The 517,227-nt window shown below is 38.6% G+C and overlaps 52 protein-coding genes and 4 long non-coding RNA genes across 166 annotated transcripts; 26 read left to right on the top strand and 30 right to left on the bottom strand.

Annotated features, from left to right (window-relative positions):
- Nucleotides 1–10,464: 10,464 nt before the first annotated feature.
- On the top strand, nt 10,465–14,673 carry LOC124183520. Of its 6 annotated transcripts, none has more exons than XR_006870998.1 (5): nt 10,465–11,258; nt 11,517–11,635; nt 11,735–11,935; nt 12,108–14,014; nt 14,434–14,673. XR_006870998.1 is itself a non-coding variant. In XM_046572133.1 (5 exons), exons 3-5 carry the CDS (start codon nt 11,525–11,527, stop codon nt 13,956–13,958), a joined length of 2,163 nt encoding a protein of 720 aa, XP_046428089.1. In that variant the 5' UTR covers nt 10,465–10,798; nt 10,916–11,258; nt 11,517–11,524; the 3' UTR covers nt 13,959–14,673. The 6 variants fall into 6 exon arrangements, 5 of the variants coding, with proteins under 5 accessions (XP_046428089.1, XP_046428092.1, XP_046428090.1 ...); XM_046572133.1 differs by having other exon boundaries at nt 10,465–10,798; nt 10,916–11,258; nt 12,108–14,673; XM_046572136.1 differs by having other exon boundaries at nt 10,465–10,798; nt 10,975–11,258; nt 12,108–14,673.
- A 4,249-nt stretch (nt 14,674–18,922) lies between these two features.
- Nucleotides 18,923–37,943, top strand: LOC124183527. 3 transcript variants are annotated; one of them, XR_006871000.1, is made up of 6 exons: nt 18,927–19,299; nt 21,429–21,753; nt 23,049–23,282; nt 23,634–23,869; nt 24,071–24,458; nt 37,933–37,943. XR_006871000.1 is itself a non-coding variant. In XM_046572152.1 (5 exons), the coding sequence occupies exons 1-5, from the start codon at nt 19,266–19,268 to the stop codon at nt 24,295–24,297; spliced, it is 1,056 nt and encodes a 351-aa protein (XP_046428108.1). In that variant the 5' UTR covers nt 18,927–19,265; the 3' UTR covers nt 24,298–24,671. The 3 variants fall into 3 exon arrangements, 2 of the variants coding, with proteins under 2 accessions (XP_046428109.1, XP_046428108.1); XM_046572152.1 differs by lacking the exon at nt 37,933–37,943 and having other exon boundaries at nt 24,071–24,671; XM_046572153.1 differs by lacking the exons at nt 23,049–23,282; nt 37,933–37,943 and having other exon boundaries at nt 18,923–19,299; nt 24,071–24,671.
- Nucleotides 24,916–27,428, bottom strand: LOC124183528. Its single transcript, XR_006871001.1, has 2 exons — nt 27,295–27,428; nt 24,916–25,427 (listed from the first exon to the last, which is right to left on the bottom strand). It is a non-coding gene; the product is annotated as an uncharacterized LOC124183528 (long non-coding RNA).
- Nucleotides 25,423–29,752, top strand: LOC124183524. Of its 6 annotated transcripts, XM_046572144.1 has the most exons (7): nt 25,423–26,088; nt 26,169–26,210; nt 26,330–26,676; nt 27,180–27,453; nt 27,587–27,859; nt 28,070–28,179; nt 28,528–29,752. In XM_046572144.1, exons 3-7 carry the CDS (start codon nt 26,384–26,386, stop codon nt 28,823–28,825), a joined length of 1,248 nt encoding a protein of 415 aa, XP_046428100.1. In that variant the 5' UTR covers nt 25,423–26,088; nt 26,169–26,210; nt 26,330–26,383; the 3' UTR covers nt 28,826–29,752. The 6 variants fall into 6 exon arrangements, with proteins under 6 accessions (XP_046428100.1, XP_046428098.1, XP_046428099.1 ...); XM_046572142.1 differs by having other exon boundaries at nt 25,423–26,210; nt 26,300–26,676; XM_046572143.1 differs by lacking the exon at nt 26,169–26,210 and having other exon boundaries at nt 26,300–26,676.
- Nucleotides 29,886–52,170, top strand: LOC124183525 (proline hydroxylase buaE-like). Of its 4 annotated transcripts, XM_046572150.1 has the most exons (8): nt 29,886–30,656; nt 30,828–30,881; nt 34,261–34,411; nt 46,018–46,133; nt 49,375–49,490; nt 49,700–49,850; nt 50,448–50,630; nt 51,044–52,170. In XM_046572150.1, exons 3-8 carry the CDS (start codon nt 34,318–34,320, stop codon nt 51,395–51,397), a joined length of 1,014 nt encoding a protein of 337 aa, XP_046428106.1. In that variant the 5' UTR covers nt 29,886–30,656; nt 30,828–30,881; nt 34,261–34,317; the 3' UTR covers nt 51,398–52,170. The 4 variants fall into 4 exon arrangements, with proteins under 4 accessions (XP_046428106.1, XP_046428105.1, XP_046428107.1 ...); XM_046572149.1 differs by lacking the exons at nt 29,886–30,656; nt 30,828–30,881 and adding an exon at nt 33,781–33,966; XM_046572151.1 differs by lacking the exons at nt 29,886–30,656; nt 30,828–30,881 and adding an exon at nt 33,781–33,953.
- Nucleotides 52,171–73,523: 21,353 nt separating this feature from the next.
- Nucleotides 73,524–80,801, bottom strand: LOC124183519 (stress response protein NST1-like). Its single transcript, XM_046572131.1, has 4 exons — nt 80,596–80,801; nt 79,689–80,037; nt 79,188–79,483; nt 73,524–79,099 (listed from the first exon to the last, which is right to left on the bottom strand). The coding sequence occupies exons 1-4, from the start codon at nt 80,645–80,647 to the stop codon at nt 74,316–74,318; spliced, it is 5,481 nt and encodes a 1,826-aa protein (XP_046428087.1). The 5' UTR covers nt 80,648–80,801; the 3' UTR covers nt 73,524–74,315.
- A 375-nt stretch (nt 80,802–81,176) lies between these two features.
- LOC124183523 (UDP-glycosyltransferase UGT5-like) lies at nt 81,177–83,970 on the bottom strand. 2 transcript variants are annotated; one of them, XM_046572141.1, is made up of 6 exons: nt 83,518–83,645; nt 83,279–83,483; nt 82,815–83,185; nt 82,438–82,660; nt 82,078–82,297; nt 81,177–81,961 (listed from the first exon to the last, which is right to left on the bottom strand). In XM_046572141.1, exons 2-6 carry the CDS (start codon nt 83,454–83,456, stop codon nt 81,658–81,660), a joined length of 1,296 nt encoding a protein of 431 aa, XP_046428097.1. In that variant the 5' UTR covers nt 83,457–83,483; nt 83,518–83,645; the 3' UTR covers nt 81,177–81,657. The 2 variants fall into 2 exon arrangements, with proteins under 2 accessions (XP_046428097.1, XP_046428096.1); XM_046572140.1 differs by having other exon boundaries at nt 83,279–83,970.
- A 118-nt stretch (nt 83,971–84,088) lies between these two features.
- LOC124183522 (UDP-glycosyltransferase UGT5-like) lies at nt 84,089–86,685 on the bottom strand. Of its 2 annotated transcripts, XM_046572138.1 has the most exons (6): nt 86,658–86,681; nt 85,822–86,578; nt 85,358–85,728; nt 84,981–85,203; nt 84,621–84,840; nt 84,089–84,504 (listed from the first exon to the last, which is right to left on the bottom strand). In XM_046572138.1, the coding sequence occupies exons 2-6, from the start codon at nt 86,291–86,293 to the stop codon at nt 84,198–84,200; spliced, it is 1,593 nt and encodes a 530-aa protein (XP_046428094.1). In that variant the 5' UTR covers nt 86,294–86,578; nt 86,658–86,681; the 3' UTR covers nt 84,089–84,197. The 2 variants fall into 2 exon arrangements, with proteins under 2 accessions (XP_046428094.1, XP_046428093.1); XM_046572137.1 differs by having other exon boundaries at nt 85,822–86,685.
- Nucleotides 86,686–92,357: 5,672 nt separating this feature from the next.
- LOC124183343 lies at nt 92,358–155,284 on the top strand. Of its 4 annotated transcripts, XM_046571723.1 has the most exons (11): nt 92,358–92,553; nt 92,744–92,925; nt 144,849–144,895; nt 145,059–145,493; nt 146,075–146,362; nt 146,519–146,764; nt 148,353–148,446; nt 148,675–149,003; nt 149,714–150,611; nt 151,059–151,747; nt 152,762–155,284. In XM_046571723.1, exons 2-11 carry the CDS (start codon nt 92,805–92,807, stop codon nt 152,948–152,950), a joined length of 3,336 nt encoding a protein of 1,111 aa, XP_046427679.1. In that variant the 5' UTR covers nt 92,358–92,553; nt 92,744–92,804; the 3' UTR covers nt 152,951–155,284. The 4 variants fall into 4 exon arrangements, with proteins under 4 accessions (XP_046427679.1, XP_046427681.1, XP_046427683.1 ...); XM_046571725.1 differs by having other exon boundaries at nt 92,358–92,925; nt 152,768–155,284; XM_046571727.1 differs by having other exon boundaries at nt 92,358–92,925; nt 146,075–146,341.
- A 724-nt stretch (nt 155,285–156,008) lies between these two features.
- Nucleotides 156,009–162,502, top strand: LOC124183341 (probable ATP-dependent RNA helicase spindle-E). Of its 2 annotated transcripts, none has more exons than XM_046571721.1 (10): nt 156,009–156,251; nt 156,621–156,808; nt 156,919–157,231; nt 157,571–158,028; nt 158,121–158,484; nt 158,555–158,721; nt 158,805–160,028; nt 160,124–161,269; nt 161,346–161,674; nt 161,751–162,502. In XM_046571721.1, the coding sequence occupies exons 2-10, from the start codon at nt 156,635–156,637 to the stop codon at nt 161,881–161,883; spliced, it is 4,308 nt and encodes a 1,435-aa protein (XP_046427677.1). In that variant the 5' UTR covers nt 156,009–156,251; nt 156,621–156,634; the 3' UTR covers nt 161,884–162,502. The 2 variants fall into 2 exon arrangements, with proteins under 2 accessions (XP_046427677.1, XP_046427678.1); XM_046571722.1 differs by having other exon boundaries at nt 156,009–156,208.
- A 385-nt stretch (nt 162,503–162,887) lies between these two features.
- Nucleotides 162,888–165,865, bottom strand: LOC124183346 (G protein pathway suppressor 2). 2 transcript variants are annotated; one of them, XM_046571741.1, is made up of 9 exons: nt 165,701–165,865; nt 164,922–165,111; nt 164,594–164,810; nt 164,144–164,312; nt 163,947–164,061; nt 163,764–163,817; nt 163,494–163,652; nt 163,245–163,369; nt 162,888–163,148 (listed from the first exon to the last, which is right to left on the bottom strand). In XM_046571741.1, the coding sequence occupies exons 2-9, from the start codon at nt 165,016–165,018 to the stop codon at nt 162,981–162,983; spliced, it is 1,104 nt and encodes a 367-aa protein (XP_046427697.1). In that variant the 5' UTR covers nt 165,019–165,111; nt 165,701–165,865; the 3' UTR covers nt 162,888–162,980. The 2 variants fall into 2 exon arrangements, with proteins under 2 accessions (XP_046427697.1, XP_046427698.1); XM_046571742.1 differs by lacking the exon at nt 165,701–165,865 and having other exon boundaries at nt 164,165–164,312; nt 164,922–165,271.
- A 175-nt stretch (nt 165,866–166,040) lies between these two features.
- Nucleotides 166,041–166,586, top strand: LOC124183349. Its single transcript, XR_006870967.1, has 2 exons — nt 166,041–166,153; nt 166,247–166,586. It is a non-coding gene; the product is annotated as an uncharacterized LOC124183349 (long non-coding RNA).
- LOC124183348 lies at nt 166,446–168,525 on the bottom strand. 2 transcript variants are annotated; one of them, XM_046571746.1, is made up of 5 exons: nt 168,388–168,525; nt 167,869–168,183; nt 167,705–167,792; nt 167,379–167,609; nt 166,446–167,265 (listed from the first exon to the last, which is right to left on the bottom strand). In XM_046571746.1, the coding sequence occupies exons 2-5, from the start codon at nt 168,081–168,083 to the stop codon at nt 167,152–167,154; spliced, it is 648 nt and encodes a 215-aa protein (XP_046427702.1). In that variant the 5' UTR covers nt 168,084–168,183; nt 168,388–168,525; the 3' UTR covers nt 166,446–167,151. The 2 variants fall into 2 exon arrangements, with proteins under 2 accessions (XP_046427702.1, XP_046427703.1); XM_046571747.1 differs by lacking the exon at nt 168,388–168,525 and adding an exon at nt 168,254–168,363.
- Nucleotides 168,455–171,261, bottom strand: LOC124183345 (centromere protein L-like). Of its 3 annotated transcripts, none has more exons than XM_046571739.1 (6): nt 171,126–171,261; nt 170,679–170,886; nt 170,401–170,606; nt 169,807–170,198; nt 169,480–169,666; nt 168,455–169,293 (listed from the first exon to the last, which is right to left on the bottom strand). In XM_046571739.1, exons 2-6 carry the CDS (start codon nt 170,863–170,865, stop codon nt 169,186–169,188), a joined length of 1,080 nt encoding a protein of 359 aa, XP_046427695.1. In that variant the 5' UTR covers nt 170,866–170,886; nt 171,126–171,261; the 3' UTR covers nt 168,455–169,185. The 3 variants fall into 3 exon arrangements, with proteins under 3 accessions (XP_046427695.1, XP_046427696.1, XP_046427694.1); XM_046571740.1 differs by having other exon boundaries at nt 170,679–170,974; nt 171,126–171,236; XM_046571738.1 differs by lacking the exon at nt 171,126–171,261 and adding an exon at nt 171,004–171,108.
- A 452-nt stretch (nt 171,262–171,713) lies between these two features.
- Nucleotides 171,714–174,404, top strand: LOC124183347 (SREBP regulating gene protein). 2 transcript variants are annotated; one of them, XM_046571744.1, is made up of 5 exons: nt 171,723–172,029; nt 172,271–172,444; nt 172,506–172,736; nt 172,812–173,093; nt 173,211–174,404. In XM_046571744.1, exons 1-5 carry the CDS (start codon nt 171,922–171,924, stop codon nt 173,217–173,219), a joined length of 804 nt encoding a protein of 267 aa, XP_046427700.1. In that variant the 5' UTR covers nt 171,723–171,921; the 3' UTR covers nt 173,220–174,404. The 2 variants fall into 2 exon arrangements, with proteins under 2 accessions (XP_046427699.1, XP_046427700.1); XM_046571743.1 differs by having other exon boundaries at nt 171,714–172,029; nt 172,812–174,404.
- LOC124183344 (uncharacterized protein DDB_G0283697-like) lies at nt 173,353–191,629 on the bottom strand. 9 transcript variants are annotated; one of them, XM_046571733.1, is made up of 11 exons: nt 191,540–191,629; nt 186,511–188,102; nt 177,744–178,344; nt 177,136–177,399; nt 176,834–176,994; nt 176,304–176,500; nt 175,893–176,209; nt 175,212–175,289; nt 174,747–174,905; nt 174,612–174,649; nt 173,353–174,547 (listed from the first exon to the last, which is right to left on the bottom strand). In XM_046571733.1, exons 2-11 carry the CDS (start codon nt 187,707–187,709, stop codon nt 174,484–174,486), a joined length of 3,078 nt encoding a protein of 1,025 aa, XP_046427689.1. In that variant the 5' UTR covers nt 187,710–188,102; nt 191,540–191,629; the 3' UTR covers nt 173,353–174,483. The 9 variants fall into 9 exon arrangements, with proteins under 9 accessions (XP_046427689.1, XP_046427686.1, XP_046427685.1 ...); XM_046571730.1 differs by having other exon boundaries at nt 191,508–191,629; XM_046571729.1 differs by having other exon boundaries at nt 191,434–191,626.
- Nucleotides 191,630–192,046: 417 nt separating this feature from the next.
- Nucleotides 192,047–199,353, bottom strand: LOC124183351 (bromodomain-containing protein 4B). The gene is made up of 2 exons (XM_046571749.1): nt 195,977–199,353; nt 192,047–193,858 (listed from the first exon to the last, which is right to left on the bottom strand). Exons 1-2 carry the CDS (start codon nt 197,908–197,910, stop codon nt 193,642–193,644), a joined length of 2,151 nt encoding a protein of 716 aa, XP_046427705.1. The 5' UTR covers nt 197,911–199,353; the 3' UTR covers nt 192,047–193,641.
- An 8,809-nt stretch (nt 199,354–208,162) lies between these two features.
- On the top strand, nt 208,163–218,040 carry LOC124183352 (G-protein coupled receptor Mth2-like). Of its 5 annotated transcripts, none has more exons than XM_046571754.1 (7): nt 208,163–208,981; nt 211,137–211,402; nt 213,493–213,659; nt 213,770–214,003; nt 214,321–214,599; nt 215,459–215,529; nt 217,831–218,040. In XM_046571754.1, exons 1-7 carry the CDS (start codon nt 208,886–208,888, stop codon nt 217,834–217,836), a joined length of 1,119 nt encoding a protein of 372 aa, XP_046427710.1. In that variant the 5' UTR covers nt 208,163–208,885; the 3' UTR covers nt 217,837–218,040. The 5 variants fall into 5 exon arrangements, with proteins under 5 accessions (XP_046427710.1, XP_046427709.1, XP_046427707.1 ...); XM_046571753.1 differs by having other exon boundaries at nt 208,164–208,981; nt 217,270–218,040; XM_046571751.1 differs by lacking the exon at nt 217,831–218,040 and having other exon boundaries at nt 208,165–208,981; nt 215,462–216,244.
- On the bottom strand, nt 216,275–221,464 carry LOC124183356 (inositol polyphosphate 5-phosphatase K-like). 2 transcript variants are annotated; one of them, XM_046571758.1, is made up of 9 exons: nt 220,990–221,463; nt 220,797–220,910; nt 220,574–220,651; nt 220,333–220,480; nt 220,066–220,241; nt 219,760–219,987; nt 219,501–219,654; nt 219,204–219,393; nt 216,275–219,128 (listed from the first exon to the last, which is right to left on the bottom strand). In XM_046571758.1, the coding sequence occupies exons 1-9, from the start codon at nt 221,013–221,015 to the stop codon at nt 218,935–218,937; spliced, it is 1,308 nt and encodes a 435-aa protein (XP_046427714.1). In that variant the 5' UTR covers nt 221,016–221,463; the 3' UTR covers nt 216,275–218,934. The 2 variants fall into 2 exon arrangements, with proteins under 2 accessions (XP_046427714.1, XP_046427715.1); XM_046571759.1 differs by having other exon boundaries at nt 218,986–219,128; nt 219,218–219,393; nt 220,990–221,464.
- A 1,129-nt stretch (nt 221,465–222,593) lies between these two features.
- Nucleotides 222,594–226,726, bottom strand: LOC124183355. The gene is made up of 5 exons (XM_046571756.1): nt 226,379–226,726; nt 225,224–225,457; nt 224,425–225,100; nt 224,115–224,192; nt 222,594–223,713 (listed from the first exon to the last, which is right to left on the bottom strand). The coding sequence occupies exons 1-5, from the start codon at nt 226,724–226,726 to the stop codon at nt 223,565–223,567; spliced, it is 1,485 nt and encodes a 494-aa protein (XP_046427712.1). The 3' UTR covers nt 222,594–223,564.
- A 67-nt stretch (nt 226,727–226,793) lies between these two features.
- On the top strand, nt 226,794–232,188 carry LOC124183358 (trypsin-like). The gene is made up of 6 exons (XM_046571761.1): nt 226,794–226,906; nt 228,667–228,850; nt 229,718–229,829; nt 230,213–230,412; nt 231,187–231,334; nt 231,575–232,188. Exons 2-6 carry the CDS (start codon nt 228,750–228,752, stop codon nt 232,061–232,063), a joined length of 1,050 nt encoding a protein of 349 aa, XP_046427717.1. The 5' UTR covers nt 226,794–226,906; nt 228,667–228,749; the 3' UTR covers nt 232,064–232,188.
- A 335-nt stretch (nt 232,189–232,523) lies between these two features.
- Nucleotides 232,524–236,248, top strand: LOC124183354 (ovarian-specific serine/threonine-protein kinase Lok). Its single transcript, XM_046571755.1, has 8 exons — nt 232,524–232,706; nt 232,852–233,125; nt 233,304–233,582; nt 233,652–233,908; nt 233,988–234,194; nt 234,289–234,462; nt 234,697–234,861; nt 234,941–236,248. Exons 2-8 carry the CDS (start codon nt 232,972–232,974, stop codon nt 235,217–235,219), a joined length of 1,515 nt encoding a protein of 504 aa, XP_046427711.1. The 5' UTR covers nt 232,524–232,706; nt 232,852–232,971; the 3' UTR covers nt 235,220–236,248.
- Nucleotides 236,175–237,840, bottom strand: LOC124183359 (succinate dehydrogenase [ubiquinone] iron-sulfur subunit, mitochondrial-like). The gene is made up of 5 exons (XM_046571762.1): nt 237,455–237,840; nt 237,113–237,354; nt 236,701–237,001; nt 236,507–236,629; nt 236,175–236,423 (listed from the first exon to the last, which is right to left on the bottom strand). The coding sequence occupies exons 1-5, from the start codon at nt 237,605–237,607 to the stop codon at nt 236,280–236,282; spliced, it is 963 nt and encodes a 320-aa protein (XP_046427718.1). The 5' UTR covers nt 237,608–237,840; the 3' UTR covers nt 236,175–236,279.
- Nucleotides 237,841–238,752: 912 nt separating this feature from the next.
- LOC124183350 (trifunctional purine biosynthetic protein adenosine-3) lies at nt 238,753–244,029 on the top strand. Its single transcript, XM_046571748.1, has 16 exons — nt 238,753–239,162; nt 239,389–239,478; nt 239,590–239,837; nt 239,976–240,175; nt 240,288–240,482; nt 240,621–240,751; nt 240,835–241,045; nt 241,116–241,251; nt 241,338–241,560; nt 241,670–241,864; nt 241,943–242,198; nt 242,281–242,484; nt 242,558–242,707; nt 242,787–243,052; nt 243,123–243,380; nt 243,467–244,029. The coding sequence occupies exons 1-16, from the start codon at nt 239,082–239,084 to the stop codon at nt 243,650–243,652; spliced, it is 3,030 nt and encodes a 1,009-aa protein (XP_046427704.1). The 5' UTR covers nt 238,753–239,081; the 3' UTR covers nt 243,653–244,029.
- A 139-nt stretch (nt 244,030–244,168) lies between these two features.
- LOC124183357 (translocation protein SEC62) lies at nt 244,169–247,006 on the top strand. The gene is made up of 5 exons (XM_046571760.1): nt 244,169–244,411; nt 244,739–245,194; nt 245,266–245,613; nt 245,691–245,797; nt 245,913–247,006. Exons 1-5 carry the CDS (start codon nt 244,376–244,378, stop codon nt 246,112–246,114), a joined length of 1,149 nt encoding a protein of 382 aa, XP_046427716.1. The 5' UTR covers nt 244,169–244,375; the 3' UTR covers nt 246,115–247,006.
- A 1,568-nt stretch (nt 247,007–248,574) lies between these two features.
- Nucleotides 248,575–266,339, top strand: LOC124183869. 2 transcript variants are annotated; one of them, XM_046572983.1, is made up of 9 exons: nt 248,575–249,020; nt 256,272–256,621; nt 256,703–256,885; nt 257,275–258,820; nt 261,649–261,900; nt 262,982–264,140; nt 264,236–264,402; nt 264,490–264,544; nt 264,626–266,339. In XM_046572983.1, the coding sequence occupies exons 2-9, from the start codon at nt 256,439–256,441 to the stop codon at nt 264,636–264,638; spliced, it is 3,558 nt and encodes a 1,185-aa protein (XP_046428939.1). In that variant the 5' UTR covers nt 248,575–249,020; nt 256,272–256,438; the 3' UTR covers nt 264,639–266,339. The 2 variants fall into 2 exon arrangements, with proteins under 2 accessions (XP_046428939.1, XP_046428940.1); XM_046572984.1 differs by lacking the exon at nt 261,649–261,900.
- Nucleotides 266,340–266,546: 207 nt separating this feature from the next.
- On the bottom strand, nt 266,547–274,359 carry LOC124183873 (cyclic AMP-responsive element-binding protein 1). 18 transcript variants are annotated; one of them, XM_046572995.1, is made up of 9 exons: nt 274,075–274,355; nt 273,937–273,976; nt 272,842–273,040; nt 271,573–271,722; nt 271,329–271,455; nt 269,566–269,655; nt 268,929–269,072; nt 268,561–268,630; nt 266,547–268,410 (listed from the first exon to the last, which is right to left on the bottom strand). In XM_046572995.1, the coding sequence occupies exons 3-9, from the start codon at nt 273,019–273,021 to the stop codon at nt 268,266–268,268; spliced, it is 906 nt and encodes a 301-aa protein (XP_046428951.1). In that variant the 5' UTR covers nt 273,022–273,040; nt 273,937–273,976; nt 274,075–274,355; the 3' UTR covers nt 266,547–268,265. The 18 variants fall into 18 exon arrangements, with proteins under 18 accessions (XP_046428951.1, XP_046428949.1, XP_046428955.1 ...); XM_046572993.1 differs by having other exon boundaries at nt 273,937–273,991; XM_046572999.1 differs by having other exon boundaries at nt 272,929–273,040; nt 273,937–273,991; nt 274,075–274,350.
- Nucleotides 274,360–276,239: 1,880 nt separating this feature from the next.
- Nucleotides 276,240–278,798, bottom strand: LOC124183871 (allantoinase). The gene is made up of 10 exons (XM_046572989.1): nt 278,523–278,798; nt 278,230–278,393; nt 278,014–278,128; nt 277,800–277,946; nt 277,570–277,712; nt 277,264–277,450; nt 277,066–277,198; nt 276,782–276,954; nt 276,639–276,671; nt 276,240–276,540 (listed from the first exon to the last, which is right to left on the bottom strand). The coding sequence occupies exons 1-10, from the start codon at nt 278,685–278,687 to the stop codon at nt 276,400–276,402; spliced, it is 1,401 nt and encodes a 466-aa protein (XP_046428945.1). The 5' UTR covers nt 278,688–278,798; the 3' UTR covers nt 276,240–276,399.
- On the top strand, nt 278,629–283,292 carry LOC124183870. 3 transcript variants are annotated; one of them, XM_046572987.1, is made up of 3 exons: nt 278,629–278,651; nt 279,664–279,779; nt 281,513–283,292. In XM_046572987.1, the coding sequence occupies exon 3, from the start codon at nt 281,572–281,574 to the stop codon at nt 283,201–283,203; it is 1,632 nt and encodes a 543-aa protein (XP_046428943.1). In that variant the 5' UTR covers nt 278,629–278,651; nt 279,664–279,779; nt 281,513–281,571; the 3' UTR covers nt 283,204–283,292. The 3 variants fall into 3 exon arrangements, with proteins under 3 accessions (XP_046428943.1, XP_046428942.1, XP_046428941.1); XM_046572986.1 differs by lacking the exons at nt 278,629–278,651; nt 279,664–279,779 and adding an exon at nt 279,963–280,087; XM_046572985.1 differs by lacking the exons at nt 278,629–278,651; nt 279,664–279,779 and adding an exon at nt 281,135–281,473.
- LOC124183872 (lanC-like protein 2) lies at nt 278,916–281,092 on the bottom strand. Of its 2 annotated transcripts, XM_046572990.1 has the most exons (9): nt 280,952–281,092; nt 280,647–280,826; nt 280,390–280,544; nt 280,142–280,289; nt 279,920–280,060; nt 279,657–279,839; nt 279,419–279,565; nt 279,240–279,342; nt 278,916–279,146 (listed from the first exon to the last, which is right to left on the bottom strand). In XM_046572990.1, the coding sequence occupies exons 1-9, from the start codon at nt 281,063–281,065 to the stop codon at nt 279,070–279,072; spliced, it is 1,248 nt and encodes a 415-aa protein (XP_046428946.1). In that variant the 5' UTR covers nt 281,066–281,092; the 3' UTR covers nt 278,916–279,069. The 2 variants fall into 2 exon arrangements, with proteins under 2 accessions (XP_046428946.1, XP_046428947.1); XM_046572991.1 differs by lacking the exon at nt 278,916–279,146 and having other exon boundaries at nt 279,239–279,358.
- Nucleotides 283,293–283,306: 14 nt separating the features above from the next.
- Nucleotides 283,307–284,239, bottom strand: LOC124183252 (very-long-chain 3-oxoacyl-CoA reductase-like). Its single transcript, XM_046571504.1, has one exon. It carries the CDS (start codon nt 284,237–284,239, stop codon nt 283,307–283,309), a length of 933 nt encoding a protein of 310 aa, XP_046427460.1.
- Nucleotides 284,240–284,873: 634 nt separating this feature from the next.
- On the top strand, nt 284,874–286,219 carry LOC124183876 (phosphatidylinositol-glycan biosynthesis class X protein). The gene is made up of 4 exons (XM_046573011.1): nt 284,874–285,015; nt 285,251–285,383; nt 285,455–285,751; nt 285,898–286,219. Exons 1-4 carry the CDS (start codon nt 284,900–284,902, stop codon nt 286,060–286,062), a joined length of 711 nt encoding a protein of 236 aa, XP_046428967.1. The 5' UTR covers nt 284,874–284,899; the 3' UTR covers nt 286,063–286,219.
- A 16,954-nt stretch (nt 286,220–303,173) lies between these two features.
- On the top strand, nt 303,174–309,369 carry LOC124183144. Of its 5 annotated transcripts, none has more exons than XM_046571248.1 (9): nt 303,174–303,225; nt 305,083–305,317; nt 305,429–305,659; nt 305,823–305,917; nt 306,039–306,108; nt 306,183–306,350; nt 306,508–307,872; nt 307,974–308,200; nt 308,267–309,369. In XM_046571248.1, exons 1-9 carry the CDS (start codon nt 303,212–303,214, stop codon nt 308,439–308,441), a joined length of 2,580 nt encoding a protein of 859 aa, XP_046427204.1. In that variant the 5' UTR covers nt 303,174–303,211; the 3' UTR covers nt 308,442–309,369. The 5 variants fall into 5 exon arrangements, with proteins under 5 accessions (XP_046427204.1, XP_046427205.1, XP_046427202.1 ...); XM_046571249.1 differs by lacking the exon at nt 303,174–303,225 and adding an exon at nt 303,233–303,488; XM_046571246.1 differs by lacking the exon at nt 303,174–303,225 and adding an exon at nt 303,545–303,757.
- On the bottom strand, nt 308,472–318,086 carry LOC124183159 (probable nuclear transport factor 2). Of its 3 annotated transcripts, none has more exons than XM_046571300.1 (5): nt 317,794–318,085; nt 317,640–317,711; nt 316,874–316,972; nt 314,396–314,503; nt 308,472–309,362 (listed from the first exon to the last, which is right to left on the bottom strand). In XM_046571300.1, the coding sequence occupies exons 1-5, from the start codon at nt 317,899–317,901 to the stop codon at nt 309,318–309,320; spliced, it is 432 nt and encodes a 143-aa protein (XP_046427256.1). In that variant the 5' UTR covers nt 317,902–318,085; the 3' UTR covers nt 308,472–309,317. The 3 variants fall into 3 exon arrangements, with proteins under 3 accessions (XP_046427256.1, XP_046427257.1, XP_046427258.1); XM_046571302.1 differs by lacking the exon at nt 308,472–309,362 and adding an exon at nt 315,522–315,679 and having other exon boundaries at nt 314,339–314,503; nt 317,794–318,086; XM_046571301.1 differs by lacking the exon at nt 308,472–309,362 and having other exon boundaries at nt 314,107–314,503; nt 317,794–318,082.
- On the top strand, nt 310,409–313,415 carry LOC124183155 (4-hydroxyphenylpyruvate dioxygenase). 3 transcript variants are annotated; one of them, XM_046571293.1, is made up of 12 exons: nt 310,409–310,548; nt 310,771–310,797; nt 310,871–310,933; nt 311,108–311,212; nt 311,293–311,418; nt 311,542–311,631; nt 311,780–311,880; nt 311,965–312,042; nt 312,241–312,475; nt 312,791–312,913; nt 313,007–313,123; nt 313,202–313,415. In XM_046571293.1, the coding sequence occupies exons 1-12, from the start codon at nt 310,546–310,548 to the stop codon at nt 313,274–313,276; spliced, it is 1,143 nt and encodes a 380-aa protein (XP_046427249.1). In that variant the 5' UTR covers nt 310,409–310,545; the 3' UTR covers nt 313,277–313,415. The 3 variants fall into 3 exon arrangements, with proteins under 3 accessions (XP_046427249.1, XP_046427251.1, XP_046427250.1); XM_046571294.1 differs by having other exon boundaries at nt 310,450–310,548; nt 310,776–310,797; XM_046571295.1 differs by lacking the exon at nt 313,007–313,123.
- Nucleotides 318,087–319,355: 1,269 nt separating the features above from the next.
- LOC124183160 lies at nt 319,356–330,651 on the top strand. Of its 2 annotated transcripts, XR_006870934.1 has the most exons (3): nt 319,356–319,366; nt 326,969–327,391; nt 329,808–330,651. It is a non-coding gene; the product is annotated as an uncharacterized LOC124183160 (long non-coding RNA). The 2 variants fall into 2 exon arrangements; XR_006870933.1 differs by lacking the exon at nt 319,356–319,366 and having other exon boundaries at nt 326,604–327,391.
- Nucleotides 319,389–321,242, top strand: LOC124183154 (sodium channel protein Nach). The gene is made up of 6 exons (XM_046571292.1): nt 319,389–319,534; nt 319,641–319,782; nt 319,950–320,192; nt 320,277–320,504; nt 320,648–320,963; nt 321,118–321,242. Exons 1-6 carry the CDS (start codon nt 319,389–319,391, stop codon nt 321,210–321,212), a joined length of 1,170 nt encoding a protein of 389 aa, XP_046427248.1. The 3' UTR covers nt 321,213–321,242.
- Nucleotides 319,427–322,881, bottom strand: LOC124183161. The gene is made up of 3 exons (XR_006870935.1): nt 322,750–322,881; nt 320,416–320,545; nt 319,427–319,548 (listed from the first exon to the last, which is right to left on the bottom strand). It is a non-coding gene; the product is annotated as an uncharacterized LOC124183161 (long non-coding RNA).
- Nucleotides 321,357–322,937, top strand: LOC124183152. Of its 3 annotated transcripts, none has more exons than XM_046571289.1 (2): nt 321,357–322,350; nt 322,445–322,555. In XM_046571289.1, exons 1-2 carry the CDS (start codon nt 321,436–321,438, stop codon nt 322,451–322,453), a joined length of 924 nt encoding a protein of 307 aa, XP_046427245.1. In that variant the 5' UTR covers nt 321,357–321,435; the 3' UTR covers nt 322,454–322,555. The 3 variants fall into 3 exon arrangements, with proteins under 3 accessions (XP_046427245.1, XP_046427244.1, XP_046427243.1); XM_046571288.1 differs by having other exon boundaries at nt 321,359–322,368; nt 322,445–322,573; XM_046571287.1 differs by having other exon boundaries at nt 321,382–322,937.
- LOC124183145 (WD repeat-containing protein 75) lies at nt 322,938–334,536 on the bottom strand. Of its 2 annotated transcripts, XM_046571253.1 has the most exons (16): nt 334,420–334,536; nt 334,150–334,305; nt 333,876–334,077; nt 333,612–333,787; nt 333,251–333,370; nt 332,983–333,161; nt 332,739–332,897; nt 332,466–332,659; nt 332,184–332,368; nt 331,912–332,075; nt 331,632–331,818; nt 331,296–331,474; nt 331,036–331,208; nt 330,756–330,941; nt 323,418–323,548; nt 322,938–323,289 (listed from the first exon to the last, which is right to left on the bottom strand). In XM_046571253.1, the coding sequence occupies exons 2-16, from the start codon at nt 334,284–334,286 to the stop codon at nt 323,079–323,081; spliced, it is 2,583 nt and encodes an 860-aa protein (XP_046427209.1). In that variant the 5' UTR covers nt 334,287–334,305; nt 334,420–334,536; the 3' UTR covers nt 322,938–323,078. The 2 variants fall into 2 exon arrangements, with proteins under 2 accessions (XP_046427209.1, XP_046427208.1); XM_046571252.1 differs by having other exon boundaries at nt 334,150–334,489.
- A 300-nt stretch (nt 334,537–334,836) lies between these two features.
- Nucleotides 334,837–337,266, top strand: LOC124183153 (ribosome biogenesis protein WDR12 homolog). Its single transcript, XM_046571290.1, has 9 exons — nt 334,837–335,027; nt 335,223–335,308; nt 335,395–335,605; nt 335,722–335,862; nt 335,968–336,143; nt 336,286–336,356; nt 336,473–336,719; nt 336,817–336,949; nt 337,048–337,266. Exons 1-9 carry the CDS (start codon nt 334,966–334,968, stop codon nt 337,184–337,186), a joined length of 1,266 nt encoding a protein of 421 aa, XP_046427246.1. The 5' UTR covers nt 334,837–334,965; the 3' UTR covers nt 337,187–337,266.
- Nucleotides 337,267–338,196: 930 nt separating this feature from the next.
- Nucleotides 338,197–379,647, bottom strand: LOC124183150 (protein alan shepard). 19 transcript variants are annotated; one of them, XM_046571268.1, is made up of 12 exons: nt 379,548–379,647; nt 377,098–377,727; nt 354,952–355,293; nt 350,908–351,122; nt 350,335–350,393; nt 349,557–349,702; nt 344,232–344,389; nt 343,946–344,099; nt 343,587–343,778; nt 343,317–343,409; nt 343,073–343,221; nt 338,197–342,365 (listed from the first exon to the last, which is right to left on the bottom strand). In XM_046571268.1, exons 2-12 carry the CDS (start codon nt 377,152–377,154, stop codon nt 342,335–342,337), a joined length of 1,596 nt encoding a protein of 531 aa, XP_046427224.1. In that variant the 5' UTR covers nt 377,155–377,727; nt 379,548–379,647; the 3' UTR covers nt 338,197–342,334. The 19 variants fall into 19 exon arrangements, with proteins under 19 accessions (XP_046427224.1, XP_046427222.1, XP_046427225.1 ...); XM_046571266.1 differs by having other exon boundaries at nt 379,559–379,633; XM_046571269.1 differs by having other exon boundaries at nt 379,539–379,616.
- Nucleotides 379,648–387,882: 8,235 nt separating this feature from the next.
- LOC124183156 (NADH-quinone oxidoreductase subunit B 2-like) lies at nt 387,883–390,504 on the top strand. Its single transcript, XM_046571297.1, has 3 exons — nt 387,883–388,035; nt 388,466–389,008; nt 389,145–390,504. The coding sequence occupies exons 1-3, from the start codon at nt 387,933–387,935 to the stop codon at nt 389,240–389,242; spliced, it is 744 nt and encodes a 247-aa protein (XP_046427253.1). The 5' UTR covers nt 387,883–387,932; the 3' UTR covers nt 389,243–390,504.
- Nucleotides 390,000–395,384, bottom strand: LOC124183147 (MAU2 chromatid cohesion factor homolog). The gene is made up of 7 exons (XM_046571261.1): nt 394,956–395,384; nt 394,466–394,645; nt 393,856–394,381; nt 393,412–393,659; nt 393,069–393,274; nt 392,767–392,969; nt 390,000–392,658 (listed from the first exon to the last, which is right to left on the bottom strand). Exons 1-7 carry the CDS (start codon nt 395,178–395,180, stop codon nt 392,462–392,464), a joined length of 1,785 nt encoding a protein of 594 aa, XP_046427217.1. The 5' UTR covers nt 395,181–395,384; the 3' UTR covers nt 390,000–392,461.
- Nucleotides 395,385–395,546: 162 nt separating this feature from the next.
- LOC124183149 (aldehyde dehydrogenase family 16 member A1-like) lies at nt 395,547–398,520 on the bottom strand. 2 transcript variants are annotated; one of them, XM_046571262.1, is made up of 9 exons: nt 397,932–398,520; nt 397,790–397,845; nt 397,529–397,674; nt 397,322–397,439; nt 397,172–397,221; nt 396,739–397,034; nt 396,412–396,656; nt 396,228–396,347; nt 395,547–396,149 (listed from the first exon to the last, which is right to left on the bottom strand). In XM_046571262.1, exons 1-9 carry the CDS (start codon nt 398,043–398,045, stop codon nt 395,657–395,659), a joined length of 1,638 nt encoding a protein of 545 aa, XP_046427218.1. In that variant the 5' UTR covers nt 398,046–398,520; the 3' UTR covers nt 395,547–395,656. The 2 variants fall into 2 exon arrangements, with proteins under 2 accessions (XP_046427218.1, XP_046427219.1); XM_046571263.1 differs by lacking the exon at nt 397,790–397,845 and having other exon boundaries at nt 397,932–398,517.
- A 1,189-nt stretch (nt 398,521–399,709) lies between these two features.
- LOC124183158 lies at nt 399,710–402,210 on the top strand. The gene is made up of 3 exons (XM_046571299.1): nt 399,710–400,312; nt 400,496–400,613; nt 401,782–402,210. The coding sequence occupies exons 1-3, from the start codon at nt 400,154–400,156 to the stop codon at nt 401,970–401,972; spliced, it is 468 nt and encodes a 155-aa protein (XP_046427255.1). The 5' UTR covers nt 399,710–400,153; the 3' UTR covers nt 401,973–402,210.
- A 1,503-nt stretch (nt 402,211–403,713) lies between these two features.
- On the bottom strand, nt 403,714–413,334 carry LOC124183146 (transcriptional repressor p66-beta). 7 transcript variants are annotated; one of them, XM_046571258.1, is made up of 9 exons: nt 413,017–413,334; nt 409,947–410,015; nt 408,881–409,164; nt 408,483–408,708; nt 408,019–408,301; nt 407,594–407,659; nt 406,960–407,393; nt 406,563–406,864; nt 403,714–406,284 (listed from the first exon to the last, which is right to left on the bottom strand). In XM_046571258.1, the coding sequence occupies exons 2-9, from the start codon at nt 409,994–409,996 to the stop codon at nt 406,025–406,027; spliced, it is 1,905 nt and encodes a 634-aa protein (XP_046427214.1). In that variant the 5' UTR covers nt 409,997–410,015; nt 413,017–413,334; the 3' UTR covers nt 403,714–406,024. The 7 variants fall into 7 exon arrangements, with proteins under 7 accessions (XP_046427214.1, XP_046427213.1, XP_046427210.1 ...); XM_046571257.1 differs by having other exon boundaries at nt 407,594–407,656; nt 408,881–409,167; XM_046571254.1 differs by having other exon boundaries at nt 408,881–409,167.
- A 5,721-nt stretch (nt 413,335–419,055) lies between these two features.
- On the bottom strand, nt 419,056–422,483 carry LOC124183151 (F-box only protein 33). The gene is made up of 7 exons (XM_046571285.1): nt 421,583–422,483; nt 421,136–421,236; nt 420,854–421,048; nt 420,380–420,781; nt 420,059–420,298; nt 419,790–419,976; nt 419,056–419,626 (listed from the first exon to the last, which is right to left on the bottom strand). Exons 1-7 carry the CDS (start codon nt 421,868–421,870, stop codon nt 419,495–419,497), a joined length of 1,545 nt encoding a protein of 514 aa, XP_046427241.1. The 5' UTR covers nt 421,871–422,483; the 3' UTR covers nt 419,056–419,494.
- Nucleotides 422,484–422,697: 214 nt separating this feature from the next.
- On the top strand, nt 422,698–424,486 carry LOC124183157. The gene is made up of 3 exons (XM_046571298.1): nt 422,698–423,374; nt 423,462–423,577; nt 423,654–424,486. Exons 1-3 carry the CDS (start codon nt 422,991–422,993, stop codon nt 423,817–423,819), a joined length of 666 nt encoding a protein of 221 aa, XP_046427254.1. The 5' UTR covers nt 422,698–422,990; the 3' UTR covers nt 423,820–424,486.
- Nucleotides 424,487–424,821: 335 nt separating this feature from the next.
- On the bottom strand, nt 424,822–425,623 carry LOC124183171. Its single transcript, XM_046571330.1, has 2 exons — nt 425,309–425,623; nt 424,822–425,195 (listed from the first exon to the last, which is right to left on the bottom strand). The coding sequence occupies exons 1-2, from the start codon at nt 425,621–425,623 to the stop codon at nt 424,869–424,871; spliced, it is 642 nt and encodes a 213-aa protein (XP_046427286.1). The 3' UTR covers nt 424,822–424,868.
- Nucleotides 425,624–426,695: 1,072 nt separating this feature from the next.
- On the bottom strand, nt 426,696–429,113 carry LOC124183169. Its single transcript, XM_046571325.1, has 5 exons — nt 428,844–429,113; nt 428,192–428,521; nt 427,774–428,097; nt 427,236–427,655; nt 426,696–427,131 (listed from the first exon to the last, which is right to left on the bottom strand). The coding sequence occupies exons 2-5, from the start codon at nt 428,495–428,497 to the stop codon at nt 426,916–426,918; spliced, it is 1,266 nt and encodes a 421-aa protein (XP_046427281.1). The 5' UTR covers nt 428,498–428,521; nt 428,844–429,113; the 3' UTR covers nt 426,696–426,915.
- A 510-nt stretch (nt 429,114–429,623) lies between these two features.
- Nucleotides 429,624–434,353, bottom strand: LOC124183168. Of its 2 annotated transcripts, none has more exons than XM_046571324.1 (5): nt 434,210–434,353; nt 431,743–432,074; nt 431,314–431,637; nt 430,624–431,046; nt 429,624–430,537 (listed from the first exon to the last, which is right to left on the bottom strand). In XM_046571324.1, the coding sequence occupies exons 2-5, from the start codon at nt 432,046–432,048 to the stop codon at nt 430,322–430,324; spliced, it is 1,269 nt and encodes a 422-aa protein (XP_046427280.1). In that variant the 5' UTR covers nt 432,049–432,074; nt 434,210–434,353; the 3' UTR covers nt 429,624–430,321. The 2 variants fall into 2 exon arrangements, with proteins under 2 accessions (XP_046427280.1, XP_046427279.1); XM_046571323.1 differs by lacking the exon at nt 434,210–434,353 and adding an exon at nt 432,650–432,932.
- LOC124183172 (PCNA-associated factor-like) lies at nt 433,342–435,296 on the top strand. The gene is made up of 4 exons (XM_046571331.1): nt 433,342–433,715; nt 433,814–433,900; nt 433,983–434,113; nt 434,281–435,296. Exons 1-4 carry the CDS (start codon nt 433,679–433,681, stop codon nt 434,368–434,370), a joined length of 345 nt encoding a protein of 114 aa, XP_046427287.1. The 5' UTR covers nt 433,342–433,678; the 3' UTR covers nt 434,371–435,296.
- Nucleotides 435,297–436,079: 783 nt separating this feature from the next.
- On the bottom strand, nt 436,080–454,775 carry LOC124183165 (anoctamin-8). Of its 5 annotated transcripts, none has more exons than XM_046571311.1 (16): nt 454,470–454,775; nt 451,621–451,706; nt 449,216–449,376; nt 447,662–447,938; nt 447,399–447,587; nt 446,332–446,517; nt 446,097–446,249; nt 445,723–445,858; nt 444,887–444,942; nt 444,062–444,136; nt 443,366–443,701; nt 441,380–441,577; nt 441,016–441,307; nt 439,793–440,101; nt 439,414–439,684; nt 436,080–438,983 (listed from the first exon to the last, which is right to left on the bottom strand). In XM_046571311.1, exons 1-16 carry the CDS (start codon nt 454,639–454,641, stop codon nt 438,416–438,418), a joined length of 3,465 nt encoding a protein of 1,154 aa, XP_046427267.1. In that variant the 5' UTR covers nt 454,642–454,775; the 3' UTR covers nt 436,080–438,415. The 5 variants fall into 5 exon arrangements, with proteins under 5 accessions (XP_046427267.1, XP_046427264.1, XP_046427265.1 ...); XM_046571308.1 differs by having other exon boundaries at nt 436,080–438,953; nt 454,470–454,740; XM_046571309.1 differs by having other exon boundaries at nt 443,411–443,701; nt 454,470–454,738.
- A 1,837-nt stretch (nt 454,776–456,612) lies between these two features.
- Nucleotides 456,613–474,115, bottom strand: LOC124183162 (mucin-17-like). Its single transcript, XM_046571304.1, has 10 exons — nt 473,708–474,115; nt 466,328–466,648; nt 465,438–465,869; nt 463,274–465,210; nt 462,809–463,103; nt 461,610–462,251; nt 461,078–461,536; nt 460,167–460,685; nt 458,614–459,369; nt 456,613–458,534 (listed from the first exon to the last, which is right to left on the bottom strand). The coding sequence occupies exons 1-10, from the start codon at nt 473,708–473,710 to the stop codon at nt 457,401–457,403; spliced, it is 6,498 nt and encodes a 2,165-aa protein (XP_046427260.1). The 5' UTR covers nt 473,711–474,115; the 3' UTR covers nt 456,613–457,400.
- A 12,285-nt stretch (nt 474,116–486,400) lies between these two features.
- Nucleotides 486,401–511,942, bottom strand: LOC124183166 (multiple C2 and transmembrane domain-containing protein). 9 transcript variants are annotated; one of them, XM_046571316.1, is made up of 14 exons: nt 511,812–511,942; nt 511,351–511,531; nt 506,239–506,604; nt 503,615–503,932; nt 502,559–502,701; nt 502,132–502,323; nt 492,686–492,834; nt 491,784–492,186; nt 491,420–491,562; nt 490,930–491,289; nt 490,537–490,678; nt 489,341–489,484; nt 488,913–489,238; nt 486,401–488,722 (listed from the first exon to the last, which is right to left on the bottom strand). In XM_046571316.1, the coding sequence occupies exons 2-14, from the start codon at nt 511,400–511,402 to the stop codon at nt 488,605–488,607; spliced, it is 2,856 nt and encodes a 951-aa protein (XP_046427272.1). In that variant the 5' UTR covers nt 511,403–511,531; nt 511,812–511,942; the 3' UTR covers nt 486,401–488,604. The 9 variants fall into 9 exon arrangements, with proteins under 9 accessions (XP_046427272.1, XP_046427271.1, XP_046427276.1 ...); XM_046571315.1 differs by lacking the exons at nt 511,351–511,531; nt 511,812–511,942 and adding exons at nt 507,535–508,806; nt 508,887–509,525; XM_046571320.1 differs by lacking the exon at nt 506,239–506,604.
- Between the last annotated feature and the right edge of the window lie 5,285 nt (nt 511,943–517,227).

Consider the following 517,227-nt stretch of genomic DNA (forward strand, 5'->3'; position numbering starts at 1 on the left):
CGCGTCAGCGCCACGTGTCCTCCGCATCCGCATCCACGTGTCAAAGGTGTCCAAACTTCAGCATAATACGGAACTCCGTTAACTGATCATGGGATCACACGTGCCTCTTGGACTGCCGTGACCATATGAGTTGGGAGTACAAGATGATTATAATAAATGCGGAAGATAATGAACCGGTTGATAAGCGTGCTAAATAATTAGACCGATCTGCTATTGTCTGGTAATTTTACACAATGCAACAGTGTGTATTCGGTGAAGTATATTGTAACATGTGATATTTCCTGTAACGTCGGGCTCCGTGAAATGAAAATAAATAAATAAAACGGCGAAAACAACGACGAAATGAAAAGAGGATGAAACGAGAATTTGCAAACTTGGCGATACATGCGCTGTGCACGATTCGCGGCCTGGTCACTGGGTAAGAGATGTAATTACAGCCAGGTTCCGACCTCCGCACCATCCCGGTAACCTATTCCCCGTCCATTCGGTGGGGCACGTGGCTGACATTGTTGCTCTGATTCCATATTATTAGCCCGGTCCGTATTCATTACTGCCGCTGCACGTATGCATGCGCCCTGAGAATTTAAGTCGGGGAATGACGATGTTGTTCTCTTCGCGGTGCGTTTCAGCATGACGCCAAAACGTGCCTGCCCAGCCCCCACCACCACCCTTCCTGCCCGCCACGCGGGGGTTTTCACACAATAATGATACCCTCATTATCTTGTCTTTTCGAATTAGCCTCGTTATACCTTGACGCGAATCGCGCCGCTTCTTAGCGTGCCAAATGTCGAGCTCAGTGATTTTCCGAATTTCTTACTCGAGTACGTTTTTAGTTGTCAGGGGATAAATGGACCCTTTGGATGGACTCAACCTTTCGGAGCACTTGCGATTTTTTTTACCGATATCTCGAAGGAAAGATGAAAAATCAAACAGGGAGAGAAAGAGAGAGACGGAAAGAGAGCGAGAGAGAGGAAAAAAGATGTGAATCATATCACGGAAGCCTTAAGTGCCTGGAGCCAGTTGGTTAAAACAATTACGACGCGGACGCCTTATACTCAGTTCGAGGGTGAATATAAGTAGCTAAATATTTACGACTATTGCTTTTTGCTCGGCCAATAACATTACAAATGCATTGGTTACACGAGGTAGGCTGAGATCGAGAAGCAAAAGGCAGTCTGCCGTGGCAGTCAGGCAGACAGGCACCTCCTAAATTGAGAAATGGAAAATTATAAATTACCTCCGCACCGGCGGGATAATAATTCTTCGTGTTAATAATATTACAAACGATCAAGACTCTTTGATCCATCTTCTTGCGATCACAAGTCTTGTATCCTCTTCTGGATTTTCGTGTTTCCGATTGCACGCGAGAAAAAATATCATCCCAGGTTCCACGGATAGATTCCTGAACACGCATTAACATACGTCCGTCTGCAGGCCGTAATCGTGCTTGAGAGAATTATCCTACCCCACAGAAGTAGAAACCTGCATGGCACGCGGTTACTCAGAACGAGGGAAATTTTCTCTCTATCCGAGTTGAAAAGTTTCTCTCCTCCGTATTGGGATCCATGAATTCGAAGCATTTGAGAACCCAGCGGTCTTCTCTTCGACGCTCCGTTCCAAATCCAATTCCGGTCTCATTCATCATCGGCGTCAACGAGCTGGACGTGAGTTACTGTGCAGGGTCGTTCCGGCTCGGACAGCTAAAGACAATTGCGTTACGCACCATAAATATGTATGCGGTAGAAGCGGGAACAATTGATTGGGTGTAATAACTAACTCAACTCCTTGCCTTCTCCTTCGCCACCCTCTTCCACTCCATTCTTCGCCGTTTAAATCCTGCGGAGATATGAATGCATAATAGGTACACTCCCGGAAAGTGATAACGCTCCTTCAGGGTCCGACGATATATTTTCTATAACTACAGTAGAGATCAAGTAAGGCCGGTTCTGTACGTAAATCCCGATACCGACATCTTACCGACATATTAACCTCTTTCTAGCTCAAACATAAACCCTTTTTCAGGTGGAGGGTTTATCGCCACTCTGGTCAACTTTCTTGACCATCGGAAAAAAGGAGCTGTGTCTGAGGCGTAAAGCGGTTAAAATGTCGGTATCGGGATCTGTACACAGAATCGTCCTCACCTCTCTACCAACTACGCTTGTATTTCTTACGAATTTTTCTCGCCAATCTTCCCCTGCTTCTTCTCCAAAATACTCACACTTCATTTTCCTGCTTCTCCGACTCCTTGACTCGCCTAGGTGGGGGGAGAAAGATGTCGAGCTTTTCACGAGGTCCTTTCGATAGAAATCTGAAGGTGCGGAGGAACGAGAGAAAGGGGCGCGTCAGCTCTCTTATCTCGACAACTGTAAATCCACCACAAGTAGAAACAAAACTAAAGAAGAAAAGGAGAGAAAGAGGGAGAAACGATCCTAAACAATATTGTCTCGAGGATAAAAGAGGTGGTGGAGACTCGAGGGTGAGACGGTGTCTCCGAGTCGAGAGCCCATACACGATCGGTCCCAACTGATAACCAAGGATCGTGCCACCGATTTAGTATGTACACATCTTTTTACATTTTATTTTCACTTGTTTCTCTCTTTCTTTTTATCTTTATATTCGGAGAGGTGCACAAGTGCGACGGCCTCATCGCCCGCCGTCGCCTTTGCCTCCCAGATTACGATCGGGTAATTACGAATTATCAAGCTGCGCGCGCCCCACCGATCCTTGTCTTTTTTATTCTTCCTCCTTTTATTTTTCTTCTTCTTCTTCTTCTTCTTCATTGTATTTCGTCTATTCAACAGGATTCTACGAACTCTGAGATTTCACGTCCTTAAATTTGAGCCACATTTTTCGAGACGGAAGCAACGAAACTCCGCACTTCATCATTTTCTTCTTCCTCGAAAACTCGATTCATTATAGATTTGTTATTTCTCCTCCTGCTCTGACGAAAGTGTAACAATCACACCCCCCGCAGGACTGTTCGATATCCTGCAGGGTGGTTTCTCATTTCAACGATGCTTCTCTTTCCGCTTGACAACTTCTCCCATCGTCAACAATATCAAAGGCAGAATTAGTTGTATCGATGCGCTGCACCTCAAAGGCTCTTGTCAAGGAAGCGATCTGCCCTCGTTATTTTTATTTTCATTATCTTTTACGTTACGCTATTGGCTTCTTTCCACCACGGCTTACGAAAATCGCGAACACGGAGGTCGTCTTGCCTCCGGAGTCCCATCGGGAGGTGTTAAAACGGTGTAATTAACATCAGGAAAGAAGCAGAGAGGAGTCGGGGTCGAAGGATCTGGAATACGCATGAAAGATGCGTGCTCGCGCGTCTGCAGGCGGTGAATTTGGTGCCCCGGGAATGAACGAAGCCAATCTACCTACCTGCCTTCCACGGGGAATCAGGATTGCTCCTTCCTGCAGCAAGCGAGCCCTGGAAGGGCCACCTTCACAGCTGCCCAGTGGCCGGTGAGATTTACTACCGTACCTCCGCGTATTTATGAACTACCTCGAGTCTCGACTCGCGTCGTCGTCGTCGTCGTCGTCTTCTTCGTCGTCGTCTTCGTCGCGACGCGATGGGGTGGGATACCATGCGATGCGATGCACCGCACGCCAGCCAGTGCGAACCCACCATTGATCATGTTTCGTGGATAGTTAGAAGCCACGAAACACATTCCTGGTTGATCGACCACCGCAGACCGTCGCGGCTCCGGGGGCCCCTTCATGGGCCCGACGCTCGTGACGACGCCGTGAAGTCAGGCTCAGGCCCTTGTACTTTTTACTTTTCTTTTTTTTTTGTATTTCAGTTAGTAGTTTCCCTTCGTTGATTTACGCTTTTTACTCGATGGAGTAGGAAGTGACACGCTTAGGTGTACGGTTATGCTGCAGGAAAGAGCTCGAGTACGGACCATCCTTAACGATATGGAATACCGTAGTCGTTCGTTTACGCTACTCTGATAGTATGCGGTTGGCGAAAGCAGTTTGAGAACATTGATGAAGAATTTTCTCAAAAACGTGCAGAACATTGATGGGGAACTTATCCAAACATATTCGTACAGCATTGCAAAGTCGGACTTTTATTTTCGTCCGACTTCGTAACCGGTCACTGCAGATAATCGTGCGGTTGGTATTATTGCTGCAAAGAGATAAAGTAGACGACAAAAAAAAAAGTAGAAAACGCGTAGAAGAAAAGAAACTAGAATTGAAAACAGGTACTCGTACCTATCTATCGACCCACCTGCGATCTCATTGGATATATTAATCCTACATTATATGTACATACAGGATTACGTAATCCGTGGGACTTGTGGTCAGGTCATACATAACTACATTGAGCAGATCTGTTGTAAGTTCGTTCTGCACAAATCAGCAACGTTGTACATGACCGTAATAACAAATGGACATTTAATGGTAAAGTAGTAAAGTCACCGTGTACTCCACGGGTGAAATCCATGGAGAAAGCATCATCGGAGAAGGAAACAACAGAGGCAGAGAGAAAGAGAGAGAAACGTGGATAAAGAAGGGTGCCATGTACGAGGTTCCAGAGAAACGAGCAATAAGAGTGTCGAAGAAGTGGAGAGGAGACAGGGGGGGGGGGGAAGGCCCCCGGGACGTCATAAACAATAGCGACGAGTAATTGATTCTCTAATAACTTAACGCCTGCACGACCTCTCCTCTATAACAGCTTTGGGTAGACGTAATGTATGGCCGTGATGCGCGTTCACGAAAACGTTTATGTATACACCTCGTAATGTATGCGTGTGTATTATACCGTGTATAATAAAGGTACACACGCGTAACGCCACACGTTCATCTATTGCCATAGAGTATAATAAATGTATAATGTAGATGGATATACCAAGGTGTACGTGAGCATTTGACATGTACAAAGGTTCGTGAGTAAAGAGAATTAGATACTGCTGTAAAGAAGGATGAAAAAAAGGCGAATCAGAAATCGTATCTTTGATCAAACCATTCAGTGGTTCGTAAATCAAATTTGGTCACCGAGGTCTGGTGTTACATGTAGTCAAACATTGTGATAATGAAGTGCACAACTTGATTCGAGACTGCAATTACTCTTGGACTTGGATGCATGAATTCACATTCTTACAACTGCGTTCGCATCACTACTTTCAAATTGTGCAACTACACTTCGAAACACCTTCGTGACTAAATTACTGTTCACCAAGTTGAGGAGACTTGATTTGAAGGACTATTAGACACTGCATGGTCGATCTAATCTCGAATAAATCGAACGAATTCTGTGAGATTGATTTATACTTTAACGTGCTGGTATATTCACTTTGTCTCTGATCTGCAGGCAGGATAATATAATTGGTATCTTGCGATGCAGATGTGCGCTATTAGTATACACGCACCTGTACGTACATACGTATAACAGACAGGCAATACTCTTGGAACATGTAACGATACGAGAATTACGGTTTGAAGATGAAAAACAACAAGAAGAAGAATGTGCAGTATACCTACGTAGGGAAAATAAGAATAAATAGAGATACTGATTCTCCGCCGGAGTAACGAGAGTAGGTACAGGTACGCGTAATGGGCGTAAAAAAAAATAAGATGAAGAATGAAGGACAAAGCTTGGAAAAAGAAAAAAAAAATGGAAAATAAGGACTCAATGCCAAAGGACTGCGATCGCGTCGCTACCGCTTCAAAGCGGCCTGTCATTAGGATCGATATTTCTCGGGGAACCCCCACATAGCAAACAAATGACACTCCAGCCCCAACCTTTGCCGCCATTAACGCGTCTGCGCGCACGTAACATCTCCTCCCCTTTTCTTCTCCTTTCCTTCAATGCGCCTTCCTACATTACAGGCATCTGTCTTCTTCGTAGTCATCGAGGTGGTGGAATCGTTAGTCATTTATATTTTTCGAACGATGGTGATAGGAATTGACAGTCAATTGAGGCAGGAATCAAGCCATAAAAATTATAGACTTGAAGCACTTGACGCAATATTAGGTGATGTAGTGAAATCCTCCATGGCCGGTTAACTTCGAGTACCGGAATGATCAGTTGAAATTGAGCAGCACCATAATAATCGTCTCGAAAGCTGTACGACAAGACTTAACTGCGGTGTGAATAAACATGAAGAAGTTGTCGAGCCATTGGAAATGGTATAAAGTCACACTTGAGAGGGTACAGAATCGAATATAATCACCGTGCGAAGTCGTTTGGAGACCGATATAATAATATGTCTAAATTTTTGTACAATAAAATGTCCGAACGAGCTAAAAGGTAAATAATATTCAATATGATAACTTGGAAGGAATTTGAATCGAAGTCTGCAGGACGATAAAAACCGTATTGAACAGCCCGTATAACCAAACTTGTTCTCACACACCTTCGCACCTAGCGGTAATCTCAATCTTCGGATATTCGTACACGCTCGTAGGTACGCACCTACGTTGGCTACAGGCATATCTCCCGTAGATACTCGGAGGCGTCGAGTATCACGGAGTGGTCGCCACAACGAGAGTGGCGTTTCTTATGTCTCGCATCGTCTAACGGCTTGCAAAATTATTGCCCGTTGATTCGCTGCCCGCTCTGCCGCGCTGCTGCATCATGCATGATGAAAAAATGACGAGGCAAGTGTGAGGGACCTTCCAAGGTCTGCAGCAAGACTCTGCGGCCCAGCGACGAGAAAGCTTCGGAGATCTTCACGGTTAAAATGGTGATTACCGTGTTTAGGTCTTCTTCGGCTTGACCGCTCTCCCTGCAAATTTAAAAATAGTTGGACGCGTTGGTAGGTTGGCAGGTACTACGTAGGTACTTATACTCACGCCCCGAACGATTATGGTAACGAGACCTCTTTAGCACCACACGTCCCCCCCATCCACGCGGTCTTCCAACCCCTTTTTGTACCTTTCACCCCGACGCCGACACCAGTTTCCTTTTTTCCGTTTATTCCGCACCTCGCAGACCTCGTGGTATAATCCATTCCCCGCATCTTCCTGCGTCGAAGTTTCTTCCCGTTCCTCAATGTTTACGGTTAATATCTTCTGCAATGTTCCAACGAGCTTCATTGAAACCCTGCGCTATCTCAACGGGCACATCGAAAGTCACATGGCTCGAGGCGTGGAACCGGTATTACATTAGGTTTACATTGCCCACACCTTCTCTGCGGGGTTTTAATAATTATCTGATTATTGCCAATCTTCGGCGTAAATATTCCTATTCGCGACACGTTTCTGCGTGCCGCATCCATCCCCTCGGCAAGGTGAGAAAATTTTACATGTCGTGATCTTTTCCATAATCCGGACAAAAAAATTCAAGGACATTAAAAATAGAATATCTTCAGAACACAAGAAACATTAAAGGATAGTTTCCAGGACTTCTGAAGGACGAGCAAAATTCAAGAACATTTCCAGGACCACTGGAAACCATGATTGTAAACGCATGGCGAGTTAATGGAACCCTTGCCTCGACGCTGAGAAAATTATACCACTCAGGATTCTTCTTGTTGAAAAATTACGATTTTTTTCCAACGTACAAAGAAACTGCCCACGCGGACGTTTCTACACGCGCGTATATACTTCGTCCGCGTTTGTAACGTAATAGATTATTGTAGAACGCGTGCGTGTGCATTATAAGATAGGTGCAGCAGGGATTGATTTTAAATGCGTGTACACCTTGTTGAGGTCCGTAATTGTATGTGTATTATAAACCGAAGGAGGATGTTTCACGTGCCGCGTGTTGTATATCTACGTAAGGTATGTATGTAGGGTAGAGAGGTCGAAGATGGATTAACACGAAGAAGCATGCGGAGTTCCGAAGAGTGCGGGAATCCTCTGTAAATCATTCGGAACTAACCATAATGTTCCTTATACTCGGCTACATCGTCCACCCCTCAGGGCTCCGCCGGTAATACAAACTCCGACTCGTCTGGTTAGAATTTTACCTATAAAAAATTGACAGTCTTTCTATCTCATTCCATTTTTCATTTTCTACAGATTTTCACCTCATGACAAAAACCACCACGCAGATTTCCTGTATAAGGCGACCATTCGGTGAACTAGAATTCCGTGGAACCGATTCCTCCTCCATCTCATTAATTCGGAAACAAAACATACTGGTTACTATCGTTCGAAATTCGAATCACTCGAATAAAAAATTTCTGAAAATTCGACTACGTATCGAGCGAGTGACGATCAAGTTCTGTTCTTAGAGCTGACAGCGTGTTGGGATTTGAAGTTAAGTGCTAAAGCTAACAAATAATAACGGAATAAACAAACAACGAGGAAAGTGTACGGGGGAACGAAGAGTTCCGAGATCTCCACGGGGACAGTCGAGAAGAGATCGAGCAGCGAGATCTCACCAGATATCTCGATAAATCCCTCCGCGGACAAATAACGACAAGCTTCATTACTATAAATACTTCCCGGAGCCGGTGCCCGAGGAACGAAGCTGCGTGTGGGGTGTGTGTGGGACTCTGCGTGCGATCCTCCTCTCTTTTCTCTCGTTTATTCCGGCCACTTCTGTCCGTCCGATCTTCACCACCACCACCCCCCCCCCCCCCCCCCGCCGTCCACCCCCTTTTTTCCATCTATGCAGTCACTTCTACACCGAACCAGCCGTCCTTACCTCACCTTACCTTAGGTACCTTATCTACGGAATACGATCACCATCGAATTGTCGTTCCTCGACGGTTCTCTTTCTTCCCTTCGAATCGTACTTGTTCGAAACATATTTTCGTTGGTTATTAACCCTCTCCGTTGGATGATTGCCTCGCCCCACGTGGGCAAGTTTGAAACGAGGTGTAGAGATGTGCGCCGTGTTGCGCAGGGTGTGGAGAAGACTGTAGTTAACGACTATTAATATCGTCGATCGGTATCGATAGTTCTCGCGCCGGCAAGGCGTTATAATAATATAGTCGGTCGTAACCACGACCGCCTACTCGACATCTAACCCGGCCTCATCCCCATCACCCACTCAATAATCCCTAACCGAACCTGCCACTCGGCTGCATTCTTTCTCTTTCTCTAAATCGCCCGCGTTTTCGAACGGGAAAAAGAAAGAGAATCCCAAACGGCACGTAAGAATAAATAACATGGTATTTAATTTATATCGGAAGATGCGATACGCAACGCGCGAATCGCGATATCGGTATTAACAATAATTGTAACATTTTAAGGTTGCGCTTCAAAGTTTAATCGAGGACTTATTTGTTTTTTCACCTTTCACCCCTCTTCTCTTAATTTTATAAAAAACTCGTGTACACTTTTTTCTTCAATATGCTTTACCCGATAGCGTTCGTCTGGGATCAAGAATTTGTTAAAAACATCCTATAAGCCTAATCGTGCTATCGCGACGAACTTCAAAATATGTAAATATAAGCCTAATGTAAGAATTAGAGGCGATGGGATATAAGTGAGCCGTAAATAAAACAGATTACGAACTATAAACGAAACGGTTATAGACGCCCACAATGGCTCTAGCTGGATGTGGAGCGGGATTATCATATCAAGATCTCTCCACGGGTCGACGCGGAGTCACTAAAATGAACTACGGCGTGGTCATTGTTCGGTAACAATGGTTTCGGGGTGTGAATGTTTCTGCCACCGAAATTCGGCCCGACCCGAAATGGGCCAGGTGGTGTCAAGTTAGCTGCACGAAAGGCGCGCATTTGTATTCATTAATATCGAATGCACTTAGATCGAATTTGAGTTATCACACTATCCTTGTAGGCGTACCTACTGATTATTCAATCATATGGTTAACGCCGGTTCATTGAAATTTATGGAAGGTCTGGAAGGCTTTTGATTTCTGCCAACTGCTGCACCGAGTTTCAAAGGCGAATGCATATTATTGCCTTTACCAAAGTATACGTGTATAACTCGAAAGATCGTTTCAATACGTGAATGCCAGGCAAGGGACGAACGTATTAATATCTGTAGATTCAAATAATCATTTTACGTACTGAGTACGTAAAATGAGATATTTCTCTTTCGATTTAATTCGAAATCTTACAAGTGCGTACATTCGTGACAAATCAAAGAAACCCATCAATTTTCATTTGTTAGATTGTGCTGAATATCAATATAGCTAAGACTACCTGATTGTAGGCAACTTGAGCTTCTCCGTTTCAATCTCGACAGTAATTTTGTTCAAGTCAAGTACATTAAAACCGCTACTTTCAAGTTATTTGATTTCTCCGGACGGCCGGAACCAGTGCAAGAATTCGTGACACTTTTTGAAAAATTTAATGTTCATCGTATACGATCGCTGATTTCATGACCATTCGAAAACCGATTTAGTCTTACCGGTTGAGGAAAACTCCTTTCGGTACGTCCTGAGCGCGCGATCTGCGTTACCGATAACGTCGATAAGAAGAGCGGCGTGCCGACCGAATCGTTACCGTGAACACTCTCGGTCGAGATTGAAATAAAAGGAAAGGCAGGAGGCGCTGAAATCGTAAAGTCGGCTAGTGTTCGGCCATATTGGAGACGCAGCGTCTTCCAAAACGATGCGTCTTCCCTGCAGCCTGCAGCCGAGAGCAGTCGAGAGTTTTCTCTGTTCCGAAGTGGAACGTAGGTGAAGATCAACGGAGCAGATAGATTGTGAATAACGTCGCCGAGGAGCTGCGTTGCGCATCCTCGTGAAAGACAATATAAACAAAAGAATTAGTAAAAAAATTTCTCCATCCGAGTCCGCGAGGTAGGAATAAAAACTACTAAATTCTAATGCGGTTCGTTTGTCCGAATCGAGCGCAGCCAGACTTTTAATTCACCTGCGTTATATGTATTATACGTACATATACCGCATCCTATAAGCGGGGTGAGTTTTTGTCTGTCCTCGATTTCGACTCGCGGACAGGATGAAAGTTTGACAGTTTAATTCCCCCTCCCTCCCTCCCTCTCTCCCTATTCCTTCCGTTGTCCCTGCTCGACGCAGAGCTCGCGGAGACTTGTGTCCCAATCCTCTCGTCTACGATACCGTCGAATCTATTTCAGTATCCGTAAATCGGCCTGTCCGCACCCCGAATATACAATGCACGGAATCGTCGAGACGTTGGGGAGCGTCCAACCCTCCGAATAATTCGAGGTTATGTTCACGCTACGGACAAAATCGCTAGAAGCAGATCAGACCGAAAGATCGAGTCGCTTTGAACCGTTGGGAAGGAAGAGGTTGTAAAAATATTCCTATTTCTGTAACCCTTCTAACGACGACGCGACGACAACGACGACGTCGCGTTAACCTGAAGCACTTCTTATCTCATGAACGTTTAATGCATAAGGCAAGTACCGTTTTCTTATTATAATTGTACAATTTTTCACCCCCAATTGCTGTTTTCGTTTCACCGATTCTGATCACTCGTAAATTTTGGTTTTCAATAGGAAACAGGTTTCTACTTTTTGTTTATTATTTTTCTTTACATACATACTAATTTCAGTCACTGTGTAAATTTTCACCAGAAATTATTTCACCGTCACAATCTTGCGTTTGGGAAACAAAGTTTACTCACGACCTCTTTTTCCAAAATCGAATCCTTCAGCTGCAGAAATGATGGTGCAGCAAGGAGAGGGTGGCTCGGCGGCAAAATCACGTCGCAATGGAGCTAGGCTTTTTAAGAATCCGCCGCAGCCTCACATGTGCATACAGGACTATATACAGGTAAAAGGATCAGTTTCTTTTATCGGACTGCCAGTTTCCTTCTATCACCCTTCGTTTTTAAGATGCCACGGTTTTTTATTTACCTTCAAACATTTGCAGGGATCGTGGGATCCGTGTTACGTAAACGTACTGTCGTGGGGTAAAATCGCCATGCCGCATCGTCCCTCGGAACCTGTCCCTCTTTGGGGAGGTATGAGGGTCTTACCGCCGAGAACTGAAAAGCCACAATGTTCTGTTTTCGCTGTTATGGCTAATCCGGAGATACTTCGACTCAATGGAAAAAATGCTCAAGATCCACAGGTAAAAAAAAGACAACGACGTGGTGTTTTCAGCTTGAAAATCAATGCTGGTAGATCACTGATTTCCGGAAGTGTGATGTAACGAAGAAGATGAAGATAATATGAGTCAATGTAACGAAAACCGCATTCTTCACGACTGAAGTATCATAACTTCTCTATTTGTTTACTTTCAGGAGCGTTCGGCATTGATTGATCTCTTGCTAGATTTTGTAGAGGCGATGAACGAGGGAGTGGTGTTCACGCGATGCTACACAGTCCTAAAAGACCGTGACATAACAGGCGAGCTGAAGGAAGTGTGGATGGCGGTGCAAGTGAAGCGAGACAAGGAGCAGGAGACACAGCAGGAAACATGGATAGATGTACAACCACCAGCGCCGCAGTACCCGCAGTTTGAGATGAGTCAGGATTACTCATACCAATCGGTAAATGACCAGCAGGTTTATCAGCCAGGTCACGTAGTGCCGCAACAGTATCACGGAAACGTTGGGGTGCAGATCTCGCCGCAGGATCAGTACAACTACGGAGATCGCGGCGGGGTGAGACAGCAAAATCAAGGACAGCAGAATTGCCCAGCATATCCGATGCCCCAATATCAATTTCAACAGCTCCCAAGGCAGCTGGTTCCCCAGTACATAAACTCTAACATGCATCCTAGCGTCAGCCCGAGCTATCCTGGACCAAACGTTGTTGGTTCGAACGTGAATCCGAATATCCCTGGTTATTATCAGCAGTACATCGCGCTCCAACAGCAAATGGTTGGCCAAAGGCAGATCGAGAACGTCATGCACGCTGTTCGAGAGACCCACAGCGATATGCAACAGCCGCCGGCGATGCACGTTCCTCATATACAGTTCGAGCAGCCTCCGCCTTTCAACTTGCAGACGACTTCGCAGATGAACGTTTTGAGGCTGGGTAGACCGCACATGGGCGTGACACAGAAGAGCAATGCGAATAAGAGACAATCGAGCTCGCCTACCCACTCGAATCAAACTGCAAACTCTACTATCGTTCGGCAGCCTAAAAACAGCGTGGAAAAAAGTCCTAGCAAAGCGTTCAGGGTCAGGGCTCAGCGCGGCGACCAGGCGGGAACAGAAAAACAAAATGCTGGGCAAGTCTCGCCTGAAAAGATAAAGCTAGTGGTGACGGCAGAGAAGAACAACGTCAAAGATTGCGATGATCAAAGTGTTCAAGTTACCGATCTGGACGAAGAACTCGACGCCAAGAAGAACAAGGCTAAGGATTTGAAAGTATCGGTCGCGGAGGAAACTCTGAGTGCGCAGAAGACAGCAAAACAGCAGGCTATCGCTACTAAAAAAGACCTGAGGCAGTGGATTCTCAACTCTTCGGACGATATAACCGTCCTTGAGACCGACCTGCCGCTCGAAGGTACTGAGGACGGTACTGTGAATCAGAACTTGAACACCAAGCCAGTAAAGACGCAGATATTAGTTTTGAAAAGAAATTCATCCAAGGTTAACAACAGCGATTCTGGCAAGAGTAGCTCGAAAGATCAGAAGGTAGTTAAGAACGCGATAAGATTAACTAAACTCGAGGGACAACAGATATACGATTTAGAAAGTGAGAGGATAGACGATAGCAATAAAGAGAAAGGAGACGAGCTGGTGAATCAAGCTCCGTCTGAAACTGCGGAAAAGAAACCTGTCGACAATGGAAATAGCAGGAATGGATTTTCGCAGCACAAACAGCATAAGGAACAACAACAACAGCAACGACCCAAGCGGTCGCAAACGGTTAATAACTTAATAAAAAACGTATTCAAAATAAATCCAAGTACGTCATCAAATGATGATAATCATAAAGACAAGGTGAATAATCATACGAAAGTTATAAACTGTAAATCTAACAACAAGGGTACCGACGACGTATATCACGGTTACGTGATACTGAGAAAAGGGGAAACTAGCCAGCATAATGATGAGGACGTGGTGAGAGAAATGGCTCGGATATCAATTCAAGACTGCAAAGATACGACGACTGAGAACAGCAATACTGTTAACTCGTGATAGCCTGATTAGAAGAAAGACAAGTTTAAGATGTTCGAAGATGTACGGAAGGCCAGGTAAGAAGTGGTCTGTCTTACGTATGCTTGCGTGCGAGTGTGTGTGTAAATAAAATATATTATATTATAAAGTTTATTTTTAAGATCAGGCTAAATAAATTTTAACATTAGTGCCCGTTATTACTTCAATCATAATCCGCTTTTGTTTTCGTTTATTTCACTCTATTAGAACGGCTGTATGTGCGAATTTTTACGCATTTCGAATGTCACCAGTTTAAGATCACGTTTTAATTATGTAAAAATATTACCAGAGATCTTTGGTAATGTTTCCTTGATAATATCACTTTTGTCTGTGATGTGAAACTCGATTATTGGTCATATCATTGACGATTTTTTCATATTGTGTTCGTTTTTAAACTGCACAGACAGCTGATAAAAAAAAAACAACCTGATATCTTCAAATCCTGATCATTTTTCAGGTTTCACATCTGTTGATCAAGAATGGATGCAAGTTTTTATTATCACTTTTTCCAAATTTGAATACTGGAATGTGTAATTGAACAAAAAGGAAACAGTGAAAAACGGTAATAGACAGTTATGCGGACATTGATACCAAGGGTTAGAAATTTTTTTGAAAGAGCAAAAAAAAAAAAACGAAACTAATACGGAAAGAAATATAATTACCTAACGAAATATTTTCTGTGTCTTTCTCCAAAGCGGATTCTGTGTAAAATCAGCAATACATACGATATATCGGAATAGATACGCCACACGTAGATATAACGAACTTTACGAATATGATAGTTCTAACCGAAAACGCGAGATTTTTAAGACTTATAGTATATACGCTAAGTGTAAGATGCAAAAACGATGAAAAAAAAAAAAAAAAAAAGGAAAAACAGAAAAAGCGAAGAAACCGAATATGATTGATGAGAATTACAAGAGGCCTAAAGAGGAAATTGGAAACCCGTGAAAACCAATGAATCTAACTCTGTTCTCAATCGACATAGTAATGCACCAAAATGTGATTGCATATTAAATTTCGAAGAAGAAAAAAACTAAGAGCTAACATACAAAAGCGAAGACAGGAAAGAGGAACAAAAGAAGATATGACGAAGTCTGATATACCTAGTTGATTAAGATTCTCAGTTGTAAGAAATTATCTTTTTCACCATTACGTGGTGTATATAATTCAATTCCTTCTTAAATTTTTAATTTTTCTTTTTTTTCAACCTCTGATAGGTTCAACGACTATTTTATGTAACGGCGTCTTTAATGTCTGCACCAATGTCTGAGACTTTCTTATACACTTGCGTGTAATAACGATATGTATTGATATTTCCAAAATTGCAGAACGTAGCGAATTCATCCCATTTTTCTGCTATTATACAACTGCGTAGATGACACTGATACGATAGCATTCAACAAGTGAATACCCTGGCATACCCCATAACAGTGATATTATAGAACACTCCAAAATGAATGGTAGGATGATAAAAGTAATGATAATGATGGTAATAATAATAACAATAATGATCAGAATAAGAAATATCGGAACATTGCCATTTATTATTTACGTAGAAATATGAAACCGTGTTATTCCGTACAGTTATGTAATTAAATATACCTATTCTTGTTATTATCGCGATATCAGATATCGATTGATTTTTGTATTTTTAATATTTTTTGTTCGCATATAAATATAGATGTATATGCGTGTATAAAAGATACATGAAAAAACTAAAGCAAATTGGAATTTGTGTTTTTTTTTCTTGTTTTTATTCAGAGAAGATCAGTTATACCTGCTTAACCAGAAGTGTTATAACACATTTTTCGTACCCTTAGACTGTTAGAATCCTTAGCTAATGCCCTCTACTCTAGTTTCAAAAATAGTCAAATAGTCAAATTTCACACTAATAATCACCAGCGTTAGATTCAAACTCTAGACTATATATATATATATATATATTCAAGCAGAAAAAGAAAGACAGAATAAACAGAGGAAAAAAAAATTATTCTAGAATCCAATTTCATATGGCACCGATTACACAAAAAATAGACGACAAAGTTTTGACACGAATTAAATGAATGAATTGTTACAATGAGTATTTCATTTAGCCTCCGTTCTGTACTCCACCCTTCTTCAAAACGTTGATGATCGTGCTTTATGCCAAATGACGCTTTACGTTAATCTGAAATTTGATGCGGAAGATTTCATCGTTTTTGAAATCGAATGATTTATTATACCCCTTATACGCGTGCATACCTATGATGTGTAAGTATGATTCTGATTTGCTCACGCTCAACGAGAAATAAATTATTCTTGTTGCTGTTCCTGTTGTTATTATTATTATTACTACTACTATTATCGCAAGAACTATCCAGCGTTGACTCTTTCTCGCGTGCGCGATAATCTAAAACCCATTATAAGTCGAGAAATTGGTAACTACGTTTATAGTCACGGAATTAGCAACATCCTTGAAAGTAAATCGAATAATAAGAAAAGAAATTGAATTTAACCGCGAAGAAAGTTTCATAGCACCGTCGCATAGATTAGCGCAAATTAAATACTTGCATGCATGTGTGTCTTTCGATCTTTTTATGTTTCAACAACGAAAGAAGAATATCACATGTAACAAATATGCGCGTTTGAATTTTTACAAAAGCAAGGAACAAAAAGAAATTATAATATTAATTTCGATTAAGCACCAAATTTGACTCGTACCAACAATAAATATTACAAAAGTTGCCATCTAATTTCAGCGGAAAATAATTTTTATTCGATTTATTTTTTTTTTTTCTTTTGTACCGCTTCATATTTAATAATTGCAATTATAGTCCATACCAACATTGATCATTCGTATAGTATAATTATACTTATTTATATCATTATTGTCCTAATAATCGAACTTCGTCAACTACTACTACTAATTACTATTATTATTATCATTATTATTATTATTGTTGTTATTATTACGCAGTATACAATCTTTTAGTTTTCGTTGATCAAATAATTTATGCGTGAAACATACCGGGTGCTTCTTTAATATCATGTATAATATATAAGTTATATCGGGAGCCTCACACGATATTAAGATCTCACTCTGTAATTATATACATATAATAATGGTAGTTTAGTAATATTGTGAAAATCCGTTGGAAAACTCGTTTACTTTGTCCACATATGCATAAGTCACAGGCTCTTACACAGAACATCCCCTTTCTGGTATATATATATATATATATATATATATATATATATTTGAGTAGAAATCATTTCTTATCCTAATTTTGTATCGGAAAGAAATTATTTCAACCACGTTTAATCGATCGATTAAATATGTATGTATATATTATTATTATTATTATTATTATTATTTTTTTTTAATTTGAAAAGTTTTAAGAAATAATTTGTTTTTAAAACAAACATGCTGCACCCCGCTCACAATAATTATATACTAAGTTATTATCATTACTATTAGATAATATAAGTCTAGACATAATGTATTAGCAGTATTGACGTTATTCGATATCATTACGCTGGTAATAATCTCATTATTACTTTTAATCATCCATTATTATTATTATTATTATTATTGTTGTTGTTGTTGTTGTTGTTCTATAATACACGAATTTTTTTTCTCGAGAAAATGTATCACGTACGTATTAAATTGACTCATCCTAACTTATTTTCGCACTCATACGTGTAAATATGTAAACATAATCGATCTGTTACAGTAATTACAATCATACGTAATAAGAAAATATTCGGCATGCGTGCGGTGAATATATGTTAATTTGCCATTCTGTAACTCAGAGTTACATGAATATTCATACAATTATGCGTTTTGCATAATTCTATCTCTTATTGTCATTGTCGCTTCTACAGCATAGATAAAAATACACACTAAACACTTTTATAAATCGTGCACGCCAACACATACAGGCTTTTTTATACTAGAGTTTATCGAATTTCATGCGTATTCGAACAAAATTTTTTTTTCTTTTTATTATTATTATTAATACTACTATTCAAATACTGGAACTTTTTTTTTTTTTTTTTGTTTCTTTTTAATAAAAAAATAAAAATTTTCAAAGTTATTCGAACCGTCGAGAATCCTCATGTGAGAATCGTTTCAACAATTTCTCGTATAAAATTGATGATTCTAAAGTATGAAAAATAAATTGATAATCTCTGTTTCACATCAAAATTTTTGGCCTTTTTTTTTTTGCTATTTTATATCGTGTCAAAATTCCTGACGATTTATACACACCGAAGACAAACGAAACGATCGACTTTGCGGATCTACTAAATTTACATTTTTTATTATATACCTATGCTCTTCGCCCGGAACATTCATCCATATTACGCTCGTGTCTAGATCTACGAAAGTGTGTAAGCATTTGTATATGTGTGACGAAGAACTTTCACTCGTATTTCCAACGCTTCAACCGTACGTTAAATTTCCCCCTCCTTTTGACAGGAACTTATACAACAACGCAATCGGAGCAAACGTGGCGATGCGCACGACGATATTATTGTAATATCGTTAGAGGACGACACTCTATACTTTCCCTTTCGCAAATCGCTCGTTAGCCTTTGATTTTTCATTTTTCCATCTCGAACTTCGATCGCAACTAAAATTCGCATTCAAATCTCCGGTCATTGCGTCTTTAGATCCGCTCGCTCTCTCCAGCTTCCGACAACACCGTAGAAAATCCGCTATTGATTATGACTGATGACAAACCCGAGTATGATAGACAAGAAAATAAAAAAATAAATCCGGAAACTTTGCCAATCTTCCGACGTTCTTTTATCACCGGGAAAAGAAATTCTTCCTTGTTCTCATCCTCGGTAAGAGCGATGCTTTATTCGCTCAAAAGCCGGCCAACAAATTGAGACCCCCGCCGACGGGAAAACACCTTTCGTTCAATTTTAAATGGAGAGGGGTCATATGGGCTTAGAGAGACGGTACCTAGCCGGGGTTACCGTTGTGTGAAGTCGATGGGCAGCCTCAACAGCACCAGAAGCAGCTCTCTCGTTCGACTTAAACTGACCGTTGTCACGTCGAAAACGCGGACATTCGCGTGATCCGGCATTTCATTCGACGTTTCGGCGTAGTTTTCGGTGATTCGGTCGTCCGTCTATCCGCGTGCAATACGATCGTCTCTACATTCGATATTGAAAACGGTATTAACGATCGTGGAAGACTGATTCCGAGGCAGTCTTCAGATGGTTTTAAAACCTTTCGCAATTTTGGGCTCGGCAGAAGTTGCAAAGAAGAGGAATCTTTAGAACGCCAACATCGCCATGTTCAGGGAGAAACAGGACCCCGAGAATACAGGTCAGTCGGTGTAGTCGATGTGTAACGCGCTCGGTCAGTGTATGTATAGCATATTTGTCGGCAGTCGGTGTAGCCATCAAACTCTCATTTGTTCGATCACAGCGTCGATAAGAGCCTGAAAATCTATAAACGCCCATTGCGTCATTTCTGTCGTAATTGGAAAAATTGAGTAAAACAGGTATCGTTAAAAAAAAAAAAACTGTTTGAATATCGTTGGTATTACGAAAAACGAGGTAGGCCTAACCATTTTACGCTATCGTCGTTCCTTTTTTGGTAATTGCGACGCAAAATCAGTTTCTGAGGTTTAATCTACTTTTTTAGTCAAACGAGGAAGAAAATCTGGCAACAGTGATCGTAATGAGAAAGAATATTAACGGATACTAGACTTTCCGGTAACGGCTAGAAAACTAATTTTCATTTTCTACCTAGAACTATATTTTTCGATTGTGGTAATAAATGAAAAAAGTTAAAGACCGAGCGGTAACCGGAACTAAAAATTTCTCTCACAGTACATTATTTTATACGAAATTTCCGTCGTTGTCCGAGTTCATCTGGCTGAATCCTCGTTTTCCAGATTTGACAAAAATCATTCGAACTTCAGAGAAAAACTCGTGCATTGGTATACAAGTTTTCACTGAAAACAGGCGAGAATTACAAGCAACAATATTGTGTTTTACGGCTAGGCGAAGAATGTCGGCGATTGAAGTATTTCGTAAGAATTGTGCAAGAAGCGTGAAGCTTGATCCTCGATCTCCGACGATTGACACTCTTTCACTTTGAGCGCGGACAAATATTATGAACACGTGAAAAATGGATGGAAACGCAGTTTGGATGAGAAATTTATATTTTGCGACAAAATTCTTTTACGTCTACGACCGATTCTTGGACCGAATTGTATATAAACGTTACATAAATTATTTAACGGGACGTTATTAAATTCGAAATCGAGACTTCTTGAATTCGTATAATTCGGCGCGATTGTCGATGTGCTGTAATTCGAACTTGGAAGTGATTAGCACGCTGGATACCTTGATACGTATACATTGCATGTTACCGCCAATTTGTGTTGTTACACGTTTACACGTTACACACGCGTTTCTGTAGAAGTGCATTCCGTAACTTGCCAATCATTTACAACAGACCTTGGCTCACATGTCCAACGCCTGTTGTATGTGCCTTTTCTCTCTCTTGAGTAAAAACCCTCATAGGTTCAATTGTTTCTACTTGGTATTAAAAACCAACTGTAATTATTTATGCGACCATTCAGAACGTAACTGAAGATATGCCTGAGGATAAAGAATTTTTTCACCGATACTCGTTTTAACTGTGTTATACTTCCATTACTCTTCGATTAAGAATCATTGAAACTCGATCATTTGAAATTAATCCACGAATGGCGGTTCGCGAAATTTGTGTTGATCAATGAATCGATCGGATCCGGCTGATTTGCATATTTAAACAGATGTCAGCGATCGGATAAGATCGATCGTTGAGCACATCATAGAAACTATGTACGTACGATTCAACATGCCGCTAGCAATCGGTACAGATGTACCGTCTTTTACAAACTCTGAATACAAATTAGTCAAAATTGTGCTACGTTCTCCAAGGAAATCGCACGGATCGGCGCATTATACGATCGGCATAACCCACGTTCGCGGACTCGACGCGACTCCGTGAATGTCAAATTGATTTATTTGGAAACAGAACGCTGTTGACACATGACTTTTGCTCTCCGTGTATGTTAATATGCTCCTTCACCTGTGAAGGTAACAAAAATTCACGTTCAAGCCGTACGCGAATATTTTTGTCACGCAAAATATGTCGTAAAATCTCTGTTCTTTCCACATTTCAAGAATCGATGTTTAGCCGATTATAACTATATTCTTCTCTTTTTTCGGTTATCACATTTCAGACTCTCATTCAGACACAGGGTCAACTGTTTTTCTTTCTTTTGGGAAGAATCCAGTTTTATCGGTTAATATCGTTAAGAACTCGTTTGGTATCGAAACTTGTTGAAATTTCGAAACACCGAGCGAAAACCAATTCCTAATTTTGGTTTTTATTTTTTTTCCAAGTTACCGAGTCCGCAGATGTTCATTTTCATGAAATTTTTTTTAATATTGCAGAAAAGGTAGTCGAGGAGCGTTTCCGGTTGCTGGTTGAAGTCGGATCGAAGACAATGGCTGACTCTGAATTACCGGAAATGGATCTACCCGCCTACTACGATGCGGATAAATTCCGGGTGGGCCAGACTGTCTTTTACAACAACGTGTTCACGATGATGGTCGCAAAACTTGCCGGTCTTCTATCGCTTCTAGCCGTACCGTCCATCCTCGATATTCTCATATTCACGAAACAGAGCGGAACACCGTGCACAGCCTTTCGTCGATATGTTTCAACGATTCTTCACACTTTCATATGGTACGAACGGGAACCGGAAAAGCAAAAGGAGTAAGTGCAGAAGAGATTTTCAATGTTCAGATTTCTAAAACACTTTCAGTCTTCCTTTCATTGTTCTATAATTCAGTTTTTTTGGGTTCATGGTGTGGGAGGATCCTGAAATTAAAAATACCTGAGCCTCCGTGAGACGAGAACGTTGTTGGCAACGCTGTTTGCCTACTTGCAGGCGTACGGTAATTGGGGATTCACAGTGATTGCCCCGTAAACTAGCGCCATCTGTAAACGAATCCCGCACTATTACCCATATTCATTGTGCTGAATCCAGTTTGAATTGGGCGCGTTTATTTTTCCCCCGAAACATTATTTGAATTTTGTTTTGTAATTTTGTCGGAGAAAGTGCGATGAATACTTGATATGTAAAAAGAAATTTTCTTCAAAATATTTCAACGTATATTTTACCTGAATTTTTTTTCGATTTCTCATGTACAAACGATTTTCGACGTCCTGCGTTTTTGAAACATGGTTTACGAATTTCCGAGTTTCGTAATCGTTTGAGAAAAGAATACGTACAAATACTTGCATACATTAATGCTTGATCCGCGTAGATCGAGATGAAGTTTCCAGTATAACGACATCACGGATAATCGAGCAGGAGAGGCTGCGGTGGGTTTAACCCGTCCAAATAAGGTCAGACTCGCAAGTAATCAGGACACATACGTGAATGCTGCAGCCTCACGACTGGTCGCCCGGCTTATTCCCAACTGCTTCGTAACTCTATCCGTATCATCGGATTTCTTCCATTTTCAATTCCACGAATTTTTGAGCTGCTTCTAAATATAGCCACGGGCTGTAGCCACAGCGACAGAATTCCAGACGCAAAACGAAGAATCCAATACCCCGTAACACCGAGTTCACTGCCTTTTGCCAAAGGGTCGAGATCCTCTGCTCCCTTTCTACCGGGGGTGGGGTAAAAATGTAGAAAGATCAAACAATTTCAGGACCACAATATCGAATTTTTAACGAAGCGCAAACTTAATTTGTACAATTTAAAAAAATTGAAAGTCGAAGTGTGAAGAAGTAAAAGAATAAAAAGGTCAGAACATAGAATCGTATACAGATTCTCGATTTTGCCGTTCTATGTTTTGACCTTTTTATATTTTGTCAATCTGTACCTTGACTTGCTATTTTTACAATTTTCTATAGTTAGACTTTTCAAATTTAAAATTTTTATGAATCAGATTTTTGCCAGAGTTCCTTCTATCAATCGACGATTCTAGTTCTCTTTACCCCTACCCGTACGTAATTTATGACGATCGTAATTTGAGTTTTTTCTTATTCGTCGGCAGGTTCTTCGCCTCCTTGAAAAACGTGAGGAGGAAACACTGCGTTGCTTCCAAGCGAGCATCCGAAGCGGGTATAAATCGGATTTCCCAGTTTGATATGGCCGTGACTCAGTTCGGGTTCATCGGATTCACTATCCTATGTGGCGACGAACTCGGCGTCGCGGTGTCTCGGAAAGACCTCGAGGGGCTTATCCACCTCTGGCGAGTCATTGGAAGCATGCTGGGGATAGAGGAGAGGTATTCAATTCAGTTCAATTATCCAATCCGTATCCCCGGGAAGGCTTAAGAAAAAAATTTATATAAGTATATAAGCAGTTTAAGCTTAGAAGACAAGTTAGATATACGTTAATTTTTTTGTTTTTATTTAGAAAACAAGTTAGATATAAGTTGTTCGTTGATTTCTACTCGCAAACGAAGTAAATGGAGCCACAGTAATGAGATTATAATATCGTGCAAAATAGAAATAAACGTGAAATTAAGAACAGACGAAAACATGTAATAATATCAGTATACTATACTACGTCAATTTCAATAACATATATCTATCAAAAATATTCAACAGATAATCGATTTTCCCTCTTATTAAAGGTTCAATATCTGCACGGGATCGGTGGAAGAGACGAAGGCTCTCTGCGCTCGGATTCTCGACGAAGTATTTCTGCCCTGTCTCGCAGCGAAGAGACCAGAGTTTGAGAAAATGCGACAAATTCTTCTTGAGGGAGTTTGGCCGATAAGCCCGCAGATTGATCCCGACGCTTTTACCGCCATTACTTATCGGCTCGCTATGTCCGCCACTTCTAACAACAATCATTCCCTTGAAGTGGGTGAGTCCAGTTGCCTCAAAAAGTTTTCTACTTATTTTTTTCTTTTACGCTCTTACGCTGCTGAGGAAATTGTCGGCAGTTGATCGAGTTGTACGGAAACCTTGAATATTGCGTCATTTGAACTATGTTACACTTGTGTTTATTTTATATTTATAGGATTGTAGCGAGGTAAATAATGTTATTTTTTTTTTTACGTTTCAGATACTTCATCAATGTCGTCTTACAGCAAATCCTTGCTTGGCTTTCAAACCTGGGTGCACAAAAACCTATTGCAAACGTCTTTATGGTGGTCGCCGATATTTCGAGGATTTTTTAACGCACAGATGAGACTTTCGATATTTCTTACCGAGCATTGGCCGTTTCTTGCCTACCTTGTATTCGGGAAGCAGCGATCTCAAGTCAATATTTATAAAATGCAAATCGATTGACAAAGTTAACCGTAGTATAAGAAGTACCTGGTAGAAATTCCTTTTCTTTTGGAAATCTATATATATACTGTATATATACATGAATTTGCGTCCGAAATCAGGTGCGTGACGAAGCTCAAGTTTACAGCTTCAAAATGAGACAATCCTACGTCTGGAAATTTGTTAAGTTTTATATAAAATACTTATTTTAGAAATTGCAGAGGCTGTCGCAGGGAAACAGAAAATTTCCTAGATGATTTCTTTGAACATGATCTCAGGGATTTTTTCCTGCTTCTGCGTCCCGAAATTTGCAAAATTTGGCAGAGTCATAACATATAGTGCACAGTATTGACGGAAAAAAAAAAAAATTCACCACAGTCGGGACGTTGGAAAAAGTAAAACGAAACGTAACGGAAACAAAAGCAATCTGCGTACCTGCAATTTTATTAATAATACTCGAAACAATTAATTTTTAGTTGTATAAATGTGTGCTCGTATGTACCTTATACCTATGTATACTTAGATATTTAGCCTACGGAAAACAAGGTTTATTATAGCACTGTAATACAGTTTTATACATGCAAAAATCGTTCGAACGAAGCCCGTATTTTGAGTTAATCCTGGAGCTTCGCCTATGTGTTTTTCTATTTTTGTATTTTTTTTTTTGTACGGGATCTTTTTCTCTACAATAATAAGTCGACTATTCTCCTTAACAATAAGTATGAGACTCAATTCGGAACTTGGATAAACACAAGTTACCGTATAGCTATACGTTAGATCATTGCAGAAATACAATTATACAAACGTGTGTAGCTCATTCGAGTTTTATTTTTATCGGCGATTCTGGACGTAGCACTGTACACATGACAGTAACAAAGATCTAATCTGATATCCGGCGCCGAAACAGGTGTTCTTTAAAGACCTATCGAGGCGATGACGCGTCTTGCTTCTCAATCTCGCCGACGTTTCATACGCAGCTAGCCAAACAGATCTGGCGGTGTGTTTGAAAATAAAAAACAAAATTCGCTAATCCAGAGGCGATGATCCCTCCGTATTCATAGAAACAAAGCAAAATCGTTTATGACAGATCGTGACATCCGCGTTGACGAGCTGACGTTTTTATTCTTTCATTCTCACATTTCTATAGGTGTCTAAAACAGATATCAAGATTAAATTTGATCGATCCTTGCGCTGTTATCACAGTTGAGTGATAAATCTCAGTCTATTGCAGCTGCATAGTGCGATGGATAGCGGTAAGAGTAATATTATTTGGGTTAAAATTTATGTCAAAAAAAAAATATATATATATATGTATATTCAATACCCAACTCTGCGTATGTTTATAATGTCATAGCTCTGCATTATAATTATTTTTCATTATTACTTGATTTTTCGCTCTTGTTAAACATGATATATTTTTTAATTAATTGATACCACATACATGCGGCAAAATGATATATTGTAATTACCGAGCTCACTCGTTATCCTCGTGACTTGACGAGCTATAAAGTAGCGGAGTAAATATTTACCTGCACTGAATGCATCGGGTATCGTGTTTCGTCTCGGTATAATTCATGTGATGTATATAACCCCGTATAGGAAAAATGTAATTACGCATAAAGTGACGCAGCCATACGTATGTATACAATATGTACATTATACTTGTACACATCTGTGCGCGCCGCAAGGTAATAACCATTGGTAACAATACCGTTGCACAGTATACTGCAGCAGAAACAATTACGTAACTTGTAACGATGTAACGTTTTCGATCGTTCGCTCGTTTAATCGCTGTGCGCAATTACAGCCTCGGTATGTATATAATGCATATGTGTTATTATTCGGCAGTTATGCATGTCGACGCAAAACCGATATTAATTCTAACTACGCAGCATTTCAACCTCTATCCGAAGTGTTCTGCACAGAATAAAAAAGTATGGAATTTAACTTTCGATTTTGATCAAATTTTCACGTTTACAATCCCTTATCAAGTGGATTTAATTCGCTTTAATATTTCCTGCAGTTATTAAAAAATCCATTGGTGCCACAACAGCTAGGAAGACTTTCAGCCGCGGCTGACGATCAAATTCGAGACGACAAATGACGGATGGGTGGTATCGCGTGCCTGTGCAACGGTTTATCGAAGAGATTAAAACCCGTTGAAAAGCCTCGAGAAGCTGCAGCGAGCTGCGAGAGCGGGTGGGAAGTCGAAACCGGACACGCGATAGCCGTTGGACTCGGTATCTTGGAAGGGAAACGTCTCTTCCTTCTTGCCGTGGGGATATTTGCCGAGTGGAACGTGATCCGATTCGCTGGAGGGTTGGTACCCCTGATCCTGACGGTAGTGTCCGCCTGTCTAGGCGGGCCGGCAGCCTTCGCCACAGTCTTCGCAATCCAGAAGTAAAGACAAACACTATCGAGTTAACAAACGTTATCTCCGGGCACAGTGGGAAATTCAAAGATTCTCAGTAGCGTTGTGAGTCTTGCGGTGACTGAATCGCAATCAGCATCAACATTCATGCGTACCACATCAGCCGCTCTGCACGTGAAACGCGTGTGTTTGAGCTGGATGACTCGTTTCCTTTTCCCCGACTTCCTAGAAGCGTAAAACACTCGAGCGCAGGCTTTGTACTATTTATCTATCTCGCTCACTGTGCACCGATAACAAATCGCAATTTTTCCCCAACGGCATAGTTTTCAACCTGTTCCTGACAAAGGGCCCCGCAGAATCTTTATGGAAATTGGCTCCCAGTATGTTATAGTACATATCCTCCCGATTAAAAGTTCTCATGGATACAAGTCCCAAAAATCAGTAACATACTGTAAATCCAGCCAATTTCCACAAAGATTCTGCGGGGTCCTTTTCAACACCAACCGTTCGTTAAACTTTATCGATATAACAGGCGACGACGGGATCCTCGCTACCGGTGTCTCAAAGGGCTCCTGAAGTGCCTATCAATCGCGGTTCTCTTCTGCGCCCTGATGAATGCCGCCGTTATCGCGACTTTCGGCGCTTACCTCAACATACGGCGGGAGGATATTGCCGGTGTTTTCAACGCCTCGATGATGCTCTACGCGGAGGAATCGTCGCACAAAACCACCATCGACCAGCTCCAGTTCACCTTGCAGTGCTGTGGTCACGCCGGCTACAGCGACTGGATCGCGTTCGATTGGCAGGTGAGAATTTGCCCGTGTTCTGTCAGCATATCCGGTTTCTTGCCTTTTTACACGAGAACGAGTGTGAGCCGTCCTATGTCGTGTCTTATACTTAGTATACTATAACTGCAACCTTCTCTACCACTGTCAACAGAAAGCGGACTATGCATCGCGGGACGAGATGTCGAGTCAGCGGAGGATTTCTGACGAGGATCTCCGGTCCATGGCGGTGCCGTTCAGCTGCTGCAGGCTCCGATCGATGAGGCCCTGTTTTCACATGGATTTTACCATGAACGCAGATACCATAAACGACAAAGGTTGCGCCGAAGTCCTGAGCCGTCTGGTTTTCCGCAGTGCCGCACTCGCCTACTGCGTTTCCGCCTTCCTCGTCCTCACGCAGATTCTTCTAGCCATCCTCGTGCTAAAAGTAGGCCGTTACAAGTTTGGAAGTTTAAAAACTGGTGCTCTGCAACTAATCGATCATTCGAAAGTTTTGCATTAATCAATTAATCGAACTTGCGGTTAATCGGTATATGAATCGAAACCGCCGATTAATCGATTAATCACACGGTACCAGTAAAACAGTGTTCACGTTGTTAAATTGAACCCCCATCGTTATAACTCCGATTCTCCGCAGATCGCCAAGAGACCTTTTCGATCGGATTGTCCATCCCTCTGCGAATGCACGGAAAAATGTCCGTCTGTGTGCCCGCTGCTTGATCATCAATCCAGTACATCGTACGTGAGGTAGATTAATGTTTCGTTAATTGTTTCGCTTCGTGGTCCTGTTCGAGTTTCAACTATACTGCACAGGGCTTCTAGACCACAAAAGAACTTTCTCAGTCCCCAAATCGATCTACGACGCATGCGCAAGCGGCGGAAATTTTAAATGTGTGCAGGCGGAATGCGCAAAAGTACTCGACAAGTGGAAGCGGGGGTAAAGTGGTAAATTTGAAATGTGCGGAGTGGGTCGATTTAGAGACTTGGGAAAATTTTGGTGGTCTAGAAGCCCTGCAGCCTGTTTACTAACAATTGTACCTACTCTAAGAGACACTCGACATATTGGTCCTATTGAATGCCTTTCTTTAATTTAAGCTCCACCGGCAACACCTCGCCTTGTAGCGATCGTGCAAACTCGTCGGCAGCAAAGAACAGAAAAAGAAACGGGAAGCTGAGTACGATCTCCAGCCGGAGTTCCGGCTCCTGCAGTAGCTCGTCACCGTCGCCGCCTCCGTCCTCGGGAAAGTCGAAGACGAGTTCGGCGAAGAAGACATCGGCCAGGACGCGGTGCAACGGCGGCTGCGGGGCCGCGAGAATTCGGCCGAGTCTTCACACCGAGCATCGAGTGCCGAAAAAACGATGCAGCCAAAAACGCACCGTCCGACCGAGTTGACGTCACTTAATTCGAGCCGTCTTGATCGCGATACCAATTTGATCTACGTCAGGGATGCGCGAACAGATCCAAGATCGAGAGATCATGCAACGAATTTCACCGGCGTTATAATACTTGCTCCTTTGATCTCATTCTCCAGTCGAATCTCGCGTACGTGAATTTACGAGAATTTGCAAGCCAGATATATGCCTATATATAACCGGTTTCCGATGGATATGTAGGTACGTTATTTATTATGTGCACACGCATATTGCCATATGAGATCGTGAGAGAAGAAAAAAATCAATAGATGTATGAGAAGAAGTGAAGGACTGCAGTGTGGATCACAGGGGGCGGAAACCTGATTCTGCGGCCTCGCCGCAGCCACGGATTCAATACCGATAAATTAATCCACCGAGGTAGATAAATTCGGTATGAAGAACGAGCTACGAGATTAAAGGGCTGCGTGGGCGATAGAATATCAGCCATGCTCCGTTTTCTTCGACAGCCGTCGTACGCGGCATGAATTAAGAGAGAAGCTGATAAACTGCAGTGAGTTCTCCGCTTCCCGCAGCGCCGATGCATCGAGATTTATAATTATTTATACCTATATCCTGCTAGTCTGCGGCACGAGATTGCGTGCGCCCGATGCAAGGACACCTCTATACCTCTGGCACAACGCAATAATATCGTAAAAGGCTTGATCAATCGCTTTTTCGATACTTTTCACTTATACATACACCGCGCTGCACGAAGCTGCTGATAATGGCGTCGGTCAATTATCTACCGTGTCTTCAGCACACCGTTCGGTGTGAATGTGTTTTTAATTAATTTTAACTCGTAACTGTTGATAAATAACGATCTATATGGAGGCGTCTACAACCGCTGATCGATGTTATTCTGTGTATCTACACGTATTTTATCTATAAAGCGTACATGTATAGTATATACACATATATCGAGTATGAACACGTTATCTGATTCGGAAATCTTTGCGTATTTGTTGAAAAATTAAGGGCTGAGGCCTATTTCGATATTGAAAAACTGCAATTTCAACCCTGAAATGGAACCTGGAGTCTGTAATCCGATCGTATTTATATCTTTATTTATCCGTCTCTGAATATATATAATATTGCCTTATTTTTCTACAAATTAATCTGTATAAGGTACATACGTACAAAGACGCCGTTGAGGCGGAATATAATTCGGAACGATCGTTATCGTCGGGGATTTTGCGGTAAGGGAAGACCCGCGAATCGCGAGTAATTATAAATCCTTGGTCTCGGTTTCTAACTCCTTAATTGCGATAAGAATTGCGTACGTCGGTGGCAGGGTAATGTGCACGATGAATTCTTCTTTGATTAGAAAATAATATCAATTATACCATCAAAGATCTAACGAGGAGATAATGGCTTCGTAGATACCTATATAGGTATAAGAGAACAGCGTTGGTGGGCGGGACGAATACTCTTGTAGCTTCACAATGTGACAAATTTCATCAACTTATATAATGTTGTACATATGCACTGTTAACGATTGGCTGACCTGCGTTTAAATTGGATATAAACACGGCGAGGGAACTGCTTGGAGGGGGAAAATCGGTTCGGCTATTCATTCACGTGCTAGATGCAGAGACTCAGTATTATACGTGACTCGATTCCTTGCCAGACGCGAAAACATCCAGAGACCGGAGGAACTGCAGAACCGCGATCCTCAACAATTTGTCTCCTCTTGAATTTAACCCAGTGGGCTTTGTTCAGTGATCGGCGTAGAAGGACAATCCCAAAGTATTATCGAATTTGAGAATATAGGGAATATACTTTTATACAACTTTTGACAAAACTTAGATGAGGTTGGTATAATATGTAGAAATAAACTTGAAGCACGTTGCTATTTCATTGATTTATTCATTCGGACAAGTTTAATTATTTATTTCTTTCTTTTCAAGAGATATTTTTTGTTTTGCTTAGAAATAATTGTATTTTTTCCAACATATCTTATCTATATTTTTCCTGTTTGTCAGCGTGCAGGGCGCAGAAATTGGCAGTGAGATAATTCCTGGGCTACCTATAATAATGTAAGTGTACATAATAATATTGTGTATTAAGCAAAAGGAAAAAGAAGCTTGAGTAATAAATGTGAGGGGAATTCAGACGACGTTTTCTTATCAATTTCAACGAGTCGAGTATTACAGTGCGAAAGTTATTGCAGCGGTGCAAAGCTGTGGGAATAAATATTATAATATGAATAAATCGTCGGTCGTCATTTATCGCGTCATGTTGCTCGCCTAAATATAACTCTTCGCGATCGTTGCTGATTCATTTTTCATCAATATCCTAACGAAATGAATTGATAAATAAATACAGGCAGCACCACTATAAATATACCATACCTGCGGTGTATGTACATGAATTTATGAAGTATATGAGAAATAAAAAAAAGAAAACAGCAAACAAAAAAAGATGGACAAATAAAGAAGCAAGAGTATCGCGCGCGAAATTAGAAAATAGAACGTCTATCAACGCGTGTTTCTTTAAATCGTTCCGGATTTTCACGTTTTGTTTTTTTTTCTGTTCATCCGTGCCACTTCAATTCTCGATTAGCAATTTTGTACTGAAGCATCTCGAAAGACTCGGAAATCGATGGTTAGTCCGAAGGGGATGTCGAAAAATGGTCTTGAGAAACTAAAGTTCGTTTCACAACCCGGTGATAGACATCGATCGCAGATCTGCGCATGCAGATATCTGTTTGTCTTGAAATTTATAAAAAATATTGAATATATCGTCGAACCGTTGTAACTTTGAATTGAAGGTTTCGTAAAAAGGCGACGCTTTCGTCTTTGCAGGTCGTTTCAAAGCCGCTGCAGTTGCACACCGCACATCGTTCTCATTGTTGCGGGTTTGTCGCCGACCACGGGTTCTACTTATATGCAACTCTATTATTACGCGGTGCGTACGCAGTACGAGTATAAAAGATCCGCTAGGTGAATAATTTCCCCTCTAGTCCATCACGTCGCGAGCAATTAAATTCTCATAATAAAATTGAAAATGAAAAAATACACACACACACACACACACATCTCTATATAAACGATCAGTAGATCGTTTGGAATATAAATTCTCTGGTTAGTCGAGCTTCTGTAAGTATTTTTTTTTCTACACGATACTTGCAATACTATCCAATGAAGATCGTTTTGGGAATGACATTTTCACTGGAATGCCGGACTCTTCACACTTCAGGCGTTGTATGTATATAGTATATTTTTGAAAGCAAAAAATTCACCTATAACGACGTATATGATGGATCTTGAACGTATATTTTTGACATTTATACAAATAGCAGCTTGGTGAATACATATAACGTAAAGCGGTAGAGAGGTCATTGAGAAATCCGATCCTTTCATATATTACTACACAGATACTCGATTTTATTTTATACCCGACAAACACATCCGTAAAACGATACACTTTCCTCGTTATACGCGAGTGGAAAAATTCCTGAAGACGGAAATATCATCGCTTCTAAATATCACCCGAAAGAGACGTGGTGCATGCAGACGACAGTCGTGACGTTGCGACGCCTCGAGATTGCAATTAGTGATTTGATAGTTTATTCAATCTCCGGAGTGGATTTGCCAGGAAAATTATATAAGAGAAAAATAGAAAATACCGGAATAATAAGAATAATGTCAGAATTTTATTAATGCATGTAGCTAATAATGTTCGAAATTTGAATTCTTGATTTGAATTTCGAACGCGTAGAATACGTCGTAGAAACTACACGATTAACGAACGTCATGTGGTGAGATAATTAAAAATATTTTATCGATTCGTCGACGTATTAGTGTGTGGAAAAATAAACACGGTTAAAAGTAAAGAAATAAACGTTTGAAAGTCATAATATGCACACGTTTGGTTTATGAAACGTAAACCGAAGACACAGCAACCTTAAATGACATATATATGTATATAGTTGTTACAGCGCGCTATTCCTTGTAACAAACCAATGAGAATGAGGATAAAAAAAATATAGTTCGTAGAAAACGACTCTCGTAATATCGCTTGCCTTCGGTATGCGTACGTGTACGTATAATGTGTGTACAATCGGACAGCGTTTTACATCTCTTGGAAGATTGACTTTTCTGATTTTAAAATACATTTTATTTTTATTTTACGCCTTCTCTTTGCAGTTCATATATACACACACAAATCCTACAATCCATAAAAGTTTACTGCTCATCTTTAAAATCGAACGTTTATCAGTCAGCCTATTATATTCCTCGGGTTCCATAATTAACCGATAGGAATTGATCGATCCGAATGCGTATGTTTTAATTCTATTTCGTGTTTCTTCAAAGATTTAACAGGCTTTAAAATACCTCGCGTCGTTAAAAGAAAATCGAATCGTTTCAGTTTTACGAATCGGTATATTATACTGTAATAAAGATGTAATGTTACGTTCGGTAAATCGGCAAGCATGTGTATTATACGTAGGTTAATAAATTCCAACGATGTTATACAATATCCCGTGTGTAACGTATCGATAAAACTTTCAGGAACGACAAAACAAAACAAAAAAAAACCATTTGCTTAATTTCGACGGTACAATCTCATGCATCGCCTCGATCGATATCGTACAAATATCGAATTACTGTACAGGAAAAGCGAAATAACCACTCTTAAAGAAAGGCGATAAGAAAACGTCTCGCAACGGGTTTTCGTTTGCAAGGAAAAAAAAAACGGGTACACAATATATACGTTTAAACGAGCGAGGTCAACGCGTCCCTCGGTTTTCTCCGCTCCTACGCCACTGGCTGTGCATGCGTTTGAGGTTGGAGCCGAGCGAGGTCGCTTTCGAGTTTTTGAACACGTTTCTCGCCGCTTGGCGAGGGGGCGGCGGGGAAGCGGGAGAGGGGCAGCGAAGGGGGGGGATTAACTCCGCGCGGCTGGTTCGGTGAGTATGAGGAGTATGAGTAAGTTCAGTTCCAAGTCGTCCGCCCCACAGACAGCATAGCATGTGCCCACCAGTCCATAGCCACGTACACGTCTACCTGCCGCACCACCAGCCCCACAATAAACTTGTCTCGTACGGCTACCGCTAGGGTCAGGCCGATCCTGAAAAAAATCACTCGTGGGGCGCACGTGTGTGGGTGTGTGTACTGTGTATGTGTTTGTTTTTGATTTCGTTCGCGGTGGTTGACAGAGGCTTCTTCGAGTCGGTCCCCGCAGTAGTTTCGACAGGGAGTTTATTACACGCTGTTCAGTGATTGAGTTACCGTCGATATTTTCACTACTATTTCCACTCCTGCTAATACCTATTATGATATTTTACTGGATATTCACGCTGCATTGACACCGTGTTTCATTACCTCTACCCCTCATTTTATCAACAAAGTTCGTGAAAACAAAAAACGTGCGCGCACGTCGCTCATTTGTCAACGTTCGAAATTATTACAGCTGCGATCGTTTTGACGGCCTTTTACGACGAAGAAGAGGAAGACTTTTGACGACAAGATGAGCTGCTCTTCGGCACCGACTGCTGTTAACAAGGGCTGCGAGACCCTTCTGAGCAAATGCGAGATCCCGATTATAGACCTCGAGCATATGGGTGAGTTGACATCACTTTTTGCCAATTTAACTAACCGCCGTCCGCCCTCTTTCACTTCTTTCAAAGCATTTGTGCAATTTTATTCATACGAAAGGGATTTTCCAGGTTATTATATCCACCCTACCGGGGAGAGTATGTTGTGTCTGGGTTCCTATAATTATACAATAGTTTCCGTTTCATCGTTTGTAGCCGCCGCGCTAGACGATATTCGGCCAACTTCGCGCTCCGATATGTTCGAACGACGATGCTCGTTTGTTCAACTCGTATTTCGATAAAACAAAACACTGGAGAGTATCGTTTATACTCGCCACGCTGGACGATATGCGGCCAACTTCGCGCTCCGAGATGTTCGAACGAAGATGTTCGTTTGTTCAACTCGTATTTCGATAAAACGAAACACCGTAGACCATTAGCATTGACAATTTCGCCTTTTCGATCGTTGTTGCGACAGCGGCAGCTAGTAGCTGATGTTTTTTGGTTGCTTAGCAACGAGAAACGCGCTCATATGTATGACACGCGTGACACTCCAGGGCTTTGCCTTCGGGGACAGAGCCCGTCTCTGGGTCTCGTTTTCCCTTTTTACTTTACCCCATTCATCTCATCACTGCCCCTTTCTTCTCTCTTACCGCGTAGTTCCTATATCGTTCTCCCCTCTTCCTCGTCTCTTGTCAGTTTCTCGATGAACACCGCTGCCGATTCTCTCTGTTCGAAAAACAACCGGTTACCTACTCGGACTCTGGATTATCTTTAAGGATCTTCGTTGCACCCTCACCAACAGTCGAGTGGATATATCGGATATCTAAATCCCGTGAAGAAAGACTGTGAGAGTTTCGATTTCACTCGATAGAAGATTGTTGATTTGAAAAAGCTGTATATATATACGTGAACAGCTGATAAAACTTCTGCTGTAACGGATAAACGATAGATTTTGCGTCAATGTAGTTTGTCTCTGATGCATTTCAATCCATAAATAAATAAATTAACGGATATCGGAAAACGACATTCACGCACGGACGCAGATTTGAAAAGTCTAACGATAAGTGGCATCTCTTTTTTTTCGCGTTACGTAGGTATATACACGCGACTCAGTCCCGTCTAGACTCTCGTAATTCTTTTATAAGTATCACTCGACTCTTTCTATCTTTCTCTCTGTCTCTCCTCCTCTCTTGTACGAATGTATTTATGTGTAACGGCCGTCTAGCCTCGTCTGGGCGCTGGGCCAACGAACCGACCAACCGACCGTACGTTTCTTTTTACGATCACTTCCTTCACGCAGTTCGCATCGTCGTTGGAGGAAAAGATGGATGGAAGACGAAGAAGCAGGAGAGCGAAGGAAGAGGACGTTCTTCGTCTATAGGATGAAAAGAGAGAGAGAGAGAAATCAAGAATCTAAATTCTAGATCAGAGTCAGTCTCCTTTAGTCCCGAACGACGACGATATGTAACGTCTTTGGAATTGCACGCGGAATTTAGAATTATAGATAGAAAAATGACGATGAAAAAGAAGAAATAGTGTCCCACACGCATTGTCGCTCGGAGCTACGTTACTTACACCTACTCGAGTAGATATAGATATCCAGACATATGTGTTGGGAGACCGGAAATGCGCGACGGAAGATGATGGATTTCCCTCTTAATAACCCCTCTTTTCTTTAGCTAGAACGTTCCGAGTTTCCGTCTCTTTTTCCTCTCTGCATTTACATTTAACACATTTGATCGTATAAAATATATATGCATGAATCGAGGTTGCCTTGCGGTAGCTTTTGTATATCGCGTGCGATGTCAGCTCGCCGCATCACGCATGCCTGTCGCATAAATACGCACATGCATGCACGTAACATCACACATTGCATACGTGCAAATCGGTTTTCTTTCCGCGTTGGTGACGCGTGGAGCACGCTGCCTCGAATAGCAATCGAGAAAATCTCGTGCAGCCTTGCAGCGATTGCAACTCGCAACGATGCAACTCGGGTCAAACGAAACACGCTGTTTATTTTGCCTTTCTCTCGCGTTGTTATACCTGTATAACTCTTTCCGGGGCGGAGTTGAAGTCCCGAATTTGAAAATTTCCGGAAGCGACTAATTCCGGATTAGTTGGTGGGGAAATTTGGAGTTAAGAAATCGAACTTAGAAGAAACAACAAAATGAACTTTGAGCCTCGGCTTAAGGACCATTCGTAACTTTGATGTTTCTTCAAAGTTTGATTTCTTTACTTTGAGCTTCGCCGCGAGAAAATTCGTAATTTCAACTTCGACCCCCTTTTCTCCAGAATCCATGCAGAGAGAGGAAGAGGGGCAAAAAAGAAAAAGAATAAGGTGGGAGGGACTTTGTTCACGCTATTTTGCGTGAGGTCTACGCCAATGTTCCAGAGGATTCAGCCTCTCGACTCCGCCATTCACTAACTTTTTTATACCACTCTCTTTCCTTCTTTCTTCTTTTTCTTTCTTTGTCTTGTTTGAAACCTCTTGGCTGTACGTATAATGCATGTTTACCGTTCCTCTATCCTTCTTCGTACATGATGAATGCAGGACGCTCTCGGAACTCACTCAAAAGCTCGTAAAATTTGAGGTTATGATCTCTCTTCCGTGTTAATGTAGTGAGCACAAAGCGTCTATTGAACTTCTCATATCGCGGGATTTGTTTCAATCTAGTATATTATTCACTTTTTATTGTGTATTTGATTTATTTGCATAACGAAACTATTATTATAAACACGAGCGATCGGATGATGCGTAAAAGGTTTTTTTGTTCTTATTACATATACGTAAAAGTGCAGATAGATTCACGCCCACTAATTTCAGGCATAAATGTAAAATCTAATACTGATAATTCGTACGTATTTGATATTTATTATACGTATATATACTGCATTAATTATATTTTCCTCTTCGTTAATAATTTAATCTTCTTAATTCATCATTTTATTTTCAATTTACCGCTTCGATTATTTATTTTTTTTTTCACATACAATTATAAAGTTTAAGAAGTAAAATAATAATCGAAGTACACGGCGTTGCGTGATTTTCAATTCGGTCATCAATCAAACGTGTCCACCTTATATGTACCTGTATAATATACTTAAGACACATGCGATGAGAAAGCGAGAGGCCCGGAATTATCTCGGTAAGAAAAAATCAGTAGGGCCCTGATTGCCAGTTTCATTTTTTATTTTTTCCCCACCTCGCTGCTGCTTCTCATGCCGAAACAATAACGTGTATGTGTACCTGTGTATTATCATTGAAGAATATTCAGCACTTATCTCCTTTGTTTCAAAAGATTATAATCTGTATTCTGTAATATTAACGCGCGACTAATAAGAAGAGATATATATATATATATATATAATCTGTGCAATTCTGGGAATAATAATTACGCGTAGTTTCGAATTAATTTAATTAGAAAAATTGAATGAAACAAATAAAATTAAAAATAGGAACGAAGACGATAATTTTTTGATACTGTATAATCAATTATACGTGAGTTGTGTCTAAAAATAAATAACAACTCATGCACATATTACAGGGAAAATTGTTTCGATAAGATAGAAAAATTTCAAACCTTCAACCTCTGTATAAATATAATCTCATATATCCAATAAATGATGTTATGTTTGTGTAAATTCTTGAACGGCGGTTTAATTTTATTTTAATTATTGTTTTTACCTGAAAATTCTACCGATTTCTAGTCATTTATTTCTACTTTTTTATTCCGAATCTTGTGTTTCATAAATATTATATTGTATAAAAAAAAAAACACGTTCGAACAATGAAATTTTAAATTTGATAAAAATATAAAAGGAATATTATATATACGTACATGTACAATAATTTCAGTGGCATGCGGTTGCGGATTATTCATTTCGTTTTGCTATATAAAACCTCGCAAGTCAACGAAATTTCTGCAATTTCATGCGTGCGTGTGCGTCCGTAGGCAAAAGTTATAAAGCATTTATACATTGGTAATAATTATCGCAGAGTTGTGTGATACACGTGCAGTTTTCGAATCTTGGAACGTTGTTTTTTTTTTTTTTTTCTTAATTTTCAATATTATCCTTCAGTGATTTATCCTTGATCCTATATTGTTCCATATACTTCAATTACTTACTGTTTAATCGAATCGATCTTTGTATTGAAATATTGAGTGTATGTAATAACGATTAACAAGGATCGCGATAAATTGAGAATATTTTATATCGGCGAACTTCTGCACGCGGATACATTGTAACTTCGAACCTGTTTTAACAACGAAAAACTTTGCAAGTGTACGTTATATACATGTGTGTGTGTGTGTGTGTGTGTGTGTGTGTGTATGTGTATATATATATATATATGTGCATACACACAGCTCATAGATACGAATGTCTGTTTATCCCCTCTTGAACGCTCCTCGTACGTATATATATACATATATATAATATACAATAACGTATATAACGTGTATATATGTAATGTATAAATATATGCAGTGTAACGTATTCGCAACCGAAAGATTTTAAACCGCGAGAGAACGACCGTTGAAATTTTGCCGTCTCTCTCTCTCTCTCTCTCTCTTGCTCTCTTGCTTTCTTGCTCTCCTCTTTGCACACATTTGGCGAGACTGATTGATCAAGGCTAACGATAAGCGGTGTGGCGTTTAATTACTTGCCTCGTGATAAATTGTAAAAAATTAAAAATACAACAACGCAAAACCGAATATGAAAAAAATGTTAATAACGCCGAAGTGCGGACGTAGGAGAAAAAAGAACGAAAGAAAATTAATAGTGAAACGACGTGGAATAAAAAAAAGTCTGTATTCAACGTTGATGGAAGAAAAAAGAAAGAAAAGTCGAAAATTAATATACTCTGTGTCTATTCTTCTAGCGATTTTTTCTTCCACCGTTATTGAATTTATTCTTTTACATGTTTATTTATTTGGCTTCTTTTTTTTTTCTCTCATCCCTTTTCACTGCCGATTATTATTATACGTCTCTGTGTGTAAAACCTTTCCCAGCAATCTTTATCTGTTATTTATCGATGCGATAAAAAGAGAATCTAGATTACGTACAACACGATGGAATAAAGCGACGAGTGAACGAACGAATGACTTTGAATTACAAGAAGAGGCGGTTAATTTCATATTATGCTGCTATATGAGATGACGCTAGTTCGTCGGGTGATTTTAAATTAACAGTTGAACAGCTGCTCGTATCGTGTATGTATGATGATACGTACGTACATACGACACATCCCCACACGTATATCATATGTGCTGCTTTCATGTACTAAAACTGTACGCAACGTGACGTGACATTGATGTTGCACCGTTCTGCTGTGTCGTGTGTCTAGACGTCAACTTTCCCTCCTCTTGTGTACATATTGTATAAATATACATACACATATATACCTGTATGCATACATAATGGTACAGAAGTTAAAAATTAGATTTTTCATTCGATTTGATGCGTTAAATTCTATTTTTTTTTTTTTTCTTTCTACCGCATAGGGGACAAAATTTAATTAAGATATCCTTATCGTCGATTGATTGATTAATTGATTGATTGAATTTCTTGTCTTTTCGTGTAATTTAACGTATACTTGTACATTATGCACATTACATATTCGATCTATTATAGATGTACTACATGTACATGTAGGTACGTTTTATTTTTGCTTTCTTTCTTTCTTTGTGAAAATGAAATGTATCTTTCCGTCGTAAAGACTTTCTTCATATTTAAAACACGCAACGATTTTCGAAACTTCTTTTTTCTCCTCTACGCTTTATACAGGGATACAAATCGATTTTACGACCTATAATCGAAGCCCGGTTTCGCTTACTTGGACTCTGAATTCGCATATCTGTTTGTATACATGTATATAATATGCGCATAAAACCGTTACGAGAATTTTCGAAAGCTGGATGACCGTGGACGCCGGTTGTACGCAATTTACGTTTATATTATAATATACCCAGTTACAAGTTTGTACATTAGTCATGTGTAAGTATGCGAATTTTAATTATCATACGACGAAACTTGGAATAAGTTTTTAAAAGAAGCACGAGGTTGAAGCTGGTAACGTTGTCGTAACGAAACTTTGGGGGAAAATAAAATCACTATTTTTTTTAAATCTTGCAACGTTTTTTCAGGAAGTAAGATTTCGAATTTTAGTGTACTTTGTTTTATTACGGTTTACCGAATTTCAGGCAATTCCAAAATGGCGGAATAACGGTTTTTCCTCGGCATGAATCGTCACGATTGCATACATTGCCAAACTTCAATATGATCAAGACGCGAAAAAGAAAAATTATTTCCCGTTAATTCCTGTCGTTCTCGAAGTTTCGCAAGGTTCGAATGAAATTCATTATAATATATCGGTGTGAGTTAAATATATACTGAATGTTATATGCATATAAAGCTACAGACAAAGATGCAGCATTGCGCATTGTATTCTGCATCAAGGCCTTTACGCTACAGTGTGTGCTGAGCCTTTCTATCCTTTGTGCGGATCGCTTACTCCCGATTTTCCTTCCTCTCTTTACAGGTATTTTCTTTCTTTCTAGGAGCTAGGTTGAAAAACAGAAAGATTGTATCCTTTCCCTATTTCTATGATGTACACTTGCTCGATAAGTCATGATTTTTTCAATCCAGTACGAAGAAATCGATTTTAACAATCATTCACGCTGAATTAACTTGGATAAATTTAATCGCAAGTCTTGTAATTAACCGTTATTTCTATATTCGTATATTATTGAAATTGCACGTGGCCAATTTTGTTTTACCGATATGTAAAACGATTTTTACTGCGTATAAATAGAATACCAATGACACTCGATTATGGCTTGAATACTGCACTTCCTGTTTCACGTTCAGGTTCACCTAGTTAGATATAGACTCTGTTTGTTTACCTTCTCTCTTTCTCCATCCGTTTTTCTGTTTCTCTTTCTTCCTTCCCTGTTTCTTTTACATTCGCTTATAACTGTAAGAATTCGTGCAGACGTCAGTGGCTGAATATTGCCGACGATAATCTACGTACAACGTGTAACGTACCTACATGTACGTTATACACACACCGTATAACCTCACAGTCACGTACAGTTGGGGACAATGAATCTGACACCGAAACGGCTAATTTTTTACACTAGACAGTTACGTTGGCGACACTTGAGATACCTGCAGCGCCACAGTCGGCCGAATGCGAAACAAACTCAATCTCAATAAACGTAACATAAACCATGACCGTCGAATCTAACCTTAAAATACGTGCCAATCCAACACGTCATTATCCCCACGGTATTCTAAGGTTAGATTCGACGGTCATGGGTTATGTTACGTTTATCGAGATTGAGTTTGTTTCACGCTCGGCCGACTGTGGCGCTGTAGGTTTCTCTGCGTTGCCAACGTAACTGTCTAGTGTAAAAAATTAGCCGTCTTAGATTCATTCTCCCCAAGTGTACGTACACGTACAATACAAACGCGATCGTTTATCGCCGAGGCAGTTAAAAGCACGGAGTCGTGTCGACTATATGCCACCTTGATCGTTTTGTCGTCAGGCGAGTTGCGTCGTTTCGAAACTATGTAGAATCTACATACATACGTATTGTAAATACACTTGTATGGGAAACTAAGCAACCTTTTTATATGCGTATATATATATTATATATAGTATGGAATTTTTCGAGGCGGAGTGTTTCCGTTTTCCATTCTCTCGTTGAGACAAAAGGCAAAAAAAGGAAAAGAAGAAATACATAAGGAAGGAAGGAAAGAAAGAAAGAAAGAAAGAAAGAAACAGTATGTATAAGGATTGAGACGAAAGCTTTTTTTTCCTGGGTAGAAGAAGAGGAAGAAGGAGAATAAGAAGAAAAGAAGGAAATGAAATATAATGAAAAGTATACATCACCGCATGTATATGACTCACGGCTTGTTTTACAAAGTCGACAATATGCCGCAATTGTGTGTACACATATATAAACACACACGCGTATAATGTCGTAATTGAACCGAGGAAATATAAATGAACATATCTTTCAACTTTTTGTGTTTTCTTTTTCTTTATTTTTTCTGTTGGGATCGTTGAAAAACCGAAAAAAATATTATCAAGCCTGATCGACATATTTATTATTACTATTACTATTATTATTATTATATATTATATATTATAACAATCGGCCAGGAAATATCTGCAGTAAATTATTTACATGCGCGTTTATACATATAGGTATAACGTACCTAAATTTGTTCATTCAACAAAAGTTTCGCATATCGCATACACGTGACGTATATTATATTATTATACACCTATGTATAACGTTGGTGATATATAAACATGTGACATCCATTAATACGTAGATTATACGTAATTTATGTGCGTATATATATATATATACAAACACACACACACAGATATTCATATAATATAAGGATGGAAAAATACTACATTATAACGTAAATTTTTTTTTTTATGTTGTTTTTTCATATATATATGTAACACATAAGAAAATAAGATGATATAGCAAAGATTGCTTAAAAAAAATGTAGCAACATAATATTGTCGGCTAATAGAATGAATACAGTTTTATATAAATACATAAACATTATAGCGACGCGCGAAGATGAGCCGCAGAACATTCTTCCTTTCTTTCTTTCTTTTCTCTTTTTTCTTACAACTTGGACAATCGATTGTAATTATGCGTATGCATGCATCAATATACGTACAACGTGTAACAAATTACACGTGTCGTTACTTTTCTTCACCTCGATCCAATACACATATATCGTTGCGGCTAGTTTTTTCGCTTCTTTCGTTCCCATTTCTTCTCGTTTCACTATTGCAGGATTTTGAGATAGGTAAGTCATATTTTACGCTTGTATTGTACAATGTATTATACCCATTGTAAACTTACACTACTGAGAAAACTGTGTTGTTCGTTACTTTTTATTTATTTTTATTTCATTTTTTTTATTTATTACAAGAAGAAGAATACTAGGTTTTTGTTTTTTCTTTTCTTTTTTGTACAAATACAGAGAGAGAGAGAGAGAGAGAGAGAGATAATCGGTGGTATTAAAACAATGTGTATATATACAAACATAAGTACGACAAAAGTTTTTCCTGCATAATTGCGTTACACTGCTGTATGTGCCTTATTATAATTCTTGACTTCCTGCTTGGTTGGTTGGTTGGTTGGTTGGTTGGTTCGTGCAATGTTTGCTATTTCGAGATACGCCTAGGCATACGTTCGATGAAAACGGCATATATATACGTACAATACGTGCCAATCGTCATAGGTATGTAACTACGTTATGTACGTGTGTGTGCGTCTATATATATATATATATATAGACGCGATTATTATATATATTATTATATATATATAATAATCGCGTTTCCTGTACATATCTATGTACAATACATACGGATATGTATTGGTGTGAGCCTATTGTCTAATTCGTAATTGTCTCATTCGAGTAAAAAATTATCTATAAAGTGTGTGTATATAAATATATATGTATATACAAGTAAATTAAATATAAACACATAATTAGAGAAAAACTAATAATGATAACAAGAATTCAAACGACGCTGATGCGAACGCGAAACTGTTCGTATAACAAATAGGCCCGTAAGTGTTTGTTGTATAAGTTATATATTAGAATCGTATAGGATTTATTATCACGTATAGTCGAGTTACGAAACGCGTTTGAAAATTATTAATATTATATACCTACGTGTGTGCGTTTAATTCGCGACGATATCGCGGAGTAAACAGAATATGATTGAAAAGATTTGGAATGAAAATATAATTACTGCAGTGAAAATTTATATATATATATATATATATATATATATATATATAAATAATAATTAAAAGACAAACGAATCATGACGTGTATCGCAAATATTATTGATATTATATATATATATACACATAAATGAAAATGTGACTTGATTTCTTCTTCTTTTTTTTTTTCATTTTTGCGAAACAGTTTCTTTCGCGGCAATTTTTTTATTTTTTTTTTTGTGCTTCATTTTCAACGACTCGTAGGTGTAAAACTAGATTCTCGTATGATAATTCTACGAAGATTATAAACGTTACGCGCGTAAATAATATTTGCAAGTAATTCTGACGTCAATCGATTGCCCAGAAGATTCGAGATGATTTTTATACCGTTTTTATTCATCACTTTCTTATTTATCTTCTATTTCTTATATCCTGTATCAAAATGAAATTTAAAAGAAAAGTTATTATTCGTTGGTATTGTGCGGAAAAGAAATGACGATAATGAATTAATTGAATATGAGATGACAAATATGTATAATAATGATAATTACAAACGAGTTCCTCTCAAGCTGGAAGACCTTCTCGATTTCGCGCGCAATTTATTTCGAGACGAGCAAAAATATTTTATTGATGACATATAATTAATGAATATTTAAAAAGCTAATCATTCGCGTATGGAAATATATAAAAATTATTAACTAATAATATTCTGAGCGAGCTGGATGTTTGTTGTAGAAAGAAAGTATGAGCAATAAAAACAAGTCGGTTTAAATAACAAAAAAAAAAAAGCATAAAGAAATACGTAAAAAAGTTTTCTAATTGTACAAAAAACGGATATAACACGGTTAATAAAAATCCTACTTACCACTGACTCGGAGCGTTAAACGTTTTTTTTCGCCAAAATGTTTGCGATCAAAAAATTCTTCGAATTCGAATATACTTGAGCGTGTTTTGACGACGTCGCTTTCTTGGCCACAAAATGGAAGGAAAATATTAAAAAAATAAACTTCATAATCGCGAAGTTCGCGGTTTTAATTTGCATAGGTGATAATAAAAAACGAATTATTATACACGGTGGCTTTTATAATCATACGACGCGCATATGACGCGTTAATCACAATCGGATGCTAATTGGAAAACGATATAGTATGCGTACGTATGTACGTGTATTTTTCGCTTTTTAACGCGCGAACACAGTATATAAATAGATACGTACTTTTCTAATTAGCATCTTATTACAATTATACACCCCACAGATGTTTACGTACGTGTATTTATGCATTAATACACACAAATATAATATATCTGGCGTTAAATTGTTCGATAATTGCGAGTTTGATTAATTTATCACTATAGCTTTTCTTTCTTTCTTTCTTTTTTTTTTTTTTTTTTTCTTCCTTCTTCTTTTTGTTTACACTGTATTGCGTAATGCAACATTTAACGTTGATCAATCCCTGATTTATTATCACCGTTTTATAAACCTTTATATGTTATACGCAACATATGTACGTACGTATGTACTACAGATATAGTAACACGATCACGTGTACAATGCGTTGCGAAATAATAATTCATGGGAATTAAAAACCGTCAGCGAAAGGAAACAAAACTATTTTTTTTTTTTTTTCATCAATTTTAAGGTAAAATTTGAGAAGCGAGATAATTGTAACATTAATTTTTTTTTCCACTTTTGCCTCCCTATTTTAAATCCCCGAATTGAAGAAAGAAAAAGAAAAAAAAAAAGAAGTCGAGTATCTCATTTTAAATGCAACACGATACGCCGCGTGTTATTGTTAATAATAATAATGATAATAATAATAATATCGCGACAAATGGGTTTTTGACTGATTCCAGGGACGGAACGCTGTCCCCAAAAAGGAGTTGTTAAACAAGTTGCTCCGAAGCTTCTTAAAGCACTTTCCGAAAGAGGATTGGCCCTTCTTGTTAACCACGGGATACCGGACTGCAAGGTACCTTTCATTTTTAACACATGTACTTACTTATATTTATATACGATTGACACGTTGAAAAAGAAAAACAAGAGAGAAAAAAAAAACAAACAGTTCTTTGAACCAATATCGGGATTAAAAAAACAAAAAAAAAACAACAAAACAAAAACTTGTCTGTAATTAATTTTGCCATTTTAGCGAACAATATTACAATATCTTGGCCTTTCATCCTTATCAACATTCTCAGACTTGTTATACTTATAAACAATGTGAATAATTTGATTTATTGTAATAACGTATAGTGTATATATTTATGCGCCGCAGTCGAGATTTTAAAATTATTTATTGCGTCTCGTTTCATTGTTTACCTGCAGATATATTACGTATTTTTTTTTTTTTTTCTACTCACTGCACGATTTATACTTTATCACGTTATTTTGCGTCATTTCTTAATTTTTTTTTATTTTATTTTCTTTTTGCCTAGCCGGTTTAAAAAAAAATTTGCCCGACATTCGAGGGAAAAGGTAGGAACAAGGAGTATAAATAAAAAAATAAAAATAAAAATAAAAAAAGTAAATTTCTTTTCTTTTTTTTTTTTCTACATCAACGTAACGCTTGAAAAAAATAAATGTATTCGTACGTCCTTCGCGACGGAAACTTTGAACAAATACAAAGGATTATAATCAAGCACGGTATTATATGCATTACGTAGGTATGTATATTATATACGCAAATGAATCGGTATGTAATAAATAAAAAGGCATAGCCGCGGATGGCTGCGGCTGGTTTTTGAAATACAATTTATCTGTAGGCGTTTCTCGCTCTCGCCGTTCCTCCCTCCCCCTCCCGCCTGTCTCTTTCTTTCTCTCAAAAGTATAATAATGAATCATCGGTCCATGCTAGCTACACATATACATATCGAAGAATTGAGAATAGTGGGCCAGTAGGACACAGAGAGACTGGCACGTGGTATAAGTATGTATACACACATACCTGCATTTATATAAATTTACATATGCGTATAGATATGTAGATTTAGTATAGGCATGTATACGCTGCCTAAGTTCGTATAATACGATTCTCTGCAAAATCGCAACACCGGAGAGGGAGAGAGAGAGAGTGAGTGAGGGAAACTAGGGCGAGAGAGTCTTGCCTACTCGTATGTACACGCATCATACATAAAATATATACATGCATACCCGTATGCAGCGCTAGTGTCTCTAATCGCGTTCGCAGAGTGCAGCGTGTGCGAGTGTGTGCAACGTTAAATACACCGACGCGTTCGATGTTCGTCATGCGATGTACTCGTTTCGACATGCATATATACATGCCGTATTAACCGTACGCACGTAAATGTCGTACTTTCGTAACCGCCCCCCTCCCCCAGTCATTATCTTGCGCATCGTGGATCGTGTGCATACCATACATACATGTGTGTGTGTGTGTGCAATATATATATTATATATACTTATTACCGACGTATAGATACACACAGATAGAGCTGAATAACGTATCGAAAGTTGGAATAATGTATCGATGTAGGTGTAATGCGCAGAGATGGGAGGGAAAGAGAGAGGCTGCAAAATTGTAAATTTTCACTTGCGAGATATTTTATTTGGTTTTTTTTTTTTTTTTTTTTCGTAACGTAGGATCGGTGTTGCAAAATTTCTACATCAGTTGACCGTATACAACAATTTTTACGGTAATACGGGTTTAACTTGTTTTTCAAGTTTGCGCGGAATACCCTGTACGCTGAGAAAAAATTTTAGTTTAATTTTTTTTTTTTTTTACCACAATCGAAAAATACAGTTCTAGGTAAAAAATGAAAATTAGTTTACCAGCTGTTACCGGAAAGTCTGGTATCCGTTAATATTCTTTCTCGTTACGATCGCTGTTGCTAGATTTTCTTGCAACTGTTGCGAAAATTTACCGCTCGTGCAAGGATAAATTGACGTTAAAGCCTTGTTTGACTAAAAAAGTAGCGAAAACCTCAGAAACTGATTTTGCCTCGCAATTAGCAAAAAAGGATCGACGATAGCGCAAAATGTTTAGGCGTACCTTGTTTTTCGTTATTCCAACAATATTCGAACAGTTTCTTTTTTTTTTAACGATACCTGTTTTACTCAATTTATCCAGTTACTGTAACAAATGAAATGTTTCTCAGTGTAGATTATTATTATTTGTTACCATCATCATCATTATCACTGTTATTATACGTATATCGTAAAGAGCAGCGGCAACACACGCAAACTATTAATTACATTCTGCATAAGCGAAACATCTGTGCAAACAATTGAAAACCGCCAACGTCATATATACCCAATTCATGTATGCGAACAACTGTTATTATAAACACATTGTGTGCGTGTGTGTGCGTGTGCCAATTACTTCCTCCGGGCTTTATTCTACCCCGTAAAATTTCCTGCGCGCGATTAAACAATCTTTTATTGCGCGAACAGTAGTAAAATTATATACATATTATGTTATACGTGTAATAGTTCGTATTATATCGCCTGAATTTTTTTGTCTTTATTTTTTATTTATTTTATTTTATTTTTGCACCTTTTACCCGTCTCGTTGCTTTATGTCTTCTTACATCCCGTCAGCTATTCTATTTATTGTTAGTCTTTACCGACGAACTTATTGGCATTTTTGGAAAACCATTTCGCAACATTCGCGGCTAATTTTCGCCCACGTTGTACGTAACTCTGTATCATTGTTGTTGTTAAAAAATTGTTTTTTTTTTTTAATTTCATTAGTTTCCCACGACGATAAATTAACAATATATTATATATGTATATATCATGTTTTTCTACGTATAGTGTAAATTAAATTGTGCCAATTAAAGTGTGTCCGCAGCGTATACGTTATATTATTATACCTGTATACGTGTACGCTTTGACACGACGTTTTTGGCTCAGGTTCACATCTGTGCAACCCGAGGTTATAATAACAACAACAGTAATAATGATACGAACAAGTGTAACAATTGTAAGAGCTGAAATCCTTGATTAACCGGTGACCATATGTGTCAGACGCGAATTTGAAACGTCTGAATTACAGAACTTTGTTTATAGGGTCAAGGATGTCTGCGAATTTGCGAATATTCATTTCTGTTCGGACTTCTTCTTTTCTTTCTACTGTTCTTTTTCATCTTTTAACTTATTACTTTGTCGGGTTTTTGAATGACTTTTAATTTACTCGAATCGGTTATCGTTGTATTAAATATATTAATTTTACGACGAGTTATCTTTAATTTCAGCTGAAAGCGGTTTACAGAGCGTTGGATGGATTTTGCGAATTACCTGACGAGGAGCGCGTCAAGTATGAAAGAAATTCGGCATCTAATCACGGCTACGTGAAACCTGGACTGGAAAAGTGAGTTTTTCGTATTTTTTTAACAGCTGGTATAATACGAGTACACTTATTATAATATTGGCAAATTTGTTCGTTTCTTGTTTTTGTCTTTACATAATTTCACCGCATCAAATATCGTTAGACTTTGTTTTACGCGCGGTAGATATATTGACACGCATCACCTATTGTCGCAATCTAAATTTTGTGTGATTCACGTAATATTTTTACAGAGCTTCGGAAGACGACGAGAAGGAGTCGAGACATGCGTTCAACGTAACTGGGAGCGGCGGTGTTTTGCCGGAAAAGGAAGTTCCCGGTTTTCGCGATGCGGTCGACGAACTTGCCCGTGATTTAAAATCTCTCTCTGCGATGCTTCTAACCGTACGTTATTGAAAAACAACGATAATAATTATAGCAACAATAAGGATTTATTCTAATTTCAAACATGCCGTCAAGTTGTTTATAAAAATATTAATGAAAATTACGAAATTAATAAACATGGCATGCCAATAACATCTGTCATGGTAATAAAATTGATTCATACTTTATCAGGAGTCGCAAATAATGATTGATAAGTATATAAGCGGAACCGATTACACGCGGTGCTTTACCGGCAAGATTGAAATATGTGTATACGTACATTGTTGAGAGAGAGAGAGAGAGAGAAATATGCATTGACTGTGAAAGATGAGATAGAAAAAAATCATCGTCGCCGTTTGCGGTTTTAAAATCTTAAAACGCGATTTGCCCCGATAAGATTATACATGAAAATTATTATAGTATAATAATCCTAATATCGATCAAACCCGTGCAGATTTGAAAAGATTATAAGATCGAGATAAGTGTATTGAATTTTTTTTTCTATTCTTTATTCTTTCATTTTATCGTATTACGATAAACGATTTTAATTATATTTCAAGTTTCGGCGTGTTAATTGACAAATATTTATGTTTATTTAAAAAAAAATTCTTAAAACAGACCCTCGCCGTGGCGCTTGAACAACCGGCGGATTTCCTGCTTTCGAAACACACCAAAATTTTGGGCCCAGGCAACGAATCCACCTTGCGTCTACTATATTATCCACCACTGGGAGCTCCTGTTCCAGGACTAACGCGTTGCGGTGCCCATCGAGATTACGGAACTTTCACGTTACTCGCACAGGTGAGGATGATCCTTATAACATTCATTTAATGTTATTCGATAACGTTTTTTGCTCTGATGTTAAAACATGTCACGAAAAATCTTTGTACACCTTATACTTACCAGTTTCTTGCGATATCCAAGAAAACAAAAATCAGGTTGGCCACTCAGTTCTGTAATTCAAAAATTTCCAAGAAAAACTGCAAACGTTTGCTAAAGTTCCCTGACTTTTCAATATACAATACATAAAACGTAATTCATGGTTTTTAAGGTTTTCAGAACGACTGACCAGCCTGATTTTGAAATACATTCGAATCTAGAGAACGCTTTTCAAAACTCAGAGTATTCTTTTGTTTTTACATTTTCCGTTTCTTAACCGTTGAATCTTTTTTTTTTGGGCGGTTTTTTTTATTCTTTGCATTCACAAATTACAGGACAGCGAAGGTGGTCTTGAGGTGCAAACGCCTCACGGCGAGCGTTGGAGTCGTGTTGGTCATCTGCCGGGTGCGATATTGGTGAACACCGGTGACATATTGGCCGCATGGACGAGAGATCAGCTTCCAGCCCTTCGACACAGAGTCGTGATACCAGAGTTGTGCGGTCGAGGACGTCATTCGATAGCATTTTTCGTTCATCCGGACAACGATACGCGGATAGAACCGCTGGACACTAAATTGACTACCAGCGTTCAGGAATCAGCGCCGTGCAGACTGCAGAAGAAGAAGAACGGCGTTCTGACCGCCTACCAACACCTTCAACGTCGGTTTCGGGAAACATACGCGTCTTAACGAAAATTTTCCTTTCCTTCCGTTTGTCTTATTTAATTAAAGTATACCTTCAAAGCGAAATGTAATTTCTTTTTTGCTGTTTTCTTGGTCGCTTCGATGCCGATCGATCGGCTTGTATTATCCGCACATGCGATTTATACTTAGGTGTGGAGTTATTGTTACTCGTTACCGTTAATGATTTTTTCCTTCGTACACAGTATGTATTGTTATTATTATCATCTTTATTTTTATTACTATAAAATTGATAATACGATATACATAGCGTATAATATCGTTTGCAGTACGGTCGCGGGTTTAATTTTTATCATTGTTATTATTTTACGAAATAACAAACCGCGGGTTTAATTCACGGTGATGAAATACCTATCGCGCTGAGAAATTTCAATATACAATACACGCGCGTGAAAAAGAAGAGATGTATTTATTGGACAGAGAACGAGGTTTTTATTTTTCATTTTACAATACCGAATACGCCTTGTGTATGAACTTGATAAGGGCTTACGTTTTATTGACGTGGACGCAGCGATTCAAGAAGATCGGTTCATCCGTTTTTCTTATCTCCTAGTTAGATGAATTCAATGTACTTGTATCATGCAAATGCCGTGGGGTAGTTATTATTATTAATATTGTTGTTGTTGCTTTTACTCCCGAACACATGAGAAAGAAAATTAAGTCAGCATTGCTCATGCCTCTATTTTTTTTCATCCTTAGTTTGTCTACTTAAATCTTTTAATGATAACGTAGTTCATCTTGGAAATAAATGAAATATTGATGTGTTGTAGGAAAGAAGTTTGTGACCAGGAGGTAGATTGAAGATGAGAGTTCGTCGAAATTCTGGTCAGGAAGAAGAAGAATTTAATACTTAGAAGGACGTGAATATAAAAAGAGTCGACGTTTCGGCCGGGCCCTGCCGACCATCCTCAGGAGTGAATTAAAAAATGACGACCAGTACATGCTTAGGTGTTGTTAGTTGCACAGCATTTCGGATGGAAGTCAAGTCAATATTCACGTCCTTCTAAGTATTAAATTCTTCTTCTTCCTGACCGGAATTTCGACGAACTCTCATCTTCAATTGATGTGTTGTGTCAATCTATTTTTTTTTTTTTTTTTTTTTACGACAACATGATTTTAATTAAACAAATTCCTAGTAATATTTGTAGTAATTCACACGTATTGATGTATGTATCCGTGTATCGTCACCGTAATTGTTGTAATGACGCGCAAAAATTAAAACTACGCCCACGTTTTACTGTAAATAAATTAATTGCGAAATTACAATCGAAAAAACCGAAGTAAAAGTGTACGTTAATGATAGATATCCTTATTCGATCGGGCGATAAGATATTTTTGGATAACATGTTTACCGTTTTATATTCTAAATTGAGAAAGAACGGATAGACTCTTTATCATCGGAAATTGAAATTATACTGATTATTCTTGTATAAAAAAAAATACCACAAAAATAAACTGCTTGATATATGAAAGAAAAAACCGTGAATTATATAATAACAATAATAACAATATTGAAAGCGAAATATAGAGAAAAAACACGCACACAAACACACACACACACGCGCATACTGTGGAGTCTCAAGCAATAATAAAATGAATTTGTACTTACCGTTCGATAAATATTTGGATTTTATAATTCTCCTCCTCCATATGTATTATGTATATGCTATCCTATTTATTAATCAAATTTCACCGAAATTTAAATATTAGTTCAAGCGATTTTTTGTCGATTAGGCAGTCACGTTAGCCTTGCTTTTTTTTTGGCCGAAAAATTTTTGGTCTCAGATTTGATTCAAACGACCGTTTTCTGACCAATCGGACACCCTGGAACTCAGAAAACGCAGCGAAAAGAGCGTAGGACCAACAGGAGAGAAATGGCGAGCGAAAAAGCACCTGCTGAAAAATGTCGAAAACACAGGTTTTCGTTTTTCGGCTGTAACTTTTGATGCGTTGATCGCAGCGTATTGGGACTGCGTCCAATCGATTTCTCTCGCAAAATTACGTCGGAACAGTGCATGAAAGAATTTATTCCAGCACTTTTCAAGATCGCGAAAATTTTCGCCAAAAATACAATCGGAAAAGTAAATAGAATCGTCTCAGTGACACGGAATGCCTTCGAGAAAAAAAAGATACTGTTCTGCAGTATTTCTCGATGTAGCACAAGCTTTCGACAAAGTACGGCATGAAGGACTGCTTAGTAAAATGAAAAATGAATTACCAGGTCAACTATATCAGCTGCTCGAATCTTACTTAGAAAATAGAACATTTCGTGTAAAGTTAAATGAAGAGGTTACGAAGCTATTCGACATCAAAGCTGGTGTGCCACAAGGAAGCGTCTTAGGACCAAAACTGTACATTTTTTACACAGCAGATTTACCTACAATGCAAGGCGTAACAGTTGGAACGTTTGCTGACGATACTGGGGTGTTGGCAACAAGCCCAATTGTATCACGAGCATCGGCACTAGTTCAAAAGTATCTCAACAAGTATGGAATCTGGCGTAAAAACTGGAGAACGCATGTAAACACGCTGAAATCTACCCAAGTGACTTTTACATTAAAAAAGGAAACATGTCCTCCAGTCAATTTGGACGACACTATAATTCCACAAGCAGAATCGGTGAAATACTTAGGTATGCACTTGGATAGACGACTCACTTGGAAAGACCATATCTGGATAAAAAGAAAATACCTAGACACTAAACTACGAAAATTCTACTGGTTGACAGGAAGAAACTCAAAGCTATCAACGTCAAACAAAGTTTTAATATATGAATGTATTTTGAAACCTGTCTGGACTTACGGCATACAACTATGGGGCACGGCGGCTAAGTCAAATATTGAAATCATGGAGAGATTTCAAAATAAAACACTTAGAAGGCTTATTAATGCACCGTGGTTTGTAACCGATGAACTTATAAGGAAAGACCTGAAGATAAACAGTGCCAAAGAGGAAGCTAAAATACTGCGATCAAATTATAAAGAAAGGATCATTAATCATCCGAACCAACTGGCCCAAGCACTGGCCACTCCGCATGCAGCAAATTCAAGACTGAAGAAGTACCAACCGATATTTTAATAACTGTTATAAACAGTTCATATTGTATTCACGTTATATTTTTTTTTTTTTTTTTATACCTTATATATATTTTATGTACATAAACCTATTTTGTGTTAATTATTAAACTTGTTAATTATAACAAAATTGAAAAAGCACTACTCAATGGGGCAGTGCTTAACATGTTATCTAAATGCTTGTATATAAAGAAAATACTTATTGTCTTAAATATGTAAGACAGATTGTATGAAATAAATGAAGTAAAAAAAAAAAAAAAATTTGATTCAAACGACACCCAGGAACTCACAAAACGCAGCGAAGAAAGCGTAGGATCAGCAGGAGAGAAATGGCGAGCGAAAAAGCACCTGCTGAGAAATGTCGAAAACACAGGTTTTCGTTTTTCGGCTGTAACTTTTGATGCGTTGATCGCAGCGTATTGGGACTGCGTCCAATCGATTTCTCTCGCAAAATTACGTCGGAATAGTGAATGGAAGAATTTATTCCAGCACTTTTCAAAATCGCGAAAATTTTCGCCAAAAATGCAAAGGGGTTAGCCTTGCTTTTTTTTTGGCCGAAAAATTTTTGGTCCTAGATTTGATTCAAACGACCGTTTTCTGATCAATCGGTCACCCTGGAACTCAGAAAACGCAGCGAAAACAGCGTGGGATCAACAGGAAAGAAGTTACGAAGGAAAAAGCACCTGCTGAAAAATGTCGAAAACACAGGTTTTCGTTTTTCGGCTGTAACTTTTGATGCGTTGATCGCAGCGTATTGGGACTGCGTCCAATCGATTTCTCTCGCAAAATTACGTCGGAACAGTGCATGAAAGAATTTATTCCAGCACTTTTCGAAATCGCTAAAATTTTCGCCAAAAATGCAAAGGGGTTAGCCTTGCTTTTTTTTTGGCCGAAAAATTTTTGGTCTTAGATTTGATTCAAACGACCGTTTTCTGATCAATTGGACACCCAGGAACTCAGAAAACGCAGCGAAAAGAGCGTAGGACCAACAGGAGAGAAATGGCGAGCGAAAAAGCACCTGCTGAAAAATGTCGAAAACACAGGTTTTCGTTTTTCGGCTGTAACTTTTGATGCGTTGATCGCAGCGTATTGGGACTGCGTCCAATCGATTTCTCTCGCAAAATTACGTCGGAACAGTGCATGAAAGAATTTATTCCAGCACTTTTCGAAATCGCTAAAATTTTCGCCAAAAATGCAAAGGGGTTAGCCTTGCTTTTTTTTTGGCCGAAAAATTTTTGGTCTTAGATTTGATTCAAACGACCGTTTTCTGATCAATTGGACACCCAGGAACTCAGAAAACGCAGCGAAAAGAGCGTAGGACCAACAGGAGAGAAATGGCGAGCGAAAAAGCACCTGCTGAAAAATGTCGAAAACACAGGTTTTCGTTTTTCGGCTGTAACTTTTGATGCGTTGATCGCAGCGTATTGGGACTGCGTCCAATCGATTTCTCTCGCAAAATTACGTCGGAACAGTGCATGAAAGAATTTATTCCAGCACTTTTCAAAATCGCTAAAATTTTCGCCAAAAATGCAAAGGGGTTAGCCTTGCTTTTTTGTTGGCCGAAAAATTTTTGGTCTTAGATTTGATTCAAACGACCGTTTTCTGATCAATTGGACACCCAGGAACTCAGAAAACGCAGCGAAAAGAGCGTAGGACCAACAGGAGAGAAATGGCGAGCGAAAAAGCACCTGCTGAAAAATGTCGAAAACACAGGTTTTCGTTTTTCGGCTGTAACTTTTGATGCGTTGATCGCAGCGTATTGGGACTGCGTCCAATCGATTTCTCTCGCAAAATTACGTCGGAACAGTGCATGAAAGAATTTATTCCAGCACTTTTCGAAATCGCTAAAATTTTCGCCAAAAATGCAAAGGGGTTAGCCTTGCTTTTTTTTTGGCCGAAAAATTTTTGGTCTTAGATTTGATTCAAACGACCGTTTTCTGATCAATTGGACACCCAGGAACTCAGAAAACGCAGCGAAAAGAGCGTAGGACCAACAGGAGAGAAATGGCGAGCGAAAAAGCACCTGCTGAAAAATGTCGAAAACACAGGTTTTCGTTTTTCGGCTGTAACTTTTGATGCGTTGATCGCAGCGTATTGGGACTGCGTCCAATCGATTTCTCTCGCAAAATTACGTCGGAACAGTGCATGAAAGAATTTATTCCAGCACTTTTCGAAATCGCTAAAATTTTCGCCAAAAATGCAAAGGGGTTAGCCTTGCTTTTTTTTTGGCCGAAAAATTTTTGGTCTTAGATTTGATTCAAACGACCGTTTTCTGATCAATTGGACACCCAGGAACTCAGAAAACGCAGCGAAAAGAGCGTAGGACCAACAGGAGAGAAATGGCGAGCGAAAAAGCACCTGCTGAAAAATGTCGAAAACACAGGTTTTCGTTTTTCGGCTGTAACTTTTGATGCGTTGATCGCAGCGTATTGGGACTGCGTCCAATCGATTTCTCTCGCAAAATTACGTCGGAACAGTGCATGAAAGAATTTATTCCAGCACTTTTCAAAATCGCTAAAATTTTCGCCAAAAATGCAAAGGGGTTAGCCTTGCTTTTTTGTTGGCCGAAAAATTTTTGGTCTTAGATTTGATTCAAACGACCGTTTTCTGATCAATTGGACACCCAGGAACTCAGAAAACGCAGCGAAAAGAGCGTAGGACCAACAGGCGAGAAATGGCGAGCGAAAAAGCACCTGCTGAAAAATGTCGAAAACACAGGTTTTCGTTTTTCGGCTGTAACTTTTGATGCGTTGATCGCAGCGTATTGGGACTGCGTCCAATCGATTTCTCTCGCAAAATTACGTCGGAACAGTGCATGAAAGAATTTATTCCAGCACTTTTCGAAATCGCTAAAATTTTCGCCAAAAATGCAAAGGGGTTAGCCTTGCTTTTTTTTTGGCCGAAAAATTTTTGGTCTTAGATTTGATTCAAACGACCGTTTTCTGATCAATTGGACACCCAGGAACTCAGAAAACGCAGCGAAAAGAGCGTAGGACCAACAGGAGAGAAATGGCGAGCGAAAAAGCACCTGCTGAAAAATGTCGAAAACACAGGTTTTCGTTTTTCGGCTGTAACTTTTGATGCGTTGATCGCAGCGTATTGGGACTGCGTCCAATCGATTTCTCTCGCAAAATTACGTCGGAACAGTGCATGAAAGAATTTATTCCAGCACTTTTCAAAATCGCTAAAATTTTCGCCAAAAATGCAAAGGGGTTAGCCTTGCTTTTTTGTTGGCCGAAAAATTTTTGGTCTTAGATTTGATTCAAACGACCGTTTTCTGATCAATTGGACACCCAGGAACTCAGAAAACGCAGCGAAAAGAGCGTAGGACCAACAGGAGAGAAATGGCGAGCGAAAAAGCACCTGCTGAAAAATGTCGAAAACACAGGTTTTCGTTTTTCGGCTGTAACTTTTGATGCGTTGATCGCAGCGTATTGGGACTGCGCCCAATCGATTTCCCTCGCAAAATTACGTCGGACCAGTGCATGAAAGAATTTATTCCAGCACTTTTCAAAATCGCTAAAATTTTCGCAAAAAATGCAAAGGGGTTAGCCTCGCTTTTTTTTGGCCGAAAAATTTTTGGTCTTAGATTTGATTCAAACGACCGTTTTCTGATCAATTGGACACCCAGGAACTCAGAAAACGCAGCGAAAAGAGCGTAGGACCAACAGGAGAGAAATGGCGAGCGAAAAAGCACCTGCTGAAAAATGTCGAAAACACAGGTTTTCGTTTTTCGGCTGTAACTTTTGATGCGTTGATCGCAGCGTATTGGGACTGCGTCCAATCGATTTCTCTCGCAAAATTACGTCGGAACAGTGCATGAAAGAATTTATTCCAGCACTTTTCGAAATCGCTAAAATTTTCGCCAAAAATGCAAAGGGGTTAGCCTTGCTTTTTTTTTGGCCGAAAAAATTTTGGTCTTAGATTTGATTCAAACGACCGTTTCCTGATCAATTGGATACCCAGGAACTCAGAAAACGCAGCGAAAAGAGCGTAGGACCAACAGGAGAGAAATGGCGAGCGAAAAAGCACCTGCTGAAAAATGTCGAAAACACAGGTTTTCGTTTTTCGGCTGTAACTTTTGATGCGTTGATCGCAGCGTATTGGGACTGCGTCCAATCGATTTCTCTCGCAAAATTACGTCGGAACAGTGCATGAAAGAATTTATTCCAGCACTTTTCGAAATCGCTAAAATTTTCGCCAAAAATGCAAAGGGGTTAGCCTTGCTTTTTTTTTGGCCGAAAAATTTTTGGTCTTAGATTTGATTCAAACGACCGTTTTCTGATCAATTGGACACCCGGGAACTCAGAAAACGCAGCGAAACGAGCGTAGGACCAACAGGAGAGAAATGGCGAGCGAAAAAGCACCTGCTGAAAAATGTCGAAAACACAGGTTTTCGTTTTTCGGCTGTAACTTTTGATGCGTTGATCGCAGCGTATTGGGACTGCGTCCAATCGATTTCTCTCGCAAAATTACGTCGGAACAGTGCATGAAAGAATTTATTCCAGCACTTTTCAAAATCGCTAAAATTTTCGCCAAAAATGCAAAGGGGTTAGCCTTGCTTTTTTGTTGGCCGAAAAATTTTTGGTCTTAGATTTGATTCAAACGACCGTTTTCTGATCAATTGGACACCCAGGAACTCAGAAAACGCAGCGAAAAGAGCGTAGGACCAACAGGAGAGAAATGGCGAGCGAAAAAGCACCTGCTGAAAAATGTCGAAAACACAGGTTTTCGTTTTTCGGCTGTAACTTTTGATGCGTTGATCGCAGCGTATTGGGACTGCGCCCAATCGATTTCCCTCGCAAAATTACGTCGGACCAGTGCATGAAAGAATTTATTCCAGCACTTTTCAAAATCGCTAAAATTTTCGCAAAAAATGCAAAGGGGTTAGCCTCGCTTTTTTTTGGCCGAAAAATTTTTGGTCTTAGATTTGATTCAAACGACCGTTTTCTGATCAATTGGACACCCAGGAACTCAGAAAACGCAGCGAAAAGAGCGTAGGACCAACAGGAGAGAAATGGCGAGCGAAAAAGCACCTGCTGAAAAATGTCGGAAACACAGGTTTTCGTTTTTCGGCTGTAACTTTTGATGCGTTGATCGCAGCGTATTGGGACTGCGTCCAATCGATTTCTCTCGCAAAATTACGTCGGAACAGTGCATGAAAGAATTTATTCCAGCACTTTTCAAAATCGCTAAAATTTTCGCCAAAAATGCAAAGGGGTTAGCCTTGCTTTTTTGTTGGCCGAAAAATTTTTGGTCTTAGATTTGATTCAAACGACCGTTTTCTGATCAATTGGACACCCAGGAACTCAGAAAACGCAGCGAAAAGAGCGTAGGACCAACAGGAGAGAAATGGCGAGCGAAAAAGCACCTGCTGAAAAATGTCGAAAACACAGGTTTTCGTTTTTCGGCTGTAACTTTTGATGCGTTGATCGCAGCGTATTGGGACTGCGCCCAATCGATTTCCCTCGCAAAATTACGTCGGACCAGTGCATGAAAGAATTTATTCCAGCACTTTTCGAAATCGCTAAAATTTTCGCCAAAAATGCAAAGGGGTTAGCCTTGCTTTTTTTTTGGCCGAAAAATTTTTGGTCTTAGATTTGATTCAAACGACCGTTTTCTGATCAATTGGACACCCAGGAACTCAGAAAACGCAGCGAAAAGAGCGTAGGACCAACAGGAGAGAAATGGCGAGCGAAAAAGCACCTGCTGAAAAATGTCGAAAACACAGGTTTTCGTTTTTCGGCTGTAACTTTTGATGCGTTGATCGCAGCGTATTGGGACTGCGTCCAATCGATTTCTCTCGCAAAATTACGTCGGAACAGTGCATGAAAGAATTTATTCCAGCACTTTTCAAAATCGCTAAAATTTTCGCCAAAAATGCAAAGGGGTTAGCCTTGCTTTTTTGTTGGCCGAAAAATTTTTGGTCTTAGATTTGATTCAAACGACCGTTTTCTGATCAATTGGACACCCAGGAACTCAGAAAACGCAGCGAAAAGAGCGTAGGACCAACAGGAGAGAAATGGCGAGCGAAAAAGCACCTGCTGAAAAATGTCGAAAACACAGGTTTTCGTTTTTCGGCTGTAACTTTTGATGCGTTGATCGCAGCGTATTGGGACTGCGCCCAATCGATTTCCCTCGCAAAATTACGTCGGACCAGTGCATGAAAGAATTTATTCCAGCACTTTTCAAAATCGCTAAAATTTTCGCAAAAAATGCAAAGGGGTTAGCCTCGCTTTTTTTTGGCCGAAAAATTTTTGGTCTTAGATTTGATTCAAACGACCGTTTTCTGATCAATTGGACACCCAGGAACTCAGAAAACGCAGCGAAAAGAGCGTAGGACCAACAGGAGAGAAATGGCGAGCGAAAAAGCACCTGCTGAAAAATGTCGGAAACACAGGTTTTCGTTTTTCGGCTGTAACTTTTGATGCGTTGATCGCAGCGTATTGGGACTGCGTCCAATCGATTTCTCTCGCAAAATTACGTCGGAACAGTGCATGAAAGAATTTATTCCAGCACTTTTCAAAATCGCTAAAATTTTCGCCAAAAATGCAAAGGGGTTAGCCTTGCTTTTTTTTGGCCGAAAAATTTTTGGTCTTAGATTTGATTCAAACGACCGTTTTCTGATCAATTGGACACCCAGGAACTCAGAAAACGCAGCGAAAAGAGCGTAGGACCAACAGGAGAGAAATGGCGAGCGAAAAAGCACCTGCTGAAAAATGTCGAAAACACAGGTTTTCGTTTTTCGGCTGTAACTTTTGATGCGTTGATCGCAGCGTATTGGGACTGCGCCCAATCGATTTCCCTCGCAAAATTACGTCGGACCAGTGCATGAAAGAATTTATTCCAGCACTTTTCAAAATCGCTAAAATTTTCGCAAAAAATGCAAAGGGGTTAGCCTCGCTTTTTTTTGACCGAAAAATTTTTGGTCTTAGATTTGATTCAAACGACCGTTTTCTGATCAATTGGACACCCAGGAACTCAGAAAACGCAGCGAAAAGAGCGTAGGACCAACAGGAGAGAAATGGCGAGCGAAAAAGCACCTGCTGAAAAATGTCGAAAACACAGGTTTTCGTTTTTCGGCTGTAACTTTTGATGCGTTGATCGCAGCGTATTGGGACTGCGTCCAATCGATTTCTCTCGCAAAATTACGTCGGAACAGTGCATGAAAGAATTTATTCCAGCACTTTTCGAAATCGCTAAAATTTTCGCCAAAAATGCAAAGGGGTTAGCCTTGCTTTTTTTTTGGCCGAAAAAATTTTGGTCTTAGATTTGATTCAAACGACCGTTTCCTGATCAATTGGATACCCAGGAACTCAGAAAACGCAGCGAAAAGAGCGTAGGACCAACAGGAGAGAAATGGCGAGCGAAAAAGCACCTGCTGAAAAATGTCGAAAACACAGGTTTTCGTTTTTCGGCTGTAACTTTTGATGCGTTGATCGCAGCGTATTGGGACTGCGTCCAATCGATTTCTCTCGCAAAATTACGTCGGAACAGTGCATGAAAGAATTTATTCCAGCACTTTTCAAAATCGCTAAAATTTTCGCCAAAAATGCTAAGGGGTTAGCCTTGCTTTTTTGTTGGCCGAAAAATTTTTGGTCTTAGATTTGATTCAAACGACCGTTTTCTGATCAATTGGACACCCAGGAACTCAGAAAACGCAGCGAAAAGAGCGTAGGACCAACAGGAGAGAAATGGCGAGCGAAAAAGCACCTGCTGAAAAATGTCGAAAACACAGGTTTTCGTTTTTCGGCTGTAACTTTTGATGCGTTGATCGCAGCGTATTGGGACTGCGCCCAATCGATTTCCCTCGCAAAATTACGTCGGAACAGTGCATGAAAGAATTTATTCCAGCACTTTTCAAAATCGCTAAAATTTTCGCAAAAAATGCAAAGGGGTTAGCCTCGCTTTTTTTTGGCCGAAAAATTTTTGGTCTTAGATTTGATTCAAACGACCGTTTTCTGATCAATTGGACACCCAGGAACTCAGAAAACGCAGCGAAAAGAGCGTAGGACCAACAGGAGAGAAATGGCGAGCGAAAAAGCACCTGCTGAAAAATGTCGGAAACACAGGTTTTCGTTTTTCGGCTGTAACTTTTGATGCGTTGATCGCAGCGTATTGGGACTGCGTCCAATCGATTTCTCTCGCAAAATTACGTCGGAACAGTGCATGAAAGAATTTATTCCAGCACTTTTCAAAATCGCTAAAATTTTCGCCAAAAATGCAAAGGGGTTAGCCTTGCTTTTTTTTGGCCGAAAAATTTTTGGTCTTAGATTTGATTCAAACGACCGTTTTCTGATCAATTGGACACCCAGGAACTCAGAAAACGCAGCGAAAAGAGCGTAGGACCAACAGGAGAGAAATGGCGAGCGAAAAAGCACCTGCTGAAAAATGTCGAAAACACAGGTTTTCGTTTTTCGGCTGTAACTTTTGATGCGTTGATCGCAGCGTATTGGGACTGCGCCCAATCGATTTCCCTCGCAAAATTACGTCGGACCAGTGCATGAAAGAATTTATTCCAGCACTTTTCAAAATCGCTAAAATTTTCGCAAAAAATGCAAAGGGGTTAGCCTCGCTTTTTTTTGACCGAAAAATTTTTGGTCTTAGATTTGATTCAAACGACCGTTTTCTGATCAATTGGACACCCAGGAACTCAGAAAACGCAGCGAAAAGAGCGTAGGACCAACAGGAGAGAAATGGCGAGCGAAAAAGCACCTGCTGAAAAATGTCGAAAACACAGGTTTTCGTTTTTCGGCTGTAACTTTTGATGCGTTGATCGCAGCGTATTGGGACTGCGTCCAATCGATTTCTCTCGCAAAATTACGTCGGAACAGTGCATGAAAGAATTTATTCCAGCACTTTTCGAAATCGCTAAAATTTTCGCCAAAAATGCAAAGGGGTTAGCCTTGCTTTTTTTTTGGCCGAAAAAATTTTGGTCTTAGATTTGATTCAAACGACCGTTTCCTGATCAATTGGATACCCAGGAACTCAGAAAACGCAGCGAAAAGAGCGTAGGACCAACAGGAGAGAAATGGCGAGCGAAAAAGCACCTGCTGAAAAATGTCGAAAACACAGGTTTTCGTTTTTCGGCTGTAACTTTTGATGCGTTGATCGCAGCGTATTGGGACTGCGTCCAATCGATTTCTCTCGCAAAATTACGTCGGAACAGTGCATGAAAGAATTTATTCCAGCACTTTTCAAAATCGCTAAAATTTTCGCCAAAAATGCAAAGGGGTTAGCCTTGCTTTTTTGTTGGCCGAAAAATTTTTGGTCTTAGATTTGATTCAAACGACCGTTTTCTGATCAATTGGACACCCAGGAACTCAGAAAACGCAGCGAAAAGAGCGTAGGACCAACAGGAGAGAAATGGCGAGCGAAAAAGCACCTGCTGAAAAATGTCGAAAACACAGGTTTTCGTTTTTCGGCTGTAACTTTTGATGCGTTGATCGCAGCGTATTGGGACTGCGCCCAATCGATTTCCCTCGCAAAATTACGTCGGAACAGTGCATGAAAGAATTTATTCCAGCACTTTTCAAAATCGCTAAAATTTTCGCCAAAAATGCAAAGGGGTTAGCCTTGCTTTTTTGTTGGCCGAAAAATTTTTGGTCTTAGATTTGATTCAAACGACCGTTTTCTGATCAATTGGACACCCAGGAACTCAGAAAACGCAGCGAAAAGAGCGTAGGACCAACAGGAGAGAAATGGCGAGCGAAAAAGCACCTGCTGAAAAATGTCGAAAACACAGGTTTTCGTTTTTCGGCTGTAACTTTTGATGCGTTGATCGCAGCGTATTGGGACTGCGTCCAATCGATTTCTTTCGCAAAATTACGTCGGAACAGTGCATGAAAGAATTTATTCCAGCACTTTCCAAAATCGCAAAAATTTTTGCCGAAAATGCAAAGGGGTTAGCCTTGCTTTTTTTTTGGCCGAAAAATTTTTGGTCTCAGATTTGATTCAAACGACCGTTTCCTGATCAATTGGATACCCAGGAACTCAGAAAACGCAGCGAAAAGAGCGTAGGACCAACAGGAGAGAAATGGCGAGCGAAAAAGCACCTGCTGAAAAATGTCGAAAACACAGGTTTTCGTTTTTCGGCTGTAACTTTTGATGCGTTGATCGCAGCGTATTGGGACTGCGTCCAATCGATTTCTCTCGCAAAATTACGTCGGAACAGTGCATGAAAGAATTTATTCCAGCACTTTTCAAAATCGCTAAAATTTTCGCCAAAAATGCAAAGGGGTTAGCCTTGCTTTTTTGTTGGCCGAAAAATTTTTGGTCTTAGATTTGATTCAAACGACCGTTTTCTGATCAATTGGACACCCAGGAACTCAGAAAACGCAGCGAAAAGAGCGTAGGACCAACAGGAGAGAAATTGCGAGCGAAAAAGCACCTGCTGAAAAATGTCGAAAACACAGGTTTCCGTTTTTCGGCTGTAACTTTTGATGCGTTGATCGCAGCGTATTGGGACTGCGTCCAATCGATTTCTCTCGCAAAATTACGTCGGAACAGTGCATGAAAGAATTTATTCCAGCACTTTTCAAAATCGCTAAAATTTTCGCCAAAAATGCAAAGGGGTTAGCCTTGCTTTTTTCTAGGCCGAAAAATTTTTGGTCTTAGATTTGATTCAAACGACCGTTTTCTGATCAATTGGACACCCAGGAACTCAGAAAACGCAGCGAAAAGAGCGTAGGACCAACAGGAGAGAAATGGCGAGCGAAAAAGCACCTGCTGAAAAATGTCGAAGACACAGGTTTTCGTTTTTCGGCTGTAACTTTTGATGCGTTGATCGCAGCGTATTGGGACTGCGTCCAATCGATTTCTTTCGCAAAATTACGTCGGAACAGTGCATGAAAGAATTTATTCCAGCACTTTCCAAAATCGCAAAAATTTTTGCCGAAAATGCAAAGGGGTTAGCCTTGCTTTTTTTTTGGCCGAAAAATTTTTGGTCTTAGATTTGATTCAAACGACCGTTTCCTGATCAATTGGATACCCAGGAACTCAGAAAACGCAGCGAAAAGAGCGTAGGACCAACAGGAGAGAAATGGCGAGCGAAAAAGCACCTGCTGAAAAATGTCGAAAACACAGGTTTTCGTTTTTCGGCTGTAACTTTTGATGCGTTGATCGCAGCGTATTGGGACTGCGTCCAATCGATTTCTCTCGCAAAATTACGTCGGAACAGTGCATGAAAGAATTTATTCCAGCACTTTCCAAAATCGCAAAAATTTTTGCCGAAAATGCAAAGGGGTTAGCCTTGCTTTTTTTTTGGCCGAAAAATTTTTGGTCTTAGATTTGATTCAAACGACCGTTTCCTGATCAATTGGATACCCAGGAACTCAGAAAACGCAGCGAAAAGAGCGTAGGACCAACAGGAGAGAAATGGCGAGCGAAAAAGCACCTGCTGAAAAATGTCGAAAACACAGGTTTTCGTTTTTCGGCTGTAACTTTTGATGCGTTGATCGCAGCGTATTGGGACTGCGTCCAATCGATTTCTCTCGCAAAATTACGTCGGAACAGTGCATGAAAGAATTTATTCCAGCACTTTTCAAAATCGCTAAAATTTTCGCCAAAAATGCAAAGGGGTTAGCCTTGCTTTTTTGTTGGCCGAAAAATTTTTGGTCTTAGATTTGATTCAAACGACCGTTTTCTGATCAATTGGACACCCAGGAACTCAGAAAACGCAGCGAAAAGAACGTAGGACCAACAGGAGAGAAATGGCGAGCGAAAAAGCACCTGCTGAAAAATGTCGAAAACACAGGTTTCCGTTTTTCGGCTGTAACTTTTGATGCGTTGATCGCAGCGTATTGGGACTGCGTCCAATCGATTTCTCTCGCAAAATTACGTCGGAACAGTGCATGAAAGAATTTATTCCAGCACTTTTCAAAATCGCTAAAATTTTCGCCAAAAATGCAAAGGGGTTAGCCTTGCTTTTTTTTTGGCCGAAAAATTTTTGGTCTTAGATTTGATTCAAACGACCGTTTTCTGATCAATAGGACACCCAGGAACTCAGAAAACGCAGCGAAAAGAGCGTAGGACCAACAGGAGAGAAATGGCGAGCGAAAAAGCACCTGCTGAAAAATGTCGAAAACACAGGTTTTCGTTTTTCGGCTGTAACTTTTGATGCGTTGATCGCAGCGTATTGGGACTGCGTCCAATCGATTTCTCTCGCAAAATTACGTCGGAACAGTGCATGAAAGAATTTATTCCAGCACTTTTCAAAATCGCCAAAATTTTCGCCAAAAATGCAAAGGGGTTAGCCTTGCTTTTTTCTAGGCCGAAAAATTTTTGGTCTTAGATTTGATTCAAACGACCGTTTTCTGATCAATTGGACACCCAGGAACTCAGAAAACGCAGCGAAAAGAGCGTAGGACCAACAGGAGAGAAATGGCGAGCGAAAAAGCACCTGCTGAAAAATGTCGAAGACACAGGTTTTCGTTTTTCGGCTGTAACTTTTGATGCGTTGATCGCAGCGTATTGGGACTGCGTCCAATCGATTTCTCTCGCAAAATTACGTCGGAACAGTGCATGAAAGAATTTATTCCAGCACTTTTCAAAATCGCTAAAATTTTCGCCAAAAATGCAAAGGGGTTAGCCTTGCTTTTTTGTTGGCCGAAAAATTTTTGGTCTTAGATTTGATTCAAACGACCGTTTTCTGATCAATTGGACACCCGGGAACTCAGAAAACGCAGCGAAAAGAGCGTAGGACCAACAGGAGAGAAATGGCGAGCGAAAAAGCACCTGCTGAAAAATGTCGAAAACACAGGTTTTCGTTTTTCGGCTGTAACTTTTGATGCGTTGATCGCAGCGTATTGGGACTGCGCCCAATCGATTTCCCTCGCAAAATTACGTCGGAACAGTGCATGAAAGAATTTATTCCAGCACTTTTCAAAATCGCTAAAATTTTCGCCAAAAATGCAAAGGGGTTAGCCTTGCTTTTTTGTTGGCCGAAAAATTTTTGGTCTTAGATTTGATTCAAACGACCGTTTTCTGATCAATTGGACACCCAGGAACTCAGAAAACGCAGCGAAAAGAGCGTAGGACCAACAGGAGAGAAATGGCGAGCGAAAAAGCACCTGCTGAAAAATGTCGAAAACACAGGTTTTCGTTTTTCGGCTGTAACTTTTGATGCGTTGATCGCAGCGTATTGGGACTGCGTCCAATCGATTTCTTTCGCAAAATTACGTCGGAACAGTGCATGAAAGAATTTATTCCAGCACTTTCCAAAATCGCAAAAATTTTTGCCGAAAATGCAAAGGGGTTAGCCTTGCTTTTTTTTTGGCCGAAAAATTTTTGGTCTTAGATTTGATTCAAACGACCGTTTCCTGATCAATTGGATACCCAGGAACTCAGAAAACGCAGCGAAAAGAGCGTAGGACCAACAGGAGAGAAATGGCGAGCGAAAAAGCACCTGCTGAAAAATGTCGAAAACACAGGTTTTCGTTTTTCGGCTGTAACTTTTGATGCGTTGATCGCAGCGTATTGGGACTGCGTCCAATCGATTTCTCTCGCAAAATTACGTCGGAACAGTGCATGAAAGAATTTATTCCAGCACTTTTCAAAATCGCTAAAATTTTCGCCAAAAATGCAAAGGGGTTAGCCTTGCTTTTTTGTTGGCCGAAAAATTTTTGGTCTTAGATTTGATTCAAACGACCGTTTTCTGATCAATTGGACACCCAGGAACTCAGAAAACGCAGCGAAAAGAGCGTAGGACCAACAGGAGAGAAATGGCGAGCGAAAAAGCACCTGCTGAAAAATGTCGAAAACACAGGTTTCCGTTTTTCGGCTGTAACTTTTGATGCGTTGATCGCAGCGTATTGGGACTGCGTCCAATCGATTTCTCTCGCAAAATTACGTCGGAACAGTGCATGAAAGAATTTATTCCAGCACTTTTCAAAATCGCTAAAATTTTCGCCAAAAATGCAAAGGGGTTAGCCTTGCTTTTTTGTTGGCCGAAAAATTTTTGGTCTTAGATTTGATTCAAACGACCGTTTTCTGATCAATTGGACACCCAGGAACTCAGAAAACGCAGCGAAAAGAGCGTAGGACCAACAGGAGAGAAATGGCGAGCGAAAAAGCACCTGCTGAAAAATGTCGAAGACACAGGTTTTCGTTTTTCGGCTGTAACTTTTGATGCGTTGATCGCAGCGTATTGGGACTGCGTCCAATCGATTTCTTTCGCAAAATTACGTCGGAACAGTGCATGAAAGAATTTATTCCAGCACTTTCCAAAATCGCAAAAATTTTTGCCGAAAATGCAAAGGGGTTAGCCTTGCTTTTTTTTTGGCCGAAAAATTTTTGGTCTTAGATTTGATTCAAACGACCGTTTCCTGATCAATTGGATACCCAGGAACTCAGAAAACGCAGCGAAAAGAGCGTAGGACCAACAGGAGAGAAATGGCGAGCGAAAAAGCACCTGCTGAAAAATGTCGAAAACACAGGTTTTCGTTTTTCGGCTGTAACTTTTGATGCGTTGATCGCAGCGTATTGGGACTGCGTCCAATCGATTTCTCTCGCAAAATTACGTCGGAACAGTGCATGAAAGAATTTATTCCAGCACTTTTCAAAATCGCCAAAATTTTCGCCAAAAATGCAAAGGGGTTAGCCTTGCTTTTTTGTTGGCCGAAAAATTTTTGGTCTTAGATTTGATTCAAACGACCGTTTTCTGATCAATTGGACACCCAGGAACTCAGAAAACGCAGCGAAAAGAACGTAGGACCAACAGGAGAGAAATGGCGAGCGAAAAAGCACCTGCTGAAAAATGTCGAAAACACAGGTTTACGTTTTTCGGCTGTAACTTTTGATGCGTTGATCGCAGCGTTTTGGGACTGCGTCCAATCGATTTCTCTCGCAAAATTACGTCGGAACAGTGCATGAAAGAATTTATTCCAGCACTTTTCAAAATCGCTAAAATTTTCGCCAAAAATGCAAAGGGGTTAGCCTTGCTTTTTTTTTGGCCGAAAAATTTTTGGTCTTAGATTTGATTCAAACGACCGTTTTCTGATCAATAGGACACCCAGGAACTCAGAAAACGCAGCGAAAAGAGCGTAGGACCAACAGGAGAGAAATGGCGAGCGAAAAAGCACCTGCTGAAAAATGTCGAAAACATAGGTTTTCGTTTTTCGGCTGTAACTTTTGATGCGTTGATCGCAGCGTATTGGGACTGCGTCCAATCGATTTCTCTCGCAAAATTACGTCGGAACAGTGCATGAAAGAATTTATTCCAGCACTTTTCAAAATCGCCAAAATTTTCGCCAAAAATGCAAAGGGGTTAGCCTTGCTTTTTTCTAGGCCGAAAAATTTTTGGTCTTAGATTTGATTCAAACGACCGTTTTCTGATCAATTGGACACCCAGGAACTCAGAAAACGCAGCGAAAAGAGCGTAGGACCAACAGGAGAGAAATGGCGAGCGAAAAAGCACCTGCTGAAAAATGTCGAAGACACAGGTTTTCGTTTTTCGGCTGTAACTTTTGATGCGTTGATCGCAGCGTATTGGGACTGCGTCCAATCGATTTCTTTCGCAAAATTACGTCGGAACAGTGCATGAAAGAATTTATTCCAGCACTTTCCAAAATCGCAAAAATTTTTGCCGAAAATGCAAAGGGGTTAGCCTTGCTTTTTTTTTGGCCGAAAAATTTTTGGTCTTAGATTTGATTCAAACGACCGTTTCCTGATCAATTGGATTCCCAGGAACTCAGAAAACGCAGCGAAAAGAGCGTAGGACCAACAGGAGAGAAATGGCGAGCGAAAAAGCACCTGCTGAAAAATGTCGAAAACACAGGTTTTCGTTTTTCGGCTGTAACTTTTGATGCGTTGATCGCAGCGTATTGGGACTGCGCCCAATCGATTTCCCTCGCAAAATTACGTCGGACCAGTGCATGAAAGAATTTATTCCAGCACTTTTCAAAATCGCTAAAATTTTCGCAAAAAATGCAAAGGGGTTAGCCTCGCTTTTTTTTTGGCCGAAAAATTTTTGGTCTTAGATTTGATTCAAACGACCGTTTTCTGATCAATTGGACACCCAGGAACTCAGAAAACGCAGCAAAAAGAGCGTAGGACCAACAGGAGAGAAATGGCGAGCGAAAAAGCACCTGCTGAAAAATGTCGAAAACACAGGTTTTCGTTTTTCGGCTGTAACTTTTGATGCGTTGATCGCAGCGTATTGGGACTGCGTCCAATCGATTTCTTTCGCAAAATTACGTCGGAACAGTGCATGAAAGAATTTATTCCAGCACTTTCCAAAATCGCAAAAATTTTTGCCGAAAATGCAAAGGGGTTAGCCTTGCTTTTTTTTTGGCCGAAAAATTTTTGGTCTTAGATTTGATTCAAACGACCGTTTCCTGATCAATTGGATACCCAGGAACTCAGAAAACGCAGCGAAAAGAGCGTAGGACCAACAGGAGAGAAATGGCGAGCGAAAAAGCACCTGCTGAAAAATGTCGAAAACACAGGTTTTCGTTTTTCGGCTGTAACTTTTGATGCGTTGATCGCAGCGTATTGGGAATGCGTCCAATCGATTTCTCTCGCAAAATTACGTCGGAACAGTGCATGAAAGAATTCATTCCAGCACTTTTCAAAATCGCTAAAATTTTCGCCAAAAATGCAAAGGGGTTAGCCTTGCTTTTTTTTTGGCCGAAAAATTTTTGGTCTTAGATTTGATTCAAACGACCGTTTTCTGATCAATTGGACACCCAGGAACTCAGAAAACGCAGCGAAAAGAGCGTAGGACCAACAGGAGAGAAATGGCGAGCGAAGAAGCACCTGCTGAAAAATGTCGAAAACATAGGTTTTCGTTTTTCGGCTGTAACTTTTGATGCGTTGATCGCAGCGTATTGGGACTGCGCCCAATCGATTTCCCTCGCAAAATTACGTCGGAATAGTGCATGAAAGAATTTATTCCAGCACTTTCCAAAATCGCGAAAATTTTTGCCAAAAATGCAAAGGGGTTAGCCTTGCTTTTTTTTTGGCCGAAAAATTTTTGGTCTTAGATTTGATTCAAACGACCGTTTTCTGATCAATTGGACACCCAGGAACTCAGAAAACGCAGCGAAAAGAGCGTAGGACCAACAGGAGAGAAATGGCGAGCGAAAAAGCACTTGCTGAAAAATGTCGAAAACACAGGTTTTCGTTTTTCGGCTGTAACTTTTGATGCGTTGATCGCAGCGTATTGGGACTGCGTCCAATCGATTTCTCTCGCAAAATTACGTCGGAACAGTGCATGAAAGAATTTATTCCAGCACTCTTCAAAATCGCTAAAATTTTCGCCAAAAATGCAAAGGGGTTAGCCTTGCTTTTTTGTTGGCCGAAAAATTTTTGGTCTTAGATTTGATTCAAACGACCGTTTTCTGATCAATTGGACACCCAGGAACTCAGAAAACGCAGCGAAAAGAGCGTAGGACCAACAGGAGAGAAATGGCGAGCGAAAAAGCACCTGCTGAAAAATGTCGAAAACACAGGTTTTCGTTTTTCGGCTGTAACTTTTGATGCGTTGATCGCAGCGTATTGGGACTGCGTCCAATCGATTTCTTTCGCAAAATTACGTCGGAACAGTGCATGAAAGAATTTATTCCAGCACTTTCCAAAATCGCAAAAATTTTTGCCGAAAATGCAAAGGGGTTAGCCTTGCTTTTTTTTTGGCCGAAAAATTTTTGGTCTTAGATTTGATTCAAACGACCGTTTTCTGATCAATTGGACACCCAGGAACTCAGAAAACGCAGCGAAAAGAGCGTAGGACCAACAGGAGAGAAGTGGCGAGCGAAAAAGCACCTGCTGAAAAATGTCGAAAACATAGGTTTTCGTTTTTCGGCTGTAACTTTTGATGCGTTGATCGCAGCGTATTGGGACTGCGCCCAATCGATTTCCCTCGCAAAATTACGTCGGAATAGTGCAAGAAAGAATCTATTCCAGCACTTTCCAAAATCGCGAAAATTTTTGCCAAAAATGCAAAGGGGTTAGCCTTGCTTTTTTTTTGGCCGAAAAATTTTTGGTCTTAGATTTGATTCAAATGACCGTTTTCTGATCAATTGGACACCCAGGAACTCAGAAAACGCAGCGAAAAGAGCGTAGGACCAACAGGAGAGAAATGGCGAGCGAAAAAGCACCTGCTGAAGAATGTCGAAAACACAGGTTTTCGTTTTTCGGCTGTAACTTTTGATGCGTTGATCGCAGCGTATTGGGACTGCGTCCAATCGATTTCTCTCGCAAAATTACGTCGGAACAGTGCATGAAAGAATTTATTCCAGCACTTTTCAAAATCGCTAAAATTTTCGCCAAAAATGCAAAGGGGTTAGCCTTGCTTTTTTGTTGGCCGAAAAATTTTTGGTCTTAGATTTGATTCAAACGACCGTTTCCTGATCAATTGGATACCCAGGAACTCAGAAAACGCAGCGAAAAGAGCGTAGGACCAACAGGAGAGAAATGGCGAGCGAAAAAGCACCTGCTGAAAAATGTCGAAAACACAGGTTTTTGTTTTTCGGCTGTAACTTTTGATGCGTTGATCGCAGCGTATTGGGACTGCGCCCAATCGATTTCTCTCGCAAAATTACGTCGGACCAGTGCATGAAAGAATTTATTCCAGCACTTTTCAAAATCGCTAAAAGTTTCGCCAAAAATGCAAAGGGGTTAGCCGTAACGTGGTTCGCTGTTATTACCACTCATTTTTATTTTTAGAATATCTCAAAAACCTGATTTTTATAACCTACGTACGTGCGTATGTATGCGTGTACATTCGTGAACCGCGATACGTTCTTACAGAGTTTGAAGCGATTGCGATAACGAGATAAATTTTCTTTGATTATTACCGATGACTGGACGTCGTAAGTGAGTGAAGTTTCACAGAAAAATCTCTGGCTAAACAGCAAAGCGCTAGGTAAAAAAAACTTATCTACGTATTTTTCTCTGTACCTCAGAAGATAACGTAATTAGCTTTCACGTGATTATAAGCTTTCAAGAGATGACTAATTTTAATGCCATTGTAAAGTGATTTTGGGTAACTTAAGTTAAGCGTGAAAAGGATATTTTGAAAGATTTCTTCTCTTTTTTATAAGTGTTTCAAAAATATTTTTTTTATTTACTCTGTGGGCATATGTTACGTGATATAAGTGTATGAAAAATATTATTATTCATATTGTTCGATAACGGTAAAAATAAACAACTGGGTCCATTTTCGATCAAACATTTTGTCTTTAGTAATGATACATTATGTAGGATTTGTAGACAGGGATATATCTCACTCATTGTAAAAAGGGTAGAATTTGAAATTATAATATATTTTATTTCAAATAGTTTAAAAACATTTTATTACTCAGTATTACTTGTCCCAATGAGCAACATATGATAGGCCTAGTTCGTGGCTATATTATAATAAAAATGAATGTCGTGACAACAATCCCACAGGATGGTTTACTTTCTTAATAGATAGTAGATTTGACGAGCAAATTACCTGCAAAATCATTTTGAACCAAGGATGAAAATGAATAAACGCATGAATGGTTCAGGCTCAGTACATACTATATATCACAGTGAATCGGTTGTTAGAACGAACACGACTTTCATAAGAAGAAAAGCAAATTTATCCACGGAACTAAATATTTGGAACTTAAATGAAAGAGACTGTTGCCTCATTTCAGTTTTAACATTGTTTAATAATAATATAATTGAACAATAACGGGTAGTGACGTACATGCGTATAAAATTTCAATCGATGAAAAACATGTGTATCGCGAAAATATTCAAAAAGTACTATTACAAAGAAAACGCCAGTTGGAATTGGTATACAGCTTGTAAAAAGCTAAAGAAATTCAATAGAAGTGTCGTAATCTCTCAAAGATACTTGACACCTATTTTTGAGACAACAGATGCTTGCCTGAGGCTTTTTGTTTTGCTTGGTACATAAAAAAGGCGGAAACTGGTTGTCTGGGATTACGAGCCAGCATCTGCTCTCGGAATGAAGCAACGCTTGGTGCTTTTGGCGGATGTTTTTTGACCTTCTGTAAATTGACTACGCTGAACTGTGTCGTTCCACCGGCAGTGCTAAGTGTAGAAGAATGACTTTCTATACGTATTGATGATTTAAGTGGTTCGCCTGGAGCAAACATTTGCCTGGAAGGCATTATCTGTTCCGTCTTCTTTGAGAGCTTCTTTCTCTTTTGAGGCCTCTGAGGTAGGTCAGATAAGTTGTTGAGTAGATCGTCAGGTAGCCTCTTGAGTCTACCTATTGCTGGTTCTTTGGAAGCTGATTTTTTGCCAACCTTGACTTCTCGTTCCTGTCTCACTCTTTCGAGCTGATCTTGTTTCTTCTTCTTCTTCGCCTCTTTCGCTGCCTTCAAACTAGTCGCAACATTTTTCATTGCTTGAAGTGCCTCAGTACGAGCTTCGCGAAATCCTATGCTGTCAGGTCCCTCATCAGAATCAGAATCCTCTTGCTGTGATTTACCTGTGTTTGATAATAATCTCATTTTCTTCGTTAATTGTGGGGTTTGAGGTGTTCCACTGGATTCTAATCTTGCACGTTTCTTTCTGGCTGTGGATTCTTTCAAAGATTTACGTTTTTTCGTCGAATTCTCTTCATCCTCACTGGGATCTTCTGTGAAATTTTCAGCTCCATTCATCGTGCTTTTTGTTGATGCTTTGTTTTGTGCTTTTCTATTTGAAGTGATACTACTTTCATTTTGACTAATTATACTATCTTCTGGTTCTGGTTCAAACTTCTTACTTTTGGATTTTCGCCTTTTTTCCAACATTTTAGTCTCTGGCTGTTCTGTTATTTCTGTAATCGACTTATTTTTCTCATTTTCAAAAACTTCGTCGTCGTTAGAATCTTCCTCCTCTTCATCCTCATCTTCATTATCACTTTCCCCATCTTCGTTTCTATTCGACTCACGTTTGTCGGATTCTTCATCTGTTTCATCGTCTCTTTTATCGTCTTCATGATTACCGTTCAATTCATTACCTGCTTCTTGGACCTCATCGTTCATATCGTTGTCTTCAATGTTAAACTCCTCAGCATCATCTTCATTTTTATCTTCATCTATTTCTGATGCATTATTATCTACGAGCTCCTCTTCTTTCATTTTACTCAACCCTTCTTTATCGTAAAGTTTTTTCACCTTTTTATTTAATTCCAACAGTGGCAAACTCTCGTTCAGTTTTTCTTTCATCAAAAATTTCGTTATCGGACTCTCAGAGTTGGGAGTTTTTACGCTTAGATTCAAGTCTGAAACCTTGGCCTTGAGGACTTCAGATTCTCTTATAATCTGTATTGAATCTCTCTGATTTTTGTTGTTCGATTTCGGGCTCTTCTCTTTAGAGATTTTCTTTCCACTCTTAGGTGTTTTAGTTTCTGGTGTTCCCAATTTGTTTCCTTCTTCCATCACGTTGATTGTATAAGGTGTAGAAATTGCTAACTCTTCTACCAAATTTTTTTGCTTAAGTTTCTTTGCAGACTTTTTACCAACCGAATTATCTAAACTAGAAGATTGACTTCTGTTTTGATCATTAACTTCAGATGAAGAGTTTTGATCTGGTGTACACAGATCTATTGTATTATTTGACCACAATTCTACTCTAGAGTGTTTCTTCTTGGGAACGCTTTTCTCAAGTTCCTCCACACGTGGCGATGACGTACGTTCAACTTTGCCCAAGTCTAGTACAACTGTGTTTTTCCTTATCTTTTTACCAGATGAAGTTTCATTCCTGTTTAGGGAGAAATTTAACCTCTCTGGCCCGTCGCTGATTTCTGGGGATTTTGTGATCAGCTCTTCACTTCTGACTTGACGACGGTACACGGGAGTTGAATGATCCGATTTTCGCTTTGATTTCTTATCTGTTCTTTCTGTTTCAGTTTGGTTGTCGATGTCTTCGACGTAATCTTTTTCATTCTCCTCCTTTTCTGCCTTCTTCCCCTCTTGTTCATTCTCTCCCTCTTCTTGATTTTCTGCTTCATCTTCGGATGAAGATTTTTTCAAGATTCTTCTGTATTTGCTTTTAACAGTCGCACTTTCTTCTTCTGTGACTTCGTCTTCAGAAGCTTCAGATGATTCTACTGCATCATCAGCGACAACAAAGTCTTCTAGGTCAGATCCATCGTCATCTTCATCCGATTGCTCTGATTCCGACGCACGACATTCATCAGCAGCAACATTATCATCAGAGTACTCAACATCGTCATCTCCGGCAAGATTCAACTCCTTAGCCACATCTGGGTCGATTGTATTATTGAAATCACCTTTATCTTGATTAGAAATACCTTCGTCTTCACTGGACTCAATGTTGAACAGAGAACCAGTTAATGGAAGGTTTTCGTCCGAACTTGCCTCTTCTGAATCATCAAGATTGTCGGAGCGAGAATCAGAATCTACAACAGCTACGATGGAGTAGTTTCTGTTCAAATGGCCCCTCGACATACCAGGTGTTTGTGTCATGGGAGATGACTTGTCCCAACTTTCGACATTTTTTTTTACATCTTCGTCAGAGTCTTCATCAGATGCTTTATCGCTCTTCTCATCTTTTGAACTTTCATTAAATTTGTAAACGTCGATAGATTTTTTTGGTGTTTTTGATTTTGACTTCCGTTTCTTATCTGTCTGAGACTTTCGTGGCGATAATGGTTCTTGTTCACCTCCAATCTCTTCTTCAGCTGCTATACTTATAGGTATTGTTTCTGCATCACTCAAGATTTCTTGCATCTCCACGTCTTCTTCCTGAGATGTTGCTACTGATTTCCTATTGCTTTCTTCCTTGGCTTGATCGCTGATTCCACAGTCCATCGATGCGTTCGGATTCAGAGATTGGCCTAGCGATTTTTCAGTCTGTGTTGCTTCTTCCATTTCATCCATGTCCACATCTTCATTCTCTAACTTTTCTGCGATTTTTTGACTCGCAGATCTCCTCTTTTTATCAGCTTTTCCACGATAGGCACTTTTGTCCACTATAACTGTTTCATCAGAATCTGAAGCTTCATTGTGTTTAGAATAATCTTTATTATTTGAATTCTTGCCCCCTGAGTTATCCATTACAAGAACTAGATCCTCTTCAGAATCACTTTCATTCTTTAATTCACATGCTGCTAAAGTATCAGACACTTTTTTCATTGTGGGAGTCAGATTACTTTTGGTTGGACTTGCTTTTGAAATATCTTTCTTCACCTTCTTATTCCACTCATCAGCAGATATGTCTTGGAACAAATCAGCAATTCCAATGCTAGCATCACTGTCAGAAACTACATTTTGACAATTGTGTCCTGAAAGCTGATCTTTCTCACGTGTCACTAATTCAAGCTGTTTTGAGTGCCGTTTTGCGGGCGAATTTTCACGTACCAACTGCTTCTTCATTTCTCTGCATTCTTTTTCATCAAGATATTCATCTTCATTAGCATTATTTTTGGAATTTATATCGCCATGAGTTTTAATGTTAGATTTAAGTGGACGATCATTTTTGGAAGGAGATGTATTGGTTTTGTCTGTTTCTTGATCACTAGTATTTTTCTTATCTACAGACTGTCTCCTTTTACCTTGTTTCACCTGTGACTGAGGAGTCAACAAGCTGTCATCATTTTCATCTGCCGATATTTTGGACGAGGTCTTTGTTGTAAACTTGACAACATTATCAATTCGTTCCAAGTTTAAACAGAATCTCTTTGTTTGCGTATCCCGCTGTTTTTTCTCAATAATATCACCGCCACTTTTTCTAGACCTACGACTCGGCATAATTGGTTTTTCAAAAACTTCGTCGTTAGTTTCAGAGTCTACATCAGGAATATGGTTTTTGGCCGTAAAGTTAAGACCATCTTTATTTAGGTCAAGGGAGTGATTGCTGTCATTGGAATCGTACAGGGAAAATTCTTCCGGAATTTCATTCTCACCAGCTGTTTCGTCAAGTCTTTTACAACCGGTCGTTACATTCATGAATTCAGCATCTTCACTGTGAACTACTCGATCTTTGGTAGAAAGTTGATTACCTTCTTCATGTAACACTGAATTGTTCTGAGTCGTGTTTGAAAATTTAACGCCAGAAGTCTCTTTTTGAGTTTTTTCGTCGGAAGTTGAACTCGAAGTGTTCGCAACCACATTTACAGATTTGCCATCTTCAACTGCTATGGACTTCAGTACAGAAGTATCATGCCATGATTTAGACAGGACCCGCTCATCTAACGACGTATTCAATTTTCTTTCATCGGAGTTACGTACAAACAATGCGGAACCAACTGATTTTGATTCTCTAATAATATTTACATTTGTTACGGTGAACCCTAAATTTTTCTTGACTTTTTCAGGGGAAACGTTCAACTTCTGGTTCTCCTTATTGCCAGGACTCTGTTCGTGCTCTTCTGTTGATTTATTCAATAAATTTTCTATTTTCCGTCCCAGTTCCTTCGGTGTATCTAATGAATGATGTTTCTTTTTCTGCGAAGATGAACTCTGTAATGACTTGATTGAGATTTCTACCTTATTAGCTGGCGAAGATTCAGCAGTTTCAATTTGACAAGGTGATCCAAGCTGGTACTCAGATTCCTTAGTTTCCTCATTTACGGATTTGTTACACGGTGATGTTACTGAGGGAGATGACTCTGACGATTTTCCGGTACCACCACCACCAGCAGTTGATGGTTCCATACTCGTTTTCTCTAACAAAAGAAATGCGAACAGAAATATAATAAACTGGCCCGCTACTATTGCGATCATAATAAATTACAGATAGAAAGAAATAAATACCAGGACTGCTCTCAATTTTTGTCTCCTCGTTTATCATCCACTCATTTTCTGTCTTAGAATCAGTTTTATCTTCATTGATTTCTTCATTAAGAACTGGTTCAGATGGAACAACTGATACTTGTGTTCGCCGTCGCTTCGAAGGTGTACTCAGCACAGATGTAGCGTGTTGCATTAACGCTGTGGCACCTTTTGTTGCATGCTCAATATTCGACTCAATTGAGCTTGCTCTGGTTCGGCGTGTAACGCGTCCGACCGATGGTGGTGACTGTGATTCTGACACAGCTCTGATAGATCGCCTATGAAACACATTAAAAGTTAGGAAACTTTTAAGGAACTCCGATAAATCATTAATAAGCAAGAACGTGTCACACTGTTTGTCGATTGAGGTTATTGTAACATCAAATTGCATTAGTACATTCTACTTTTTTCTGCAAGCAGAAAAATGTATTCTGCTTCAACTTAAGAACTTTAATCGGACAAATTTTCTTGAAATTAATATACCTAGTTCTAGCTGTAGGTTTTGGTGAGTCAGGCGACGAGTCTTGTTGAAGGTTGTACCTAGTAGAGCGTGCGTTAGCTCTTGGTGTTCCAGGCGCCGATTCTAGTTCTGGATTTTCACTTATACTTGAGGAAGCTGAGTTTCTGCGTGATCTCAAGTTTCTCGTTGGTTCTGGGACAGCAATCGCGCGTCTACGAGTAGTTCTTTTTACTAATGTTGCCGTTTCTTCTACACTTTCTGGCGATGAGCCATCAGGATTAACAGAACCATGGCGGATTCGAGTACTTCGGCGCAATGGAGAATCCGAAACGGATGCTGCAACTGCTGCTCGTGTTCTGGGAGCCTTAGAGACTGAAAATTAATAGTAATTGTGTGGTCACTGTTGATCGCTATAATAAAAAAAAGAGGAAACAAGCAAAAGGTGCCAAATTATGTTCATTATCATAGATAAAAATGTTCTCTCTAAAGATAGGTGGTGATTTGCCATTAACTGTCGGCAAATTTCTGGAACAAGCTCTCGCGGATTTTCGAGCTTCCAAGATTCAGAACTAAGAATAGATAAGGGCGATAAGAACGAAAAGCGTTTGTTACCGGGTTCTGTGAACAGCAAAAAGACAGGAGGGAAAGAAGGGGGACGATTAAGTTCGTCGGTGAGTAGCATAGGGTCGCGAAATTAGGTTGAGTAAGACCATGTGATTCGATAAAAATTATTTCAGTTATGTTTGCATCGATACACGATTCCAGATGTAGGAGAACGTGGTTCAGACGATTTCCGAGGTATCAAAATGCGAGAGAGATTAAAGAATGGCAATGTCATCGTGCAGACAGATTTGAAATCGTAACGGTCGTTAGAGGGTTGGCAGTTGTGATAAGAACGAAATTTACACTAAAATTTGAACTGCTGCTTACCTGCTTTGGGTTCGTAATCTTCATCAAAATTGTTAACAACGGAACGCGGCATTGTTTGAAATGTTGTATTAACATAAATTACTAACAAAACGTACACGAAACAACGTTCAACCGTGCACAAATTTCGCTTTTCTTAGGAGCTAAGAGCCAAACGGTCCGTACACGATGCAAAAACACGTGTCCTCGGGAAAATTCGTCGCCGGTTTGACCTCAGGATACACCGTAGTTAGAATCGCGCTCTAGCAGTTATTTTCAGATCGAATCTACCATCTTGTGGCGCCGCGTCTGCAAAGCTGTGATGACTTCTTCTTAACCGACCGATGTTGCCCGCGCTTACGCAATTCTTTTTTTTTCCCGCTCTTCGGTACGGCAGGTGAAACCTGAAGTTATCTCTCAGTCCTTGAATTTGAAACACGTTTTGACCACTGCTAATTTAATCAATTTAGAGCTGGCAGTACTGATATATTGTCAATCGTTCGCAAAACGAAGAATCAATGTTCTATGTCGATTTCAAGCCCGCGTTATCAAGAGTAAAATTATATACCATGGAAATGATTACGAAAATTGATGAAATCAATCGCTTTCATCAAGATATCTATACCAAAGTAATACTTTGATTTTTAATATTCAATTAGGTAGGTGTCTGATCCCTCTCTCCCACAATAACTTAGCATATATACATTTTTGTACTAAAAGAAATGAATCAGTTACGTTGCAACATTAACAATACCATTTGTTGCAACTTTCATATTTCACAATAATGAGACTCTTGTAACAAGTAATTAAACGTAACCCTGGATGAAATTAGGCGTTATCAGACGGTTTTGAAATTCGATAACAACCGTTATGAGAAAAAAAAAACAACAAGAGAATAGCCGAGTGACAGAAAAAACATTCGAAGATTGAAAACTGACGTTATTGGGTTGGCAGATGTGCTTCAACAACATGAGAACAAAGGTTATGCGTAAGTTTTGACATCGATTGCAACGACTATGATTTGAAAAAATTGGATATGGGACAAAACCAAATCAACTTGGGTTATGTGTGTACGGTTAAAAATACCTAGTTTCTTTTCTTTTTGTTGCCGGCCGACCCGCCCAAACTCGACAACGCATTGAGGAAAAAAATTATCGATTTGTATGAAACGATTGAGACTGATATTAAAACTATTACAGATACGACAGAAATGAAAGCAACAATGTCCATGTCCTGGCGCTGATACCACGGTTCGTCGGCCGTCGAGGAGTGCAGATGCGGAGCGCCTCTGTGTCGTATAACGTGTTCCGTCCACCAAATTGCGTTCTCGAGCGAATCGCGTGTCTTGTCGTTCAACAGCAATCGTAGATTCAACATCCGCTGTTTGTACCTGAAACACGAAGAAGACGAAAATACATAGTGAGTAGTATTGATTGTAAAATTTGTACAGAGAATCGTGATGAACGATGTGTTCTAAATGAGTATGGCTTGTAACAACGATTTTACCCTTTGTCCAGGGTGATGGTACGAATTGCTTCCAGTAGATTGTCCCTTTTGACAGCAGTGATCTCGAGCTTCTTAGCGACACCAAGGGATACCATTTTGTCGACATTCATATCTTGGTCACCGAAGACCGGCAAGCCGATCAGAGGAACTGCGTGTGAAACGGCTTCCTCTGTACTCTGGAGTCCACCCTGATAGATGAACACCTTCAGGTTGGGGTGAGCTAATATCGGAAAAAATTAAATACCGACTTTACTTTTTAATACATCGTCCAGATTATGCTTCGTAAATTATGATATTTGTTTGCGTATGAGTTACAACTTATAAACCGCCTCGCTCGCAGCTCGGCTTGTAGATAGGTACCTAGGATAGCTTGTTGAGGAACCCACTTCATTGCGATTACGTTATCTGGTTTTTTCGGAAGTACTTCATCCTCGAACTTCCAAATCACTTTGTAGGGTAGTTCAGAAAACGCAGCTATGAATTCATTGCGTGTTTCCTCCTGTAGCATGTTACTTTTTGCGTTTGATCCAAGACTCATGTAAATAAAACCCTGGGTAGCGTTATCGAGAATTTTTTGCAGGTCCTGAAAACGATGAGAAGAGAATTATACCGCCGTAAGATATTAATTGAAAAATTTTCATTCGAAGTGCAATTTTGGACATGACGTATCTCAAAAGATGCAGTTAGAAAATGCTTCGTGAAATAATAAACAGCTCGCCCAGGCTTAAACATCGTACCATTGATAACGGCTTGATCGATGCTGACACGTGAAAACCTCCAATTTCAATGATGTTTGGAAGGTTCGGTCTAGCGAAAGAAATTGGACCCTGTTGATTAACGAAAATCAAACTGATATTTTTATGGATGTCACCGAGATGCGGGATATCGATTCCCATGTGCTTCTCCGCGATTGCCTGGTGTTTCGGCAAAAATTCTGTCCTGTAGTAGTAAATGTGTCTCCAAGCTTTGATAAAGTTATCCAACCGCTCCCATGGTACCCAGGCTCCAAAATCTCTCATATCTTTGTTCCAATTCGACGGATGAGAAGGCAGAATGGGATTGCCGATGTCGTATTGAACACTCAGTTGTAAGCCGGCACTGGCGATCCCTTGAGCGAATGTTGTGCTAATCATTTTATTCCGTAGTACAAAGGAATTGGTAAATTGTCCAAAACTTTCGGTATTGCAATTCGGTTACTTACCGATTATCGGAGCTTTGAATCGTTCTGCAAGAGACAGGAATGCAGGATACACAAAAGTCTCTAACAATATCAAGTCAAAGTTTTCACCGCTGTTGGGCGCATACAATTTTCGAAACTCCGGATGATTGAATACTTCATTGGTATGAAAGCACGACAAAGCTTCATAATGCTTGAACATGTCAACGAAATCAATCTTTCCTCGTAAGTCTATTAGGTTTCCAAATTTAAGGCTATCGTAGAGAAAATGAAGGTCTATTTCCTTGTAGTTCTTCAAGGTCGAATCGTTGACGGGATCTGTCGTCAGAACGACGAGCTCGTGGCCTCGTTTATTCAATTCCAAAGTCAGTTTGCGGAATACTACCTGATGGCTGATCGATGCCATTGGGAATACACCCAATATCCTCGCACCATTTCCACAATGCAACGCACTCGTGATTAACGCCAATGTAACCACAATGAAGTAGCGTGACATGTTCGTAAAGGTACAGTCCCAAACTGAGCTGCGATCAGAGACACAAAATGCCGCTGACGTAATCCTACCATGCTACACTACTGTGCGTATTTATAACTATACCCATAGAGTACACCCGGTTCTTCTGCAAACTTGTGTTGAGCGTTGCGTATAATCATGAGTAATCACGCATGTGCTTCTGTGCGATCCGTAATAAGTCAGAGAGATTGAGTTGCTTCAATATTTGCAGCGTTTTTATGAGTCCAAGGTTCGCATAACATCATATTTCGGTACGCTAATATTACGCAATCTGAAAACTAACTCTAATTGGGTAATAATCTACTCCCCGTTACACTGTAGCCGTTTCTTAAATCTTATTTAATACAACTTCAATTCATGATCTTAAGTTCATAAAAATCTGTGAAAAGATGGTCAATTAGAAACAAATTGTTGAGAAAGAGAAAAGAATCAATTTCCTTTCTTGTCTTTGCCGACTGATCTTGTAAAATTTCGGGTTAATGCGTTTAGACAGTAAATCAGAGACTTGTATAGAATAACCAATGACGATATGAGAGTGATGACAAATATTGCAGATATAAACGCGACGATGTCTATGTCCTGGCGCTGATACCAAGGCTCGTCGGACGTCGAGGAATGCAGATGCGGAGCGCCTCTGTGACGTATAACGTGTTCCGTCCACCAAATTGCGTTCTCGAGCGAATCGCGTGGTTTTTCGTTCAACAGCGATCGTAAAGTCAACATCCGCTGCTTGTACCTGAAACACGAAGAAGGCGAAAATACATAGTGAGTAGTATTGATTGTAACATTTGTACAGAGAATCGTGATGAACGATGTGTTCTAAATGAGTATGGCTTGTAACAACGATTTTACCCTTTGTCCAGGGCGATGGTACGAATTGCTTCCAGTAGATTGTCCCTTTTGACAGCAGTGATCTCGAGCTTCTTAGCGACACCAAGGGATACCATTTTGTCGACATTCATATCTTGGTCACCGAAGACCGGCAAGCCGATCAGAGGAACGGCGTGTGAAACGGCTTCCTCTGTACTCTGGAGTCCACCCTGATAGATGAACACCTTCAGGTTGGGGTGAGCTAATATTGGAAAAAATTAAATACCGACTTTACTTTTTAATACATCGTCCAGATTATGCTTCGTAAATTATGATATTTGTTTGCGTATGAGTTACAACTTATAAACCGCCTCGCTCGCAGCTCGGCTTGTAGATAGGTACCTAGGATAGCTTGTTGAGGAACCCACTTCATTGCGATTACGTTATCTGGTTTTTTCGGAAGTACTTCATCCTCGAACTTCCAAATCACTTTGTAGGGTAGTTCAGAAAACGCAGCTATGAATTCATTGCGTGTTTCCTCCTTTAGCATGTTACTCTTTACGTTTGATCCAAGACTCATGTAAATAAAACCCTGGGTAGCGTTATCGAGAATTTTTTGCAGGTCCTGAAAACGATGAGAAGAGAATTATACCGCCGTAAGATATTAATTGAAAAATTTTCATTCGAAGTGCAATTTTGGACATGACGTATCTCAAAAGATGCAGTTAGAAAATGCTTCGTGAAATAATAAACAGCTCGCCCAGGCTTAAACATCGTACCATTGATAACGGCTTGATCGATGCTGACACGTGAAAACCTCCAATTTCAATGATGTTTGGAAGGTTCGGTCTAGCGAAAGAAATTGGACCCTGTTGATTAACGAAAATCAAACTGATATTTTTATGGATGTCACCGAGATGCGGGATATCGATTCCCATGTGCTTCTCCGCGATTGCCTGGTGTTTCGGCAAAAATTCTGTTCTGTAGTAGTAAATGTGTCTCCAAGCTTTGATAAAGTTATCCAACCGCTCCCATGGTACCCAGGCTCCAAAATCTCTCATATCTTTGTTCCAATTCGACGGATGAGAAGGCAGAATGGGATTGCCGATGTCGTATTGAACACTCAGTTGTAAGCCGGCACTGGCGATCCCTTGAGCGAATGTTGTGCTAATCATTTTATTCCGTAGTACAAAGGAATTGGTAAATTGTCCAAAACTTTCGGTATTGCAATTCGGTTACTTACCGATTATCGGAGCTTTGAATCGTTCTGCAAGAGACAGGAATGCAGGATACACAAAAGTCTCTAACAATATCAAGTCAAAGTTTTCACCGCTGTTGGGCGCATACAATTTTCGAAACTCCGGATGATTGAATACTTCATTGGTATGAAAGCACGACAAAGCTTCATAATGCTTGAACATGTCAACGAAATCAATCTTTCCTCGTATATCTATATGATTTCCCAAATCAAGGCTATCGTAGAGAAAATGAAGGTCTATTTCCTTGTAGTTCTTCAAGGTCGTATCGTTGACCGGATCTGGCGTTAACACGACGAGCTCGTGGCCTCTTTTATTCAATTCCAAAGTCAGTTTGCGGAATATTACCTGATGGCTGATCGATGGCATCGGGAATACACCCAATATCCTCGCGCCATTTCCACAATGCAAATCACTCGCGATTAACGTCAATACAAGCACGATGAGGTGGAGTGGCATATTTGTAGACTTACAGCTGCGAACTGACCTGCAATCGGAGCAACAAAATACCGGCAGCCGAATCTCAGCACTGCTGTACAGTGCATGTTATAACTATACCCAAAAAGTGCACTCGGTTCTTTCACGAACTCGTGTTGTGCGTTTGCGTATAATCATGCCCAATCACGACTGTTTCTGTGTGATGCGTAACAAGTGAGAGAGATTGAGTTGCCTTGGTAGTTGCAGTGTTCTTGTGAGTCCAAAGTTCGCATTAAATCATATGTCGGTATCCTAATATTACACAATCTGAAAACAAAATCTAATTGGGTAATAATCCAATCTTATCTTAAATCTTATGTAATACAACTTCAATTCATGATCTTACGTGTATAAGAACTGTGAAAAGATGGTCAATTAGAAACAGTAAATCAGAGACTTGTATAGAATAACCAACGACGATATGAGAGTAATGACAAATATGGCAGAAAAAAAACACAACGATATCCATGTCCTGACACTGATACCAAGGATTGTCGGCCGTCGTGTCGCACAGTGGGGACGGAATCCAAAATCTCTGGCAAAATATCGAAAACGAATTCAATTCGATTAAAAGTCGGCACTCGGAAGTTTTTTGAGTCGCTGATTACGAATCTGAAGTGCAAATTTGATATTTTCATGGATTACACCAAGATGCATTATCTTGATCCCGAGATACTTTTCGTCGACTGTCTGGTGTTTTGTGAAAAGTTCTTTCCTTTAGTAGTAAATGTGTCTCCGAGCTTTGATAAAATCACCGAAACGCTTCCATCGGTGGATGAGAATTGCGAAAATTATAATTTATGATTGTTCAATTTTAGATATTTGATTTTGGACAGAGTCCACTGTCAGAACGATCAGTTATCAGCGACCTTATTCTACGACCATCTATATCCAGCTCCAAATCTACAGTTTACGGAATACTGATGATCAATGCCTTCGGAAATACACGCAATATCCTCTTACCATTTCCGCAGCGTAACTCGCTTTGGACGGCATCTGATGTGTGTACCAACGGTGAGGATACATCAAAATCACAGAGGATGACGGACTGACTGCATTATCATCTTGGACCGTTGTAACGCATAATCACAAGTTAAAATTAAAGTTTGGATTTGGTTGAGCTCATTGCTCAAATTACTTTTCAAACTAACTCGTCTTCGCTGCAATAAATTCCAATGTCTACGATTTTCGATGATTCCGACATCCAAAATCGACGACCATGAACTAGCCCGGGGAAAAAAGTTCACATCTGACCATGAATACTTCAATATGATAATATACGAACGATCAGATATAAAGTTACGTGCATTTTGGCCATGTCGGTATATATATGCTCAGATAAAAAGCATATCTAATCATATCGGTCTCGACGACTGCATCTTAGAGGCGGATTATTAATATAAGTGTACCGGTACAACGTCCAACGTTATAATGCGATTATATGATTCAAATAACTTGGCGAATGCCTGCATGATTGAACACTGCAAACCGTCACTTATCATTAATATTCCGGATATTTGTAGGACATTCGTTGACGTCGGACGGCAGGAAGAATCCCAGGGATAATTGTGAACCGAGTGGGGTCAAGTGACTCTCCGTCAGTATGAAATTCTGTCGGTGACACCCGTATCGAACAGGTACTGGTGGGTATAATATGATGTCGTACTGTTATGGCTGCACCGGTACGTGATCGACTCTCGAGATGATCATTATACCTTCGTATCTATGATTTTTTTCCTTTCTCTCTCACCATCTATCATTCTATCCATCTATCTATTTATCTACTATCTATTGATCTATCTATCTCTTCACACCTCTCTAGACAAAGTAGATTTCATCAATTTGAAATCATTCCATCTCTATCATGCATTAGACCGTGTAATTCTTATGGAAAGAATATTCTCGAGAACTAGCTGATATGAGTGTAGGATCTAGGCAAAGACTAACGTCTTTTTCGGCGGAAAATGATTGCATGAATGAATAAAAGTCGTCCATTAGCTTCAATAGCTACTCAAGTTTGCTTATACATTGCAATAATACACCATATCTGTCATTAATAGTGTTTTTCAAAGTAGCCTACTAAACGAAATCCTAATATACATGACATATTTTGGCTCCTTCCTCTTTTTTCTGAATATGTTTCGCTAGCATTATTTTGAAATTTGGTAATCGGTCTTCTCTTTTTATTTCATTGAGTAGAACATCCTAAATTTTCAATCCTTCATACCATAACATTCTCCGTTCTTCCGTATTTATTCATCTACTGATATAAATATTTCCTTTTTTCCGTGTACCTACACCTTCTCTATATTGCATTAATTTTATATTATTTTGCAAGTATACAAGGCACAACACATTGACAGTTTTATATTCGACTACACATGTATTGTACTCGATCCTTTCTTTTACCGACATAAAATGTAGTATTTCTAACATATTACTGCTTATTCTTACTCTTCTGATGCATCCAAGTATTATTCTCATCCCTTGGTTTTGTATTTTTTGTATATACTCTGGAGGCTTATGGAGGCAGCCAGAAAATATAGAAAGGACTGTATTAAACCTATACCTACGGAATCCGCAGAGGCATCCGCATGCTGATTTTGAGGTCAGTGCTGCTGGACCTTGCACAGATACCCTGTGGAGAGTTGCATGTATCACGTTCGTCATTCCCCGAGCATAATGAACACTCGCAGCTCAAACGAGTAGGTATCTCACTACTCGTTGGCGAGGGTGGTCGAGGGCCTTCCATCGCCTCGCCACGTCAGGGTTGAAGTTGGGGGAGGAATCGCGTCGAGCCATGCGGGGGTGGCATTACGGGGTGACGGACTGAGCTCTAATTAAAAATGTTCTCTTCCTCTCTTTCTCTTTCTCTGTTCGTAGAAGCCTCTATAGGTATATCATAGCCAACGTTCAAACGCGACGGTGGATATACGCACATTTAAAGCGACAGATTTTTCCGGTACGAGCCGCAAAGAGAAACGAATCGAACCCGATACGTAGCAGGCAATGTTTGAATTACTACTGGACAAAAAAAGAAGGAAGAAAAAAAAAATTGAGAGAGAATCGCGCGGCGCTCTTCAATAGCAGCGCATGAATAGAGTGTTTTAAAGGTCTACAGAACTTGAAAACTTTTGAATACACGTCTGTGGAGATAAAGTAAACAAAAAACATGCTGTTGCCGCACGCTTAGAATTACCATACAAGCTTCGTTTATACGGAATATCTTCCAAAGTCACTATTTAAACATTCTTCAACCAAGATTGTGTAATGAAGTTGATTATTGTATTTGAATTTGAAGCTGCTAAGTTTAGTATTCGATATAACGTACCAGGCAAATTCACTGAAACTATTCCTCTTGACTTTATAATACCGGAATACCGTTAGATAGAATAAGCTTCTCAACTTCTCAACTCTATATTATTATATTCACACGTGATGTTTATCCGGATACAAGAGAATTTACGAAAATTTGCTAAAATAGGAGGGTCGCAGCAGGCCCCATCCTTATCATTAGTGTCCCCCGAAAACGGTCAAATTCATCCTAATTACGGGGAATGAGAATATAGGGTTACGGGTCTAGAAATGACCAGCGGTCATTAAGGAAACGGTGATTGGGTACTGCGAAATTTTAACCCCTTAAATTCATTCTGCCCTCTGACTTTGTGTAATGATCACACCGATGAGAGATGAAACCGGAAATCTTGCACCTGCTCTTCTGTTATAATCGACATAATTTCCATCCACACTTCGGACAATTTATATTGATGAACCCAAACGAAAGCGATTTGCAAGTTTCGTAAGCTTCAAGCTTTTTTCCCTGTCTTCTGTTTTTTTTTCCTGTACATGTTTCGAAATCGTTTGGTTTCTCAATTACATGAATGTATGTTTTTTTCATTGTAGAAAATACGCAGAGGAACAAAAAATTAATACCCAATAATAGAGATTAATAAGAACTCGCGGTTTTCAATTGTCATTTTTCAAACGCAGAGTTGGATCGTTCGAAGCGGGAGAGGCCTTTTTTATTTTCCAAATCCGTTCCACGCATTCATTCATCTCGCGCTTCATCTCATATTACGCCACGTACCCGCAGTTTTTTTTTTTTTTTTGTTTTCTTTCGCCTTCCTTTCTTATTACCTACCCCTGGTTTTCTCTTGAAACGTCACTTTGAAGAATTCTAATTTTTTTTTTTCATTTTCTTTTCATTTTTCATCCTCTACATTTTCTATACACTCATCCTCTTCTTTTATTCGCTGAGAAGAGAGAACCTGCAGACCCGTAGAATATGCGAGTTATGTGTGCTAATACGAAACTGCCATAGCCATAACAATAAGCAAGAGAGCGAGGGAAGTCAAACAGAATTTCGCAATTCTCCGTAGGTCCAAGCTACCAATAATATCAGATCCAATAAAGAAGGGAAAGAAAAGCAGCAGCGTAGAAACCCGGGAAGAAAGGAAATGAGCGTCGAAATAATGAAGATATTAAATTTGATAAGACACCTTCTTTCGCTATCCGAAAGAACCGCAAACCCTTCATTTTCATCCTCAAAATTATTCACCCCTCGGGCAATAATTTGTGGATATTTTTATTATTCTGCGAATGTCGATTCGTTCGTCTATCTATTTTCAATTTTTGTACGTGTACATCCATGAAACAAAAGGGAAACGAGAGACTTGTATTAGTCTTTCGGGAAGAATCTATGTGCCGAAAACGAATTAGACGAAATATATTATAAATCTTCTAAATGAGAATTACTTGCTTTAAAATCTGAAGCTAATGGTGCAATATGCACACCTGTGGACAACCAAGTGTTTTGTCTAACGCGAAGATGGAAGGCACATCAATTAATGTGAAGTATCTCTCGGCTTGTACTGCGGAAATTATTCAAGCTGTATAAATCTAGAACTCGACTCATAGTGTAACTAAATTACCGTTAAACCTACGTACATAGAGACAGCTAAGGGCGTAAAGGTACACCCTGTATATAATCGGACCCAAACGTTTGCGTATATATATCCTAATCTGAAATGCAAAATCTGAATAGCTCCCCTCCTCTCTCTGTCTGGCTCTCTTTCTCTCGCTCTCTCTCTCTCTCGCTCTCGCACTCTACAAGCCGAGCTCGACGACTCCGTGATTGTTTTGAAATCGAATCAAAATCTACTCGAATAGCAGTTACAACAGTAGCAACAGATCCGCAATGATCCATCAGAATTAAACCGGTGTGAAATATGCATGCGTCAGATTTTATATTCTGTGTACAGGAATCACTCGTGCAGAAATGAAACCGCGGGCACTCCGCTATGCGGTTTTTCGCTAATGACTTCGCCGAGTGTCAGAGAAAAAAGGAGAGAAAAGTTGAAATATTCTAGTGTACTTTAAACCACAGAATTTTAGTACTACGTGCCATGCGCTGCACCCAATCCCAAGTGCAAAAAATACAAGGCACAGAGAGAAATATAAGAAAAAGAATACCACAGCTACGAGCAGGAAGGTATTATTGAACGTATGTTTTTGTAAATCTGCATAAGCTCCTGTAATGTGTGTAATAGTGATAGTAATAATAAGAAAAATAATGGTCTGGAATGTTGTTCCACTTGTACCTCAGAAACCAGAACGAGGAATGCGACAAAACTGAAGTATTGAAAGTGAATTAAAAGACGAATACTATTTCAAAGAAATTATTTTTTCTTATCACTGTTGTGGAAAATTTTTGTCAGGAAACGAACAAATTTTATACGAATACCAGAATGGTGGGCACATAAGTGTGTATATGTAAAACCAACACTTGATTGTTCTTTAAATCTAAAAAACTCTTCAGGGTCGGGCTGACATAAAACATGCAACGTCTCGGACGTCCGTAGCGGCGTCGTGAAGTGTGTAAAAAGCGTTAAAAACTGGTAAATCGTTGGTGGTATAGCTTCGCTCCTAACTTCGGCCGCATTCGAGGGTTGAAGGGAACAGCCGCGCCGTCTGGTGAGCGCCGCCCGAATTTCGGGGGCGCGTATCATTTTCCACCCGCCATACGGTCCAGACGTGAACTGGCGAACATACGACGCAGTTTACGACCGACGTTCAGGGAGCGCGGTTGATGCTCCGGTTCGTTCTCTCATCTTCTCGCTCTCTCCCTCTCGTGGATGTGTACGTACTTCAGAGTGAGGTGCGCGGATGGTGCGAGACGGCCTCGCGGTGAAACTCGATTCGAATTTCGTTAATGAAAGAGAAAAGATAATGAAGGAGAAAAAGTAAGAAAGAGAGTGAACATAGACTCGAACAAACATACGAATACGGAGATCGGTCCGATGTTGTTATCATCGATTTGAAACAATCGAAAATCGGGAGTAAAGTAAAACGCGCGGAGACAATAAGAGAACAATCACAATAATGTGAATCTGTGCGAAGAGTTTCGGCTAATCTCTGATGCTTGTTTGCTAGTTACAATTGTTGAGTTCGAACCTCGCCGACGAAAGGACGCAGCCAGGTCATACTTCGCAGCATGGATCTACAACGAAAACAACAACAGAGGGAAGAGCATCGGGAGCAGCGACGCGACCTCAGCGTTGTTTTCGCTATCGCAGTGTCCTTGACGATCATTGCAAGCGGCGTTGGAGCGACTGGTATGTCAAAATTTGAAATCGTGTTTACACGGTGTACTCTATTTGTCGCGAACTGAACACTGCGACATTTCGTCTTTTGTTTAATAACGGTCGGTCGATCGATCGATCGATCCGCTTTTGTTTTTTCAACGGACGAGTTTAAATAACGAAATTGAAGTTAGTAACGTAACCGTAACAATATATTGCGGAAAAAAGTCTATTTTCTTATTTTAACGATGACTGGACAATGAAGGTGGTAATATTTTAAAATACGAGTAGGTATGTGTTTTTTTTATTACGGTTCACTAAATTTCACACAATTCTAAAATCACAAAATAACTTTTTCCCTCAGCATGATGAATCGTTGCAATAACGTTACTGACTTCAACATGATTTTAAATACGTTGTACATTTTTCTTCCTGTTACTTTTTTTACACTCATCAATCATTATCGCACGAAATACACGACGAAAAATATTTGCCACTCAACAATACTGGACGATAAGTAGAGGGATTGGAGCGTAAATCTAATTTATGATCGTGAGAAGAGAAGAGAAGAGAAAACCGGTAGCGACGGCGGAGAGACGACACGTTTTTGGTAGCTGCAGCTGACTGAACGGGAAATGATCGAGTTTCCCTTGGATTTCCATTCAATCCTAGGTTATATCATCTAATTGCCAATTATTATACAATATGGAGGATTGATTGTTCATGTTGTTGTTGTTATCGTTGTGCAATTGTCATTGACGTCGATATCTACCGCTGCACACTTACCCACACATTCTAGGAATCACCGATAATTGACTGCATATTCGCTGTTCCGCGTTTCGAATCAACGCGAATGTACGTACGTATGTATAACAGTTATACCTACAGTACGTACATACGTATGTACGTATTATGTACTGGAATAAATTGCAGAATGGATGAAGTGAAGCGAAACGAACCGGCGCAATAATTGAATCCTCTTTCACCCTCTAATTTGAACGTTAATACCTTTTTAATTTTTGTTTCTGCCTAGCATTTTTTTTCTTTTTCTCTAATGTTAATCACCCATCTCCTCTATTTTCTTCTCGGCATTCCACGCGTTTATCTCGATATCACGCGATTAAAAAGGAGAAGCTTATTATCTCTAATGGAAACGAGTTACATCGGCACAACTAGTCTTAAACGAGACACACCCGCATCGATGCCGAATCCACTTCATCAACTTCAGCATCAATCTGCGAGGCCAGGAGACGAGGAAGGATGTCGACGATCCGCCGAATCGAGGACTGATCTTCCGACGGCAGCGGTGAGGGTGAATCCTGATTGACCGAAACCTGCGGCTACACGACGAAAAAAGAAGAAGTTGAACGGGGAGTAAAACGAACATTGACATCCCGAACTTGCGGCGCTTTTGTATCACAGGTATATAAAAATCCGACTGACGTTTCTCGAAGCTGGCCAATTCTGGGGGACGAAGGTGGAATCGGAACTTGCGGCGAATGGTGAGCGTCGATGCCTGCGGTTGATTCAGGGGGAAGATGCAGGACAGCGGGAAGCACGCGTCGTCATCGTCGAGGATTGTCCGTCGTCGCCTCTCCACCATCCAGGATCATCCCTGACCTGCCCGATAGAGAGATCCTACATATGTACTGTATGTACATACTACCTACACACGTCAGTCGGTATTTTATATCACCTGTGATACAAACGCCGCAGCGGACATCCGCTTGTCGAGATTTGTCATCGAGTGTCGCTCGTCTTAAGCTTTTTGTGCCGATAAAACTCGCTTTCACGAAACTTTCAGAAATCTCGAGTTTATCCAGGATCGATTCGGACTATGAACTTATAATGATAACACTCGAATCAAGGTTTCGCATTCTCTGAATTTATCTTCCTATCAGCAATCATTGATATTGATTATCCAATCGTTCATTTTTTTTTCTTTCTAACAATTGGTTTCCATTTAACGAATCAATTGTTGACGAATTGAAAATAGTTTTTTTTTTTTTTATTGCAGAGTGAATGAATGCAATAAAATTGTCTCGTGATCATTGTATACTTTTCAAGTTTTAACCGTTCTTCACAAGGTTCTTTTGTTACCCACAACCTTTAGTTTTTTTGTCATGTACCAGCGTAAACAAAACGATTTTGTTTCAGAACTTTATATATATATATAATTCACAATATACAATATATATATATATATATATTAGACTGCATCAAAAAGAATCAGTAATTTTTTTTTGCAAAATTTAAGGCGAAAATATTGTTTGAAATGACTTAATGTTAATATTTAAAAGCGCCTAATCGCGAGTTTTTATTTCCCATTTAAATAACATGAGAAATTTTTATGTTTTATCAACTTTGGAATATTACAACTCGTCAGCGCATCAGTGTACCGATAAGACCGGAATGTATTTTTGTAGGGAATTGAACGCTTCGCGAAAAGGGTCTTTTATCATTTTATGATAAATCTTACTCTTTCAAAATTTATTCCAGGTTCTTAAATAACTTTCAACTCTTGAGTAGATTTATCACGAAACGATAACATATATAAATATCCTTTTTGCAGAGCGTTCGATTCCCTACAGAAATAAGTTCCGGCCCAATCGGTTCACTAACGCATTGACGTGTTGTAAAATTCCAAAGTTAAAAAAACAATAAATTTCCAACGCTATTCGAATGTGAAATAGAAAATCGCCATCAAGCACATTTAAATATTACATATTAAGAGCTGAAACTTGGACAGCATCGTTTTTTCGTCATTTATTAGAACAATATTTAGTCCTGAATTTTGAAAAAAAAATGGTCGATTTTGTTTCTACACAGTCTAATACATGTAAACTCACACACATGAATATAATCTTGCCGCGACCCCGACGCTTCGCTTGCTTTTAGCAGCGTGCGAGAACTTATTGTACAGCTTTAGAGCTTTCTGCCTTCGTACCGTCTCTTTGTTCGCCAAATGCATGTAAAAAGGTATCCTAGGATATAATATCCCACATGTATATATCGTAACGTCGGAGGGGGGCAAACGCTTCGATTTGTCGCGTCTTATATTGAAACATGCATATACGCGAATTATACATAGTGTAACCCTGTATCCTATGTATATGAAATATATAGGCCCTTCGCATCGATTTTCAACAAGCTCAAACGACGCTCGGCTTATCGCGTCGCTTAATCTTGCAACGTTAGCTTAAGAATGTATAGATGGTAGTGTTATACATCATATATGCATACTCGTACATGCATACACGTGTTTACACAGAGTTATTGCGTACTGTTTGTGCACTTTATTATTTGTTGTTATGCGATGTTTCGTTGTTATTTGACTGTGTAATGCAGCCCATTCTTTATTGAGCATATATTACGTACATGGGGAATTCCATGCGAACCTAACCAACGTCTGACCCTTGTCATTATTTTATTATATTGAAAATTTCTTTCTGCAATTGTCCCGACTTTCAAACGTTACCCTGAATTTCTTGACATTTTTTATTCAACTGGTCAATTATTTATAAATATTGAGAGCGATTTTAAAAGGACGTTTCTTAAAATTCTTTAAAAAAAAATTTCGAACACTGTATTTTCTTTTTCAAACGTTTTGAAACCCGACCCGTGATGGGACGATTTTTTTTTCTTTCCGTTTTTTTTATAGCACTTTTAATTTTTTTGACCAACTGAAACATTGTTCAAACGGTCTGAAAATTCCGAATTCCGAAATTTCATTCCGAACATTTACAGACCGATTTCGTTACGAAGTTGATAAGAAAAAAAAAATATATCGATCGAGCCCAAAAAAAAAAAAATAAACAAAATTCGCCCCGTAATGGAACCAGTCTGGAAATGTTTCAAGTGAAAAATACAAGTATTGGGAATTTTCGTATCGTTCAAACGATGTTTGAGTTGATGGAAAAAAAAAAAAAATTAAAATCAAAGAGCTGAAAAGATTGATTAAAAAAAAAAATAAATAATCGCTACCCATTATCGGGCTCGGTCTGCAAATGTTTGTACTAGAAAAATACGGTGTCTGAATATTTCTTCGGCATTTTAAAAATATTCCTTTTGAAAACCGCTTTCAACGCTTGTAAATAATCCAACGGTTGAATGAAAAAATTGGCAAAAATTCAGGATATACTGTTTCGGAGTTGGGACAAGAGGACGGACAAATTTTTTTTTTTTTTTTTTTCATTTGTCAAACAAAATCACGAACCGCGAGGATCAGACGCCGCGTTCTTCGTTCGGCGAACAATTCGGCGATATTAACATTCGTCTCGAATATAATCTCGCCTGCCTTTTCGCTTGTCGAGGGGGGGGGGGGGGGGGGGGGGGGGGGGAGGTTTACAGTATTCGTATATACAAGTCCTAGATATATATACCTGTAATAGAGCATATATAAGGTACAATATAAGGTGCGATGCAAGGTTGGATCGGAAAATTGTGCAAACGTGGCGCGGCGGGTCGGTTTTGAATAGCTGACGTCTAGGTGACGCCGGCGTGGGTGGTGGATGGCTGCGTGGGCGGGTTTGGTGGAGGGAGGAGGAGGAGGGGGAGGGCTGACCTCGATCGATAACATCACCCCCTACCCCTTGGCGTATTGTAAATACGAACCGCGAATATCGTGCCCCCCGTTCCCTTTACCTTTCCCCTTAATACAAGTCGCACGAGAGTTGTTGCGACGTCGTTTATAACCTCTACCTGTATTATACGTTTACACACGTGTATGAACACGGAGGTAAATTATACACACCGCGTGCAGTTCGTTGCATTTTTATGACGAGAGTTACGGATACCAGTTTTTTTTTTTTTCTCTACTTTTCTATCTCTTCCCGTGCCTAATTGCTTCTGCTTCTTTTATTTATTTATTTATTTATTTATATATATAATACATTACATTGTTCGATTTGATATTCTTTCGGATTTTTTCGTTCAACGAGCGTTACATATAATAACTGAGTAAATTCCATGACTTATAGTAAGCAGGTATACATTTTGTTATTTTATTGCAATTATTGGTATTCCTATTCGTATCTTGCAGATGAAAATGGGTCGAGTGCCATGGGAGCGGGTGGATCGTGCGATGTGAAAATGTCGCGGAGAGTAATATCATTATAACGAATAGAAGAACGTAAGATCGAAGAGAGACGGGAATTAAAAAAAATACCCCCATAATATTTCAAATTAAACACTTGGTTAAAAACAAAAGTATATATACCGTAAGCAAAATTCTCTCTGCAGGTTTTTGCGTTACATTTTTATTTACGGAACTTTTGTTTTTTTTCTTGCTTCTCCTATTTGTTTGAATAATTGTCGGACACGTTACGTGTATAAAAAATTGTCATTTGTCGCGATATTAATTATTACAGAGAACAGGTACCTTTTCTATTTTCGATCAACGCTCGTCGGCGTGAAGAAAACAAAAAAAAAAAAAAATAAAATATCCCGGTTGCCTCCAATTATTTGGCGCGTTATAATCTATTTCGGATTGATGAGAATTTTTTTTTTTTTATTTTACTTCTTTCACTCGTTTCCCGTCACTCGTTAATTTCATCGGCGACTAATTAATTTCTTTACACGTTTCTTTACATCGACCAATTTATTTATTTAATTTATTTTATTTATATATATATATATATATAATTCTTTTTTAAATTGTACGTTATATTATTTACAAGTACGCGTTTAATAACCTGGATATCGTTCGAACGGCTGTTTACATCGATTATTATCGTTACGTTACCGCGTGTGTGTCTGTTGCGTTATATAACATGCGTAAGTACCGACGGTAATAAAGAATGGAGGCAGGGATGAAAAGGTGCGAGAGGCTGGAAAAAGCAATCAAATCGAACGCGAGAGAAATAAATATATGTAAAGCCGGTAATACTCTTATCCTTTTCCCTCCTCTTGTTTTTCCGCCGAGCTGCTGCTGCTGCTTTTCGTTCGTTCGTTCGTTCGTTCGTTTGTTCGTCGTTCATCCGGCCGTTCCAATCTAACTAATTACACTTTTCGCCGTCTCTCTCTCTTTCCCTCTTTCACTCTGTACTCTTCTTTGTATCGAGGTTTCCTTTTGTCCTTCTCTTTTTCTCTCTATATCTCACTCTGCCGCGCGAATCTCATTTGTATTTCAAATTTACACACCACCACCACCACCACCACCACCTTGTCTCCCGTGTACTTTTATTTAGATAAACGCAGTATTTCGAAACAAAGACTCTGAACCAATCACATTTCCCCGAAAAAAACTCGCCCACGATTCTGTTTAATGTAGATATACGTTTTATTGTATACAAATTTCTTTTATTCTTTCTCCTTGCTGCTGAGCGTATTTTTTTTTCTTTCTTTTTCTGTTTTTTTTTTCATCGGGAAAACTGCAGACTTTTACGTAGGTGGGTAGAAATTTATGCGTGGGTGTTGGGAAAAGATGTATTTTAAAATTGTCGAATCGTATCTCCGGGGACTGGGTTGAAATTCCAAATTTGAACGGTTCCCAATGCGCCAAATATCAAATTTTTTGGCAGAGAAACTTAGAAACTTAAAGTAAAGAAATCAAACTTTGACGAAACATCAGAGTTTCGTATTCTTCGGTTTTTCTGATTTTTCACACCAACTCGTCGAGTAAACCAAGTCGTGCGAGTGTATTTTAATTTTCGACATTTTACTCTATCGAATATTTATTTTTGGAAATTTTTCTCCATCGTAACTTTACTTTTCGAAACTTTGCCCCATGGTAACTTGAATTTTCAGAACCTCGCATTTCGGAACTTTGAAACCGTCGGCTTTCCGACGGTTCGAAACTTTGCCGTTACTTCAAAGTTTGATTTCTTTACTTCGAGCTTCCCCGTCAAATAATTCGTAATTTCAGCGCTTTCGGAACTTTTCAAATTCAGAACCTCAACTCCGTCCCTCAAGAGTGCGAAATCATCTACGCGTGTAAACGTTGGGAGAGTGAAATGACTAAAAATAAGAAAATATTATTTACCGCGTGTATTATTACATGCACATGCGTGTGTAAAAGTAAAAGAACGTAACTTTTCTTTCGCGTGAGACAATTGAAACGAATGTCAAATCCAGGAGCCCGAAGACGAAGGAAAACCGCGAGTGTCGTGTCGTAACCTTTGTTGGACTACCTTTCCTTTCCTCGTTTCTCTGTCTCTCTCCGTCTCTTTTTTTTCTCGCCCTTTCTTCCCCTTCGCAAGGCGATTAAACAAGTAACGCATATTTTTTGTTTTCTCTTCTTTTTGTTTTTCCCGTCACTCATCTCGATCGTATTTAACACGTCAAGTAATCAAATCCTTTGAAGTACAGAAGGATTGAATTGAGAATTAAATTTTTGTGGAAAAAAGTTTTTGCCTTGCAATAAGCAAAAAAGGATCGACGATAGCGCAAAATTGTCTCCTTTTTTCTAATTCCAACGATATTCGAACAGTTTTTTTTCTTAACGATACCTGTTTTACCCAATTTTTCTACTTACTGTAACAAGTGAAATTTTTCTCAGTATATTTTCACAATAATACGTCGAAACGTTAAATCCATCCGAAGTCTCTGATCGAAATTCGTTCCATCGTCGCTACGTATTGAAAAATATTGAAAAATTCACACGTCAAGAACACGCTAACGAAAATAATGGAAAACCGTCCTCCAATACTTTCTTCATTGGCTGTAATCGCCTATAAAATTTTTGACGAAATGAAAAATTGGAATTTTCATTCACGTACGGTTTGACGGAGAATGGACCCACATTCGCAACGAGAATGATTAAAATTCTTTTCACGTCTGAGAATTTGTATAATTTGTGTAGATTTTGATATTATTGGAATACCGGAAGCTACGCCAAAGGAAAATGAAAAGGCAAAATTGAAGATACATAAAATTGTTGAATACAGAAATTGGAAGTGTCGCGGAAAGGATTATTAGATTCGAATTTTCAGTATTTGTGATTGACGTATATTGCACGAATCGTATTACGTATACATGCATTTTACAGAGGGAATAAATATGAAGTCGGGTCAATCATCGTCAGAATAACGTGTCAAGTACGTAGCTAGATTATACATACCTTCACGGTAGGAGAGAAAATCAGGTTTTCATATGTGAGCGGAAAACGTGAATATATTTACGGTAGGAGATAAAACGTCGAAGGGTAAAAATGATGAAAATTTTATAAAATATCGCGCAGATACGCGCGTACGGAATTTTTACGATAGTATTTTATCGACGAAATTAAAGGTAACTAAACGATAACTAACGATAAAATTGAATAATTAACAAATTTGTGCCGAGTTAACGCGCGGTGGAAAAGGTAGATAACTGTTTGACCGTCCTTATACGTTCGTGACGTAAATAGTAGTGGATATCAGTATTTGGTCAGACTTGGAAAGTCGCCTCGCACTTTCACTTTTGTCGTTCATTATTTTCGACGATGTTTGCAAATTTTAGTCGATATGTTTATTATTATTATCATTATTTTATTTTTCACACGCATACGCGTTTAGTGTGAAACAACAATGAAATCAAACGTTACGCTCGGAATATGTTTTATTTTTTATCCCCTCTCTCTCTCTCATTTTATTCCTTGTTATTTCCTCATATTTGGTACGTTTCTTTTTTTTTTTTTTTTTCGCCGCCGCCTGTTGGAGGAGATATTTTTTAATATCTGGATAAGAAAAACGAGGGTAGCGAGTGCGGAGTGAGAGAAGGAAAGAAGGAAAGAAGGAAGGAAATGGTAATAAAAATCGGATTTCAGTAACTTCTCGTTTTAAAACTTTATTCTTATAATGTTACGTACTTCGTTGTTCGGTTCTTCGATTCTTCGGTTGCATATTTCACGCCTTGGATTCTATTTAATATACATATACTACATAATATTTATGTATTTACGATCGTTCGAGATCGCGTTCGTGTAGGGTGGGAAAATTTTAACGAAGCACATTTTTTTTTCTCTCTTTTTTTTTTTTGGTAATTTAGAAGACACGTCTCTCGTTGTCGATAAAACTAAACACACCCTGAGAATCGTAGTGCAAATAGGTTAACAATGAAAATCAAGTAAATTGATGATAAAAACGTTTCAAATAATATGGTTAATTTTTTTCGTAAGATCCTTGAAAGAGATAAAACAAATCCGTGTTACAACGGATGTTATTGCAAATTTAACGTCATTCGAAAGAAATCGTGATTTCCAATTTTTTCTTTTCCCATTCAATTTTCTTTCTCGCTGCAAAAAAATGTTTGGGGTGAAAAAAAATAAATACGATCGTTGTTTGCATGTAAAATCGTGAAACGGCCGTTAAAACTTTTCTTAGGACGACGATTATACTTTATATTTTTTCAGTTTCGAAACTTTTCGGCGCTTGGTTTTATTTATTTATTTTTTTTTTTATTTTTGGTCTTCTTTTCTTCTTTCCTTCTTTCTTTCTTTTTCTCTCTCTCCTCATCCCAAATTTTTCATCTTATGAATATACAATTATACGGGGCTCATACATATATAAATATAAATATATATTTTCAACTTTTCGGTTATACCATTCTGAATCGTGTATTTTAACTGTTGGGGGTAAAAATCCCGAAAAAGACGTAAAAGTCGACCGGTCGGAAACCCGAAACTTTTGCCGGATACAAATTTTGAAATAACAAACGATCGTTTGAAATAAAAAATTATATTTCACGTACGCCGGGTCGACAAATTCTGAAAATAATTGCGATCGCGTTTTTCGTCGCGTACTTCTCAAAGGAAAAACTTATGAAACCAATACGGGACATCGACGTGGTAAAATCTTTATCGATATATCGTTGAATGTTTTGCAAAATAAAACCTTATTAACGTATCGCAAATGGGTTTATAAAGACAGAGACGCGCCTGCGAGTTTAAATTACGTACTCTTTCTTTGTTTCCGACTCTTCAGCGGCGTCTCGTTTCTTTTTCTTTTTTCTTTTCCATCCCCCTCCTCCCCCTCCGTCTTTCGCAACTTTTCACCCTCGAGCGAACTGAGATTTCCTTTATAGTTTACCTGTTTGTTTGTTTGTTTGTTTGTTTTTTTTCTCATTTCCGTTTCTTTCCGTCCCTCGTATCACGTTTCGCGTATATATTTTCTCTTTTAATACGTTTCTCATTCGACTTTTGCATCGCGTCGTTATTTCGTTCGTCGACAAGTCGTAACACGGAAAATATACACGTGTTTTAAATTTTTTTCCTTCCTGAAGCGATATTAAATTGGTGACAATTTTCGTCAACTTTTAAGGTTAGGAGAAAGAGAGAAACTTAATCTCTCTTTCACCCTCTCTCTCTCTCTGGCTTTATTTCCTTCTTTTTTTTTTTCGTTCACTCGGCGTTCTTATTGATAAATTCGCACGCAAATAATTATTCAAGTTTTTTAAGTTGTGGCGAGGTTTGAAATTTTTATTTTTAACACAATCGCTAAACCAGCGCGATTCGGGCGTAATATATATATATATATATATATATATATATATATATATATATATATATTATATAAATAAAATATATATACATATGAAGTGTAAGCGATCTAATATACAAACAATAAATAATTCCCCTTGATCCGAATTTCTTGTTCTTTTTCTCGTTTCTATTCCACTGTTGGAAGAGTTAATCGAAAGATGGATTATATTATTACTTCGACAACAGCAGCGATAACAGGGAAAAAAGACTTTCATTCACATACTCAGCGTATAATATAGTAGGCGTACATGTAACATCGAGGGTGGATGTAGAAGAAAAAGATGATAGGATGTATAGAGATAATTTTGAGGGCGGAGGGATATTATATATATATATATATATATATATATATATATAGGATAAGCGTGGCAGTAATTTTGGACATCGAACTGTACCGATAAAACCGATCTGGTCGTATCTTTTATATATATATATATATATATATATAGCGAATACCCCATAAAACCCGGATGAAAAATAGGCTTTCAATGAACGGACCTGACTTTCCGATCCCAAACTTTTTTTTTTTGGAAAAATTAGCCGACTTACATTTCTGAAATATACGTATATAATATTCTATAATATATATATATATATATATTATATGAGACTGTGTTTGGAATATTGCAAAGAATTCGAGGCGCGTTAATAAAATGACATTGTATATTGTCATGACGTTGAAAATCATTGACTCTTAAAGCCTTTATCTATCATTATAATATATGGTCGTTCCTTTACTTTGAGAGAGAGAGAGAGAGAGAGAGAGAGAGAGAGAGAGAGAGAGAGAGAGTCGGTACATTCTATTATAATAACGAAAGGAAGAGGTGGAAGAGGAGGAGGAAGGAATGACAAGGAAAAACCCAAAATGTCAGCCACTCTGGACGAGATCGTTTATCTATGCCCTTTAACAATAGAACGAGCCTTTATTTCCCTTTTTCTCTTGTCCCTGATTCTTTTTTTTTTTTTCTATATTTTTCTTCCCGTTTTTGCCTTACCGCCGCGCGTAAAACGTACAATAGAAAATTGTGGGGGGGGGGGGGGGGGGGGCAGTAGAGGAGAAATTTTTGTTAGTGTTTTTTTTTTTTCTTACCTTCCCCCTTTCCTGTTCTTCTTCTTCTTCTTTTTCTTTTTTTCCCCCTTCTTCTTCGCGATTATCCTTTTCTGCATCGTCGTTTTTACGATTAAGGAGAAGGAAGAAAAAAAGGGAAAAGAAAAGCGAAGTAAAAAACAAAATAGGAAAAAATAGACCAAAAATTTGCAAACGACGACCACTGAGAAGAAAAATGTGCGTTCGTTCCAGGAATTTGGAAATTAACGAAACGGGGATATTAATACGGTCGATTCCCTTGTCTATTGTACCCTATACTACACGTACATCATCTGAGGGATGAAATGAAACCCGCTCCGTTCATTTTTAACGCATACCTTTTGTATAACCGTGTGACTCGTCTCGATGATGTTAAGTTCATGATAAAGTGAGAGAAAAATAAAGAAAGGAGATTAGACTCTCCTCTGCGGCAGCGTTTGGACCAGAAATTCCCTCTCTTACTTCCAGACGTTTTACAAATGGAGTCGTCGCATTCAACCAGTGGTCGTCGTCTGTTGTTGTCGTTGTTATTGTTATTATTATTATTTTTTATTTTTATTTATTTTTCCGTCCTTCTTTTTCTTCCGTTTCGTTTCATATCTCGATCCTTCCCCTTCCTATAACGATATATGTATACACTATACATGGAATTGCCCTGGACGACCTTTTTTCTTCATATTTTCTTCAAAATGCTATCTTTAAATCTTTTAATCACACATTATTGTGCTGAATCAAGTTTTATAACGAGATAATATCTTATGGTTTTTTAGGCTAGCTGATTACGAATCTGAAATCAGATTTGGTAAATTTAAAATGGTGGATCCAGTATGGTGGATGAAAATTTTAAATTTGATTTGATATATATATATATATATATATATATATATATATATATATATATATATGTATATGGGCTATTCCGCGTCAACCGGATCAGTCATCTCTCAGATATTTTTTTAATTTGGCATGTGGATTGTGTAAGGGGAGTTAGATTTTTGTGCCAAAGCGCGAATCTCATAATGCAAAATTCGATTTTTTATTAACAATAACAAATTAGACTCCCATTTTTTTCAAAAATTCATAACTTCGGCAACAAATTAGATACAATTTTTTTTTTTTTTTTCAAATTACGCGGAAAGCTCCATAGAATTTAAAAAAAAATACGAAATGGTAAAAAAAAGTTGTTATCAATTGTTTATTTAACAATTAATTTTTCAAAGATTTTTAAAACAGTGACCGACACGATCAAAAAATTTTTTTAAAATTCTGACATGTTCCTTGAACTGTACTACAACCTGTGAATTAATTCCAGAGGGGTGTTTTTCTTCGTTTTCGAGTAAAAAATCATTAAAGGTGTCGATGCGCATGAAATTGCGGCGCGTCGAGTCTCTACGTAATGGCGGGCGGCCGGTTGCCGTCCACCGCTACACCGCGGTGGCGTCGCAGCGTTATTTTAGAGTCATTTTCACGATGTAGGACATGATTGAAAAATCTGAAAAAAATACTGTACCTTCACAAGGCCTGCTCAAAGCGATAAGTGAAGTTTCAAGAATGTGTTTTTCACCGTTTTTTTATTACAGAGATTCGAAATTTGGTGGTGCGTAACTGTTATTTTGAATCTCTGTAATAAAAAAACGGTGAAAAACACATTCTTGAAACTTCACTTATCGCTTTGAGCAGGCCTTGTGAAGGTACAGTATTTTTTTCAGATTTTTCAATCATGTCCTACATCGTGAAAATGACTCTAAAATAACGCCGCGACGCCGCCGCGGGGTAGCGGTGGACGGCAACCGGCCGCCCGCCATTACGTAGAGACTCGACGCGCCGCAATTTCATGCGCATCGACACCTTTAATGATTTTTTACTCGAAAACGAAGAAAAACACCCCTCTGGAATTAATTCACAGGTTGTAGTACAGTTCAAGAAACATGTCAGAATTTTAAAAAAATTTTTTGATCGTGTCGGTCACTGTTTTAAAAATCTTTGAAAAATTAATTGTTAAATAAACAATTGATAACAACTTTTTTTTACCATTTCGTATTTTTTTTTAAATTCTATGGAGCTTTCCGCGTAATTTGAAAAAAAAAAAAAAACTGTATCTAATTTGTTGCCGAAGTTATGAATTTTTGAAAAAAATGGGAGTCTAATTTGTTATTGTTAATAAAAAATCGAATTTTGCATTATGAGATTCGCGCTTTGGCACAAAAATCTAACTCCCCTTACACAATCCACATGCCAAATTAAAAAAATATCTGAGAGATGACTGATCCGGTTGACGCGGAATAGCCCATATGTATATGTATATACTCTCGCAATTCGGCCAAGCAGACGACGGAATATCATTATCGCGCATACCGCGATTAATCGGACTTGCAAATTTCCACTCTCGCTGTATAGATCACATAAACCGCATACCCTCGGTTAACTACACCGCTTAGGATACACCCATTCACTCACCTCGTGTCTAACCTCCCCGATTTCTGCTCTGGGATGTACACGCGTGTATATATTAAATATATTATGTACCTGTACCACGGACTCTGAGTTTCGACGTGGGCCTCTTAACGTGTCAAGCCGCTAGCGTCGCTGCGATCGAGGGATGCCCGGTGCGACAAGGATGACGATAGTCGCGCTCGCGCGTCACATGGGCGTGGAATCCTAACCCATAAATTTTATTTACATATTATCAAACATTGTAGGTTATGTTTATGCATCCCTCGATCGCAGCTCCATCTGGATTTTTCTTCAACAGAGGAGCCACTCTCTACCATTGGAATTCTATCGAGTCGCAAGACCTGTATGTAAGACCGTGACCTGTACATACCGGGACGATCTCTTGAAAGTTGAGAATCAACCGCGCATGCGCCGAATGATTTAATCTCATTGGTCGGCGAAATCTTACCGCAGCGATACTTTTTTCTGCGACGCAGGCGGGCCAACCTAAGAAAAATGTCTACGTTTGAATTTTCAAAGAGCGTAAGCGTTGAATTCCGACCGTTCTTCGAAGAATCGACTTTCCGACTCAAATAACAAATATGCTTCCCAAACCTTTCCCGAGTCACTGCCTCGAATTATTTGAGTTTCTAACCTAGAAAATTCGTACGCTGTTGATTTTCAAGTTTCAGGATACTTTTCCGGTATACATGTATACATACATATCATGTATAATCGCACTCTTTCCCGACAGTCTACCTATACACACAGATGCGTACGTACCGTAATAATACACGCGTAACATATGAGACCCATGGCAAATGTAATATGTGCCATGGTTATTCACTGGATGAAAAAGTTCAGCTCAGCGTAAAATAGCAAAATAAGAAAGAAAAAAAAAAAAAATGAAGACGAATGAATGGATGGATGGATGGAATGTCTGGCAGCGTCGTGTATGAGGAATGGAAACTGAACGAAACCGCGGTAATAATAAAAGAAACGAATGAAATTACGCAACCAACGGACGGAATCGGGAGCGTGAGTTTTTCAGTATTAAGAAAGTTGCCGTAGGGGGGAAGGGAGGGTGTAAGAATGACGCTGCAGGATGAAGTATGACTTTTTATATATACGCAAAAAAAAATAAAAAAATGAAAAATTTTGTTCCGTCGCGTTTCTACGTTCGACTAATTTTTATTTTATTTTTTTTTTCTCAACAAACTAGCGTGGGGAAAATTCTAAAAAATATGTATCATTATAAAACTGCGTATGAAAAATACGTAAGAAAAAAAAAAATGCGTCAACTGTCTGTGCTACAAAAAAAGAAGCAAGTTCTTTCACGTTAATTACTTATAACGAACATATAAATAAACAAATTATTGCAGTTTTACATGAAATTCTAGTGACTTTGACACCCAAGAGTCCGATGCGCGTATAAAAGGTTCAAAAATATATTAAAAATATGAAAAAAACAAAATTGAGTTTAAACAGGCCTCGCAAAAAGTTGAACACTATTTGAGCTTATTGTTACGAGTACAGAAAAAACTTTCTTCTTTTCTTCCTTCCTTGCTTGCTCTCTTGTTAAGGTTTTGCGAACACACAATCAGAGCGGAGAAGAAAATCTCCCTGCCATCCACGACGAAGACGACGAAGCAGAGGCGAAAGCCTTCTGTTTCGATCGTTTAAATTAGGCACAAATCTCGACTCGGTGAATTTATACGCGGTATAATTGCATGGAGGAAGGGGAGGTGGTGGGTGGAATGGGATGGGATGGTTTCCGAGGATGATACTTAGGATGGATTTTCGAGGGTTGTGAAGCTAAGTAGGATTTACCGCAGGTATAGACGTACGGGGTGGAGGAGGAGCGTGACAACGATGATGGCGATGGCGGTGGTGGTGGTGGTCATAACTGCTAAACCACATCTCTCCGACACCCCGCAGATAACCAAACCTGTCCTCCCTTGGGTTCGCCGCTAAACCTCTACCGATATACGTATAATAACTATGTCTGTGTACACTTGGGAACAATGAATCTGAGACGGGTAATTTTTCAACACTAGACAGAGTTACGTTGGCAACACTGACCGAGAAAACTGTGCAGCGCCACAGTCGGCCGAGCGCTAAACGAAACTCAATCTCAATATACGTAACGTAACCTATGACCGTCGAATCTAACCTTAAAATTGACGCGTCAATTCAACAAGTCATTATCTCCGCGGTATTCTTTAAAAAAAAAATGTATGTATACATATATATATATATATATACACGTGTGTGTATCAAATGCATGCATTTTTTCCGTACAAAAATTTGACTGCTTTGACAATTTTATGGAATTGGCCTGATTATTTTTTTTTCTATGCGACACGACGATTACTTTTCTGGGGGGTGAGCGCGAAGAAATTACAAAACAACTCAAATTAGAACCACCACCCTGGCTAGCTATATATACTGATAATAAGAAGTCTGAAGGGAGAGTGAGAGAGAGAGAGAGAGAGAGAGAGAGAGATTGAGTTTCAAGTTTCAAAATATGTGTTCAAATAGAGTTGATTAAGGGATGGCCCGGGTAACTTATATATATATATGTATATACGTAAGGAAACTGAAAATGTCGAGAAGGCAAGTCGAGTTGGCGTCTCTTCTACCGTCGCTTTCGTTTCTCTCTGCGAAAAGTTGACAGTATCAACAGTGAGTTAAGTTGAGGGTTTCGTGACGGAAAACGTGGTCGAAGAAAGGAAGGAAGGAAGGAAGGAGGAAAAGAGGCGCCGCAGTCGCGCGTGTCTTTCCGAGTTAACGTCGACTGATCGTCGTCTTCTTCCTCGACGTTTTTTTTTTTTTTTTTTTTTTTCCGACGTAAACTTGTGGGAAAAAAGAGAACGGAAAAGAAAAAAAAAAAAAGAAAAAAAAAAGAAACAGAAAACTTGTAGGAACTTTTATCTTTGTATAAACTTTATTACACGTAATCCATGGGGACAGACAATTAACGGAATAAAGTGCACGGGTGTGAAAACGGTACGAAAGGGGGGAGAAAGTGAAGAAGAGTAAAACGTGTCAGAGAGAGAGAGAGAGAGAGAGAGAGAGGAAAAGAAACGAAGATTAAAAATAACAAAAAAATAATAACTGAAAATTTTTTCATTGTTGTTATTGTTATTATAATTTTCTCTGCGATATCCCATCTTGTACCTTTTTTTTTTTTGTAATAATCACAAAAGCATAGAGCAAATTGAATTTCGTTGTACGAATTATCGTTTCTGATTTGCGTTATTTGGATTTTTTTTTTATTTTTTCTCTTTTACAAAATTTTCACACTTTATTCGGCCTTCTTCTTTTTTTTTTCTCTCGCTCTCTCGGCACGGGCAACGTTTAATCCGACTCCTATTTATCGAAGAGTAACTGCAAATTGACGAAAATAATTATAGAATAAAAATAAAACATTTTTATTCCCTGTCTGTAGTTACTTGGTTATTTTTATTTTTACTTTTGTCCGGTTTTTTTTTTTCCCCTCGCCGTATTAATCGAACCAACCCTTTGTGTGTTCGTGAATTCACTCCGCTGATCTGGCGGTCTCCTTCTTTTTGTGAAATTTTTTGGTTTTTTGACGTTCGCCCCTCCGATCCGTCCTAATTGAGTTGATCCCTCGTATATACATATATATATATATACGTACCGTGTATACAATTTTTGTGCCTCTGTGTTCTATGCATAATGTATATATATATACGTACACAAACGAAGAGTCACAAAGCAGCGTTGTGCCAAGGGAAGGGTTTAATGCTTCGATGGTTAATTTCACTTGTGTGTCATTTTTGTCACGAATTCGTTGGAAGCAACGCGTACAACGTTCGACGGATTGATCTCGTTCGTTGTACACCTATACATTATATACAGGGTGTGTAATGTGTTTAAGACACACCGGTCGACACGAATTTTGAGGCTGAATTTTAGTGGTAAAAATTTTTATTTCTTTCACGCGATCGATAATGAAAGCAAGAAATTTAGATAGTTTTGTTAGTTTAAAGTTTGATTTTGTAGAAAAATCGAAGGGTATTTCAAATTTTTTCAAAAGAACCCTCGAATTTTTTTTTTTTTTTTTTTTGAATCTCTTACGAATCTTTGATAAATTTTTCTACGCAAAAACGGAGCGAGGATTGTGAAACATAAGGAGAATAATAGAAGTAGTAGAAGAAGAAGAATAAAGAGAAGTCAAAAATGTACGTACGGAGTAGTGACGATATTTTTCTTCTTCTTCTTTTTTTTTTTTTTCTTTATTTCTTTTTCCATATCTTCGAACTCGTTCACGCACGGTAACCCCGATTTATTATTCAGCGTCCTTCTATCTTTTATAACCGTAGCCATACACTTTCCTCTCCATCGTTCTTTGATTTTTTTTTTCTTTTCTTTTCTTCTTCGTCTCGTTCACATTCTTTCTCCCTCTCCCTCCCTATCCGCATACACCGTAAAGAAGGAAAGAAAGAAAGTCTCTTCGAATAAGGTAATGCAGTATCACGATACCGCTGCAGGCTATCGGTTATAATAATATAAAAATCGTAACCAACCTCACGTCACGTACATTTTATAACACACGAATCATTGCTTCGCAGTGGTCACACATCTTTGAGAGAAATTTCATTTGTCGCGGTAACTAAAAAAATTGAGTGAAACAGGTATCGTTGAAAAAAAAAACTGTTTGAATATTGTTTTTTTTTTTTTTTTTTTTTTTTTTTCATCATTTCTACTCTCCATCTTTGTTTCAATTACTGTAATAATTCTCGACGACATTCGAGGTTTTCCGTCCGATTATTCGTCCTAGGTGCGTTAATGCGTACCTACGCATACGCGTAATTCCCGTAATGCTATTGACAGAGACAAATTGTCCCCTGCAGGCTTCGAAAAAGCCGCGTAACGTATCGCGTATGTATGCATATGTATGTAAATATGTATGCAAAGGCAAACCGCGCCCATATTAGTCAAACGAATCATGCGAACTCCGACATGCCCGCATATAATCATCGATTTATATTACACGCGGGTTTTGCATATACGTATTTTATCCACATGCACGCCTGTATATTTATTATACGTACGAATGTGCGTAACAAGAAAAGGTGAAACGGGCACGCGATGATTGATGGTTTTTTATTTTTTTTTATTTTTTTTTTATGCATAATCTGTATAATTTACGTCAGACTCACGCTTAATACGTTGTATTATAACATATACTGGGTGATGTCAGATTGGTAAAGAGTGCAAGGAATAAATTATTAAAAATTAGATTCAAGTCCATGTTTTAATACTTGTACTAATTGTAAGTAACAAAGATGATTTTTGAAGCTGTATAAACAAAGACTGAAAAGGTTAGTTAACAAATATCTTCCGTCGATAATCAATCAATCATTCAATCAATCAATCAATCAATCGGCTCAGTTCGAAAACCGATATCGGTAAGTCAACGAGCAAGGTTTGGAAGGGAAAATCTGCGAGAGCCAAGGTGGCCGTTAATCCAGAGTTAGGTTGCCTGCATAGCGAAGCAAAATACACGGTAGGCATAAATTTCAACTCGGGTCGACGTTAATAATTAAGTATTATCGGATTGCCGGTAACGCCCCAACCCGCATCTTCTAAATGTGCGTACATATGTAACCACGCACCATACACGGACATGGCCACGGCCATAGCCATATATGTATATATATATATATATATGTTATATACGTGGTTTTGATCGAGTTATGGGGATGGACCCCGAGGAGGTTCGTCGATACTTTACGACAAGAAGAGAGAATCTCGGCGCAGTTCTTTTGCGATACAATTATTCGCGTAATAATAAATCCGCTTCGATTTATTAGGTTAATAAGGAATTACTTTGTATTACGCGATAACGATGTAAAAAAGAAAAAGGAAAGGAAAGGAAAAGGAAAAGAAAAAAATTGAAACGAAACTCGCGGCAATTAAAAGATGAAGGGAAAAATCTCATCGCCTGATATGTTATTATACATTTATTTGTTTCCTCTCTCTCTCTCATTCTTTTTACTCGCCTTATCGGAGGGTGAAAATACGCGGCTTTTACACTGCTGCAGAAAAAGGGGGGTTGAGGGTGGATAAAAAGAGGAACCGGAAGTAACCTCTTCCTGTCTCGTGTTATATATATATATATATGCATATGCGTGCATGTATGTAATACAATAATTTATGTCAGAGTAGCACGGACAAGACTGTAATGAATATTTAAAAGTTTTTCGCCGTTGGCTTGTAAATATTTTAACAACCGGCGTGGTTCTGCGGCTGTAGCCGAAGAAAGAATATCGCGAAGTAGATGTAAGTAAGTAAGTAAGTAATATACGGAGAACGCGAAATTCCCGATTTTTCGATTTTGCGAAACTTGCAAGTAACGGGAATCAAACTTTGACGAAACGTTCTGATTTTTGTTTTCTTCCTTCGTTCTTTCACCGAAAAAAAAAAACCTCGCTCCCATTTGCATCGCTCTGTTATTAATTACGCGACGTCATGGCAACACGGAAGCTTTATCGATGCAAAAAGTATAAACCGAAGGCAACGAGGAGAGTATTTCGAAAATCAATAAAGACGAGAATTAACTGTTTCTACAGAGCGAGAGGAAAAGGAGGAGGTGGAGGGTTAGGTCAGCCGAGTTTGCATAACATCGCTTTTCACGAGGTTCGAGCTTCAATTTTCAAGCTTCAAGCCTCGAGCTTCGAGCTTCAAATTGCACACGAATCGATGCACTCGCGTGATTATACCGCACGCCTCTCGATGTTCCATTACGATTTCGAAATGAAACTCGCTCGGTCGTGCTTTTCAAAAGCATGCGGGAAAAGCTCGTGTCTTTTTTTTTCTATTTTTTTCTTTTTTTCTTTTTTTTTTTTTTTTTTCCATCATCCTCAAGCAGAATCTTTTTCCCTGCGAGGTTTCTAAATTTTCTTCAACTTGTTTTATTATTTTATAATTGTAATTTGTTTTCCGTTCATTTCTTTTCTTTTTTTTTTCGCTTTTTTTTTTTTTTTGCTTTCTTGCTCGTTACTTCAACGCCCGAAACGCCAGCGGGAAAAATTCGTTCGGCTGGATCGATAACGATGTGAATTTAGCAGGTTGAAAGAAATGAGAGGCGTGAAGAAAAATAAATAAAAAAACGTAACAAAGAAGAAGGAAAACGTAAAAAGGATACGCAATAGATTTATTCTCAGCTCGCCAATCTGGAGAATTTCAACAAGCTTGGTACAATCAATGAGACTGCGCAGAGATAGAGAAGCAGCGAAGGACTTAACGAAGCGTGCCGCGGTTCTGTTTCGCAATCAGAAATGCAAGACTGCCGGAGCTTTCGCGATTAGTTAGCTCAACGGCTAAGCAATCGAATGCAAACTCCTCTCTCTCTCTCTCTCTCTCTCTCTCTCTTTCCGTCTCCATCTCTCTCTCTCTCCGTTCTATCCAACCAGTACGATTTCAACTACACGGATTTAAAATTTCATCAAACTCTCCTCGTCGATACAATATATCGTCGTATTGTATTTAAAACTATGTGTATGTATATATATATATATATATGGATAGCTGACGAAGCTAATTGTTAGCAATTTTTTTTTTTTTTTTGTTTTGGATTTATATTTTTAGGATAAAATCGTAGGAAGGAAGAAAAAAAGAACAATTAAGAAACGATAAAAAAAAAAGCACGCACGTGTACGTATACGAATAAATGTAACCTTGCATACGGTATGTTTTTATCATTTGATGTTGAAAATGCGCACATCGGCGAATCTCCCGATCTCTCGATCTCCTCAACTCGTCCGGAATTCAATCTGCATTATGCACATGATTTATGTATCACATATGCGGCTATGTACAGAAAACATTTACCGTACGTGCATACGTGCAGACGTGTACGTATACATCATATATTACCTCTGACCTGTCACACTTTATATATATATATACGAAAGTCTGACGCTGAGGTTTTTCATTACCTACATTACGGATAGGTGCGCGCGTGTGTTTGTGTGGAGGGTATATAGAGAAAGAGAGAGAGAGAGAGAGAGAGAGAGAAAGAAAAGCTACACTCGACGGCGTTGGGATAGAAATTGCAGAGTGAGTGTGAGAGAGAGAGAGAGAGAGAGAGAGGGAATGAGCGAAGAGGAGGGGGGGAGGGGGGGATAGAAAGGGGGGTGTAAAAGCAATTTTTCGAATCGGACGCAACGACCCATCACCTTGCACAGGCAAGATGGCCGATTTATTTTTCACGGGCGTTTAATCTTTCAATGAAACTTTCTCTCGACCGACCCCCCCCTCCCCATCACGGAACTTCCCCCCTACGATCCTTGCCTGACACACGCGCGCACACACACACACACACACACACACAAGTGCCTTGTATAGGTAGATGTATATTTAAATAAATAAATAAACAAATATATATATATATATATATATATATATACAGTCACGGAATGGCTTGGAGAAGATATTTTTCGCCAAAGATCGAAGCACTGTAATTATTCATATTATTATGTATAATATATTAAAACCGTTCGTGTTGGTTGGCTCGTGTTCCTTCTCTTTTTATCCTCTCTTTCACCTTCGCTCTCTCTCTCTCTCTCGCTCTCTCTCTCGCTCTCTTTCTCTCTCTATCTATCTTTCGAAGGGAAAAAAGGAAGACGGTAATAAAGGTTGTATTGTAGAAAATAAGTAAACAACTTTCTCATTTGATTCAAACTGTATGTATCACAAGTATGTATTATAACACGTCAACGTCGAGAGGAAAAATTGATTATAATTTATAATTAATAAAACGTGAAAAATCGAAGGGAAAATGATGCGGGAACGATGTGAAAACTTTTGTCGGATATTCGTCGTTTTTTTCCTACCTGGCGCGTTGGTGTTATATATATATATATATATATATATATATATATGTATATATGTATATGATTTAACGCTTTGCCGGGGTAAATTATATAATTAAATTTGCGATGCGTTGCCTGCACGGGGTGGGCAAAAAAAAAAAAAAATGGAAACGATTTGAAACGTGGACGTTCTGACAATATTAATTATTTTATTTTTTTTTTTTTTTTCTGCAGATTATCCACATTTTCAAACGCTAAAAGTCCAAGATTCGTTCGTCTATCTTTTTGAGAAATAATAAAAATTTTTCGAATAATCGGTCAGCACGTTTGAATTTTGTTCACGTTTTAAATTTGTCTAGTTTCTTTGTTTTTTTACGTATATACAGGCTAAATTCGTTTTACACGAAATTTCGTTTTCTCTTTGTACGATCGCTATTTAGCTTCCCACGTATTTAATTTTTTTTTTTTTTTTTTGTTATTTCATTCAACTTTTTTTGTTTCAACTCCCTCCGTACCTCCACTTTTTCGCCCTACTTTTCTTTTTCACACACACGCATACGTGTACGCAACGTACATCTTTTTTAATCCCTCCGAGTGAAGGGAAAAAATTTGGCTATTTTCTTTGCGGGGAAGGTTGAAAAAAAAAACCGCAAAAAAGAAGAGGGGGGGGGGGGGTGGGGGGGGGGAGCGGTGAAACGAGAGAGAAAAAAAAAGGAAAAGAATCGAAAGCGCGAGCGAGTGAGAAAAAGAACCTCGAAATCTCTGCACAAATTATTATAACATTGTGTTATACGTGCACCGTATTCCAGAAAAAAAAAAAAGAAGAGGGGGGCGGGATCAAAAAAAATTTTTTTTTTTTTTTTCATTCGAAATATACACATGTTCACATGGTTTGATACGCATGTTGTACGATGTCATTTATTTTCTCTTCTTTTTCTCTTTGTATATATGTATACACGTACATACATATCGAACTTTACGAGACGACTTTGGGACTCTGTTTTTTTTTTTTTTCTCTCTCTTCCTTATCCATTCCTTATTTTCCTTTTATTATATATATATATATATATATATATATATATTTTTTTTTTTCATTCACTCTCCTCGTTTTTAAGGTTGAAAGGAAGTATCAAGCCGCAGTCTCGTTTCACTCTCCGTTTTATTGCGCTCGACCCGATCGTTGCATTTTTTTTTTTTTGCTTTTACTTTACACGTATTCTCTTATTCGAATTTATATTTACACACGCACGGTTATGTTCTTATACATACTTATATACCGGTGCAAAGATGCGGCCCGGATTCTATACCGAATAAATGAGAAATCAATTTATTTTTATAAATAATACGCGATATTGTTGCATGCTTTTGTTCATTTAGTATTGATATGATTATCGTCGTTTCATATTTATTCAAACCAACAAGAATTATCGTCGTAATTCGTCAATATCGATATTCTCTAATTTTGCATAATTTAAAAAAAAAAAAAAACGCTTGATTATCGCAATCGCACGAAGGTGGGAAATTTTATGGTGATTTCCACACGCCGAGTAAATATATACAACAATAATTATATTTATACATAAGTTTGCCGTGAGTGTAGTAGAAGGCTTTCCAACTTAATAACTAAGGTTAAATTTCGCGTTATACGTCAAGCCATCGGATAAATAGATCTTAATTGTGGGTTAAATGGCGATGGGCGGATAGCAGGGGGGGGGGAGGGAGGGGGGGAGGGCTGACGATGTCTGTGTTAAATTTACCTTGGATGGTAACAATTGAAATTTCCCTAAGCTAAGCATATTTAGCAGTAATTGTGTAATCAATTGCGAGGAGAGACTTCCATTGTTATATACACATACATACATATATATATATATATATATATATATATATATATATATATAAATATATATATGTGCACATGTATATACGTCATACCTAAATTATTTCTTCAGTCTGGCACAACAATGCGCTCCTTGGAAATTAACACCGTGTACCATGTTAATAATATCTGGATCGAATCGTTCATTGTAACAAATTGCAGGCTTACAGTGACGTTTTGTTCGCTACGATATATATATATATATATATATTTTTTTTTTTTTTTTTTCGGTTCGAATTGATAATTTGAAAGCTAATATTGATTCGATAAACTAAACGATTTATAGATTTTAGCGAGTTACTGGAACTGGGGGAAAATGTCTGGGAAAATTGTAGGTTTTCGGTAATGGAAAAGCTGGAAATGTAATGTAATTATTTTTTTTTTTTTTTTTTTCTTTTATCCCTTTACGATAAAATTTTTGGCCTTCCCGTTTTATCATCGTAACTGTAGGTTTCGTTTCTCCTATATATATATATTATAACGTTCCTGGGAACAATTCGTTTTACATTATCGTCGAAGGATCAGCAGCGAGTTTTGCTGCTTTTGCCGCGCGTTGTGCCCGATAAGACGAGGAGACAAGGAGCTGCTGCTGCTGCTGCTGCTGGCCTCTGGATAAAGATATTACTGGTTATTACTGATTGTGCTACCGCTGCCGAAAGAGGAAGGAAAGAGAAGGTGAAGGAGATGTGGAAGGTGAGAGGGATAAGCCGGTAATCTGGCTCCCAGCCGCTGTCTGCCAGATTACGACCACCCCCTTTTTCCTTTCCCTTCTTTTCCTCACACTTCTTTACTATCCTTATTCGCGACGCCGACCTCTAAGTCACTCTCTCGATCGACCCGATCGTCGCTCGTACATCATACGTAACCCTTCGAGAACATTTTCTTCTTCTTCTTCTTCTTTTTTTTTTTTTTTTTTTTTTTTTTTTTTTATTTTTATACCGGCCAAATCGACACGGATTCTCGTCTGCAACTCGAGACGGAGTTGAAGGACAGCTGGCTCGATATATACGAAGAGGGAGAGAGGGGGAGGGAGAGGGAGAGGGAGGAAAAAACAAAAAGACACAAAAAAAACTAAGAGAATCTGAGCGACGAAACGCAACTCTCTGCTTTAATTATTGTGCGAATATCGAAGGAAAAGAATCTTCGTCGAGATTATTAATTTCTTTTGACGTCTCTCTTCTTTTCTTTCTTTTTACTCCGTCGAACAATCCCCTTTACGCGACTTCTTTTCGTCGCGCGAATATTAAATAACAATAATAATTTAGTGTACAAAAGTATCAAGCAATACATACCGGATTTACCGTTTACTAGTAAAAAAATGTTGAAAACAAAAAACAAAAAATGACAAAGAGAAAGACGACGAGAGACGAGAAACGTCACGCGAACGGGGCGAAGAAATCGTCTTGTACAGAGTCCGCTACCCGAGGCAAAATCGAGGAGGGTATTTATGGGGCGATTTGAGTCTAAGAATGCCGAGCCTCGAGCGGAACTCGACCATTAGCTGAATTGGTTTCGGGGGTTCGATGTGGAGGTGGTGGTTGGTGGTGGTTGCGGAAGGGTGGATGTGGGTGCTCGGTCTCCATGCCCAAACTCTAAACTCCTGGGTCAAAGAGCGAGGAACACGTACCAAACACTCCTCTTACTCTTCCTGTTCCCATTCCTATTTCTCTTCCTATTCCTCTTCCTCTTCCTTCTCCGTAGCAGCGACACTCCCTTTCTGAACTACCCTCGGGGCCAAAGTTTTACTCGTACCATCTCCCATAATCCCGTGTCTATTCTGTGCAGTCTGTCCCGGTCATGGTATCCGGGTACGGTAAAAGCACACCGTAACATCCATCCATCCATCCATTCCACCTTCGATCACCTTTGTGTGTTTATTTATCGCTCGCATTCATCGGGCCCCGCTTCGAAACCCCATGGATGAAACCAACAGGGACCGGCTTTACCTCTTGCTTCGGAATAATTGGCGCCGCCCAATCGTCTGTAAGAATTGATTTTCTCGTCTATTAATTCATTGTATCGCACGTGTACCGTAGAGGTGTTTAAACGCCGGGGAGATTTTATGGGGATGATTTGTTGGGTCGGTAATTATCGTCACATGTCATTGCGTGGAAAATATTATTGGACGTTATTTTTTAGAGAATGTTTCATTATTTATCTTTGATTCTAATCGGATTGTTTTGGACGCCGCGTTTTTCGTACGGAATTTACGGTCATTTTTAAGAGTATTAAACACTCTTTTATAGATTTCTCATTGCCAGACTTGCTGGGTTGGTAATCTAGATTACTATTTTCGTTAAAAAAAATCAATCCGTTTAAAAACCCTCCAACGGATCAAGCTTTCGGGAAATTTAACTTGGGCAGCTTTAAACTAACGAGACATTGAAACAAACGTTACTTTCATACGTCTTTGAATTGGTTTAGTTTCTAAAATGGGTATGCGGAATAGGTTTTTCTTCAATGCCATTTTTTTCGCACCGAATATCGGACAAACCTAAAGTTGCGAATCGACGTTGCTTCCCGGTTTCAGTGATGACAAAAAATCTATGACAAGCTATGGAAAATATGGAAAATATAATACATGGGGGAAAAAAAGAAGATGAAACAAAAATGTACCGCGGTTCGCTTTTCGTACTTGAACTATAGTAAAACACGCTGTTTCTCTAATTTAGAGAGAGAGAGAGAGAGAGAGAGACAGAGACAGAGATGAAGAGAAAGAAAATAATTCGACCTTTTTTTCTCGTTTTTCCGCTCTACTTTGTCTTAAATCTTTCTCCGGCTTCTTCTCGGTCTCGACGGATTGCGCAACCGTTCTTTCTTTTTTATAATTCACCCTCGTCGTCTCTCTCTCTCTCTCTCTCTCTCTCTCAACAGCGAACCAGGCACAGTTTCGTTGGCAATTAGGACACTCCCACGAGTCTCGGACCGTCGTCGTCGCCAATGAGAAGGAAAAGCCAAACGAGAAATAAGAATCACGCGAGATGCGAGGAAGTAGAGCGTGTAGAGAAAAAAAAAAAAGCGAAGAACGGAGAGGATGAAAAAAAAATTATATAAAAAAAAAAAAAAAACTTCCATTAAAAGTTATGCAAGGTCCCCTTGGTCCTGAAATTTGCCAAGAAACGTTACGACTTTTCTCTCTTTCTTCTATTCTTTCTTTCTTTCTTTCTTTCTCATTACCGGCTGATGAATGTAAAGAAAGAAAGAAAGAAAGAGAGAGAGAGAACAAGGAAAGCAAACATACAACAATTGTTCCCAATTCATTCGCGTTTCATTATTTTTGTTCCGTAACTTGCGTTTCCTCTTCTTCTTCTTCTTCTTTTTCTTTTTCTTTTTTTTTTTTCTTTTGGAAATTTACAGTCGATTCACAACCAGCGCGTTTCTGGAAAACGGCCGAACGGCACGAGAATGAAGTTGAAATTCGACAAACCACGATGAAGAAAATACGTATACTCATATTTTTAAAAGGGAACTCTTTGAAAGTCATTTGATGATTGCACAGTGATGATTTTTATTTTTTTTTTCCCTGTTTTTTCGTTACGTCAACGTTACCAACTTCGGATCAGCTTTGCCAACCCTGATGAAATCTCTTTGGATATAAAGAAATTAGAGAGTCCGTTGAATGAAAAAATGAACAGTTGTTTTCTTGTTGAGAAATGTCGTCGCTTAGGCCGAAATCAGATCTCTGACGAAGTCTTTGAATATCGTTTGCGAACTCGAAACGAGAGACTAAAAATCAACCGATTTTCCGGAGTTGTGAGAAAATATGCACCGGTTAGACACCGTCTGCAATTTTCAAACCCCACTTATTTCACAATTTTGCCATTCTGAATATTAAAAATAAAAACAACCAACACAAGTTAATATGTTCCTAACATATTTATACTTGCAATACATCTCGTCTCTCTTCCATATTTCGATCCTCCTCCTCCTCCTCCCCCCCACGTTTCGGCAACGAATTTCTCTTTTCGTTGCGCAGGAAAAAAAAAAAAAAAAACGAAAAGAAAAACGAAGAAGAGTCTCCTGAAAGTGAAACGCGAGTATTTTTATACAGTACGTACGTAAAATGCGTTATAGATACGTTTCTTCGGCTGTGAATTGATTATTATTATTATTACTTTTTTTTTTATTTTTTTCATTTTTTCGCCTCGCGTCGTTTAGTTTCCGTTTTGTGGAAAAAGTTGATTGAAATTACTTCTCCTTCCTTCTACTTTCCTCCTCCTCCTCCTCCTCCTCCTACTACCACGTTTCCTCAGATTAACGATCTTTCTTTTCCGCGGCTAGCTCGAAGGACGACGACGACCAAAGAAAAACAGGTTCAATTTACTTGTGTGTGTGTATTTTTTTTTTTCTTTTTTCTTTTTTCATCCATCCCTCTTATTCTTCCTCTACTTCTTCCTCTTGTTCCTCATCTTATACTCGGACTTCTTTATCCAGGCTTCTGTAACTACCCTTATACTTATACCTGTACCTTATAAACATATATATGTATATATATATCCACGTCTCTCTCCAACTTTCGCTAGCATATTTTTTTTCGTTCATTCACCTCTACTTCCCCAACTTTTTTTTCCCTCCCACGCCGCTCTTCTTTCTTCGACTCCTTTTTCAACGCGTTCTCCGTTCGCGTATTTTTCGTCCCGCGGTTCGTCCGACGGATAAATTGCGGAATGTTTTTCGTCTCATCGATCACCTCGCGAATTCGTTGGAATACACGGTATACGTATACGTATATATACATGTATATACACCGTATGGAAGATGGAAATCTGAAGCGGAATTTTCGTATTTTTTTTTTTTTTTCCTGTACTCCTCGTCTAATCCGCTGATGCTTCAGAAGAAGAATTAAAAGTTAAAAATATAAAACAACGATCGTTATAAGTAATTATACTTCGACCGTAATTTTTCAACGATATTTATCACCTGGGACAATATCGCTGATGGGAAAATAAAATGTCGGATTTTCAAATCTCGAAATGAAAATTACAACTTTGTGCGCGATTGTTGCGTTGTTCCAATATCGTATTAATTAACAGGCAGCGAAACAAATTTCTGCGCCGTTGCGAACGCTGCTTGTAGGCTCGTATTTATTACCTCAGGGTTACCCGAGGGAACAAGCGGCAAGCTAATTGCAATATCGATTTTTAATATTTTGCGTATAATAATAATAACGATAATAATAACAACAAAAACAGGGATAATAATAATAATTATACGAGCGTTGTTGTTACGTTGCATCGTAAGCGGTTACGTTGTTGAATGCATTATATATCTACAGGTTTCACTTTTATTACAACGATCTAAATTTTAACAGCTGAAAAATACGGTCTTACAGTCGACAAATAATGTTTATACATGGGTATTTTAGATATCCTCTATAAAACACGATGTGTGTACGTGTGCATGTGTGTACGGATAAAAAATTGAGTGGAAAAAAATTGCGAGAATATGAGGCGGAAAATAAACAAGCGGTGGAAAATCTTTGACTTCGAGTTGCTTGTGAGGGGTTTTTTTTATTTCTTCTTCTTCTTCTTCTTCTTCTTCTTCTTTTTCGTCATTTGAGTTACAATTGAAACGGAATATTGAAGTCGCGTACGAAAGACTGAAATTAATTATTGAAAATTTATTACCTTGTAACCTGGACGAAATAAGGAATGAACGGGGGGTGGTCGGCGGTCGGGGGAGAGGGAGAAGGAATATGGACGGTACCTTTGTATACGTATACGTATAAAGAGAAATAACTTGCCGAACTTCGATTTATATACTTAACATTTTCTCTCGCTCCATTCGCGTTTAGATGCTTTGAACCGTTCGCTGCGACGACGTTGAATCTATTTCGAAGGGACGTGATTTGAATATTTTTTCAATCCTCCTACACACGCACACACACGCACACATACTACGAGGTCAAAAATTATTTAAGATCCTTAAATAACTTTTGAAAGAGTAGATGTAACGTAAAATATCAAATGTTATTCAAAAAAAAAAAAAAAAAAAAAAGGAGCGATAGGAAGATTCAAAATTTCAACCTTATGATAACCGTTGCAATCAATTTCCATCACGGTATAATAAATTATTACAGGCAGCAGCAGCTGCTCGATTCGTAAACAAATTATCAACGACGATGATAACGATAGTAATAATAACAATATTAATTGAATCAACTTCCCCGAAGTCTATCGAAATCAACAAAACGTTACGTTTGGTGACGTTATTATTATTATTATTAATATTATTATTGTTGTCATTGTCGCATAACGTATATAAATACAATTTCGTACGGAATTGTATTATAATTGCTACCCGTTCATTCGTTGCTTCGTTTCCCTCCGCCAACTGTTCATTAAAAATGTCGTACAGGTACAGGATGTTATAAACCTGCTGCAAACGTAACAGCCTGATTGGATTTATACAATTTTCCAAATTTAATACGATCTCTCTACGCTGTTACGTATAAATGATGTAATACTTTTTATACAATTAACGGTAAACGATAATTGCCTTGACAGGGGGGGAGGGAGGGAGTTGAAATGTTATCGTACTGCGGCTCGTGTACATCTCGCACAATGTTATCACTCTCCAGATATGTATATCGCATTACAATATCCTTACGAAACAAGGTACATACACGCATTGTTGTATTGTATTATATTTATATACGTGGGGTATACGTAGTTTCCAAGTCGAGAAAAGCGGATGATAGTTTTTGGCTCATTATGAACATCGGACTTAAAAATGATTAATGTACATGGGGAGCTAATTTGACGTGGAATCGCCCATATATATTGGAGTGCCTGTCGTGACAATCGGAACTTTGCCATGCAACGTGTGGGATGAAGTTAGAAGCGCCCAGACAATTGGTTGGATGATAAAGAAGAAGAACTGGAAGAAAGGCGTGGAAGTGGAAACGGAGCCGCCGATTTCTCCAATCTGTAAGAGAGAGAGAGAGAGAGAGAGAGAGAGTGCAAGAGAGCGCTTGGTGAAAAACACCCTTTTCGATGTATTAATCCAAGAGTCGGATCAGACCGATTCTCGTTCTCATTTTCATTCGCTTCACACCCTTCGGCAAAGGGGAGGAGGATGGGCTGAAATTAATCACGATTCTTCTCCTCGAGAGAGAGAAAATGGAGAGAACGAGCTCAATCGGTCAGTCATCCCTTTACTTCGAGGTTGTCGAAAAGAGCCCGAGACTTTTCTCCTTCTTTTTCTTTTTCTTTTTCGCTTCGTTTCTTACAAAAAAAAAGAAAAGAAAAAAGAAAAACTTCAGGCGAAACACAGAGGGATGGAGGGGGGTGTAGACGGACTTGATGAGAAATTCTTCGATTTATGGTGAACGAAAAGAGTGTAATTGAGGGTAGTGAGAAACAAGAGATGAGAAAAGAAGGAAGGAAAAAGAGAGAGAGAGAGAGGGAAAAAAACACCGTACGATTCGTGAAATTGATGAAAAGTTTAAAAACGCTTTTTACCCGCGGCGCGTGGCGGGCAAAATGATGAATGGACTTTCTTTGTCGTACGTGCGAGAGAGGGAAGGGAGGGAGGAGGCATAATAAGAAAGGGAGAGAGAAGAATCGTTTCACCCTTTTACCTACCTACCTTGAGCTTTTACCGAGAGGCGGAGGAGAAAAAAACAAAAAAAAAAAAAAAAAAAACCAAAGGAAAAGCAATTCTTAAAAAATGTAAGGAAAAACGAAAGAATGCAGAGAAAAGCTAAAAGGCAAGAAGACGGGAATGACGCGACGATCGAGACAGAAATCGAAGATGAGAGGGGTGAAAAACATTATACGGAGATTGGAACTACTAATTTTACGTGTCAGCTTATTGGGACCGTTTGGTCTTCTTCTATTCTTCTTTGGTTTTATGGAAGGGGGAAAGCGACTGATGGAATTCCTCGGACTTTACCCTCCCTCGCATATTGTATCTTCCCTTTTCTTATCAACCTCAGGATCTTCCACCTTCTATTCTTCCTGAGAGTAATTCTGAATTTCTGACATGAATTTACGCCCTTGTTTCCAACTCCTTGTGTTCGTTCGTTTTTGTATTTACCTGCAAGATCATCCTCTTTTCATTCAACTCTCATGACAAAGAAGAAGAAGAAGAAGACGAAGAAGAAGAAGAAGAAGAAGAAGAGGAAGATGAAGGAGAAGAAAATGCGAGAACATAAAACTCAAGCCTGCGACGAAACACTGACAAAACAGCCGATTTTCTTCCCTCTTTTTTTTTTTTTTTTTTTTCTTTATTCCTCCTTCAACGTCAATCTTCCCCAACTTTTTTACCTCTCTCCGAATCATCGCCAGGCTTTCTTTGCGTTTGGTTTTAATACTGAAATTCAAATACTCCCTGTATACAGGTATACGTACGGTTGAAAGAACACTTCTTTCGGTTTACCGTTTCCAACCACCTCATTTTCTCCGTTTCTTCTTCTTCTTCTTCTTCTTTTTTCTTTTTTCTTTTTTTTTCCCTCCTTTCTCTCCTTTCTTTGAGAACGGCGCTTTAAAGACCTTCACCGCTTCGTCGGCTTCCAAAATTCGATTACAAAAGGTTTGGGGGGGGGTTGAAACTGTGATGAGCAGCAGCTACATTGGCAAAATATTGAACAGTACATACACGGGTCCTACCGATCTTCTTCCCTGCCATAATCAGGATTCGAGTCACGTCGGTTTTTAAGACCCTGCACATGGAGGGAAGATCTTTTAAATTCTACTCCGTAGCAATAAACCACCACCACCACCAAGCTAACTGCCACGCACGTCCAAACTCGCGAACCCCAAACGAGCCGCCGAGTTTCCAAACAAGAGTAATTATTTAGTTTGACTGAGGAAGCCAGGACTCGCAATTCTGAGACTGGAAACTGCCGCTACGAAATCTCGAGCCAAGGCCTGCATGTATAAATTATGAAAGTAAACAAGTGTAATGGCGTCGAGCGAAGCATCGGCAAATTTACACTACTAGTCACTTCTCGTTTCTCTTTTAGTTTTCTTTTCTTTCGTTGTTCGTTTCCTCCGTCTCACCTGGTGGCGAGAGAGAGACGGATCGATATATTTCGTACCATATCCAGACCCTTCGCATCGCAAACCGTTTGGCCTGACGCCAGATGTGTGCACAATTTAATACCACCAACGGGGAGGTATCGGTGTCAGGTGTTGCTCTCCTCTTGGTGGGCGAAGGTACCGATGTGACTGGAATAGAATTTCCTCGGGGGCGTACGAGGCGGGAACTCGTCCACCACCACCACCACCACCACCACCATTCTCATGGAATCCATGCTGCTGGAAGAGAAGCGGTTGTCGAGAGTGGGTTTCGGTCACTTTTGTTCAGGCGTTTTCAGTGTGGAGTGAAGTTGAGGAGATGAGAACGAGAAGCGTTTAGCTCTGGCATCCCTTCAGTCCAAGGTCTGTACACACTTTTCGCCCCCTTTTAGATATCCACTCCTGTGTCTACAGTTGCCACGGGGATGTGGAGTCAGTAGACTTCGCTCCAAGATCTGACTACGTGATGTTTACTCCAGCTCTTTTCTCTCTCTCTCTCTGTTTCTTTCTCTTTCTCTTTGTACGACGTTGGAAGAATACTTTAACGGCGCGTCGGGTTTTATGCGTCGGATTTTTTAAACGAAAATGAGGTAAAGTGATCCAAGGTTAATCGACGTCGTAACGAGACTGAAGTTCGTGATGTTGAGGAGAAAAATTGCTGATTTGGAACTTTGGAATTACCTCGAAGGAGCTGAAAATTTTACTCGGGAGAGTTTGGAGGAAAAGCTTGTTCAAACGATACGCAACTCCGACATCAATCATACTTTTACATCCCTTGAGAACTTCAATCGGTAGAGATGAAATCATTTGATATACCTGCGCGTGCATGGTTTGTAAATAAAAAAAAAAAAAAAACAAAAAAAATGAGACACGAGAGGTTTAATTTTTCACTGACGATTGTTGATTGGGATTATTGACTGATATCGTCATTACGCGTCGACGAATCGGGACAAAAATTCGTTGTGTATGGTAAAAAAAAAAAAAAAAAAAAAAAAAGTAAGAAATTCAAGGACATTGCCGGGACATTTTCAATTTATTCAAGGATAATAACAATGGAATATTTATGAGGAACAAGAAAAATTGAAGGTTAGTTTCCAAGACCTTTTAATACCGAGTAAAATGAACACCACGAAAGAGCTGAGAACTCCCGAATTCAACTTTACGTTCACCTTGTCGGACCCACCGATAAGAGACGAACGAGTCAAATCCAGACGTCGGCAATCAAGAGGTTACAAATTTACGAGGGTAAAAGCTGCTGCCGCTGCTTCTGCTGCCGATTTCCGCCTGCCTGCAAAATGTCTCTCCGCATTGCCTCGTCGTAAAAGCTACTTTCCGAATTACGCTCGGTGGCGGTGGTGGGATTTACCGAGGTGAAAATAGCGCGGCTGGCTGGCTGGCTGGCGAATGATCAACGAACTGCAACAGCGTACCTTCGGAAATTAAATTCTCCTCGATGCAAGTGCGGCATCGGTAGAGCCATTAGACCGAATTAGGAGTGCCAATTCCCTCGGGCGGCTTCGACTTGCTGTGTAGAAATTGTTTTCTTTCGAGGTCTTTTTTTTTTTCTTCTTTCTTTTTTTTTGGTTTTTTTCCAACCATTATTATACCGGCTCGCACCGCTATTTACCGGCTTTTCTCTTCGGTACCGGATAAAGGAATACCACCGGAATCGTGGTGAACTTTTGATCGAGGATAAGCGAATGTCCAATCGCCCCGGAGAAACTTCCGGCATCGCGAGTCTCTTTGGAGGGTTTGAAAAACGACACGAGAAACGGGATTATCACGAGGAAGGTGTGTCCCGAGTCGATCTCGCCCGATTTGAATTTTTTTTTTTTTCTTTCGTTGTACGTTACAGTAGACTGAAAACTAAGAGAAACACGTATTTCTTTTTTATCCCTGTCATTAAACACTTTGAGAGGGTGAAACTAACCTCCAAAGTCCTTCGGTTCCCATCCAGCAAGAACATCCGACAATTACGTAACATTTTTTTTTTAACCGATTCGATTGGGAAAAGTTTTTTTTCATAACTAGAAATGAAAAGTGTGATTTTCTCAATAAAAAAAAAAAAGGAACCGCCAAATCGCTCCTTGAACGTGCATTATTTCAGAGGATGGACTTTGGACTTTCAACCCCCTCATTAAAGTTCTTTAATGACTGATAAAAAAAAAAAAAGGTGTCGCTTAGTTTTCAGTCAACTAAAACGTACTGAAAAAGAAATGAAATCTGAGAGATCGGCCCTCCTTGTCATACTGACTTACCAACTGTTTCGGATAATCTTTTGGGAAAGGAAAAGCACCTAAACACACCGTCCGAATTCTTTTTTGGGCGTATGTGTGAGTGCATGGTCGGCGTGAAAAAAAGGATGTATCGTTTCTTCCGCTCTTTAAAATCCTTGAGGATGAGACAGGGCGAAACAGCGCAAAGAAGGAACAAATCCCCGATTGATGTAACGCCCAAGTTTTTCTTTTATTCCTCTTCAAAGGAGTTGCATTTTCTCTTCCTTATCCCCGTAACGAAATCGGAAACTGCTGTTAAAAAAATTCTTCTTCTTCTTCTTCTTCTTCTTTCCATTTTGTTCGTTGTGGTTGGTACAAGGATATTAGGTTTGTGTAAAACTTCCCCCATACTCTCTAGGGAGTTTGTCGAAACAAAAACCGTGGATCGCTTCTCGGTTCATTTTTTTACAAGTATATACGTAGACAGACTTGCGAGTGGTGAAACACAGTTTCATATAATAAAAAAAAAGTAAAAAGCGAAGCGAATGAAGAACAAGAAGAATACTCAACCACCCAGCTATATATACGTCAGTACGTGATTCCCTGGTACGGAAAACTACTCCTCTACCATCTGTGATTGCACTGCAGTACGGAAAGGGATGAAAGGAAGAAGGAAAAGGAAGCGCGCAGGATGTGTACAACTGCAAATAACTCTCGTACCTCGTGTTCTTCTCTTCTATTCTCTTCTTCGAGTGTCTCACATTTCTCCCCCTTTTCCCTCACCTCACACACACACACACACATACACACGCACACACACTATTTCCACGCTCACGCTTCCATCCGCCATTGCGGACGCTCCAATCTTCTTTCTCGAAAAGATTGCCGCAGATACTTGTTCGTTTCTAGTCGGGTTCTTTGTGGTACCGAATTTAGTGAAATGTTGGCAAAAACTAGGGAAAAAATTTCTGCAAAAAATACTCTTGCACTACGATGTATAAACTCGGCTTTAACCGAACGTCGATAAACGGCACTCGAGCACGTTTATGGCTTTGGTTATTATATACCTATCGTAAAAACCTTTTACCAAATACGCTACACGTGCTTAACATTTTTTTTTTTTTTATTCTTGAAATTGTTTACATTTCATCAATTTTTTTTATACATCAAACCCCGTAGAAATAGTCGTGAGAATTTTCAGCTGGATAAATCGTTTTATTTTATATACGTACCTGTATTGTTCGTAAAAAAACAATTTATCAAAGATAACTTAAAAGGTAGAGAGAAAAAACTGTTTCCCAGGTGGGAACATTTGCAGCGGAGTTTTGTTTCAGCCGTTTGAGCGGTTTGGAACTAGTGGAATTGCAAATTAAAGACGACACGAACTGCGTCACGGAATTGAATATTAATTTTTAAACGTGGCAGCTGATCGTCATTCGATCGTAAAGCCTCGGGTGCTTCTCGATACAGCGACAGGTTGTAAAATAAATAAAATCTCCCTGAAATGCGAAGTTGATGTTTCGAAATTGAACAGTGCCGAATTATTTCGTGGCGAAACTTGACACGATAGTGCAAAATTTCGTAAAATAAATATTCGATCGATGAAAATGTCGAAAATTAGAATATACTCGCACGGATTAGTTTACTCGACGAGTTGGTGTGAAAAATCAGAAAGACCGAAAATCCGAATGACCACGATTCCGAACGTAAAAGAAATATCAAAGTCGTGAAATTTCATCGAGCCAGAAATTCACGGAACTGAAATTCTTCGATCATTCGGAATTTCGATGTTTCACATTTTTAATTTTTCTCATTTTCGCACTTTCGAAACTTCGACTCGTCGGAATTACGTCCTTGCGCAATTTCGCCTTTTCGGAACTTTAACGCCTCAGGTTTCGGACCGTTCGAAACTTTGGTGTTACCTCAAACTTTCATTCCTTTACGTCAAGTTTCGCCACCAAAAGATCGGGAATTTTGCGCCTTCGGAACTTTTCAAATTTGGAATTTTCAACCCCCCACCCCTAGGAAGTAACCGAAATTCCATTCTATGCACAAGCCATTAACCCGCCACCACCACAGCTGTAATACCTTAAACTCCTTGGTCAACTGTAGTTTAATCGAATGAGCGATGGTTGGTCGAATTGAACTGAAAAAGGTAATAAAACAGTACAAATATAAGTAATCGTAACGAAATAAAAATATCCAACAACTTTTACAGGGTGCAAAATATTTTCCTACCACTCGACTTGTATGTACGTATATATATATATTAGGCTGATCCTTGTTTATGGTGTTGACGAATTTTTACCGCCCATAACCGAAATCAATTTTATATCATTTAAAAAGAGTCGTCAAATTTTCTTCAGATTCTTACAGCAAGTCTGAGATTAGCCCGCGTTGTGATCGAAGTTTCTTATGGAAATGACACGGTGAAAACTTTTCTTTCGCACCATACATTTTATCGCGAAAGTAATAATGTTCCAACAAATCTGTAACTGCGAGGTTTTAGTCGGCTCGAGCGATGCTGTGTAGAAAAAAAAAAAAAATACACATCGTCGTACGAGGCAATCTAAACGAATTGCACTTCCTCTAAATAAAAAAAAAGTCAGGTTTCGAGGTTGTGAAATTCGTCTAAATTGTCTCGCACGATGATGTGTATTTTTTCCCAGATAGTAGCACTAATTCTCAACAAAACCTCGCGGTTACAGATTGTTTGGAACATTGTTACTCTTGCGGTAAAATATATACTGAGAAAAAAAAGTTTTACCCATGTCAATTTCCATAAGAAACTTCGATTCGGTGTAAAAATTTGAAAAAATTAGGCGATTGTTTTCGAATTATTTGAAGTTGATTTGGGGGATGGTCTGGCAAAAATACGTCGACACCCTGAATAAGGATCATCCTAATATATATATATATATATACACACACGTGTATTTCAATCGCAATACACTTTCCTTCGTGTGTAGAAATTTGCATAGGTTTTTTTTTTTTTTTTTTTTTTTACGGTCTTCCGCATATTCCCCCATCACCAACGTATTTCCGGTGCCGTAGTCAGAGGTCGGGAATTTCTGTATTATTAATCCAAATCCCCAAGCTGCATCATGCAGCAGCGTCAAGCAACCGCTCACTCTTTGGTATTTACGTAGGAAATTAATAATCAGTATTTTGCCACTGCCGCTCCTTCCGCAACGTAGGTGAATTTCCTCCCGGCGACGCGCCGGAAGTAAAGTCGTGTTTAACGAGTCGAAACGTACACCTAAATTCCCCCGTTTTTCACCTTTGCTGTTTGAACTGGTAAATTTTAGCGACACCGATCCGGTTTCAACCTTCTTTCCTAGCGATTTTTCCTACATTAATACGATATTTGCAAATATTTTAAAGTTACCCCCGGAAGCAATCTAAACTTTGTTAATTTAGAAATCGAGACTCTTTTATAAAATTTCTAACGTTTCGAGAAGTGAAAATAACAAGAAGATGAAAAAAAAAAAATAACGTCGTAAGGAATAAGATTGGAATATATTCCTGTGTGTGTACAACAATTACGTGTCAATCACTGCGAAGGATCGAGAAAGAAAGTGTAACGAAAATTGGCAAAGAATGCGATAATAATCGTTTACAGTCGTTTATAAATGGGATGAATCGATCATACGCTGTGATTTTTTTTTTTTTTTTTTCGTTCGTCGTCATCGGAGAATAATTATTCGGAATATCTCTCGGTGTTTGAAAATCTTTGTTGAAATATATACGTTTGTACAGCCAGGCAGGTAAAGCTTGGATCTCGTATAATTGCGAAAACTTGCAGATGTCTGCCTAGCCGCTGATGCCAAGAAGGCGAGATAAAGTTTTGAGAAATTGTGGTTTCAAACACCCTCTGAGGCTGAAATTCGAGAGCCATTTTCCGTCCGTGTAAATTACACCGTACCATCCACCTACGGATATAACGTACAATAATAATAGTAATAACAAATCGCATTGAAATTTGTCAAAACCGTTGTAGTTTCAAAAATGTGTACACGTATCAACGGATACCAGAATTTCCGGTAACGGCTAGAAGACTAATTTTCATTTTCTACCCAGAAGTGTATTTTGTCGATTTTGGTAAAAAAATAAAAATATTTCAAGGACCGAGCGGTAAACGAAAATAAAAATTTCTCTCGGTGTAATAAAACGATTGCTTCGAGGAGAAAAACCCTCGAGAATCTCAAGCCGGTGTGTTCCATTGTAGCTCGTGCTTTCGATGGTTTATAACCGTGTCCCCGGGATGGCTCGTGATCGTCGGGTCAGGTCGGGTAACACACCGCAGTACCAAACAAATTGGAATTTATTGCCGAGATATACGAGCGATTTGTCCTTTCGATCGACAGACGAAAAGCTGAGCTTTCCCAACAGCTGCCCAAGCGAACGTTGTTCCGCAACCGTTGATGCCCACAAAGAGCTTTTCCCAATTCCAAAAGAGGGAGTAAAAAAAGAGAGAGAGAGCTTCAAACACCTTTTTTTACCGTTCCGCTTTCCCGCACCCACGATTTTTTCTCTCTCTTCTTTGGCTTCTTCAGCTTATCACCAAGACGCGTTTCTGCATCGATACCGACTTACGCGCTCGCTTTTTACAACCCTTCTTCCCCAGCGTCGAGGGATGCCGGATGGATGCGGGATTCTTCGCCCCCCTCGACCATCCGTTATTTAACTTCATACCTGAATATACAACCCCATCCGTATCATTGTCGGAGAGTGTTGCATGGCGGCGAAGGTGAGAGTGAGAGAGGGTCGGTAAAGCACTCCCAGCACGTGATATACCCGCGTATTGAATTGCCAGAGGAAAATTGAGAGAGGGATTGAAATTCAATTCAAACCGGCGGCAGAGTTACTCTACTTACATGGTATCTACGCCCGTAATATGTATTACGACCAGCGATACATTTCGCTAATATTGAATTTACATTCAGCGACAGTCCACTTGTAACGTACCCTGTAACCAACAATACGATGCGACGAATGGAATATCACGTACTCACTTACAACGGTTATACTTTTACTCTGGATAGTCGATTGGAAATAGTGTTGTTACACGGTGAAATGGTCGTGTTGAAGTCATTTTTCACAATCCATCGACTCGCAAAGTGACCGCGGAGTGCAGTGCGGTCAACATTCCATGGATTTGAAGTCTTGGCCTCGTCGATGTAACGGAGTAACGGTTATTGGATGTAGGTTTACGAATACTTGAGACATCATTTTGCGTTGACTTTAACGTTTTGGACCAAGCGAGAGCCACTCTCATAAGAATGAATACGTTTGTTAAACTGTCGAACAGGAAACAAGTGAAACAACCAATCACGACCGCTTTATCGCGTACGACGAAACAAAGAGAAGGGATATTAGATTTGCTTGGATGGATTTGCTGACTTACCACCAACACCAGTGAACCCCAATCATATTTTTTTTGTTGTATGTAGATTACACATTATACGGGAACCACGCGTACATGCATAAAACATTTATACCTACCTACCCACCTGATGTTGTCCGCAGAGTATAGCCGAGGAGTGGGTAGGTATCGAATATCGCCTAAAGGAAATCGATCAGATTGACGTCAAGAGCTTCTCCACTTCTCTCCAAGGAGAGAGTCTCACGGCAAAGAGGAGGAGAAGATCTCTCTCCTCTCCTCTCTCCTCCCCTTATTCTCAGCTCGCTCTTAGACGACTACCGCACGAAGTCTCTCAGTCGGTTAGACAGCTAACAGGACTTCATCCTGCAACCCGAAACACCCGATATATTCAGTTTAGCTCGAGCTCCTTGTCCTCTCACGGTACGAGTACGTTGATATAGTATGTAACCCTAACCTCAAATTCAACTATGAAAGTTTTTTTTTTTTCTTTTTTTTCTTGTTCCTACTCAAGTGTAATTTCAACGCCGAAGGGTTTTGCGGGTGGAGCCGACGACAAAGACGGAAAGAGAGAGAGAGAGCGAGAGAGAGGGGAGAAGGGAAATGGTGTCAAAGTTCAAAGGACACCCTCCGTCACTTCGGGTCACTTGATCTAATTATTTCATAACGTCTACATCAAAGGGAGACGTATGAATATATATTGGAACAAATTTTTCACCACATCCTGTCTATTTTTTTCTTTTTTTTTATAGTATACCAGGCTGTTTCGTCGATATTTTATATACCTACGGGAAATTCAGCGCATGGTTCAAATCCCAACTCCATTATTTTACGTCACGATTCGGAGTAGAAATTAGAGATAATGAAAATGACGTTGAATCGATGTTGGAATAAAATTTCGATGAAATAAACCGGAGATTTGGATAAATTCACATCGTTGCCGACGCGAAAGAATGTCGAATTTATCCGTGATATCTTTTTCCAAGTCATTTTTTTTTCACGTCTTTTGTAATCCTGCCTACTTTTTCCGAAGACAACTGGAATCGTTTTGAAGTCGTTGAAAAGCATTTGAAATCTATCGATCCACCTGCCAAGTACTTCAACAATCACGTGTTTCAATTCTTCTTTTGAAATTCTTTCGAAGTCTGCGAAATTCCTTGTCGAGATCGTTATTGCGAACTAGAAGATCTACAAGTCGTTTCGTGAAGCGTTTCAAACTCCGTTCGATGAAGAGAGAGAACCGAAATAAATGTTTGAAAAGAAGAAGGAATTTTTTAAATACTTCGTAACGAAAATCAAGTTTAAAAAATAACTCCTATATATTATATATATATATTTATATATATGATATAATACATCTTAATAAGAGGCGTGGAATGGAATATAAAAAGAATAAGATGGAGGAGGATAAAACGAGAGTAGGAGAACGGTGTTAAACCGACAATAAAAAAGCTGGTACAAAAGGTGACTGGAAAAATGTTCTATATGTATATACATACATGTGTAATATATAAACCAGAGAAGTGCGAGAGAGAGAGAGAGAGAGAGAAAAAAGTAAGTCCGGAATAAAACCGAGGGGTAGAAAAGCCGCGTTCCCTTCCTCTCATTTTATTTTTCTTTCGGCTTTCTCTTTTTAATTACATTAACGACCGCGGTCCGGTTTATACTAATTGTTAAAAAGGGAGCTCTCCTCTCACCGGTTTTTTTTTTTTTTTTTTTTTCCATTCATCCCCCCCCCCCATTTTCGCGGCTCCGGATTCTACGGTAACGAAAGTAAAAAAAAAAGGAAAAAAAGAAGAAACAAATTTGAGAGCAAAATAGGGGAAAAATCGCGTTGCTGCTGATGGAAAGGGTGAGTTTTTAGCAGACGGTTTTTTTACCTCGCTAAATACGACGGCTATACGACGGGTGGTTTAATTTCCTTAAATTTCCATAATCTTTCGCTAAATTTACCCCCGCCTCCCCCTTACTCAGGGTTGCTTTAGGTGTAAGGTATAAGGTATAAGGTACATTATGCGAAGGAAAACGCCGTTAGAAATTTCAAACCCCACGCCTCGTCGTTTTTTTTTTTTTTTTTAGCTTCTTTACCTCCTAATTCTTTCTCTATCCTTGCTTCGGGATTTTGCCGGGAAACTTTTCGACATCGTCTCTTTTTTAATTGTCAATCGTTTCAAGTACCGTAAACGCCAGATTGCTTTATTAATTAACAATAGAACTACCAGACCAGTAAAAATTACCGACCTTAGAACGTCATTTTATAATTCTTACTTCGTGTTGGATTTTTTTTTTTTTTTTTCTTTTTTTCACTCACGATTTTTACAATTTCATTAAAAAAATTCCTAATTACTTTACGTTAAATTATTTTTGCCTCTTTAGTTCCAGAGCGTTAAATCAGAAACTGACGCTCAATTTATGATTGTACAGTAAATTTTCTTCTTATTATCTTAATTCGTGATTCGAAAAATTTCACCAAATTCTTAGTCCGTGATATTGCATTATATTATACAGTCTTTATGTCCGTTATCTTTTCTCTCGTCGCTTACTTGTTCGTGACCTGGTTTTGGCGAAGGGTGCACGGTGATCAAGACTTAATTAAATCCTCCGAAGCTGTTTGGACAAGACCGAGAAAAATAAGATATAATAATAAATAGCACATTTTCGTTATTTGTTTTAATTGATTCATTTATCGCTCTGCGGTCAAAGCACACTTTTACATTGATAAAACGAGGAATGAAATAATCAAGGACTGAGCGGTAAACGGAACCTAAAAATTTTTTTCCTCACTTTATTCGTGTCGTCAGATTTGTGTCTGAGCTCGATGAAGACGTCGTCAAGGACGATCCCCTGGGGACAAGCATTATCGGACGATCGTTTCTCTCCTTCTCTCTTTCTTTTCTCCTTCTTTTATTTCCGTTCATTTTCAGTGTCTCTCGTCACGCGATCGCTGAGCGGAAAGAAGAAAGAGGATCGTGTCTCGCGTAGCTGCTCGAACATTATGAGAGATGAAAATTGAACGGATCAAAAAAAAAGAAAGAAAAAAAAACGTAGATCGCAAATGCGATACAAATGGAATGCAATTTTAACATTTGGCTGTAAACTACTTTTTACTTGAATTCACTCTTCTTGTACGGCGAACTTGCGCGCGCATCGATGTGCAAAAAAATATTGAAATTTTTCGAGAACGTAATTTTTGATAAATATACTAGAAGATGAGATATAAAATAGCTAATTCTAAACGACAGGTGAAAAAAATTGGAAAAAGTTAGAAAAAAAGTAGCGAATAAATTGGCGATCAATTTGTCGAGGGTCAGGGTCGAATCTTGTTCACATTCATTTGGACTACCCGATATATTAAAATTTTTCAACAATTTTTCAACAATATATTCAAATTATTCAACGGAATATGTAAATGAAAATTAGAGAAATGTTTTTTTTTTCACGTATTTTTCACCATTGTGTTCGTTTTTTGTTTTATTATTATACATTCGAATGTAACACGTCATCTTTCCGCCTTCTTCTTCTTCTTTTCTTTCTTCTTGTATTTCTACATACAACCTGAGTGTACTTTTTTCAATACATTTTCATTCTATTACTCTTCTTTTCCAAAACTCTTAATTCGCGCTGTCAGAGTTTTGACGCAAGGATCTAGATACCCAGATAATTCATCTTTTTCTTCTTCTTTTTCTTCTTCTTCTTCTTCTTCTTCTTAATCTTATTTTTCTTTTCGAGCCCGACAGGCTCGCGAATGTGATAAAGTTTGAATAAAATTTCTGGAGGCTGAAACACCTTGTGAAAGTTTAAAGAAGAAGAAGAAGAAGAAGAAGAAGATGATGAAGTAAAACACATAACGCACGTCGCCGTTTAGTATACAATATACGCGGAAAAAATATACATATACGTATGCAAACAACGTACATACTCGACTATAAACCGCGATACATCTTCCGTCTGATAGAGAATTTGAGGAAAAGTTAGGCGGAAAAATCCCACGAGCCGTGTGTGTCCTTATGTGTCCTATCATCCTTGTCCTATGCATCCATCCACGTACACTAAATTATACCTAAATATAGGCAATATGGTAGAGACGACGTCGCCTGCTGCGTTATCAACTGCTCCGAAATACCTATACTATACGTATATACGGACGGCGGAAATGAAGCCGATAAATTTTCACTACTTCCTTTCCTTTTCCTCCCTTCCGCAGCCGTTTCTCAACCACGGTAAAATACTATTATGTTTATATATGCGTGCGAACGTGATTTACTACGTTTTTTGGTTTTTTTATTTTTTTTTTATTTTCCCCCTTTTCTCCCCCCCCCTCACTCTCTCTCTCTCTCTCTCTCTCTCTCTTCATCTTTTCGACACAATTTACGTTCAGCGTTATAAATTTCTAGGGTGTAATCTCGTACGTCTGTACGGCTTCTTTTTTTATTTAATTTTGTTTTTTTTTTTATCGTTCGAAATTCGACATCGCGGTAAAACTAACGCTTGCTAAATACTATAAAGTATGAAGGTACGATATTGGACGGGACGCGGAAAGATGAGATAAAGTTTTTGGCGTTATCCGCCGTACGTACGACTGCTCTACGACGCTGTAACTGTAACCAGGGTGAAGCAATTTGCCGGGAACGTGCAGGGCTGTTGAAAAGTGAGTTGACTCGAGACTGCAGCCTCCCATTTTCCGCCTCTCCTCTACCTCCGACCCATATTCAACTTTCGCATGAAGCGAAACTACCTTATACCCCGCATTTTCAACTGTATAACCACCCCACCGCCCACCTTATATATATACCCTTATGTATCCCACATATTGAAGTGAAATATTGGAAAACTCTCTCTCTCTATCTATCTCTCTCTCTCTTTCTCTCTCGGGGTGAATATTATATAACGCGTATTCTTGCCCCAGCGATATTTTTCAACCAGGTTCGATAAACTTCCGGTGGCCGAGCGTATTTTTTCATATTTCTGTAATATTCGATGAAACAAAACGACCGGGGGAGGTAATTAATCCCGTTAAATTTTTCATTCGTTAATTTTCTCATTCTCTCTCTCTCTCTCTCTCTCACACACACACACACACACACGCATAAACTATTTTTGCGATCGGTCGATAAGTTCCCGAGTGTGACGAAAGAATCGAACGAACGGTTTGTAAGGTTTTTTTTTTTTTGTGAGAAAGTTGAAGAGAATTTTTTGATTTTTTTTTTTTTTCCACGAAAGTTCGAAAAAAATTTATTACCGACACGGAGAGAGTGCGGTAAAGAAGCGCGACAAATTTTTCCACAATTATAATCCTAAAGGTAGAGATGGAATTTTGAAAATTTCTTTTCGTCGACGGAATTTGGTGCACCTCCATCCTTTTGTGACTTTGAACGCTTTGTAATAAGCTTTACCGTGCCTTGTTTCAAAACGGGCATCAAAAAGATTCTGCAGAGCATCTCAAATAGAATATCCGAGCCGAATGTTATACGAATGTTATTCGAATTCGAGAAATTTATGAAAATACAAAAATAAATTTAAATAAAAAAAAAAAAAACAAAAAAAATTCCGATTACTTTTTTTCTACGTGTTATTTAAATGAAAAATGGATGAAATAAAATTGGCATATCTAAATATCAATATCAAGAGCTCATATTTGACTGAGATATTCCGTTTGGGATGCTCTGTCGAAATTTTGATGCGAGTTTGAAAAAAGAGTGTTTTTTTTTTTTTTCTTCTTCTTTTGGCTCAACCTAATATATGCACATACATATATATGCATATACTTGTACGATATACTTTGAGAAATTCTTTCAGCCTAAAATTCCAAGGAATTTAGTGAAGAGCCGCGTAGGGGAATTACACGTGGCCTGAAGTGTGTGTGTGTGTGTGTGAGTGTGTAAGGTATATAATACGGATATGGGTATAGGTATGTATAATAGGGGTGTAAAGGAAAGCCTTGTATAATTTGGTTGTAATTTATTAATCCGACAATTAATCCGACCCACGACCTCGCGGCCTCTACTTTACCCTTTCAACTTTCCCTCTCTCTCTCTCTCTCCCCTCTCCCCTCTTTGAAAGCACGTATAACGTACCAACTACCTAATTTCGAGTAAATTTTGTCCCCCGCCCCCCTCCGTGTGACTAATTACTCGTGTTTTTTACGCGGTAATTGACATTCCCTTCTTTTCATACTTTCGTTCTTTCTTTCTTTCTTTCTTTCTTTCTTTCTTTCTTTCCAGTCGTTTTCTTCGTTCGTTCTTAATTGTTCATTTTGAAACTCTTTCCCGGAGTGAGAATAAGAACGGAATAAAACTAGTACCGTGAAATTTTAACTTTTAATACCGAGGTGATATAACGATTAATTTTACACGTAGCGCGAAAATTTTTACACTTTCATAGTTTAAATTTTTAAAAACAATATAACGAAGATAGTGATAAATGAATCGAATATCTGACGAAGGAGTGAAATTGATAACGTAAAAACGACGAACAAAAAACCAACAACAGATGGAACAGAGAGAGAGAGAGAGAGAGAGAGAGAAGCTTTGGCAAATTATTTTACAAAATCGAGACTTCTTTCTTCTTTCTTTTTATTATTATTATTATTTGTTTATTTATTTTTAAAAATTTCCTTTATCCAAGAACAGTGCCTGCGGGTCTTGGATTAATAACGGATTAATTACGACACGTTCGTGTTCGGTTCGGTTCTCTTTTTCTTACCGCTCAGCTGCTGTTGTATACGTATAACCCTAGGGGTATAATAACTTTATAAAATTATCTGACGAAGGAAGAAAGAGGAGGATGAGGAGGAAAGAAGAGCAGCCTGATGCCGCAACGTACATATAACTTATACATTTTAATCCTTGGCAGGAAATATAAAATTTATCGTACCGCCAAACATGCTTTATGCCCTAGAATATTATATTTTTACATTTCTACCGGACGTCTGACCGTGAATTGTTATTTCTTTGAGTACGATTTTGTTGACTCGTTGTTATTGTTGTTGTTCTTTGTGCTCTATTGATTTTAGAATACGTGTGAAAAACATGGAAGGAAATATAGATTTGATGAAAATTACATTTTCCGATTTTAAGGGTTGCACGGGTAACTCTAGTTTTTGGATTTCTAAACTTGTCGGTTTTTCTTTTTTTTATCCTTTTCTTTTTTTTTCCTTTGATTTTTACGTCGTCGCGTTTTTATCACCGCGATCCTTCGGGGCTAATAAAATTTGTTGAAATCTTTGCCTTTTACGATTCCGGAACGCCTGTTACTACTGCTGTTATGCACGACGATTTGGACAACGATTAAAACTGATTTGACGAAGGTTTTCCGGTGAGAAAATCAAGGGTAATGAAGGAGTGAAATTTGGTGGAAAAAAATTCGGGGGAAAGTTTTCAAAACAAGGATAAGAAACGGCGGAAATTTTATTTGTCGAAAGCGATGAAGGAAATCGTTTGAAAAATTTAACGACCGGTCACAACGCTAATGTTATAGAATATTAAATATAACGAATCTAAGGAAAATTCGAACAACACTGCAAGCGTTTGAGAAAAGGTTTTATATTTTTTATTTTATTTATTTATTTATTTATTTTTTTTTTTCCTATCGGAAAGTTCAAAACAATTATAATTCCCGTATTTTTCATCTGATTCTGACAACGATTTACTAAGATATCCGTCCAATTTTCACTATTGTTCATCTCTTACGTTTCTTCAAATCTTATGCTACACAAAAATGTCCGAGAATTGTAAAACCGCTGAAACGAGTCGAATGGAATAAATGAGAAACTTGAAGAAAACACAATTACAGAATTACGCGTAATTTCTCAGAACGTTTTTGTTTTTTACACAGGGTATTAAGTTAACCAACGTTGATTAATTACTTTTTATTGTATTGTTTTATTCTTCTCTCTCTCTCTTTCTTTCTCTTTCTCTTTCTCTTTATTTTCCCGAAAGGAGAGTGTGTTACAAGTGTTTAAACGAGACGCGGAGGTGTAGCAGAAAACGAGAAAAGAAGAAAAAGAAGAAGAAGAAGAAGACGAACGGATATTTTATGTGTATTTATACGTGACGGTATAATGAATTAGCTCGAATCTCGTATACCGTGTAAGAATTAGTTATACAGAGCAATCCCAAGACTCCTGCAGCGAAATTTTCTCACAATAAAATAGTATTACATAGGTATAAGGATGAAAAGGTGGAGGAAGTGAAGAATATATAGATAAAATGTAGCCTGTCATCGTTAGAGTCTAACGATCCCTTAAACGCAACGACGCCAGATAATTAAATTCGGTCAATCTTAATTATACTCGTCAAACGACGCCGGAAGGATCGTACTTTCTTTTTTCCTTTTCTTTTTTTTTTTTTTTTTTCCTTTTCTTTTCTTTCCTTCGCCCTTCCATCCACGGGAAAAATTAATTACACGTTCGCGGAGGATAGCGTTCCGTGGAGAGATGAGAGAGAGGAAGAAAAAAATTTTAACTTTCGATAAATTCGGGGTGAATTGAAGAAAAAAAAAAAAAAAAAAAAATTGAATGCATGTATGTATGTATATTTTATATACATAATCGGTAGAAATTGTGGCGAATAAAATGCAATAAACTGTGAGCTGAGTGTAAGTTTAAGTCAAAAGTTTACCCGTTACAGAATATACTTAAAAATATCGATGCGAAATGTAACGTCGATTGATTTTTTTGTTTTTTTTTTTTCATTCTTTCAGTTCGTTTATAATCATCGAAGCTGAAATTCTTTATACAACAGTTTCGTTCTAATTAAAATATAGATGGAATTCAAACAGGAAATTGAATCTGTATGTTTCAAAATCCGTGTACGAGGTTTAATTAACAACGACTTTGAGGGTGAAATTCACCCGACATTTCCGCCTTCTATTATACCGAAACGTAAATCGCCTCTCGAAGCACTGATATTGTTAGGACCGGTCTCTGCACTGAGAGAAATTTTAGTTCCGATTACCGTTTAGTACTTAACTATTTTCATTTTTTATTTATTTTGTTTTCTTTCTCGTTACGATCACTGTTGCTAGATTTTGGCGCAAAATTGTTAGGCGTACCTCGTTTTTCCCAATTCCAACAATACTCAAATAGTCTTTTTAACGATACCTGTTTTAAAAAATGAAATTTTTCTCGGTGCGACCATCGGCTGTGAAAGGCTCTACACGATGTATGCGCAGCGTGCCTGTACGTATAATTAACGCGTTAAGTGGACTGGGAGTAGCGAATCCGAAACTCAATTATGATCCAGTCTCTGCAATAATTATCACCCCCCCCCAACACTCTCTCGCTTTACTCTCAATTTCGTACGTTCGAATGATCAAAGCGGCAGGAAGGGCGGAACGAACATAACCTCGATGGTTGTATTTAAGGTTGGCGTTACCTTTCTACTGTCTGCCGGTTTTTGCGCACCATATTAACCCGCTCTCAGATTTATTATTAGGTTAAATACTCCTGCTTTATGCAGCGACACGCGGATTCGTCTACCGCCAATTTGTAGTGAAAATTTCATCGAGTCTGTACGGTAATTGAATCGGTTTATTACACTCTTCGCTTTATGACTACGTATCTCGATTTCGGTATCTGGAAGAACCTTGGAAAGAGGTTTTAGCTGTTGTTTCGTTTGAAAAGTTAAAACGAATTATCAGCATCCTCGTTATCGTCGTTAAAAATTTGTATTTTTTGCCAAATTACGTTTACGATTCTGAAATATTTTCTTCTTTCACTTTTTTGTGAAATATGTAATAGAGATTGGGTCGTCAAACAGTCAACAGTCACACATTATTGAAAAATTCAAAATGGCGGATCCAATATGGCGGACGAAAATTTCAAATATGATCGAATACGGTTAAAAAAAACTCAAAGCAAGGGTTTTCGGAGTCGCTGATTGGATTCGTCATACTGAATTTTCAAAATCTGATTTCAGATTCGTAATCAGTGACCCCAAAAACTTATTATTTACGTAAAACACGTACATACGTACTGAATACAGAATACTTTGCATATATTTATAAATCATTATAGTCTGTATTTTCTTCGTTTATCAATATTTTAACTTTCGTATTATACATATCTGAACTTATGAGTACAATAATTCGATCATTATTATCCATTTACGATTAATTATTATACAACATTTATCATACATACGGTATATATATATATATATATATATATATATATATATATATATATATATATATATGTGTGTGTGTGTGTGTGTGTGTGTATAAAGACGTTGATGACGAAGTTTTGCTTACAATTAGAAACTTTTCTCTAAAGGCATGCGAAATTAGAGTCACTCGTTGAAGAGACGGGTACGAGCTTACACCTCTTGTCAATTTACATACATCAAAAGCCTCGAGTAATTTCAATTAGCGAGCATACATTCAAGTGTAATAACTTCTCGGAACACCTGGAAAAAAAAACAAATGTCGATGTCGCATTGAAATTTTACGTTATATTACAACGTACGGATAAATTATTTCACAGAAATTTCAGTCCGTGACTCGATCCAAAGAAGTAGCAAGTGAATAAATAAATAGATAGAAGTGTTAGGGATAAATTCGACGAGTACGTAAAATAATCTTTCTCGCAATTTTATCTTCGAATGAAACGACAAAACTCTTTTTGTTTCAGCAGACGGAGAGGATAAATTGGCAGCGGTATCGAGTCTGAGAATATCGGTGAGTGAATATCGAATATCAGTGCTGTTTTACTTGGATGATGTAACAAACTGATCGGTCGAACAACCAGCGTGATGGGAAATGTTAAAAAAAAAAAGAAATCACCTCCGGAGTTTTTATCACGATAATAAGCGAAAGATTCTTATTCGTCAATTGCTTGCAGGATTCAGCGGGGATCGTTTATTCTAACAAAACGCTGCCGGAAGTAAAACCGATCGAGGAATCGAGGGAGAGGAAAGAGATGGAGGTGGAGGAGGGAATCGGCGACGATGAAGACGAGGATGAAACCCTGGGTGGAGATGAGGCCGAGGAGTACGATGGCGAGGAAGAGGACGAGGTCAACGAATATACCGAGGAATTGAAGGCTCTCGCTGAATCACACGAAGCTATGTCGCGACGCGACGATCAACATCCGGGGACGAAGAATCGCAGCGGAAACGGTCAGTCTTCGCCTTCCGGGAGTCCGGATCTTCCTCTCCGGCTCGATACGGCCAAGAAGGATTTTGACTCGAGGGAGAAAAGCGTCGAGAGCGGATCCGACGAGAGCGAAACTTCGAACGAAGCCATTCTCGATGGTACAGAATCGGAAGACAAGGAGGTGATTATCCGATTATCGGGGTGCCGACACACCTGGAAAATCTGGAAAATCCAGAAATCTCAGGGTATTTAAAAGGGGTCGTGAAAAAACTTGGAATTTTCTAGGGATTTTTAATTTAGTTACGCGAAAAAATTGAAAATATCGATTTTCTGTCGTGGGAATTAGAAATCATTTTTTGAAGTAACAATTTTACTTTTTTTCGTTGAGAAAATAAATTCGAATTTAATTCGAAACTAATGTAGTGTTATTATGCTGAATGATTTAGATTTTAGTAACTTACTAGAACTAGGGAAATGTTAGGGAAAACTAGGGAAATCTGGTAATGTCATGGAATTTTTTATCTCCAAAAATTTGTGGCCATCTTGGATTACGGAAGAGAAAAAAGAAAACACTGATTTGCGATTCGAATATTCCACAGAACTCGGTCGATGGTTCGGTCCGATCTAACAAATTCGTTGTTTTGATTATGCTGTTTTTTGATGTGTGAGTAAAAGAACCTCAAAGACAAGAATTGTCAATCCCTGAATGTTTTAATCCTCGTTCTTGATATTTTTATTCTTATTCTTTATCTTCTTTTTAAGGTGACCGAACTCCTAAAGTACAAAGGGACGAATCACTTCAGAGTCGGTGGCAAGAATGAAGGGAAGGAGGACAAGGATGAAAGTGTGAAGATGAAACGAGTACCGACGGTAAAAAAGGAACTGAGCACCCAGAAGGAGATCAAAACACGGAATGATTCCAGTGCAGTTGAGAAGAGATTCGGCACAAAGGAGACACTCGAGGGGCTAAATGATGAGGCCAAGCAGAATTCGATGGGACAGGCGAAGGAATCCCGGGATGATAAAACTGCGAGTATCTTGACTTGTGAGGTGAACGCTAATTCTGCTTCATTTCTGCAACAACGATGACAATGACCTTTGCATCGGGGAATCGAAATGTTGTTAAACGAAAAGAGGAGAATTAGCAGATTACGATCAAAGGATGGAACGCAATTTTGACATTTTGTGATGTTTTCTGCCTTCCAGTCATCCGGTGTTAGTGATGTTGACGAAGAGGAGTTCATGGAACCGGAACTTGAAGATTACATGGACGAAAATTTGGACGCCGATAAGCCAACCGATTTTAAAGTCGGTAACTTTGATCCCGCGAAGCTTGAGGACCCAAGGAAATTGGACAAGAGGCAGGAAGCCGTTCTTCGCGATTTGGAGGCTTATTTGAGGGCTGAATACGATGCGGAACAGGAACAACAGCAGAAGCTTCAAGAGCTTGGAGTGAGTATCGAACGAATCGAAACGTTTTTACTTTAAGCAATTTATTTTCAAACACAAGTTATGATAATAAATTCGAATCTTTAATCAATTGTCGGACGGGCGGGTAAAAAGTTCCGTAGGAAATCGAGAACACCTGCGGTAGAGTATTAATATGAAAAAAAAGTGCCTTATAAATTTTGTCGGTTGAATAATAAAATAACATTATTTCCATGTCTCGTATATTTGAATATCGAGTCGAGATATGAATTAATTGAAAGACTTTCATCGTTAACGGTATTTTATGCGTGTATGTATACAGACACACATAGGTATATATACATATATATGTAGGGGTGTCGAGGGGTGTTAAAATAATTCGGAAAATTCGGGAGAAAATTGATTTACAGAGCTGCAAAAGCTACGCGCCGTCTCAGCGAGTATTTTCTCTAAAGTGCTGATGCTGCTCTGCGTATATTTCCCCCCTTATATATTATATATGTACACCTGTATGTAATATGATAATAATCATCGTCATTCCGAATGTTCTGCGAATGCAGCAAAAAAATATATCACTCTCTTCCTTCCGCAATTTCACGTCTCGTTAGCGTGCGCAGCGTGCGAAATAACGCGACGTTCTGCTGTTATAACGGAAGAGTGAAAAATAAATGAATTGCAACTAGTATTTTAATTATGTATTTTCGTTTATAACTTATACACTTCTTATAAATAAACGTGTCATGCTATCGTAATTCAAATCCAGTATCGAAAAACGAATAGTTTTGCGATACCCTTCAAGAAATGAGACGGAGACTTTGAAAAATTTTGATTATTTATATTGCAGTTAGTTTATTTTCTTATTCCTAATTATTGTTTTTGGTGTTTAAAATAATAACTTATTTCCTTTTCAGTATCGTGCAATTGATGTTTCAGCGCAATTTTTCCGCGAATGAAAAGTGAAAATATTGTTTTTTTTTTTCCTCTTCTTATTATGTATAATTGTAGAACATTTTTTATCTAGAGGAGCTATCATTTTATACCTAAGCCTGTATAAATCTTTCAGCAATCTGGTTAATCAATTACCAATCGTGCCTTGCACGCAGCTATTGAATCGTCGATTGGTATAATAATAATAGGGCAGACAGCTATGGTAGCTTAACATACGATACGATACGATACGATTCACACTGGAGATATAATAGAGAGAGCTATCGGGAATACGAATGAATTGCCAATTAGCTGCCTATTACTTTACACTAGAAGCGTTATCGCCTCTGATTAATCAACATCTAACGATCCCTGCTAAATACCGGCAGTTTTTCAGCCCTTGTTATACGTACTAAAATCAGTAGGTATTATCAAAGAGCACGACTAGTATGGAATTACAGTGTTGAGTTTAATTCTTCTTTTCTTTTTTCTTTCGATACGTCAGCTAGTTGTTTTTTTTTTCCAATTCTATTATAACCGTTAAACTTTGGTAACCATGTTGTTTGTTCGTTTTTTTTTTTTTTTCTTCTATCCACGGTGGAATATTGTTGGATGCATAATGTATACCACTGTCCATAGTAATCCGTTAAATCATGCAATGTTTTTCACCTCTTTAATCCTTTAGGCCCAAGAAGGCGCCCTGGCCGAAAGTTTGCTCGAACTGCTGGTGAAGCTTGCCGAAAACCCTCGTCGATGGAAACGAGTTCATCGACTTCTCAGTAAGTCCGCATGATTGATTGATCGATCCGCTCCTTATACAACCCGGGTACGAGATATTCGATGTATGAAATTTGGAAGTAGAATAATAATGCAGCGCATCTTTCCATGTGAACTTGAAATTTTCTCAACAACAACACAGTTCTCGTATTTTTGTGATACTTTAAACATATATCAAGCTTTGATTGATACAGCACGATGGTGTTGAAAGTATGAAACGACGTTTTCAGTGGACGTCGAGGGTGGCTTGGAGCTTTCGCGGCAAGCGCTCGAGGCGAGAAAAAGAGCTTTTAATCTGAACTCGTCGGCTGCGACGACTGTGACGCCGACTACTACGTCCCCGGTTTCAACGACACCGAAAAAACCCCGTAAAAAACCTAAGCTAAAGAAAAAGAAGAAGAAGCAGAGACACCACAGATTTTCTACAACTACCACCAGCCTGCCGACCACCATACCATTGCTCACGACCACTGAAGCACCCTGGCTTATAACCACACCGATGAAGTGGCGATTGGTTGCCGAAAGACTATTCGGTCCTCCGTGGGCTCAAGATTTGCAGGTATATCATTTCTATAACGGTTTCGTAGGATGATTTGCCATGAAACCATTTGTGGAAATCTGTCATTTCTTACAATCATGTCGTTGCTCGTATTTTACAAGGTTTAATTAGCGAAACACTGGATGAAAATCACTGTTTTTCAAGTGGGGGAGAAGTTTGGAGGTGCTGAATTTGCGAAATATTATAGTCTATGTTTTGCTTTATTATGGTTAATGAATTTTACGAACAATCCCGAAGTCGCAAAATAACAATTTTTTGTAAAAATTCATTGAAAATGCGTGATATTTGACAATATTGCCGATTTGCGAATTATTTGCAAGATTTTTCAATTAGAATAACTATATGCAAAGAAAACATTCGAGCTGAACTGCTGATAATTGTCGGAGATCATAAATAATACCTCAGATAGCAAACGTGGAACCTCGTAAGAACAGTAAATTTGTGTTTCAACGTGATTTTGAAGTTGGTAACGTATTAACGTTACGAAATAGGTACATTGAATAAGAAAACAAACGCTATTTCGCAAATTTGAAATGACTTGAAAGGAGTTGATTTATTCAAATCACAAGCATACCTATGTTTTGATTCAATTACGGTCTCCCGAATAGCAGATAATCACAATTAAGTTAAGAAATAAGGATTTCTCCCAAGGAAAAATGCATTGTAACATCAAAACTACAAACTTCAGCTTCACGTTTTTCACTCTTCAGGACGATCCGGAAGTGGCTAAGGTGCGTCTCACGGCGCCGTCGGGACCGAGAAAAGTGTCGCTTGTAGGAGGAGGTCGCGACTTCGTCGATCAGTTAGGGGTGCGAAAGCAGCTGGACGAGCACAAGGCGTTGAACACCGAGCGTCAGGCGCTGATGTTGGAGTCTTCGCGCGAGTACACGGAGCCGCGTCGAGTTCATTACGGGAAGGTGAGCACCCACCAGGGTGGAATATCATCGAGTCGGGAACCGTCGGCGGAGGGCGTCGCCGGTTTCCGAACTGGAAATCGGGACCCGGCTCGGGTTCGAGGCTACGATCCGCCACAGGATCGTCGGCTGGGTCTCGGCAGCTACGCTGCCCAGCTTTATTCCCGGGGCCACATGACCTCGGCAGGTGACGAATTCGGCCCCGTTCAGAGTTATGCCCAAAATCGCGAGTATCGGCCGCCAGGTCGGGAATACGCGGCAAGCGCGAGCTGGCGGGATTCTAGATACAAGTACGGACGGCCGAGTTGGAAAGCCGAGGATCCGGAACAGTGGCGAAACTACAAATTCGAGCCCAGGGAATACTGGTCTTCCAGAAATACCGCTTGGGAAAGACGCCCTGCTCCATGGGAACCGCCAAAGAATCCCGCGCCCTGGGAGGAAGCGGTCTCCGCATCTCAGACCAAGGGCAACGACGAATCGGCCGGTACTCCCGACCCGAAAATCACCGTCAAGACCTGGAATAGCCTCACCTCTGATCCTGCTACGTGGCCGTTTAAACTCGCGGATACCAAACCATGGCCCAAAGATGCTAATGGAAAATCTTATAATCCCAATGCCGCCTTGGTTAGGAAACTTGGGCTCGATCAAGACGCGAAAACTCAACTCGAGACTCACAATGTTGGAAGCGATTTGCGTAAGTTGGTGAATTTATTACTGTTCGTTTATTTGATGTTGACAGAGGTTGTTTCGTTTTCCTTTACTTTTTTGTCTTGTATTTGTTCCTACTGTCGACTGGTTTCAAATCTTCCTGAATTACAGTTTGTATTTTCGGTTTAGTCGCGCTCAGCTTCGCTGGAGTACTCGGGTAACTTGTAATTGTCAATATTATGCTGAAACATTGCGCGGCTTAATTATTGATAGTCTCTAATAATTAATAGCAAATACAATGTTTTTACAAGTGAGTTTATTTCGATTCGACGTATTAGGGTGCGATTAAAAATTTACACACGCGTAATTCATGTGGATTATGTAAACAACGATAAAAATTAAGACAATCAACGACGACTTATCCGTTGTACAAATGATCGACTCCCGAAAGTATAATATTAAACAATCAATGTGTATCCTTATTTTTCAACAGTGCAACTGCAGAAGAGCAACGGTCCATCGGGAATGAAGTACAAGGGAAAAGGTAAGGAACTGAAAAAAGAGGCGGCGACGACAGGTGTCGAAGCGGTGGAAGGGTGGTCGCCGAAAGCGGCCATGTCTCCGAAGATTCAATCGGTCGGTGCATGGGTGATGCCGGCGGATCAGTCGACCTGGAAGCCGTATAATCTGAAGACCGTCGACTCGTACGGCGAACCGAACAGACAAAGATGGAACCCAGAGTTCCCGGGTAAGTTTTCGAAACAGGGAGACGCTGGAAGCTGGCCGAAGTGGAAACAGTTCGCCTATCACAGAGTTACCGCCACCCCAATTTTAAGCCAAGGAGCTCCCCTCGACGGGCCGAGGGCACGGAATAACGCGTACATCGCGGTTTCTGCCGTTACTTCACCGAAGTACAATGGTAATCAATGGAGGAAAAACGACATCGAGGAAACTCCGGTCGCTCAAAACGCCGCACCGCCTCTTTTAGACTCCGATCATCCTGTGAGTCAACTCAGAGCAGCCGGTGGCCCCCCTATTTACACATGGAAAAAGGACGGCGTTACTTCCAAGGTCGGTGTTGATACTGGAAAAGTAAACGCCACCGATCCACTCGAGGAACAACTCGAAACTCTGAGGAGGGACACCGCCTGGTCGCATGATGAAAATCGCGACAAGATTAAGGTGAGTATCTTATCACGAAATAAACTGTTTATCGTTAGCTTTAATTGACATTGAACCAGATTTGAAAAATTAAGTTAAATAAACTTGACAAAGAAATCAGTAAATAACAGAACTTCGTTGATGTGTTAGTATTACATTATAATGAAAGATCCAATTCAAATATAACGATAAGTAAACTTTTTTCCCCTCCAGACGTTTCAAGCACTCTACAGGAAAATTTCTTGCCGTGGTAAATTATGCTCAGTTTTTTTTTTTTTGTTTTGTAGCGATTATATGCGAAAACTTTACGTCGACGTGACTAGGACCCAGATTCATGCAGAATAGATTATATGTACAGTTTCTCCCATTGTTCCAAGAAGAAAAAGAAGAAGCACTTCAAACTTCTCAGTTTCTTCTTTACGCGTTCTTTACTCCCGGTTTTTACACGCGGCACAACTCACAATCAGTTTAAGTGATTCGGACTGCTAATTCATTCGCAATTGCACAGGTATCCTAATTAGAATATTCTGTTCTATCTTTTATTGATAGTTTCGGTGCAGAGGTATTTAATAGAAATATATATAATAATATCATATGTAGAGAAATAATAATTTATACACAATAACAATGAAAAATATATGGTTACGTGTATAGTTACTGTCAAATTAACTATATATAGATATACATAATCTGCAATACATTTTTCTAATTGAACAAAGCCTCTGCAATAGGTACGCATGACAGTTAAATATTGACAAGAAAAATTCAGTATCTTTTTCACACTTCAACTGAAGGGTTTACTTACATCTGTCATGTATACAATTACTTAAAATAATTCTCCAAAATTCCTACACGATTCAAATTCTATGCACGTAAATTGATGAGAACATACAAATCGTCGTGCAGTTCATTTATTATGCCTACAAATGAAGCTCGAGTTTCTTACGGGTATATTATACCCCATGAGAAAGAATTAAAAAAAAATCATCAACGTTACTTAATTTTAAGGAATGGAAAAAAAACTTGTTGTTCCAGAAACAGCTGAATGTGATTAACGATGCTTCGGAGACGTTAGCCTCTCGGTTTGCATCGGGAGGTACGTCAAACTCTTCAAACGAATTAGAAACGTCAGCAATTCCCGCTGAGGATGGTGGCAAGGGTCATAACAGTCCTAATCTTGATGCAGATACTGACCAGAATACCAAGGATGTCTCGCATAAATAGAGATCATCCAACCGCGAGGGTGGTTCTGATATATGTCTAGATACCGTATTGTTCCGAATATAAGCCGAGGGGCTTTTTTTTTGCCAGCACCCGGCAAAATCGTCCTCGTCTTAAAATAAAACACCCCGAAATACTGTTTCAAAATTGGGGGTCGGCTTACAGTCGGAACAATACGGCACATTTGTGGAAAAGAAATGTTATTGAAGAAATGGGAGACATGAGCAAAGTGAAGTGGCATGACTTTTTTATTTATTTATTTGTGTTTTTTTTTTATTATTATTTTTGCCTATCAATTTTTCTACCACACTGAATGAAATGAATAAATGAACGAAAAAAAACATTTTTATTCCGAATAATTGATGATGCTGAACTGTGTGAAAAGTTATTTTCTCTTTGACCTTGTCTCCCCTAATTCAATACACGAGGCATTGTCATTATCAATTTAGTAATGCACACTATAGCTACAGGAAATAGATTGGCGAACGTAGCAATGGCACAGAACGAATAGTAATTGACCAGCTCGAAGCAAAGAATTGCAGATGGGGAGAAAGTGAGATCTTTAAACAACTGCCACTGTAAAGGAGAATAATTTGCGAAATTGCAATTTGAACAACTGCTGCAGCGTTTAATATTTTTTTCATAATAAATTTTAACAAACTTGCTGTATGTATTCATAAATTGAAGACCGGTGGAACGTTACACAGTCCAAAAAATGTTATTATGCTTACAATAATAACAAAATTCTTGATTCTAGTCAATATCGTATTTTTTGTTAATTAAATAAATAAAATAAAATAATAATTATACTTATATGTTTATCAATTCATGGTGCATATCCACCTGGTAATGACAAGGATTCTAATGTACGGCAGGGCAGATTAGTATAATACTTTACAGACAAATGTCATACATCCATTTACGAAAAATATGTGTTGACAGTATGACAGATTCTTTCTAAACCATTTTTAACAACAATGCTTTACAATTCGCTCAAGCACCTTGATATACGTATCCAGAAGTCCATACTGAAACGTCTTTTGTGCGTCAGAAAAAATTAGCGATCTATGAAAATATTGTGGTAAAGATTTAAAAAACGAAAACATTCTAATTGAACATTCATTGCCTAAATCATCACGTTAATCCTGCCATTGGTACTCACACCATTGATATAAATTATAAATAATCTAGGAAGGATTAGCAGAGGAAACAAAAAATAATAGTTTTTGTGTTTTAATCGGAAGTTCTTAACTTGAAGATGTGTATAAGAGTTAAATAACATGATACTTTGTTTCATAATTTATTACTATATATATATACATATAAATAATGTAACGTACCGCAAAAACGTGATCGTTATAAAAATTGGGAATGAGCTGAACATGAAGTTCGCGTGGATCTTAAGGATCATGAGAATAACTGGCAACGCTGCAACTGCGGTGTATAACGTATTTTGTATAGATGTAGTCATTAGTAGATTTATTAAATTAACTATAATTAATTTAAAAAGTATATATATATATGAATATAATTATATGATACCAAAGCTTGACCAAAAAATGAAGTGGAAAAAGAAAAAAAAACATACATTTTACACACAGCAACACAATCTTGGAAATACGGTCGTTGTGTAAAGGCAGCATACATACTATAGTAATAATTTATTATGTAACAATATAAGTACTCGATGCAGAGTTGATCCCATATCACATTCGTTACTTAATTAAGTACTAAGTTATATATTATATAGATATAATTGTTTCTGGAATAGAATTGCAGACAACACTTTACTATGTAATTCTATTCACTATTAATTTTTATCGTATATACTGATGTGAGAATATACATTATGATAATCATATCAAGGAATTAATTGATGTTATTACGGTTATCGTTATGACTTTTTAAATTTATTTTTTAACTCACCGAATCCCGGTATAGATATTTTTTCTAGCTGCATGGGCTTCACGATTTGAAATTTATTTTCGAGGCTTCATTGTAAAAATAGAAACAAACGATGAAGAAAAATTTCAAATCATATAAAATAAAATCTTTAATTTCTCGACGGCTATGTGATTTATTAGATTGTTGTATGTGTGTTATAACATGTGTAGTAATGCGCACACCTAACAACTGTGATTGCCGTCACAATTCTACGTTACGCTGTGAAAAATAACAACCACAGCAAGCAAAAATAAATAAATAATCCAAAACCAAGTGTGGGTGACAGTGAAAGCATACGAAAAAATGCATGCTGTAACGGGATATATTATCATATTAATATATTTTAATGTCTATTTACCACAAAATATAAAATGTTGACATAAAAGTCACGAATACCAAGTGTTTATACTACTTTCACATCAATTTAAAACTAAATACTCCTATATAAAACTAAATCACCATCCGCAGTAATTTTTAGTTGTTCATTCTTAATGTTAAACCCTTAATTATTTTTTCACCTCTTTTCTTATTCACAGTGTTAATATTCAATTGGCCATAAAATGGAAATTAATTTGAAACGCGGGATACGTTATTTTTCATAAAAATGAGTTCGAAAATTTACTTCACCCCGTCCGTCTTTTTGCCATTAACCTACCCCTGCAATTGTACAACCCCCACAACAGCAAGGTATACAAGTTTGCATGTCTTGCAAGTAATAAACCCCTGCAATTTCTACCGATTATAAACCGAGGGAAATCTTATAACGGTATCTAACTCCAAGGCACTTATCCCTTACCTATGAACTGAAATGCATGCAGTAAGGCCCAGTCTGAAGTAAACCAAGCAGCAAATCACTTCTACATTACCCTGGTTGTTTTGCGCAGAGTCTCATGTTCGGAAATCTGATCAGTAAGTTATTACCATTACACATATGAAATTACTCTTAAACAGTTAACACTCAAAAGCTTTGCAATATACATTTTCAATCAATATCAGTGGTGTTTGAATGCAAATTGGTCAAACAATAATTAAAGAGATGGCGCCAGCTACGAACATGTTTTTGCAGCAGTGTTCGGTGAACTTGTACTAGAAATGTAGCGTTGATCATTGTAGGCAAAGATTGTAGGCAGACCGTAAGGGAGGCTGTTGTGTTTACCTATGTGTTCACCTAGAACTGTACTTGTACACTTGTACTGACTTTTTACATAGAAGAGTCATTCGGGTCGCAGCTCGCTTTGCTGGACGCCGCATCGAGGCTGAAAGGTTTGAAGTGAGAGCATCATTTCTCCAACCGTCAAGATTAATGCGGAAGAAAATGTAATCTATATTTAAACTTTGTGTCACGCATTAATCGAGCCTGGTAATTTTTTTCAATACATTGTTTCTTTTTTTCTTAATTTCGTTCAGCTCATTCAGCTACGAAAATAGAAGCATGTAAATCAATCCCGTCAATCAAATAAAAGACCACGCGGTCTTCAAGATTACGATTTGCCGCAAATTATCGTTAAGCTTTCCTCTGAAACGTTGATGCTCACTGTGAGTTTAACAATAGGTTAGCCAGGATATTCATGTAACAATGTGATTTCTTAGTTGAGAATACAAAAAAAAAATACACATCTCTTTATGAGTGAATAAAGACAACGGATTATAAATCACTTGGAAAAAAACTGTACATTCTCAAAACTGACATCTTGGAACAAAATGCAATTTTATTAAATTCTTGTTTCAGAGAAATAAAACACAATGGATTTCTTCGATCTCAGCAAACCGTTAAAGCGGATAACAATTGCACAGGGAGCAAGCCAAATGGTGAAAAAAATGTCGGAAGATTCGGATGATGACTCGGTTTATACAACTGCGACTGGCACGGACTACGTTGCTCAATATGTCGAAGAAGAGAACAAAAATTTCATTCAGGTATTATTTAACTATTATCCATGTTATCTACACAAGTCAATCTGTACTAGTATCACAAATCAATTTTTATTAGTAATTTCAATTTCAGACAATTTTTTTCGATTTTTCAGATGGTGGCACAGGGGCGTGCAATGGGACACGACTTCGGAACCTCTGTTTGTGATCTCGTTTCCCAAGGCACCATACCAAATATCCGCGACATCAATGTCGCAGAGCTTACAAAAATTTACGAAACTTTCAACTTTGCTTATCGGCCGAAATCTAATCTTGCTATAATGTCAATGAAGGATCGTATTGTTTCGATGATCGAAACTAATCAATGCGTTGTAATACAGGGACATACAGGCTGCGGAAAGACAACACAAGTTCCTCAGTTCATCTTGAATTCTTGCTTCGACAAAAAAGTACATTGCAACATCATTGGTAAGTTAAAATATAGCAGATCGTTTTTAAGCTAATAATTTAACATCTGGTTAACACAAAGACGGTCCTTCTGCCGAATTAACTAACGTGGTTTGGAAGAGATTTAATACAAATCGGCGATGAAAGTTACTTTCTTCACCAATACATTATTTTTTCCTTATTTTTTATCACTGAAAAATATTTTACCAACAATTTTGACTAGTTTCCAAGCGAACATACTCTTTCGACATTGAATGATCCATTCGAAAATAACGTTCCTGGACGAGAATAATTGTTTAACATCAACTGCAGGTTTAAAAATAGCTGAAGCTAATACTCTCAATACAATTTTACCAACAGTTACTCAGCCAAGAAGAATAGCTGCCATCAGCATTGCTAAACGAGTAAGCAAAGAGAGACAGTGGCCAGTTGGAACATTGGTAGGATATCAGGTTGGGATGGTGAACAATACTTCGCAAGATACCAGATTGACTTACTGCACAACAGGAGTTCTTCTTCAAAAGTTGATAAACACTAAGCATATGATGGATTACACTCATATTATACTTGATGAAGTTCACGAGCGGGATCAAGATATGGATTTCCTTTTGTTAGTAGTTCGTAAATTGTCAAGACTGAATTCACATTCGGTCAAAATTATCCTTATGTCCGCCACGTTCAAGGTTGACAAATTCTCCAGCTACTTTTCAATACCTATTGGAAACAAACTCGAACCAGCCCCTGTTATTGACATTGAAAAGAAACGTCAATTCAATATTCACCACTTTTACTTGGGTCAACTTGAACAGTTGGGAGCTGTAAGACAACAATTCTACTACAGTTATTTTTTTTTTTTTTTCATATCTACTTTGCCCTATTTCACATACTACATTCTTTCTTCTTCTTACAGCTGCCGGAAGTTTTAGCTGCGGACCCCACAGTAACACCCAAGATGATGAAACTTTGTTTGAACCTGATAATGGTTTTCGACACGATAGACAGACAGGAGGCGGGAAGCAACTTTGAAAAAAAAGACACCAACCGCAGCGTTGTACTAGTCTTTTTACCAGGAATATTTGAAATCGAGGAAATGTTCAGTCTTCTAACTGACCCTGAACATGAAAGCTACTGCTGGGATGTGGTTGTGATGCATTCGTCCATAACCAATGAGGAACAGCAAAGGATATTTGAAATGCCACCAACAGGTTACCGTCGAATAATACTGTCCACCAACATTTCCGAAAGCAGTATAACCGTTCCTGACGTCAAATACGGTAAGAGCTTCAACAAAAAAATATTAATGCCATCGATGCTGAATGCGTAAAATTCTTAATTACTTTCCAGTCATCGATTTTTGTCTCACAAAAGTACTCGTAACCGATCCAAACACAAATTTTCAATGCCTCGAAATGACCTGGGCTAGCAAAGCAAATTGTAACCAACGTGCCGGTCGTGCAGGCCGTGTAATGAATGGACGAGTCTATAGAATGGTACCTGAGAACTTTTACATGGTTAGTATTGCAGTTCAAACTCTTGAGAATCAACAACATGATCTAAAATTTCGATGTAAAGTCGTATCTTTGTGATTTTTCAGAGTGTATTACCTGAAGAGGGTGACCCGGAAATGTTGAGAGCACCTCTTGAGAATTTAATTTTAAGTGCCAAATTATTGGATATGGGTGAGCCGAAAGCAATCTTGGCCCTGTCTTTAGATCCACCAGATCTCAGCAACTTAGAACGCACCGTCTTATTACTCAAGGAGGTCGGTGGGTTGATAGACATTGAGGATATGAACTTCGATAGTAAATATGACGGTTACTTAACCGATCTGGGTAGAATAATGGCCCGACTTCCCGTCAGCATTCATATAGCGAAACTGTTCGTACTTGGACATGTTTTCAGCGTCCTAAAAGAGGCAATTATAATAGGTGCGAGTATGTCGGTAAAGAGCATGTTCAGTACTCCGTTTAGAGAAAAGCTAAAAGCCTACAACGTTAAGCTCACTTGGGCAGATAGTTCGTGCAGCGACAGCATAGCTTACTTAAATGCTTACAATGTATGGATTCGAGAAAAGGTTAGAGGCCAATTGTCCACTAAGGCTGCCGAAAAATCTTGGGCTCTAAGACACTTTATCCAGATCAGAGTGCTGCGCGAAGTGGACGCCATGATACAAGATATTGAGAAGAGATTATCGAAGATGGGGATCACGGAAACGGTCGGTACCAACAGAGTGCGGTACACAGAGGTCGAAAAACCTTTAGTGTTGAAAATTGTAATAGCCGGTGCATTTTATCCTCATTATTTTGTACGGAGACTGCAGCGCGGCGAACTTGACGAATGTATGGCTGTCAGACTGGTCGGAGGAAACGACCCGACAAATTCTGTCTACCTGCAAGGCTGGCCTACACAGCAACCAGGCCTTTTATATGCTAAACAATTCCAACAAGTGTTTAAAGATTGTCAGAATTCGCCAGATGCGCAAATTCGTGTCTCTTTCGACGGTTCCAGTCGTGTTTATTTACAGTTTAACAAAAGCTATGAATCTGGCAGTCCCCAATCACAACCCAAAGCACCAGGGAAAATTTCTCTTTCTGTTTACAAGGCTATAAAAATGCGACAGAGCGACATGCCCATACTTATACGATTATTCGACCGGGCAACCGCTGTTAAAAAAGCAGAGGAACTCGGAATACCGACTGTAAACGTTACGTCTATGACTCGCAAGAATGAACCACAAAAAAAAGTTTTCATGCGACCCGCATACAGTCCAATTTTACCCAGTCTCGATGTTTCCTACATTCCTCTCGTTATTGCATATGTGAGTATGTTGGTGGTTTATTCATTTCTGTGTTTATATATTGCTATTGTTATTCTTATAAAGTTTGTAATCATTAACTGCAATTCGTTGAACAGATTGAAGCTCCTGGATGCTTCTGGGCCCAAATAAGAGATGAGGACACGTGGAGTAATTTGCAAAAGATCAAAGAGCTTGTTAACGTGATAAAAAAAACTTCCAAAAACTGCTCAAATGAAAAGCTGCCCATTGGCTCACTTGTAATCGCTCCTTTCGAGGATCAGGATTCGGTGAACTACTACAGAGCAACAGTTTTGAGCTATGAACAAATACCCCAAGATATTCTAGTTCACATATTTTATATCGACTATGGGAACACGAACAAAATTCATCTACGCGACCTAACACTGGTACCAGAAGACAGTGAACTTCACCAGATTCCCAGCCAGGCGTTTAAATGCGTTTTGTCGAATTTGCAGCCTTCCATGTTGCGCAATTTAGAAGGAAAGTGGTCGAATGCAGCGTATGAAAAATTCGAAACGATACTATCGGGAGATATCAAGCTATATGGAGAAATATACTCAGTCGTCCATAGTGTTGTAGCAATAAAACTCTATCGCGTCGATCTCAATAATGAAAAGATTGACATAAACCAATGGCTGATCAAACAGGGTTTTGCAGAGTTCAAAGAAGAAAGTTACCTTTCGAGATCCAACAACGTAGCGCGATCCCAACAGGAAGATATGAACACTGAACAGCAAGAATATCATGAGCAACAGCAGTACGAGAGTAATTACCAAATCCCAAAGTACTCAGAACATATATCTATGTCTAATTGTTATGATACAGTGAAACTTAGAGGCCCGTATTCCCCACTTGAGATGGATCTGATCAACCTAGTATCGGCAGGAAGAGCTAAAAAAATAAACATTGAACCAAATTCTGTGAATTCTGTACTGCTAGATACAGATCCAGCTGATTATCACGAAAGATTATTAATTGCCGGAACAGTTGGACAATCCGTTAGCGGGGAAAGACTGAACCTTCGAAATACAACTCTGATGCCCAACATTCATGGATTGCCCAGTTTAATGGCACTTATTTTTGCCCCAACTATTGAGTTGCGAAGAACGGAAAGTGGCTCCCGGTATATCGGAGCTCTCTGCGGACTTGGTTTTGATCCGGAAACTAACAGAAGTCTGTTTCCAGACCATGACATGAACGTAGTTTTCGATGTTGAGATTTCGTTAGACGATTTACAAAACGTATGGTTGCTTTTTTGTGTTTCTTTTCGAAAAATCATTTCATCAAATAGGTAATCCACAAATATTTTCCATACAGATAAACAGATTACGTCACTGGATGAACATGGGTATACACATTGAGTTATGTGAAAGTGATTCAAGTGACGTGGCTTTATGCCAAAGAAAAACAAAGGAGACTTTATTTGACCTAATTTGTAAGAAACGAAAGTCCATCGAAGTACAGAATGCGTTGAATTCCCTAAAGTGGAATTCAAACAATCCTAACATAATTCTGGAACCAAAGAATGTGGGATCACCGACTAGTACCATTTTCAAATTACACCATGCATTGGATTTGGAACCAGTACCTGAAGGGTACGAGGAAATGGTTTCCCACTTACAGGAATTGCGATCTATCGCTGACTGGTAAGTGCTCCTAACAACGTCGACTATTGTATGAATAAAAATGTCTAAAATAATTGAAAAAATCATACAATTTTAGGGATCAGTTCAAGAAACAGCCTCATGACATCCGATGCAAGTTGTGCGAGGTAGATATAACAGACATTCCAATGCTTCGTTTTCACTTAAGCACACCGGGGCATAAAAGTAAGCGGCTAGAAGCTAATCTTTAACTACATTTAAATCTACACACAAGTAAAAACATGTATCAACGTATTCGTATTCAAATTATCCACTGAAAATATTATTATAAACTGACGTGTTCGTACATTGACATTAATGTAACAAAGAGAATATGCATTTAATTTTTTTAATACTCGTTCGAAATCAAAACAATGGTATTTGAGTTACCTCGCTGTGCCGGATACATTGCACATAAGTTTGTATCTACTGATTAACCATGAAAAAGAAGTGTAATAATTATTATTATAAATAATGGTGCTGAGTTTTACTATGTGAAAGATTTTACGTTTGATTGTGACAAAATTGAGAATAATTATTATTTAAAAAATTACGTCATGCAATATACTTAACTTCTCAATTAAAACAGCGATTCTAGGAGTAATCCTGTGTGATAATAAATCAAGTTTTTTCGTAAACGTAAAAAACTGTAATACTATTTTATATTAAGTTTCATAATAAGGTCTAAGTAGGTATTATTTACTAAACAAGTTTTGACTTGTTTACAAACGGATAACGTTCATTATTTTCATTTAAAAAAAAAAAAGAAGAAGAAACAACGTGACAAGTTTCGGGTAAATAAGTGCAGCAACCTGAAGTAAAGAATCAACAGAATCTGTATGCAATTCACCATCTAAATACATTTATTAATGTAATTTGGCATACATACGTGAAAATATCACTGTATCATTATATGACATATGTTTATTAGCTCAGATAAAATATAATTACTGATTAAAATTTGTTACACACTGTTAAATGAGTACCAGATTTTCGAGCGCCTATAGCAATAATAGAAAGATATTCGGAAATTCGAAGTTAAGGTCTTCGAACAAGTATGCAGAATCTCCTATCAAAATAGTGTATTTTTAACTACTCTATCAAATTCTCTTTATTTCGCTCATTTTTCATCAACTATTGCATCAAAAATACTAGCAATGAATTGGATATCTAACAATATAAGTGTCGGTATATAGAAAGTGTTATGTACCGTTTATCAATAAACTGTTTTATTTTACTTGTATTTTGGTTCGTATATCGTTCATGTGATATAATAATATTGTCATGTTTATCATTATCATTCAACTCATTAAACTTCTCGTTGCATATACCGTGTAGGTTGAGTATACAATAGACGACCACCGACATTTGCAGCAGACGCACTGACATAAGTACCAGGTGGAGGTGGATACGCACCAGGAGGAGGCTGTGGTGCCCTGACTGGATACCCTGATGTAATACCACCGGTTTTAGCACCCTGTGAAATAGTGATGAAAGAAGTAGTACGAAGGAATAAAACTTTCACAACGAATAAGACTTGTATGTTTAGGTTTTCAACTTGCGAAACCGATACCTGTGGTGGCTGTTGTATGGGAATAGCTCCTCCGTGAACAGTGACGTGGCTACCTGGCCGGAGGTAGAATTTGTCCTCCGAATAAGCTCCTTTGTGCTCCAAAGAATGCATACTTGCAACGTAAGCTAGTGAAAAATTGTTTTCGAATTTGGTCGAATTCTTCATGAGTGAATACAACATCAGGGTTTGTTTATGAATATGTTATTAATCTTAGCTTGGTTAATTTGAATACTCCTCTGCATGCCTTACCAGGTTGATGAGATGACATTGTGCCTCGACTACCAGCCAAATAGTTCAGTTTCCCAGGTTCAGGTTCTCTAGAAGACTGAGAACTAGGTGCTGTGTAGTTGTAGACATTCTGACCCTGTGGCGCTGAGTAGAAATTTGACGTTGAATACTGGTTTCCCTCTGTGAAGGAAGATCAAATGGTTGGTACTACGTTTTGCATTCAAATGAGCAGACTCGTACGAAATATTAGGTTTCGATTTTACCAAGCTCATCAGAAGTTTAAATACTCACTGTTCCAAAGCACAGCTCTGACATCGCTAGATCTCCTCGCCGCATCTTCAGATTCTAAAAAATATACCATTTGATACCAGCAACAAAAGCACATTCTGCAGAAAAATTGAATTGACTAAGAATAGTCTGTTTGAAACATATCGAATAAGACTTCTTCATTCAACAAAAAACAAAAATACCTACTTGCTGGCGGTGGATTATAGCTGGGAATGGAAGGTGGAGGTTTATATCCGTATCCGGAGTGATACGGGGAAGCAGTGAGAGGCGGTGAAGGACTGTGCGTTCGCTTCAAGGGTCCCTGAAAACAGACACAAGAATAAGATGAAATCGAAATTGAGGTAATGATAATTTTTGAGAAAAATAAACCAAACGATACATGCAATTCTGTGAATTGTACGCACACTTGGCAGCATTGAGTGCGTTGGTGCAGTTGCTGGAACTTTGTAATGCGGACTTCGTGTTTGCAGTGGTAAAAACAACTGAGGATGAACCACTCCGGCTCCGGTGCCAGGGTAGCCACCCACTGCCGACAACACCTCCGACGTTACGCTAAAAATGTAAGTTTTTTCATTATTACCAAAAAAACGTTACTAACAATGAAAGGCGACATATCTCATTTATAAAACAGCTCAGGCTGCTGTAAGGACCAAGATTTTGAGGTTCCTGGTTCTTCTGCAGAAAATTTATGAGTCTGATAAGCACTATCAGATTCACAAATTTTACGCTAATTCATTAGCGTCTCGAGCAATATTAGTCATCTGTGAGCACAAGGCAGTATTACCGAAGTGCTAACTGTAAGGAATTGCTTCATTGTATTGATAAGTTATCACCTAGTCTCTTTGATAAGTTGACGTCTGCGATTATCATCTTCGTTCAGAACTTTCTTTAGTTGTAAAAAGAGCTGATGCTTCTCATCCTTGAGTTGCGACAGTTCACTTTCGAGACGTGATATCTGAACGCGAGTTTCTCCAAGTGTCATAACATCCTGCTTTTGTTGACGCTCTCTTTCCTTCCTTTGACGTTCCTCTTCAGCATCTGCTTCTTGCTCTGTACATCAAATATAACACGTGTATGCAAAGGATTTGTTACGCTGTTGATGTTAAAAAAAATTTCCATTTGCGTGGGGTGATATTGTCACAAAGTTAAAACTTGAGTTACCTTGTTTCTTTCTTTGACGTTCTCTAGTTATATGGGTTTTTAAAGCCTGCCACATCTGTTCGCTGCGCTGTGGTGGCTCGACTATTACAGCTGGCATGTTGATGGGGTGTCAATGAAATTTGTTCACTCCAAAACGAAAATAGTTTAGTAAGTCCTACAAAACTATGCTGTCCATCCTGTAACCACCAGTCTACAAACGCGTTTTCAATAACTAGTTATTGATTTGTGCAGTAATTTTCATTTCGTGTTACGAAGTTCATAGTGTATTCTTTTTTACATTTTAATATTATTTACTTTTTACAAACAGATGTTAACGCAAATGACTATAGGTTGGTACCATGATAGTTTCGCCCACTTTTGTACCTGTATATATGCCAGACACACGTATACGGGCCTGTGCAAGCTTATTGCTTACTCAGAGGCATGCAAGGATAATAGACCATCGGAGTACGGAGGTTGCACGTTGGTAAATGCGGTAGCGCAATAGAAAGAGAAAGCTGCATATAACACCTGTATCCTTGTCTAATCGCGCATGCGCGTTCCGCGTTTCTTTTCAGCAAGAATGAAATAGAAAATGAACGGAGGAGTGGAAGTTCTTATATTGTATATACATAAAACCACGCATAAAACATTAGAATCAAATAATTGAATGTTAAATTGTAAAATGCTGTCTGTGCTTTATTGATTCATTTTTGGGAAACCTCCAATCACAATACGAATCAATGTATATAAGTATGAAATTTGTAGTTTAGGCTATAAACTACAAATACAATACTTACATGTGAAAACTACGTTCGCATTTTGGAATTTGTTTTGCTTTACATATGAGGCATATTCCTGGTATTTTGGTTAGTATTTTCAGTTATTTTCATACACAAAATCACATTAAATAACATTTGGTAGCAACATGGATATAATAATAAACTCAGTGGACGCGGTGAACGCACAAATTCGTAGTTACGCGTGCCCCGCGCATGCGCCACCAGACGAAGACTGCGGTGAACTATGCAACTTTCTCTTTCTATCCCGCTATCGACTTCTCAGGCCGGCTACGCGGTCTATGCTTATAGGTATGTCAATGAGCCAAACGCTACTGGTACGTTTTCGCTCTCGCTTGCTCGCGTTGTTCGTACCGTAAAACCCTCAACTTTGGATTGAAAGTATTCGGAAACGGTACGATGGAGCATACTACACTCAGCGAGGGAAAATTTCGACAGATGATGAAAAATATTGTAATGAATTAATACACTTTTTTTTTTTTATTCATATCCCCGTTTTAGTAGCGCCCTATGACACTAAATAAGTCTTTGGAACTAATTTTCCAGGTGCTCCTGGACGGTAAATGCATTTCGGTTACCGACAATATTCTGTCGTATTTAGCATCACGAAAGCAATGGATAATGCAGAGCAATATTTACCATAGTAGAGTACAACTGCTGGTGGTCGAAAGCCTTTTTATAAAAAAATATGTATTGATGATAGAACATGATTCATGGGGTCCTCTATTAACGATTATACCCAAACTACAACATCATATACGTTTTTATTTTGTCACAAATCATCGATTTATTACATACAAGACAATAACTAATTCACGAAACATGTATCAATGTCTTTGATTCCTATTCGATTCATCATATGACCCTACATGTGCGCATCATTGGCTAAAATCTTTAAAATGAAGATACTCTTCTTATTACACGTAGTATTTTCACTCCGTTGTCTGTCAATATCGCATCTAGTATATCGAAGCTAAAGACATGTGTACATACTTCATGAATTATAATAGATCAACGTCAATTCTTGTTCGTGTTTTGAATTTAATATCATAAAAAAAAGTCAGCTATACTGTCCATTATTCAGACTGAAAAATATGCAACTCTGATTTTTGAAATATTATTTAAAAAAAGACAGCAATGGGGACCGTCAATGTGGCTGCAAATTTTCTTTATAGTTGTACCACATTATGTCAACAATGTTTGTAAATCAGAACTTTTTGTCATGTTAATGATAATACATGTTGAATTATAGCGAATATTTATATTCTCACATTCACAATCAGTTATAGGTGATGTATCCGTTGTTGTTTTACATAATATCTCGATCATTTCAATCACAGCGGTTTAGTTAGCAACAGTAAAAAAGCGAAAAAGGAGAAGAATAAACGAACGTAAATGTAAGGTGTTAACATTTAGGTATAAATGCCCATACGACATCAAATCTTCAATTCCTAAGATAACAGCGCAACTTCAGCTTGGATATTTTTACGTGCTTGTTCCTCGAACTTTTCGCGAAACTCCTTGGTAGCAAATATGTTTGGAATTTGCAAAAAATTTTGCAACACCTGTAAAATTCGTATGCCATCAACCCAAAAAAAAAGAAAACAAAGCGAACAAAAGATCATATCAATTATAAATGTCTATACAAAGTAGGAACATGAGGTCGTATACAAATTACCTTAAGTCTTAACGCAGTATACATCGGTGCACTAAGGAACCCATATTCACCGCGTACACGTTCTGTATATTCTGTATACTTCTCAGGTTCGGCACCCAGTATGGCCATATCCAAGTCAAGAAGATAGTGAGCATCCTCTTCGCCAAAGGCACCTCCAACCTTGTGTGCGTCTGTACTATGAGTAGCAGCTGCTTTCAGCAGAGCACAAACCTCATTGCGTAATTCTCCATCCTGGGAATGTAGATTGTCAAGTCTTTGATAGAAACTTGTAACGTTATTGAATTCAATTAGAGAGATGTACCGAGATGAAAAGTAATTGAACTCACCGCAGGGATTTCTGCCTCATCTGCAAAGGTAATAAAGTGTTGTAGATTTTTTTCCTCGCAATCCAACGCCTTTGGATCATACTCAAAACTGCAAAATTTACGTCAGGTTTAAATATTTTAGTTATCTTTATTCAAACATATGTTATCATAGATTGATAAGTTACTTTTGAAAGAACAGTGCGAGGAGTACGGCCCTGGGATTAGTTAAATTGTCCTTAATCTCGTAGTAGTGGAGTAACTTGTCTTGAAGATAATCAAGATTGTGGTAGGTTCGTTTCTCTTCAGAATAGACATCCTGCAACTTGATTATCCAAGTGTCGCACGTGTCGCTGTTCAATCCTTCTGTAGCCTCCTTCCAACTTTCTTCAATCGATGCCATTTTGCGTTATGTACTAATTAAATTCAATTTTGTGCCAAGCAGGTCAGAATTTATTCCGGTATCCAATTTTGCGTACATAAGACTTGTACTTTTCAACTTGCTATAACAGATAATTACGGTAAAGAATCTATGTTACGATTGACATGAATTTATGACTAAAAAATTCTCACAACTCAATAAAAATGATATATGGGCCAGGGATGTCATTTCACGAGGTATGAATAAACGTTATTTTAGAAAACCATAATTCTGTAGACCAAAATTCGAAGTGATATTAAAAATTTATTTAATGTGCATAATTCACCTTGAGCAGAGCCCAATTTGACTAAATGGAAGTTATATTTACAAGGTAAATAACAACAACTATTTTCACGCATTCATCAAGTAATAAAATATTTAATTTCCATAAATTCGATCCCTTTAACACACAAACGAACCATACGTCCGGCCACGAACGCTTCTTCTACGACTTTATTGATCGCGCATTGGGGGCCATTAAAATACGAAATTTTCGCGCCGCGTATACGCGTTCGACAATTCTTACAGATGAACTTACTACTTAATAGTATGACAACGTAAAATTGCGAGTAACGTCTTTAATCAAGTAATAGGACGTGAATCCGTGTTTAAGAATTGATCAAACGATCCCAGGAATAACATTTAAATAATTAAGGCATAATATTATACTATACTAATATTATAAGAGGTAGTTTTCAACGGATAATACTAAATACTGTGTTGTTCCGAGTATAAGCAGACCCCGCATATAAGACGACCCGCAATTCTAAGAATATTTCAGGATGTTTTTCATAGTTACTCGCATATAAGACACCGGGTCCGCGTATAAGACGAGAACTATTTTGGCAGGTACTGTCAACGACAAAAAACCTCAGCTTATATTCGGAACGACACGGTAAGTATGAAGATTATAAAAATATCGGAATTGACTAATTAATCTAAAACACTACGTATAAATAACGAAAAGATATTAAATTTGGTTAAAATTACAAGCACTTTTAGATGCATTAACGAGTAAACATTGTAGAGAAATATGTACCACAGTATATCAAGACATTAAATGCAAGATTAACAAGACAATTAATTAACACTCTTCGTTCCTAATTGGGATTGGGGCTTGAAAATGAAGTACGGCTTTTTCTTGAAAAAACCAAAGAACTCGATCAATCGCTTCAATATCTGTTACTTTCATCTGAAATATATGGGAATACAATATAAGTACACATACGTTAACTAAGTTGACAAAGTACGCGTAATGAAATTAAATCAGTTGTTCTCTGTTCTATAAAAATTTCAATAGTTTACTTAGAAAATGTGTAGTTTAAATTTATTTTTCAACTCATAGTCACTGATGTATAAAGGAGAGAGCGTGACAAACCTTATTAGATTTAATGGTAAAATTTGGCAAGCTAATTTTTTCCAGTAAACAATATCCCAACTCGAGACTAGCACTCTTCAGCATCTTAATCCTCAGACATTCGAAAAACCGATTCACCTGACTCAGATCTATTATACTAGCGACTTGCTCATTATCGTTTGTGGCACTCAGATGAGTGGGACAGATTCTGAAATCAATTAAATTCAAAATCAATAATAATTTCTACATATCAGAAACACAACATTTCAAATAATGACCATATTTAGAAGGCGTTGCTACTGCATCAAAAGTAGGCTAATAATAAAGGTGAAAGTAGTTGGAATTTACTTTGACCACAAAGTCTTCATAGTCTTCAGCGGAAATTTGACTTTGATCAAGTCAGATGCCGGCAATTCAGGGATAGTGTACTCTAGTATTAATTCATACTGAGCAGTCTTCTTAGTGCTTCGCGATTCAGCTACATCAGAGTTAAGAACAATCGTAGTTAACCACATAAGATCTTCCTGACTGGCTGGCATAGCTGTAATTGTACAGTCAAACATCTGACTTAATGTAGAGTGTACAGCCTGCGCAACACCTTGCAGTCCTCTGTTTAATAGAATTGGTAATTTTATATTTTCTGCTTCCACGTCAGACCTAGGACCCCAGGACAAAAATATTCCGAGATAAATTTGTTTCATTTCAGTATCCTGTTCGTCGTCTTTGGAATGGACTTCTACCTGGAGAAAAAGGTTGTCGGTACGTTTCATGTAGTCTCCATTACAAACTGGCGAGTGGGGGTATGTACGACAGATTATGAAATATAGTCATTCTCATATATATAGAGAAATTTCCTTGCTATTCAGAAGATTTTGTTAAACTTGTAACAATTTTGATTATTGACATCAATCTCTCTGTATTCTGCAAATAACCTTGGCGTACCTTTACAGCTGGAGGATCTGAAGGACTGCATACCAGATGATGCATAGGAGTGAATTTAGCTTCGTAAGATACATTATCTTTGTACAAAGAGGTTGCCACCATTTCTCTGAGTTTTTTGGAGTACTGTTTTAATCTCACGTCATCTTTAATGTCGAGACCGAATAAAGGTGATACTGCCGAGATATTCCAGGTGAGTTTAATCAAATCTGCAAATGAATAGAGAAAAATATGTCATGCTAACTAGCAATCATCTCTCCATCCACGTCACATAAACATACCTAACAAAGCATCGTCTATGTTATCTTCGGCATCAGGGTCTTCTATGTCAACGACGGTATGCCTGGATCTTGGGTCAAATTGCATTCTGCGCTGAGCACGACCAGGGGTATAAGGAGTAAACATAGTGGAGCTGTTTCGAAACGTTTTGCTCTGCGGCGTTGTTACTTCTGAGTGGTGATCTGACATTTGTAAGTTTCTGCGCAGCTTCTGAGAAGAAATTGATTGAAATATTTGCTTCGGCTCGATGCATGCCTCAGGGCATATTTACGGAGCAAATAATGTAAAAAAATCTTTGCTGGAAGAGTCCAGTTATGGAGATTTTACCAATGTTACATCCACCTTCATGCATATTTACGATTGGATGTAAGTCCAGAGCGAAAATAGTAAACACTGTTCAATGCTTTCCCGTAATCGGTATCAATTTTGTTAAGCAAATATAGACTTACAGCGTGTATCGAAACCAAACGAATTCTAGAACGACTAGAACCTGGTCGTGCCGTTTTTGGCGGGGATATATAGCAAGTAAATGAAAAAACTTGCAGTAACGCTTTCGATGAGACGCTACAGTTTTGAATTTTCCGAACTGCGTTACGATTCGCCAGGCTACGAATCGAAAACAGGTGTCAGATCACAGCGTACTGGTTGATATCCAAAACAGAGAGAAATCCAAAACGTCCAAAACCGTCACTTGGGAACTGTTGAGCACGCATCACGCGGGCTTTACACGAAGTTACATCTCCGAATCAACAATGATCAAGATCTCTCGCCGTTGGTAACAGCAGTTAGATTCATTGGCATTTGATATTTTCTATATTTTCGTGACAAATTTTGTATTAAGTACGTTGTTATATCCTCAGTTACCGCTATCTATTTTCAAGCAGTTTATACCGTTTCCCGCGAAATTATTTCGCTGCTCGCAACATTTGACAAATGACTACAAGCAACATGGCCGCATTACAACTTCAATTTATCACAAAAAAAATAAATAAAAATAACACGGGATATCGCATCCAGTGTATAGATAGAAATCAGTAATTTACACGCACATTGCACTCATTAATGATTTATAATCCTTGATTGTTGACATGGCGTCGCAGTGGGACCGTGATCTGATGCTTTGTAGGTTACTATGAGGTTTAAAAATAAATAACACCTTGTCAAGATCTGAGTGCCTTGAAAGACGGGGACCTAAAAATTTAAACTAAACCTCCGAAGAAATATTCAACAGCATAAGCCTCAATAATGCCAAGTTGGACGACAGTGGTCAGACTGTTAAGACGTCGTTTCGTTCTTGGTGTTATATTCGCGGTTTCTCTAACTTACTGTGCGCTGAGTTTACTCCAGCATGAGGTAAACATTGTTAATTCAATTACACATTTATCGGCGGTACATATAAAATTTACAAATGACGCAACTTCTAAAAATAACAATTCGTATGCATGTCATGAAAAGCATCATTGAGAGAGAGATAGATAATTAAAGCTTCGCATTATACATATAGAAAAAGTAATATAAATGTATTTCTTTGATGATACTTTAACAAACATCAATAATTTATTACCAATTCTTCGTATTTCTTTCCTTTTCAAAGAAAGGAGCTTTGGTAGAGAGCGACGCCGATGATGACCAGCTTTATTTTTCGACTGACAAACCGTACCTCTGGGAAATGCAGGTACTGAATGATGATATTGACCCCGATGAAGAGGCGACATCTGCTCTTAACGGCAGTCATCCAGCAAGAAATACTTGCCGAAATTCCATACAGGTAACGAAGGTGTTTAGAGATATTTTTGAACCATTAAATCAATGTAATTGAAATTTTGCAGGGCAAAGCACTGATTGTGGACGAACATGGATTTGTGTGTACTAGAGGTGAAGTTCTGCCATCAGGATGTTGTTCGGAAGAGATATCTGCTGCAAATGTTAAAACAGAAGAAACTGACACAAATATACAGACGTTAGTTAAACGAGAGCGTCATAGTTGCCAAACTTGCAACGCTGAAGGATGTTGCGCAGTCTTTGAATACTGCGTGTCATGTTGTTTACGCCCCGGAAAGGTATGTGTCGTTTGAAAAATTTTCAGACTCAGTTGGCAAACCTACTTAACTTTTTTTTTTTTCGTTTTTCTGTAGGCAAATGAGCCAGAGATAAAATCCGCTTATGATCAGAGTCGCAGAACAAAAAAGGCAGAAGAAAATGTGTTTCGCCATCGATTGCGAACTCTTGATCGATTTCAAGTTTGTCTGGCTACGTGCCGAACTTCAAGTGCCTCGGTTAGACACGAGAATACTTACAAGGATCCACACTCCAAGCACTGCTACAACCTGCTGGCTCATAGCGCAAATTCTAATCAACGTTATAGGCGTGACCTGACCCATATTTTACATATGAATAATAACAGCAGCCCTCCAAAGGTTGCCCTTGCATCTTTTTCTACTGCCTCAGTTCTTTCCGATATCCATTTGCCCCGTCATGTCGTACCGTCAAATTCCTGACAATCTTTACTTCCAATGACTTTGTGTAATTCACAGAATTCCTGATCAACTTTTTTTCCCAAAGAATTGGTAATCAGAGTCCAATTTACGTCCAACGAGAAGGAGAGAGAAAGTGACTTTCAACCACGGTAGTGGGTGCGTTTGTCGATTTACGTTCAGAGATTAAGGGTGGACCAACTTCACATACAAGTATTTTTTATAATAGCCGTGTGAGTACAATAGAAATCATATTGTTTATTTCATTTCATCTTGAAACGGTTAAAATATAACGTACATTTTGACCTGTAGGAACTCTTTAGCTACAGATTATTTTTTGGATTTTTGGGGGAAAAAATAAAATAAACTTGGGACTAAGTATAGTAACAAAAACAAAAAATTGAGATTGAAACGGAATACATACATATTACAAACTAAATTACAGGAAACGAAATGGGAAAAAAACGTCTTACACTTCTAGTTTAAGTCTAATATTGTTTTTCTTTTAGTTTTAATGTACACGATGGTAACAAATATTGTATAAAATAGTTATATGCGCGTTACACGTACGTAGGTATTATACACGTCGGTCGAGCCTTATTATTTTGTTTCTTCCGTTTTTCTGTAAATACATAAGCTGTTTACAAGCTGATACGCCGCGCACAAGTTAGGAGGATACATCGCTCGATAAGAAATATATATACCAATCAATTTTTAAAAACGTTTGTCAACACACAGCCAACATAGGCTTCGTCATATTCTTACATTTCTTTGACACACGTATTAACAGATGTAATTTTTTTCATTTCTCATAAAACCTGTTATTAACAGATTTCGTCATAGTAGAGACGCTCTGTTGCAGGACCTTGAGTTTTGTGCCCGTTTGCATACTTATCATCATCGATTAGTTTTGGATAATATATCTCTTTTCAATGTTATTTGAAATTTTCACCTATCTAAATTTAATCGAATACATTATCAACAACGTACGTATCGGGTCTTGTTTTCACTACAATGCATATTTGAATTTAAAAAAAGAAGAAAAAATAATGAATAATTGTACAAAACTGTAGAGCGAAATCGTTCAATTGCTCGCAAGAACACGTGTTGCAATGACCATCGGTAATAATTTAACAAACGTTCTTTCAATTTTTATAATCACGGTATAACGACCTGACAGTCAATTATCCTTTGCGAGTAGGAATTATTCTTATACATGTTATTTTCTTTCATTCTTCTTTTTTTTTCAATTATTTTGAAATGGGTAAAAAATATAGGTAATATTCCTCTGTCCCTTTTCCTCCCCTTCTTGGTGTCCTCCTCGTGACTAGATTCATTTTCGATTCATCTTTTTCTTTTTTCGTTTTTTTCTTTCTTTTTTATTCTTACTTTCGCATCTGAAAATTCTCCTTTTGGTAATACCGATTCGACTCCGAAATTCAACTTCACCATTATACCTACCCAGAGCAGACCTCGGAATGCTCGTCCCACGCGGATACCTGCAATCGGTAAAATCATTTTTCCAAATCGTTACAAAGTCCATTTACAACAATACAAGTTTATCCTGAGTACTACGACAGTATAAGTTATAATTACCTGACACTCTCGACTGCAGTACCACTGGTTACCGCAACCCGCGCAGACAAATTGCGCGGCCCGATCTTGGCACCCTTGACAACGCGGTGGACTTTCGTCCCTGGCATTTGTTGATCGGCTTCGTTCTTCGATTACCGTCGTTTCCTCCTCTACGTCTTCCTGTAATGATTGTAGAAAAAAAAACATTATAAATCGGTAGACATTTGATATAACCCACTAAGCAAAAACAGATCCCTGAATGTGGTGTACAACAGATTCCGGACTAAATTGTATTCGAATTAATTCTTATACATTCAATTCAATCCGAAATTTTCGAAGAATGGATTTAAGCCAATAATTATTTATTTATTGGGTCATCTCAGTATGTATACATATCCCTGGGTAATCCTCACTTAATCGTGCTTGAGAATGAGAATGATTATTTATTTTCATATCTAAGAAAATGAGTAAGTAGCTGTGGCTTACCACGTGAATAAGGCTGTTCGAATGAGACTGAACAATCGGGGTGTTAACCACAGGCGTTATTGTTATTTCCGTCCGTGCCTGAAACGAATTTACGTTAATTTTGTGACTTAGAAACCCACATGAAAGGGAATTAAAAAGCCTTGGGAGGGAGAAAAGAAATAACAGTGATGTTTGCTACTCTTACAATTTGAAATACGAATACATGAATTGAAGTAGTGGGCCCGGAACAAGTAATTCCACTTCTACATAGATACATAGAGAATATGCGAACGGGGTATTCGGGTTTGTTAAAAACTTTTACTGACGGAATTGCTTTAATTAACAAGATTTTCTGAACCGGTAATTAACGTTTTAAAAATTGTATGAACGATGTATAAAAAGATACAATGAAATGATTGCAAATTATGAGGGGATCAAAATTCTGTGCAGATTACTGGTTGGGAAACTATTGAGTCGAAACAAATTAGGCGTGATTTAAAAAAGAAACACCCACACAGCGTTGTAGATATTCAATTTTTAAGTGAATTACTTGACTTTTGCCAGTTTAATCAGATTTCCAAAGTTTGCACAGATCCTCCTGGCTGAACGTTGTGAAAAATATGGGGGAAAAAAATAACACCAAGAAAAATTGCCACTACCAAACACCACTCAACGACGTAAAAAATTTTCTCTCGAGCTCACTTTGGAGGAAGATAAAAGGTCGCTGATGGAAACGGGATTGGTCCCCTGGTAGGCCTGTAGTAAATGCTGCGTAGTAGCGGTCTGCTGTTGGGGTGTGGATGTGGCTACGGGGTTGCATCTCTCTCTTTCGGGTGCGGTCAATAGCCTCGCCAACGTTGGCGAGAACGTCGTTGGCCGTACAGTTTGGGTTTTAGTCAAAATACCGTGAAGCAAAGACCCAGATTGCTGTACCGTAGCCGCTTGAGGCGGAGCCGGAGTCGGTAATACAGGATGAAGTGTTACGTCTGGATAATTCTGTGGCGTTTTCACCGCTTCCCCTGAAATTGCCGGTATAAATAAATTTTTATGTCTATCATATCTACGAACATTGTGTAAAGTTTGAATTGCGCGAAAAATCACGAGGTTAGCTACCTTGCTGCTGGCTTAGCTTCGCAAACTGTACAAGAACGTCTTTAAAGCTCATAGAATTGCTAGGGTCAGTTGGATTGGAGCTGCTCTTGCAGGAATCTGTGCTCGAAGGTCGAGAATCGACTCCAATCTGGGTCGTTTCGACGACCGCACCTCCGGCGCCCAAACCGACATTAACAGAATTTCTCATTCGCCTACTTCTGGAATAAGGAAAAGTGAATAATCTTGCCTCTCTAAATCACAGTTTTCGAATTTCTTCGTAACACTTAACGTGATGTTGATATTTATTTTCGCGTCGGATTCAGGAATTGCTTTTTTGATATTCCAAAGAATGTATTTAGCTCAATTCTCACTATTACCTATAGTAAATCATCATCAAAACTGTTAACGAAGAAGTGTGAATTGTCACAGTTTGATATTTATTCGAAATCACATCATTCCTATGCATCACCTTGAACTGTTTCTACAACAAGCTACATGCGCGTTTGGGCTAATGATACCGAAGACGGTTCCCTGCCTCGCGATTCGCGTACCTTCGAGGCACAGTTTCGGGATGCCGAAGCCTGTAATCGGCGATGATTGTTCGCACGTCGACCATGGGACCCTGTCGACCTTCCCCGATTTGCCTGTTCTCCGAATTTTGCCCGCCGTCCGAGGACTCCTTCTGTCCGTTTTCATTTTGCTTAGAGGTCACCTGTTGATACAAATATATACGTAGAAAAACAACGGCAATAACAACACTAGCAATATTGTAAGCCCAATTTTCTCACGGTATTCGATTTAGCTGTAAGCGCGAATACATGTAAACTCAAATCTTTCTCTCTCGCTCTCTCACCTGCGGCCTCGATGTACTCTTGTCGCTTAAGGTCGCCTCAGTCGAGTTACTTTTCTCTTTCGCGTTGTCCCACTCCTGTTCCAGCGAAATACTCCCAGTCGGTAGTACGGACGAGGACTCGTTAAGCTGGCAACTGTTACCTTCCATAAAACCGACGACCTGCCGCCTTCGTTCGATCCTCAGATAGGCCTCTTCCTTCAACTTTCTCATGCTGAGAATCTCGTTCCATTCCTTCTCCTTGTCACGTGCCAGCTGGTCTAATGCCTGGTCAGAATATGCGAACACAGTTTTAAAATTACGTATAATATTTAAAAGAGCTGTGATACCTTAAAGGTTGCATGGATGACTTAGGGGATGACAAACTTTATGATACTCGTACGGTATCACAATATTCAATCATCTGATGTTGGTAATTGGATTTTAATGTCCCATTTTCCACTTCTAATCGTGGATACAAACTTTTACATCAATTTTACAGGTGTGTAAAAAGTCCGCGCGTAACAAAATTACGAAACTGAAGAGAAAACTTGTCTGCCGTAAAAAAAAAAAAAAAATAATAATAAAAAAAAAAAAAAATAAAAGAGAGAGATATAGAAAAAAAATATCACCTGTAACTCAGCGCGCAGCTGTTCGGCCCTGACGGCGAGTTCCTCGGTTGTAATTTTATCACCACCGACGATAGACGAAATGAGTTCCTCCCTCTGTTCAAGGCAGGCGCGTTTCGAACTACCGTTAGAATTTTGCATAATCTCATCGGTGGACCGTCGTTTTTTCGACAACCTTTCTGACTTGAGATTCTTCGTTGTATTATTGGAACCGCTACGTTTTCTAAGCTCCGGTAGGGCGTCCCTCTCATGTTCCAGGTCGGTTTCCGGTTCCGATGTCGGCTCTTTTTTCACGCCGTAGTTCCTTGCTAGATCCGCGGGTGGTTCGCCGCCGTTTCTACGATGATTCGTATGATTCTGATGATTTTTACGATCGCGATGATTCCTCTGATGCGAAACCGGTAGAGCCGTCGCCGTAGATTCGGCGTTAACGACCCCTAAGCCCGCATTCTTTCGCTGGTCCTTCACCAAACTTTTGCTATTCACCGGCGTTGTCTTCTCTCGTTTACCCTGAACGATTTTCTCACCCTTCTTAGCCACCTTCTCACTTCCCGCGCCACCTTTGCCGATCCCAGACGTATCCATGGCGTGCATTTTATTGAGACTGTGGAAATAACGGTAATGGTCAGTAAAATTTTATACACGGTATTGTGAATTATATGGCATATTTGTGTCTCATAATAGTATACCCAGAATAAACCGTACTATTGTCGTCCTCAAATTTGGAAATTAGGGTTTGAAGATTTTGGAAAATCGTTTGTAAAACCATAAAACTTGTCATACGTATATATGTGTGCGCGTCCGTGCGTGCGTTTGTGGGCAAATTCGTTTCTCATACGAGAAACGTATGCGTATATTAGGTGCATCATCGTACGCTAACAAAGGCGATAATCTGTTTACTCAACCTACTAATTGACACTATTGCGATAAGTGGTAATTGGTACAATATATATAGGTATATATTAAATACATATTTTTTCCAAGTAGGGGCAACGACGTAATAATATCTGATACCAATCTGTGGTATGATCGGCTTGCATGTGATTATACGAGGCAGCGCATTGCATTTTTAAGAATCTTGTTACACCGCAGACAAATGTGGTAATAATAATAACGACGTTGCATCCAAACCATAGTTAGTATCCGTAAAATATTTTAGATTTTTTCGCAGAGCGAACGCAACCAATGCGCGTCAGTGGGAAATCGGAAATGTCAAAAAGGGTACGAGGATGTCGCAAAGATCATATTCTCCAGGGTAATCGTCCTATATACATATACATGGATATGTATGACGTACATCCATGTAAACCGCACAAACGAGTACACTACAAAGACGGACGTGTTTGCGTACACGTTGCATTCCTGCACAACGACATGGATTAGGATGCAAGTATAATATGCGGAAAAAGTATGAAGAAAGAGTAAGGAAGATAGGAAGAAGAAAGGTAGGCGGACGACAAACGCGTAGGGAGAAATTCGGTAACGAGATTACCAAGAAAGAGAGGGTCAGGGGCAAGAGGGTAGGGGAGGGTTAGTGCAGCGACCGACGACAGGGGAAAGGGAGGATAGTGAATAAGGAGACCCGGAGCAAAGGGTGGTGGGGGGAGGTTGAAGAAGAGGGCGAGCTGAGCGCTGACTCACCGCGGGGCTGGTTTAAGTCCTAGGGCGAGTAGGACGTCGATTCCCGCCATTTTCTGTTCACCGTCAGCGGCGATCGCGTTAACGGACGACGTTACAGCAGCTTTGTTAAACCGAGCACCGGATGCAAGTGATTTCTTTTTACCACCCTGAACAACGACGACGTTTTCGCCCACGTTGCCTTCTTTGACCGGGACATCGGTACTTGTCGGGGTTTTGCGATCGTTGCGAATCTGCTTGGGTTGGGGGGGAGGAACCTTGAGAAGCGACCGCTTTGCGTCCTCGACCAGCATCTTTGTTACCGGCTGGACTGAAACCGGTACGCATACGGTCGGCACGGCACCCCTTCGAAGCCGACTTCGTGCCGGAAGACCGAGCACCATGTGCTCGACGTCCTTCTCGTACGACTCGTTGGTGAAGTGGAGAGAGCATATCCTTGCCGTCTGTATGTTGAACGGGGCATTGCCGTTCGAAAGCGGAACCCGACCGCAGGCGCGGACCCAACGGGAACGGACTTCCGGTAGCTGGGGGAATCGATGGTAACGGATACGACGACCCCGGGTCCTTCGGTGGCTGTTGCGACACGTTGCAACGGCGCATTGCGGCATCTTTATTCCTCTTTTTCTTTTTTTTCCCTCTTTTCTTTTATTACGCAACAACACAGTTTTATCCTTTGCACCAACGTCTTCGGGTATCGGACACTCTCACTCTCTCTCTCTCTCTCTCTCTCTCTCTCTCTCTCTCTCTCTCTCTCTCTCGGTGTAGCTCACGGTCTCTTTGATCCCCTTAACGACGCTCAACGTCGTCGTTCACGCCACTTCACTTTCGTAGCTTACGTCGACGAAGATGAACAACGCTCGGCACGTTCACAGTTACCTGCAGCGACACAACCTTCCACTGTAACTTTTAACGAGAACAAGGACGCGTGCCTCCATGGCCGCGCCGTTCATAGTTCCGATTCCAATTCCACTTCGAAGCGTGTTTGGTACGCGGTAACACGGAGTTCACTCTGTACTCAGTTCTCGATGGCACAGACCGAACGACCACGGAGATATTATCTTATCGGTTGAGTTCGCCCTTGCCTTTGTTTAATTACATGAAACTCTAATGGCGTTTATTATTGTCACTGGTATCGTCACGTTTCCTTGTAGGTTGAACCAAACCTTTGGACCACGTTGACCATCATCCACGATGACGGTAACGATGACGGTGTGTAACCACCCGATGAGTAACGCGACTCGAGAGTTTACCGGCAGGGAGAACACAAACACTGCGATAGAGGGTGGCTGTGACGAGGTCCGCCGAAACGACACGAAATTCACGACAATGTCAATGCCGATGACGGTAAAGTAACTATACGTACAATCATCAACACTCTTCACAACAATGATAATAATCAGCGATGAAAAAACTCCCGTCGTCCGTAACACGTGTGACCGATATGAAGAAAACAACAATGAGCTACGCGTCCAGAGTCAGTAGCAACAGCCAGCGGACGATCAGTGGTAGATGGAACCAACCGAACCGGGCAACTGCGAACGCGTGATACGGATGAAAGGCAGTTCACAACCGTAGCTAGTTACGGCACTGTAGTATATCGCTCTCGTTGGCTCTCGTCGCGCATCTGCCAATAACAAGGAGACTTAAAGTGAAATGGCGGCCGTCTTGTGGCACCAGACACCCAGACACCAGACTCCACAGACGTTCGAGTAGTTAATACAGATTGACGCGAAGCAAAGCGAAGCAGCAGCAACAACAGCAGCGGCATGAGTACCGGCGGGTCGGCCTGGTTCTCCGTGTCTTTGGGGGCGCGTGGTGGTTGCCGGTCGTTGTTTCCCTCCCCCACTTTCTTCCCCTGCTCCTCCCCCTCCTCCCTGAATGCCGATTGGACACCGAGTGCCAGTGTCTAACGGAGAAAACCGTCTGATGACCCCGAAGTGTCGTCGTGAAGTATCGTGACGAAGCTCAGAACCGAACTTGAGCGAAGAGTGCACGGCGGCCTCCGCTCGTCCGTTCCTGGGTGACGCACGTCGCGACTGGCCTATGCCGAACACCAAGATGACAGGGAGAGCGAGCGAGCAAGCGAGTCAGGCTGGCAGTCAGGCAGTCAGGCAGGCAGGCAGGCGAGCGAAGCGGGAGGCGCGGGGCGAAGAGCGAGGGATCGAGGCGGCGAAGGAAGCAGAGGAAACCACGCCGCGTCGCGACGCGCAACCAACAGAGGGGCTGACGGAGAACTCGAGGCGGGAAAGAAGGCCGATGGCGAAGCGAAGCGACGCGACGCGACACGACGCAATGCCTACGGTCTGCGGTGGTCCTCGTTGGTCTCCTATGACGCTGCTGATGCTGCCGCTGGTGCCACTGACGCTGATGCCGGCCGGTCGGTCGGCAGCAGGGGAAGCAGCTGCCTGCATCGTGTCCCGTTGCGTGGACTCTACACCCATACATGTATAAATTCGGGGTTCGCCGCTGCTGCTGCTGCTGCTGATGCCGATGGTGATGCTGATGCTGCCGCTTCGAGTCATTGTGTTGGTACCGCTGCCGCTGCCGCGGCGGGGTAGAGGAGAGGAGAGAGATATAGACGGAGTGTGAGAACGAGGGAGAAGCGAAACGAAGGGTCGGGACGGGAAGGGAAGGGAAGGGAAGGGAAGGGAAGGGAAAGGGCGACGGGGAGAGAGAGAGAGATATATAGATAGAGAGCAGAGAGCGGGGAGGACGGACGTACGAGAGACCAATAAGTCCTCCTCTAGAGGGGTTCGCCACCCCCAGAGAATTTGCCGGTTTCCCCTCCAGCCAGCCGGTGGTCGTCCTCCTAGTCTCTGTTACCTCGGGCTTTTCAACCAGCGCTACCAAGCCCAGTTCTTTCCCTTCTTCGGCTATCCTATTTCGACGTTGTTACATGACGGGGTCCATTGAACCCGCGAAAGGGCGAAACGAGAAGGATTGTTACACGGCGCAAACTAACTATACCGTTGCTGCGGCAAGATGTAATGTTCAATGTTCGACGCGCCTTGAAACGTCATTAGAAAAAGACGGAAGAGGATGTGGGTATGACTGAGCGTTCAGATATGACCTTGGACCCGCCCTTGCCGCGGTGTACGGACACCAAAAACCTCCAGCGATGTATATAATACATATATATATATACATACATATATTTTTTCTCCGTCTATGCGATTAGGAGCTAAACGGCACGGCATGCCAGGTTTGGGCTGGTTAGTCGCGATAGCGAACCGCAACCGGGGAGGAGGCGGTACACGAGAGAGCTTTGTGTGCGAAGCGAGAGAGCGAGAGATACGAAGCGTTGCACACGCACGCAACTCCGTAGTGTCCAAAGCGTGTACAACCGTCCAGAGAAGAGGAGAAGAGAAGAGACCGAACGAAGGCCCTGCCGGCGACAAAGACGGAGCTACTTCCGGTCCGGCAGCCTGTACGTATACGTGCCGTTCAGCCTCCATCGCCCGGATAACCTCGGAAATCACACCGCAACGTTTCACGTTCGCGTTTCAAGGATGGTGGTACCTCGTTTCAGGACGAGGGAACCAGAGCCCATCGCGTATATCAACCCGCGGCAAAGATCGTCGTCGTCGTCGTCATGATCGGGGTTACGGAACGAAGCGCAGCTGGAGAACGATGGCCGGGCGTTCCATCCCCTCCATCCAGTCTCCTTTCCCTCCTTCTCCTCTTGCCGCCCTCTGATCGCTCGCCAGCGTAACTCGACACCCGCAAAGACCACGCAACAGCCTGTGCAGACTAGAGAGGGAAAGAAAGAGAGAGAGAAAGAGAGCGAGAAAGAGAGAAGAGGGGAGAGAGGAAGAAAGAAGGGAAAGTAGAAGAGAAAGGAAAAGAGACAACGCGTCGCGCGAGAAAACCGATCTCTTCGTCATCGAGAGAAAGAGCACCGCTTGTACTGCGCCACGTGCATCGGATGTGCAATGATATATCTCACGTATCGTCTTCCTCGAGAAGAGGAACCATCCGGATCCTTGTTCGTTCGCCGGTTACGACGTGAAGACCATCGTCAGCCGACACGTCGCTGCCTTCCTCAGCTATAGTTGGTTCGTTCGTTCGTCCTGCGCCCCTCTCCGTCATGACGGCCGCAGCAGCGTCACCCTCAAAGGATCAATACCCGCTGCTTGCCTGCCTGCCTGCCTGCCTGCCTGAACAACCACCCCTTCTTACTGCTGCACGTCGTGTACGAGTGGCGGCTACCGCAGCAACAACTACGCGACGCGTTTCAGGTTCATCCGACCCCCGGGCGAGGGATGAACACCCCTCTGTCCAACCATCGCTCACTTCTTCGTGTCGTTGCCACGGAGGAAAAAGAAGAGAGAGAGAGAGGGATGGAGAGAGAAGACAAGAAAGACGCGAGAAGTTGAGCCACCCGAACAACGGGACCGAGAACTGACTGCACCCTTCACGGTCTAACGTACCGAATACAGGTTGCATTGCACCGCGCGTAGACCAACAAGAATGTAGGGGGTAAAGAATCGAACCGATTTGACGTCGTTCTTGTACACGTTAGGATGACGGGCGGAAGCCGTACCGGACCTTCTTCTGCGATAGAAGAATTATAATGGAGGAGGAAGAAGACGGAAAATATATAACCCTGTACCGCAAATTATAACGGGACACGTTTCCAAGGAACAACGGGAATCGATTGCAATTGCAAATGAAAGGAGGACTTCGGATTGCCGATTATATGGCATGTTTCCCGGTACCTGGATAAGCCGGGTTCGGGCGGTCCCTTGAAAATTCCCGTCCCAACCGACCACGCATAGAGCTTAAGCCATGGAGCCTGGTTTCTACAGTCTAATATTGTATATCAGGGGAACGGTGTTTCACCGAGTGCGCATTGCTGGCTCCTTGAGGGGGCCTTCTCTTATATACCTGCGGATGGTACCGAAATAGCGGTAATACCCCTACGGGCGACGAGTAAATGACGGTGCCAGTACACACTGCGTATACTTTCGCTCGGCCAGATATTCCGCATGCCTTCCATGGCCCGGCTAAGTATTCGGGTTCGGCCGCGGTCGGGTTTATGCAATGTACGTACTCCTATACGGGACACTGTCCGCAGGTATAGATGTGCAGCCATCGGCCTTTGCGCGGTGGGAATCCTCGGCCCCAACGACCCCCGGGGGTCTCGATCCTTTGTTCGTTCGTTATGGCCCTGCAGTGGTGGTAATCCATTATGGTGGCGAACGGTACTAGTGGTGCAGGACTCACGGCATTTCAGAATTTCGGAGACATGTTGCACTCGCAGATGACGTCGGCGATGACTTTCGAAAAAAAATCAAAAGAAGAATTCACTGCTACCAGATTCAGGCTCGCAATAAGTCTGTGAGATAAATCGATAATTCCAAGATTTTCGTAATGCCTACAGGATTTGTCGAACCATTGTTACTGTAACGGTAAAACTGACAATTGCTCAAAGTACGCTTGTAAACCTGAAGGAACTGTACATGGTCCTTTTGTTTCCTTCTTAGTGCCACTCCTTGGTAAATCCTTGAAGAGTTTTACAGCCATAATCCTAATCCTCTGTAATTTAAATTTTGGACGAACCGCAATCACCGATGAAGGAAATAGTTGTAAAATCACCTCGTAAACTGTTTCGATCTTCATCCTATTTCTGTACACGTTATATTATGCATGCACGGAGAACCATTTCGTCCAGCGCAAAATGGCGTCTAAACCGTGTTGCCGTAGTCGCGACATTATACGGTTGTCGAGTATATCCGCGTGAGTTTATCTCTGTAATTTACGAATCTAGAATGGTTCCGATCGTGGTATCGGTAACATGGTTTCATCACACGTTTCAAGAAAGTGTATGATCGTCATTGTATTGATTCAGATGCACGCAGCTTCGCTAATATTGTATAAATATTTAATATCATCTTAAATCCGACCGATTGTGCAATACATATAATACTAATGTTTTATACATTACAACGTACGCGAGAAGTTAGACCACCATCACGGTGAACCATCGTCATCCACCGTCGTGGCGTAAAGAAAGAAAACTACGTTACCAAATGACTCGCAAAAAAGCATCATGGAGAACCGTATGTATACAGTAAACGATATAATATCTGACTATTGAATAGTTTTACCGCGCATCTGAAATTTCCAGCCGTCTCTCTCTCTCTCTCTCTCTGTCTCTTTCTCTCTATCCACCGAGAGATCATCAGTCACCGAGGTGCGGTTATATCTCGAGGGCTGATCTTTATCTTTGTTGGATCCGCCGATCGCGGGTAAGCCAAGATATTCGACATTCTTTCGGGTTGCGCCGGTGCTCCAGTCAGGGACGCTTCAGGGGCCCAGGGTCGCAGGGATCGGTCAGAATTGGGTTTAGGCGGTTAGATGCGCGCGCATTAAGTTATCGACGAGAAGAGGAGGGCTTATCACGTGTCAATGTTTGCCTTTTCCAGATCGTCTTCACCGCCTCCTGCATCGGGCACGTCCTCGTCGTTGTCGTCGTCATCGTCATCGCTGATGAATGCTTGCCCGCACACAATCTCGGTCACTATATGTGTAGTCATACCAGTGCATTTCGTGCGGGGCGCTTATCCCACTCGTACATACCACGTCGGTCGCTGGTGATGATAAGACGGGCCGGCCCCCGAGGTCCGATGGCAGGGGCGTCGTTTACACGTAGGAAACAGGAACAGTCACCAGGCATTCGATACTACCCACGCGCATCGGAACCATCGAAACGACGATAGCCGTTATATATGTACGTACGTACGTACGTACGCTACACAATAAATAAAGAGGGTCAAAGTGCGATGATTGGAAGAGATGTGGGACTGACCGCTGCATCGTCAACGAACACAGCACGCACGCCTAACGATCTGTTCGTTGGGATCGAAATGTTGGAGAGGTAATACAGAAATTTTGGTGTCTATAAAGCGTTGTTTGAACGAATTATCCAACGAGCATGTCATGTGTACAAGTATACATCGTGGTGTCCGGTAAGAAAATCCCTAACAACTTCAAGGACATTAAAAATAGCATTATACATTCAGAACGTAAGAAAAATTCATGAACAATTTTCAGAACGTTCAAAGTATAACCAGTGAATAGCATGATAATTGTTTTTTCAAGTTTCAGTTTCATTTTCATTTCAACTCACCACTTGATGCTCCTTTTTATGATGTTGCTGACGACTCTCTTCGACTTTCTGGTAGCGGATGGTTCGACCGTTTTCTCATGGCTCTCCTTGGCGTTGGTGGAGGTACCAAGGTCCTCATCCTCGGCGTCGATCTCCAGCCTATCGTTATCGTTATCGTTCTCAGTCTCGTCCTCGTCCTCCCCCTCGATCGTAAGCTCGTCGATTTTACTGTTCGCCGAATTCTGAACCCACTCGGCTACGTGATCCTGAACATTTTCCGGTCGGCCGTCGTTACCTTCGGGGACCAATACGGACTCACCGCATCGCAGTTCCTCCTCGTTTATCAACTCGCTTACAGCCGTTGGCGGACCTACAATTCCAAGCTCGAGTTGTTCGTTCTCGTTCTCGTCATCGTCTTCCTCATCCTCGTCGTCCTCGTCCTCCTCCTCGTCATCCTCCTCGGCCACTTCCTCCTCCTCGTCGTCCTCGACTTCCTCCTCTTTCCGATCGTCGCTCTCTTTACTCACACGCGGCACCTCATCGCCGATATCCGTACTTGATTTCCCCCCCTGTGTTTTATCAGTTTCTCTTTCCTCGTCCGTTTTTTCTTCCGGTTCGACAACCCGCGTCGTTCCGTCAGCAACAACCTCCTTCTCGTTAGACGTCGTCTCGGAAGGATCAGTGGGATCTAATTCGAGCTCCTCTGCATCCTCGAGGACTTCCGCGTTCTTGCAGTCTCTAGAATCATCCGGTTTCGAAGTTTCTTCGACCAGTTCCGGCTTTGGCGGTTCCGCTATCACCGGCGATAGGCGGTTTTTCACTTCCTCAATTTCCGGTTCCGTCTTCCGCGAATTCGACTTTGCATCGACTGTTCGAGGACTCTCGGATTTTTCATCTGACGCGGTTATTATCTCGAGCTGCTTGCTGCTGCACGCTGTCTCATTTTTCGACGGAGATTCTCTTCCCGTTTCTTCATCCTCCGTCCCTCTTTCTTTTTTTTCTTCTTCTTCTTCGTCATCTTCTTCTTCTTCTTCTTCTTCTTCTTCTCCTTCCTCTTCTTCTTCTTCTTCTTCATCGTTCTCTTCAACTTTGCGAGTGTTTAGATCACCGCTGTTGGTTTTTACACCGATCGAAGGCGGTGTGGAATCGAGGGTGTTATCAGTCGGACAGCCGTTAGCGAGTGACGACGCTGAATCTGTCGTCTTTGTAATCTCCGCCATAACTGCAATTGCAGTCGGTCGATACAATAGCTGATGAAACGAATTGTCGACAGCAACGACAAATCTTTTTTCAATTCCTTGGTTTTCTTCCAGTTGCTACACTCTGCAATCGCTTGAATAGTTGGGCTCCGAGAGCGCGCACGGTATCGTATTACAATCATTCATAATTCCGGGAACCTGTTGCGTGCCCGTAGAATCGCGACAATCGCATATAATTGACCCGTGTTTATATCCCGTGTTACACGGTGCGGTTATATAGTTCAGTTAAATTCAGTTTAGTTCAGCTCAGTCTGTAAAATCACGCTCACCACTTGTTAAAACTGTCATGTGTCATCATTCGCGAAACTGGTGACGCAGAAGCCCGTATTTCTTCAAACTGCACAGGTACGAACACTGGAATTTAATTGTAACTAAACGTTATATACCATCGAAGAGTTGAGAGGATCTAGTTTTATGCACCATTGTACCCAACGTAACGTAGCTTAACTATAGAATGCAAAGATTGCAGCAAACGGTTTTCTTTTTTTCTCTTTTGTCAACGATGCAGTTTGTTTTGTTTTTTTTTTCATTAAAATAAGAATAAACAAGAAGCGACACGCGACGAGTATAGTCGTTCGAAATTTAATTACTCGACAATTTGTTTTTTTTTTTCTTTTTTCGCGTCGTCGTTCGTATCGCTCGGTTTTTCCTGTCCTTCGCACTCTACAGTTTCATTCAAACGCGAAAGCTTCGATAACTTCACCGTAGAGGGAAGCAGCTATTGAATGTTATGGAGAACGGAGGGTGAAGTGAAAGGGCCACGCGGGTTGGTAATATCGGTGTTGTTTATACCGACGATTATTACAGCGTTGAATCGCGGCGTTTTCGCACACCTATGTAACGACCAATGTACACAGTTTATTCTACGCACATACGCGAGAGAAGAGAGCAGTGTCTTCTACATATTATAATTCCGAAGGAATATCCTTGACAAGGTCAATTTGACGCGTAACTAGTATTCGCATCGTTCATTTGTTCGTTCGTTCGTTCGATCGTTCCTTTCTCTCGTTTACAGAGAGAGATAAAGAGCGAGAGAGAGAGAGAGAGAGAAGAAATGAGACACAGCATGCATACTTTTACTCTCATTCAACAAAATACTATCCTACATGCATCGTGTACCGTATTTGTATCCCAGTTACGCGGGTATTTTCAACTTTTCCATTATTTGTGGATTCTTTTTAATTTTTTTATCGTTAGGTTTAACCTACTCTACTCGTTAGCTTGTTTTACTTTATTATATCTGGAAAATAGAGATGGAAAGCGAAGATCTTCTTCCCTGGGTGGTATGTACGTACATGCAAGAAAGTGCAAACAATTACCGTTAGAGTCATAAATTGCTATGTCTCGCCGCTAATGACCGATGGAAAGAATCGCGGTATTTCCTTCCATTCACGCTGTGAAATAAAAGTTATGGTATAACGAACGCGAAAGTGTTTGAAGTATCTATAGATCCTATTCTCCGCGAACCGAGAAGCGACTTATTTCTTAGTAAAACACTCGGCGCGATTTTACATATTATAGATACGTAACGTCAAGTAAGTATGCGTCTGTATCATTGCCGAACGTAGGGTGGAGTATAGATATAAATATAGGTAGTCGTAAAATGTAACCACATATTGTGTGTATAGCCGTTGTGGTACAAGTATTAGAAGCTAGATGCAGACTTTATACCGACCATCATCAGACCCAGAACGGCATAAAGTATAAAACGAGCAGCGGTATAAATACGGTAAGGTATAATAACAAGTATGAAGATAATATTACGTGTGAACTTTAGTTTGAAATTGATATTCCGCGTTTACTCTTAATTGAAAACTAATCTATTTCGAACGACTGCGTGTACGTATGTGTAACGACGAAGCTTGATGATACGGAGTTTCCTTTTAGTCGCTAATTAAAGAGCGTGAATTCATACAGGGGAATTCCTTTCACATAGCACGGAATCGTTCAAAGTAGGGCCCGGATTAATATGTAAATACATATTACTTATTTAAATCATATTCATTCCTTATTCGATTCTTGGAGCCAGAAAATACAGTTTCTATTTTCCATTATTTTAATTTTCAATCCTAGATTATACGTACATACATACATATTTTTTCGTCCCTAGTTGAAAGTAACGCGGCACTGTGCAGTGTCGTAATTTCCACTTCAATATAAAATAGAATACGGTAATTGCAAGAACGAATTACGAGTGTTTGTGTGTGTGTGTGTGTGTCTGCGTACGTGCATGGTATGCAGTGTAAACAGCGAGCATTGGCACCATTCGACTCGTTCGGCAACTGCAGCATGCAACAGTAGCAGAATGCCAGAATGTAAGGGCGGTTGATGAGATGGATCGAAGTTGAGGTGGAGGAGGGGGGAGAACGGGAATAAGACACGAATTTTAGTGTCGGCCCAACTACCCGCCGCCTGCAGTCTGTAGAGCAGTGAAAATAGTTGTACAGAGATTGCAGTTTAGATTTTTGGCGTATCGGGAGCACGGCCTCACCAAAGGCTAGTGACCCCCGTCGTTTCTCGCTACACTCTGCACTATGTAGTCACACACTGCACACTCTGTACGTACTACACATAAATCCTCCACGTCTATGCGCGGCCGTAACGTATTTCTCCTACTACTGCACTACTATTTCGGCCTTATTATTGACATAGATATTATCATTTCCCTCTATTTCTCTCTCTCTCGCTTTTTGATATTGTATTAAAGACGCAGGAGTATCCTCCGGTACTTCTTTTATCTTCTGGAATTTGTTCAATTTTTTAAAAAAAATTTCCACGCGTGACAAACACGCTGTTACATATCCGACTTCCCGCTCTCTCCCATTCCTAATTTTCCACATACGAACACAGGCACTCCAGAACGGTGGAACAGCGAAGAAAATGGAACGAAAGAACGAACGAAAGAACGCACTGTGCTTTCACAGCGTAGGTTAAACGTCAACACACACTTTTGCCGAGCTTTTTTTTTAATCCATACGAGTATCCGCGATGGGGTTTTTTCGAATTAAAAAATCGCCGCGGTCGCCGCTGATGCCACTGCTGCTGCTGCTGCTGCTGCTGCTTCGTCGATTGATATTTTATATAGCGGCGTGTTTTCTACAGCGTTCCGCGATTATGCGAAGATTCCGTGACAGCGGGATACGTTAATTTATACTCTCGATTACGTTTTACGCACACTGGGGTTTATTCAAACTCGGGGAACGACGGGCGTCACGACACGGTACGCGAACGAAACACTGGTTGGTATATTTTATTCGAAAGAGAAACAGGCAGGCAAGCTTTCGAGCAGAGCAGAGCCGAGCGGCGAAGCAGCGGCGCACTGTCACGGAGCCAACTTTCTATTGTCAACCCGTCCAGGAGGTCGTCCCCTCGACGCGGTGTGCGTGCGTGAATTTTAGCGTGTGCGAGCCTCGCACGTTGTTACACATAGACGACATACGCAAAGAACACTGGCATACTAACACAACATCACAAAATGGCCACTACTCGCGTGCTGTGTCCGAGGACGTTGAATGTTTCACGCTCGTCGGGGCGCCGGGGATTTTTTTTAAATTAAACGTTGCAGGATAATAATTTAATGCGAAGGAAATTATTGAACCCCGGAAAACGTGCGGTGCGGTTACGGATCGTAGTTTTTATTTCCTTTCGACGAGTCGTTAAAATTAGTTGTATAGGTGGGATTTACGCTTTTCTCTCTCTCTCGACACCGGGTACACCCGGTTTTCCTTCTTACATTTAATCCACCGACAACGAAACTACCTCAGGCTTCTGCAGTTTTAAGTACCGCTTACTTGGCGGGGGGGTTAAAATCAGTTCCAGACCTCGTCGGTTTCTCTCTCTACTCGAACTCGTATACCCAGAGCAAGCTAACCTGTTTCTTTGCGCTGAAAAATCTCACCTTATTGATCTCTCGTACTTTCACGAATAAACGCTACGCGCCGCCACATATTTAACGCATTTCGTCATCCAGGGAATAGGATCGCGAAACGTTACTCCATCCGGCGGTATTGGTTGCGACTTTTTTCCGTGCACGTTTCGAGAGAGATCTTTGCTCTCGAAGTACGGCAGGAATCTGCATTGCCCTCAGTTGAATCCTCGGTAATGTAGATTCCCTTTCGATTCGATTGAAGCCCCCTCCCCCACGCCCCTTCGGGCTATAAATTCTGGAAAAATCAATCTCGAGCATGATGATATGAAATCGATGACTTTCTCGTAAGGATAAAAAAAAACAGGTAACAATACAATGGAGGGATTAAAGTGGTAAAAGGTGAGAGGAAGATTGGTGTAATAACAATACATCTGAATCATTACCGTTGTAATGGTCTCATATATTTACAGACATCTTATCACTCTGATATTCGTATATATAATATATATATAAGTAATAATGAACCAACAAAATCATAACTTTTTTTTTCTTCTATCAACGTTCATATCAATTCTTAAAAGAGAACTATGTAAATTTATAGGTACAATGAAATCTACATATAAGAGTCAATCAATGCTTGATTCGACTTTTCAGAAATTGACGGATCGTCAGTTTGGTACAACAAATATAGATCGCGAATTTCTACGTAAAACTAATCAATAAATAAATAATACAGGTATATACGAACGGTCGTGTATATACGATGTAGGTATGTAAATATGTATATCTATATATATATATGATACAGATCATATACTCGTATCACGTATAGACGTCGCAGGTTTACGGCTTCTCCTCTTCTCCTCCATTTCAATTATATTTTATTCTTTCACAACATGCAATCACACTTCAACCCCACGATCTGAGCATCGTAATATCAGGGATGCGTCGATCGGTACTTTGTTGAGAAAAATCGAATGATCGATTTAAATGAATTAATGAGTTAACGAATATCACCGAACAATCGAGAAGGGCTTGGCCTGTCCTATACATTTGACATCTCGGCAAATTTTTATGCCGAAAATGAGGGTGCGATTTGCTTTTGATTTAAGCGATTCACGGTACATATATGTATATATATATATTACGTGTAAAACGCTGCCGATTGCACGTTAAGTTTTAAATCTAACATTTTTTTCCTCTTTGTTTCAAATTCATCATCTCATTTCCGTCTATCTAGTTACCTATTATCTATCTACAGAGATCGTATAATATATCTAATTTAATAACAATGGTATAGCACCTATAAATATCATACATTTTCCTTACAATATTATTATACTAGTAGTATTGTATGCATGGTATAGGTAAATATACATAGGTATACATATATGATGCATTTAGCGATCGCACTTGATCTCGTCGAAGGTTAGCAATTGTCGTACATAATAGTAATGATTATAGTAATAGTATAGTAATAATGGTAGTATTAGCAGCGGCTTGCGTAGCCGTTATTTACAACATTTCCGTATATAATAAATAATAATTTTCACTGGTTTCGCTTTAAATGTAACAGCTATAGAGGCCGCGTTGCACGCGGCATACATCAGCGCAGGTATTACGTATTTATAAAACTAATCATACATAGGCATACCTAGGTTCAAGCGCACAATGGCACCGCCGTGGTTGCAATTTATGAACGCGCGTTTAACACGTGTACAATTAGTAAACGCATATACGCGTATGTTACGTATGTAGGTGACCGCAACGTTCGTCAAACATTTAACAACGCCTGTGCACGTGTTACGGATCACATAAATTATGCACACATATAGCTATACCTTTTTGACCATGACACGGTTATCGCAGACGATATATTTTTAACACTCGTGCAGTAAAATAAGTGCGCGCAATTCCATACTCGGCGAGAAGCAATCCATCCAGCTCGGAGCTTTAGGGGTGATGCTGATTTCCGTGCCCGGTAGTTCTTCCCTGGTGGTTAAAGATATCCGAACTGGATCTCGGTCATGACGCTATCGTGGCTCTGTGCCACGATCCATGATTCTGCTGCTGTGTATGCTGCGGCTGTTGCTGTTGCTGCTGTTGTTGCTGTTGCTGCTGCTGCGGCAGCTGATGGTGCTGTTGTCGCTGATTTTCGGCTTGTTGAATATAGACCTGACGCTGCTGCTGTTGCTCGTAGTGATAGTGATGCTGGTTAAGGTGATGCAGGTGCCTTTTTTGACTGAAACAATTTACACGTGCAATCGATTAATATGGATATAAGAATACACTTGTACCGCCGTAAATAATTTTTGCGCCTATTAAAGAAGTATAAAACTAGTCAGAAGATAAATTGGTCGAATCCGGGTACGTAGTTGTAACGAACGAGTCTTTTCGCATACGTATAACAGTTTCGAAATTTATTGGCGACAAGAGCCGACAAAGAAAAAACAACCTACTGCATACACGTATATGTATTATTTCAACTGGAGTAAAAAATTGCCTACACATCAAAACATCTCCCGTTTCGACACCCCTCGACTCTTTACGACTGCAGCCGCGTGTGATCCAATGCCTGGCGTCCACACGTTCAGTTTTCTGCACATCGTCTTGTTATAATAGCAACCCTCTGCCCCCACCCCATCGCCAGCTGTTCCCTCCGCCACCACGCATCCACCCCATGGAGTCTATAGGCATCCGAAAGCCGGAGGTGGTGCAGGCGCCAGGCTTACCGCGGGGGTGTAAGAGGGTGAATTTAACATGGATGTATGCGCGCGCTTGTGCACGGCTGGGATTTTGCAGATCGATCAGGGCGCGACGAATTCGGCTAGGCGCCTGCGCCCCTCAAAACCGAGAGTGTAGAACGAATAGCCACCGGTACCACTTATACTCCATGGTGTGTACCTATATCTATGCCGAACGCTAACGACTGACAAGGAAGGTATCCCAGGTCGATCTCTCCGATTTTATTTCTTTTGTAACACGTTACAGTAGGCTGAAAACTAAGCGACAAGTTTTTTTTTTTTTTTTTTCATCTGCCATTAAACACCTTAAGGGGGGAGGGGTGAAACCACCCTCCAAGGTAAGGCATGTCTAGGGGTGACGTGGCAGTTTCACCCACAAGAACGTAGTAAAAAAATTAAGAATGTAATTTTCTCAATTAACAGAAGAAAAAAAAAAAAAACTGCCAAACCGCCCCAAATAAAGCCACCGACCGCCAAAGCAAGGTGCAAAAGTGTGAGTTCAATGCACGTATGCACCTGATGTATGTTGCGCAGACCCTGAACGAATAACGTTCGTATGCTACACCTATACGTGCATTGTACAGGTATCGATAGACTCGTAGCCCAGTCCCATATACGCGGATTGCGTCACTATATACGCGTTCTCCGGCCTATGTACGTAATTCCGAGGTGCAAAGTACGCGTTGTACGTATGTCGCATACCCTGTCGCGTTAAGAGTATTATAGAATCGGCTTGCGGAACGTTGTGATAAACGTGATCTTTGGCGAGAACGTTGCCGTGGAATGTTTCTTCGATGCTGTAACATTGAGGACAATTTCGATCTGATTGCCCACCGGAGCATGGTCGTTTAATGAGAGCGAAGGGGAGAAGGAGGTCGGGTCGGACCTCGTTGTCAAACGAGAGACAAACGTCCGCCGGGCGACGGCCTCTCCACGTTCTGTACTCTATCTACTCTACCCCCCCGTATACCTCTATATCTATCTCTCGCGTACCTATCCGCGGGTCAACGTACTCGCTCTTATGGGAAACTATCCGGCGAGAGAAAGAGAGAGATACAGAGAGAGAGAGAGAGAGATGGAGCGACTCTGCAACCTACTTGTGCCGCTGCTCAGGCTCACCTTTCGCACTGTTCTCCAATGAGTTTTGAATTTCACTCCGAGGCAGGCGAAAACAATGAGAGAATCCGCTAGTACGAAGTCAATTTCAATTTGTACCGGTTAAGTTCGTGGACGTTTGTCTAAAATAACTTCTTCGGACACCCCCCCTCCCCCCTTTCCCTTCTTGAACGTACGTAGACTAACATCGATCGCTGTATTAGGGGTGGTTAAGAATTAACATCATCGCTATACAGATGTTGAATGTATGTATGTACCTACTCGCGGTGTAAAAACAACTCTGACGTTGGTATAATGCATCGATCAACGTTACGCTGTGCTAGACAGAAAATAGAATTAAATCGATCCTCGAAGCTGGAAACGTTTCCATGCCTCAGCCAACAGTTGACGACAATTGTATTCCACCTGTGATGCTATTCTTCATGTCGTCTGGTTAAGTCGGTGCAGTTCGACTGTCTTCCGATATCGCAATACGCCAGGAATTTAATTAAACCCCATACCTGCTGAACAAAGGATGCCAAAATTGCGAGTCCTCAGGCGATGCGGCGGTGGAGGTGACTTCCGATTCCTGTTTCAGTAGCCCGGTGGTACGGACCCTGAGCAGCGGATACGACCCACCGTTGGTCGTATGTCTGGGACGATTTGCCGAAAGATCGATGGGGGCTGGCATCAGGGTGCCGATCGGCTTGCAGGTCAGTTTCGGCCTTGTTTCGTCGTCTTGTCGATCAGCCGGTACCGGTCCGTCGCTGTAGTCGAGTACGTGCTGCAGATGCGCCAGAGAAATGACCAAGAGATCCGGATCCCTGAGTAGTTCCGGCCTGGATAAGGCCTGCGGAAGCCTGAGTTCCGGTCGGGAGGCAAGTAGTCGAGGAATTTCATTGGCTGGAGCGGCGGCCAGCGCGGGAAGAACGTCCCTGGGGACGAGGAGCGGGTCAGGTATGAGGTGACCGGATACCCTGAGGAGTTCACGTAGCTCGGATGCCGGGTCACTTGGTGAATCGAATTCCAGGGAAACGGGACCGTAGTCGTGGTTATTGTTGTTGTTGTTGTTCGTCTCCATCTGGAGCTGCAGATGGGACGTCGATGTCTGCCGATGGTGCTGACTCGGCGACGCGAGTATACCCTTCAGGGTTAGGTCATTCCGCGCGTCCTCCGAACACGATACGGAACACGGTGGACTGGGCAGCAGCCGTTCCAAGTATGCCGAGGCTGGCCTTCCACCTGCGGCCGGTGAACAAGGTATTCCACTGGGCTGCGGAGAGGCTTGGACCACGGTACCCTGGGACCTTGAATCGTCGAGGTCCTCCGTCTCGACCTTCGGGTTATATCCGGCGCAGGGCGAATCGAGATCGACTTTCCTCACGCAGGATGGTATCCCTCTGCTTCGTGGCCGGTACCGGTAGCTCGGAATGCTGATGGACAGACCGGACATCAGCGCTGGAACGTTATGGGGTGCTTTACTCTCACCGGTATCAGCCGGCATCGCTACCAACAATCCGGGTGGTGGCCGTCCGGGTTTTCGGTGCCCCGGGGAGCCAGGTGGAGGCGAATTTTCGGCATTGTTAGCGGTATTCGCTGGGTTGCCTGCAATCGAGACCGACAGTCCAGGCGTGTTCCTCAGAGCGTTCAGTATCCTCGCCGGTGAGCCAAGGTTGGTCCTCGACCAGCTGGCATCCTCGCGTTGTTCCGCCCTCGTATCTTCGCTCTGCGATCGTGGGGGTCGCCGTCGATGCTGAGTGTCGTTAGTCCCCGCAGAGGGTGACGTTGAGGGTAACGGTGCACTAGCCACCGCTTGAACTTGCTCGTCGTGGGAATGGTTCGGAGAGTCGGGTAAATCGGCGGTTGGAGTGTCGGCAGCCATAGCTGCGATGGCCGGAGATGCGGCGGTGGCGTCGAGCAGCCCAAGCATGTGTTCCCTTCTTGGGTCTTCCTGGTCAGCCGATGCAGCGGTAACCTGGGGGAGTCGTAACTGCTGGAGAACGACTCGTGGCTGAAGGAGAAGGTGTCTTCGTCGCAGGACTTCCTCGTCCTCGGTCGACGTTCGTTCCCGCGACTTGCGACGATGGTGATGATGATGATGATGATGGTGTCGGTGTCCCCGGTGATGGTGGCGGTGCCTCCGCGAGTTGGCGGCAGTCCCACTGGTCGACGGCATGATCGTTGGAGTTACGGTGGTCCGGGGTATCGAGCGCCAGCCTTGGGCCGTTTTGGTCAGCTTTATCCTGTTCCGTTTGTCGTAGTCCTCGCACCGGACCTCGACTATCCTCTGTTCCCGCTGCGAAGCCCAGAGGAATATCGGGTTCACCTTGGGCCGTTTTTCCTCCGGCTCTTCGGGGTCCGGTGGCTCCGATGGGTCCGGGACGCTACGGTGACGTTTGTGGTGCGGGCGTCGCGGACGCTGGGCCTCCGGGCCCCTCGCAGGGGCCCCGCTCATTGCGCCATCGACCGCGATGCCCCGATCCTCCTCCTCCTCCTCCTCCCCTTGCTCTTCGGCCTCCACCTCTTCCCGCCCCTCTTTGCTAAGCTCTGGTTCTCGCCTCCCGGTGCCGATGACGCGGTACCCTCGTCCTCGTCGTCGTCCTCGTCCCAGTAGTCTTCGCCACCGTCGTATCAGCAGTCGAGGCCGAGGTCCGTAGTCCGTTCCATGACCACGTTGTTCCTCTCAAATCGGTACCGATCGGCTCACCTCTGAACTCCCAACTCTCCGTCCACGCCGGGCTAGAAAATCACCCGTTGCAGATGAGCTCCGGCTACCGCTGCTGTTATTCCCGCTGTTCCCGCACCACCAGCTTCGAACGGGCCCGCGATTTTGCGAGCCGCGAACCTGCGGCCGCGGCATGATATCTCTCTCACCTTTGGAAGCGCGAGCGAGTTGCGCGCGCGGGGATTAACGACCTCTGTAAAGAAACACGGAGGAATAGTACTTGAACAACATTATTCTTCGCCAAATGGAATGCTGTAAGTATCACGCTGAGTCCGTTCAACCGCAAACCAACTCATCCAGCACATCCGCACGTCCCGCTTACGGGTCCTCGCCTCTTCCTCTTAATCTCCGTCCAGCTCACCGCACCTCACTTACAGGTATTACACCTACGTCTACTGCGGGTATTTATTATACATATACTATTATTCGAAACTGCACCGAGGCGGGAAAAAGCAAAACTGCCCTCTGACAGTCCTCCTCCTCCCGTTCTTCCTCCTCGCTGCGAAAACCGACGACACCAGGTCACACTGCACGGATCATCGGGACCGGAACACTTCCACCGCCACCACTTCCATCAAGCTTGGTAAGTATGTCTATTTAGGAAAAAGCAGCCGGTCTGTCATGAGATGCCACGGTGCGCGCCGCCTCACAGCCTGGGAGCTACTGCCAGAGCCTTGCCCCCGCGCAACCCCCGCGAACCCCGCGCACCTTCTCGCCCACGAACAGTCTCGACTCGAGTCGACTCTACCCATCCGTCGAGAGTCGCGTACCAGCGAGACGCTAAAGCCCCGTTTACACTAGACGGTATATTCCATTTCTACTCGGCACTTGGTTCCTTGGTGGGTCATGAACGTCCTCGATCGATGTGAGTCTGGTCGGTGTGGTCGAGTGGCACCGCAGTCGAGGGTCTCTCTTATCCGTTTCTCGCCGGAAATTGCAATCGGGTTATCGTGGAAGTCTGATTGGCGGTTAAAAAATCATGCTCTTCTTGTTTTACGGTATTTCGAGCATCCTGCACCGGCAATTGTAAGTCGGACCTTATCACCTCCTACGTTTGCGAGGTAGTTACAGGATCGTTCCAGGACACCGTGATGTGCTCGAACTACAGAAGAACCACACACACGCGCAGAGCTTCTGCTGCGCGGTATATGGTGTAGTTTCTCGAGGTAAGCGCAGGCACGGAGTGTAATTCAAGTAACGCGCAACTCAGTGCTGGTGGGCTGGACTCACACATTTGTATCGTACCTACATTGCGGTACATGCGTCCCTTTGCTCGAATCCAGAACGCAGGCGTTCTCATCGCGACGCCCGCGCAGTCCACTCTTCGACTATTGCTAAAAGAAACGACCGCCAGTGGTGGTCGTCGATCGAGTGAATGGGGCGGTGGAATCAACTATAGACTAACAGACGACCGTTCACCGTCTCGAAGAGACTCTTACTTTTTAAGCACTCACTCACTCGCTTACTCACTCGCTTGCCTAACGTACCAATTGGACGTGAAGCGCATACCAATTAGTAAGGAGAGTGAATCTCTCGCCTCTCCTTACCAACCGAGAAGCGAAAAACCTTTTCCCAACAGACGCGACATCGAGACGGGAAAATCTTTGAATAGAAATTTTACAATAGGTTTAAACATCCTCCTCGTGGAATGGGCGGTTTCGGGTCGGACCCATTGGCGCCTTGGGCGGCCCAAGGTTCAAGGGCTTAGAATTTCGCCGTATGGAGTGGCAAATGTCGAGTGAGTGATTTGAGAAATACCAGAGAACCATTCTGTTGTCGAGTATAGGGTAAGAAAACTCGGCAGTCCTCTCCTAGCCAATGCCGTAAACGACAAGTCGAAAACCAACGAAACGAATTGTGAACCGAAGATGTATGCGAGAAAAGATAACCGTTACTCTCTCCCCTCAGAAACGGGGTAAATAATAAGAGACAAGACTACCCTATTTCCTGCCTCTTTGTATACCTATCTGCCATTTATTTGAAAAGATGGAAAATCGGTTGGTAAATTCTTTTACCGTTATCCATCAAAACATCGTTTTCACCATCGTGTATACGTAGATATAAAATAGAAGAGAAGAGGAACTGGTATGTTTCTTTCGAAGACTACATTGTATGAGAATAGTTTTGAATAAAATATAATATACACCGTTGCGAAGCGTGCGATCAGAGGCCTCGAGTTGACACGTAATGGTGCATAATTTATGCGAAACGTCTGCGGAGTTTACTAAACGTCCGTGTTATACAAGCGGGTATGACACAAGTTTATGCAAATTAAAGGGTTTTCCCTGGGTATCGGAATAATCGCAACGCTCGGGATTTGATATACGAAGAAATACTTGGAAAACGATTGCACTTCGGTGCGGAGTTTACAAGGATCTATATGATCTATACATATTACATATTCATGCTTGATCGAGGTAGAAACCTACAACGCTTCAACGACCATTCGTTTCTCTTTCGGTTGACGTTAAGGGGGAAACCCCGAAATCATATTCGATTATTCGCAAACTCTGACGTGGCTCAATTGGATAGGAGAACAGGATGCACGTTTAGCGTATTTCCAGCGCATGTTACACACCCCAATCGAAGAGTTGACGGGGATGTACACTGAGGTCACTTCCAAATAACGTTGATTAAAATTTGAATTTAAACATCGAACGCGTGCTGGGTTCTGGGTAGTTTTTAATATCCAAATACAACGATCGATCGATTTATTGACAGGTTATACGGGCATTGATCTGGCGATAATAGGAGCGACATCCCGCGGTCGCTTGATTGACGAAAAATACTGACTCGTTCAAGCGTCGGTAACGGCTTTTTTAAACTCCTTTCGCGAAATTAAGAAATAACTATATTTGAACAGGCACCGTCACCGATATAACACTTGATAAAATGCTGGGAGACTGAGAGCGTTATCCGAATGGAATGCCGCTCTTGTAATTTGTTAGTCAGCGCGTAAATCATGTGCCGTCTGTTAATCAGTTGACCACTACGTGTTCTTCCGATTGTATATGCGACATGTGTAAATGTGTTAATTATTATTCCGTTTAAAATACGTGTCAAGTAACCGAAGTTTATCTTACACGGCTTATCTGAACTTATAAGCGTGATAAATCCTCCCGTAATATGTAGATCGGTCATAATAGTTGACCACACACGAGTCGGTAGTATTTATCCGCCAATTACCAAGATTGTTCACTTATACGCAGGTTAAAAGTCAGCCTTGGACGCGTGGAGGCAATTGAAATAACGATTCGCCAGACTTTGTATAATATACCAAAAAATACACGACTCGTATTTACGCTGAATTGTAGTTGTAAGTTATCCTGCGTCTCTGTTACAGATTAGATTGTGTTTCCTTCTGCGTTAAGAAAAAAAATTGCGTAAACTTATATGTATACACGTTAAAAAGTCGAAACGGATAACGAGAACTCGGACGGTTTGTGCGATATATAATTACAAAGAGTCACCGATATTTGCACGATTTATCAGTGTTTCGATATTTTTCGTGATTGCGATTTTGCAAACAGTTACGCACCAAATACACTAAACGAAGAACACGGTGAAAGAAACAAAAGAATTTTCAATAATTGAATTCAGGATTCTTATGCACAGCAAAAACCTGGAAAATCGAGAAAACTCAGGGAATTTGGAAAATAAGACGGGAATTTTGAGTCTGTCGAGAAAAAAAATTCGTTCTCATATACAAAGTGCTATCGATCTTGAGAAAAAAGATTGCACTTAAAATTTTGTTCCATCGAACCACTTCGTCCATTCTACGTAGGTACATTACTTGATAACAAACCTTGTTTCGTTTTTTTTTTTTTTTATTGTTACGGAAAATTGCAGGCTGCTGTTTGTAAATCGATATTCAGACGGTAAAGTTGGTTACTTGGTAATATTGATTGTATTAGTATTAAAGGTTACTGAAAACATCCTATTTTCAGGCTGCAATGATGTTACAGTAATCGTTAAAAAAACTATTTGAATATTGTTGGAATTAGGAAAAACGAGGAACGCCTAACTATTTTGCACTATCGTCGATCCTTTTTTGGTAATTGCAACGTAAAATCAGTTTGTGAGGTTTACTCCACTTTTTTAGCCAAACAAGGCTTTAACGTTAATTTATCGTTGCACTAGCATTAAACTTTCGCAACAGTTGCAAGAAAATCTAGTAAGAGTGGTTGTAATGAGAAAGAATAGTAACGGATACTAGACTTTCCGGTAAGGGCTAGAAAATTAATTTTCATTTTCTACCTAGAACTATATTTTTCGATTATTGTAAAAAGTGAAAATATTTGAGGACCGAGCGGTAACCGGAACTAAAAATTTCTCTCAGCGTATCCGTTTGATGCGACTACTGACAAAAACCCATTAAAAATCAGATTCCAAATAGCGTACGAAAACCCTGTAACGATTGAACTCGCTTGCTTTTTCAACTTTGATAGCTTATTACACAAACACGAAAACGAAGTGAATAAGGAGCGGGCTTTAGTGCACTGTCGTGTTTGTTATTCATTAATAAACACGACGGCAACGCCGTTTACTCAATTTCTATCACTCGACGTGCTCGTAGGCAAACCTTAACACAACTACATACCTAAATTGCGATAAACAACACCTCCGCTATCGCGGAGCAAGCATTCCTGAAATATTTCACCGCAATCTTAGGACAATATCCGTCTTCTATTGCCCAACTGGACTCAATCGGCGTGCAAGTCGATGAAATATTGGGTGTATCCGATCCGATCGGATGCTTGTACGCGAAAATTGTTTCTTCGTACTCTGGCGGATGTACGGGTGGGTGGGTGTGCCTCCTGGTGTATCCATGACTCGGGGTTCTATTTTCGTGGACTGCGGATTCTTCACCGCAAAACTAGGTATGCCTTGTTTAAAGGTGTCTGATTCACTAGCGCCGAACCGATCAGCAGACCATCCGCCTGACGTAGATCGTCGATAATTCTACGAGAGATCCAAACTGCCCATTTTTGCACAGCTCTCGCGTATTGTTGTTGCAAGGAACGGAGTCGTCGTGTAAAACGCATAATTCCGATCACCGAAGGATCAGCTCTGACATTATGTATATTATGCGAAATCATTTTGTAAAGATTGAAAAATGATTGTTGTTTTTTCTTTATTGCAACTAAAAAAATTATCGTTTGGTTGCTTGATTGATGCTAGATGAATTAAGTGCCCCATCAGACAACGACAAAGAAATATTCCGTTGTGAATTTACTGGCTGATTTAATGGTACAAGACGACGAATGATTGACGATGAATTCTGCTCATTATACTAGACAGATTATCGGGGAGCCGGTTCTAACAACTATTATCTCATCCTGCTTCTCTTGCAAGAAAGGATTCTCAACGCGTTACAAAGAGTACTCCATTACTTACGACCTCACCAGTAAAAAATTTACAGATCCACGATGTAACGTATTATTTGATATCGTTAATCCATCGATAGTTCTCATGATTTCGTAAATTTTATTAATCCATATCCACCGAATAGATTTAGTGAACCGTTAGTGATACAAAAAAAGTTATTAAAAAAAAAGATAGAAAATATCATTATCTACAATAAAGGTCATTATCATTTTGGGCCTAGAGTGCACGGTTAAGGAGATATAGGCCGAAACGGTTTTTCTCAAAATGGCGGCACTTCCGCCCTTCAAATTTGTAAGGATTTTGTGTATTTACATTCAGTACGTCATACTGAACCTATTTATGAAAAAAAATAACTCCCGTAATTTAGTGCATTATGGACAAGAGTAACGGGTCCCCTATTGCCTGTACTAAACGGAAACCCGGCTATTCTGGTATAATCGTGACAACTCAATTTCATCGGAATGAATGAACGCATTGCTTTTTTTAAAGCCACCATTTTGATGAATACGATGAAGTAAGAAACGCTATGTGACAGTTCTTTTTTAATGACGTATCAAGATTCCTTGAAACTTGTTGATTTTCGCATGACAGCTGGTTCCTGGCCTGCGTAGGATTCGTCATGCAAATTAAATGCATGTCTGTTACAATTGGAGGATCGAAATTCTAGTCGTTTAAAAATGTCAACCTCTTTTACGTCTACATATATTCTTGGTAATGAATAATCGTCACTAGTGTTTCGATAGAAATATTTCTGCGAATGTAATACGCAATTGGTTTAACTTAATTTATTCTACAAGCCTTAAAAGACGGGACTTATCCTGTCTGAATCTTAATATAACCGTCATATGATTATAACAAAGGTGTCGCATGTTGTGTCGGGACTTTTACTTTTAGGAGAAGACAACCTGTTCGTGCATCTTCGTTTTTTCAGGAGAATAGCCTCAGGCCGAGTGATTCGCAAGCGTAATTAGCGATGGCCATTAAGCTAAAAATAATCAATGCACCGATTAATCGGGTCGAAAAAAATTACCGAACAGTCTTGACAGCGCAGAAGTTTTCTTGATGATTCATAGTTTCATTCATAATATTTTTCAATATCGAATGAAAATATTCATTTATCTTTGACTTTTTATGGCAAATAGGTATCTTAGTAACATAAGTAATACAATGATAATAATTGATACTTTAACAATATAAATTGATATTGTATCGCGTCGTTTATGGGGTTGATAAAACAAAAAGCGATCGCGAGTGAAAAATAATCGATTATGATCGAAATTATCGATTCAACCTAAAATCGATTATTTCTTGTTATTCTTAGCGCAGTTATTCTCTCGTATTCCATCAAAAACGTGATCCGTTCGGCTCTGAACGACCGTCCAGACGGATAGGTTGTAAAACTTATTCATTCCGAGATAATAACGCTGCTACGGTAGGCGATTATCGATGTATGATAACAGGCGAAACTTATCGGAGCATTCCAAACGCCTTAGCAATATCATTCGAATCGATTGTGCAGACGATACCTACAGAATTCGAAACAAACGTACGAATCTTCGATAATTGCCAACGCATACCCGCGTTTCTCAGAGAATTGGTTATATGTATAGTCCGTTTTATTGTTAGACGAAAGCGTCTTTCCAGGAAATCATTAAAATGTCATGTGCAGCAGCACTTTATCGCTCAAATTTCGTCAACTAGTGCTGTCCGATTAATCGATTAATCGTTTTTTCGATTAATCGTTCTCACAACTACTCGATCAATCGACGCTTTCGATTTATGAAACGATTAACCTGCAGTATTATTATAAGGCAACTTTGATTAATCGATTAATCGATTAATCGCACGGCAGTAATACCAACCTTATTGAAACTTACGTGAAACGTGAAAATTTTTTTTAAACCGATCGCCATACATTTATCGAACGATTTCTCGACAATGGCGTGATATCAACGTTTTTTCAAACCGTACACACACATAGACTACCGGTATTATCTTTTACCTGAAATACGTATACAACTGAACGCGGTCACTTATCGTTCTGGAAACATATCGATATCATCCTTATTAATACGATATAAGAACTTCATTATACGCATGTCTATTTATAAAATTCTGGGAAACCCGGTTTTTGTCAATACCGGATGGTATCGTATCAGGTGTGAAGTTAGCTGACAGGAAAATTTCGAGAGAGTTTAGCAAGAAACTTGACGTAGGTTACGAATCTATTTTCTTTTTTTTTTTTTTTTTTTGTAGGTATTCCGCAAGTTTCTGCTGCTGCTACAGGCGTCCGAGTGTAATTTGTAATTAGAAATCTAAATCAGTCATCGATATACGTTAAAGATACGAGAGTCGTGCGACTTTAGTGCCTATCTTCGTTTTCATACACATTGTAAGAGTGCGCGTCCCTGCACCGTCAGGGACAAGAGGAGCTAATGATAAATTACTACTAATACCCGAGGTTACGATCAAGCTAACACCGTGAAACCTAACCTGATATTTCAGGCCTGAGCCGTGTCGAAGTTAGACGAATTAGCCGCGGCGACACCGCGTGTCTTGGCATTTCGAACACGGTTATAAACGTCGATCAAAATAAGAGAAGAAGAGATAGAGAAAGAAAAACAAAAAAGGGAACGAACGCGTGGGCCGTACAGTTTAAAACGATACAGTGGCCCACGGCTTGTTCGGCATGTCGTTTCTGGGTGTGCTGGCATAATTATAAATTTAAAAATTCGGTGCTTCCCGCAGTCCGATGTATTATCACATGTCACGTGATTCCTAATTATCATTATTCACTACATGTTTGCATGCAAATGTATGTATAATCATTAGCTGATTATACACACCTACAATATATTTGTATTGTTACGTGGAGATTGTCAGAGAGAGAGAGAGAAAGAGAGATTCATTGATTGATCGATTATTTTTATTACGCCATGGCAAGCCTTTGGCAAAAAAATAAAAGAAGTGAATAAATATATACAAGAAAAATAGTAGAAAAATCAACAAATCAACGTAACGGTACTGCAAAGCAGTAAATTATGCAGATATAATTAGCAAAGTTTGACGGAATTAGAATCGCATGAATCATAAACCAGTTAGAATATAAAAATGTTACCGTTGCGAACTTGATTCAAGATCATGCATAATCATAAATATCGGAATATGTCAACGAAACGAAAGACTTTGGTGTATTATGTATACTAGTAAAATTATAATCCGTATTGAGGAATATTTTTTTACTCTCATAGGTGTAATTTAAACGTACAAAAACTTGCCGAATGAATGATAACAATTTTTTGCCAACCGACGTTCTCCGATTTGAGGTGAGAGAAAAAAAAAGAGAGAATCTAATCACGTTGATCCAACTGGACGATACACACGTTGATATATTTTAAATATTATGATATTCTCAGATGAAAATGGGCACATGACGAATTCGTTTCGAAGGGTTGAGCATCGGGTACGATCATCTGGCACGAAGCTGCAAGCTCTAAAATAACCGCGTTGAATATCTTGACTGCGTATATAATATTTATCCTGAATTATACGAACATCTGATCATCATTGTGTAATCAGACGAGAGTATAAGATTAATTGTAGCGGTATCATCGTAGCGCCAAAGAAACTTGGAATACATCTGGAATTCCGAACCTCGACCTTGCCTCCGTCATTTTTGTCGGACAGACGTAGATACCGATATTATGTTACCTACGCGTAGTTCTACAATTTGAAAAATATGCAAAAGGTGAGAAAAAAAAAAATTGTCACTTTTATGCCGTATAATAATTATACATGTTTGTACAATCGTTGGGGTATTTCGTAATCATTGCGGGTTGAATGATTTTTAATTTAATGTGACTTAACGCGTACTTGATTGATTAAATAAAAATGTGGAAACTTCCAGAGGATACAAGAAAGAAAAATAAGGAAAAAAAAAAAAAACAGTCCTGGGTCGAGCGAAGAATGTGGAAGGAGGAAAAAATCAAATGAGTAATGCCTTTTCCTCATCGCGCGATATCTCCATATTAATTATTTTCTCTTAAATACCTGTAGCTTGATAGTTACTCGGTCGATTTTAAGCTCAAAGCATTCAAAATTCATTGGGTTATAATTTTTTTTTTTTTACCATAGCGACTCATTTTCCCGTATATCGTTGTTTTATCATTCGTCTTTCCTCTTCGTTTCATCTCCAAAATTCCATGGAGCCAAGGACAGCTGATTTCTCCTGAAATGTAATATAACAATATATAACACGCGAGGTGTGAAGCGCAAGGGTTAAACATTCAATACTGCGATTCATGCGTCAGGCGTGATAAGAAAAATGGCTCGTGAATCGCGGGGGAGTCGCGTGCGTGTATCTTCGTGTTATTACCGCCGTTACGTACGTGCAATTAAAAATACATCTGTACACCTGTACACGTGTATACTACATAGGTATATAAACTGCTGTATTGTATATCCGTGTCCGGATTGGCTCGAAAAACGCGAAGGCGCTAAGAGGAAAAACCGTGTCTGTCGGTACGAGTGGTGGGGATCGATCACGTGTCTGTTGTTCGAAACTTGTTCGACTAGCGATCCTCCGGCGATTTTAATCCCAGTTCGGTTCGAGACGCCGGCCGAAAACGATCGACGCTTAAGCATCGGAGCTGCTGCGAAACTGTAACAAGCAGCGATCAATTCGCCGAAATAACTGTATCTTGAAGATTTTATTCTACGTTATCGTCGTCGTTGTCGAATAAGCATATTTCGTTAGCGGTGGACGACGGCGGTGTTTGTTTGTTTTTTTTTTTTTTTTTTGTTTTATTTATTTTTCTCTCTCTTTTCGTCCGTCCAATCGGCGTACAAGATTCTTTCATTCGTGAAAGCGCGCAAGCGCGCGCTGAGATCCGGTAACCGGAAATAAGTCAGAATAATCGACGGAGGAATTTGGATAAATAAGAGAATGGTGCAACCGCGGGATAAGAATTATCGAGTATTGGAATATCGAGTAGGGTAAATATATATAATAAAGCCGAAAGAAGAGTAAGAGGAGTAATAAAAAAAAAAAATTTTCCAATAACAAGAAAAAAACAGCCGGAAATCGGTCGTTTCGAATCTCAGTTTTCCCGCGTAATATAATGATTATCGATTTTTTTTTTTTTTTTTAATGACAATATAATTATTCCGAATTGTGATAACGCGAGGAAAACATAGTTCTTCGGAAAATAAAGATCGTCGATTGTGCTTGTGGTGAAATTATATCGGTTTCAGTTTGTTTGTTTTTTTTGTCAGTGAAGAAAAAAAAATAAGATACCTTTAATTAAAAGCAGTGAAAATGTTTCGACTGTGGTTCGTCATCCTAGCCTGCAGTTTCTGCTTTGAAATATCAGTTTCATCGGCTAAGGAGCCGGTGATCATATCTTTCAACCTGGTAAGCTAAACTTGATTAATTATAGACTAATTGTTTTCATATATTTATGAATTTTCATCGAATTCGATCTCTGGAGTGAAGTGAAGTATACATTTTGTTTTACGATCGTGTTCATCTTGTTATATTCAAGCTTTTACTCAAATAAAAGACAATATTTTCCTCGTTTTGTCATCGCCGTTAGTTATAAGAAAAAGAACAAAAGAATCTACGAAGTGTTTTTATCTATGTTTTAAAAGAAGAAAGAGACAAAATTTCTCAGCTTTTGGATAGAATCGTTACTGAATCGTCGCAATTTGCGGTACGCGTTGAGGAATAGAAGAAAAAATTCTTCATTAATGACAGAAAAATGAACACTGAATATATGTAATATACGCTTATTGAAATTGCGCGGTTATTTACTTATTTATTTTTTTTACTTGATTCGTGAGATTTTTTAAGACAGCTATATTATGTGAAAAAAAAAAACAACAACAAGTAATATATATATAACAACATTTCGAGGAATTAGCGGTCATTGAAAAATAACCAAACCTACAAAGACTGTTTTAACAATTACTCGATTAGCTATCAAATTATAATTAAATAATCATATAAATGTTTTCGATTTGAGAATTGATTTTTCTGCTAATCAGTAATGTAAGCGTTATTCAAATCGCAAAATGCATTGTAAATGAAGAAAAAGAACAATGTTGAAGTCAGTAACGTTAACGTGTAACGATTCATGCCGAGGAAAAACCGTTAAACTTTCTGATTTTAAAATTGTTTGAAATTCATAAAACCGTAATAAAACAAAGGACACTCATATTATGAATTTTTCGTTCCGTCAAAGTCACCGTAAAAATAAGAAAACAGTGATTTTCTTTCCCAATGTTTCGTTAAGATAGCGTTACTAACTTCAATCTGGTGAAAAAAATGATCGAATCAATGCGACGAGTCGTTATTCGGTGTAATTCAACTTTTGAATGAAACTGACGATTGCATCACACATAGCCATTGAATTTCCTTTCGCGGTCCGGAGTTTTGCCGCACGATGAAATAAACGGGCGTTTCAAGTCCCGTACGAACAACTAACGTGAAAGAGAGTCGTCAAGGTCCTCGCGAAGCCTCCGTTATACAGTTATTTATTACGAATTTGCGTGTAACCGCATTTGGTACTCGGGGAAAAGTGCGTGAGACATGTGATTCGTAGATTCGAGGAAGTCGGTATTATATATTACAGCCGCACGCCTCGTCGATCGATCGAAATGAAAATGGGTCAGGGTCAAAAATTGGTGTGTAGGTACTTTTGCCTTCAGTATCGATTGGTTCAAGTTAGTAACACTATCGTAACGAAACATCGGGGGAAAAATCACTATTTTCTTAATTTTACGATGACTGGACTACGAAGAAAATAATATTTCAAAATATGAGTAAGATTTGTTTTATTACCGTTCACCGAATTTCGGACACTATAAACTTTGAAAATAGTAATTTTTTCCCCCAATGTTTCGTTGACGTTACTAACTTCAGTCTGATTGCAATACGCACTCTTTAAACTACGGTACTTATGTTTGCATAAGTAAATCGTGTCACGGTTTTATCCACATGTGCACAATATATCGACTCGAGATTACAAAGTACGTGCAATAACGCCAAGATAACGAAACAATGCTTGGAAAGGGATCCACCGATGTTATACAAATTTATGGAGTCACGTTCGCACCTCATTTTGTTACCCATATACGTATGTATCATACGCCGCAACTGTCGGACAAAATACCGAATGCAAAGTTGTGAAATAACAATCTTAATTATAACATTTCCTGCAAACTTACGACAAAATTAAGCGCGACATGCACGTATAACGAGCACTTACTTGTTATCAACTTTTCTGACCAAGGAACCTCATCGTCGATGTATCTGTATGTATAAATACACGTATGTATCGTTATAGTCCATGAAGTGATCAAGAAGATCGATAAGCCGATCGATCAGCGCCCCGGGTATATATTGAGACAAATCCCCTTATCTTACCAATTTTTAAATGACGAGGGTCAGTCGTTGGTTGGAGTTTTGAAATTTTCAGGACAAATTTGAATACAGTTGATTGCACGCGTTAGCATCGATATTCGCAATCGATTAACCTGAATAATAATAATAATATTTATGCGAACAGACGACTTTTGGCGGTGACATCGAGAGGATTAAATCTCTGCACAACACCAGCTGGCCCCTTGTTGGAAAGTGCTGCCCGGTTGGTCAATTGTATCGTTTTAACGATGATGATAATCCGGGTGAAAATCGATGCGAAGACCCGCGACCGAACGAGAAAAACGAGTACTCACCGTTCTTCAGCGACTTCAATCATTCCGGACTGTTGGTTCCAGGATTGAATCAACCCCAATTCGTCGCGGTCATCGGAATACCTTGCCGATATGGAAAGTTAGTATTAATTTAACAATGCACCTAACTGACATAATTATCCAATCGCAATCGTTGTGGAATCGTACCGCGAAAATGGCTTACAAGCCTGGAAATTTGAGGATTTTTATACTTGGTGTACGCTATAACATATCCAAAATGCTAATACAATGATTCGAAATTTCGATCCAAAAATGCTGGCCGAAAGTTGGATGAGTGATTAAATACGTAGAATAAAAAAAAAAAATTGAAACAATATCGCGATGACGATCTAACGAACATCGCAACGGTGTTCTTGTTCTGCGGAAATTCGAGGAAACCTGAGAATTGCGATGATTTATGCAGGGTCAAGAAGCGACTAGACGTATAAAGCGTTGTTTCAACATGCGTACAAGGTTGCACCGATGCGTAATAAGAATTACAAGAATTTACAAGTACGATCTCATAGGGTCAATAATTCATTATAGATGACGGACTTACGCTTAAGTTGTAATATTCAGTTCGGTGACCTTCATTAAATTGGTCCGCTGCAAGTTCCTCGCTTATGACGCTGGTGTCGAAGAATTTCAATTGACTAATACTGAGAGGGTATATGCAAATTTACGATTTCACCTACGATCTCTTGATGCAAACGTTAACTCTATGTTATGTCAGGCGATATTTGTAAGGTATTGTATTACGCCGGTGCCTCTTATAAGTTTATATATTTGTCAGGTGTCAGAATTCAACTCCCAAGTAACTCGATTCGGGATGATGAGAAAAAATTCTGGCTCAAATCTGCGTACCTTGCGAACTTTGTACGCAAGTGTTAATTGGCATATTAGTGAAGATAATATATTGCAAGTTTTTAGTTACGCAGACTGCACATCGTTATTTTAATCGTATGTAAAACACGACGGTAATATTGCTACTTGTTTCTCGTTTATTTATATAATATCGGCATATTATTTATGAATTTTGTACTTAAACCTGTTGTCACGCATTACTGTGCTGAGTCAAATTTTGTGACAAGATAGGATTCTATGGTTTTTGGACTCGCTGATTACAAATCTGAAATCAGATTTTGGAAATTCAAGATGGTGGATCCAATATGACGAACGAAATTTTTTAATTTGAACGAATACGGACAAAAAACTCAATGCAGGGGTTTTTGGGGGTAGCTGATTGGATTTGCCATACTGAATTTTCAAAACATGATTTCAGACTCGTAATCAGGAACTCAAGAAACTCTTGGACAGAGTTTTGTCTCCGGATTCAATCGCGTTAAAAATTTTCGTCAGCCATATTGGATCCGCCATCTTGAATTTGAAAAATCGGATTTCAGATTCGTAATCAGCGACCCGAAAAACAGACAATTGATGTAAAAAGTGTGTACGTGTAGAGAGGTAACTTTTTTCGGAAATGAATTATTCCTTCAATTTTCACGATTTTTCTCGATCAATTTATTTATAACAATAATGATATACATTATATCGCAATAATTACTCTTGCGTATTAAAAATCTATTATTACGCTATCAAAAACCGCAAAAGAAATATATTGAAAAGTTCTCTAAACATACCAAAAATGTGTATAGAAGTATACTTACCGCTATGACTCAAAGGGTTATACTGTACCCGGAGCACGCGGCTAAAACTGTAAGCTACAGGTAATTCATTCACTCTTAGCGGCGGACCGCTCGGCCACGAAACTTGTAAAATATACGGCAGAGTCAAGGTTGCGCGGAATGCGAAAAGAAAAGTTGGGCTAAAATTAAATATGGTATATTATATGCACACCTCTGTATTATACGTAGGAGCGAATGAGGAAAGAAACCCGCATTATACTACAATGTAAATTCTGTCACGCACGTCGGTGGAATTCCGTGATGTCAGAAAGAATCGCGTTCCGTTGCACGGAGAGGAATGCAAATGAATTATGCTAATACTACAACAAAATTCTGGATCCTTGAATCCGTGTTCGTAATATATTACAATCGATACTTGGTATACGTACACCTAATATTGCATAAGAGTAACTTAAGGATCCTCCTCTGTTTCCTCTCTCCTTCTCAACACTTTTCGAACAAATCTTAAAATATCCTTCAACGTTTTGCGATTCAATAATCTCAGGTACATAATGGATCCGTTGACAATAGCGGAGGACGAGTATCACCTCATGATGAACGGGAGCGTTTTCACGCCGCTGAATAACGTGCGGATGCTTCAACCTGGTCAAGACTACTGCATGGAGGTCGTGTCCGATGGAAGATTGGTCGTCATGGGCTGCTACCAGCCAGGTAAGCGGATAATCGTAGACAGCGGTTGTTCAATTGGTGGAAAAAAGTGTCGAGCTCGCAATTTGCGATTTTGTTCCATTCGGTCACGTAGCTTCCACTTAATTTCGCAGAACTTAAAGTAGTTACAGCGGACACGCGGCTCGCTATGTACGCAATCGGTCTCCTGATTTCGGTGCCATTTCTCCTGGCGACGATCATCTCGTACGTGATAACGCGGCAGATCTGCGACGTACATGGCATGAATCTATGCTGCTACTCCGGATGTCTTGCGGTGGCTTTTCTCACCCTGGCGTTACTACAGCTTGGTGGACAGTCGTTCGATCAGAACGCTTGCGTATCGGCAGGTTGGTGTCTCGACGATCATGCGAGGAAATCTTGATTTGTAACAGATTGAAGTTTTTAGCGTTACTGTATTGATGGATTTTTCGAAAAACTCGCTATTCGCCCATCTTTGGAATAATCTGAAATCAAGCAAACCGTAATGTAGCATCAGATGACTCAGATTTTGTAAATTCAACGTCTCCAGTAATATTCTAAAGCAGTGAAACGGTTACTTTTGTATCGACGATTCGTTATACATTAACGTTACTAACTTCGGCATTATTGATTTTTTTTTCCTAACGTACCTTTCATTGTCATCTTTATTTCATACTACTTTCAGCGTTCGTCATACAGTTCTCCTTCATTGCCTCCTCCTTTTGGCTCAACGCTATGACCGTCGAAAGTTGGCGTCTTATTCGAGGGTACAAAGCAGGCTCCCCTCCTCTCACTAGTGAGCGTAGCCCTCCACTCTACAGAGTATTCTTCTTCTACTCAATTTGGGGATGGGGACTTTCCGCCGTTCTCATCGTTGTCTCCTTGGCTCTGGGTCTCAATCCGACGATACCGTGGACCTACGTCAAAAGATCCGGAAACGAGCAGCCGAGCTGCTGGTTTGGTTGTGAGTATTATTTAACAGTGTATAAGTGTATAAATTGATATAAGTAAGTACAGGCTATAAGTTACTTTGGCGCCTGACTACACCGAGGTCTCTTTGGACATGCTTCACCGATTATCGTTCGGAATGAACGTGCTCCTCCACCTTCCGGAACAGGAGTTAGGAACGGAGAAAAACCCGTTTCTTACAAATATACAGCGACGTTGTTTGCGACAATTATGTAATATGGTAAACAGGAATTGAACAACATGCGTGGTTGAAATGAATCTGAGCAAATTTGAATTGCGTTATAAGTTATAAGATATCAACGACTTCAGAAAAGGTCTTTGTCATTGGGTTACTTCAAAAGGATTAAACTCCAGCGTTTTTCATCTGATTATAACGTTTTTGCACTCATTTTGTTCGACGTAAGGATATTCAGATATTGTATGAAAAAATGTTTTACAAACGGTTTATCTTCAGAGTGGATCAAAATATATTTCGGAAAGTATCTACGGCACAACAGCTACGATCGGCACAATTACATTTGCCCTTTATATCTATGTTATAGTTCTACACAATTGCTGAGAATCTGATTGACTAGTAAAATTGAAACCGAAAAACATTATATTCGGATAAAAAACACCAAATCCTTTTGAACGTGAAAAAAAATTTTAAAAAACCGTTTCTCGAACTGTCGATACATGACGGCCTTCGTGTTATTCCATTTTGCTCACTTTCATTTTTATCAGATTGTAAGAATGTCGTACTTTCCAAACGGTTTTTTATCCTCTTCTAACCGCAGTTGATTCACCGACGATGAAATTGCACCTGTTCATTATTTCTTAACCGAAGTCTTCAAAAACTGGCTGTAAATTTTCAGTAGACACGTACTCGCTTCCGTATTTCTACGTACCGGTTGGCATCCTGGTGTTCTTGAACACGACGCTCTTCGTAATGGCCGGTATAAAAATGGCCCAAATCCAGCGAGCATTGGACCGAAATCGCGTGGCGCGTAACAACGAGTCGGATCGTCGTGACCGTCGAGTTTTCAAGGAGTTGAGACTCACCTTCTTCTTCACGCTCGCCCTGTTCCTGATACTGGTTGTCAACTGGTCGATGGAACTCGTGTCGATGCTCACGGAGAGCAACGTCTTCGCCTGGTCCATATTCGACCTGGTTAACGCCCTCCAAGGCCTCTTTGTCTTCGGTTTCTTCGTCCTCAGACGAGCCGTCCGCACCCTTGTATGGCAGAGGATAAAGGAACTCGTTGGTATAGGTTCCGAGCGCGAATCCGACGACGACAAGGCGAACGAGATGACCCTCTTATCGTCAGTCACGAACGGCACGAACTCGACGAGGATCGTGACTCAGTGACATCCTAATGGTGCATGAAAACCCTTGTGATTAGTTGATGCGACTGCCAATCAATACCTTAGATTTACGTATAATTAATTTAAAATCGACATGGCATAGACGACGGAAGGATTCGGAAAGGTAAATTGACGGTGAAGTCACACCGGGGTAAAACTTTCATTATAAACTGTATTGAATACTTTTACACCTTGTTGCCGGAATCCTGATACGAATGTAAGTATTAAGTTCAGTGAGATGTTATAAGCATATTTATAGGTAAATAACGGTAATTAAAAATGTTTATACATGTAAACCGTACGTTTTTAAAAGCATTTTTATTTTACTTTTTATACAATTTAATATCGCGCGGAACATATGCGATAAAATTTAGTGTTCAGGTATAATTGTTATTATCATTTCTGTTGACCTTATTTTATTTTGATCTTTTCTCGCTATTTAAATCATCATCTCCATTCTTTCTATTCTTTTATGTTTATTATTATTTTCCTTTTTTTTTCTCGCTTCAACGTGTATGTTTGTGTGTGTGTACGTGTGTTTTAATTGCTTTATGCGGGTATAATTTATATTTATTCTTTTGAATTACAACAACGTTAAAAAGTTGTGTAATAGTAATAATAATAATAATTATAATAATAATACATGAAAAAATTATGTTTAACTATGGAAAAATTTGGTGGGTATATCGGATGAAATTCTCACTTGATATACGTATACCTGTCTGCACGCACACACGCCATCGTAGTAAATAGATATACATATAAGATTTTTACATAAAAATAGAAGTAAATATGACGTACTTATTTCACGTTATTTTTGTTTTTATCGCGGTGAGGAGAACGAAGCAAGTTAGAAATAAAAAAACTAGCTTCGTTGTACATGTACCCGTTGAAATTTTTTTTTTTTTTTGATTTGACGAAATGATGAAAGGAACTGAAAATAATATCCGCCAAAGTTACCAAATTTTTGGATCGTTCAAAATAAATAAGATTTTCCTTCGAACCTGACACAAAAGAAAAGCTTTGGTAAAATACGCTTTATATTTTCTCATTTTAATGACTATTATTGTTATTATTATTTTTACAATAATAGCGATAAATAAATTAACCAAAGTGAACTGTATTCAGCAAAAATATATCTCTGTATGTATAAATTATATACATCGGCTATAATAGAATTATTTATTTTTCACCAAATATTTCAAATCGTTCAATTACCTGTCTGAATATTATTTTCAATGAATATATTGTTGGCTTTAGCCAATGACAGAGAATTTTTTTTAATTACGAGTATTATCGTATTCGTACAGTTGAAAAAAAGTGTGAATATCAACGAAACAGAACGGATAAAAATCGATTCAAGGCGCCGATGGAAACAAGAAAGCGTGATAATGAGAAAAAATTTGTAACTTGTAAATCGTCTTTTCCGTTTGGAATCCCCCTCTACCACTCTTATGTTATTCTTTTTCATCACTTTATAACTTTTTTTTTTTGCTTTTTTTTTTTTTACCTCACACCCGTAATTTTACATCCACCATTCTATTCTATAATATTTAATAAAAATAGATAAAGCGTTCGCCATTGACGTGAAAAATCTTCTTAAACTTTCGCGATATGATCAAACTTATATTAAATGATTAAAAAATAATCATTATCTTCAATATCACCAGCAAGAATATAAGTGTATTAAACTATACAGTTTGTCTTTACCGTTAATTGCATAATTAATTGATTAACGTTTGTTTTCCCATTTTGGATAAAGAGAAGTATTTACATACATACATGCGTAGGTGTCTAAAACTAACAATAAGCAATTGTTCGTTTCAATTTGTTTACCATTCTACTTTTATTATTAGTAAGGCAATAATCATAAAAGTTGTAGCGATAACCGATCAATATCTATTACTTATCTGTACAGACAAAAAAAATATACAACAAGTACGATCCTAGTATATACCTGCCGATGATCCTCGTGCAGTGCATCAGCAATACGTACAAGGAAAAAAAAAATAGGCAAGATTAGATAGTACAATCTTTTTGTGTGACGCACCTGCCGAGAAGTAGTTATGCCGATAGGTATATAGTAGATACATAAACTTTGAAAAAGCAGGTACCCCAGAAGTAAATTTCAGCCTTTTTCTACCACAGACGTGAAAATTCAAATTTCCCAACCGATTGGAATTATTTTCCAAGAAATGGAAAAAAAAAATAAACTGGCCGATAACAATAAAATTCACATCACCGCCAACGGGGAGGTAATAAAAATCACCCCGGGGCATTATTCACCACACCTCTGATTCAATGGCTGATAAGTAACGATTATCTCTCGATTTCTCCCCCTTCCAAACACTATTGAAATTTGAGCATAAAAACTGGTGTTCAGTTTTTTCTTTTTTTTTCTTACGTTTAAAATAGAGTACAACTGGATAGGACGAATAGAAAGAAGAATACTAAATTTCTAGAACGCGTGCGTGAAGTAAAGAATATTATTATTGATAAAAATACCGATAGTTGAGGAATTTGTTTGAACTACCGATAACCCTGTATTAAAAAATTACCCTAAATGTCATGTACGAAGCCCAAAGCTGACACGTGAAAATATTTTCGATACCTAGAAAATTGTGACGAATTTGATCGAGTGCATAACAATAGCAACATTAATTAATAATTAAGATTGATGTGTGCTATTTGTTAAATTTTTTTTTTTTTTTTTTTTGACAGCCTTAACGTTAACTAACAATAAGTAAACACCCTAATCTCATTGGAACTAATTTCACAGTGTTTATTAAAAGCCACTGTTATTACCCATTCAAAAGTAGCGATAACGATTCTAGTTTTCTACAACAATTCCGCGATTCGTGCCGTATTTCACGTCTTTTGCTATAAGCTCTATATCACACTTTGATTAGAAACGATAAATCAAGTGACGAAATGTGGGAAAGTGCAAAGATCTTGGTGCGGTGTGTGCATCCCGGTAAACTGCGAGTCATAAAGGGTTCGATTGAAGCCTTCGGTAACCAGGGAACGGTGGACTCACACCCAAAATTCCAACGGTGCTTCCATTCTGCCTGACGTAAACAAGCTGATACATACCAGGCGCTTGAAGTGCGGAGTAGCTGAAGTAAATACGATCAGTTATCGAGTCCGTTTCGGGTGGAGCTGAGCCTACGTCACTTCTGCCTGGAATATATATTCTCATGACTACTTTGCGTGTTGAGAAGAAGTAATAATACTATTTACAGAGTTTTCACTCACCTCGTGCAACGTACTCATAAACAATGTATTCGTCGAGGCTTGTAAATCCGTTTCTGAAAAGACCAATCCAGTCGCCACACGACGGTCCTATGCTTCCGGTCAGTTTGTAAGACACGGAATTTTCCTCGTCGATAAACCACTCGGTCAGTGGTAGGAACGTGACACCTTGGTCCTCGTAATCCGCTCTTATCTGCACCAGAGTTCATGAGTTCAGATATGTTTCACAGAACCGAAAAAAAATAGACATAGAGAGAGAAATAATCATTGTTATCAGTGAACAGAAAAGATATTCCTTACCGTTATTTCAAACTCTCCGGTAACTGGTTTGTGGTCGGATTGCACGTAGCTGGGATGGCTTGTGTAAGTCGACTGAGTCGCCTTCAGTCTAATGCCTTCGTAGACGTCGGTATTAACTTTATACAATATTCTGTCAGTCCAAGATGGCCGACGTCTAAAAATTTAGAAATTAAAATAAGATATTTGTGAGTTTGAAGCAAACGTTTTGGAAAATTTAGTTTTCCGTTAATAATTCCGAATTACGGTCATTCGTACTAACTTGAAATCAAACTCTTGAGAGCCGAATTCATATTTATAAGTCGGAGGAAACTTGATGTCGTTTTCGATCAATTCGCTAAAAGCTTCACCGCTGTGCATTACAGCCATTAACTGATCTTTGTCCAGCAGAAGATCAAGCTGATTCTTTTTAACCAGTAAGTCGATCTCCTCTGCCGACAGTTCCTCGCCATTTAGTCGAAAGTTTAAATCTCCAATCCAAAATACATAACTGTAAAAAGAAGACGGGAATTTCAAATGCCGGGAAAAATTATCAAAGAATCTGAAACAAAAAATTTTAAATCCTTACTCATGATAAAATATGCTACTGGTGTCTTTCGTGGTGAACAAATGCTGGTTCAGGATCACGTTGTAATCCGAAATTCTTTCCGCCAGAAGATGATCGTGAGGCGTTAGGTGCGAGTTTACCACGCAGATACTGACCCCGTAAATGTTCAACCTCACGCTAACGGCACCCTTGTTACCCTACCAACAGAAATCAGAATTGCCGTGATTTTCTTTTTACTAATTTTTGGCCCTACTTTAGTTTTTTTTCGCCAATACTGCTCTTACTTACCCACATGCCTCCGAACCCTGTCCTTGTAAACTGGGCTTCTATAAGCCGCAGATGAGTGAGATGCTGTCTCTGACAAAAAATGTTTAAAACCAGACCCTGTAAGCGCTGATTACGCACTTTGATATAATCATGTTCCTTGAGTGTTTCCCTGTAAAAGAAAATGATTGACCATTGTTCGTGAAACACGATGTACGAATACAGTATGTGTAAAATTAAAATACACAATTCTTAAAGACTTTACCTCAGGGATTTGGTCCAAGGATCATCGGTAAACATACCCATTACCATATTCTGAGGCTGAGCCTTCACCTCCTGCAAACTGACGATATTTTGTTAACGCAACTTGATGGTTGATTAACAAAGTGCGATAAATGCCCGGCGCTTTTGTGTTTTATTGCAAATGATTGAGTTCAACAAGTTTTCAATGACATTATCGTCTCGTTGCAATAATAATCTAAGCTTACCCTACAACGTAGAAGTCTGGTAGTTCTTTCGCATTGTTGTGTCCAATTCCCAGCAGTTGGTGCAGGTCTTGTTCGGGATATTTAGTAGCAACGTTCCAAGTGACAAAATAAAACCTAGAATTATAAAAGTTGACTTCCGATCAGGAGTAAAAACAGCGGTTATTTTATAAGTATACACTTGGTTTCTACTCACCTGAGTTTATCGGTTTTCTCAGCCATCGTTATTAGTTTCTCTCTGCACTGCAATACGCGTACGACATATACGTTATCGTCGAACTGGGTTATCCAAAAAACTTTCACCACGTGCGTAAGTAAATATTTCCGTAAGAAATTTACAACCGTATATCAATGACGACGGTGATAATAATAACAATAATAATAACAGGTAAAATAACATATGATTATTATTCTCGTTGTCGTGATTCTTTTCGTTCAACTTTACGCGTCGCTACGCGGGCAGGTTATAGTATCGCAATGGATCACAAGGACTCTGTAAGTAAATCTGTTCATTCGGACTCACGTAGTTCACCTCATGTTTGAGAATTTGTTAGCAGGATTTCTTCGTTCTAACGACACGGTGTCAAACAACCGTTTCATTATTATATCACATGCCTGTGTACACACGTCAAACTGACTACACGCGACTTCTGCACGTCATGTTTTCCAATGAGAAACAAACGCACGTCAGACGATGCGCAGCGCGCGCCAACTGCTTGAAATAACCTGTCAGTTAGCGCGATTTTTAATTCAAATTCAGTATCAGTTTAGACAATGAACGATATCATGGTGGAAATGTTGTTCTAGTTCGACACTGAGCTGCGTGATCGTTAAGAAAATCCAGATTTCTTAATTTCTACTAATGGACTATCACGTATAATTTGTTATACATTCGTTTCGTCAGAAGCTTCAATCCGCCGGTGTATAGGCAACAGGAAATTTCCGTCCGGCCGCGGGTGATCAGATAAAACGAGTACTTACTTTCTTCAACAATCATTAAAATCGATGCGATATCCATTATAATCCAATTGAGCATGACGACAACGATACAAAGAAGGACAGCTTGTTGCCACACTTGAATGCAGACGCGTAGTTTCACTGTATGCACTAGTAAACTTCACTGCTCTCCTTAAATTAAACGGAAATAAATATTTTCGAACCAAAAAGACAGTAGTTAATTGAAACTGGCAAACATTTTCCGTGGCCGAAGGACGTGAATTTTGAACATTTATTTAAACTGATTTATAACAAAATTATATCACGAATACTTTGCACCGCTGCACTTTTATCACTCTGCACACTTTTATGTCACTTTGAAGAATACTAACTGCAACAATTCACTCATACACGATGACTTTTAACAGCGAGAAGAAAATAATCCTCCCGGCAATTGAGTAACGGTCAAAATGGCAGCCCCATCACTCGTCAATTGTTTATTGTCGTGACGTCACAGATCCCGCCAAAAGTTCGTTATGAATTCGAACAAATGAAGTCTCGATGCAATCGGAACGTGAAACTTATTTAACTGATCATATTGAAGTTAGTAATGGTCTCGTAACGATTAATTCGTGCTGAGGAAAAACCGTTATTTTGCGATTTTGGAAGTGACTTAAATTCAGTAAACCGTAATCAAACAACACACACTCATGTTTCGAAATCTTAGTACTGTCAAAATCATTGTAAAATCAAGAAAGTAGTGATTTTTTCCCCAACGTTTCATGACAATAACGTTTTTAACTTCAACCCCGTATTAACTGCCAGATTTATTGGTATTTCAAGAATTTCGTTCGAAATTATAACCAGGTAATTCAGACCTACTTTAATTAATACCTGTAATATTACGGGAATGTGACAAGAAAAATGATTCTCTCGCTGTTTCGAAGAACGTTGAAAACTGTAGAAACGGAGGAATTAATTACCCAATTTGGACCGTTACCAACGTCAGGTCGATTGTATTTTATCTGCTTGTCGACAGTAAGTGAGTAATTCTGCTGTATTGTTGGCATAAGTTATAAAACTGAATGGCGAGTTAGATACATTTCTGTAAAAGTACATTTTACAAGAATAAATGCTACCCTAAATTTCTAAAAAAAGTTTTCTATTCGTACGGAATGATATTGATACATAGGTATACATCAATTGCACGTATATTTCGGTGAATATTATTTTTACGTCTCGCAACGTTCTCTGTAGTAACAAAATTTATACATAACATGCTTTCTATAAAAGCAATTTCTATACGTACATAGGATATAAATATTTTTAATTAATACTTGCATAGCGTGGATTATGATATTCAACTAACGGCTCATTGATTGCCTCGTTTATATTGAAATTACGAGCAACTGTATGCATGTATACGTGTACTTTCATCATGACATACATTCAAATGCACATACCGGCACACTTAGTAGACACCGATTTCTATTTTACCAACCTCATTGTCAGAAAACCGATGCTCTAACATATTATAAGTACATCTTGCTATTGTAAAGTCACTTGCGAAATGAAACAAGGACGTTTCTCTCACTGATTTGCCTTAATTGAATCGATTAAGATTACTGGCTAACTCTTTTAAGTATAATATATAGTACGTGATTAAGTTATTATTTGCCTACACGGTAGACGAGCGATCAGGCTCTGAATATTTAATTATTCAAAACACCGAAGTAATCATTAATTATACTTAATTACGTATAATACGTTCATTCTGCACGATGGCAACTGCGTCTCAGATGTTTTTTAACGATACTATTTTTCGTCTTCTAATATCAGTACATCATTCCAGGGTGAGCTGCCCTCTGAAAGAAGACATTTGGATTCGCAGACATCGTTGTGTACAAATTTCCAGCATCCTCCGGTCTCAGATACATCCCCGGTGGCAATTGAACAAAAGTATCAACGGGTCCTGAACGCAAATCTGCAAACAAATTGATAGCCGATGTAAGAATTATGGACTGGATATGAACGGAAAAACCACTTTTAAAACTCGCAAATAACAGAAATGTGGAACTACCAACGCGGAAAGAACTATGTCTAATACTTCTAATACAGCTGTGTGTGTGCAATGCGCGTATAGCGGTATGCACGGCTACTGCCCCTCAAAAATGCTTGTTTCCGTTTCATAATCTCGCGACGATTCTTGTACATCTCTACGGTTTGACGGGTAACCGCACATGAAACAACATTCCGTGTGCAGAGTCGACTATAATGCGACTATGACTAAAATATTTCAGCGGCTATGTATAAAATGACATAGCTATATGGATGACGAAAGGTTTCTGCATTATTGCTGCAACATTGATGCATACGCATGCATACCTTCAGGGTAAAGTTGATTAGCACTGCATCTACACGCTGTACAGTTTGGAATACCAGAAGACACCAGGGCAACACGGTCTGGAATAAAATAGAATCGGATAGATATCAAATAATAATTACTGTATCTATATACTTATTGAATGTTCAAGTTTTTCAGCACACGGTCTAAAATTTGACATAAGCTGTTGAAAAACTGAAATATTGCATACCATTATAGATTTTTGGTAAAAAATCTGCAGAGAACCGTTCAGGGTTAATGTAATTAGAAAATGTTTTACCATTAAAGACTGAATCCCTGAACTTAACTAACCTGTGCTTTGATGACAGGGCAGCATTTTAGACTCCAGAGTATCATTTGGCGGTTTGAAGTGAAAGAAGGATGGTGAGTATCCGCTGGCCGGCAGCGAACTGAGCCCGTCATCCCTATCGTGCGGATTGCCACGAGTAACAACAGTGGCGTTTTCTCTTCCAAGGGCAGCGAGCTGTCGTCCCTTGGGTAAAAACATGAGTAGAAACACAAGGAGGGATGTGGCCAAAAGTGCGTAGGCTAGCCAAGCTTCACGGTTCTCTTCACGGGCAGTAAGAGCCCCAACTCCGCCAGAGACCCATACAGGAAGCGAAGCGCCTACTGCCAGTCCTATAAACGCTGCTTCACCGTTGTTATCTCGAAGCCCTCGTGCCCTGATCGCTAGACCGCCAACTGAGATCAGCAACATACTCGCATAACCTAGCGAGGCAACGAGATGGCCAACCGGAGTACTGCAGCAACATTGTTGCATCGGGTGATCCCCAGGCGACGTGAATGCTGGTGCTGATGATGACGGTGGTGGAGGTAGAGGGGAGGCTATCGAAGAGGGTATGAGACGTACGCTATGGCTGGTAGATTCCGAGGCACTAGACAATGGGTTCGTATTTGATGGAGTGCCATAGAACCATTGACCAATTATGGCGACTTGAACTAGAATAGCAAAAACCAGCACCAATGCCTGTAAAAGAATTCATAATAGAGCTGAAGAATGTGTAGTAATGCAATTGCGGTGTTATTCTCTGTAAACATCTCTGCATAGGAATTTGTTCTGACTATTAAGAGAGAAGATAGTCATGCATACCTGATAGGGTGCGGGTAAATATACGCCGCTGTTCAACGAGAGTAGGAAAACGCACTTTACAAGAAGCGCTGCGAATACTAGTGCTGCAGGGAGGCCAATGAGGCGAAGGGCTCCACAAGAGATGGGATTCGGGGCCAGAGACGGCGCAGCTGATAGCCCAGCAAGAAGGAACAATCCCAACAGCAATACTTGACCCAAAAACAAATGTCTTCTGCTAGGGACGGCAGCTCGAGCCTGTAATCACAGGGTATAAATAATTATTCAAGCATTTGTATGTTACCCAATTTTTCAATTCGTATCCTTCCATTTAAAGAAACACTAAATGCAGCATAATTCCATACAGTTTTCTACTATGGACTAGATCCGAACATCAATATCCTTATACAGAAATATGGTTTGCTACATACATGCTTTCCAAGTTTAATCTGCATGTGAATATGTTGTGGATTTGAATTCTTGAAATAATGCTCAAATAATTTCTTGAGGTTGCATCCGCTGACTGTATAACACTCTCTATGCAGCAAGAGTTGGTATAAATGCAATCTTGTTCATAGATCAGCAACTAATCGTTTGTATTTTAATTAGAATAGATACCTGAAAGTTTGTAGCTTGTATCAATACCGTATACAAACCATCCTCAAGTACATAGGTATATGCAAATTCCACTACAGGATAACTGCTTGAAAATGGAAAGCGATTATAACTCCGTCTATTCCAGGCTCTACTTATTTTTCTCCCTCTACCCATGTACATTCAAATTACAATAATACGACAGCTAATTTGAATAGAAAAAGAGCAATGATGATGAAACAGACATTCTGAGCACATGTTAATTCGTGGTAATCCAGAAGTAATTAGAATTTATTCGACGAAGCTACTCAACCATTAACTATTAATTCGCTCAAGGTAAATGAAAAAATTCGTTTCAGTAATGCAGGAACCAAGATTGATACAGGCAAAAATCGTTAGTGATTATGAAAATCGATTAATCAACGTGTGTAAAATTGAAAGTTCAGATAACAATTGATAAGAATTTTGTTGAAAAATGTACTGGCAGTTCCAAGATTGCAAAGTGTTTAATTTACATATGTTGCAATCCGACGGTCGAGTTTGAAATTTGAATTACATCCAACGTCGCCCGATCATTGTTTATACCTTGAGCAAAACGAAGACCTCGAAACCGGCCATGAATATCATGGCAGCGGCACTGAGGGCGGCAAGCGGCAGAGCCCAGGGCTGCTGACGAAGAAGAGATTGCGCCGTCGGATGGGCGAATCCACCGGCTCCGTTCCGGCCCGGTTGTCCACCCCTAAAAATGGATATCGTCCGGTTGGGTCCCGGGACGCTGACGACGCTGGCAACGCTGACGCCGCCGGTGCGGTCCGGGACTTGGGGGACGAGGAAGTACTCGGTCGAGAGTTCGACCTGGGGAGACCGATCGGCCGCGGTGACGCCGAGCCAGGAGGTGCAGGCAGCGGTAAGGAAGATCGGGCTCACCCTCATCCTTCAGTAGCTTATCTCAATCGGTGCCCTGCAGCCACCACCGAGATTCGTCGCGTCCTGCGTATCGCCGAGGGCATCATCGCGGCCATGTAATCACGCCGCTTTTCCACGATTAATCCTCTTCGTCGATCCCGGGATTTCCCCAGCTCTCGCTGCGCACCGTTATTTGTGCAGTATAAGGTATAATAGTATACATATATACTCACGTCGACTTTTTATCATCCGGCAATTGCCGTGGTTATATTATTATTATTATTATGTACACCGTACAGTTCGTTATACGTAGAACGATATCGCCGATCAGATCACGCAGCTTATAATCGTAATCCACGCGCACGTGGCTTGTGTTAGCCGATGATTTGGGTTCCCGTATTACAGCACTTCTAACTCTTTCTGTTTCTTACCGCCTGATTATCTGCATATATTGAACAGTTTAATTTAAAGGACGTGCCCTGGTCGATTTCGACGTTGACGCATATATCTCCAAACTTCGAAGTTCATGTATAATCTCAAACGAGGAAAAGGGTTTAACAGCCCTACATTCTACACGTGCAATTTTGAACAAAAGAACTCCAATACATTTTCATTTAACGCTGAAATAAAGAAATCGGCTGTTTTTCACGCAATCACAATATTAAATTTGTAGAATTCATGCCTGCATTTCTTTATTTCTGCGTCAAATGAAGATGCATTGAAATGTTTTTATTTAGAACTGTGTATAGAATGGAGCTGTTAAGCCCGTTTTTGCGTTTGAGATACGTATACTTCGATATTAGGAGATATATACGTTAACGTCGAAATCGACCAGGGAGCCCCCTTAATAAATAATGACGTGAGCTCAATTACAGCACGAAAAGCGGTTCGGACTTGAGGAACTGCGGACTTCAAATCGTTCGAATTCACTCACCGGCGGAGATTCACCGTTAACCGTTGTCCGCGCGACGCGCGGCGAACTTGCTTCTAGCGTATAACGCGACGATACGCCGCGATTACACCTAACATACCCAGCCGTCGGCTGGCAAGACACGTTATACGCGTGTATAATGTAAGTATTAAATTTCTTATACATTTAGTATTTCAACTAAGTATACAAGTGTCGTATGATCAGTAGATCCACGCATGACACCGCGGAAGAGTTGATTGAAGAAGTGAGCGACGTCGATTAACCAGGAGGACCGCGGCCGTCAGACGACGAGGGCAGGACTAACCAGGAGTCAGGACCAGCACTGGGTCCGAGCCGTCGCCGACTCGCCGCTCCCTGCTTCCTCCCCCGCCGTGTCCGTCCTTCGGGCGAGAAATTCCGACGCGTGTCGAGTTCGGAGTTGGAATCGCGGCACAGGCGAAGAGGAATCGCCGAGTAAAGCGGGGGCGGCTGGATCACGCTGGGAAATTTCCTAAGCGTGGAGAAAGATATGCAGATCGAGTTTTCTCGACGTTCAATTTCGAGCTTACCTGCGTGTCCCGTTGATGACGTTCTCGTACCACGCATACCGTGGTTATGTGAAAGAAAAGGGGGGGCAGATGGAGAAAAAAATGCAGTAGAACTCAAAAAAAGCATGCGGCAGCACGGGTGCCGGGCGCCCGAGACGAGGGACAATGGCCACACCCCGGCAGTCCGTTGCAGCTTTCTCCTGCAACCGACGGGCATAACAAAGGTGGAGGATAAAGCGGTTACGGGCTATTCCGCACCGTGGTATACGTAGCACGCATCTACTATGTGCGTGCACACCTCGCCTCCTCTGCGGGGTTTTTACACATATTCGTGTATGCTGTAGAATTATTCGTATTCCGGGTATCGCGGCTTGCACCGCTGCGCTATTGCACGAGTTGCTGTAGTCAGGTAGTGCCATAACGCACTTCCAACCGTTTGCTTTGCCTGCCGGCTGATGCCTGCTGCGTTTACTTCGTCATGTATTTTTTAATTTTTTTATTTATTACAGGTGTATCGCATGATATTGAGAAGAAATTCGAACACGGAATCCGCCGCAACGAAACCCGTACAACGAATTCGCGGATATAATTCATGGTGCAGATTCACGCGACGTATTCTGAGCTGGTTTCACTTTACCGTGGAAAGGCGAGTAGCGAAACTATTACACGGTCGCGGTTCATCAATGTTGAAAAGTAAGTCGCGTCGCATCAATTATATTATACTGTCTATGTATAAAGCGAGTTGAAAAAGGAGGAAGGGGGCGGGGGAGATAAAGGATAAAGAATTATAGTTAAGGAAAGAGAGATGAAGAAAAAAAATAGGTAAGTAGGTAAAGATTTCTTATTATATTGCCTTCTTCCATTAAACTTTTACATCACGCCGTCGAGCATTTATATTATAATAGAGCTAGGCTAAGACGCCAGGCGTCTACCTGGCCTTATACCTACCCGTGTACTATTAGCCGATTAATAATATAACGTACGTTATGTGTATACGATGTACGCGTGCGACACCTTACTGATACCATAAAAAATTATTATGCATAGCGGGGGGATAGGATGAAAGGAGAAACTGACGGAAAGATTGATGCCGTTTATTCGCTGCACATACAGGCGTGCGAGTAATAATATAGCGTATAATTACAGGGCTTGCGGTATCGCGCGTGCATGGCATCGACGCGATGCGTTCATATGCGATTATGCTCCGCAGCTATATGCCCGTGTACACATGTAATTAAAAAAAATGCGTTAGTACGCTGCACGAAGGACGGTCAGGGTCAAGGACCAAAAAATGATATACCGGGGCCCCGACGATGCTGCAACTAGCCAAGAGCCACGTTCCGTTCCGTTCTGTGCCGTGCCGTGCAGCTGCTCAATCCTCCCGTGAATAAGTATACTTAGCTGAGAATTGGGAAACGGGCAACGCCCGCGCCGAGCGGCAACGAGATAGCCAAAACCGGTTGGTCTCCCCGCTGATCGCATATATGCCCGTCTTACTTTCGACCGTACGAACTTTTAGGGTTCCTGGAACGCTGTATACATTACAATGTCTGCCCGCAGGCTCCGTGGTAATAAAACCTGCGGGACACGGCTTGATGTCAACTTATATCTACAGGCACCAGGGTTAAGGGACCATCCTGCGGCAGGATGTACGGAGAACAAGGAATTCCAGATCCTAAATATTGTCAGCAGTTTTCCATTTTATAAGTATGGATCACAGCAGCCTTAACACTTCTCTTATTCGTGCAGTTAACAAAATATAGTTTTCGATGTTCAAATTCAAGTTTTTAAATCGAAAACGTTGAAAATTAGTTAATTGTGTCTATACAGCTTCTTGCAAACCGTATAGCTAAGATATTTGTACCTAGCGCGATACGCGTTTAATCCGGCGATTTATCAAAGCGGGATTCTTCTCTGTTCGATCACATTAACGGTGTGATTGGTTAAACCCCCGCGATAAGATCGACAAATGATTTTTTTGGGGCATGCAACGATTAACAGTTCAGCCACTTTATCGTAATGGAGATTCGAGCTTGTACGTTCTTTGCTTTACAGCTGCTGATCGTCCTGCAGTTTGCGTCAACGGGTTTTGGAAGCAGTCGTATAGCTGCGGGCGAATCGACGACCCTCGGGGAATTCTCCTTCATTCTATCTCTGGGACTGACCTCCTGGGCAAACGTTTACCATTTGCACTACTGCGCCGGATTCGTTGTCACTGAAAGCTGGGTTATCACTGCTGCCCATTGTGTCGAGGAGTGAGTATAACGCATATTTTAATGATATAAATCCGTATACTCTACGAGTAAGTGCACCCGAGTCAAAATCTAGACTCTACCGTAAGCCTGCAGGTACTCAGCAGAATCTCATTTGAGATTTTTCGGTCCTCACGCTCTATTCAGAACCTTGAGAGAGCTATATTTTTCATAGTTGGACCCCTGGTAGATCTTACACGTATTATTACCTATTCTGGTACTCTATGTGATACTCCTTTCATATGAGAGCCTGTTCAATGTCTTGAGGTCCTCAAACCTACTGCAGTAGTATCTAGATTGGTGATTATATTATTCCGCTTACTCTGAATAATTAGATGCGATACGGGACCAAGGTTACGAAAGTATAATAATTGATATTATGATTAACACTTGGTATCAGTAACCACATGTCGATCAATCTAAATATCGAAATCTAATTCAAGTACTGATCTTAATATTCAATGACTGAAATTGCACATTCTATGGTAAAGGACCTGTAGAGATCTTTAGGATAATAGAGGATATAGAAGACCCGTAGAGGTCCTGAAGCTACAGAAGACCTGTAGAGGTTTCAAAGATGTCCGACTTTGAACCTAAACGTGGGAGAAACGGAAATATTGGACAAGTTTAGGTCTAGAATACGTTCTCGTTTCAATATAAGGTTAGTCCTCCACAGGTCCTACTACGTTCTACCAAACGTATAACTTACAGGCGTATACGAGGGTCTAAATTTCGATTCCAGCAATCACGATAACTATCTGTATTTTCACAATTAAGCGCCGTTCAAGATGTGGGACGCTACTATTGGCTGGCTGGGACAAACAATTTGCGCCAAGGAGGCACCCAGTACTTCATCGGTCAGATCGTTATTCATCCCGATTATGCCCCGGATGATTCTCTGATACACGACGTCGCCTTGGTCAAGGTGAGATACAGCACCTTTAGATTTTGGCACAATTAGAGCCAATTCTTTGCTATTAAGGCCTGATTCCTCCAACGTTAATCTAAGTTTAATGTAAGTTCAGCCTATCTTCAAACTGTAAACAAAAAATTGACCGCCGTTTAAACCGTGTCGGAGGAAACGGGCATAAATGTTTAAAATGTAAAAGAAATGCTCGAAAAATTAAGGTCGTATAACGTCTTGGTCATTATTTTATTTGTACAGGTGAGAAATCCGTTTGAATTTTCAAATACAATTCAGCCAATCGGGCTAGCGAGGTCAAGTGCTGAGTCTACATCAGGAACTCGCGGTGTTGTCGTCGGATGGGGTGAAGTTTCGCAGACGGTGATACAACCCGATGTTTTGCGAAGCGCCGAGGTTACGATCATCGACGGAGATCTCTGCCGCGAAATATACGCACCTTGGCACCTGACCATTCACGAGGAATATCAATTCTGCGCTTTATCTACCAACGACGAAGCGAAAACAGAGGCGAGGACCGATTCTCAAATGAAACTTGATCGTAGGGCATGCCGCGGAGACGAAGGAGGGCCCTTCTTTTATAGGGACCTTCAACCTTCGTTCGCCGTGGACACTGCCATGGGATTCGTGTCGTGGACCTATGGCTGCACGCCCTCAGGCTATCCGGCTGTATACGTAAAAATATCCCCCTACTTGGAATGGATACGTGAAATTACGGCCTCGTGGATATAATGTATAAGTTTTGTTATTTGTGTTGATATAATGTATAAGCATTGTTTATTTATGATGTTAAACCATGTGATTAAATTGTTTTTCATCACATTACGCGATCGATCCTTAGCGTTTGATGATTATCACACATCTAATTTTATACATTTTTTTGTAACTTTCTCGAACCACCCTGTAGTTACTGATATTTATTTGAAAAAAACTAAACGCATGCATGAGTTTACGCTCGTGTTTCCTTCAGGCATGCAGGCAACGTTCGTGGCGCGCAATTCTACTATTTTGAAAATTGTACCCGCCCACAATTCCTTGCGCGTGATCCTATGAGCCAATAATTGCGTTCAACACATATACAACTCGAGAAACGAGCCAATCATATACGAGTAAAAGCTTTTAATTTTCCAATCCCATTCGCCTGGTCCGCATTCATCCATTTGTTGACAATGGAAGCTTTGATTGTGAGAGGGACACTGAAATGTAAGAAATATGTAAACTGAAACGGTGAGAAGAAAAAAGGAAGAGACCCTATGATTTCAAGCTTGTTATTTCGACGCCCAAGCGAAAACAGCGACAGGCGAATGTCCTCCAAATAATTTCATGTCAGAGAAGAATCGTCTGTACCACGTCGTAATTTATCTACACTTAAATGGTAAATATGCACACATATTTTTCATTCGAAATCGCTATTTTCCATTGTCTATTGTCGTATTGAAGCTTGCCGATAGTTTGGTATTCGAACTCGGCTTTGCCGAACTTCGATTTATATGTTTGAGATTTTGATTTTGGAATTGTAGCCACAAATATAACCTCTCGAGCCGGTCACGTGTCCGTAAGTTAAACGCTGTTGTTCTCGCTCACCTCCAACCTGTTGGTGCCTTTGACGGTCGGGCCAAACCAGCATAAAGGCTATCGCAATGGCTACAGAGGATCAATTACCGCTTACCTTACCGGACACCCAAAATGCCGACATCTTGACCCCGCAGAGCCAGGAACAGGAACCACGGTCCCAAGGTTCCCAGAAGATATGGGGAATGCTTTACCCGAGCAGTGACAGGTTGCAGAGAGTCGGTGAGCAGTCAAATTTCGTATGGAAAAGGAGATTAAAGTCGCACATTGATCTTGCAGAGCTCGGCTATAATTTCTACTTTCAACTCAACTGGACGAGCACCAGTATCCAGAAATGTTTTTGTGTAATTGACGGAAGAGTTCAATACTCGTACAGTATTTTTAAAATTCTTTGTTTCAGAAATGACTATGAATGAGTACACATTGGGTCGTGCGGCACATTGCAACATATGCCTGACGGAACAACATCTTGACAGTAAAAAATGGTGGGGTGTTATTAGCAAGCTGCACTTTCGAATAACAAGGGTAATTGTTAGCCCTGGAACAAATGACATGGTGGTTTACCTGGAGGACACAAGCCACAACGGTACATTTGTTAATAAGCTCCTTGTGGGAAAAGGAAAACGAATTATTCTAGAACACGGTGACGTAATCGGGCTGGCTCAGGCTGAGAAAAAAGGTACAAGCTTATGAGTGAAATTATTTAAAGTCACAGAAACAAATCCATTATTCCTCTTCTCACTTACAGTTTATACTTTTATGAGTATCAGCGGATCAGAAAATAGTATCCTGCCTCCAGAATTGAAATGCAAGTACGCTGTATCAAGAACGCTTGGTTCTGGTGTGTGCGGTGAGGTGAAAATGATCTATACTAAAGTCGGGTGCAAAAAGTTTGCGCTCAAGACTATCGCTAAGAATAACTTTCATGGCTGTGATGGAGGGAATCCGTTCAACGATCCAGGGAAGATCCTCAATGAGGTTCACATACTCAAGGCCTTAAGGCATGTGAGTAATTACATCTTTGTTGTAAGAATTATTTGCCTGTTATAATAAATTTCATCAACACTTCTTGGACACTTCGCAGCCCTGCATAATAAGGATGGAAGAAATCCTAGACACCCCGTCGTCGGTTTATATTGTCCTTGAGCTGATGGAGGGTGGTGAACTATTTGATAGGATTCGTAAGGAACGTTCTGGATTGAGCGAAAGAATTGCCAAAGTAATATTCTACCAGGTCGTTCTCGCCGTTCACTATCTACACCAACGCGGGATAACCCACAGAGACTTGAAGGTATTACAACACGCGAATCGGACTCCAGGCACTCAAACCTATTTTTTCTCATATATTTTATATCTACATAAATTTTGTTCTTTTTTTTTCACAGCCAGAAAATATACTGTTGGCTACTAACGCTGAAATAACACTGGTTAAAGTGACAGATTTCGGTCTGTCAAAGCTGGTGGACACTCAGACTATGATGCGCACTTTTTGTGGCACTCCACTATACGTGGCTCCTGAAGTATTATTGACGCACGGAAAAGGGTCGTACACAAACCAGGTGAGTAATTGCCAAGAATTTTATGTTCATTTGCTGAATAGTTACGTATTTAAATTTTTCATAAACATGTGTTAATGAAAAGAGAAATAACAAAATAACTCCTGAATCAAAATGTTTGAAGTAATTACATTCTTTATCGTAAAATTTTTAGATTTTTTAACCTCTCTCTGCTGTCTATCCCACACAAGTTGCAAAGGGCGGAACAACTCTCTGACAATACTTTTTACATTTTAGGTAGACGTATGGAGTTTGGGCGTAATTCTGTACTGTTGTTTAAGTGGGCTGGTACCATTCATCAGTAATGCCAAAGATATATCATTGCAGCATCAAATTGTTCAAGGAATTTACTCATTTCCGAGAGAGCGGTTTAAGAAGGTTTCCTTGCGTGCCATCGACCTCGTATGTCAATACCTTCGAAAAAGCAATAAAAATCTCCTGGCTTTTAAAATTATTTCTCATTTGATAAAATCCATTTCAGATTCAGCGTATGCTGACTGTAGATCCGAGTAAACGGATCACCATTCAGGATGTCGTACGCCATCCATGGCTGCTGGACAGGGAAGTGAGAAGCATTGTTAGCGAACTAATGAACGAAGATGACGAATACAACGAAAATCTTGTACCGTTTTCTGTGCCATCAACTTCAGGAGTTGCATCAGCGGTTGTACACGCATCTAGGCTTAAGGCTACAGCAGGTCTCAGACGACAAAGAATAGAACCACCGACTGCCGCGTTGAAGAGGGCGCGCGTAGAGTGACTGAGTACCTTGTTCAAAATACTTAGTAATTAAACTTACGTACCAGATCAACGTGTAACAGCCATGGTGGGTCGTTGCGCGGAATAATTATGATTTAGGAATTTATCGTTTCACTTAGTAAGTTTCCTCGTTTATATAAAGTTATGGACCGACCAATGATCAGGGTATCAAAAAGGTATAGCTTTTTTCTCTACTTATGCAAAACTAATTTTACAAGTAAAATAGAATCAAAGACCGAACAAAACAAAAGTATTATCCTTAAGCTTAAACGCTGTGATCGAAGTCGTACCTAGTCAGACGTGTAAATAATATGAACAAACGGTGAAGACTTTCTATTTTTTTTTTTCTTTTAACTTGATTTTTCGCGTGATCTCCAACTGTTGTGTTAAAAATTGTACTAGTTACACGGAAGACACATTGTTCCGAATGGAATGAAAGTTCGAAAAGAAAACTTTAAGTGTTACAGTGTTAGAATGAAGGAGCTAGTCCCTAACATTTTTTGTTTGTAGTCCTCAAAATGTTTTGATGTGATGACAAATCATGGGGATAAGTAATAGACGTAGCCCCAATCAATGGCTAATACAGTACAAAGACAAGTTGACGTAGGTTTTTTTTCTTCACTTGTTATACTCGTGCTGACGCGAGTCTTTCTAAACTCTGTTAAAAATACCTGATAAATACAATATTACTTAAGTGTTAAGTCGTGCTTTCAGTGAAGCAATACATAGCTCTAAACGATAATTATCACTTTTTTTTAATTATATTATTTTCATATCTATAATTAAATAAACGATTATAAGACTATTTTTAGGTGAAAATAACGAAGCATTTCGTACGGTTATTCTCGTTGAAAATATTTCTCGTTAATCTTGAATGAAAAATTATCCTCGTAATTGTGAGAAAAATATGTAAAAGTAAACAACGTGTTAACGTAGAAAAGAATTTTGTATTCAAAATCACGTCCCACGGTGACAACAACGTTATGGTATGAGGGAAGTATAGGGTGAATAATTATTACCACATATAAATATGTTCGATTATATATTATACATACATCAATTCATTTTTCCGCTTGGGGATTGGCGTTTGGGGGGGGTCCAGCGCACGGATCCGGCAGCGGCGTCTGCATGTCTGGTTTTTCTTTTTTCGTAAGACCGGCAAGTAGCCGTTTTATCTGGGCAATCGCTTTGCCGGGATTCAATCCCTGAGGAAATGGATAATTATCGTATGAGAAGAAATCCGTCACGCGTAAAAAATCAACCTTCACCTATACTTATACGCCCGTACCTTCGGACACGTTTTAGTGCAATTGAAAATAGTGTGGCAGCGAAAAACCGAATAAAAATCCCGAAGCTTCGCGAGCCGTTCCTCGTGCTCAAAGTCCCTTGAATCGATGATCCACCTGTATGCCTGTAAAATTTTCATCAGAATTAACTCGCGTTCTTCTCAGCCTCTTCCTTTCAATCATGCGATTATCTGACCTGCATCAGGACCGCAGGTCCGAGATACTTGTCGCCGAGCCACCAATAAGGGGGACACGAGTAGGTGCAGCATCCGCACATCACGCACTCGTACAAACCGTCCAGTTTGTTTCTGTCACGCTGACTTTGCAGCGTCTGGCGATACCCGATGTACTGATCCTCGCCCCGCCGTTTCAGCCAAGGTTCTATCATTTTGTACTGTTTCAAAAAGTGCGAAAGATCCGGCACCAAGTCCCGAATTACGTACATGTGGGGCAGGGGATAGATAATCGCCGGTTTCGATGACTTGTCGTCGAGTTTCCTGTTACGGAAATATTATTCTTTGATCGATCAATTCGTTCTGCTACTACGCAAATTATGCTGATACGTTTTATCCCAATACCACCGAGCTGTCGTTACTGTTAAGATTTACGTTAGACAGGCCAGGGTGTTCACCCCGTTGATGTTCATCGAGCAGCTACCGCATATTCCCTCGCGACATGATTTTCGAAAAGTTAGGGTCGGATCGTACTCCGCTTTTATTAATTGCAGGGCGTCCAGAATCATTGTACCGCACTTGTTCATGTCGATTTCGTACTGCTGCATATAGGGTTTCGTCCCCGGCTCGTGAGGGTTCCATCGATAGATGCGGATTATCTTTATCCTAGGTTTTGCCTTATGAATTGAACAGACCACTTGACTTTCGTTAAATCTGTTAAATTTTTATTAAATCGTCTAACGATCGCCGTGAGAGTTGTGTACTTGATATACTAACAAATTTTTTCTGTGGTCCGCAGTCGTGATCTCGTTCCGAGCTGCTCGGTTTGGTTTTTTTGTCCGCCAATGATCGTGATATTTTCGCAACGTTGATTAATCGATTTTTTAAGAGTCCGATAGGGCCCCTTGTCGCCGGGCGAAGTAAAAACATGCCCGACGAAAAAATGCGGTCAAGTTTCAACTTATTTTTAATTTTTTTCTTTTCTTCTAATCAATTTATTAGAAATATAAACGGGCACTTTGCCAGATTTCTCATTGACATATTACGATTTGTTAATTATACCACGTTTCATCCGCCATCAACTTGATGAACAAAAGCTGGACGTTTCAACAAGCGCCAGTAACGAATTACAGTTTTAATCCGGGAAATTCGAGGGAAAGGTTAATCAACAGTGCAACGACTTGTAATAAATTTATAATATTGCATGTAGCATTCGACGTGCGAGTGACGAAACAACAAAAAACAATCGTGAAACTAATCAAAAAAAAAGACCAAAAGAAATTTTCAAGATACTTCGTACATATATTTTAGGGTTACACATATTTTGTGTAAAATCTACGGATTGCTTTATGATGTATCACGACATAAATATGTACAGTGATCAAATCGGAATAAATATGACGCACGTGAAATGCCCTATTGATCTTGTAAACATTATTCAATTCGCTATAATCATGCTTCGCTGTCAATACAACAATAAGTGTACGGCTCCTACAACAGTTTTAAAAAACGCTCGTAACAGATTTGATTCGTTTCAGTTTTACAGGCACCGGTAACTTCGAAAATTGAACAAGTTTCGTGTTTCGGGTCAAAATCAAAAAACACGTCGTATTAGCTCCTCGTAGTCTTAGTTTCCATTTTGTAGATCGCGGGCTTAAAGACCGACGAGGTTGCCAACCATTCGGATTTCAAATATATGTCATCTTTAACATTTGCAAGATAAAATTTCCAGATTTTCGTCATCATTGCTATTGTTAATATAGCCTTTAACTCTTTAGGACAGCATATCCTCAGTTAACGCATTCGGTGATGTCAAATGATTTCGCAGTTTGGAACCCATCGTTTGAAACTCAGAACAATTCACTGCGTGGAATAATTAAATTCGAAAGTTGGCAACACTATTAATCGTAACAAGTTTAACACGCGGTTCATAGGGTCGTGAGATTCTGCGCTTTATCTGGTAGCTGAGCAACAAGTTTATCGCACATGTTTCAAAATGACCCCCACGAGGAATTATCAACAATATCTTATGAAAATAATAAAGGAAGAGGTCGGCTTCGGTGTTGATCATATTGATCGACCTATGACCGCGAATATTATTCCATTGATAGCTGGTTTACGCCTCTTCGCGTTGCTCTCGGTTCCAGGTCGAGAGGCTAAACGGCGTTTGCTACGCCACAGATGTTTACACGGTCACAGATCTTCGCGAGTTTCGCTCGCGCGCCTAACAAGATAGGATATACAAGTTAATTCATAACGAGCCGGCTATTACTTAAGGCTCGTCACCTCGATTCAGTGCAACTGATTCTTTGGAACGTTCACCATCAACACGAGTGCATATTTAATCGTCAGTTCCAACTTCTTTCACACGCCGAACCTCTGATTATTCTGATACTCTTCGAGGATGGCCCGGCATTCTGTTCTCGTCGTAGGCGGCGGAGGCAGAGAGCACGCTATTTGTTGGAAATTGGCTCAATCCGATCAGGCGAGTGTCATATTGTTGAATTTATTTCAGGTCTGAATTGCTGCTAGCTGGATAGGTTCTTAGTCACGTATTTGAATGAAAAATTTCTTTCCTTCACTTTTATGAGAGATTATTGTGCTTTGGTAGTCAGTCGCGGTGTGAAGCCGTATACTTCTTATGTAAAACACCGTAATTATTTACCCTTACTCTAGCAGATAACCAAGACTCATTTTGTGCTACTTTTTAGGTGGACTGGGTTTATCTGGCATCAGAGAACCCTGGAGCGACGCAACTGGATAAAGTGACTTCTGTCCCGTTAAATGTGAAAAATAATAAGGTATTTGTCCCAGTCTTTAACTATTTATCTGTCAAAGATATTTCATCAATAGGATAATTCTGATTCCTATCTCTTTGGATGGGTAGTACCAACTAATCGTTTATTATATAGGAGATAGCGGAATGGAGCAAGAAACAAGGTGTCAGCTTGGTAGTAGTGGGCCCGGAGGATCCACTGGCAAATGGCCTGAGCGACGAATTAAAAGCTGCTGGGGTAATGTGTTTCGGTCCACAGAAGGAGGCTGCTAAAATTGAGGCTGATAAAAATTGGTCAAAACTTTTTATGGACAGGCACAAAATACCAACGGCAAGATGGAAAGGATTTACCGACGCTGAAGCGGCAAAAGATTTTGTTAATCGGTAGGTAATCCAAAACTAGAATTATCTACTCCAATTAAATAGAAAAACAAACTAGAGATGTGCTGTTATCGAATTTCTTTCCCCTGACTGAAAGCGATGTTTACCTTTCCTTGCAAATGATTCTTTCCCTTAACCCAGGTCCGAGTTTCCTGCTCTGGTTGTTAAAGCCGCGGGTCTTGCTGCTGGTAAAGGGGTAGTTGTAGCATCAGCAAAATCAGAAGCTTGTGAAGCGATCAATGATATTTTAGTCAAGAAAAAGTTTGGTACCGCCGGAGAAGTTGTCATCGTTGAAGAAATACTTTTAGGAGAAGAAGTGTCCGTATTGGCGTTCACAGATGGTAATAGTAACGACTATAATTGAAGTTCTGTTATACTTCACTCTGAAGTATGTGCTATCAAGCATGGCAAAAATTATTTCCATAATTTATAATATTTCTGTTCTTCTGTAAGGAAAAACCGTCGTACCCATGATGTCTGCGCAGGATCATAAACGGATATTCAACAACGACACCGGCTTGAACACAGGTGGAATGGGTGCTTACTGTCCCTGTCCACTTTTAAGTGATGAAGATGCCAAAATCATTGAACATAAGGTCTTACAGGCAACCGTTGATGGCTTGCGTGCTGAAAATATACCGTTTGTTGGTACGTATAAGTAGTAACCAATAATTTTTGGTGCTACCATACGTGTTAAGTTTTATTTTTTAGGTTTCTCTCTCGTCGGTTCAATTTTCACCATTGTGGAAACTGTAACCATACTATATTTTCGTTCACTTGTTTTAGGAGTACTTTATGCTGGCTTGATATTGACCAAGGATGGTCCCAAGGTTCTAGAATTCAATTGTCGATTTGGAGACCCTGAAACGCAAGTAATACTGCCACTACTGAAGTCTGACTTGTTCCTAGCAATGAAGGTACCATACAAATTACATGATTAATTCTATGCTGCGTTAAATGATCTCCAACTTATAATTACTCACTTTTTGATCTAACTCAGGCTTGCTGTGAAGGAACCTTATCAAGCTCTCTAATTTCTTGGGAAACAGGTGTTTCTGCTGTTGGTGTTATTCTAGCATCGCGCGGGTATCCAGAAACGTCATCGAAAGGACAAGTCATTACTGGCATTGACAAAGTGTCTCTGAAACCCGATCATTTCGTATTCCACAGCGGCACCAAGCTTTCATCTAACGGAGAATTGCTTACCAATGGTAACTAAAATGAGCTTGATTGATCAAATCGTTTGTGCTTCAATTTGATTCTATGTTCCATTCTCAACAGGAGGAAGGGTCCTAATCACAGTGAGTTTGGCCTCATCATTGGCACGAGCAGCTGCCCAAGCTACTGCGGCAGCTGATGAAATTTTTTTCGAAGGAAAGCAATTCAGAACCGACATTGCACACAAAGGTATCTCTAGGTGAGATATGTTTGTAGCAAATAACTGTCCCCAATCGTCCCTGTACAGAATTACCGAAACATTTCATTCTACTTTTTTATACACAGGTCTATATTGCGTGGAGGCAAGTTGTCGTACAAAACTAGCGGAGTAGATATAGAGGTTGGTGACTCGTTGGTTTCTGCTATTAAGCCACTTGTTGCTGCAACTAAACGAAGCGGTGCGTTAGGTTCAATTGGCGGATTTGGTGGACTTTTTGACACCAAGGCGGCAGGTTACAATGACCCGCTTCTTGTCTCTGGAACTGACGGCGTTGGAACCAAATTAAAAGTGAGTAAAGATGCCAGTCTTATGAGAAATTTCATGTGAATTTGCCTGAAATTATGATAATCTTGGGATCTTGCTGTATACTAAGGATTTCTGCAATGTTATTCACTAGATTGCCATCACCTGCAAGAAGCACGACACTGTCGGAATTGATTTGGTCGCAATGTGTGTTAACGATGTATTGGCACATGGCGCAGAACCCCTTTTCTTTCTAGATTACTTCGCCTGCGGTAAATTGGACCTTGACACCGCCACAAAAGTAGTTGCTGGTGTGGCAGAAGGTTGTCAGAGAGCTGGATGTACACTGGTAATTAACGTTATGCGAAACTATGTCGATATCTGTTGGTATCATACATCAACGATAAAATTACCAATATTTTTTTAGGTCGGCGGTGAGACTGCGGAAATGCCGGACATGTACGCTGACGGCGAATACGATTTAGCCGGATTCGCTGTCGGCGCGGTAGAGAGGACTGAGTTACTGCCTCGCATGAGTGATATTCAACCTGGCGACCTAGTTTTTGGATTATCATCCAGCGGTGTACACAGTAACGGATTTAGTCTGGTTAGAAGTGTTCTAAGACTGGCCGATAAAACGTATTCGGACACAGCGCCGTTCTCTGAGTCCGGAAAAACGATTGGTGGGTTAGAAAACAATCTTTTTACTATTTTTTTTAACCTTGTGAAAAAAATACCAATTAATGGGCATCAACAAAATTCCAGGTGAAGAGTTACTGGAGCCAACGAAAATATACGTGAAGGGCGTCATGCCGGCTTTGAAGTCAGGCTTGATCAAGGCATTCGCTCATATTACCGGGGGTGGATTAACCGATAACATTCCTAGAGTTTTACCGCATGGAACAGGTGTCTGCTTAGACGCATCAAAGTGGAATATTCAACCCATCTTCAGTTGGCTTGCCGTTAATGGTGAGTATGCTTACTTCAGATTTCCACGCCGTGAAGAAGGAAACATGGTTTACATTTTTAAAATTAACTATAGGAGGTATTAGTAGATCGGAAATGCTAAGAACGTTTAATTGCGGCATCGGCGCAATTCTCATCGGCTCTCCAGAGAACAAGGACAAAATCCTAAAGCTCTTAGAAAATGAGAAACCCTCAGTTATCGGTGTCGTCAACTCGCACAACAGTGGTAAGCCTAGAATTGGAAAAATCATAGGAAATTAAACTGAATATTCAAACGTACTCGTCCATTTTCCGAACTAATACAGGTCAACAACGAGTGGTGGTGAATAATTTCGATGCAGTAATGGACTCTGGAATGAGACGACACGTCCCCTCGCTCGTTAAAACACTGAAAAGGCCTTTGAAAAAGGTCGGCGTTTTGATATCTGGTAGCGGTACGAATCTGCAAGCGCTGATCGATGCGACGCTTGATCCAATGCAACGAATAGGTGCCGAAATTGTTTTAGTCATATCGAACAAGTCCGATGTCGAGGGATTGAGACGAGCGGAACGAGCTGGAATCAAAACAAAGGTTCGGAGTTGAAGATTATGCCCTGAAATAATGAAATGCCTCATTTATTTCGCATCTTTGTTCTCAACAGGTTTTCAAACATACCGACTACCCCAGCCGCGAGGCCTTCGATTCCGACATGGATGCCGCGCTCCGTGCCGCGAACGTTGACCTCATATGCTTGGCCGGATTTATGCGCATTCTATCTGCAGAATTTGTCATACGATGGAGAGGCGCAATGCTGAACGTCCACCCGGCTTTGTTGCCCGCTTTCAAAGGCGCCCACGCGCACAGGGACGCACTCGCCGCTGGAGTTCGACTCTCGGGATGCACCGTCCACTTTGTTGAGGTTTCGGAGAACATACAACTGGCATTACTCATCTATTGCTGACCTCGCTGTTCTTTTACTGAAAATTCCAACTCGTTTTTTTCCAGGTTGACATAGACTCTGGAGCGATAATAGAACAGGAAGCGGTTCCAGTGCTGCCCGGAGATACAGTAGAAACTCTTCAAGAACGGGTCAAAGTTGCCGAACACCGTCTATTCCCGAAAGCTTTGAAGCTTCTTGCTACCGGCCAAATTGAGCTCGATAAAAACGGCGCAATAAAATGGAACTATTAGGAATTTCTATGTAGGCGGTAGTCTACTCGTAAAACCGAATGAAAAAAAACTTTAAGTTTTGCGTGATTGTGTAGGATGTGGTAGACATCGAATTCTTGAGACCAGCATACGTTGCAACTACGCAAATAACTCTAAGTGGGGAAAATCTCATGATTGGTTTGTACAGAATCAACCTTACATTCCTCTCCTCCATATCGCATATTTCTTAAGAAACGATAATTTCCTCTAATGTATTTCGTTACAATTACATTACATTTTCATCTTTGAATTCCCTATGCAATAGTATGTGGAGATTACTATCTAAGACTGTCTTATAATATATATATATATATATACACATTGGATGGTTGAAAACAATATAGGTATTTTGACAGGTTTATCAATCTTCAAGTCTTATTACTGTATTATGAAAAAAAAATTGTCCCAGTTTCCCTGTACTGTTCATACGAATCAAAGACTATGTGCTTCGCCTTACTTTATACAACCTCTATCGGGCCTTCAAATGATAATAGCGATACTATAATAATGGTTGTTTGAAAATTGTGTCGTCAGCTGGCGCCACCAACGTGTTTCACACAGTGGCGATGCTGTGGGGATATCAAGAACTACGTGAATGATAATCATCGTTGCGACTGTAGCAGTAGCCATCAGCAGTAGCCACGGACTTAGCAGTAGCAGTCAAAACTCGATCCGCTAAATATTGTGTAGCGGTAAATTTACAACATGGCGGAACGACGGAAAAACAGGAAGCGCAAAGACGTAAGTAACACATATGTGATTAAATGTCAATTATTGTAAATTAATTGTGGTAATGATCATCATTGACAAACGTTGAATTGCGCCAAAACCGATTCAGCCATTCATATGTTATGTCGTTTCATCGTCGAAAGACTTGTCGGAGATTTATTAAAATTATCTTCCGTATACGTGCCTGACGATGACGTGTGCTATGACATGCAGACGTAGAACATGCTGGCTCTAAGCATGATTTATAATGAATATAGATGATACTCATGTTTATGATGTTGTCATGCTTGACAAACTTTGGAACCTAATCAGAGATCACTGACCTTCGTCTTCTTCCAGGAAATAGCGCATCCCGAGGCTGAAGAAGTTCTAGAAAAACCATCCAAGGAAGAATATGCAGTTGCCAAATGGATACGGAGCAATGTCCCGTCAAAAAAGACAAAATTCCTGAATCACAATGTACAGTACTTTACTGGTACACGGGCTGTCGATGCCCTACTTGAGAAATCTCCTTGGAATAAAACACTCTTTGAAACGCGCGAGCAGATCACAAGCTTTCTCGATTCGATGCTGAAACACAAGTTCTTTCATCGAGCCAAAAAAGTTGTGCTATCTGAACAGGAGTTGAGCAAAATTAGAGGAGCTAAGAAAAAGGGTAAGGATAATGGGAAGCCGGAATCCAAGGAGGACAAAAAATCTCTTGAGAAAGATGAAGGTAAAGAAAAGGATGCTGCGGATCCTAAAGACAACGATGACAAACAGGAGGAAAAAAAGGAGCTGAAGAAAAAGCCAAAGGTACTGACAGATACAATTTTTTTTTTTTTTTTTATTGTACGTTCATGTTTCTTAAATTTTGGGACTTTCAGGTACGCCTGGAAATGCACTTGGATCAGTATTTTGCCGACAGCAATGACGCTTACGTCTGGATCTACGATCCCATACCTGTTTATTACTGGCTCATCGGTACGCTTGTTGTTTTGGGGACAATAGGAGTATGTCTCTTCCCGTTGTGGCCGCCTTCAATCCGGCAAGGAGTCTACTACATCAGTGTTACCGCAGCTGGATTTCTGGTTTTCATATTGGCACTGGCAGTTATCAGAGTCATCGTATTTTGCCTGCTTTGGGTACTTACCCTGGGCAGGCATCACCTTTGGCTTCTGCCAAACCTGGCCGAAGATGTCGGGTTCTTTGCATCGTTCTGGCCGCTGTATCAAGTCAGTGTTTAAAAATATTCAGAGACCTGTTTGCCATTTTTGGTATTTACTTTATTGTTTTAAAATAATTTTTACAGTATGAGTATTGCGGACCTTCTTCTGACGGAGACAAAAAATCAAGTAAAAAGAAGAAACGTAAGAAAGACAAGGATTCGGATAGCGAAGAGACACCTTTGGCACCAGGGTAAGTATCTCTTTGAACACTTTTACATAAGATGCCGCATTTTGTTAAAGTAATATAGTATATCGCAATGAGCCAATTGAGTCATATTTTCACTCGCGTTGCTGCGGTTTTACAGTGAAAGTCCTGCAACGGAGGATGAGGGGAACGACGCTAAGAGTGGCGAAGAAGAAGAGGAGGCGATAGAGAATTTGGGGAGAAATGGTGACGGTGAGAGGGATGGGGAAGAAGAGGTAAGCGAGGAGGGTTCAGAGAGTGAAAAGTCGAATACAGGTCGTGACTTTGAAATGGTCCAACACACAGAGTTGGAGGAAAAGTAGAGTATCTCTATTTATTCAATCGTTGGTTATAAAAACATCAAAATATATTTAATATCACTGTTCAGTAATTTATGAATTTTCTCGGACACACTATTACATATATACGTCTATATATATGTATGTATACACACAAACATACATGGCAGCAAGGGTTGTCAACCGAGAACTCCAATGATATTTTGTCCAGGGACCAAAACTAGCTAAAAGTTACACGCATTTTACTTGGTTTCCGTCCAACAATCAAACGCTGTATGCTTCTTGTTCGAAGATAACATCGAGTGTCATTGGAGTTGGATGAAAAAAAATATCTACCCAATTATGTATTCTGCACAAATTTTAATTTATTTATCGTTAATACTTTCTCCGTACAGGTTTGGTCCCTGCTTGAAGTAGGAATATATAATTTATTTGATGCTGTCATTTAGAAATAGACAGAGGAAGGGTGTTCCTCGGAGGCGTTAGGACATGTTTTTTTTTTCCTTCGAATTTCAAGTGGTTTGATACTATACGAATGGAATTCTAAATTATACTTATTTCTAAATGAGAGCGTTTTTAGTTATACCCTGATAAAATGTTAATTTAGATTTTGTTACATGACCGATTCGGAAAAATGGAGTGTCAATATTTGCATTTCGTATGTAAAATGAATAATATGATATTTACTACGTTAGTTTCACTCTTACAGTACAGTCGGTTTTTAATTTTATATGCCGTTTTTTTTTTTACACGTATTGATCTTCTGTCAGGCAACGAATCAGATGTGAACGGAAAAACTATACTCAATGCTTCCGAGGCAATTGATATGTTAGCAACAGAATTTATTTTTATTATGATTATTATTATTATTGTAGACAATGTGACTTGTATGAAAATATATGAAATATTATCGTAATTTCTCATTATGATTATTAAACTTTGAATCTTTCGTTCTTTTTTGAAAAATGCATGTGCGAGATCGAACTTGCGTAAAAGCGTTGTTGATTTACGCGGCTAGGTATGGCGGAATCAGGTTGCTTACGACAAGGCGCGTCACGGATTATTTATACTTACATATACCAATAGTATATAAAAATACGTGTCTACCACCAACGCTTATTATTCACGATGAAAATACTATTGAAAAATATACATTCCTTTGTTTCATTTTGTCTCGTGATAGCTAATGCGTAGGACAGGCGTGTTTCAAAGAATAGATGGATTTAACGTAAGAGATTTTCTATTATTTGTGTACATGGATACGTAAGTGGTTTCTTTTTTTTTTTTGAAATATGCCTTGTGTTTGTTTTTCATTAACTTGAAAAATACATAGATTGGTTGATTCGAAGTGAAGAATAGACAGAAGATAATGATAATTATTCGTATACAAATTCCTGCAAAGCGTTGTAATAATCGAAAGAAGCGAAGGTGGTGGCGATCGAGTAGGAAGATGAGTTTTTATCTGATACGTAAAAGTCTGGAGGACCGTACGCCAATGCCATACTTACAACCAGTATATTTGTACGGGTTTGCAGAAAACCCACATCGTAGGTGTACGATCGACGACCTCTTGATATCGTGAGAACCGGATTGGTACAAACGTGTGTGCATACGATACGTGTAGATGGTCAGAAAGATGAAAAATATTTTACGTGCGACACAAAGAAAGGTACGTATACACAAGAAAACAATACTTTGACAATTGTATGCAATTCGTTGAATTTTGTGGTCTGAAAATTAATTTTTTATCATGAGACACCGATCACCAGATAAGTGGGTTTACCTCTTATATCAAATCGTAATAAAGTGACAGATTCGAATTAAGTCTTCTAGAAACCCAACTGAATAAGGATTTCCGAAATTTAATCGTGCAATACTTATTTTTTGCACCTTCTTCTAAAGCGATAATTAATACCGTTTTACAAGAAACGATACGTAATATTTTCCTGTTATAATTAGAGAAAAATAATTTATACACTAGCTGCATAACTTAACGTACTGTACCATTTCACGTTGAAACAGAAACAAAAATAATGTAAAAAATTATGAGATGATCGACAACCGTGGACGAGCGCATGGTACAACAAAAAGGGACGAAAATAGACCTTGAAAACAACGAATCACCGTGTGATTACTTCCTTCTTATGACGAAACGTGACGAATACGCGGTAGTCGGTATTTATCGGAAGCATTTCTCTTTCCGCGGGCATCTTCGCAAAAGGCCGCCGCACGCAAACACTACACACGTATCACCTACGTGCGTGGATCATTACTTTTCTTTGAATAAGCTACACGCATTGCGTGCGTGCGCGCTAATTGCCGTACCGCTGTAAACGCGGCGCTATACACGCGCGCGTCGCGACGTGTGTGTGCGTAACGCGAAATGGGCTTTCTCCCCCCCCCCCCCCCTCCCTCAGCCGACCAGGTATCGCAGAGTTCTCCTCTCAAAATCCGCGCTATTATCCCGCAGTCGATGATCAGCGCTCTCGGGGGAAACACCGGACCGTTCGCCGCTCCGCGTACCCTTTAATTACGTTAGTTGACGATCCGCACGTAAATACCGGGATTTATATTTTTACCAAGACACTTAATTTTTAAAATTTTTATCGAACCCGTTGTCGGATCGCAAGTGTTCGAGAATTATTCATAAATTCATCACCCTGTGTCAAAGTCGAGCCAATTTCTGTGTGTGCCTGTATGCAGCAGTGACTATACGGAGAGACCTTCGTTCGCGTTTATTACCGAAGTGAAAGAACCAACGAATCTTTCACAGTCATTCATGTGTGATACATGCACACCGATTTAACCGCCGGCATCGCGCGGTGACACAAAGGAACGGGGACAACAGGGGTGAAAAGGATACGCTGCAAGGATACTGCATTATACTTTTTATCCACCCACAAGCTGCTCAACGCCATCAGATCATACGGGTAATTATACCATTTTTACACTTTATGATACCAGTATCATGTCGTTTACCTGCACGATTACAGCCGTTACGCCGATCATTCGAATCGCGAATATGCTAATTACCCCCCCCCCCCCCCCCCCCCATTCAAAGCGGGATCTACTCTTTCCCCAATAAACATAACGCGGCATTAGTCAGATCGATGTAACGAATGTATGTACGTGGGATCCCGGCGATCTTGCGGCAGACGCGTTTGGCTGTTACGATCGGTTTGAATATGACGTTTACAGGTATACAACACGCAGTGTCTTGTAGAGGCACGTGTGATGAAATCTCCGATTCTCTCTTACTGTCGCTGTTGTTCGTGACGCGACGTCGACGTTCTTCTTTCTCTACTTGTTAAACTTATAGTGACGAAATCGCTGGGTTTTAACCGTTTTAACCGTTCGATTAATTCCCGATTGACCTCGCGAAATGATTCGTCATAGATGTCGAAGATTTGTCTAGTTCTTAATTAATTTTCAGACACACATGCATGCGTATGATATTTCGAATCAAGATACATTCCGTAAAGTGTTTATGCGTACCTACATTGCGGATGTTTCTAAGCGATCCTTAAACTCGCGGTTCATCGTCCAGAAGAAACGAGGCGAACAAAGCCCGTGACGATCTCGGTGCGGAACAGGAATTCACTATGTGCAAAATTCACGGTGCGGAACATTTTCGGGCATTAATATTCCGGCATTCTTCAAGTTTGAAACCATCGACATATTGAATCGAGAAAATAGAGATGATTATTTATCCGGTTATTATAAAAAAAAAAAAAAAAAAAACAGCGGTATGTATGTACATATTATAATTCAGAATATCGATCGTGTCCGGCTTTGTTTCTTATCGACGTATATACATACCTACACTACAAGAGGAAATATAGAAATTCCTTGATAATTATGTGTATAAAATTCGAATACGAAGTTAATAGTAAGTAAATTAAAACGTTGCAATTTTATAACTACGCTAATTGGGTGAAAAAAAAAATTTGAATATAGCAATAATTTTGTTACTTAATTAACACCTGCACTTTGTTATACGGAGAGAATTACATTACGGAACACGATAAAGATCGCATTTTACATATCTTCCCCGGAAGTTTCTCGCGCGAATCTGCAGCGGAGCATTCTGATGATTACGGGAACACAAAAACAGCATACCCGCATGCAGTAAGTCGAGATCCTTGAAAGAATTTCTTTAAAACGAGAAAAAGTTAATTTGCGAAAATTCATTTCGCAAACATTAGTTAGGGCTGTTGCGGTAGCGGAATTGGTGAGGCGTGTAAAAATGAGTAAAAAAAAAACAAAAAAGAAGAAAACGAAAAAAAAACGTCAAGTTTTTTTCTACACCGCCTCGGACAAGATTGATAGGTGTATAATAAAGATGAATGAAGATTCAATTCCGCTACTATAATACAATATTAGACCCGCGTGAGACCGATCGTTGAATGTGTATTATACACACACGGTACATAAAGTGTAATCTAGGTATATGATATATTGTTACTATATCGTATAGATATGCGCGAGCAGTAATCGCTCTGTCACATTTGCGAACCTATACGGTTAAGGATATCCAGTGTGTATAAACAGCGTATGCAGGGTTTAATCCTGAGTAGTAGTGTTCGGAGGTAGAGAGCGTGCCCAACGGGGGCCACCTTTCGAGTTTCAGAGAGACGGCGATGCCCTCGAACTCCTGAGCGCGAAGGAAACCGGCTTGGCTGGCTGGCTGGCTGGCTGGTAAGATACAGTACAACGCCTTCTGTCTATGTACACTTGAAGGCAATGAATCTGAGACGGATCATTTTTTACACTAGACCGTTACGTTGGCAACACAGAGAAACCTGCAACGCCACAGTCGGCCGAGCGCGAAACAAACTCAATCTCAATAAACGTAACATAACCCATGACCGTCGAACCTAACCTTAAAATACGTGTCAATCCAACACGTTATTATCTCCACGGTATTCTAAGGTTAGATTCGACGGTCATGGTTTATGTTACGTTTATTGAGATTGAGTTTGTTTCGCGCTCGACCGACTGTGCCGCTGCAGGTTTCTCAGTGTTGCCAACGTAACTGTCTAGTGTAAAAAATTATCCGTATCAGATTCATTGTCCCTAAGTGTACATACCCTCTACCTCTACATTTACCGTGACTCGTCTCCCGGCTGCAGCTTGGCTTCGAACCAAGAACCGAGGAGAAGAGCTGAGCGGCTCCGATATACGTATAGCAAGCTTTTATATTCCGCTAATTGCCTTATAATATACCGTAATTAGAACTCATCGCGATTTTTCTTCATTGCCTGCATGACCGTTCTGTATAGCTGCCTTTGTTTCAGACATCCTGATTGCACGTAATGGGTATAGGTAATGAATAGGTAGGTTATTTATTTATTTTTTATTTTATTTTCTTCGTTTTTGTTCTACGAAATATGAAGGATTTCCACGCTTCTTTATTCATACTTTGCCGCACTTTTCAATGGACTTGTGTGTAAACGATATTCCTGCAGTATAAATGGTATTTGGTTAAAAGACGTAATAATTTCCACCTCGATTATCTCCCACGTATTATAGGTATGCGTGTATACGTATAAAGCAAAAAATATCTCGTTCATTGCGCAAGGATATAAATAATTCTTGGATTGAATCGATGTGATAATACTTATATCGATATGTCGAAGCGAATTAGTTTGAATTAAATTAGAACTTTAAGTAACGGTTATATAGCTTTGAGGACGTAGTTGAAACGTTCGAAATTTCGGATATAATATCAGCGTTTCGTGTAGAAATCTGTAATTCGTTTTGTACAGAAATCTGGTTAACGAGTCAGCTGTGTTGTATATACGAAAAATGAAAGTTGCAATAACACTTTTTCGTAGTCTGTAGCGTGGATTTCTGAATTTATTGTGTATATATACTTCACCGCATGATTATTTGCTGCGGAAATAAGAAATTTCGCCGAATCCGGTGATTTCAACCTGCATAAATTACACGCACCTAATGTATTTACGTATGTACGTAGGCATACAATGATTTCAACGCGTGGCTAAGAAGCACCTTGTGGAACGGTAGACAATATTAACGTATGTATGTATGTATGTTCGTACGATCATTTGCATTGCAGGTATTACGTAATTTTTGCAATTTCAGACTCTATATAGCTTTTCGCATGCAGCGTGCCGTGCAAAAGTTTTGATAAATCATAACTATCGTATATGTATATATACCTATGATAATCATAGATATATGCATATATGTATATATAAAGGGAGTAAAATAAAAAGACTTTGTTCCGGCGAATGAAAATTTATGTTCGTTATATGTTGAAACTGTGTCGCACGTTATATTGAATTATATCTTTGAACATGATCATAGAAGCTGTATAAATTTGCATATGAAACATATTTATAACATGCGATTTTTCATCGTACGTTCGACTCTATTTTGAGAATATATAATCGGGTCAAATGAGATAAAATGTGTTTAGTCATCGGGTGAGAAGTCGAATGACAAATTCGGGGCTCCCCCTGTGTTTTTCATAAGCATCAGCGTAGAAACCTACGACGTATTCAAATGACCACGATTCAACGGTGCTTTGATTGAATTTTTTTCTTTCCTTGAGAATTTTCCCCGCGCTTGTAGAAATCATTATTCATTGCTGTGTCCGGTGACTTAATTCCTGTACACGTAATAAACAAAGATCGCTTCCGTTAATCGATGCGTGCGATAAAGAAAAGTAATGAAAATGAAATGCGAAAAAAAAAAAATTGCCAACAGCTTTACTCGGTGCTACAGATCTCAATACATTTGTATAAATGGGTATACCTATATATTATGAAAGAAAGAACAAAAAAAAACGCGGAGTGCAGCGGTAAAGAACAACGGATGTGAGTGACTAAGAAATCGCGGTGTAAAGTAACTGACCAACTAGATTGAACGACGACGACGCGATGCCCGTTACAGATGTTGGCAGATCATACAAAGCGATATTTTCTCTCTCTCTCCCCCCCCCCCCCCCCCCCCCACTCTTCGCCTCACGGTGGGCTAAAAACTGGGCAGAGAAGTAAATCAAAAAAATAACCCGTTAGTCAGCTCGGTGTTCGACTTAGCTGCAGCGTTTTATAAAGATCACGTCGGTTAGATATAATTTGCTGTATTTATATATGATAAGTTATAGATGGTATACAGTACGTAAATATAAATTACGGAATACGTTAACCGTTTGGATCACACATTATTTTGCTGAGTAAACTTTGGCAACAGGATGGCGTTATATGGCTTTTGGGGTCACTGATTACGAATCTTAAGTCAGATTTGAAAAATTCAAGATGGCTGATACAATATAAGGGGTGAAAATTTCAAATTTCATCGAATACGATCAAAAAACTCTATGCAGGGGGTCTTGGGGCCGCCGATCGGATTTGCCATACTGAATTTTCGAAATCTGATTTCAGATTCGTAATCAGCGACCCCAAAAACTCCTGGACCGAGTTCATTCTCCGGATTCGATGTAATTTGAAATTTTCGTCCGCCATGTTGCAACCGCCATCTTGGATTTTTTAAATTTAAATTTCCGGAAACGATTAGCCAACGATGATTTATTGCGAGAAAGACTGATGCATGTTGGGAAGGATCTTAAGTTGCCTTAAATGTCTGTTATGTACATACGTACATACCTATATATTTGCGGTAAATTAGCACGGATCTCTGCAGATTTACAGTTATGAGGACAAATTTTCGAAATATACAGCGTATTACATATCTCTGTAGTTATATACGTATAACCTATATGTACGTAGATACAACCAACACATCTTTTCTCTCGTCGTCAATCGCATGCGTGGGCGATATTATATACGTGTTTTATGACATATTCCAGAATATAAATACATACCCTATACCTCTATATCGTTATCAGTACGTAGGTATAATATTGTACATTATTCCTGTATTCCATGAGTGCAATAATAATAATAACAACAATCATCGTACAATTTTTCGTACAAAGTGAAAGAGCCCCTGGCAAAATTTCACCTTTTCTCATTACACTACAGGACATGTCATGCGGGAAATAATAATAACAACAACAATAATGATAACAAGAAGAAGAATAATATTAATAAAAATAATGATAGAAATTTACGCGCGCATATAATACCAGAACACCTGTATAATGGATAGATTAAGTCGTGTTTTCCTGTATGTATTCGTAAGAAAGGACGAAAATGTAAAATTTCCAACAATTTCAGGATCCTTGCGTTTTATCCCAGTGCGTAATCGCATCGGACGTGCGAATGAAATGATTTGCGTAGGTGATTCGACCTTGAGTCATAGCCCAGCATCCGTGCATTCTACGTTTGGTATATACACGCAACACTCGCAATCGTATGTGTATAAAATACATGTATAACAGCGCCTACTTGTCTCTTCCTACACATTTCCAATGTACGTATGTACATATAGGCAAATTACAGGTCAACTTTTACCGTAGATAATGTAAAAGTATTATACATAACATGCCTACATAGGTATTTGTATGCAATTTGTCTAGGAACAGTATAACTATACGTGATTATGTATACGTGTAACGTAGGTTTCGAATCTTCACGTCCGTTATTACCACGAGAGTGTTAAACTCTGAGATATTGTGGAAATCTGGATTCGGTCGCGTGATCTATTAATTGAAATATGAAAGATAATTTTTAATTTTACGAGACTGAAGTTACAGTCACGTCAACGCAACGAAACTATGAAACGAAAATTACTATCCCGCGGCTTCGGAATAATTAAAGTTAGTAGTTGAATTCACGAATTCTGAGTGTTTTCAATGCTGCGTTACCGCAATTTACCGAACCTCAGGTTATTCTAAAGTTGCAAAACGACAAGTCTATCGAAAAATGCATCGCTAGAACAATCATACAAACCTCAATTTGATATAATTCTTCGTATGAAAAATCTTGCAGCTCCATCGACAGAAAAGTTCAGCAAAATTTATCTTTCTTTCAAATTGCAGCCTCAACTGGAATCTGAATGCGATAGACCAAACGTCACAACCAAATGGTATTTTAATAATCTGAAAACGTTTGACGACCTTTTTCCTTTAAACCCGCCAACACGCCGGCTATTATACCTATATATATATATATATATATATATATATCTGTAGATTGTACATACATACCTATAAATATATGATAATATGCTTCTCTCGCCAACGGCCCAAGGCTTTTAGCATGTTGCACAATTAAGTCACGCAAGCTTATGCATATCTATATATGTATATATATACTAACCTATAAAAATACATACATGTGCATATACCTATATATACTTAAATTTAACCCGAATATAAACTGAAAGTGATTATAATGTTATAACAGTTCGCAGTGAATGTACGTCAACTGTAGTCTGTATGCCTAATAAGAATTATAACGCAATTATTCGCACTTCTTATATTTTATTGAATATATCGTACAGTTACACGTCAGTTGTTATTGCACAGGGTTAAATACGCTGCTGATTATCGTACGATAAGATCTCTTAACTTATAGGTACGAGCCATTATTAGATCGGTTGAAATATTTGACCTTAATCTTAATTTTTTTTTATTTATTTTTTTTTACTGAATGTAATCGTAGCTGCGCTTACATACAGCTAATACTGAAATTAACTCGTCGCATACACGTTATTCAGAACTAATGTAGGTGGAGAAAAAAAAAAATAATAGAAACGAGTGAAACTCGGTAAAGAATTTTAAGCCTAATTTTGCAATAGATAAATCTGAGCTGCAATTAAAATTGACGTTACCATGGCCGTTTGAAATTTGCGAGACCAAGTCGTTCACTAAATATACAATGTTTGAAAGATCGGCTAATTGACCGTGATTTTAATTGACTTAATAAATTACATTACACGTAATACGGTGTATTTGCACGATATTTGTATTTGTCAAGCATGTAATAGGAGATCGGAGCAATTCAAACAGCGTTACGTTTTACCATTGCGTGTTAGGACGAATCAGTTTTCGAAAAAATAAAAAATTGACATATACGCGTTATTGATATGTGTAAGAAAGCATTGCGAATTGTATAAAACACAATTTTGAACAGATAGATAGAATTGGCGGTCTTGACGAGAGATTTAAAATGTTATATTTTGAAACCTCTTTTTTTTTTGGTAAAAATTTCATGTATTATACACATTCCGATTTTGTTTCTTTACAGAAAATGAGATGAGCTGGATGCAGTGTGGACAGTATTGCAAGTCAATCAGAGTGGACGATATACAAAAATAAAATAGAAACAGTATAAAACAGCTGTTTCGTAAAAACGTATATCTATAATACGTTTACAGTTGATAAAATATACGAATAAATAAAGAAATATATATTATGGAGCTGGTATTGTCGCCCGGTAGAATCGGAGGGGGAGAAAAGAATGGTTCTCCTTTTCAAAATGAGGAGGTACGAGAGTGGTCGCATGTCGATCGTCTCACTGGGATGCTTGAGCATGCCAGAATAGAGACAGGTCGATGGCAAACGCGTCATCAAGGATCTGCCCAGGCCTACGGGAAGGTAAAATACGAAAACAATTCCATGCAAAGTTAGGGATTTTTATTCATCAGATTCTAATTTGCGCGATGATTTATTCCCCAGGTAATCGATTCACGAGAGCGCAATTCGGCGGATGGAAATGTCGTCCAAAAAGCACGAAGACAAGTCGAGGTATTTCAGAGCCAAGGGGTGAGTGGCAGGTCTGTTCAAGTTGTCAGAGCTTCTCAGTGGTCCTCCTCTAGGATAACAGATTCCACATCGAGTAGCCCTGTGTCTGTATCAATGGTGAGCATTTTAAGTATATTATAATATAAGTTCGTAATACAATCTTCTACAGAATTCATTTCCTTGTTGGAAAATGTGGGGGGGTATCTCTTGAATGTAAATTCAAGTTGGTAGGGCTGGGGGAGGGAGGGTTGAGCTTCAGCCGCCATCTTGGTAAACACGTTTTACCAAATATCTCCTGAACCGTGCATCTTAGATCATGTTTTCGCAGATAATGAAATTCTCTACAACTTTTATTTGAAACTTTCTTCTGTATAGGGCATATGTATTTATTTATAGCGAGTCAAAATTTCCGAAATCAATTCTGTAGAAAAAAAGTCCCTAGATCTTGGTCTGTATGCGATAATTGGTATTTAAATTCTGAAATAATATTGGCTGTTCACTTTCAGACCGAGTCGCAGTCCTCACTGAGAAACGGAAACGACGAAATAGTTCCAGGTGGTAAATCACTGTTTAGAAGAGTACAGCAGTGCGACGATGACCAAAGTTTGACCAAACTATCTCAAGTTTCGCGACTGTGTCGTCAGATAAACACTGAGACCGGTGTTGGCAGCTTCGGAAACCTGCGAGGAAAACAGTCACCCCATGTTTCTCCCCTTCTCGGCAATAGATTTAGGAATCTACACCACGATTTCAGTTACAGGGAATACGATGGGAACGTTTCGAACTTGGTGGTAACGAATAGTCCGAAAAAAAGCACCTCGAACGAAGACCTGACTAAGTCTGTTGATAATGCAAACGCGAGGTTGAAATTTAACCGGGATTGCAAGGCTCGACGTTCTCTGCAAATACAGAAATCATCCGAGGTAACTACGAGTAGCATCGTTAAAGCGGAGGATCCCGTTATTGAAATTCCGTTGCATTTCAATTCGTACGAAAATAATGAGACTCGTACTATGAACGGCGGAGTTCAGGTTAACGAATTTGGCGATAAAGATCTCGCGTCATCCGATAAAGACGTTAGAAATGTGGCGAAAAATGGGGATAGGAAAAAATTGAAGTCGTACGTGCTGGGAATGCAGGATGAGTCTGATTCAGATTCAAGCTTGACGGTTGAGAGCAAATACCTGAGGAATGGGGAGCGCCTGTTTAACGGCGTTGCTAAAACGGGGGAAGAAAATTGTGTGAATAAGGAGGTTGGGAAATGCCAGTATTTGAAACCGACTCCGATTCTGTTGAAGCCCGTAAAATCGGTTCAATTAACCTCAACTACAGGCATGATTGCCAAGGCTAACACGACCGTCGTTCACCTGAACAACGCCAAAGCATTTCCTGACCCAGAAACTGACCAATCAAAGGTTGACGAAACCGCGGGAAAGCTGCAGTCGGATAAGACGAGCGTAAACGGAAACGACGAATCGAACGCTGCGACGATATCGAGGTCTGTGAAAAGAGTAGGATTCTGCAAGACTGAGGTACACTTCGCCGCAGAGTCTGGAAAGGTGAATATAGTTGAAACCGATTGCAAACCTCCGCCATCTAATAGATATAGACGAAGAAGGCGAAGCAATATCGTCGTCGGTTTGCCTGCTACGAATAAAAATTTACCGCTTATTCATTTCGGCGATACCACCTACGAGAAATATATTTTTGGTCAATCGAACGGCTCGATTAAAACCGAGTTTAAAAACGGTGCAGTTGACAAATTTCTCGATAATCAGCCGGAAGCGTCTGCGGTTCTTAGGGACGAACAAAGATTGCAGATTCCAGATTCAGACGACTTGCCGATCAAAGACGGATGGAGCGCTAGGCTTAAAACTATACTGCAATCCGAGCCTGCCACTATTGATCAAAATGACGATTTGAATGCTCACGCTAATTTCGATGGTATTGACGAGACGATAGCCGTTGATCATACGTTCAAGGGACACACGACTACGGTTAATCTCGGTGCTAATGGGCTCTCAAAACTCATGCAGAAGCATGCGAATGAAGGTAAAGATTATTTTCAAGATATTCGAAATATTTCCATATATCTTCATTAGGCTGGTTGATTTCTTGGACTTTTTTTTTTTCAAATTGCCACTCGAAAAATTTGTGACAAATACTGAAAAGACATTGTCGTAAAACCTGAAGGACGTAGAAAAATATTTGGAGGTCGCTACCAATTATTGTAATATTTTTAATTTATTTTTAAGTGTACAACTTACGGACTTATATATACCTTACATATATTAGTTTATTTTTTTCGTATCGTGGTCCAATTAATCATTGTTCGTAAAAATCAGTACTGAAAACGAAATAGGAACATTAAGATGATGCGATACTCCTTTTTCGGTAACTAAAACCGTTATCCAAATTTCTCCGATACGATTAATCTTTCGGATAAAAGACGAGAACAGACAACTGCGAAATTTTTGGGCGCAGTTCGCTGTTGATTGGTGAACGATTAATTGGACTACGATACAAGAAAAATAAACTAATAAACATACAATTCCGCAAGGTGGGAACATAAAAATAAAGAAAAAATATTTCAATAATTGGTAGCAACTTCTAAATACTTTTCTACCTCCTCCAGATTTTACAACAATTTTTTTTCAGTATTTTCCACAAATTTTTCAAGTGGCATTTTGAAAAAAAAAAAAAAAAAAGTTAAAAAATGCACTACCCTAATTAATATTCATACAGACATTCAGTATTGCCTATAGACGTTATTTTGATTCAATGTTTATATCTATTACTGATCAATATCATGCTTTCTCTGAAATAAGATATGACATTTCATTTTTTATTATGGAAACTTGTTATAAAAAAAAAAGATTAACAATCAGATCCGATGTGGTAAACATCTTTTTTGTTGTGTTATTGCTCTGAAATTTTATTGGCATGTGCGTTGATCATCAGTCCTTTAATTGTAGTATTAAATGAAAATATATTCCTATCATCATTAACTAACAAAAATCTGGTGTGTGGATCTTCTTTGTTCTCGCTTATTTTACGTACTAATCCACCTTTGCTGCTTATGTGACGTATTTTTAAAACCATTTTACTTGTACGGGTTATTTGATTAATTGATTTTTAACATGTCATCAATGAAAATATTTGGTAATTGTACATGTGTGAATTTTTTTTTCTCGATTCAATGAAGTTTATACTCGAACTTTTCTAACGAGGCAAACGCTATAGATTGTATTATTATTACATGCTTATAATATTAATATAAAACAAACAGCTGCTCTGTGTAATCTGTATACTCCGCGATATCTGTACGCATTCTATAAGCCAGTACTCGGTACTCAGTGAAAATAATAATAACAACAACAACAACTACAACAAAAGTAATAATAATAATAATAATTATACGAACATAAACAATAATCAATAATAATATAATAACATATTTGCCAATTGCTTCTATCTGCGCGAAAATCGACTGTTAAAAAACCGAAAAAGAACGCGTCACAACCCTAAGAAAGCACTAAAATTAATCTGCGGTGAGATATTCCATGATTCCGAATAAACAATATTATTAATAACACTCTCCTAACAGCTGCCGCATTAATGAATCTAATTCGTATATTGACAATCTAAGTAATTACCTATATCAACGAATCGTTGTAACGAATAAAAGTAGTGCTACTTTAAACAATTTCGTAGATCTTTTAATATTTTTAGACATATTCTGTTCTTTTTTTTTTCTCCTTTATCCGCTGAAATATCGTAAATTTATGATAATATTAATATCGTAAATGTCTATTTTTCATCTTAAAAGTAGTAGATTTGATAGCATAAATATATATTATTGGGATGTTGGTAATGTGCACGCGTATAATACGTGTAGTTAAATTTACGCATTACTCTGTAGGTCTGTAATGAGATTTTTCCTGAATCTGTTCTTCGCTCCTTTTTGGTCTTATGCCTGTATGAAACTTTCCACGCAATTTGGGATGACTTTTTTCATTCGATTTCGATCGATTTTAAAAACATTCTTTGACAAAATTTCAGGACGAATGAAAAAAGTGTCCCGATTAATTGCGGCAAGATTCATATTGTTTTGTTAATTGTATGCTTTGATATCGTAGCGTATTTCTGACAGTAGAATTGATTCTCTGTTTTCAAAAACATTCTTACGTACGTAGTTGTTATTAATTTCTGAATTAGTAAAACTCTTTTGTGACAATAGTAGACGAAGAATACGTGAAATTTTCCAGGCAAATGCAATACTATAAGCACTGGAATTCAACTACAGTTTAATACTAAACTTGAAAAGCTGCGGCCCATTACTTCGTCTCATATTATACGTCCCTGCGTTGATGATGTCGCCAAGAACACCTGCCCAGTAAAGATTATACCTGCGGTAAAAAGTCTCGGACCGATCGTTGTTTCGTCAACGATATCGAAGATACCTCGACCGTTAATTCGGGCCCATCAATCGTCGTTCCTTAAGTCTACTCACCTAGTTATGAACCTTAGTAAAATCAACGAGTTTAAATCAATTGTTAACGGTAAAGAAAAGCCTCCCTTAATTAACGCTGACAAGAAAAATGACGGTTCGTTAAGTATAAAAAACCTGCTCACGTCGTTGCAAAACAATAATAAAAATTCACCGGAAACGACGACGTCTCGTGAAAATTCAAAGGACGTTGATATGGTTAATAATAACTATCCTAACAATAACACGTCGACGTTGATTACGATAAATATGAACGAGGTAACTTCTGATTTAAAAAATAAAACAACGAATGGCACCGCGTATCCCGCCACGCGATTTACGCCTCTTCAATTGAGACATTTGAATAATGATTTATTGGATCGATACGAAGATCGAATGAAAATTGAGGAATCCTCTAACGAAGGGAAAGACAATCAACTGCAGTATAGTTCTGGGAGCGAACAAGCCGACGAAGAAGTTCGATCTTACATGCTTGGATCTCAAATACATCACAAGCTCCACGTCCAGCATAAGAAATTTTTACATTCAATTGCAATGGAAAAGTCGAGGAACGTTCGCAATTCCAAGGAACTCCACTTAGGTCCGAGTACAGTGAATGAAAGGAAGGATATTAATTGCATAGGTAGAGTAGCAGCTAACTATGGCAATGAAAATCGCGAGACAGTACGGCTCTGGACAGACAGTGTATCAATTATATTACACCCATCTTTTTCCTCATCGATCTCTAATCGAATGTCCAAAAGTTATTTTATTCCCTCTCACAATTACTGTCCACTTTCCGTGCTGGCTCAGTCATGTATACATCACATTATGTACACTTGGGGACAATGAATCTGATAGTGAGGCGGCTAATTTTTTTACACCAGACAGTTATGTTGGCAACACAGAAAAACCTACAGCGCCACAGTCGGCCGAGCACGAAACAAACTCAATCTCAATAAACATAACATAACCTATGACCGTCGAATCTAACCTTAGAATACCGTGGAGATAATGACGTATTGGATTGACACGTATTTTAAGGTTAGATTCGACGGTCATGGTTTATGTTACGTTTATTGAGATTGAGTTTGTTTCGCGCTCGGCCGACTGTGGCGCTGTAGGTTTCTCTATGTTGCCAACATAACTGTCTAGTGTAAAAAATTAGTCGTCTCAGATTCATTGTTCCCAAGTGTACGTACACGGTTTTTTTTCTCTTTTTACTTGTCCTTTCTTCGATGTAATATAGCTGTATTATATGCTTATAAATTTCAATTGCGGAGAGTATAGAACGTTTAATTGTATCTTTTTTTTTTCAGACCAACAAACTTTCACGCATTTAATTAACAAAGATTGACTTGATGTTTCTACCAGCAAATTTTTATTTTTTTTTTATTTCGTTTGTTTTGTTTTGTTCTAATTATTCATGTGCCAGATCAACGCAAAAATCATTTGTATCTAATCCTTGCAGAAATAATGTAAAAATTTTCATTATACCATTATACCATTATTAAAATATCAATACGCACGTAGAATAGAGTCAGTGATTATTATCAGCCGTTTGCCTTGTTCGAAACGTTGGAGTAACAGTATATATAGAGTTGATAATGTATAGAGAATTTAATAGGATTATATACTTACATTATATTTTTTCATAGCAAATAGTATTAGAAATACAATGAGACACGGTATTTAAATACTGGGATTAATTTATATCTTTTCAGACGTCATAGACCAAAATATCGTCAGTGTATCGTCGATTGACGAAGACGATTTGGAAACTGGTAACTCTGGCCTACCGGTGGAAGAAATATTCTTCGAATCTAACGGCACCGTGGAAAAAAATCACGTGCAAGGCACGATATTGAATGAGAGAAATGTGATAACTTCGGATAACGAAAATAATAAAGTTTTGTTGAATATCGTTACGACACACGAGCCTGTCATCGCTAGAGTAGAAGAAAGCCATTCTGTAGAGACAAGGAGAGAGTTATTTGCTGGTAAAAAATTGCATTCCCATTCCGAAAATGTGGAAGAAAACAGAAATAATGCGGGGGAATCAAGTCGCGTTAGCAAGTCTTTTTCGACGAGGATACGGAAGACTAGCACTAAACATAAAACCAAAGAACACTGTGATAATGCATTAAAAAAAGAAGTGGAAACAGGCTGCTGTTTGAAGAATGATACAAACACGACTGATCCTACTTACGTGAATGTGTTCGAAAGAAAGAAGGAGAAAAGCATTCCGATATACGAAAATTGTTATGTAAACAATCGTAAGAGAAATTTAAATGATAAGAAGTATTCGAAAAATATGATATCTGGCGATATTCAGTCTCTTGCAGAGTTAAAAACTGTTACAGATAATTTGACTCAGTCCACGAACGGCGATTGCGACTCTGAATCGGCAAGTTTGTCGAATACTGATTGTGAGGATGAAAATTTCACGCCGTCTTCCAGAGCTAGAGACGCTGATGCTAAACTGGCAACGATATCCGAAAATACGAACTCTGGCAAGGTAAATAATCGCGAAAGCCATAAAGTCAAACAGAGCAGAATAAAAAGCAAAAGGGCAGCTAGACCGCCATCGTCTGTGTCTAGCATTGAAAGCGTTCACCGAATTTCCGTTAGCGAAAATACAAATGTTTCTGAAGTTAAATCATTACACTCTAAATCTACTCGGTCAAGCAGGCTACGCAGTAGAAATAATCAGGAGAAAATACCGGCTAAGGAATCCGCCGAAAGATATTCCTCGGACGACAAGAAAAATAATACGATCGAACGAACATCGAACTCAAAAATATCTCGTTCTAATCACGCAATTAATAACATTACGAAAGCAAGCTACGATCAGACTGGGAATAATTTGAATGCTAGTATAAGGTATGATAATGGAAAGATGAAAAAAATTTTGCTCTGTTAAAGTAAATTTTTAACAAGTAACAACGTGAATAATTATTGATTTTTTCAACTTTCAGATCGAAAAAACCGATCGAAATTGTTTATGAAACCGCTGTATTTAACATGAAGAATGAAAAGCTTGCTAAATCATCGAGGGCCAAAGAATCTAAGACCCCTCGATACATCAATGATCTCATATGTGGAAGTAAACCGAAACGTTCGAACGATATGAAACACGTTAAAGGTAATAAATCAGTAACATCGCTAATAGGAAAATGTAATTAGCGGGGAGAAATTCTTCGTAACTGTCAATATTTGATTTTCGGTATAGGAGCAGCTCTGTGTCAACAACGTGTACATCATAAAAGCGTATCCCCAACAAATAGGTAAATTATTATTAGTTTTTTTTTTATATTCTAATCTAAAATCTTTGAGTGATCTTATGTATGTACCATTACCTGTTTCAGACACTGGAAATGAAGTAACAAACGGCTGTAAAAGCACAAATTAATGAAAAAGTTCCTTTGATTTTAAGACAATATCGAATACTCTAACAATCGCGTTGATAATATTCTCTCGATATTAAAGTTGAAAAACAATAATATTAAAATAAAGCTAATATTTTATTTAATAGCAAAATAATAGTTCCTTATTTAAGAATGCTAGCTTCATATGATAAAGCTTAAATACAACAATGTTAATTTGTTTTACATGTTAAGTCGCGATTTTCTTTTGTAACCCAGGCGTCACTCTTGACATTAATTTTATTTATTTTTTTAATTTTATTTTACTTTTTTTTGTCATTTTTGTAGCAATGATAGAGCTCTCTCTTTCTTTTGCAAGATACGCGTCTTATTCTAGCCATTTTTTCTCAACTATATTTAGTGGTATACCGCAGTAGTAAGGAAGCGGTTAATTACGTCGGATATATTCTATGAAAGTATTGAATGTAATAATTGTTTGAACGTTTGTTCAGTCTTAGCTTAATACCTTTCGATGCATCGACAAATTGTTGAAAGCAGTTAGAAAATTGATCCTAATATTTATAAATACGTACATACTAATTTATTATAATCATCCTCATAACTCAATCATCTTTTTACTAATACAGAACGTAAAAAAACAACAGCAATAAAGAATTAAAAAAAATTGATCATCACAAACGAGTTCGTCGAAGTTTATCGAACCTTTAATACATTTATTACAGATAAAAATATCTTGGAATAAAATTAATTTCCTGTGAATGATAGGAAGAAACTAGGGAGAGACATGAGTTTATCAATAGAATTACAAGCTATATTTCTTCAAGAAGGCCAATGATATGTAAAAATACATATATTATCTATATACAATACTTCATAATATTATAATATTAAGTGCAGCAACCAAGATATACATATATTATACATATATTCATATTTGCAATATTTGACGTACCAATTTCATTTGATAAATATATAACTGTTCACCAATTGATTGAAAAGTGCGAAAAAATTCCCCAAATTTTACCAGCAAAAAAATACGAACTATAACCAGTAATAAATTAGATTTATTTTTTAATTTTCTCACAGTAAGTACATACTATAGGTATGTTTTTTTTCCAATTTGTTTATTACAAACACTAAATCGCAAGAATTGAAATAAATATCTCTAACAATGACCATCAGTGAACAAATTTCAATGGTCGTGAACGTAGAATGTAATATATCTGTTTTCGTACGTACAAAGCCGATGAACTATCGTGATCATAAATCGTCAATATTGACATTAAAGGTATGTTGAATATTGATAGCATTAAATTAATAAAAACAATCTAGTTTTCACCTTACATTTACTAACTCTGTCAACACTTTAAATACATAGACAATAAGGGTCTGATTGCTGATCACCTCGGCTACTTAGAATCAGTGGTTTTTCTTTTTTTTTTTTTTTCATTGTATATTTGAAATTTTCAATTACCAGAATGATATTTAGGGTTATAATAGAAACGGTGGCAGAGTTTATTTATGTTTGTATCGAAGATCATAATCTCGTACACTAGTTTCTTGATGGAAAATATTTCGCTAGTGGATCGTAAAATTTTCTTTTCTTTTGTAAATAATTTAAAGTAAAAACTATAGCTTGAGTTTAAAAAAATTTACGGCGATCATTGAAGATGTGGTCATAAAATTGTAAACAAACGTCGACAGGTGTCCGTATAATTATACATATTATTTTTAATATGAAACAACTTTCGGTCAAAGTGGTAAACGTGAATATTATTCAATTTGAGATTCATGATTGGTGAAATCTTGATTGAAAAGTGTGCTAAAGTTGTGGGGAAAAGTGATGTTATATGTATAATAACCAGTATTACTAGTCTCTTTATACGTCATTTTTTTTTTTTTCACAATAACACGTGACTTATTTTCTGTCTGCATAATGCGTATTTTGTTACTCCAGTTAAACTCAAGCAATTCACGTAGCAGTTGATAATTCAATAGTCGAATGAATATTCATGAAACTGACAGATTTAAGGAAATAGAATAAGATAATAATAACCATTTCATTATCTGTAAATAATGCTATCGGTTGTACTGCGATAAATAACTTTGTAAATATCATCTCGACCCATATCTACGTCATATATATCATTTAATTACTATTATTTTATATATATATATATATATGTATGTATATATATATATACACATATATATGCATATACTGTAATCTGCAAGGCACTCCAAATTTATATTACATCTAGAATATACAAGGGTGTGGTGGCCAGCTCGGAGCATTTTGAGGTTATTCAATTCTTAAAATTATTATTAAAAGAAAAAAAAATACAAGCATTTCGTGGTGGCTAATTTTTGTTTGTTTTCCGTTTGAACGGGTTTCATTTTTCTTTTTTAAAGTAATTATTATTATTGTTTTCAAACACAATCTAATATTTTGCCAGTGCTTAAAAATCCTGCCATCTTAACTCGTCTGGCAGAAAAGATTTGACCAAATACAGAAGATTCGCTAGTGCATTGATATTGGAATTTTTTTTCTATATTCAATAGAGGATCTTATACTGTCTTGAAAAAATTTGAAAAGGGCTCAATGTTTTTCGAGAACTTTCGATTCTCTGAGATATTTTATACACATACCAATGATTCTGAATTGATCCGAACACATAAAAAGTAAGGTTCATTCAATTTCAAAACGAGCACCGTAGACTCCTGCTTTGTATTATTGGTAGCAGGGGTGCTAAAATTTTCCAAGCTAATGTTGAGAATATAAATTTCACTTCGAAATTTTTAATCCCCGCGCATATTATGCAAATCTAAAACTATGAACGTATTTATAAAACATAGAAAAGAAAACAGAAAGGAAAAAAAAACAATATATTAAAATTACAACGCGTTACTTCTCGCCCATAATCCAAAAGTTAATATTCATATCTCATACATCGAGCGGTAAAACAATTAACAAATATGAAACAATAGTAAAAGTGTTATTGCACAGTAGCGGCGTGATTGGACAATTTGGAATAAAATTTTCAATTAGTACAACATCTAAAAATGTTGTCAATCTCTGTGTGTTCGACATTTTTAAACCCTTTCAATGTCACTAGATCGTGTACCTCAAAATTATAATCTGCCTACTTAATATCGTCCGTGCATACATGTAACAGCCTTGAAGCTAACGAATGTTAATGCCACGAACAGTTAGGATGATAAAACTTTACTTGACATTTGATATTACTACATTATGTTTATACAAAAAATAGGGTCATCTTTTGAACGTGTTCCTTACATGAATATTTGTTTGCGTAAATTTGCAAACCTTTGGCTTCTCGCTTTAGTAAGAGCAAGTTTCACAAGCCTTCACTTCGTTCCTTTTATCCTTCTCTCCTCCTCTCTCGTAGTGTAGTAATGGTAATTATAGTAGTAATAGTAGTAGTGGTAGTAGTAGTACATAAATACAATATGTTACAGAACACTTATCTATACGAATTTATGTACATCGCCACCGCTTGCCTCCCGATTATACGTTACTGAAAACGGATCAGAGGACGGCGTGAACGCACATAATCCTTATTGTGGATTTGTTACAATACACCAGCACCAGGTACAAACCTCAGTCAGTTTTTTGCTGGTAAAGTTCTTTCAATGATTTCAATTCGTCAATCAATGTTTGATTTCTGTTCTCCAACACGGCGACTCGATTTTCTAAACACTTTATGTACTCCTTCTTTTTCCGCCTGCATTCGCGCGCTGCTTCCCTGTAAATAATAACAAATCTTTTTCTTTCACTTCTTTCGAATATTCTCCATAAAATGTGGAACAAAATTCGTAATGGAAATAAAATCTGTGTTTCCAAGTACCCGCTATTTGGGTTTTGTAGAATATTATCTATAAAGGGGATTACTCACCTATTCTTCAGAAGCCTGAGCTCCCTTTTCCTGGCGGCATCTTCGACCACAACCCCATGGCCTGTGTAAGCTGAAACATTGCAAGAATCTGTACTCTTGAAATTATCAATAATGCCTTATCTGCTGACTAAGTATGAATTACTATTTATTATTAATAATTAATGACCGTACTGCTTTTATAAAACAGAGTAATGGTTTTTTTCGCCTGGGGTGTCTGAGTAGAAATTTATAAACATACCCGGAACCCGTGATCTATGTTGTTAAAAAACCAGGTGGAACATTTTAAAAGGTATTTTCTGGATGTTTTCCTAACCGGCAACGCGAGAATCCAGAAAATAATAGTAATAAAACCTATGAAGGAGGCACACCTGGGACAAAGAATTGTGCGTCCTGGCCCTGTGCATACTGAACTATGGCTCCGCCCGCTGTTGCCGCATTGCTCATAGTTAGCGTGTGAAGCCCTGGAACACCCTCCCCCTGGGTCGCAATTTGAATAGTCCCTGCAGGTATTACTGTAAAATATTTTTCATTAAGTTTTCACCGTTCTAGTAAAAATGATTGAATTAGATCCAAGTGAGCTGAGATATATTACCACGCAGTGATGGACAATAACAATGATATGTTTACATTATTTGTGTAATGATTTTTGCATTTGGTTATTAATTTTTTCTCAACGGCAGCCTGAATTCTACCCAGGAATGCATTAAATTTCTGATCAGAAAGTATTTACAACTGTGTATACACATATTTCAGATTCGGATACAATGAAATCCCATAAGCAAGGGTGCCACACCAAGCAGACATATGAGAGAACACCATTGAGGGCAGTACACACAGGGATAGGAACTGTGTGGCTCGCTTCCCATTGTTTATTTATCAATAACAATCTCCTTCGTAGAAAATAATTAAATCAATGAATGGAAATATGAAAGTTAAGTAAAAAATATGTAAAATAAGAAAAAAATTCTTGCTGGCAAGATGATACAGAAAGATAAATTAACCAACCTGTCTGATAGTGAAGCGAGTGCGAAGACACTTCACTGTCCACGTTGGAGTCACACTCCGAGGAGGACTCGAGGGGGGGCAATCGACCCTCTGGAACACCCAACCAACCCAAACCCCCGGTTCAGTACAGTGAAATCAGTTGAAATAAATTACGTGGTAATAAATATGATTGAATATTCGAGTTTTCACTTCTGCTCTATAATAGGCACAAAAAAAGCACAACTTTTGAAGAAACATATCAATTACTTTTTGGCGGTAATTTAGGAAGACGCATACAGCTATACTTCAGCACAATTATCTACGTATTATATTAACCATTTTTTCCACGCCGATATTTTTAAGAAAAAAAATTAAACAATAATCATGCCCTGGGTAGAATTTTCTACTTTTTGCCTTTGTATTCTATTTATTAAATGAGGAAAAGAAAGCTGATAATCGAACGTTGCATTTTCGAGATACGGAAAAGTATACACTAGGGAAAAGATGAGACTAGAGGAAATTCAAACTGCATACCGTCATTTTAAAGCCAATAAGATGAAATTCATTGTAATTTGTTACTTTTAGCAGCTTACTATCAGCACAAGGCAAAGCGTGCATATTCTGTAAGTAGGAAACATTCCCAAAGTAGGATATTAATATGTTTGTGGACAGCATTGATCATTGTTGCCACTAAACACCAATGATTTCACTATAATTATTATGGTTATCATAACTGTTCGGAATCGTAAATAGTTTTTCAACATTTTTTTGAGTGAAGAAAACGTGTACTGCCCCACCTCTGTCCCCATCGGAGTAACTCAGAAGCAAATAGATTATACATTATTCAAAAATAAGTAATGAAAAAAAGCGTAGCACCAAGCATCATTTTAATAATAACATATTAAATTTAGCTAAATCACAAATCCTGGTTCATTTTTGATCTAACGTTAGTGAAAAAATATGAAATAGTTTAAAGTCATATAGATTTCTGCAAGGAGCAATAATTACACATATTAAAATGGCAGTAATTTCAAAACTTTACGGAATTAGCAGCTAGTAAAGTATTTTTCAGTTACAACTAATTGACTGCAGAATTCGATATTTCTTTTAATACTGTGCAAATATTTTCTAACTCTGCAATAATATACATAGAGTCACACAAGAAAAACAATGTAAAACAAACATGTGTCAAGAGTTTGAAAGTAAATTTTGTAACAATAAATTAAAAATTTTCCGTGCTTGTCCGCATTTGGAAGTTATCATAACTGAGTTAATATTCTCATAAATAGGTGTTTAAAATCATTCTTATTCATCAGTTTAAGATCATTACTGCTACGAATTAATTGAAGAATTTGAGGGTAATAAAATGTGTGTGAGGATACTCCTTGAAATACCAGTGACTCAAAAATGAACTTGATCACGTCGAAAAAATATATAACAGTAAAACCTGTTAATGAATTAGGGGAAGTAAAACTACTACTTTGAAATATGACTAACATAAGACCACGGGTTGGGTAGATTTTGTTTAGAAGCTTTCCAAATCTATGTTAGCATACATGAAAAGTAGTGACGGAATTTATAGACACTGATAAGCATTTGAATATCAAAAGCAAAAAGATCCCCCAGGTCATACTGGAAATTGATACAAACTTGGAATATCGATAAAAAGGATAAAATACATTGCACTTTAAACAACTGTGCTCTTGATATGAATACAACTAATGGACTTTCCCTATTTATATCTATATTTTGGAACGAAAATAAATCCAGCAAGGTATATTTACCTGCAATCTCACCTCCGCCTAAATCGTTGAGGATTTTTCTGTAAGATGGTCTTCTGGTTAGAATATCCCTCCTCTTTTTTGGGGATTCCTCGTCCGAAAAGCTGTCATCACTTCCAGTTTCGACAACCTTGAATGAGTGATAACAGGTATGAGAAAACAATACTCGATGATTCAATTGATTGGGAAAAAATTATTACTCGTTTATAGAATAAGTGAAGATCATATGTTACAAATGCTGACATACCTGTAAAGTTTGTAGGCTGCCTTGCGTCGTTTGTATGACTGAATTCGGCTTACTGACGAGAATGACGTTTGCCTTGGAAAGAGCAACCGGCTGGATGTTTGTAGCAGTTTGAATAACGGACTGCTGGTTTGGCTGTATCACAGATTGTACCTGCAAATGGCGATAAAGAAATAAATGTCACCAGAAGTATCATCAATGAGGTAGTAGCTCAAGACATTAATTGATTACAGGCGAGCAATTGAACGAAAATAATCTATCACAATAAAACCTGTACAGTGAGAAAAGAGAACTATTAGATTCATCAACTAATTTTGTACTTTTCGATAAATACATTCGGCAATGTATAAGTAAACGAAACAAGCGAGAGTCACAAGTTTTATAATACATTGGAAAAACTGTGTATGGGCGATATACTTTTTTAAGGAGGATATTTTCGAGTGAATTTTTTGTATCTCACCGGCATTTCGAAATACAATTGATGTACTGAATAGAATTAGAAAAAGAAACATGCCACGTAGATATTTCGATGGTATATTTCGAAATGCCATTACTGTAAATTATTTCGGCTAACTTTCAAACTTGAATGACGCAGGTGGTCGCTCAAAAGTGATCTATGTCAGGTGTGCGGATCACCCTTTGAGGTGATGTGATAAGATAATCAGTTTGCTGGAGATTTACATCGTTGCACTGCGTAACAGTAGTAAAACATACATTGAGTAAAACTAAAGTTCAAACTATGATTACTGAGAAAATCAAAAGTCGATTGAATTGAGATATTAGCAATACAATTTATTATGCATTGAAACACATGTTACGTTAACATGAATCGTTGTTGAAGGTATAAACATCAAATATTGATATAACAATGAAAGTGAGAATTGCAAAATAAATAAGAGAATATTATTTTCATCGTGTTCTAAAGAGATGAATCATACGCTTACATTCCTTTCTTCAACCTGAATAAAATTAAAGATTTATAAAAAAGTAGTAACAAATAGTGTACAAACATCAAGGGCCAAAACGAACCAGCATTATGCAAAATTATGAAGTAATGTATCTAATACCTACTACTCGTGAAGTACAGTGAAAATATATGAACGTGTAATTATAAAATAACGAAGCAGAGTAAATAACGAATTAGGTATCGCGATAAACATGCCTTGAGAGTATGAAGATAACAAATAAGTAACCGCAGAGAAAAAAAGAAGGAATTTGGTTTTGATAAATTAATCAATCAGGCATGGATACACAGGAGCGTGTCCTGTATACCTGCGTTGTCCCTGATAAAGGAAGCGTCAGTTGCACAATGCTGGTCGAAGCCACCAGATGGTGCTGGGATCTACTCAAAGATTGTACCGATGTTGCTATCGCAGGTGCAGCATCTCCACTCTGAGATCCCTGCGACAACGGGTCAACGGTAGATCCGTTTTCTTCAACCATACTTTCCATAGCCTGGGGACCGCTAGCCCTGAAATTCAATTTACGCTTATTAGTTTCGATCAATTGTGACATAGAAATATATAAGGCTGGACGTCACACAAAACAAATATTTTTCTTACATTACATTCGACGAAATCAATCATAAGCTTCAATATACATGTAGTTGATGTAAAATAAAAAAAAAAAGAAAAGAAAAAGAAACACGAAAACAAAAGGAAAAGCTGTGAAAATATAATATAATTGTCTTACTACTTTCGATCTTGGAATCTTGAATATATCAACACGGGCGGATGTATAACAAAACTTAAAAACCGCATCCACTTAGATAAGCAGCACACTATCGTCACTGATGTTTGGCAGAAAATATTGACATGTGTAACTTGGTAAAACCAGATTATTTGTGTTGAATGATATATTCTTGTTCTTGTTAAAACAGGGTAATGCAAACTATTGGTAAAAGCTTAAATTATAGTAGAATGATTAAAAGACTGAAAAAGAAAGTCCTTCATTATTTGAAGACAACAATCAACAGTGTAAATGACATTTGTGCAAGTGTAATTTGCACATATTTTTTAAATGAAGCTGCCATTTAAAGTGAAGTTTTGAAACGTGTGCCTTTTTCCCGCCGCGTAAAATTCCTCCAATGCTACTGCGTCATTTACATCAAAGAGGGCTAAAAATAAATAAATGAAGAATATAAAATGATGTTTATTGAGGATGTTTCTTTTTCATCATTCTTCATCCGCGACGAAGCAATGAGTAAACAATCGCGTGAGATGTGACAAGAGTAATATAAAATCGTAACACACAGCAAAAGGATCGTTTTCTAACGGTCGAGTATAACGACGTGTATCGCGTAGTAGCGGGTATGGTTTTAAAGAATTACATATACAAACATGTATCTCGAGACGCCATATTTTGTACCTTTATACACTGTAGACACTCAACTATCCCTTATTTAAGGCTGTAAAATAAAATGCTAACATCCAATGAGCATTTCGGGTCTATCGCAATAACGGTGGTCCATGCTCGGTTGTTATTATTCTCCAGCTGAGTACTTACCAGTTACGTATTCCTCGTCACCAACTTTGCTGCAATCGGAGTGGGCAAACGGGCAAGTACGTAGCAGCCACGTCAAAACTCCAGTGGCTTCGTCACTGGTGGAGCTCACGACGAGTGAACTTCGCGTCACGATCAAAATGGCGCCTGTATAACTCCGCGCGCGTAATGGCGAATGGTGAATGCCGAACCGCTTGATCACTTTTCTTCTTTATTAATTACGGAATTATGTGCTCGTTAACGATCAACCGTCTTCGAGCAGTAGAATCGAACATATTATTAGTAATTTATGTCCTTAAAAAAAAAAACCCATATCATACAATTTCATAATTATCCGTTGATAACCAAGCTTGGCAGAACTACTTTTCTTCGGCGAACGGTAACGCGGGAGTCCAAATTAGCACAATCACCACGCTATTGCTCAATACCGTCGTCTTAGTGTTATTGTTTTAAATGTGCATTTTCAAGAGCCAACAAATCGAAAATACTCGATGAGAATTTGCAACCGAGAAATATACATCCAATGAGTCAATTATTATGTCATAAATATGGACGGCGTCTACCGAAATATCAAAGAAATCGCAAAGTACTTTCATAGGTCAGTTTACTAAAGAACGCGGATGAGCGCTCGTAAAATTTACAGACATTAATCAGTCTCGGTGCTAACCACCGATCAAAGCGTTTTCAGTAATTTCTATGATTTCTTGTTAATTGTATGCTCTTTAAACGCGATTCTTAGCACATGGGTAAGTATACGTGTTTGTCTACGCGCAGTGACCCTCGTCACCCTCGCCCTCGTCCTCGCATATAACTTACAAATCGTGGTAGGGTTGCGCTGACGTCATCCAATGACGTCATTCTACACTTGTATTACTTTCATATGACCGTGATCACAGCTCGCGAGGCTCACGCATTTTACGGACACGTGTACGCACGCACGCGCGCATTCACGTGTGAATCCTGTCCGAGTGTACAATATACATATTTTGCTTGTTTCCTCGCTACGACGATAATGCCTTTCTTATAAATATCCCAAATCATTTTCCTGCGATAACAAATTGGTGGAAATTTCCACTCGAATATCCATTATAAATAAATGCGCGGGCAGCCACTCCGCACAATCTCGCTTGCGAGTGTTCCACACTATGAGTTCAATTGTAATTATAATAATTGAGGAATTTACTGTTGATTGTTTTTATAATGAACAAAATAAATAAATATTTCAAGCGGTTCTGATCAATATTATATCTTATATACTTGTGTATATTTTTAAACACATTTGTCTTTGTTTACAATATTATTCAGATCCGTTGATTGGCCGCGTTGCCGTGATTAATGCAGTCGGGTTGCGAAAATTTCAATTAATCGAAAAATTGTTTTTGTATAAAATAATTATATTACTGCTAAATATGTTTTAAATAACTACTGTACACACTATTAAAATGAGTCTCGAATGCCACAAACGTAACTCTGCAAGTGGTCTGTAGGACGCAATGACGTCATCGGAAAGTGACTCATGCCGTCTCATGCGGATATGCCTGGTCGTTGTTCGCATTCAAAGGTTTAACGAAATATGCGCGATCGAGCGTTTTATTATTTTCTCGTAACACAAGTCCAAACCAATGAATAGAAAAAAATAATTCGTTGATAAGTAAACCTACATTACTATGTTATGAATAATTCGCTGCATATTCGAAAAAAAATACGGAAAATTATATATAAAAATATATCGCTAACAAATATTGTTCAATTTTTGAATATCATTTTTAAACTTTACTTTATAAGAATAAAATTGCATACGTAAACGTATTATTCAATTCGCGTGCTGTGATCATATTTGCTAGGAATTTATTTAATTTCGCTTAAAAGGAGAGTGGAGAAGCGATGACGTAATACAACGAGTCAAACGAGCATATTCATTTTCTTATCGCATTTATTGGTACCGAAACGTTATGTAAAATCGTAGACATTTTGATATAAGTACGCTTATTACAAAGCATAGGAATAACGCGAATCCCGAATTCGATCGTAAATGTAATGATCTGATGTAGCAAATGATCATTACTCTCTTAATAAAATATACGCTAGCGATTGTGATTCATTAATGTGGTAATTTATACAACGTTATCTGATTGAAAACCGCATAGCGAAGATAATAAACAATTTTATACAATAGTTAACAAACTCCTTTATTAATTATTTTTTATATCCTTACATCCTTTACGATATTATAATTTCAATCTAATCACAGTTTTGATTAGATAGCATGTAGTTTAAACTTGTTATATTCAGTAACCAGTGAAGTTATTTTAAACGTACTTAGGTAATTTATTCGCGTCGGTTCACCTTCCGCAGTAGCAGATCACCGATGGGTTTATCTTGTACTAATCCATCTCTGTAAACTGTGTTACCACGGATTATAGTTGCTACTACTTTTCCAAATAATTTCTTTCCCATGTAAGGTGTTAACTGGAAATAATAGTTAGTGTATATTCAATTATGTTATTTTGTCAAGAGAGAAGCATAAGCAGAAATGATAATAGTCGGTTGAATCTCAAAGAATTTACCTTATTTTTATGTAAGATCATTGACTCTTGAATCTGTAAATTATATATCCTGATAAATTACAACGATAAGTATATCATGTGTATACAAAGTGGGCGAAGAAAAATTCACTGAATGGTGCTAGAAACTTTTAAATCAATTTCACCTCAATAGTTGCCTCAGGGTCCCAGATGAGTAGATCCGCGTCCATTCCCTTGCGTAATTTACCTTTTCGACCATCCAATCCACACAGCTTAGCTGGTGCTTGACTCAACAAACGTGAAACGTTTTCCAAACTCAAATTTCTCTTCCTTGCCACAGTCCACATAATCGGCAGACCTTTATTTAAGAAAATTGACATCGATCGTTAGTTTACTGCTTACGGGGGGGAAGAGCGAAGGAAAATTAAGATCTCAAAGAAATTGAGTATTTTTACTGCTAGCTGCGTACCAAATTGTAGAGACGAAATGCCACCCCATGCCGTCATGAAATCACCGCATATTTTAAGTTCTGCTGTAGAGGGAGAATGGTCAGATACTACCATGTCTATTAGGCCATTTTCGATTGCTCTCCACAACTTATTCTGAAAGGATGGTCGAAATACATTTAAAAATTTATAATTAGATCATATAAAAAATGATAGCTTACTTGGTTAGTCTTTTCTCGGATCGGTGGACAGCATTTAAATTCTGTTGCATTTTTCGGTACTTCTTCAGCACAGAAGTTTAGATAATGATGACAAGTTTCAACCGTGAGATGAGATCCTTCCGCTTTTGCTGATTGTATTACATCTAGAGCATCACTTGCCGATAAATGCACTATGTGACATCTTACACTGAAAATTATACCTTGTATTTACTGATAATTGAAGAATAATTATCTTTCTGAAGGTTCTATGACAATCGAAAAATATAAATTGATTCATTTCGTCACTTATCGTGGTTTTCAGTCTACCCATATTTTTTGCATAGCGAAGAAATCATTTTTATAGCTTCAACTTCCATTGCGGGCGGTCTTGATTTTAAAAACGTTTCATAGAAATGAGAATCACTCGTTTCAGTCACCAGAGAGCCAGCAAGCTCGCACTCCGCATGAAACTGAACATATTTCATGAGAACATTATTAATCAGCTTCATATTGTTTCAAGTACCTGGTTTCAAAGTTATATATTTCGAAGCACATACCGCAAGCACAGAATTTGTGGATTGCAATTCTGTTAAGGCCAGTTCAATGTCCCGAATATTGACGTGCGGAAATTCATCAACCCCACTTGGACATAGAAAACATTTGAATCCAACTACCCCTGCTTGTATCAATCCCCGAAGCTCTTTCTGTTTTTTACAGAATTATTTGAATGAAATTTAGATAATCAAACTGTTTCTTTATCGCAAGGTTTACCTGATTCCCGGGTATTACACCACCCCAGAATCCAACATCTACAAATACTCTTCCTAACGCTTCTTTCGATTTTATATCCAAGTTTTCTAGTGTCGTTGTCGGTGGTATAGAATTTCTGTAATTAAAAGTATGGGATTAGTATCTAGTAGACGTCTGATAAGATTCTCAATTGATAAACATGCATCTGTACGCTATAAAAACTTAGCAAACCCTTACAAAGGCATATCAACAATTGTAGTAATTCCACCAGCAGCTGCAGCCCGTGTTGCGGTATCAAAACCTTCCCAATCAGTGCGACCTGGTTCATTTATATGGACATGGGAATCAACTATACCAGGCATGATTACCAGTGAGTCAAATCTTTCTAAATATATATTTTCCTGTGAAATTGTGAATTAGTTCGGTAGATTAAGAGGGTAAAATTTTTTAGCCAAAAATGATTAGAAACTGTTTTGTCCGATTGACAATATTATCTCTGTGTCGCATTGAAAAGTGTTTAACTGCATTACATTTGTTACAGTCTTTATTGCCTCCTCGTCAACAGATCGAATAATTTCTTCAATTTTTCCATCGCTTACAACAATTATTGCCGGTTGAACACCGCCGTCTTCCTCGGGAAGAACTACTCTAGAACTCAGGTAAGCTTTTTTATAAAAACTTTTACGGATAGACATTTTCAGCACGTTAGTTTTACACTCATTTAGGCTATAAGAACAGCGTTCACTCTTGATCGTACATCGGTAACGTCGCTTGGGAGTTATGTTGAATGCAAAGGTTTCTCTTATCAGTAGAGATTAATACTCATCTTCATTCCTCAAACACAGTCAAGATTCATTTAATGTGGAAAATATTGGAGCAATTATCTTTAATATGACTGATTTATTCCAATTTTTGTGATACATGAGAGGAATGATACGCAGTTTTACATGAAACATATAAACAGTTTGAAGAAAATCAACTACAAATATAAATCTATTGAATTTTACAAATGAAATAATGAAAAATAAATATCGTCTGCAATAACCCAACTTCATTGAGGAACAGTTTTTTATTCAGTCATACGGCATAGGCAGGGAAGTTAGCGAACAACGGCTGCTGAACATCAATGAGGAAGTAAATCGTACCAGCCAGTCCTAAAATATTCGTAACGAATACAATTTTTAGTATAGTATAGTGCAAATAGAGGGTTTAGATTATTTTAATATTGAAAAATATTTTGCATCTACCTTCAAATAATGAAAATGGTCGATCCGGTGTCCTGTTTTGATGTTTACCATAATTCATGCACCATTCTGCGAACTTACAAGCTCTGTACAGGTGTTTGATCTCCTATAAAATTGAATCACATAAGAAAATAACTTTTTTTTTCACTCAGTGTTACGGTACACAAATATATTAGTCTCACTTTGGTTGCCTGGTAGAGATACAAGAACGTATAAGCATTTCCCGCAACACCGTGACATATTCCATACCCTTTCTTCAAAAGTCCTCTAGACCATACTACGTCTCCGCATCCTAAAGCAACTTGAAGATATTCCGGCTTACCAAATACCTGTAACGTTTGATTAGTTAGTAGTTAGAAATTTGTGGCTTGAAACATGGTGTGCACATTTTCAACAGACAAAATTACGAGAATGATATACCTTATAGGCTTGATGAAAAAGCATAGTCATCGAAGGGGCTCCATGGCACCACTGAACCAATTTATCTGACTGATTGCCAACAGAAGACGGAAAATTGCCAGAAACAAATCTCATCTTCATGAGGTAGTGTATAGCTGGTTCTATTTGTTCCTTGAGCTGATACTCTGTCAGATATGGAACTGCCTGCGTAATTTATAAGATGAGTTTTTTAGATTTACTAATCAAATCGCATACTTCCAATAATTTGAAACTCAAAAACACACCTGAAGTAATAAAAATAATATTCCAGCTAAGCCATGCGCGCCTCCCAGATAAAGTTTATCGTGCCAAGAGTAGAGCAATGGAAATTCAGAGCGCACCGCCTTGGCAGTGACTTGGCCAGAATTTAAAATACATTCAATCACCTGAAAAAACTCATAAATAATTAATTGGTATACAAACAAATGGAATCTAGTTTCTCATTAGTAAACCTGTTCAAAACGCACCTGTTTGATGAGGCTTGCCTCAAATGGTGGGGGAGTTATACGGTTATTAACAAACAGTAGTGCGTAAAGATAGCCAGCGCGTCCATAAAGCAGTTCATCAGGGCAATCACTATTTTTGCCAATAACGTGCTTTGATAATTCCGCTAAGCTGTGAACAGCGATTTAATAAATGTAGTCTTCAGATTTTTGTTACTTCGACAGCTGGTTCATAAGAACAACTAAGTGACTAAAGATTAAGCATTACTGACTCTGCGATCATTGAGCGCGATTTATCTTTGGCAAAATGCAAGTGGTTAATAACTGCCCCTAAAGCTAAGGGACCTGCACTTCCACACAGAAATGTAATCAATCTCTTGGAAGTTTTCAATCTGCTTAGGCTTCGTTCAATCGTTTCGTTAGCTCTCTGGAAAAATACGTGGAATGATATGGAATATTGTCAGTCACTTCTCTACTTTTAATTCTAAGTTTGATCAAGGTCAATTTGAGTAGGGTAATTTTAACTTACGTCAATGTAAGATGGGTCGTTAAAATTTGTGCCGTAATGGTAATACAAGTTTGCGATTCCCGTAGTTCCTGTGTAAATTGAAAAGTCAGTAGAGTTTTCGAAGTAGTTTTTATTTCTTTCCAGTTCTCTCATCAAGCTTTTAACACTGGCTGATAATGTTTCTTTGAAGTCATCACAAATCTGTACAAAATTTACACTTCATTAAAATGATAGTCCGTAAGAATTCAGAAAACAAGCATTTGTAATATCAAAGTGAAGTATCAATGCCATTTATGTCATAAAGTAATCCCGGCATGACTCCTCACCGTATCCTTATCTTGGTCAACTATGAGATTCTTTTCCAATTCATAGTCCTCTCTAAAAGTATTCTCATAGTACCGGGAACTTTCTGAAGTGGCAGCAGATGGATTGCTCATCATCAAAATAATTTATATATGTAGTACGCGAAGTAGCGATGAACTTACAATGAATTCAAGTCCGTGAACTCTGCCTTGAAAAAAATGAAAAATATTTATGCATGCTATACCTGCACTTCATATGACTGGAGTGAATTAAAAGTATGTTAGTATGCAGTGAAATCAATATTCACATAAAATGCTTACTCCGTTATGTTAAAATTTTTTTGCTTGATTGTCGCTGTAACTACAATTGATTGACCGATTTATTAGATATGGTTTACGACAGGTACTCAAGTCATAGCTAACATTAATAAAATGCCACGTAAACATTATTGAGTAAACTTGTACAGTTTGGTAGCAATTGGCATAGTCAGAGAACGAATACGATCATGTTTGGTAAGAGAATAAAAGAGTCTATTCTTCATCCAGGTATGTCACATTTCCCTGAATATTAACATCAATTTCTAGGCACACTTGGAGTGCTGGTATTCGTTCTCATCGCGCTTGAGCCATGCGCCGCAATTTTAATGAGATACGATATTCTATTGCCAGAAGAAAGAGTCGAGAGAAAGTATCACACCGTGGAGAATTACTACAAATTTGAGAGGACAAAAGTAATTGAACAAGATCATTTCAACGACCAGTATGTAAATCTGAAGATTTCTGTGACAGAAGAAACACCACGACATGTCAACAATGGCAGAATAACATTTTTCCAATGCGTCAACCAAACCCCGAGGAATGCTAAAATATCTATGAATGTTATTCAAGGAGGACTAGGAACACCGGAATTGGTGGTAAGGGTGATTTATACACCTGTACAATTTTCGGTAAGAAGTATGTTAAACATAACTTGTCATATACGGACAGAGAATATGTATGATGGTACAGTTGGAGAAAAGCTCTTGCTGAATTTGTCTGGTGTTCAAAAAACAAACACACTGCCTGCAGCAGTTGTACTTGGAAAGAAAATGAAGGTAGCAAAAGAATGGAATTCATGTTCATGTCCGACAAAACCCACATCTGTTGATGATCTCCGCTCTGTGACTGAAGCTTCAACTCGGTACACAGTAAAACCGAATGAAACAAGTTGGAATAGAGAGAAACTTGTGACGAGTTCTTCCATTGACGCTACTAGTCTCAGAGCACAGAAGATAAAAAGCAATGATAAGTCATCGTTGGGTGAATTAAATGTCGATATGCAAGGAACAAATCAGACCAACTTCGGTTCTACAAAAGCAAGTCTGAGCATAAGTAGTACAAATAACAATAATAGGAAATCAACTTCACTTCCAAGTACAATTAATTTGAACTCTGTGACTATTGAGAAACCTGGGAAATCAATTATACAAAATGAAGTACACATATCGAATCAGAAGATGAGGACTGCTAATACTACTGGAAAACTATCTACAAATATAAGAAAGCCCGTTGATTCAAGTATAATAAGCTCTCACGTCAAAGCTACAAGTCCGCATGTACACAAAAAAACATCACGTACCGAAGTGACAAATTCACTAAAAACAAATATGTATGGAAAGACAACCTCAAGTACTAAGAAACTCAAAATGCATACTACAGGAATGGTAGTAAAAACGATTACCAAAGATCCCAAAAGTGGTAACTTAAATGACGATATCATTTCAAGTAGGGAAACAGGCCAGAGACCTGGAAAACTAGGGTCAAAGCTGAAGTATAATAATAAAACTCCTGGGAGTGGAATAGAACTGAAAACAAATGCGACAAAAATTTATAACAAAGTTACGAGCCGAAGACCAGATGAGAAATCGATACATAACGAAGTAACAACTCCAGATCAAGATCTGACCACTGTGCCATATGAAGGAATAGTTACAGCGATAGACGAAACTACGCATTCTGGTGAAACCTGTGTGATCAATGGAATGGGAGAGAGAATAAAAGCAAGTACCAACACCGTCACTCAACCATTAACAAGCACAAGAACTGTTGAAATGAGTTTGGAGAAAAGTCACACCAGTCCAACAATAGAAGAGGTAACTCAACGCGCAGAAATTAATGGTTCAAAACTGAAGTATAAAATTCTAAAAGGCGTGACATCTCCATGGTACAATTTAGCAATAAAGGCTGTGCCAAAAGACCTGAAAAGAAAGATAAGCTTGGCAAAGATAACTTATTAAATGCAAGTATGGGATGATTTATGCGAGCGAGAAGTTTATTCTTGTATAATTTATTTATAAGCGAGTGGTAATAAATCATAGTAACAAGATATGCTCTATAATATTATTCAATGTATCTTCGCAGAGCGTTACTACGATTACCTTCCATTGCGGAAGTGGTAAATTTGATAACAAGTGAAGCAGATAATTTGTAAGCTATTCTAACGAGGTTGACCACGACTGTGTGCGGGAAGAAGCCAGTCGTGTTGTCATCCTTGCCAATAGTGTTGATTGCACTCGCGACATAGTTGTCAGGCGTTGGTATGATCCATCCATTGGACGGTGATTTAGATGTTGTATTAGTTAGGCTTCCGGGTAGCAGACATTGAATGATAATGCCATGTTTCGCGTATTCGGCACTCAGGTCTTTACTGAATTTCAAAATGTAGGCTTTTGATGCTGCAAAAACAGTTAGCATTGGGCTCGGCATAACCGCTACTGATGCAGCAACATTTACTATGACGCCTCTTCCTCGCAGTACCATTTGCGGCAGGAAAATACGACACATATTTGTAACGACGACTACATTGCACTGGATTATATTCATGTAGATTTTTTCCTTGTGTGGTAAGTCAAGGAAGTACTCAGGGTGTGGGTAGCCCTTACCAAGATTATTGATCAGGATACCCACTTCCATGCCAAACGTTTCTTTTTCTATCAACTCGTAGGCTTGAAGACCTTGAGACAAATCCAGCTCAATTACCTTGGTCCTAACGTTGTAAATGGATTCAATGTCACTCGCAATGACTCTTAGCATATCAATCCCTGTTGCGTTTACAAGGACCACGTTTATACCCATTTTGGCAAGCGCTTCGGCGTACGCCTTGCCCAGACCGTGAGAGCATCCAGTTATTACACCCCATCTACCCATCGAGTATAAGTCAATCGGCATACCAGGAGACAGAAAGGTTTTGTACAACATGTGAATAATCTTGCGCACAAATCGGCATCCCCAAAATATGATTGTAAAGTAGCCTATTTTCTCGATCAGGGACATTGCTGTGACCATTCAAGTTAGCAGTGGCGCGATGTGAAAGCGTTGATCATAAGCAGCGATGCCTGATGTATTTAGCGACGAAGTTTTAGTCATTTTTAGACATCACTCCAAGCATTTCGGATATACATTTCAGACATCATCAGCGAAATGTTAATCTTGAGGTTTAAGGAGTTTCGTCGACTTTTCAAGGAGAGACAGAGCAATACGGAAAAACAATTGTCGGTGGTACGATGACAAACATACTCTTATCAACAATGCAAATACACACGGTATGTATATTTCGTGCACCTACTGACAGTTGCTGCCAAATAACGAGAATCGCAACATTCATTTCTAGAAAAAAACAACATTATACCTCGATTTTCGACCGTCAAGGTGTGATAATCATAGGTGAGATGAACTAACCTGTCTTCTCGTGATATTCTAACTTGATTCAAATTTACGCCTGAATGTGCCGAACACGGCAACCAGAAATACTTATTGATAATGCTCCAATTGCTTCACCCTGCCCATAGTCAACTTTACCGTACATTACAAGTATGTCTCTGCAAGTATCACTAATTTTCAATATGGCCGCCTCCATGGCCCCACAAATTTAGAACGTGTGGAACTTGAAAGCAAAGTTTGCTTGCTAAAGTGCTTGCTCGAAAAATCTAGAACATGCATCATGATTTCAAAAGTTTCTTATTCGCTGCCCTTATACTTCAGAACTTCGCAATCAGTACATCGATCAATGCTACGTTGGATTTTGACATAATTGGTGAAGGATTCCACAGGTGAAGAGGTTACCTTTTTAACACACCCCGAATATGTATAATCATATTACATACGATACATCTGGCTACTGATCTTAGTCAACTATTCGCCGCATTCAACATTGCGGTTCCACATGCATCGAATATATCTTTTTCAAACTATGAGTACGAAACTTGCTTACAATCTGCACCCCATATTTTCGATTGCGAGTATAGTCACTTGGTGATGGGTAAAATAGAATTTATACTTCACCAGAACCTTTGAGTACAAAGTGAGCGTTGATGGCTTAGAGAACCAGCAAGATTGCGCAGTAGCGCTTCACATTTTACTGCCATCAGCAATTTATGTGAACGTCGACGAGGTAGCGGATTTGCAGAGAGTCGGAAAGGTAGTGTATGCTTGACATCATGTATTTTCACGTAGTACGATTTATTATTTACATTTCGCGCCTCTTTTCAGACCCTCACGTGCTCAGTTGGTGAAAGAAATGTAGAATTGTTTGCCGAAATGGCCGAGCCTCAAAACGTGACAATATGCAATTTACCGAAAACATGGGAGACTGTCTTATCCCTGCCGATTCACCAACGCTACCAATTCTCTCAAGAGTATGGAGGTTACATAGCAATCGATATTCCACACCCCAAGCTGCTCCTTGGCTGCAAAGAGAGGTTGAAACATTATCGTGTTTCTAAGATTGATCTCTGCTCACCCTGTGTTGATTTGGCTCTAAAATGGAGAGAAATTCCTTTTAAAATGGTAATCTTTTTGAACAGATAATTATGATGAGTGTGAAGTTGATATCTTCGGTGCCACCTATTTTATTTCAAGGCATTTTGAGTGTCCAGTTAATGAACTTGGCACTAAATTATTACTGAGTCTACCAATGATCCTTTTTTTTGTAGGAACATACGAAGCCGGTTTGGCTGATCCCTGTGGGAAACACGTCTTACTTGAACTATGTGTCTTATGTGACTTTGTTGGTGACTAGTCTTGGAGCAGCTGCAGTTCTGCAAACAATGCTCAGACTCGGGAGTGTCAGCGGTGGCCCAAGAACAAAACAGAACTGATGGTATAGAGTGAAGCTGTGCAATTATTTGTACTGTGAATGGACGATGTGTACAGTGAATTCCACATTTTATCATGGTTTTTGTAGTACCATTGAAATTTTCTCATATTTTTTATTGGATGTCATTATATGGAATAAAGTTAGAGTTGTGAATCAAAGAGATCCGTTATCATTTGCAATAGAGTCATAGATTGTAGATACATAATAATAGAATGAGATTCTATGTCACCATTACTTGACATGTAAAAATTCCATGTAAACGTTGTCGTTTTTACTTGATTGCTTCAGGTGATTATAGTCTATACCAAATTTTTGTAGAACCAAGTTATTTCTCGTATCTGTTCGGCTGTTCAATCTTGATTCAGCTAGCTTCCTCGTGGACCGATTGGTCACATGAGGGTCTATTAAATTAATTCTACTTGAGTAAATTTTTTCCTTCGAGGATAGCAACGACGTAAGATGGCGTTTTTGCAGAGAGCAAAAGTTTTGAAGTTTTTCAGCAGGAATGTATTCGATTTCGAATTATGCTGAAATCCATTCTTGCTGCACTGTTCCGACGTAATTTCGCGCGAAAAATCGATCCGGCGCAGTCCCGATACGCTGCAATCAACGCATCAAAAGTGACAGCTGAAAAACAAAAACCTGAGTTTTCCACATTTTTCAGCAGGTGCTTTTTCCTTTGTAATTTCGCTCCTGTTGGTCCCACGCTCTTTTCGCTGCGTTTTCCGCGTTCCTGGGATTCCAATTGGTCGGAAAAGGGTCATACAAATCACTTCTGAGACGGAAGATTTTTTGGTCAAAAAAAAAGGAAGGTTAACCCCTTTGCATTTTTGGCGAAAATTTTCGCGATTTTGAAAAGTGCTGGAATCAATTCTTTCATGCACTATTCCAACGTAATTTTGCGAGAGACATCGATTGGGCGCAGTCCCAATACGCTGCGATCAACGCATCAAAAGTTACAGCCGAAAAACGAAAACCTGAGTTTTCGACATTTTTCAGCAGGTGCTTTTTCACTCGCCATTTCACTCCTGTTGGTCCTACGCTCTTTTCGCTGCGATTTCTGAGTTCCTGGGTGTCCAAATGATCAGAAAACGGTCGTTTGAATCAAATCTAAGACCAAAAATTTTTCGGCCAAAAAATAAGCAAGGCTAACCCCTTTGCATTTTTGGCGAAAATTTTCGCGATTTTAAAAAGTGCTGGAATAAATTCTTTCATGCACTATTCCGACGTAATTTTGCGAGAGAAATCGATTGGGCGCAGTCCCAATACGCTGCGATCAACGCATCAAAAGTTACAGCCGAAAAACGAAAACCTGTGTTTTCGACATTTTTCAGCAGGTGCTTTTTCGCTCGCCATATCTCTCCTGTTGGTCCTACGCTCTTTTCGCTGCGTTTTCTGAGTTCCTGGGTGTCCAATTGATCAGAAAACGGTCGTTTGAATCAAATCTAAGACCAAAAATTTTTCGGCCAAAAAAAAAAGCAAGGCTAACCCCTTTGCATTTTTGGCGAAAATTTTCGCGATTTTAAAAAGTGCTGGAATAAATTCTTTCATGCACTATTCCGACGTAATTTTGCGAGAGAAATCGATTGGGCGCAGTCCCAATACGCTGCGATCAACGCATCAAAAGTTACAGCCGAAAAACGAATACCGGAGTTTTCGACATTTTTCAGCAGGTGCTTTTTCACTCGCCATTTCTCTCCTGTTGGTCCTACGCTCTTTTCGCTGCGATTTCTGAGTTCCTGGGTGTCCAAATGATCAGAAAACGGTCGTTTGAATCAAATCTGAGACCAAAAATTTTTCGGCCAAAAAAAAAGCAAGGCTAACCCCTTTGCATTTTTGGCAAAAATTTTCGCGATTTTGAAAAGTGCTGGAATAAATTCTTTCATGCACTATTCCGACGTAATTTTGCGAGAAAAATCGATTGGGCGCAGTCCCAATACGCTGCGATCAACGCATCAAGAGTTACAGCCGAAAAACGAAAACCTGTGTTTTCGACATTTTTCAGCAGGTGCCTTTTCGCTCGCCATTTTTCTCCTGTTGGTCCTACGCTCTTTTCGCTGCGATTTCTGAGTTCCTGGGTGTCCAAATGATCAGAAAACGGTCGTTTGAATCAAATCTAAGACCAAAATTTTTTCGGCCAAAAAAAAAGCAAGGCTAACCCCTTTGCATTTTTGGCGAAAATTTTCGCGATTTTAAAAAGTGCTGGAATAAATTCTTTCATGCACTATTCCGACGTAATTTTGCGAGAGAAATCGATTGGGCGCAGTCCCAATACGCTGCGATCAACGCATCAAAAGTTACAGCCGAAAAACGAATACCGGAGTTTTCGACATTTTTCAGCAGGTGCTTTTTCACTCGCCATTTCTCTCCTGTTGGTCCTACGCTCTTTTCGCTGCGATTTCTGAGTTCCTGGGTGTCCAAATGATCTGAAAACGGTCGTTTGAATCAAATCTAAGACCAAAAATTTTTCGGCCAAAAAAAAAGCAAGGCTAACCCCTTTGCATTTTTGGCAAAAATTTTCGCGATTTTGAAAAGTGCTGGAATAAATTCTTTCATGCACTATTCCGACGTAATTTTGCGAGAAAAATCGATTGGGCGCAGTCCCAATACGCTGCGATCAACGCATCAAGAGTTACAGCCGAAAAACGAAAACCTGTGTTTTCGACATTTTTCAGCAGGTGCCTTTTCGCTCGCCATTTTTCTCCTGTTGGTCCTACGCTCTTTTCGCTGCGATTTCTGAGTTCCTGGGTGTCCAAATGATCAGAAAACGGTCGTTTGAATCAAATCTAAGACCAAAATTTTTTCGGCCAAAAAAAAAGCAAGGCTAACCCCTTTGCATTTTTGGCGAAAATTTTCGCGATTTTAAAAAGTGCTGGAATAAATTCTTTCATGCACTATTCCGACGTAATTATGCGAGAGAAATCGATTGGGCGCAGTCCCAATACGCTGCGATCAACGCATCAAAAGTTACAGCCGAAAAACGAATACCGGAGTTTTCGACATTTTTCAGCAGGTGCTTTTTCACTCGCCATTTCTCTCCTGTTGGTCCTACGCTCTTTTCGCTGCGATTTCTGAGTTCCTGGGTGTCCAAATGATCAGAAAACGGTCGTTTGAATCAAATCTAAGACCAAAAATTTTTCGGCCAAAAAAAAAGCAAGGCTAACCCCTTTGCATTTTTGGCAAAAATTTTCGCGATTTTGAAAAGTGCTGGAATAAATTCTTTCATGCACTATTCCGACGTAATTTTGCGAGAAAAATCGATTGGGCGCAGTCCCAATACGCTGCGATCAACGCATCAAGAGTTACAGCCGAAAAACGAAAACCTGTGTTTTCGACATTTTTCAGCAGGTGCCTTTTCGCTCGCCATTTTTCTCCTGTTGGTCCTACGCTCTTTTCGCTGCGATTTCTGAGTTCCTGGGTGTCCAAATGATCAGAAAACGGTCGTTTGAATCAAATCTAAGACCAAAATTTTTTTGGCCAAAAAAAAAGCAAGGCTAACCCCTTTGCATTTTTGGCGAAAATTTTCGCGATTTTAAAAAGTGCTGGAATAAATTCTTTCATGCACTATTCCGACGTAATTTTGCGAGAAAAATCGATTGGGCGCAGTCCCAATACGCTGCGATCAACGCATCAAGAGTTACAGCCGAAAAACGAATACCGGAGTTTTCGACATTTTTCAGCAGGTGATTTTCACTCGCCATTTCTCTCCTGTTGGTCCTACGCTCTTTTCGCTGCGATTTCTGAGTTCCTGGGTGTCCAAATGATCAGAAAACGGTCGTTTGAATCAAATCTAAGACCAAAAATTTTTCGGCCAAAAAAAAAGCAAGGCTAACCCCTTTGCATTTTTGGCGAAAATTTTCGCGATTTTAAAAAGTGCTGGAATAAATTCTTTCATGCACTATTCCGACGTAATTTTGCGAGAGAAATCGATTGGGCGCAGTCCCAATACGCTGCGATCAACGCATCAAAAGTTACAGCCGAAAAACGAATACCGGAGTTTTCGACATTTTTCAGCAGGTGCTTTTTCACTCGCCATTTCTCTCCTGTTGGACCTACGCTCTTTTCGCTGCGATTTCTGAGTTCCTGGGTGTCCAAATGATCAGAAAACGGTCGTTTGAATCAAATCTAAGACCAAAAATTTTTCGGCCAAAAAAAAAGCAAGGCTAACCCCTTTGCATTTTTGGCAAAAATTTTCGCGATTTTAAAAAGTGCTGGAATAAATTCTTTCATGCACTATTCCGACGTAATTTTGCGAGAAAAATCGATTGGGCGCAGTCCCAATACGCTGCGATCAACGCATCAAGAGTTACAGCCGAAAAACGAATACCGGAGTTTTCGACATTTTTCAGCAGGTGCTTTTTCACTCGCCATTTCTCTCCTGTTGGTCCTACGCTCTTTTCGCTGCGATTTCTGAGTTCCTGGGTGTCCAAATGATCAGAAAACGGTCGTTTGAATCAAATCTAAGACCAAAAATTTTTCGGCCAAAAAAAAAGCAAGGCTAACCCCTTTGCATTTTTGGCGAAAATTTTCGCGATTTTAAAAAGTGCTGGAATAAATTCTTTCATGCACTATTCCGACGTAATTTTGCGAGAGAAATCGATTGGGCGCAGTCCCAATACGCTGCGATCAACGCATCAAAAGTTACAGCCGAAAAACGAATACCGGAGTTTTCGACATTTTTCAGCAGGTGATTTTCACTCGCCATTTCTCTCCTGTTGGTCCTACGCTCTTTTCGCTGCGATTTCTGAGTTCCTGGGTGTCCAAATGATCAGAAAACGGTCGTTTGAATCAAATCTAAGACCAAAAATTTTTCGGCCAAAAAAAAAGCAAGGCTAACCCCTTTGCATTTTTGGCGAAAATTTTCGCGATTTTAAAAAGTGCTGGAATAAATTCTTTCATGCACTATTCCGACGTAATTTTGCGAGAGAAATCGATTGGGCGCAGTCCCAATACGCTGCGATCAACGCATCAAGAGTTACAGCCGAAAAACGAATACCGGAGTTTTCGACATTTTTCAGCAGGTGCCTTTTCGCTCGCCATTTTTCTCCTGTTGGTCCTACGCTCTTTTCGCTGCGATTTCTGAGTTCCTGGGTGTCCAAATGATCAGAAAACGGTCGTTTGAATCAAATCTAAGACCAAAATTTTTTCGGCCAAAAAAAAAGCAAGGCTAACCCCTTTGCATTTTTGGCGAAAATTTTCGCGATTTTAAAAAGTGCTGGAATAAATTCTTTCATGCACTATTCCGACGTAATTTTGCGAGAGAAATCGATTGGGCGCAGTCCCAATACGCTGCGATCAACGCATCAAAAGTTACAGCCGAAAAACGAATACCGGAGTTTTCGACATTTTTCAGCAGGTGATTTTCACTCGCCATTTCTCTCCTGTTGGTCCTACGCTCTTTTCGCTGCGATTTCTGAGTTCCTGGGTGTCCAAATGATCAGAAAACGGTCGTTTGAATCAAATCTAAGACCAAAAATTTTTCGGCCAAAAAAAAAGCAAGGCTAACCCCTTTGCATTTTTGGCGAAAATTTTCGCGATTTTAAAAAGTGCTGGAATAAATTCTTTCATGCACTATTCCGACGTAATTTTGCGAGAGAAATCGATTGGGCGCAGTCCCAATACGCTGCGATCAACGCATCAAAAGTTACAGCCGAAAAACGAATACCGGAGTTTTCGACATTTTTCAGTAGGTGCTTTTTCACTCGCCATTTCTCTCCTGTTGGTCCTACGCTCTTTTCGCTGCGATTTCTGAGTTCCTGGGTGTCCAAATGATCAGAAAACGGTCGTTTGAATCAAATCTAAGACCAAAAATTTTTCGGCCAAAAAAAAAGCAAGGCTAACCCCTTTGCATTTTTGGCAAAAATTTTCGCGATTTTAAAAAGTGCTGGAATAAATTCTTTCATGCACTATTCCGACGTAATTTTGCGAGAAAAATCGATTGGGCGCAGTCCCAATACGCTGCGATCAACGCATCAAGAGTTACAGCCGAAAAACGAAAACCTGTGTTTTCGACATTTTTCAGCAGGTGCCTTTTCGCTCGCCATTTTTCTCCTGTTGGTCCTACGCTCTTTTCGCTGCGATTTCTGAGTTCCTGGGTGTCCAAATGATCAGAAAACGGTCGTTTGAATCAAATCTAAGACCAAAATTTTTTCGGCCAAAAAAAAAGCAAGGCTAACCCCTTTGCATTTTTGGCGAAAATTTTCGCGATTTTAAAAAGCGCTGGAATAAATTCTTTCATGCACTATTCCGACGTAATTTTGCGAGAGAAATCGATTGGGCGCAGTCCCAATACGCTGCGATCAACGCATCAAAATTTACAGCCGAAATACGAAAACCTGTGTTTCCGACATTTTTCAGCAGGTGCTTTTTCGCTCGCCATTTTTCTCCTGTTGGTCCTACGCTCCTTTCGCTGCGTTTTCTGAGTTCCTGGGTGTCCAAATGATCAGAAAACGGTCGTTTGAATCAAATCTAAGACCAAAAATTTTTCGGCCAAAAAAAAAGCAAGGCTAACCCCTTTGCATTTTTGGCGAAAATTTTCGCGATTTTAAAAAGTGCTGGAATAAATTCTTTCATGCACTATTCCGACGTAATTTTGCGAGAGAAATCGATTGGGCGCAGTCCCAATACGCTGCGATCAACGCATCAAAAGTTACAGCCGAAAAACGAAAACCTGTGTTTCCGACATTTTTCAGCAGGTGCTTTTTCGCTCGCCATTTTTCTCCTGTTGGTCCTACGCTCCTTTCGCTGCGTTTTCTGAGTTCCTGGGTGTCCAAATGATCAGAAAACGGTCGTTTGAATCAAATCTAAGACCAAAAATTTTTCGGCCAAAAAAAAAGCAAGGCTAACCCCTTTGCATTTTTGGCGAAAATTTTCGCGATTTTAAAAAGTGCTGGAATAAATTCTTTCATGCACTCTTCCGACGTAATTTTGCGAGAGAAATCGATTGGGCGCAGTCCCAATACGCTGCGATCAACGCATCAAAAGTTACAGCCGAAAAACGAATACCGGAGTTTTCGACATTTTTCAGCAGGTGCTTTTTCACTCGCCATTTCTCTCCTGTTGGTCCTACGCTCTTTTCGCTGCGATTTCTGAGTTCCTGGGTGTCCAAATGATCAGAAAACGGTCGTTTGAATCAAATCTAAGACCAAAAATTTTTCGGCCAAAAAAAAAGCAAGGCTAACCCCTTTGCATTTTTGGCAAAAATTTTCGCGATTTTAAAAAGTGCTGGAATAAATTCTTTCATGCACTATTCCGACGTAATTTTGCGAGAGAAATCGATTGGGCGCAGTCCCAATACGCTGCGATCAACGCATCAAAAGTTACAGCCGAAAAACGAATACCGGAGTTTTCGACATTTTTCAGCAGGTGCTTTTTCACTCGCCATTTTTCTCCTGTTGGTCCTACGCTCTTTTCGCTGCGATTTCTGAGTTCCTGGGTGTCCAAATGATCAGAAAACGGTCGTTTGAATCAAATCTAAGACCAAAAATTTTTCGGCCAAAAAAAAAGCAAGGCTAACCCCTTTGCATTTTTGGCGAAAATTTTCGCGATTCCGAAAAGTGCTGGAATAAATTCTTTCATGCACTATTCCGACGTAATTATGCGAGAGAAATCGATTGGGCGCAGTCCCAATACGCTGCGATCAACGCATCAAAAGTTACAGCCGAAAAACGAAAACCTGTGTTTTCGACATTTTTCAGCAGGTGCTTTTTCGCTCGCCATATCTTTCCTGTTGGTCCTACGCTCTTTTCGCTGCGATTTCTGAGTTCCTGGGTGTCCAAATGATCAGAAAACGGTCGTTTGAATCAAATCTAAGACCAAAAATTTTTCGGCCAAAAAAAAAGCAAGGCTAACCCCTTTGCATTTTTGGCGAAAATTTTCGCGATTTTAAAAAGTGCTGGAATAAATTCTTTCATGCACTATTCCGACGTAATTTTGCGAGAGAAATCGATTGGGCGCAGTCCCAATACGCTGCGATCAACGCATCAAAAGTTACAGCCGAAAAACGAATACCGGAGTTTTCGACATTTTTCAGTAGGTGCTTTTTCACTCGCCATTTCTCTCCTGTTGGTCCTACGCTCTTTTCGCTGCGATTTCTGAGTTCCTGGGTGTCCAAATGATCAGAAAACGGTCGTTTGAATCAAATCTAAGACCAAAAATTTTTCGGCCAAAAAAAAAGCAAGGCTAACCCCTTTGCATTTTTGGCAAAAATTTTCGCGATTTTAAAAAGTGCTGGAATAAATTCTTTCATGCACTATTCCGACGTAATTTTGCGAGAAAAATCGATTGGGCGCAGTCCCAATACGCTGCGATCAACGCATCAAGAGTTACAGCCGAAAAACGAATACCGGAGTTTTCGACATTTTTCAGCAGGTGCCTTTTCGCTCGCCATTTTTCTCCTGTTGGTCCTACGCTCTTTTCGCTGCGATTTCTGAGTTCCTGGGTGTCCAAATGATCAGAAAACGGTCGTTTGAATCAAATCTAAGACCAAAATTTTTTCGGCCAAAAAAAAAGCAAGGCTAACCCCTTTGCATTTTTGGCGAAAATTTTCGCGATTTTAAAAAGTGCTGGAATAAATTCTTTCATGCACTATTCCGACGTAATTTTGCGAGAGAAATCGATTGGGCGCAGTCCCAATACGCTGCGATCAACGCATCAAAAGTTACAGCCGAAAAACGAATACCGGAGTTTTCGACATTTTTCAGCAGGTGCTTTTTCACTCGCCATTTCTCTCCTGTTGGTCCTACGCTCTTTTCGCTGCGATTTCTGAGTTCCTGGGTGTCCAAATGATCAGAAAACGGTCGTTTGAATCAAATCTAAGACCAAAAATTTTTCGGCCAAAAAAAAAGCAAGGCTAACCCCTTTGCATTTTTGGCGAAAATTTTCGCGATTTTGAAAAGTGCTGGAATAAATTCTTTCATGCACTATTCCGACGTAATTTTGCGAGAAAAATCGATTGGGCGCAGTCCCAATACGCTGCGATCAACGCATCAAGAGTTACAGCCGAAAAACGAAAACCTGTGTTTTCGACATTTTTCAGCAGGTGCCTTTTCGCTCGCCATTTTTCTCCTGTTGGTCCTACGCTCTTTTCGCTGCGATTTCTGAGTTCCTGGGTGTCCAAATGATCAGAAAACGGTCGTTTGAATCAAATCTAAGACCAAAATTTTTTCGGCCAAAAAAAAAGCAAGGCTAACCCCTTTGCATTTTTGGCGAAAATTTTCGCGATTTTAAAAAGTGCTGGAATAAATTCTTTCATGCACTATTCCGACGTAATTTTGCGAGAAAAATCGATTGGGCGCAGTCCCAATACGCTGCGATCAACGCATCAAGAGTTACAGCCGAAAAACGAATACCGGAGTTTTCGACATTTTTCAGCAGGTGCTTTTTCACTCGCCATTTCTCTCCTGTTGGTCCTACGCTCTTTTCGCTGCGATTTCTGAGTTCCTGGGTGTCCAAATGATCAGAAAACGGTCGTTTGAATCAAATCTAAGACCAAAAATTTTTCGGCCAAAAAAAAAGCAAGGCTAACCCCTTTGCATTTTTGGCGAAAATTTTCGCGATTTTAAAAAGTGCTGGAATAAATTCTTTCATGCACTATTCCGACGTAATTTTGCGAGAGAAATCGATTGGGCGCAGTCCCAATACGCTGCGATCAACGCATCAAAAGTTACAGCCGAAAAACGAATACCGGAGTTTTCGACATTTTTCAGCAGGTGATTTTCACTCGCCATTTCTCTCCTGTTGGTCCTACGCTCTTTTCGCTGCGATTTCTGAGTTCCTGGGTGTCCAAATGATCAGAAAACGGTCGTTTGAATCAAATCTAAGACCAAAAATTTTTCGGCCAAAAAAAAAGCAAGGCTAACCCCTTTGCATTTTTGGCGAAAATTTTCGCGATTTTAAAAAGTGCTGGAATAAATTCTTTCATGCACTATTCCGACGTAATTTTGCGAGAGAAATCGATTGGGCGCAGTCCCAATACGCTGCGATCAACGCATCAAGAGTTACAGCCGAAAAACGAAAACCTGTGTTTTCGACATTTTTCAGCAGGTGCCTTTTCGCTCGCCATTTTTCTCCTGTTGGTCCTACGCTCTTTTCGCTGCGATTTCTGAGTTCCTGGGTGTCCAAATGATCAGAAAACGGTCGTTTGAATCAAATCTAAGACCAAAATTTTTTCGGCCAAAAAAAAAGCAAGGCTAACCCCTTTGCATTTTTGGCGAAAATTTTCGCGATTTCAAAAAGCGCTGGAATAAATTCTTTCATGCACTATTCCGACGTAATTTTGCGAGAGAAATCGATTGGGCGCAGTCCCAATACGCTGCGATCAACGCATCAAAATTTACAGCCGAAATACGAAAACCTGTGTTTCCGACATTTTTCAGCAGGTGCTTTTTCGCTCGCCATTTTTCTCCTGTTGGTCCTACGCTCCTTTCGCTGCGTTTTCTGAGTTCCTGGGTGTCCAAATGATCAGAAAACGGTCGTTTGAATCAAATCTAAGACCAAAAATTTTTCGGCCAAAAAAAAAGCAAGGCTAACCCCTTTGCATTTTTGGCGAAAATTTTCGCGATTTTAAAAAGTGCTGGAATAAATTCTTTCATGCACTATTCCGACGTAATTTTGCGAGAGAAATCGATTGGGCGCAGTCCCAATACGCTGCGATCAACGCATCAAAAGTTACAGCCGAAAAACGAAAACCTGTGTTTCCGACATTTTTCAGCAGGTGCTTTTTCGCTCGCCATTTTTCTCCTGTTGGTCCTACGCTCCTTTCGCTGCGTTTTCTGAGTTCCTGGGTGTCCAAATGATCAGAAAACGGTCGTTTGAATCAAATCTAAGACCAAAAATTTTTCGGCCAAAAAAAAAGCAAGGCTAACCCCTTTGCATTTTTGGCGAAAATTTTCGCGATTTTAAAAAGTGCTGGAATAAATTCTTTCATGCACTCTTCCGACGTAATTTTGCGAGAGAAATCGATTGGGCGCAGTCCCAATACGCTGCGATCAACGCATCAAAAGTTACAGCCGAAAAACGAATACCGGAGTTTTCGACATTTTTCAGCAGGTGCTTTTTCACTCGCCATTTCTCTCCTGTTGGTCCTACGCTCTTTTCGCTGCGATTTCTGAGTTCCTGGGTGTCCAAATGATCAGAAAACGGTCGTTTGAATCAAATCTAAGACCAAAAATTTTTCGGCCAAAAAAAAAGCAAGGCTAACCCCTTTGCATTTTTGGCAAAAATTTTCGCGATTTTAAAAAGTGCTGGAATAAATTCTTTCATGCACTATTCCGACGTAATTTTGCGAGAGAAATCGATTGGGCGCAGTCCCAATACGCTGCGATCAACGCATCAAAAGTTACAGCCGAAAAACGAATACCGGAGTTTTCGACATTTTTCAGCAGGTGCTTTTTCACTCGCCATTTCTCTCCTGTTGGTCCTACGCTCTTTTCGCTGCGATTTCTGAGTTCCAGGGTGTCCAAATGATCAGAAAACGGTCGTTTGAATCAAATCTAAGACCAAAAATTTTTCGGCCAAAAAAAAAGCAAGGCTAACCCCTTTGCATTTTTGGCGAAAATTTTCGCGATTTTAAAAAGTGCTGGAATAAATTCTTTCATGCCTTATTCCGACGTAATTTTGCGAGAGAAATCGATTGGGCGCAGTCCCAATACGCTGCGATCAACGCATCAAGAGTTACAGCCGAAAAACGAAAACCTGTGTTTTCGACATTTTTCAGCAGGTGCCTTTTCGCTCGCCATTTTTCTCCTGTTGGTCCTACGCTCTTTTCGCTGCGATTTCTGAGTTCCTGGGTGTCCAAATGATCAGAAAACGGTCGTTTGAATCAAATCTAAGACCAAAAATTTTTCGGCCAAAAAAAAAGCAAGGCTAACCCCTTTGCATTTTTGGCGAAAATTTTCGCGATTCCGAAAAGTGCTGGAATAAATTCTTTCATGCACTATTCCGACGTAATTATGCGAGAGAAATCGATTGGGCGCAGTCCCAATACGCTGCGATCAACGCATCAAAAGTTACAGCCGAAAAACGAAAGCCTGTGTTTTCGACATTTTTCAGCAGGTGCTTTTTCGCTCGCCATATCTTTCCTGTTGGTCCTACGCTCTTTTCGCTGCGTTTTCTGAGTTCCTGGGTGTCCAATTGATCAGAAAACGGTCGTTTGAATCAAATCTAAGACCAAAAATTTTTCGGCCAAAAAAAAAGCAAGGCTAACCCCTTTGCATTTTTGGCAAAAATTTTCGCGATTTTAAAAAGTGCTGGAATAAATTCTTTCACGCACTATTCCGACGTAATTTTGCGAGAAAAATCGATTGGGCGCAGTCCCAATACGCTGCGATCAACGCATCAAGAGTTACAGCCGAAAAACGAAAACCTGTGTTTTCGACATTTTTCAGCAGGTGCCTTTTCGCTCGCCATTTTTTTCCTGTTGGTCCTACGCTCTTTTCGCTGCGATTTCTGAGTTCCTGGGTGTCCAAATGATCAGAAAACGGTCGTTTGAATCAAATCTAAGACCAACATTTTTTCGGCCAAAAAAAAAGCAAGGCTAACCCCTTTGCATTTTTGGCGAAAATTTTCGCGATTTTAAAAAGTGCTGGAATAAATTCTTTCATGCACTATTCCGACGTAATTTTGCGAGAGAAATCGATTGGGCGCAGTCCCAATACGCTGCGATCAACGCATCAAAAGTTACAGCTGAAAAACGAATACCGGAGTTTTCGACATTTTTCAGCAGGTGCTTTTTCACTCGCCATTTCTCTCCTGTTGGTCCTACGCTCTTTTCGCTGCGATTTCTGAGTTCCTGGGTGTCCAAATGACCAGAAAACGGTCGTTTGAATCAAATCTAAGACCAAAAATTTTTCGGCCAAAAAAAAAGCAAGGCTAACCCCTTTGCATTTTTGGCGAAAATTTTCGCGATTTTAAAAAGTGCTGGAATAAATTCTTTCATGCACTATTCCGACGTAATTTTGCGAGAGAAATCGATTGGGCGCAGTCCCAATACGCTGCGATCAACGCATCAAAAGTTACAGCCGAAAAACGAATACCGGAGTTTTCGACATTTTTCAGCAGGTGCTTTTTCGCTCGCCATTTTTCTCCCGTTGGTCCTACGCTCTTTTCGCTTCGTTTTCTGAGTTCCTGGGTGTCCAAAAGATCAGAAAACGGTCGTTTGAATCAAATCTAAGACCAAAAATTTTTCGGCCAAAAAAAAAGCAAGGCTAACCCCTTTGCATTTTTGGCAAAAATTTTCGCGATTTTAAAAAGTGCTGGAATAAATTCTTTCACGCACTATTCCGACGTAATTTTGCGAGAAAAATCGATTGGGCGCAGTCCCAATACGCTGCGATCAACGCATCAAGAGTTACAGCCGAAAAACGAAAACCTGTGTTTTCGACATTTTTCAGCAGGTGCCTTTTCGCTCGCCATTTTTCTCCTGTTGGTCCTACGCTCTTTTCGCTGCGATTTCTGAGTTCCTGGGTGTCCAAATGATCAGAAAACGGTCGTTTGAATCAAATCTAAGACCAAAATTTTTTCGGCCAAAAAAAAAGCAAGGCTAACCCCTTTGCATTTTCGGCGAAAATTTTCGCGATTTTCAAAAGTGCTGGAATAAATTCTTTCATGCACTATTCCGACGTAATTTTGCGAGAGAAATCGATTGGGCGCAGTCCCAATACGCTGCGATCAACGCATCAAAAGTTACAGCCGAAAAACGAATACCGGAGTTTTCGACATTTTTCAGCAGGTGCTTTTTCGCTCGCCATTTTTCTCCCGTTGGTCCTACGCTCTTTTCGCTTCGTTTTCTGAGTTCCTGGGTGTCCAAATGATCAGAAAACGGTCGTTTGAATCAAATCTAAGACCAAAAATTTTTCGGCCAAAAAAAAAGCAAGGCTAACCCCTTTGCATTTTTGGCGAAAATTTTCGCGATTCCGAAAAGTGCTGGAATAAATTCTTTCATGCACTATTCCGACGTAATTATGCGAGAGAAATCGATTGGGCGCAGTCCCAATACGCTGCGATCAACGCATCAAAAGTTACAGCCGAAAAACGAAAACCTGTGTTTTCGACATTTTTCAGCAGGTGCTTTTTCGCTCGCCATATCTCTCCTGTTGGTCCTACGCTCTTTTCGCTTCGTTTTCTGAGTTCCTGGGTGTCCAATTGATCAGAAAACGGTCGTTTGAATCAAATCGAAGACCAAAAATTTTTCGGCCAAAAAAAAAGCAAGGCTAACCCCTTTGCATTTTTGGCAAAAATTTTCGCGATTTTAAAAAGTGCTGGAATAAATTCTTTCACGCACTATTCCGACGTAATTTTGCGAGAAAAATCGATTGGGCGCAGTCCCAATACGCTGCGATCAACGCATCAAGAGTTACAGCCGAAAAACGAAAACCTGTGTTTTCGACATTTTTCAGCAGGTGCCTTTTCGCTCGCCATTTTTCTCCTGTTGGTCCTACGCTCTTTTCGCTGCGATTTCTGAGTTCCTGGGTGTCCAAATGATCAGAAAACGGTCGTTTGAATCAAATCTAAGACCAAAATTTTTTCGGCCAAAAAAAAAGCAAGGCTAACCCCTTTGCATTTTTGGCGAAAATTTTCGCGATTTTAAAAAGTGCTGGAATAAATTCTTTCATGCACTATTCCGACGTAATTTTGCGAGAGAAATCGATTGGGCGCAGTCCCAATACGCTGCGATCAACGCATCAAAAGTTACAGCCGAAAAACGAATACCGGAGTTTTCGACATTTTTCAGCAGGTGCTTTTTCGCTCGCCATTTTTCTCCCGTTGGTCCTACGCTCTTTTCGCTTCGTTTTCTGAGTTCCTGGGTGTCCAAATGATCAGAAAACGGTCGTTTGAATCAAATCTAAGACCAAAAATTTTTCGGCCAAAAAAAAAGCAAGGCTAACCCCTTTGCATTTTTGGCGAAAATTTTCGCGATTTTAAAAAGTGCTGGAATAAATTCTTTCATGCACTATTCCGACGTAATTTTGCGAGAAAAATCGATTGGGCGCAGTCCCAATACGCTGCGATCAACGCATCAAGAGTTACAGCCGAAAAACGAAAACCTGTGTTTTCGACATTTTTCAGCAGGTGCCTTTTCGCTCGCCATTTTTCTCCTGTTGGTCCTACGCTCTTTTCGCTGCGATTTCTGAGTTCCTGGGTGTCCAAATGATCAGAAAACGGTCGTTTGAATCAAATCTAAGACCAAAAATTTTTCGGCCAAAAAAAAAGCAAGGCTAACCCCTTTGCATTTTTGGCGAAAATTTTCGCGATTCCGAAAAGTGCTGGAATAAATTCTTTCATGCACTATTCCGACGTAATTATGCGAGAGAAATCGATTGGGCGCAGTCCCAATACGCTGCGATCAACGCATCAAAAGTTACAGCCGAAAAACGAAAACCTGTGTTTTCGACATTTTTCAGCAGGTGCTTTTTCGCTCGCCATATCTCTCCTGTTGGTCCTACGCTCTTTTCGCTGCGTTTTCTGAGTTCCTGGGTGTCCAATTGATCAGAAAACGGTCGTTTGAATCAAATCTAAGACCAAAAATTTTTCGGCCAAAAAAAAAGCAAGGCTAACCCCTTTGCATTTTTGGCAAAAATTTTCGCGATTTTAAAAAGTGCTGGAATAAATTCTTTCACGCACTATTCCGACGTAATTTTGCGAGAAAAATCGATTGGGCGCAGTCCCAATACGCTGCGATCAACGCATCAAGAGTTACAGCCGAAAAACGAAAACCTGTGTTTTCGACATTTTTCAGCAGGTGCCTTTTCGCTCGCCATTTTTCTCCTGTTGGTCCTACGCTCTTTTCGCTGCGATTTCTGAGTTCCTGGGTGTCCAAATGATCAGAAAACGGTCGTTTGAATCAAATCTAAGACCAAAATTTTTTCGGCCAAAAAAAAAGCAAGGCTAACCCCTTTGCATTTTTGGCGAAAATTTTCGCGATTTTAAAAAGTGCTGGAATAAATTCTTTCATGCACTATTCCGACGTAATTTTGCGAGAGAAATCGATTGGGCGCAGTCCCAATACGCTGCGATCAACGCATCAAAAGTTACAGCTGAAAAACGAATACCGGAGTTTTCGACATTTTTCAGCAGGTGCTTTTTCACTCGCCATTTCTCTCCTGTTGGTCCTACGCTCTTTTCGCTGCGATTTCTGAGTTCCTGGGTGTCCAAATGACCAGAAAACGGTCGTTTGAATCAAATCTAAGACCAAAAATTTTTCGGCCAAAAAAAAAGCAAGGCTAACCCCTTTGCATTTTTGGCGAAAATTTTCGCGATTTTAAAAAGTGCTGGAATAAATTCTTTCATGCACTATTCCGACGTAATTTTGCGAGAGAAATCGATTGGGCGCAGTCCCAATACGCTGCGATCAACGCATCAAAAGTTACAGCCGAAAAACGAATACCGGAGTTTTCGACATTTTTCAGCAGGTGCTTTTTCGCTCGCCATTTTTCTCCCGTTGGTCCTACGCTCTTTTCGCTTCGTTTTCTGAGTTCCTGGGTGTCCAAAAGATCAGAAAACGGTCGTTTGAATCAAATCTAAGACCAAAAATTTTTCGGCCAAAAAAAAAGCAAGGCTAACCCCTTTGCATTTTTGGCGAAAATTTTCGCGATTCCGAAAAGTGCTGGAATAAATTCTTTCATGCACTATTCCGACGTAATTATGCGAGAGAAATCGATTGGGCGCAGTCCCAATACGCTGCGATCAACGCATCAAAAGTTACAGCCGAAAAACGGAAACCTGTGTTTTCGACATTTCTCAGCAGGTGCTTTTTCCTTCGTAACTTCTCTCCTGTTGATCCCACGCTCTTTTCGCTGCGTTTACCGGGTTCCTGGGTGTCTGATTGATCAGAAAACGGTCGTTTAAATCAAATTTAAGACCAAAAATTTTTCGGCCAAAAAAAAAGCAAGGCTAACCCCTTTGTATTTCTGGCGAAAATTTTCGCGATTTTGAAAGTAAAGCGATTTTGCGAGAGGTATCGACTACAGGCCGTTTTGAGTCGCTGCGATTAAATGAGTACGACCCTCATCATGGTCACCTGAAGCTGCCCGCCACCACAGAATATAGCACACTTCACGTTGGTATGTAGTATATACATTCCATGCTGCGACCCAGTGTCAGATACAACCTGTAGGAAAACAGTGACCCACAGCCTTCGCACTGCCTTCTCGATGAAAAAACGAAGGTAATCAATATCAACATGGCGTTAGGATACCGGTTACACACCCAACCTTATGAAGACTCATTTCCGTCATGTAAACCTTGAACTCTATTGCTTAGATATGCAATTGTGGTATACAATAGGTTTCTCACACTATGGTGCCAGTGATACGCGTGATTTTCACCTTAAAACACTGAAGTAAATAATGAAAATCCACCCAAGGTTTGACGTCTGACGTTTGACTGGGCCGACGTGCAGAGAAGCACTACATAAACAATCATGGCAAAGTACGTCGACTGTTACGTAATTGTTGCGTTATCTAATTAAAAAGTAGCGTAGTAACTTGATAATGGAATGTTTACTACTTTGTCAAGCTGGTCTTTTTTCCAAATGATTCTCGCTGACTCCCGTCCACTCTTGTATCTGCTAAGCGGTTCAACCAATCTTAATGCTCTCTCCTACGTAATATTTACACTTTAATAGCACAAAAACCTTTCCATATGTCTCTGTTCAATTCTCTAATATTTGTGAAAGACAATGCAGATTTCAAATTGGTGTGAGTTTATTTTTGTAATAACTAAAATTAATTCCTCAAAATAACTAATGATTTCAGGTCAAAATTGCCCGGACAGCTGTTTTCTAATGCAGAACATATTTCTCATTGCGCTTTGAAATGTAATCTATTTAGAATATGAATTTCATGCCCTCTTGTCAAAAGTGTGCTCTCCCATTTTATCATTAATATTTTGTTTATTCAATCTTCGTCAATCTGTGTACTTGCCACTGTTCAATCCTGAATACAAAATTCGAAGCATCAATAACTGATGTCATTCGTTTCAACTCGATAAGCTTTCTATTATCATAGATAACTAACTTATCCATTTCGACAGAGCTAATTTGATCCATATCATCAGATACTTTTATTATTTGTTCAATGAGTACCATCGTGAAAGAGTCACAACGTATCAATTAAAAGTTGAACAGTACCTCTTTTTAAAGGTACCGACTTTCTGTTTCATAGGCATAGATTAATTCTATGGCGTCCCAGGTCAAAGTAGAGAACTTCTTCTTTTAACTTTGTAGCTTGTAAACAGGCTTTTTGTAAAAATTACAATTCAAAGTATAGGACTTAGTTTAGAGATTGCCAGGCCCATGTGTAGCGCTAGAGTATGTTAACGTGAAGTACTAATTATTTTTCTCGAGTTGGATTGGTTTAATCTGGGTTGCTCTTTCTTTATTCACTCCTCAACAAAAAGAAAATACTCAACACCAAATTTGACTGTCCGTCAAGAGCCTAATTGTTTAAACTCTCAATGTGCCTATGTGTAAAAGTTCAAAGCAAGAAGTTGTTTACTCTCACCTAAAACACCAAAGATTTAATCTGCACATCTCTTTCATTAAAGCATCTCGCAATCTGAAAATGTAGCTGGAATGCGGATACTCAGTCTGACAAATTGAATCCAACGTACAAATTTGTAACAGTCAGATAATGTTAGATTCGTACATACAATAAATATAACACAAATTGGGTCAACGATAGTTGGAATGTTCAACATAAGAGACCTTAGCTATCATTTGTTGTATTATAATCACTCTCTTGCTTATTCAGCGAGTCAAACGTTGCCATGTAATCTATCCATCTTTACATTTATTGATAGTTCACTTCCATTCAAGTACATTGCACATATATAACAAAGTCAGAGCATTAGGCTAAAGTAATTCACTTATACGAAGTTATTAAACAAAGGTTGTGCTTAGGCTAATAACTTAATTGAAAAAGTTTTATTAAAATCTAGGTCATTCATTCGAATCAGTATATCGCATAATTCAATTCATTATGTTACTTTCTAATTATCAGCCTGTGGATTTTACTTATTCTAGGGAAATGATGATAGTGTTCGTGTACGACACGGCACGGTGTCGCAGAGAAGAAGATGACCCCGCCGAGGCTGTTATTTATTTCCATCCTGCTTGGGTATCGCTTACTCAAAGGCTCGCGCTCGCTGGTCAATTGATGGGTGTTACACAGTTTCTTACTACATCTTTCTCACCTCCACGAGTAATTTCTCTACAAGGTGGCAAATTTGTTTTAAAAAAATTGGGACAGTATATACTAGTGAGTTTGAATTAACATTTAACAGCTGAACTGCATGCTGATAGCTTCATAACTTGGTCTAATACACAAGATAAATCTACAAAAGAAGAACTTACTTTCTGTTGTACTCAGGCAGTTGGAACAGACCGAAATATCCAGGATTGGGTAATCCAGAGACGAGCTGATACTTTGGAATCGACACTGAAATTTTATCATCGTGATCTTGAAACTATATCGACATCACTTGGTGGGGACAGAAACAGACTGACTGAGAAATTATATCAAATGTTTGAAACTTATCTTCCTATACTGCAATACGGTGCCAACTTATTCACCAATCTTCCCACCATCAAATTTCCTAAGGTTCGCCTCTTCATCGAAGTAATTCATATAATTCTGATTCTAAATTTCGCAAAATTAATTTCAAATTGACTACACTAAGTTCTTTGGGATATAGGTGACAAAAAATAATATCACTATTCTTTACTGCGCACAACCTAATTGTTTATAATTATTTTCATTCCAGAGTGCAAGCAATGTTTTTTTAGAAGCTATACAAGTGCTACAATATTGCCAAGAAACAAGTGGTATTTTAGGTGGTGCCTTGTTCTACAATAATAAGTAAGTAACACCATCTATTTTATCAACATGAACTATTTTTGATGTTGACTTCTTTGCAAGTAATCAGAACTCAAATCCAAATTTCAAGCTGAATCATTGACACAATTTCATCATAATCCAGGGTTGTGGCTACTCAGTTGAATCCAGAATTGACCAAACAATTAATCGTTACTGATCCGTATCGTATAAAGGTAATGGAAATTAATAAATTCGAGACCAGTGGAATTTTGTCAAATATAACATATATTTCACTTTGCATTTACAGGCCCCTGCGGAAACTGTAGGAACAGAGTTTGATCTGCCAGCCGGAGTTCAACTCCTCAGAGTCTATGTTGAACGCAAGCAAGTAATAAAATTGAAACAAGATGCAGCTGGCGAACGCATCTATAATTCGTATCTCGATCCTACGATGAAAAAAACAATGCTGAAAAAGGTGAATATTCGGTATTTTGTAAACCATAGCTAGACAGCTATGGTCTACTTCACTCATTCCACTACTACTAACTGCTATAGTATTCATTACTGTGAATTAAAGTTGGTGGATGTTGCTTCGGTTATTCAATATAAAATTGATAAAATATATATTTCAGAATTTATCGAAGAACAACATAAAGGATTCCTGCACCTCGGGTATGAAACGTGATACGTCACGGATATTCACAGTACCGGAAGAAGGAGAATTAGACTCGATGCAGTATGATAGCGGTGCACCTTTCTACCCCTCCCTGCCTCCCACAACATATAGCTCACCGGCAAAACGGAAGCAGGATGTTACAATAGATCGCTCCAAGATTGTAAATCCGTTAACGCCTAGTGTTTGTTCTACACCTTTGAAGGATGTTAACAGAATGCTTCATGGGACCACAGTATTGATCTGCAGCGGTGCGGATGATTGTGAAAGCAAAGCTATGCCTGAAAATCAAGTTCTTGAAGTAGAAAATATCAGCGACATCCCAGACCTTGTCAAAGAAGCACTAAGGTGCAAAAGAGCAAACAAACTAAGGAATGCACCTCCTATCGAAAAGCTGGAAGAACGTAGATTTCTCGATAAAAAATGTCTTAGTTTGCCAGACCTGAATAACGCATTACACAAACATACGAACAGAGTATCTCTTAGGTACTATAGTATAGGATTACCAAATTTGAATGACAACCTTTGCTCTGACCTCTGCGAGGATTCACCTCGGAAAAAACTTCCACCTGGAAAACACTTTTACCATACAATTACAGACCCAAGCTTCCCAATATTCAGATCCGATGGTTCACTGGTTTCCAAAGCTTTGTACGATTTCAATGTTGCTACACATTATCAGGAACTCAAGTGTGGTGCAACCAATGTAAAGTTGCCTAAACATACAGATTTTTTCCAAAAATTTCCATCAATGGGAAACGATAAGGCAGCTATGATAGAAGGATTACATTGTCAAGTTCCGTCCGTTTCTGAGAATAACACTGTTTCTAATGCTAACGTAACAACAGAGAAAAAAACGAAACAAGAAATTTATCGTCGATCTATGAGTTTACCTCTTAAATCTCTAAATGCTCCAGAAGAAGAGGGTAGGGAAAAATCGTCTTCGGAATGCGGCAGCATTTTCGATTTACCTCAAAGAAAAAAACTTGACGGATTACAGTTAACGCCGTTAATGTCAAAGCTTAGTTTACTAGCGGACGAACGTACGAGCGGATTTTGCAGTAGGGAAACTACACCAAATGAATTTCGTGACTTGTCAAGTTTCTCTATAACGACAAACCATTTGCTCAGAAGCAAACTGGATGCAGCAAGCAAAGACGGGAGTGACGAGGAAGACGATCTAGACCAAGACTGGATTTATTCCAAGACGGAGGAAAGTTCCCTGGAAAAACTTGAACTTTTTATTTATGGTCAGCAAAACATGGTCCTAGTATTGTTAATGGAAGAAAATGTTGGCAACAATTTCGACCTCATACATTCCCTAGTTAGTATATGTATGAAATATTTTTTAGACCAATGTTATGTTGCATATTTGATTTCGGTAGAAACCATTTGCCAATACTTAAAAATTAATATTTCCAATAGTGGGATACTTGTGTTCAAGTTCTCGCGAAACTAGAGTGTAAACTTCAACGATGTCTAGAACCTCTACCACCCAGTGATAGCAGAGAATTGTACAGCGTCCTCAGTGTAGATCCACAATGGGATACAGTCCACCGTGCCGGTCTCTGGGGTGTCACAGAGATAGAAATTGTCTCATTTCTTCACGACAGATTCAGTAAAGCTGGTAACATGACAGACATTGTAGTGAGGTAAGAAATCCATAGCTATTCTACTTCAGAGAACAAAATAATTTCTTCCCATGATTCTGTTCACAGAACTGAAGACACGGTCGTATACGGATACCAGTGCGGAAAGCTGCAAGTTTTTTATCAGCAAGCTATGGCACCCAATATGACTGGCGGACTACCTACACCAGCAGATCTAATGGGTGTTGTTCCTCTCAAGGCTAAGCGAAGACTGGAGAGAGATCATGGCATAGTTTTGCTGTAAATTGAATCAGTTATTTTTGTTTCATTTCGGTTTCATCTTGCAAAGAATGGAAAAATATAAGAAGAAACACCAAAATACAACAAGTAAAACTAACGCTATAAGTAAAGAGCATTATTGCAGCAATAAGAAATTCAAGATTAACGTTTGATATTATACATATGTTATTTATTCATGCGAGCTGCCCAGTTTCATTCCAAACTCGAAACGACTAATCCAGAAGGAGCTGGAGGTGTCTTGATACTTCGAACTCTTGCCAAAATAAGATTTTTATGGACCACGTATTATAATTATTAAGGCTTTGTAAATTTTTTCGTAATTTTCCTGACTTGTAATTAAGTAACTCTATTACAGATACAACGTGTATTTGTTACGAGCGAATGTTTATCATTATTATTAAGTATTATAGTATTAATTGATGTAACTGTAATACCTACTTAACGTACACAATACTTATACGTATTTATAACTAATTTAAGAATTTGAATTTGCTAGGAGCGATGAGACAAAAAAAAATATGTACATTGGATGACGATAGCTGAAATATTTCATTATAATTGTTTCATACAAAAAACACCGAGGATAGTTGCATAATTATTCAACGCGAAGTATGCCGCTTGGAAACCCGACTAAGGCCGTAGAGAGGAGCCAGCTAATCGAGCCCCCAGAATATCCAGTTTTATTTGCATCTTGATAGCTCGCAGCCTGCAGAGCAACAACTGGTCACACCTTCGACTTGTTTGTATCAACTGGTTTTAGTATTTACCACGGAAAAAATGTGGAAGCCATTTCAATGACATCGAATTTTTCTACCAGGTTCTTCAAGTAAATATCAACACGCGTTTAGAATGCAGTTAACATTGCTATTATTGTCATATCCTATATGTTTGTATACTTATTTTGGAATAAAACCCAGTTGAGAATCTGCATTCAAAATATTTTCTATTCCTCCCACCCCAAGTGCATCCCTAATTCGAAAAGTGAATCGATTCTTTTAGAATTTCCGGCTATCTGCAATCTATTGGGAATATATTTGAAAATTCTGGATAATTTTTATAATAACACGTAGACCAAAATTGAAATACATTACATAAGTCGTTTCGAGAAGAATAGCTGTATCAGTTATTTACGATTTTAATAATAATACCAGTCGATAATTTACGCAGTTACATTCGCGAAAACAGGTATTTGAATAACATGTTTACCTATTTCTAGAAGTAGTAGAGGGATTAGAAAAAAATGAAAAAGTAATCAATCCAAATGCAATAACATGTGAAATGTCAACGAAGTTATATAATTCATTTTATCTACATATGTACAATGCGCAGATCGTCAATGAACGTTAAGGAACCGCATTGATAAAAGAAATATCAATCCTAAAAATAATCGAAAGTTTGCTAATAGGAAATATTTATAATTTTATCTGGAATATGAAAAGAAGTCCTCGCAAATGTAGAAAATATTATTTCGTTCGTATCCTGTTCCAATGTGTCCTAATTTCACATCCACTTCTCTTATTATTAACTTGAGATTAAAAATCCAAAAACAATTTTTCAATAATTAGAAACAAAAATTTTGAAATGGTACAAATAAACTATTTTCATTCAAGGATAATGTTATGAAAAAATATTCGTAAATTACGACGGAAATAATTCTACATAAATGAATATTTTTCGGTTAAGCTAGAATTTTATAAACTATCATCCTCGAGATTATTTCTATTCGCACAATCATGCAAAATCAGTGCTAAATTTATTGAGCCCCTGAGGCCTCCAGATATTATACGTATAATTTTATACATTTGTAAAATGAAAGTGGATATCATCCGATCACATCATGATCGGGACTCGACTATCTATAATCATCAATTAATTAATTTATTCGCGAACTCACGAGAGATTTGCGTGCAAACAAGCCTCCGGTTTCCACCAATCAGAATACGCTTCCCCAGGTACAACAGGCTTCCCAGGTGGTTGTAGCCAGTTCATATTTAAAGAGGAATCGACTCAACATTTTGCACATATTATACTCCTGATACTCCTCGGATACAGACCGGATTTTTTACATTCCACAATCTTATAATTTAGTATAAACGTCGACACACACGATGGTGAGCAATTATCAAAAGTTAGCGTGATTTTTTTCTTTCCATCTACGAGTACATAATAAAAAATTAAAATCCGGATAGCACTGATATTCAGTACTTTTTTCCAGACAAAATACCTCATTTGTGAACTATTAATTATGAAAAGAAGAGTAAAACACGAGAAAGATCACGATTATCAGGGTCTATAATCATTTCTTTCTTGGTAATATATTTTTTTTTTTCTAGACCAGTTACACGGATAAGGGGCCAAAAGTGAGTAGAACCCAGAAGTACAACTAGGCAATTCAACGTATGATTTATCTAACTTCTGGATTTATCATTTCAGCCAAAAGGGGGAAAATTCCTGAACTTCGATCACTTGACATTCTGGGTCGGTAATGCAAAGCAGGTGAGAACCTCACTTTTACACTGCTTACTCGTCGATTAAGATTACCGATAAGATTCAACTGTGATAAATGGGGAAAATACAGATTTAGATTCAATTTTCAAATAATTGTATTGCGATCGATTCAACTAATTTCAAAAAGTTGACTCAAACTGATCCCTCGTAACTGTTGAATAGGCGGCTAGCTTTTACTGTGCGAGAATGGGGTTTGAACCCGTGGGCTACCGTGGTTTGGAGACTGGCACACGGGACAAAGCATCGCACGCAGTCCGACAAAATAAGGTGAACCAACTATCAAATAGTGTAAGAATATAAGAATTGTGTCTTAAGCTTGTATCACTTCGTCTTCATCCCATTTGTAGGTTGTCTTTATATTCGAGTCAGCCTACGAGCCTGACAACGAGGAAATGGCGGTTCAGCTTTCTCGGCACGGCGACGGAGTTCATGATGTGGCCTTTACCGTTGAAGACATCTACACCATCGTCAAGGTGCATTGAATTCAGTATAACTAATAGTTTGTTACCAAGGCACAGAATTTCCTGACAATCGTCTCTTCACGAAAAGTATTTTCAAGCGTTAATATAATCCAACAATACTATTTTTGTGTCTAGATCGCAAGGGAGCATGGTGCAAAAATCGTGCGTGATGTGTGGGAAGAACAAGATGAATTTGGCATCGTCCGGTTTGCCACTGTTAAGACTGTGAGTTGACAACTAAATATAAGTTATCTTGACAATGATGAGCACACAAGACACGATTTACGTCCATTTGCATTATTTGTGGTGAAAATGTTAACCGATTAGGAAATGCTGTCATTGTAAGATTAATCATTATCAAATATACTGTTAGTATGGAGATACGCAACATACGTTTGTGGACAGAAGTAACTACACAGGCCCATTCCTTCCCGGGTTCAAGACCACAAAGAAGGACCCAATTGCAGCACTCCTGTGAGTTGAAAAATTTCAGCACCTAGTCATTGGGGCGTAGACAGTAACGAGTGTTAAATGGATTGCTGCTTATTCTGATTGCAGGCCACCTGTTAAACTAAATTTTATTGATCACGTTGTTGGAAATCAGCCGGATAATGAGATGGAAAATATTGCGAAATGGTTAGTCACAATTACGAATGGTAATTTTACTACATATGATGTTTACGTTTGTGTAGGTGATGAGAAAAGAAGTAAACATGCTAAACCTATAATCAAAAAAAGTATATATAATTGCATCGATAGGACTAAGACTGTAAAATTCTTATGTGACTAAATTGTGGATTTGTCATTTAACGTGTAATCGTAAACTGCCCTTAGGTATGAACAGTGTCTACAATTCCACAGATTTTGGTCAGTGGATGACACGCAACTGCACACTGAGTATTCCGCGCTCAGATCTATAGTCGTAACAAACTGGGAAGAGACTGTGAAAATGCCAATCAATGAACCAGCACCAGGGAAAAAACGATCTCAGATTCAAGAATTCGTTGAATATTACGGAGGAGCTGGTGTTCAGCACATAGCTCTGAACACCAGTGACATAATTGCAGCCGTAAGTTAAGTTTTCTGCGAAGTAAAAGAAACATTTGATCATCAGGAAGACGACAATTTTCTTGCTTAACATATCAAACATTAAATAACAAATATAAAATTTTCTTGTTTCAAGGTTTTCATAAAACAATATGAACACTTTATTTGGAATTTAGTGATATTAGATTTTAACTTTGGCGATAGATACATAAAATACTTGTAAGCATTAGGTTTGATCGATCCTTATTAAGAATCAAATCGTGCGACATAAGTATACTATGTATGTATTTATATAAATTACGTAAGAATTAAATGATTTATGTGTTTGGGACTATAGATTGAAAACCTGCGTATCCGAGGTATGGAATTCCTCGATGTACCGGACAGCTACTACGAAATGTTGAAGGATCGTCTTAAAAATAGCAGCGTCCAAATTACAGAGGACTTGAGTATACTGCAGGTGAAATGATAATTTTTGAATGCTAAGTGCACTGTTAATAACAAAACATATGCCGGAATGATTTTTAATCAATTATTAAAATTCATTTCATAGAAATTGAAGATTCTTATCGACTACGACGACGATGGTTACCTGCTGCAAATATTTACAAAAAATATGCAGGATAGACCAACACTGTTTATAGAAATCATTCAGCGACACAATCACAACGTTAGTAAATTTTATCATATCATGCTGGGTATTTTCAATCCATAAATGTCAATAAAAACGTTAATAATTTTTTTACAGGGATTCGGAGCTGGGAATTTCCAAGCCTTGTTTGAAGCTATTGAAGTTGAACAAGCAAAACGTGGAAACCTCTAAAACTTCAAAAAAGTTTCAACAATATTTAATAATAATTAAATGTTGAAATGCCATTTCCAGTACGTTGCTTTTGTGATTAAGTTATATTTTATAAGCTATGTAGCACTTTTTATAATAAACTGAATGCTTTTGACGCGAACCGAACTCTTCAACATTACCCTGTTTTAAGTAGCAATACATACACGGAACGTTAGCAAACGTTATATACCGAGATCATTATGACACACTAAAAAAAAAACACGACAAGCTTATTCGGTTGGGTAACGAATTTGTAGTCTCATTAACAATAAACACTCAGAATCCAGTGCTTGAAAACATTTCAAGTTAATTATTACAAAACAGATAAAGGTGAATGGTACCAGAATCAGAAGAAACTTGACCTGTGCAAGGTTTAGGTAACTATAAAAAAAAAAGGATTCCGATCATTGAGAAACTTGCAATAATACAGATGATTATTTTTCTGCACGGATAAAAGCAGTACGTCAATTAATAACAGGTCGTGAATTCATTCATATGATTATAGGATGATACATATTTTATATTTAACGTACAATTTCTAATTATTTATAAAAATACATAGGCCAATACGGTATTACAGGATATCTTCTTTTTTTTTTACTTTTGGATTTTAAACTTTATAATATTTTCTACAGAAGAATTTCACGCTAACGGCCGTTATAACTATAAGACTATTCATAGAGGAAAAATAGTGAAAAATGGCGAGGGTTGAAAAAAAAAAAAAGGTTCTGATAGTATACGAAAGATGAAAGAAAAGTAACTGAGAATATGGGAGCCATAGCATTACGAATGAGGAAATTGAATAAACAAAATAATTATTGAATCCTGTTTATTGTTAAAAGATGGTTGTGGCCACGTTTGTATAAGATAAGCAGGAAATTCCTTGTATAAAAACTGTGGTATCTCTGAGGATAATGAGCGCTTAGTGTGCGATGACGAAGGATTTCAAAATGAAAGATTATTGGCTCACTTATCTTAAAGCTGGAAGCGAGCGTGGCTCACTGGTGAGTTTTATTAAATATTTCTTCTCTTTGTTTCTCTCTCTTTGTTCCAATCATCTTTTATATCGAGCGTGTCAGAAAGTAGCGAGAGATCTCACACAGTGTCGTGTATCCCAAGGCGGAAGATGTCATGCTGACAAAAGAAAGAATTTCCCAGTGGCTTGAGCACAAATATTTGGGAGAATGCATGTGGTGGATCTTCGTCTGCCTAAAATGACAATTCAATCAATATTGTACAGATAAATTTCTTCTCGATCGTATAAAGAAGAACATTTTTCTGTATTCTAACAGAACCTTACCTAATGCTAATCTCATACGCCATGTATATAAAAATTCTGTTATTATTTAACATATTTTAAGGACAGTTGCTAGCTAAGATCTGTTTTAGGCATTATTTGCAAGTGAAAAATATAATAAAGAATTGAATATGGATAATAAATCATGTATAGTTTCACAACTTCTTAATACAAGCATAAGCAGAAGCGTCATAATACATCTACGCAGCATTAAATGCAGAGCGTTATGCTAAAACAAAACGAAATTATAATCGAGACTGAAGAAAACAGAAATCAACACTGTGAAATTAATAGTTTTTACCAAAAGCATACTGAATTTCTCTTTTACAGATCTTAAAGTTTTCCAGCAACATGAGGAAAGTGTTACGATTGCCTGATCGGATATTAGTATAGAATATCAGATCATTATCGGATGAGGGCAGTTATTTTAATTATAATCGTCTGGGTTGAGGATGCTCAATATTGAGTAACAGGTCTGTGCTTATTACAATGAAAAATATTAGTTGAACATGAGGCCAATGTTAATCACTTATAAAATAGCGTACCCTTAGTTACAGGACAACAGTGCTTTTATGAGTGTTGTTTTACAATTTTCTAGGCGCCATCATACGCTAGTAGCATGATAGAGTTTATTACAAGTGGAACGAAGGATTGATATTTCTGATAAGAAAGCTCCGTAAAAAAAAAAAAAAAAAATGATTGACAAACGGATAACTGTTCTAAACCCAAGAACTGAGATAATACTGAAATATTATTTACTTGCCAGAATGGAATGCTAAAAAATAGAAGATACGTGTTGAAACAATCCATTAAAACAATCTTTTTTAAAAAGGAAAATAAAATAATAAGTTGATGCGAATCAGAACAAGCCAGGGGGTGCTTGCGTTAACAGAAATAAAAAGCAGAACGATAGAAGAAGGCTGAGCTTGCCTGTGCCCCGTCATGAAGATCGATGGACAAACGATGTCAGACATCTAGACAGTGTCGTGCAACGCGAGTCTGAAGATGTCGTGCTGCACGAAAAAGCTGGTACCAATAGCCTTCAGTACAAATGTCTGGATGTACGCGTGGGGCTGATCCTCGTCAGTCTGCCCAATCATCAACAATCACTGACTCAGTTCAATGTCTGATCTTCGGTACACGGACATAGATATTAAGGATAGGTGATGAAACACTTCTCAGTGATTGATAACATCTTTACACCTTTATATACCGATATGGAAAAATTCCTTTTTTTCATGCAATACGATACGCACGTGATAAAAAATTTGTTTAAAGATGAATTGACCCCACTTCGGATGGATGTAAAACGTTAACATTATTAACCTGGCCAGATGTTATTATATATCCTAAAAACTGAATGCCCAAACATTGGAAGGTGCATTTTGCAAATAGTTCAGCAGCAATAAAAGATAAAACACTGTCTTATTATAGACAAATATAGAATAGGGTGAAAAAGTTTTATACCGCCAAAATTCTACCATGAAAATAGATTACAGCGAACGATTTAACTGAAGCTCAAATCAAACTAATTTGTTCGCCACAGGTAACAATAAACTATGTATTCAGAGAAATACAATCATAACCGACAATCTGATTGAAGATATAGATATTGTTATGGCAAAATATATATTCTAGTTTAACAGAATTAGCAGTAGAGTGGAAACTTGGACTATTTTACCAAATGTACGGCCAATTCCGCATCATAATTCCAAATGATAGCTAAAAAATCTTAATTTGTAAGTAAATAAAAGGCAAAATACAAAAATACATGAAAAAATATTGTACAAAGCAAGCGATAATAATTATAATCAACGGAATAGATACACAGCTAGTTACATAGCTTTTCTGTAATGAAATGGTAAATTTATAAATGCATTCAGACCTAAATCAGTTCAAATTTAGCAACTGTTCCTCTTATTTATTCACTACCTGATCGTTTATTTGTTTATATTTTCTTCCACTCGATTTCAATGATCCTCTGTGAGTAATATTGAATTGTGAAATTAAATTAAAAGAATATGTGAACAATTTATAACACAGGGGCCTCTGCGTTATTACGCGCAAACACAAAATCGCACTACATAGATCTTGTATAACATATATATATATATATATATATATATATATATAATAAATATCAAATGAAATGTAAACGGATAATTATGGCGATGAAAAGTGACTGCTCATATCTAACAAAGTACACACAATATGATATTTTAAACCGAATAAAATATAATCAAACAAGTGCCATTATGTGAAATACAGGGGAATCAGTTTACCTGCAACCTTCCAAGGACGTTGATCAATACACCTCCATCAAACATAGGTTGAGAGTCGATCGCAGTTATTATTCTATTAATTTTTTGAAAACTTAAGCTCTGAAATAAAAATAAAGGCAATTATCGCAGTTGAAGATAAAACAGTATATGTAACAAATATTTTTATAACAACTTTTTCCTACTGTTATCACAGCAGTTTAGTGTCAAGATATATCGAAATGCAATAAAAAACATTTGTGACCAGAGGGTGGTGCCCACTAAACTGTTAATTTCAAACTGACATGATTCGGAAGTTGCAAATTAAAAGGATATTATTTCTGAATAGCTCTCAACTCAACTGAGCATGAAACGAAGCCAGTACAATTACTTTCTGAGAACAGTTCCTGTCAAGGTTTACACGCTTTGTTTGAATGGATTATGATACAAGAAGTTTAAGAGTTAATCTATGACAGACCACTTTCATCGCCGACAAGTAAACAAATGTAAAGTCAAGGCCAACTTTGTATACACATTGGATATGCTAGATCTTTTAAATATCGGTCTACCGATTCTCTGAAGAAATCCTAAAACTACATCGGACGAGGTGTGAAACTGGGAACCGCAGGACTCGTTAACGCAATATAATACCATAGAGTGTCACCTTGGACACGGGAGAAATAATTAATCGTAGATTGGGTTGGGGTGGTGGGTGAACAGTACGTATAATAGGATAGTTTCATCTGCTTTGGGCGAGGTGAAGTATCAATAGTTTTTTATTACAACTTACAGTCAACTTCTCCATGATCTTAATAGCTCCTTGAATCTGTAATCCTTCGAAGGTCATGAAGGACGATTCTGTCTGTAAGGGTTAGGCGAGTTAACGATTTTGCGTAAGAATAGTAATTCATGTATGGAGGTTATGCGATATACGTTATACCCACATTGTACATATTTATTAGATTCGGCCTCTGAACTGGGTCGTCAAATAACGCGTAGTATTGTTGGACAAAGCCCTTCCCGATGGCTTCGTATGACGGGTTTAACGCCATTATCACGTTATTATTTACGTTCGTACCTATTATAAAATATATATCTATAACAACTATAATTCGGTTAGGTGGTTTAACCCGCGCCAACGATTAACAGTTCGAGAAAAATCCTAGGAAAGAGACAAAACAACGCCGTTCGACATCCCCTCGTGCCACTTGCCAAAAGCGGGGAGGAAACGATCAGCGATACCAAAATTATCGGTGATACATACTTCGAGACTCTCGTAGCAAATGATAATCGAACGCTGATCTCGAATATCGACCTCTCGAACTTGTTCAAACCACGAAAACTGCACGACACGTCTGTATGCCCTGTTTTCCACTCTCCATATGTTTCGGTAATGAAAATACGGATACATAATTACCGGAATTAGATTCCTTCATGCTTTTGAGCAGTTTAAAGGAAACGAATAATTTCTTCATTTTTATTGTACACTTTCTACTAACGTCTATTACTTGACGAGAAGCACCTGGATTGCCTGGTCGAAAAGTGAACAATAATGTGATGCAGGTTGCCTGACATAAGGCTGTAAAGGCTCTGAATCAATCTATAATAAAAATCATTTTGCGAGTTGAATTTTATTTTTCTGAAGAAGAAATAGACTTCAGAATAAATGTCAACTGTAGTACGAAAGTTTAGTTTTACGTACCACACGTATCTCGTGAATTCTTATAGCTACGCTTAATCTAAGCTGTGCTTTCGAAAATATTATTTCACTTTGCCAAATCAAACTTAGCCGAGAATTAGAAGCTGCTATGCATGTATTAAATGCACTATAAACAAGATAGTTTATTGCTGATATTTATATATGAAAAAGAAAATTTTTCGCATAAAGAAAAAGGTTTAATACGTAATTAGAGAAAATAGTAGTTGCAGCGCTATATTATACAGACGAAGTCTGGTTCTATTATTTTTAGATACTGTTCGACCTAAATTCTAATTCGCTACAATTTCGTTGATTTTATCTATGTCTAGATTATGGAAGTCTAGACTAAAGTTTGTAGAATATTACAATAAAACCTTACAACATTTTAAATGCTGTACGTATTTACAATTGATTTCGAAATCTGTGTTTCTGTTAGGACGGGAAACACGCTACGTACTGCGATCTATCACGGCTAATATCAATGGATAAGGATTCGTCACGTACGAGACATGTTTTTATTATGAATAATTGATGCGCTAATTGCGTGTATGCTTCGCTTTATAATATCTGTGTTATGATAAAAAAAAATCATTCGCGCATTGAAGCAATGGCTCGTACTTCCAAAACATGGATTACTCTAAAACGGTATTTAAGTAATTCTAATGTCCATGGACTTCGGTACATAGTCGAAGATGGTCTACATTGGACTGAAAGGTACACTACGTTGAATTTTTTTTCAAGTGTTGATATACAATAGCGGACATAATTATTTTTCTCTTATTGAATCACAGATTATTTTGGCTAGTCACTTGTGCTCTGTGCTGGTGGGGCTGTATAACAATGATCAACAATTCGTTGGATGCTTTTCTGAATCGATCGGTTGCGTTCACCATAGAAAGCACGTACCTCAATTGGCAAACGAAATTACCATCGCTCAGCGTTTGCATGCGTACCGTTCCAAAATCCCTGATCACCGCTAACTCTTTGTATGTTTTAAAAACTGAAAAAATAAAATGTGTCAAGGTTTTGTAAAAATTGTATATCGGATACGGTGCGTTGAGTAGGTAAAATTTTTGTTTTTTCGTTTTTTAGACACAGTAAAAGATTTGGTTCCAAAATAAATCCCTACGCATGGCGCTGGCTATTTTCTGGTATTACCAAAAAATCCAGTAAACAGGTTACAGACGAATTTGCAAAGTTGACTTCTGACGATATTGTCAGTCTTTTCACGGAGGTGAGCTACTGTACTCTCATAATATCTACGTGAATTTTATCTGAAACTGAGAGTCAATTCCCTGCAAGGTCTCAGATAATTTTTATTAAGGAGTTTGCAGATTTCAGCCAACTGTGTCACGTATTTACAAAAGCAATTAAATCAAATTTCTTTCACGATTCAAACAGTCAGTCGTCAACTGCACTGAACTATTGACCGAATGCTATTGGAAATCAATAAAGTTTGATTGCTGTGAGGAATTTCATCCGCTACAAACGGTTGGTGGGACATGCTATGCGATCAATTCAGCGCAAACGAAATCAGGTGATACTTTGAAGAATAAGTTTACAATGAACCGAAAAACTGGACTTGGCTACTTGCATGTAGGCCTAACGACAATTGCCTTATCTGAACAATCAGTAAATATTCAGGTTTGTACAGGAGCCCTAAAACAGCAAATGGGACAGGTATCTATTTGAATACCTATAATGAATACTGTGGTTCGTTCTTCTCAGGTTTTTGTTCATGACAATTTGGAAATACCGACGGCTCTAACTCACGGAGATAGAGAAATCTATACAAAGTTTGGTAAGGTTGTCAGCATTTACTACAACTTGCAAGAAACGATCAACGACGATGGTTTGAGAAGCATACCTATGGAGAGACGCAGATGCCGCCTATCCGATGAAACAGATAATGTCCTGTACTATAAGTGGTACAGTAGTGACGGTTGTGTTATAGAAGTACGTATCAAAGACAGAGTGGCACGTTCCTTACTTCAATTCTGAAAAACACCAATTCTTCAGGGTTAAAGAACTCGAAATTAGATTTATTTTTATGACTGATCGATTAATCTTCTAAATGATGTGAAAAAAATTGATTTTAGCTACAAATGGAAAATATGTTGACGCGGTGTGGCTGCGTTAGTCACCTCTTTCCTCATACACCTCGAATGCCGGTTTGCAACTACACAGGTCTCCAATGCATTCAGAATCAAAATGCATTTGCTATAAACGAAGAAGTCTCGAAGCATCGATGTATACCTGACTGCGAGAGTGCAGTAATCAAAATATTTCAAAATCCACAAGCAATTGCTGAATTTTCGCGGTTCAAAATATCGCAGGGCATACATCTTGAACTCCTTGAGCTACCAAGTTATCGGTTCAGGCGATATGTGGTTCGGAGCTTGTTAGACTTAGCAGGTAAGATATCAGAATATAAAGATGGAGATCTGAGATGTAACTAAACTGTGTTAGTTTTATTATACTGTCACAGAGTGATATCATTTTTCATAGTTTTAGCATTAATGTAGTGTGAAAATAATAATAATAATGCAAATACATTCTTGTTCAACAGTGGCGGTTGGCAGTACGGTGAGCCTTTTTATGGGTGCTGGTATACTGAGCATAGTAGAAATACCGTATTGGCTTTTGTTACGCCATGCACAATAAATCAAATCTAGATTTGGTATAATTTACAGCCATAAAATAGCAGAAATGTATTCGGGAAACAAACAATTGCCTCATCATTTTTCATTTACTCACACTACTCACACAGTCTGCACATGGCTAGACGCTTTTACCCTAAAGGATAAATTAAACTGGAAAAGAGCTCTCTCGAGCAGTGTGCTGGTAGTGTTGTTGCGACGAACTGAACATCGGAGTACCTGGATCAATGGAGCTGCTGGTGAAGAACGAAGAGAACGTTGCCGTTGACTGGTCAAATGTTTTGATATCCACCGAGCCTGAACTACTGAATTTAGAAAACGTGAAAAACATTGTATATCAAGACGAAGGACCCGAGGCAAAGCTCATTGGCTACAGTATCCAGCCGTATTCAGACGAGAAACTGGGATTTCTAGCGTCGCACAAACAACTGAGAGTCACGATTCTCAAGCCAAACTCGTCAATCGAGGAAACAAAGTTATACTTTGTCAAAGCTGTCCCCAACGAAGTACCAACCCAAGCAGAATACGTCAGTGAGACAAAGATATTTATAAAAGAAGTGTTATTCTTCAACTACATTGTTCCGGAGCTTGATAAATTTTACCCTGGTGAAAGATGGGCTCCAAAATGTTACCTTGCTCACAACGAAGTGATCGTGTTAGAAGAATTACAATCACGCGGATTTTCTATGCGTGAAAAACTATTCGACGAAGAATCAATAAACGCGGCATTATCCGCACTGGCAAGAATGCATGCAGCGTCATTGGGAGCAGAGGCTCGTCTTGGTAAACCTTTAATAGAAATTTTCCCTGAGGCTTTCCAAGAAACTGGGATCCAAGAGTACGGAAAGCAACTCATGTGGTTCAAAGCAGGTGTTAAAGTAGCAGTTGCGGTTGCCGAACAGCTGGGATTAGATGCAAGTCAGATACCAGAAGCTTGCCAAGAAGTATTCGAAGCAAACAAGCCGTCACGTTCCCTGCAAAATGTAGTGAGCCACTCAGATCCTTGGTCCAACAACTTTATGTTCAACAAAGACAAGCCGCCACTTTGCTACGTCGTAGACTTTCAGTTGGTCAGATACTCACCACCGGGTTACGACATTGCCATGCTGCTCTACCTGACAGCGTCACAAAAATTGAGAGAGGTACGAGGAGAGGCGATGGTGAGCCATTACTATTCGACGCTTTGTGAAACTCTGGCCATGTACGACCCTCCCATAGAACCGCCATCCTTTTCAGACATCGTAAAAGGTATGGAAGAACAAAAACTGGGTGCCTTGGTCACAGCCATGATCTACCTACCGACCGTATTGTTGGACGGAGCCCTTGGCGCTACAGTTATGAATAACCCAGTGACGTACGCCAAATACGTTTACAACGATAGACGAGACGTTGTACTTTCCAACATGAAACGTGACACAATGTACGATTCAAGAATCAAAGAGGTTGTAACGGAGCTCCACGAATTTTCAAAACGTCTTCACAACCTGCCCATGCCTTGTTGATAGCTATACTAGTAATTTATTAATCAATTGCACACTCACCAGATCCTAAGCTAGTTTGACATTGTGATTTCGCTCATCTCTCTCATCTACCAACATTTATCTGTATAGCTGAACTAGGATTTTAAAATAAAATTAGTTGTTTTTAGGGGATCTGAAAAAAAGAACAAAAAATTACTACATGTAATATCTGTACACTGCATGGAATAAAGAATGAATTGTAATCACTATTTACTTTCAGCTGCGATAATTATTTTATTCTTCCTATAATTATGCTTGACATTGTCTTTCAGCTAATCAATATTACCGAAAGCTGAAAATATTTAATAATTATATAACAAATAATAAAATAAGGTTATAACGAGGCTCGATTACTTCTCCGAAACATCTCTGCTGAGAAGAATTGCAGACAGTGAATGTGAAAACAATGACCAGTCGAAGTGAATCAGCCGCTCTTCATCTTGATCCGAGGTGTCCATCGGTTTGGGAGTATTCGGCGATGATATTTCCATCCTTGAAGCAGCAAACCTTTCGTCGCTCTCATTTCCGGAATCGTTATCACGATTATCATTCATAGTTTCGCTAAATGTGAGGAAAACGAAAAAAAATTCCAATTAATCACAATTCATAAATATTTCCAAATTTTGATCCAACCAAAAGGAGAAAAAAAAAACGGCAACGAAATATTCAAATAGGTGACAATAATTTACCCATTGGCAGAATTATCTTTTGAAATAGATTTTCTCCTCTGCTTCGATGGCGATACGCTGATCATAGAAAAGATGAACGGAGCACAGAGCAATCTCATCGGTGGCAAAGTGTGAGACGGCACGCTGAGTAGCTGTAAAAATAATAATGATTAATTTTACTAAAGCGATGAATGTTGAAGGTACCATTTGGTATTTACCATAATGATTGGGAAAACGTAGATAGAATTAGAATGTCTAAGAAGCCAGATGCATGTGTAAGATATGTTATGTCGGAGCTTTGTTTCAAATTTCTCGCTTTACGATTTGCGCGTGACCTGATTTCACAGACTGCGGTAAACTAGTGCAAAACTTTTGTGCTGATTAAACATTAAACTTCTATAAATGGGTAGAGGTATATGAAATGTATATACGTGTATATCTATATGTACAGTATATTCTCGCGTACGGACAATTGAAATTTTCAAAGCACTCTAGGCTGCTTCGTTGCATGGAAAATGTAAATGAAAAGTGCGAAGTGTAAGGTGATAATTTGAAATATTGATTGAAAGGTGGCGATGATATGAAAGAGGAATAAATAAACGAGGTAGAATGAATTTTGCGGAAGCTGACTCACAGGCCTCGAATGAGCGCGGAAACTGATCAGCCAAATGACGACAAGGTGTAATTAACGATTCCGTGGAATTCACTTAATCCGGATAGGCTCGCAGCGTTGTGTGGAAATTGTGAGACGTTGGTTGAGCGAAATAAATGCAGTTTTGGCTGGTTTGACGTAAGGCTCGTGCATGGTGGGCGTTCGAGTATGACGACTGTATTTATTCTGTCATTAACTATCCTCATTGTTCTAATTACAGTGCACACTGTCGCGTGCACTGCCTCGCCGGAAGATTGGTTTATCTGCGACTTTGTCATATATTCCATCAGCTAAAATTTAGTTGTATTTCGGTGCTAAACGCACGGTACATTTCGAGCTTGCAATGATGCAAGCCGACAAAACCGCGACAGATCCAATTACGTATGTTTTATAAGAGAAGAATATTTGAACAGTAAAATTGTAATACCAGTGGGTAAAACCAAAGAAATCAAGATACTAACAAATTCAGGCCATTCGCTGAGTCAACCTTTCCACAATATGACTAAATATTGTACAAGTGACATAATCTCTCCATAGCTTATCATTTCTTTTCCCTTTATCAACGCGTCACCCACGTGGAATTGTGTAAGAAATGCGGAAGGCTAAAACTACACGTGAACTTCAGGTGTCGACTTAACGTGGTTAAGAATATTTTTAATTAAATAAAACCAAAACGATGGTGCATTTGTTCTTTCCTCTCTCTTTCCTTTTTTTTCGTAATTACACGTGTCAAAGGAAATGGCAAAAATTCACTGCGCGTAATTGAATATGTTGCAAACTGAAAAATTATCAATAATTGTGGGACATTAACGTTCCAATGGCAAGAGATCATTGCATACATTCTGAAGTAAAGTTCACTGAACTGCGTGTTAATTATGATAAGACTGAAGAATTAGAGGTCTGCAAACAAGTCGAAAATTTTTGCACTTCCCAGTAGAGATATTGTGTGAGCATAAAAGAATGGAAATATTGTATAATATCTTAAGGGACTGTTCAACGAAGGGAATAATATTTATGCCCTCGCCCTGTAACATTTTCACTGTTTACTGACAATGAGATATATTAGAAAAAGTGGCAACTTATTACGTTGAAATATTGAAAAAAAAAAAATACTCGCTCTCTTTCTGATAACACGTTGATTTAAAAACAAAAAACTAGATGATCGAAAACTGTAACGTCTTTCGACTGTACAAATAAAACTTTCAGAAACTTTTCCAACTCCAAGAATACTCGGGCAAAATTTATTCCACTTGAAATCTATTTTTAAAATTTTTTTATTCCGATTTTCAATCTGTTATAATCTATTTAAATGAATAGAACAGTATCGAAGTCTTCCTTCCTTATTGTTATACTTATACATGTATGCAAATAAACTGTAGCAATTATTTTTTACGCCGACCAGACTGTTCATAATATTTTGGTTGCCATCTGTTTCCTCTTGCCTGATATGAATGAGTACGTCAGGGTTATTATACGTAAACAATTATTGACATTCCGGGAATTGTTTACGAGTATGAATATAGATTATATAATAATTGAACGGAAGAACGGGGTTCTTAATAGCTAACGAAGAATACATTATAGAGGGGAAAAGATCAGAAAAATTCCAAGACAACAGAGATTAGGAACGAAACAACAAACCAAAAATGATGATATCTTAATAATTCAGTGATAAATTGACTCCCGTCAGTTAAATCTTGCGTAAAATTCAATCCGAGTCTCGCTTTGAAAAGATAAATATTTAATTGACTTTACACCACGTATATATACTAGACCTGCAATACGTAACGGCGTGATTTTTGGTAGGCATTTTGGGGACTAATATCCGTGGAACTATTTTGGCAAAGTATTACGATATGTATGTCTGTGACACCGATAACGCGGGACATAGTTTCACGGTCAGCAATATGTTTTGATTTATTACCGTGTCTGATAGCTCTTTCAAAGATGTAAAATTCCGAGGTAACTGTATTGAAATACAGATACAAGAGAGTACAAGGACTGATGGATCTTATTAATATAATAATAACAACAACAACGCTCGCGAATCTAATTAATTGCAACTTCTACACCAATTATAAATAATGAGTAAGAGAAATTCTCAAACAGTTCAATAACAAAGTTGAGTAGATTACGGTGCAGAATTATATAAATAAATGTGATGTATCCAAAAGTTACATATATACTGATATTTACGCAGTAGGCAGAGGATATTCCTTCTTTACCACAAATCTTCCAAAATATTTTATTGCAGGTTCGTAATAATGACATTGACAAAATTTACCCGCGTTGCTACAATATTTGCAAAATCACAATTCGCCCGTGTAATTCTACCTTATAAACCTACGAGAATGTGCCGAATAAGTTTTTGCATGGAGCCTTGATATAATATTCTGGCAAACAAACTAGAATAAACCAAAACGTCAAGATAAATAAAGAAGGCATTGGGCTTTCGGTAAACTTTCACACATATAATCTGTTGATTTTCCCGGAAATTGAAATTATCTTTATTCTTTGAATAGAACGAAATAATTCACATGAGAAAATATTTCATACAATTATTATCATTCAATTTCATGCCGATCGCGTCGCGTAATACGGGGTGAGGGTTGAAAATAAAAAAAAAAATTACGCTTTCGTTGAGACTTGAATTGCCTGGATATTTTTTTAAGTTTAAGATGAGAACGATCGATCGTAGCGACTAAGATTTTCGAAGAAAGTTAATCAAGCGGAATTCCGGGATAAAAATTCCGGAGAAACGCACATCCGCGGCGATCATGCGGAGTAAAGTTAATGAACAATGTGGGCACATAAGACTGCAGTAGCGTCGACGGGGGGCAGAGGAAAAGGGGGTTCCGGGGGCGTTCCGTGGAGGGTCGCAACTCGTATATCAAATCATGGGGACGCTTCTGAAAGCCAGTCCACCATCGAACGCGATCAGCGTACATATCCCCTGAAGAATCTTGAAGAGGATTTATAACATTACGATCCGTGCAAGAGAACGACACGAAATCAGAATCGTCGAATCGGTGAAATTGTGTAAAAAAACAACGAATCCTACGATTTCGAATTGTCAGATAAATTTCGCGCCTGACTATAATAGTCCGCTTTAAAGATCTACAGTGAAAAGAAAAGTCTCTTCTCCCTCAGTTGATAAAGAAGATAGAGTACTTTTTAATTCGACGAAAGATAATAATAATAATAATAATTCAAATAGCCGAAATTTGTCGCGGTAATGAAGCTGAATCTCGGGGGATTTCTTATCACATGTCTTTTATTGCTGGTAGTTTTTATGACCAGCAACATCACGACTGAAGCTCTACCCATCGGAAATCCGGAGGCAGTAAGTTTTATAACTACATACATTCACGACGATTTGATACCGGTATTAGAACTCGTCTTTTACGATCCTAAAACGTGTAGTCTGAATTTGCTATCAGAATATTGAAGATTTCTTTCTTCTCCCTTCCTTTCTTTTTGTTTGTTGGCTTTTAATTTAGTTCTTATCCTGGTCTTTTCTGGAAAAACGTTGAGAAAGTTAATCGTCGTTCATTGTCAGACAATATTAACTCTCTGAAAACTTCACTGTTCGCAATTAGTTTTGAAATGTACAATTGATACGATAAATTTTTAAGAAAAAAAAAAATAATAAATAGGTACATTGAGCGAAGAGAAATTTACTTCTTGTTTCATTCGACGTAATAAAACAAAAAAAAAAAAGAAAAATTTGTTTTCGTTGTTTCGTTCAAATTTACGGTAAGCGAAAACAGACGAGTTTATGTTTCCGAAGATTCTGGAATAATAGGAGTTCATTTCGCGTGTAAAAATAATTTTCATTTCACAATTATTTAGTATGAACGGGATTCTTGAGAGTAAAAAAACAATAATTGAAACAGAATAGAATGATCGAATGATTGAATAAGTTTTCATAAACCATCAATTTCAGTGATGCAAATATAACCGTGACATTATGCATCTACGTTAAAGTAACGTTGAATACGTTTGGGGTAATGTCTCCCGTCGTAGTATTCGTAGTGGCAGTAGCTATAGTATATCAGTATTATGTATGCAAATTATTGTCAACGATGCAGTTGTAATAATGTTGTGTAGAGTATACGGAGAGGCTTTCTTCCTCTCTTTAATCCTTTGTTACGGAGTAGTTAGATATGCATCATATGGGTTGCACCCATCCCGTACGAATGATACATTCAAACGGCAAAACAGCTTGCATGCATGTACACACATATAACTTTATATCAGAGGCATGTTGAACCGCGTAGGAGCTTGCGAAAGCTGTAGAGACTTTCCAGCGCATACAATACAGAGCTTTGAACCGCCGGATCGGAACATACGATATACGATGCATTTATACAAGACGTAGCGAGTAAAGTACCAAGGAAAATTCTCCGTTCTAGAAATTTCTTCCAGAATGAAACGATGGCGTAACTATTTGTGCCATCACTTTGTCCGCTGCGATGCAATGTTCGATAACCGGTAAGCGCTGGAAATCATTTAATGGCGGAAATAAAATTTCAAGTGTACAAACGGCGGCCATCTTGATTTCATACCGGCGTTTCAAATCTTCAGTCCATAGAATTTGAAAATATCTATTTCAAATTTTTCTCAAATTTTAACCAAGTTATAAATTGATCTATGTTATTAATTGACGGAAAAAATTTGGATCAAACGAATCGCCGGTAATTGATATAGGTGTGTAGACTGTAAGGTGTGAAGCAATGCACATTGTGAGCCTACACAATCTATACTGGTACATGCATACGTCATGATTATGTACGTATTTTGTCATCTCGATCGCACCCACATATATAACTATAGTGATATGCAGTAGCGAACGAGCGCGGGAAGTCTTGTGTGCATTCAAACCGCATCATTAGATATTTGTCTATATATCCGGTGCTTTTTATCACGATCAAACCGCATGTGTTGAAATTTAGGACACAATCTGTTGCGTTATACGTAACATCGTCATGACATTCGTTACTCTCTAAACGTGTACTCAAGACATACGCATGAATGTGTAGGTAAATAGATATGTAGATAGATGTAGACGACCGAGAAAATTGATCTTCAAATTGATATCCCCCTTTCGCGTTTCTCTTTGCGCAATCCTCATAATTTCCCTTCTGCTGCCGCAAGTGCCGATCATGTAGAAAAATTTCAATTCCATAACTAGAATGTATGTCACATCTGCTTGTAAATTGTAATGAGGTCGATCGAAAATTTTAAAAACCCGTATGGAATCGGGTTTGCACATTTTTCTTCGTACAGTAGAACGTATTTATAAAATAAAAAATAAAAAAAAAAATAAACTATTCCATACATCCATTCTTGTTCACTTGCTGAATTAGAAATAGAATTACAAAAATACCTTGTATAGATATAATACCAACTTAGAGTGTCTCGAGGCCTAAGCATGATTACATAACAATTATCAAACTACTTAAATTATATACAAATGTACTCAAATTCTCAAGCGGAATTAGTACAGATATGCAAACTATCTCCGCATATCAAAGTCTACATATACGCAATTCTAAACTATACACTTCAACACATCCCCTTAAGCTATACGCAAATACACTCAATTCTGATGAGGAATTAGTGCAGAGACACGAGGCCGCGATGTAATGTAAGACAAGCGAATACGCATACGTATGTTAACCCAATTGTTACTTTGTAGCAGGTAGACAGTATAAATTCCAACAGAAAATTAATTTTATGTTAAATTATTGTTACAGGCAATTGAGAACATGAGACAAATACCACAATGGCATTGCTTGCGTTATCGAAAATTCGACCTGGTACGCAGATGCCGTCATTATCGCGTTGGAAGGAAACATTGATAACATTCAAACTAAATGAGATGCCTCGGAACGTCGCCGATCTGGACCCATCAAATATCTACTCTCCATATCGACTTTCATTGGCAGTTATTGATAATTGATACCCAAGAACAGCATTTATGCATATCTTACATTATTGTTAATGTTATTATTTTTAATACTGATATTATTGTATATTCCTATTCATAACTCACTATTTCGTTTCCCAAATTTTTTTATTTTTTATTTCATCATCAATTGAAAATTCACATTTCACAACTTAGTCAAAGACTGTTTTTAATGCGAACATGACCGATATACATACACATATTCTTTTTTACCCAGTGATTATACGAATTTCGATATGGTTATTGTTTTATACATCGAATTTTGCGTAAAGAATCCAAGTACCTTTTTTCTTTCGTTAGAAGAGACAAAATGCATGAAAAAAAATAATATTTACTCAAAAAAATAGATGATAATTTATTCTTCAAGTCTGAAGATTTAAGCATAATGTGTTAATGTTTTTTACCCCGTAATACAAATTACAAAAATAGTTAGTGAGTTACATACCAAAGACAATATAAGTTTCATAGGTAGAAGAAAAAATAAAAGAAAAAAAAGTCGTATGAAAAACAGATAAGCCAAGCAAACCTTGTAATGTATCGACTAAATGAATGTGTTTTGATCTCATTCATGTTGATTTATAGAAGAATCAAAAAGTGAACGATCATGAAATCAAATATATTATTTAAAAATCCGTAAGTTGTACGTAAATTATTCGGAGGCAATCGGTTCCTAATTTCCAGAATTCCTAAAAAATTAACATCAATCTGACGGTAAATTGTCTGTGTATTAACTCACCTCTTGCACGATACCCATTCCTGGAACTCCAAGTTCTTGGTAAGTATAGGGAACGACTTGCTCTGCGCTAGTTGTAGTCTGCGCAGCTATGAGAGCCCCGAATGCAGTGGATGGTAAATTTGTGCTCAAACTTAGATTTTCCAAGGACTTGCTGATTTCCGATGCAGTTTCTAGAGTCAGCAGTTCCTGAATATCAAACATATCATCATATTTAAACGGTGGCTGAGAATCATTCAATTTTAAATTTCACGTGAACGACGTTGAAAAATTTTTGTCTTACCTGATTGGAGTCTAAAAAGAACAGCTGCGACTTTTGTTGCCAGAGGTTAGTCGATGCATGTCTTGGTGCAGTCAAATGAGGCACGAAACTTGCCCCTAATACGATGCTGTCCTTGTCGGTGAGAGTTTTTTTCGTGTAGACCGGCTTTGAGGAACTCGGAGTAAATATGTATACTGTGAGTGTAAAAGCGAAGAATGATTACAGAGAGAATTTAGATTAAAGGATTAATTGTTAGGTATAAATCATCGATTTTTTCTCACAAGTTCCGTCGGTCGTAAATGCCGCCATGTATACCGAAATGGGGTCTGCAGTTAAGGTCGAAAGCTTCAGATGAACGGTCCATGTGATGGAAAGAGTCAGTAAGTTCCAAACAGCTATGTGGTTAGAGGATCCTACGACAACTAGATGGCCCATTTCGTTGCGTCCAAATTCTATGCGCCTGCAAGGTATGTCCAATTGAAATATTTTCGACAAATCTACTTTCGCAAGTCACCTCTACAAACCGATTACAGCACTGTTAACGTACGAGTTTCTCAAAAATTAAAAAATTAATTTATTTACGTGTGGACTAATTTTATCCAAGACTAAAAACTCACTTTATAATATGTTTATAGGAGCTGTGGGTGAGGCTGCATTTAAGCTCGTTTGTTTCAGGGTTCCAGGTGGTCAGGGTCGGCCCAAAGCCCACAGCCAGCAAAGAACCATCCATAGAAAATGTTGCATCGATAGCTGGCAAGTTACGGTACAATCCAACGCTGTAGCATTGCCAATGTTTCGTTTTTTCTGTAAAATACAGAGAATAAAATTGCAAACTGAAGTGTTGAAAACGATTGATTCAAAATCATACTCAGCAACCTCAGGAAGAATAATACTCACTATATATTGACGTAGGCTCCACTAGCCGCCATATTTTGTATTTTTTATCAGCACCCGTTGTAACTACAGCTAACTCGTCACTGCTGAGCAAAGCCATAGGCTGAAATTGGAGTGCATTCACAGCACCGTTGTGAGGATATTCTATCGATGTGTTCAAAACGAACCTTAAAAAAAAGAAAAGGTTGAATTAACTTCAGAGAAATGGTATGAGAATTACATTGTCATCCCTATCACTGGGATTAGTATAATAAGTCTTAAAAACGGTTTCGTACATTTGCGTGTCGGTGTCAAAGTTCCAGAACTTGAGCCTAACTTCCATTTCGGAAAGCCCGTCGTCTCGTTGCTCCACACTTCCCATCCACAAGCCATCCTGACTCAAAGCTACTTTTGTCACCTCTGTATTAGCTATGACGGTATTTCGCTCTTGCGTTAATAAGTTTTGAGCTGTTATATTTATCTGCAACAAATTGATGATAATTAACGACGTTTTTTTCAATCAACAAGTTATTTCTTTCAAAATGTTAATAGAGGTAATTATATTATTGACAAGTTACATTGTACAAAAGGCTTTTCGTATGCGTATTGTAGAATTGGACATGACCGGTACGACTGTTAAGTACTAGACAATTGGTTCGTGGATCAACGATCAGACCAGCAGGGAATAGATTTTTCCTTGCACCAACAACACCCCAAGTAAAATTCTGTATAACAGAAATTATCTGTTTTTGAGGGTTGATCACAATGATGCCTGGAACAATATTTTAATGTTAAATCACTGTATGATTACAAACTGTAGAATTTATCAATGCAAAAAAAGTTATTATTACCATTGTCCAACGTTGATATGGCTATGTATTGATTCTCAGATGCTAGAGAAAGGTGTTTTATAGGAGCCGGAAGTCGTGGTAGGTAAGATTTTTGCTGAACATTGTCCAATACCCATTTAACCATCACGCATTCGCCTCCACCGCTGTACAAATGGCTTCCTTAAAGATAGTGAAACACATTAAGATGGTATAGTTGTTGAAAATCAATTCACCGTCAATAGTAATAACAGAAACAAATGCTTACCTGTACTACTAAAGACAATTTCGGTGACGGGAAGTGTGTGCCAGTGATAAGTGGCCTTGATTACCATACGTTGTTGAATGTTTGACCAGACTAAAATTCGGCCACTCGAGTCCCCGGTGGCTAGACATTCTCTGTCAGGGTGCCCAGCAACAGCTGTACACCGTCTGCCCGTTTTATGTCTATGGAGAAAGTAAATGACAGAAGAGTAAAATGTGGTGAAAAAATTTAGTACCATCAGCAACTGCAAAATAATAGGCACGATACTTACAAAATCCCTTCAAAATCCTCTGCAGGATTCAATATGTGCAAATTAACATCTTCCGCAACAGCAACTAAGTGTTCACCAGCTCTCCCAACAACATCAACATAATATTCATCAGAAATGGAGCTGAAAATGTAAAAATTCTGGATATTCAGAGAGGTATGCTGCAGAAATGTATATTTCAAATTAAATTATTACATTAGCAATAAGAGATTTTAGTGCAACGGATATGTATGATACTTTGTTTGCCTTGTGGTTGAAATGAAAGAATATAAATTTTCTTTGTTCTCCCAAGCATGGTTGATTTCCAATGTACATGATATAGTGCAGAGAAAAAAAGTGATAAGTTTCAAGTAAAATAGCGTACCCTAATTTAGTTCGTAGAGCGATTTTGCCGTTCTCTACACCAAACAATTTCACATGAATTTTCCTTTCGATAAGATAGGTGACCAGCGCTTGGGTAACGTTACTTCCATCACTTGTCCGATATCTGACAATATGAAATGTCCTAATTTTTGCATCACGATCATCTACTTGAAGATTCTGCGAATTGTTTCAGAAAATTGTTAATCCATGATGAGCCGGTATCAAGAGAACAAAAACTGATTGAGAATTTTTCTGGAACACATACTGTTTTTTTTATTATCAGACCCTTGTAGCAGTTCCAATATATCAGTTCACCGACGTCTGAGCAAGCTAAAACTACATCTCTGTTGTCAGGGTGCGAAGATATTCCTGCGATCTTGTGTTCAATTCCTTCAAATTCTCTGACCAGATCTCCGGTCCTAGTGCTGTAGGCTCTAATTGAATGCTTCCAAACGACAAATAATAACCTAAAGAATTAAATTTGAGGTTAGATAATCATCCATAAAAGTATCAGAGGCATAGGTTTATGTTTGACTTACTCTCCATCATGGGAAAATAACGGGCGGTGATCGATTATGCTTCCGCCGCCGATTCTTTTCACGGTCAAGTCATTTTCCTCCTGCGGTTTCTTCTTCGGAGTACCCGATTTCGGCCCAGTCGATCGCTTCATTCGCATGTTTGACACTGTCGTTACACTGATTGTGAGTATAAGGTTAGATTAAAGCAAGTTTCTCACACTGAATAACGGTAATCTCTTAATTTCTCCCGTAGTATTCGGTTCCTTCATTAATCCTACAATTGTTACATACATTCTTATTTAAAATTCACCACGTGCCGAACCACGTTAACCGGAATGCTAGGTTGGATTAGGCCGGAATTACACCACGGCGACATCGATGTTTGACAGAAATCCGAGTCCGTTATTGGTTGATACGCCAACGCATCGCTGCAATTTCTTGTCGCTGAAATAAAATTTCGGCTTTAAGTTGAGATAGGTTAGGTTCTTAGAGCATATACGTACCACTGGACGTAGCCGCCCATGCCGTCAACCTCGTGAAAATTGCAGTCGAAGTGATAAGAAAGCGAGATATATACCCGGGCATACTGGTTATAGTCTGTCTCTCTCACTCCGCATTTGATTGGCTGAAAGGAAGCGTATCTGCCAATCAAATGTAGAGCGAGAGAGACAAGCTGTGACGAGTGTATCCTCACTCCTACGCATTTTCTATACATGATAGTTGTATGTTACAAGGTTAGGTTAGATCGAAATTGTTGGTTGACAATAGGAACGGAGCGGCTTTAACTTAATAATCATTTCATCAGTTATTTCACAGTTTCAATAGCATACCGTCGCGATGGCAAGTGTCGATGACGACGTTCCGCAAATCCAAATACGCTTCACCACGAAACAAGAACAGTGAGTATATAAAAATATGAGTATGAACACACGTTTTGCTCAGTCTGGTTTTTGATGTGAAAGCTAAACACGTGGAACAAACGGCTGTCGGCTGTACTTGCAGACTCTTGTAAACTGGAGATAGAAATTTGATACTTTTAAAACAACTCCAATATAAATTTCACTGTTTTGTATCTACACAAATTCGATTTTCAGGTACGCTGTTCCAGACTATCCATTGTCTGTGCCATCGACAGTTTTCACTGATCAACTGAATACTATACTCAATGAACTTTTAAGAGGTGAGATTTCCTGAATGTTGGAAAAGCTCGTATCTGTTGTAGAAATATTGTACTGCAAATCTGATTCATTAACAAATGTTATACAGAATCTGCAGACTCCACTGCAACTGTAGAGTTTGATTTTCTTGTCTGCAATGAGTTCCTGCGCACTTCGTTAGCCGAGCATATCAATGAGCGTGGAGTAACGACTGAGGAAGTCGTTTCAGTCGAGTATGTGGAACGGCATCCTCCTCCGGAACCCCAAGACTGTCTCATACACGATGACTGGGTGTCAGCAGTTGCTGTAAGAGAGAAATGGCAAGTGTTTTCAATTTTTACATCAACGTTTTCAAAGTTACAGACTTTTTGGCTAGGGAAATTTACTCACACATAACAAAGCAGTAGTAATTTGCTACTTTTTCCACCAATTACAGGATACTGACGGGATGTTACGACAATACCGTGCACATCTGGAATACGAAAGGAAAACATCACCTCACAATTCCAGGACACACATCGCCCATTAAAGCAGTGGCTTGGATAACATTAGACAATGAGAGGGCGACGTTTGTTAGGTACTATAAGCGAAGTACACAATGTTCATGTTATCGCTACAAATCTACTTGCAATAAATTAATGAGATATAATACAATAACACATTAATCTCTTGCTCCTTGCAGTGCATCGCAAGACCAAACTGCCATTTTATGGGATTGGAACATCAGAAGTAACTCAATAGAATGCGTTCAAATTTGTCGTGGACATGAACGCGGGCTGGAAGACATTGCAGTCAATCATAATGCCACACTGATCGCCACGGGATCATGGGATACAATGCTGAAGATTTGGTCCACCTGTAAGTTTGCCAAGAGGTGCATTCTGAACGAGAATTATTTGATGAATTAACTTAGGGCTTTGAACTGAACAATATTTGCAACTGATCTTGTACATCTTTTTAATACGATTAATAATCACATAAATCAAACTCTTTCTTACAGCTGTCGACGATCGAAACAATGACGGTGAGTCTGCCTCAAAGAAGCTGAAAACAGATCATGGTAAAGTTAGAGTGAGTATCTGTATGGCAAATTTGATTATGTTCACTATTTGATTGAGAATAAAAAATACAGTAAAACTTACCAAGCCAGTTTTTTTTTATCAACAATATAATTCGGGCAATTTCAGACGCCAGAAATAACGATGAAAGGCCACAAAGAGGCAATTAGTGGTGTAGTCTGGTCAGATAAATCTGAAATAGTAACGTCGTCATGGGATCACACGTTAAAAATTTGGGATACAGAACTTGGTGGAATCAAGCATGAAATTCCAGGAAATAAGAGCTTCTTTGATGTCGCATATTCGCCGTTAGCTAACGCTCTTCTCACCGCCTCAGCCGACAGGCATATCAGATTATACGACCCAAGATCGTCAGGTGAGGATGAAATCTATGCCACGTAGTAAAATCACTCGGATATTCATGATCGTTGATGTTTGCTAACGTTGGCATTATATATTTTTTTTTTTTTCAGAGGGATCAGTCGTCAAGGGGACTTTCACTTCACACACGCAATGGGTGCAGTCTGTCTTCTGGTCAACGACTGATCAATACCTTTTTCTATCTGGAGCATACGATAACCAGGTGAAGCTTTGGGATACTCGAAGGTTTGTGCATAAAGTCTCTACACATTCTTAGACATGATTAATAAACGTGAACTTCATTTGATGTGGTGTCGATATTACCTTTCCCATTCTTCTTACAGTCCCAAAGCACCGTTATTTGATCTTTCTGGACACGATGACAAAGTTCTCTGCTGCAACTGGTCCAATCCAAAATTCATGGTATCTGGCGGGGCCGACAACACTGTTAGGATATTCAAGTCGAAACACGCGATTGGTTGATAATGTCTAAAAATCAACATTTGTAAATTATTCAAAAAATATAAATTTTAAATAAAAACTTAAGTTGTTGGAATATGAAACTTAATTCTCGTACTTTACGCATAAAATTATTCTACTCCGCAAAGACACTGTTGCAAAAGGGTAAATAACAAGAAAAAAATAGATTTTTGTCTTAACAAAAGCGAGACAGAGACTTTTGCATAAGAGAACAATACTCTCAACTGGATAGGAAGAAGAGGAAATCGAACATTAATGAATGCAAATTCAACAAAATCCCCAAAACAGATCTTTTATTGATCAAAAATAAGGGATAATAATAATTAGGAATTTGATTTTTTCATTTGAAAAATACCAAACCATATTTTGTAAGTAACTCTAAGACTGATCGGCGCATGCTCTTTAATAAGAACATTCCACAGAGCATGCACCTGCAGTGTGCAGTTTACAGTAACAGTGTGTCTGCAGTCCGTGTTCGTGTAATAGGCAGATGATGGTTTGTTGGGAGTAAAGGCGCGCTCGTAATCTCCAATTAGGTGATAACGCACCAAACACCCACACACGCCGCACACTCTCCAATTACTTCAGCGCTCTCGTTCTCTCTCTTTCATTCTTTCTCCCTATCTGTTTTTGAAAGACCCTACCTAATCCCTCACATTATCTCACACAAAGACTAGCTTTTTAAACGATCCAAAATAAACTAAGGGCACTTTTAGTGGCGTATGCCCTGTCCTTATACAAGTTTCATGAAAAATCTAATTCTGACCGTTGTTAAACTTTGTTTTATTACAGCACCTATCGACTTCTAAGAGTCCCTACCTTAGCTAGCTATGACACACTTGCCTTAGTCTAGATTTTTTTTTTTGTTAATTTTTTTTTGTTTTTTTTTCACTACGTGCTATGCCTCGCCATCTTAAAATAATTAACTCTAAATCGATTCTCGTACATCTAAGTTTCTTTATTTATTTATTTATTTATTTTTTTGTTTAGTTTTGTTTCGCTAATCTAGGACATTGTTTTTTGTTTCTTTTTTTGTTTTTTTTGTTTTTTTTTTTTTTTTTTTGTTTTGGGTTTTTCATTGGTCACAAACCACACAACACAAAAAATAAGCGAAAATCAGGGTATTGTGTCAACAATACACGTTCTGGTGCTGTTTTGTTGCATTTTTTGTGTTTTTTTAGGTTTTTTATTTTTTTTTTATTTTTTGCTAAATCTCTTTTGTTTTTTGTTCAACGCAATTGAAGACACTAGTAGTTATGTAACGAAGAATGAATGAATGAAATACAGAAAGAAAAAAGAAAACAAGAGCAAACCAATATGAGAAGAAAGAAACCTTTACTGATAACAATATAAAAACAATGACTTAAAAACTTTCTCTCTCTTTCTCTCTCTCTATCTCTCTCGCTCTTTCCCTCGCTCTGAAAACTAAGAAAAAAAAAAAAAAAAAAAAAAAAAAAAAAAAAAAAAAAACTGAACAAAGTCGAATTATGATGATGATGCTTGAAAACTGCAACATCGAGATAATCTGGACTTGCTTTTTAAGCTGATATCACTTAAATGTTACGGTCACTTAAAAACACCCTAGTTTTTCTACTTAAAGCCTAGGCTAAACGACTACAATATCTAATCTACACATCTACTGTTTCAAGTTTTTCTTTCTTTTTTTTTCTCTCTCTCTCTCTCTCTCTCTAAAAAGCTTACAGAAAGCAGCATTGCTTGGAATCAAGTTCCAAAATGTTGGAAACATATCCGGCCGGCCCAGGCACCTGACCCGTGGTGCGCAGCAAGCAAGTCCTTACTATTATATTACATTAGATATAATATATGTTGTAGAATAATAATAAGATTTATTATTAATATGAATAGCCAGTCAGTCTTGACGGGTGCGAGATGCATGGGCTGAACGGTGCCACCCCCTCATGCTAAAAGGGGAGGAAGGAAGGGGGGGGAGGCATTTATATCCTAATTCCTAACTATCGTCTACCTACCTAACTATTTATCTATAAACTTACTTAAATCATTAATCAATTACACACTAGGTCCCTTATCAATTAAGATACTATCCTATTCATAGTCAACACTAGCTACACAAGTCCTCTTATGCTCAATTACTCTTAATTAATTATCTTGTTATCATTTAAATTTACTTTTTTTTTTTTTGTTTAATCCTACTGTTACTTCCAACTCCCCTTTCTTAATCCTCCTATATCCTATACAATAATTATACTCTGGTTCTTCCTCCGCGTCGTTCTCTTTTTTTCGTGTCTACCCGGAACTTGCGCATTCTCAGTCAGAAGCTGTTACGATAATTATTTTATCCCGTTTTAATTTCTATCTCTCTTTCTCTCTTTTAATGCGCCGTTTTTTTCGTGTTTGGTCGTCACAATAATATTAGTTATTTAGTACAAGTCTATTAGTAAAATTCTCGAAATTCACTATTTAATCACATGTGATTTTTTTTTTTGTTGTCAGTCGTCAGTGATGACAAATATAACGTTTAATTGTGCAACAATAATTATGTTCACAAAATTGGATTTTCGCTTGCATATGGACTCGAATTGCGAGTAATGATCGGTTTCTTAAAAAATAGTTCATACCATGTTCTTTTTTTTCCATTAATTATTATTATTATTAGTTTTTATTCTTCATCTTATCATTTTTTGTCATCAAATTGTGATGTACCAAAATAAACTAAATATATTATTTACTTCAAGTTTCAACAGTGTAAAAATCTTTTCATACTTTAGATGACGTTCAATAATAGTAATTGTTAATTATAATAATACAGCGTATTTCATGTAATATTATAATAATAGCTACGATCACCTCTATGCTACCTAACTACCTGCCCCGCCATTTGTTGAGCTCAGAACTCACATATTTGGTAGAAAGCTTTCTGTTTTTTCATTTCTCGATACTTTATTTATTTACTCCTTTTCATCTAAAAATCAGACGCACCACACACATGAGACGTTGATGGCTGTATATCATTATACAGAGGTTCAAAAGGGAATTTGGGTGCAAGTAACCCTCCGACGATTCTTCTGTGCCTGTCCCATGGTATATTTTTATCATCTTCTTCTTTTTCTTCTCCTTTTATCTTCATCGTCACACATAACAACGTGTTTTCTTCTCAATCTCAATAATATATTAAATTAATTTACTCTTTAGCTAGTGTATCCCGTCATCAACAAGTCTACTAGGATCTCTCGGCAGATCGTTGGGTTCATTATAAAGATTTAAAGAGAGAGACCCACCAAAAATTTGATTTTTTTTCCATTTTCTTCAACTTTTTCTTTAATCTTTTTCTTTTTCCTAGACTTTGCAGATCGTCACGCACAATCTGGCAATCCCGTTTAGTGGCAACTATACACATACAAAAATCTATCAAGTTCATAAACAAACAAACAAACGTAGTAGTAGTAGTAGTAGTAGTTGCAGTAGTAGTAGTAGTAGTAGTAATAGTAGTAGCAGTAGTAGCAGTAGTAGCGGTAGTAGCAGTAGTAGTAGTAGTAGTAGTAGTAGTAATGGTTAACTGGCTACAAACACAGAAACAATTATACTTTCTTAACTAGAAGATCAAAAATTTGGCTCAAGTTTCGCATATACCGACGTAAAAATATATTATAATATTTTTCAGCATATATCCCTGTCTAAAGTGGATTAGTCTGAAAAGGCACAATTCTAAAAAAAATATCTGTATTTACTGTACAATTAAAACTGATATTGATTCGTTAACCGTACGCATAAATATAATGTTTTCTAAAAAGTACTAGGTTCTTAATCATTTTTTTTTTTTTTTTTCATTAGTTACTTTTTCACTTTTTCTGATTTTTTTCTCATCTCGTACAATAATTATATATATCCTGAACATTTTCGACTTCGTTTTCCACTTCTATCATAAAATATATCATCCGTGAATTTAAAAAAAAAAAAAAAATAAATAAATAAAAGGGAAAGGAAAAACAACGAAAAGAAATAAACGGAAAAAACGTAAATTCAGGGGAAAAAAAAAAACTCAAAGTGTAGTCATAGAAAATATCATTAGATTAAAAATCTCCACGTGGCAATTTATATAGTGTATACATACATACATATTAATGTCGTTACCGTTATGTATGTATAATTATATCTCTGCCCAACTTGGAATGTCTGAACAAAAAAACAATTGTGATGAAAGTGCGAGCGAGTGGGGCGGTTCGTTAATGAAGGGCGAAGGGATTTGGAACCATCGATCACCCATATGTAATATATGTATATACATGTATCAAAGTCAATTGATATAATATATATAGTCAATCTACTTCGTAAACCCCTTCGCCACAGTGGCCAAGTCACCGGCCAGCCAGCTGGCACCAGTCCGGTTAGGGGGATTGAGTAGTACTGTTTTGTATCATACAATCATACTGAATTGGAATTTTTTTTCTTTCTTTTTTTTTATCAACTCTAGTATTGGAAGTGTGGGTTTTGTTTCTTTCTTTACATATTATAATTCTTGGGAAGAATCCTTCTTTGTATATGTGAGCAGCGTTATTTCTTCATTTCGTCATCTTCATTTTTTTTTTTTTTTTCACTTTTTTTCACGTTTTAATATATAGTTTAGGTTTTCTTTAAAATATTTATTCATATTTCTCAAGCGTTCAGTTTCTTCAAACTTATCGTCTCCGTAGTAAATGTAAAGTAATACACCTAAAGTTAAACCTTGGAAGCCTATCAGCTCGACGCTAAAAAGAAAAAAAAAAAAAAAACTGCCCATCGCCCTGTATCAGTTTTTCTTTTTCTTTTTCTTTCTTTTTTTCCTTTGTCATTGTCAGCTACACACAAATTGGCATTGGCGGTTTTTACAGAGGCTGAGACGAGCTAGTGCCGATCGTATTGGTCGGTACCCAAACCTCTTACCTCCCGTATTATGTCAACATTCATACTCTACTACTGTCGTTGCAAAATATTAACTACTTTTTTTTTCACCTATTTATTCTGGTGGATAAAATGTATAAAAGATGGCTGGCAAGTCAACTTATCATGAGGAAGAATCTTATTTCTGACTTTTTTTTTTACGTAACGTATATTAACCTCTCTCTTTTTCTCTTTCTCTGTCTATTTCTTAGATTTTTTTTTTTAATATCCCTCATATAAACAGGTATACCTCTTCTAACTTATGTAACCCTCGGTATAGTCGTATCTGAAACAGAATAGAAAGCAAATTATTTATTCAACTGTATAAAAACGACCAAAAATAAATACTTCTTCAGATTTATTATCATCACTGAATGTGAATGTTCCTTGAGTCTTGAACGCTCCTTGAACAAACGCAGTCAGAATTCTTGAATGATTGTAAAATAAGACATTAATAATAAGCAAAATGAAATGAGAGTTTGTTTTATATATTTTACAAATATTCCACCATGTCTCAATTTGTTTATATACCAAGCAAGATGATTCCATCTGTCATTAATTACTTTGCTCTGAACAAATGAGTTCGTATGTTTAATCTTTAATTTATCATTTCACGGAGGTTATTTACAATAAATTTTGGTCATTGGTGATAATAAACTATCTATCAAAAGCATTGTTCATGCAGAGCTCGATAAAAACATACATTCCGAGGAGCGAAGAAAAAAAAGCTGATATAGCGCAATGTCCTTTCTCAAATTCGGTGTTCTGATAGAAAAATAAATTCGAAAATGTAACAATTCTACAGAAGCATAACGGTCCTATTATAAAAAAAAAGTGACGAACAAGTGTTTGAAAAAAAAAAAAAAAAAAAGACAACAACTTTGCACAGGAAAAAAAAAATAAAAAAAAAAAAATTGAAGAAAAAAACAGCTCTGGTCAATTCGGCTGCTACTAAAAAACTATACTCGCGCTAACCTATAAACTGTGGCCTACTTGGGCTGCTGAGTCTGGTATTGTTGATAGGAGTCGTCCGGGGATGCCGCGTTGCTCGTCTGCTCAGAATCGCCCATTGGCATAGTGTGGATAATGCTAGGTGCAGGGTACGGTGTATACGGGTATGGGTGAGGACTCGCTGCTATGTACTGAAAATTAAAATCAAATATTCACTCCCGTCGATACAGGTAATCCTGCCAATTATGTGAAACTAAAATTCTTTAAAAAAACGATTAAAACTCACGGAAGCTGTTCCTAAATGCATAGTGGACATTTGTGTCGTTAGCTGGGGCATTATGCTATACTGCGCATTGCTTGGATCCGCTGATGGCATCATCTGTAAGAAATTTGATGATTTAAAATTTTTTTTATTATCTAACATTATGAAAAAGAAAAATGCAGTCGTTATGCAGAATCTAACTATCAGTCTCTGTTCTAAAATGACATACAGTTATTATTTCTATAACATGGAGAGCTGAGCTATCTATTCCCTGATAGGCAAATATAAACTCACGTCAACCTGTTGCATGTGCGGTGGTGCTGTTTGCACAATGTACGGAGTGACCCAAGGCCCTCCAGGAACACTGTAACCAGGAACTTGGCCGTAGTGGCGACCGTACTGAGCCAATGTTGCAGCAGGCAACATGTGAGCCGTTGCCACACCATTCTGGCCAACTCCGCTAGCATCGTAATTCAAAGTCATACTCTGCAACAGAAAGTTCGTTCAAGATATGCTGAAAACTAAATCAGGGCGATTTTAACTGTTGTATATATTAGCAAGACAGAAATAGAAGGGACGGAATATCAAAATTGTTTATAGGTGGATCATAAACGTGTAAGAGAGAAAAATAAGAAAAAAACGAAATTGCTTACGTCACCAGATTCCCTCCATATCGGACTCTTGTACAAGGATTTCTTTTTGTTGCCACCATCGGCAAATTTCACTAACAGCGGATCCTTTGCCCCTTGCAATGCTTTACCGTTAAATATCTGAATAATTTGTTCGCACTTTTCTTTTGACTCCATTCTAAAAAATATGAATACAAAACGATCACCACTTGCGTCACATCAATGCCAAGTAATGAGATATAATATCTTCAGAACTAACAAGATCAATAATCGTTACTAATTCTAAGGAGGATCTTTTAATTAGTATTACCTTGCAAACCCAACACCTTTGCTCTGACCGTTTGGATCGCGTAATATACGGGTAGAAATCACCTGGCCGTACTGAGCAAGTAAAGATTCGACGTCATTTTCCTTGAAGTTGAGAGGCAGGTTGGCTATGTACAAATTGGTGGGATCCTGCTCCTGTTGCTGAGGAACAGACAAAGGCACTATGCAACCAAACTGACTTTAACGCTAGTCACGGAAGATTTACAAACTGCAAGTTTACAGAGAAATGATTTCACTCATTTAAATTCCCATTTCTCACTATATTCATCGGTTTTTTACCAAGTGAATTTAGAACAACTTATCGAGTAAGCAAATCAGAGGTACTAGCCTTGAAACAGATAAAAATAAAACTAACAACACAATTTATTTAAAAATTTGACAAACTAGTAACTTCTCCTTTTATTACTTATTTTCGTAATCTAATAATATGAAATACTGTATTGCCATTGAATAATATGAGATCATAAGATAGTAATACGCAGAATAATGGTACAAAATTTAACAACGCAAATAAAAAAATCAACAATCTTTAAAAATCCAAAGGTGTAGCATATTTCTTCCGATTCTCTAGCTACACGTATCGAGATATTCAACGTATACAGTATTAAAAAGGCCACGGAATACTAGGAATGTGAAAAACGAAGAGTTATAAAAATAATTATATGTATATTCATATGGGGTAGTTCAAATGAACGTGAACAAGGTTTAACCCCGACCCCCACAGAATTGGTCACCGATTTATTTCCTACTTGTACTCCGCCAAATATACATTTTTTAATTTTTTGAGATTTTTTCTACCTGTTGTTTACGACTAGGTAGATTTATATGTCATCTTCCGTAACTCGAAAACTGTGCATTTGGGAGAAAAGTTGTAAAGGGGATGCAATTGTGTTTTTTCTTCTGAATTGGTCGAAAATAACTTTTACAAAATTTTTTGGAAATCGTAAGTGGACGTTTTTAACAAAAAACGCACAAAAATCGATTGTTCTTAAAAACTACGTTCTCAAAACATAGGAAATTTTTAGTGAATTTTTCCTTGACTAAAAAGAAATCTTTTTTACATTTGACGCAAAATGGGCTTGGCCGTTTGCACATCAAAGTGCGTATTTCATTAGAAAAGATAAAAAATGTATATGTGGTGGAGTAGAAGTAGGAAATAAACCAATGACCAATTCGGTGGGAGTCGGGATCAATCCTTGTTCACGTTCATTTAGACTACCCCATATACATGTATAAACGAATACAATGAAAGAAAAACGGCCATAAACAGCTTGGTCTCACACCATGTTGAGTCTAAACATCAAACAACTTAAAAGTCAAGGTGAGAGAAAATGCTATCAGAAATATTGTGATAAGCAATATTGGACCACAGACGATCAATAATGTTTGTTACAGCTGTCTACATGAATTAAAAAAAAAAAGAAAGAAATATAGAATTCTAAATGTTAACGATCGATTATTTAAATCATAGCAAGAATAACAATTTTCAGCAGAACAACATCCAGTAGATTATTATTGACATACTTGAATGATTAAAAAGCTTCTGGAACAGTTAATAAAATGGTATAATTCAGAAAGTGATTGAAAAAGTGTAAAGGACGGGATAAAATTAGCATTTGATTTGAGGAACGGAAAAAATTATACGTATATAATGTATAGTTGGGCAGCGAAAATGATTGGAAACCATTCCACTGTAATTTGATATTAAATAGTTCAAGTACGGAAATAGAATTACTTAGTTATTGCAATGTAACAAGTTCAATTGAACGATACGACGTATATAAATTTTTGCCTTCGTTTTAATCGAAAACTTTAAAGATACAACTTTAGCAAAGTATTTTACTCGTAACTAGATTGGAAAAAAAAATTAGCAGATATTACTAAATAAGTTGAAGTATTCAATCAAAGTAAGTTTGTCTTTTATTCTGATAGTCATGCTTCATGGCATTACGAGTTCTCATTACCACATTCTGGTGGCTCTCTAAATTTGCTCAGCGCATGCTTAACAGAATAATACACACCGTGTTACAGTGAAAAGATTTTACTTTTATTAAGTCAATGTTTAAAGTGAAACAACAGTATGCGCAATAAAAAGCACCAAAAAAATTAGGTACAAATTCGTACAAGCCGTCAATGTTTACTTTCATATCCAATCTCTTGTTTCATCGTCGTACGCACGCAATGTGAATCAAGTTTTTCATGTCATCAAAGCTTCACGAGTTTCAGTTAATCTGACAACGACGATAAGGCCAAGTGAATGAAAAAAAAAAAAAAAAAAAAAAACATGATATTTCATTAATGAAGAGATAAATAAAATTTCCCCGACTTTGTAAGTCTCGCATTTCTTGTTAAGATATGGAATGACATATCACGAACTAATTTCAATGAGCATTTTATACTGTGGATAAACAAAACAGAATTGATTAAAAGTCTTGAAACAAATGATAAAAATATTTCAATGTATATTATGCAATAAAGAAGTGCCGTTGTATTGTTAAGCTTATTTCGAGATCCACCATTTCTCTCAAGTCTCTCTCAATCGATCGATCAATCAATTAATAAATGAATCAATCAATTAATCAATCAATCAATCAGTCAAGTCTACGTATTACTTGAGTATATACTTATATACTTTACGACAATTTTTACTTCAATCTTGCAAATGCACTAAATAAACAATATTGAAAGAAAAAAAAATAAAACAACAAAAACATTGTGGATTAAGCCAAGCCAATGGCGTACATATGTAGGATAAAAATCAATAAACATATGTACTGAGACAAGAACTGTACCATTGAAATAAAAAAAAAAATAAAAAACAATTACCGAATAAATTCATAAAAATGATCGTCGCAGGACGATTGATATCATGAAAGACAAAAATGCTCTGTCCGGCTAATGAAATTGACAAAGCGTTAATATATTCTTATAAACCGGACAACTTTCCGGGCCATTTTTCATGCTGATATACTGTTGTTGTTGTTGTCGTTGTTATTGACATTATCATCATTATTATTAACGTGCATACAAGGCTACATCGTTTTTCAATGGTCTTACATTGTTCATCAAACAATACAGTATAAATATTCACATGAAAGTATGAAAAAAAAGGTAGAATACGTATTTTTCGAAAAAAATAAATAAATCCTTGACGGTATTTTTTTGTTTCAAAGCTAAAAAAATATTCACCATTCAAGCGTTTAACTAATGTTTATGTGTTAGGAATGATGTTCATCTCCCTTAGACAAGGCAGGCCAATCATTACCTGAACATGCTGATGATATTTTATTTATACAATATCTTTACTCCAAATGACAGGGCATTTTGGTCTGCTTTTTTTTTTTTTTTTTTTTATATTTACAATTAACAATTTTGACCAAATTGAATTATCAGAAATACTGCTGTATTTACACCTAGAAGAGGTAAATATCGTATAGACTAATATTCAAAATAGACAAGGGCTAACAAAGAAAAATAAACAAATAAACAAATAGCATTAATGTCTGATTTTCCACGAGACAGAATAACGTTTCACCCTGAATATGTCTATCATTGGTAATAAACGATATCGTTGTTTATAGTTATGTCATAGCCCATGCGACAGTTCGTTATATTATTGCGATCGTTATCACAGTTGACAAGTTTTGGCACCCCGTGCATTTATCGCGTCCACAGTTCAACAAGAACCATTCCGAGGTTAGTTTTCGGGCAATATATAGACAAAGACCAATTCTGGTTTGGTGATTTATACACACACACATTTGTCTGTGAAAATGGTTTCTCAGTGCGCAAGTAATGGGGTTAAAAATAAAAAAAAATTTTAAAGTTTAGCAACCGTGATAATGATAATACAGTGTCAGGCCTTCCACTTGGGTAGCAGCCAAATATGACAGCATTAGCCACTTAATTTGTCTTCACTAGGATAATGCAGTACAGTTCCAAGCATATGATTTTATAAAAATAATCAGCTGATTAAAAAAAAATTTCAATGCTTGAGTTTAAATCGATACTTCAAAATTAACAAAGTCGATTTTACTTTTCTCAAACCGCTTCGTACGCTTTACATAAAGAAACACTCGCGTGTTTCGTATCATTCGCAGTTACGACTGATTACAAACAAATTGAAACAAGTGAAAAATAGCTATATTCCGTTACTTTCAATAAACCTGTGTGTGAAATAAAGAAAAAAAAAAAAAAAAAACCAGTGAATTTAGTGGAAGGCCAAATTAATAACATTAGAAAGAGGGGGAAGAAAAAAAAAAAAAAACCCCATGTTTGATGTCTCACGTTTGTCTGAAAACAGATTTTAATAGCTAAATACAAGTTTATAGCAATAAATTATTAATATGATGGTGGTGTTAGAGAGAAAAAAAAAACGAAATTAAAAAAAATAATCGAAAATAACGTGAGATATAATGTGTACATATGTATATATACATATATGTACAATTACACCACTGTATTTTATGATTAAAACATTTGTAGCTACTGACTTCGTTTGCGCTGCCATACTTCGAAGCAATTTTTCTAATACGTGTATGAAATATTTTTATGTATTTATATTTGTATTTTTTTAATTTTTTTTATATTTTATTAAAATTAATTTACCTGCCATTTATTTTTCTTTCCAAGAACAAAGAAATTGAAAGTAATTTTTGCTGAGAGGAATTGATGATGGCTAAAGGCTTACGTTAGGGCTGAGATAAAATGCTATTCTCAGACATGATTCGAGACATTGTTGATGTAGCGTAACGAGCAATCAGTGGCCGAGGTATAGCAGCAAGCATCGAGAGGTTGTAGTAAGTTGTGAGATAGAATAATAAGAGATAGAATTGAAAACCTTAGAAAGTTTTTGTTGTTTTTTTTGTTGTTTTTTTTTTTTTGTTGTTTTTTTAAGTGAGTTAGGCTGTTGATAAGAAAGGACCGATAGATCGTTTTAGGATCACGTATCGATAAATTGCGCCTATTCATCCAATACACATATTACTGTTGAAATTATACAGTCGAAAATTTTAGTTGCAATAATCGCAATTTACTATAGCCCATCGTTACACGTCAATGCAGCGTACAAACAATATTTTATATAAATTTTTTTCAATGTTCGTCGTTACTTCCCCCTCCCCCCTAAATCGTTTGATTTAGCAAGTGTAACAAAAGCTGATATTTGACCAAATCAGAATACAGTATGTATACCAAATAATTTAAAATGATGAACATCACGATACTCCTAAACAATCTATGAGAGAAAAAGGTTGTGGTCAGGGTGACAGAGAAAGAGAGGTTTACTGTTACTCTGGTATTACTGTACTTGCATGCACAACCAACGTACACTGGCCAGTCTACGGAGCAACCAGATACCCACTTTCGCCATCTGCGCTTGGATGCCTTTGGCCATCAGTGCTTTCACAGCATTATCTGCCGCCAGCGGTGACTCAAAGTCTACAAAGCCATAACCTGCAACAAAATATAACGTAGATATACATTTCCAACATTATTACAACCGTAATTTACGCATGATATAATATAATGCGTATTTATAAAGATTTGTAGTTATATCAGTTTTCAAATAATCTATCCCCTCTCAAACTAAATCACATTAAGCTAACGACACTTCGAGCTTATCAAAACTATAATATGTATCGAAAAGTGCATAAGTGCTATATGTTTGTGCATTGTATAAATATTCATCACATTTCTTCGACTTTTTGCAAACTTTCAAACGACACTGAAAAACCAATTTTTCGGTATACTTTTTTGAATCTGTCGTCACAAGTATAAAAATTGGTCAAGCGATTACACAGAAAAGAACTGAGTAACAATAGAAGAAATTAAACAGAGAATAGACCAGGATAAGTACACAGACATTGAGGAGTCTTGAGAGCAAAAATGTATCGTTAAAGCTCGGAGGAAAAGTTTGATGTGAGTTTTTCTGTAACTGATACGAATAACTTTGCTGCACACTTTGTGCGCTTGATTTAATCAACAGATAATTACATATATATATATATATGTAATTATGTAAATATTATACATGTAAAGTAACAAGCAGCAATAAAACTAAAAAGGTGTAAAATTCAACTAAGTACCTTTACATTTATTTGTATTTTTATCCAGAATCGCCTTAGTAGAGGTTATAGTTCCATACCTGGAAACAGAAAAATAAAATATGAGTATGTAAAACAGTATATCAAAATCCATTTCCAAAGCAATACAGAGTGAGTGAAGCTATAGCTATATACATATATATATTTTCCAATAAAACAGACGTGTTCAGATTAACGAAAAATATTACAGATGAATTCAACTGATGATAAGCTTTGAATCATAGAGTAACGTTAACAACAAAAATAATCAGCTGCAAATTTTTTCAAAAGCATGTAAAACATGATGTTTTTTCGAAAATAATACCACTGTGACCAAACACACATAATCTACATTTTTCAAAGACAATACATTGCGATCGCCCTAGAGGATGAACTTGTAGAGTATAAATTTCGTTATCAACAAAGTATGAGAATATGACACATAAGATGCTATAAATGGCTGAGTTAGCTTATTAAGAAATGATTTAGATATAGTAGTGACATCCATGTCTAAGAAGTCATGTCCATTGGCAATAGTTTACTTTCTTTTATTTTAATTGTTCACTTGCTACTTACTGAGCACACATATTAACAAGATCCTTGTCTGTGGTATTTTGGTTCAGGCCACGGATATATAGGTTCGTTTTTGAGAGCTGCTCCGTCTGCTGTCCTTGCATAGCGTTGTTACTAAGACTGGTACTCATTGTTCCGCTTTGGCTGCCCGTGGCGCTGCTGGAGCTGCTGTTCGTGTTAGCAGGCGACGATGCAGTCGGCACTCTTTGTCCTCCGTACTGAAAAGAAAAATATCATTGAAAAGTCAATTTCTTAAAAGAAAAATGACAACTCTTACAAAAATTTTCGGCGTACCAATGGATTATTGTTTAATATTGCTTTAGGCATTAATCCCATCAGACTGCTAACATTGTTATTCGATTTGTAATAATGAGTTTGTCTAATGCCTGGTTGTCTAATGCCTGGTTGTGGCGGAGCAGATGCATTATTCAAAGGCATTGCAGGGTAACCACCGGAGAAACCTCTGCCAAGGCTCCACGCTTGTTTCTTCTGAAGCATTTGACTATTTGAAAATAGTCTAGTCGGTATACGGTTATCGGGCGACCCCGAAGGACCGATTGTATCGTTAAAATTGTTAGCACCGATGGGACCTTGAAGATTTTTACGTGCAGGAGGCGATGAGAAGTACGCCCTGGTACGTTGTATCTGATCACCCATTACGATAATTGAATGGCAAAGTTGTCTGCGGTTTCTTTTGTTTTTAATTCAAATTCTGAGATTTTTTCTTCTTTCAATTTTTCTTCTTGCCTCTTAATCCCATATCACGTAACGACTGCCGTTATTGTTATTATACTCGGATAATAGTGACAACGATTTTCTAAACAATACCGAATCATTCTTTCAAGCACATCGTCACGATTCGGCCAGTATTTATATATCGAGCTGAAAATCGCGCTGGTTATTATATTAATTAACAATGCGAAAGACGCGAAACCATTTCACGCGACAGTCACTTTTTCGGCACGAATAACGTGTCGATAACGATTGATTACAGGGCCGAAGAATGTATTGCGATTTTTCCCAAACAGAGTAACGGTTTTTTTGTGTCTCAACGACTGTATGCGGCACTTGCAAGTTTATCACGAGCAAACATTTGCCGGTGAAAATAAAGGAACGGAGAAAGGAAAAGGAAATGACAAGAAAAGCTCGAACGAGACGATAAGTATAGCGACAAGATGCAAAAGTGCGTTTCAATTCCAGTTCGACCGGAGGTTTGCAGGGATCGTGGCACAACTAAAACTCTTACTAACATGCAGACACATATCTCTTTACGTAGGTATACGATTATGTATGCACACACAACTATCGTATATGCATGTAAATACCTATGAACATGTTGAAAAGAAGTGGTTAACGTCGACCGACCCGCCACTGTCACGGGAGAAAAACCGAGTGCAGCGTCGGAACTACGTTACACGTAACCTCTCCCCGTCTATATATATATTACGCGAATGCAGTACTAAAAATTTCCACCACGACAGAGAAGTGTGTAACTCCCCGGGTACGCAACACGCCTACTTATTAATTTACAAATCTGTTCGTCTCTTCTCCGTCGGCAATGCAGCGAATGTCAGCCATAGACGTTGCAAAATTTTACTCTAACGATAAAGAAGATCGAATAATTGTTAATTTTAGAAAAGTTAAAAGATAGTGTTTCAAGTTGACGTGTTGAAAAAAAAACCAATAAGATGCGGGACATCCATTTTTGTTCCTTTTTTTTTTATTTTTTTGAATGGTCCGTTGAGAATAATCGTTACTCGCGGTTTAAGGCACTTGTTCTTGCGCGCAGGTTCGGATCTCACGGATGCTTCAAGAGGGGGGTCCCCCTGTTTGTGATTTTCTATGATTGATATTTTTCAAGATTCTTCTCGTTTATTATTATTGAATACATAGTAGCATAATGCTGTAACAAGACTTTGCCGTTGAAATTGAAATTGGCAAATTGCGTACAACTAAAACTTATTCTCAGTGACCTAGTAAATAGTATTTCATTATATTGCATGTACACACTTGAAGTCACGTAGTTACAATAAACGTTGTAATACATACATAGATACATACGCATACGCAGTCTCGTGAATATAACTCGTCTAATCAAGAAATTTATTCTCTCTGCACGACTCCGAGGTTAATTGAATGGGTTTCTTTGCCTGTATATAATTTATAACGTATAGCTAAAGTAACGATCGAGCACTCAAACGCGTACGATAGTTTATTTATGATTGAATATACGTTTCAACTACAAAAGGGGTACTGTATACCTTGCATGTACTCCACTTTTGGTTAATAAATAGGGTTTAAAGTATACTCCAATCAAAGTATACACCTACATATATTTATATTTCGACAATTGTTATCCCGGATATATTATCTGACACCTGTTAAACGGCTCAGTGTCACGCTATGCACGATGTTGTTTGTGCAAAGCAATTCGGTCTAATCGTCAGCGAAACTAAATTTTATGTTACTGTGTTTCCTGCGCGTCCACGCACGATAAAAAAAATAAATAAAAAATGCGAACGAAGAAAGAACTAACGATAAATCGAGAATTGCAATCGTGTCAATTGACACACATTTGAAAATAACATGAATCATCTACCTATTGTGAGTGTGCTTAGACGCACAAAAAGTATGGCAACTGACAATGAGAATAAGTCTGAATGTCAAAATAATTATTCAAAGAAACATGATTATACATACTGTCAACATTACTATTTTTACTATATGTCGAAGATTATGAAATCGTACAATGGAAGAAAAAAAAATGATAAAAACAAAAAGCTACGCAATGAGAAACGAACGTAGATAGAGGTATAGCTATGTACGGGGTGATACACGAAGACGAAAGTGAACGGATCAATAACGAAGGATCTTTCCGCCTTGACGCCCTTGCGTGGGCGTCAGCGGCAGAGGGATGCAGGGGCGCCAGGGATGTATCGACTCGTCATAGCAGCGCCGGTGCCTCGTGTCAAATTAACATTTAGGTTACCAGCGAGATAATCTTCCAATAACTATAGAGGCGTTCGTTGTTATCTCAAACATTGGAAATAATTTGTAAAGAACATAGAAGGTGTAACAAATAAAATCTGTTTTATAGTGTAATTAAACATGTTTTTGGTATTATATTCACGAAAATAAATATACCGGCTTATTTCGTCGGGATGTCCGACGAGCAACTCAACACAAAGTAAATTCGTCTGCATTGATGCAATTTACGACAACATTTTTTAACGTTCGAAATTTGCCTTATCGTTCACGATTGGCCGATTCTTCATCATCACCAGACCTAAACCAAGAGATAAATACTGATCTGTAAAAATGTATCCTGAATTGCGTCAAAAACTAATTTATTCTGGCACAACACTGTAAAATATATCGTAGGTATGAAAATATACAAGGTTCTCTATTCAGTTTACCGTTTGTCGCGGTTTTTGCAAGGCTTTTTGTATAATTCAAAATTCTCAATATCAGGCTGAAAATATTGGACTCGACTCTTTTATTACGCACTAAAATAAGTAACAAATTTAATCTAATCCGATGAAAAATTTTGTCGTCCATGACGTGGGATACAACTAAACCGAATCAATGTTAATACAACGCTTTTTGGAATCTGATATTCTTTGACCTTTTCAAGTTGTATACCGATTAATAATAACAAATATATAAACACCTATTATAAATACTTTTTTTTTGCACAATAAACGTAACACAGCCAGATCCGTTGATGTCAAGGCACATGAAAACGTGCTATAACATTTCATCTCGAAGTAGCTAAAACTTGAACGGTACATACAAAACATCGCTGCATTTCCATGATTCAGCCCGTGAATACTAACCCTGCCGAGTCGACGAACTGTGAAAATTGAAAAATTTGTAAAAAATAAAAGACAAAATTTTTTTTTAATCTGTCTAAGGGTTGCGCCAGAGTCCAACTTCGTACGTCCCTGGTGTCGCGGTGATCTCTGGGTAGGGAGAAAAAACGTGGCGGATGGGCTAAATGGGACGGTCGATAAAACAGGATATTGTAAAAGCAGCAGACGTACTTACCGACGCGTGGGGCGAGTAGGTTGTGTAGGGTGTCGCTGTCGGAGGTAGCTGCTGCGCGTTGCCCGGCATTTGGGCGGCTGCGGCTGCGGCGGCGGTCGCCGCGTTCGGATATCTCGGGTAAGTCGGATAGGCCTGTGTCGTCGCGTGGGGTGGAACGGCGCCCCACGCCGCCGTACCGCTCGCGCGATACTGTACCTGGTTGCCTCCCCCCCTCGGCCCGCCGCCTGCCCCGCCCTTAAGTCCGTGACCGCCACCAGGGCCGACCCCGATACCACCAGCGCCCCCGTTCCCCGCGCTTCCGTTATTCGCGCCGCCGTAGGTCGGCCTCGGTCCATTCGTACCCTGAAAATATGAGAGAAAAACAACCACATTAATTAACCCACATCGAGATCGGCCACGAAAAAATAAATAAAATTAGTCGTAGTACAGGGGGGGATCGATTCTAATTTTATTTTTCACATTTACAACGATCCAAGCATTCTGATTGGTTTGCAAGGTTTAGTCGACTGATCCCATATCGTGGGAAATGTGAAAAGTAAATTACAGAATCTATCCCCAGAATGCAAAGTGGTTAGACTAAGGTCCGATGGGCAAGTTAGACACTGTATGTGTAAGAAACGTCCTCTACAATAACAAACCTTCTATGGCCGACGCCAACCGTCGTCAGATTGTGATTAGATGTTAAATGTAAAGAAATGTTAAGGGCTGCCATTCGTTAATAAACATTATTCGTTATAATATGAACCTCTTAAACGATACCACAGGATGCATAAAGAATTTTGGTCGATTTCTGCATGACATGCCGAAAAATGTTCGAAAATTAAAAAAATTTAATTCTTCCTCAGAACCACTTCATATTTTCTCTATTTTTTCTTTATTTTTTTTGTTCAATCGATAAATAACATCTCTTCTCGTTCGCGACATTATTTTCAGGCTAAATTGAACAATTAATCCTTTCTCTTTATGGGTATAACACATTTCACGCACTCTCTCTTTCTCTACCTCACTTTCCATGTGTGACAATCAGTTGATCATAACGTTATACCTGTACCTCTATATATTAAGTATGTGTGTTACGCCAGATATTGGGTTATAGACAGATATAGATATACGTATAGATAGACAGATTAATGGGTCGAGAAATAGATTGCCGGTATATCGATTGCCCCCAGTGCTTTATTGATAATTAATAATCAGATGATCCGTTGTACATATCTATCATGTTTATACATGTACACATAACGTAGAATTATGTATAGATGCATACGCAGCCATTCGGTAATGTATAGGATACATACATAGGTATATCGATCAATGTACGAAACACTTAAAATTAGAAAAGACTCAACGAATTTGTTTTTTCACCCATAATTCGACGAGTTTGCGGAATCTTCTAACCGCACTCAAGATTAACAAGATACGTATTGTGATTGAAAAATTTCTCTTATGATTGAAGTTAATCTGTATGCACATATCCGGCTATGTGATACATGTATATACAGATACGGGAAAACAAGTTTCGTACATTTTTATATCGTCAGTTTTGAAAAATCAATTGAAAATACGTTACTGTACAGAGTATTTACCCGACACCATTTATTCGTTTCAATCCCAGGTGTATACGTGATATATACATATATATATATATACACACAGACATATATATATAAATAAATTACACTGGCACCATAAAATCCCGAGAGAGATGTGTACTGTATATATGTATACCGAGGTTATTATTATCATAGTCAGAGTTTCATCAAAAGATCTCTTGAATTCTTTACGATGTGTACAACGGCCGTGCAGCAGTTGAGTATGTTTTAATTTGTATAAAAAAATTTCAACGCAATTTCCAGTGAATTTCCCTCCGTATATTATTATACATACATATTATTATACATTCATTGATCAGTTATTTTCGGGGGGAGAGAGAAAAAGAAAGTAATAAAAATTTAGCTCAGAATAAATAATGCACAAAAGCGTTCTTGAAGATTATACCCGTGAATGGAAGACACAATTTTGCAAAAGTAAGCAAAGAACGGAAAATAAAGAAGAAAACACACGAACGACACGAAAATACGGCGAAGAAATAATTTGATCCTGTAAATAAGAAGTATAGGTTATGTGTAAAAAGCTGCTTCTGTGAGGGATAATATTTCTGGCCCACGATGATTGCTCGAAGAACTCGTCCGGAAATACCACAACTTTTACAACGCGGATCGGGTGAAAGGTCGGTAGTCTTCTTATCATTATACATATAGGTATGTTCGTTTCGTTCGCTGTTGAAAACAAAAGCTCAATACGACAACGACGGTTTAATTTTTCATAACAATGAAGAGATAAGATGAAGAAACGTGAGTCAAAGTTTCGACCTCGGTTTTGACCCTATACAATTCGGACAATTACTTCGCGATGATACTCGACAGTCTGCGTGATTCGTTGATTGGTTAGTCATAAATATTACCCGACTTCTGATCAACCAGCATGGAAATACAGAAATATATCATCATCTGTAAGAATTTTTTCACATCTTGCGATATAACGCATTCACTAATAGAACTGCTCTCGATTAATACAATATAATATGTATACATAGACGCAAGTATTTCACTATCCATCCATTTCAACCAGTTGTGTTAGTCTATTTTTTACCGATGACGCGGTTGCCGCCACAGCGGAGTCTCTGCAAAATCTAGCTACAGATAGACACACACCATGGAATGAGTATTTTTTTCGTGTGAAGAGAGAAAGAGAGAAAGAGTGAAAGAGTGGGACCTAGTTTGGCAATCGATGAGAGAATGAACGGGTCCAATAAATAATTACGGAAAAAATAAGAAGAGGCGAAGATTGTAATATAATAATATTATTTACAATGACTATAATTTTTCGCCTACTTTTACAATCCATAATCCATATTATTTCATTGATCAACTCAAATTATAATGCTAAATCAAAAATTGTCCTGTCGTACTAACATTGATTGTAGTTGTCTCCGGTTGATATTGGGGGGGCATGACAAGTTTCTTTTCAGAATAATATTTGAAATCTAGAGCTGAGGAGATATATATAATTTTTTGCTGTTTCGATGGGAATCTCTTGTTACACATATTCATATATGTACTGTAACGTTACGACCGTTATTATTTCTAGTTTACGCGTCCTCAGCAGGGTACTCCAACCGAACTCGACACAAAATAGGCAATAAGTACTTTTAACTAATTCTTTCTTCGTAAATTCTGTATTTCGCGCTTCGGCGCAGGCTAATAAGGTACTTGGACGACAACGATCACGACCACCGAGGGACCGATATCTACCGTTTCCAGCTCTCGACGACTTCGCCTACCGACGGTCTAATCAGACTATACTGGCTACCTTGGTGCACTTCTATACACCTGGTGAACATGACCACGCCGTAAACAATATTCGCCACAGGGGGATGGCCTATTTGCGGTGGGGGTCAACCAACCAATCAAAGGGAAGAAGAATCACCTCACGAAAACCTCGAGATCGGCGTGAACTCCGACCTCCTTCTATTCTACCCTTGACCTGCTGAGTGACAGCCACGAATTTTCGAATTCTACCGATGTAAGCTCTCGATACTTCTTCCTCTACCGCTACCGTTTCTATCTTACTATCGTTTTGCTCTACCGTTAGATTCTTTCTATAAATTCAACTCCTTTCCGTTCTCTCGTACTGGTTATAATCTACGGTAAATTCGTCGTATTATCTACCGAGCTGTCGTTACCTTGTTCTCTACCGATTGCAGTAAAGTTCTCCCGTTTCTAATTGACAGAATAATAATTTTCGTAGCGTCATTTGCAACTTGGATAAGACCAGGTCGCCCAGTGACGTGTAGTTTAAGTAAATTCTTGCATTATATCGCTTCTCCCGACTTACGTTCATTTTTCTCTGTTAACTACCGTCTCTCGTTTCAAAGCTACCGTTTAATTCTATTCTACCGAGATCTTTGTGAACAACGATTGCTTATTTTATTAACTACCGCTGTCGATACCATTTCATTTGCCTGTCTCAACCATGTAACCTTTCCGACAGTATACGAACGATTGACCTGTTCATTTTTCCTGACTTGAGTTTATTCTTTATTTCATTATTTTCTTTAATTCTGTAATTATTGTTAGCTGCCTTGAATACCGCCACTCTTTTCGTACGGTTCCGTGTTATTTTTATTGATTCGTATTTTATTTATTCGTATATTCGATTTTTTATTGTTTGAAAATCGACGCTAACGCGTCTGGCGCCCAACATCATTGATTTTGTTATAGTTTGATATTCTGAATAAGTGGAGAATCGCGCCGAAGTGTCAACGGTAAGTCCTCCTCCGAGGGTAACAGAATTTAACGTTACAGTACATACATATAAACACTGTACAAATAGCGCATAGCTCGAACGTTTGTTATCGCCTCGGCAGCAGTTGAGTTATTATTGCTCTCCGCACAATCAGGGAGTTACTCGGTAGAAATAATTGTTCAACTTGCTATCGCGATGTATAGATAAGTTCGAAAACGGGTGTCCGAGTTCTGTACATTTATGTATGTATGTATGTGTGTGTGGATGGATGTACAATGCACAAGTTTGTGAGTCACGAAAAACCCCCGAGGGTCCGTCCTGCAAAAATATGTATACGCAAAGATACGATACTTGGGTAGAAAACCCGAGATAAAAATCGAACAACTGCTGTTACGGTACGATAAATGCTGCATTGTCCGCAAAAGATAAATACATATATATGTAGACATAGATAAAATCGACCGCCCCCCCCCCTCCCTTTTGAAGATGTCGAGAAACCGCAACGATTACTCGAACATAAATTACTTATGTATATAAATCCCGAATATCAGCACAACCAAAAGTGTAAATCTTACAAGGTTAGGTTACGCGTGTATAATGTAGAACAAACAATTGGAGGAAAAATATGATGAAAAGTAAATAGTAAAATGAAATCTTTCGACGGAACGTTATTCGATACATTGTAAAATAATGTAACACAATTTACCGACAAGATTAATTTTCCGTCCTGTATATTAATAATAATCACGAGGTTGAAGTTAGTAACGTTATCGCAAAGAAACATTGTAGAAAAAAAAGTCACTATTTTCTCAGATTTACAATGATTTCGAAAAACGATTGTGTTTTGTTTCAGGTTAGGTTTGCCGAATTTCAGGCAATTCCAAAATGACGAAGTAACGGTTTTTTGCCTCGGCACGAATCGTTACAAGTTAACGCAACTAACTTCAATCTGAACATATTTAAACGTATAATGACGATAGTATCGTAGCTTGGTTTTACGGTTCAAAATTTGCAACAATTTATCATACGCGATATAGGAGCAAAACGTGTTATACATGTATACGTACACATGTATTTGTTTGCATGTTTTTTCTGGTATACAAATACGCGTTTATCGTGTAATACGTACAACATACGAAACGTCACGGGGTGACAGCGTTGCCAGATAAATGGGTGATAATTGGCAATGCGGTGGTGCATGACTACATAGTCGTTTCAACAGATAGACAGATAGTGACTTGCCTCGAGCTTTTCTATCTTTAGTATAGGTATGCATGTACAAACATACATGCAAATAAGTAAGCACACACGAAACGTTTCGTTGTACGATTATTGAATTTCATTCCCCGCGGAGAAATGAACGAATTTCTTTGTTTTCTCTCTGTATTACCAACACAGCCGATTGCACGTTTCTATATACGTACTATCAAAGTATAATGTCACGAGGTTAAGAATGAACGTGAAAATGAAATACGATTATTCATCCAATGGGCGGCAATTTGATTCCCATGAAAAAAAAAAGCACGTTATGTGATTAGTTTACGATTAAACGATCGAATTCCAACGCTAATGATTCATGAGTTATCGATACGCCTTTTCATGACCTTTTAGAAAGTGGGGATGTTTTTGTAACATGATATATTTAGTCAACCTACAAAAATTACCGTAACTATAATATATACCTAATATACCCGTGCAAGCTCAAAATTAGTACAATAAAATAAATTGTATTCATCACCAAATAATTCAGCGACTGTAAAATATGATATTATCATGTAACACCGATAATTCATTGCAAGTAATGGGAATGATGTTTCTTTCTAATTAGGCAATAAAATTCACGGATTAAAACCATGTTTCAAAATAATTCTAATTCACAATAATCGGTACAATATATCTCGATAAATAATTTGCAATATACAAATCTCGCGATTGTGTATCGATAGGTATAATAATAATAATAGTAATAACGTGTAGATATTTTCTAGAATAGAAAAAGAAACCGAATCGTAGAATAATACAATTAGTATCGTGAAACGGGACTTATATATATATATATATATATGTGGGTATGTATATACCTGCATTTCGAGGAACTGCATACTGGTGTAATCAATGCAGAGGTGGGGGGTTGTAGTAGCGGATAAACTAGTTGTGTAGTATTTAACCGACAGGTTGCAGTTAACACGTATCAAAAACCTTGTTTATGAAATACGTATGAATTTTCCCCGATATGTACGTATATATGTATCTATATATACATGTACAGTGTTCTTCGCATGGGCGTAGTCGTGATTCTCTCTCGTTCTCTGTGTCTTTGCTCCTGATCACGATCCGCATTCACCGAATATCACAAAATCCACACAAGCACCGATTATTTTACGATAACGATCTGCGACAGTGTGTACAGTTCAACACACGTGCACATGGATTAGAGTAGGAATGTCGTACGAAGTGGAGGCATGTCGCATCATCCAGAATCCGGTTGGTCACTCATTCACTCATTCATTCATGCACTTACTCACTCACTCACTCAGTCACTCCTTGCGTTCAGAGTGGACTCACTCAACCGCAGTCCATCGAGTCGAACCGTCGCCCGGACTCGTTGAGGAGCAAAGTAAGACTGGTTGGTAGTAGTGGTCTAAGAAACGCGATCGCAGAAACGACCACGAAACAACGCAAGTTACGTAGAAGGGAAGGAGGAATCGTGGAGGCGGAGAGGGTGATCATCGCGCCGCGATATCCGCAACAACGATTATCGGTACTTACGTAAGTTAGGTTAGGGGGGGCAAGAGAGATACTCCGGGAATTTTACAGCTAGACGGCTAATCTAGGTATTTATGCGTGTGTGGATGCGTTGTACCGAGGAGTCATCGGTGCTTTGAAGGGGGGGGGATAAGCGTACATACCGGCGAGGCGCGGCTAACTTCAAATCTGTTGGTACCGGTCCGCGTACTTGCCGGTACCGGACGATTTGTCGGTTGTTCGATGTGCAGAGGGCTGTTTTTTGTTACTTTTAACGCGAGATGAGAAGATAGTTACTGGAATTGTGTGAGAAGAGAAGTTTAGATTATATGGCGATGCAAGGTTTCTTGAAATTCTTAAAACTCTGGTGGATTCGTTCCATTTCACTTTACGGTTATTCGTTTCAATCGAAACACGAGTTTCTTTGTACAAAGTTACTAAAGTTATGTCCTTTTCGATATTAGGGAGTTGAGAATGCAAGTAGTCGGTGATGCACTCTGGGTTTATGGTTTAAGTGGGTCAAGTTATTGAGGACCTTTGGTGACTCGTTCTGGTTTCGATGTAAGCTCAATATTTTAGCAACGGTAATTTGAAAATACTGTTAAGACGTAGAACAAAGCAAAATAATATTGTTTTCTCTGACACCGGAATATGTAGCATTGTCAAATGCAATGGTATCCATTATAATGACTACACAATGAAACAAAAGCCGGTAAGAAAACAAAGATCCCCTCCAATCGCACGATAATAAGACATCGTCGTCATCGTCATAGTCATAATCATCAGTCAAGACAATAAAACAAGTTGAAATATCAAAGATAAGAAGAAAACAAAGTGTAAAAGACCATCGAGCAAAGCACCTCCACTTACACTGCAACGGTTTGCAATATCAATATCGAATGTGTATAAGCACCGTAACAGCATAAGGAATAAGAGGAAGTGGAAGAGGAAACTAGGGAGTCGAAATAATCCATCATCGGGGTGGTGCCACGGGTTCGATGCAGGGCTGCGCGAGACGACTCGACTTGAACCAAAGGGCGGATTCACAGTGGCATCGAGGGGATGGTGGATGACTGCGAGAGAGAAAGAAAGAGAGAGATAGATAGATAGAAAGAGTGAGAGGGAAAGGAAGGAGGATGGAAGATTGCGGGTTCAACGACCTGCCGAAGACGCTTGCGGCTGTTCTACGACGACCAGATGCATGGGCGCTATGCTCTGTCTGCGGCATTTCGGTCACTATGACTACTACTAGACGTATGTTTGTAACATGTATGCATATACATGTGTATATGAATGCTGGAGTGTAATATAAGTAATATGTAAGTGGAGAGAATTCGGTGAAACGCGGTACAGCGCAGCATAGTTCTCGGTTATATCCATCGTCCATAGACAAGATGAGATACATACATGGCATAGATAGGGTACGTCATGACCATCGCTCACTGATTGCGCTGAGCGGCTTCTTCGAAGCGCTTGCGTCATTAATTCATCCTTCTTGTACGAATGTATGTGCACGGAGTAAAGTCGAGTTAGTCAGTCAGTCAGTCAGTCGGTCGGTCGGTCGGTCAGTCAGTCAGTCGGTCGGTTGGTTGGTCGGTCGGCTGTCGATTCGATCTTCTTGTCATATTTTTCTTGACTTAAGCCGCGTACCCACGCAAATATATCTATGTATATAATATTACATTTCACAGGTATTAATAATACAGCAAAAACGAATTGTTGAAACTACAAGAATTCACGCGAAGAATTGTGTCAATTTTCTAGTTTCTTTTTTATTCCTAAAGAAGAAGAAGAGTCACAAAATATTAATTTATACTGTTACAGTTTCAATTCCTTGGTTCGTTGTTTGCTCAAATTTAATGCGCACCCTCTTATCAATTCAAATACGGCTGTTTGCCAGGGTGACCAACCGTCACAAACATAACCTTAAAAATGTTAACAGTTGCCGCTGATACTTGTTTTCAACATCGACACCTCGGAATCAAAATTTTTTAGGTTATGTCTGCGACGGTTGGTCACCCTGACAAACAGCCGTATTCGGATTGATAAGAGGGTGCGCACTGAATTTTAGCAGATGACGAACCATGCAACGTTAGGAATTCACTTCTGTACAATGTACACATGTACGAACATGCTGTAGACACAATACAAATAAAAAAGAGAACACATATGATCAATTTGTTCGCGAGAGAGAGAGAGAGAGAGATAGAGGAGAGATAGAGAGAGAAAATAAAGAATCATCATGTAATCAATTGACGATTATTTCAACGTATAGGCCATTTAATATAAAACCTTATAATATTAATAAACCGAATTACCGAATTTTGACTCAAACGATCATATACGTATATGTTTACATGTATAATAACAGTTACTAATACACAGTGAATACCGTAACCGCAGACCGCATAGAGAGTATATTGTTATTATTATTATTATCTATCATTATAATTGTACGGGATATAATCTATATGTCTATAATTTGTAGAGGCAGTGAAGGACGATTGGAGCCGCGTTTATTTAACATTATCGAAGTAGGTGTATATGCGAAACGTGACGTGTAAAACGGACACCGTATGTATATAACGCCTATATACCCATGGAGTATATCACACACAGTATGCACAGTGATACATCAACCGACCGGATGCTACTTCCTGCTTTAATACCGCGAGCCTCTGCTGTTGCTTTACATGCCGCCCCCCCCCCCCCCCCCCCCCCGGGCCGCGCAATTTTCTTTATCTCCGATGAAAAAAAACGTCCAGAGTTTTAAATAGACCGAAAATTGTATCATGTATAAATAATAAAATGTTAGGTCAAGCAGCCGAAGTTTACTTTTTAAATTAACCAAATGTAAGAGATGAAAATATAACACGATGTGACGAACCCATAATTACGAACCATTTTAAAATTGATTATAAACGAATATGAATCGAGAGAGAAAAAAATCAATTATTGTACTGGTTTGTGATTGTTTTTTTGTTTTTTTTTTTGTTTTCGTCTTTTTCTTGCATACGTTCTACTGCTTCTTTTCATTTTGTATAATTAAACAAGATGATAAAAAAAAGATATAATTTCCATTCAATGCAGTCACTGGACAGAATTCTTACAATTTCGCGAAGTTATATTTTACATTCATTGATACATTTTTTTGTTATTCCGGTGTATAATTATATAATATATTCGTCATCGAAGTATTGAATGAGAATAAAAATGACTGCGCATGTTGATAAGGAGCACGAGAATTATAATCGAAAATACCACAGCACTGCAAGGCGTGTGTATAAATATAATCTAATTATAATATGTACTATGTATAAAGCCTGCAGAGAGTGACGAGGTCACCGAGTAAGAGATAAGAAGAATATTATACCCTTATCCTTAGTCTGAAAATATATATCTAACCGTTAGCATGAATGTAATGTGTTTAATGTATGGTATAAATAAAATTAAACGATAATAAGAATAATATTTTAATTTTCAAGTAAACATGTGTAGGACATTCCATGCAAATTGTATCGTGCAAATAAAACGAATGCCTGAAATGCAGTATGTTATACTTTTGAAAAGATTCTACAATTATAAGAACGAAGTATAAAAAGAAATGAATAAAATTATACAAATCTGAAACTTTGTTGTTATGTTTCTTCCTTGATAGTTAATTATGGATGAAAAATGAACCGCTTCTTTTTATTTTACATAGTTTACTTATATAGCGTAGGTAATCGGTATAATTTATCAAAAATTTGTTCACATTTTGAAAAGATCATGAAACTAATTTAATTAGCTCGCACAGCAAGTTTAAACGAATTAAATTTATAATAACTTCAATAAACAAGACAAATTTGAAACACGGTTCGATAAAATCTTGATTGGGATGAAGAGAAGGGGAGAATTAACAAAGGAGACGGAATACGAGGAGAAAAACTCGATTACACGGCCGTGTTGGATGCACGCGATGCAGTCTAATTGACAATTACTGCAGGAGTTTCAACACTTGTACATGTCCTATAATTATAGCGTCGCTCCGGAAATGGATAAAATTGTATACAAAAGAAAAAAGAAAAAGATATCTACACGTACGCGCATCGATCGGATCATATTTTAGATAAATTTGAATTTTTTTTATAATCTAATTTGTATAAAATACTCGATATTTGTTGTTCCGTCTTTTTTTTTCTCCAACTTAAGCATTATTTGTGTATATAGTTAAATAACGATTTATGTATAAATTTCTATATACACGCATAGTTGTTGCGATGTGCTCGCGGTTGACGGAAATATAGAGACGATGAAGAGAACGGATGATAACCTGTTTGACCTTTTTTTTCTTCTTACAACCGCAAAGCGTAATTGAACCACTTGAGTCGGTCTCGTCTATGCGGCTACATCATTTATAATTATAATAATATACGTACTTTTAACGTATATTGTATGAATATATATACATATGTCCGATACGTTATAAAAGGACGAAAATATCGAACGTTCAAAGACGCGAGAATCTGATATGTGAAATTATGAAAACATAGATAGTCCAAGTATAGAAAATGGAAAATATAGAAAGTCGAAGTGCAGAGAGACAAAAAAAAACAAATATAGAAAGGTGAAAATATAAAACAGCAAAATCTATGATTTGTAAACGATTCTATTTTATCGATACTAATTCTGAAGACTCTACATTTTAGGATTCTACATTGTACATCAAGCTTTCTATCATATATGTTTTCTTATTTCACCAAAGCTCGGCTTTCCACAATATTAAATTCTATAAATAAAATTTTTAAGCTTCTTTAAAAATTCGTCATTGTGGCCCTTTTAGTTCTTGACCTTTCTCTATACTTTTAGCCATGCAGAAATTATATCCTACGTTTGTCACATACCTATGGATTAAAATTTATAGCAGAATAAAAGAGAAAGATAGACAGGTAAGAGAGAGAAAAAGATGGAGAAAAAGAGAGAGGGCACATATATATATATGTCTACCTGTAATAGTTATAGCTGCAGGCTAACGGTGAACAGATTCTAAACCGTTCACTGGACCCTGCAACGAGACAGCTTATAACCTGGCTGCATGCGCGAGCATTGCAGCCATGTGCGTTAATACAAACTACACGCGTACACATCAGCCCTTCCGCATCTACGCGAGACGTAGATTCGCATTGTGCAGCGCTGTGCCTTAACCCTTTGAGTCACGGTCGTTATAGTTATTCTTTTTTTGTACATTTCAAAAACTTTGCAAAGATATTTCTTCGCGCTTTTTTGTTTTCAATACACGGAAGTAATTGTTGCGATACAATGTAAATTATTATTGTTAGAAGCAAATTGATTGAAAAAAAATCGTGACGATTGAAGGAATAATTCGTTTTCGAGAAAGCTGCATGTTTTACGTAAATTATATTTTTGCTTTCGGGGTCGCCGATTACCAATCTGAAATCCGATTTCACAAATTCAAGATGGCCGAACCAATATAGCGGACGAAAGTTTCAAATTCGATCGAATCCAGAGACAAAGCTCTGTCCAGGGGTTTTCGGGGTCGCTGATTACGAATCTGAAATCGGTTTTCATATATTTAAGACGACCGATCCAATATGGCGGACGAAAATTTCAAGCTCGGTAGCATCGTAAATCGGATCGCATCGTAAACTCGTGTTATTTATAGATACGTATATAGGTATTAACATTACACTCGAATGAATAATCACTGTTCAGGGTGTATATTATGTAAATTATATAATAATACACGAATGCATATTATACGTATGTATAATATACGTATTAGGTACGAGCGCAAACGTTTCTGTTTTTTTTAAATTTTTTACTGTTTGTTACTACTTTGCTTCCTATCGTTACCGAACGACTTTTTTGTTTCCCTTATCTCATGATTTCGAAATTCAATTATAACAATTATCATCATTATTCCCAACATAGTATTACACAATTTATATTTACGCAAAACTTATAATACATGTATACACACGTGCATATATCGTATTATTACTTGCAAATTGTTGACAAAACTCGTTGTATAGTCGGAAAAAGGTGTCGAAAATTGACAATTTAATACACACACGCACACACACGCACGCGCGCGCATCGGGACCTCATAAAAAGTTTATAACGCGGTAATAAAAGAAATGCACTGATTGTATGTTTCGTTCTATAAAATGTTCGCCGGTCAAGGTGGGTGAAAAAATAGAAACGAGGAGGCGACGACGATGAAAAATGAGTAAATGTGGCGACTCGAGGGGCGCTTTGCGCCCATGAAAAACGGGCCTGAACAAGGCACAGTTAAGTCGAACTTCGACTCCAGGCCGAGTTGAGGAGAGAACCAGTTACGCCGGCACCCACCGTCACATACCAGGCATTCCGGTGCTTCACCTTGAGATATGCATGCAAGGATATATGCAACTACAAACCGCGAGTCTCTTCTCACCGTACGAAAGACGAATGCATCTCCGAATAAATTACCCATCCGTTATTAAATACGCGTTTGACGTTGAATATTTCAACAATTAAGGATGAAAATTTTACCAGGCATCGTCCGAATGAGAATTTCAAAATAGAGAGACAGAGAAAAGGAGAGACAATTGAATAAAAATAACCTCTCCCAGAGAGCAATTTGTTAGATTAAAATTGTTGATCAGGCATATCTTAAAACTATTGTGCTTGTATTTGTAATTGTTGTATTAAAATTGTATCGATCTTGATGTAATTTATACTTGACGAATTATTCACGCAAATTATTCATGTCCATGAATAATGGAATAAATAATAATCGGTTTTATGTATCTATACATATATGTGTATATGTACTTGTTGTATCGAAATACAAGTGAAAACGAATTGGCAATAAATAAGCTCGAATATGTTATTTAATTGCATATACCAATAAATAGCATCGACATATTTTTCGAATTCACAATGTTTTTTTTTCTCTCCCTTTCCACATATCAAATGCAAAAATGTCGTTGACTTTAATTATGGTAAATTATAAATAAACGCGAGGAATCGTCTGCGGTTATAAAAATATTCAGTAACCTATTTGAATATATGTACGTATATGTATATTTTAATAGTAAATCGTGTTGCGGATTGATGAAAAATTTAAAATCAAAATGACAAAAATACCGAGATTACATTTTAATTGCTTCGATTAAAGCTAGAAACAAACGAAACGAAACTCTGTGGTCCTTCAAAAGTGAATTTCAAACTACACGGACACACAGTTTACACGTAACTATAGGTATGTATAAATACACATACAAATTAGCGTATTTCTGCAAGGCACCGTTTCCGGTACCGTTAGTTACAATTAATTCCCTGTACGTATAACCGTCGCAAAATTACCGATAACTTGACTCATGCACAGAAACCGTTGTAGACAAAGGCCGATGATTATCATCAGGATCTCAACTCTCTTTCGTATGAGTCAGTTGTTATTATTGTCACGATGTTCCGAGCTACAGCTGTTCCGCAATTCGTGCAACGACGAACATTGCAACTCGTCGCGAAATGAAACGAAAGCAAAAAATAAAAAAAAAAAAAGTAATAAAAATAAAAATATCACAATTATCCTAACTCTTAAACGTTACCCTGATTTTCATTATATATTTCACAAAACCGGTTAATTATTTGCAGTTGATAAATTTTTTTTTTTTAACAAAATCGGCTTCGCATGGGATTCCCCGCGTATGTTGGAAAAGGTATAAAAACGGGGTTGCAAGAATAACTTGAGTACGAAAAAGAGAAAAAAGAAAAAAACTTCGAACAACATAAAAATAAAACAAAGTAGAAGATGAAAAATGCGAATGAAGTAGAGACACGTGTCAAGTGACTCGTGATTCTTTGGGTATCTCTTCTCCTTCCACTCTTTCTTCTTCTCTTTCTTCATCATCATCTTCTTCCTCTTCTTCTTCTCTCTGTAATATGGCCCCAGGGAAACTCCTCGAGTATAACTTATTGTTGTAACCTGTGTAGAATGGGCCAGGGTCGTGTTCCAAACAAGAAGCTAGACCCTGCTCTATCCTCCATCCTCTACTGTACCCGATTACATACGTAAGCGTACAGGATGAGCATAAATCAAGTATAACGACAATAAATGAAAAAAAATAAAATAAAAAACAAAAAACAATAAACAAATAAATGAACAACCTACAGTCACTGCGATGATTGTTACTAGAGTGATAATAACGATCAGCGTGTTATATTCGTTCGCTTTGATTCAGCGTTATTAGATATTATTATTCTTATTTTGTTAAAATTACATTTTGCTGCTCTCTTGTAATATTCCAACGATTCGAAATTCGTTCATTCTTTTTTTTTTCCTCCCTTCATTTTGCTCTTTCATTTTTTTTTTTTTTTCTTCGACGTCGCTGCGCGTCGTTTTATAGGATAGATATGACAGTGTTAGGTGTAGGACATAAAGACCGACGACGCCGACCTGAAATCCATTTTACCAGTTCTAGGCGCGCCTGCGGGTAGTAGGTATTATTCTTAGACTTTGTTCGACCAGGAACAGCCCGAAGAGAGGAGGCGACGAAGACCGGCGCGAGTAATTATTCGGAGCAGCTTATATGCAAGATAATAATATATATATATATATATGTATGTATATATGTATACACACGCACACACAGACACATCAGGGTGGCCGCTAAATCTCCTTCAAGAAATTCCCCGACTTTTCTACATTTTCCAGGCAAACATTTTTTCTTTTTTTTTTTCTTTTTTTTTTTTATCATTTTTGAAATTATCGTCTAAAATCGTGACAATACATACGTACAGGGAAGACTGTAAAGGTTTTTCCAGTACTCGTAAGCGATTCGACCTACATTATACATATACATAATACATGTATAACAAAACGTCGCGTTGGGTAAAAGCAGATGCTTCACACATGTAACATGAATATACATTTGCGTTTGTGTATATATAGAAATAATTACGGTAGGTCGTTGAGAATTTTTTGCAAGCATAATGCGAGAACTGCGTCAGATAGATTATAAGACGGAGGCCAATGTGCCAAACAAGATATGCTTATAATAATGATACAGTTGTGTGGAAAAATGCGTCGGAATGAAGACCGCGGTTTAAAAATCCCGTTGCAACGCGTTCTAATGTATGAAATTATTTACCTTCAATGCGAAAGCGTGCAGGAATTTTTTCCCCACTCGTAACGATGTGTAATTGCATACACGCGTACATAATGTTACATAGATACTTCAGAAGCGATAATTATGTGCAAAAGAAATTATTGCGAAATTTACAGTTTCATCGATATTTCACACACGGATAGAACAAGATGATCTAATTTTTGGTAACAAACGAAGGAGTGTGTGTGTGTGTTTTTTTTTTTTTTTTTATTTTTGTTCCTAGCAAATAAGGTACGTGAATCGAATTTTGTCTGTGAGAAAATTGCGAGGCACAATTATTGCGCAGACTTTGAAACGAGGAAAGGTTAGATAAAAATAAGGGGAGAGATAGCAAGAGAAAATGACTTGACGAAAAACAAGTGACTCATCGGTTGCGCGGTATTCCTATACCTATATGAATATGGACTGACAAATGTGCAGCTATTGTATTATTGCACCGTTGCACATTGTTGTATTGTTATCTGTGTCAAGCTTGTATTATCTTTTCCTTAATCTCTTTACCGCAAGGCTTCTTGGAAGAGAGGACTATCGCGGAAGAAGGAAGAATTACAAAGTTTGGCTGAAACGTATCCCCAAATTGCGTATGAATTTTTTTTTAACTAAACAAAATGTCTCAGCGTTTCTATTTTTATATTTCAGTTGTTTTTTACATTAACATTTACTAAATACAACAGAAATTATCGAGGGGCTTGTCACTTAAGGAATCATTAAACCATCTCATCCGAAATCAGACAGGGAATCGGCTAGAAGTCGATAGAAATCGCTCGAATCGCATGATTACTGATTTACCTCGCGATTTCTCAAATCGTATAGGAAATCATGAGGAATCACCAAAAAATTTCGGGAATCACTGGGAATCACTCGTCCATTTTCTAACTAATAAGCAAGGATTTGTCTCCTATTATAAGTGAAAAATATTCAACTATTGATGAAAATGTTTATAAGAGAATAAAAAAAATTATTCCAATTTCATTAATAACCTACGTTATTGATTGAATACCCACGTACCCGTAATCGTAAATTAATTATTGTTAATCTATATAAATTAACAACTGTTCATTTCTTGACGGTATAGAAATCACTCGTAATCGTTTGAATAAGCAGAAATACTTTTAGAAATCGCTGAGCTACGGAATTTCCGAGTTACCAGCCCCTCGCAAATTATTGTAATTTTACCATTTCAATTGTCGTATCAACATTTAATTTGTACTTTTTACACTTTTTTTTTTTTTTTTTTTTATACTCTCACTTAGTTACACTTTAAAAAAATGGTTAGATCAAACCAAAAGTATCGGCGATCCTGCGGGACATTTTTTTTTTCTCACCGCGTATGTAAATACGTATACTCGTACATATATTATATGTACCAGAGTGGTCGTTAACTTTCAATACGTACTTCTCACTTCGGAAATCGATCGATCTGTAACGACGAAGAAACAGTGTGTGTGAATTACTTCGGATATTTAGCTTGATTGGAAAGGATGCCGAAATCGATTTCAAATTGACGAATTAAAATAAAACGGAGAGGGGGGGGGGAGAGAGAGAGAGAGAGAGAGGGGCGTAGGTCGACGTACGCCGCCATCATTCGCAAAACGGACGCAGCGTGCCGCAACCACAAATAATCGATATTCCAGCAGCGCCTATAGAGGAGAGACCGTCTCTCCTTTTCGTCTTCTGATGTCTCTCCCCCATCTTTTCCGATCGTTCCATCCCATAGTTTCTATTGCGGTTGCAAAGAGATCCCCGTCGTTATATATACTTGTTGAATACTTCGCATTTATTTTCATTCGCGTTGGAATCGATGTAATTCAGTTTTCTTATTTAGTTGATTTGTTTTTTGTTTTTCTTTTTCTTCAACTTCATTCTTGTAACTCTACTCGCACATACGTGACAATATACGATCGCGGTGACAAAATTTTGCAATTTTATTTCGGTGGAAAGAGAATGAAAAAAAAAAAAAAAAATCAATCCTCTCAACTTCTGCCCGCATAATTAGCAGACTTGTAAATTTAAAACAGTGTGAAAATCGTACTTGAACGTGAGAAAATTCGAGACTGAGAATCTCACGCCGATATCACGTTTTGCATACTAGTTTTTATAATTATAACCATTACGCGTAACTTATACAATACATGACGGAATAATTACAATTTCTTGGCAAGAAAAAGGAAGAGAAAAAAACAAAAAAAAACAAAAACAAAAAACGATCTGTTTTATACACACGATACAATACGATCGAATACGCATTTATAAATAACGGAATTTATCCACTATACCCAATAAAATAAATATCATTAAATTCATCACTCGCAGTGATCGATTCGAATGTTCTTTTATTTCGTCGTGATAATCTCCGTATTTTTATTATTATTATTATTATTATTGTTATTGTTGTTGTTGTTATCATTATTATTCTGTAATTTCTCTTCATTCAACGAGAAAACTGAAAGTTCGTTTTACTGCACCGAGTTACATAACGAGGCTGTGTCTATAAAACGGTGCGTTTTATGATAACAATACCCTGTATAATCGTATAACGTTTGCATGTATAAAAATTGATCCTAAAAGGGGAAAAAGATCGGTTACGTTTCTATTTTTCTTATTTCATTTTCAGCATGATATTCGATCTCGGCTATGCGGAAGATTTTTGGATATATTATAATATGCATTATATTACAAGGATTGCAGGAGTAGCTGCATTGATATACAAAAAAATCACATACGAGCTTCAACTCTAGACAACGTGGACAGAACTTCCCGAAAATTAAATTGTTCGTATGCATGTATGCATGTATGTATCTATGGTATGCATACATCGGTTAATAGAGGCAAAGAAGCAACGAGCGGTTCGTCAGTTATTGATTAATTTCGTCGCGGGTTTTGAGGTCCTGCAGCAACGGCAGCAGCAGCAGCAGCAGCCGGCCATAGGCCTTTTATTCGCCACTTTATCGCCGTTAAATAGTACTAATATTGTATCTAACTATTATTAAAAAAGTAATGATAACAATAGTAGCCGTGACATTAATCAATCGCAACCAGGACCGAAAATAGTTAGGCCAAGGTCCGATGAACAAGTTAGACACGTTATGTGCTAGAAACGTCCTCTCTAGATGAAACAGTCTCTATGGCCGACTCAAATCTTCGTCAGTTCGTAACGAGAGGCTCGATGTAAAGAAACGTTAAGGTCCACCATTCGTTAAATAACGTTGTTCTTTGTAATGTAAAGTCATGTGGTAGTTTATTTGGTCCGGACGAACGAGTAACCTCTTAAACTATACACCACACAATTATTTATTAAATATTGTGGGTGTATCGTTATTGATTAGAGTATAGGGTCGTTGACAGAATTTAATATCTTTTATTATTATTGTTATTAATAAAATTATTATTATACCTGTAATATTTTATGTTATAATAAGAATGATTGATTTGTGCAGGTTACGAACAGCGTAAAATGATGTTATATGATTTGTTAGAAACCAAGCGCGGTGAAAGTGTAATACAATTGTAATCGTATTATGATGGTTGAAAAATCATTGCATTCTCCCAAGTTTTATGTTCCTCATTTATTATGCGCAACCGATGTTACCACCCGTTAAATTCCATTGGCTGAATATCCGCAAAGCTATTATAATACGAATAAAATGTTGTAATATGAACGCAAGGTTTGCAGAATCAGCTGTTCCTTTATTACTTATCGTTGGTGTATAGTTCATGATCCGAATGAAAAATCGCTAACGGTGATAGTAATTTTTTTTTTCTTACGACCCTGCGTTATACATGTGAGATCATATTCGAGACGAGGGAAAAGAAGAAAACTTAGAACAATGTTGATGGAGAATGTTTAATAATATTGGGGGGGGGGGGGGGGGGGGGGCTTTGACATTTTTGCTGTGCATAATAGACCATCATAACAATATTTCTCCACATATATATATATATAATGTCGAGAAATAATAATTTACTTCCTGGACGAATCGGGTACAAATCTCCGAAACGAACAAAATATTATGCGGTATAATAATAATAATGATTTAACCTGACGTCTGTTTAAATAATAAATTTTAATCACGTAATTGCGTGCAGTTCTGGAACAATTATTTCGCACAGGTACAACTTGGTGAAAATCAGGAAGTAAAGAAGCTGCTCGGGCTCGCACATAAAAATTATATTTATTTAATTACGTACTCTTTTTTCATCAGATCGAAACAATAGATAAAGATCATAAGGTATCAAATTTTCGAACAGTCGTTAAAAAGCTAATTATGAGAATCTCAATATAGGTTAATATGCGTATAGAGAAGTTAAGGTGTATAAAAGTAGATGAAAAAAACAAAAGAAAGCTAAAATATCTGTTTAGTAAATTTCTCATCGGTTTTTTTTATGATACCTGTATTCCAATCTTTCTACATTTAGAAATTGTAACTGTATTCAAGCAATTATCGCGTTTTCTCAAAATTCGATACTGCAATCCATAGATTCCATATGGTCATCGTACTTTCCAACGTACCCCCCTTTCTGCCCGATTTCATTACATTATTTTCGCTCTTAAAGGATCTTCATTCTCCTGTTTTAGTTCTCTGTTTCTTTTCTCTTTCTCTTTCGTATTAATACCCGCTGCTGCATCATAAAATCAACGATGAAAATAGAAATATTGTCAACTATCGTAGTTCGCACTGCAAGTTTGTTTGATTATTATATCCTAGAGTTTAATCAGTCTGAAGTTAGCAACGTAATCGTAATGATGCATTTTTAGAAAAACTCGTTATTTAGCATGCTTGGGATAATCTGAAATGTAGTAAACGGTTAACAAATCATCGGCAAACTCTGGTTTTGTAAATTCAACTTCTTCATTTATTCTAAAGGTGCAAAATAGTAATTTTCGTTTCAACGTTTCGATACGTTAACGTTACTAACTTCAGCCTGGTAGCATTTAATCAATTACTACAGTTATACCACGGTTATACCGTATTGCCGTCAAGTGTTGATCGATATCGAATAGCAGACGGTATTTATTCGAAATAACGGTTAGGTACGTACGTATGTACGTACATACATCTATTGTAGGCATACTAAAGCTGCCAACTTAAAGCATAAAAATCGCCAACAGTATACAGTGTGTTCGCGCGTGCGTGCGTGCGTGCATGCGTAAGTGTAAAAAGCGTAGCAGCGAACGTTATTAAAACAATTAATCTCGGTAGAAACGAAAAAGCGAAGCCAAGTAGGTATGATAAAAGATAAAACATAGAGTACGTATGAGAGAATGGATGGTGGTAACGGAATGAGAGTTACTAGAAGGAAAAAGAGAGAGATACTGGGTGGGGCTGACGCCCCGTGGCAAGCTGTCAAACTACACCGGCAATGGGACCTCGCCTCCTCCTCTTAATCCCCGTCGTCATCCTTGTCGCACACGCGTTGCGCACGCAGATGCATGGCTTATAGAGATATATGCGTGCACCGGTTACATACATACTACATTTAACATTACACGCCATCGCCATCGGAGAGAGAGAGATAGAGAGAGAGATAGAGAGAGAAAAGCGGAGCATTCCGTCGGCAGAAGAGCCGACCGAGGATGATGGCGACGCTCGTCTCTGCGCTTAACTATACTCATACCGACAGCGAGTATCTCGTGTACGTGACGACGTTACGTACGTAAACGCGGGGAGAATTGAATCGCGTGCACATATGTGTATACAAAAAAAAATATATATATATATATATACATATAACCACACACTCGCTATGCATAAGCATTTAAATATGACGCGTGATACGTGTAAGGTATCATTTGTACGTGTTGGTGGGTTAAAATTGGTGCAAAAAAAAAAGAGATGCAAACTATACGAGCGGAGATTATGAATTAATTATAGATAATATTATTATTGTTGTTGTTGTTGTTGTGTATAATGTGGATATATAATCACAGACCACTCACCATCATTTTGTAGTTGAGTTTCCTCGGCGCGGCGTTTTCCATTCTCACAGCCATCATGCGAATAGTAATAATGATAATAGTAATAATTATATAGTTGTGCAGCAGTCTATATATGGAACTTCGATTCTTGTTTGTATATTCTTCGATGAAACAACGATGTTTCGTCTGATTTTTATTTATCCTTCTTCCTCTTCTTCACCCTCCCGCCGTCCTATATTTTCCTTTCGACGATTTCTCGCGGTTGTCCTCCTTATTATCCTTATACCTCTTCCAATAAATATCCTCCGAAAAACGCTGCCACAGATTTGTTGTTTTATCGTTGGTATTGTCGTTATTTATAATTCTTTCCTGTTTCTTCTCCTCACGTGCTCGTACGACGAGAGAACTCCTGCACGGTCTATTTATTTATACGATATACGTGTGTGTGTGTGTATATATACGTATTATTATAATATGTATATAATATTGCACGTTGTACGCGTGTTTAGTATTTCCGTCGTTTTTCTCTTCTTATTACTTCTTCCTCCCCTCGAAGGATCGAGCGTGGCACGCGGTAAAAAGTCTCTTTCTTTCACACACACCCACCCACACGCGGAAAGTATATAGTATAGTAACTATAACAACACCCCACTGTAATGTTAGAACAAAATATTATACTACTAAAGTAAATAAAAAGAAACGTTCACCACTTTCGTGTGTATATATATATATATAAATAAGTATTTAGAGCAGCGAGAGCAACAGTAAGTCACTCGAGAGTCAAGTTAACCGAAGATACGAAAGGAGGATATGTAATAGAGCCTTGTTAGAGTTACTCTCGGTGCTCTATGATTCTGATCGTCCCGTAAGCGTTACACCGATGAAGGAATGTGAAAAAATGTTCAATTTTTATCTATTGTACGGATATAACGTGTTTTTATTCAACCAACGAAGCACTTTCGGCCGGCCGACGTGGGTCTCTCATTTCGATTGACTGAGAGCGCAGAGATGACGAATAAAAAGAGAGAGAAAAAAAAAGATAAGGAACGTGAAAAGAACAGAAGAAATAACGCGCGAGGGAGAAGTAAGTAAGTAAGTAATAAGTAAGTAAGTAAGGAAAGAAAGAGAGGCGGTGGATAAAAATCTCGCCGGTAGTTTTCTCAGCGGCGAGCCATATGCATATGCGTATGTGTGTATATATATATGCAGAGATCTGCGAGCGGAGTGCGACGGACAGGAGAGGAGAGGAGAGGAGAAGTGATGAAGAACGCGAGTCGCTCCGGAGAGCGAACGAGAGAAAGAGACAGAGGGAGGGCACGGAGGGCGGAGAGGGGGGGAGATAGCCGATGCGAGACGGATGTCGAGTGTCAAAGGGTGTGTCGGCTGTGCACGTTACAAATACATACGACGCGGAAACGCGAATAGAAAGGGAGAGAAAGAGAGAACGAATTTAATTGAAAGAGTATGAACGCGGATCAGATGGGACGACCGATCATCGAAGACACACTGACGAATTTAAAACGCTTGCTTAGAGTCGGCGACGGTCCGTTTCTACCGTTTTGACCAACCGAGTACATGGCATGTTTAACCCCGCTGCACGACTACCTCGGCGAATTCTTTAAATACATGTATAGAAAACCATACGGTTCGATATTACGAGTTGGAAAACAGATTGAAAGTAGTGAAGAAAGAAGAAACACGAAACCAAAAACGAAAACCCTTCCTACTACACAGTCATACGTGTATCCATGCATGGGTATAAACTGCACTGTGGCAAGTAGACGTATCATGCATGCATAAACGTATGGGTATTGCTTATTGCAGTGAACATAGTTTTGAGATAATTTTTTTTTTTTTTTTCTCTTCTCTATTCTTTTTTCAAATTACCCCACAATCGCACAATCACGAAAATAATCACTAGCGTCGGATGTATCGCACAGACACAACAATTTTTTGTGTTTCTTTTCGCGTTTTTTTTATTCTTTAGAAAAATAGATATTAAACGATTGATATTTAATATTGTTGTACGCGATACAACGTTCCAGGTGTTATTTTATTTTCTCTTTCAATATTAATTATTTCTTCTTCTTTTTCTCCCGTCTTTTCACAAGCCAAGCGTTACAGGCAGCTATATTATAACACTTTGAAGAAAGAAAAAAAAAAAAAATCAATTTTACAATACAATATCTCGTTTGTTTTATCGACCGCGTTTGCTTGTTTTTTCTTTCGTCGTTAAATTCAATTCTTATTATCAATGTACTTTATTTAATCCTTTTGTTGCCTAATTTCCTCTTTCTTTTTCAGTTTTCGTTCAACGTATTACATATATTTTTCACACATATATACATATATATACACACACCCACATATATATATATATATATGTATATATATTAATTTGTGTTTGCGTGTGTGTGTTTCTTTAATTTCGTTATTTTTTGTTTTTTTCAAAAACTATTCACTTGTTATACAATTATTATACTTCTTGTTAGGAAACATTTAGGTGTGGTGTTGTCTTGTAGGTAGAGTCTAAGCTACTGCCCGGCGAGTTTCGCCCATCTTGACCGAAACTGAAGCGAGCTTCCGCCCCGCAGCGCCACTGTCGCATCGTTGGGGCTCCGGCGGCCGCACCTGTTTCTTCATGCCGCCACTCAAGGCACCGGCCGGCTTTCAGCGGTCCTTCCAGAGTGGGGGATGAAGAGGGGGTGGGAGACAGTCAGTCACCCCCGCAAACCAGCCGCCGCCGACGACGACGACGACGACGACGACCTTTGGTCACCAACCCCCTCGGGCAAAGTTCATCACCTAAAACGTATTGCAATAACTATAATGATAGATTTGTCAAACGTGCAAAGCTGTGATATATATACGCGCATTACCACATGTACAGTAATGTTCATCAATAGGTTCCCAATGACTCACTAATTTTTTTTTCTTGGAATCAAAAATTAAACGAGTTTTCTTAGATATTTTACGTGTCTATGATCAACGTGTCGTTTGTTTCTTTTGTCACTTCAGTGTACTTATATATATATATATACCGAAGTATATACTGTCAGTGTGTCACTTACGTTGCTAATCATTGGCACATAAATTTTATTAGAAAGGAATAGTTTCAGTTTCGATTCCAAAAAAAAAAAAATAGCCAGCCAAATATCTTCAGATTTGAAACGTCTTCCAACCAACCTCTGATACCTAAATTGTATAAGTTTAATAAAATCACAAATCTAAATCATCCGCAAAGCCAACCACTTGTCTCTTTTGTAACGAAATTTTGTCTCAAGTCATTGCAATTTAGATTCCAAACGATGCTTCACACCTGGGCAACGAGAATAAGAAAAAAACTCATCAGAAAACAACAGAATCTTCAGATTTTCCGGGTTTTCGCCTGCGGCAGCTTGACATTCCGTTATGGTATAAGATGTATGTATCTATGTAGATACAAACGAACGATACCGGATCGAATAAATTTCTATAGGTATGCTTATACAATAGGAACGATCTTTCGCCATGTTAAACTTATGGGGAAATTTGTCGTGGTTTTTCCTCAAATATCTCGTTAGTTTCGATTTTTTTTTTAAACTAAAAACGGTCGTAACTAAACTCGACGGAAATTTAATTTCTCTACAACTTTTGTTGATGTACAACAATGTTTTTTTTTTGTCTACGCGCAATATTCTTCAAAGTTAAATCATAAATTCAAGACATCGGTCAAATTAAACTACAGCAGAATCCGGTCTAAATTCCACATACAGTCCACCAACGATTGGAAAAGGAAGAAAAGAACAAAAAACCAAAACAGTGGTATCAAAAAATAGCAATTCAAGGTTTCCCTTTTCGTGCGTAAACAGCACCTGGGCAACTAAATTGCACTTGCGTCCTCGGTGCATCCGCGTTATGCTTTGGAATTTCGATTATTCCTCCGTCCGATCCCGATTCCCGCAACATTCATCGACGCATCTCCTCTGCCTACTTCTACCCACGTCATAGACGGTGCGTAAATACGCAGACGTTCTCGGGGTGCGTCCAACTGCTCCTTGGCCACCTGGTCGTCTCGTTTTCTCGTCTACAGGGCGACGCAGAGTCGATTCGATCCGAGTCGAGCCGAGTCGAGTCATATGGGCACCGGATCGAGGGACCGCTGCTGCATCCAAGAGGAAAGAGAAGGCGGGTCGACGTTCACCTGCTTCGGCTTGAAATAGCTGGGGCTGCGGCACGTTTGCGCTGCTGGCGACGTTGCTGGACTCTGGAAAGTCAGATTATACCATGAACATAAATATTTTGTTTCGACCAACGGATATAATCTTACACATGTGTGTCATACGTTGTATACCTATGTATACGTTTATGATGTATACGTATTTGCGCGCGATGTCTCGCCGCTGCAACTCGGCGTGCAGGCCTGCATGGACAGGGTCAAGGTCGATTTCGACTCCTTCTCCTTCTTTCTTTCTTTCTCAACTTATATATCCCTGCTTCTCGATCGCTCAACGACGTCTGTTTACACGGCAGAGAGAGAGAGAGAGAACGGTGGTGGATATAGCCTCGCGTATTTGAACCTAACTGTACGTATGCCATTATATCAAGGTATCAAGCCGTCTCTTTCTATTCCCTGTCGTCGAGACGGCGCGACGAACGGCTACAATGTTGCCTATCTGGCAACTCGATCTCTCGGCAAACCGTCGGTCGTCCCTGGCTGCGATATGCTCGCACACACACACACACACACACACACTCACACATACTCGTAATACCGATGATACGCGAATTTACTGAGACGAGACACACGTGCAGCGCTGTGGTATTTGAGATTATCTTTTTGCCCCTTTTGTGATACAGTCCTACTCTCGCGGCTAATTTCGCGTCTCTACTGTCCCTCGCTCTTTCTCTCTCTTTCATTCGTGGTCGGTACATATCCGCACATTCACGCATTACTGTAATTCGGATCGTACCTACACTGTACGTACAAATTTAAAGAGTAAACGCGAATCTGTATTACAAATTACATTTTACAGGTAATAACGGATGCGGGTAAACTCAACGCGACGTCGCTGCGTGGACGTGTTACGTTGCGACGGAGAAAAGAAAAGATTAAATAATACCTTACACCCGTTACGACTGCATCTTTGATACGAAAACCCTGACGCGAATTTTTCATCCCCAATAATTAATTATACGGTAGATAATAATATCCGTACCTCCTTACGTGCAGATTCTATAATATACCTAAATTAGATACAGTTTATGCTGCGCAGAGTTACAGGGTGTTTCAGAAAAAAAAACCGTTGCTCTGCAGCGAAGTATGCATGTAATACAATTATATTGCGATGTTGTGATAAATTTTTTCAATACAGTATACGTCTGGGTATAAAATTCGACATTAGTTCCAATAAAAAGTATCCATCGTACAATCATCTCGTACGGGTCAGCGTGTGGAGTCAAGACCGCGGGGTCGGTTGCCTTTACAGCTTTATCCATCTTATGTATAAATAGATACGCGTGCCATTTTATATGCATATATCCATGCATATACGTATATATGTATATATATATGTATGTATGTGTGTGTATACATACGTAACCTATCGTCGCCTCCACGCTCACAAATCCTTACAACATTATACATATACATATATATCGGATTTATAGGATAATGTATAATGAATTATACATGTTACCCATACGGAAATTCCTAAATCGAGACATTCTTCGCTCATTCAATTCGCCTTTTCGCGATCGTTTTACGCCTATGTGTAAAATCTGAACTTGTATATTCGCCGAGGGGCGAGAAAAAGAGTAAAAAAAAATAAAAATTACGAACAGAGTTTACACTATGAAAACATCGCGATCGTAATCGCACAGAAATTAGTATGTTTAAACGATTTGTATTGCAGTATATTATCACACGATTAATGGATAATAAATAATATATTTACGAGTAATGAATCGACGATGATTATTCATCGATCTAATAACTAATAAAAATGTATTTCAGTAAACTGGCTGAATTTTGAATAAAATAAAATGAGAGGGGGGAGGGGGTAGGTAGGGGGGAAGGACAAGGAAAGAGAAAGGCGATTGTGTGCGCAAACATTTATATACACTTTGTCAGATGGTGTCGAAGATGTACGTGCATTACACGCATACGCATTAAACGTATTATTGAAATGCGCCGACCTTGTACAGCGGCAAATAGCGACGCTCGCTGCAATGCGTCGGATAACCGGTTGGTTTAATTTTTTCGTCATCATCATAATCATCATGATCACCACCGAGAATTGCATTGCTCACATGGAACCTGGAAACTTGAAATTTTTATCACAACTATTTCGTTATATATACATATATATTTATATACGATAAGAAAATAATTGTAATAAGAATTTGAAATTTTCAAGGTTTATTTCTATCATCACAAACACCAACTCTGGTAAGTTTCGAATCGTACCTTAATTTGAAATATACAATATACATGTGTATAAAGTTTTGATTTCAAGATATTTGCATACGTGACACGAAATTTATTTTATCATGTACGTACATACATATTATACGGACGGAGAAAATAATCTTCCTGAAATGACATTTACTGATCTTTAGGTAAAATGGTTAACAACAACGGGAATTATTCTCTTCGTGGAAGATCGTCATCGGCTTTTATTACATCTATTCGGAGTGTTATATCGGGACAGCAGCTTTTCCTGTCTACCGGCTATAAGCGCGACGGATGAAAGTGAATATCGTCGAAAGCTCGATGGCCGTGCGGAAAATGGTCCAACGGAAGGAAGAGAGGCTGGGGATCGATACCCGCGTCGAGGCGCGGGCGACGTTCGAACGGACGCGTTTTACTCCCGTGGATGGAATCCGGAAAACAAAAGAGCCGAGAGGACCCTGCAGGTATACATTCATTGATCGGGTATATCGCCATCCTGTGCATCATTGAGACTCGAGGAACAGGAGGAAAAGGAGGGGGGGGATCATCGACTAGCCGGCTGCATCGGCACGCGCAATTTTACAAATCGCGATGCGAAAGGCCGCGTCAATAATTGTGCTAATTGTAGATTGTATGAAAAAATGGAGAAAAGAAAGAGCAGTTAGAGGAACAGAAAAGAGAAAGCGTAACGAAACATTGGGGGTAAAAGTGTTCAACTATTTGACAATTTTACGGATGTAGTAAGTTTGGAGTATAGATTGAGTTTTTTAAGATACGAATTAATACGGTTTGATTAATTATACGGTTCACTGCATTTAGAACGTTCCTAAAATTGACAAGTAATGATATTTATTCTGATAGATCACGAAATTTTACAATTGTCTAAAATTCGTTAATCCGTATATAACGAAGTAACAATGACCTATGTACTAACATTTTTACAAACTAAACAAAGATTTGTCAGTATCATGTTTTGCAATAATTGCGACAAATTCAGATATCGATTTTTCTTTCTTCTCTTGTAACTGATTTAGACAAACTTTTCTCCTCCGTTGCGGTTGTTTCAGAGATGAAGTGCACAACATATTATGAAACACATGCACACAGGTATAATGTGTACAAGATTCTGTATGAATCGGAAGATAAGATCGACGCGTCACACAGCGAGTTGATCTCAATTCAAGGACTGATCGGTGTTTCGTTCCGTCAATCCGAAGTAGCAATATGCATGGGATACTCTGCGCGTACCGTTAACCTTTTAAATCATAGCGGTAACGAGTATCGACGAGTCTTTGGATAGATAAGTAAAATAAGTTAAATAAAGGTTACTACCTTAAGTAAAAAGCGAGTATAATCGGGGTTGACTAGCCCCTCGGAAAAAAAACTCTCTCCAGAATTTTTGGGGTAGCTGATAACGAGTCCGAAATCAGATTTCGAAAATTCATTACAGCGAATCCAATCAACGACCCCGAAAATCCCTGAATTTATTTAGTATTTAGACCATACGTGTGCAATGAAATTTGAAATTTTCGTCCACCCTGTTGTATCCACCATCTTGAATTTTGAAAATCAGATTTCAGATTGGTAATCAGCGGGTCCAAGGACCACGGAACACTATCTCGTTACAAAAATTGACTCAGCCCAATAACGTGCGACTCAAAGGGTTAAGGGCAGCGAATATCTTCCCCGGAGGGAGAGGCCGTAGGCCTTTTGGGGCAACGGCCCTTCGTGCGGCTGCTGCGGCACGAGGTTGGCTCTCTTTGCCTAGGTATGTACCCGTACATAGGCGATACGTTCGTACGAAAGCTGGAGCAGCAGAACGTGCGAGAGAAAGGCGCGGGGGTGGAGGAGGGTGGGGGAGGAGGGGACGCGTTATTGAGCGAGCAATTCGCACAAAGCGCAGACGAGGGCAACCACCCCACCGCGCTACTGCTGTCTGCAGCCGACTCCGACTCCCATCCCTCGAAACTTCCATCCCCACCCCGCCGTCTTCCATCCCTCGCTAACGCGATGCGTTCGTTTCGATATATCCTCCAACATAAGCCCAGACTTTGCGAAAGTGTGTACGTCACCCGTGTAACGAATATGCACCTGTATAGAAGAGGTACTTTCTAATGCAAAAATCTCGAATCTCCGTGTCACATCGATTCCGTTATACTTAGAATTATTAGCGTAACAGAGAACGCGGTGCTCGGAGCTCGATGATGCACCCTGTATAACGTGTCTTGTTAGAGCTGCTAAGACGGCCATGTCGGTTTAATTTATTTTTCTCTCTTCAACAGTATTGGGATCGAATTTTGAAATCCGTATGTATTATCCAAAAACAAAAACCTGGAAAAATCAAAAAGATACGCGCGCTTCTGTTTCTTGCATCGTTTTACTGCACGTATAAAATTGTTGCGGATAAGAATCCGCACCGCGGTAAAGTAATACGGGGGTGGTATCGATTTTCTCGCTACTACTGCCGCTACTGCTGCTGCTGCTGCTGCTGCTGCGGCTGCTGAGCAGATTTCTAGCACCATGGTTAAACGAGTTGGAAGCAACGACTATCCACCGATAAAATATTATTACGCTTAAACTCGGTCTTCGGTTTATACCTATGCAATAGCCTTCCGCGTTCCACTTAGACACTTGACCAACGATGTCAAAGTCACGTTACATGGTGGAGTGGACGGTTTTCTAATGCAACTGTATACATAATGTATGTAAATACACGAAGCGTTAATAATGATTAACGGATTTTACCAGATTTTCGAGATTCGTTTGTTTTCGAGCGATACTTCGATGTTGAATTATGACGCGGAAGTTAGTAACATTATTGTAACGATTTACTTTTCCAAAAAATCGTTGTTTCACAATTGGAGAAATGTCTAAAGTGCAGTAAATCATAATAAGGCAAAACTTACTTCATATTTTGAAAACTTAACTACTTCAAAATTACTATGAACTTGCAAAATGGTAATTTTTCTCACCAATGTTTCGTTACATTAGCGTTACCAACATCAGCCTCATGTTCAAATGGTTTACTATTTCTCTTATTCGTGTAAACTGACGCGTCGAAGAAAAAAAATGACGATAGATTTTAAAAGAGGGATTCTACCAACACATCGCAAAGTCGCCAATCAGTAATTATTCCGCACTGACGAAGATGAAAATTTGATGCTATATTCTTGAATTCGTGAGGAATCCCGCCCCGCATTCCTACGGCAAAATTAGTCGGGATTATTATTACCAGATGGAGTTACCTCGCGGATTGAAAATTTTTTCCGTAAGCTGCGGCAACTGTCGCGCACTCTGGCGGAACTTTTCCGAAGTGAGAAATTTTTCGAACACGTAGTTAAGGTGGGATAAACAAAACTGGCGCGAATTTTCACTCTATTCAGATGAATTCTACGATACTGTATTGTCGACGTATGAAGTTGTCGACTGTAGAGAAAATTGATCTAGTTACAGAGATTGCTTTTTTTTTTCATTCTACTTCTTTTATCGGTCTTGTATAAATAAATAAATTCTTACCTTTGCGTGTAAACGATTGAATCGAAGATGCAGGCTAATATTGATGTTATAATTGCTGTTGAAATTCATGCTATTTAGCCATATCCTTCGGCACCAACTGCTGATCATTGTTCTTGCACAAACGTCACAGCTCTCGCAGATATTTCACACACATTCTCAAGTTCGTCACTGCAATACCGCTTGAACGTTACTCAAATCGAAAAATTAATTTGCACGTTTCATATTCGATTGTGGTTGGCAGTTATTAGTTGAGACGGCGACACTGCGATTGTTCAATTGTTTACACCACTGTCATGACACAGATCGCGCCAAAAGTCCGTTTCACACGCCGTTATTTCCGGAGAATTTTCTCCAACATTGTGCGAACTTTATTCAAAATACACAACCGGAATTAGCGTTTTGTCACATGTGATGTGATAGAGAAAATTTTAATATTTTTTGACGCAAAGACTGCTTTGTCAAGTGCTAGCCACTACATTAAATTACCGAATATTTACACTCGCAATAATCGACTCGACACCGACGCATGATTGTTATCCACCTCATCAGACCGTCTTGTATACGATATCCCGACATCTCAGCATAACAGTGTGTAATAGCACGATTTTAATGTGAATTTTGGACGAACAACGTCACCCGACACCCGCACTTTTCGACGTCGCGTTCAGGACTGAAACAACCGAACAGCGAAGATCGGTAAGCACTCGCGCCAACGTCAGACCGATCTTTGTCGAGATCGCGATGTTATTAAAGATAGAATGTAAACATGCTCTACCGCACAATGATATTATTTTCACGCCACTGAATACAATCACTTTGTTTTATGTTAGAATACCTGGCCCGAATTTGAGAAAATTGCGCGCAACATGAGTAATTTCAACGGTGCTGCACTCTGCGCGGAGGTGAGATGAAAGATGTACATTTTCTCCGAGTTTCTAGCAGACAGCAGAAGCGCTCTGACGTCAGTGCACGATCGAGCCAAACGATGTTGCGTTCAATTGTGTTAAATCGTAAGTGTTGATAACAAAAAATATTTTAACTAAAGTCGTCTGCTACGAGTACATATTTCTCTGATATACTTAGCTTTCTCTCGACGCGAGTTTCAACTATTTGCAACTATTCGCAACTAATCATAACCGTCTGACCTCCCTCTACAATCCACTCAACACTTCAATTATTTTGTTGTTAAAATTTTGTCAATAGTAGACACAGGTAGATTAAGAAAAAGCCACATTGCTGCGTTACGTAACGATCTAGCGTATGTAAGATTTGGATTATGGTTAGTAAAAACTTTTGGTCTTTGCCCACCTTACGTTACCTAACATAACCTTAAAACTGTGTTTCACATATACATATATGCATCGCATCTTAACTGCGCCATAGACTATAATTAAATTCATCTTGCGATTATGTTTCTTCATTATTGAAAAATCCCCACAGGCAGCGTACAACAAGGCCTTGCAGCCTTTGCACGCCAAAATGGGTTAGCACCGGCAGCGACTCAGGTTCGATCTGTAGAAACTGCAGCGCAAGTAAAGGATGGCGGCAAACTGGCGGAGACAGAAACTAAGAAAGTTCCTCGTCCTTACAGTCCATTCCAGGATACTAGCAACTGGGCAGAATATGCGGTGGCCCGTTTGGATGACCTGCTGAATTGGGGTCGCAAAGGATCGCTGTGGCCCATGACTTTTGGCTTGGCTTGCTGTGCCGTTGAAATGATGCACATAGCTGCCCCGCGATACGATATGGACAGATTTGGTGTGGTCTTCAGAGCTTCGCCTAGGCAAGTTGATGTCATGATTGTCGCTGGGACTGTAACAAATAAAATGGCTCCAGCGTTGAGAAAAGTTTACGATCAAATGATGGAACCACGGTGGGTTATTTCTATGGGCAGCTGTGCTAACGGTGGCGGATATTATCACTACAGTTACTCTGTGGTCAGAGGCTGCGACAGATTAATTCCTGTTGACATATACGTACCTGGTAAGTTAGACTGAAGTAATATTGCAATATTTGTTTAATCAGACTTACGAAATATGGAAGAATAGATGATTGTCCAGTTGACAGTTTTGTTATTTATCGTTAATTGTGAAATTTTTGCATTTCTTTTTACTCACAGGATGTCCCCCAACCGCAGAAGCTTTGTTGTACGGCATTCTGCAATTACAGAAAAAAGTTAAACGTATGAAGTCTCTCCAGGTCTGGTACAGAAAGTAATTTGTGTAAATGAAATAAAATGAAATGGAAATAATTGATAGTTGATGAAGGAGATAATGTACTAGTGTATATAAATTATTATGAAATAAAGTGATGAAAATGAGATTAAAATAACAAGATAGTTTTCTAACAACACTTACTAATTCTGTTTAGATTCTTTGTATGGAAATTTTGTCGCAAAACGCGTTATTGGTGAATTCTCAGTCATGTTACGGAACAATGTATATAACAATAAAAATATTACACACACACACGTATATATATATATAATATATACATAATATATGTTAATACCGAATAATAACAACTGGTTTTTATTGAAAAAATAAATAGGTTTCTATTTAATATGAAAGTATATATTTGTATGCGCGAGAAGTGAGCTGCGAAAAAAGTAATTTATGCAAATCGAAAATATGAAAGTAAAATACACTGCGTAGAATAGAACGGATTGTGCTATCTTTGTCAATTTTGATTATGTCACCCCCTGCCAACACGATTATAGGCGATTTTTTATTTTTTTTTTGCCAACATTTGATAGAGCCTTGCAGTACAGAATCCAAAGTATATGAAGATATAGTTTATGTGTTTAAAACTATCATTTTTATATACTTTTAACGTAATTTGGTTTCTATATCAGAGCTAGACAAAAAATGCAAACATTTTCTAGGAATCAAAGCCACCACGTTATTCCGGACAGAAACGTAATTTTCAAACAAGTAATGGGAAAGGACTCAATACCTCAGAATAAAACGAACTATTTCGAGTAGTTAGTGTGTTACCTTTTTCTAATATTTAAAAAATACATACAATTTGTGGTAAAACAGCCTGTACAAGAATTTAAGAGTTCTGGTTTTCACAATTTTTCCCCAACTCTCTCTCCCAGTCTCATGCACTCACTAGTATATTTATAACACTACGCCCTATGTGTAATCTAAATCCAAGTGTCGCTGGGCTTCATTTGAGATTACAGAAAACTTCTGAATGTTTTCTGTACTTTTTATTTGTTTTTGTTTTTTGTTGTTTTATTTTAATCTATATACAAACGCATCCTAATAAAACAAACCTAACTCTTTGATATAGGATTTCTCACATTTACCAAATTTTTGTATTGATTTCTGTTTCTCTCGCTCACTCTTTCTTTCGTGTAGATACTAGTATGTATAACGTATATGTACAATAGCACTCTCCCGGGATGTTTAGAAGTAGTTATCTTAAGTTTAATATTCCATACGGTCATATCTAGGGGCGTAATCGGAGATAGAGTAGCGTTGGAAAAAATTCTTAATGCAGAACAGATTAATTATTATGGTCATGTGATTAAATAAATTTGTTGAAGCCTAATTTAGTCTTCCAGAAATAAAACTCAATCTAATTTTGAACGACTTTCGTAACATTTCATTCAAAGTACAACGCAATGTAAAAAATTTCTGTTTACATAACATCGGTATTGGCAATTTACTCAGCTTAAATAGTAGCTAACTTGGATTGAATATTGTAAAAACTTGGTATGGTGCGACAGTAACGATAAGATTTTGATATATATATAATATATAGTACATATTTAGCCCTCTGTTCAATTTCTACACAGCACTCTTCTCCTCACAACGCGCTTAGTCCACGCTTATATAAATACTACTCGATATTAATAATAATAATAATAATTCCTTGAAATTATTACGTTTACGTCTCCTCACTTCATTGTATCTTGTAAATTTAATCGTTAAATTATGTACAAGACGCTGGGGTAACTTAAACGATTGAAATATTGACCTAATGTCTTTCGTTGGTTCAAGTTACCGAGCGCTAAGGCCCCTGCAGCTCTATATATGTCATGTTAATTCTTTAATAACTTCTTTTCTTTAATATTTATATTAAATTTACGATCCCTATCATCGAGTTTTTTTCTTTCGCCTATCATCATTATTACAGATAATAATAACAGCAATATTATACAAGGTCGTGCCAAAAAAGAAAAACTAAACGCGATAATTATTATTGTTTTCAGCATTTCAACTTATACGATTTATATATTTAAATAAATATATACATATATATATGTATGAAAAAATATCTTGAACCGCTTTTTTGGCATACCCTGTATTTCTGTCACTTACAACTTTTTTTCTTTTACCATCATTTTACTCACTACTGTACACCATGGTATGTAGTGTCCCTAGCCTTTCAGCCCTTTGCTTATTACTTTTTTACTCTTTTAATTATTACCTTCAGTTAAATTTGTACGAATTACACACACTTTGCTGTACATCCACCGCTTTTTATACTTCTGTGAAGCAATTTGTTCCATAAAATAACAACTTGCCTTTGATAAGTGCATTTTCTGTCTGCTTTCGAATACCTGCATGTTATTCCTTCAATTAGTTTTGATTTTCAACCGAAGAATGTTAAGTAAATATATCGTAGAAAGTAAGAAAAGAGTTTCCATCCAATTGAAATTTAATCCGCAACATTCTCGGGATTGTATAATCAAGGTTGCAAAGAGTAGTTCGGAAACTGTAGTAAAATTTTGCACAGGCACACGTAACAAGATAATCAAGTTAGTTGCAGAGAAAAATGTAATTTTTTCATACCAACTGAACATTGGTTGTTTTTCCTTTTCTTAATGCAAATCAATCAATGAAAAATGAATTACAAGCATAACATAATTTCAGAGACTAATCAGACCAGGAGTCACTTTGATATGAAAAGAGAATGTAAGTTGATGGCAATGAATGCAAGTAAACCTCAATTGTATGATGTGAGCCTCAATAAATTTGACACTTCTGAATATTAGATATTTTTAAAGACTGTTGCAAGTGGGATTTTAACATTTTGGATCATAATGTAGGAAAAAAGTAAAAAATATAAACACATTAGAATCAACGTGGCTAGATTTGTTTATGGTATAAAGAGCGTTGCTAAACGCTAATTTGATGCAAGTTTACTTCCTCTGTACGTTTTTTTATTTCGTAATAATCTCTAATATAATCTTGATTCTTCTCAGAGTGTATTTTCGCATCCATGCGTTTAATTCTTGTACCCGTTTTAGGTCCATCTGGCATTTTCGATATTCACACAATTATTGTACTGCCATTCATGCGTACCTCAAAAACAGGTTTTACAACCACTGTCGAAGTCCAGGGAGCAATCGTGGCCGACGATGATATCAAACTATTAAGTAAATGCGCGAGCATGCTATTTCGTGCAATTTTTTAGGATTGGTTAGAGAACACCCTGAGACGTGGATGGAGGTGGATTGCTTGGCAGAGGGGGGATAGGTCCCTCAGTCCACTGAATTAGCGTGTGCTCGCCCATTTGGGTGCTTTGAAAATGGTCCTTTAATAGCATCTGAGAAAAATTGCAATGCGTCTGATACGCTTCACTTTCACGATTTGGATCACCGCATATTCTGTAGAGGTCTGCAACGAGATCGAATAAATATTTCGTTAACAATAGAACCAGAGAAAAGAGACGGGTGAAAGATAATGCCGTCTCAAATACACAGAAAAATGTAACATTGTATTTACCTTTGAGGATTGCACTAGCCCATAATTGGACGTGTACATCTGGTATTTTGGAAGCCAGTTGCATCGCAGGCGTTACCATATTCATGGATTCTCTACTATTTCCAAGAGACAGGAATATGTGACCCAATAGAACTAAGCTGCACGATGTTAACCGATTGAGATCTTCGGAGTTGGCCATTTTCAGAGTTTCTCGAAGATATCTTCTACAGAAATAAGACATGTTCGTTTTTTTCAATAATTTTATCGTCCCTGTCACTTTTGCTGAGACTAATAAGTCGGATAATTAAGAATGCATTTCTTACTTGGCTTCGTTATATCGCGCCCCAAAGAAAGCTTGAAGTCCTTGAACGTAGTACGCCGCCGCTCGTAAAGAGTGGGAATGTGAAGGTAAAGATTCAGGGTTTATCCTTTCAAGTAGCGCACCTAATTCAGCATCCCTTTTCGTTCTGAGGTAAACTATTGCTAAATTTAAATTTGCAAATGTCCATAGTTCTCTTTCCTGTGATGTCTGTAACATTGTTTAAAAATGGGCAAATAATATCACATGAAAAAATAATTTATCCAAAACGGTAGCCAATGTAATTAATCAAGCAAAATTATGATTAAAACAGCAGTATCAAACTAATATTAAGTTTTTTTACTCACTCTCAGTGCAGCTGTGAATTGTGCCTCTGCCGCCTCCATACAATTCATTGACATAGCATAAAGTCCTAACAGAGCATGTAACTGCGGTTTATGACTCTGTAAGAGGCGCGGTTGCCGCCTGCAAAGTTGGCAAGCCTGGGATATCTCTGCAAGGGCTAAACTTTTGTTTCCCATAACAAGCCGACACATAACAATGTGCTCCAATAGCATTAGTTGAAATACAGATAGGATGGGCTTGTTGTCGACAACTATGAGAGGGGAAATTTATTTTATTAATTACACAAATAGATCACCGAAGTGTAATTTTGTCAAAGATAGCAATTCTTAAAAATACATATTTGCAAGAATTTGTATTCTAAAATAAAAAGCTATTTCTTTAAAAATTTGCAAGTATGATCAACCTTTTATACTTGTCTATATCATTTTTAATGAGGTTCAACTTACTTTTGAGTTTTTCAATCTGCGTGAGAGCTTTGTCAGTATATTTTTGAGCTTTATCCATATAACCGGCCTGCATGGAATGCATAACAGTCACGAGGTAAACCAAAACATACAAGTGTTCTTTGGGCATCCATACAAACATGTCTCCGATATTTGAACCAGTGACTACTTCGTCCGAAGGCCAACTTGGTGACATTATCGTTTGTATACTTTGTTGTAACTGTTTGAGACAAGGCTTAACACTTTTTACCTGGCCAGACATGAGACAATGACAAACTTGAAGCACCAAGAAATACACTTTCAAGTATTCTTTTTGGTGTGGACTAGCCTGCCAAGTCTCGATAAGGGGCCCAGCTTGATTTAGGACGGCTGGTACCTCCGTAAATTTTTTGTCTATCAATAAAACCATCGCTTTACTCAGTAAAAACAAAACACGAGTGTAGCTCGCGTTACTTATGTAAGAATAATCTGCTCCAACGCCAAGCAAACTACCGGCTACCCCAAGGTCTTTTTCGGAAGCATGAATTTGCTGCAAAAATATTTATAAACATCAAGTTGAGGTGAATATTATTGAAAATACACATCATATACTCAAATTTCTTGTCATACTTACAGCAAGCTGAAAAATCAGCCGACAATGCCAATAAACATTGTGCTGTGAGAGTTCTATGGCCTTTCTCAAGATCGGTTTGCTAAGACTTGATTGTTGCTGCTGGTCATACAGTTCGGCAACAACACTAGCCGCTTCAAATTTGACATCATCAAAGGCATTGATATTTTGACTCAACATCCACTGAAATTAAAAAAGAATAATGTATAAGTGTCAAGATGTATGGCTGAGTGGTGACTCGATTTCATAGCACAATTTAAACATCTGCAAAATAGTTTAAAACTAGGAATGCTGCCAGTTGTTTTGCAGCGATTGATTCCCCAGTCCTTAACTGGTTCAATTAGGGGGTGTGCCGTGAAAATTCTGGAGACAGGTTAGGATTGTTGAGCAGCGAAAAAATCAGTGATAAAACTTTTTCGAACGGCGAAAAATCGGGGAATGGTTGAAGCAGATCAAACCGCGTCCAGTGTATGTGATAAAATAGAAAACTGACCGCTTGTTCGAGGTGGGATCGCGCCAGGTCAATGTTTTTGGTGTGCGTGAGTAGGATGTTACCCAGCTGTAAATGCGTTCTGGCTTCGACCCGGGGTGGTGGCTTAAAGTTAAAAACGGCCTGCAAACACTGAATACACGATTTTATATTCGGCGGGCTCGAAGTGCGAAAATTTTCGGCTAAACCCAACAGCGAAAGGTACCAAGCGTCCTGCGAAGACGCCATTTTGACATTTCTCCGAGAGCGGCCAGGCTGTAAAACGACCAGTTTTTACACCGTTCGACACTTTCACTACCGAAATAACGCTAATCAATCCCCCGACACCGTTCACGCGATTATCGGTCACACTTATTATTTTCAAATCATTTAACGAGCGTCAAATTCATCGTATTGCGTAATATTTATGTTTCGCGTTAAACGCATCGTTCCCTGGTGGAGACGCCACTGCCTAAATTACTGTTTCAGTTCACCCATCTCTCAACTAGGGCATTGGTATAGGAACATTTTATATTTCCACAGCTCTAAAGAGCCGCCAAAACTTGAAATCTTTAGAATACATCTGACGTAGTGTGTAATTGATAAGAAATAAAATCTGCCTCACATGAGTCCCGTTTTATTTTATTAAGAGTACAAATGTTAGATTCGTATGGATTGTTGGATTCATTGTAAAAAGCATAATACGATGGAAGTTTTAGTGGTTTTTACCCACATTGCAGCCACACAGATTTAGCCCTTGTTACGGAGCTGAACATTTTTTTGTACATGTTATATCTCGTACCAAATGTTTTCGGAACGTCGATCTCACAACACGTCAGGAGTTTCAGATCGACTTTAAGATTTCCAAGTACTTTTTTAGTGGATTCGGTATTCAAATTTAGCATTGTCGTACCATTGGTGAATAAACAGTTAATTACACCAGCGGGAAAGCCGCAAGTTGCTAGCATATCGCAATACGGTGCGAATGAAACACTGCTCTTACTATTTAACAGAACTATAACAGCATTGCCTGTCACAGATGCTACTACCAATTTTTCAAACAGCTCATTCTGATCGTTTGAGCCAACAAGAACAACTCCAATTGGTTCTCGTGTGTTTGATATTTCGGCCTCACCGTCTTTTACTACTGAAAATGAAGTTCCATGTACCATGGGTAGATCAACCAATTTTATAATCAGATCAGCACATTTCGATTCCCTGGAAAAAAATTTATACTGTTAATTAGCGCTCGATATAATTACCTATTTTCAGAGTTGGTAAACATCAGGAACTCACCCATTGGCTTCAAGTCTCTTTGCAAAACATTTGAGAGTTTGTGCTCTCTTGCTTATTTTGGTTGAACGCCAGATTTTAAATGCTTGATATGCAACGTTTACACATTTCTGAAGATCTTTTCTGAAAATATAAATTTTCGGACGATAAAACATATAAATTTCCTAATAAAATGCAATTCTGTTACCTTGTAGCTTCAGCATAAGAGATTTTGTCATGGTTGGTCCAATATTTCCCTTCAGTAGGAGTTTGCCATTTACCGCCATAAAAGAGGTCGAAAGTCTTTGCAGGTTTAGTATCATCAACAGGCGATTCATTTTCAATTTTGAAGTTATAATGTCCAAAACAATCGACGAAGGGTCTTACGTAATATGTAAGGGATTCAATACCGGGATGAAGGTCTCCATGTGCGTTTATCCAAATTGTGCAAATCTGGAACATATGTGATCGCATGATGTAAAGCGTGCAAAGATAAAATCATTGACTGAAGTGTCATTGTAAATTCTAATTGTACCCCTGAATCTGCAGCAAATTTTTTAGCCGCGATGATATTCTCAGACCATATAGAAATTACTTCATATTGTTTTGTGCCGTGCAAATTTTCCAAAGCTTCTGCAGCATTGCGAAATACGAATGAATCGGACAGCACTTCAATTTTACACCTATAGTTCTGAGCTGTGTTCAATAATTCTTCTGCAATTGGTTCTTGAACAAGAACTCTGGATATTTCAAAGGCTGAATTACGTGATCTGATGTAGGCAAGAATTGCGGCACTCAAATCGGCATCTGCCATAACAACCATAGCTGCACCTGAAATTGACACATTGCATTACATGAGATTTTACAAATCAACTATTACTTACAACACTTTGACGGAAAATCATTGAGTATCAATAATTACATTAGAAATACAAGAAAAAGAAATATCGAAAACAGCTGATGCTCACCATTTGGAGGGAAAGAATTGTATTGTCTATGAAACTCAACAGTGGAACACCTAGAAGAGATGGTAAAGTACAGATTAGAAAACTTTACAAAAAAAAAAAAAAATATATGACATGCTTATTGAAAAAGTGAAATAGCTTGAAAAGTGATACCTGATATCGACGCAGTGTATGGCCCAAACATAGTTGACCATTTTTGCAGTCGCATCGTCATTTTTACACAACAATCTGAATGCCAAACCAAGTATAAATGGTACGTTGAATTTTGTCTCTGTTAGAGATTAAAAAATTATTAATACCTTCAATCGTTGATAAAAGTCGATCGGATAAATTTTTTTTAAATGGATTCTGCGCTCTTACTAGAGAGGGAATCATCCTCAGCTTGATTTTTATAGTAATCGCAATATTCAATGAGCGTGTCTACGCCATTTGGATTATTTCCCATCGCAAACATCTTGGTCAAAACCCGTCGACGCTTCTCTAGTAAATACTTGAACCGTGTGACCCTGTTGAAAAAGACAAAGTCATTTAGCTATCTGTAACCAATCAAATACATCTGAGAGATAAGACGAATATAAGGACAATAACAAAAATGAAGAGAAACTAGAAGAAATAATTCACCATTCGTAACTATTGTAGTCACATTCTACATCGTAAACCAGATTCCTCCCCGGGCTCTGAAAATTAGAAGGTACACTTCTCTTAATTTATCAACAACAGCGACGCGCATTGAGCGCAACGATCAAAAGTCTACTTCACTTACAATTTCAAGGTCTATTTTCAACTGTTCAATGGTGTATTCTTCGTACAATGGATAATTCATTTCCAGGTGAAGCAATGACACTTGATCGCCAATACTTGTCCAGTCAAAACTCATATTAATGGAAATATTAATCTAATAAACGGTATGTGTTCCGTTGGTACTTCGGCTTCGTGGAACACCGAAGTAATGCAAATGTCTCCCCGTCGATAGCCCGGTTACAAGTGGTCACAAGCGTCACAAGTTCAATGATATTACGAAATTAAGTAAATCGTCAATAATACTTTACGCAGCGATATACATACACACGCACACATGCTCACAAAGAAATTCGTTCACATATCTTTCGGCGTAAGAATTGGATAAGAAAAACAAGTTTTTACACAACAATCCAGATAAGCTTAGAAATATCTACACCAAGTGTTAATGTGTACTTTTGCCTGTTATAACGAAAATATGAGACACACGCGTATTGTGGCGCAAGAAATAATCGATCATTCCGCGCGTAAAGTAATCAAAACATGTTATTATGCGACGTCATGCAGACTAAATTTAGGGGTGTTTTCATTGTGCGACTTCGCCTAGCCCGAAAATCAGACCTTGTTTTCATTGGCTCCAGTGAATTATGTTACTACGCTGCGCCAATGAGTACGTATACACGGAGGCTGTTATTCCGGTTTTACTATGACCGACGTAGTGATACCGAATTTGAAAATACGTGTAAATGGCGCATTACACCAGATATAATGGATTTACACGCATTTTTAAATCCGGTACTACTATGTCGGCCATAGTAAAACCGGAATAAAAGCGCCGTGTAATCGCACTATTTTACGCATCGTGGGACGATATGAATTTTGGCTTACAGGTGCGTGAACGGCGTTTTTTTGAATACATATTGCATCGATTAAGGGTGCGTTTCGAAAGTGGCTGTGAGTGCTAAAAACTTCCTAGGTAGAGACAGAGCTATTCACAAACTCGGCAACGCAAAAGAGATAAAAGATAGTTGACAGCACTGGGAGTTAATTTCGGAACGCACCCAAAGAACAATAATCTAAGCGGTTCACTTGGCTTTTTTTATTCCATCATCAGATGTAGGAACATTGGAGTGATGAAAATTGTCAAAATTTATTCATCAAAGATTTGGTTACTTTTGAATTCACGAAACGTAATGTAACACGTACTAATATACTGACAATTAGCATCGGATAAAAAGTTGAATAATATCTGTATATAATATACACACGAAAGTCATTTATTGTAGACTTAAGATAAGTGGAAGAAACCAACAAGTAAAAAAAAAATGTCACAGATACGCGTAATAGCGTTTGCATCATTAAATTACAGATTACAACTGTTTATTCTAAAAGCACTGTGAATAAGCCATGTACTGAAAATAAATTTTCTAGTTCAAAATTAGAATGCTAAATATAGGTGGACAGTTTGAATGGAATTTTTGTTAAATTATTGTCGACACCGATAATAAATTATAGGAGTGTGAGCAATTGCTAAATCTACGCTGCTAGAATATTTTAACGGGCATGAACTCAAATCTTGATATTACGTCATTCTACAAGTTTAAGGATCTATATCAATGAATAATGCATAACAACTGAAGGTTGCATTGATCATACCGACACAAGAAAAAAAAATGATTCGTTACCCTAGAGAGTAGAGATAGATATTGCATGACGTATTTGGTACAAACGGATATGTCCGATGACTAATTCTGTGGATATAAGGTCTTCGGACCAAACACACTACCCAGTAAACGAAATAGAATTGATCGATTTAGATCTTTCGAGATATGCGAAAAGTCAGAAAGATAGTTTTGAATTGTTTGAGTTCTGTAGAAATTGAAATTTTTCAGCCTTATAAATTGGCGTTTCCTTTTTCTGGAATTAGACTGGACTTCAACAGGTGGAACACCGCGTGTGTAACATATTAAACGAAGGAATTTGCTAACTGTAGCACGTATACCTAAGCAAACAGTATAATTTCTTCCCCCACCGCGCATAAAGTGAAATGTCCTGTGCTCCCGATGGGAATTATACATATACATACCTATACGACTCACACTCGACGGAGATCGTGACAAAACTAGAGTTTGCGGACTTTTAAATTGCCAGAGATCGCGCCGCGCAGTCGACAGTTGAGATTGAATTCGGTAGCGAATTGACGCGCGAACAAATCGAACGAGACCGGGATTTTTCAAGTGCTCAAAAATGGTTCTTCGCATTTATATTATTGCCGTATCGTGTCTGCTCGTGATTACTCTACCAGATTCAAATTCGCTAGTGGAAAAAAACTCTGAAGAAAACGCGGGTAATATCGCACTTGCAAAATTAGTTAAAATGTTCTCGAAACCAGGAGCATTTAAACAGGTAAAGAAGAATTTCGAAATGTCTGCAATTAAAAACGATACATTTCTCATAACTCTGCAAACGATTGTCATAAAAAATATTTAAAGCCAATTTGAGGAATGAAAATTTGGGTTATAGATCTGTAAATGTGATCGAAATCAATACTTTTGCCTACGCTATCATTTCAAATGAATCTGCTTACAGATCGACACGCTTCTGGGGGAGAATTCGATCGAGGAGAGCTCAACGTCTTGTCCAAAAGGTGATGATGGTTTGGCGTGTCGAAGAGCAGAGGCTCGAAAATCCGTAGATTGTCCCCACGGTAAGACGATAAATGAATAGTTTAAAAATCTGTAGCTCGAGTTTGAATCACATGAATTTTCTTCGAACAAAATTAATTTTAACTCGAATATATCGTACGTTAAAATTAGGCGTTATTTGTTCGATTTGGACAAAAGAGTCGTAGGTGTCGGGGAAAACTGCATGTATGTACGGAATGCACAGAGAACGGATAAAAGAGAAAAGAAAGAAAAAATGCTAAATTACGTAAATTATTGAATAGCTATGATTAAATCTTCACGGTTCTTGAATTCAGTCCCCGTGCAGGCAGTCGGCAATTTTGTTACCTGTTGTATGAATTGTTGCATTCTATAAGTTGCCGGGTTGACAATACAGTATTACGATGACCTTGACAATAGCCACTCCCGTGTATGTTATGTACATACAAGTGTATATCATTGATCACGAGAGTGACAAAAATAGAGTATGGAATTACATACATACGTACGTCACATAGCAAAAATGAAGATATGCGATACGGAAGAAAATGTCCTACGCACTCGACGCAGCTTAATTAATGCCGTAGAGTGTACCACTTTTTTTTCAGTTTTCTTTTTTGCTCTGCATCATTAAATGTAAAAATATTAAGGCAGTTTCGTTTTCAGTAATTTCTTCTAATAACTGAGAAAACATTTATTTCTAGTTATAAAAATTCATTCTCTTGTAGTTCAGAACTCACGCCCATAACATATTAGGTGTAACCCAGAATGTAGGGGGCATTAAAAAAAAATATTGAAAATGTATGTAATTCTTAGAGAAAATGTCGACGAAGTGAAATTCAGCATATTAATGTATCATATGACGAGTTTTAGAATGCCGTGGTAAACAGAAACTCAAATTCACCCTACTTTGTGAACAAAAAAAAAAATAAAAATAAAAAACATCAACCAAATGTGCCAATTGCTAACACTAGATTTCTACAAACGGGTTGGATACAAACTGCTGCAGCGTTTAAGCTATGACTGTTAGAAAGTATGCAAGTGTTCGTCAATATTTAGATATAGATTCTCAACAGCGCTTACTAATTGTAAGAAGACAAATTGTTTGTGTGACATTAAACCAGTAGATAATAAAAGTGATTCACTGCACTGTCTAAACGCGATGTTGGTTTTTTCGGATTGTAGAGTTCATCCTATTTGTCTTGTTCCCAGGAGACTGTTATTGCAACAATTGCGCACTTGCTGGTCCTCAAATGTGGGCTCCGTGTTGTCGTCAAGGTTTGAGATGCTGTTCTCATCTGGCAGCGGCATGTAGAACGTGTGATCATCCAACGCTGTACCCATTTTGTGCCAAACACTTCAAAAAATGTACAAATCAGTCTAACGAAGAGAAGGAGAAATAAACTTAGTATTAAAAAATGGTATTACAATCGAATATTGGATTGTTTGAAAAACCTGCAGTTACAATTTAGGATTTCAAAGTCAGTAGGAGCAGAAAATTCCTTACGATATTTAAGGCCCATGGTGTTATTGCATAACTTGTGTTTAACTCACAACCACTTTGCTACATATTTCCTGAATTGGCGAATATAAGATACACTGGTTAAACTGGTTTTCTAACTTGATCGGTATTACCTGATAGGAAATAGTGTAACATTGAGCCAGAGGATCGAAATATTATCTCTTTTCAAAGCAAGGCTAATTATCTGTAGGAAACTAATGGTATAATTGAATAAGATTTGAAGAAATAAAAATTTATATAAGGATAAGTTTTACTAACGTGAACAAATTTGAAATAAGATGTCTAACCATCATCATTTATCCATGAGTTTTGAAAATCTATCGAGATAGATACTGAACTAATCAACAAACTAAGGACATGACAAGGACGCAAAATTGCTGATATTACCAGTAGTCAGTAAGAGAATGTAGCTTACGTCGTATTGAAAAAATGTAAATAATAAACCTTGTTTAATAAATATGCAAGTAATAATTAATATAATATATAATAATATTAATGATAATAATATTAATGATAATAATATTAATGATAATAATAATAATAATAATAATAGTATACATGTACAATAGAAAGATTATAAATAAATACCAATGTTTAAATACAATCATTGACAAGCTTTATTTATTTACCTTTCGTAATAGTTCATTAATAAACTTTTTACTAATTCTATTGGTTGGGGGGAGGGGGTTCGTGGCGATAATATACGAAACGCGTCACGGTCAAAACATAGATTGCAGTCAGATGTAATTATTCTTTGTCCAAGTAATCTCTAACGGAATTTGAATTTCGTCGCTATTATTCAAAACTTTTATACCGTAAATATAACACATAAAGTTTTAACTTAGCACCGACTGGATTTCGTATGTCAACGATAACGGAGGCACATTAAACACTAAAAAAGGTCGGTCCTTTGGGATCTGTTCACTTAACTGCTTTGTATTATAGACCTAGATTATTATTTATTATTATAGTTCATTGCTTATCATGCATAAATTTTATCAAATTTTACTAAACCGTCTCTTCAAACAATCAATTTTGGCATTGCTAAGTAAAAATTGTCCAGCCATAGCAGGTTTAGCACCATACAGACCCAAAGGACAAAGAAATAGATATCAAACGATAGAGTTGTCATGTACAGAGTATACCTACATGATTCATTGAATTTAGTTACTCTTTAATTTTTGTTTGTCAGAATTTTTGAAAAAATTGGTAAATACAAATTTCCGTTAGCAAAGAGAAAACAAATCTAATAATAATATGAGTATCGACTCCACGCTTAATAAGTTTAGCTTGATTGGAAACAAATTTCTCAACAGAAAACAAACCAGAGATAGTAGAAACAGAAATCTATTAAAAATCGAATAAATTCGATCTGATCGTCTAAGGGCACTCAAAAATTTGAAAAATCTTAAGCTAATTTTTTTCCATAGAAAAAATAGGATTGACAGAAGCACACGAACGTTTATAAAAAAGTGAGCAATATCCTCGAGAATTACGTTTAACATTTTTCTTCTTTAAGGACCGTTGATTTTTGTTCTTATCCGAATCAAATACGAATGAGAAATAAATGAGAAAAATAATAAGAATGATAATTAAAAATGTTAATAATAATAAGAAAAAAATCTCAACATGTCGCTTTATTATACAAAACACAGAGATCTTTTATCTATTATGCGATCCATAGATTATGGTGTATATTATTTACTTTATGAGTTCGAAGTTCTATTCGTGTATTACAAAGAGGGACGATTACGCTATTTTATTTATTTTATTATATACCGAGAAATATCGGGACTATAGTAGGTATATTTATTTAGTGAATCGGACATATGAACGGCTATTATCTTAATAAACACAAAAAGTGTTTACGAAATTTTAATGAAATCAAGGCCAAGAATGTGATGGGGAAGAAAATGCCGGCGCCTTTTTCAATCTAATACAGGTACAATATAGTTTAAATAAATTTGATTAGGGTTAATTTGCATGCATAGACGGAACTAGGACTTATGGTATAAAAATGTCTTTAATAAAATATTAAAACTCCAGTCTAACCAAACTGATAATTTTTTCCCTTCATTCTTCGTATTATTTAGATGAAAAACATAAGCAAGTATCACCGGCAATTTCTTCCGGGATCATATGTGTAATAATTTATTTAGGAATTAATTTTCAAATTGCTTATTTTGTGCACGCGCGCGAGTTATATTGTCACTTTTGAACAAAAGTTTTATTTTTTTTATTTTTATTTTTCTCTCTTCCTCCAACGGAAGATGATCACTTGAATAAATCCGTAAAAGGTCCCTGGCCTTTACGAAATGATGAAAAAAATTTTAGCTACTAGAAATTCAAGTCCAGTTTTGTTTTTACAAATAGTCACTTAGTTTGAAAAGATGAAAGGAAACAGATATACACAGAGTACAGGTACCGCCGCTGACGTAACTGAAACCAGCGACCAAGACTGTCTTAATCCTAAAAGTCTAGAAAGATTTTTTTTTTAAATATATATATATATATACATACACACATATATATATATATATATAATTCAGTTACTCGATTGTTGTTTTTTATTCTTTTTTACGTTTCATTTTTCCATTTTTAATTATTATATAACACTTATTACTGCCTTAAGACCTTTACAAATGTTCGTTATGTCTATATCAATTATTATTACTTTTATATATTCACTCACGTGCTTACATTACGCACTTCTCGACCTTCGGTTATTAGATCTTATTTTTTTCACGATTAGTTGATTTTTTTTTACAGTTCAGTTTCTTCTTCCTTAAATTTGTTGCTTTAGGTTAGGGAAAAGAAAAGAGAAAGAAGAAAAAAAAAGGTGAGCCGTTGTGCTTATCAAAAGTCTTGATTCGCGTACGGTACGCGTCTTTTAACGTTCGAGGCCAGTATTTTGTATTTTACGACGTACAAATTAAAGAATTACGATCGCACGCCTATTAAAGTTGTAAAGAAGAACAACAAAAATTTGGACAATTTCTTTTAATCACGTAACCAATGCGATTTTCAACATTCTTATTGTTTTAAAATTCCGATTCATTCTTAGACTACAATATGTTAACTATTTTTCATTCAATTGTGTCATACTCGTGTTTATGTGTATATACGTTTCGGTCCATGTGCTTGTACCGCTCGCCGTTATTTAACATGAAAAAAGATAAATATCAATATTCAATATTGATTGCATGAATAACGATACGTTTGAACTGGATTTAAAAAGATAATTTTTTCATAGATACAACAATCGAATCAATAACGATAACTACTGGATCGTTTTTATGTTTACCTATTGACAGCAAACTGTTAACGTAACGCTAAAACGGTCAGATTCACTGATTCCATTCATTTTTTCACTTTTTTTTTTTTGGTTATTGACAATAATCCATATTAAAATAAATAAAAACAGACATATATTCATATCAAATGAGAAAACATTCATCAATTTATCATTGTTTGCCTTCAAACGGCATGTTTGTTTGTTATCGTTTCTCGTATCATTATATGTTGTTTATTTTTCAATCATTATTCATTCATCATTAGCAACAGTAACATTTTCCATGTTTAACGATACATTGAAATCCATTGAATTAATTATTTAATTGAATTATATTTTAATGAAAACACTGCAATGTCGATTATCAATATTCAGTATTGACTATAATATTTGTACGATGCAGTTGAATCTTTTCACTTTAAAAGAAAATCGCGTACAGCGTTTAATTATCATCATTCATCAGAGTTTTTATTCCCATAATATTTCATTTACTCGATTTTCATTTGCTTGTTTTATTTGTAAACCCCCTTTATATTATACTATTTATTTTCATTAAAAAATTTTATATTTTTTTTCTTCAAATTTTCGAATCTTTTTTATTCCAATTTTAGTTTTCACTGACTGCGTTTACGAGCGTTCGGTTACGTCTTCCAGTTGTGCGGGTGAGCCCTCGGCGGAGCCTGACTACTTTGAGCCTGAGATGCCTGAGATGGTATCATGTCCAGTAAATATTGACGGTGAATATCAGCTGCCTGTCTTTGAAGCTCAACAAGGCCCTTTCCACTGGTCGCTTGTGCCATGGCAAGCTGATACGGGTACAAAATCGGATTGAACGCCGGTAATACATGTGCCGGCAATGGCTGTTGAGGTGGGAGTCCAGGTACTGAATTTTTCGTCAGTTCTGCAGAAAACAAAAGGTCTCGTTAGAACCCGAATGAAACGGAAACAATTGTCCATCTTCCAAATTAAGGAACATTGAGAGGTATTGAATTCATTCAAAAAATTGCCACAGAATACAAACAATCTGAAACATAACAGTTTTAATATTTTTCAAAAAAAAAAAAAAATATATATATATATATTTATTTTCAGTGTTAAATGTCACGTAGAAAGCAACATATCTCGATGAGTTAAATGGAGAGGAGATTGATAAAATGAAAAATTAATATTAAAAATCACCTCTAAGAAACTGTTGATGGAATGCAGCCGCAGCAGCTGCGTGATGCGGACTGAATTTTCCACTCTCTGCGAGTTTGGCCAGCGTATGATCTTGAAGTTTTGGCGCCGGAGGTGTAGGCGCAGGTGCTGGGACTTGTGCAACTTGCTGAGGTGCTGGAGGAGTAGCCACTCTCCTTGTGGGCGTCGATGCTTTTGGGACTGGCTTTGGAGGAGGAGGATCAGGGCTCGGACAAGCTGCCTGTGCCAGTCTCTGTTCTATTTCCTGTTCCTGCTGTAGTGCTTTTACAAATGCTGTTTTTAACCTGTTCATAGAATAGAAAAACAACAGAACAGTGTTTATGTTCAGCAACATATAATTAGTCATTCAATTTCACTCTTGATTGCAAAATCTACTAACCGATTAGTGTGTTCAGCTTTGAGGGCCTTTTTGACATTAGTAGTTACACAATGTTCGCATATAACTCTAGGATCACGACCAGCAGGAGGTCGTTGAAAGGTAGCGTGTTGTCCGCGTGGACCTTCTTTTTTACCACCGGGACCTGACTTTTCCCATTTCCAAACGGGGGTGAAATCTGTTCTACATTGAGTACACTCGAATGGTTCGGGAGGCGGAGGTGTAGCAGGTTCTTTCGTTATAAAATCTACAACATGTTCCAATCCAACGAGATAAATGAACTCCGTATTAGAAGGATTCGGTACAAAATGCATTTCTGGTGGCGGCGGCTTTGGTGGTGGAATTTGAAGCAGTGTCTTTTCTAGTTGCTTACGAAGAGCTAACTTCGCCGCTGCCTGACGCTGTGCAGGTGTCTGATTATCTTCTCGTGTCCTTTCCTATTTCAAACATAATTCAAGAAAATAATTAAAAACGCATAAGAAATACAGAGAAAGCTTTTTTAGCTACCAATGGCTCAGTGTCAAATACCATAATAATGAATCAAGTACAATCTTCATACTACATACTAATTCATTTGAATAACGTAGCTTTTGCACAGAAACACAGATGCTGGTTAAATCTCGATATGTAAGAATACCTGCTCAGGAAGCGCAGGGGTGCTTATCGATGTGCTGGGTTTGTTTTCCTGAGTTCCAATAAGCTGCTTTGTAATGATAATACAAAGAAAATGTTCATCACACTTATCACCCTATTCAAGAATCTTTTGATGTTCAACATTCTAGGTCTTTGATTCAATTTTTTGAGTATTACGTTTAACTAAGACACTGTACTCCTAAACATTTCTGTGGCAATTTCAGAGTCTCTAAATTTTGCCCTTTTACGTTAATCCGAATTGTTCAGTTCTTTTCTTCTTCACATGAATCAAAAGACAGTTTGAAAAAAAAAAAAAAAAAAAAACAAAAAACAAACGTGAAATTGTTTTACATGTTGCACAAGTCTTTCATGAGAGGGCCTGAATTATTTTCGATAATTCTTAAAAGGCTGACCAAAAGTACGACTAACCTGATGAGCGATTGCAGGTGTTGGATCTTTGGTAGATCTTTCAGTTCTATCAGCTGGGGCGTGATAACTTGGAACATTGGTGGCTACGCTCGAAGGTCTACCTCTGGGATGAGGTGGTTGTGGTATTACCATATTTGGTGGCATACCGGTACTAGAAGTAGCACTTCTAACAGTCATTGGTGGAAGCAGTATACCAGGAGGTGGCCCGTGTAAACTGTTACTATTTCTGCTGGGAGGAGGTTGGCCTTTTAAAAACGGCGGTGGCGCTTTGCTGGTCCTATGACTATAACATTGAGGGAAAAAAATACGGTCAATTTATCTTTTAAACTCTCCTTCTTTTGAAGATCGCAAATGTGAACAGGTGAGAAAACAACAAACGCAAACATTTGGCTTAAGATAAACCAAAATTTGCTGACGTGAGAAATGTTTCAATTTTATAAAAATTTTACAATAAATTTGCTTACCTGTGCGCCACTGGTTGTACTGTTACTGGCGGTGGTAATTTACTGGGTACTTTTGGAACAGCCGCAATATTTTCTTTGAGCTGCTGCGACTGTCTCAACTTTTTAAGCAATACTAATTTCATTTCTTCAGATCTCAGATCTTCCCTTAGTTTTCTAAGATTTCTTTCACGCTCCGCTAATTCGTCCGAACTTAATTCCTTGATTGGTAACAACGGCGGCATTTCTCCTGCAAGTAAATAGTTTCGAATAGTTATTCATTGATTTCCTCATGCTGGTAGGTATAATGCATTCAAAGAACTTGCGATCGACCGCTGTTACAATTGTTGTCAATTTGTTCTCATAATAATAGAATCAGTTTTTTAGTGCTAGGGAATAACATTGTAAATTAATCGTATTACCTTCCTCGCTATCTGATGCATTTCCGTTTACGTAACCATTCATTCTTGGCTCGTCGGGACTTTCAGCATAGCTTCGTTCCGTTCTGGGTCTCAAGTTGCGCCGAGGTCTTCTATCTTCGCCTGACTTGGCCCCGAGTATACCTCGTGTGGCATTTTGTATATTTCTAGCCTCTGGCACATTATTTTCTAATCCAGGACTAGCCGAAAAATGAGCACCTAAATCCAGTGGTACAACGAAGTCCGCGGAATTGGAAGGGACGGACGGGGAGTCTCTTCTACTGCTACTGCTACGAGAAAATTGTAATTATTCCATAAAGTTGGTGTTGCAGGGAAATTTGTATAAATTTATATTCAAATATGATATATAATAATATTATCATCGAGTGATCTAACCCATGCTAACCGCAGTTCTCATACATGACAGAAGCGACAATTATAAATATAGTTCCAATCTACATACGCGTATACATGATAAGCCTTATGATATTTGAAAAAGGAAAGAAGAAAAAAAAAAACAGTGAAGACTGAGCCTGCCAAACTATTGTAACCATGAAAAATACGTGCAGTTCCTAACGCAGCAATTTTATACGAGGGGAATAAATGCCTGTATTGATAAGACTGTTTTACGGTCATTTCTGATAACAAACAGGTTCTTTTACATAACTGTGATGTTCAAATGAAGTTAAACAATAGCATTTGTTTTATTTTGCCTTCTTCAGTGCGAAATTCTGAGAACTATATCATATTTATCATTAATATTATCGATACGATATCGATAAATGGCAAGGAATATTCTTCAATGTATTGTTGATGTAACGCACAAGAAAATTGTAATTATTATAAAACTTTGAATACTTGTATCGAGTGCTAAATATGTTTAAAATAAATACGTTCAATTATAAGAGAACGTGAGGCTATAATTTCAATGAACAATGTGAGCTCTATCGCTGACGAGATCTGGATATTTATGCCCAAGAAGCATGAATGATATATCTTGCGACAAAAATAGATTAGAGAAAAAGTTTGTCCTCCAACAATGGAGGATATTGCATAGTTCAATTCTTACCCGACGCTAAGGTCAACCACAGTATCCCCGTCCAAATCCATCGCCTCCATCCTCCCCAGTGCTACGACCCTGTAATAACGCAATGCTATTTAGTCATTGCATATAGACGCAACAATTTATCTCAACAATTGGGTAATAGCATGGATTCAACTAAAAGGTAATCGAAGAACAATTTTTGCAAACGTTCGACAGCGCTGGTAAAAATTGACTAACGTAAATGAAAGTACGAATAAGTAAGGTATATGAACAGGAAAGTAAGGAATAAATATCACGTAGAAACGAAAAACTATTACACGATTCAGTGATGATGTCGTTTTCGATAGAACTGTTGTGAAGTAGTATTGTTTAAACGGAGGTTAAAGTCAGGTAACTTTCCACAAATCCGAGAATGATTAACATTACCACATTTCAGGATTCCAGCATACCTCATTCAATGAAATATACATGGGTGAACTACATACCATAAAAATACAAGATTCAAAGAGAATGCTGAGCAGTTTGATGTGAGGTAGAGAACAGCAGTATTGGTTATTAACAAAGTGACTAGTATAAATTAGAAGATATGACAACAAACCGGTAAACGAAGTAAATTTGAAAATGGAGGATCAAACAGAAAAGAAAATAGCGTCGCTGTGAATGCTAAATTACCGAACTGCACAAACGGGAGGAATGGCTAGGATTAGGTGGGTAGGCTAGGGTAGGGTAGGGTAGGGTAGGGTAGGGTAGGTAGTAAAGTAGGTAGTCAGTTCTGGGAAGATACGTAGCAAGACAAGTACTGAGAACGTAGTGTTTCTAACCTCTACGAGAGTTGAACCCGGCTTAGTTCCCGGCACAATTCCATAACGAGTATATATGCAATGTACAGTTACACGTTTAAGGCGAAGGTTATTAAACAGTAATTAGAAAATCAACAATCACATATCAACAACGCCAACAGCTTCTTATCTCGAATTGTAGAAACAGAAACAATCTATAAACATGCACATATATCGGTAGTTATTTTGGCGTGACTTGAAAGAAAAATTTTCATTTCCGAAACGACATCGCATCTCCTTGCCTTAACACGAATTGAATTTGATGCCTTCGGAAGTAGCGTCTCTACACAATGGCAGCTAACCGTAGCAAGCAAAGGGGACAGGGGGCATATGGGGGGGGGCAGAAAGGGTGGCAACCGTGGGGTGGGGGAGGGGGGAGGAGAGAAACGACGACTCGCCGGGCAGAAAGGGGGGGGGGGGGAGGGCGAGAGGGACTGTCGCACATTAATTACTTCTCCGTTCGTTCGCTCGCTCGCTCGCTCGCTTATTCCTTCCTTCCTTCACTTCGTTCGTTCGTTCGTTCGTCGTCTCCCCCCCCCCTTTCCGCAGGCCCCTTCAACTTCGCCCCTCCATCAGCCCCCCTCGACACTGCCTGAATGCCCTCCTCCCCCCCCCCGGCCCCTTCCGACCCTCCTGCCCTCCCGGTCGTCGTCCACCCCGCACCGAACGGAACACACACGAAACTACTAATCTTCACTCCAAGTTATACGATAATACGTGTGTGTGTGTGTGTGTGTGTGTAGGTATATACCTATGTATACAGATTTGTGGAATATGAAAAAGAAATGTTAAAGAGAGAAGACGAAGAGATGAGTGAAAAAAAAAAATTTTGTAAAATCAAAAAGCTGTTTCCTTCTAAGCACATCCCATTTGCACCGTATTTCCACCTCAAGCTGTTACCTAGCTCTACAAGTCACAGGATCATCGTGTTTAAAAAATTTAATATCGTTTCATTGTTTTCTATCTTGTTACATTGTATTATATTTTATAACCTGTGAATATAATAATACAAATGCAATATATATTGTTCACTTTCACATTATCGTTATCTATTGTACTATACCTACAACGTTTGTTTGTAACCACGTTGGACTATCCTTAGGGATAATAATAAGCGTGCATGGATGGATTTGGGTAATAGGATTGTGTAATTATTTCGGGGACTGACAATCTTATGCATGCACATGTATCTATACGCGTGACGTACATACATACATACGTGGATATATTTGTATGCGTGAGTTACGTTTGTATTAATGTATGTGCGTTTTGTGCTTGTGTGTACAGTCGTGTACGTATACTACGAGATATCATACGTGGCCATTTTCGTTATCTCTTGGAATCTTGTGTCGGAATCCGTGAAGTGAATTTTCGGCAAGAATTTCTGGGGTAATTAAATCTCGGGTTGTGATTGCCTTGTAATGTGAGGATATTTCTGGATATATTACAATGCGAATTACTATTACAAACCGAGGCGAGACTCCCGCCTTTTTTATTTTTTTATTTACTTATTCACGTACTTGTACATTTTTCTGTAGGATTGAGAAAAGAATTTAATCTTTCCTATTCTCCTCTTTACGAACGTGGTAATGAGATACGGCGAAGGGGGGGGGGGGGATAAAAAGAAAAGAAAAAAAAACCTGAGATACGTTAAATAATGCTGCAGCCAGAGAACTCTATGCCAAGCAAGCACCGTTATTATAGGTACTTGGTGTTGTCGCGACGTCGAAATTTAAGCGACTAGTCAATTATTAACGACGTGGAAGAATTTCTACGTATCGGGACGACTACACCGACCCGACTGTTATACTTGTGTACATATGTACAATATAGGTATACATCTGATTACAGTTCAACGATCGGTAGAAATAATATTGGGCTCATTACAGTGGCACGTTAGATTTGGCTAGGAATGAAAAATAGGCAAGTTGCTACTGGGGAAGCATCGCGTACATGAAAACGAGGAATCGTCCAAGACAGGCAAACATTGTGCCGTTTCTACCGTTGCAGATGGAAAGTGGGCGAAATTCTGTGAATTCTGATACCCAACACGACGATATTTGGTAAATGTGGATTTCAAAGATCGCGAGGTCAACCGATGCGTACGACGAGGTCGGTGCCGCTCGGAGATTTCCGCATTTTTCTCGTCACCGACAACAGTTGGACAATTTCGGAGCACACCCGTGTACTTGATGTTTATTCACGAGTATTTTGACACCCAACATGACCACATTCTGGTTAAAGCGAGGACGTACCTGGGGGTCAATCAAGGTTGGTCCAAATTTGTGTAAACCGCTTGACACACAAATCGATTACACAAAGCAGCCGCTCTCCACACACTCGTCCTAGGGACCCACCGCACTTCACCGCATGATGTCCGACGAGATATTAAACATTCCTCCGATTCTCCGACACGAACGATTCCACATCTTTTAACTATACGATATTAAAACACCTTTTAAACACTCGATCAACCCTCCGATCGCACCTCGGACTATCCCGTAAGGGGGTAAAAGATTAACACCGCCTTCGCGCAAAAATTAACGAGAGTGATTCAATATGGCGGCCTTGTTCTGCTGCTGCTGTTCTTTCCCCCCCACTTTGTATCCCCCTCTTGACCCCTCGCCACTATCCCCCCCTCGCCTAGGGTAGCGCCGCTAGCTACGGGGCTCACCGGAAGGGCACCACGGACTCCGTAAATACGAGTGACAATTATCCAAACAAATCCACGTGCTTCTGCGCACCCCACACTTTTTAAGCGGCGAAACTTAAGAAACCTACCGAACGACGCCGTATTATTAAATTACGTCAAATTACATACGTTACACGCTTTCCTTCGACGATTATTCACCTCTTTTCTTCGATATCGTTTCAAAGATTTCATCGATAATTAAAGAAACACAATGATTACATAAAATTATAATATTACAAGACAGAAATTCAGTAATGAATAAATGAATAAATGAGCGAACGAACGAACGACGAAAGAAATATCACAGCAATAACTTTAATTGCCATACATCATTTATTTATAGATATACATTTCTTGAGGTTCTTTTTTTTTTTTTTCTTCGTTTTCGTTTGTTTAATTCTTACTACATGCGTGTATATATTTATATACCTATATGTATATAATACGTACGTTTGCACGTGTGTATTGTGTGTATGTGTGCGTGTGTGTTCACACGTAGCAAAAAGTTACATCTCGAAATGATTTGATGGTAAATAATTCGATTTAACATTAATTTCGATTGAATGAATGTTGTTTTGCAGGAAAAAAAATTAAAAAATCATATCAATGTGAAATTTTTGCTACATATAATATGTGTGTATGTATATATATGTATATATTCTTACCATAATCGTACAATTACCCATAAAATGTTTGCATTATATGTATATGTGCAACAATACAATTTGTACGAATAAAATTCTTTACTTTTTATTCATACAGTTTTCCTCAAAAATAACCGGTAAGTAGTAATAGTTTAAAAAAATAGTTGGAATCACATAACTCAAGTTTTTAAGATTTTGATTAATATTTATTACAGAAGAAGAAAAAAACATTGCAATTAGTCGGTTTCCTTGACAGAAAATGTTTAAATTTGTTAAATTATTTTTTTTTTTCAAATTTGTATCCGTAACTTCAATCAAAAATTTTTTTTTCTCCACAAATACTGTATTGATCCGGTTTTTTTTTTATACATTCCATATACTATATTATTAACCATTAGACTTAACGATTGAACATAGTGCAATTAATAAGACAGCTTTTTTTTTTTTAAAATGCAAGATATTTGAATAACACAAAAAAAAGTCTAAAACGTTTGCTGAAAGACTCTAATTATAAATATTTGACGTCGGTTGAACGATTCCGGCGACAATGTTTACCACGCATAATACATTCTTTTTTGCTTTCGTTTTTACTGAAAAATACACATTTTTGCTACAGCTTGTATTTTACTTCGCTTCGGGAGACTTTAATTTAAAATCAAGAACAAAAATTTAAAACAATTGTTATATTTTAATTGCAAGTATAAACAACGAAATTTAAGCTTGAAATCAAATAGATAAGAGTATGCGGGTTGGTAATGGCATTTTTAAATCGACATTGCGTTACAATAACAATTTTCTTTTGTAAAGTTCACATAATAATAACGTCTTGCAAGTTCAACAAGTATTTGCAAGTCTAAAAAACTTTGTCTTCTTCTCTTCTTATTTTGTTCGGACATTTTTTTATAGTCTTCTCTCAATTACACACTTTCCAACTAATTTGCAAGAGTGTTGATTTCAAATTTCTCACAATGGAATGAACCGACGATTTAAAGGTTCAGTGATACGACGATATACAATATAGCGTATGTTTGTATTAAAACGCGTTGTAGTTTTTTTAATTCTTTTAAATATACATATATATCACCTAAATCGCGTAGAGTCTTTAGGAACTTATAATACTGCTTACGGAGGCCCTTCGGCTTACGTCTAGAGACTTAGACCTGATTGCGGATCGCCGTTTGCTTTTGTTCGCATTTGAATGTGGTCAAATAAAATTTTATAGAGCAATATACGTAGGTACTTAATCTCGAATAATACTTGAGTGGCTTTACAGTAAATCGGAGTCGTACGTTTAAACTAAAGTAAGTAAAAATATTTTATTTGACTTTCGAGTTCGGCAAGCATCCTGGGAGTTAAACTATTTTAAAATTCGATTTTATTTGACCACGTGTGATTTATATTCATGCTACAATTTATGGCACACCTCTAATCGACATGCCAGTGTAACAGTGTAATTTAATTGAAAATCCTAAAATCTACTGTGCTCGTGTTATTATATATTATTTAAAAAGGAGGCCAAGACATATTCAACCCTCACAAAACTCTGATGAGTTGAGTAAAATAGTTAATCATGGAATGCATTGAATTGAATTGAATTGACTTCATTTTCAATCAAATTACACCTTACTGACGATCGACGATCAAGATTTTTGAGGGAACTGCCTTCATCAACAGGCTTAACAACGTAGTGCAATATTTAAAAACAGGTTCGTATCGTTTGAGATTTCTAGATGAGAGAGTAGCTCTGTCGTCTCATTGACATACGCCAGCAAGTTTGATATTAAAAATCCAAACTAAGGATAACAAGAAAGTGAGGAAAGATACATATGTTAAATAACATTTACAAAGTGCTGCGGCTTCCAGTATGTCGGTAACATTTACACGATACAGCCTTATCTCGTCTAGCAATCTTTTTGACATTAAACACGTATATGCGTTTCATGGCGCAAGGAGCCTCTCAAGTATTCCTCTACGTTTTTTTTTTTTTATTTATTTTGTATCACAGATGTTGAAAATAACAGCCCAATTTTACGTTCAAATAGTAGCTCACTCGACACCTGCTTTTTTTTGGTTTAATCTTTGTTTCCTTTTTCAACAAACTTCCAATATTTACCTCCTTTTCTTATTGTTCTTCATCATTAATAATGATCACAGTTGTCATCTTGACATTATGTACAAGTAGAGATATCTTGCTAAGGCCTGCCGCAGTAAAAATATATACATATTAGTAGTTTTTTCAAAAAATAGATCTTCGCATGTTTTGCAATTTTTTCTACACAATTTGTGATTTCTATTTTACAGCATTTTTGATATGGGCAGGCTTTGTTTCTTTTTTGTTTTTTTTTTTTGTTTGTACAGTTTATTATTCAGGAGATCACATTCGAGTGAGCTGAAATTGGGCATATTCAGATCTAAACTACCTTGTGCACCGTCCCTCATAACACATATTCATAAAATGATAACTATATATTATGACAGACACAGAAAGGTTGAAGTAAAATTTTTCAAATAATATCATCTCATCTTGTGCTTCATATATGTATATGTTCTCATTACTAACTCAAACCAATCCAATTTGGGAGTATGAATAGAATTGGATGAATTTTGTTTCTCTCAATCTCATGTATAAAGTTAAAATGATAAAATATTATTGTTTGTGCTTTTGATACTAGCTTTGTATAAACTTGAAAGCAAAACAGTAACTTTTTCGTTTGTTTTCTCAGTCACGTTCTATGAATATGAGCTTATTTCAGCACGGTCTTTTACTTATGTTTGTAGGCTCAGTCTTATATGATTTTGTCTCGAGTTAGTAATAGTTTAATATTTTACTATTACATAAAAGACCGTGCAGGCTTCTGGAAGTTTTGTACAATATATAATAGAGACGGTGCTTATATCACGTTATTCACCTACGCGCGGGTATCCCTGCATATTTTTTTTAAATCTTATTATTTGTTTCTTATTTTTTATATCATTCGTTCCGTTCTTAAACAACTTTACAAGACTTTTTTTAAATTCTTTCTCTTAGACGCCGCGTCCGTTAAATACACTTGTTGTTATGACTTCGGTTGTTAAATTTAAAAAGTAATTAACGAATCAAATTTAACAAAAATAATACAGCACCAACGGTTAACAAACAACAATTTTTACTCCACTCTATACTTAACATCACACTTTATAATTATTTTATTTATTTTACTTTAGTACTCTTTTTTCTTATTTCTCATATACGTGATCAGAATCAAACTGCTAAATCTCGTTGCTTCATTCTCTGCATTTTCATATTCGAGATAAGTGTAGCAACGAGGTATTAGGAGCATGCGGGTGCCAAAATCAAACGCAGCAGAAATCAATCTGAGGATTAATTTAGCCACGCGCATACGCTTAACGGACTTAGAATTATTCTTGTTGGGCGTCGCGAGCAAAATTTTCATATTGAAAATTATTCTTAACGCGACTCAGGTACATATTGAGGCCCATTTTAACAGCTGAACTATTACATGTGTATGTATGATAATAGAAGGTAGTATTCTATTTCATTTTACATTTGCTGCGTCGATCTCGATTACTCCTTCCAAACAAACAAGCATACATTGATTTTTTTTTTTATAGATAACACTAACGTACGCGACGTTTAATACGTGAGATGTAGAAGATTCACATATAAAATGAAAAAAAGATGTATGTAGTTATAAGAATAATAAACAATTGATGCAATTAAATAATCGTACAAGGATTCGAAAAGTAAAATAGCTCCTCGGAATAAACGGTATACATATGATTGGCGTTGTTTTTTTTCTCCTCCTTGTTTTGTATCTATTCGTTCAACGGTTATTTCTTTGTAAACATTCAAAATCTCGCTTGAATCGCACGACAGAAATAGATACGTATTGCACCTTATAAATATTTAAGATTCGACATTTTAAAGTTACAATATTGACAGCTAATTTTCATTAACAATATTAGCTGGTAACGACTGCTAAGAGCGCGGTAGAAAAAAAGATTGTTGTATCTCCGGAACATTACAGCGCAAAGAATGCCTAATTTACGATGCTAACTTGCTAAGTTTATATCGCAAAAAGATAGTTGAAGATAATTTTTCAGGCTTTATATTTCATACTTTTGTCCTTGCCTCTATTTAGATTATCAATTATTGAAATACATAAATAACTTGGATATCAACATTCTTGGCGTTACGGCGCTCTTAGCTCTTTCACGAATGCTTAGCTGTTCGTGAGAAAAGCCAATCCGATTGGTCTTGGTATTAAAAATAACCTCGGATAGCTATTTGATTTTTTTACCAAACGATGTTTACCTCGTTTTAAAGTTTCAAGTTCTCATTAAAATATTCCGTATTTCGTAAAATTATAAATTACTTACGGTTGGCCTTGCGTTCTTTGTTTATTTTTTTCATTTTTTTTGTTATTATATTATTAAGCAGTATACTACATTCCCAGTTTAATGGAAAAGTATTATTAACACCTCTAACTATAAATGGAATATCGGAGCCTGCTCTGGAAGATTTTTTCCCCCTTGGTTTATTTACATTCCGTAAGGTCAGTGCGAGTTTAACATTAAATTTTAAGATTTTACGTTTAATTAGTTACCCTGTGTAATGGGTCCGAGTCACAAGAGGCTGTATCGAAGCCTTGTTGTCCAAGGTGTTAAGTAATAACAATTCTCAATGTAATTTATTTTAAAAATATTCCATTTCATCATACTCGCAGTTGACATTACGGACGCAAGATCTTCTCATTTTAATATCCTCCCTACGAAATTTAATCTAGGATGCGTTTGTGTTTGCAATAACGATCAATTTTCAAAAACAATAGCGTCGTCGATTTTGTAATTATAAATACGTTATTATCAAATTACAGATTTATAACTGTTGTACAGAAACTCCAAGAATTACTGAAGAAACAATTTTCAATCAAGGTGGTCACTTTAATTTCAGCTCGTTGCCAAAAAATTTTGTTAATCTGGCAGAGATAGATCTATTATATGATTAATAACCTTCGAGTATGTCTGACATGGCTATATGACATATTTTCAAAATTCCATAATACAATTTATACCTGATAAATATTTTTCAGAGGACTCGTTACTACTTTGAAGTACATATTCTGCAGTTAGGCATACTAGATGAGTTACAAACAAAGTGTCAAATTTAGATTATCGGGTCTTGGGATTTGACAATTTGAAAAAATTTGTCAAACGTGTAAACGCATCCAGATCATAGATTTTTGAGAATCGTATGCCTTTCTTAAAAATAAATCGATAGAAAAATAAAGGATATGACTTAGTGCCTGTGTTTCTGAGATGTGTAGTCCCCAGAAATGGCTTCTGTTGATAGGTGGTGTGGTAGAAAATATGGTTTACGAATTTCTCATCGGAATCTTACTTCTGATCTCTTAGAACCATCGGCATTATAACTTCAATGCTATTGCCAGTTAGAGGATCCATAACGACAGGCGGTAGCTCCGCGTCACTCAATGGCTGCCAAAACCCACCCATTATTTCACTAATTTCCTGGAAAAACCGTTTGATTTTCGATTAGTCAGATTATAGCAAATATAAGACCAACATGTACTCTAAGCATTGGGCGATCACAGTTGAGAAGCTGAAAATTTGAGACAACAGAGAATTCAATTTACAATGAAAAATCAATTCACGTCGAACGCTGTACACTTACATTCTTTGTAGCTTTGGCTGAACATGATTCGATCAAAATATCCCGCTCTGCGAATTCAAGTCGTTTCAACGTCGATCCTCGAAGACGAGTGATGGCTAATAGATCGTCTTGGAAATACTTATATCCAAGAAATACTAGCTCCATTAGTTTCGTGCAGGTCCAAGCAATGAGCACCAAGGGGTCAGGTCTATTGTAAACAGTATAAAACGGTCAGGTAAGCTAAGAAGACTGAATGAAAACTGGCATCGAGCTGTAGATGTGAATCTTACCTGTTCGACTCGTAAGTAGCTGGCAGGGATGGTTTCAGATCTATACAATCGATCCAGACAACAGACCTTAGAGTTTTCGAGTACCAGCTGGACAGTTGGTGCAAAGCTGTGACGTTAACGGCCTCACAAAAAAGTACCTTGAGTTCTGCTAGCGGCATCGCTGGTCTCAGAATGTCTGAATCTAGAACAATGACCGCATCGTAGGAGTGCAGCATATTGAGACGAAGCTCGCAGCGTGGGCTATAAGCGGAATAAACAAAATGATAATTATTTCGAGACAAGAGGAGTCATGCATACGGGTAATATTGAACTTCTGATTACTTTTTGTTAACGAATAACATCCAGGCGTTATTTGTGGTGCCAGGATGATCGTCATCGAGGCCATGCACGTGGATCACTAGTCGTTCCATCAAACCATTGTCTAGTGCCTGGAGCAAAGTGTCGCTGACATTGTCATAGTCTATGGTCAGTATTGAGAGCCTTGCAAATGACCTGAATATAAAAGTGTCCAATTCCAGCAGAATGTAGCCATCAGGGTCCTCTTTTATGGATGCTAGACTCAAGTGAGTCAAACTTTTTGCATGGTGGTATTGAAGCGCGTCCAAAATTACGCCCGAATTGGCGGTCAGGTCCTCCACACATCCCAGACTCAGGGCTTGGAGGGATATTGTTCTTTTGACAATTTCTAAAAGAGGTTCTAACACGGGTGTGCATATTAGCCGTCTGAAAGGAGACATCAATCTGTTACTGAATTTTGTACGAAATAATAAAAAATCAACAACATTAAGTACGTACCCTTCATCTCTGTTGATCAATAGTCTCATTGGCCAATCAAAGGTACAGCTGGTCGGCTCTAAGTAAAGTTTACAAAGATGTACATTGGTGCCTAACTTAGCAAGAAGTCTGGATGTTTCGTCAACAAAATAACTAGTGGTGTCACATTTTATTATAACTTCTCGAACGCTGTGTGAAAAATAGTTGGCCAAGAATCTAAAAATGGGAAAAAATTCAATCTTACTGTTGCGACAAGATACATATACTTTCAGGTACTAGGATACGGCTTATATAAAAACACACCGAGCTCTCGGAATGTTATCCTCGTCCCTAACGTCCAGAGTGAATGTAATTTTCTTCCAAAAGCAAGGGTGAAAAAGGGCGTACCTCCAATTTCTGCATACCTGAAAATAATAATTATAATAATAAAAATAATAATAAAACAAATAATAAATATAGACCAAGTTGTCGGTTTAAAGTCAATTTATTTTGGATAATTATAGCCGACGTTGGCTGCAGAATTTTTTTCTGTCGAGAAATTGGTGGTGCCAAGTTTAAAAAATAAATTCTTCCAATATTTCCGCGATTTTCGATATAATTATCAGTTGCATAAATGAAACTCGAGTACGTTATGCAAAGTGTAAATAAAATAAAAAATACTTGTATACAATGGGAATAGAAAGTGAAAGTATCTATGTATCTGGGTGACCGTAAGTACGGGTTGCGGTTTTAAGTTGGCAGCGAGCTTACTTGTGATGTTTTTATCTTTTCGTCGTGAGGTAAGTAGGAAAATATCTCGAATAAAATGACGCTGGGTAAATTGTTCCAGCAGCAGGGACTGTTGTCTTCTTGCGCCATTTCTGTCGTACGATTACCACTTTTCCAAGAGGAACAGCTGTTTGCCGTCCCTGATGACAGCTGCCCTTCTTCGCCTTCGCTTGTTGTTTTTGACTCTTGAAAATTCACAACCAGATCCAACGACTTGTCAGCCGTTCCGTATTGCGAATCAGAGCCAGCCACTCGCTGACTACGCACCATTTCCAAATTACGGATGATTAGTAGAAATTCACCTCCGCACGATCCCGCTTTTGAATATTTACAACGATATTACTATTGCGTTCGATCCCTTTGACCAACTGTCGCGTTTCTCCTTCGAGATACACACAACTACGTATTAGCCTGTTCCGATTGGTTATTAACCTTCTACATACGTTTCGCACGCACAAGCGAATATCGTACACACGTTAACATCATTTCGCATTTACCTATCCATATACCTATGTATAATATGTACACCGTGGCCTGCAGGTATCTAGAGTATGTGGCGTCTGTTCCATTTTGCCACAATATATGTAGTAACGAATAAAATTATGATACGGACTCCCTACCGAAGGTAATCGATGCCTACTGCTAACACAACGTAATTAGATCAAAGCGAATGCTCAGAAAATCGAGAATAAAACTGCAGAGAAATATGTCTGAATTATTTACGTTAAACTAATTCGAGTTATCTAATGTGTTTGAAAAAAACAAATTGACTTTCCCGACTCGTGACGTCATTCAGCAAGGTCACAAATATGATATTCCTCAAAGAGCTTTTGAATATCGAAACATACTTTTCGAATTTGACATTTGGATGGATAATACGTTTCCGTATAAATATTTGTCACGCGATAGTCTATATCAACTAGAAGCTTGGATTAATCTGTAAAAAAAAAAAGTTTGTACCACGGGTTTGTACAATTCGTGTAGAATACTTGACGTACGAATTCAAACGCTTCTCACGAAATCAAGATGGCCACCGTGAAGAATTTTTTATATTTTTTTCACAATGTATGTACGAATATTTATAGCAACGATCAGCCGTCAAATTCTGTCTTAGGAGGATATAAAATTTCAACAATAATAGTTTAGGAATGACGAAGATATTTATTTGATTGTTCGCGTTTTAGCAATAATCTTTACATATATTTACGGCATGTAATATAAGGAATGATGGAATTGAATCGTTATTACGCGCCTCGAGAATTGTCAAAGTTCTGTCTGTATCAAAGCTCGAACCTGTCACGGCGGTGAACGCCAGTCAACGAGTGCTGACGAATACCAGATATCGTGTGAAATTTTTTTCTTCTGATTCCATTCTAAATGTCAGAAGAGAATGAAGCGTGTTGCCGGTCGAAATTTGAAATTCATAGTAATCACGTGTTATTGCTTGTGTATAACGATAACAAATTGTGATGATAATTTGATTATTACAAAACGCAATTTGTTAAAGTCGATTCCTGAATCGCGGGCTGGTAACCCGTCGAAACATGTTCCAGTACAATCTTTTAAAAGCACTGATGATTCGAAATTGTCAGACTCTAGTAGCTCAAAACTTACGAACTCATCACAGGAGAAAAATTCCCCTATCCAAAATGTCGAAGATAGTGATAGCGACATTAAATCCAAAGATAATCGAACCGTAACCTTACTAACTGATCAAGTCAAAAAGGAGGCAAATCTTGATTTGAACGTCACCGCCCCACAAACGACGATACAGGTATCGCTCTAGTCGTTGTATGTACCATAAAATACGTTTCAGTATTTGCAAACAGCTCGCCTATATTCTGGTATATAATTCTTTCAGCCTCAAATACTTGGCCCAAATTTGTCTGTGAACACAGGTGCGTTGTGGCGTGGCATTTCTGTTTTCATGGGTCTGACTGTACTCGTGATCGCCTATATTATCCTACGTTGCGTAAGGTGAGCTGTAAGCGAAAAGAAAACAATTTTAATGTAATTTTTGAGATTGCTAATCCGGTATTTTCTATCTTCAAAGGTTAAGCAAAAATCGTACTCAAATGGTTCGAAAGTACGGTGTCCTTGCGCACAGGCAAGATGTTGAAATGCGGCCATTGCCATTGGATGACGAAGACGAAGACGACACGACTGTATTCGATGCCAGCGAAATAGGGATCCATGACAAACATCGGCAAACTGCGTAGTCACAGAGCGGGACACGATTTTCAACCAACTCAATGAATCAGGTATGCAAGATGAGGCAAATTGTATTTGCTTTGTACGCTAAGAAACCTTATATGTACGATTGATAACAAGTGCATGAGACTGAATGAATGTTGCACTATTGATGAATGTTGAACCAAGCAATGCAATATCAAGGAGTATTTTATTCCCCTTGTGTGGAATATGCCATTAGAAATGTATTGTGAATTTACCATTCATAATAGAAAATGCTCTGTAAATATGAGTGTAACTACATGACTAAATTTGCCTATCATGGTTTTTGAGCTTTATTTTGTATAAGTTATGATAGACACAAAATTTTGTTATTAATGTTATATGTAAGTATATATAGACATATATATATTTTTTGGCTATACAAGCACATTTTATTCGGTTAAATATTCAATATATTATAATAGTAAATCTAAAATTTTCATTTTAACCGAATAAAAATACTATTGTAATTTATGATTAAAACTGTGATCAGATTTCAAATTTTTCTGCGCTCATACGTGTCCTCAAAACACGTGGTAAATGAGTCGTGTTAATATCTAAAGTTTCAAAGATAAATATTATAGTTGAGTACAGAATGTCTATATTTTATTTAACACTAAGGATTTATAATAAAAATAATGTATAAAAGATAAAGCTGGACTAATTTTCTTCAAATTATATTATCTATAATGATATTGTACATACTTTCCCAGTATTTTTCTAAATTTCTCTATTACTGATCCCGTCATTGTTCAATTTCCTTCATAATATACCAGCAGAAAGTAATTCATCCTCATCCATCAAATGATCGTTCCTCGTCAATTCTATTCTCTCTGTAAAATAATGTAATTTGAAAGCTAGCTAGGCGCCTTAGATACTGTATAATGAGTTTGGAGGATAGATATTTATGGTATCTAATATCTTAGTATAACTAGAGAACAGAATTTCATAAATATCTCTTTTCAACTGCATGCAAGATGATAAATTATTACATAATTGGATAAATTGATAAAGTGGTGAATAGGTAAGGTGGGTACTAACTTGGTAAGCTTTGTACCAATTGTATAATTTTGAAGTAATATAACTCTCTGATAGCTGATCTGCTAGTTTTTGAAACTCTTTTTCTTTGATCTTTGTAGGCAAACGAGACTGCCTGAAATCTGGCTAGAGCTTTCAGAATTAGACTGCATTGCGATAGATTTAAAGTTTTTTGACGAGTTACTGGGCTAAATCCGATAATGCTAACATCTTCCATAACAAGGAAATCTTTTAATCCGTCCGTTACAGCAGCCAACCAACGAGGTAAAATGATGAAATCACTCATATCCTTAGATTTCAGGAAGTTTTGAAACTTTGGGTATATCTGTGATAAGAATTACTTTGCTAGAAATGAGTGCATAAAGAATGATGAATTTTAATTTGTTACAACATGTATAAACTGTAATTGAAAAACCACAATATCAGCAAAAATAATACCTCAAGATGAAAGGTGATTTCGTTGCGAAAGAAGTCTGTACTTCTCAACATTTTCCTTCTGCCCAAATTCCTTGGCATTGATTTAACGACCAGTGATATTTCAGTTGGACTTCTACCTGCGATGCCCTTCACTTTGATTCTATTGACGACCGATAAGTAGGCATCACCCTTGCTACTTCCGTCGCCAAAGTTCCAGCTTAGTATTTCGACTTTTTTCTCACAAGATACTTTACGTAGAATATGCTCAAGCGTTTCTTCAGTAAACAAATCGCTGACACCGAACAACAGGATTTTGTTCTTCTCCATAATTCCCATATGAGATTACCGGTACTGAAATATTCAAATTTCTGTTATCAAAACTATATTACAAATTTGACGCTGTACGTAGAAATTTTGTTAAACTGCAGCGGATGTGAAAATCATGAATTTTGTATCTAAATTGCTGTAAATTCAACTTGGGTATAACTTACACGTCGCTCTACTCAGCGTGTGGGGGAAAACTTTATTGCAATCACGCATGAGTCCTAATAATCATGGCGAAACGCTTGGCCTATAAATTAATTGACAATGATCATTCTCATACTATGTGGTCAATTTGCCTCAGACTGAGGCAGGTCAATCGTTGGCATGTTAAATTATTATCTTATATTTTTCGATCGTTTCTTCAATGTGGTTTATGAGTTCAAAGCGATTTTGTGTCCCGTTCCAAGGCATTGTACATTACCCCCGTGTATAAGAGGAGCAATAGTAGCGAATTCTAAACACGCATATCTCTAAAACTAGATGGTCAATTGATCTGAGATTGAAAATAAATAAGCATTACCACTGAAATTAATTTTCCACCAAGTTTCGGAGTGTTCTCTAATAGGGTCCGTTTGGGGGATAACTACCTTAGAGAGTACCTTTAGAGAGAGAGGGAGAGATTATCTACTGCATTTTAGAAGCTGAGCTTTGTACATACATATTTATTTAGGTCTAGCTGATAAGATGAAAATAAATTCATTTGTTCATTCAAGCCCTTGGATGGTTGTGAAACATGTTTGTATGTTATTTATCACTGTCATTATTGTTCACGTTATTGCGCGTTCGAATACCAGATAATTATGATTCTCGGACACTGTTAATTGCCGGTGAAAAAGATTATAAATGTTATCGTACGATAAATCGGAAGTGAATTTCGTACAAATATCATATCTGTTCAGAAAATGAAATCGTATTCTTCATCTCAAGATACATTCTTATCAGATTGAATTAAAGGATCCACATAGTTTTATTGCTATAACCGGATTTATACGTATTTGCGGGATTGACATATTCCGTTTCTTTTAATGTTTCTGTAACTTGACGTTAGGAAGCAATGTATAAAAATTCATTTATCTAATCATACTCGTATAAAAATAGATAATACTTTATCATAAGATACAACGAAGATAAGTTTCCTTCCAATATAATAAAATATAGTTAGAAATCTCTTTGTTCGAAATACCGATTAAGTACATTACAGTGGTGAGACGGAAATTGATCCTCATTTAGAATTGCTTTTCCTAATAATTTTCCTAAACTAATTATCATATAGTTTGTTTATACCTAAAGCTATGACCTAAATTTCATAGATAATTCTTTTCCACTGCGTGCATGATGGTCTCGGCAAGACGGCATCTGCTTTTCTTGGTTTTTAGGTTCTTTAAATTCCAGATTACGCTAACGTCGACTGGCTCATCTCCTTCTATAGAATCCATGTCAAATGCTTCTGATTCGTCCAGTGATACTCCCGGTGCAGTTTCCAGAGCAAAATTTATCCCATGGATACTCTGCTCTTGGACCTGAACATAATAACGCAATGATTAGAAGTCTCGAAATAAATCCTGAGAAATCCGGTCATCGTTCAGTTACACTTTTCATTTTAATACTTGAAAAATACACTCACCTCGTTCATAAATGTGTCCCACGGATAGAGCTTCTCAGGATCCGATTTCAACATGCTTATACTTCTGCCGAGTTCCTGGTGGTAGAGTTTCAAAAATTCGTCGTAATGGCCGTCGCGAAGCGGTTTCTCGGTGCAGGTATAGATGAAGAAAGACACGTCTAGAGCTGGGCTAGCGCATCGAGCCAACTGAAAATCTAGGGCAAGAGCATCCGGGTATTCTCTATCAGTTTTTCGAATCATGAAGTTAGGCGCCCACGCATCACCCTGAGTAATCACCGAAGTTGGCGCTGTCACACGGTTGCAGAAATCTATGCTCTTGTCGTACAACTCTCGGCCTGTCCAGGAGTTGAAGCGCTTCTCAGCTTCGCTGCCTGGATACTCCTTAGCTAGCGCATCTTTAGCCATGTTTATTATAAGGGTCTGAAAGAAAAATGGATCGGTTGAGTGGAAATCTGTTCTGTCGTTGGTCAATTTATGTCTGAATAATTTTCATAACGGAGTATTATTGGGTTTGTCGAATCTGACAAGATATACCAACCTGAAAACCTTTGTACCAATCGTACAGTTTTGGAGTAAAATAAGTCTCAATTAAACGATTTGCTATTCTTTGAAACTCCTCTTTCTTTTGATCCTTGTAGGCGAATGATACGGCGTGTAACCTAGCCAGTGCTTTCAATATCAATCTACATTCCTGCACTTGCAACGAATTTTGTCTAGCCAGAGGTTGAAAGCCGATCGAAATGACATCTTCCAGCACGAGATAATCGTTCTCGCCATCCGTTAACGCCGCAAAACATCGAGGTACCATCAGCAAATCTCCTGCGTTTTTAGACTTGACAAACTCTTGAAACTTCGGGAATATCTGTAACGTGAATGAGATTTCCTCAAAAATTGAAGTATGCAGAATCATTGAAATTAAATCTGTATACGAGCACGTGGAAAGAAAGTATATTTACCTCTGTATAGCACGTAACTTCGTTATAGAAGAATTCGTTGCTCCTGAAAGTTTTTCGTCTTGCCAAATTATTCGGCATTGATTTGACGACAAGTGATATTTGGATCGGTTTGCCGCCAGCTGTGCCGTTCACCTTGATTCTGTTGATGACGGACAAATAGCCGTCACCCTTCTTGCTCGCGTCTCCAAAATCCCATCCCAATACTTGCACCTCATTTTCCCCTGTTGCATTTCGAAGGCTCTCTTCGAGCGTTTTCTCGGTAAACAGAGCGCTCACACCGGACAGAAGACTCTCGTCCTTTGTCATGTTCTTTTAGCGTCAGTACTGAAACTGCGAAAATATTCTATCATAGAATGGAATCGGATTAAGGACCTCTATAATTCCAACCGAGAATGCACAAAGCGGCAATGTTGGAGTGTACATCAAATATCCCAGGGTCAAGCCCCACTAATCAGCAACACAATACTCATGAGCTGTGGGCGTTGATAGCAGAATTCCAAAGGAAATATTGAAACAAGTGGTATTTCCACTGATCTCTGTACTAACAATCGAGATACACGCGGAAAATATACGAATCGGCACTGCGATAAGAGCGGAGTGTAAGCGAAACATTTGCATTATTCCATAAATAAATATTGACTGAAGAACTAACCGCATAAGTTTAATTGAATCGCTAGAATTAATGAATGTTCCAACGATTTTGACGAATATCCGAGCAACAGAAGCTTGGAACATTCATTCCACGTACTTCGCTCTGCCTTTCACTCATTCAACCGAACTCGGTGGCCTCGAAAAAGAAAACTGGGATTTCCACTTTCCTTGAACGAGTCATTAGTCGTAGCATCGAGAGATTTACACTTTCTATGCTGATACATCGCTTAATGATGCGACGCGGATACGTTTATCGATTTAGTAGAGATTGACCATTCGATGTACTCTAATTGAGAATTGAAGATAAGGATTTGGAGGAATATTCAAGAGCTGACGAATTAACTTCTACACGAATTCATTCGTGTATTTGAATTAGGCGTTGTTTGCTCTCTCGAATTTATTACGAGGTTGAAGTTATTAACGTTATCCTAACGAAACATTGGGGAAAAAATCACTATTTCATTAAGTTTACTGTGTTTTTGAAAAAACTAAGATATCGAAATACGAGTGTGTTTTGTTTTATTACGATTTACTAAATTTCGGACAATTCGAAAATGGCGAAATAACCGTTTTTCCTCGGCATGAATCGTTACGATAACGTTACTAACTTCAATATGATAATTTAGTGATCGCGGCTGGTTGCATAACGATCATTTTTCAACACTGATCGGGATAAAAACAGTATAACGTAGCATTTTTTCAAATTCTAACAATTAGAATTTAAAAGATAGCACAACGTATACGTCCAATCAGGACGAATGTTCTGCATGAACAGCCCATATGATGATTATTAGGAATTTTATTTTTACAATATATTACAATACGTATAAATTGATTGGATTTAGGAAAAGAAAAAACGAAATTAAACATTTGCCCACTTCTATTATATACACATCCACGCGCGGTTTTGAACCGCGATATTGTCATCAGTTATCTAGTTTAAATTGACAAGTATGCGGCATGCGTAAGTTAGTGTACATACATACATTTCCGGCTCTCTGTTCAACAGGAAAGGATTTATGCAATAAGAACATATATCTAACAGACGGAACCAAATTTAATTTTATATTATACTCTTTTAATAACGGTTATACTATAAGTGATATCTAACTACCTATTTAATTCATTACGTTGCAAATCTGCAATATATGCTGCTGTATTTTTATATTCCCATTACCCATTAGCAAAAGATTAACAGAATGACAAATTTTACTTAGTTTCTTAACTTATGCCATTTTCATTGATCGTTTTTCGTCGACAGATAATATAACACAACGCAGCACGTCGAATAATACTTTCTATTTAACTACAGTGTGCATTATACAAAGTATATTCATCCTGCCAAGAGAAACGTTGGTTTGGAAACTACGCTTCTTGAATACTGACCGACATTATGCCGTTTCAAACCCGATTTAACTCGATTATTCAAGTGTACTTCAAATTTTCTTTACTATATATTAAAACTATGTGGCGAAACATTTAAATAAATTTATTTTCCACAGCGTGAACTAAGGTGTCGGCAAGCCGGCGTCGTCCTTCCTTAGATTTTATCGGTTCTATCGTCCAAACATCAGATATATCAACTGCCTCATCTCCCTTGATTATATTCAAGTCAAATGCTTCATCCGCATCTAGTAACGAGAATGGCACGGCCTCAATGGCAAAATTAACTCCATGCAGGCTGTATTCCTGGACCTGAAGGAAGCACAACACAGTCATTGAATGAATAGAAATTAGATCCTTAAATTAGAAGAGTTAAAACCCTTGAATCTTACACGTACCTCTTTCCTGAATAAATCCCAAGGATAGATTTTCTCAGGGTTTGATCCCAGCAAGCTGATACTCCTGCTGATCTCGTCATGATACGTTTTCAGTAAATGTTCGTAATGATCGTCGCGTAAACTTTTTTCCGTGCATGTGTATATGAAGAAAGAAGTATCTAGAACTGGGCTTGCGGCTCTCGAGAGCTGAAAATCTAGTGCAAGAGCAGTTGGATGTTTATCACCGTCCGATTGACGAATTAAAAAGTTTGGCGCCCAGGCGTCCCCCTGCGTTATAACTGAAGTTGCAGCAGATACTTTGTTACAGAAATCTACGCTCTTGAAGTAGAAATCTCGACGTGACCAGGAATTAAATTTCTCCTCAGCTTTGCTACCTGGGTATTCTTTGGCTAGCGCATCCTTAGCAATTTTGAACAGTCTTCCCTGGAACCACAAATGTGTACCTAGAGTAGTGATATTTCTCAGACATAGCTCTATCATTTTCAAAAGGTAAAAATCGTTCAGCTGTTATATCTCTATTGTAATTGTCAGTTGTGAACGGGTTTTCTCATTAAACAATTAAAACGTAGCTGAATCTTTTTTTTTCTTCCAGTTTGAGTGGACCAATTTTAAAAATTGCGATTCACTAACTACATGGCAGACAATACCGATGACAACGGTAAACAGATGCGATAGCAAGCGAATACTGACCTGGAAGTTGATGTACCATTTGTATAGTTCAGGAGTGAAATAAGTTTCTAGCAACTTGTCAGCTAAGTTTTGAAATTCTTCTTTCTTCTGATCTTTGTATGCAAATGAAACAGCGTGAAATCTCGCCAGAGCCTTCAGTATCAGTTCACATTGCGACAAATTTAACGTATTTTGCCGAGTCACAGGACCAAATCCGAGAATACTGACATCTTCAAGAGCGAGGTAATCGTTTTCTCCATCTGTGACCGCTGCCAAGCAACGAGGTACGATGATCATATCAGCCAAGCCCTTAGAGTGCAAGAAGTCGTTGAATTTTGGAAAGATCTGAAAAGAGAAAAAAAAGAACTTTGCAAACTCTATTCTGGCAAAAATGTTAGAATCATATTACAAATCGAGTAAACATAAGGTGTTCAAGAAATTTGTGTTTACCTCAGTGTAACAGATGATTTCATTGTAAAAGAAGTCTTTACTTCTGAATGTTTTCCTCCTGCCAATATTCTGCGGCATCGATTTAACGACGAGCGATACACTTGCCGGTTTTCCGCCAGCCTCGCCTTTAACAGTGACTCTGTCCACAATAGACAAGTAACCGTCGCCCTTTTTGCTCGCCTCACCAAAATCCCAGCTAAGTATTTTAACATCCTTTTCGCCGGTCGTTTTTCGTATTATGTCTTCGAGCGTTTGCTCCGTAAACAATTTGCTCACGCCTGACAACAGACTTTTATCTTTCGACATTGTCTTGCTTTGTTTTCCAATTTGTACTGCAATTGTGAAAAGAAAAACAAAATCAATAAAAATGTGTATGCACTATTGTTAAAGAATTCTTCGCTTCAACTAGCCATTCACAATCGCACTTAATAAAGCAATAACACCTATTCACGGTTGAATACCACTTGTATCTCTAATATTGAACTGATTAGAGAAATAACTTTATTGGTTGTGTGCGTTGAGTGTAACATAATCTCCAACGGCTGATAGATGTGGTTATAAACGGTCCTGGGAATCATTATGACCTAATCCATAGAACAAACTATAAAAGATGAGGCGGGTCGGACCGTTATCAGTGGGATTTTGTTTTTTTCTCTCCGTCGCCTTGCATTTAATGTTTTTTTTTTTCAACTTTTTACATCTAATTCTACTTTAATAAATCCAATTCATTGAAAGTCATTCAGAAATTATATAGTAATGATTTTTTCCCTGACGTTTCGTCACGTTAACGTTAATAACTTCAACCTCGTGTTTCATTTTCTCGTAGTTTTTTGTTTTGTTAAACTTGACTTTTATCACGATATTATTTCGCTGTAAGCGCGTGATAAGCCGGCGGCAATATACTTACTCGGTTACGATTATTCTTCTTTTTTTTTTTTTTTTTTAATTGATAATTCTCGATTGAAAGAATTATTTTCCTGTGTGTCCGAATGCGGGAACGTCACACAACACAACAATGACGATATATTCACGACACGACGAATCGATTGACAATGAGCCCGACCGTATCGATTCGCGCAAAGCAATTGACGGAAAACTGATAAATCTGGTAGGCGTATTCTATTCCCTCCTCAGTTCCGATGCTGATACCCAGGCGGCCACGTAGGCAATGAAAGGTTGGCGTCCGAAGTCTCGGAGACGGGTTCGCATTGATGGGAACCTGGTGAGGGAGCGAATACGTGTCAAAATGACGGTTTTCCTCCTTCGAAAGGTGGCTCGTCAGGAGGAGAAACTCCGGCGTCGCTGATCCACGAATAAAACATCACGCTTTGATTCGCGTTGAGATTTTACTACTTGCACGAAATTTTCATTCAAACAGTGCATACATTTGGTTCACGTTTTCATCGTTGTGACATAGATATTAAAAATAGAACCGCGATCTCTCGACGCGAGATTGCTAACAATCGATAGGTCAGTTTAAAATTGGCGGTAAGGAACGTTGCGAGCGTCATCTATTTCGCACGCTGGCCGTTGTTGAATATGTTCGTTTCCGACCATGGTGGAGTTCTTCTTTTTTTCTTTTTTTTTTCTTTTGTTTTGCACTTGTTTTGCCTTTGTTTTATCACTAAGTTCGCAAACTTCGAACCGACTACTTGTCTGTCATTTTGTATTGAAAAAGTCTTCGGACAGGTGGTTTGATCGGAAATTGGCAAAATACCGTTAGTCGCGGGCAGTAACCGAGATTTTCGATAAGCGTACAACGCACGCGTTACAGTTGTCAGTTGCTCGAAGGTCGGCACCGTTGTTGACTATTTGCCCATACGTACTGTACGATACTCATTGCGTCACTGATTCGTTTTTTTATAATCGATATCGAACTTGTATAAGTGTAATCATAATTTCTGACACAAGCGACACGCAATAGTACTACGAGATAATGGTAAGAACGAGAGCAGACGCAGGAGTTACTCGGGGTGAGTGGTTATTATCGCAGTTTACAACTTTATGATTCACGCCATCCAATAAGTACGAATTGATAATCCGAATCGATTGTTTTTATTTACCATTAAAGCCGCCGGAGCCAAAGCACCGCGGAAAAATTTAGGCGGCGTATCGGCAAGGATGGTTATTGCGAATGCTTTTGCGGACAAAGGAAAAGGTGAGAGTTCTAAATGAACGGAAATAATAGAAACATCTATTTGTCGTACGCGTTAAAATCTTTTCTGCCAATTATTTATCAGGTAAGGATCATTCCAGTGGAAATTCGTACTGTCCTCGAGAGACACCGGATTGGCAGAAGCCGATTACTTCTTTTTTTCAAAGACCGTCTAATGAATCGGGAGAAAGAAGTTTCAAGTGGAAAGAAAAAATGGTAATTAACGATTTAATGACAGTATTACAAATGTAGGGTATCGGTAGATGGGAAGATGTTTAGAGCTTGAGTAAAAAAATTCTTGTATCGACTCACTGCGGATGATTCGATGCTCGAAGACTTGTGAAGATCGATTTTTTTCACAGCTTTATAACTATTGTTCACAGAATGAGTCTCTTGACGCTGAACCGGCAGCTGCCTCTGCCACGTCTTCTTCCTTAGACTTGACGTCCACAGAGGATAATACGACCGGCTGACGTCTTACGTAACTTTTGACGTAACTTCTGGAGCACGACTGAGTGGCAAAATACAAGCAACACGCTCCTATACTTCAAGTACTTACAGTGCGTGATAATAATTGTCAAGCTGCAATGTGAAAACTGCTCAGTATTTGCTCTCAAATCTGTTTATATATATTAATACATGTTAGATTAGAAGTTCTGATAAGTCTTATCTCAACAAGTTTAGTGAAGAAAAATGTTTTCCCGTGTCAATTTATTTGTCATTTTTTCGTCTATGAAAATACGTTTTTTATACCTATTTTTTGATCGATAACAATAAAGTTTCGTTATCATCAACTAGCTGTGTAGGTCATCGGTCTACATAATAATTCAGCATTTATCGAGAAAACATTTTTTATCGCAATATAACGAAAATTGTCTGATAATGTTTAGCTTTAATATCAAAAATGTGTTCACAGCAGTTGATCGTTTTAGTATTTGTAATTTTTAAGGCTTTATAACTTAATCACTATTATTTAATTACGTATCTCTTTTTCATTTCTCAAAACCCAAGTATTATTAATGTTTTTAAGAAAGTAACCAAAACGTGCCTCTAATAAGTATAGAAATAGTTTAAGAAAAATATGTCTATTGTTATATAATTTATTTATTCCGTCTTACGTGTACTCGTGTAGTAATAGTAAAGTAAGTCGTTCAGTTTTGTTATTTATCGTTGTGTTCTGTTGATCAGTCAATGTTCCTCAAGTGCATCGTTAAATCGTGCGTCTAATTGTGAACTGAAGTATTATAGATCCAACAACCAAGACCTTGGATAACTTAGTTTTGGACCATCGATCGTGATATTTTAATTGTCACATGTAACTAATTTTTATCAAACCTTTACGGATGATCAATATTGATATTAGCGACGATTAATAAATACATGGGTAATTCAAATTGAATTGTTCGCAGATTGATTTTTATTCAGTCAATTTGCCTTCCTTTTAATATTTCATATACAAAACATCATTTATTACGCAACTGATAGATGGACTGTTCGAGGATCACACGTTTCGATATTTCTCACTACCTCTCTCTCTCTCCCTTACACTTGTCGCTGGCAAAGCATCTAAACTTAAACTACACTAACCTAAATTTGTTCGTTTCTATTACTGGTACCAATTGAGAATCGACATTGTTAAACTACAATAAACTACTAATTACAAGGCTACATACTTCCAATTACTTGGGTCAACGGGTTGCGGGGGCAGGGAGGGGGGCAACGCTGGGCCTATCGTCAGGCTAATTCACTGTTTCTTTCACTTCAACTATGTACAACTTAGTCCTTGAGTCGTCATTCTTATTTCATGCATTATTTCAAGATATTAACAACAATATAAGTTCAATACCGTACATAACGCATTCCGATGTTAATTCAACAAATGCTGTCGTATCTTCAAATAAAAACGTCGAGACAAAGATCATTGAATCTTTTTATTTTCCCTTTACTTTTTTTTCGCCAAAAACTTACTTCCGTCCGATTAACAGCCCTGTTCTGCAGTATTTAACATTAATTAACAAATTGGTTTCGTATTATCATTATTATTATTAACAACAACAACAACAACAACAACAACAACAGCAGCAGCAATAGCAACAACAACAAGAACAACAACAACAATTCATTACTTCGGGTGAGATTCTTGATAGTTGAAGGAAAATAAAATGATCGCCGTATTATTTTACTTTCTTTTCTTTTTTTAAACCATTTCGCACGCTATCATCAATTGTCATCAGATATTTATACATCGTATTCCACGTTGTACTGCTTGTTTATTGCCATTCAACTCTTTCGGTTTCACTCAACACTCAACGCGAATCCATGTGGTTCGAGATAAATTCGAAACTCTAGGTCCTCGTTTTATTGATTCGTTTTTTCCCCTCTATTTCGAGCTACGAAGAGCTCAGTTATGGAAAATTTTGGTAACCGACGTATTAGTTTGATAGATTTCATTTTTACGGCGTATTGTTGGTCAGAAATTTATGTGAAGAACCGTATAACTAAGGGGGGGGGATAAAGCCTTTGCCTTAGTTGCTCATTGTTATTAAGACTTCAAAAAGCAAAATTAACGTTTTGGTTCAAACACCGTTGGCTCACCCGGATTCTATTTATATTTACACATACATAGTATATAGAAAATATATCTATATATACTACGCTTGCCGAGGGATTTTGGCGATATCTACAATATATGTTCACACACCTTTTGCGTTAAATTCTACGGGTTTATTCGTTATAGAGTGTTTTGGTTTATATTCTACCTTTCCTACTTTCTTTATCTTCGCGGTTTTTATTTTACTCGCATTAGTTTAATACTATTATTAATTATTATACACATTGTGTCTGTTGTAACATATGTGTATGTTTATGCATATACCTATAACGACTAACGTATTTTTTAAATTACGAATAATTCTATCGATGTTTCATTTCAGGGCATTGTACGCTCGTTCAAACGAAAATTCAAAATAAAATAACGAATTTACTTCAATCTCTTACAAGTTTCGTTTTCACTCGCTGGTCTCTCATCCCAACTCTCAGCCTCAAACACGTCGTAGGTATGAATAATACTTAGAGGCAACCGGATCTCGACGCTAATGGAAACCGGCTTAATTAACTTCCGAGAATTATTAATTACTAATTCTTGCTCACCTATCAGTGGTACCGCGTTGATAAAGATGGAACGTTGCGATTGTTAATGTTATTATTATTCCAACTATTATTAGTGTTACTACTGTTTTATTTTCAGTTTCATTTTCAAACCTTATTCCGCATGTCACGCGCGCCGCGCTTCTGCAGTTCCGAGGATGATTTATTGCAGGCAGCTATTGCAGTAGTAATTGATTCACTTGATCGATCACTGCGATCTATCGATCTATACGCGACTTGGAATATTACAGAGGAATCAAGTTGGAGTAGGAATTTATTTTTAAAACGTCTTTTAATGACGTGTCGTTTTCTTATTTCTTCTCTCACTTTTTCTTCTTCCTTTTTCTTAAAAATGAATATAATTTCCTGACGTATGTTATATAGACATACATACACACGTGGAGGATCGGACTCGCGTCAATGATCTGGCACACGCGTTACTTTCAGAGTCTAGCTAGATTCTTGCAGGCTACGTTTGCCTGACCTCGAATCTTGCCTCGGTTGACGCAAACTTCTGTATATATTTATCCGCAAAGCCTACGAAGGGACCGATGCGTTATACTGTATGCGGTATAGCTGGCACACTTATAGATTTCTTCATTATACGCAACATTTCACCCTTCGGCAATTATTTCGAAAGAACACGTGTCCTCCTTGCTTCGTAACAGTTGTATGTATTGGACCTGATCTTTGAGCCTTCCTAATTCTCGATCCATGCACGGTTAGCTTCCAATCGGGGCAGGTGTACAATTGGTGAACTTAATTGTAATTGTACTGTCGCAATAGAGACGAATAGCGGGAAAGCTGAATTAAAATTGCTAGAGATAATATCCGAGTTCAATTTTTCCCTAACGACACTATCATTATTCCACCGGACACAAAATTACCTTGAAATTCGCCTTGCATTGTATAATTATGGAGTTTTATGAACGTCTTTGATTCTTAGCGTTTTGTACAAATTAGTTAACAACCCGAATCCTCTGCCACTTGTATAATAACGTATTATGCGATTCGCGAAGAGATAAATTGAAGGATCGTTTATACTAAAACCAACGTTTATAAGTATGCATAAGTCAGGCAAAAAAATACCTTCATATATCTATAAATTACACGGCGTCTTTGGAAGTTTCAAGATAACGGTGTAAATTTTGAGATTTTACATATAACGCTGTAAGGACGTATTTATATGTTGTGTATTAGCGCGCGCGTGTGTGTGTGTGGATTAAAAATGTTTTAAAAAATAATATTGTGTTTTATTATCATCATCATCATCGGTAATATTATATTTTATAATAATAATAATAATGATAATAATCGTTTCCTCTTTCCTTTTTCCTTTTAACAAAATTACCTATACTACTGATACTAGAACTAATTCTTTCTGCGCATATCCATCGTCGCTATGTCGTCGACCGATATCAATTTCTCGATCGGTATGCAGGAAAGTTCTCCACCGACGCAGGACTGCGGCTGCTGCCACCTCGCCTCCCTCTCAGCGTCCTTGGCCTTGACCTCGGCCTCCTTCGCCCTTCGCTCCTTGAGCTTCAACGAGAATATGGCGACCGACCGCGCCCGCTTCATCAGGCTCTGCTTGACCCTCGTCTTTTTCGCCTCCCGTTCCTCCTTCGACGTCTTTTCGTCCTCCTGACTCGAGACCGTTCTGTTCGAGTCCGACAGACCGCCGTCCGTCTTCTCGTGCTGCTGCGAGTGCCGCTCTCTATGGTCTCGAATCTCCCGGTTATCCTTCTGCAGCTCCCTCTGCTCCCGCAACTCACGCTGCTCCCTCTGCTCCCTCAGCTCTCGCTGCTCTCTCCGATAATCCTGCTGGTACTGGTGCTGGTCCCTCGATTGCTTCTCGGCCACCGCTCGTTCCCGTTCTTTTTCTGGCGAAAATCGGAACTTTTGCGCTCTGTGAGCCATCGCCCACGGCGGCGCCGACCTGCGGCAAATGAAATGGGGTTAGTCTCAGTGTTGCCAACTCGAATCACCATCGTCGTCATTACCAGAGAGTTTCGTGAATCCACTGATACGCCAAAAACCGTATAAAAGTATCGAACCAGCAAAGACATTAATAAATTGATTTTTTTCACTAATTAATCCGCGGCCAACGGTCGATAAATCTCCCCACAAAATCTCTTTCTGAAACTATCCAGTTGGCAACACTGATTTGATCGGCACTGAGTCAGCGCCCTCTGTTTTCGGCTACAAGAAGTACTGACATGTAGCTCGAGACGTCGTAGAATCTTTTGGCCTCGCGGTGGGAGCTGTTCAAATAATAAATTTCTTCTTCTACCTCGATGAAAGTGATAAGAAACAACAAAATATGGGGGGGTGATACTTTTGTACAAGTGATTCTCAACTCTCCTCACCTTAGCAAATCGCTGTCCGAAGAAGAAGCGAGCTCTTTCGAAACGATGCAGTCGGTTGATCGACGCAGCGCCAGTTCATCGCCACTTCCACTTCCGCTTCCGGTTCCGCTTATCTCCGAGTCGCTTGTTTTTCGTCCCGCAGGTTCCAGGCCTAATCTTCGTACCCAGTCGACGCCCCCGTGGGGACCAATCGTGAGATGGTGACTATAGTGGTCGCTTCCTGGCGTTGATGGTGCGTTTTCGCCGGTCAACCAATCGCGAGATCTTCGCGCTGGAATTATCACAGAGAAAAACGTTGGGTTTGCCCGATTTTAATGTTGGCACTGGAGTAACGTCGTCCCAAAATCGTCCCTGTAAGTACGTAAAAAAATTATATCACCTCTTTCTCCGCCGGGGATCGAGGCTCTCGGGGTGTTGTGAACCTCGCGGTTTATGCTGCCGTTGTTTCCGGATCCCAGGGGGCTTCGATCCCCGCTTCCGGGGGTTCCTGGCGTCTCGAGGGGCGGCGGAGTCTCTGCGATTCTGGGTACCGTCGCGGCGCTTGGCGTCGGAGGATTGCTCGGCGTTTGGGCCGTTGATACCAGCCCTGGAGTTCCGGGTTGACTCGAGGTCACGGATTCATCGTCGTTACGCGAAGCGACCGATTCCTGTTCCTCCTCACCGTCGGCTGGACTCACGACGAATCGGCCTGCGACAGAGATTTTGTTACTCTCAAGGTGACATTATTATAAACAATTCTTGTCGTCGGTTTGCTACGATCGAAATACCGCGCGACGATTTATTCGTCATAGAAAAAATGAGATAGTCGAATTAAAGTTCGAAGCGTGCAGCGCGAGTGGCGGCCATTTTGATTTTTTCGGTGATGCAGTTTTGCATCATAGCCGAGATCGTATAGGTGTGTTATAGTGATTTATTCTACAAGGAAACTCGTGTCTGAACAGTGATGAGTGTTATTCAGGCTATAAATATCATGGAAACTTAATTCCATCGTACCAATTTCAACTGATAACACGATTTGATAAGGTTTGATGTATGTACATACGTTACAAATTACCGGATATTAAAGAGCCTATTAAAACATCATACATAAGTTGAGTAATTTATCTCGTAACTTATACTGAAATGTAAGCGGTAAAATGTATGTAGGTACTTAAATATACATGTCTCTAATTCGGTAATAAAAACCATATTGTTCGGTCTCGATTTGAGTATGTATATAAAATGTATCCATTCTGCAGCAGTATGACTCATACGTAATCGGCTTCATTAAAACCTACACATTGCCAGAGCCTATCAAGCTGACTGTGTTGTAAAGAGTAATATATAAATCCGTTTGCCCGCAAGTTTGTACTTCTGCACTAAAGTCCCGGGAATGGAATACGGAGAAAGCGAGGCACAGCGTGCACTTATCGTGAAAAAGCGAGGAACTTGTAAGGATTCGAACGAGTATATATCGAAGCAGGTGTTTTGCCTCATCGAAAAATAACCGCCCGAGGATAAGGAACGATTTCTCCTCATCTAGCGCATGATTGTACACAGAAAGGCGACGAAGCGATTTCGAAACCGCTAGGCATTGCAATAGCGACTTTCTATTCCTCTTACCGATCACGGTCGGCGGTTGTTGCTCCGGCGAAGGGGTCGAGGAGAGTCGGCGAACGGCTTCGCGTCTCAGGAATTCAACCTTTGCCATTTCGGTCGCGACCCAGCTCGGAATATCGGGTATAGCGCAGACAATGACGAATCTAATAGCGAGCATGATGTGCTCGAGAGCGACGATCAGGAGGATAGTTTGGGTCGCCGACATCTCGGGGAACATCCTCTGCACCTGGCCGCTAAGGCTGATCAATCCGCAGTTGACGAGAATTGCGACCAGTCCCATCGCCTCCATCGCGTTCTGCCGAGAAAATACACGTGAGGTTGATTCGGGAAGCTTTGGGAAACACGAACCAGGCGTTCGTTGTTTTACCTGCCAAGTACCGATGTTCGATACTCTTCTGCCGAAGGGTCGCTGAAGAACGAAGCAAAGCTTGAAGGCGTCCCCTCTGAGCTCCAGCAAATTTCCCAAGAGGGCCGCAACTGCCGCCAATGGAAACGCCGACGAAAATAGGCAGACGTATCCCAGCTGGGAGAGCATTTCCAGGTGTTCCGAAAAGGCACCGTCGTACTGTAAAACATTTTTGGGACTTCTTATTAAGGTCGTTTCTCAATGTTTCCCCATGACTCGGGTGCGTTTCTTTTCACCACCGCGTCTTGTGTATACCGACAAAATTCGCACTCCATGAATGACGCAGGCTACGTATATGTATAATGATTCTGAATTTGAAATTTACGACTGACGAATAGTTTCTATATGCATCAGTGCTTTGCGATCAATCGATTAATCGGCAGATTCGATCAATCGTTTTTGTTATTTAAAATCGACTTTTACCCTTTTTCCAATCAATCGATTATTCGATGACTTCGATTCGTATAACGATTAACCTGCAGAATCACCATGAGACAACTTTGATTAATCGATTAATCGAAAAAAGGATGATTCGAAACCGTCGATTAATCGATTAATTGGAAAAAAGATTAACCGAAATCGTTCGTTAATCGAAAAAACGATTAATCGATTGAATTGCACAGCACGTAATTCAATGAATTTCATAACGATTATTAGATGACCATCCACTTTCTCGAACAGCGCTTTTGAGTAAAAAATTGTTTCCTCGAACCGTAGGAATTTGTGAAAATTAATGCTTATGGCAATTTGTTGATCGTAAATTATAGAGACTTGCAATATCCTTTGCTGACGTTTTCTTCGCATCCATAAAGTGCAAAATGTATCTTTTCCTTAATTTTACGTTCATTCTCGATTAATCTTGCTCTGGCAAATGTGAATTTTCTAATCTAACACTGATAGCTGCGAGTGTCGGGACTGGGGCTTAAGTGCAGACAAATTAAACGTAATGACTAACGATAAGACGTTCAGTGTTACAAAGCGCCGATTTGATTGAATATGATATGTAATAACGGGTATAACGAATGAGTATGACAACTGTGTTCACATTGTTATGTATAATAATGATATGAATTACCTTCTTAGGAGAGATCTGCACGTGCAGTGAGTGTGATGTCGTTGAATGATGAAAAATGGAAAAAAAAATCATTTTTGAAAAAATTGCGGTAAAAAGTATAACAATGATATTTCACAGACGAAACACAAGACAACATGATTAACGAATGTTAGCAATAAATCTATTGACAAGGCGTGATAAGGAACCTATTATAATATAATTATTTTGTCGTTGTTGTTGTTCTTGTTTTTCTTACTACATCGTGATCAAAAGATACAAAAAAATAAACAAATTACTTACTGACATGAGAACATAAAACGATTATGATTAATGGTGATGGTGCGATTTGGATAATAAAAAAAGAAAACCAAAGTGTTCCCAACTTAGAATGAGAAGAATGAAAAAGCACGTTGCACGTTTTTTTGTGCCACCGAATTACTTGCAACCTGATTATTATTTCGTTCATGCTTGTGCAATATAATTACCGTGGCTTTGTAGATAATATGTGATATCAGTATCTGTCAAAGTGAAACTAGGTCAACACAATTCCCGAAAAACGTTGTTCTCTTTACTTACAATTAGTTGTATGGTAAAAATATGCTTTCTTATTAGCAGATAAATATAAAGATAACATCGATCAGAATCGAATTTCATCACGAATCTTTATTCCTCGTAATTTTACGATTTATTCTTCACGCAAAACTAACGAAGGATGAAAACGTGTCAATAAATAATTTTCAAATCGTTCCAAATTGACAGACACGTGTTACCGACAAGTGGGTTAAATTGCAGATAATAAACAACGTGAATCCAGGATGGACGAGCAGGATTTGAATAAGACGAAAAAAGGGGTTGAGAGTAGTGTGAAAATCGTCTACGTCTATAAATCAAACCTTCAAGGCACTGTCACTAAGTAGGAAATTTGAGGGGTGTCCTACTCTATACAACGAGCTTTCCAGCTCCGCCTGGCTGACGTTTCGTTTTCCCTTTCCCCGGTTTTCCTCCTTCGCATCATCCTCGGGATTCCTCTTCCGCTCTTTAGCTTCCCGCGCATTTTCCGAATCGGGAATTTCCTCTTCGCCAGGCGGCGGTCGCGCCTCGCTGGGACTCAGGGCCCCGAATAATTCGAAACTCAAACGAGCCAATCGCAGCTGTTCAACCAGGTACGGAACTGCCGATTCCTTCAGGTTACCGATCACTTGTCGAGCTATCAAGAGGGCGGCCAGTTGCTGAGGAAAATAGACAGTTGGTCAACGAGCAAAGAAATGGAGATTCAATCAAACCGATTCAATAAAAGAGCAGGTTTTACTCAATATTGTGGGAAAAGACGGACGCGTTAGATTTTTTGGCAAATTATACTTCGTGAAGTATAGAATTTACTCTGGAAATAGTAAAAATCACTGTCTGCGGTAGGGTGGTTTCATTTTTTAAATTTGTGTTTTTTGTTAAGCTGTCACATTTCTATATATTTTTTTTTTTTCATCAAAAACCCTTGTTTGTTCCTCTTTTTCACATTTTTTTTTTTAGTAAAATCTGTTCTTTTTCTTTTCTCCGTGCTTAATTCCGTCGTTTTTCACTCACGCGCTTACCTCTTTCAATCTCTCCTGGTCTTGGAGGTAAAACGCGATGTAGAAGAGAGAGAGAAACGAGTTGACGAACTGAAACTGAAGCGAGACGTGTTAGAATTGCAAGGAAATGATCCGTTACGGAACGGACGCGAAGCACGATACCATTTATGCTTTCGTTCCGCATTTCGTTTGATTTCGAAAATGATGCTTCCTTAATCACATTATTTAACTTTGTTTTATTTTTTTCACATGAGATACGATCCGGAGGTTTGATAATCGGGTTTCGCTAATTGCACTACGGTTCTATGTTCACACGGATAAAATTCGCATGCGAACAGCACAGAGACAACCAAAGCGTATAATTATGTAGCATAAACTGACTAAAAACGGGAAATAATAATACGGTAATAACCAATATACGGATTCCCATATATATTCGATGTTACAAACAGATTGAGTTGAAACGGTTTAAAACAAGTATTGAATTATCGTGTTTGTACCGTAATTATTTGATTTCGAAATGCGGGAAATTTTGAGACTAGGAAAATTTCACAAGAACAACAGAAAAAAAGCAAAAAAAAAAATTTAAAAAAAATAGAACAAACGAGAAATTGGACGGAGAGAAAAAAAGATACAAAACAAAAAAAACTTGGAAGTTGTAAAACGATAAATAAATTTGCATCATTGCAAAGATGTTATGTATATGGGTAATACGAGGTGTGTGTATATATATGTATATATATGTATACACGTACATCAACACAGATACAGAATGTGTAAAAAAATAAAAAAATACGGTTAAAATACACAAATTGTCAGCTAAAAAAATTTCTTTAACTCATTTACCAGGGCCACCTTGTAGATCAGATGATTCTCATATTCGGTGTCGAGCCGATAGTTTTCTGCGTCCCAACATACAAAAATCATAGATACTATCTAACGTGTAGCTGGCTCACATTATTCTACTCTCGGAATCTAAGTATATGTATAGATTTAGAATTAGTAAATATGCGATAATCGAATTTAAAAAGTACGAATTTAATTCATGATACGAGGTAATTCGAGGGTGGGGCAAAAAAAAAACGGATTAAGGGGTATCAAAAAACGTGTCTCAAAAAATATATATCTTTCTCCCAAAATTGGTGTTCTCTAATATTAGCTATAACGTAAAAAAGGGTATGAAAGAGAAAAAACGTTACGTTATAAAACGTTACTTGGGATATCGTGATCAGTCCAGGTATGATGATGTATAGTATGAAGAACAAGCTATAAGCTGTGAGAAGAGGTGGTAAATATGTATACACATATGTATTTATATATATGTAATGTAAAAATGTATCATCTACTGTAATAATTTATCTAGTTTTTCAAATCGTGCATTAATGTATACATAAGGTATATAGACTGAAAGGTGGTTATATAAGTATAACATTATTATAGGTATGAATTGTACACGGGACGATAATTGAACACTATTATAATGTAACGTGTAATGTGCGTGAAGAAATTCACCGGTTTGCATGTTTCTTTTTTTTTCCTTTTTTAATCAGCATTTCGGCTAAACGACCGACGTGTGTAATTCAGCTACGTAATTGAACTGTTGAAAAAACTAAAGAGGAAAGAAACTTGGGTGACAGAATCTGTGGGTGAGTAAAACAGGTGATAGATTTCAGTAGGCTTACCCATGTCGTTGAGACAGACCGCGACCTTGAAGTATGCCTCGTCCATCAGGGTGATAACCACCGCGAGAAGAACCTTCGGCACGTAGCTCAGCCAGAATCCGTAACCAGCAGACTCGAGTCCGGCGTCCCACCAGTCCTGAAATTAAAAGAAAATAGAAGAGAAATAAGAAATTGTAACATTGACTTCATGGAACAACGGTGACTTATACGTTCGTCGATGATCGCAGGTAAATATGGTCTCGCGGATGTTTGATAGATTAATTTTTCACCTGCACAGTCGAGACATTAAGTATGATTCGATGGAGGAACTGGGTGGTCCGAATATGCTAATCCTACTTTCGAACGGTGGTAGGATAAAATTGTCAAAGTCTCACCTGCACTTGGAAGCTCACAATCATGACGATAAATACTAAGAATAGGCACACCGCGATCACTGGTATGCTGACCAAGTATCGAAAGACGTTTCGTCTCCAGGCCGGGTAAGTTGGTTCCAGTCTTCCGGTGACCGGCGACCTCTCAAGCGTACCCTGGAAGAGAGGAAAGAGTTCCAGAGGCGACAGTTTCGCTGGTATATCAAGAATTTCATTGGAGTTACCAATATGGTCTCACCGTGAAGAGAGGCCGTGGTTCGACAAGCAGGTCGTCGCGTTGGTCGAGGGTTCCCCATCGGTAGGCCAATTCGGCACCACGGCGTTTCCAAGTCTCGAGATAAACGGTGGCCCAGACGACGTTGAATATCGAAAACAATACGTAGGCCACATCCTCCACCGCCTGGTTCCGCCCGATGATGCCGACCTGCGATTGGAATTGGAGGTGTCTTAGATGGGCCGAGGGTTTGGGGTGAAAGTGCGAGTATTTTTAACGATCGTGGATCAATCATTGACGGAAAAATTGGATACCTGATCCTTTTAGTGACAGTGGGATGCTCAGTGTCCTACGTCAAAAATTTGCATGTTCTACCCTCATCATAATTTATTTACAACTTCAAATGTTCTTTGTTACTTCGTGTAACTCCAAAAATCCCCCGAGTAACAAGTTTCAGCTGGAATCACCGAATTTTGACAGGTTATCGATTTTCAATTCGCTATCTTGGATCCGCCATCTTGGATTTAGAAATTATCAAATTCTGAATGCAGATTCCTTTCCGATCGCAATTGACGGTAGTATTTAAGCATCGCTATAGACTGTAGTAACCGTTGCAGTTAGTTTGTTAGGGTATTGATTAAATAGGCTGCATCATCAAACTTCGAGTCAAGAATATACAGCTCGCAAACAAACTGCGATGAAAACTGCTTATCGTTAGACAGTTTATGGTAATTATCTGCAGGTACTACTGTTAATTGCTGAAATGAATCCTGCCGGCAAGTTCGCGGTAAATGAGTAAGGTAAGTGTACCGGTTATTGACACGCTTAATTTATCGACCCTTTTATGTTACAAAATTATAAATTTACCGCAGAAATTGTGAACGTCGGTCTGGATGACAAAAACGAATTGCTAGAGGATTAGACACTGGAAATTTATTGTTTGATAATTTTGGGGACACCAAAGATCAAACACATACAACGAAAAAAGGTCAATAATTGGGACAGGGTCAATAAGTGGTACACTTACTTCACACACTGGGTTGGAATGGAATCGTCAATGACTGATCCATGGTTATCGGAGTGGAACATACCCAGTATATGACACCCACGGCAGCCGGAACGATTAGGGCGGTGGTGTAATGGCCGAGCCAAGCAAAGTACATGGTTATCTTGACCCCGAAGTATCGACAAATGTCGTCGAGAGGTTGGGGGCTGAGAAAAGCGCGGACCCAAGTCCTCTGGAGCTTTTCCAAGGCCGGTAACTCGTGGAGTGGAAATACCTGGGAAAATCGGCACGGCGATTAGTCTGTACCGGGATGTCGACGCAATAACGCGAGGTCGAGGTGATACACACTTGGGAAATGACCCCGGCAGAGATGCACTTCGGTACGATGGCTTGACCCTCGATTAGCTTGAGTCCAGGCAGGCTGTGCAGGTCTTGTTGACCCGCCCGTAGAGTGTGGAGAAGATGGAGAACCAGGGACTGTCTTTCCTGGGTGGTGAAGAAGCCGGCCTCGTCGTCGCTACCTTCGAAAAAGCTCGTCTCCGTTCCTACGAACTCCTTAAGACCACCGCCAAACTCCTGACGCAGCCTTTTCGGCAAGTGGACTTCTTCCGCCGCCTTCAGGAGGCTGCGTTAACAGCCGGAAAATATCAGAGGGTCGTTTCAAGACCCTTTCGAACGACTCTACTACCGATAATCGATTCCTCTCGCACTCGCGCTACACATATACGACGTCCTACCGAGGTGACTGAGTCAAGTTTCCGATTCGATTTTCAGTAAAAATCAAATCCCCGGGGTTCTTCGCCTCCTTTACCGCCTTTCTTTATTCCGTTATCCTCTATCATCGAATCCCTTTTGCCGCTTTACTTTGCTCACACAAGACTCTCGGAAAACGCAGTTTAGCCTCCTCATTCACTCCTCATTCAACATATTCCACGGTTGGTATACGTGTGTGATAATTATTCATCCAAAGGGTTGCCACGTACAATGTCTTTCTACCGCTCAATATATAAAAACACCTTTTTTTTATCAATGTATCATTAGAAGCCGCACGGCAACTGGGCCGGAATCGCCTATATAAAGTTTTATTGATATATTACAGACGGTTGTAATAACAAGCGATAGGCAACTGGCGGCATATATACGTAACGTCGTTATACCTACACTTCGATTAACTTTATTGCACCTTTAAGTAGCAACGACACTGTCGATGGTCTGGCGATGTCGATTACCGCTGTCATAAATTGAACGGGAAGAACGCGAAAATTGGTAACTCGACGAATCTCAAAGAAGCGAATTATTCTATCATGAATGGAAATAAGGATAACGTTGTGAGCGAGGGGTTAATCGCTCATGGATTTAATGTATGTACACATGATTTCAATATTACAAAGGTTTTAAAAGATTTCGAATGGTTGCAAAAAATTTCAGAGGTTATCAAACGATTTCAAAATGTTTCAAAAGATTATAAGAAACCTCAGATGATTTCAAATATTTCGAATATTTCAAGAATTGCAATTGACTTCAAAATATTACAAAAGATTTTTACAGATTTCAAAGATTTCAAGACATTACAAATGTTTTCAGACGATTTCGGGAGATTTCTAATAAAATTAGGAGATTTCATAAGATATCAAGAGACTTCAGAAGATTTTTAAGGACTCCCAACAGATTGTAAGCGATTTCAAACGATTTCTAAGGACTTCAAGAGATTTCACAGGCTAAAAAATATTATATTTCAGAAAATTTCAAAGATTTCAAGAGATCTCACAAGATTCACGGACAGGTGTACACCAGGAACGATTAACTCCTCGGTTAAGAGTGACTTCTTAGTTACGCGTAGGTGAAAAAAGTTTCCTCAAACCTCGAGTCATCTTAACATGGATTACAGAGGCGTATATTTACACTGGAAACGGAGCCGTGAGGTAAAACCCGTAGCTGTCGGAAGATGTGTGATGACGAACGTGAACGACAAGTCCAGGAGTCCCAGCTCTGAGTCGTCCCAGAAGCCACATCAGAGTTTCGTCCCGTGCGCCGCTGGGGAACATGACCACGACATCGCATTCCTGAAAACGAGGAAGAAACGAGACGATGCAGTCATTCAGGAACCCCGGCTGATAATGTTTTGTAAGAATTCAGCGTGTAATTTATTACATGATTTATCTTGTACGAATCATCAGATATACTTATAGATCAAAGTTCATTTAGTTCACTGTGTTATTGATTATACGATTTTTGATCCAGTATATCCATGATTTGTGCTTTCGTAATTTGTTACACATTTGATGCAATTCACGAAATAAATCATGTAATAAATTACACTCTCAATTTTTTCAAAACATTCTGTGATTTGACACATGAACATTTTCTCTTGGTAGACGTGCCGCAGATAAACTCGGTTATTATTTATCGATCCCGGAGAAGCGTGTGTGCAGAGAAGGGTATAACTATAAAGTTCGTCTCTGTAACGTTGGGCGGAAATTAGCATCATCTGGATCGTGATTGCCTGATGCATGCAGAACTTCGGACCATCGCGTCGGTGTGTGTGAGGAAATAAAAAAAGAAATTTTAAAGAAATTTGCCAGCTGGCAGTTTCAATCGTCGAATGGATCCAGCAGCCAGTTGCAGCTGGTTGGAAAGAGAATCGGAACCAGGCTCAGCTCTACGTCGCAATTATCTACAGTAGGATGCAGCATGCCGGGTTCGATATCGCGTCGGGTTTTCAACCCTCCAGAAGCCACGAGAACTGCGCCGAGATAATGTTGTTTTGGCATTTTTCCAAATTCTTAACCTCTCCCACTGCGATGTAGAAACGCACGAGAATTTGGGTATAATTTCGCTACTCGCGATCTCGTTGCTTGGCCGAAAGAAATTGGCCGAGACAGACTGTCTCGAGTCCTTTTCCACTCGGTTTTATCAAATATTAGTGAAGTTGCTCACGATTCTTTTATACAACAAGAGTATGTTACGCGTTCTTTCACGAAGCACGAAATTGAGGTTAGGTTCGCGTAATGTCACATTTCTTCGCGACAGCGCATGCGCGCAGTACGGAAAAGACCACTTTTCGACTCCCAAGACTCCTAAAATTGGTATTTTCAGTACTTTGTGTGCGGAAAACAGGCATGGAAACCGCGTAAAACCTTAGATTCTTCCCCCGTATTTTACTATAGACTTCAAATTGGAACTCTACGGTTTTACCAACCTGTAGCCTGAAAGCTATAAGCGAACGTATTCGGTATCCCCTCAGATTAACTCCTGACTCTGAAAACGTTCGATGTATAGATAAGCACTACATCCAACTTATATACCTGTACGTATACGTATATAAGGTACGAGTTGAAGGTTGGCTGGAGAGATTTGTTCGGGTGACTGATATTTATTTACTCGCTTCTTCAAATATCGTGATATAACCAAGAGCGATATAAATTGCACTCCTCCCGTATCGAGAAAAAACGAGAGAATAAATATCGTTTGATTGAAGAATAACGACGACGAATGCTTGCGTAGAAGCTTATTTCCGTATTGAAAAACTTATCTTTCGCTGTTATCATATTTCATTATATCTCATTTCGTGTATTAAATGTCGTTATTATCCGTTGTAGGCTACCGGTACTAGAAAATAACTAATATAGAAATACAGTAAAAATGATGAGAATACTTTTAATGTCAGAGCGAGTTATTCAACGAGCTTGAATGGGAAAAAAGTTTTGCCGATGTTTTAACCTTTACTGTGTTTTATCACCGGTACGTTCGACCTATACTCCTCCAGTATCCCACAGGTGCTTTATTTCATCTCTCCGTTTGATGCCTGGATCACATATATACACACACACGCATATATATATATATATATATATACATACCATAAATAAAAAAACTATGTACGTATCGCGTATTGATACACCCGCGTATTTCATAGACTATATAAGTAATACTTTTCGGAATATAAAAAGCCCCGTCCAGGTTCGTTCGATAGAATTCTGACGCGTATTTCGCTCATCGCTGAACACGTTCTCAACGTAGGTATATTATAACAAGGTTATACGAGTCCTCGACTCAACGAGCTGAATCGATACCTCCACCACGTTTCCGCCTAACGATAAACTCAAATTCCGTCATCCCTTGGCTGATTCAGGGACTTTTTTTTTTTTATTGGTACGCGTGTCGCCAGTCAAGATCCGCGGAAAAGTTCTCCCAATTAATGCTCGCAAATAATTGGCGAGACCATTGCGACGCCCAGTTCGATCCGAGGGGCGAAAAGTGCGACTTGTTCTCATTACGAAGGTAGGATTTTTGCATGTTCTACGAACCTGCGTGGGCACTTTTTGTATCCATAGGCGGCGGGGGGTCATCAGATGACCCGTACATGGTATTTTGCGTCTGAGGAGACGCGAGGCTGGAATGAAAAGAGAAAAATCGATTAGTTCATGCAGAAAGTTCTCGTGACATGATTTAAACGTAACGGAAGTCGCTTTTACAAAGTCGTTTACCGGGTTGGCTTTACCGAACTGAATAGAAAATGTACAATTTCGAAGTGTCTCTTTTTCCACGTATATACATACGACCGTTTTGGGTAATTCTGAACACAATTTCTAGAATGCATAAAATTTCTCACCAACTATTTTCAACTAAAATCATTGCACTTTCTTCTAGATTTTATTCACAGCTACGGCAAACAATTAAAGCAGTTTTTTCTCACGCAGATGAAAACATTAGTCAAAGAATTGAATAAACATTGTACGACAGGTTTTGTTTTGTTTTTTTTTTCTTTCTATTATAACAACAAACACTTTAAGACAATGCAATTAACGCTGAGCGTTGTTCAAATATTGACAATTTACTCACCATACAGAGAATGTTTGCACAGATTTTTCATCTCGTAATCATATTTAATTCTTTTGTTTCCATCCCGGTTTTTGAAGCGCGTAAATTATTGCACACTAGTATTTGAATATGAAATTAAATATTTCAGGTAAACCGGTAGAGAAAGACAAGAGATTCGTACTTCTACAGGTGTTTGAACTGTCGCGCCCGACGAATTATACAAGCATTGAACAAATTACCTCGCTCCGAAGGTCTCCGTGACGAACAATTCTCGCTGATAATTATAAATAACAATCATTATTTACGGTACGAATTAATTAACGTTGTTAATTACTTTGCAAACCTGTCTAAACTTTTCTCCACTACGTGTGCCTGATTAGCCGTGAATTTATTACTACATCTATCAGACCAATATTAGCGCATGTAGATCGTTACGAATTGCGTAACTCCTATAATTTTGTTCTAATTACAAAAACTGTCGTTGATATTTCGCGGATATTTGACTTCAGTTTGTTTTGTTTCGATTTAAAAATTTAACGGTACTCAATTAACGTGAAACGTAATGTGAAGAATGCAAGAAACTAGTAAAATTCATAACAGAATTGTTGTATTCTATGGAGCTGATCAATGATCAATGGAAAAAAAGCACACAAAGTTGGAATTTTTCGCATCAGGCTCCCGTCTGTTTATTTATTATTTTCTAAAATTGTTGGTACTGCATTAGGAAGATTTGCCCGATTGTGCGAATTTGTATGGAATGTAAAAAGTAAAAAAGAACCAAGTAGCTGGCAAAAACAGGAAATTCCTGTTATCCGTTTTGCCCATTACACGATTCGCATGTGGAACGTGTACGCTGGGGTACAATTTCGGACATTAACCACCCCTGCCGCTTTCTGTATCGCGAAAAGAGTTTTTGCGCGTAAGTTATTCATGCAGAAGGCTCGCCCAGCTGACTATACTTTTGTAAGTTTGTACACATACCGAAACGGGTGTGTGTCGCTGCTCGAGTGCGAAACTGGACTAGATGGCTGCCGTATAACTTCGCCTTGGAGTCTTGGCTCTATTCCTTAATTCTGACGTTATACCTTACGGAGGGTTTGCGAAAAAGGAAGAGGAGAAAAAAAGAAAAAATAATAAAAAAAATTACACAAGAACCAGACCGTCGGCACTATTCGAGGATAAAAGGAGTTCGCAAAGATCAGATAAATGCGGGACGATGTACGGATCTTCTGCAATGCGACTATACCGTGGTACCCCATCATCGATACTACCACATGGGATCGCGTGTTGGGAGTAAAATCCCATGTGGGTTATTCCGACCGAAGGTTTTTCCGACTCCCATGGGTTGCCAATATGGCTTTCATTTCTATCTTATTAAATGTCCAGAGAATATTGCGTGCCACAGAAGCGACAGGAATTACGGTTTCGTGAGCTCAGCCTGACTCCCCAGGATTAATCTTCGAAAGCTGTATAGATTACAAATGTGAACCGTAGGGCCTGTTGGACTAATTTTCTCGAGCAAAAATAATAAACCGAGAGAACGTATACAAGTAATATGTATATATAAATATACTTGGGAATTGCGAGTGATGCTTATCACGATAATATAATCCTTTAATGTGCAGTTCCGAATTTTCCACGTGCAGTCGGGGAATAGTGAGGCTAAATACGAATTAGAGGCTTTCGAGTTGTACAGTTGAGAGCGTTTCTCCGTGAACGGATTTCTAATGCATAGTTATGCGTCTCTGTACCGTGGGGATGAAAATCGCGGTTGCGGTAACTGGAGCGAACTCGATTGAATTGCTCAAAGATACGCAATCGCGAAGGATTGAGGTGCAGTAACGGTTGGGTAAATCGGAATCAGTCTGGTTGGTGTAAGATATGCCAAAGCTTGAGGATACGAAGGGGTGGCGGAAAGAAGTTGGCGATAAATCAAAAAAAAAAAAAAACGTGACAGGCGTACATAAATTCAAATATTAGAAATCAAGATGGCCGCCGTTGTTACGCTTCGGATTTAATTTTGACCGTAGGATTATTACCGCAGTTGAATATCCACCGAACGCTACTCGACGTCGAGGAAAATGACGGCAAGAATGTTTCAGCATCCGTTTCATCGTCGAAAATATTTTCGGGTCGGAGAATTTGGCAAAAGAAATTGACGCGTGCGTAAAAGTGCGTGCATCGCAATACATCTACGCGTTAGCTCCTTATTGTAGATTACATGAAAACATGCAGGGATGACAACATTCAGAATCGAAGGTGAAATCTGGGGGAATACGACTTGGGAACGGGGGTATGAATTTTTCTCTGCAGAGTTTAACACCGAGTTTCTCACCTTTGTCGAGTGTCTCTTTAGCCGCGTGGATGACTTTTCTCCGTCGCAAACCATCCCCGGATGACGCAACGTCTATCTCGTTAACGCTCACGACGCACTCGTTATCCACGAATTCTTCAGCTGCAGTGTGATTTGATTTAACCCCAGGGGCTGACCCCTCGCCGCCTGACATGCTGTCCTGAGGCACAGGGCAACGACAAGGTCCCTCTTTCAGGACCTTTACGTTTGTACTGAAACAACCGCTCGGGATTCTCACCCCCGCGTTTGCCGCTCGGCTCAAACCGCCATCTGTCGGGGGTGGCGACACTCCAACCCCCGATCAATGAGAGTCTCCGACACTCTCTCTCTCTCTCTCTCTCTCTATTCCGCCCCCCTATTTTCTTCTTCCATCGATGTATACGTGCGTGCGCTACGTGCAACGATATGGATATTTACCCATCCACTGGGTGCAGCTCGCCACTTCACTGTCCCTACGCTGGATGCCAGATACCATGTCTACTCAAAGACGCTGGTTTAGACGGTTTTGGGGTCAAACAACTCCGCCCGCGTCGATACAACCCAGTCATGATAATCTGTCGCCACAGTTCTGTAGAACCATTGGTACTTCGGAAATTTTCACAGACTTTATCTACGAATAGAAAAAAATATAAGGTGAAGTTCATTGGGTAACTCGATGTGTATTGCTCGAAAGTATCTGTGAAGTTCATTTCAGTGTTCTTCATTTTCTCCACGGTTTTGTCCGAAATACTCGAAATTAAATATCTCATAATTAACGGCATTGACCGAATTTTAAGAAAATCAAATTAGGAACGTTTTTCTCTTTCGTTACATGCAACTTATCTGAACTAGACGATCCGAATAATTGCTCGAGTTACTTGGAGCTCATTCCACTTTAAGAAAAAACGAACTGAAATATCGTCGATCCAATACCCAAATTTAGTTTCAATTAAATGTCTGTAAAATTGAGAATATAGCCTAATTTGAAATTATGAATAGTTAGTTTTTTATAATAATTCACACGGAATAAAAAAATCGAATCAATCTGAAGAACCTTTCTTTTCTTACTTCCTTCGCGTTTGCGTGTAATAAGTATAATTTACACAAGAATTTTAACACGTACATATTTGCGATGCGTGGTGCGTGCGAAAGGCTTATAACAGTTCTTATCTATTTTCCTAAGTATGTATAAACAAATGTGCGCCGCACGATTAAACAGGCGAGTTTACAGCTGTTTATCTAATTTTACAATAACGAGAGGTTGAAGTTCTTCCTCGTGCATGATCTTGAAGGCCATCGATTCGAGATCGCGAGCTGAAGAATAATTTCGATTGATTTTTTTTTTTTTTTTCACAAGTTGTTATCACTAATCGGTATCCGAGTCCGCGGATTATTCCAGCGATTAAACCAGCGCTATTTACACGAAGAGGAACACGAAGTTAGAGCTTGACGATATTGTAATTGTAAAGAGGTCGGATTATTCGCTTCGCGCACGTGTAAACGCATTTTAGGGCATTGGTTAAGGTTTAATCTACGGTCGGAAAACAGCAGAGACATCAAAGCACGGCGAAGCCCTTCATCGTTCTATTTCCGACGAATAAAAGCTTCACAGATAAAAGCGTTGATTATTGCCTGAGAAACCTGAAAATTTCTCGTTACAAAAGTAACATTTTCAGGATATGAAATGCGTGAAGTTTGAGGCTCAATTTAAGTTGGGCTAACAATTCAGCGCTTTTACCCATTATTGCCGGTATGCCAATTTTGACAAATGAAGAAAATACCGATTTTCTGTCAAATAAAAATTGTCTGAAAATTTTCTTAAATGTAATTCAAACTTTTAAGCTATCGCTTGAGAATTTTATTCAACCGAGCGATACGTTGGAGTAAAATTTTTGGCACGTGGATACGAATAAGCCGTGAAATAAAGGGGTCAATGTGACATCGCGTTTCTGTGAGTTTACTTTGGCAGAAAGTGAAAAAGCGAGCGAGGAATCCTCTCGATATAAGATATTATAGGTAGGTTCGTCGAGGCATCGATCTTACAGCGAAAGGGTGAAACCCGTAGGATTCTTGGGTCAAAAATTTTTATACTTCCGCTATATATTACTACGCGCACCCCGAGTGGTTTCGAATACACACGTACACGTGTACATTTATACCATGTATTATACATATTTCATACATCTTACAAGTTCGGTAAAAATTCTGTTCGATCGTATTTATCATAAGTATTAAGTGTATTATTTTTCATACAGGTTTTTTTCTCAACTCTCCTTCTTCTAGCGACCAATATTTCATTATAAATTGTAGGAATATTAAGTTAAATAATAATATATAATATAATAATAATAACAATAATAATAGTAATAATGTCACATAATTAATTAATGATAATTGTATCGTTTCATTAAATAAATGGTATTACGAGTCTTTAAGATATATACTTTCGATTTCTGATCTTCTTTAAATATATGCCACTGTTTGTTTTCATTTCTATTCAGTATTCCTATACGTGTATATATGTTTTTTTTTTTCATGTGAATGTATCTACATGTAATATGTACTGATATATATTTATAAATATTACTAATGCGTAGTGTCTTAATAATTTATATATGATACAATGATTTTATGTAATAGAAAAAAGAAAGTGATAATAGTAGTTCATCAGTTAGTTGTAATTTGGTACTTGAGTATGTATATGGAGAGAAATATCAATAATATACGCGCCGACTGTGGATCGAGAAAATTATTGGAAAATAATAAGTGAATAACGCAGAAAGTTTCGTCTAAATTGACTGTGTATTTTCAGACTAGTGCTCTGCGTGAGAAGTTTAAACGGTGATTGATGTTTTCAAGTAATAAATTACGCCCCCTAAACCGCAAACCCGTAAGATTACTTCAGGTTTGAAAAAATTAAGAAGAGAATCCCGTTTATCTTCGTTTAACCGATTTAGTCTTGACGCAACGACCTCTGTAACATATTTCCGTCATGTGAGAGACCTCGGTAGTAGTCGACGTTCTCAGAACTTTACCGAGTTGATCATCCTTGGTACTTGAAGTCGCAACGGTGGTCGTGGCCACCGGAACTTCCGTCGTAAGCTCGTCGGGCGAAATGGGGACTTCCGGCGTGGTGTTAGGAGTGAAATTGACCGTTGTCACCTGCCCCGGAGTCGTCGTCTGATCGACTTTCGTCATTGTCGTGGTCGCCGCGTCCTCGGCTTCAGTCTTTCCCGCCCTCATCTCTACGCTGGCGTTGCTCTTCCGATCAGAAAAGACGGGCGTTGAGTCAACCGTACTCGTTTCTTCCGATGCCAAGGCCGGAGTAGTCGGTTCTTCGGCTCCTTCCATGGTTTTGAAGAAGGCGTCAACGTAGCCAGAGATGCTGTGAGCCAGCGTGGTCTCCTTGACCTCATCATCTTCCGGATCTTCAGCGACCGTGTATTGCAACTTTGGATCAACCGTGACGAACTTTTCTTCCTCCGCCTTCTCCGTCACCGTTTCGTAGTCGTGTTTCCACCACGGCTTCGCCCGATGCTTGGAATGGAAGCGGTGGTCCTCTTTGATCACCGACTCCCTAAGTTTCGTCAGCCTTTCTTCAGACTTTGGAGAGACATTCTGACGTTCGGTTGTCGCTTCCGTCACAAACTTCTCATTTTGCATGGTAGTCGGAAGGTTGCTGGTCTTCTGACTCTGCGTTGTAGTCCATTGCGTGGTCGGTGTTTCGGTGGTGGTCGTTGCTACGGTAGTGCTCGAGGTTTTTTCCAGATCGTCCGGAACGCTGGTCATCGTCGTCGTGACGGCTTCGACGGCTGGTTCTTCATCGCTATTCTTTGTCATCTCCTCGAAGAACTCTTCGAGGAAGGATTTAACGGTCGTCGATGGTTCACTGGTTGTCGAACTGACCGTCGTCGGAGTCTTGGATTTGTCGAAACGCTCAGTCTCTTCATGGCTCTGCTTTTCGCGGAACAGGGTATTCCAGGCCGAAGACACGTGCTGCGATTCAGCGCTGACGAAATCGTCCGATGGCCTTACGCGTACCCTGACACGTCGTCGTCTTTGCGTGGTCTGAACGATAAACAATTAACGAACCTCATAAGTAAGAAAAAAGTAACACCCAAAATGACTAACGGGATTGTATACTTACTCTCTTAGTGGTCGTCGGCTCTTCGGGATGTTCCGAAGTGGCGGATTCTCGTTGGCCAGTTTCGTCTTCACCGTCTTTCGTTGCCAAGGTCGTTGGAACTTCGGTCGTCACGACGACGGGATCTTGAGTGACCTTCGGGGTCGTGGTCAAGTCAGTTTTGGTCTCATTCATCGTCGCTTCAGCGTTTTCAGGAACAGTTTCTGAGCCCTGACCGTTGTTCCAGAATTGAAGCGCGTTCAGACTGCTCGGACTGTCTTTAAGGGGGTCGTTTATCTGCTCAACGAACTGTCTGCCATGAAGCGAGCCCCGGTTTCCCCTTTCCTTGAGCTCGAGACCCTCTTTCTTAGCGTTTCCAAGGTAGCTTGCATTCACGACGATACTTATCGGCGGTTCGGAGCCACCGGTTTTGTCAGACAAGAGATCCGGTCCGGCTGTAATGATGTCGAATGACGAGTCATCGCTCTTTTCTTGCCTTTGAATATCTTTCGCACTTCCAGATTGAACGTGGTTCGCCAATGAGCTCGGCTGGAACGATGACAGGGTCAATTTAGTCGACCATTGACTTTCCGCGCCGTCAATGTCGCTTGCCGGCTTTCTTCCAAGGTGACCTGCAGGGTCGAACGTTCCTCTGTTCAACTGGGTGTACTTGCGGTGAGTCGAACTCGCCAACTGCGTTTGATCGTACTCTTCTCTGGGCTCTTCGTGGCTCGAACCGATGCCGAAGTTCAGGACGAAGTCCGAGCGAGGAAACTGTAGCTAGAAATATTCAAGGCGAATTTGATTATCTATATTTTCACGTCGATAAAGCGGCTCCAGAACTCACGATTTAGCGCATTATTTGCGGTAGCTTATATGTGTGATTTAGGGGAAAAAATTGCCCAAGTTTAAAGGGCACCTTAAAGATCGACCCTAATTTCTCACCAGGTTTTCTCCTCGACTTTCAACCTACCCTATGAGCTAAATTACGGATTCTTAAACCATGACCTGACTGCTTACAACAGTATGATAATAATCCTGCAGAGGGGTGTATTTTAAATCCCATGAATAAATTGACATTCGTGTTTTAACGCGGTCTACCACTTAGTGGCTTTATCCTTTTATACCAGGTTTCCCAACCTCTCTTACTTCCTTGACTTGCTGATTAATCTCGAATTCGCAAGATTTTCTACCAAAAATACTATAGCGACGCGTTCAGTAATTGAGTAATGGAATGGTTTCAAAATTCAAATGATATTAGAATTATGATTCAAATAGTGGTTATTGAATTGGATTCAAATAATAGAGGTGCGTGTACTCCGCGTGGACGCAGATCGATAATAAACCGGAATCTTATATCAACGCTTTGGAGGAATTGGTTTATGGTCTGGGGAGGCCGTATCACCTGTTTGCCATTTGTCAGACATTCGAGCCGACGTTTTCTCCATCCCCGAAAAAGCCCGTGTTTCTGACAAAGTTGAAGAATTACCTCCACTTTCTCTCTCTTTCTCCCTCTCTCAGCAAAAAGAACGAGGGTAGAAATATTGGTCTTAAATCACCGTCAAGGGTATACTCACATTTTCATTCTGTTGAAAAGCGCTCAGTTGTACCGGTCTCTGCAGAGCCTCGGCTTGAGGAAGGCTTTCCAAATTTGGGGTATTCAATTCCTCCTTGAAGAGGGTTCGCAGGTCTGTTTCTTCGGGTGGAGCTGGAATCCCTTGAATTATTTGCGGTGGGTAATTTTCGTCGAGTGGTAATTCATTGCTTGAGTCCAACACGGGTTCGGTCGTGGTCGTTGTGGTCGTCGTTGTCGTCGATGTTGTCGTTGTCCTCTTCTTTGCAGGTCTTCTGCCCCTGTTGCGAGGCCTGATGGTCCTTGACTCCTGGTCGTTGTGCACCCTCGGTTTGACAGTGTAAGCCTCTTCCTCAAGGCCTTGCGATGCGACGTTTGCTACGCGTGGTGACTCCGTCGTGGATCTGGTCAACGGTCGTCGGTTCATGATTTGATACCTTGATCGATTCTTCAACGTTTCAGAATGTGGACTGCTGACTTCGACAGGCGAGTCGTTCGACGATTGAACCTCGTGCGATTGAACCTGAAACGAGGAAGAATGAAACTATGTCAGTGTCTGTTGATGGCAGTAAGCCTTCTCCGTTCTATAAGTCCAGAGCACAATGCATAATTCTGAAGGTGGAGGATTTGAAAAATTAACAGAAAAAAACGCTCCAAGACTTATTTCTACTCGCGCGGTTCTGCCTGAAGAAGTTTCGACCGACTGCCAATCGCTGCAAGAGTCATAAATAATTTCCGACTCTTCTTTAGGAGTGAAATAAAAAGCCGTCAACCGAGGAATACTCTGACACTTCTTACACCAATTCCAAAAGATCGTAATACCTTTGTTTCAGATCATGCAAAGGTTCTTATTCCTTGCCTAAACTTTGTTCAGAAGAAAAATGAAATGGTGATCATGACCTAGTGAGTATCTACCTGATCGTGTTTAGGTCTGTAGGTGCCAACATTCTCGTTATTTTCATCACTGATAGGATGGATGGGTTTGAAACTTGGAGGTCTGATGAATCCGTACTCAATTTCCTCGTCGCTATCTTTATCGTAGCTCTTTGGTGCCTGAGTTGTGGTAGTCGTGGTAGTAGGTCGTTGAGGAGGTGCCTGAATCCGGACGTAGTCGTTGTTGGCCGTTTGTCCACGCTGATTCGCCTGAGAGCGATTCCTGGACCTTGTTCGAGAGCCGGGTTGCGTTCTACTCGACGAAAGCTGCCTGTCCTGATTGACCGCGCTGAACCGGACGAATTCATCCCTGGATCCGGTCGGCCGAGTCTGAATAGCTGAGTCGACGCGGGGGCGGTTGCCGTTCTGACCCAGCCGCGTGCGCACTCTTTGCCGAATAATTGATGGCGTCGAACTTGAGGTTGGCCTTGGGGTTGTGACCTGGAACGGGAAAAACAGGGTTCAAGAGACTGTGAATTTCGGAACGACCGACGCTTGTCAACGCATCGCTCACCTCTGGCGCTTCAGTAGTCGTGCTGGTGGTCGTGAAGCCGTTGCTGTCGTCCGATGGCCGGTTGTAAACCGGTCCAGACGTTGGGCCTTGTGCATCAAGGTGCTGCTCGGATTGAATCGAGTCGGGGGGTGACAGCTGGTGGTTTGGAACAGGAGCCGATCCGTAAACTTGATCGCGGTTAAAGTCGTTGTATTGGAAGCTGTTGGTGGTATCCTTCCCTTGGGAATTCGCTGGTTGATTATCGTATAATTGAGCTGTGGTTTGGGGGTATTCAGCCGTTGGTCCCACGGCCCCGATTTGGGGCTGGAAATTGAAACCATTCAACGAACTCGCCTCAACGCTTGGAAAACCGGCATGATGGTCGTCCTGGATGCCTTGAACTTGCTGTTGGAATACCTGAGCTCCTCCATCTGTCCCGACAACTGCTTCCGGTACAGATGCACCGTGAAGAGGTTGGGCTTCGGCTTGCAGACCGTCGTTTGAGATGCTGGTTGGGCTTGGTGATGACTGGAAGACTTCCTCAGGATTCTGGATCGGCGCCGTTGATCCCTGGAGAGAATGTCTCGGAGGGATATTCGGGTGGTTTGGTTCCTGGTTTTGGGCGTTCTGCTCCTGCTGCGAGATCACAGCATCCGGATGAGCCTGAGGTGCAAAGATATTGTTTATTGGGATGCTATCGGATTACTATAATTCTAGAAGAGTTTCAAAACAGAAATAATTCCGGTTCTTCTAGCCAAAGCGCCGAGTCTGAAATACAAATCTTATTTAACGAGACTGTTCAGGGTTAATCGATTAACGACATTGCTTATTTAGATTGCTAAGAAGTTCTTACATCACATTCTATTTTCATATGGCAAAATATACAAGTCACGTGCAGTACAGAGCTGTACGATAACTCAAGTTACCAATTGAATCCGTGCATAAATTCTCTATCCCAAAACAAAGTCGGTACTTGTATAACTCAACATCGCGTGCTTGTGCAAATATTCTCGATTCAATCCAATACAACGAAGTACAAACATCGTCCGACTTCTCCGACAACACGGAGTAGGAATCTAATAAGTGAAATTCGTCTCAGTCTCGGCTTTAAAAATGTCCATCGATTATCCCGGAGAGACGTCAAGGCCCAGACGCCGGCAGTCGGGAATATCCTCGAGCTCTAATAGCACGTAGATTAAAGAAGAATGGGGATAGTGTACCTCCGGTTGGACCGCATTCCGGTCACCACCTCGTCCCCTGTATCTCAGATGATTCCTCTCTACGGGTTTTCTATGTTGCTCAGCGGCGTTGAAGTGACGGGTTTTCTCTCGTGTCTCGGGTAGCTTTGCCTTGGTCGGTTCGTACGTTGGTTCTTGGTAGGCTTCCGTAGTCGTCACGTATGCCTGGCGCACCCTTGATCTGCTGTAAGGTCGTAATCGTGATCTCTCGGTGACCGAGGATCTCGTTGAAGGGTATTCCGTAGTTGTTGGTGGTCTGGTCGGAACGATCCTGCCTCTGAAATTGATGTTTTTTGTTACGTCTTCGTATAATCATGATGAACATCATAAAAATGTCTAAGAATATACCAACGTTTGTGAGATAAATAAAAAATCGCTGTTCAACATCTTTTAGTCTGTTAGTTAAATTAATTTCCAACTAAGATATTGAACATTTTTTACTCTTACCTTTGTCTTCCGCGGGTTCTGTGGGTCGTGGTGGAGGGTTCGGTTGTTGTTGTCGTTGTGGTTGGCGGGGTCGTTGGTGCTTCGTGGGTGGTCTTTTCGACGAACTGGTTACGTTCGTAGAGTGAATTGACGAGACTCGGTAGTTGTTGAGATATCCTGGGTAGTTCATTGGGAATCGAATACTGCGTCGGTCCCTGTGAGAGCCCTGCAATTTCGGCGGTTTCTTGAACGGCAGGCTGCTCATTCGCTACAGGCTTATAAGCCTGGCCGACTTCCTCCTGGAACTGGTTGTGTTGCAGGGTTGAAGGTGTCGTCTCAGAGTTGTATCCAGCGGTTCCGTGACCCTGTTCCTCGACGTAGAACTGCCTGAACTTCGTCTTCGTAACAATCGTCTCGGTCGAGGGATGATACTGTGGCGTTGACGAGGTCTGGGGCGACCTGTCGTCGTTATAGAATTGCCTATGTCTGTATCTCGTTCCCCCGGGAAACGGGGTCGAAGAGAATCCAGATTGGTAGCTGGGGGTAGTAGTGGCGATGAGTGCCTCCTGGGAGAATTCAGGGGTGGATTGAGGCGCATAGGGAAGAGATGGTGTGGTGGCGTAAGCGTTGGGTTCGACGATCGGTGCGGTCTCCTCGACACCGTCGAGAACCCCAGGCTCGTCTTCCAGGGTATTTACGACAACGGAGCCGATGTGCGGAGCAGGGAACGGGATCTTCGAGTATCCTGGGGGAGGTTTGAAGCTGAGGGGAGCCACAAAGAACGGAAGCTTGTCGACCTTGCGCTCCACGCGGTTATTGTCGATGGCGGAGAGGTAGGGCAAGTCGAACTTGGCGTAGCCGGGCGGCGGGTCGAGGTTGGTCGGTCCAACGAAGACCTGGGGTGCGTCGGGACCGACCGAGTCGAGAACGGATATGGTCTTGGCGTCCTTAAGGATGCTGAGGACATCGGAGACTCGCAGATCCTCTGGGTTTTTAACGGGGCTGGTGCTGCCCATGTAGACGGACAGCGGTGGTTGGTTGGGCGAGGGTGTGGTCGCCGCTTCCTGTCGGCCACCGTGTCGCTGGCGTCCCTTGATCCTCGGGCCTTGATTCTTGGGTCTGACGGTCTCGGTCAGGTGTTGTTGCTGGGCCTGATTACGAGCTCGATTTTGGGCGTCGATGCTCGCTGCCTCGTCTTGGGCCCTGCGCTGCTGCTCGATGGTCTCTTGGTGGGCCTGACGGTGGGCCTCGAGCTGAGCGCGGGCCCGCGCTTCGTCCTCTGCCTGTTGGCGTTCCAGTTCACGTTGTTGCTCGAGCGATCGCTGGATCTCGATCTCCTTCTGCCGCTCAAGGGCGGCCAGCTTGTCTATCTCCGCTTGACGGGCCAGCGTTTCTTTTCGCCTCCGTTCCTGCGCCCTGATCTCGGCAATTTTCTTCCGCTCCAGTTCCTCCTGACGCCTAATTTCCTCCCGGCGTGCCACCTCCTTCTTCAGCTTCTCAAGCTCCTTCTGTCTGGCCTCCTCCGCCTGTCTTTCCAACTCCTTACGCAGTTCCAGCTCCTTCTGACGCTTCGCTTCCTGTTCCCGCTGCACTCGTTCCTCGTGCAGCTTCGCTTGTCGCTCGAGCTCCTTCTGTTCCTCCTTCAAACGCGCGAGCTCCTTCTCTCGCGCCTCCTTCTGGATCCTGTCTCTCTCCAATTGATCCTGCTGCAGCTGGTACAGTATCTGCTGTGCGAATACCTGCTGCGACGTTGTCGGCCGAGTTCCCTCGATCCCTTGGCTCACTCCCAGCAGTCCCGAATTATGGCCAGTCAATCGACCTCGCTGTGGTTGCTGGTACTGAGTCTGCTGGAGTACTGACGACTGTTGCTGTTGCTCCAGAACTTGCTGCTTCCGGTTACGACCTCTCTGCGTCTTCTGCTGGGCCAGAGTTTCTGCAGGAACGTATACCAGTTGGACCTGCCAGAGAACATGTGGTGTTAGTATACCTTTTTCTGAGGTAGCGTACTTGGCGAGACGCCGACTATGGATAAAAAGTTTCACTTAGATTTGGCAGATAGTTGGCAAGTCTTTGGGACTATTCGTTTCCGATGCGATGTTACGACAGTCAATTATAAGCAATAAGTCAAACATGGGTCGATTGTACAGTCTCAATTATCATTCATCATCAGTAATTGAGTTCTTACCTCTTCCTCGCCGTCATTCTGTCCGTTCAGCGAACTTGGCGTCGTCTGCGAGTTGAACTCATCGCTATTTTGATCATCCCGAATTTGTTGTTGTTGTTGTTGTTGTTCCTGTTGCTGTTGCTTCGAGTTCCTGTAGTGTCCACCCTGTCTAGCCGCGTATTCTCTCGTCTTCCCTTTCGCACCAGAATGGTTCTGCTCCTCATCCTGATTCTGGGCGTCTTGTTCACTCTGGGTTGACCCCTTCTGGTTATTCGCGGCCAGGAAGTTCTGGGCTGGGAATTCTGGTGGTTGGGGTTGGTTCCCCGGAGGAGGTGGAAGCAGGGCGTCAGGTGCGAGCTGAGGCAGCGTCTGAACATTGGCAAATGTGCTTTGGTGGAGCGCCGACTTCCGTTCTTCGTCGGTAGCGAAACCCTCCGGAAGGTAGGACTGGGCCTGGATAAAAAATTCACGGTTCTAGTTTGTCCCGCAGTCTGTTACACCTGCGTCGAATCATGACTGACAGCGGGGCACGAGCCAACTTTCATTACAGATTTCGAACGGAATACTCCATCAGGAACTGCAGTTTCGTAATACCCACATTTCTAATTTCCATTATAACCGTGTTAAGTAACCCGCTGCGGAATATGGTACGGCACTCGCTCTTGTCCCGATCCCCCCACCTTCCCCCCTAAATTTTTTTTTATTTTCCTCCTTTTCTTTTTACGCTCGTAACGCTTTAAATTCTAGTTAAGGTGGTCGAAAAAAGAGCACAAGAAGTCGGTTCTCCAACCGCGGTGGTGTTGAATAACTAAAAACATGCCCGGGAGTTCGCAATTAGCCGCGGGGAGGGAAACAAATGAATTATGACAAAAGAGAAGAAGTAAAAAAAAAAGTTTAAAAAAAATTCACACCTGAAGCAGCTGCTGCTGGGCTCTCAGTTGCTGCTGAAGAAGCAGCAACTTCTGGATGCTCTCCTGCGTCTCTTGGATCTGCAGAAGCTGTTGCTGATACTGCTGCTGTAGCTCCGCTGGCAACGCCAGCTGCCGCAGATTTCCGGGATTTCCGTCACCGCTTGGCCCACTTCCGCTTTCCTGGATCGACCTGGGACTCGCCAACGGGATCCATTCGCTGTTAGCGACTTGTCGCGACCATCTCTCACCCTTTGCTGACCCGAAACAGACCTCAAGGGTCAGGACGATCGCTAGCGCCAGGACCAGGCGACGCCGCACGATCTGGGAAAAAATTGAGAGAATTTGGTAAAGGGCGAAGGCCTTGTAAAATGGGCGGCTGGCTTACGTGAGCATTTGTGATTCTGTGTGTGGGCGTTTTTAATTCTGTCTTTTTTTCGGTTTTTGTGCCCGTCCAGCACCGAGTGGTGAAATCGGTGGAAAGTTACTCGGTTCATTGTCGGTTTGATCGAGATTATTTCTCGAATTGATCGGACATCCGCGGAAAATTATACTTATAATGTACAAGGAGTATTAGAACGATAAGTTTCGCGGTGATTATGCAGTTTTTAGCGTCAGGGATTTTTTTAATTTAGTCAAACGGACCTTTGCCTCTTCCTTTTTTATTCCTCTTCAGCATCAGAGAGCCTGAAATCTCGACGGTGTAAATTTGCATACCCCGAGCTGTGTTGTCTTTGCAGTTCAACATAATGATTATCATCAAGTAGAGTTAAAATTAGCGAAATTTCGTTTCAATCAAAGTTTGGAAAGCCGTACAACTGTCAAACTTTTAAAAATCATTACTGTAACTGCAGTTATTACACTAATTGCGCAAAACCGCGAGTAAAGACAGAAAGAGAGAGAAAGAGAGAGAGAGAGAGAGAGATAAAAAAGCGGGAAAAAAGTCGTTAAAAAATCAGCCGGGCCGCACGAATCGAATAAGGAATCAGATAAATATCTACATAATCATACGCATTCGCTTCATATATATACCTATAAACACAATCACACGGTTGTTGCTAATAAATAACTTAGCGTTTTTCAAACCGTTTTGCGGTGGGCAAGATTTCTAATATCTCGCGGTTTGCTTCGACACGGTGATTATTACTCTCGAAGTGCATTATTGTAACAACGTTTTCGCTGTTTATGACTCATTTCATCGTCCTGGCCTAAGCGAAAATCTGAAACGAAGTCCTGAAATTGAAAAAAAGTAAAAAACCGTTTAACTCTGGCCCGGATCCGACCGTTGCAGAAAACTTTTTGCGCCCCGATTTTATTGGCGTAAAATTTTTCACCTCCAATTATTCGCGGCTAAATTTTATCAGCTCGGGAGTCCGCGTTCCATTTTTTTCCTGATCCGAATCTGTCACGTTATACTTTTACTTCGAGTTCTCGACTATGCAGGCCGCGTGCAGCTCATACCTATTACTTATATTTTTAGAGAGTAATCGCGTTGTGCAGTTCGCCGGTGAATGTAGTCGGCCTTCTGAAATCTCACACCGGAACAACGGGGTGTAAAATGTGTAAGCGTGTATTAAACATGTCCGTACTATTGTACCTACTGTTATGTATGTTACGCGTCGCGGATAATTAAGACCGTCGTTATATTTATAACTAATTATAAAACGCGTGCCTCTGCATTTATCGCCGTTATTAAATAGCCGAGCGATTCTCCGACTCTCCGGAATCGCGTGTCCGACGGTTTTAACTCGCATCCCCATTCAAATGATCCACCTTGTTATAAACGCTAAACTCTGTCCTGTACTCGTAGTATCTAGAGTGAGACTCTGCCTAACGAACTGTGCGCTATTTACTCCATGAATTCCCTGATTTCTAATAAATAATAATCAAAGGTTGAAAAATCGGCCAATTATTTATCGCAGGACGGTTAACGATGAACGTTGTGCTGAAAATGAATCGATTAATCGACTGTTTCGTTGTTTCTTTATTTTTGAAAAGGTGCGTTTCAAACCAACGTTACGTAAATTTTTTTTTTTTCTACGATTTATAGTTTTATTCAAAATATTTTTTAATTTTAGGCGAAAATATTCATTTACCTCTCACTTATTACATCAAATAGGTAGCCTATTAAGTAAGACAGTGATAATAATTGATACTCTAATCACATGAATTGAAATTTTATTGCGTCGTTCGCGGGAGTAAAAAACAAAAAACCAATAATGAGGAAAAATAACTGAGTTGGAAAAGCAATGGATTATACTCGATTAATCGGGGAAAAATGGCCGATTATTTTTTATCATTCTTATCGTACGTGCAAAATTTCGATAATCGGTCAATTATAGTTTCAGTCGCTCGATGAGGGTATCTTTTTTTTCGCCTAAAAGTGATAGGTACTAAGATTTTTAGCCTGCTTTACGAGTCTATGAAACTGTGAAATAGGTCGCGGGTATTTTCAAATCACGCAATAATATCCATTAATAATTTTAGTGAAAAAAGCAATTTTACCTTATTATACCGAGCAAGAAGTTGAATGAATTTTACAACAGGTATAATAAACTTTCTTTCCACCTAAAAAATAATTTATTACAGAAGCTAACGCGCCACTCGCATTTGACGTTCTGCATAATTTTTCCTTGGAGGATTTCTCCCAACGAAATAAATGAATAAACGAATGAATAAATAAATCGGTACTCTCAAAGATTTTTAATCCACTCAGTAAAGTCAGGATTTCTGATTACTTCGTTAACGATTTTTCAGCAAAAATGTGCAAATGGAGAAATAATTCAGGGCACAATTAGTCTCGAGATTCTGAATTAAAATATCGCTGGAATCGATGAATCGTCAAAAAATCGTAATGATGGATTTTTTAACGGTCTTGTCCAGGCACGTGTGATTTTTTCACAACAACAACAATAATAATAATAGTAATACGAAAATGAAATTTAGAAAAAAATAATCAACAGCAAACAAGCGCAGAGAAAATTGTATAATTCATCAACACACGTGAAATAAACGAAAGTTTTATACAAGACTAATATTATGCTTAAATGTAAAATATTACTTTGTCTGATCGAGCAAGATGCGAATTATTTAAAACGCTTTCGAAATTTCATTTCAAAGTAGCGATTGGTATAAAATGTCTAGAAAATTGTAATACAATTTGAATGAAAGATAGAAGTGATTCCGGTGCGGAAGTGAAAACGTCGTAAAAATGATGTAAATGAAAAAGAATAACAATAATAACGAATTCCCCCATCGACATTGGGTCGAGAATAAATACCGCCGAAGACCTTGGTGTCAATTTTATAGGGCATTCCAAATTCTTTCGTCTCTCTCGCGGAATATTTTCCGGAGAAAGTATGATATTAATTGACGCATGCGAAGTAGATAAATTCCCGCGGACATCCGGTCAACGAATTACAGATAAAACGCTAAACGCAGATCAAACTCTACGATAAATATTTAAACAAGCGGTATCCGCTCGTGCGATTAGAACCACATTTTTTTTTTTTTTCCTTAGTCCGCCGGCTGCCAAACGATCCGACAATTCGGTCCGAATTTTCTGGTCCGACTCGCGTAAGCCGGCTGTATTGAATGGACCGTCCGCAGAGCAAATAACTTATTAAAAGGAGGTCAACACCTTTCTCTGTTAGCAAGAACGCCGCGCTGAATCCTCAGACTTGACTTACCCGCTTCGTGTCTCAGGCTTGTTCGTTAGTTACAGATCCACGACATCCAGAATCGCGGCTTACGCCACACACGATCGCAGTTAATTATAATCGATCGATCCGTGTGACCCGGTCCGATTTTCCGCAGTCATTGCCATTGAATTCAACTTGATTTTAATCGCTGAAGGTGGGCGTTGCAACGTTGATTTACTCGTTTTTACCTTCTTCGATTATGTTAGACACGCGATCTTTATGGATTTTTATTCCTACGGTGAGCCAAAGAAATGAATCCATAGAATCTATGGTCTTGGAATGATCTGTTTACCGAGAAAAAAATTCTCACGTTTGGAGAAATTTTTAACTCAATTTTAATAAGTGTCGCTGACCGTGTGAAATTTGTTATTTAAATAATAGGCGAATAATATTTCCATGCATATTCTTGCAGGGCATTAAATTCTCTGAAAAAAGATCCTGGAGTTGATTTTATAGACTCCAAATTCGTATATTTACGGGCTGTGAAAGTCGAAGAAAAGCGGAAATGTGCGGTATAGCGTTGATAGAAAATTATAATCGAACTTTAACGAAAAATTAAGAATAAAAACGATTTACGGATACACAAGCAACTCGGACCTTGCATTTCTGATAATCATTTCGGTTTACTTACGACCGTCGGCAATCGATTATATTACAATATCGTTATGCAAATGTTAAGAAACTTTGCAATTTTACACTAAAATCACTCGGTCGACAAATCGTCGTTACAAATATCACGTTATTGAGAAAACTCCTTTCGTTTCAATCGCTCTGTTCGCATTGAACATCGGATATTTTTTCACTAAATTCATGCACTATTATAAATGGTGTACAAGCTATTTTGTAACTTCGGTATGCAGCTATGAAACTGTGTATAAATTGTACTTTTTAGAATCGATCGTTGGATCGATGAAACAAGTCGAAATAAAGCTGAAAATACCTATATTAATAAATATTCCTCGAACAATTTCATAACCCAACGATCTACATTTTTGGAAATTAACCTTTCAAGTCACGCACTATTTTGCTGAGTCAACCTTTATAAGAATATGATATTCTACGGTTATTGGGGTCGGTAATTACGAATCTGAAATCAGAGTTAAAAAATTCGGACAAAAGACGGACAAAAATTACAAATTTGATCGAACACGGTCAAAAAACTCTATGTAAAGGTTTTCAGGATCGCTGATTAGATTTGCCATGCCGAATTTTCAAAATGTGATTTCAGTTTCGTAATCAGCGACCCCAAAAACCGGTGGACAGAGTTTTTTCAGCGGATTCGATCGAATTTCAATTTTTTCTCCGCCATATTGAATCCGCCATCTTGATCAGCGATTCGTAATGAAAAATAGTAAAAACATCGCAAAGAAATATGTTCAATATACAAAATAGATGGTAAGAACAGTTGTCACAATGATTCGAAGGGTTAATACGGTTACATTGGGTAGAAACGTGCGAAATGAAACGGTAAAAATGATCTCGCGACTTATCAAACGCTTTCCTCACTCTATCAGATCGAACAAAGAACGCGGCGAGCAAAACGATCAGCCTGATTGCTCGAATGAATTGACGAATGTAATATGCTGCGGAAAAAAAAAAAAAAAAAAAAAAAAAAAAACGTTATACAGGGAAATGTGGGTGTTTATGAAACGAGAAATGGTCGTGGTCAGTCAGCGTGAAACCGGTACTTCCTGGTTTATACCTAGGAACTCTATTTCTCTGTGCATCCGCATTTATAAGGTGTCCGTTGACTCGATTATGCAATTGCGTTTTAGCATTGGCTGCGAGAATTCGTCGCGATGCGTTTTTTCCGAAACCGTGTTCAAAGAAATCCCTGATTATTTACTCTCGTCGATTCGGTTAAATAGCAATTAAAAAATAGACCTATGACACCGGCAAACACGAATTTTGAGTCTGGGTTCTAGACGTCGAATATCGATTTCTTCTACGTAACTAATGAATAAAAAAATAGTTTTATCAGTTAAAGTTTGATTTTTTAGAAAGCAGAACGATATTTTGGATTCCAAAAAAAATTACCCATTTTCTCAAACGTTTATCCGTAAATTGCACTTAAAAAAAACTTCGGTTTTGCATTTAAATCACTCTTATTCAAACATAACAATTAATAATAAACTAAAAACGTAAAAGAATTGATCAACAAAGTTTAAAAGTTCTTCTAAATTTTCTTACGGACTCTCTCGTATCAAACTCCAAACGTACAATTTCCCGTCATGCTCTAATTATACAACCATTGATAACGTTAATATCCACCAAAAACTTCAAGACTTGTTTATCAACGTAAAAGATGACAAAAACAAACTTTATAATTAACAAATAAAGATAAAAACGTTATTACTCGATATGTAGAATCAACATTTATATATTTAGAATAGTAGCTCAAAATAAAAAAACAAAAATTTCTCCTAACCTGTACTTATTGTTGGCGTCTCTTAGTTACATTTTTCATTTCGATCGACCCGAGAATAAACCACAATCTTTTACATTCAAAAAATAAAAAAATAAATAAATAAATAAATAATCACCAGCTACTCGCACACTGACCCCGCTTTTTTTCTCGCAGCATCCCGCGGTCCAAAAATTACCGTTGCGTCTTTTGTCTCGTTGTGTCTTTCGTCGTTCGCGACTAAAGCGAGAACAAAATGCGGCGGGATTTTAATTATTCCAAAGGCATCGCGGATCTAGAAGACTCGGGGAAAAAAGCCGTCTGGGAGCGCGAGGCGATTATCAAGAATCGCAGGAGCTCTGATATAGTGGGTCAGTGTGTGAACGAGCGTCTGGACAAATTCCTTTTCGAGAAAATCGTTTCCGAGAGGTGACGTCTTTTCTTTTTTTTTTTTTTTTACATCTTTCTGGTTTCTGCAATTTTATTTCTCACTTTACAGGTATCCGATTTACGAAGAAGAAGAGATAAAGAGACGCGAAGAGGCGACAATCATCGGACTGGGACAGTTTACGAACTTTGTGAAGAAATTAATTTTGCTACTTCGTTGAAACTAAAAAAGTAATTCATAATTCGTTTGCTAACTTTATGACTAAAATTTTTTATGTACTTTATTCGTACATTACAAATACACGATTGATGAACTATCCTCGTTTGCAAATGAATACAGTAATTAAAAACTCATTCATTCGATCCAAAATTTGAATATCTTCTCTTATTCTATAGTACAGAAAAAAAATTATCGATCCCTGACCCGTATTTCCAAGCCTTTCGTCACTCCAGTCTGATAATTGCTTTCTAAATTTGTTTTCGGTATTTTATATGCTTGTTACGTTTTAATAACGCAACGTTAATTACAACAGCGTATACCTTTCTTTTTTTTACCTTTTTTTAATCAAGAAACTACGTGTTTTCTTAACAAAAAAAAATTAAAAGAAAATAAAACTGTCTACAATATCACAGCGTATTAATTATTATAAATTATTTATCAACGGTTTTTTCGCTTCTCGCGTAATTCGGCAAACGTTTCTTTTGCCGGAGACTTCGATACGCGACGAAAGATTTTCTATTTTATCCCTACGGCTAAATAATTTTTTTTTTTCAAGTTTCTCTTCGATCGTTTCGCGATGAGAAAAAAAAAAAAAAAAAAAAAAAAAAACAATAAACATCAAGACGTTTTTCAATAACCAAAGTAACAAACAATATGACAAGTAAACTCACCATCGTGAATATAAGCCCGTCTTTCCTATCCTTCACTTATTATCTTCGATCACTTTGTGGAAATTTCGATGTTGTCGAGAAAAAAAAAAAAGAAAAAAAAAAAAATCGATCCACGCAAAAACAGCCCGATTCTATCAATCCGTTTTATATCCTTCCTCCCTTCTTCTAATCACTGATTACCGCACTGCCCGGTGTCCATATCGATCACTCCAACAACGATCCGATCAACGATTAGTGAAAATGTTTTTTTTTTTTTTTCCCCACGGTTTATTATTCCAAAAATTGGCAACGAATAAAACGAAATTTGGCTTAGGGAAAAATTCGAACAAACAAGGATAATAAAATTGTTTCTCCTACGGTACGCTCGTCGTCAACGACCGGTATAAAACACCCGAACCGATCTCTCGGCAAGACTTCGTTTCTTTGAAAGGATGCGATCGCGGTTGGACAGTCTATATACTCTCCCCACCATGAGAATCGGATGGATATTCTCTTACGCCGTTGCTGCTTGCAGTAAACTCGCCGCTTACACATCGAAGTCCACTTGTCTTCGGGGTGCTTCGCTTCTCCTTCGCTCCCGCTGAATTCTGATCGTTCGGTGGCCAACGAGAAAGACTTTCCTTTCCAGCTCTGGCTGAGCCGAGAACTAGTCGAGACTGTATTTTCCCCGTCAGCTGTGTACTCGAGGAAATATTCAACAGGGTGGCGTAAAATAAAAAGACTCGATAATTCTGTCGCAGAGACAAAAATTTACCGTAGTTTAACGTAAATTGTCGATTGCTTGATTTTATTGCACTTGATCGCAGAATTTTCTTCATTTCTCATGAAATTATTAACGGAATTATTAAAAATCGTGTTACCGTTTCACCCTTTGAGTCGTATTGGTTGATGTTCTTACAATTTTTATTTTTTTTTTATACATTCAGAGAACTTTTCTCAACATATTTCTTTGCGATGTAATGTAAATTTTTATTTTTAGAAACAAATATATTGGAAAAAAAGTCGTGAAAATTGAAGGAACAATTCGTTTCCGAGAAAGTTACTCTTCGATACACGTACACTTGTTTGACATAAATTGCAAGTTTTTGGGACAGCTGATAACGAATCTGAAATCCGATCTTATAAATTCAAGATGGCGGAGAAAAATTTCAACCTCGATCGAATCCGGAGAAAAAAAAAATTTGTCCAGGGGTTTTTGGGGTCACTGATTACGAATCTGAGATCGGATTTTGAAAATTCAATATGGCAGATCCGATCAGCGATCCTGAAATCCCCTGCATAGAATTTTATTATTTTATGACATTCCTGGGACTCCGATCAGCCTCCTAGACGAGTTTCAGTCTCGGGTCTAGATCACGGGTGAGAGTCTGTACGAACTGGTTTCTTTTTTCCACAACGCGAGAATTTGACAGTGCGATAAAAAATCGATAGATCGTTACTGGGATACCGGACGTGCCTTTAAAACGTATAAAATTTATTTATTTATTTATTATTTATAAACGCGTTAGATCGAACTGGTCAAACTTGATTTTCGCTCACCTCTAGCTGAAGAAACTCCCCTCCCGAAAAATCGGTCCAACTTTTTCTTCGACATTGAATTTCACCGGCGCGCGTCGACGTATCCGGTAAAACAGGTTTCTTCTTCGTCGTTATTTCCGGTTTTTTCTTTTTTCATCGCTTCCGCATATCGCCTCTCTTCCGTCGATAGTTTTCACCCCTTCGGGTTAAGCCGACGTAACCTATCGTATTTATCAACTTTATCGAGTTCAACTGACGTGTAAAATGGATAAAGAAAAAGAAAAAAAAATAAATAAAAATCACCTTTGTACGGCATCGAAGTACCTTCTGCGTGTTCATCTAGGTCTGTCCGAGCGAGTATAACGTATAACTTGGAATATCCTTTCACTGCAGAAGCAAAGGCTTGTAAGAATTGCCGTGATCTAGTTGCGCTAGTCTCACAATAATAATAAACCAAACTAGCTTGTGCCGGACATTCGGAATTATACCGAATAAATTTTGCCCATTTAACCGAGGCGCGATTATTAAAACGCAAATAATGCCGACCGGTGATTTTAGAGTGCTTCGAAAGAGAAGGAAAAAAAAAAAAGAGAAGAGAAAAATAGACGGAGAGAGAGAGAGAAATGGAAATCGAAAGCAAGGCCTCGAAATTGTACGAATCGCACAGCGAACAACTCTCGCATATTGATCTCTTCAAACAATTTTGACACACTTAAGTGTCGACGTGTCTGAGACATATTTTTTCATTTTTTTTTTCCTCTCCTTTTAAACAGTAATCAGTGAAAAAATCAATCAAAACATTGCAGCAAGAGGTGAATAAATAATCACAAAGTTATGTACGAACCTTTTTTTGCTATCGAAATTTTGTTCTATCGTAACTTGAATTTCATCACTTCAATATTCGCAATCAATTAATTCGGAATATGAATTATTAAATTATTATTAAAATATTAAACGGAATATGAATCGCCGAGGATCTCGATGGGCAGGAAGAAGAAGCAATCGGCGTATTTCCGGTCATTCTATTCTCGACAGCGAGCTCGTATTTCGCAAGTTGTACCCGAGTATTTATTTATTCTACACGTTACACACGCCGTAAAGTTGTACGCGACGTCGGTTAAGAGGGAGAAAAAATATCAATTAACAAACGGGTAAACTGTTCACACGTGTTGAACCATACATGCTCTAACAACAAGTGCACTGAGAAAAATTTCGTTTGTCACAGTGACCAGAAAAATTGAGTAAAACGGGCATCGTTAGAGAAAAAACTGTCTGAATATACAACCGCAAAGAAAAGCGAAAAATCACCTCAAGATCGGAATCTCTGATTCTCGTCAAGCGTTTACTCTGATTTCCGGTCTTCCCCCAGCTTCCGGTACGATCGTCCTAATTACGTCCGTGCGTTCTTACGTGAAAAAAAAAAAAACAAACAAGAAAAAAGACGGAGTCTGAGATAATCGTCACAGGGCTGCATTTAGACTTCGTTTCTTCGTAAAAATAACAACAATCGCGTAAATCGATGGATTCTTTTTTTTTTTTTTTTTTCTCACGGTGTCGATCGACGTTCCGGACAAATATATACGTCGGGTGTCAGGAATTGTGTAACAATTAGGTATGTACAGGAGGTACAGAGAGCGTCGTGTGTGCAACAAACTGGTATTAATTTATAACTATACACGTGTACGGATAGACAGACTTCTATCGCCTCTCACTTCTCGGCTCTACAGCGCATTTTTGTATTAATTTTTTACAACCTCGTCAAAGTAGTTTAAACACCGTGTACGGTTCACGTTCCGTAATCCATTCACCGATCATTTATACAGTTGCAACGTTTCGCCTTTTGCGAGTTATTCGAAAAATCCCAATTTACTCACCTCGTGATATCGAATTCGGTGATTTGTTCGTCTTATCGTGGAATGAAAATAAGCGCGAGAACAAAAAAATAAAATAAAATAAAAAATAAAAAGCTAGAACCCTAGTAAAAAAAATAAAAAGTGGCCTACGGCGTCTGATCGGATTGCGAAATTCTCAAATTTTCAGCAACTGGTTGATACAGTATTGAGTAAGATTTCCGAAACCCATGCATGTATAAAAGTACAAATTACACATTTATCGTCAGATGTATAATTATACGTTACTATCTTACGAAACCGTAAAAATATTAACATAAATACACTAAGAATTCAATTGTTTCCACTTAAGAAAGAGATACACGTTTGCGATATCCGGTGATGCAGGTTTCTTGGTATTATTCTACCGTAATAATTATACATCTGTGTATCATTGTTTTATCAAGATGATAATATATATACATATATGTTACATAGACGAACAATCGAAAGAAATAAAAACCCGATTCGGAACGTTACTTTTCGTCTCGAGAATATGACAAGTATCGGAAACTTTCATTTTCACGATCATCGGCGTTGCTTTTTTTTTTCGTTTCTTTGTTTATTTGAAAAAAAAAAAAAAAAATTACTTCTTTTTTCGCTCCTCGTTATTTGCGATTTCTACAGATCGTCCTCCTCGTATCTCGACAACATAATTCCGTCAGTTCGCAAGATGACTCGAGACACTCGATGGGAGAAAGTGGCTTTGAGTGCCCCGCCCCGAAGTAAAATAAATGCATTCCATTCTGCCGCACGAGAGGTATACCTCTACAGAGAATAAAACCGAGTCGTGATTAAATTCTCGAATCCCAATAATGATGATGATGATGACGATGATGAGCGCTATCGTCGCAATAGTAAAAGTTCCAAATTGCAATCCAATTCCATGATTCCGCTGCATCTGTAATAAAATTTACGCACATTATTCGTAAATTGTATTATACCTGCATCGTGTATACATTGTATGGGACATTCGACGTTTAATTAGGAGCTCATATATCTCATCCCCTTCGATTTTCATCATTTTCTTAGTACGATGTTCTTTTACCAAACCCAAAAAGGGGAATTTGTTGAAATTTTCTTTAGACACTACATGGTGAGATTTTTAAAAAATTATACAAGCGATCCGGAGAAATCTAATTTTTTTTCAATCTCTAAAAATTCACACATATTCTATGATTCGAAATGTACGATAATTTTTCAGCACCACGCGATAATGGGATCTCAATTTAAACTAGTTTTTTTTTTTTGTTATACCGTGTTCCAAATAGTTTTCAGAATCACGTCGTATTCACGATTCAGTGATCTAGGAATAGAAAGAAAAGAAAAGAAAACTCCAATATCGACTTGACAGGATTAAAAACTTGTGAAAAAAATAGTAAATACTGAAATTCAATTATCGCGTGGTGCGTAAAAATAAAAGAATCTTCGCGAATTTTTTCAGATTTAAAAAAATTGAATTTTCAGAATCGGTTTTTCGATTTTTCTTTTCAAACTTCATCGGTGGCTGAAAAAATCTGTTAAAACATGCCGAGACCTTTTTGGATCGGTAAGAATATCGTACTAAAAAATAATCAAAATCGAATGGGGTGAAGTACATGAAATGCTGATTTGACATGGAATGCCCCATATATATATTACCGCGTTTAATCGAAAACTTAATAGATGGTAGCGTCAATTTTCCATTACCTATAATAACTTAGCGATTGATGCAGCGCCGACTGTAATATACGAGTAATAAATATGAAAAGAATAAAAAATATTACTTCTCTCATAATCGTGTACAATAATTTATAATATTTATACACATCACCTCTCGATCTTTTAATTTTTGTTCAGTCAATTGTTTCTCCAACAGGTATTTATTACGATCGACTATATCAATGGCTTACAATAATAGAGGTCAACAAAAGAAAAGTTTTTTTTTTTTTTTTTTTTCTTGTTCAACTTTGTATTCAAATACTTAAATTTTGATTCCACACATCGAATAAAAACCAAAATATTTATTCATTACTTGTAAAGTTTGCTTTTCTCTTTTTTACGTTGATAAATAATTCCCAGCCAAGCATGAATATTCAATCTGTGTTCTAGACATGTGAGATTTTCATTTCTTCTACGTAACTGACGAAAGTTGAAAATAGTTTTGATTAGATGAAGTTTGCTTTTTTAGAAACCGGTCGGTCATTTTAAATTTAAAAAGAAAAATTCTCCGTTTTCTCAAACATGTAACGTAAATAACGATTAAACAAACTTCATTTTCGCACTCGAATGACTTGCGTGCAAAGATTTAAACGCGAAACTAAAGTTTGTTCAATTATTTGTAATACATATCCTTCGGATTTCTACAAAAGCAAACTTTACCCAATAAAAACAATTTTTTCTTTCATCAGTTGCGCGAAAGAAGTCGAAATTCGACATCACCGTTGTAATTCACACACGCGTATCGTAATTCATTGACTCTGTTCCACGTTACTCAAGGATAATTCGGTTTCGCTCTGAATGACGCGTTAAAAATTTCACTATTAACACGTATATGTATATATAATTTTTCAATATATATATATATATATATATATATATATATATATATATATATATATACACACACCTGTTTGCACGTTAACACGTATCATCTGTCCGCAGATGAGCAATGAACTTGACCGGAAGTGGGTCACGTCCAAGGCGTACGAAGTCCTTTCCACCTGCGGACACCGCCTCGCAGCATCCGCCTATCTCTTTTTCTCTCTTTCTCTCTTTCTCTCTTTCCCTCTTTCTCTCTTTCTCATCCTCATCTCTCGACTGCCGGAGTGTTAATTGTTTCCTGTGCGATTAGAACGTGAACATATTTATTACGAAAATCTGGCCAATTAGGAAATTGATCGAGAGAAATTTTTTTTATATGAAACTGTAACGTAAAACTATCTTTATCTTTATATATACCATAATTTGCAATGGATCTCTGATCGATAATCAATTGTTATTACACAATTGAGAAGGAGAATTAAAAAAAGGTTTCAAAGCGACATGATGGATTGAATCGTTAAAAAATTTACAAAAGACCCAAAAATCTTTCGCCTGACAATTTCCATCAAAATCGAAATATTCTTAGATTTTTTTTCAACCATATCGGATCGCTATTACGGATTTCACAATCTGACTTCAGATTCGTGATTAGCCACTCAAAAAACCGACGAGTAACCAACTTTCATAAAAATCCAATAGTTTTTAGTTATTTTTCTTTTTTCACCTTATCGAATACGCTAAATTTAAATTACGCAAATCTGATCTTAGATTCGTGACGAGTGAGCGAAAAAAATCTCACGGTACGAATTTTCATTTAAATCCGTTCTTCCATTCTCAAGATATCGTAATTTTGTTATTTACATAATTCGAAAATTACCGAACCGATCAAAGCGAAAATCTAATCGTTTCTAAGTTTGGAAAAACCGCGTCGATTGAGTCAAAAATAATTGAAATCCGGTAACTCGTTATCGATATATCGTCGGACAAAAAAATCGATCTGACGATGATCGAATGTGATTCTCTAAACTTCAAACCGTGAGAATATCCAGTGAAAATTAAAACTTTTCATTTTCGGTTTAGTTACGATAACTTCTTCCTTTTTTTCTCCGAAAGCAGAGGAACAAAAAGTGAAATAAAAAAACCAAAAATTGACAAACGCCTACTTTTCTTCATTTCGCAAATACAAATTACGTACACTTTTGCGCCAATTGACTGCAAATTCATTCTCAACATCGTAACTATAGTGTAAAAGTATTCGCGTACGTACTCGCCGCATGATCTCGTTGTTACGAAATCACTTTCGGACACGTATATCCGTTACGTTAGACTACATTAGAGACTGTCGTCTTTTACGTCTCGTACTCGCACCTCGAATGCGCGTCGAATAAACGATCCTAAGAGCGGTGAAATAATCGCTTCTTTCTTTCCACTCGTTGCTTGAAAAGTGTTACATGAGATCTCAGAGGCAAAACATGAAATAAAAAAACACACGTCTTCTCTCATTTTTTGTTCTTTCTTTTCTTTTTTTTTTATCACAATAAAAGAATTATTTTGATCGAACTTTAAGCGCGTAAAGAAACAACATTTTATGATATTTTCATTAAAAAATTTGGATTAATCAGCTGCTGAGAAACGGTTTTCGGATAACTCGCGACAACTTTATCCGAAATCAAAGAACGACAAATTTTCCGTCAACGGGTGAGTATTTTTTGAAAAAAAAAAAAAAAAAAATCGATATTTGAATTCTCGTCAAAGTTCTGTGCAAAACGGAACGATATTCCGTAAAATCTGGACCACGTGTTACCTTGTAAAAAATAACTTGCGCCCAATGAAAAAAAAAAAAACAAAAATCAGTTCTCAACGGCTAAACTTTCCAAATTTTCGGATGAAGATATCATCGATTTGTTACGTAAAGAAGAAGAAAAAAAAAATTGTACAGTCATAGTTTATTTTGCCTTTCAATGCGACGAAACGAAACAAACCCCCGATGAATTTGTATCGTAATTTTAAACAAAAACAATTGTTCAATTTTTTTTTTTTTTTTTTTCAACCCGGTGTCACACACGCGTACAAACAGATGTTTCAAGTTTCTTCATGAAATTCGATCACGAATTATTTTCCGCACCGAGAAACGATTTTTGACAGAAAAATGAACGACCGGTTTTTTTCGCAACCGATCGTTTCGATCGGCGAATTATCTGCAATTCGGATTTCGGACACGTAATCTAAATTCTACGTTGCGCAATAATTATAGTTATATATATATATATATATATATATATGTGTGTGTGTGTGTGTGTGTGTGTGTGCGTATATACTTACCTGTAAGTTATAACAGTCATCGGCATGACGAATCCAACAGAAAAACGGCTTCACGGGTCTTTAAACTCTCAACTTTCGACTTTCAACTTTTAACCCGAATTATCGGCTGTTTCTTGTTACGTTACGCATAATTCCTGTAAAAATTTTTGTCACGATTTGAATCTGGTTATAAATTTTAAGAGCGAAAGACAATGTAAATACAGGTACGTATAATGCAACGGGAATTAAACAAGAGATCGTGACAAGAACACGTAACTTTGATACCGCGGTAATAGTATTGTAAAAAAAAAAAAAAGAAAAAAACAAACCCGAGGTGAAAAATTATCTAACACGTCGTTAATTGATAATTTTGCGGTATTTTTGGTGAAAAAATTTAACGGCTGACGTTGCTTTCCAGTTTGCGAAATAATCCGAGGTATCGCAAAAAAATTATTCTTCGTGTATTTAAAGCGTGCGAATTTTTACGATTTTTCACCTGTGTAATACAAACACGCGTTAAACGAGACGTGAGTTTTTTTTTTTTTTTTTTTTTTTCATTTAGAAGACGGAGTTTCGCGAATAGCTTTGAAGTTGAATAAATAAACGATCGTAAAACGCACTCTGTGAATTTGATGAAAAAAAAATTCTTAAATTAAATCTTATCTTACATTATGTATAATTTTATATTTACAATATTGTATTACAAGGCGATTCTTGTATAATTAATATTCAAGCAGCCAGGAGGTTTCGGAATTTTTTCCCAATCAAACAGCCCTGCTAAATTACACTGAGAGAAATTTTTAGTTTCGTTTACCGCTCGGTATTTAACTATTTTCATTTTTTACCGCAATAGAAAAATACAGTTCCAGGTAGAAAATGAAAATTAGTTATTATTTAATTAATAATTAGTCTAGTATCCGTTACTATTCTTTCTCATTACGATCGCTGTCGCTATATTTTTTTGCAACCGTTGCGAAAATTTAACGCTCGCGCAACGATAAATTGACGTCAAAGCCTTGTTTAACTAAAAAAAAAGTAGAGCAAACCTCACAAACTGATTTTCCGTTGCAATAATTCCAGCAATAATCGAACACTTTTTTTCAACGATACCTGTTTTACCGAATTTTTTCCAGTTACTGTAACAAATGAAATTTTTCTCGGTGTAGAGCAGAAAAATATTTACAACGTATGAAAAATCGTTCGATGGTGTTGGTTGTGCAAAATTTACCGTCGAAGAAATTAATTTTCGCGAATAGCTTTACATCCACACACCTTACACACACTTTGACGAATTGCGAGGCTGTGAGTTTCATAAATCAACGTCAGCCGCAAAGATGCTCGTCGGCTTCTAATTTAGCGAACGCGTACTTTGAGAGGGAAAGAAAAACAAACAAATTGAAAACAACAAGAAAAAAATAAATAAATAAATAAATAAATAAAATGATTTACCAGAGAGACGATTTACGTCGCGTGGAAAGGTTTCATCATCATTATTATCATTATTATTACGTTGTAACGCAATAAGAAGAGAATGAGACTTTTACACGATATTTTTTGTATCCTCATTTTCTTAAATTGCGCGCCGCCGGCTTCTTCGCGCCATTTCATCATCACTGATGCTCCGGATTTCCGTCTGAAAAATATATACGTATATGTATATTAAAAAACAAAAAGAAGATTAAAACGAAAGAAAGAAATCTCAGTCTCAGCCTCTCTCGGATTTTATACCGTCAAAATATTATTACTCTTTTTATTGCCTTACAATTTTAGGTTTATGATTACGCGAGAAAAGAAAATGAATAAAAATCTGCCGCGGTCCACAAGGTATTGTGAGAAAAGAAAAAAAAAGCGACGAAAAGAAAATAATTATATCAGGGAAAGGAAGATGGGAAAAATTTTGACCAAACAATCGTGAAATCTACGTTTCGTTTTGTTCCATCTTTTTTTCAAAATGGTTTTTCACAACTCGTCTTTACCAATTTCGCTATACATTTTTCCTCAACAAAACAAAAACCGTTATCGCACCGATAATATACGGGAAGATATGAGACGTGAAAAAAATTCTGTAAAAATTGACAAACATAGAAACTGTAAAACCGTATTATATCTAAAAGGGTATAAATAAATTTCTATCGCACTTTGTGTTACGAAAAAAAAAAAAAAAAAAAAATCAGCCCCGAAAGAATGAGGAAATTAAAAAAAAAAATTTACGTACGAATAAAAAAGTCAATAACAATCAAACTTCGCCTGTGATATTTTCTCTGTATGCATGCATATACCGTGTAATACCTACACACGAGTATACGATAATAAACGAGCGAGCGGAGAGAGTTAGTTCACCCAAAGATCTTACTTTCACATTCACCGTCGCACACATCGGGATGCTGGATCCAGCAGAGATCCCAAAGTTCAATGCCAAGTTACGTGTAATAAAAAAGCGCGTAGCGTCTCGGACAAATCTCTGTGGAGCTGTTAAGGAAATACTTCGGATCACAAATTTACAGTACTTGGTGTGTATACGTATACATACATCTTGTGTGTGAATTATTCATCGCCTTAAACTTGACCCCAATATATTTTTACTCTGCGAAAATAAATGTGAATAACGACGTTTGTTAACGAAGATATGAAGATATATATATATATTTATATTAAACGTTGAATGACCGCAGAATTTTTCTCTACGTGTTGAAAAAAAGTATTTTTTGAACGACTTTCTTGCGAAAAAAAAAAAAAATATATTCCGAGACAAATCTCCAGCAAATTATTATACTTTACGTGTTTAATACGAGACACATGTTTCCTTTTCCGTCGTAGTCGAAATTTTCTCAAAACGTTACCTTTTTTTTTTCTGCTTTTTACAACGTTTCAACTATACACGTATAATATAAATTACTCCGAGTATTTCAGATATTAAAGTTGTCAATTTATTTTCATAATTGTATGGTATCGGTTGTTTTTTTTTTCCTCGCTAGATGTTTTTTTTTCTTTCTCTCTTTCGACCTGTTCGGTTTTTTTTTTTTTTTTTTTTTTTTAAACAAAATTTTCATCACGCAATAATACAACATTGTATAAACTGCGTTCGATCACACTTCCAGAACAATATCAATGTACATGTTTATTTATTTAAATTTTTATTATTCGTTCTATCATCTCGTCGGGAAACAAAGGCACGTTCAATTCCGATCGAAATTGTATCCAAAGGTTTCTTTGACAAATTATTTTATCGAGGAACGAAAGTTCCCGCGGCTAATTCATACGTTGAAAATGATGGAAGTTCATTGTTATTCTTTTCGACACGAAAAATTGACAAGAAACGCGGGTTAATTTGCAAGAAAAAAAAAATTAAAAATTTTTAAACACGAACGATCGAAAGTTGACTTTGATTGATTTTAGTGTAAGATAAAATTTCGACAATACATAAATCGCTCGGAACTGAACAAACGGTTGAATATCGTACATGTACAATGCATCTGCGATATCGAGATCAGTAATATCGTTTAATTTTTGATATTCGAAATAACGATAAAAGAGAATAAGTAGCTGTGTTTATTTTTAATTGATCACCTTTATTCCGGTTTCTTTGATCGCAAAGCGTCAATTGATATTAATTATAATGGCAGATAATAGTGATAGTAATAATAATAACAGTGATAACAACAATAACAATAGTAATTGTGCCGAGAGAAGCCAAAGCGGTATAAATACACAGCTCGTTATTCAACTTATAATTTATGGATGTAAGTTAAATACTAATTAGGCTATAAGAGAAATGCAAATTTTTTAACACTATGTAATGTGTATAATAATGATAACAATAGTAATAAATGTTTGTATGTATATATTAATAACAATAATATCTATAGCACACAGAGAAAAATGGAAGTGTATCTATAATATATTATAATTAGTATAATTGTAAATATATATGTATATATATGTATCATAAATTGCGAAGATTTCCATTCTATCCTTTTCACATATCATTATTGTTATTACAATTTCGTTTATAATTATTCGCGGATTTAATCTAACGATAATCAATAATCAATAATAGTAATCGTCTTTTATCGTAATTATGTATTTAAAAAATTTTTGATTTATTTATCCACGATTTTTCCTCCCAATTAATCTTCAAGATTTTAAGATACGTTGTTCAACTTATCCCGAATTTGATATCTGATGAAATTTGGTTGTGAAAGAAAATCGAAATATCGTTAATATGAGAAATAATTAGAAGGCGATGAAATTCAAACACCTGTGATCAAAAATAACCTCTATGCCTGTAACAAGGACTGGAAAATAAATGATAAGAGATGGACAAATAAAAAAAAAAAATTAATAACCGTTGAAACTTACTATATACATATCTACGGAGATTTTTATAATTTGTAAATCGGTGAGTAAAAAAATTACATGTACCTGTGATGTTTATTCGAGTGCATGTATTATATATTATTTATATATATATATATACGTCAATAAATATATTATGATATTGAAATTTGATACTTCAATATATATTTCATTTTTTTTTTTTTTTTTTTATTCCTTTTGGTTTTTCTCTGAAATCGAAGAGTGCAATATTGATAATTTATATATATATATATATATGTTGCATTTTATAGGATTCAGTATAAACAAACAAACAATTCAATATTGCAGTGTTGAATGGAAAAAGAAAATAGAATGGAATAAAAGTACTGCAGAAAAATAAAAAAATAGAGAAAAAACTTCATCTTAAGTGTATTAAAATATAATAGATTCGATAGAGTTTTCTAAATTGTGTGTGTGTGTGTGTGTGTGTGTGCGCGCGTAAGTAAACTAACGACTAGACTTTACAAAACTCACGCGTGGAATATAATATATATCAATAATAATAATAGTAATGATAAAAATGTAGGCCTATGAATAATGATAATTCTAAATTCAGTCGTAGGATATAAAAAAAAAAAAAAAAATAAAATAAAAGTATAATATAAAGGTACGGAAATCACGCATAAGTGCAAGCGAATGCTAAAATCAAAAAATGAGAAATACATATTATACGGTGTAAAATGTTTAATCGATAAACTTTAAATTTATATAGTTTAATAATCTACGATGAATGTATACGTCTGATGTCTAGAGAGAGAAAGAGAGACAAGTTCGCGATGATTTGTATTTAAGTTAATCGTGTATGATAATTGCGTGTCGAGATAAAAACTTTTTCACAATTTTGAGAAATGGAAGTATGACATATTAACGTCGTATATTGTTATGTATGTATAATAAGTGTATTCTAAATCAATCTACATAACGTATATCTATACATATATAATATGTGTACAGCAGTACGTTGAACCGTCTGCGTTTTTCGCTAAATATTGTTAACATTATTATCACTGATAAAAGTTTCGTTTTAAAAAAATTTACGAATTATCAATTATTTATATTAAACACGTATAAAATTAAATTATTAGAACAATAACACGCGAACAAAAGATCGGAGGAAAACCAATCGATTATTGCACGTGCAGCGTGATTAAATTAATTAATTTAACTCGCTATGTGCTGAGATACGATATAAAATTTCCGTGCGCGTATTAAAAAATTACAGTCAGGTTTACTCGTTTCGAATAAATTTAGATATCGTGTTTTCGTACAACAATACAATTAGATTATATAATTTGCACCTTTGCGAAATTACAAAAGTTTTTAAACAATTTCGGAACGACGACGACGAAAAGCCAAAGAATTCAAAACGTTTCTTTTTGGGTATTTTCGTTCTTTTCTTGTTTTTTTTTTTTTTTTTCCTCTTTCAATTCTATATTTTATCGATAAATATATTTATATAATATATTTATATTAATTTATTTGTGTATTTGTAAAAATGATTTGTTGCTAGCTAAAACATCAATGGACGAAATGACCCGCAATTTAAAATGGCGCGTTATGTCAATTATCATTCTATTATCATTATTATTATTAACATTACGACTATAGTAACAACCGTCGCATATCTAATATATCCTAGATTTTTCTCTCTATCTATATTTTTTTTCTACTAAAAATTCAGGTGGTGTGTTGATTTGTTATTTTTTGTTGTTTTTTCTTTCGGTCAAATTTTCATTAAATTCTATTATATAGGTGTCATTTGTTTCGATATGGTATGACGTGTGTGTATATATATATATATATATATATATATGTGTGTGTATGTGTGTGTGTCTGTATTACAGTGTTGGTGTTAGTCGTTCCATTTTCCAATGAAAAAAAAATTTAAACAAGAAAAAAAAAACCAAACTTACCCAACAAATAAACGATTGGGAAAAATATCCCCACAATAAGAAAAATTTAAAAGTTTTCAAATGATTTTACTTCGCATCTGCTTTCCTTCATCCTTCTATTTCGCGAGTTTTAAAATTGTTAAATATTATTATCCCAGACATCGTTGAGAAAAGAAAGGCTGTGCAGGAAACAAATGTAAAAGGATAAATGCGAGGCAGCTTTTCAGTCCTTTTTACCAGCATCCGTTTTTAATAAGCTCTTGCGATTCCGCAACGAGATAAGCTTGCGACGCATTAATACGGTCTTGAGGACGCTGCTAGTCATCGATGGCCTGCCGCTACCGCGATGAGCCTCTGATTCGACAACCGACGAGTCAACAGACCGGGAAACACTTTGTTACGCGGTTTTTTTTCGTCGTTGATGATCTTTACGCGGCGCACCGCTTCCGGTCGGAACCGCCGCACCGCCAACTCCGCTTCGCTCGCAGTCGGGTGTTGGAACAGGTTTCAACTCTCTGAAAGAAACCCAAAATTTACTCAAAAGAACAGCCAATTGTTCCAAAGAATGAGCAGCTTCAATAAACAGAGAAAAATTCAAAAATCGGTTTGAAATTCCCGCCAAAATTTATAACCTGTACGAAATGACGTAAAAAAAACAAAGAAAAATTCAAAAATCGGTTTGAAATTCCCGCCAAAATATCTAACCTGTACGAAATGAGATCCTCGTCGTTAGGCACCCTCGATAAAAGATCGAGCAACTCGTTGTTGGGCACCGTGTGGGGTCTGAGAATTTTTCTAAAAAATTTATTCACGCCCCAGGCCATAATGAGGTAACGTATTGGCACAAAGTAGAGTACCACGGCGCCAAGGAAGGCGAGTACCATCGCCAGGTAGCTCAGGTAAGGTACCGTGAAGTTGAACGTGTTCTTTATGCTCTCGCCCAGGCTGGCTATGTAGCCGATGGAGTTTTGCACTGTCTGCGTGACCTCCTGGATCGCCTGAAGCCTCTCTTTGAGCGATTTTTTCTCCTCCTTCAGTGGGCGAAAAACAGATTCAGGGTAAAATTGCATGTCTGAATGATTTTTTGGGTACTTTTGTTTGAAATTTTCAGGGTATTTCGAGAGCTGAACAACCTTGTCTTTGTCATCCTCGTCGTCGTCGTCATCCAGGCCTCCGGGAGTTGAGGGAGCTTCGTCACTTCCAAGATCGTTCGAATCGTGAGAGGACAAGGAATTCCCCGAGGGATGATAAGCTGGCCATCCGGTAACCAGGGCGACCTGATAGGCAGAGAAACGCGTTTGTCAATGATCGACAAAGTGTGTCCACAGGAAAAGAAGAAAAGAAAAAATGAGAATGGAAAGATATTCGTATAAAGCGAAAGAAAGTTTCTGAATTAGATAACAATTTTACAATAGTTGGCGCGCGAGTCGTTTTAACAAATGACCGTATTCCATATAGTTTAGCCGTTAGCGGAAATTCGTATATTTTCAAAACACTTTCCTTCGACGTTCCTTTCTTTGAGTGGCATTGAAATGCATGCCGGGAACGAAATCGCGGGCAACATCTGTATAAAGCATATAGTATATAACACTGAAAGTTTTTCTGACGTATGTTTGCTTGTAACTCCAGAACGACTAATTGTAAACCGATTTTGATTCTTAATTTTTCTTCGAATAGCTACAACCGTGGTGTAAAAAAATAAGGTGTGTTCCTGCACATCACTGCCGCTTCGGCCAGTGAACATGTTTTATGACGTCATTTTGAACACGATTTTTAAAGTCTATAAAACAGCCATTCATCCAGTACATCCATTGAAGCTTATTCGATACAGGAATAATATTCAAATGTTTAATAATTGGTTACAGAGATTATGTTATACTTTCTACGACAGATACGGAATTTTTGTCGTGACGTCGTGTGGGGATCACGTGATTATGCTACCGCGCATTTCCGTTTAGACCACACCGTATTTCTTACACCATAGCTATGAACGTTTGAACAGATTTTTGGGCTATATTTCGTTACAACCGGATTGACAGTTTTGAAAAAGAAACGATAATTGTAAGCCAAGTCAGAATAGGATCATACACTTATGCGAACGCTGACTGAACTCTTATAAATAGAGGTTAGGTTAGATCAGATATTGCCAATCTTCATTCAAACATTCTTAACTGTAAGCAAGATTTTGTTTATCCGAATAGAATTTTCACTTCATCACGTTAAATTTGGCGAAGCCGCCACGGGCAGTTGGTAATAAATGAATCAAGATGGGATTGTCTAATTTATACTCTAAAGAAAATCTTGTAACAAAAGAATACACTTTGCATACTTTGTTACTCACGATGTAGTATTTGAGAAATACCAACAAGGCTGCCGTCGGGATCATGTAAGGCTCGAAGTAGTAACACAGTAGAATGAAGAGTGCAAATGCGATGACGCTTCTTGGAGTGCTTTCCCACTCGAAACAGCTCCTTCATCAACACAGTAATGACGATTTTAAACCATCGGTCAAACCGATAACTGACACAATGTACAGACTTTAGAAAAGGGTACATTTTCAAGTTATTCAAGGACATTAAAAATAAAATATTTCCAGAAGACAAGAAAAATTCAAGGATAGTTTCCAGGACTTTTCAAAGGCAAGCAAAATTCATCGACATCTCCAGGACCACTGGACACTATGAATTTGTGTAAACGAGACGTATGAAATATTATCACTTACTGGATGTACTTGCTGTTGTCGATGAAGAAAACGATGATGGCTTTGAGCCTGAGAACGTTTCTTAGGAAAACTTGTCGCTTAAATTTCACCTCCGGTTCCATGTATTTTCGTTCCTTTGGATTTAGGGTCCTCGCGCAGGCTCTTAAGGGATTCCAAATCACGGTCATCTCCATCAGTATCTGGGGTGAATTTCCCTTGGCCCGACCCCTCAGCTTTTTGTCTTTCAACGCGTACCAGCGTTTCTCGCCGTTGTGTATCCTCAGCAAGGGTATCGCGACTTTACCCAAAAACTCAACCTTGTGGTCCCTGTCCTCGTCGTAAACCGTGACTTCAAGCACCGAGTTTATGTCCTTGACATTGCTGATGGGCAAGAGAAATTCTTATATACTGAAGTTATCGCGATGAAAATAAGCGAAGAAGAATACCAAGAATATACGATAAGTTTGGAAAAGTCATACCCATAAATATCACAATAAAAACCATCACTCACAATGTGAAAATCTTTTGCCAGTTTGGCGCCAAGGTTTTGTACTCCGTCTGAGTTTGGAGCCGAGCATTGACCAGTTCGAGGACGCAAAACGGGTCGCTTTTCCCGCCAAGATCAGCCGCAGCGAGTCCTTGAGCTCTGAAAACCTGAAAGTAAAAATGACGTTGCAGGTGTGTTTTCGAGAAACCATGAAATCACGCCGATGATCAGCTTCTCCTGCAGACTCGAAGAGTCGACGAGACTGAAGCAAGTAGTAGTTGGATTTGAAAAATATGGTCATGTTTGGTTCGGTACACGATTCACTCAATTTCAGACAAATCCAATGACGCGAAGTAAAGATTTTTCGATAGCATGCAAAATCGACTACCTTGACCGTGAGATGACCGACGTCCTGCGGCCTCTGGAAGGTCTTGAGCAAGGAATACCTCTGAAGAAGTAACGCTTTCTCCTGCGGAGTTTCCTCGTGAGCGGCCAAGTCGCTGATGGTTTCGCTTGCGGTCGTTCCGCTGATGGTCAAAAGCAAAAATACGCTTCCGGCACCGTCCTCGAGGTCCCTCCACAGCCTGTGCGTCTTCTCCCGCTCCAGAGTCGCCAGGTTTATTACAGCCCGTCCCATCAGGTCGTCCCGCGATTTGTCGCGGTCCCAAATCGTCACCTCCAATTCCTGACCAAAGCCGACGTCCTCGTAGAGGTGGAGGTCGAATTGCTCGAGCCAAACGGGACTCAGCGTCTTGTGAACCACTTTGGATTTGTACTTCTCTGTTCCCAGCCTTAGGAAAAAAAGGATACCGGTTATTGAAGATGGAACTTTTCAACTTTTTGCTTTATTTCTTGAGCAGAGTTTGAGATTCGGTTTGAATTTCGAACGATGAATCGAAAGTTGTAAAAAATTAAACGAGGCTTTGAAACATATCCAGGAATAATATTCGTACAGTGACGAAATGATTATGATCGTAACTGTATTAAAATGTCCAATTTTTTCCAACAATTTTTTGGAGATCTGCTTAGCGAGAAAAATTAGTCTAGCAATAAGAGATCCTTAATTCAATAGTTTCGAAGGTACGAATTATAAAACCTCTTCTCGAATTGTTGATTTCTTACAGCTTACATTCGAATTCACTCGAATTTATTTCTATCGCATAGAGTAAACACGTTATTTGACTCGTGTTCACCGTCACTGCCGCAAATAACATTGTTGGAGATTTTATGGAGACGGTATTTTCACTCTTTTCAACTTTCGATTCATCCTTAATTTGCCCATTCACTAACCGAAATTTTACGTAAGGATCCGAAAGGCCTTCTATGTCCATTGGAAGCAGATTTTTCGCCTCTACCAGAACGATGGTGACTACGGAGCTCCATATCTGGGATTTCAATTTCCTGTTAACATCGACGAGCCGCGTGTTCCGTTGAAAATACTGCAACGGTAAATGAAAAAAGGTCTGATTAGTTTATTTACAAGCATCGTAAAGCGTCCGCAAAATTTCACGAAATTCAACACATAATGAAGAACCCGAGAAAGAAATTCGAGACCAAGGAAAGAGTCGTTGGACTTTCTTCTCTTTCCGTAGGCGTCAAATTATTTTTCCTGAGGTGAGCGTCAATTTTCCAAAGAGAAGCCGATGATAAAACGGCAAGAAAATAACCGTCAATTTGTACCAGAATCCAATTCAGCCTTCTTGTATACTCGACTCGAGAAAAATTCCACCCACCCCCTTTGTACATTCGGAATTTCGATTGATGTCGACACTGATTGCGAGCTGGACTGTAATTGAAGAATAACTGACCGGATGATAACAAGATTAGAAGAACGAGATCATCCGTCATGAAAGAGATGATACGTGCTGCGCAAATATCTTACATTGGAGTCTGCGGTTGACTGATTGCGAAAGAAAAAACGTGAAACGTGTTCTTCTCTATTTATTTAAATTTTTTTTTTTTTTTTTGTTGTTATTCTCTTTTATAAACAGCCGAATAAATAATAAGAAAAACACTGATGCATTTACGGACGTGCGAGACTACGCAAATCGTTGCAAAACATCGCAAAATCGGTACAGCATCGTAAAAAAATGTGCATAGAATTTAAGAAATGGGCGAAATGAAATTTACAATATACATAGAGAAAAAATATCTGGTTATCTGTAAACATTTCAGTCTCACGCGTTGACGAAATTTATTTTTGGTTGCTTTTGGAATAGATAGAAAGAAAAAAACAAAAAAAATGGAACGTTGGAAATCTGAGGAGGTGAAATTTCGTATCTAGAAATAGAACGCGATTCTATCAGCAAACTGATGACTGTAATTTCTCTTCGGAATGTAAACTATACGTCGCGACTCGACCCGGTTGTTCTGATTCATTGTTGAAAAACAAGCTCGCTCATCCGCTTACGAAAAGTCAGCGTTGTTTGAAATTTTCAACAGTCCTTCTAATTTCCGAAAATTTATATCTAAATGGAGTGAAAAATGATGAGTTTGTATAAATGAAACTAAAAGTGAATTCCGGAACGTGATACTTGTTGAATTTAACTCGTTAGAAAATACTCTGCTTGTAAAAAGAAAGTGATTTTGGAATCGAAGTTGATTACAGTAACCAAATCGCGATGCGTGTTAAACTGTCTGTTGAAAAAACGAAGAGCAAGAGAAAAAAAAAAGAAGAACCAACAAATCTACCAAATCTTTTAACCACTTGTGAAACAATTTGAAATTGTGAATCGATTTTCGGAAGCTTGTATTTATTTAAAAACTATCAGACAAAAGAAAGCTTCGCATAATATCACAGCTTTCTAAGAACACGCTAATTTGCCAAATATTCCAGTAACCGACGATAACAATCTCGCAAATGAAAATATCTAGAAAAAAATAAATAAATAAATAAATAAAACCTAAGTAAAGAAAATCAAAGAAACAATAAATAATCTCACAGCGCACCCTGTGCAATTCTTCCCTCTTCTCCTTGAACCCCTCCTTAATTTTCTCGATAAAATCCTGCGACTGTTGCTGCTGCCTCGTCTGAGCGATCAATTCTAACTGATGATGCTGACAATGAGTATCAGACGTGGAATAACCGATGTTCGGTGGCGGAGTAACCGAGTGTTTAAACTGCGTGAAAATCGTGTCGGAGGAAGGATCGGCGACCGGATTATCAGGAAGCGTGCTCGACCTGGCGAGTTGGAATTCCCTGGTTCCCCGATGTTCCATAGTTCCAGATTCCTTGTTCCCCCGTCTTTTCGGAGGGACAGGCGAAGGTCCGCGAAAATGTTCTAGAACCCGTCGTTCAAAGATTCCATGATCGGAGCTGCTCTCCCGAATTCCAAACGCCGGGTTGCCACCCTCGGGATCAGCTTTTCCCCGGGACACCAGCTTCTCGTGTCGAGCTTTGAAGCTCCTCAGATGTTCGACGACGCCTCGTTCCTCTCGCAATTTCTTCTCCTTCACACCCCCGACATTTTCCGTCGACTTTCCACCCCCAAGATCACTGTCCGAACTGTAATCCCTTCGTTTTTCCGCCGGCGATGGAGGCTTGCTGTTGTTGCACTTGTCGGCTATCCAGGCCTCGATCGGATGCAGCCAAGGATGCTTGTCCAATCGATCCTCGATCGCCTTCTCGACCCGATCCTCGAGCATCCTTTCGACCTGCTCAACGCGTCTCTCGATCACCGATCTGAGCGACGACGCCGTCCCGGATTTCCGGGACTTCCGGTCCCGTTTAGGGACCTCGTTGGGCCCGGTGTTCGGGGATTCCTTGAAGCTGCTGTCGCTGCTGCTCCAGATCGTCGAGTGGACTCGTTCGGTTCGAAGAAAATGACCGATTTCCTCCTTGGATTCAAGAACAAGAAGCTTCTTCCGTTCCTCGTGATCGCTTCTCGCGTACTGATCTTGTCTCTCCGGAATTCCCCCCTCCATTTCTCTCTGTTTCTGACGTGGAGTAATTTAAACAACCTGGTTCGTCTTTTTTTACCCACGGAATTCTACATATATCGTTACCCTCAACACGAGTATAAATATATTAACCGTTGGTGTTTCTCTGCTTATCGTTAACAATAGCGCGATTCTTCGACGGATGAGAAAGCATCGTCCGCATCATTTTCCGAGTTTTCTTCAGCGGCATCTGCATTCCTTGTTAAACTGCGAATCACATTTTCACTCTTGTTTCAGAGAGATTGCAGAACTTTTGTTTAACGGTCATAGGAACTCGTCAAAGAGATCGTACGACAAAACAGCGACCTCGAAACCGAAGGCAAAAGAATCCGACAGGAACCTCGCTAGTCTGTGTACGAATTTTGAAAGTCGTTTCCGGGAGGATTTCGCCATTTTGAAAAAATGAACAAAAACCGCCGCTTCAACTACTAACGGTATATAAATAAATAAATAAATAAATAAATCAGCTTTGCTTAATACTGCTTTCGATTGTGGCGCAGATAATTCTCAAACTCGTAAAGAACCGAACAGATCGAAAGCTCGAAGAGAACTGTTTCAATGCCGAGGGATTTGAGAGCTTTTAACTGCAATTCGGGAAAGCTTGTATTATCTTTTCCCAGAAAATCAGCGCGGACTGGAACGGAAAAAATATCTACACGCGTTAGATTCTGCCAATTCATTATTTGAACGCTCTTCTGCGTAACGCTTTTTTCTTGAGAAAATTTTTGGTGAAAGAAGGAAATTTTCGCATTAATTTTCAGCCCGGTTCGTGTCGATGAGGAGTCGTTTCGTACCGTTGTTTGTTTTAACTAAGAGCCACGTGTTCTTCTCTTAAATAATAATCACTTGTTTTTCGTACTTTATCGCGTATTTTTTTTTTTTTTCTTTCGGGGTAATGAAAACTGGTCCGAATATCTCTTTTCCTCGTTTCATATTGTAAACATTGAGAAACTCTAACTCGTTGCAGATTTACCAAGAAAATCACAGATTTTCGTTAGTTTTTTCTTGAAAACCATGACTTACGATTTCCAGAAAATTCGGAATAAATTATTTTCAACGAATTGAGAAACAAAGAACCACAATTTTCACCCTTTTACAATTTTTCTACCAAACGCACAATCTTAGAATTACGAAAAGTGAGATCTGAATCAAACCTAGTCTCAAACGGTATAGGTGAAAAAAAAAAATTGCAAACAATTAGAAAATGTATATTTGGTGGAGTAAAAGTGGGAAATAAATCTGCGACCAATTCGATCATTACATGTATAATGAAAATATTATAAATAAAAATACATAGGTATATGTATTAAGCCATTTGTAAAAGTGAATTTATTTTACAGCCATTAATATTGTACGATTTCGTAAAAATCGTATTCACGTTTACAATAACGGAAAATCACTTTTTTTTCCTGAAAAACTTATCGCACGATTTCCACGAAAATATATATCTTTCACATACGCGTTCATTCCTTTGCGTAATTATCTATACACTCGTATAGAATAAACGAATGAAATTAGATATACAAACCCTGACCCAAAGATATAAACATACGCGATGTGTTTAACGATAGATTAAAGTTTTCCCCGTCGCGCCGCATCGAAACCTCGACAATTTTTCTTATCAATATTATTTTAACCGCGTAATTTCTAAACCATTATCGTTATCTCGTTTGAATATTGAATTTCAACAGACGAGCCGATACCTCGAAACGATGCCGACGAAACGTGATTGAGAAAAAAAAAAATTTCCAACATCATCATCGTTTCTCACCCCGTGACAACAACAATAATAATAAGAATAAAATAAAATCGATCAATAATAATTTGTACACCGAACATCGATCACGAGTCAATAATTCTACACTTGACGACGTTTATTTTTATTATTCAAACTCCGATCTATTTCGACATCTTTTTTCAATAAAAAAAAAAAAAACAAAAAAAATAATTGAATCATGCCGACTCGACGCTACTTTAGCAAACATTGCTCAAATTTCTGGTTCCTCGTAAAATCAACAATAATAATATCCGATTCACGTTCCGTCGCGTATAATTTGATGTCAGTCAGTCCTACAGATACAGAGTTGAACGTTCGTTATACTCGAGGATAAAAATATTTCGTCTCACATTATCTTGGGAAAGGGATGTTAAAGAACGAAGAAAGTGAATCGAGGGTGGAAAAAATCGCTTGACGCGATTCAAGTTCAAGATGAAACAATATGTTTTATTCAATGCGTACTTTGCCATCGTCGGAGATTAACGAGCGCGAATTGATCGAAGGTTGCAGTCAAGGACTAAAGACAAGTCAGTTTTTTTCCTAAACTACTCGGGTTTTTTTTTTTTTTTTTATTTTGCCAAATTTATTGTATATTCCCTCGCAAAATTTATGCGACACGTGGAATAATGCTATTATTATTTTATGCGATACAGCGTTGCATTACATAATTCTCGTTTAATTTCATGACTCAAATAATTCGCATGAAAAACACGATCGAAAGTCCTACGAAATATCGTTTATTGTCATTGTATTTCTTAGTCCGTGGTTTATACGTTACGTGAATATATTTAGTCGGAAATTAAACACTGAGGCCTCGGTTTATCCGTGATGTGGTTTAAGCATGTGTAAGAAAAGCGCGAAAATTAATTAAATAAATTACTAAATAAGAGCTTGAATTATGACGCTGCGACTCGAGTAAAACTTATTGAATTTGATTACAAGTGATTAGAGCAACGTATATTTTATGTATATATACATACACACAACGTAAAACCTCTTTTAAAATTGGCGCGGCAAAGTAAACGAGAAAATTGCAAATTTCAGCCGATTATTTTCAGTCTCATAATATCGAACACTTCGGATTTAACGATGCTGATCTGTAATTGTTTAACGGTAAGCGAAGTTGATGTTAATTGCTTCACTGTGTAGTTTAACCGCATGCATTACACGTAATTAACGTGACGTAATAAAAGAAAAACCAATTTTGTAATTTTCTCCTGTTTGTCTCCAAGCTATTTTTTTTTTTTTCCTCGCCACATGTTACGGATATGCATGAATAAACTTGTCTAATGAATTCATAACGATTCCGTAACCAACAATTCTGTTTATCTCTAATATCACGTACTATCTAGATAAGTCTAAACGGCATAAATCGATCGTCATTCTAAACAACGGATCGACGCGATTTATTCCAAATAACCTAATTTTTTAACGCCAATTTCTCCCGAAATTGTGTAAAAAAAAAAAAAAAAACTGTACCGTACGTTTAAAATTTGTGAAATTAATTTAAATCGATTCGATCAAAACCACGTTTCGAACGATTCTCGGATATTTTCACCGTTTGAAAACCGAGGAGTGAAAAATTTTCAAACCAACCAGAGAAGCGATTTTGAATATTCCCGGTATTTTCCACGGTTTCCGGTTAGAATAAAATTATGATCGGTTAATTCCTGCGGATTTTTTTTTTGCCTTCGTTTTTTCCCCAGGAAATATTTTGCACACCTCATTATTTCGCGGCACAGGCGTTAAAATTCACAACGCGTTTCTTTCTACGCGGGTAAAATTCACCGACAATCGTATAGAAAACATACAGAAGCACGACGGAATTGTGAAACGTGTTTCGAGCCCACAGCTGGTTTCTCTTCACTGGCAACTTAAGTTCCCTCTCTCTGACTGCATATCTCGCAATGTCTACAAGCGAGTTCTCCCTCCCTTCCATACGGATTTTAATCATCAACGCTTCACCTCCGACCAAAGCAACGCCTTTCTTTTTTCTGCATGAGAAGTTTTATCAAAAAATTTCTTTACGATGTTTTTCCTATTTCCGACACTCGAGAGTAATTGTTGCGATATGACGTAAATTGTTACTCTTAAAAACGTATCGGAAATCGGATATTAAAAATTCAAGATGGCGGATCCAATATGGCGGAAAAAAATTTCAAATTTTTTTGTCGCTGATTACGAATCTGAAATAAGATTTTGAAAATTCATTACGGCAAATCCAATTCGACTAAATTTGAAATTTTCGTCCACCATATTGGATCCGCCATCTTGAATTTTTTAAATCTTATTTCAGATTCGTAATCGGTTTCCCGAAAGATCATAAAATAAAATCTTGTCATAAAATTTGACTCGGCAAAAATCACGTTCGTTAAAAATTCCAATTCCAAATCTACGTTGACAAATTTTTTTCTGCGATATCATATTTTTTTTAATCCCGTCAAATATTGTCCGAATCGCGTAAAAATTTTTGCTGGTTGTAATCTCGGTTCGCTCTTTAATCTTTTCATCCTTCTTTGATCTCTCGTGTTGGTCATTTCATTTTTATTTATACGGCGTAGTCTGAATTGTAAATAATATCACATAGATATATGTGTATAATGTGGGGAAAAGGAAAAGAAAAGAAAAGAGAAAAAAAAAAACGAAAACCAGAAACAAGATCAAAGTATTATAAATAAATCTTACTTTCAACTCCTTTGGACTAAAATATACGCAACGGTGTTAGTTTGATAAAAAAAAAAATTACCTTCAAATAAGACAAATTTCCATCGCGACAAGAGTCGTAAAACGAAAAGTAATTTCAGAATTATATAATGACTAAAAAGAAAAAACAAATTAAGAATATCGCGACTTTCAATTGAAACTTTGGCTTTTTTTTAACCGTTTATTTTTGTCTTTTGACCGAACCTTCGATAGATCATCGATCAAATTTTACGATTATACTTTAATTTCGACTCGAATCTCTCGATAATACGATAAGACAAAAATTCTTTTATACATCACGTCTCCGGCTACCATCCGTATACCTTCCACTCGAAGCTTTTACAGTCTGATATTTCATACGATTTTTCGTATTATGTATACAGTTGATATAATATTGACTGACGATGAGTCGCGACTCAATCGCGCCGTTAAATCGAGTCTCCGAGTCTCCTCCGAGATATTCTCTCACACGCACACACACGCACACACATGGTACGTCATAAGAAAAACCATAACTTACACACCTTACATCGAGGCAAATGAGCGTGTATGCCAAAATCGATAATTCAGCATCAGATAAAATTGTTTGATATTGGGTATCTCGTCCACGTGACACTTACAAATTTATCTCCATTGGTAATGTCGTATCTATTCCACTATAACGATCCTGCGCGTGCGTCGTTCCGCTGATTTAAGTATCGAAAATTAATTGCCTCGTCGCGATCTCTTTCGATTCGCGAATCCACGCGTACCACGTGATAAAGAAAAAAAAAAGAAAAAAAAAACAAAGATGTCAAAATAAACGCACGGAAAAAAACGAAACGCGGAGAAGATGGAAGTAAAAAATAATAAATAAAAATATGCCAACAATTTTTTTCACCCAGAGATGGAAAATTTTTTTCCTAACGTTTAATTTGTCCGACATTAGCGAAGCAAATTATCACCGGCTGATCCTTTTCTTTTCTGTATATATTCGTTGTATATAATATATTATTATTATTATTATTATTGTTGTTATTGCACCGAATGTAAATATAAATTTACTCCTCATCGAGAAACTTGTGCAATAATTAAACGTTTGGATTAAATCAAATGTTTCCTTGTCGAAAAAGCGAACAAACAAAAATAAATAAATAAATAAATAAATAAATAAATAAATAAGTAAATACATAAATACTGGAGCTAGAAAAAAAAAAAAAAAAAAAAATGAAGAACGTAGAGTTTAATCGTTATAACGCAAACTATAGCGATTGAAAAAAATTAACCATAGAAATATATTCTATGCGGAAAATTGTCATCATGCGTAAAAATTTATCTCACATGATAATAATAACAACAACAACAACAATGACAATAATGATAATAACAATAAAGCTTTTCGTATAGGATACTTGGCAGAAAAGCGTGTGTAAAAATAATAAGAATAGAAAAAAAAGAACTACGTGATATTGATATTGCTTCTGTTTAGACAGTTTGAAATCGGAACAGAGAAGAGAAGCTCTTTATAGAATATAACACCCAAGTGTCAAAGCGATGCAGCGCATTGAATTTATCAGTTGTGATTAACGTTGCACGGCAAACAAGCGAGGTTCGGTCTGACAATCGAGTCAGTTATACGTTGTACTTACAACCGAGAGAGACATGCCAACACTATTATGACACGATCGTGAATTCTGCCGGCTTCTTTCTAACGCACGAACAAACACACCGTCGTGTTAAAGACGACGAACACGCGTTATCCTATTTTCTTTTCTTTCAAACTTTGTACTCGAAAATTAGTCACGGGATACACAAAGCGACAATAATCCGTGCAACGCGCTGTGAAACTATTTTTATCATCATCACCATCATTATTATTATTTCAGACTTGATAAATTTAAATTTGGCGTAAAATTATTGCAATACAAGGATGAAGAATTTTTTTCAAACGAATGTTACATCGAATATAATGTAATAATTGTACCTTTTTTTTTATTACTTTTCTGCATAATATTGCAACAACGTGAGTATGAGCATATTTACTGTTGAAAATTGAAATAGTTTTTATCGTCAAAAGGGAAAGATACGAAAAGTTTTTTTTTTTTTTTTTTGTATCAACTCGATTATCGACGTCTCGCTTTTGCTTTTCGTTTACCGTCTTAATCTTCCTCGGACACTTTTTTTTATTGTCGTGCAATTTTCACGACGAAAATTGAAGAAATAAAAGAAGAAGAAGAAGATGAAAGTAAAAAAGCGGAAAATTTTTTAATGCGCGATTGTGACAAAACTTTGATTATTGTTTTTGTACATCATTTACAACAGATTTATTTAAACTGACCTGTTCCTTGTCCTGCTGATTTCTCGGCCACAGAGTGACGGTCAGAAAAATATTCCCCAAGTGCTGAGTCGGTCTCGCTGGATCCGTAAGTTCCAAAATTACGTCCTGGGCGTGTCCGAGTTCCAATTGTCGCAGATCAAGCTGTGCCGATCCCATAAAATCGTCCTGAAGTCCCCAGTCGTAGTCGAAAACCTGAGATTAACGGAGTTGAAAGTTCTTGACAAAAGAAAAAAAAAAAATCGCATAAATAATTCTTTGAAAAATCTATACACTTCGATTTTTTCCTGCAAAGTTTTGGAGCAGCCGCAGATTTTGACACCATTTTTTTTCCTGTAAATTTCGATCTTGTTTCAGAGAAACGAAAGAAAGGAATAAAAAAAGAAAAAGAAACAACTCAAATGCGATAAAAATTGGCAGGTTCTCTCACCTTAAACGTCAGGAGCTGGAACGGATCCTCGATCGGTAAAGTAACGCTCTCGTCCCAAGTCGGGTTCAAATCGCGATGCACCGTTCTTGACTTGTACAAAAGACGACCGGAGGATTTGATCTTCACGTACGGATCGCTCGAGCCTGAAATCATAGATCCGAAAATTTATGATCGGTAAAGATCGTCCGAGAAACGAATCTCGATAAATTTTTTCTACGTTGCAAAATTTATCTTTTCATTGTTTTCAAGCAAGTTAAATTCTCAGCTGCCTCGTGGCGTAGAGTAAAAAAAAAAAAAAAAGAAAAAAAAGACAGTCGATTACACTGCACGCTTAGAAATGAATCGAGTATAATTAAACCCCTCCCTCCGAATTGTGGTTTCCCATTTTAATCAAGTCTGCATCACGGATCGTTCCTACCTTTGAGCCTGTTCATAATTATATCTACGGAGTGACTAAAAGCTATTTCAATATGTTTGTCGTAGCAAACTTCGTTTATTAATCCCGCAGTGTTGCGGTGCTTAAACTATGTTACGCGTTACGGGTATTACGCTATAATAATTCCGCGTGTGGATAGAATCGAAACTTGATGAACCTGCGGCTACGTTCGCATAACACAACGTTTTTCCGTACATTGTTACGTGAAACGAAATAGAATTAACGGTTTGTTCAAGCTGTAATTTAATCTTGTCACTATATATACAACGTATTTATACAACGCGCGCACGTTTTACGGATTTTACCATGCGTGCTTTCCGCACAAATGCGCATGCGCAGAGTACAGAAAATACCACTTTCCAACTCCCGGGAGTTGGAAAGTGATATTTTCCGCACTACGCGCATGCGCTGTCGCTAAGAAATCTGACATCACGCTACCCTAACCTCAATTTTCCTTCTTTCTTACACGATATATTATTCGCTCAACAGTCACAAAGAAACAAAAGAAAAAAAAATAGCGCGGTGTCTAAAATTCAGGAGAAATTGGAGACGGTTAAAAAAAAAAGAAGGAAAAAACAAACATGGCGTCACTCAAAAACGAAGATTCCTTCTCATCTCACCGCCGCGATCCATTGCGACGAGATTCTCGCCTCGTCTGAGGTGCAAACGGAGTTGAAAAAAGGCGTGCTGACGAAGCGCGAGTTCGCGGCGTCGCGACGCCTCGTCGTGTGCCTGAATAAGAGGCGTTCCGTCGGAATTCGAGGAGGCCGCGGTTCCTTGATAAACTCCTCGTTCGTCCCCCGGACTCCTTCCCTCGATTTGCATATTGCACTGAGATCCACGTCGACCAACGCGACTCGAGTCGGTGCTGCATCTTCCAGGACTTCCATCCTGCGAAGATACTCGATGATCCTTGCTGGTGCGGGCGAGGGGCGAATCTGCGAAATATCGTTGGAATGGTTTTTAAAATTGAAGGCGAGGAGGTTGAATTAATTTATTTTATTTTTTTAACAAAGACAGTCAGTTAAAAATATAAATTTATTACGAATTAAGACATTTAACCCTTAATTCAGTCTCACATTATTGTGCCGAGTCAATTTTTATAACAAGATAGTATTCCATGGTTTTTGGGGTCATTGATTACCCCATTGATCCAATATAATGGGGGAAAAAAATAAATAAATAAATAAATATTACGGTCAGAAAAATGACTGGAGTAATTCTTTTTTTTTCATTCTTTTTCTCTATTCTTCAACGTGAGATTGCATGTAACAACCATGCCCCGTGTATGTGCGTAAAATTTCTTCCTCGTTTCTTACGCAAAGAGCCGAACACAAAAACAATACAAAGTACATTGGACTATCGAGCCGTAAATTATAATAATAATTATAATACATGCACGCAATTTCCCTTTAAAAAAAAAAAAAAAAAAAAAAAAAAAACTACTACACACGCGAAACTTCGCGTAACAACACAAACACGTTGCATAAGAGAACCGCCGGTTAATACCGAGTATAGAGGAGGATATTATCATTGATCGTGGTGAAGAAAAGGTCGTTACGGTAACGCAAAGCCGGATGTGAATTGTTTCGCAGATATAGACCTAATTGCACGACTGGCTATTACGCCAAAATTACGTTGTACGACATGTGTGTGTACGATGTACAACGTATAATGTATAACACGCATCTCACTTCCGCGTCGTAAAATTCTACGATAATTATACGGACATTTGTAGAATTCATTGACAGATTCAATGAATTGTTACAAAGTGAAGTAGACTAAGTAATGGACACTAATAAATAGAGTGATTAGATTTTTTCGATACAGTAATAACAACGACCGATACGATGGCAGTTTAGAAATTGTTTAATAAATTGTCATTGGTTGTTGTCGAGGTTTTTATGCAGGTTTGTGTTGAAATGAAAATTTATTCACATCGTGATTCGAGTAGATCGCACGGAATGATTACACCTTGTATTGTGCATAGATTTACGGTTCGTAATGTACAATTTATTGTCGCAAACTGTATATTCGAAGGTAGAAAAACGAAAAAAAAAAAATTGAATTAATTAAACCAAGCACCTCCGTTACATGCGCAAAAACAAAATTCAACAACGAAATCGTACCCAAATAATAATTTTTCCCTCGTACGATGATTGAACGATTTCTACAGAAAGTTTCAAAATAGAAAGCCTTAAACTTCGACGGGAATTGAAAAGTAATAATAGTATAGTAACGAAAAATTGATAAAGCTGAAAAAGGAGCTTTAAAAATTGACGCGTGAATGTGAAATAATAATGTTTGTAGATTCGAATGTTGACGATATTCGAATAAAACTAGAAAATAAATAAAAGTAAAAGAAACGATAAACATGCCACTAGAAAAGGTTGAACAAACTTTGAAAATCACTGAATACATAAATTATTGTAGTAAATTGTTACTTTTGACGGGTAATTTTTTCACACTCTATAATTCTCAGAATCTTCTCGACAATCCGGTTAAAATTTCATGCCATGCCATGAATAATACCCACTTCCGGTATCGTATACATATATATATATATACACATATATTTCGGATTACGGGTTACTTCAATTGATTGAAATCACTCTATTTGCCATGCGAAAAGGTTCGATCGAATTTTATTTCCATTAGTAATTATTCGCGTTTACGTGTCAAGTGTACAGTCCGGTTCAAAAAGCCGCGAAGACGGAATTAATATCATTAAACGAAGGTTTGAATTTGGTTGAAAAAATATTCCCCGACAATGAGAGAAAAACGAAAAATTTTCAAAGGATCATCGATATCAGCTACAACGGCATAATTACAACGACAGTTAGATTTCTGCGATTAAAAAGAAAAAAAGAAAAAAAGCAACCGCGTCGTTTCAACGATTTTACATGAACTAGGTATCATTGCGATGGTAAATAAATTTTATACAAATCAACAAAATCGTGTATCTTCGATTTGACTAATCAGTTGATCGAAAAAACATGACGATTAGTGAGATTGTTACGAGCGATGAAAAGATAACTAATTCCTTAATGGAAAGAAAAAAAAATAGAAAAATAGAAAAATTGCCTCCCGGCAATTGTCGCGGTGTGAAAAAGAGCCGCGGATCAATTCTCGTCGATAGCCTAGTTTCGGAAGCTTTTCTCCGCCCTTTGGCCGACGACGGCTGACCTTTGACACGTTAAAATATTGGGGGGGCCGGTTGTAGAACTTGTGTGATTGAACCAACCTGGAGTGTTGTGGTAGTGCCTGGCCGGGCTTTGAGTCGCCGAAGAGCTGTGGCTGTGTTCGGACGAGTAATCGGCCGCATAATCGGACTCGTTTTTACCGGCGTCCTGCAAATGATAACCAGCGTCCCTCAATTTCTTTCGCTCCTTGCTACGACTCCTTGACCAACGGCTTTTCAGGGTTGCGAAAAATGTCTGCGTCCTCTGAGCTACGGAAACCGGATGACGGTGACGCTGATGAACAACGGGACTGTGGCTCTGATGAATCGGCGAACCGTTGTTCGGACGAAGTTCCGTCGCGCTTCTTGAAAGATGCCGACTTCCGTTAAGATTCAACCGAGATCTGCAGTCTTCCGGACCGGTAGAGTCTGGGGGCAGAATTTTCGGTTTGGGATATTGGAACTAGCGATTAAATCTCGCTTCGTTGGATTGTTTCACAGGGTAATACTCATCGCGGACTCTAATCCCGTTTAGACAGGGTTCGCTTTCGCCCCAGAAATTATGATACTAATTTCCCTCCCCCCGATAAGTTGTAATCTCCGAAATGAGATTAAAATTACACGGTCTGTCCGCGGGTTCAAAATATAATCACAAATTCCAATCAGATATGACGTAAAATTGTTAAATTTCCCTCGCATCGCGATTTCGAATTGAGACAATGTTTATAATTTACGATCGGTATACGCGTTGCGCAAAGATCAAATTAATTTTTTTTTTTTTTGTTCGATAACGCGTCGATAACGCAATCGAGGGCTAAATATATAAACTGTTGTAACTTTCGTAGTTTCGGGTTGTTTGCGTTCCTGATACAGCGTGTTTTCCAATAAAACGGATAAAAAGTACGCGTAACTTTTTCCTTATCTTAATATCGCACAACGTGCGTAATTTGTACGATAGTTTGTTTGTATTCGTATTATGCACGAGAATGAGCCAACGGAGAAATAAAAATTTACGTCAATTTAGGAATCAAACAATCACGATTGTGCGTAACAAGAATATTTTACAAGACCGCGGATTGTATGAATTATTATATTTTTCTTTTACAAATAGAGTCGAGAACTGTAAATATATCGCGTCTCGTTACCCCAAGTTTGTTAAGAATCAAAACGTGTGTACATTTAATGAGAATTTTGCCTCTCTTTGCACAATCTTTGCTTTATCTTCTTTCACTTTTTCGGTTAATACCCCGTCTTAAAAAAAAAGTAAACAAATGAACAAAAACGCACATTTTCCGTATTAAAGTTTGAAAAAAAGGAGAAGAAAAATAAGAAAAAGAAAAGGAACCAACCACCACTTACCATTGGGTACTTCACCATCCTCTGACCCAGACGCGAGAAGCTCGACACTTTTGCTCATTTTATAACGAGGATGAGAAGATCGGCCGCGTTTTTGAGCACCAAACTCTCGGCTCGATGTGAAATAATTTTAAACGTTTTTTAAAGTGCAATAAATCGCTTTCTTCCGATACGAACATTATTTCTCTCATGCGTTTCCCAGTCGTTATATATCTTGCTTCAATTACCTCCGTAGTTTCTTTCTTTTCTATTTTTGCTTACGAACAAACTACGACGCGACGTGTTTTAATCGTTACGGGAATTCGCACGACGAGAGAAGGGTTCATGAAATTCTACACCGTGTAACGTGTAAAAACAACTTGCGTACGAGGCAAAACGGCAGCTGACAATGAGCCGAGAAATTTAAATCACAAGTCATCAGATCTTTCCGTCAAAAACGAAACGAGCCAATTAGTAAAGTCAAGTTGTATGCTGCAGCTTCATTCGCATTCAGACCAACCTTGCATGCCTCGGGTTAATGAGTGTCTGATAAGAAATGCGGGATGTTGAGAAGCAGACGGTGATCGCAGAAACGTTTAGAACAAGAGCTGACGATCAGTGAAAGGAAGAACAGACAGAGAGAAAGAAAAAAAATTCTATCAATTCACCAATTTATTGTATTTTGTGCTTTCTTTCTTCTTTTTATTTTTATCTTTCTCGCCTTTGCTTGTAACGAATAACAAAGAAATAATTTTTTTTCTCCTTACTCTCGTCCCTGCATCGACGAGGCAGCGAAACTGGGAAGGAGAGAAAGAATTTCTCCAAGAGAAAGAATCTCGCGGAGAGTTTTTCCCACATTTATCCAACGTCGAGACGTTTGCAAGACGTTGACATGGCTAATACGTGTGGAAGATAGATCAATATGCGGTTATTTTCTCTCCGTCAATCGCATTCCCTCGTACGTCGATCTTTCCTCATCTCTCGATTAGTCGTAAATTGCCGGAGTAAAGAGTTTCGGGTAAGACGAAATTTTCAAATTGTACTCATCAACGCGTTTCGCTTCAGCCGAGAATATAACGAGCAACGAAATTTTACACATATTACGGAGAGATGTAATTAATTGAATGATATAATTAACGCTGTTTTATATTCAATCCTTTATCATTTTTCTTCTTGGTCGTTCGACGTTTCGAAAGATCGAAATCGAACTAATTTAAGCGGGTTCCCAGTATTTGATGTCACCTCGACTCCCACATTGTCACATTGTCGAATAATTAATAAAACGGTGTTTAACGCCTGTTAATTAACTCTGACATCAATAATTACTTCACAATTTCACCCTTCACTCTCTCTCTCTCTCTCTCTCTCTCACTGACCGATTGACCGACCGACCAACGTCTAATAACGTCTAATTTTCTCCCCGCTCACCGACGCGACCGTTTGTTTTACTTCGCAGTTCGCTTATCCACGTATTACACTTACTCGATCACTTATAATTATCGTGCTTTATATCTTCACCCCATTTCAAATCCACAAATATTAACACAAGTTCGACTAGTTCTTTCCCGCTTTGATTATACGTTCAACGTGAATAAAAATTTATTAAACCTCGAAGACGTTTGAAAATTATCAATCCTCTTCGCCTCGTACATTCTTCTTATTCTAGCACAGACGTTTAAATCAAAATTAACTGATAAATCATCGTTCGATGACTCGTAATAAAAAAAAAAAAAAAAAGAAAACAGTTTAAATAATTCTTAAAATTTCTTATAACGCGACGCGAATTATAATGCTTAAATGACACGAGTATTTCAGTCTTGTTTTTTTTTTCTTCGATGTACCACTCGATCAAAATTCGGGGTGGGGGGTGGGGGTGGGGGTGGTGGGCAATAAATTATCATCCGGCCAACGCACTCGAATATTTTTCCTTTCCCCGAGTGCCCGTCGATCCTCCTCTTGTTGTATAAGGACGAGGAGGATTTTACTCCTTGAAACCCTTCAGGCTCTACGAGGTTTACGGAGCCACTGACTGAAAACGCGGTCACATGCCGTGCGGCAGGCGCCGGTTGTGGGGGGCTTTATCGACCCAGTCCCACCACCTCAGTTTTATATATTACATGCCGCCTCTCCGTGTGTTACGCGAAATTCACGTGGCGGCATGGCAAGAGAAGAGAGCCGCCATGCAACACTCGCGTGCGAGACACGGAGCGTACATTTTCACCCCTTGAGTCATCCTCGCCTCGCATTTTCAACCTCGTCTCCTGCCGTTCCTAAGACGCCGATTTACGTCTGCGCTTCGTCAACGACGAAACGCGAGTGAACGATGAAGGAGAGAAAAGATTGATTCGCTAATTTGTAGGGAGGGGATGAGAATCAGAGGGGATAAAAGCTCCGACCGACGCCATTTTTGTTTCATCTTTATTCCCCGTTGGCGGATGATTCGAGTAGGAAAAATTAACTCGTTACGTTCCAACTCTTTGTTACATTTTTAACGTGTATACCTGTTATTAATAATTGTAATTACTGCGCGCGAAACAAATTTTTTTTTCATTTTTTTTTTTTTTACCGTTGTTACGCGTAAATCTACAAGTGCCGTTAAGTTTCTTGTCCAATTTCGCATTAATTTATGTAGTTTTATTTTTGTTCTTCATTCTTTCTCCTCTTACACTTTTCTCCGATGTTTGAAAGAGCCTTTTTAAGTATCCCGTACACGCAACACGGTTCTGTTTATCACCCCCAACAGGGTTCAACATTAACTGGTACTGGAAGGTTTTTTTTTTTTATACGATACTCGAACTACGTATCGAGCTTGATTATTACAATACACGGAAAATGATTCGACGCTTGAAAAATAAGCGGTAAAATCGCGTCTATGTATAACCGTATAAAAATTATTACTAATACCCTGTTAGATTACATCCGTTAGGGCGTGCGATAATGTTCTTTAATTAATGAAAAGCGTATCCGCGAAACGGGGTCAAATTGTTTGCACTGTGGTGTGATAAACAGTATACGTGTATACCGCATAATAATATAATAGAATAGGTAGCGTAAGTTGTTGAGTTGCGTGCGATGAGGTGCGGTCAGTATTATTACAGTATTTCGTTTTAATTACGCGCCTGACAATCGTGCCGCGGTACAAAAATTGTAAAAGAAACTGCGTGCGTGCGTGCGTGCACGCGTGATTATTTATTTATTTATTTTTTGTGCCGTTTAGTCTGCTCCGCGCGTTCTAATCAACAAAAGTAACGCCGGCGCTCATTGCTGCCATTTTTACAGCCATCCCACTTATTGTTAGCGCGACGTTGTCCTTTTCAACTTGTTACTTGTTGGTACATAGATACGCGACCTCGACATTCGGTATAGTTGAGAGTGAAAGGCGAGTGTAAAATAAAAATACACGTTCCGATCCAACAACGATCCGGTTTCAAAATCTAAACACAATTCTGTTATACAATTAAAAAATGAACAAAAAAATAAACAAAAAAATAACCAACAACTTTTCTCTACATCCATTATCGACTATACGCTGAGGTGTTCTCGTACAACGTTAACGAATTAAATAAACCACGTATATAAATACGTGAAATTCTTCGTCAGACAAACGTTAATCTGTTTCGGAACCAACACGCGTCTCGTCAAAGGTCAAGGTCTTCCAACCGGCGCCAACAGATTCTACGCGTGCTTTTTTTTTTTTTTTTTTTCAATTCCCTTCAATAATACAGTGCCTCCTTTTACAACTCTATTCGTATCGCGTATATACAGGTAAATATTTGCACAATACATGCAAGTTTGAAAAATAATATTTACAAAAAAATAATCAGCGTAGCATTCGCTCACCTTTTCCACCGAGGCACTTCTGGATCAGAAGACAATCGCTGAGATTCAGCATCTGAACTGGAGTGAGTCGGAACTTCGATATATCCGTAATAAAATAATTTTCCAAACGGATCTCGACAAAATTCGATCACAACACGTCGCTGCACGCTGTCGCATCACTCGTCACCACTCATCGCCAACCCTGGTGAAAAAATTTCAACAGCTATGAATTTTAACAACAATTGTAACACTTCGTATTATTTTGTAAAAAATTACAAATACACACGGCTGATATTTCGCAAAGAATTCTCAATTTTATAACAGTTTTCTACGTTATTTACTAGAAAAATAGAAAGAAAAAAAAAAACAGATCATCATGAAAATCTGCACACACTTACAATTTTGTAAAAAAAAAAATCCCAATTTCTTTAAATATCCGCGTGTAATATCGTAGAAACGATTATCCACCAGGGCAGTCTTACCTCGTTCTCTGTTGCCGGAAGATTGACCGCACAACACAACATCTCCTCCTGCCGCAACTCCATTCTCCAATGACATTCCTGGGATCGGTCGTAGTTAGCTCATCGCCACGTTGTCGCAAGTCTCTCGTCGCCTACACTGAGAGAAATTTTTTATTTTCGTTTACCACAATCGAGAAATACAGTTTAAGGTAAAAAAAAATGAAAATTACTTTTCTAGTTTGCCATTCTTTCTCGTTACGATCACTGTTGCCATATTTTCTTGCAACTGTTGCGAAAATTTAATGCGTAACGTTTTAACGATAAATTTTGGTTATCGGTAAACCCCCCCCCCTATTCTACGACATTCCGTGCGATAGATCTGTGCAAGGATCGCGAATCTACGGTCACAAAAATGATCGTTAACCGAAGGAAAACATTCCGAACAGCTACGGCACGACGCCTGGCTCGATGGAATTCACAATCAGTCTAGTTTACGCGCATCTTCCAGCCACTTAGGCCTCATTATATCCTCCAAATAGATCTACGTATTTATCTTCGCAGTTACCGTGTATATTCATTAACATAATTGCTCTAAAGATTCGTCCTTCTTATTGTCCCGAGTTTGCAATAATTTTACAAACATATTCGCATACCTACAACACGTCACGGATACTGAATTTTTTGGTATACGATATATTTAAAAAAAAAAAAAGAATTTATTGTCAACAAATATATAATACCGTATTAGTAAATTTTAGAAGAGCCAGATATGATTTTTTTTTTTTACCTGTTGACAAATTTTTATCGATCATTATTTGGTTCGATTAAAATTTGCTAATCAATAACGAAACATTCGTTTAGCCATGTATTCAATATATATATATTTGTTAAGGGTAAACAAACTCTTTTCTCATTATACGCTTATTCTACTTCGAAGATTTTATTTTCACACCGCATTATTACAGACTGTGCAGTTGTTCGAACAAAGATAAATTTTTCCTCAATTTTTACCCCAATCGAATCGTCTGGCTCATTAATTGGTACAACAAATACAAATACAACGCGATAGCTTCCTCTGTTCGTGGCAATTTGTCGACTGATATCTATTACGACTTCATGCATTAGTTGAAGGTTGGCCGAGCTGTTCGAGCGGAGATTGGCAGCGTCTGATTACCGGCAACTCCAGACAAATCAATCCCGGACTGTAGGTCAAATTGAGGAAATAAAACTATCCGAGCACCATTCGATTCTAATTGAATAACATAATTTTCACAATTTTACGCGCCGTCAAATCTACCGATTTTCGTATTATACGAGCGCGTTTCGGCAAGATGGCGTCGAACGTAGCGATCAGCTGATTATTTTCGTACAATCGTAGGATAACAAACAGCTCGTTAAAGCTGACAAGCTTTTATTTCGATAACCAAATTGGATAAAACACGAATTAGAAAACGCGATGCGCCCCGTTTTTTTTTTTTTTTCTCTTTCATCGACAAACACAAAACGATTAGTTTTCCCAATAAAAATAACTATCAGTCTATTGCTCCCGAGACGTGGGACGCCAATTCGATAATTGCAAACACGTACGAGAGCAAAACGTTTGAACTTTAAAGACTCGATGTGAAACTGACGATCGACGAGCGAATTGCTGAAAACGGAAGCGGGCGGAGGATTAAGGAAATTGCGGTATCCTTTACAGGGGTGAAGAAGAAGAAGAAGAAGAAGAAGAAGAAGAACAGGAAATGAGAAAAAAAAAAAAAAGAAAAATTTAACAATTACGGTGAACGTAAGTGAAAAAGAGGCGAGCATTTCGCAATAAACGTTTCGAGAATGCGAATGAGCGGCGAATTCCGACGAATTGTGGAGCCGTTGCGTCAAAAAGTTGTATCGTCGCCGTGTTGTCGCGGTTTGGGGGAAAAGAAAGAAGAATGCCGACTCACTTTCAACGGCGTCAACAAAAGAGCAAAATTCAATACTACGCAAAAGTAAAATCAGATCAAATTTGAAAGTAACGTGTACGAAACCATTGCGAAGAATTGTATAAAAAAAAAAAAAAAAAAAAAAAAAAAAAAAGAACGATTTTAACGATCGTCCGTGTTCGAATAGAAAATCGTATCAAACATTATTCATTTATTTTTTTTCATTGTACAAAATCCGTTCCTTCTTCCAAATACTGCACATCCTATATATACAATTTACTAGACATACATTTTTGGGCGTACACAGTACGCAATTTCTATATCTGCACAAGTTCACTGCACTGTTTAATAATACATAGTGTTTTCTTTTTATTTATTTATTTTTTTTTTATTTTTTTTTTTTGTTATTCTATAATTCCGTTTTCGCGCAGTCTCAGTTACAGCGGAATATCGTACACAAAAGTTATACGCATATTTTTAAAAGCGTAACCGAAACCCGTGAGCAAGAAATATTTGTTTAGAATTGAATAACCATAGTTTACAACTGCCGAGGGAAGTTTCGGTTACCTCTTAATCAAAATTTTCATTACAGCGATGATTTTTGAAAAACGTACAAACTTCAAAATTCACCGTTGCACGTCAACCGTATGTGTACGTAATCCCCCCCCCCCCCCCCCCCCCCATTTTATTTGCTGCGGTGTTTCAAACGTCAGAAACGATTGCCTCTATACGTCACCGCAAATCTAACGACGTGATATATACATATATTAAAAAAAAAAAATTTTTTTTCGTTTTTGTACAAACTCGAAAGACTGTCCGAGCTTTTAGGATTTGTTTGTTTGTTTTTTTTTTTTTTTTTTCCATATTCTCCCAACATCTCATCTTTCTACATTTTTTATTTTTATATTTTTTCTCCTTCTTTTTGTAATTTCAAAGAGAGCAAACTTGGCAAATCATAAATATTTCAAATAGCTGCCAGCGTTGTACAATTAATATAAAAGACACAATTTTCAAAATAAAAAGAAAACAAATCAAATATATGTATACTTCGATTTTGCACCGGTATGATAATCGTGCGATAAAATAATAAATAAAATCATTGGAAATTCAGTCAAGTTTCGAAAAACAAACGTGTTGTACTTGTGCCATACTATTACGAACGTATTGAATTGTCAACTTTAAACTAATAATAAAATTTTACACGGCCAATCGGTACCGTACAATATTTTTTTTTGCTTCTTTTTTTTTCTAGGTCATTCTCATTCGCATGCGTTTTAAAAATTAATTAAGTAATTTCTCACTATGGCGTGTAAAGCCGCAACAACAAACTGTTTTTCGTCAAAACTGATTGATAAGATTGCGAACTTTCTATGCCTTTAATTAAATTATCCCTATCTACATATTTCTTTGGAACTATAATATTACAACGAAATTATTACCGTCATTTATCACCATTATCAATGATCATAATCATATAATTGTGATAATAATATTATTAATATATATATATATACACACACACACACGCGTACATACGGACATTGTTTGACTATATAGTAGTTATACATGTAATTGGACTGTGAACGCACCGTGAATATTATAGCCCTAAATTTGGATAATTTATCCTCACCGAAGACAAATTGAATTGAAAAACGGAAGGAAAAAAAAAAAAACGACAGTAAAACGATCAACTAAAATAAATAAAATGAAAGCTGCAAAATCTGATTTATATTATTGTTTTCTCTCAATAATACCTTGGATCATAGTTAATCTGTTGTTTGAGAGAGAGAGAGAGAAAAAACAAACAAATATTCAAAATATTCACGCTAGTTCAATCCCGAAATTTACAATATTATATTCCGTATATAACAAAATTATCACAGATATTTCAAAGTCTTTCCAGTTATATGAACTTTTTTTTTTTTTTTTCTTGTTTCCTCTAAGATCAATTTTTATTCGTAGTATAAATAGTTAATTCTTTTTAATTTTCAAAATTATGGAATCCCGAGTTTTTAAATAATGATTGTTTTGGGCAATGTGTACGTACGTGTAAAACAATAAGGAAAAAAAAAATTAACGATGATAAATAATTAAATCGGTGAAAAGCAGCGTTTGACAAAAAAAAAAAAATGAAAATACACGCAGCAGACTGTACAGGAAACATTAGTAATAAATCTGCCAAACACGCCGAGTAAAAAAATTTAAAAAAAACCAAAAAAAAAAAAGACCAAATAAAAATTCAATATCAACAAACTGCGACACGTGGGTAAAGCAATGAACTGTAGTCGGTTTGAATACGTCGAGGGTGATATTGTAAGCATTACATTTTAGCCTCTTACTCAGATCCGATAGTTTATAGTTTATTTTTTCTTCCGTGAAACGGGCAACTTTTATCCAATCAACGCTGTGTTTATTAATACACATATTTTCATATTCGGCATTTTTTTGTTAACGCTGAGAATGAAAAAAAATTAAAAAACAAAAAAAAAGCGTCCACGTGAATCATAGTCTAGACAAATATGAAAAATGTGAAAATTATTTGGAACAAAAAAGAAAAAAAAATAAATAAACTGTCTGGATATATTTGTCGTGAGCAAAAAATCAATGAAACAAAATGATAATGAAATATATGATCATTGTCGTTACTGCAATACGCACAAGGGACTACAGTTCATATGCTGCAATTTGGGTCTTGGCAAGGATTGTCATTGTTTTTTAAAATTTTATTAAGCAACCTGATTTAAAAACTAAACGTTTTCATAATACAAGAAAAAGGGAGGATTTACTTTATTTACATATGCATATATATATATATATATATATATATATATATATATATATATATATATATTTATATATGCATAGATATTAGATCATTTCGCAACTACATGACCCCTACCACTAGTACGTATATTACACGGTATCCTATCGCTTTTTAAGCAATTTTTCATGAAACGATATTACAAAATAAAAACTGCGATACATCGTATCAAAAAAAAAAAAAAAGTAAAATAAAATAAAAGAACAAATCAATTCAACCTCACACTATGATCTCCGAGTATTTACACATTTTTTTCTGCGTCCATCTGAAGAATATATACATATATATATATACTTCCGAATATAAATTTAAAAACGAGAACAAAAAAAAAAAAAAAAAAACAGAAAAAAAAATTAAACTGCGAGTCAATGGTGAAAAAATTTTCTACGCATTTATTGAGCGACGATGATGAATCGTTATTTCCCTTTCTTTTGTCACTCCAAATTCCAACGCCCATTGGAAAATCGATATCAAACAAGCGACAGAATGATATTTTCTTTTTATTGTTGTTATTGTTATTATTATAATTATAATTATTACTATCATTATTATTATTTAATATACAAGTGGTCAACTACAAGCTACGTGTTATATGCGTTAATGTGTTTTATATATGTATACGAACGTGGTACGATAATACACACGTAAATCACCCACTGCTGATAAAAACTTGAATTGTGAAAAGTGGTACGGTAGT

The sequence above is a fragment of the Neodiprion fabricii genome, chromosome 5 (genome assembly GCF_021155785.1).
Source record: "Neodiprion fabricii isolate iyNeoFabr1 chromosome 5, iyNeoFabr1.1, whole genome shotgun sequence".
NCBI lineage: Eukaryota > Metazoa > Arthropoda > Insecta > Hymenoptera > Diprionidae > Neodiprion > Neodiprion fabricii.

Coding starts and splice junctions, on each gene's coding strand:
- LOC124183520 (XM_046572132.1), top strand. CDS start 11,525: ATGATGGTGCAGCAAGGAGAGGGTGGCTCGGCGGCAAAATCACGTCGC. Junction 11,636..11,734: donor GCATACAGGACTATATACAG/GTAAAAGGATCA, acceptor AAACATTTGCAG/GGATCGTGGGATCCGTGTTA. Junction 11,936..12,107: donor AAAATGCTCAAGATCCACAG/GTAAAAAAAAGA, acceptor GTTTACTTTCAG/GAGCGTTCGGCATTGATTGA.
- LOC124183527 (XM_046572152.1), top strand. CDS start 19,266: ATGTTCAGGGAGAAACAGGACCCCGAGAATACAG. Junction 21,754..23,048: donor GAACCGGAAAAGCAAAAGGA/GTAAGTGCAGAA, acceptor ATTCGTCGGCAG/GTTCTTCGCCTCCTTGAAAA. Junction 23,283..23,633: donor ATGCTGGGGATAGAGGAGAG/GTATTCAATTCA, acceptor CTCTTATTAAAG/GTTCAATATCTGCACGGGAT.
- LOC124183524 (XM_046572142.1), top strand. CDS start 26,384: ATGGGTGGTATCGCGTGCCTGTGCAACGGTTTATCGAAGAGATTAAAA. Junction 27,454..27,586: donor GGATCGCGTTCGATTGGCAG/GTGAGAATTTGC, acceptor CACTGTCAACAG/AAAGCGGACTATGCATCGCG. Junction 27,860..28,069: donor TAGCCATCCTCGTGCTAAAA/GTAGGCCGTTAC, acceptor GATTCTCCGCAG/ATCGCCAAGAGACCTTTTCG.
- LOC124183525 (XM_046572150.1), top strand. CDS start 34,318: ATGAGCTGCTCTTCGGCACCGACTGCTGTTAACAAGGGCTGCGAGACC. Junction 34,412..46,017: donor TATAGACCTCGAGCATATGG/GTGAGTTGACAT, acceptor GACTGATTCCAG/GGACGGAACGCTGTCCCCAA. Junction 49,491..49,699: donor GTGAAACCTGGACTGGAAAA/GTGAGTTTTTCG, acceptor ATATTTTTACAG/AGCTTCGGAAGACGACGAGA.
- LOC124183519 (XM_046572131.1), bottom strand. CDS start 80,647: ATGCCGCGTTCCGTTGTTAACAATTTTGATGAAGATTACGAACCCAAA. Junction 80,038..80,595: donor AGATTACGAACCCAAAGCAG/GTAAGCAGCAGT, acceptor ATTAATTTTCAG/TCTCTAAGGCTCCCAGAACA. Junction 79,484..79,688: donor AAACCTACAGCTAGAACTAG/GTATATTAATTT, acceptor TGTGTTTCATAG/GCGATCTATCAGAGCTGTGT.
- LOC124183523 (XM_046572140.1), bottom strand. CDS start 83,750: ATGTCACGCTACTTCATTGTGGTTACATTGGCGTTAATCACGAGTGCG. Junction 82,661..82,814: donor CGATCAAGCCGTTATCAATG/GTACGATGTTTA, acceptor CATCGTTTTCAG/GACCTGCAAAAAATTCTCGA. Junction 82,298..82,437: donor TCCTCAACAAGCTATCCTAG/GTACCTATCTAC, acceptor TTCCGATATTAG/CTCACCCCAACCTGAAGGTG.
- LOC124183522 (XM_046572137.1), bottom strand. CDS start 86,293: ATGCCACTCCACCTCATCGTGCTTGTATTGACGTTAATCGCGAGTGAT. Junction 85,204..85,357: donor CGATCAAGCCGTTATCAATG/GTACGATGTTTA, acceptor CATCGTTTTCAG/GACCTGCAAAAAATTCTCGA. Junction 84,841..84,980: donor TCCTCAACAAGCTATCCTAG/GTACCTATCTAC, acceptor TTCCAATATTAG/CTCACCCCAACCTGAAGGTG.
- LOC124183343 (XM_046571723.1), top strand. CDS start 92,805: ATGGATCTACAACGAAAACAACAACAGAGGGAAGAGCATCGGGAGCAG. Junction 146,363..146,518: donor CGAGTATCTTGACTTGTGAG/GTGAACGCTAAT, acceptor TCTGCCTTCCAG/TCATCCGGTGTTAGTGATGT. Junction 150,612..151,058: donor CAATGTTGGAAGCGATTTGC/GTAAGTTGGTGA, acceptor ATTTTTCAACAG/TGCAACTGCAGAAGAGCAAC.
- LOC124183341 (XM_046571721.1), top strand. CDS start 156,635: ATGGATTTCTTCGATCTCAGCAAACCGTTAAAGCGGATAACAATTGCA. Junction 157,232..157,570: donor AGTACATTGCAACATCATTG/GTAAGTTAAAAT, acceptor TTTTACCAACAG/TTACTCAGCCAAGAAGAATA. Junction 161,675..161,750: donor TTGCGATCTATCGCTGACTG/GTAAGTGCTCCT, acceptor ATACAATTTTAG/GGATCAGTTCAAGAAACAGC.
- LOC124183346 (XM_046571741.1), bottom strand. CDS start 165,018: ATGCCAGCTGTAATAGTCGAGCCACCACAGCGCAGCGAACAGATGTGG. Junction 164,062..164,143: donor TGCGTACAATTCACAGAATT/GCATGTATCGTT, acceptor GTCTGTTTTCAG/GGACCCTTGAAGCGAACGCA. Junction 163,818..163,946: donor CTATAATCCACCGCCAGCAA/GTAGGTATTTTT, acceptor TATATTTTTTAG/AATCTGAAGATGCGGCGAGG.
- LOC124183348 (XM_046571746.1), bottom strand. CDS start 168,083: ATGGCATCGATTGAAGAAAGTTGGAAGGAGGCTACAGAAGGATTGAAC. Junction 167,793..167,868: donor CTCGCACTGTTCTTTCAAAA/GTAACTTATCAA, acceptor TAAATTTTGCAG/TTTTGAGTATGATCCAAAGG. Junction 167,266..167,378: donor ATACTGCGTTAAGACTTAAG/GTAATTTGTATA, acceptor CGAATTTTACAG/GTGTTGCAAAATTTTTTGCA.
- LOC124183345 (XM_046571738.1), bottom strand. CDS start 171,024: ATGAAGGTGGATGTAACATTG. Junction 170,199..170,400: donor CAGATCCTCCAGCTGTAAAG/GTACGCCAAGGT, acceptor CTTTTTCTCCAG/GTAGAAGTCCATTCCAAAGA. Junction 169,667..169,806: donor ATGAAGACTTTGTGGTCAAA/GTAAATTCCAAC, acceptor AATTGATTTCAG/AATCTGTCCCACTCATCTGA.
- LOC124183347 (XM_046571743.1), top strand. CDS start 171,922: ATGCCAAGTTGGACGACAGTGGTCAGACTGTTAAGACGTCGTTTCGTT. Junction 172,030..172,270: donor TGAGTTTACTCCAGCATGAG/GTAAACATTGTT, acceptor TCCTTTTCAAAG/AAAGGAGCTTTGGTAGAGAG. Junction 172,737..172,811: donor GTTGTTTACGCCCCGGAAAG/GTATGTGTCGTT, acceptor GTTTTTCTGTAG/GCAAATGAGCCAGAGATAAA.
- LOC124183344 (XM_046571733.1), bottom strand. CDS start 187,709: ATGGCGGAGATTACAAAGACGACAGATTCAGCGTCGTCACTCGCTAAC. Junction 177,400..177,743: donor AGCTGCGCGCTGAGTTACAG/GTGATATTTTTT, acceptor TATTCTGACCAG/GCATTAGACCAGCTGGCACG. Junction 174,906..175,211: donor CGAACAGCCTTATTCACGTG/GTAAGCCACAGC, acceptor CAATCATTACAG/GAAGACGTAGAGGAGGAAAC.
- LOC124183351 (XM_046571749.1), bottom strand. CDS start 197,910: ATGAGCGGGGCCCCTGCGAGGGGCCCGGAGGCCCAGCGTCCGCGACGC. Junction 193,859..195,976: donor TGGCATCCTTTGTTCAGCAG/GTATGGGGTTTA, acceptor AAATTGTTTCAG/TCAAAAAAGGCACCTGCATC.
- LOC124183352 (XM_046571750.1), top strand. CDS start 208,886: ATGTTTCGACTGTGGTTCGTCATCCTAGCCTGCAGTTTCTGCTTTGAA. Junction 208,982..211,136: donor TGATCATATCTTTCAACCTG/GTAAGCTAAACT, acceptor TTATGCGAACAG/ACGACTTTTGGCGGTGACAT. Junction 214,004..214,320: donor GAACGCTTGCGTATCGGCAG/GTTGGTGTCTCG, acceptor TACTACTTTCAG/CGTTCGTCATACAGTTCTCC.
- LOC124183356 (XM_046571758.1), bottom strand. CDS start 221,015: ATGGCTGAGAAAACCGATAAACTCAG. Junction 220,911..220,989: donor GAGAAAACCGATAAACTCAG/GTGAGTAGAAAC, acceptor TTATAATTCTAG/GTTTTATTTTGTCACTTGGA. Junction 219,655..219,759: donor TCTCAAGAGTTTGATTTCAA/GTTAGTACGAAT, acceptor CTAAATTTTTAG/ACGTCGGCCATCTTGGACTG.
- LOC124183355 (XM_046571756.1), bottom strand. CDS start 226,726: ATGAGGGTGAGCCCGATCTTCCTTACCGCTGCCTGCACCTCCTGGCTC. Junction 225,458..226,378: donor AGGTCTTCGTTTTGCTCAAG/GTATAAACAATG, acceptor CTGTGATTACAG/GCTCGAGCTGCCGTCCCTAG. Junction 224,193..224,424: donor GCCCTGTCATCAAAGCACAG/GTTAGTTAAGTT, acceptor ATTTTATTCCAG/ACCGTGTTGCCCTGGTGTCT.
- LOC124183358 (XM_046571761.1), top strand. CDS start 228,750: ATGGTGCAGATTCACGCGACGTATTCTGAGCTGGTTTCACTTTACCGT. Junction 230,413..231,186: donor GCTGCCCATTGTGTCGAGGA/GTGAGTATAACG, acceptor TTCACAATTAAG/CGCCGTTCAAGATGTGGGAC. Junction 231,335..231,574: donor ACGACGTCGCCTTGGTCAAG/GTGAGATACAGC, acceptor TTATTTGTACAG/GTGAGAAATCCGTTTGAATT.
- LOC124183354 (XM_046571755.1), top strand. CDS start 232,972: ATGGCTACAGAGGATCAATTACCGCTTACCTTACCGGACACCCAAAAT. Junction 233,909..233,987: donor TACTCAAGGCCTTAAGGCAT/GTGAGTAATTAC, acceptor GACACTTCGCAG/CCCTGCATAATAAGGATGGA. Junction 234,195..234,288: donor TAACCCACAGAGACTTGAAG/GTATTACAACAC, acceptor TTTTTTTCACAG/CCAGAAAATATACTGTTGGC.
- LOC124183359 (XM_046571762.1), bottom strand. CDS start 237,607: ATGTTTTTACTTCGCCCGGCGACAAGGGGCCCTATCGGACTCTTAAAA. Junction 236,630..236,700: donor GACCTGCGGTCCTGATGCAG/GTCAGATAATCG, acceptor AAAATTTTACAG/GCATACAGGTGGATCATCGA. Junction 236,424..236,506: donor GCACTAAAACGTGTCCGAAG/GTACGGGCGTAT, acceptor CCATTTCCTCAG/GGATTGAATCCCGGCAAAGC.
- LOC124183350 (XM_046571748.1), top strand. CDS start 239,082: ATGGCCCGGCATTCTGTTCTCGTCGTAGGCGGCGGAGGCAGAGAGCAC. Junction 239,163..239,388: donor AATTGGCTCAATCCGATCAG/GCGAGTGTCATA, acceptor GCTACTTTTTAG/GTGGACTGGGTTTATCTGGC. Junction 239,479..239,589: donor TAAATGTGAAAAATAATAAG/GTATTTGTCCCA, acceptor TTTATTATATAG/GAGATAGCGGAATGGAGCAA.
- LOC124183357 (XM_046571760.1), top strand. CDS start 244,376: ATGGCGGAACGACGGAAAAACAGGAAGCGCAAAGAC. Junction 244,412..244,738: donor AAAACAGGAAGCGCAAAGAC/GTAAGTAACACA, acceptor GTCTTCTTCCAG/GAAATAGCGCATCCCGAGGC. Junction 245,195..245,265: donor AGCTGAAGAAAAAGCCAAAG/GTACTGACAGAT, acceptor TGGGACTTTCAG/GTACGCCTGGAAATGCACTT.
- LOC124183869 (XM_046572983.1), top strand. CDS start 256,439: ATGGAGCTGGTATTGTCGCCCGGTAGAATCGGAGGGGGAGAAAAGAAT. Junction 256,886..257,274: donor GCCCTGTGTCTGTATCAATG/GTGAGCATTTTA, acceptor GTTCACTTTCAG/ACCGAGTCGCAGTCCTCACT. Junction 261,901..262,981: donor GAAGGATATTAATTGCATAG/GTAGAGTAGCAG, acceptor ATATCTTTTCAG/ACGTCATAGACCAAAATATC.
- LOC124183873 (XM_046572995.1), bottom strand. CDS start 273,021: ATGGAAAGTATGGTTGAAGAAAACGGATCTACCGTTGACCCGTTGTCG. Junction 271,723..272,841: donor CTTTATCAGGGACAACGCAG/GTATACAGGACA, acceptor CGCCATTTGCAG/GTACAATCTGTGATACAGCC. Junction 268,631..268,928: donor CGCACAATTCTTTGTCCCAG/GTGTGCCTCCTT, acceptor GCAATGTTTCAG/CTTACACAGGCCATGGGGTT.
- LOC124183871 (XM_046572989.1), bottom strand. CDS start 278,687: ATGTCTATCCGTAAAAGTTTTTATAAAAAAGCTTACCTGAGTTCTAGA. Junction 276,955..277,065: donor CATTTCGTCTCTACAATTTG/GTACGCAGCTAG, acceptor TCTTAAATAAAG/GTCTGCCGATTATGTGGACT. Junction 276,541..276,638: donor TGATCTTACATAAAAATAAG/GTAAATTCTTTG, acceptor TATTATTTCCAG/TTAACACCTTACATGGGAAA.
- LOC124183872 (XM_046572990.1), bottom strand. CDS start 281,065: ATGATGAGCAATCCATCTGCTGCCACTTCAGAAAGTTCCCGGTACTAT. Junction 280,545..280,646: donor ACGACCCATCTTACATTGAC/GTAAGTTAAAAT, acceptor GTATTTTTCCAG/AGAGCTAACGAAACGATTGA. Junction 279,566..279,656: donor TTTTTCATCAAGCCTATAAG/GTATATCATTCT, acceptor CAAACGTTACAG/GTATTTGGTAAGCCGGAATA.
- LOC124183870 (XM_046572985.1), top strand. CDS start 281,434: ATGTTTGGTAAGAGAATAAAAGAGTCTATTCTTCATCCAG. Junction 281,474..281,512: donor AGAGTCTATTCTTCATCCAG/GTATGTCACATT, acceptor ATCAATTTCTAG/GCACACTTGGAGTGCTGGTA.
- LOC124183252 (XM_046571504.1), bottom strand. CDS start 284,239: ATGTCCCTGATCGAGAAAATAGGCTACTTTACAATCATATTTTGGGGA.
- LOC124183876 (XM_046573011.1), top strand. CDS start 284,900: ATGCATCATGATTTCAAAAGTTTCTTATTCGCTGCCCTTATACTTCAG. Junction 285,016..285,250: donor ATTGGTGAAGGATTCCACAG/GTGAAGAGGTTA, acceptor ATACTTCACCAG/AACCTTTGAGTACAAAGTGA. Junction 285,384..285,454: donor ATTTGCAGAGAGTCGGAAAG/GTAGTGTATGCT, acceptor GCCTCTTTTCAG/ACCCTCACGTGCTCAGTTGG.
- LOC124183144 (XM_046571246.1), top strand. CDS start 303,702: ATGTCTCTGTTCAATTCTCTAATATTTGTGAAAGACAATGCAGATTTC. Junction 306,351..306,507: donor AAAAAACAATGCTGAAAAAG/GTGAATATTCGG, acceptor TATATATTTCAG/AATTTATCGAAGAACAACAT. Junction 307,873..307,973: donor TCGACCTCATACATTCCCTA/GTTAGTATATGT, acceptor TATTTCCAATAG/TGGGATACTTGTGTTCAAGT.
- LOC124183155 (XM_046571293.1), top strand. Junction 312,476..312,790: donor CCAGTGACATAATTGCAGCC/GTAAGTTAAGTT, acceptor TTGGGACTATAG/ATTGAAAACCTGCGTATCCG. Junction 313,124..313,201: donor TTCAGCGACACAATCACAAC/GTTAGTAAATTT, acceptor ATTTTTTTACAG/GGATTCGGAGCTGGGAATTT.
- LOC124183159 (XM_046571300.1), bottom strand. CDS start 317,901: ATGGCGTTAAACCCGTCATACGAAGCCATCGGGAAGGGCTTTGTCCAA. Junction 317,712..317,793: donor ATCTAATAAATATGTACAAT/GTGGGTATAACG, acceptor TAACCCTTACAG/ACAGAATCGTCCTTCATGAC. Junction 316,973..317,639: donor AGATCATGGAGAAGTTGACT/GTAAGTTGTAAT, acceptor TTTTTATTTCAG/AGCTTAAGTTTTCAAAAAAT.
- LOC124183154 (XM_046571292.1), top strand. CDS start 319,389: ATGATCAACAATTCGTTGGATGCTTTTCTGAATCGATCGGTTGCGTTC. Junction 319,535..319,640: donor CTGATCACCGCTAACTCTTT/GTATGTTTTAAA, acceptor TTCGTTTTTTAG/ACACAGTAAAAGATTTGGTT. Junction 320,193..320,276: donor AACAATCAGTAAATATTCAG/GTTTGTACAGGA, acceptor CGTTCTTCTCAG/GTTTTTGTTCATGACAATTT.
- LOC124183152 (XM_046571287.1), top strand. CDS start 321,436: ATGGAGCTGCTGGTGAAGAACGAAGAGAACGTTGCCGTTGACTGGTCA.
- LOC124183145 (XM_046571253.1), bottom strand. CDS start 334,286: ATGCGAATGAAGCGATCGACTGGGCCGAAATCGGGTACTCCGAAGAAG. Junction 333,162..333,250: donor GAGGATTTTGAAGGGATTTT/GTAAGTATCGTG, acceptor CTTTCTCCATAG/ACATAAAACGGGCAGACGGT. Junction 331,209..331,295: donor ATTTACGACCGACGGAACTT/GTGAGAAAAAAT, acceptor TTACACTCACAG/TATACATATTTACTCCGAGT.
- LOC124183153 (XM_046571290.1), top strand. CDS start 334,966: ATGGCAAGTGTCGATGACGACGTTCCGCAAATCCAAATACGCTTCACC. Junction 335,309..335,394: donor ACTCAATGAACTTTTAAGAG/GTGAGATTTCCT, acceptor AATGTTATACAG/AATCTGCAGACTCCACTGCA. Junction 336,720..336,816: donor ATACGACCCAAGATCGTCAG/GTGAGGATGAAA, acceptor TTTTTTTTTCAG/AGGGATCAGTCGTCAAGGGG.
- LOC124183150 (XM_046571268.1), bottom strand. CDS start 377,154: ATGATGGCTGTGAGAATGGAAAACGCCGCGCCGAGGAAACTCAACTAC. Junction 350,394..350,907: donor CTTGTTAATATGTGTGCTCA/GTAAGTAGCAAG, acceptor TTCTGTTTCCAG/GTATGGAACTATAACCTCTA. Junction 344,100..344,231: donor AAAGGTGTTGGGTTTGCAAG/GTAATACTAATT, acceptor CATATTTTTTAG/AATGGAGTCAAAAGAAAAGT.
- LOC124183156 (XM_046571297.1), top strand. CDS start 387,933: ATGAAAGATGTACATTTTCTCCGAGTTTCTAGCAGACAGCAGAAGCGC. Junction 388,036..388,465: donor GCGTTCAATTGTGTTAAATC/GTAAGTGTTGAT, acceptor AAATCCCCACAG/GCAGCGTACAACAAGGCCTT. Junction 389,009..389,144: donor TGTTGACATATACGTACCTG/GTAAGTTAGACT, acceptor TTTTACTCACAG/GATGTCCCCCAACCGCAGAA.
- LOC124183147 (XM_046571261.1), bottom strand. CDS start 395,180: ATGGCGTCTTCGCAGGACGCTTGGTACCTTTCGCTGTTGGGTTTAGCC. Junction 394,646..394,955: donor GATCCCACCTCGAACAAGCG/GTCAGTTTTCTA, acceptor TTTTAATTTCAG/TGGATGTTGAGTCAAAATAT. Junction 393,275..393,411: donor AATTCACAGCTGCACTGAGA/GTGAGTAAAAAA, acceptor ACAATGTTACAG/ACATCACAGGAAAGAGAACT.
- LOC124183149 (XM_046571262.1), bottom strand. CDS start 398,045: ATGAGTTTTGACTGGACAAGTATTGGCGATCAAGTGTCATTGCTTCAC. Junction 397,440..397,528: donor TGAGGATGATTCCCTCTCTA/GTAAGAGCGCAG, acceptor AATCTCTAACAG/AGACAAAATTCAACGTACCA. Junction 396,150..396,227: donor AAGAGACTTGAAGCCAATGG/GTGAGTTCCTGA, acceptor ATTTTTTTCCAG/GGAATCGAAATGTGCTGATC.
- LOC124183158 (XM_046571299.1), top strand. CDS start 400,154: ATGGTTCTTCGCATTTATATTATTGCCGTATCGTGTCTGCTCGTGATT. Junction 400,313..400,495: donor AACCAGGAGCATTTAAACAG/GTAAAGAAGAAT, acceptor ATCTGCTTACAG/ATCGACACGCTTCTGGGGGA. Junction 400,614..401,781: donor ATCCGTAGATTGTCCCCACG/GTAAGACGATAA, acceptor TCTTGTTCCCAG/GAGACTGTTATTGCAACAAT.
- LOC124183146 (XM_046571254.1), bottom strand. CDS start 409,996: ATGGAGGCGATGGATTTGGACGGGGATACTGTGGTTGACCTTAGCGTC. Junction 408,709..408,880: donor TGCATCAGATAGCGAGGAAG/GTAATACGATTA, acceptor ATTTACTTGCAG/GAGAAATGCCGCCGTTGTTA. Junction 407,394..407,593: donor CCCCTGCGCTTCCTGAGCAG/GTATTCTTACAT, acceptor TGTTTGAAATAG/GAAAGGACACGAGAAGATAA.
- LOC124183151 (XM_046571285.1), bottom strand. CDS start 421,870: ATGGTGCGTAGTCAGCGAGTGGCTGGCTCTGATTCGCAATACGGAACG. Junction 421,237..421,582: donor AAAAGATAAAAACATCACAA/GTAAGCTCGCTG, acceptor TATTATTTTCAG/GTATGCAGAAATTGGAGGTA. Junction 420,782..420,853: donor TTGATCAACAGAGATGAAGG/GTACGTACTTAA, acceptor GTCTCCTTTCAG/ACGGCTAATATGCACACCCG.
- LOC124183157 (XM_046571298.1), top strand. CDS start 422,991: ATGAAGCGTGTTGCCGGTCGAAATTTGAAATTCATAGTAATCACGTGT. Junction 423,375..423,461: donor CCCCACAAACGACGATACAG/GTATCGCTCTAG, acceptor TAATTCTTTCAG/CCTCAAATACTTGGCCCAAA. Junction 423,578..423,653: donor ATTATCCTACGTTGCGTAAG/GTGAGCTGTAAG, acceptor CTATCTTCAAAG/GTTAAGCAAAAATCGTACTC.
- LOC124183171 (XM_046571330.1), bottom strand. CDS start 425,623: ATGGGAATTATGGAGAAGAACAAAATCCTGTTGTTCGGTGTCAGCGAT. Junction 425,196..425,308: donor AAATCACCTTTCATCTTGAG/GTATTATTTTTG, acceptor TTCTTATCACAG/ATATACCCAAAGTTTCAAAA.
- LOC124183169 (XM_046571325.1), bottom strand. CDS start 428,497: ATGACAAAGGACGAGAGTCTTCTGTCCGGTGTGAGCGCTCTGTTTACC. Junction 427,656..427,773: donor ATTGGTACAAAGGTTTTCAG/GTTGGTATATCT, acceptor TTTTTCTTTCAG/ACCCTTATAATAAACATGGC. Junction 427,132..427,235: donor GGGACACATTTATGAACGAG/GTGAGTGTATTT, acceptor TATTATGTTCAG/GTCCAAGAGCAGAGTATCCA.
- LOC124183168 (XM_046571324.1), bottom strand. CDS start 432,048: ATGTCGAAAGATAAAAGTCTGTTGTCAGGCGTGAGCAAATTGTTTACG. Junction 431,638..431,742: donor AAATCATCTGTTACACTGAG/GTAAACACAAAT, acceptor TTCTCTTTTCAG/ATCTTTCCAAAATTCAACGA. Junction 431,047..431,313: donor AATGGTACATCAACTTCCAG/GTCAGTATTCGC, acceptor TTGTGGTTCCAG/GGAAGACTGTTCAAAATTGC.
- LOC124183172 (XM_046571331.1), top strand. CDS start 433,679: ATGGTAAGAACGAGAGCAGACGCAGGAGTTACTCGGG. Junction 433,716..433,813: donor AGACGCAGGAGTTACTCGGG/GTGAGTGGTTAT, acceptor TTACCATTAAAG/CCGCCGGAGCCAAAGCACCG. Junction 433,901..433,982: donor TTTTGCGGACAAAGGAAAAG/GTGAGAGTTCTA, acceptor ATTATTTATCAG/GTAAGGATCATTCCAGTGGA.
- LOC124183165 (XM_046571311.1), bottom strand. CDS start 454,641: ATGTCAGGCGGCGAGGGGTCAGCCCCTGGGGTTAAATCAAATCACACT. Junction 444,943..445,722: donor GGTCTGTCTCAACGACATGG/GTAAGCCTACTG, acceptor GTTGGGACGCAG/AAAACTATCGGCTCGACACC. Junction 444,137..444,886: donor TGATCTACAAGGTGGCCCTG/GTAAATGAGTTA, acceptor GTCTCGCTTCAG/TTTCAGTTCGTCAACTCGTT.
- LOC124183162 (XM_046571304.1), bottom strand. Junction 459,370..460,166: donor CTTTTCAACAGAATGAAAAT/GTGAGTATACCC, acceptor GAATATTTCTAG/CTACAGTTTCCTCGCTCGGA. Junction 458,535..458,613: donor AGCCGACGACCACTAAGAGA/GTAAGTATACAA, acceptor TTTATCGTTCAG/ACCACGCAAAGACGACGACG.
- LOC124183166 (XM_046571315.1), bottom strand. CDS start 507,592: ATGAGCAAAAGTGTCGAGCTTCTCGCGTCTGGGTCAGAGGATGGTGAA. Junction 491,290..491,419: donor TGGCAAAAGATTTTCACATT/GTGAGTGATGGT, acceptor CTTGCCCATCAG/CAATGTCAAGGACATAAACT. Junction 488,723..488,912: donor GAGGATCTCATTTCGTACAG/GTTAGATATTTT, acceptor GGTTTCTTTCAG/AGAGTTGAAACCTGTTCCAA.